General features: G+C 47.0%; 8 protein-coding genes, 2 non-coding genes and 1 pseudogene across 15 annotated transcripts in view; 5 read left to right on the top strand and 6 right to left on the bottom strand.

Annotated features, from left to right (window-relative positions):
* LOC8037503 (probable transmembrane reductase CYB561D1) overlaps positions 1 to 20835 on the top strand; it is a 93264-nt gene extending 72429 nt beyond the window's left edge. Inside the window, exon 4 of the mRNA XM_042286780.1 lies at positions 20428 to 20835. Coding sequence (XP_042142714.1) covers positions 20428 to 20793 — 366 coding nt within the window. The 3' untranslated portion in view covers positions 20794 to 20835. The remainder of the gene's footprint in view (positions 1 to 20427) is intronic.
* Positions 20836 to 21075: 240 nt separating this feature from the next.
* LOC8037502 (glycine receptor subunit alpha-1) lies at positions 21076 to 71064 on the top strand. The gene is made up of 6 exons (XM_040217826.3): positions 21076 to 21143; positions 21211 to 21287; positions 39687 to 39754; positions 55509 to 55806; positions 67167 to 67292; positions 70619 to 71064. Exons 1-6 carry the CDS (start codon positions 21076 to 21078, stop codon positions 71062 to 71064), a joined length of 1083 nt encoding a protein of 360 aa, XP_040073760.3.
* On the bottom strand, positions 65059 to 65140 carry Trnas-aga. Its single transcript has one exon. It is a non-coding gene; the product is annotated as a tRNA-Ser (tRNA).
* An 11157-nt stretch (positions 71065 to 82221) lies between the features above and the next one.
* On the bottom strand, positions 82222 to 323631 carry LOC8037504 (cytosolic 10-formyltetrahydrofolate dehydrogenase). Of its 3 annotated transcripts, XM_042286777.1 has the most exons (22): positions 323447 to 323631; positions 303877 to 304146; positions 300352 to 300561; positions 187208 to 187362; positions 182826 to 183060; positions 175160 to 175325; positions 170560 to 170664; positions 165953 to 166045; positions 164200 to 164466; positions 149593 to 149678; positions 149206 to 149350; positions 146927 to 147046; positions 140245 to 140307; positions 139948 to 140012; positions 138884 to 139105; positions 127715 to 127908; positions 123248 to 123441; positions 118934 to 119032; positions 118785 to 118858; positions 113985 to 114076; positions 111056 to 111161; positions 82222 to 82517 (listed from the first exon to the last, which is right to left on the bottom strand). In XM_042286777.1, exons 4-22 carry the CDS (start codon positions 187332 to 187334, stop codon positions 82262 to 82264), a joined length of 2709 nt encoding a protein of 902 aa, XP_042142711.1. In that variant the 5' UTR covers positions 187335 to 187362; positions 300352 to 300561; positions 303877 to 304146; positions 323447 to 323631; the 3' UTR covers positions 82222 to 82261. The 3 variants fall into 3 exon arrangements, with proteins under 3 accessions (XP_042142711.1, XP_042142713.1, XP_042142712.1); XM_042286779.1 differs by lacking the exons at positions 300352 to 300561; positions 303877 to 304146; positions 323447 to 323631 and adding an exon at positions 205227 to 205292; XM_042286778.1 differs by lacking the exons at positions 300352 to 300561; positions 303877 to 304146; positions 323447 to 323631 and adding an exon at positions 205082 to 205152.
* On the bottom strand, positions 265052 to 268031 carry LOC120848463 (ubiquitin thioesterase OTU1). Its single transcript, XM_042286943.1, has 2 exons — positions 268014 to 268031; positions 265052 to 266927 (listed from the first exon to the last, which is right to left on the bottom strand). Exons 1-2 carry the CDS (start codon positions 268029 to 268031, stop codon positions 266433 to 266435), a joined length of 513 nt encoding a protein of 170 aa, XP_042142877.1. The 3' UTR covers positions 265052 to 266432.
* On the top strand, positions 268048 to 277897 carry LOC8034621. The gene is made up of 9 exons (XM_040220449.3): positions 268048 to 268479; positions 268559 to 268763; positions 270068 to 270368; positions 271087 to 271456; positions 271569 to 271742; positions 273375 to 273561; positions 274219 to 274461; positions 275693 to 275864; positions 277675 to 277897. Exons 1-9 carry the CDS (start codon positions 268120 to 268122, stop codon positions 277895 to 277897), a joined length of 2235 nt encoding a protein of 744 aa, XP_040076383.3. The 5' UTR covers positions 268048 to 268119.
* Positions 281189 to 283242, bottom strand: LOC121833541. Its single transcript, XM_042286942.1, has 3 exons — positions 283057 to 283242; positions 282787 to 282993; positions 281189 to 281339 (listed from the first exon to the last, which is right to left on the bottom strand). Exons 1-3 carry the CDS (start codon positions 283203 to 283205, stop codon positions 281189 to 281191), a joined length of 507 nt encoding a protein of 168 aa, XP_042142876.1. The 5' UTR covers positions 283206 to 283242.
* LOC120848462 lies at positions 307202 to 309440 on the bottom strand (annotated as a pseudogene).
* LOC120848460 (uncharacterized protein K02A2.6-like) lies at positions 321149 to 322243 on the top strand. Its single transcript, XM_040220442.1, has one exon. It carries the CDS (start codon positions 321149 to 321151, stop codon positions 322241 to 322243), a length of 1095 nt encoding a protein of 364 aa, XP_040076376.1.
* Positions 323632 to 324021: 390 nt separating the features above from the next.
* LOC8037988 (myosin regulatory light chain sqh) lies at positions 324022 to 347510 on the top strand. 4 transcript variants are annotated; one of them, XM_029969633.4, is made up of 4 exons: positions 324022 to 324132; positions 325100 to 325314; positions 332588 to 332817; positions 347278 to 347510. In XM_029969633.4, exons 1-4 carry the CDS (start codon positions 324110 to 324112, stop codon positions 347383 to 347385), a joined length of 576 nt encoding a protein of 191 aa, XP_029825493.1. In that variant the 5' UTR covers positions 324022 to 324109; the 3' UTR covers positions 347386 to 347510. The 4 variants fall into 4 exon arrangements, with proteins under 4 accessions (XP_029825493.1, XP_040076378.1, XP_029825501.1 ...); XM_040220444.2 differs by having other exon boundaries at positions 324072 to 324340; XM_029969641.4 differs by having other exon boundaries at positions 324097 to 324272.
* Positions 347511 to 383369: 35859 nt separating this feature from the next.
* On the bottom strand, positions 383370 to 383442 carry Trnak-cuu. The gene has a single exon. It is a non-coding gene; the product is annotated as a tRNA-Lys (tRNA).
* Positions 383443 to 405140: the final 21698 nt, after the last annotated feature.

Here is a 405140-nt window from a genome sequence, read left to right as displayed (position 1 = left end):
CCTCGATTTCTTTTTTTTTACTATCCGGGCGAAACACGGGGCTGAAATAAAGTGCGGACGCAATGGACATTGGACCATTTTTAGGAGAACTTGTACCTCATTTACCATTGAGTTGAGAATTTTTAAAAATACTTCGAAAGAACGGGAGTTCGGCCTTTTGGAAAAGTACAAGAGAGATGACCAATTTAAAAAAAAATTGTGCGGGATTTTAGATAGGCTCGGGTTCCTTCCACCACAGCTTGTTCCACAAGAACTGACCACCAGGGAAAAGTCTACCGGTGACATCGCTACCTACTGGACTATTTTGATTGCACGTATTTCAACGGCCGCTTCCGTTATGCTTCTGTTCCATCTGCGGCGGCACCCAGAGCGAATTATTCCCTTCACCTGGCTCTGCGCCGACGGCGACCGGAGTTTCGCCCGGTACAGTGGAATATGTACGACACCACTCTTCAAGATAAAGACCGGATGAGCAACACCTGCGAAAGGTAGAGTACCGGGTTCCAGAAGCTCGTCGGCCACGCCCATCCAAGCGTCTTGAAGCTGATTGAATGCCTACAGCAAAATCAGGCGCTCGTTGCCACGGCATTGACAAAAGCCCGGAGAGGTGAGCCCACCGTAAAGCGGGTGCGAAAAATTACTCTGCACCTGCAGAATCGTCTTAGAAATATCTGCGAGGGCTTGCATGTACATCGAGATCTACCAAGACTGCTGGAGCTAGTGGGGGACTGCATTCGCTTCTAACCAATCGATAAATAAACTTGTTTCTACTAAAATCAACAAACCATGCGCCTGTCAGATTTAATTTATCGTTGCCTTTTTGTGTCGCACGCATGCACCTAAGTTGTCCGTACTCGTGTTAAGACCAACATGAAATTTTCTCGTGGTGAGCTTTTGTCCGGGTCTGTGAAAATATGGGTGAGCTTTTGTCCGGGTCTGTGAAAAAATGGGTGAGCTTTTGTCCGGTGAGCTTTTGTCCGGTGAGCTTCTGCCCGGTGAGCTTTTGTCCGGTGAGCTTTTGTCCGGTGAGCTTTTGTCCGGGATTCGGGGGGCAACAAACCGAATCTTCTTGTTTGTTTTTGATCAGCGATATCGAAGATGACGATTCGAAGGCCAGCATTGGTCAGAGCGAAGCGCTCGTGTCCAGGCCGTGCATGACGAGGTTCAATTTCTTTGTTATGCTGCGTTAGTAAACACAGGGCTGTGGAGACAACAACCTCGATAAAGCACCCCCTATAGTTCGATCTCCTGCCCAATGATGAATAGCGGTGTGTGAACCGGTTCAGCTCCAAATATTGTGTAGCGCCTAATAGATAAGAAGGTGTTTGTTGATCTAATCAGTGTCGGCTACGCTGTTTTCTTTCTGTTAATTTCACCAACAAATCTTTAGTTGCGAGAACAGCTTCGCTTGTCGTGTTTGTTTTCTTCACACCGCCGTCGTCGTCGTTTGAGCGGTTTTCATCCTGCATAACGTTTACCAACTCGCCCTATTCGCTGCATAACAGAATACTATTTCTTCTATAGGTTACGAGTAACAACGGTGGCCATTGCGCAGCTCCGAAGGTCATGGGTGGCTCACCGTAGAAGGGCACTCAGTATCACAAAAAGGCAACGTGTAAAAACACCAGCACGAACGGCTAGAAAACGTGCATGTCTGTGAAAAAAACAAGCATCGATATCCTACTGACTGTTGTTGCGCATGCACTTTTGAATTTTCGGAAGTTACAGCTTTGATTATTTAGGTTTTAGGCAGACATCATTAAATGTTTTTTACTTTTTAATGTTCTTCAAGTTCATAAAGTTTTTAGTTAGGCTTTCGTTGCCTCGAGAGTAAGCCACAGATAACACTCGCCCGTAATTATTAATTTGGGAGCAATATACCCAATAAGCTTAACAAATATTACAAAAAGGACATTTTCTTTTTTACAAAGCTGACGAATTTTAATGTTTATAAATTGATATATGTTACGCACTATCCAACAGCCTCCATATAAAAAGAAGAAAAATATCGGTAAGCTTTTCTCCGCATACGCTCAATGGCCGGTGAGCTTTTCTCCGCATCTACCGGTTTTGCGGTGAGCTTATCTCGGGTGAGCTTTTCTCCGGTGAGCTTTTCTCCGGTGAGCTTTTTTCCGGGATTCGTGGGGGGGTGTAGGGCTAGGTGGACTCAGAGTGTGTGGAAAATGTGGGAAGGAAGCGTGTGGTCAGTGAAGGCACGAAGCGCATCCTGACTGTCGGCGAGGATGATCTGATGGCCGGGACAAAAGTGGCAGAGAATGGCGGGGACTAAGGCTTTGGTTTCGATGGAGAGGGTGGTGAGGAGACGCAAAAAATGAGCTACGATTGGGGGCTGTGTGGGTGGGACGACAGCCACACTGTCGTCCTGATTGAGTAGTGCAGTCTGGACTGCTTTAGCGGATGCCGCGGAATGGCTTACGGCTTCTTCTCGGTCTTCTTGGAAAGGAGGACGGCCCGGATGTTGGGCAAGACACCTCCTTGCGCGATGTTTACGCCGTACAGCAGCTTGTTGAGCTGAGAAGATTGAGTAGTCCAGACTACTTTCAGGATCTTGCGCTTATTCGATGATAAACTTGAAACGGAGTTGGCCGCGCTCCCAAGCCGTAAGCATGAGAGCGCGTTGACGGAACCGACGGAGCTTCATCGCACATCCGCTAGGAGAGCAGCGAATGGGTGTTCCGGTTGTCGATGCTGTAGTTGTTTCTTCGAAATTCGCTGTGAGCTGCTACCAGAGACACAAAAATCTGTTTGGAAAAAACCCGCTTCATCCTGTAGTTCGTCAACGAGGATATTGCACTACATCCGGGACCTCCCTTCTTGAAGCACCATTATTGGGGCATGTAATGCTTCATTGAACACAGGGCATATTATTCGTCGAGGTATGCTCCTTACTTCAAACTATTAAGGTATTGCGTTATTCTGAGGAAATGTTCAAGCCAAAAAACTGCTACAAAACAATTAAAAACCGACTTCACTTGCGACTAGTAAAAAATATGATCATAAGTTATTGGTTCAGTTTCTAAAGTGCTTCAAAATATTGCATAAAAACAGAAAACCTGTGTTAGTACATGAAAATGTTGCATGCAGCAACATTGAAAAAAAAAACTGAAATGGAATTAATATATATTTTATTCAGCAGATTACCTCTTCAACCTTCCACCCTCACTCGGGCATGATAGAAACGATTAAGAATTGTCTCAGCAATGATATATGCCGTCTCGAATGTTGTGTTGGAAGGTCTTCATTTGGCTAGCCGAAGTGTTGGTGAAGTGGCTGTACAACACTAGAGCGCACGACACAAGAGCGCCGACAGTAGAGCGCCACGACGTTAGAGCGCGCGACACGAGAGCGCAGCGACGTTAGAGCGCGCGACCAGAGAGCGCCGCGACGTTTGAGCGCACGACCAGAGAGCACCGCGACGTTTGAGCGCGCGACTAGAGAGCACCGCGACGTTTGAGCGCGCGACCAGAGAGCGCCACGACATTAGAGCGCGCGACACGAGAGCGCAGCGACGTTAGAGCGCGCCGCGACGTTATAGCGCGCCGCGACGTTAGAGCGCGCCGCGACGTTTGAGCGCGCGACCAGAGAGCACCGCGACGTTTGAGCGCGCGACCAGAGAGCGCCACGACATTAGAGCGCGCGGCACGAGAGCGCAGCGACGTTAGAGCGCGCCGCGACGTTTGAGCGCGCGACCAGAGAGCACCGCGACGTTAGAGCGCGCGACCAGAGAGCACCGCGACGTTAGAGCGCGCGACCAGAGAGCACCGCGACGTTAGAGCGCGCGACCAGAGAGCACCGCGACGTTAGAGCGCGCGACCAGAGAGCACCGCGACGTTAGAGCGCGCGACGAGAGAGCGCCGCGACGTTAGAGCGCGCGACCAGAGAGCACCGCGACGTTAGAGCGCGCGACCAGAGAGCACCGCGACGTTAGAGCGCGCGACCAGAGAGCACCGCGACGTTAGAGCGCGCGACCAGAGAGCACCGCGACGTTAGAGCGCGCGACCAGAGAGCACCGCGACGTTAGAGCGCGCGACCAGAGAGCACCGCGACGTTAGAGCGCGCGACCAGAGAGCACCGCGACGTTAGAGCGCGCGACCAGAGAGCACCGCGACGTTAGAGCGCGCGACCAGAGAGCGCCGCGACGTTTGAGCGCGCGACCAGAGAGCGCCGCGACGTTAGAGCGCGCGACCAGAGAGCACCGCGACGTTAGAGCGCGCGACCAGAGAGCACCGCGACGTTAGAGCGCGCGACCAGAGAGCACCGCGACGTTAGAGCGCGCGACCAGAGAGCACCGCGACGTTAGAGCGCGCGACCAGAGAGCACCGCGACGTTAGAGCGCGCGACCAGAGAGCACCGCGACGTTAGAGCGCGCGACGAGAGAGCGCCGCGACGTTAGAGCGCGCGACCAGAGAGCACCGCGACGTTAGAGCACGCGACCAGAGAGCACCGCGACGTTAGAGCGCGCGACCAGAGAGCACCGCGACGTTAGAGCGCGCGACCAGAGAGCACCGCGACGTTAGAGCGCGCGACCAGAGAGCACCGCGACGTTAGAGCGCGCGACCAGAGAGCACCGCGACGTTAGAGCGCGCGACCAGAGAGCACCGCGACGTTAGAGCGCGCGACCAGAGAGCACCGCGACGTTAGAGCGCGCGACCAGAGAGCGCCGCGACGTTTGAGCGCGCGACCAGAGAGCGCCGCGACGTTTGAGCGCGCGACTGAAAGCGCAGCGACGTCAACGCGCGCGACTTGAGACCGCAGCGACAGTAGGGAGTTGTAGTAGATCGTTTTTCTCCTCCGCTACGTTATCCCCGAAGGAAACGCCGCAGCTGCGCAGGCGCGCCGCCAGCCTTTTCTGCATAGTTCAAGGTCTCGTGGCGGATTACGGAGCGCTATCCGGGTGCTTAGCGGGCTGAGGGAACGGTCTACTACAATTCCCTAATAGATCGCGTGTTATTAGAGCGCCCGTCAGGAAAGCGCACAAACAGTCCAGCGCAAGTGGCCCAACCCGACCGCCCACTAGTTCTGACATCGGGTGTTTTATGTGAAATGGGCGGGGATTTACGCCGCGGCATTCAGCAAAATAAAGCTGACCTACGAATCCTTCAATCAATCCTTTAAATTTACTACCCGCGGCAATATCCTTGTGTAAATGTTTTCCCTTCGATATTCATATATTTCTGAAATCGTTGTCATTCGAATATTTCTGAATCAAGGCACTCTTCTTCGGCCCTAGAAGATTGAACTACTTTCTAACAACAAAGGTGGAGAAGTTACGGTTCTGTAGAATGCAAATAGCGGACAAAGCGATAAACAAGTCTTTGTTTTGTAGACTTATCTCTGAGACATGCAAAACAGTCACTGCGTTAAGGTTGTGTTTTTTTTTTTCAACAACAAAAAGTGGCGTCGTCACCGTACCCGACGCGTGAACAATTTCGGATTGCGGAAAAATAATTATGAAATATATTTTACAAAATTTCACGGGAGCTTTTTCCTGTATTTGTCAAAAGGCTGGAATGCTCTGCATCTGACCAAATTGCGCTGAGCTTTCCTTCCATGAGTTTTTTACTGATAGTTTTTTTAGCGGTGAGCTTTCCTCATTACAGTCATGGACATCAAAATCAGGCACGTAGCCGGAAGGGGGGGGGGGGAAAGGGGGTGAAGGTGAACCCGTGGGGCCCGGCCCCCTTCCCCCCCCCCCCTAAAAAAAAATCTTCCATTTTGCTGGGGCCTCCTCTTCCCCGCCCCCCTTATCCTCATACAGCAGTTTGTCATGGGCGGGCCTCCCCCACCTCCCCCCCGAATCAAAATTCTGGCTACGTGCCTGGTCACAATAGTATCTAAAATTACGTGAGGGACGTCTCAATAGACACCACGTAGATCGGAGACCAAATGCCTGTCAAGAATAGACCAAATATAGCAAAAAGTAAAGTATTCATAGTATATCCGAGAGGCGCAACGCAGCACTGTGAAGAAATCTTGGACACGCTGTCCCACCCAACTGCAGTCATCCCATGTGCCAATATGCCCCACCCCACCCTCCTGCCACCTTTTCTCACCGATGCCAGTAAACAATTGGTTAGAAAGAGTCATACCCGTTTTAGTTTTATTCGTTTGTTAAAGTCATACTCAATCACCAATGCTTCAATCCGATAAGTCGCACAATTTTGTTCTGTCTGCGGAGCCGCGGATACATCACACATTTTGCGGTGTTCGGTCAAATGGGGGGGGGGGGGGGGGGGGGTGCGCTCTCGTGTCGCGCGCTCAACTGGTCGTGCGCTCCCGTGTCGCGCGCTCAACTGGTCGTGCGCTCTCGTTTCGCGCGCTCAACTGGTCGTGCGCTCTCGTGTCGCGCGCTCAACTGGTCGTGCGCTCTCGTGTCGCGCGCTCAACTGGTCGTGCGCTCGCGTGTCGCGCGCTCAACTGGTCGTGCGCTCTCGTGTCGCGCGCTCAGCTTTTCATGCGCTCCCGTGTCGCGCGCTCAACTGGTCGTGCGCTCTCGTGTCGCGCGCTCAACTGGTCGTGCGCTCTCGTGTCGCGCGCTCAACTGGTCGTGCGCTCTCGTGTCGCGCGCTCAACTGGTCGTGCGCTCTCGTGTCGCGCGCTCAACTGGTCGTGCGCTCTCGTGTCGCGCGCTCAACTGGTCGTGTGCTCTCGTGTCGCGCGCTCAACTGGTCGTGCGCTCTCGTGTTGCGCGCTCAACTGGTCGTGCGCTCTCGTGTCGCGCGCTCAACTGGTCGTGCGCTCTCGTGTCGCGCGCTCAACTGGTCGTGCGCTCTCGTGTCGCGCGCTCAACTGGTCGTGCGCTCTCGTGTCGCGCGCTCAACTGGTCGTGCGCTCCCGTGTCGCGCGCTCAACTGGTCGTGCGCTCTCGTTTCGCGCTCAACTGGTCGTGCGCTCTCGTGTCGCGCGCTCAACTGGTCGTGCGCTCTCGTGTCGCGCGCTCAACTGGTCGTGCGCTCTCGTGTCGCGCGCTCAACTGGTCGTGCGCCCTCGTGTCGCGCGCTAAACTGGTCGTGCGCTCTCGTGTCGCGCGCTCAACTGGTCGTGCGCTCTCGTGTCGCGCGCTCAACTGGTCGTGCGCTCTCGTGTCGCGCGCTCAGCTTTTCGTGCGCTCCCGTGTCGCGCGCTCAACTGGTCGTGCGCTCTCGTGTCGCGCGCTCAACTGGTCGTGCGCTCTCGAGTCGCGCGCTCAACTGGTCGTGCGCTCTCGTGTCGCGCGCTCAACTGGTCGTGCGCTCTCGTGTCGCGCGCTCAACTGGTCGTGCGCTCTCGTGTCGCGCGCTCAACTGGTCGTGCGCTCTCGTGTCGCGCGCTCAACTGGTCGTGCGCTCTCGTGTTGCGCGCTCAACTGGTCGTGCGCTCTCGTGTCGCGTGCTCAACTGGTCGTGCGCTCTCGTGTCGTGCGCTCAACTAGTCGTGCGCTCTCGTGACGTGCGCTCTAGTGTCAAGCGCGCTACTGTCGCAGCGCCCTCGTGTCGCGCGCTCTAACGTCGGCGCTCTATAGTGTCGCGCGCTCTAAAGGCGCTCTCCCTGGTGAAGTTTCTTGAGCTCAGCAACAATTTATTGAGTGCGTTAAATACTGCTTCACCTCTCCCACGTTACGTGTCTCCAGGGCCGATACGGACCACGTCGCAGCCGCTTTACAGCGAAATTCGAGCGGCTGTCACAACGCCCGAGAAACGTCCATCGCGCGTCTTGCATGTCAATTCGCTACTTTTTAGACTAGGATTTGACCATGCAGGAACGAGCGGTTCCACAACACGCGAAGGTAAACGCTCGTATACCAAAGAGACATAGGCGAGGCCTACCTCGCAAATTTCGAATCGGTTCGTTGGAGTCCACTTGTCTCATCGTATTTTCGCGACCCAAATTAGCCTCCTCTTCGGGTTTTACGGCAGTCTAAACGACCGAAACCTTTTCGAGTTTTGGTTCGAACTACGTGTACAGCACAACAGCAACCTATCGCGCGCCACAAAGTCATCTTAAAAGGCATGAGTTTAAAAACTAAAGAGCGACCTCACGAGCGCCGAGCGAAGATTAATGTAAAAATGGCCAACCCTCCTGCTGCCCGGCCGCTCCATCTGAATCCGTGTGCTTAGGTCACTCCCGGGGGACAGAGCACTGCCGGCGGCGGTTGTACGTTCACGGGCGTCACGTTTTCATGTGTTCAAGTCACGTGGTAAACTTTCCCTCTAAATTGAGCGGAATACCTTCCCTTCCAACTTTTGTGGGGAAAACTTTCCCGCCCTCTCTGGTGGAAAACATTCCTAGCTAAATTTAGCGGGGAAGCTTCCAAGCCAATTTAGCTAGAAAAGGACGTACGTTACGTATGCCCGTGGCGTTGCACCTCTTTTCAAGACCACCTTCCGTGCCAAAAAGAGAAGAGCTTATTCTACGCTACAAGCTTCCCTTACGATCTATTCGATCGTCTTTGCGAAGGGAGTCTGCTACAGCCGACGCCATTTCAACTTACAACGGACCGCGTAGAACCCTACGAGCCATTGAAGCCAACGCGATGCTACGCGAGTTCCACGGGACCTTCGGGAATGACGCGTAGTCACGTGGTTCCATTCCCCGCGCTTTATTGGCCGGGGTGTCAGTTAGCGTCCGCTGCAGTCCATCCAGTTCCAGGAGTGCATACCGGGCCAGCCGTCACGTAGCGTTCGAGTTCCCATGCCGCTCGCATCGTGCAGGGGGTCTCCGCGGGCGTCCGGATGACGCCATCATCGTCTCTGCCCCGCGTCTGCCGGCGGATTCCTTTTCGATCGAGTAATGTATTCCAAGTAGCGCCAAGGTCGGCGCGACCGCAATAACGCCGGGCACCGCTACGACCGCCGGAGGGGAGAGCGCGCACAGCAGCTCCGGGCCCCGCAATTCATGTCAGCGGAAACTCGTTCACGTGCTTTGATCAACCCGCGCTGACGGCGCTCGCCCTCCGCGCCGCGCTTCTGCGTCGAGAGCTTCCGTGTTTCGTGAAGTGACTGTTACGGCGTGATTACGGCGGTGCAGCGAGATCCATACTCCGTTCACCCATAAGCTTCGTTTCACCGTTACTCGGCAAAGAGCGAACGCGAGGGCCCCTAGGAGCCAAGTGTAGCAACGGAGGTGATGCACGTGACAACCCTTACCAAAGATATAGGAGCCTAAGGGGAAGGAGGAACACCCCTTTTACCCGGACCTCCTTTCGTATGTACCACACGTCGCTTTTGTACCCCCGACATTAGCCCGACACTCAGAATTCGTACAAAAGCGGCTCTCCTCTTTCTCGTGCCCGTGGCTTCGACAGCACTGCTCGCAACTAGTGTGACAGAGTATGCTCACGTGTCTCCCTCCGACGCGCTGATTGGCACACTTTGACCGTAGCCTTCACGTTTGCCAAATTAAGGTAACAAGGAGTATAGTGCGGCGCAAACGACGTGTTCGTGGCCCCAGTCGTCAGTTTGTCTTCTGCTAAGCGATCAAGCTACCGGCCGTACCTGCGCTTAGAGAGCGGGGTCAGGTGAAGAAAGGGAGGAGGCCGATTAGTTGCCCGAGCGCGTAGCTCCACCGCACTGTCAGCGTAGAGACGAATAGAGTAGGAAGCGAAAGCAAGCGCAGACGATTCAGTTATGAGTTACGCCTAATTGTTTCTTGTCGGCGAATGTTACGTGCACTTGGCAACAGTCGTAAAACGAGGCGGAGGAACGTGCTCTTTGTTCGCCGGAAAACGCTCGACACGGCCGTCACGCGGAACGTATCGGTCGCGCTAAATAGACCGGATTGATTGTTGCAGCCCCATCTATTGACAACCTTGACATCGCTCGCGATGATGGCGCAAGCCTCGAAGACACGGGAGGAGTGTGTGGTTGGTTGCAAGGCCTCGGAAGTGGAGCTTCACGGACGTGACAAATAAGCGACTGGGATAGTAGTAAATATAAACTTGGGAGCGTCTTGGTTATTGGGCAAAGACGACAGAAAGAATAACACACTTAAGGCAAAGGGACGATGGACACTTCTTTCAACTATACTCCGTTTCAAACATCGCGTGCAACGCTGGGAAAGCTACTGAAGTAGTGCGCATGAAAAAACACACAAAATTGTGTTACTCCGCGAGATTTCGTGGACGAGCGGTACAAGGCGCTGCTCTTGCGATTCCGACATCTCGGTGGCGGTTGTTCGAATCCACTTAGGGCGCAAAGTTTTTTTGGTTTTTTTTCTCGACCGATTTTTTGTGCAAGATTGTGCGTATTGCGGAAGTGCATATTTCAATTCCTCTTTTCTTGTTGATTTTATTTAAAAGAAGGTAGACTAGGGGCTGGCGTTCCGCTCGAACTTGCGCCGGCCTGGTCAAAACGGAAGAACGGTCGAGATCCAGGGCGTCTCTATTTAAAACCGTTTATTTACATGGTAGCGTGAAAATCAGAGAGTACCTTGAGAGTGTGGTGGACGGTCCTTCATATAACGAATATTGTGATTAGGGGACCGCACTGCCATCGTTCAGACGGCTTGGCATTCCCTCACGTGATGTGACTTCATGGAAGTTTCCTCCAGAGTCAGAATACTCGCCGGTGTATGGAAGAAGTCATCCAGACGGCACTATCTCGGTGCTCTGGTGCCGGCGCCCCCATGAACCGGGGGTGATTCACAATAGACGCGTACACAACACACGGCACTCGAGATCAGGATCGAGTGTTGTTTCCTTTTCGAGGAAAGCAGGGGCCTCGGAATACAGACACGGGCATGTGCGTCGTTTACTTAGCCGACCAAGGTTAAGGTGCCTCAGGCAGACGGAGCCGACCATGGTTACGGTCCCGCAGACAGAAGAACCCAGACGCTTCGGAATGCAATCACGGGCACCGCCTGCTGTAAGGTCCCGCAAGCAGACGGAGCCGTAGGCACGATTCATCACCGACACAGTTCCTTCTTGACGCTTGTTTCACTTTGAAGCCATAAGGCCGATTTCAACACCAGAAACAACAGGTGGCAGTTCACAATACTGTCCGCGTGCTCGGAACTTTCACGTTGCGAGGTCTTCGCTTCGGGGACGCCACCTTGCCAGACACTCCGGTGTCGTTACTGACCGTCTCCAGGACCTCACGGACCGACGTCTCCGGGAAACACGTTCTTGAACTCGCGTACACGTTGGCGATCACCTGCTTGCACTTTTGCGAGATCTTCACACAACGAATCTTCGAAAATATCCGAGCAGGAAAAGAAAGCTTCCCGCGTAAGACGCCATCTTCACGAAACCGGCGAGGCAGGGGCAGCCGCACAACCCGAAAACCCGAAGCGAGTGCGAGTGCCGCACGAACGAAAACGGAAAATAATTTGGAGTAGTTTACATTATCTTTTCCTTTTTATTGAAAAAGAATCGGTGTTCCCTCGAAATCATAACGCCACTATTAGTTACTAGCTACAAAGATGTACACTTTTCGACTTTTTTTTTTTCAGAGGCCGCACTATTTTGTGGAGCGAACGTAGTCGCGGTCGGCTGTGCAAACCGGCGCGCTAGCTTTTGACTACGTTGCACGCTATGTTTGAAACGGAGTATAGCAACAACGCAGATACCGTGAATCTCCAAGCGGAGTGTTTTTGAACCCGCCCATGCTCAGAAGAAGGACAAAGAAAGAGGAAAAGAAAAAGAAAGTGATATAGTAAATACAGGGCAAACCGGGACAGGAAAGGTTCTTGCCGGATGTGCCTCAAGCGGCTTTGCCAAAAAGTGAACTCGAGTGTGAAGCCTCAAGGATGCACAGTCGAGCATGCCAACAAGTTCTTCCCATGCGAAGAGCAGAAGGTTTATTCTGTTCCTTTGGGGTGTGGAAAAAAAAAATACCTAGTGCAAACGGGCAGGTGCATCAACCACCGACTCCGCGAGCACCTCTTGGAAGTTTCAAAAGCTTCGGCACTCTTTTCACCCCATCGTCGTTCACTCCCGCATGTGCAGTGGTCGCGTTCCGAGTTTCGAACATACGATGATTTTGGGAGGGCGTAGTAACAGGTTTGGCAGAGAAATTATAGAATCCTTCAGCAGGAATTCAGTTAATAACAATATTTCGGCGTCTTCAGTCATTTTAACTAAGGATGAAATAGAATTCCATACTCTGGAATTTGCATAACTGTCCCTGTTTATCCTGTACTTACTATATCACTTTCTCTTTCTTTGTCTATCTTCTGGGCTTAGGCGGGTTCAAAAATACTCCGCTTAGAGATTCACTGTGTTTGCGTTCTTGCTAGTTGAAAGAAGAAGTGCCCATCGTCCCTTTGTCTTAAGTCTGTTATTCTTTCTGTCGTCTTTGGATAGTAGTAAGAATGTACTCTTGGTTAACAGCGCTAATTTATAAATATGGCAGTCTTTCTATCTGGAATCCTGTCCTGGATCCTACAAAAATTACTCCTGTGCCAGGACGTGTACCCGCCAATAGGTCCAAATAGTTGGGGCACGGTGCTCACGGCAGGAGGATAACACGATCGGTTTATCTCAAGGAGGTCTTCGGGACTGACCCACCCAATAATGCGAAATATTAATGAGAGGTGACGTTGGCATGGCTGTTTATTATATCCACGTTATGCCCCCCCCCCCCCCCCCCCCCCTTTCATCTTTGGGAAGAAAAAACCACAACAACTTTATCTGACCTCTAAAATGGTAAAAAATTATTCGCGGTCCTACATTCCCTCATAATAATAAAAGTAATAAACCACTGTCCCGACGGGACCGAACATCCCCTTCAAGAGCAAGCGTCCTTCCATTACTAAATTATTGCCCGACACGCGCCATTGCTAAGCCCCATCTAAGCGCCGGAAGCTCACGCAATGTCTTTATCGTTCATAAGCAACTAACAATATAGATTAATTCGAATGATCGGATTTTTTTGCGCGTGAGCTATTGGGCGCGTTAAGTCGGCGCTCCTTTACTCCTACTCTGACGCTCCGAGTTTCTTACTCTGAGCGCAGCAACTGAACGACGCATGGCGTACGGGAGCGCGACACACCGAGCCTGCGTTCAAACCTACTCGAACGGATCCGAGATACCCTGGCAGATTATGCCACGTGACAACAGAAATAGAGAAACGCTGGACGCGGGTATAGGTTTTTGAAAACCACCTTTACCTATAGAGTTAGATCGAGTAAGTTTTGGAACACGGCCTGAAACTATCGACGGGCCACACGAGCTCCTTTCGACCGTGGATACGGGTGGCAGAAGCCGAAAATATTTCGAGGATGAATAATTAGGCCCGTGTGGGGCGGCACAGTCTAAAGCAAAAGAGACGGCGACGTTATGAAGTTTCTCCGAACTTTTCAAGATTCTTGAAAGTTTCGAAGACTAGCTTCGTGCACATATGTGGAAGGTTTCCTTGGCCGATCTATTTATTGACAATGCATGCTGTTCCGACTTAAATTAAAGACAGTATATTCTTGAACCCCCTCGTCGACGCAGGGAACACTCAGATTTGTCAGAGATTCCCCCCGTCAATTCCGTCTCGCAGCGAGACGGAAGCTACGCCGATACTGGCACACCGTTGTTTGATAGCACACCGTTTTTAGGTGGTATGCACGAACGAGCCTTTCCCGCAACGCTAACTGGTGCTTCGGCTTTCCATCTTGAGTAGCTTTATTCGCTGCGGCTGGGGTAAGCATTCTAAGCAGGGCAGCGGTTCGACTGTCTTTTCATGACAACTTTTCTGTCGCCGAGCTATCGGCACACTCGTTCGATAGATCAATTCGTTTTCAAGCAAGACGCACGAACAAACCTTTTCCTCGACGCTCACTGATGTTTCGGCTTTCAAATCGAAGTATCTTTATTCGCTGGGCTAAGCATTACAAAAGGGACAGAGCGGTCCGAATGTCTCCTCATCTCGACAACTTTTCAGTCGCTGTGCTATCGGCACGATACCGTTTGATAGATGAATTCCTTTTTCAGACGAGATGCACGAACAAACCTTTTCCAGAACACTAATCGTTGTCTTGGCTTTGAAATCAAGTCGTCTTTACCTGCTGGATTAAGCACTAATCAACTGAAAAGGGGCAGCGGTCCGGCTACGCCTTTCCTCTCGACGGACTCAGCAGTAGCGCAGCCATCTTGGTTGTTTACGTGACGTCACGGAGCGCGAAGAAGTCACTCGCGCTCCGGAAAATTCTCGGTGCACGAAGAGCGCGCTCTAGTGTCAGTTTCCGGTGGCACTCCTGTCCGTTAAGTGAAAGGAGCGCCAACCAAACTCTCGCGCTCCGGAGCACGGACTTAAAGGGACACTGACAGGGTATTTATGCTCGCCGAGGTTTTTAGTTGTACGTGACATATGAGAGCTCAACTACCCAGAACAGAATTTGCGGCTCGAAATTCGGTTTCTTTCAGCCCGAAAACCGGCGATCAAGAACTGGCCGGTTCGAGTCTCGCTCACTCTCTTTTTCGCGGTCACGGGCCGTTTTCTAAGGTATCGATGCGACCACCAAATTTAATCAAAGTCGTGGGTCACTGAAGGCACACACTGAATATTAAAAATAGAAAAAATATGAAATCCATTTTTTGTGGCTTCTAAAAAGCTGTAAATACGTTGTTTGAAAAAAAAAGTTCCACAGACAACCGGAAGCATTCTGTGCGTTCGTCGTTTCGCGTATCGTGGGACTCGCGGGGACGGCGATGGTAGCGAACGATGGGCGTGGGACCTCTATTTCAGAACTGTCGTTCGCGGTACCGGCGAATTCTGCCTACCGTTAAAAGAGAAATTTGGGACTGGTCAGAAGAATTGGTATTCATCCCGTACGACACGCCCGGCCACCAAGCCGATTTGCACGAAGACGTCGCCGAGCCGTCGCTCCCTTCTCGTGGCTGAAGACATCGCTCCCGCAAACGTCAAGCACGACGTGTCTACTTCGAGTTGAATATGCACGCGTACAATTTCTTTACTAGGTGCGAATGTCCCCAAAGCGTGGTGGCGTGGTGCTTCCCGACTTCGACCCGGGAGTGTTTTTGCTAAAGAAAAATCGACAGCAAACTTTCCAACTTAGTTTACCGGCTGAATTATTACTAAGGAAAGAGATCCACCAGAAAAGAGATGCCCTAGTAGCTCAGTGGGAAAGACGTCCGGTTCACACGCGGTAGGACCGGGTTTGATCCCCTGTGAATGTTTTTTTTTTTTTTTTCAAACATTTCCCGATGTTTACATATCTTTTTCTTTTTTTGCAATCATCACTGAAGAAACAAACAAAAAAATAACAAACAAATGTTGTGGACGATACTTCGCAGAATTAAATGGTATGGGATTTCCGTTTTGACACCTGCGAACTCAATGTAATCACTTTCCACAAAATGCAAGGAGCATGTAAATCAGGTAGCGTCCGCTTTCCGAGGTGCCCGTAAATGTTCTACAGGAATTGCAGCCAGCCATTGGTCCCGATCCCGTTGATCTTTCGGAAACTCTGTCGCACAATGCCACTTTTTTTTGGATGCAGGACATGTGAGCCAGCTCTTCACGCAACATCTTGGGTGTATTCTTTTCGAAGCCGATCATGGGAATTCACCACGGGCACTCACTACTCATCTCCAACTCCTCAATGTACAAAATAACTCATCTTGGAGTACAGAACAACGAACGGAACAAACATAACTGCAAAAGAATAGCACGGCGAGCAGTTCCCGCACGCCGCATCGCACGCTGCATGTCGTGTCGTCTGCTACGGAAAAGAGAAAAAAAAAAAAAAAAACGCACGGTCGGGTGTAGCCACGTGACTTCCGCCACTCACTCTCTTCTCTCCACTTCTCCGACCTCCGTCGGGTTTCGGTTTCGGTTTCGAGCAGTTGCGTCTTTTGGCTTTATTAAAAAAATACGCTACTCTGTTGCAAAATATTAATTGGGTTGTCCTCCGACACCATAATAAAGCGCCTGGCAAAAAATGAAAAAAAATTTTTTTGGGGGGTGTCAGTGTCCCTTTAACGCGCCCATTGAAAGCGTACGACACCCATAGGGGGCGCGCCGCTCCGCCTTGGCAGCTGATTGGCCGCGCCGCCAGTGACAGCGATCACGTAACTTGTCATAGAAAGGCGCTTCCCGCTCAAACCTTTTCTCGCTCAGCGTCTGGGCCACGTCTGCGTCTTCTCGTGGGCGTGTTTCTGTCTCGCTTCCGAGTAAAGGTCTTGACATTCGTAGCCTACCCCCGTTGAACGGTGCCCTGCATGTGTTTCGCGCCGTTCGACCCCCCCCCCCCCCCCCCCCAAGAGTTACTCGGAGCTTGGATACGATCGTATCTCCCGTAGTTTTAAGCGGCAATGACGGCAACACATCCGCCATGTTTTTTTTTTTTTATGCGAAAGCATTAATTGTTTTATGGAGCGAACAGACGTCATCAGCTTTTGAAGCCGCGCAAAACGGCAGTTTACCCTGTGCCAGGGATGGGCAGTATTTCAAATACAAGTATTTGAAATGCGTATTTCAAATACTTTGTGTATTTTGCATTTGTATTTAATTACAAATTGGGTAATGTATTTGACGTGTGTATTGAAATACTAAAATGTGGGTATTTCAAATACAATTCTAATTAAATACAATTTTGTGGGCAAAAATACATCCCTCAAATTTATTGTCACTGTCCAGAGCGGGAAGAAAACTGCGTTCTGCACCGAATGCAGTGTCTCTCAGTCAAGCACAAGCGTTTAGTGACTTTGTGATTAGGGTGCTAGTTCAGGGCAAGAATAGTGACCAAATCGACCTTCGCAGGCATACTGGCTAAATAAGTGCCTGTGACAACTTGTGCTGCTTTCCAGCCTGATTTCCATCCATATTTTTGCCTGGAACATTCTAAATGCGCGGGTCGTCCAGATTTTTGTAACTGGTGGGAGTTGCAACAATAAACAATTCTCTAGCTAGTGCTGCGCGTCTTGGTCGTCCCGGTTCTTTGTTCGTCTATACCAGAATTTAATCGACAAAAAAAAAGCTGCTTGAAGCTCTGTATTTTTTTCACCTATTACGTTCAAGCTGATTAAAATTTTTTTTTTTTGTGATTATATTTCTATTACGTTACTAGAGCCTCGCATACTAACTCCCGAGTGTGCGATGTAAAATTAAAATGAGATACCCAGAAACCCGTTGCAAGTGCCCTGAAGTCGCTGACGGAAATTTTGAGGAATGTATTTGGAAAAGTATTTGGAGGACACCAAATACATTTGGTTGTATTTGTATCTTTTATTTAAATACTTTTCTGGAAATGTAATTAGATTTGTAATTAAATACATTTTTGATGAAGTATTTTGTATTTCGATACATATTTGCATGTATTTTGCCCATCCCTGCCCTGTGCCAATGGTGTAAAGCCTGTTATGTGTAGCAAAAATCTGATGTCATAGTTTCAAGGAACGAGGCTCCTATTGGGTCTCGTGCGGCGTAGTTCCAAGGAACGCCACCAGAGAAGACCTCTCCATGGTGGCGGAGCGCAGCAGCGGCCGGGCCGCCGGTCAGGTGTGCGGGCCTAGCCGCATAGCCCGCCCGGGCAAGCTCCGGAGAGGCTGCACGGCCGAGCTCAGCGCGGCGCGGCCACTTCACGAGAGCGCGCGCTTGGCCGTCGGCCGCAACCTCGCCGGTAGCGAAACGTGATCGTCCACGCGGGTACGCTGTAGACGAACTAAGGGAGCGGAAGAACGACATTCATGCTTTCGCATTCACAACTCATAACAAGTGCTATGGTGTACTCGGAGTTTTTTTCATTTTTATTTATCTGCGGTGGAAGATGCTTCTACGAAGCGTTTGTGTGTTCGACGATCCAGAAATCTCTATGGGGCGACATTCAACAGTGCCAATATTTGATAGAATCTACGTGAGATGTATTTTTCGTTCTCCTTGTTATTAGATTACGTTTTCGCTCTCTGGCAGATCGAATACACGTACTGGGATCGAGATAATCGCGGCGGTTTTCGCCGGTGCATGGACTGGATCTGTGTTCTCAATTACTGGGTCTTGTGTGAAAAAAAAAAGTCGGTGCAGGTAGGGGTTCTTAACGTATTGAACAACGCTTTGCTCAAGTATCCCGACATTGTATTGAAAGCTTGGCTACACTAAACCGGATGTCTATGCCAGTCTGACCGTATTCGTGTGAAATGCTATAGGAGCCGCAACGTTGTGTATATCTTTTCGCACGTTTCCAGTTAACGCGTCAACCCGAGACTCGCTGCGAAAAAGATTCGAAGACAGCGCAAGTGACAAAGACGCAATAGACACCTTTCGAATGTCCGCCCTCTGTTAAAACCCGTGGAATCCCTGCACGATGGCGGACACAAACGCGAGCTCCTTGCGTTCGATTGCACCTCGGCTGGACAAGCCCTCGTGCAATGGGAGCACACGTCGAAGCTACCCGCTCGCGGTATACTTGCACGTCCCGCGATGGTTACGCCATTGTGCGGGTTGTACGACCTTCTATAGATCGGTACGTGACTTCCGAAAGTGTTCTATCATTGGCGTGGCTGAAACTTTCTTTTCTGATGAAAATCTCATGTGGTGTTAAAGTTGCCCTTAGGGGGTTCCTAAGATCGTCTAAATATGGCGATAACTTACTCTTCTGGTGCTAAGCATCATAGAAATCTCAAAATCATGACGATAAGCGGCTAGTTTTTTTTATTAAAAGAGCAATCAAAGATCGCAACACTGTCAGCCAGTAGCGAGGGAAGGATCCTCTCGCCTCCGACCGGAGGAACCGCGGAGTGATATCTCGAATGTGCACGGCTCGTTGCCCAATTAAAACTTGTTGTTGGCTAGTTGGTTCATGATGCAGTCTAGAAGTTTTTTTGCGCGACAGAAGGGACAATCACAAGCGAGTAGACAGGGACAAGCGCACTCGAGCACTCGAGAGCTGACGACCAAACACATCACTCCCCCCCCCCCCCCCCCCCCCCCGCCCCCCACCAAAAAAAAAAAAAAAGAGTTTTTGAGACGACTGTTGGAGTATTCTGTTCCCTCTCCGCAAAAACTTTACATTTTTTTTGTACTTCTCTTACTCGCTTCTATCATGTACAAAAAATATTAACATTTTGAATAACAGCGTTTGCAGTCTTAGCAAAATGTCGCGTTTCATTGATCACATGCCTTTCTGACTGGCAAAACAATGCTCTTTTTATCGCCGGATATGACTTCGATCTTTGATTACTTTTTCGATAGGAGAAATCGGCAGCTCATCGTTATGATATATGAATTTCTAGGATGCTAAGAGCTTACGGAGTGAGTCATCGCCATATTTAGGCGATCTCAGAAACCTCCGCAGGGCCCTGGGCTGTGTTTATGTTGTTTCAGTTGAAATCTTTCAAGCCTTTTGCCAAAGATGAATCGGACAATTGAACCAGATTCATTTCAGCGTGCACATGCAACTGCTATAGTCCTTAGCCGTTAAATATATGCGTAATTATGCTGGTAAATAATTGAGAATTCATCCTAATTACAGGGTTAATCTTACGAGCAGACATCCCTTTAGACTGGGCATCCGACGCCCTGCGCTCGTCAACTAGACCGTGTAAGGGCGAAGGGCCCATGAAGAAGCACACGCAGTGTCAAGTTTAAGGGACATTTACTTGTGCCCACTAAAAATGCGTTGCGTCATTCCTGCGGGGACGTGCAGCATCTGAAGGTACCGCGGGTGGTACTGCAGGTTTCAAAGCCTGCCTCGAAGTGACAGTGCAGGCATGTGAAAACCCAGCAGCGATCTTTCCCACCTTGCGGCGGCTCCCGAAATGAAATGAAACCCGCTGCCACCGCAGAATTTCATCCGGAGTGAATCTTCGGAATGATTATTAAGTATCTTCAGCTTGAACATACCGAGGGTAGCCTTCTAGCATGCTGTCCACAGTCTGGAACGCCGCGCTTCTTTATATCACTTATCGGGCAAAGAATAAAAAAAACAACAAGAAAAAAAAAACAAGAAAAAAGGACATGTTTTTTGAGGGAATAATGGAATAAGCCTTTTCACTCCACTTGTTCCGCGTGTGTACACCGCCACTCGCTGCGTGCTCTAATGTGATGCGTTCATTGCAGCGAAAGTCAATATTGCGGCGGTATCAGCTACAAATGGATATTGACGGACTGAAAGCGTACGAACGAGACCCTAACATTAGTACCTCGCATCGATTGGAAAACACCGAGGCTCCGAAAACACGAACCACTTGGAAGCACTTCCCTTCACGCGGCGGAGCGATGATGGAGGTCACGCGAGAACCCGAGCGGACCGACAGACGTGCACACTTCCTCCGACCTCAAAGGAGAGTTTGACGTCACGCGGGCAAACAACACTCCCAGACACAGGCACGCACTGCGGTTCTTGGAAACACGAGCGGCCGCATCCGGCATCGCGCTTGCACAACCGCGTAGGCGCCAAGAATGCATTGCGGTTAAAATACTTCGCTTCGCGCGTCGGATTTTTCCGTAAAAGTACACAGCCGGTCCTCCCGCCCACACGCAGGTGACGTCGCTCTCGTGCGCCGCCGTCGGGTTCTGGGTGGCGTACACCAACAAGGAACTGCTCTCCAAGCCGCACCTGACCAGCTGGCACGCCTGGGCGGGCGCGGCCGCTCTCTGCCTGTCCGGGACCACGGCCGTCCTGGGGCTCGCGACCCTCTGGAAGCGGGTCCTGGCACCCCGGACGAGCCGGAGCGCGCACGTCTTCCTGGCGGCCCTCTCGCACACCCTCGCCGTCGGCGCGCTCCTCTCCGGACTGCGGTCGGCTTACTTCGACGCCCTGGTGCCAAGCGTCGTGCCTAAACTCTGCCTGGCGGCACTTCCGTGCGCGTCTCTCGTCGCCGTCTTGTCGCAGACCCTTCGCCTCTAAATAAAGAGCGGTGTCCTCCCGGCTCCGGAGCTCTCTTTCGCGTCGGTTCCGTCGGTCGCGGGAGCGCATTAATTGTTTCCCGTGCCTGCTCACAACTCACGTCCGTCCGTGACCTAGCGGCGTGGACCGAAGGCGGCGCGAGGCCAAGCTGGCGCGACGCCAGCCGGCCGCCCGTGCACGCTCTGCACCAGCGTCTTCTACCTCCGCCAGACCGTCTTGTCTGGTCGGGCTCCTGAGTCACTGCCGACGCGTCGTCGTTGTCCCTCGGCAAGACGGTGGGCGATGGCTGCGCTGCGATGGCTCGTCCTGCTCTTGCTGGCGACTGCCGGACCGTCGGTCCAGGATACGGGGTCAGTGGTCGCTCGCGGGCGGGCCTTGGGGTCGCGTCAAGGGCGGTGTGGTGTGTTTCGTGCGCAGGGTGGTGCGGCTTCGAGACGTGGTGCCCGAGGATTATGACGTCATGCGACCACCTCGGACTGTTCAAGGTGAGTGCGGTTGACTCTATGGACATCGATCTATTGACCGATTAATGCATCGATCAGTTGGCTGACTGACTGATATCTGTTAGGTGAAAGAAAATTCCGGCAACGCTCGATGTCTTCGAGTGTTTAGTGCGACGTGTGTAGAGTTTAAGAAAGAGTGTGGAAACAGGTGAGCTGGTTGACGTTACACATAATTGAAGAAACCGGAGACGACGGACGAAGAAGGGGTCAGATACAAAATGTCTCTGACGCAGCTACTAAACTTTATTGACATAACTGTTTATATATCACCTCTCACTCACACGTCTCCCGGGATTTGCACACGTTTTTCTGACCTTCTACCGCGGTACAACGCGTCATTACCTCAAAGGTATCGACGAGAGGAGGTTTTTACCACGGTTGGAGGTCACAGAGACATGTGCAAATTCCGGGAGGCGTGTGTGTTGTTTTGAGTGTAAAATGAGCACGGTGAATTAAATTAAGGTAATGACGCCTTGTGCCATCGTGGAAGGTTACAAAGACGCGTGCGAATTCCGGGAGAGGTGCGCTTATGAGATGATATATAAACGGCTCTGTCAATAAAGATTAATAGCTGCGTTTGAAGCGTTATGTGCCCTCCCCCCTCCCACCCCCCTTTTTCGTTCGTCGTCTCTGGTTTTTTAAAGAATATCTGTGTTGCGCTGATGCGTTGAATTCAGAAGAGCGAGGTGTTACGTGCTCGGCCGATGATGAGAGTGAAGTGTGTTGAGATGCACGATACACCTGTTAAATAACATATAGGTTCCAACATTTTTTAAATGTAAAATGCATAATCTAGTGGCTGCACCTTGTTTACTCAGTCAAACCGAAGAAATCGTGTTGAAGATCACTCGAGACTCTGGTAAAAAATTTGAAACTTGGTAGAAGGAAAAAGACACAGTCCACCTGAAAACTTGCGTTCACCCACGACTGTAAAATGAGCCGGCTTGAAACCGGCTGGTAGTTTTCGGAAGCTTAACATTTTTTCTTTCAATTTTTCGACGCGATCAAAGGCAATGAGTCTGAAAGTCCTGCACCGATGGCTTGTCAGGGCTGAGCAGTCGAACTGGTCTTGCACAGATTCCTGCCGTCCTTTTCAGACACACATAGTCCCGAAGGCAACCGCTTCTGCATGCGGGTATGCACTGATGTATGGCCGTTGGAGAATTTACAGTGGCTCTTGGGCAACCGCATCAGTTTGCACCCACCTGGGGCACTAAACTCGTGAAGCACAAAGTTGGAGCCGAAAGTTGGCGGAGCGCGCCGATCGGACGCCGGCGAAAAAAGCGCCAAGTCATCGTCGTGATTGTCCAATCGGTGCGCTCCGTCAACTTCGGCCCCAACTTCGTGTCTGACGAGCTTAGCGACCCTGGGCACTGAATGCGGGGCGCAAGTTTCTTCTGCTGCTTGCTCAGGAATTTCGATGACGTCAGAACGCCGAGCTCTTATTGGCTGATTGAAAAACAAAATAGTGGGTAGGCCTCAAGGTACCCACTATTCTTTCAATCATAACCAATCGGAGCTCGGCACCATTTTGACGTCACCGCAACTCCTGCGCAAGATGCAGACGACTTGCGCTCCGCACTGCGTTGCATTCTGAACGCTGGACACAACTCGGTATATCGAGTAAAATTGTTCACTTAAAGTTGCAGTATACTGAATGATATTAGTGCCTCGCGTTTCGTTTCCATTGTGTCTCGCCGCATAAGTTAATTGTAGACGCGTTGCTCCCGATGGTTCTGGCCATGCGATTCCCGCTCTTCAGGGCTCGAATGCTCCTAGGGAATCTAGCTGTCGCACCACTTGCGCGATCTCACGGGGCAGCCTAAGTTGTGGATAGAGGAATGCTTCTCCATGTTCATTGACAGACCGAGAAATGCGGGGCTTATTGAGTCCCGAGCAGCTTATTATCGTTCCAAGGCAACTCAGATTGTTGCACAGAGCCGACAGGAACGCTAAAGATGGCGGATATAAAATAAACCACCCCTGGAGACGGTATAGCGCACAAGCGCTTAGCGGTGCTGTGACGTGGACGCAGTACGAGAGAGAGAGAGAAAGTACCGCTAGCACACACCAGGAGAAGTACGATACGGCAGGGAAGAAAGAAGAGGCGGAGCTTGCAGGTAGGTTTTCCCAGAGACACGAAGAGAAACGGGGCAAAAAGAGCTGACCTTGCCTCCTGCGTTTGGAGTACTTCACCTTCGGATTTAATCGTCCTACAAAAAAACAAAAGCCAGCGGGCGGTGAGGTGTTCTTTCCTGCAGTTCTCGCAGGAAACAATCTATCACCGCGAAGAAATACTCCTATTCTTTAGGGCTGCACACTAATTAAATGTATATAACCTTTCACTAGGCGGTAATTAGTCGATGAATAATTGGGTAATACCTGTAATGTGAAGACAGTTTGTTAAAGTAATGCGAAATTATAAATGTATTGGGTCTGTCGTCGAATAATTTCAAAAATCGCAAAAAATAGGGTGGCTGAGATAAGAAAAACCTATCCGAGACCCAACTGCTAGCCACGGTCGACGCGAGCTATGACAAAAACATATTAATTCTCTAATACCTTTTTAAGTAGTGAAAATAATGATATTGTTCAAATTAGAAACTTTTCGAGCATAGTCGAAAACTATTGCATTCGCTAATTTCAGAAAGCTATAAAGCAAGTGCAGCGATTTACGGCGTTAAAGAAACGTTTGATTTGTATACGCATTTGGGTTCCGGTTTCTACCGGAGCGCATTTTGGCGCCAAGATCCACAGCGGCCCCAGATTTGACCACTGAGGCACTACAGTATTCGAAACGTACGAAGTAGAAAAACACCCTTCATAACCGCATTCGACAATCTCATTTGTATGAGAGATTTCTGTGTCCAATAAACACAGATGAATCATACAAGATATATAACAACATATAAGAAACTTGTGAGAAGTTTCTTATAAATTTGTTATGTGGTTCTCATATGTTCTTATATATCTTACACGTTTCTTATATGATTCTTATATGCTCTTAAAGTTATCTTGTATGATTCATTGGTGTTTATTGGACACAATAAATTTCTTATACAAATGGCTTTTCACTAGGGAAATCACTTTGTTTGGTCTTCCACCTAGATAACTTTACAAGAAACTGCAAAACGAGCTTGTCATGCCCAATGCCAACAACTTTGGCAAGTAACAACTCATGATCTACGAGATGAAAAGCTCTAGTTCAATAGAAATAAATATTGTCAACTTGTCCACGGGAAATTACCTTAGGTAAAGTGTGTTCCACTTCCAAGAATGATACAATGTTAGTCTCCACTAGCGCCCTTGACTGAGCGCCTTGCTGGTTTAGACAAGCGATTTGAAATGGAGGTACATATGCTTATACATCGCGTTTTCAAATACCCCAGAAAAAGAGCAAAGAAGAGAAGTTGGTCAATAGTGACTAACGCAGTCAGTGCGAACATACTTATGTCTAAGTACAACTGCTGCATTCTTCCATCCTTGAGGAAATACATTTGGCTCTAGGGATATGCTAAAAATATGGAGCAACACCGGGGCAAGAATATCCCGACATTCCTTTAAATAAAATTACGGATTCCGTCCCAACCGCAAATATTTTTCGGAGCGAGCTCATTAATTGGAGAAAGCACATATTTGAGCGCTAGCTTCGGCACTGTTAAGCTGCGGGTAGGTTCAATGGGAGCATCGGTTTTAACAGCGCACGGAGTAATCGAATTACTGACGCAGGAAAAGAACGTAGCAAAAATATCACAGACATCGGACGGCTCAGATATATATCCAGGGTCATCTTGTAATGCGATTGTTTTCGATCGACTAGATGTGCTCATCAGAATACAGAAGACACATGTGTTTCATATTCAATTGATGTAGTTCGCCGTTTTGTACTTCGAACGATATACAATTCCTCGGGAAAATCGGTATGATACAATATGAAATAACTGCTTACGGGCACTATGCCAAATATCTGCAAATAAAAATCGAAGCTATTCAAGAGAAGATACTTAGAAAGGTAGGACATGATAGCGAAGAAAATCTTTTTAATATATATATATATTTTCACAGTTATATACCACGCCTTCGGTCTCCCGCCACCATGCCATATATATATATATATATATATATATATATGCGGACAGATTTAGGAGTGTTGTGCTTTAGTGATTAATTGAAGTATGACATAATAACGAAACATTTTCTTAAACAATAAACGTAAAATAGAAACAGTTAAGGAAAGAAGGTGACTTCCAAGCATAATATATGTAGAACCATTCATAAAAACGAGATATGGAGAGGAAACAAGAAAATACTACGTGCCTAAAATGTTTTAACGATGTGCCTGAAGATGTAAATAAATGAAAAAAAATCCTAAAAATAAACTAACTAAAATGACCGAATGAGAAAAAAAAAGAAAGGTAACCAAAACGGCAACTAATTATAAAGAAAAGCAGCATCAATGAAGCCGACCACCCCTCCGACCGTGTCTACTATTTTAGATTGTTTTGTTATTGTGATCAATTATAATTTCTTCCACCTCAGATCGTAAATAAACGTTAAAACTACCCTTAATACTACACTTTTTTTTTTTTTTTGCTTTTGGTTTTTATTTGTAGAACAGAGTTGAACGTGTATACTATGACAAAGAAACTATGGGCATACCAGAGGCACAAATTTCACTTTAACATGAGTGTGTGTTTACGTGAGTATGAACCTGCCGCGCCCAACGCACAAGCCTCATTGGCTTATCTGGGCGCCAATTGTAAGATGTTAAAAACTGGAAATAAAATGTATGTATGTATGTATATACCTCGCGTAGTTCCACAGAGTATTTAAATCGCGTTTTAAACTGTATCCAACTGAACTTCGTGAGTACTCCCGATTACGCCGAATCAACTTTTCGGCCAATGAAGGAAACTCTTTCAACAGATCCTGCCATTTCTTTATGCCACGAGCGTTGATATACCCGAGAGAGCGATTATCCGCTAACGTTCGAGCAGGAAAATTTATAGAAAGGTTGAATTATGGATGCCATTTATTGGCAAAGGCAAGAGGGCAAACAGCAGCCTCCAGAGTAATTGCTGATATGTTAGTCATGCACAAGTCAAGCGTGTTTCCAGCCCTTTTGATTGTAGTGTTAAGCTGATAAAGCTCATTAAAGTTCATAAATCCTATATTCTCTTCGGCTCTAGCCCGTGCCTCACTTGAGGCTGCACTAATGGTGTTTGAAGTCCAGTCAACGCCAGGAATGTTAAAGTCACCAACGGTCATCACATCATGGGCTGAAAAATTTAGGACACGGAATTTGTCGAAGCTTTTTGTCCTAACTACCATCTTTCTATGCGAAATAAAATAAAATCGATTGATTGGTTGAGTGATTGATTGAATGATTGATTGATTGATAGTGCCTACACTCTAAGAAAAAAGGGAGGAGAAAGGTAGCAAAAGCGACTGTTCCTCCTTGTTGCGGACAAGTTGCCCAGGGAAGGGAGGAACGGCAGTTCAGATGAAAGGAGGAGGGCGAGTTCCTCCTTGGTCAGTTGGCGCAGGGGTAGAACATCGCGCTACTGACCAAGTGGTCAACGGTTCGATCCCCAGAAAAGTGTTTTTTTTTCCTTTTTGTAAAGTTTTTTTTTTTTTTTTTTTTGTTTACCAAAACAGACATAAACAAACCTAGACCGATGAAAGGAAAATTAAAGTCCTTATTATTCTCCGAGACGTTTTCCTCCTTCTCCAGGCAGACGGGAGATAGAGCACTATATAGCTCCTACGGAGCAGAGTAGCGCAATCCTTTGAACCCCGTGTTTTGCCGATAACATGGCCGACAGAGCGGCTTGGCGCGAGTCACGTGGTACTCAGGGTTCCAGGAGGCGGCCCGCCCTATGGGAGAATACATGGAGATCGACACAACACGGCTGATTAAAAAACTAACGGCGAGTTCACATTTTTCAAAACTAGCCTGTTGTGAAGTTAGTAAAGCGCTAAACACTTTATCAAAGTTTTAATATTATCGGATGCGTGTGAAAATTTTGAGAAGGCAATTTCCAAGGCAATGGCGTTTGAAGCAGACGATTTTTGCTCGCAGCGGAGATGGGCTTTTCGGGTTGGCCGGAGTGGGTCACGTGAATAGTGTGACGTCGCCGTGTCGTCTGCTGCATGATGCCGCTCAGGCAATTTTTTAAAAAAAGTTACGTCCTTGTATGGCACAAAACTTGTCGCATATTATTCTAAAATGTTTCATTATTATGTCAAAAATGATTTCCCTTCCTCACATCCCCACAAAACTGAAGAAACAACGATTTTCTCACGTTCTCCATGCATTTCTGACCGCAGTTGGAACCTCCGGGCGTTCGCCGCTAGTCGCCGAGAGACGGCGTTCTAGATTGCGCTACTCTGCTCCGAAGGAGCTATATAGTGCTCTAACGGGAGAAAGCTTTCGCCCTCCCGACTCATCTTCTTTCGGTTTCGTTTTTCGAGCACATCGCGCACGTTGTTTTATAAATTAATGTTGAGTTGATTGAGCTTCAGCGGCAGCGAAGGCCGCCTGTAATTCTGTCTTCTAGTCCAAACGTGCAGAACATTTCGGTTGCATTGACGTTTTTACCACTAATTTTATCAAACGAGCTAACAAAGCCGCTAGAAACAGCGAAGTTCCGGAGCAGTGCCAGCAGCGCTACATACACTGGGTAAGACGGCCGTCTCCAATTTGCGGGACACACGCGGAACTACAGCAGCGAAACCACGAGGAACTGTGTCGACGTTTTCGACGTTATGGAAATCGCGGGAACTGCGTCCAAGGAAGGCAGGTTTTCCTGCCGGCTGCCTGGGTGCCTTCCGTGCTGAGTTCGGTTTCGTTGTCCCGTGCCGAGTGCCAACCGGCGTTCAACGTGATTCTTCTGCGTGTCAGCAACATCGTCAACGTGGTTCTGTATTTCTTCGTGTCAGCGACATCGTGATGGCAGTGTTGTGGGTTGTGAACAGAAGACTGGAATTATCGCCGATGTGACCGTGTGTTCGCGTATCAGTGGTGTAACAACAAGATGAGATGACGTAAACTGTCGGGCATTGATGCCGCTGGTCGGGCCGTAATCGGAGGGGCCGGGGTGTCGCAGGATGACATTCCGCTTTACATTAAAGAGTTTAAAACCACTTGAGGGATTAGGTGCAGTCGATCGACGTGTGGATAGTCATGTTGGAACGGTTGGAACGCTGGTCTGAACGGTAAGCTCCTATCGTACAGTGGCCAATGTGACTGTCGGTCCCCGAGAGCGATTGCGCTCTGGGGAAAAGACAACACTACGAAAGTATGACGGAAAGTACGTATATTTATAATGGAAGTTTAGCATAAAAAAAAAGACAGGCAAAATCGAAAAAAAAACAGAAAACGCTATCCTTTATTTTACTGTTTAAATATATTACGGTTCCTGTAGAAACTGCCCTCTAAGTGGCGCGCTGGGATGAGCGCTAGAAGTTTTCGAGCTCGGAACGGCGGAGCTCCGTACACTTAACAGTTGTCGCAAGTCGCGGCTTTGACTGCATTCAAGTTGATCGAAAAGCGATTTCTGTGCCCGTAAAGCATCACTTCCAGCTGAGTGGATATCCGCCCTACAGAGATTAATTCAAGACGGCAATTGCAGCTTTGCGCGAACAGCACAACTAGAAAAACGAACACTACAATATAAATACTGGCTACGAAGGGCCATGCGGGAAAACAAACTCATGGCTTGGAACCACATTGGAGCGGCTCGATTTATTGGCTTTCAAATAATTATGGCATGATCGAGCGTCTTCTTTTTAATAAGAGATTCATCCCCTGAGCCATTAAAAATAGCCTCAGATGTATGACATTGCTGGAAAAAAATGAACATGTTCGGAATATTTTTTTTTTGCTTAGGGAGTCACCGAAAAATTCCGTACGTTCAAAACGACCACTATAAAAGACGGAAACGCAGGGCTTGGTAGTAGTCGGGGTAGTGTGCTGTTGTATTGATGTCTGTATGTGCGATGCCTGTGTATGCGTTCAATATATGTTGACCTGATGTTTGTAGTAGGCGCAAGGTGTCTAAATGTGTTAGAGATTCCGAATAAAAGGAAACGCAATTGTGGCGTAAAGAAATAAAAATATTTTTTTGTAAAAACATGAATTGGGCGGTACCTAGCGCCACCTAGCCTAGCTACGTGCGATTACTCTGTTTGACCCTGCCATCTGGTGGCAAGCGATTTAACATCCTTTTACGCTACGCGGCTACGCCATAATTTTGTGTTACCGTGCTGAGATAAGCCAAGAGGTTGCTTCGGATTTGCTTTTCTTTGAGAGCGGCTTTTGGTTTTGCGGGCGAATGATTTTCTCTCCTCCGTGATGTGCGGTTGACGCAACGGTTGACGAAGGAATTGTGGCTCGAGGAATAGCGAAGGTAGGACATAAAGTGCGCGAACTGAGTGCCGGTTGTCTCCGTTGAACATCGCAGTGCTGACGATGAGAAGACTGAGTGACTGCATGCTTTCGAAACGTAAGTTTCTTTACCTGCAGGGGTAAAGAAACTTCGGAAATAAATACAGTTCGCAAAAAGCTCGTGTTACGTTTTTATTTCCTGCTCCTCTCGCTTCCTGCAATAGACTTAGTGTTCTCCTTAAGCCTTACCGAGCTCGATTTGCTCGATTCGTGGCCGCCATAATGAGATGCAGTCGACGGAGGAACTTTTCCTCCCCTGCTTAAGGGACGAAAGTTTCTCCCTTTCTGAAGGAACATATGTGTCAAGAGCGTTCCTCCCTTTAGGGAGGACTATACTGACCCTTTTTTCTAAGAGTGTATGAATACCTGTGTGCCAGAACGAGCTGGGAAGCAATATATTCCAATTATTAGGTTTTCCCGGCCCGGAAAATTGATTTGTACCCCAACACATTCATCGCCTTCCTCGAGATCAAACCTGCGAAAACATGGTAACGATCTGTGTACCGCCGTAAGTACCCCTCCTCCGGGAGTGGCCCTCGAGCCAATCGAATCTTTATCACATCTATGAACATCATATGCGTCAGTAAAATATTTACCAGAGATTGCTCGTGTAAGCCAAGTTTCCGTGACACAGATTGCATCGAAATTGGAAATCGTGACAGCATTATAGAAGGTATCAGATTTAGTTTTTAACCCACGAACGTTTGGGTAGTACGCAAGGATGTCATCCATCACGACTTCTTGTTTGTTGTTGGTCGCCCCAAATCCGAAGCACGCGAAGTCCCCCGAAGGGCCTAAAGAGACAGCCATCCGGCCACACGCTAGAGCCGTTAATTTTGATCAGGTCGTCGATGGTAGTGCTCAAATGAAAGGAACTGTACTAATCGTGCTTACTGTAAAGTTTGATTTGGAGTTGATTTCGTGGTTGTTGATTATGCTCAGCAGGTTTGTAATTAAAATCATATGTGTAACTTCCTTAATTAGGAAGTTACTTAGTAAGTTTGAGCTCATGAATTAGCTAATTCCTGTTTTTTGTTGCAATTCTCGACGTCCGCCGTGGCTGACAGTTGGTTCCCGAAAATAGTTTTTGTTTTCTCAATCACCCTATTGTTATATTTGTTAAAGCCTTAGCTCAGGAGCCTATACCCCTATTTCAGTTATGAAACACAAAAGTGAAGTTTTTATGCCTCCAAAAGACGGTTTCGCGTGACGTACTTCCTGCTCAAAATCTCGCCGGACGCCATGTTGACGAACTTCCGCCCTATGTCGTTCAACCCGCAGGGGCAGTGTTTTCCAGCTCGGTCGGATTATTTTACGTCGTGATGGACTGAGTTTGCCGGAGTAGTCGGCGACACAAAAGAGTATCATCTTCTACTCGATTTCAATAGACGTTTCGCTTACTCCCCAGCCGCCTGGTAGGCATATCCGGTATGGGCGACGACAAATTAATAAATATTTCAACCTAAAAATAGTAAAAATTTGAGGGGAAACAAAACGAGAATGAGTGACGGTTAAGCTTATATCCTATACGTATTCTTTTGGCGTGGTGACGGCAAAATAACGTTTTCGCTCATGCTGTACGTGTCGTATTTCAAGATGGCGGCGTTCTTCTGAAAGAGGTCTATACATACAAGTCTTTGTGCTGACTTAAGTCGAGACGGTGACTAAAAAGTTGACCCGTCGGCGCTCAGAAGGCTCCCGTAGATGCCACCGGGTCGACTCCGAAAAGAAACAAATCTGTGTAAGCTTAAATTTAAGCGACCAATATACTGTGTGGTAGCTCTATAATAATGGCCCAATCTTTCTATGCTTCGCTCGTTTCCCAAGGAGTGGCACAACGCGACGATAAAACAGCGAATGGGTTTGCTGTGTACTCCCCGACTTGCCCGTCCTCGAGAGCCGGCAGTCCGGGTTCGTCGACCGTGGTTGTCGGCCGTCGTTCAGAGCTCGCAGTCGGAGTCCGTGCCCAGGCCTGCGGATCGTCCTTCCCACGCCAGCGCTGCGTATATGCTAGCTGTCCCGGGCTATTATAGCCCGAGTTTCGCTAAGAAACCACTCCGGGATCGTTGTAGCTTTGGCCGGTATAACCAGGGCTGGCCGCTCTCGCCGGCCCTGGTTCGAACCTCGCTAGTGAACAGCTCCGCGGATCGCCATGGTCCAGACCGTCTGCATCGTTCCTGCCCGGCACCAGCCTCGCGCAGCACGCCCTTTTTAGCGCCAGCTCCGTGCCCTCCGCCCCGTCGTTTTCCACCCTCGTCTCCTACAATACACTGGGCCCCGATTGATCTTACTGAGTTCTATCGTCGACGGAGCTGATCGAAATGTTTCAGTGTTTCACTTTCACCAAACATCTAAGCATCTGCGCGCAAACACACGGCGAAAGTTGCGCACGCTGCTCATCAACATGGCGGAACACGACTTATAACAAGGGAAAAGGCGCTTCATAAAACCGCCCTATGGTGAGGCAGGAACAGCATCTTTTAATGAAGCCATTGGTGTGCTTGGCATAAATCCAAATTCCATGCGCTGATCGCAGAAACAGATAAGGTAACGGAAAGCAACGCAAACACCGTATCGCTGACGTCAGATTACCGCAAACGACGTAGAATTTATGCGATTTCAAAGTGTGAGATACAGAAGGCAAAGGAAGAAAGAAGGAATACACTCCAGCAGGAAGCAGCAATGATAGTGTACAGTCGCCCAATTTTTTTCATAATATCACGCGAGCGTCGACCGCCCGGACGGCCAGCGCTGCGCCGCGGAGAAATGCGGCGTCACGGGAGAGATTAGGGGCATGCGCACAAAGCTCTCTCCGGTGGGAGCGTCGTCTGCTAGGCTATTCTGTTGACCGCACACAGCCCCTGTTCCTTATCTGCTGGCATAGCTGACCGCCTTTAAGCAAAGATCTGAACAGCGCTTGCTTGCGTGATGCCGTGATATTGGTCAGGCCTGAAACAAGCCGCGGGTCATCTCGTTTAAATTTAGTTTTTGTTTTGCGTTTACTTTGTCAGCACCAAAAATAAATAATACGATGACGCGACAAGCTGAATGCAACGATGCGTTCAACTATATACCGGAGCCAATGCTACGAGGCATCAAAACCAATCCAGCGCTGTCACCCTGCCACGTGACATCGTGCTTCCACGTGCAGTTGTGCCCAACAGGAAGGCCACGTGACACACTTTTAGCGATGGACTGGCCAAGATGGCTCGTAGCGTCGGCTGCGGTACAACACTAACTGAAACGGAGTATAAACAATCGGCGGGACGCGCTTCTTTACTACGGAACAAAGGCTGTGTAAATTAGCCATGCAGAATAAATTAGCCATGCACACTAATTGTAATTTGAGTTAGCAATGAGTTCGCCCTCGAATTTGTTAGTACAAGCAAAGCGATTTATTCGCGTTCGTTTGACGCCCAGCGAGGTCCGTCGTTTATTAACAAGAAATGCTGGTTTGATAAATACGTTTGACACGGCAAAGAAGACATTCTGACGCATAGGATCTGTGACAACAGCATAAAAAGGTTAACTTTCGACCAATCGGCTTTAAAATTGGTCGGCGATTTATGCTCTGGTGGATTGGTAAGTTAACCGGCGGATTTCACAGGCAAGGAAAAGTAAGCGTTCTTTAAAAAGATAAAACCACACACCAATAAAATTACTTGTTTCTTAAAGTGATGTTTCTCTTTATGGCGAGTTATTCTGAAATATAGTTTTTATTTCATTCGTTTGCTCTTTGTGCGTGAAGGGAAGCTGAACAGTTCAACGGCAATATAACTACGATGCGAGCTGTATTTTTCACCCTCGTTAAAGCGGCAAGGTACCCATCGGGTTCAAATGAAATGCGAACAGTGACGGACCTTCGAGCTCAGTATCGGCCACGGTGGAAGGCACCGGCGAAGCTTCCAAGCTCGGGTGGTACTTGGCGAGGTTCAAACACATCGAAGCAGGACGCACAACCTCGCAGCGTCCTACTCTCATGTGTAACCTCGCCATGTTTCAACCCAAGCTTGGAAGCTACGCCGGTACTGCACTCGAAGTTCCCTCACTGTTCGTATTTCACTCGAACCCGATGGGCACTTCGCAGGCTGCTAAAACATGTTTAGATTTTGTCGCAGTTGCATCAGCTATGGTGCAGATTACAATTTGGTTGAGTTTGTGCCTCGTACTGATTAGACCGGTGTTTATATATCTACGCTCGATTATTACGATGTACTGCTATAGTATAAACGTAGATCAGGCTTCTCTGAGGAGTGACGATCTTTTCTTTATCCCCGTGGAGAACGAGGTTTTTCTTTTGCGAGGGGTAGGATTTCATTCGCAGATACACCAATAGGCTATAATATATAGCCAATTGGTGTATATATAGGCTCAACTCGGGGCCACAGCCCCGAGTTGAGCGCGAAAGCGAAACCCAATGGAACTAAGCGCATCACGATGATTAGATATGGTCATCACGGGCTCCACCGAGACGGGGCACACGCTGCTTGCGCGCGAGAAAAGGCTTCGTTTGGCGTCTCCGGCTGCAGTATTGTGGAAGCTATGCCAGACTCGACAACGCGGCACGAAATAGTTGACGCCGACGGTAGAAGACATGGCGTGCGCGTTACTTTACCGTGCAGTGGATCCCCTTCCCAAGAGGCAAACACTCCGATGCTCTACGAGAGCCGCCGCATAGAGTCAGACACGTCCGTCTTGGCGTCGCCGCGTGCTAAAGGCTCCGTTATAGTCGGACGTCGAGGGCAGCAAACGCGGCGTATACGCAGGGCACACCGATGCTGATTGGTCGCAGATATCGAGTTCCCGCTCGCCGGCCAATGGAACGAACGCGTTCTGCGCTAGCGACGAGCGTGGGCCCTTCATTGGCCGAGGAGCCGGAACTCGACTAAAGGCTATGAGCAAACTTCTTGAGAAGAAAGCTGGAATAAAAATAATTAGAATACCTGTAAGCGAAAAAATTCCATTGTGAGTAGTGCCAGTTTCCACAGCGTCTCATTCTGCTCTCATTTCTTGGGGAAAACAAATCTAAAGTTTGGTTACGCATTGTGTCCAAACTTGACGCAGGTGTTTACGTAGATTATCTGGCGACTGTGTTGTTTCGGTTGGAGGAGCAAGTGCGCCTCCGACGTTAATTTCTGGGGCTTGCGGAGCAATGGCGTACCAGGAATTTTTTATTTTTTTTTTATTTTGAGGGGGGGGGGGAGGTAGGGGGGCTGGGGTGGCTGGGATGCCCATGATTTGGAGTGCGGAGAGGGGCAGGGAGGGGTCGAAATGCATGTTTATATTATTTATTTATTTTACGTGCCCAAAAACCAAACCATGCAGGTCTCCTCTTTGGTGCACAAATATATAAACACGAACAGGAAAAAAAAAAAAAAAAACACATTGCAGGGTTTAAACACAAAGCAACAAACACACAATATTTAATGTTCGGCAGCCAGCACTTCTACTTGGTTCCTGAACACCTTAATGTCACTGTATATATCGTTCGGCATTTTCAATATTGGTAAACGGAGATTGTATCTGTAACAGAGGAGATGGTCTACAGATGGTGTAAATGCTGAAAGTACTGCGGGTCCTGGCGGAACGAGGAGGGGCATGACGGTCTACATCACGTACAAGCGAAGCACTGTCAAATACGCTATTTACGATTTTGTACAGAAATACCAAGTTGCGCTCTGCTCTTCTATTGGTCAATGGTATCAACGAAATCTTATGAAGCAGAAACGTGTAGTCAAAATAGAAACGGCGTTGGAAGTAGCGATCATAAACATTACGTATTATTTGTGTTGCATATTTTCGATGGTCATTGCTTGTGTTCTTGGTAACGAATTTCAGGCCACAGAAGCGAGCTCAAGCCTAGACCTGTAGGGCAAAAAATAAAGGTATAATGGGGACCGGTTCTTGAATGGCTGAGTAATGCGGCATGTAATACACAACATTCTCGCCGCCCTACCAACAATAAACGACACATAGTTTAGGGTCGGCTGAACTTCGGGGAGGGGGGGGGGGGCTTATAAGGCTTTAACCCCTCCCACCCCCCCTTCCCTGGCTACGCCCCTGTTGCGGAGTGACTTTGGATACATTCGATATCTTCTACTGTATTAAACTTTTCTGAGAGGGAAATCTTGCCACCCAATGTTATTGCGTTCAATCGTTGACTCAAGCTCCGGTGCTCAGTTGCCGGTGGAGAGCTTGCGAAAGGTCCCGACTAAGGAAGGCACGATCTGTTATGTTGAGCGTCACGCAAAAATTAGTATCCGGTTTCAGTTTCTTTTTTAAAACTTCCCCTTCTAGTGAGTCACACGAAGGCTTCATCCGGAGCGCTGTTTCCCTAGTGAGAGGTGGTGGGTATTAGGTTTGCCAACACCCAAAGCAATGCCATAGATAAGAAGAAAAAAAAAAATAGCCCATCGAGTGGCAAGGCTACGGCCGAAAGACATGGAGAATCATGCGGACTGTCAAACCTCTCTTTGTGGTTAACAGAGTGTTTACGGCTGAGCTTAGTCTAGTTTGTTTCCCGAAATGAACGGAAATGAACGGGGTCTTTTTTAGATGGCAAGTCTTCCTGCTTTCGTGCTCATTCCCGCTTCTTTTTTCCTCCGCAAATAAAAACGTAACGTGAAGCAAATAAGTTGTCAAATTATTGTAGCATTACTCTGGAGATCATGCAGTTAGTAACTCGTTACACAATTATAGAGAAATGTAATGGGTTATAAGTAATTTGTTACTTGCGGCAGATTACGTATAACTGTGTTAGGGTGCACGGGGTAGTTGGTTCTTACTGACAAAAGGACAAACAGCGTGCAAAAAACAGAGACAAAGTCGAATAGCTGCGCACAGGACAAGCTTCGACTCTCTCAACCGAGCTCTAATAAAAACCTAAATTAGGAACATCAAGCACATCACGGGGTTGTCAATCGACACGTATCTAAAAATGCAATCTCTTTGTTGTGTAAATTGAGCGACGTCTTGCTGACGTATTTCGTACGTTTTCTTTTAATCGCATAGGCTTCTAAAATTTCCCTAGTCATTCGATATCTGCCCTTGCCAATAATCTCTGTATTTTTGAAGATGGGCCGTATTTGTCTATCCTTCCTGTAGTAAGGTGGTAAGCTGGGCAACTTTGTACCGGTCGAACACGATGAAAAAATAGCACCTCGTCTTTTTGTGTCCTATATTTTTCATAGTGTCTATATATCCAGCACGCTGCCGACATTAGGGAGTTTCAAAATAGGTTGCCTCAAGTTAAGGCGACCCATAAGATATAGAGGGACACGAGGACAGAAATACTCGCGCTGCCGGCTTATGGAATAGGGTTTTTGGAATACGTAGCGTGACATGCTTGCGTTTCTCGCTTGCCGCGCCAATACGGCTAACAGGTGACATGAATAAAGTGAGAAATCAAAGGAAACGTAATATATATGTTTGCGCTTAACAAACACATTGTATTGCTTGTGTCGCAAATATCGGATGGGAAGGTCCGTCCTCCCCCGCTCCTGGGTACCATGTCCGCTCCTGGGTACCACGGCCGCATGCTGGACTAATAGAAACTCCGATCTATTAACAAAACAAAATTGTAGATACGATAACCTTCTGGTCTTAGTACGTTCTATACAAGCACGCACTAGTAACTCTTTCGAAATGGGTGGGGGGAGGGAGGGAGGGAGAGGGGGGGGGGGGAGGGATACCGACTCTAGAGGTTCTACGACTCTAAAGATCCAACGCCTCAAAAGGTCCATTATTGGACCTCCTGGCTCGTTGGACGTTTTCACGCGTTAGACCTCTTGACTCGTCGTGGATCTTTTGACAAATTGGATCTCTTGACGAGTTGGACCTCTTGACCCACATTGGACTTCGAAGAAAGTCGGAGCAAGAGGAGGAAAATGAGCAAAAAAATACAAAACAACGATAAATGACGGCTTTCAGTCGGCAAAGACGTGTGTGACGGTCACTGCAGTGCAACGGTGTGGGATCCCGCAAATAAAAACAAAGCAACAAAGAGGTGGAGGATGGGAGAAGAGGATACAGTGACCTCGGGGGCGACAGAGTTCTGGGATCCTGAATGGCTGGCTGTGTCACGGCGTTGTGCGTTTTCCGTTTCTATCGGCTGATGACCGAAGCCATCTCTTCGTGCGGTATGCTTGACTACCGGAGGAATTTCCCGAGAGTCGTGCGCGCTGTATGGTAGCGGGGACGCAAGTTGTTTCTTGAATATAGAAACCAAGTTCGAGTTCAAGTTCATGTTTATTGTTTTTATCCAACGGAGAGGGAGAAGGAGAAAAAAAAGCAGACTGGTTGTCGCTTGACATTGTTCCTCCTCCCCACTAGCAACAAGATAATATATTTTACATACTAGTGACTCGTAAAACAAGGTTTACATCGGAGTTAGTCGGTGAATTGTTTACGGGGTGTGATACGCAGCACAAGCTCAACTGGCAGGAAATGTTAGGTTTTGTGAATGATTTGGACAGCGTGATGTTTGTCACTCATCCAGAGGGTCAACATGTCTTTGCGCAGTACAGTGCCGATATGTCCAGTGCCATATCGGTGGATGAGAGTGGATGACGTGTACGTAGCTCAAGTACTCTACTCAAGTCACGGTAGTTCAACTACTGTTTTGAGTAGTTTAGTAACTTTTGAAGAACATTTTCACTTTGGTAATTATTAGTTTACTTTAACTATAATTTGCAGACAATTTATCATCTAGTTATAAATTACATTCAAAATTTAGTGTATTTTTTATTATCAATAAACATTCGCTCAAGTGCCAAAAAATATATCAACGGGTTACCTGATGTTCACAGAGAAGGGGTAGACAGTTAGCACAATTCAGAGAGAAAGATATTTCTTTCTGGTATGAACGACAGTCGCAACCGGGCGCGTAACGCGAAAGTGCGCCTGGAAGACTGTGTTTGAAGTGGGGCGGAGTAACCGCTGCATTAGCGCCGGAGACTGGCGCTTGTGACCCTAAACTTCCGGAGACAAGAAGTGCGCATCTTTGTTCAATTATTTAGTTTTTTCTTGGTTGTCTAATTTCTGTATTCATTTAGGGCAAACGCGAGATAGATGACGGACTGAGGACTCGTTTTTGGAGAAGCAGCGATCGAGAAATATTTGGGTAGTGGCGGGGAAAGAAGAAAACCGGCCGAAACAAGCTGGTAACCGCACGGAAGCGTCAGGTGATCTATTTGGGTTGACCTTGCCTGGCAAAACTTAGGATGTGGAAGACTTCCGGGCTTGGTGTTTTACACAAAGAAAACAATAAACAGTCGAGCACACATCGAGCACAATGAACAGTCAAGCACAGAAGCAAAACCTTCAGACAGTGTGACTCTGAATTAGGTTAACGGAATTTCATTTATGTATAAAACAGCTGTTCTTTGTTGCTATACTATAAGAAAAAAAAAAGCGCGTGTTTTAGTCTGGATATATTCAGTGACATTTCCGTTTTCCGTAAAACGTTAAGATACCACACGGCAACCATTTAGCGCTCGTAGTTTCCACACCTCTCTTACTTCCGCTGGTCAATTTTATGTTATCTGGTCCTTTGATCGGCAATGTTTGTTCGCTTGGTTTTTACTTTTTTATTGTGTGTACCAAAGTGAAGACCACTGTGTTCGTTCTTGGACACATTAAATAAAGATTTATTATTATTATTAATAATATTATAAAAAAGTAACTTGGAACGTAATTTGCTTCTTATTAAAGTAGTTACCAATTTACTGGAATACTTTGGAATCGAGCAATTTCTACTCTACCCAAATTGCTTTTGACACCGATACTGAGTAACTTAACTTTTTTTAGTAACTTGTACATGTGTGCGTCCACGCTCTCATCTCCTCATCTACTTCACTTTGTCTCCGTATATTCGAATTTCGGAAGTCCTTTAAATATACTGCTGAGTCCTGACTTCACACCTGTCTTCCTTGTGCCAACAGGACGGCCAGTCGCTGTGAACGTCTCGGTGTCTGTGCTGAACATCAGGTCCGTGGATGAGGCTCGTCAGGTAAGATGCGCCACTTTCCGGGCGAGACACGCATTTACCCATCTTTAGGTGAGGCTTTAGAGGTTAACAAGTGCTTTGTCTTAATCATGACTATATGTCCGCGGCTGACAAACCTATGTAATCGGTCTGGGCGTACCAATTGGGTGAGCCATCTGACCAATTGTTGATGTCGCTATCGATGGTCGACAGGGTCAATGATATTGAGTACAAAGCGCAAGATATTGAGTACACTTCGAAGATGGAAATAGTCTAAAGATGTGCGGGAAGCCAATGTGCGGGAAAGTTAGAAGGCTGGACTCACCATTTCTCCTAATGCGAACAAATAGAATTATGACTCTAGAGCTGTATAGGCAAATCTCCCGTTTGAAGTTGGTGTTATTTTTGTTACAATATAAATTTAGGCTTCATGTACATGATTACTACAGCCGTTAATGAGACGAACCACAACTCACCATAATCAGAACTCATTGACACCAATCTTCGCTCGCACTAATTGTTTCAACCATGTTGAAATTAACCTGAGACTGGGGTAGAGAAGAAACATCAAAAGGTAGAAGCGACAGAAAATAGACCGGACGGCAGGACGACGTCGTCCTGTCTCTTTTCTTTCCCTTCTACGTTTTAATGTTTCTTCTCTACCCCAGTCTCAGGTTAATTTCAACATGGTTAATATTCACCAGCTCGCCTGCACCCTTGCGATTTTTTCTAATTGTTTCAAGTTTTTCTTCTTTCCCCGCACCGTCACTGAATGGAATGGTTTACCCTCCGTCATTTTTTAGAGTGCGGATTTGTTTTCGACGCTGTTGATGCGTTTTATTCTGGAATGTTATAATTGACATATACGCGAATTTACAAGTCGTAAAGGGTTAGGTATTTCCAGCGTATTTTTTTTTTTTTACTTTGTAGGGTGATTTTTTTAGAACGAGACCTTTTGTACCTGTATGTGTATTTGTGCGTGCGAATATGATTCACCCTCTGTTTCTGATAGTTCGACTATTAATCCACTTTTTGTATGTATCCCCCTCCCTCCCCCCCGTTCCTGCTTGGGCCGACCGCTAGCCCGAGAAGGAGTGATGTTAGCGCAGTTTTAAGAATGTGCTAATATGCATCAGATGTTCCAGGAAAAAAAAAACCGTTTTGTTAGGTGATAGCAGAAGTGATAGCAGAGCATTTTTAAGAATGTGCCGTTATCGATTGGGTGGCGCTCTTCTCAATCACACGGACCCAGCAAACAGCTCCAGGTCGTAAGGTATTTGCTACGTCACCTTCGAGGGTTCAGTGCGGGTCGCAAGTTGGACACGGGAGCTGCGTGAGCGTTTGGCTGTGATTCTTTTGTTGAACGATTAAACCCTACTCTCAACCAGACGCTCACATACATCTTTTGTACAATTTGTGCCCCGTGCTGACTCGTCGTATGTATAACGTGGAAAATCAAGCGCCTCGGCCTTGCTATCTAGGAGGTACTGACCCTGTTCACCCTCTTATCCTTATATAGACCAATGTTTTTTCGCTATACATGACTGCTACCATCTTTTCGCGCTACATCACCGAGGTGATAGGACACATCAGAAGCTGGCATAGCCCACGGATAGACCATAGGTGTACGTAGGTCACTCGGCATTTCACACAAGGCCCAGTCATGAATATTGACGTCAGTGCCCCGGCCCTTGTCCAGACGGATTCGTTGGATGAGCGCACTCTGCAGAGTGCCTAACGCAAACTTCCCGCCAAGCTTAAAGGGACCGCGCGACGATATTGAATTGGAATGTTTCACACTCTACACGAGCTAATCGGGACCAGTGTGACCCATGACATTTGTTCGCATGCAACTCAATAAGCTCCTTTTTATCGGGGGGTAATTTCAAGAATAAAAACAGTCTTTTTTTTTTTCCAGTTCGTAAAGATAGCAGTGTTGACGTGGGAAGAGCGAGTTACTTATAGCGACAATATTCAAATGCAGCCCATAGATTAAATACGAGCACCGCGTGAGCACCCGATGTGAGTTCGTGACAATGAATATATGAATCGAGGAGCATTCGGGTTGGGGCTCATGTCTGATCGCGCCAATGACGGGGATAGCCGAGCTCGAATAATATATGGAGCTCAGCATGTGCTTCGTGCTTTGCCGAACGCTAGCGCGCAGCTACGATGAACATTGGTGGCATACGTGTAACCACACCAGATCACGTGGCCGCCCGTTCTGGCTGCTAGCTGAGGGTGTGTACTGCGTTTGTTCTGGCTGAGGGTGTGTACTGCGTTTGCTTCTACCTTATCGTTTTTTGCAACTGTCGCTGTACGAACAGAAAACGTAAAGCATCTGTCGTAAGTAATGAACGTCAGGATTAATTACGAGCGGTATTTACTAAAAGTAAAACCATTCCTTGCTCTTTTTAACGAGTGCATTTCGTCACGGCGGAGTGCACGCGAGCCTCTTTGAGTCAGGGGCACAACTCTCCCGAATGGTGAGCGTCGAGCCAAGAGAGCCCGGTTTATCATCTAGAAGACAAGGCCTGCGCATGACGTCATAACCAGTGGACTTCCGACCCGTTCCAAGTGGCAAACACGCTGAAGCTGGACGCCAGTGGCCGCCAAGCTGCACTCACGCGTTCGTCTTGGCGCGAGCTGGGCGCCGCTTTGTGAATCCAGTAGTGGTGACGTTTGGGGGAGGCGCACGCCTTGTCTTCTATCTTGTATTTGTTTAACACAGCCTACGACGCAGGCGGGTAAAGCGCGACAAAAAACAAAGCAGTGCACGCTAAAGTTTTACGTAGAGCTCGAAGCTTCCGAGAAAACGCCCCCGTGATTAGCGACACTTAAAACTTTGCACGCGAGAACCTCGGAGGCCACAAAGGAGGTCAAAAACGCACGGAGACGTGAGTAAAGACCGGTAGCATGTGACGTAGGGCGGTTTCTGCCTGAAAACACCGAAATCACTCGACAGTGAAAAGAGCGTCATTATAAGGCGAACGCTGATTAGACCATCATCGCGGCAGATTCGAACGTAAACTGAACACCGTCATCAAATCGAAAAAATTAACCCGTTGCGCTATTTGCCTGCCTGTCTCTCCCCAAGTCAAAGCAGCGCGTATTGGGTTACCAGGATCCTACTTCGTCCGGGATTTAAATATCCGTGTCTCGGCAAGGCTGTGATGGCCGCGTTAACCGCTTTTAGACTGCGGCCGATGACATCCCGGCACCACGCTGGCGCGCTGCCAGCGCCGACGAGCCCCCTGTGAATGCGTCGCGAGCAAAGAAGCGACAAGGTGTCTTCCGAGTGTCAACCGATTGAACACCTCTTTAAAGCTTCGTACGGAACCCTCCATGAGCCTTTCTTTCTCGTGTTGTTCTCACCGCATGCCATCAGAATGTCACGTGAAGCCTGAAGGTCATGCTGTCGCGAGGCATACATTTTCTCCGTTAAAATCCGCGGGCAAATTGTTACATGGCCAAATGATGTTTTCCCCACTAAACTTAGTTGTGAAGTTGATGTCGTGTGTCCTGGGGCGTCAATGACATCATGACGTCATGGTACCTCAGGTTTCCTGACGTCACTTTCCCCGCTAAATTGAAAGAAGAAATCGACGACACGTTACGATAATTTTTTTTAAACCCTTTTTAAGTGCTGTCGAACATTCGTGGCGGTCAGTCCTTCCTGTGCTAAGCGCTCGGTTGGATGAATGGTTTGCTTACATGATGTCAGGTCAGATTACGTCATAGGGGCATTTTATGTACGCGATATGCTCATTGTCGCTCGGTTGAAAAAGGGCGCCACTGGTTTGTGTGTCTACTATTAGCTTACTGGGGCGGTGACCCTTTAAAATTGTGCACGGACACGATTCTATAGGTTCTGTTGCTAATATTTGATGTCGTGAATCATATGAAGCGGGCCAGTAATACGTCGTTACTCATCATAAAAAAAAAGAAAACACATTTGACATTGCTTTCCCTTAAGAAACAATAAGTGCGATCACAGGAGTGGCCGGGTTTCTCGGTTACTGAAGGTCCGCTCATGTCTGCGACGGTATTGTGGACGGATTATGGAGCGAAAATTTCTGTCTTTTGTTTAGTGATTATAACGGAATGGCTTCAGATGAAGCACCAACTTGGGCGTTCAAGTGTCCTGTGTTATGTTAACTTGTGTGAACAAAAATAGACAATGGGCATATGTCGTGTTCTCTTTAAAAGATTCGCGCAGTGTACACCTCCAGAGAATTGAAAACCTAATAAAAAAAATTGAAACAGAAAGAAAAATGTTGCGTTTTGAATAATATGAAAGTCGAAATTCAAGCTCATATTTTTGTTTTGGGCGTCGCAGACTTTTTGGTTTTGTGTGCAAAATCACAAACTCTGAATCGTATGTTTCCAGCAGGGAATATTGGTGAATCATTTGCGTCAATTCAGCCACACAAGTTTGAGGGTGTTCTCCACGATGGACATGTAGAGTAATGCACTGAAGAGAAGCTTCCTTTCAGATGGAGCAGGGTGGCCTCCGTTTGTTCAACTGTACACACATTCCCAGGGGCTCGTTACGCGCTCCAATATGCGTTATTCGCCGAGTGTCTGCGCTCTCTTTTTATTTGTGCATTGATTTGTCATAATGTGTGGGCGTTTATTTCACTAAGAAAAAAGAAAAGAAGAAAAGTCTTCACGAGTATCCATGTTTTATTGGCTCGACTTGGGCGTCAAGCATCGACTCGAAATGGACGTCGAGAATCAAGCAGCACTAGGATAATACCGAGGCAGACTATAAACAAACCAAAATAATACGTCTCGGCTACCGGGATGACTACTCCAGAAGCCAGTCAAATATAGGCGTGAAAGAATAAACAATAATTGTTGTTTCATTTTATGGATTTTTTTTTTCTAGCACACATGGGACTAAACTGTCTCCCAAATAGAGTTTATATCTAGAACTCGACGCGAAAAGGAGTGTTGTCCTTCTAACCATCATTTTGATACTACAGCACGCTCATGTTCCTGTGTCATTGATGAAGAAATTAACGACTCCGCGGTCCTCCTGAAATAAAAGGGTTCGAGGAACGCCGTATCCTACAACAGTGACTCTTTGCCGTAATCAACCCCCGTCATGCCGCAAAATTCCCCCTCCCCTTTCCCTACGCGACGTCGCGAGCAACGTGTCTGACCATTGATGCGGACGAGAAGTTTCCGACAAGTATCTTCAAGGGTCAGACACAGGCACGGCAAAACGTCCGACATGTCGTCCGACACGTCGAAAGCATAGATGGATCCCACATAATTTTGTTCCGACGTGTCGTACGACGGATCCACCGTTTCGTCTCCTATAGACCTGAGGCCAGATTCTCAAAACTATCTTACGAAAAAAAGTCCATAAATATAACTTACGGTAAAGTTACAAACTTCTCATTATTATCGAAGCAAAGTGTTTTTAACATCTGTATGAGATAAGACAACATTTTACGAAAGGTGTTCAAAACCCAGTTTGCGAACTCTTTCGTGACTATTCATCCAAATGGCTGCCTCTCCAGTAAGTGCTGGAAGAAGAGCCCGATACCCCGAAGAAGCTTACGGCAGCAGCGTGTACATGACTCGTCGGACACTGAAGACGAACGATCACGGATTATCGCCGTGAGAGATACTACCGCTTGCCAAGGCCTACCGTGCAGAAGCCCTACGACGTGCTGGCATCGACGCTTCTTCGCCCGACAGCTCGATGTCGTTCGCTGCACGTGAGGCTTTTATCCACTCGATGGAAACTAAACCAGATCCGACTTTCTGTACCCTCGGCTCTTGGCAGGCGGGACTACGCGAATGTTGATGATCCCTCTTCCCCCGTGGCCACGTGACGTCACTGAATGAAACGTACGACTAGGTGCGTCCGCTCGTTTAGTCCCCAGCGCTGAGCGTCACGCGAGCGACACCGGTTGCTCCGACCTCGTTTCCCATCACGCGATGGTTACGCTGTTCTCTCACGCTCTTCGGTTCCTCGTAGCAGTGGCGTCACGGTGCGATTTTTCTCCAACAAGAATGATGGTCTTCGATTTTTTTTAAGCTTGACACTCGGACTGACGAACCTGAGTGGCCGTGAATATTGGGCAAGAGTGTGTACCCATGTCCTGGTTTGCATGGGCCTCACTCTGCGGCCGAACCCGACTTAGACGAGCGTTTCAAGTTACTTGTGCCAAGTCTTAAAAAAAAAAAAAAAGCTGGATCACGCTACGCGTGTAGCACCAATGCGATATTCTTTCAGTTCTATTGAGCGAGTCAAGGTATTTCTCGCGGTGGGCCAAAGTGACTACTTTACAGATATTACATTAGCTAACTGATGAGATCCTTACTATCCAATCTGTAAGAAAACGGGCCTCGATAAAACGTTTAATTTTTATTTTCTTGTCAGGCCACGCCATAACGCACCCACCTTTTGTCTGCCAATAAACGTATTTTCATTAATTCATTCGACTAGACTGAATCTTTCGCAGTATTTGCGACATGCGACATCAAATGTATGCACTCAATCTCAGAATTATTTCGAGCCCACGGTAAAAGAATAAGCAGCGCAAAGACAATAATCGGCGCGACGAATTGCAAAAATATAAATGGAGATGGGAAGAGTTCCCGGGCTGCCTGGCATAGTAGCGCCAGTCACTTCTCTCGTAAACCGTTACGAGGCGACGCAGCGCTCAGGTGCACATAACCGCAGACATATGGACCGTTCTCCATGAATATCGGCGCAGCGAAAAGGCTGAGCGCATTGGCGGGGTGTAGCCGCTTGCTCCCTACTAGACCCTATTCAAAACCCAATCAAGCAACATTGGCGGTCGCCATTTTTCGAGTCTTTATATCCTTTGGCTAGATGGCGCAAACTACCGCCCGTTACAAAGGGTATAGCTATTAGCATCTATCTATCCATCTATCAATCACAAAGCGCGTGATTGCATCCGAGTCCTCGCCAAACACTGACGCAGCACTCGTTTTTGATGCGAGCCAAGCCGAGCTCCCGCCGAACGTTGACGTAACTTCCTGCCCAATACACGCTCAGAGTACGTGCCCAAACAACGGCTTATACCTCGGCTAATTGGCGCAGAAGCTACTAGATGGCGTGCACTTTTGAAACGGGTCTATTGCAGAACCGCGTCGAAGGTCTCTTTTTTTTCCGGTGCCGTGCCGATGGGAGGAGCCAGAAACCGGCGAAACCACTCGTGAAACAAAGGGTCGTCCGAGCGCTCCCTTGGCCACGTTCAAGGATGTGCCCCTTGCTCGCGTGAAAGACGGAGCCGAGGCTGACAAACAAAGGCGGAACGAGGAACCACGTGAAGGTCCCGGCCCTTTTGACGCGGCAGGGGGGTACGTCGACGAGGCGGTGGGGTTGCGAGTGCCGATGCACCACGATGTGCAAGGATTAATTGCTCCGGGCCAATGGAGACGTCGGCGCTGTTCCGGTGATTAACTGGACCGGTAGCACAAATCGCGTAGTTTTGACTTTCCGTCGAGTGCAATGAAGGTGCGGTGGCACGTGATTGGGAAGTTCAACGAGCATCAAGGGGGGATTGTGACGTTACGTCACGGGACACCGTGATGTCACAGTATAATGGCGACCTTTATATCCCCTCTATATTTAGCGGGAAAATGATGTCACGCGACCAGACGTCATGCGACGTCAGGTCACTTAACACCTCGGCATCATATCACATGGTGTCAAATTACCGGCTAAAGTTTGCGGGGGGATAAATGTAAAGTGTGTAAAGACCAATACGAGCAAGGAAGGGGAAGAGAGGGTTTCTAAACAAAGTATAAAATAACTTTAACCATCCGAGTCTCTCAGCGATACAACGCGACAGAATTAGATTGACCCAATAGCGATGGAGCTGATGATCAAAATTCCGGACTTGTTTTGTAGATACTGCGGGACAGAAGTCGGCCTTGAAAGGTCGCTACTTACTCGAATGTCCGCCATAGATGGGCGGATGTAGTAAGTGCAGTTCGGGTGCTAACCTGGAATCTGCGCCACCCAACACGAATGCGCAACGGTGCAACTACCGCCCTTGTCAAAGTCACGAGGAGTGGAAAGTGAACGAGAGGACCTGGGAAAGGAGATGCACGAAAGGTGACCCCAGAATAAGTTTCTCCGTATAATAGTAAATATTAACAAATTAAGTGCAATAATCGTGTGAGTTTACAATTATTTATTAAATGGGAGAAGCAATCGGAAAGAAAATCTGCCAGCCGCCGGCTTCCTGCGAATTGCAAATGCCTCGTGTAAGGGACGAAACAAGATCGTGTTTTTCTCGCAGCAAAAATAAACTACATATGCACCGCTGAACGCACAGTCTTCGCTAAAATGCATGGCGCTAGTGGTTGGGACCAGATGTTAAAGCTTTAAAGTATGCCTTCCTTGAATTAAAAATTTCAGTGAGAAAATACCGCCAAACGAAACCAGCGAATACTTGATATGAATAACGTCTGCGAAAAGAAGAGAATAATTTTCTTATAAAAATTATGGAAATCGCTTGTACCTTTTGAGTTAGACGACGCTAAGTTCTGACAGTTCATCATTTGGCCTGGACTCTCAACCATTAGTTGTACATTTGGGCTTAGACTGAGTGTTCGGTGGTGCGCAGTTTATTTTGACGGTGAAAAAAACATGGTTATCCTTTAGTTCTCCCGAACACCCGATGCGCCAGAAGACATGAAGGCAACAATGGTGAAGGGCGGCCCGGATAGGACACCAGTTTGTGCTCTGCACAGAATTTGCTGGACGCATGCGGAGGTTTTTCTTACGCGCTCGGTCTGCTTTGGGACTACTTTTTTTTTTTTTTTTTTGAGGGGGGGGGCGGGGTGTTGGGGGGGGGGGGGCAATGCTACGCGTCGCTAGCCACTTTGGACAAAGCTTTGGAGCAAGCTCATGACGGTGGTCCGAGCGTAGCCACTCGCAGGCTCTGCAGGCTGTTCCTCAAGGTAGCCGCCGTTTTGCCAGTCCCTAACCTCCCGAAAAAAAGAAAGGGAAGATAAGGCCATCGAGGAAGCGGGGAATGCCTTGCTGTTTTTGCTGTATGTCCTTTTTGTATGATTAACAGCCTTTCGAGGTTTGTCCTAGTTGTCGAACCCCACACTAATAAATAATAATGAAGATGAGAATGCACTAACGAGCAATATAATTGCAGCTTTAACCAACTTGGAACCAAACATATAAATCTGTATAAGATGCCAATGGATTGAGAGATGTTCTTATGGATCTTATTCATTTATTTCTTGCGGTATGTCTTTTATTTTATGCTTTCAAAGTGATTTTTATTTAAATAAAAATATTTAGGCGAGAGAGTTTTATATCAGGCTAAACACGAGTATCAAACAGTGCTTTTGCTTTTCTGAAAAAATCAGAGCGTTCGGCCTATTTTTTTTATCTCGCACTTAGTTCGTCAGTTAGGTAACCTCCTATTGCAAGCAAATTAGAACCTGTAATACAAAGCAAATGAAGTGTCTTGCGTAAATAAAAAAAACCAAGCTGTTTTTTTTAATTAGTCAATTAAAAGTAAATTCAACTGTACTTTAGGTTACAGTAACTATTCCGCATTCTTATCAGTGATCGGACGGATTGATCAATCAATCTGCCATGTTTAAAGTACATCTATGACAAATATTCAATTTTCTTGTTACAGTGATTTAAATAATAATGATCAAATTTAAATACAACAAGTCCGATTTTGATGAAAATAAAAATAATGCAATTGAAATTGAAATTGAAATTTGATGACAATTAAACTTTGATGACAATAAATTAGTGCAAAGATGCAAGCGCTCTGGACAAGAATGACGATAATTTGATATAAATCGAATGCATTTAATTTAAATGAAATACGTACGTCTGACCTAAATAAATCTGATTTATGTGATCTAAAAAGTCGCGATTTTCTTTACTCTGAATGGTAATGATTTAGGGAAACTGCCCAATATTCTAACACCTCGAAGAGTTGCCCTAACTAATTACCATCTACCCTGGCGGTGTGTACTTACAATGAATACTGGTTGCACCTGTTAGCATCTGCTTGCTCTAGTGATGGCTAGATCCAAATTAGCTCGGTTGGTTCAGCGCTCCGCTAGTCTTGGGGAGGTTCCCTGGTTATTTTCCGGACCAGGTGGATTTTTTAGCGGAGAGCTAGTCACTGAAAAAGCGACTGGTAGCCGCCGAAGGAGTGAGTTGCTCTTCATATTGCCGCGCGCGCGCAGCTAACCGATTCGGCAGCGCGCCCGTGGCCGAATGGTTATGGTGCTTGGCTCCCACGCAAGGGGCCGAGGATCGATGCTTGGGAGCGGACGCACCTTTTTGTTATTTCTGTAAATGTCGCATTCTGCTGTATTTGACGATTCTGTTGCTTACTCGAGGTCCGAATGTACTGCGCGTCAAACCATCTACGTCGATTTTTCCAGAAGCCCACGCGTGTACATAAGGAGCTCCTCGTGGCGAGCAGGAATCAGTCTCGCCCCAGCGCTCGATCCTGTAGTTACGCCGAAATCGACGCCATACGCTAAACGTCTTCTATTTTGTGTTGGGTACAAGTTCTCCCCATTAAACGTTTAGTTTCTCCAGCCATTCGCCGCCTCATCAATTGTTATTCGTGATGTTTTGGTGGAGGTGCGGGGTACAGCTTACGCAGTATACCCCTATGGGGGCCCGCAGTGCAAGTCCGCTCCCCAGCGAAAGAAAACTTTTCGAGGAGGAATCCGTCGCGCGAGCAAGCCGTTGTATCAGGGGTCAGCCCCGAATTTGGTCTCTCGCCCGAGAACCGGAAGAAGAAGATCCCGACGATGACCGCTCCGCCGGTCGTCGTCCTGCCCGTCGCTGCGCTGACACTTATTTCCTCTCTTGGCGAGATCTATGAGGACGTCGAAATCTGGATCAACCAGTGCGATCGCGTGGCCAGCCACAACGGGTGGAGTGACGAACAGCGCCTGCTGAACCTCTATTTCTCACTAGAAGGTACTGCAAGGCGCTGGTTCGAAAACCATGACGCTTCCTTTACTTCGTGGGACTTTTGCAAGAACGAGCTGGCGCGTACGTTCGCCAGTCAATACCGAAGAGAGAGGGCCAACGACTTGCTGCGATCGAGGACCCAGGGCCTCAGTGAGAGCGTTACGAGTTTCGTGGAAGATGTCCTTCGCCTGAGCTCCCACGCCGATCCTAAAGCCACCGAGGAAAGAAAGCTGCGTATGCGTGGCGTGAAGGACGACATCTTGGGTGGAGTTGTGGGCAACCCACGGACGACCGTTCAAGGATTCGTCTCCGAGGCGACAAACATGGAGCGTGCCATCCTTTCAAGGGCAACCCACTACTAGCGGCACCCCGGCGTAGCTGCCCCCTCGCCTTCAGGATTGGACCACGGTTTCAGCCTGCCTGGAATTCGGGAGATTATTCGCGATGTTGTACGGGAAGAACTAAATAAGCTGCTGCCTACTGCTGAACTCCCGGTCTCGCTCTCCATCGCCAAGGTGGTTCGGGAAGAACTACATGGACCCTTCGAACAAAAGGCTCCAGACACCGTGACAGCCACCGAGGAGCCAACGTTGTCGTACGCCGGAATGGCCCGACGACCACCATCACCGCCTCGCCCATACGCCGCTCTGCCTCAACGTCAGTCTCCAGCGCAGCAGTGTGCCCGACGCCCTGACCGAAACAAGTCCCATATCCTCACCAGGAGCCCCGAGCACCACGGGAGACCGATGTATGGCGAACGGCCGACAGACGCCTTACCTCTGCGGAGAGGCCGGCCACGTCTACCGACGCTGCAGCTTCCGCCGTTTGGGCCTGCGAGGGTTTGCGCCTAACGACCCTCAGCCCCGCTTTGGTGAGCGGCCAAGAGGTATTGAGGAGTACCTGGGCCGATCGCCGTCCCCGATACCGGATGCACCCCAAGGATCTCGTTCGCCGTCCGCGCGACGTCCAGAGTCAATAGGGAGTTTTCGTAGATCGTTTTCGCCGTCCCGCAAGGTCCTCCGCAACCCGCTACGATAGCGGGAACTCCACAGTCAAAGCTATCGGCGCGCAGGCGTAGTAGCGACTTCCTCGTTGCGGAACGCTTAGCGGAGGGGGCAACGCGGTCTACGAAAACTCCCTATTACTTCACCATTCCCGCCGACAAAGCCGGTCCGCCATGTCTCGCCGGGAAAACTAAGCGCTGCAACCCTGGGAGGTGAAGTTGCCGTTCACTGACGAAGTAAAAAAACCTCCCCGAACATTGGAGGGCTTCCACTCTAACGACGATAGGCCGTGGAAGAACGCTTCTGTGACGGTGCCGAACAACCTCAGTATAATTATTGACTACCGCGATGCGAAGGCACACGTCGACACCGGGGCAGGCTACTCGGTTCTGAGTGGGAAGCTCTTTCGCCACCTTCGGAAAGTTACGACACCGTGGGATGGCCCGCAGATACGAACCGCTGGAGGAAATCTCATCATACCCGTCGGAAGAGGCACCGCTCGCGTCGAGATTTATGGCGAAACCTGTCCGGGGAAGTTCGTCGTTCTTCAGGACTGTACGACGGAATGGGTTTTTTGTACGAGTACGGCGCTGTCACCGATCTGGGAGCCAACAGGTTGACGTTACAAAAACCTGTCCTACTACCGAAGAAAACAAAAACTACGTAATCCGTGTTCCGTGCCGACCATGTGAACCTGCCGCCGCGATCATGTGTTTTTATACCTATCGGGACCAATGAAGCTTCCTGCGCCGAAGTTTTGCTCGAGGGCGGATCCAGTTTCTTCTAGAAAGAGGACTCAGGGTTGCGAGGAATGTAGCAGAGCTTAGAGACGTGCGCGCCACCCGATCCTCGTTACAAACTTCCGACAAGAGCCACAGCACCTTATTAAAGGTATCGCTGTGGGCCACCGCAACGAACTTCAGGACTCAGCCGTCATCACTTCACTCTCGGAAGAGTCGTCTTCATCGCAGCCCCAGAGAACGCCTCTCTCGGAACTCGACATCGATTCAAAGCTTCCTGCTACAGGACGACGCCTGCTTGACCTCCTAGGCTAGTTCACTGAGTGCTTTGCTACCTCCTCAAGTGTGGAACAAAAGACGGTAGTGAAGCACCGCATTGTTACCGACGACGAAGCGCTTTCTTTGCACAAATCCAAGTACAAAAAATGCTGAATGACGACATCATCCAGCCTTCAAGCAGTCTGTGGGCGTCGTCAGTCGTCCTGCTAAAGAAGAAGGGTGGGGCTCGGAGGTTCTGCGTTGGCTATCGTTGACTGAACGTCGGGATGAAGAAGGACGTCTACCCGCTGCCCGAGCCGACGACACCCTGGACAGACTTCGCCACACCCAATATTTTTCGTCAATGAACCTGAACAGTGGCTATTGGCAGATCGAAGTCGACGAGCGTAACCGTGATAAGAGGGCTTTCGTCACGCCCGACGGACTGTACGAGTTTGGAGTGAGGCCTTTTGGAGTTTGTACGGCAACCGCAACCCTTCAGCGTGTCATGAACACCGTGCTAGCAGGTCTGAAATGACAGAGCTGTCTTGTTTACCTAGACAACGTCGTTGTACTTTCAAGAGATTTCGACGAGCACCCGAGACGCCTTCGAGCCGTACTACGAGCGATCAAGACCGCTGGACTAACCCTCAAACCGACGAAATGCCGTTTTGCCTATGACGAACTACAGTTTTTAGCCCACGTCGTGAACAACGAAGGTGTTCGCCTTGACCCCAAGAAGACACGCGCGGCAGCCGCGTTTTTACCGCCGTCGGATAAGAAAGCCGTTACAAGATTACCCGCCTCGTTCAAGATTTCGCCCAGTTTTCTGCGTCGCTCATCCATCTCACAAAGAACACTGTGAAGTCTCAGTGGGAAGAACGACAGTGGGCACTTAACGAGGTCAGGTGGAGGCTTCAGACAAAATCCGATTCTCGGCCATTTTTACCAGTTCGAAGAATCGGAAATCCACGCCGACGCAAGTACCAGACTTGGTGCAGTACTGGTCCCGTGGCTGTAAGGTACAGAGAAAGTGTTCGCTTACGCAAGTCGATGTCTAAGGCGAAGGGAAACTACTCAACGACAGTAAAAGAATGCATTGCTGTGATCTGGGCGATAACAAAGTTTCCCCCGTACTTGTATGGTTGTCCATTCCGCGTGGTCACAGATCACCACTCCCTGTGCTGGCTCGCAAACCTCAAGGATCCCTTTGGACGCATCACGTGCTGGAGTCTCTGACTGCAAGAACTCGACATGATCCTTGCTTAAAAATCCGGTCGCAAACACAGTGACGCCGACTGTCTGTCGAGAGCCCCCGTCGAGTCACCACCTGCCAGCACCAACGACGAGAAGAACGAAAGTTTTCTCGGTGCAGCCAAGGTATACCGACATGGCACGACTTCAACGTGACGACTGCGAACTCCGTGCCGCGTTTCAGCACCTGGTAGGTCAAGGAAGTACCGTCCGCTGCATTTTCTCCCGATACTTGTCAAGCTTCACCATTCTACGAGGTGTTCTCTTCAAAAAGAACTTCGGGACCAGCAACCCAGCGTGGTTACTGATAATACCTACCAGTCTTCGGAAAGAAATATGCCGCTCCTGCCATGACGACCCAACGGCTGGGCGCCTTGGCTACAGCAGGACGCTCGCCCGGATTCGGGAAAAGTACCACTGGCCGAGGCTCTCGAAGACCGTTCACCTCTACACTCGATCATGGCTCGAGTGTCATCTACACAAAAAATCACCGACAAAGCCGTCAGGACTTCTGTATCCGATTGCTGCCCCGTCCATGCCGTTCCAGCAGATCGGAATGGATTTACTTGGCCCTTTTCCGCCGTCAACGTCAGGAAACCACTGGGTAATCGTCGCTACATATTACTTCACGTGGTACCCAGAAACGAAAGCCCTTTCTTCAGAGACTGTTGTGGCAGTCGCCAAGCTTTTCGTCGAGTACATCATCCTTCGGCACGGCACTCCCGAAGTTCTGATTACAAATCGCGGGTCATCGTTCATGACACAGCTGATGCAAAATATCCTCCGTCTGAACCATAGCAACCACCTGCGAACCACTGCATACCAACCTCAGACTAACGGGCGGACGGAACGCCTAATCAAGACCATCGCCGACATGGTGTCGATGTACGTCGACTTGAAACACAAGATGTGGGACGAGGTGCTGCCGTACGTCACGTTCGCCTACAACACAACGGTTTAAAAGACCACTGGTGTTACACCATTCAAACTGGTGCATGGTCGCCAGGTGATCGTAATGCTTGACGCCAAGCTACCTCACGAGCTAGCTGGCGACGTAAGTGACGACGTACTGGTGGTTGCGCAACAAGCATCGAGGTTCGATGCCTGAGAGCGGACGCGCCTTTTTGTTATTTCTGCAAATGTCGCGTTCTGGGGAATTCGAGAACATTTTTGGTTACTTGAAGGACGGATGTTTTACGCGCTGAATCATCTACGTCGATTGTTCCAGGAGTCTACGCGTGTACATAAGGAGCTCCTCGTGACGAACCAGTCAGTCTCGCTCCAGCGCTCGATCCTGCTGTTTCGCCCACATCGACGCCTGCGACGCTAACCTTCTTTTTTTCTTTTTGGGCACAAGTTCGCCCCTCTAAACGTTTAGGTTCGCCATTTATTCGCCGCCTCATCAATTATCAATCGTGACAATATTTCATGTGGAAGTCAGTTCTCGCGTAAGGGGAAGTAGAAGTACCTATCGTATGGTCGATGCCCTTACGTGAAGGCCACGTAGTCAACCAACGCAGCGCGCGTGATACGTATTTTCCATTTCGCAGTTCATGGAAGTGGACGTCTTTCTGCACGAGGAGTGGAAGGACCCGCGCCTGCTGGCCCCCGCCGACAAGGTGGTCTTGGACCCCCGCTGGCACCCGGACCTGTGGACTCCGGAGACGTACTTCAAGAACTCGGCCGACGGCCGGCTGGACAAGGTCATCTTTCCCTACCACTACATGACGCTGGACCGGAGCGGCACTGTGTTCATGGCCGCCAGGGTGTCCATGAAGCTGGCCTGCAATATGGACCTCACGCGCTTCCCCCACGACAACCAGCTCTGCGACATGCTGCTCAGTAGCCGTGAGTAACGCGCCTCGCTCCTAACTCAAGTCGCGGCACGCGTTACGCCGATCGGAGTTGCTGACACAGAGTGTGGTTAAAGCATGAACTCCTTTTCAACGGAGCTCCATAATCCTAACAATTTATTCGTCCGTCCGCGTTTCCCGCTAGAGTTAGCGGAGAAACTGAATGGGTGTTAAGGTTACGTGACGTCAGTTGATTTCACGCAACGTTATTAGATTAGCTCAGTTACGGAACTGCTCATATACGCTGCATGCACGAACAGTACCCCCTTTCAATCACCACGACTCGCCCGGTGTCGCTCGACGCGCCACCAGACGGCTGCTTTGGTAACTGAATCGGGATACGTACGTGTCAACGTTACTAGAAACGTAAAAACGAACGGGAAAAAAAAAAACTCTTTTTGTAGTAACTTTTATTGGAGTTTAGTACAAAATGAGGGGCGTGTGATGTTTTTTAAAATCTTTAGTTTGCAAGGTTTTGCAGCACAATTAATATTGTTTTTATACAACCATGCCTCAGCGGTGATTTCAGGTAGCGCGTCCCGACCTAGGCTCAACTTCGCTGGAATTCCGCGGCGTGTCCGCTAGGGAGCCGGGGGCGGCACCGCTGTAACCCTTTTCACCGTATCTGTTTCAACTCCGAAATGGCCGGTTGAAGCCAAAATAGATGTCACGTGCCGTTCCTCGAGTGACCGCTGCGGGAGAAATGGCGGTGTTGTGTTCGCCATTTGTCGCTTCAGCTGTGCTCTTTGGAACACACAGTTATAAAACGAAAATATAGATGGCGCTTCGAACGACGGCTGGCGGATTGAAGTGACTGAGGGGGGGTGCCCCCCTCCGCGGGAGTTGCACAACTGAGGTAATCTAGTAACGTTGATTTCACGTAACCCGCATCACGTGACCTATACAATACTCAAGTTTCCCCGAAAGTCGGCGGGCAAATTGGTGTCGCGTGACCTGAAGTCACGTGACATATGCACCTATTCAGTTTCCCCGCTGAATTTAGCCGGAAAAAATGCGGCGACGTGACCTGACGGCACGGAACCTATACAGTTTCCCCGCGATATTTAGCGAGAAAATCGATTTTCCTTAATCCGTCGTCACGAGGCTATAATACACCAATCTAGTTTTTCCGCTAAATTTAGCGGAGAAATTGACGCCACGTGACCTACAATGCAGCGGGGAAATTGATAAAAATAAATGAATGTTATTGAATTCCCGATACAAAGGTTAAATGTCTTCTAAATAGGGAGTATTCACTGGACGCCATATTTGTGGGTGCAGTTTAGAGCGCATGCTCAGAACGAGCTCACACCAATAGGCTGCTAAGACCGGCGCTCTTGATGGTGCGGAATGCACGTTGCAAAAGAACTGTGGAAGCTCGCCATCAGCACGCGCTCAGCATGCGCGCACAGCTATGGCCGCCAGTGAATACTCCCTATAATTTAAAACGATCGCACCTTAAATACTGCTTTTCATGCACAAGGTGACTTTGGAGATGGCGGTCGCTGCCAATTGTTTCCTAATGTTCCAAGCCAAAAGGGGAGACTTAAGAAGACGAAACAACTCGTCTACCAGACGGCACTCGTTACACCTAATCAAATTGCTCGTAATCGATTACTGTTTGGAGTAATTTTGTAATCGTCTGATTACATTTATTAGAAAGTAATCACAAGATTGATTTGATTGGTTTTAGATGCTATGCATTTACTTGTAGCCGTTACTATTTTTAACGCTATCTTCTCGGTTCCTACGTTTATGACTCGTACATAAGGCTGGTTGACACAGACCCGTTTTCTTACGTTACGTTACCAAAAGTCACCGGGAAATCTGTGCTTCGTATGAAGCGTGGCTACCAATTCAAGGAGATAGCCTTGCACGCGACATTCTAAGCAGGAATGTTTCGATGACGACGAGCTAGGACGGTGAGTTACCGTGGCAACAAAAGGACACAAGTCTAGTCGTAACGTAACGTAAGGAGTTGAGCTCGGTTCAACTTTTCACACAGCACCGTTTTCTTCCACATCGTCCGTGTCACCGAAGCATTCGTGTCTCGAATGTCACGTGCCAGGTACACCTCCTCGAATCGGTAGCCACGCTTGATATGAAGCACGGATATCCCGCTGGCTTGTACGTAAGCTTACGTAACGTAACGTAAGGAATCGGGGCTGTGTGAACCAGCCTTTACTCGACCTACGAAGGCTGCGATACGTCCACTTTATTAGCTTCTAAATCTAGCGAGAAAAAAAAGAATAAAACGATTGTTATCGATCTTTGCAAAAGAATGTCAGGCTCTTTGTCTGGTCAGTTTATGCCAGTTATTTACGCGAAAACAAAAAAAAATATCCCTACAAATAGGGTGGTGGAGGGGGAAAAATAACACTATTTGGAGACCTTCATCCGCGGCAGACTTGGGAGATTGCAAGAACCCACTACCGAACAAATAAAATATCTAAAATCTGTTAATTACTTTTATATTTGTGAAAATACACGGATGGTTTTATTTATAGAAACTCGCTGAGCCTCATTGAAATCCCCTATATCAGTCAATTTTAGGACTGAAGCTGGGTTGGAAGCGCGGGGGTGCGCTGAAATTACAACGCGTGAAGCACGCGGAAGGCCGGTGATGCGAAGATACAGATGATGAGAATATCGTCGGCGTTTTCGCATTATCAGCATTGTGCCTGTTGCAAGATCGGTAACGTCGGCACACTCCCGCACTTCACACGTGCAATAAGTCTCGATTTTTTAAAAACTAGAATACGGGGTCTTAATGACGCTCAGGAAAATTCTAATTCGAACCACATGTCTATTTTCATTAACTAAATTGGCAATTATTTTATAATAGGTAAATATTTTTTAGAATTAGCTTGTATTTTGTAATCACCGACGGCCGCCGTAGCAGACAAGTTGTTCCCGATGGCAGTTTCTTTCCTTTTTTTCCCCCAACGACTTTATTTCGAGAGATCATTGAAAGTCTCCACAGAATACACCTGGTATAGTGGTTGGTTCGGTTTCAAGCTGAGACTACAAAGTCTTGAGTTCTCTATAAAAGAATTTTAGTGCTACGTTTAATGATTAATGTAGCATCTGCGTTTTTACTAACCGTTCAAATGGTTCTCACCTCTCCTCTTAAAAAATTGAAATTCGGCTCCAAGCACTTTTACACTGTGGTATCCCCATGATAGGCAAAACCAAATAATACCTAAGCAAAGATACAACAAAAACGTAATCTTGTTGTTACATGTAAGACAAGCGGTGGTCATTCCACAAGGATGCATCCTTTTCAAAATTCAAGCTCCGAGTGCTTTTCTGCGCGAAGTTGCGTGGGCGTGGCACGAGCGAGTGAGAACGTATCCTTCGAGCAACGAAGCCATATCCTGTTTGCTGCATTTAGCTGCTGTGACCCAGAAAACGCCTATGTCACTCTTTTAAGCGTCATTGTTTCCAGGTCTTTTTGGGTATCAAAATAATATTAAAAAAACGTCACCTTTTTTCAGTTAAAGGAAGTAGGCAGGCGAACTGGTTAAGGATAGACAGAGTAACCCTGGGGCTAAGGGACAAGAAGGGACGGAGAGAGTTTCGTGCCTGTCCGTCCCCTTTTGTCCCCTAGCTCCAGGTTTACTATGTCTAACCTTTTTTGCAAACTTTTTTTTTTAACTTGTCTCGCTTCCACTCTACTCTGTTTCACCTTATGATGTACCGCAGGAAAGGCTGCAAGCGCGAGCTCCTTGCTCTAGGGCACACCTCGGCGGCACAAGCTCTCGTGCGGTAAGAGTAGCTCCCAACGCTATGAGCTCGCGCTTCTAGCCTTCTCATGCGGTACAACATAAGGTGAAACGGAGTCTAGTAAGTGCCGTCAATTGTTGAATTGCAACATGCCCCCCTCTCCCCAGTCTTGGGTAGTAACGCGTTACTAGTAACGCGTTACTGTAACTTCGTTACTTTTTTGGTAACTTGTAACTGTAACGAGTCACTTTTTTAAGAAGTAACTTGTAACTGTAGCTCTATTACTTTTTTCTGAAGTAACGACGTTACTTTTGTTGTTACTTGTCAATTGTTTTATGAATTATATATATATATATCACTGAACGAGTGCAATTTAGCCATTCCTTGCACTTTCCAAATCGTCTATTCCGACATTTCGAGTGTCAAGTTGGCCTTGCACAAAGTTGTGAATACGTTCTTTCTCGGGAGTCACGACCCGATTATAGCCACGTGTAGATTTTATGAAAAAATATCTAGTTATCTTTACGCACGCGCTTGTACTTTGTGACTGAACACTTACATCTTAGTGTCTTGAAGCACTATATCTATGTTGTGGTTTTTCCTTTTTCTGTGTGAATGCTTTTTAATCCGGTGAATCAACCGTGAAACAACAATACACGTGGAGGGCACTACGCATGTCTCGAATTTTGATTAGCGCCACTACTCAGCACTGCGCATTTTTCGTATTTTGATTTGCGCCACTACTCTGGCGTGGAAACTTTCAAACAGTAACTTCGGGAAGCAACTGCTGCTAAGTTACAATATGAAGTAACAAGCGTAATTTTTTATATTATGCAATAAAACGTTGGGAGGGGCGTTTTCTATTTTTTTCTATTTCTTGTGTTATAGAAAAGTAACTGAAAAGTAACGCCGTTACTTTTTAAAAGTAACGGTAACTGTAACGAGTTACTCTTTTGTTGCGGTAACTGTAACGGTAACTTCGCTACTTTTTTCTGAAAGTAACTGTACCTGTAACGAATTACATTTTAAAAGTAACTTACCCAAGACTGCCCTTCCCCCCCCCCCTCCCCCCCTCCCGAAACCGGGAAATAAGTAAATAAATAATATATTTTAGTAGAGGTGTACGAGTTATTCGTCAATTTTTCATCGAATAATGGCCGAAAATTCGCAATTCGAATCAAACACGAATACCACAAAGGGTATTCTTAAAATTAATAAAATTAAAGAGAAAAGCTCCATAGCTAAGGGAAAGAAGCCCTTCTTGTTTATTCTCCAGCAGGGCAAGTGAAAACAAAAAAAACAACTGGCACGGATAAATCTTTGTTAATGACCACACGTAAACGACAAACTTAAGTCATTCCTGAACGATGTGTCCACCCATTCGTGGATCGTGGCGGACTGGATAAATGAACGGGTGTGTCTGAACCCTTTGAATTGGGTGACGCCTGGATGAAAAGTGCCGAATATACAAAGAACAAAATGTAGGCAGAGAGACGAGGCGCACTTACAACCAAAGATTTATTTGTCGCTTTTCTTCCAAGCGATGTACCAACTAGCCCATATAGTAATTGAATAACGTCTTCAGTTGTCTAACCCTAGCACCTTGCTGGACCACGTGGGGAGCAACGGGCTGGCAATACGGACTGATTTAGTTATCGTTCTAATTCGTAATTTGAGTTAGTGAACAGAACAGCGCACAAAAAGTCAAGGACAGAGAAAAGAAACATACACGACGCACAAGCCCTGACTCGCTACTGAATTTATGCACAAAAGAAAGAAGTAGAGAACGTGCTGAAAGTCATTTAATCCCAAAGCGTGTAACACACGACTCAACTTAATTTTTTTATAACTAAGATGTCTTCGCTCCATTGTCGGATCTAAAAACAAGATTTTTGTTTAAAGCAGTGTTACTGATGGGTGGCTAATGCAGCGGTCCCCTTTAAGCTATTATTGCAATGCGCTCTCAAAACTTTGCGAACCGTCTTGTGTCAATCATGTCCAATTATTGTTGTGCCTTTAAAGATTGGAGAACACTAGCAGGCATTGGAATATATGGGAAGATGACCGCCCACCGTAGGCTTCAGCAAACGATCATACCCGAGAAGGCGACCATTCAGGCACCGACCGGTTTGGCCCACTTAGCTCCTGCCGCACGTTAGTGGGATTTCGTACACAACGCCTTTTGGACACGACACATAATGGTGGCCGTGGCGTTTCTGGCACTCCGTTTTTTTTTTTTAAGGTTTTCTGCTATGGAGCGAACCTTGGAACAGAGTTACGCCCCTTTTTTAGGGAGCTGAAAACACCACAAGCACATTGTACCTTTCTGGTGCTCTTCTTAAATTATGTGATGTTTTGTGTGTGTATGGAACAACTACCATTCGTTTCTGGTGATCTCTAGGCTTCCTTCGCTAAATCCCCTTAATCTTACGTTTACGTACCGAGCCCCCCCCCCCCCCCCCCCCCCCCCCGCCCCCCGCCTCGCTCAAAACCTATAATGGGTAGCCCGACGAATGGAGCTTCTGAACTTGAGTATTCAAACTACCACGGAAAATGTGCAAGCTGGACTTCGTAAGCGCAGACCCAAGTACGGAAATCGCAATCCCTCTTCTGACAACTTTCGAATGTGCTGAAGTATAATGAAGGATTCCCTTTTTTGACTTAGGCGAGCAACTCCGGCAGATAGGGTTTGCGTGAAGAGATAACGAAAGGTCTAGGAATTGTAACTTTCCGTCCAAAGGTCTTTTTCAACTGTGAACTTAAGACCAAAGCCGCATCTGGAAAATACGTTCAGAACCTTAACTACATAATCACCTTCAGCAGACTTGTGTATCCCAAGTCTTGAGGGCTGTTGCCTGGATGGCCATCTTCTCGAGCATGATCGTTCACTGAAATCTACGGTGGGCGGTCATCTTCCCGTACATTGCAATTCCTGCTCGTGTTCTCCAATCCTTAAAGAGATACTGAACCGAAATTTGGATTTCGCAAAACGAGTACACAGGAGCGTTGGACGGAACGCTACAAACTCTAAAACATCACTCATACATCGATATCTAAAAAGGATAGCCGTAGTTTTGGAAAAGAAGGGCGCGATCAAACGAGGATTATGACGTCATTGCGCTGCTGTAAAATGGGAGAGTGAGGGGAAGCGGTCTCGCTTCTCTCCTCCTCGCTTCGGTTCACCAGCTCGACGGGACGCAGCGTAGAGGAGAGGTAATAAGAATCGTGACGTGCCTCGTCTCGTCGGCCTCGTCGGCCGTGTTCAATCGCGCACTCCTTTTTTCAAAACTACGGCGATCCGTTAGAGGTAATGTTGTATGAGTGATGTTTTCCGGTTTCGCAGCGTTCCGCCAATCCGTCCAGCCCTGTTTTGTAAGCTTTAAAGTTCCGTTTAGTATCCCTTTAAAAGCAAAACAAAAATTGGACATAATCGAGACAAGACGACACGGGAAATTTTGAAAGCGGATTGCATTAATAGCTTGGGGGACAGCTGCATTAGTCACCCAACAAAGAGAAACCATGTGTTTAGATCGGACTATGGAGAAATGACATCTTATTTAGATGGTGTCGTGTCGTCTGTGACACGCTCTGGCACTGCATGACTTTCAGCACATTCTCTTCTTCCTTTTGTGTATAAACTCAGTTGCCAGTCAGCGCTTGTGTGTCGTGCATGTTCCTTTTCTCTGTCCTTGTATTTTTGTGGGCTGTTCTGTGCAGTATGTCATCATACCAACTAGCCCAGCTCACCACACTTCGTAGTTTGAGCATAGTTTGCCATATTGTGAACTAACAACCGAAAATAGGTTTATAGTGCAGGGAGGTGACTAAGGGTGACTGAAGCACTTCGGATTCAAAAGAGCGACGTACCCGGGTTTGGGGTTTTAGTAGAGCACATTCAAGAATCCTGAAGCAAAACTGCTTCATACGAAAAGAACAAGAAACGAACTACTTTGTTTCGAAATCGATCGTTAGTCAAATCTGCTGGAGGCAGGCTTGATTTAGATCCAACAAATACCTTCATGGGCTGTTTCATCACAGGAACAGCGTTCCTGAATAAGCCTGAGTTCTGTCAACAATACTATGTTCGATGAACGGAATCGATTCGAATTCGAAACTTCAATATTCGCGCACCCTTATATTTGAGTTAATTAGCCAACTTTCTATGAGGATTATCTCCTCACCTAATGTATGCGAAGTCTGATATGCAGGGTGTTTCGCGAAAAGTGGACAAATTCGATATTGCGAAAACTGTTCGTTGCAACGAAAAAAGGCTTATATCGTTGTGGTTCTAGGCCAGGGGCCTATTTAGGAAAAGGATTAAAGTCCGGGATAATTAGATTGTTACTTATTTGCGTGTAATTAACTTTTTTAGTATTGTGTTTAAGGGCATGGTTTCAATTAGTAAATTGCTCAGCATCATCGAAATACACTAAATCAATAAAATTGCAGAACGATAGAAGCCACGCGCAGCATTTTACGGCTTTCTGAAAAACCGCACAAATTCACCGGGTTTTTAAGTTTCGGATTGCAATCTGAGCGCATCTCGGCCCGACGGCACCGCGCCCCACGGAGAAATAGTGCAACCAACCTCTGCTGCGTTGTCCTCGCGCAACGCAGCAGAGGCTGGTTGCGCTATCTTTCCACGGGGCGTGGTGCCGTCGGGGCCGAGGTGCGCTCCGATTGCAAACCGAAACTTAAGAGAACTGTCTGTGTCTGTCCGTCGTATATTTGCTGTGTTTTATTCTTTCCGTGTGAACGAAACTTAAACACTCAATTTGTGCGCTTTTTCAGAAAGCCGTAAAATGCTGCGCGGCACGCGCAGCATTTTACCGCTTTCTATCGCTCTGCAATTTGTTGATTTTGTGTTTTTCGATGATGCTGAGACATTTTCTTATTAAAACCTTGCCCTTAAACACAATATTGAAAAAAGCTAATTCCGCAAAAATAATTAACAATCTAATTATCCCGGACTTCAATAATTTTCCTAAATAGCCCCCTGGCCCAGGACCAAAACGACACAAGCCTTCTTTTGTTGCGACGCGTAGTTTTCGCAATATCGAGTTTGTCCCGTTTTAGTGAAATACCCTGAACTTGGAACAACACCCGACCATCCCCCTCACCCCCCCCCCCCTTTTTTTCTTTCCCTAAGAAAAATGAAAATTGAAATAAAATCAAACACCCCACCCTGTATATGCGAACTGGAATGCAACATAAATACGAGCGTCTAATTTTTAAGTTTTAATAGTAATTGCCTAACCCCAACTTCATCATTTATGCTCACATTTTGAACCATGATTTTGGAAACCTCCCTTGCTTAAAAGAATGTCGGACCATTGACACAGAAAGCAACTTCATAAGTTTTTTTTTTTTTTTTTTTTTTTTTAGGGGCGAAGTTTCTTAGGGTCTAGCCTTGACCGTCCGTGCTCACATCAATCGTGCTCATGAGCTCACGTGCTCACATGCTCACGTGCTCGTGTAGGGCAAAAAAGAAAAATAAATTATGAAAAGAGAAAAATGTTTGCGCAGTCGACAGGATTCGAACCTGTGCGGGGAGACCCCAATGGATTTCTAGTCCATCGCCTTAACCACTCGGCCACGACTGCGTTTTTTTTTGTATTTATTTCATGAAAAAAGAGCAGTAAAAACAATCGAGACACATTCTAACAGAGCTATCCCTTATTTACATTCAAACTGGCTGATAATGGCCACATGGAAATACGAAGAAAGAGGGCTATGGTAACATATTGCGAATGGGGTCACATCTCTAAAAGTCGGGAAGATGAACACATTTGTCAAGAAGGGTATACCATTCTGGGCGTTTCTTGAGGTGGTCGTACACATTACGTACATGTGACACAGTTTCTATAAAATTGGACTTTGTAGACCGTGGAGGATCAGCATTTCTATCAATCATCCTTGTTTTCCAAAGGCTATGCAGACCCATCAATGTGAACAGGTCATAAGGAGAAGTATCATTTTGGTTTAAAGGCGTATCGTATATGCACAGATATTCAGATCTTTCTTCAATGTCCTTTGTAGGACATCCCAAAACAAATAGGCATCGGTGCAAAAAATAAAGCAATGTTCTATTGTTTCAGGCTAGTTGCACAATCGGCCACGACTGTGGGACGAATAGGGGATTCTGAGATGTGGTAGTAACTCAAGAGCTGGGGATGTCATGGATGAAACGTTGCATGTAGCCGCTTAACGTCTATACAGGAGAGGGTGCTGCGGTCAAATGCGTGTATAATCGCGTTAAACTTTGCATGCATTGGCTCAACGTTTATAGACGAAAGGGCGCTGCGGTCAAATTCTCAAATGCGTATATAAGCACGTTTCATACCACACATTCTCTTTCTGACATGGATGAAAACGAACGAAAGGCTCGACATGCTGCAGCTCAGCGTCTACACAGACAAGCACCACCAGAGATTCGCCCCAAATAACATCATTCACCACGTGGAGATGCGGTCAATTTTTTTAACTGTTAAAATACGGTGGATGGTTTTTTGGCCGTCCAGGTAGAGGTCACATCTAAGTTCGGTGCGGCCTCTGCCTGAATTTCAAAAAAACAATCCAACGCATAAAAAAAAGACGAATCATAAAAAGATCTGTTGTGCGCTGATGCCGCGGCATCCATCCTTTTTTTTTTAATATAATACTAAAGCATCAGAGAACACGGGCGCAAAAAGGACACAATCAAAACTCTCTATTTTCCTCTCTTCTGTGTATGTATTATCTGGCGTTTTAATACCATTGCTTTTTATACAAATAAAGCGAGTGGCTCTTTAACACTTATGCCCGTGTCCAACCAGAGCGACAGACAGAAACAAACGACAGCGACAAGCCTCAAACCAGAGTCATTTGCGATTTGAGAGGCTTTGCAGATTAAAGGAAGCTATGCTTAAACACGAGCATCATGCACGTGAGGGTATGTTTGGCAGGCTTGCGATCGCTCGTGCTTACTTCACGAGAACCAAACGACTAAACGCCTACCAAAAATACCATCGCGAGCATGCTGCATGGGTTTGAGGCTTGTCGCTGTTTTTTGTTTCTGTCTGTCGCTCTAGCGGGACAGGGGCATTAATGAAACAGAGCTCCTCTCCTTCTAAAGCGTTTTTTTTTTTCTGAAAACATAAATGAACCCTCCTCACCTGTAGACATATATATTCAAGGAACTGCCGTGACTTAAACGATGGCATTGAAATGAAACGTTTTTTTTTTTTCAATAGAGCTCTAAAGTGTACTTTATGCTCGTGGCCTTGTCTCACTGCAGCAAACAAAATAACAGTGCTTCTTCCGGACATATCAAAAAAACTTTTCATCAACTCTAATTTCAACCACACCACGTCTGTTTGTATACTAATTGTTTTGTCGGAGAGTGGTGGGATTCAGCCGCTGGAAACAATTCAGAATGTTGGTGAGCAGTATTCGTTGGACGTTCGTCTACTCCAAGAATCGATTAGAGCACTGTTGTAGTTTCAGAGCTTCTATTGATGCTGGTAATCTCACGCTGTGCAAACTTCAACTGCGAGCCGATTGAGGCTGGGCAACCCCTTGTATCGTCGCTGTTTTTGATGGCCTTGTCTCCGAGCGAAGAGGGAGCCAATGGTGACTTGTTTGTTGCAGTGATCCACAGCAACGACAGCGTGGTACTGCAGTGGAAGTCCTTCCGCGTCACCAAGAACCTGTCCCTGTCGCAGTTTAAGGTCCTGGACGGCGGTCATGGGGACTGCACGAAGAAATACGAAGTCGGTGCGTGACATCACTTTCTCGCCCTTTAACGAGTGCGCTGCTCGCAGCCGCCGATCTCGTCGCGTCTATTTAGCGTCCACCGAGACTTTTGTGACTGCAGCGTGCGTGTTGGATATCACTTGGAAGACAATGCTTGTTCCCCTCATTTTCCGAAGACATCAGTCTTCAGAAAAAGTGAAAGTAAGTTACGTTTGTCCGAGTAATCATTCTCCGCCGAAATGTAATAGCGTCAGCCATCCAAACCGGATACCAGAGTTTCAAAACTAAATGTTATCTCGCTAAGAAGTTATAAGTCAATTTGTGAAGGTGTGGATGTAAAAATGGCGGCCGACAGAACCCTCGAACGCATGGAGCTAAATGGCGCCAGCTACGATGTGCGGGCCCAATTTTCCTATGGGGCGCAAGTTCGTCTGCTTCATTTGCAGGTGTTGCGGTGACGTCAAAACTCCGAGCTCTGATCGGCTCCGATTGGAAGGATAGTGGGTAGACCTCAAGGCAGCTTGCATCGAGGTCTACCCGCTATCCTTCCAATCGAGCCAATCAGAGCTCGGGGTCTTTCAGACGTCAATACAATTCCTGCAAAAGAAGCAGACGAACTTGCGCCCCGCATTGATATTTTGAGAAAATAGCTTATCTTCTGAATAAGCTAATGGTTAGTTCTGAAACTTCAGCATCTGGCTCGGGCCTCTACGGATACATTTGAACGGAGGCTGAGCGTTATGGAATGCACCGTTTATTAAAAAGAAAAAAGAAAACTGTAAATATTCTTGGGCCGCGCCGTATTGTCACTGAGAGGATAAGAACGGCAAGGAAGTTTCTTAATAGCCCCACCCTCAGCGGGAGCTGCCTGCCTTCGATCATGCTTCGGGTGTCTAGTGAGCCTCGAGCCTGCACGCGCAGCAGAAGCACAGCGGAAGGCAACGAGCGCGCGCGCTGGAGGCAGGACGTTGGAAGGACGCGCACTGCCCTCCTCATCCTGTCCGTGATATTGCCGCGCCCAGGGCTGAGAAAGCAACGCTCGGTCACGGACCTCTAGAAAGTTCTCGTTTATTCATGTACCGCACGTAACTTCTATCATTTATTCCTGCTTTTGTTTTCTAGAAAGTGCGTGTTCATTCTCACCCGATCGCGACAATATTCGCGACAATATTATACAGGCTGTCACAAAAAATTAAAAAAATACATGTTCTTTTTTAGCGCAAAAATGAACTCGGGATCGCCGAACGCTCATTTTCCGCCCAAAGGTAGCGCTAGAGGTCACAACCAGATGCCAAAGTTCCAGCCCGATGCGATACCTAGCTTATTCAAAAATTATAAGAGATTTTCTGAAACTTTCAATGGGAAAATGGCGGCCGACAGAGTTTTGGAATACACAGGGCTCTATGGCACCAGAAACCGAAAACGGGCAAAATAGGCTCCATTTTCTCATTGAAATTTTTAGAAAATCACATAACTTTCGAATAAGGTATCGGATCGGGCTGGAACTTTGGCATCTGGTTGTGACCTCTAGCGCTACCTTTGGGCAGAGAATGAGCGTTCGGCAATGCCTAGTTTATTGTTGCGGTGAAAAGACCCTGTTAATTTTGTTTTGTGACACCCTGTAGATCCACGCGGCAGCGCCTACATATCTTACGTTTTCGTCGCCGCGGGCGTCTTCCAGCGTCTCGGAGCAATACCGTCTAAAAGCGAGGCATGCTCTTTACGTCATCGCGCTTTTGATCCCCGACCCGGCCAAAGTGGCAAGCACGCTGAAGCTCGATCAGAGTACGCTGCAATGCGGCAGACGTGCGTGTTTCGGCGTCGCCGTGTGCTAGCGTTGCGTGCTAGCGTTGCGTGTCCTGAGACGATGCAAGACGCGCTGGCAGCGACGCTGGTGCAAGCTGTTGGAGGAGGTGCTGCGCGGATATACTACAGACCTATTTCGAAAGTCACGTTCCGATTATTAGAAGGTCGGAATAACTGCACATTGGTGGATCAACTGACGTCGTGAAACGTGCGAGTCATTTTATAAGATAACGAACGTCCTAGCGTGGCCAACACTAGGGGCCGACGAGGCAGTGAAACAGCGTCGGATGTGCAACGACACTGCGCTCATCACCTTTTTCTAGAGCCAGTGGCAAATGCGCCCTGTGTGCGGGCGCTATTGGCTTTCACGTTCCCCCCTAATTTCCCTTTTACAACGCCCTCACATACACACACACTTACCCTTTTCTGTGGGTGTGTTTCAGAGCGCACCTCTTAGGCGTCCATTTCCAAGTTGAGCGTCGGCGTCGGCGTAACCGCGCGTGTTGCATTATGGGACGTTACAGTTTCCCCGCTAAAATTAGCGGGGAAACTGAATTGGTGTTGAAGTGACGTAATGTCAATTTCCCCGCTAAATTAGTGGGGAAACTTAAAACGCTAAATGTAGCGGGGAAATTTTCACTTAATTTAGAGGGAAATTTCGCAAAAAATTCCGCTAAATCAGAGGGGAGGCGAAGGAGGGCACACCCTCCCCTCCGTACCCTCCCCTCCTCCTCCTCAGAAACTGCGCTCTAGTTCGGCTGTAAACTGTAAACGTCTTTCATTTTTGCCTTCTAACCCAACCGAACGGATGAAGTGTGCCGTTACGGTGCAGTTTTAGTTCTCCATTGTGCAGAGATTTCACAGCTACCAAGATAAGGCAGTCTTTCGAGATGGCAGTATTGCCCCATTATGATAGGTTCCCCTTCTGTACTTCAACGTTCAATTCTTCAATTGTTACTGAGAACCATTATTGACTTTTGAAAGGAATGTATTCTGAAAGCTCTCGAGTGCAACTCGCTCGGATGGAATGCAAATTTTGTGCTAAATTTGTGGAACGTTTCATTGACCATCAGTGAAATCTTATGGAGAGATGTTTACCCCACTGTCACCAAACTGTCAGACACCATCGATGCCTGGCTGCACAAAAGTCTGCTTCGGTGATTTCCCGAGTAAGGGCAGCGCATAAGCTTCAAAAAGGAAACAATGGATGGAATTTATATCAAGACAACGTAGAAAAAGAACGAAACTCAGGGATATATGGAACGTAGTCAGGAACATAGTTGCCCCGCAAAAGCGGTTCTTTAAAAAAAAAAAAAAAAAAAAAAGGCAACGCCTAATTGGGGACAAACTCCGATGGTTCGGAGCAACAACTTGCAATAACGTTGGCATCAGAACTTCTTACAAACCTAAATCGTCTAAGCTAATAATCTTGAGTTGTCTAGCGTGATAACCTTGAGAAGAATTGCGAGTTGGAAGTTTTTTAATACAAAAAAATGAAGTTAAACACGCCAAGCTTAAACGAAGGACGGAATCCCACGCAGGTACGTTCGGCTGCCTGTACGGCCGCCTCGAGCTCCGTCGCCGGGCGGGCTACTACCTGATCAACAAGTACGCCCCGAGCACGCTGATCGTGGCGATGTCCTTCGTATCCTTCTGGATGCCCCACGAGGCGGTCCCGGCACGCGTCACCCTCAGCGTCACCTCCCTACTCACCATAGTGACTCAACAATACCAGTCTGCCACCCCGGGCGTCTCGTACGTCGTGGCGCTCAACGTTTGGATGATCGCCTGCATCACCTTCGTCTTCTTGGGCCTCGTCGAGTATGCGCTCGTCGTGGCCTGCATCGCCAAGAACAAGGCGCGCGAGGCCGGCAGGGACTCCTGGTGGCCTCGACCCGTCCTGGTGGACAGGTGCTGCAGGCTCATCTTCCCCGCAGCCTTCATTCTGCATGGCCTCATCTACTGGGGCGTCTACGGACGACACTAGTGGGCCGACCGCAGACGCCTCTTCTGGGCGGGACAGTATTCAGCGGGTTAAGAACTGTCCTAGCAGGACACGTTTTCTGCAGTCACCGCACCTGATGTACCGAAAGTGGGGGATTATCTTCCGTTTCCATCCGCTATTGCACGCTGTTTTTGCCGGGAGGTTTGTGTTTGTCCTTCGTCGCCTTGTTTCCCTCTTCAGGGTTTATTATTGTTTGGGAAGCTACCCTCCACTTGCGTCCTTGGACGAAGTCTTAAAGCGTGCTCATCACGTTGGTCCGGAGAGCCATTCACACGCTCTGCTGACTTTAAAGGCCTCCGCTAGTGTCGATCTCCGATTCCCCCCCCCCCCCCCCCCCAAAAAAAAAAAAAAAAGTTGAAAAGACGACAGCGAAGAGGCGAGGAGGAAAATCGTGCTGTTTTTGTGGTTGATGTCCAAACTGAACGCGAAAGTGCGCGCCCCAACTTTCACGGTGTTTGCAAAAGTGTACTCTTTTTTTTTTTCCGTAATTACATTTCCTATGTCCTGTTGGGCACCCATTTATGGGGAGGGTTGTAAACAATCTGACTTGAAGCGTAAACGTAACAGAAGCTACAGGAGCGAGATTCGGGCTTTCAAATATCCCTGCCCGGCTCGCGCGCGCTCGTGCAGTGCAAGGAGTGTTCAGGCACGACCGCTAGATTTTGGCTCCCGCTCCACTGGGAACGGCCTGCTGGCTCTTTTCCCCGGGAAAAACTAAAATTGTCGGAACGGCCGCAGTGAGTGGTATTGAGCCCTGTGGCGCTGACCAGTGGCTACGGCTAGAGTTCCTCGATATGCTCCCCCCAAGGGAGATCAGAGTAGCACCATTGTTTTTCCACGCCGCCACGCCGCTTTTCGCCGAGATCGATCACGTGAGGAGCAAAGCATCCAGCGTCGTGCAAGAAAGCCACCGCTACGGTTGCTCCGCCGACGTTGCACGCGCCCTGACGTACGTTCCCCTGCTTTCGCCTCCTTTCCCCCCTTTTCTGTTTTCCATGGGCGGCAGTGCGCGAGGCGCCGCTATTCGCCAAATTCAGTCACGTGACGAGCAAAGCATCCAGGGCCGTGCAGGAAAGCCGATGGCACGGCCACCCGCCGAGTCTGTGTACGCAACTCTGCTATCGTAGGTAGCTATATACAGGAACTCTTGCTACGGCAGTCGACGGCGAACGCGCGGAAGCGCCGCGAGTTCCGAGCAACGCAAAAGTATTGCTCGTGTCCGCTGAGCCACGCCTCCGGCGACGAACTCGGTAGAATCAGCTGGATCGATGTTACTATGAATCTCGTGGAAAGAAGGTAGGCAGTCGCAAAGCGGCAGTGATCAAGCGGTTGTGGTTTAGGGCAATATATTTGTGCTTGTTGCTTCAGCTTCACTGGCACATGAAGGGTAACAAAGTGCAGAGAGAAGTAGGGTACCTTTTTGCCGACGCTCGATCCGGAATGCAGTGGGGAGTATGCTTTTTTCGCTTGTCTCTGAAGCCTGCTCATACTCATTTGGTCTCCTTTGATCGTATTCGGATCGACTGTCAGCCAGAAGGGCCCTTGAAGTTTCTTGAAACGTGTTCATAGTCTAAAATGTGGGCGAAGCGTGAAACAAGCTAAAAAGTTTGATAGCTCGAGTGGGATCTTGCGGACACGTCCATCTGTGACGTACTAGGCTGGTGCAAGGGTATACATACCACCTTTTAAACCGTTCTCTGTAGACGCGTCTACAGTGTATGTGTGCGGTGGGAATTTCTGCGAAGCGCACAGATGCGCGAGCACGGAGACTGCCCACATAATGGCATATTTTCTCTCGAGGTTCTTCGATTGAATTGTGTGTGCCAAGCAACGTTACTGAAAGCCTCAGTCGGGAAACTCGCCTTTGAAACCTGGGTCGCTGGCGTCCACCGAGACCGAGATAAATACGATAACAGCACCACCCTTTAGTGACGAGTTGAAACATGAAAGCTGTTTTACATTGCTACTGCGAGATGGCCCTGCGAGATGGCGCCCCCGGCCCTTGCACGGCCCAACGTGCAGCCGTGCAGTTCCCGGAGTGGACGCTACGGGAGAAATGGCGGCGTTGCGATCGCCATTAGCTCGGTTCTCGAGTACGAATCGGAGCCACTTTTTTAAAGCAGGTTCTGTGGCAGTTTCCCAACTGAGGGGTTCTAGTAACGTTGGTGCCACTGCCAACTGACTTACTCGTTTTATTACAGCGAAGCAGTATATTAATGACAGGTCGGATTTCGGGAATCTTTTCGTGTCGTCATCGTCACGAGAAAAAAAAAAATCTTCTGCGATTGAAGCGAGACGTGCATATCACGCATACAACGTGCAGCACAGCATTTATTTCACTAAAGAAGCAAAAAACACGCATCCGAACCAGATAATTGATGATAAGGCGCTCCTGATCACAATGCTACACACGTAGCGCTCACCGCATGCGTTTCGTGGTAAATATTACTCTTGCGCAAGCTGCCGCGGCAACGGCAGCTTGCGGCGTGGGGAGTGACATCAACAGCCTTTCATACATAGCAAGTTTTGGTACAGTGCATTTACTTTTCTTTTGTGAATCATTTGATATCGGTCGCGTCCTCATCTCACTGCCCTGACGTCATTACCTTGCGAAGAGCAAGTTCTATGATGTATGTAATGAACATGGTGAAAGCTTGAAATCGTTGCGCTCTGAAACTAACACAGCCAACACCTTCAAAAATGAAGTTCTTACATTACTCTCATTTCCGTCCACGAGAAATACTTTGCTGACGTCATAGTCAGCATTCTGTCAATCGTGGAACGCCGACCACGGCGACATTTTCGATCCCGCACGTCGCTAATATATATTATTTTGCTGGTTACAAACATGAACTGCCGCTTACGTCCCAAGCGACTTCTGGTCACTCCCTCTTTGCAAGCTTGTTGAGCCTGCTTATGTCGCCAGTGCTAGAAAGCATAAATGCTACACAGACAACTAAGTTGGACATTTAACGAGAGCCTTCGGCTGTAAAATATTACATCTCGGAGGAGGCAAGTGGGGTTACAAGAATACTCGGAACATTTTAACAGATCTCGCACTCCTTGGTTCATTTCGCGTTCACCTGGAGAATTGGTGGTTAAACGTTTTATCATTTTATAAACCAGAAGTTCTCTGGGAAATTCAAAACTGGAGCACAACCTGGTGACGTTTGCGTTAAAAGGGTCTCTATTGCAGTGGGCAGTCGTTGCAGGTGCTACCACAGGTTCGTTGTCCAAACGCCTTCACAGCGTAAATTGGAGCCCCAACTTTTTTTTTTTAATTATTATTTCCTATGCACGTTCGTTCTGACGTGTGGTGGTTACGTAAATGCACGTTGGATGGGAAGAGTGTGTGGAATTTATTCCGAATTACTTTCGCAGCTTGATGTCTTGACAGAGTTCTGTGTGTTTTTGTGCTGTCCCGAACAAACGGCACTTCATATTTTGACAACTTCGTGCTTTGCTCACTTACTTCTGCCACGACTCTCTGAAAAATCACGAGAGTAGTTTAAGGTATACCTCTATTTATTCACGATCGCAAACATCTGTTGCTACTGGCAGCTAAAATAACGAGTTATGAAAGTAGTTCTGAAATAAAATTTGCGTGGTCCTCTTACTTGTTTAAACGTTTAGCCATATTTGCATCCTAAACTCTCCTTGAATCAGACTCTTTCATAATATGCTTGGAGAAAGGTCTGAGCGTTAGAGTACTTAAATATTAATATCATTAAAGGTAGCGAGACGTGGTTAAACATATATTCGCTAACATCACTGTCAGAACTGTTTTTCTGTGATTTACACATGCATACATTTATGAAAATAAGACAAAAAGGTAGATAGTGATATCAACGTAGACGATTTGGTTCGGGTCTACGAATGTGTTCTGTGTCTTTCTCTTGAGTGACCGCGATGCACATTGTGATTTTTATGTTTCTGTGATATTGCAGCCTTTCTCATTGGTGTGATCTAGAGCCACTAAATAAGTGTGACTTTAGCATTTGCACCATAGTTTGTGAACTACACAGTCACAAAAGCGAATCCTTTATATACTCTGCTCACTTTTAAACAACACTGGAGTGGATACTTTTACTCGGAACAAGGGTATATGCTCAACAAGATTGTGCCAGGCGACTAGGCCGAAATGACCCTGAAGGAAAAAGTAATGGAGGTGAAAAAGTCCTGGGGGAATTTATATATATATACAGCCGTGCTCCATTGTTTCCGTCATTGAAGGAGCTAATGTCACAGGGTCATAGGAAGGTGTCGCCATTGCCTTCCCTGCCTGCTTACAAAACACAGCCGCGGAAATACACACAACCAAAACCTCGCAAGGCGAGTGGGTGATCGATATATATATTGCCATAAAAATCCCCCTTTCGGTCCTTTCAAATATTCGAAGCTGCAGAAGCTGCAAACAAGTCATTCTGAACCAGCCGCGCCAAGATCGCCACGGAGCGTCATGGTGCTGAAATCCTTCCTCGGCAAATTAACAGTCTTTGACATTGTGTATGCAATCAAGTTATCGTTCATGCTGATCTCTACAGATCTTCTTGCTTATTTCAAGACAGAAAAAAATATTTTTACGCTGCCAAGCACCGACGCCGCATATTTTGACGGTACGAAGGTCACAGCTGTTTTTCTTATCCACTCACCTACACTCGCCGGTGTGTGTATAGCAAAAGCTGGGTATGCAAGAAACATCTTCTTAATGCAACCTGCCACCGAGAATTTGAATCGGCTCAGCAAGAATGGAGAGGAGAACGAAAAACTACTTACTTCATGGAACAAAGTGTCGACAATACGCGCTACTTTTTTACCTTCCTGAGATCCAGTGACCTTAGAAAGATCCACTCACCATACTTCCGAGAGTTACGAAAACAATAACATCCGCCCACTTAGAAATTCTAATTGTCGAGACGCCACCCAGTGGCCAACTCAGAGCGGAAATGGTGGGAGGGTCGCGCGACCTAGCGATTGAAGTTCGAGTCAAGGAACTGGTTATCCGAAAGCGTTTGATTGGGGTTGCGTGTGGTTTGTGCGACGGCATCACCATGACATCTAGTGCACACATCAAAGTATATGCGTTCGTTTTTCGAGTCTTGTACAGACCCTTTTTGATAGTGAAACAATGATATGAACGTGTTTAATAAATATACTAGCACACATCAGACTAGAATTTCAGTACCTTTACTTGCGACTTGTATAAATTTTGTAATTTATGATATGTCGATCGGAGAAATCATGTAAGACAAGTGTTTTGTTTAATAAGGTTTCCTTTTTTGTTTCTTTTCACTGCCGCTGTATTCCGCTGCGAAAAGACGGGAGTATTACGTGAAATAAAAGCAGAATTGCTTTTGTTGTTTTTTGTGGCCATTTTCCTGAATACGCCGTGGGCATCCGCCTAAAAAGTATGACCTTGCAGAAACGAAACTAATATTAACGCATACTTATAATTTACGCTAAGTTGTTTAGACTAAGAGATTAAGCAAGGATGTCGAGTTGTCACAGATAAGAAGATATTTTTCAATTACCAATGTCAAGGTAGTTCGCGCTGCTAAGAGCACTTGCTTATATGTCGGTGCACGCAAACCTTTCTGAACGAATTCGATTAATAAATATGGCTTGGGTTACAGATGTTTTCTTAGAAGATTCAAAGTTGCCCATAAACTGATGTTCATTTCACTAAAAAGAGTCGGCATTAACCGATGATAAAAATCTACATCAGTGGTGCGTACAAGGTGAGCAAGCAGTAATAAAATAAGAGCTGCTCAGACGTAATTTAGTTCTTGGGTTCAAGTCTGTCACACCTTTTTTTTATATTGATTCATTACAGTGACCTCAAACCCGAGGGCATTACGAGAGGAAGTGGGAAAAATATCAGTGGTAAGAATACAAACAAAATAATCTGATAAGGAATTTGAATTCATCTCACGAGAAGTTTGATAACAAGCAAATGGTTGCTCGGGTGTGTATATATATGTTTGTTTTTCCGAATAAAAATTCAGTTGAAAGTAGCGCGTTGTTTCGTCAATTCCTTCTGTTGTCCTTGTTTTCTGGCGCTTTTCGAATCTAAAAACAATGCAGGTCTAGTGCTGTACTATTTCCTTGGCAAAGATGTATTATTATTCATTCAAGTACCAAAACACATACAATAAGCAAAAAAATAAAAAATAGAAACACATATTAACACAAACAATGGCGTATTTCTGGCAGAAGAATTCAGCATTTTCTTAATTAATGATTGGATGATGTACTTGCTAAAATTGTGCGCGTGTGTGTAAGGGAGGTGGGGGGTCTCTCCGCCCACGGACGATGTATGGCTCGCCGACGTCTACATTATTTTATCCAATTGATGAAACGATGAAACGTCAATCTGACTCGGCGCCTCTTTTTCTTTTCCTCGTAGCACGAGGCATGAGAGCAGCGGCATGAGTGGTCGCGCAATGAAAGGTAGCACATTAGACGTGTTCACAAAGCGTAAAGTCGGTCTGCTCATGAAGTAAGCCTCTACGCTATGACACTTTACATTCTTCAAAATGAACATGGAGTCACTTTCCTGCAGAGCACTCGGCGAGCCAGTGACTCTGATCTACAGCGAATAAAGAAGACCAAGGTACGTTTATACTTGGGCGTAACACATCGATATACAATCTATTATAGCCGCAGCTGTTAGTGGGTATACCTCCCAGTAAAATTGCACGGTCCTCCTTCGCGAAAACTCCCGGAGAATTCATCAATCGTCATGATGGCTCCCGACCGCTACCGCCATCACTAAGTTTATAAGAAAGAAAAAAACTTTTCTCCGTCGACCCGGATTCGAAAAAGCGACCTATGGATCGCAGCAATCGTTTTTTTGAGGTCTACCACTCTACCAACTGTTTCCTACAGTCTTCCGCTCTACCAAGTGAGTTAGCGACAGGACATACAATACTGAATTACAGTGCGCCGATAAACTGAGAGAGAGTAGGAGACGAGCTCTGGTTCGAATGATTAGTGGGTCGATCTAAAACTAGCTTCCTCTTTCTCCACCATAGAATTATTGTAATGTTCGACAGGGGTTCAACTGGCGCTAGTGTCTATGCGGGTTCCGGGAGGTAAATTGAAGCAGACAGCAACCAGTCCACTTTTGCGGTGCTCCTGCGCATTCCCATTGGAGATCCACGTGCATTTTGTCTCTTCGTGGAAAAATAACGTGAGACTCTTCTGTCTTTTTCGATCGTACCGAATAGTATGTACCTTTATTAACATTATAAAAGTGCTCTTGCTTTAGATAGCGCATTTTGTTTAATCAGTGACCGATGTTTACCTTCGCTATATTTCAAGCCCACACCTGTGTTCCACAGCAGGTGTGTAAAAATAAGCGACTATTCTGAGCAAAATAACAACCAAAATGAATACAGGGTGTGTTCAAGGTTCGACAATATTCCGGTAACGATTATATACTACTTATATGTCAATTATGTCATTCTATGAAAATGTACCCGTCTTGCATCTTTAGGAGCGGTTGAAAACATTTAAATACTGAGTGTAAATATGTGGGCCATGAAAGGTGTATCCTTTTATTATTTTCTACGCCAGGGTTACTGCGTAGTTATATCGTCTCTTTTGCTTTTCCAGATGTGGTCCATTCGTTTGGCGCGTATATCTCGTATGCTGAAAAGCGCCGACGTCATGTTCGCGCTAACAGTGTCCGACAGTGCACATAAATACACGTACGAAGCCGTTTTAGCACCGTTCTTAATGCGTCGAATATGAAAGAAAAACGTTGTAACTGATCAATTATTTCGTCTCCCTAACTGAGAAATGTTCCATGGTACCGTACGAATCATTCGGGATATTTGCTCTTATGATCGAGCGCAGGGAGAAGATGCACGTACTTTTCCCTGTAGAAATGCATTACCGGAAGTCAATTTTAGACTAGTTGCTCTCTGTTTCAATAGACAATTTCCGAAATTCAGTGCCATCTGGTGGTTTGTAAAGCAGTTTAGGTTTTGCCATATCAATGGCGGAAATAAACTTGTATCGGAACCGTCACTTTCGCAAGTCAACGGCACGCGAGGAATTGTTCAGTGTGAGTTATTTCTGGATCACTTTCAGTTCGATGGTGACCAAGAACCTGCATTCAGAATAAAGCTCCAACCCACTCAGATGCCTCGAGAAAATTCTATACACCAAAGTGCTTTAAAGCCGATTGTGTGCCGCCCACAGATTGACTGAATCTGAGTTATTAGAAATAAACGCTTACGTAGCTCTTGTGTTCCATTCCTATGTCGCGGCGTACTGACCCCCCCGAATGTACAGGCCTCGCAACATCCACTTAGGAGCATCTGCAACGTCTTCCTTTATCAGTCACTAGAAGTCCGCCATTGGTATGGCACAGATGCCGTTCCACAGAGGCCGTTCCACAGATGATGATAGTGATCAAAGTGGCCAGACTGAATTTCGGAAAGGGTCTATTGGCGATAGCACACCGGAGCCGTGAATATATATAGAGAGTTTGGCCATTTTTTTGGGAAGTATAGGAGACAAATGAGGAGGCACCATTGGCCGAAAGCGGGCTGGGCGTGTTCCAGGGCGTCTTCACAAAGTCAAATGTGGCCAACCAGAAGCCGGCAATAATATCCTGGCGGTGGTCGCGAGACACAAATTGAATAAGTGCGTGGCATCGAGTAACTCTCGGTGATTGAAAATATGGTGCACGCAATGTTTCGATTACGGTCATCCAAAATCATGGTGGAAGAGTGCGATTAGCGGAAGGATCGACCATAATTCGTACGCCAGCCGCCGCGCGCCCCGGCCTTTGTGGTGCTCTCTTTCACCCAGCCGCCGAGCGGTCACACTCTGTCCGAGCAAAACAGAGTTCGAGCGGCACATTCGTTTCTTACATCTCTCTGCATTACCATGAACGAAACATCACGTGCACCCTATTTTCAACCACGAAGGGTTACTACATTTAACTCCTACGCGCTTATTAAAACCATATACTTTTGATTAAAACTGTTTCTCGCTACCACCACGAGGGAATTCTTTTCGACTTCTGGTTGTCCAAGAGAGCATGTCAAGCTCTCTTTCTGCGTCTGGTGCACGCCCTGGCTCTGCCCGCTCCTCCCATTGACCAAACTCTTTCTATACACAGCTATGCAACACACTAGCGCCAGTCGAACCTATGGTCTGCAGTGCACTCGTCGAATGTGTTTTGGAACGCGATAGCCCACGTCCGACGTCAGCGGCTATCGCATTCGAACGCGTTCGACGAGCGCAGTGGAGACAAAGGCGGGGAGCTCTAGGTCTACCCACTAATCAATCCGACCACAGCTGGACGTTCTGATGTACCTTTGCGATCTCGTCTTCTCCTCTCTTTCAGCTTATTCGTTTCCTTCATAACGCTTCGGGATCTCGAGTGTACACGCGACGGCAGGACCGGCTTGAAACAACGTCTCAGCTGAGACTACCGGAAAGAAAGCACTGGCAAAGCCAGCGCACGAGCTGAGCGGGACTCAAGCCGCGTCTCAAGACACTCGCGCGCCCCAGCCTTTGTGGTGCTCTCTTTCACCCAGTCTGAGCTGAGACATCAGGGAGTTTTAGGATATCGTATTCAAAGGCCCGCTACCGGTACGGGCGCGCGCTACAAAGCATGAATCGAAATGGCAGCGCGAGCTCCCTCTATAGATAGCGTGGCCTGAAAACGCAATCTACTAAAACTCTATTGTTCTAGCGAGCCAGCCCAGAGGACGGCAAGAGGTATTGAGGGCGTGCTGAAGGCCGGGCGTTAGAAAGAGTCTTCACACCGTTCTCACCTTGACACCGACTACATGGGCAGAAACTGACGGAGAAGATGAGAGCAAGTGGGGGCGTTACACCACCGAGCTCTGATTAGAATGATGAAGTGGACAGCCAGAAAGCTAGCTGCCTTTGACTCTATACTCACTGTTCGAAAGCGAACGCCAAGCGCCGGCGTTCAAATGCGTTCGAAGAGTGAGTAACGAAAAAAGCCGCTAGCTTTGCGGCTATCTAGTAATCATTCCAACTATAGAGTACGGTGATGCGACGCCCCCGTTTGCTCTCATCTTCTCCTCTCCATTGGTTTCAACCTGTATGGACGTTTTCTGTTTCCTGTAGTTCTCAGTCCCGTGGGTTCCATTTCTGGTATGCGGAGCGAAAACATAATAAAACATTTCCACCTGGAATACGCGATAAAATATAGGTGAGGCAAAACAAGAATGTGTTTCCATCACGAATTTTTCGTAAGCACCTTCGAGCGGCGCGTGGAAAGATCAAAACGATGTTTACATAGCAGAAGTGGCGGCATTCGAGATGGCTACGCCGTTCAGGAAAAGGTGAAAAGGTGTGATTGTGCGCACGACCATCCTATCGAAAGAACACGCACGCCGTATGTCTATACTCCGCGATAACTTTTCTTGGCAATGCAGTGGAAGGTACAGGCCCGCCTCCCCTCTCCCATTTTGAGTGTACGCAGGCTCTCCTCCTCTCCCCAGAAATGGGGGAGGAGGAGAGCCTTCGTACACTCAAAATGGGAGAGGGGACGCGGGCCTGTACCTTCCAGTGCATTGCCAAGAAAAGTTGTCGCGGAGTATAGACCTCAGGAAGACCGTAGCGGGTTCGAAGAAGGCGTATTTCAGTTTGCGCTGAAGCACCCAGAATACAAAACCTGGAAGAACCACACAGAAGACGAGGACTTCCCTCTCCCCCCTCCAAATATCATCACTAGCGGATCCATGCAGCGCCGCCTATACGTTGCGTCAATATCGTCGCCAGCGCGTGTGGCAGCGCTTCGCAACGAGACGCGTCTGCCGGTTTCCGGCGTCTATCGTCGAGCTCCGGCGTTTGCGCCACTTGTCGGGGATCCACTAATGATGACGTCATGCGTAGGCCTTATCTTCTATACTCCGTTTAACGCTTTCGAGCCATCCCAGCCTTTCCAGCTCTGTGAAAGCTGCGCGTGATACTCTCTCCGCGCATCACTGTGCCCACTCTTTGATGTCACGTACAACTCAGGTGGCCTTGGCCCCGATGGCTCGTAGCATCCGCTGCGGTAGACACGACAACGGCGCCATGACCAGGATAGCTAACTACGCAAGCAGCAAACTGCCGTCGCTGTGACACACGTTACGCGGTAGCGTAAATTCACTCGGATTTTATTGAGAAGTGGCGGGGCCGCTCAGTACTCGACGGTGACGCACTTGACATGGAGGTACTCCTTGAGCGCCTCCTCGCCCAGGTCCTTGCCGAAGCCCGACTGCTTGCATCCCCCGAAGGGCGCCGCCACGTCCGTCTTGTTGTAGCAGTTGACAAAGCACGTGCCCGCCTGGAGGCCCTCGCTCACGCGCAGCGCCTTGGACAGGTCTCGGGTGAAGACGCCCGACGCCAGGCCGTACTCGGTGCCGTTGGCGCGTCGCAGCACGCCGTCCACGTCCCTGCAAAGGGCCATCGGGGAAAAGTCACAACAAATCTCTTACCGAAATTGCTACGAAGATCGTCATTGGAATGCGGTATCATTATCTGTCGTCATGCACTGCGTAAACATTTCTTAGCAAGTGCCGTAAAACTAGTGAAGATATTTTTCTCCCACGTTCATAAAGTCGTTTTATCGTATTTAAAACCGCTTTACGTAACTTTTGATTCAGCTGTCTACAGTCTGCGGATGGGCCAAGCGCGACCAACCAATGATTTTCCTTGTAGAATCACTGTAGTTCAAATGTTTCTCCCTTACTATAGACGTTCCTCGCTTCCTTTCGCTCTCTGTTGCATGGGTTCCGTATTTATTATGCAGGGCGAAAAAAAAAAAATCAACCTGGAATATGCGAAAAAAAAAAAAATAGGTGAGGCGAAAAAAAAAATGTTAATCACGCATTTTTCGCGAAAATCTTCCAGCGACGGGGAGAGATCAAAACCATTTTTAACGTATACCAAAAGTTACGACATTCAAGATGACTGCGCCCTCGCGGAAAAGATCCATTTTGTCTTTTAGCGACTTGGTAACCTTTGTTTCAATGGACCTTTCTGGAAGCGCGAGGGTCACCAGTGAGTGCTTCGGGCCATTATAGAAACTGCGAGAGTGGCGTGGCCTTTGGACAAGCCAACTGGAGCCTGGTGGAGCTTTTGCATGCTAGGTGGCGCACGCTACCACCCGAACTCCGGCAGCATTCTTAATCCTCAAGCATCCAGGCGAGATAGCGGTTTTCAAACATTGTTAAACAAAACTGCGTTTTTTATATTGGCGAAGAAAATTAATTTATCAACTAGCCCTACGTATTGCCGTAGCAAAAAAAAAAAAAAAAATACGTTGGGTGCGTGAGTGATATCTCGCTCATTTGGTGCGTGGCCGACGCGCGATGGCCCATTAAAAAAAATAAGGGTGGCCCATCCAAACAATGGACCGTCCAAAAAAAAAAAAAAGGTAGTGGACAGACGTGCTGCGTGCCAGGGTGCGACCAAAACACCCTTAAAGATCATTACCGGTCATAGCATCTGTGGTTCTCGCAGGCGGTATGGCGGTAGCAGCAGACGACGGAGCAGCGACGCTCACTGTTCCCATAATGCCTCACGTGCGCCGCTTTAAGGCGCGCGCTACTTTCCAGAAAGGTCCATTGATCAAGCACTGTTCATTCCTCTGCATACTTTCGATATAAACATCATACGCATAAAACTTTCTAAGAACCTTGGTAACTGCATTTGTCGTTCAGGAGCTAATATATTGTATCACATACGTTGGACCCATTACTCACCGTACGCATACTTAAGAGTCAGTATGTGCACGTTACATAAAAAAAGAAGCGATTACAATTACAATTACTCTTCGTTATTCAATTGGATTACTTAATTAATTGACAGGTTAATGGTACGTTGATGGTGGCGATCAAGGAAAAAAGCTGTATGTCACAACTTGACAAGTCCTTGACCGCCTACAAGGCATAGTAGCAGCAGCTCGGCGGATAAAAAGAAAAATTCCCAAATCTTGATTACCACAATTTAACAATGCGCGTTTCAGGCATAATATATTTTATCATCGGCTATAATAGAGAAGTGACCTATTTGGAGACAGAAGTTATGAGACCTCACAAGTTTTGTTCATACTCAGATTCGCCTGTGTCACAGAATTAGTCGAATTTCTCTAAGGGACAACATACTGAATTTCAATCCTTTATCTTCAAGTAAGTTAAGTATTTTTGGGATAGTATGTTTAAGCATTTGTGTCCCATCGTTGGTTCTTGCAATGACCACCTCCCAACATTCCGCACGTCGGGTAGAATACGCGTGAATATTTTTTTAGAGAACTGCCCAAGGTTTATTAAAAAGTTTGTACGCCTAATTTGTTCTATTTCTAGACTAGGAACAAGTCTATAGCTAAATAGAGGATGTATATTGATACCGCGAAACTCGAGAAATAAACTAGCTATGTGGAAGTCAAACGAAACGTCTTCTTTACATAGCCCTTAACGCTTTTCTTGCAACAAGTGTATTTTTTTCTCTATTTTCCGACGTTGATGTACCCCAGACTAAATGACAATGATGTATGTGGAAGTAAAACATTTTCACCTTTGCTGGAGACATATGCAGGTGGTGGTTTATCACACCTACTAGTTGTAACAGCTTAGAAATATGAAAGTTGACATGAATACTCCATGACATGGAGTATTCATGTCATGGAGCTGGAAAGAGTTTACTAGGCTCTATTTTGGGTGAGTTCAAAACGATATATCTTGTAATTGCGACTAGCAATTATGTTTTGGGCGCGAGCGAACGATGATAAAGACGTAGCGCTCCCCGCATGCGTTTCTCGGTAAAGATTGGGGTTGGAGGCAAGTTGGTTTACAATACTTAGAAATACTTTAACAAATCTCGCACTCCTTCGTTCTTTTGACGTTCACGTGGAGAATTGGTGCTTAAAGGGGAACTCTGGTGATTTTTTGATAGCCTCCGATTTGGCTGGAAATTGGCAGACCGTATCAATACCCCTTTCGCAACTGATAGCCAAAGTATTTTATAAAACTAAAACATTTCCGCCAAGTTACTGAACTTTTGAGTTACTTCGGCCGCGAAGGTTCCAGGATGTGACTCTCCTGGTAACAATGACAAATCTCTACTTTTTCCTACCCGCGTACGTCACCGGCGGGCAGGCCGACGAGCCACCCGGGCAGCCGCGAAGTGGTCTTCCGGGCGCCAGCGAACAAAAGTTTTTTCGCAACTTCAAGGTTAAAAATTTCTTTGAATGGGTAGCAATCTGTGCTCCGCGGTAGGTTGTAGGAATAGTGCATGCCGGGAAAAAGCTTCTTTTTTAGGCTTGTTTTTGTGAGAGAAAACAAATGCTTTCCTTGGAGACCAGCAATGGAGACCAGCCACGTCAAGGTGCTTTTGCGCGAGCTGTGTGCCGAGAGAACTAGTGTCACGGGAAACATTTTCACTTTTGCTCGGAATACTTTTTTTGCCGCGTGCTGCGAGTGGAGTATACTTCAGCAGCTGGAACAGCTTTAAGAGCAGCAAACGCAAACTCAAGCCGGCTGTGACCACTACGACATTCGTCCAACAACGAGCGCTAATAATATCGAGAAAAAATAATAGTGCACGTTTTAGCGCTATACTAGACCTTGTTGTTCGCAACTGCTTCAGGGATTTTTTCATTTTTTTTTTTCATAAACATTATGTTTGTATCGGACATCGAATCGATCTCTGGCCACTGTCGGAGTTCCACTCACGCGGCCGATTTGCTGAAGACCAGAAGAGAAACGTCTAAACAAAGTTAAAGTCTCAGTTTAGACATTACTTTCGACAGCGCTGTTCGTGTCTGGTATTACAGAGGCTCATGCAGCAGGTGTTGAAATCCATTAATATACGAAAGAGTTAATGCTGTGTTTGTCAAGCGGTTGGCGAGCAATATTGTCTCGCAGAAAGGGTGGTGAAAACGTCTTTATTATCTATTGTGGAGAAATGTTATATAGGGCTGAAAATGTTTTTAAAACCATGAAAATGATTAATGTCTTTGAGGAGAGGCATGCAAATTTACAGCTGATGGAGGTTGCGCAAAAACCAAAATTTAAGTGAAAAAAATTAAATAGATTTTCCTTTTTCCCGCGTGCCCTTGTCGATGACATGTTTGAGCGCGTTGCAATCTTCTGCGACAGAAAGAAAAAAAACAAAATATTGTTACAAATTTTTTTAGTATTTTTTGTTAACTTTTTTTTTATTTAAAAATTTGATGCTCCGTTTCTGTACTTTACGCACTATTGTATCTTCGAGCAGTTATTCTTTATTTGAAGATGAACAGTGTATTTGTGTATATCATACGTCTTTCACTGACACCTTGATGTTCGGTGGTTGCGGAGTTGTATTAATTGTCATTTTAGCACAATCTTTATGAACCAGTAACCAACCATCTGGCCTACACGAATGCGGTTCTTTCCATTCCATACATTTCATTCTTTGCGAGAGTCAGTCTAGACGTGTTAGTTCAGAGCCCAGCACGCGCATGTTCGCCGCGCATTCTACAAGCAAAGCCGAGCATTCAAAATGCATGTGAAATATAACAATGCTATCCTGAGAATTACAGTAAGATCTTCCTTGGAGCACGCCTCGAACCTTCGGTGTTTACCTTCACGCAGTGAACTTTCAGGCTTTTCAAGCTCTCTATGTGCTTTTAGGGAGAAAAAGTGTTCGATAAACCACAGGAATGTTTTCCCTGTGGCATGCGTGGCGGTGATTACAAACCCATCAGTAAACAGCGATCGCAGACGGTCGGATCCGTCGGTCGGTCACGTAGTGTCACCTCTTGTAGCGCCCTCTAGGGGAAGGCGGAGTAAGCACGCAGGAGAAGGGGAACATGCTTTTGCGGTGCTCCTGTGCATTCCAAAGGGAAAAAGCGCGTTCATTTTGTTTCTTTGCCAAAAATAACATGAGCCACACTTGTTATATCGGTCGCACCGAGTAGCATACACCTTTATTTTCATTGTGGACGTGTAATTGCATTAGCTACTATATTTGTCTTCACCAGTGAACCATGTAAAAATTCGCTATATTTAAAACCCAGACCTCTGTTTCATGGCAAGTGTGTGAAAACGAGCGACGATTCTAAGCAAAATAACAATCTAAAGGAAATAGTGGTGTCAAGGTTCGCTATCATTCCAGTGGCGCTTATATGTTGCTGACATTCCAGTCTTTTCACTGCAGGAAAATACCCCCCTCGGGCATCTTTACGAGGGGATAGAAACATTCAAAACGTAAAGAATAAAATATGGTGGCTATGAAAAGTGTTCCTTTTTATTTTTTTCCATCCTCGGCAGCTTCTATGGGGACCTGTTGTATGGCTTTTTTCCAATTCTAAAGATTTTGATGTTTCGAAAGCACAACAAGCATCTTCGCAGATATGCAGGAGTAGAAAGAATAAAGCGGTACTTTTTTTATTGCAAATCGAACTATAGTACTTGTTAAACATTTGACTAAAAACTAAGAGACTGGGACGAGACGGGACGGACAAACACAAAGTCTCAAACACAGCCGTGTTTGAGACTGTGTTTGTCCGTCCCTTCTCGTCCAAGTCTCGGCATTTTTAGTAAAATGTTTAAACACCACCAGCTCGTTTGCGCCCTAACCATTCTTGCCGCCTCTCTTGGTTTTCCTGATGTCCTTCATTTGTTTGGCACGTATATCCTTCATGCTGAAAAGCGGCGACGCCGTGTTCACGCTACCTGTGTCCGACAATGCACAATAATGCATGTATGAATCTCTTTAGCACTGTGTTTAATACTAAACATTTTGAACAAAAAATACTGTGAACTACCAATGTTTTTATTTAGGTGATAGAGAAATCTTCCAAGCTATTTCCTGCAGTATAGCTATTCGTAATATTTGCCCTTATAATCAAGCAGAGAGCAAGATGTGCATGCTTTACTTCTTAGAAATATATTACCGGAAGTCAATTTTCGATAATGTCTGCTTTCATTTTTAAGAGCACACTAGCGCCAGTTGAACCTCTAGCGTACATTATAATAACCCTATTCTCTATTAGCGCACTGCTGCGCCAGCCAGGCACTCAAGGCATTTCTAGAATATATTGATTTAGTGGTTTTCCATGAGACTCAGCAAGTTTATTTTATTAAAATCACGTGACTATTTTCACCAATTAAAACGGTCATTAACAAATTTGATTTAATTATTGAACTTATCGTTACAATTTTCCCCATATCCTTGTCCCCTTGGCCATATAGCGCACCTGCACACACCGCATTAGTGCAGCTTTCACGGCTTTTTTTTTTTTTTGCACAAATTTGTTAAGTTTGAAGGGACGCTGACAGGGTAATTATGCTCCCCAAGGTTTTTATCTGAACATGACCTATAACTGTTCATCGACCCAGAACACGATTTGTGACTCAAAATTCGTTTTCTTTACGCACGAAAAGAGCCGGTCGAGAATTGTTCAATTTCAGTCGCGCTCACGCTCTTTTTTTTTTTTTTGGTCACGTGGCGTTTAAAGTAAGTATACCAAATATATTGAAAGCTGTGGGTCATCTAAGGCACATATTCAATATTAAAAATGGAAAAGAATATGAACCCAATTTGTGTGGCCTCCAAAATACTGAAAATACGTTGATGGAAGAAAAAATGTTGCAGAAATCACATGAAGCACATGTACACACGTCATTCTCAATATGGCGATGTACCGAGGGCTGGAGGGCGCGATGGCGGCGCAGGACGGACCAACATTGCGACGGCCACCGGTTCGGAAATGTCGTTTGTGTTTCCGGCCAATCGATCTTCAAGTGCAGAGCATCGAGCGGAAGGGATAAAAGTGCGAAACAGTCGCACGGCAAATGGGGCACCAACTAGGTCGTCTGCTTTGCACGCGGGAGGCGGAGAGAAAAAAAAAAAACAAAAAAAAACGAGGTTGGGGTTGAACATGGTGACTTCCGGCCATGAGCTTCCGTGCTCGTGTTTCGGTTTTAATCTCAAGTAGTTAAAGTTTTTTTTTGTTTTTTTTTTGCCTTATTAAAATTACATAGGACTCTGCAGCAAAATATGGATTAGGTAGCCTCCTGACACCCCATTAAATCGCCTGAAAAGAAACACCCATTTTTGGGGGATGTAGCGTCCCTTTAAAAAGAAACTCCCTGTACGTCTAAGTAACACAGCTACCATGAACAAGACATGTCTCATGTTGTCATTGTGACTGGTTGAAGTTCTTGTATATATCTCAGCATAAGTACATTGTTCACTGCAAGTCGATGACACCTAAATTCAGTGACTTATCAATGCCCAAATCAGTAATAAATCACAGGTCCTGCGCTTTCAAAAGCGGTTAAAAGTCAGTGTCATGGATGGATATACTGATGCTAGAAAGCTTTAGCGGACCGTACTCTGCGGACTGCGGGTCTAGGGGGAGTGTGCTAGAATCATGCTGAGTTCAAGGTGACAGCACGAGCTCCCGACGGAAACCCAGACTCTGGCAATGAGGCAGTCACCTAGAGTAGAATCTACTATACTTTGTTTCACCTTATGATGTACCGCAGGAAAGGCTATAAGCGCGAGCTCCTTGCTCTGGGGCACATCTCGGCGGCACAAGCTCTCGTGACTTAAGAGCAGCTGCCAACGCTATGAGCTCGCGCTCCTGGCCTTCGCTGCGGTACAACATAATGTGAAACGAAGTATAAAGGTCAACATGGAAAAAACAAACAAATAATGAATTGGAGAAACCATTGTAAAATATCCGAATAGCTTCACTTCAGTGTACACAACAGATATAACACGTTCTTTGAGCTTTAGGGCGGGAAATCTGAAGCACACCGACAAATATGTTTTCCTAAAAGAAGTAATAAAGATTGAAATATCAACTTAAAGAGAAATTATACAACTATCGTTTCAGAGCTTGTTGCTTCGCTTCTCGCTGTCAGCTACGCTACAATGCGACCCTGATGCATATTTTCTTGAGGAGAGTTAACTAAATATTTGTCTGACGAAAATCGCTAAACGGAAGGCAGGATATAACAACACACATCGTGTTTACACGTAAAGTCTAAGTGCAGCTACTAAATCACTGACCCACTGCTTTGGAAATCGGTCAAAGTCTTTTCCCAGCTGTATGCGTCTATCTCTGTTGCTCTTTCGTTGTTTGCGGTCCTGCGGTTTTTGTGATTGCGTTTAAAAGGGGCTCGGAAACGAAATTCTGGAGCTCATTTCTCTGCATCAACATGACGTAGGTAGGAGCAGAACCTCAGAAACATCGATATTTCGTTGGCAAACGCAGTAAGACAAATTTTAAACTGAATTAAACGATAACCAGAAGCCAGCTGGTTGTTGGTTATGAAGCTTTAATGGAATGTAGTGACGGCATTGGTCTCCGACGACAGCCCCACAATATAGGAAGTACACTCACTAGTACAGATTACCTAAGCTAGAACGTAATACCGAATGTTTGGTGAAGAAAGCAAAAGCACAACCGGCCCCCTTGGATTCATTCCGCCAGCCAATCACTTCCACTCATTCTTTGACATCACTGATGTCATGGGCTGATGAACTATCTTTTTCAAAATGGCGCGCGCTGCTTTCAATGTCGTTCTCGCCGAGGGACGCCGTCCCATTGAAGTGACTTTCGTTTACGTAGCAGAGCTGTGCCAGTATCCGCATTTGTGCGCGGTAGTTTCTGTGCGAAGATGTGAGAATTGAGCGTTCGTCTTGCCGCCCAACTTAGTCGCCGTCGACGTGCAAAAAGACACCCCCCCCCTCCCTCCCCCCCCCCCCCCCCCCCCCTCCCTCCCCCCCCCCCCCCCCCCCCCCCCCCCCCCCCCTAGCCTCGACGATCGCGTAAGGCTCGTTGGACAAGACCGACGAAAGCGGTTCCGACCGCTTCTCTTTTCGTTTAGTGTTCGCCATTGAGACAAGTCGCATTAAAAAAATTGTAAAGATGCGAGCGTTTTTTTTTTTTTTTTTTTTCATGGTACCTCTTGTGTGACGATGTGAGAATTGCACAGTCGTGTTCCCTTTGCTCTGTGCCTTCGCTTGGAAAAATCGCGTCCTGTCGAATCTTCCTCTACACCGATGCCTTCCCTTCGGTCGTATAGTGTTCGCCCTTATGACAAGGAATGTCGCAGAATCACCATGGCGTACGCATTTCTTCGCGGTGATGTGACAACGCTGCGGTCATGCCACTATCTATGCGATACGCAGCGTCAAATACTGGAGTAATGCCACCGCCACGCTGCCTCTCCGGACTCGGCCCGCTTCCCTGCTCGCTTGAATAAATGAAGGGTGCCAACTGGTATGGCGTTTTCAAAGCGATATTTATTTATCCGTGAAACTGGCGCCCTCACCGATTCTGGTCGTTGTGATCAGCCGGTGGTAAATCAGGCAAGCTGCAATTGTCTCGTCGTACCAATGTGACACGTGATGCTGCCGTAACCTTAGACGACATGAGGTAGGAAATCCACCAGCATCTCGTCTCGTGCGAGATAACAGAGGTACGTTAGGAGCTTCGTGACGATGTTGATCTTTCAAAGAGCAACGAGTTCGCGCCTGAAACCGACGTTGCCGATGTCGACACATCGGCAAGTCGCGGAGGAGACGATGCACTATACGTGTTTTCACATCGCGCACGACTCCGCCGGCTCTGCAATCTCCCGGTGATATATGTTACAGCCCCTGGATACTCTGACTAAGCGAGGTAGCGTTGATGCCACCGAGTGTCGACGCTCATAACTGTGGTACGCGTGGCCATAGGGAGGCCGATGACGTCGCGGGCAAGTCGCGGACGCGAGGGATATCCCGAGACGCAACGCGCTCCTCGATGGCTGATTTTGAGGCGCTCGGCAGAGTCGAATATTTGAACGAAAAATGCAGCAATTTGTTTGAAATACAAGCGTGTTATTGTAATTAGCAGATAAAGTTGATCATGTTTAACTTCTGGACGTGAGGGGTTATTTCAAGTTTCGATCCAGTACCCCTTCAAACTACACCGGTTCGTTTGCAAACTTGCAATAATTGTTTACAACTGCTATTACTCACCCAAATGGTAGTCAAGGTTGTAAAGTATATACAGTTGTAATGTTCCATGATATAAAGCCGAAGAGAAAAATTAGAAAAAGAAACAGTCGCCGTCTATATGTTTCTTTACCATCTCCTTTCTATATTGTTTCTTTATATCTCCCGCTGATCTTCGTCTTCATTGGTCTCCTTACAGTTCTCCCCTGTGAGAGTCATTTTTCCTGGGTTGATAAAGTATAAAATTTCTAATCGTAGCAAACTCAAGTTGTTTATCACTGTTGTAATGCCTAATGGTCTGCAAAACGCCTTGTTGAACGGCAGTCTTGACAACGCGAAAAGGGACAAGTAATTTGGAGTTCCTCCCGGGGAGGCCTTCACGAACAAGGACCAAGTAGTTTAGCTGAGATTGTGCATCATGCTGCTGTGGCGAAAGTCAAATTATTTACTAATGTTAGTTCGATACTTGAGGACCTGGTTCGTTGTTTCCACGCTGTGGTGACCAGTTTCGGAGACGTTTGACTATGGGCACGGCAGCTTTACCAGCATGAACACGTCCGAACCATGCATCCTTTTTGTGCAGATCCTGCAGGGCCTTCTGCATGCCCGGCCAGTTCATCGAAGCAACGATAGTACCACGTTAAAACCAAGTGCACAGTCACTGTTTCCCACTGACGCCCATGTGCCGACGCCGCTGCCGGTAATATCAGCGTATCTCGGCAGTCTGCACGGCCAGGCTGCGACACCGTCGTATTGGTTGACACCTGGGACATCAACGGCGCCACCTAACAGCTACCCTATAAAAGCGGATGATTCCCGGGACGGCGGCAATGGGCACGGCAGCGTTACCAGCATGGACACGTCCGAACCATGCATCCTTTTTGTGCAGATCCTGCTGGGCCTTCTGCATGCCCGGCCAGTTCATCGAAGCAACGATAGTACCACGTTAAAACCAAGTGCACAGTCACTGTTTCCCACTGACGCCCATGTGCCGACGCCGCTGCCGGTAATATCAGCGTATCTCGGCAGTCTGCACGGCCAGGCTGCGACACCGTCGTATTGGTTGACACCTGGGACATCAACGGCGCCACCTAACAGCTACCCTATAAAAGCGGATGATTCCCGGGACGGCGGCAATGGGCACGGCAGCGTTACCAGCATGAACACGTCCGAACCATGCATCCTTTTTGTGCAGATCCTGCTGGGCCTTCTGCATGCCCGGCCAGTTCATCGAAGCAACGATAGTACCACGTTAAAACCAAGTGCACAGTCACTGTTTCCCACTGACGCCCATGTGCCGACGCCGCTGCCGGTAATATCAGCGTATCTCGGCAGTCTGCACGGCCAGGCTGCGACACCGTCGTATTGGTTGACACCTGGGACATCAACGGCGCCACCTAACAGCTACCCTATAAAAGCGGATGATTCCCGGGACGGCGGCAATGGGCACGGCAGCGTTACCAGCATGAACACGTCCGAACCATGCATCCTTTTTGTGCAGATCCTGCTGGGCCTTCTGCATGCCCGGCCAGTTCATCGAAGCAACGATAGTACCACGTTAAAACCAAGTGCACAGTCACTGTTTCCCACTGACGCCCATGTGCCGACGCCGCTGCCGGTAATATCAGCGTATCTCGGCAGTCTGCACGGCCAGGCTGCGACACCGTCGTATTGGTTGACACCTGGGACATCAACGGCGCCACCTAACAGCTACCCTATAAAAGCGGATGATTCCCGGGACGGCGGCAATGGGCACGGCAGCGTTACCAGCATGAACACGTCCGAACCATGCATCCTTTTTGTGCAGATCCTGCTGGGCCTTCTGCATGCCCGGCCAGTTCATCGAAGCAACGATAGTACCACGTTAAAACCAAGTGCACAGTCACTGTTTCCCACTGACGCCCATGTGCCGACGCCGCTGCCGGTAATATCAGCGTATCTCGGCAGTCTGCACGGCCAGGCTGCGACACCGTCGTATTGGTTGACACCTGGGACATCAACGGCGCCACCTAACAGCTACCCTATAAAAGCGGATGATTCCCGGGACGGCGGCAATGGGCACGGCAGCGTTACCAGCATGAACACGTCCGAACCATGCATCCTTTTTGTGCAGATCCTGCTGGGCCTTCTGCATGCCCGGCCAGTTCATCGAAGCAACGATAGTACCACGTTAAAACCAAGTGCACAGTCACTGTTTCCCACTGACGCCCATGTGCCGACGCCGCTGCCGGTAATATCAGCGTATCTCGGCAGTCTGCACGGCCAGGCTGCGACACCGTCGTATTGGTTGACACCTGGGACATCAACGGCGCCACCTAACAGCTACCCTATAAAAGCGGATGATTCCCGGGACGGCGGCAATGGGCACGGCAGCGTTACCAGCATGAACACGTCCGAACCATGCATCCTTTTTGTGCAGATCCTGCAGGGCCTTCTGCATGCCCGGCCAGTTCATCGAAGCAACGATAGTACCACGTTAAAACCAAGTGCACAGTCACTGTTTCCCACTGACGCCCATGTGCCGACGCCGCTGCCGGTAATATCAGCGTATCTCGGCAGTCTGCACGGCCAGGCTGCGACACCGTCGTATTGGTTGACACCTGGGACATCAACGGCGCCACCTAACAGCTACCCTATAAAAGCGGATGATTCCCGGGACGGCGGCAATGGGCACGGCAGCGTTACCAGCATGAACACGTCCGAACCATGCATCCTTTTTGTGCAGATCCTGCTGGGCCTTCTGCATGCCCGGCCAGTTCATCGAAGCAACGATAGTACCACGTTAAAACCAAGTGCACAGTCACTGTTTCCCACTGACGCCCATGTGCCGACGCCGCTGCCGGTAATATCAGCGTATCTCGGCAGTCTGCACGGCCAGGCTGCGACACCGTCGTATTGGTTGACACCTGGGACATCAACGGCGCCACCTAACAGCTACCCTATAAAAGCGGATGATTCCCGGGACGGCGGCAATGGGCACGGCAGCGTTACCAGCATGAACACCTCCGAACCATGCATCCTTTTTGTGCAGATCCTGCTGGGCCTTCTGCATGCCCGGCCAGTTCATCGAAGCAACGATAGTACCACGTTAAAACCAAGTGCACAGTCACTGTTTCCCACTGACGCCCATGTGCCGACGCCGCTGCCGGTAATATCAGCGTATCTCGGCAGTCTGCACGGCCAGGCTGCGACACCGTCGTATTGGTTGACACCTGGGACATCAACGGCGCCACCTAACAGCTACCCTATAAAAGCGGATGATTCCCGGGACGGCGGCAATGGGCACGGCAGCGTTACCAGCATGAACACGTCCGAACCATGCATCCTTTTTGTGCAGATCCTGCTGGGCCTTCTGCATGCCCGGCCAGTTCATCGAAGCAACGATAGTACCACGTTAAAACCAAGTGCACAGTCACTGTTTCCCACTGACGCCCATGTGCCGACGCCGCTGCCGGTAATATCAGCGTATCTCGGCAGTCTGCACGGCCAGGCTGCGACACCGTCGTATTGGTTGACACCTGGGACATCAACGGCGCCACCTAACAGCTACCCTATAAAAGCGGATGATTCCCGGGACGGCGGCAATGGGCACGGCAGCGTTACCAGCATGAACACGTCCGAACCATGCATCCTTTTTGTGCAGATCCTGCTGGGCCTTCTGCATGCCCGGCCAGTTCATCGAAGCAACGATAGTACCACGTTAAAACCAAGTGCACAGTCACTGTTTCCCACTGACGCCCATGTGCCGACGCCGCTGCCGGTAATATCAGCGTATCTCGGCAGTCTGCACGGCCAGGCTGCGACACCGTCGTATTGGTTGACACCTGGGACATCAACGGCGCCACCTAACAGCTACCCTATAAAAGCGGATGATTCCCGGGACGGCGGCAATGGGCACGGCAGCGTTACCAGCATGAACACGTCGGAACCATGCATCCTTTTTGTGCAGATCCTGCTGGGCCTTCTGCATGCCCGGCCAGTTCATCGAAGCAACGATAGTACCACGTTAAAACCAAGTGCACAGTCACTGTTTCCCACTGACGCCCATGTGCCGACGCCGCTGCCGGTAATATCAGCGTATCTCGGCAGTCTGCACGGCCAGGCTGCGACACCGTCGTATTGGTTGACACCTGGGACATCAACGGCGCCACCTAACAGCTACCCTATAAAAGCGGATGATTCCCGGGACGGCGGCAATGGGCACGGCAGCGTTACCAGCATGAACACCTCCGAACCATGCATCCTTTTTGTGCAGATCCTGCTGGGCCTTCTGCATGCCCGGCCAGTTCATCGAAGCAACGATAGTACCACGTTAAAACCAAGTGCACAGTCACTGTTTCCCACTGACGCCCATGTGCCGACGCCGCTGCCGGTAATATCAGCGTATCTCGGCAGTCTGCACGGCCAGGCTGCGACACCGTCGTATTGGTTGACACCTGGGACATCAACGGCGCCACCTAACAGCTACCCTATAAAAGCGGATGATTCCCGGGACGGCGGCAATGGGCACGGCAGCGTTACCAGCATGAACACGTCCGAACCATGCATCCTTTTTGTGCAGATCCTGCTGGGCCTTCTGCATGCCCGGCCAGTTCATCGAAGCAACGATAGTACCACGTTAAAACCAAGTGCACAGTCACTGTTTCCCACTGACGCCCATGTGCCGACGCCGCTGCCGGTAATATCAGCGTATCTCGGCAGTCTGCACGGCCAGGCTGCGACACCGTCGTATTGGTTGACACCTGGGACATCAACGGCGCCACCTAACAGCTACCCTATAAAAGCGGATGATTCCCGGGACGGCGGCAATGGGCACGGCAGCGTTACCAGCATGAACACGTCCGAACCATGCATCCTTTTTGTGCAGATCCTGCTGGGCCTTCTGCATGCCCGGCCAGTTCATCGAAGCAACGATAGTACCACGTTAAAACCAAGTGCACAGTCACTGTTTCCCACTGACGCCCATGTGCCGACGCCGCTGCCGGTAATATCAGCGTATCTCGGCAGTCTGCACGGCCAGGCTGCGACACCGTCGTATTGGTTGACACCTGGGACATCAACGGCGCCACCTAACAGCTACCCTATAAAAGCGGATGATTCCCGGGACGGCGGCAATGGGCACGGCAGCGTTACCAGCATGAACACGTCGGAACCATGCATCCTTTTTGTGCAGATCCTGCTGGGCCTTCTGCATGCCCGGCCAGTTCATCGAAGCAACGATAGTACCACGTTAAAACCAAGTGCACAGTCACTGTTTCCCACTGACGCCCATGTGCCGACGCCGCTGCCGGTAATATCAGCGTATCTCGGCAGTCTGCACGGCCAGGCTGCGACACCGTCGTATTGGTTGACACCTGGGACATCAACGGCGCCACCTAACAGCTACCCTATAAAAGCGGATGATTCCCGGGACGGCGGCAATGGGCACGGCAGCGTTACCAGCATGAACACGTCCGAACCATGCATCTTTTTTGTGCAGATCCTGCAGGGCCTTCTGCATGCCCGGCCAGTTCATCGAAGCAACGATAGTACCACGTTAAAACCAAGTGCACAGTCACTGTTTCCCACTGACGCCCATGTGCCGACGCCGCTGCCGGTAATATCAGCGTATCTCGGCAGTCTGCACGGCCAGGCTGCGACACCGTCGTATTGGTTGACACCTGGGACATCAACGGCGCCACCTAACAGCTACCCTATAAAAGCGGATGATTCCCGGGACGGCGGCAATGGGCACGGCAGCGTTACCAGCATGAACACCTCCGAACCATGCATCCTTTTTGTGCAGATCCTGCTGGGCCTTCTGCATGCCCGGCCAGTTCATCGAAGCAACGATAGTACCACGTTAAAACCAAGTGCACAGTCACTGTTTCCCACTGACGCCCATGTGCCGACGCCGCTGCCGGTAATATCAGCGTATCTCGGCAGTCTGCACGGCCAGGCTGCGACACCGTCGTATTGGTTGACACCTGGGACATCAACGGCGCCACCTAACAGCTACCCTATAAAAGCGGATGATTCCCGGGACGGCGGCAATGGGCACGGCAGCGTTACCAGCATGAACACGTCCGAACCATGCATCCTTTTTGTGCAGATCCTGCTGGGCCTTCTGCATGCCCGGCCAGTTCATCGAAGCAACGATAGTACCACGTTAAAACCAAGTGCACAGTCACTGTTTCCCACTGACGCCCATGTGCCGACGCCGCTGCCGGTAATATCAGCGTATCTCGGCAGTCTGCACGGCCAGGCTGCGACACCGTCGTATTGGTTGACACCTGGGACATCAACGGCGCCACCTAACAGCTACCCTATAAAAGCGGATGATTCCCGGGACGGCGGCAATGGGCACGGCAGCGTTACCAGCATGAACACCTCCGAACCATGCATCCTTTTTGTGCAGATCCTGCTGGGCCTTCTGCATGCCCGGCCAGTTCATCGAAGCAACGATAGTACCACGTTAAAACCAAGTGCACAGTCACTGTTTCCCACTGACGCCCATGTGCCGACGCCGCTGCCGGTAATATCAGCGTATCTCGGCAGTCTGCACGGCCAGGCTGCGACACCGTCGTATTGGTTGACACCTGGGACATCAACGGCGCCACCTAACAGCTACCCTATAAAAGCGGATGATTCCCGGAACGACGGCAATGGGCACGGCAGCGTTACCAGCATGAACACGTCCGAACCATGCATCCTTTTTGTGCAGATCCTGCTGGGCCTTCTGCATGCCCGGCCAGTTCATCGAAGCAACGATAGTACCACGTTAAAACCAAGTGCACAGTCACTGTTTCCCACTGACGCCCATGTGCCGACGCCGCTGCCGGTAATATCAGCGTATCTCGGCAGTCTGCACGGCCAGGCTGCGACACCGTCGTATTGGTTGACACCTGGGACATCAACGGCGCCACCTAACAGCTACCCTATAAAAGCGGATGATTCCCGGAACGACGGCAATGGGCACGGCAGCGTTACCAGCATGAACACGTCCGAACCATGCATCCTTTTTGTGCAGATCCTGCTGGGCCTTCTGCATGCCCGGCCAGTTCATCGAAGCAACGATAGTACCACGTTAAAACCAAGTGCACAGTCACTGTTTCCCACTGACGCCCATGTGCCGACGCCGCTGCCGGTAATATCAGCGTATCTCGGCAGTCTGCACGGCCAGGCTGCGACACCGTCGTATTGGTTGACACCTGGGACATCAACGGCGCCACCTAACAGCTACCCTATAAAAGCGGATGATTCCCGGGACGGCGGCAATGGGCACGGCAGCGTTACCAGCATGAACACGTCCGAACCATGCATCCTTTTTGTGCAGGTGAGAAGAAACTACGGCAAGTGTATACGTAGCGACAATCTCTTCCTGTTTGTGCTGCCGTGCCCACGGTCATTGTGCCCTTTGCTGTGTGATGCCTGTTCGTTTATCAGGGATTTGTTATTGCTGGGAGGAGATGTTGAAACAAACCCCGGTCCTGGCATGGAAAAGATTCTAGAACAGCTGAAGAAAATCTCAGATGACCTTCAGGAAATCAAATCAGAGAAGATTAAAACGAACGTAAGACTCCTGGCGATCGAGCAGAAAATGGAATCTATAACAGCTCTTGAGGGTAGAATCACTGCCTGTGAGGAACAAATGTCCGTAGTGGCTGGGACTATAAGAACACTCTCTGCTAAGATAGACGATCTTGAAAATCGAAGTCGAAGGTCAAACCTGATCGTTTATGGAATACCAGAAATCGTAAACGAAAGTAATGAATCGCTTGATAGTTTTGTTACCGAAAAAATTCTCAAAGAAATTCTCGAGGTTCAATCTGCAGGTTTTGAGAGGATACATAGACTCGGCAAAAAAATGGAAAACAAAACTAGGCCGGTCATTTTTAAGCTATTCGACTTCAGAGACAAGGCAAAAATACTAAAAAACTGCTACAAGTTGAAAGGGACGATCTATGCAATCAGCGAAGACTTTTCCCGCCCCGTACAGAAAATTAGAAAAAAGCTGTGGAATAGCGCCAAGGAAAATAGAGATAGAAGAGAAAAAGTGCAACTAGTCTTCGACAAAATCAAAATCAATGGCAGTCTATTTGTTTGGGACGATATTAAGAACGATAAGATTCCTCTTAAAAAAAACGACCAAGCCAGCGCAAGCAAAGTCTCCCACGGAACCAACCTGCGAAACTAAAACTGATCAATCTAAACGCAAGAAGCTTGTTGAATAAAACTGTCCCTTTTGAATGCGTACTTCTTGATCACGAGCCTGACATTGTCACTGTCACAGAAACTTGGCTATCACCGTTTGTGCTTGATCATGAAGTTGTACCACCGAACTATGTTATCATAAGGAAAGACAGGCAGTCACGTGGAGGTGGCGTAGCCATAATCATTAAAAAAGGAATCGTTTTTACACGTTTGCCTGACGTACCTGACGTTGAGGCCGTTTTTTGCAAAGTCATGTTCGAAAAGAATGCGATATTTGTTGGTGCAGTTTATAGGAAACCTGGCACTGAGCTTGACAGCTTGACCGCGTTGCATGATTACATGTCTAGTCATCTTAAAGATTGCAAACTTATTTTGCCTGGCGATTTTAACCTGCCTGATATCAATTGGTCCACTCTTCAGTATGACACAACCTGTTCTGACGCACTTTTTGACATCATGTTAAGTTTCAACCTCACGCAAATGGTTCACCAGCCTACACGTGTCGACGGAACAACTAGTAACGTTCTTGATCTGGTATTTTTTAGCGACCATCTTCCAGAAAGTGAAGTACAAATTGATGTTATAGACGGCATATCTGACCATAAAATTGTTGTCTGTTCTTTCCCAATTCGCGACACCATCCGCTTTTCTTCTCCATCATCTGTGCTTAACTTCAATAACGCCGACGACGCGAGCATACTATCTCATCTTTCCCATGAATTTTCTTTTTTTACGGAGTATGCCTCTAGCGATAACGTCAGCATTAACGATTTATGGAAAAAGTTCAGAGATATAGTTCATTACAGTGTTGCCAGATACATACCTACAAGAAAAAAGTTAACAAAAAAACACAATCCATGGATCAACCGCGATATCATCCATGCTAAGCGAAAGATTAAAAGAAAACGAAAGTCACTGAAAACAAAAGCATGCCCAGAGGGTAGACTTGCCCTTGCTGAATTGGTAAAAGTGCTAAAAAATAAAACAAAAGAAGCAAAAGAAAAGTATTACAACGTGACTCTTCATGAATTCTTAAAGAACTCTCCAACTAAATTCTGGAACCATGTTAATCCCAAAAAAACGAACTCTCCCAGTCTAAACCCTGAGGAGAGCCGAAATAAGGCAAATGAGTATAATAGTTACTTTCAGTCCGTTTTTACAGAAGATAATGGTACTATCCGTAATCTCGAACCTAGCGCTATTGCTCTGGAGCCTCTGGTAATAACTGAACCCGGAATTTTAAACCTCTTACTTAACCTAGATACAAAAAAAGGCAGCGGTCCTGATAATATTCCTAACGCCTTCTTAAAACGATATGCTGAATGCATGAGCAAATACTTGTACATAATCTTTAATAAGTCTCTTAGCACGTGTCAGCTACCCGTTGAATGGAAAAAATGTAAAGTCATACCTATACACAAGTCAGGTGACATCAACAACCCCTCGAACTTTAGACCGATTTCTCTCACCTGTACTTGTTGTAAACTACTTGAACACATCATTCTAAAGCACATTACAACATTTCTTGATGCACACCAAATTCTTTCTCCTGAACAACATGGATTTAGAAGTGGTCTTTCAACAGTCACCCAACTCCTTGAAACTTTGCATGACGTGAGCCTAAGCATTAACAACAGAAAGCAAGTAGACATACTACTGCTCGATTTCTCGAAAGCATTTGATAGAGTTTCACACCCCAAGTTAATCATCAAGCTAAAACATGCTATTGGCGAAGGACCTATAGTCAGTTGGATTGATAACTACTTATCAAACCGTTCCCAGTTTGTGCAATATGGACAAGAGGCTTCAGAAACTGTCAGAGTTACCTCCGGCGTTCCGCAAGGTTCTGTCCTTGCGCCAGTTCTCTTCCTACTTTTCATTAATGATATTACAACTAACATTGATGCTAAAATTAGATTATTTGCAGATGATTGTATCATATACCGGGAAATCAACACATCGGATGATCACCTTGTACTAAATAGCTCTCTCCAGTTAATCAATAAATGGTGCGCTGATTGGCAGATGTCCCTCAACGTGAGCAAAACTGTTTGCATGTCTGTAACAAGAAAGAAATCTATCTCTGAATTTCAGTACGGCTTTGATGATGTAACGGTTTCACGGATGACTCAGTGTAAATATTTAGGCTTATTTATTACTTCAGATTTGAGGTGGGATCTACACGTAAATCATGTAACGTCAGAGGCATTAAAAAAACTTATGTACATAAAAAGAACACTCAAGCTAGCCGCTACACCCACGAAACTCTTAGCATACACTAGCCTTGTTAGACCAACACTAGAATATGCAAACATCGTTTGGTTTCCTTACACGAAGAATAATATAGCTAAGCTTGAAAATATACAGCGCAAAGCAGTAAGATTTATTTTTAACAAATACAGGCGCACCGACTCACCCACTGAACTCCTTAAAAAGTGTGGTCTTCTTACACTAGCTAACAGGGCAAAGCGACTTAGGCTTAAGTTCTTGTACTCTTTGCTGCATGATGCTTTCAAAATTGACAAATCCAAGTACGTCTCTTTTTCAAACACTAGACAGACCAGGCACAAACATGGTAAAACCTTGACTGAATACAGCTTTAAAAATGACTGCTTCCGCTACTCTTTTTTTCCTTTAGCTACCAGAGAATGGAATCAACTAGATCCTGTCATTACTAACAGCACCTCCATCACATCATTTCTATCTCAATTGGATGTTTTATTGCACAGTGATGTGTAATTATGAATGACTTTAATTGCATTTTTTTTACGTGTGGTTGTTGAACAGTGGTTGTTTAATTTGGCTTTGGAAATGTATGTTAACCCATGTGTATTAATCTTAAAGGTATTTCTACTCCAATTTATATCCCAGTGTTTATTGTACAATTTACTTGCATTTTTTGTTGTAGATTTCATGAAATATGAACGAGTGTGTACTTACTTTTGTGTGCTCCTTCCTGCGAAAATCCCTAAGGGATTGGCAGTATTTTCAAATAAATAAATAAATAAAATAAAATAAAAGCTAACCCATTATCCGAAATTAAGGCCTTTACATTTTTGAACATATCCCGTTCTAGGAAATATATCGCGCTTTTGACATATTTATTTTTAGGGCGTTTAGCGACCCTTCGTGTGCACTGGTGAATACAAGTTAAAAACGATAAAGTTCTGTGCGCTCCTCTGCTCTTCTTTTTCAGTTCAGCGAAGTCAAGATCAGCAGTTTCAAAGGGTATTCCAGCATGCTTTGGGATAATCATCCGATCCGTTCTTTGATAGTACTTGGCGTATTAACCTGGCATAAGTGCGAATATTTTACGTAGGCCTAGATGTCCTTTTTTGTGCAATTCCACCCAACGCTTTGCAAGAGCTTGTAGTAGATATGCCAGAAGCCATTGTGTCCCACTTGCAGTAGTTTTGGGACGAGCGTTTGGGAACGGCGTACTTGCCGTCTTCAAACTGGAGTTGTTTTGTTCCTTCCCATAGCTCGATGAGATTAGCTTCCTCCGACGGAATGTGTACAACCAGCATCGCCAGTGCATCAGCATCAGTCAGTTCTTTCCAGGGCGGTGATTCACTTCAAATTCAAACTGCTGTAATCATTGAACTACTTTGCCAGCTTCCCTTTCGGTTCTTTTAATCCAAGTAGGTAGGTTAGTGCTTGATGGTCGACGTAAAGCTTAAACTTTTTCCTATCGAGGTAAGTTCAAAAGTATCGAATCGCCATGAATACAGCCGGTGCTTTCTTCTGAGTTCTTGTATGGCTGATCTGTGCTTTCAAGAACATGAAAGCGTAGTATTCAATAACCCTAAGCCAGGCGTCGGCAGCCTTCTGTTGCAGAAAGCGGAGACCGAGCGGGCAGGACGGAGAAACGAAGATTAGGGGAACGGGGGATGGGGTCAGCTCATAACAATGAAAGATAACAAGCTGTGACACACTCTTAGGGATGTGCAAAGATGTTGTTTTGATTCAGGCACACGTGACGTAACAGTGCTCTAGCCCCCTTTTCAGTAAGATGTTGGACGTTCAATATTGCTTGACAAGATGCGAACAATAACACTAAAAGTTTAAACTTCATGAGATATTTTGGAAGTTCTGATCTGTCACTCACCAAAGCAACGTTTGATTTCACGATCTTGATCTTGAAAATGTATGTTCGCAGATATAACCGTGCTGTAACGAACTCTTCTATCAAGTAAACTGCGAGATATCGTAGAGTTTAAATCAATAGTTCAGGAAACCTGCAGAAAACTGACCGAAATTGTTCGCTGGAAATGTCTTCCTCAGTTTATTGTCTGTTTGTGGGTCAACTGATCAGTGAACACTTTCGTGACAAATCTCTTGAGCTTGTACAGAGTTAATAGCTCCAATAATACCGGCTTTGCAACCAAGCATACCCCTTGTCCCCAAGTTTGTGTGCATATGCGTGTGTGTGTGCGTGTGTGTGCGTGTGTGGAAGGAGGGGGGTGGTGGTGCGCAAGGGGTCGCATAATATTGCCTTGCAGGCCGCCGGTTGCCGACCGCCGCCAGCTAAGCTGTTGACTCAAAGGTTGAGTGGTATTTCCGTGATGCAAAACTGCCCCTCTTCCGGAATGTGAGGTGTAGGTATTTAACTCGAAAGGTAGTTGGAAATCGGGTAGTGTAAGCACATGATCACTGGTAATACGGTTGATCAGACCTTGATACGAAATATCGCACTGGCTAGACCATTCAAACGGTGCAACTTTCTTGGTAAGTTTGGTAAAATATTTTGTTAGCTTAGAGCAATCCTTTATGAAGGCCCAAAAATGACCGGCTAATTCAAGGAAGCCGCGTAGTGAGTGAACATAATATGGTCTTATTTAATCTAATCAAGACAACTGCTTTGTCGTCTTGTTGCGCCATCAAAGACACAACCAAGGAAACAACCTTGGGTTGAAAGAACTCGCTCTTATTGGCATTCATCTTTGAGCGCGATGAGTCGAAATCTTAAGAGAAGCTTTGCGAGGTGGGGTAAGTTTTCCACTGCAGCCCTTGAGCAGATTATGATGCCATCAATGTAGACATTGCAGAGCTCTTTTATATAGGGCTTCAAAACCTGGTTTGTCATTTTTTTTTAATCTAGTCTGGTGAACTCTTCCATTCGAAAGGCGGCCGGTTGTACTCAAAGACATCAAGTGGGGTTACGAAGGCAGTTTACTTTTTGTATTTTTCATGAAGAGGGACTTGCCAGACGCCTTTGCACCAGTCGATGAGCGAAGAAATGTTGAAACCATCAGTCTCGTCAATGATGCATTTGATGCGTCGTATGGCAAAAGAAAACAGATTAGTTTGTTAATTGATCAGCCGGTAATTTTTACAAAGACGGAAGGTATCATCTCCTTTTGGAACAATGGTAAGCGGTGACGCAAAGTTTGAAATAGACGGTCAAATTACGTTTGCGTCTAGCATCTTCTGCAGCTCTAGTTTCAGCCACACTTCCCCTTTTTTTTGCGCAATTTATACATAAAATATTAACGGTTTTTAAAGTTCTACTTGTTATTCCTGGGGCGCTCAAAGTTGCTTCAATGCGCAATCCGGAAAGTCGTATTTTAACCTCTCCTTAAACACAATTTTTTCTCACAAAAACAAGGAAGCATCTTACAAAAATAAGGTCCGTTTCGTTGCGTGGACATGTTTGGATACGTGATATAGAAATATAATTGAAAACAAAAGGCGTTCACGACACCCCTATGACTGTCGTTTTCTGAGTATATTCGTGAGGCATATTTGGTGGAATGATGCATCGCCATGACCACCGTAGGGGCGGTTCCAGCGGCTACTGATAGCCGTGGTATCTCGGCTGAGCGAAGCTACGAGGGCTATCGGATCATCTTGTCTCCTTTGCCGATGAACGTTCACGCCTTGAACTCCGTTTTCTTTCACTAAGATATCTGTGGGCGTCCCTACGGCATCGACGATTTCAAGGACGGGCGCGAAAATGCCGTAGGGCGTTTAAATATCGAGGCGTTTCCTTGTTACCAAGTGAACCACGTATCCTCGAATCGCTTTGTGCTAAGCGAAAGTTGGTGGATGCTCAAGCCTTAGAGGTGCTATCTGGTAATTCACCTGAACAAATCGGAGGTGAGACTCAAGTTGCATTGAATACCCTTTCATCTGCCTGAATAAAACCTTAAAAAAAAACAAAAAAAACACCTGGAGCCGTTTGGAAAACTTGAAGATGTCACCAGGGAGACGGTACAACCTCTTGGTAAGTTTGGTGAAATATCTTGTTAGCTTAGAGCAACGCTTTATGAAGGCCCAAAAATGACCGGCTAATCCAAGGAAGTCGCGTAGTGAGTGAACATAATATGGTCTTACCAACTTTGATATGCAATCAAGGAGCTCCAATCGACGTCGAGGACAGTGAGGTCAACCCCAAAGGACGGCGGCACCACTGAATATTTGCCGAGCCAACTCCGATTGTCCAGATGCAGGGCCTAGTCTCGGCACCACAGTGGGCACCGCTATGTCTTCATTGCCAAGGGACAGGCCATATTCGTAAAGAATGTCGTGTTCCCTGCTGCGAGACCTACCGACACTCCAGGTACACCAGGAAGGAGGGCATTCGAACGTACGCTGACGTGGCGCACGCCGTAATGGAGGGCGACACGACGGAGCACGTCATGAACCAGGCAGAAGCTGAGAAGGCGGCAGATGAAAACTCTTGAAAACTTCAAGTCTCAGGGTCTGGCCGGTGCAACGGCAGGCACTCCTGCCCATACACCGATGACATCTTTCACCTAGAAATCCTCAGTGATCAAAGTTGTTGCTAAACCAGCAAGCAGCGTGTCAGCACGCCGCCTGGTGCCCAGCAAACCTCAACCAAAAGACGATGGCTCACAAACAGCGTGAGAGGCCTTCGAGGAAGAGGAAAGCAAAGAAGATGCCGCTGACGAGATGGAAGCTTTGAAAGGCTCCGCACAGCTAACTATAGATAGAACCACCACCAACGCAGGAGGGTGGTCAACCGACGGGTTTTCGGGCGACGTGCAACATAGGTGGCGGATGGTGATGGCCATGAGGGGCCGTCGCCACGACAGCTTTCGAGCCCCATCGGTCAGTCAAACATCTAAGGACCCACGTACTGTGCGCCTGACGCTCGAGTGGCGGCGCTATCCTGGTGGCAGCCGTTTCAACTGCTAGGTCATGTGAAGGCCATTCCGAATGTCCGGACCGGGGGAAAGGGAGGCAGCAGGGCCGCCGCTAAGGGCCCCTGATTCTGCGAATCACAAACTCATTTCGTCAAAATCGCGTGTTTTTTTTTGGCTTTCTTCGCATTTTAGCAGCGCCTTCAAGCTTTCTCCTCTACGGTGCATTACCAAATTGTCTTTGTTATCACTCTTAAAGGTGCAAACAGAACGTAAAGAAACAAAAATTCAGTATAACGATATGAGTTTGTGATTCGCGGAGTCAGGCGCCCTTAGCGACGGCCCTACTACCTCCCCTTCCCCCGGTCCAGAGATTGGGAATGGCCTTCACGTGACCGACTAGTTAACACGGCTGCCGTTAGGATAGCGCGGCTCCGCGAAAGTCGGGCGTTCAAGTGGCGGCGTTAAGTTTGGGGCGCACTATACAAATGTATGGCTACCGTAGCTCCAGAAATGTGTGTCACAATGAAAGTGAGACTGACATAAATTTGCAGTGTAGTGTGTGCCATGTGCGATTCATTTGTTTGATACTTGCTTCTCTTTCGTGGCTGGGACGATTGCAACAAAATTAGAATGGCTCTCAATTTTGCCACCTTAAATGTACGGGTGGTAAATTCAAGAAGAAAGCAGCCTCAGTCGCAGCGTGTTTTATCTGATGAGCAATCAGACTTCTTCGCAGTTCAGGAGGCAAAAATGAAGGCAGAAATAACGACATTGCTGAGGCGCTGAAGCCCTTTTTCGACACGAAGGGGGATGTTTTCTTTTTCTAAAAAAGTGTGTCAGCCCTTCGAACCTTCGTGCAATTACAAAGAGGGGATCGCTAAACAAGTGGGTTAGCACACCTCAGCTAGGAGCACGTGTAACAAAAGCTCGCGCTGCAAAACCCAGAGGTCCTAGGTTCAAACCCCACCCCTGCTTGTTTTGATTTTGGATGAGCATCGTACCGGTCGTGGATCACTACCCTATGGTGCACGTTAAAGACCTCAGGCTAACAGTTGTACTGCACACCAGACGCCGATTAAGGCTAACTTCTGGCTGCATAAACATACACATAACACAGTCATTATGTAATTACAGTCGAATGCGGTCGTTTCATCACTTGGGATTTTACGTTGTAAGGTGAGCAATGGCGATTAATATGTGTCTATGCTCCTAACAACGTGCGGGAACAAAAACACTTTTTGTTTTTTAGATTCTTCAGCAATTACGTAGAATGCGACAGGCTTGTGGTTCTTACTGTGTCTGAGATGAACGTGATAGATCCTCGCGGTGTACAAGAAGCGATAGTAGTCGGACCTTAACAGATATCAGCGACTCATGTGGGCTCGATGACGTAGGCGCCTCGCACGAAGAAAGAAATGCATTTCAATAGACCCCTTTTCAAGCCTCATCGTGCGTCCGGCTGAATCGCATTTATGTCTCCGATGGCATTACACGGCGCTACAAAGGAGTTTTCTTTTCTTTATCGTGCATTACATTTGCAGCATAAAATGCAATGTCAGCCTCGAAGCTTCTTCGAGTTTTTTGAAAGAAGTAAGAAATTCCACCATGCTTTCACAAGCGCGGCTTTCAATAAAATACCTCGGCGATATTGAAAAAAAAAAAAAAAGGCTTGCCGGCGACCTGGCGGAGTTTCTTTTGCGCGCGCTTTTGTGTAGTTTGTTTTACAGCCTGTGTCCAGGACAAGATGCGCTAAGTCGGGTAAATAAAATGCTCCCCGACCGGTTATTAAGTCTTTCTTTTCAATGCATTAGCATTTATTGCCCTGGTGCATGTAACTGCCTGGTTTGTACAGTCGTGGTTTGGACTCAACTGGACTGGAGTGGTTTCGTTTGGACACAGCGCTGTTCCACCTTGGTCTTTCGCTCTGTTCGTTTACTCGCACGTTTCTAGGGACGCGCCGCTGTTGACGGCGGCTTCTCTTACGATGGCACCGGAGCGTAGGAATGTGGTTTTGAATCCCCAGCATGCACAACGCACGCCACAACGTAAAACCGAGAACTAGTGACGACAACGCTTGTGCCAGATCGCCTATACACGGGAGGAAAGATTGACTATTCGAAGAAAAGAGTATGCGGACAGTAGGTGGCGATCGACGGAAGTTGCGGTGGCTACATACGAAACCTTCGACGCCTGGGAGAACAGACTGCCTGTCGAAAAACTATAGTATGCGGACCGTTGCAAAGTGCGAATTTCCATCCTTCGCTGATTCGGAATTTTGCTCAAAATGTTAACGTATTTCGTCGAGAATCAGCGTAGAGACAGCAGCAAATTCGGCATCCTTTTTAAAAGCTGCACAGTGGCACAAAGGTGGTTAAACCTTGATTTAATGAAAATAGGATCTTTGTCCCATGGCCTGTTGGCTTCCTCCTATGCAAGACGCCTGAAACTATCCAACATAATTTCATCTATACTGTTAGAACGCGGTATTTTTCTAGGACATTGCGCAACGAACGTTAAAAAGATATATGTGCATAACCAGCGCGACAATGCGTTACCTACCATTCGAGAAGGACGATACGGTCCTTTATGACATAGTCATGGTATTTGGCGTATTCAGCATATAGGAAATGCGAATACAGTTTTGACAAGTCGAACCACATATCCACCCTGTACCTTGAAAATTCATTGGTGTTTTCGCCCAAGCCGAGTCTGTGTACTGTAGGACTGCCGACACTACCCGACTGGAAGCATTCCTTTCGCGTAATCAAAAATATAAGAGTTTTAGTAGGCCCAATGAACTTGGGTGATTTGTGTCAACACTGAGATTGCATTTTATGCAGCAAATATTGCGTACAATAAAGTAAATCCTCGTGGCGCCGAGCAAAGGCGTCGTGCTGCGTATTGCACGGTTCGGAATTCGATTTTCGCTTAACCGCTCGGTAAGTTTTACTTTTTACAATTAATAATGCCGAACTATCATTCTTTACAGTATATTATGAATATGTAGTATGCCTTCTCTTAGTATGATTCTGCATGGTGCACTATGGTATGTGTACATTTTATGATACCTTGACCTGCGTGTAACGCTTTTTCCTGACACTTACGCGTAACGCTCTTTGTATTAAATCCAGCTCATAAACACACTCTATGTTAAAAATTATTTAAAAGAGTAATGCATCAGTTGTTCAGCCGCCACTGTGTTTGGGCAATACCTCCTAGATTAGATGGTCGTGGGACTAAAGTTCCGCCGGCCTACGGATCCCCAGGAGGCGGGTTCGAATCCCGACCGGGGTGCCCGCAATATGACGGAGGCTTATTGCGGAGACGGCGCCGTGTAACCGAGCTTTCGGTTGCACGTCAAGAGATCCCCAGGTGGTCGAAATTAATCCCCAGGCCTCCGCTGGGGCGTGCCAGATGCCCGTCGTAGGTTTGGCACGTAAAACCCCCAAATTCGGACTAAAGTTCCTACGTCACTATAAGGAGATGAACGCCGGGCTTGAACGAGTGGTGAGTCAGCATTCGGCTGAGACTCACGTCGTCACTGACTGAAGAAGTGCTCGCGTTCGCCTCCTGAGGTGACGTTGAAACATCAGAACCACGGCCTTCTCATCTGGGTGATGTTGGTTCGAGCCATCTTTAAGAGTGCATGTGCCTACCGAGGACAGGGTCGATAAAACGCCGTGACTCACCCGTCCTTGAACTTGGAGACGAGCATGATTGGACCGAAGGATTCCTCCTTCGCCACGAACATGTGATCATCAACGTCCACGAAAACGGTGGGCTCCAGGAAGAATCCTGCGGGGTACAAAGAAGTTTCTATGGTCTTGTGCCGACGAGTACCCTATCACTTTCAATACTCGGAGTTTTGCCGGTCACCTCCTTTCTTGTCTATAAGAATCTAAGGTGACAAAATGGTGGAACCCGCTAAAACAACCAACTGCCATTTTTGAGCTAAGTCGCTCAAAAGCCCAAAAGTAAATTTTTTTCTTTCATAAACAGTACTTGCGATTTACTGCACGTCAATCACGCGTGCAAAAACAATATGTAAATCGCACAAAAATCTGATCTAAAAAAATGAACACCGTTTTTGCTGAAAATAAACCACACAGGTGTTTCTGCACGGAAATTAGCACGGATGTTTAATGATACCGTACACATTGTTTGTATCAAATTACTGATACTGAAAGAATAAAACACACTTGGGACGGACGACGAATCTTTGATCTCGCAACAACATAAATGATTCCAAATACATTCTTTGCAGCTCCACTCGTCGGTAAAAAATAGAAAGAAGGGGACGTGGAATAGAGGAGGTAAAGCAAATAAAACGTGCTTAAAACTATGCGCAGGGCAAGTTCGTCTGCTTCTTGCGCAGGGGGTAATGGTGACGTCAGAACGCTGAGCCCTGATTGGCTGATCGCGACCCCCTATCTGAGCGTCGTCTGCTCCTTTGCAACGTCGTCTGCTCGCAACGTCGTCTGCGTCTGTCTCACCTTTCCTGCGACTTTCGAAAGCGCAGAGGCCAGAGGCCAGGTTCACAAAAAGATCTTACGCCAAAAATGTGCGTAAGACAAAACTTGAGAACACATTCGTGTTCACGAAATTTTTGGAAGTTTTGCGCAGGTTACGACGAAGTCCTACGACAGCTCCGAAGCTGTCTTACACACTTCTTACAGTCAAATCAGCATGGCCGACAGCGTCGCAGTCGCGACGATTAACGGACGTTTATTTTTCTACGTGCGCTTCTCACGCGTCCCGACTTCAAGCAGCAAGAAAAAAGTAAAAAGTACTTGAAACAGACCACGACAAACAAGAACGCTGGATCCACAAACACCCAGGAAATACTCCAACGCCCACGGTTCCACCGACAACGACCAAGCGAGCTCGGCAGATAGGCCTAGCAGGCACTCCGACTCGGCAACCGTCTGCCCACGGCCGGCTGGCGTGCTGAATGGAATATGCCCGCGCGACCCTTGTGAACCCTTCCCGTCTTCTAGTTTGATCGCTGACCTCAGTTTTAGATTAAGAGGTCAATCTCTTCCTCTTGTCATCTCCTTGTTTTCGGAGGCAACGGTGACTCTGGCCGGTAAGAAAGCGGTGAATCTCCGACAGACGCAGGAAAGGTAAGGCAGCCATCGCTTTGACTAGCAGACATAAAGCAGACGACGTTAACTGCGCCAACCCGCCGACGCCGTTAAAGAGTGAGGAGTCTCGCCACACACTAAAGGAGGGAAAAAGTATTTGGGAAGGAATTCGCGGACACTAAGCACCCTCACTCTCGTTTCTTAGCAAACAAACCTCGGCGCCTCGGGACACCTCGCCCGTGAGTCCTTTGACTTCCCTCCTTGATGCGCGTCTGCTAGTTGTTAGACAAAAACAACGTACCGCTCGAGTTATTTCGTCTGCCCTCTCTGAAAGGCGAAGTCGAGTTCGCTCGACTTCCGAAAGTCGCAGGAAAGGTAAGACAGACGCGGACGACGTTGCGAGCGGACGACGTTGCGAGCAGACGACGTTGCAAAGGAGCAGACGACGCTCAGATAGGGGGTCGCGATCAGCCAATCAGGGCTCGGCGCTCTGACGTCACCGCTACTTTCTTTCTCGTGCGCAAGAGACGAAAATGAGCCCACTTGCAGGGCGGATAAGAAAGAGGGAATGATTTGCTGAAAAAACAACGTGTTCTCATTGATGTCAGAATCGTGTTCTCACTGATTGAATACAAGTTCCATCTGAACGGTGGCGCAGCACTCGCGATCAGTTCCCTGCGGTGGTCTCTTTTAGTGACGCAGGAAAATTCAACACTCGGGCCTTCTTATTTACAAGGCGTTGACTGACGCATCCATGTGAATAAACAGAGACGCACGAACCTTTTAATATATGGGTAGTATTGGCTCGAGCCCACTCTAACCGCTCATTCACAGTGGAAGTGGATCCGCGTTCGCAAAGCGGTTGCGAACGCGGTTGCATAAAGATCCAGTACAATTTCACGCGCACTTGATGTCATCGAGTGCGCGTGCAATTGCACTGGATCTTTATACAACCGCGTTCGCAACCGCTTTGCGAACGCGGATCCGCTTCCAGTGTGAATGAGCGGTAAGACATCTGGAGCTTCTATCCTCCCGCGTAGCACTTCGGAGAGTCAATCTCAGCAATCTGTGGAGGAGGTTCGGCAAATGACGAAGCTGATAATATGTTTATACCTAAGGAAGCTCCGCGCTATGTCACTGAGCGTGATGAAACGTCATGCTTATTGCCATGCACAGGTTCCCTTTCAGGTCAACACATATTATCAGCGTCGTCATTCGTAGGCTCTCTCAAGTGTTGTGCGGGAATGTAGGCGGTCCAGATCTCTTAGCGTGTAGCCTTCCGCTATTCGGCGGCTGCTGCTTAACCAATGGCGTCACTGTGAGGGTGCTCAAATAACATCAAAGTACCCGCACGCTGGGACCATCTATACTTGTGCGTATGATCGTTCGAGCAAATACTTCCAGGATGGGACAGTCAGCTTAGGGGTGAACGCAGTTTAGTAGGTATAGCAGCGCGTGGAAGAACCATTTCCATGCAGAAAGCGGGTTAGTGTGCAGTGTCGCCACAGAGCGGTGCAACAGACACCTAACTCACCAGGTCTGTCGAGGCGACGCCCTCCATAGACGAGGCGGGCTCCTTCTTTCTCTCCTTGAGCCACGTATTCCAGAAGCTTTTCCATGTGCCTCCTGCACCATACAGTGCATAAAGATTTATTTTTCCATGGGTCATGCATGGCGACCACATTTATCGACCCATATCTATCGACCTCGGGGAACCTAACTCGACCTCATTATTTCTGCGTCGATCGACGGAAGTGACGTCACCTACGAGCTAGGAAAGCGACGATCCGCCATTTTTGTTCCCTTGACTTCCAAACCACAGTAGCGGTCATGCGTGACAGTGGTCCGCCATAGCGACTAAGAGTCCTAGCAAGTTTTAACGTACATGTAGCTTCTCTTGTGTCGGAAACGATTAAACTGAAAATATCACGGATGCAAATATTGCTATACTTCTTCGTACTAATATCATGACTAGCTTACCCGCATGGCTATTTGGACATATTTATGACGTTGCCGGAACGGACGCTTATAGCGGGTAAGCCGCCATGTACTAACTATGATCGTGGTTGTACGGCCGCCGGCGATATGAAGGTGAACGCCGCACCGTCGACCGATCCCTGCTATCAGCGCCATGACGCGGCTGCCGTGGCGGCTCGTTTTCTTATCGCTTGCTTCGCCGCAATTAAGCGATTGGATCGAGCGCTGTTCTCAGCTCTGCTGCTACTCCCCGCAGAAAGCGCGAGGATTGCGGAAGGAGCCTTTCATACGCTATCGGTAGACAATGTGATTTAGTAGTTTGTTTTTGTTGTTGTGATATGTGCTAAATAAACCGGAAGGCTGCGGAGAAAATAAAGTAACTTATACTTTCCGCTTATTAAAAAGAACAGTTATTAGCGTTCGCTCACGAATGAAAAAATGAAAGCCGTTTACAACTCCCTGTAACGCCGAATTAGAGCGCAGCTCTTGTAGAGGAGGAGGGGAAGGTATGAAGAGGGGGCTATGGCCCTCCTCCTCTCCTGCTCGGCTCCCATTTAGGGGAAAATTTTCCGCAAAATTTAGCGGGGAATATTTTCCGCTAGATATAGTGGGGAAATTTTTCCGCTAAATACAGCGGGTAAAATTTTCCGCTGGATTTAGCGGGAAACATTTTTCGCTAAATTTAGAGGGTAATTTTTTTCGCTAGATTTAGTGGGGAAATTTTTCCGCTGATTTTAGCGGGGAAAATTTTCCGATAGATTTAGCGGGGAAATTTTTTTACCAAATTTAGCGGGGAAAATTTTCCGCTAGATTTAGCGGGGAAATTTACCCATCATGCACCGCGCGGTTACGCCGACGGCGAGGGCGACGCCGACGCCGCTCAAGCCGGAAACGGGTGCCTAAGAGCTGTGCTCTAAAAAGCGGTTAAGTCACTGATAAACTATGCCGAACAACGTCCCCTCTAGTTCACGTGCAATTTTGTAATAATTTGCCGGCAATGACATGGGAACGGCGCCCACAAAAAGCGATGCCGAAATCGAAACCCACTTCCACGCTTTCTGTGGGGAGTGGCAGCAGAGCTGAGAACAGCGAATGATCCAAGCGCTTAATCTCGGCGAAGCCAGCGAGAAGAAAGCGAGCCGCCACGGCAGCCGCGTCATGGCGCTGATAGCACGCACCGGTCGACGGTCCGGCGTTTACCTTCATATCGCCTGCGGGTGTGCTTCGGAGGATCCTTGGGCGGTTTAAGGTAGACCCCCGTCGTTATTGCGTGCCAGACAGTGATTTCCCTACATACCCCCTAGGTGGGGAGGGCGGAGGGGGGTGTACACCTCCTCTGATTTTCCTAAAAGCACCCTCTTAAAGGGGTACTCCGGCGTTTTTTGAGCTACCTGAACTAACAATATTTTCTGACTCCCCGGCCTTTACCCTTTCTGGTATGCTATTTAGTATCGTGAAATTCACAATAGTTATTGCGAAATCGGCAAATGAAAATGATGCAAAAACCAACATTCAAATATACCCGCCCTTTTCAGTGCCGTGACATCAGTGGAAGGCAAGCTTGCCAGTCGGGCGAGCAGTCTCAAAAATAGAATATGCCAATCATTTGTTCCGTGCTGGAGCGGGGGGACTGGAGCGAGCTTCCAAAGCATTCATTTGACACTATGAAACTGCTTCGAATCAGTTGGGAACAGATTCTACAGTCCAAAGAGTGAACCACTGCACTTCTACTGACGTCACTTTTTCGTTGTTGCCAGTAGAGACTTTCAGTTTGAAAAACACGGTGAGGACTAAAATTGTAAATTCAATAACTTCGTGAAAAAAAAATTATTTTGACCTAATATTTGGGACACTATTTTGACGATGTTGTTTGGCGAGTTTAGCAAAATTTCAAGCAAATCGGGCACCATGAAGAAATCGGCGGAGTGCCCCTATAATTCAGAACGACCCCTCTATTCTTAATGCCCGCCCCCTATCCCCCCCCCCCCCCCCCCCCTAAAAGTTTAGACACCCCTCTAATTTCAATTCCTGGGGAAACCCTTGGTGCCAGACGCCCTCCGCGTCTTGTTGCTCGCAGAGCAGTCGTGTGATGTTATGGTAACACATTGACGAGCTGCCAAAAGGCTTTTCTATGTCAGGGGATGCAAGCTAAACATCGTGGCTTTTAAGTCACGCTCACACCGCGAATACGTCATACAAAAAGACAACCTGTAGGGCACTATCTGGGGCAGCTTTCTTTCTTTTATGACTGTCCTGTCACACCGGCAATATAAAAACTGTCTGCACACATGATCGAAGTATACACATTTATGAAAAAAACGACATGCTTAGAGCACACTGCATATGTTTCCGCAGATGCTTCATGTCAACATGCCTGCAGCGATCCTCGTGTCCTGTGTATAATGTACGCCAGCGTGACTGCGGCTTTGGGATCTCTGGAGAATGCAGATAAAATGAACGCCATAAAATGAGAAATTGGAATCGATTTATTGAATACTTAAATAAGTATCTTAATAGCAAGTAGGGTTATGCAATAATGCCTTCAGTAAAAATGGACTAATGTCTAAACTAATACGTTTTGACTAAGCGATGTGCCAAGCGGAGAGCATCGTGAGACGAGAGATCAATCTTCTTAAATGGGTATCGACCATGGCTGGAAAAATACCAATGACCCCTACAATTGCGTGGAGACCAGATGCGGTACATACCCTTATGCTTATTGCAATACAGGTGTCGCAATGTAGCAGAAAAGTAGAGTGTGTATACATAAAAGTCTCAATTATTATCGCTAAGGTTTTCTACGTATTAACCTTACTTGCTATTGAAAATATTTATCGATATCTGGCATTCCAATAAAGTTATAAAATAGGCGAAGATACCAGCATCATAGCGCACTTAGTACGCATGACAGGAAACAAGGCGCACAAATAAAGAGTTCAAACAAGTCTGTATCAGATGATCTTTGACCTCGTTCTTTTTTTTTTTTTTTTTATGCAGCTGCAAACGCTTGTTAAAATACCCTCCGTTCTCGCCTAAAGTATTTTTTTTAAACTAGATGAAAATTTCTCGTGATTTATCCCAGTAGTGAAACAAACTCAAGAAGTATCGTCCACCGAGAGAATTAAAGAAACGTTTTAACGACCCGAACAAGATTTTTCAAGGCCTAATCACATAAGATATTTTGTGGTCCCTTAGTGACGACCAGACCTGAACAAATTTTCTAGAAGTTGTTGACGTCTTTTCAAACAGTGTTTGTTGTTTTTTCTAGCGTGACATGGGGTACAACGCCAGAAAACCAGGGTGGAGAATAAAATCCAAGCAGAATTAAATCATCACAAATATTATGATTTATTTCCTAATTTAAATCGCCCGGTTCTAACGAGGCGATTGGAATTAAACATTTTCCGCCAAAAATAATTAAGAAACAATTTTGATTCACTGCGCGTGTATAAATTACTTTTTCTAAACGCTTTCGTTTAGTATACTAAAAAATAATCATCAAGGAAGAAAGATTTATAGCGGGCTGAACACGAACAAAAAGTGGTGCACTTCTGCGCAAATCAAAACGCTGAGCTTTCTTCTTTGCACTTCGTCCATTATGTCACTTAATATCCTATTATATAGCAAGCGAATTTGTGTGCCAGAAAAGCAGGTAAGGTTTTCTCACTGTGAGGTTTACTTCAATAAAAAATTAATGACGCTGAACTTTGAAATATTAAATTTACAATAATACTTTCTTCGGCATTGTTTTCAGTGATCGGAGGACCTAATCAGTCATTATGCCACGTTTCAAAATACAAAACAATCATTTTTATCTAAAGTGATATAAAGTAGCTCAATCTGATTTTAATAAATTTGATTTAAATGAAATAACTCTGGTCTTAATAAAATACTTTTTAATAATTTGATTTTTTTTCGTATTATTTCTTTTACCACAAAGGAAATTAATCACCACTGCCTTTAGTGAACTGAATACCGAACAAGAATCCAACAAATATTACAAGAATTTAAAAAGTATATATTTGGTAATAATAATCTTTTTATTCACTTTATAAATACATAGAAATAATGCGAAGTAGCAAACCAGTCCAACGGGCAGGGTTGACCCCGCCGTCCTCCTGATAAACTTAATTCTTTTTTCTCTTCAAATTTATCGAATGTAAGAATGCCAGAATCATACGTAAAAACTACTTTAGTCAGTTAGACGCCCCCAGAATCCGTATTTCGTTGCTGGAGCGTATATACTACATATTCTATACCGTTTTACGAGAAAACTTCTGACAGGGTGCCTCACTGCATTACCGAGCGAAACGCACGCATGCTCTTCTTCAAAGGGAATAAGTGTCTATAGGTTCACCTGTGATTTTGGGGTCCGTGCGACGTTCGCCTGTCGAGAGGATCGCCTATCACAATTTTCTTTGTTTCAGAGACCTGCGAAGCACCGAAAGGTTGATCATGGGTACGAGTCCACGAGTGGCATGCAGCTGCTTAGACACACGCACTCACCACGCGTTCCACGAATTGCTCGTGTATGGATTCCTCAACGAACAGTCGCCCGGCCGCGATGCAGTTCTCGCCCTTGTTGAAGAAAACGCTGTTCATGCCCTGTAAGAAGAGAAAGACGGCACGAGATGCACTGGCGTCCCGTAGCGGGAAGCCCTTACTTTAACAAACATCCCGTACCATTCCTCAAATACACAAAAGGCCGCCACACTAATTGAAATCGCGGAATGTATACTTTCACGCAATACACTCGGAATAGTAGGATGTTGACAAAAGGCCTTGAACTAAGTTGTGAAACTCTTGCAGTGCAAGAACATAAAAGCATATTTCGCTAGTGGCGTCGAAAGCTCCGGAAAGCTCCGATATCAAAACCAATCTAAGCAAAACGCGAAGCAGTGAGAAAACTCACAAAAATAAATACACCTTAAATGTGATATATCCTAACAAAAAGGTTTGCGTTTTCTCTAACAGTTCTTTCTGTCCGCTTTCATAATCTTTTTACCTTGTCAGGAGTGGCACAAACGGAATTTTTTTTATTAACTGACAAACAACATCACTGTTTGAATTCCTAATCAGACCATAAAGCTTCAGGTCACTTTATGGTTAATGAAGCATAAACTATTGACTGCGCACCGAAGACCAGTACACGCGTCACCTATAGTCTTCGCATACAATGCAACCCCGCGTAGTCTCCTAGAGCCATACACTCAGGCTAACTATTTTGCCTTTCAATCGTTTTCTTAATCTTTCTATCTCTGTACAATAAAGAAACCATCGAGGTGGTTTCGGGACTGCAGGGCCGATGTTGGTGTCAATTCTGAATAAGCTGAGCCCGTCACGAATTTCCTAATACGTTTAGGTGAGCGCTACGTCTCATCGTACCTGGTGGCCTTAGGCCACTCCAGCCCACAGTGTGAGCTTTCTGCTTCCAGAATTTTTCTTATCGCACACTTCGGCTTCGAGTGTTCAAACGCCACGAAAAGACACACACAAAGAAAGTAGCAGCGTCGTTTTGAAGGAGCCACCGGAAAAACATCCACGTGGTCTTCACCCGGTCAGTGGCTACGATAATTTCAAGAGCTCACAGAACAAAGTAGACCCTTATGATTGCTCAACCAAACCGTGATTGCTCATTCCGAAGAGTCGTTATTCGAATTCGGCGCCGAATGACAGAGTAGAAAGAATTTGTCGACTCACTGAGACGTGAAAGATAGGGATCATTGTGCTTACAAAAAGCGTACGGCTCCCGGGCTTCCGTGAATGTTACACGAAATAATTCGTTAAATTCGAGAATATACGTTAATAAAAGCGAGCTTCTTTGCGAAGTGAAATGTAATTAGTCAAAAACTCTAAAAATATAATGTGCATTCACGTTCTTGAAGAACACGCAAGAAAAATTTACTGAGAACAAACAAACAAAAACACTTAAGACTGCCTACGTGTAGGAATGCGGAAGTATTCCTACATGCAGCGCATTCCTACAAGCAGCGCGCCGCGTCTTCCTTTTGCACACGGCGCTCCGGCGGTGAGATGACGGTCCCCCACTGCGCAGGCGCGGCACCCCCGCCGGCTCCACGGGTTCCGTGACGATGCATTTGCGTTGCTGTGCTTTTTTGTGTGTTTTATTTCTGAGGCACGTCCACTTTGACCTAGAACGCCTCGCCGGCTCCCGTGACGAAGCATCTGCGTCGCTGTGCTTTTGGCCAATTGGAATTCAGGTGCCGCTTTCGCTGCTACAGACAACGGCTACAGACAACGCCGGCTTCGCTCCATGGGACCAGTTAATGCTTTCGTATTAAACAATTTAGGGAAGAAGGAGCCCACAATGAATTAGACATGCAACACGTGATGTGAAAAAGGAGAATGTGCATGACATTTTATTTGCTTATTGTCTCTAAGTGTATAAAAGTTTTCATCTATTGGTAGTCGTATTTGGAGCTTCGTAATTTCTTAAAGGGATTGTCCGGTAATATGAAAAAGTTATTACATTTTTGCGCTGGTCACATAGAAAAGACCTAAGTACAAACATATGATTTTTATTTTATCAAAAAACCCACAATATTTGTTAAATCAATTATAAGTAGTAATACAAAACTTCCCGCCAATTTTTGCAAATCAATGGCTTTCGGCAAAGTACCGGACGTTAAATTACTTTCGTTTCAAATCAACATGTTATGATATGTACAAAGAACATCGTCGAAGAAGTGAGCTGGCTCCGGAAATCTGGTCTTTTTGAGGAAGAAATGATTTCGCAAAAAATATCAGACATAATCAAACTCGGCGCGGAAAGAGCTTAAATTCATGAAATTGTTTCGCTGCAGAGAACTACCTCGCAGAGTCGCAAGTCGCAAGGAGAGGACCTCAGCTGTGAGAGGAAATAATAGTGTCAGTGCTTTACACAGAAGAACACTGAAGCGGAGCAGTCGAGGGCTTTGTTTACACTCTTTGCATGAGATGACGTCAATGCTACGGCTGTTTTCCAACAAAAACGTCGTTTGTTTTGTGGACGCAATTTGGACAGTGGGACGCTGTTTAAAACGGAATTACTTATGCGGAAGAGGACAGAAAATCCAAATACTCATCGGAAGATGTTTTTGAATGCAATGGAAACTAAGTTCAATTATTCTCATGAAGACATAATTTTACTGGACAATTCTTTTATGATCCTCGCGTTGTTCGCGGTTATATGCTACCAGATCGTCCTGCAGGACAATCAACGCACAGGCTGTTTCGTTGAAGGGCATGGAAGTGCCCGTGGTGTACATGATTTTGTAGAAAGCGAGTTTACGCATGCTGGGAACGCAATCCATCGAAAGCTAGATGGAAATAGTAGTACGCTGAGGGCGGCCAATAATATGGCACATATATTCCGAATATTCTTAAATTACCGTTGTCCCTAGAGCCTATAGTTAAGCAATGCACAGGAGTGACGTCACTCGAGCCATTTGGCTGCCTAGAGGCTGAACTCCATGGACCGTATTATGTGACGAATAACTGGCGAACGCCGCCCGACGGCACGCTCGTTTTGCGCGCGACGTAGCAGCCACTGTGTTGATTCCACGCGCAGAACAAAAGCCGCCGCAAAATTCGTCGGTTTTTCGCAGCATATTCGTCCCATGGAGTTCAGCCTTAAAAGAATATTGTTGCAAGCACTGTGACGCTTTACCTGACATGGCATGAAAAGCAATCCGGTCCTTCAGAAAAAACACGAGAGTCCGCAATAAATATCATCTGCGCTTCCAGATTCCTTATTTCAACCTCAGGAGGTCGTGTTTATGAAACTTAGCCATCGCCAGGGGCTGCACAAGCTAACAAGCTAGCAGTGCACTCGAGGCAATCGAGGAATACTGACCGCTGAATTCCAGAAACCTCACTCAAACTACACTCAAACTGAAGGGCCCCTCTACTTCCTCGAGGAAGGCGCGAGGGCCGGCGCTGGCCAATCGCGACGGCGGATCCGTCCTCGCGATTGGCCAGCGCCGGCCCTCGCGCCTTCCTCGAGGAAGTGGAGAGGCCCTTCAGTTTGAGTGTAGTTTGAGTGAGGTTTCTGGAATTCAGCGGTGATACTCGAATCGTGCTTACTTAGTGGATCCAGTTGTCGCTAGTCGTGGTTGACAAGTTAAAATATGTACACGTTACGGAATAAGACTAACTAAATCCTCTTACTCGTTACTGGCTTAAAAAGTAACCCGGTGCGTTACTCATTACTGAGACTCAAAAAGTTACAGTCCCATTTCTCGTAGTGTGTTGTTTTTCTGAAGCAGTAGTCACCTGCCAACATTTTACGCCCCTCGTCGAGTCTGTTTGTTTAATGCCAGAATGAGGGGACCGTTCGTCGATAGAGAGTTAAATGAGAGTTTTAAGCCACAGTCTCCTGATGATTCAGCAATAACTGAGGCTCTAATGTAATACTTTGTGCGTATATCTATTGTCTATATAGCGCTTCCTTGCCGCAAAAGCCACAGGCGCGAGGGGGGAAGGGGGTAAAATCTCAAATCAAGCACCTTGTAGTGTATACCTGCTACTCTCCACAAATAACAACATACCGTTATGCGCCGTTCACACGCTTGCAACCGTGTAGGATGGAGAGAGACAACATCGGAAAGGGCGCCGTCGCAAGGGGCTTAAAAACCGGTCTTGTATCTCTCGGTCTTACTTGGCTGCAAGTGTGTGAACGGCGCTTTCCTCGCTACTCCATCAAAACGTGACTTAAACACGTCACTCAGTCCTCATCTCGATAAGTAACTAGGTCGTTACTTCGTTACAGAAAGTCACTATATACAAGTAACGCGTTTCGTACAAGTCTGGGCCGGTTACCTGTCGCACGGCCATGTCCATGTCGCAGTCCGCGAAGACGATGAGCGGCGACTTTCCCCCCAGCTCGAGGGAGCAGCGTTTGATGTTGGACACGGCGCAGCTGCGCATCACGTCCCGGCCCACCTCGGTGGAGCCCGTGAAGCCCACCTTGCGCACGTCCGGGTGGTCGCACAGCGCCTGGCCCACCACCGTGCCTGCACGCGCGGCCCCAACATGAACAACCAACGTCCCATTTACTGTGCCCGCTCATGTCGAAACCTCAGCCAGCGGAATTTATGCCTACGAAAATTCGACATAGATCAAACCCTCGGAGGCTAATGAGAAATTAAGATACTCCAAGGACCGATACTTTTTGTGTACTTATTTATTAATTAAATTGAACCTGCAGCGCCGATGGGCATTATTGTGGGAGTGCGAGGATGCGTGCCGAATTGTTTCCCCCATTTACGTCAAAAAACATCCCATATTCCTTGGTGGTCTTAAAAAATAATTCTTAGCAAATTCCGTCCTGGTACCTGGATCTTGCAATTTAATAATGTGTTTTCTTCGTTCTGAATCATAATCAGGAGGTAATATGTTGTGCTGTTGCCAGATGGTGACACGCACCACCAAAGTTCGGAAATATGGTGGAAGTTCGAAGCATTCCGTGTCCTCTTTAGTAAACCACTGCACCGAACAAAATCTGGCAGAATCTGGGGGAAATGCCTGGTGACTTCAAGCAACTGAAAGCGCTGCCGCATCTGCAATAGTGTAGACTGTGCTTTGTTGAGTAAGCTAACGCTCGATTGAAGTAAAGCCGTAGTGGCGTATACAGGTAGAAGCTGAAAGAGAAGAGAATATATAGGAGAGCGGGGACTTCAGAACAGCGAACTCTCGTCGCAATTATTACTGAGCAGCCGCAAAGCCAGCTGCTTTTATCCTTGCTCACTCTTCGAACGCTCTCGAACGCCAGACGCCGGCGCTCGGTGTTCGGCATCCGTGTTCGAACAGTTAGTAGAGAGAAAGGCAGCTGGCTTTGCCTCTACTCACTGATCACTCGAATCAGAGCTCATCGCTATGACGTGCCCGCGCGCTCTCGTCTACGTTATTCATAAACTAAAGAGACCACACCGAAAAAATTAGTGTAGAAAAAAGTAACCAGTCAGAGAGTACACACGTTAGGAGAAAACACAAGAAATACTCTCTTTCATACAACAACCAGATTTTATGTAAAAAAAAATCTATGGCAGGTCGCTAGTTTAGCCCACGTTGCAGTACAAGACACTTCGTCGACATTCCAACGATAGCGTACTCTTTGTGTAAGGTTCGACAAAATATTAGACACTGGATAAAATAAACCATTTTCGATAAGTGCTTACTTCGAGCTCTTTTTGTTCACGATCCGCCCATTGAATATCACGGTGAAAGGGCCCAAGTACGCACCTGATCTCGCCACCCTGTCGTCTCCCTCCGCATGATAAAGTTCGTCTGCTGCGGTGAGCGCCATCATGGCAACTTCGAATCAACAACTTACGAATATGGGTTTTTAGTTCGTCTTCCTTTTTAAAGGACGGTCATTTCTGGAAACTTTCGCGGAGTCAGTCCCCGATAATAATAAAAACAAGCCGTAAAGCTACATTATTTGGTAAGGTCCCTACCGAAGTTAGTCACAAGAAATCCATAACTGATAGGGAATTTAATGAGCGCATTTTAGCTTTCCTCTGTTCCCCGCAAATAATAGAGCGAGCGAATGATATAAAAGTAATGCGACCGGGCTCTCCGTGCTGGGAGATAAAAAAATTGACCACATCTCCACGTGGTGAATGATGTTGATAGGGGCGAAGCTCTGGTGGTACTTGTCTGCGTAGACGCTGAGCCGCAGCATGCCGAGCCTTTCGTTTGTTTTCATCCATGTCAGAAAGAGAATGTGTCGTATGAAACGTGGTTATATACGCATTTGACCATTTGACCGCAGCACCCTCTCGTCTATAAACGTTGAGCCAATGCATGCAGAGTTTAGCGCGATTATATGCGCATTTGACCGCAGCGCCCTCTCCTGTATAGACGTTGAGCGGCAACATGCAACGTTTCATCCATGACCCTTCCCCCCCCCCCCCCCCCCCCCCCCCGCCCCCCCCATCCCCAGCTCTCGATTTACTACCACATCTCTGAGCGCCCCCTGCTCTTCCCGCAGTCGTGGCCGAGTGGTTAAGGCGATGGAATACGCCTCGCAAGTGGGCTCATTTTCGTCTTCTGCGCATGAGAAAGGAAGTAGCGGTGACGTCAGAACGCCAAGTCCTGATTGGCTGATCGCGACCCCCTATCGAGCGTCGTCTGCTCCTTTGCAACGTCGTCTGCTCGCAACATCGTCTGCGTCTGTCTTACCTTTCCTGCGACTTTCGGAGCGAACTCGACTTGGCCTTTAAGGGAGGGCAGACGAAATAACTCGAGCGGTACGTTGTTTTCGTCTAACAACTAGCAGACGCGCATCAAGGAGGGAAGTCAAAGGATTCACTGGCGAGGTGTCCCGGGGCGCCGAGGTTTGTTTGCTTAGTGTCCGCAAGTTCCCTCCCAAATACTTTTTACCTCCATTCGTGTGCGGCGAGACCCCTCACTCTTTAACGGCGCCGGCGGGTTGGCGCAGTTAACGTTGTCTGCTTTACGTCTGCTAGTCAAAGCGATGGCTGCTTTACCTTTCCTGCGTCTGTCGGAGATTCGCCACTTTTTCACCGGCGAGAGTCACCGTTGCCTCGGGAAAAAAGGAGATAACAAGAGGAAGAAATTGACCTCTTAATCTAAAATTGAGGTCAGCGATCAAAGTATAACACGGGAAGGGTTCACAAGGGTCGCGCGGGCATATTCCATTCAGCACGTCTGCCGGTCGTGGGCAGACGGTCGCCGAGTCGCGGAGTGCCTGCTAGGCCTAACTGCCCAGCTCGTTTGGTCGCGTTCGGTGGAATCGTCGCCGTTGGAGCTTTTCCCCGGTGTCTGTGGATCCAGCGTTCTTGTTCGTCGTGCTCTGTTTCAAATAATTTTTACTTTTTTTTTGCTGCTTGAAGTCAGGACGCGCGAGAAGCTCACGTAGAAAAATAAACGTCCGTGGGTCGTCGCGACCGCGACGCTGTCGGCCATGCTGACTTGATCGTAAGAAGTGCGTAACAGCTTTGGAGCTGTCGTAGGATTTCGCCGTAACCTGCGCAAAACTTACGAAAATTTTGTTTCGTGAATACGAATTTGTTCTTAAGTTTTGTCTTACGCACGTTTTTGGCGTAAGATCGTTTCGTGAATCTGGCCTCTGCACTCCCGAAAGTCGCAGGAAACGTAAGACAGACGCAGACGACGTTGCGAGCAGACGACGTTGCAAAGAAGCAGACGACACTCAGATAGGGGGGCTCGATCAGCCAATCAGGGCTCGGCGTTCTGACGTCACCGCTACCCCCTGCGCAAGGAGCAGACGAACTTGCCCTCCGCATAGAAATCCATTGGGGTCTCCCCGCACAGGTTCGAATCCTGTCAACTGCGCAAGCATTTTTTTCGTCATTTTTTTTGTCCACACGAGGACGTGACCACGTGAGCACGTGAGCACGTGAGCTGACGAGAACGAGCACGAGAACCAGCAAGATCGATGTGAGCACGGACGCCGGACGGACAAGGCTAGACCCTAAGGAGCTTCGCCCCTAAAAACTGCACTCATTTAGCCAAGGGAAATGCAGTTGTCATGCTGGGGGCCAGTGGCGTACCAACGGGAAAGGGGAAGGGGGGTTTAAACCGAGTGCGCACGCAATGCGAGGGTCCAATTTATGAACCGCATTCAAGTACCGATACTTGAATTACTGTGCCAACACTGCGACCCCCACGCTACGTCATCAAGTTTTGAGAAGAGAGATGGATGGAAAACGAATTGCATGTCTTTTGCGTGTTTCTTTGAGGTAACATAAAAGTAATCGAGTAAAGTGCCGAAGTAATTAATCGATTACTTTTTATAGAAAGTAATTTGTAACGGTAATTCACTTATTTTTAGGCCAAGTATTTGTAATTGTAGTCAATTACTTATTTTAAGTAACGGACAGAAGACGTACCGGTTCCAGGGCGAGGTACGGAGAAGGAGAGGACACTTATTTTCCACTTTTCCTTTTTTTTTACTTTATTAATTTTCTCGTGCCTCTTTATTTCGCAAATAATAAGTTCAGCCTCTTCCTCCGAAACAACCTCACTTCCCTCCCTTCACGGCAAGGACTGCGTGAAACCCATACATAACTGGCACTGACAGAACATCAGCGCCATTATGTCGGCCTTGTTGCTGAACGCGTGCCTTCTGCAGCAATCATTTCGCCCCATCGATTTTGCTTTCCTCGGCTACGTCAGGTAGAAATATGCAGCGGTAGGATGCGATGCCGTCACGCGCGAGTCATGAACAGGACATTAGACTCCGATTGGAGGTGGACGCCGTAGCTCTAGGGACGAGTGGCGAGCGAAAAAGAAGCTCACCGGAGCCCGGCAGCACGTTGAAGACCCCGGGTGGGAAGCCCGCGTGGACGGCGAGCTCGGCCAGCTTGAGCGCCGTGAGCGGGCACACCTGAGCGGGCTTGAGGACCAGCGTGTTGCCAGCCGCCAGACAGGCGGCACTCTTCCACGACACCATCATCAGTGGGTAGTTCCAGGGCGTGATGAGTGCGCAGACCCTGCCAGGGGACGAGCCCCTCTCAGCAAAGCTGCACTCGAAACCGCTCAGACATCCCGCAAAAGACACGCTGCAGACAACACAATGCGGCGCGCAAGTTCGTCTGCTCCTTTTGCAGATGGTTAATTGGGGTGACACCAGGACGTCGAGCTCTGCTTGGCTCTGATTGAAAGATGAAGAGACCTCAAGGCAGCTTACTTTGACGTCTACCCACTCTCGTTCAATCAGAGCCAATCAGAGCTCAGCCTTCTAACGTCACCAAAACTACCTGCAAAAGAAGCAGACGAACTTGCGCTCAGCATTATCTGCGGAAACGCCTCGTTTGAACCATCGTGCTTGCTTTGAACATGTCTACACACTCTGGCCTATAGACGCTTTGCAGCAGCTGGTGCATGGACGCCGCCATAACTGACCTTCAGTTTTCGTTTCCTATCATTTCGTTTATTTCACTTCATCTTTACCATAGCAGGCTAGGTTATTGCCACATTAGATTCAACTGTGTCCATTTCTAAACCATCGGCCTTTGTAGAGGATCGTCCACTACCGTTTCAGTTGCTCGGCATCTCAGTAAGACAAGAGAAGGTCAGCAATGGCGGCTGTAATTTGGCGCGTGTGTAAAGCGTCTATATGACATCACGCCTTAGACAGTGTACTCAAGACTCTTTTTTTCAGTTAAAAAAGATCGTACCTTTTTCCAAAAAAAGGAATTAATTGAAGAGGGACAAAGGACAAACACACATCTCCAAACACAGGTAAATGACTGATGCGCGACCGAAAAAAATCTGCCTGGTCCGGGTATTGAACCCTGGACTTCTCCATTTCCAGTGGAGCGCTCTCCCAACTGAGCTAACCAGGGGTTAGACGGTTTATTTCATTTAAATCACTATAGGCAATAGGGGCTCTTGACCAGTAAATGTAGTTCCAAGATGTTAGACTGACCGATCAATCCGTTCGATCGCTGGAAACAGTGGAGAGGAATGAGTGTAAATCTTACAGTTGAATAGACCATTTTCCAAAAGTCAATCGGGCAACATTGGCAGTCACCATTTTTCGGACACGAAGCGCGTGATTGGATCCGAGTCCTCGCCGAACGCTGACGCAGGGCTCGTGTCCAATACAAACCGAGCCGACTTCGCGCCGAGTGCTGACGCGAGCCTCGTGTCCAACACATGCTCCGGGTATGCGACGGAGCAACGACGGACGGGCGTTCCCATACTAAAACAAAAAAAGCTTCATTTTTTAGTTAATAGCAAAGCTGCTTTTCCTTTCTTATTCGCGTTCTAAATCCCTTTCAATGTGACGTCACTTTTCTCGTTTTAAATGTCTTCTCTTTCGCAATCTGATTTGCTTAGAGCAGAACATTACGAAACTTACGAACAAAGTGGAAGGTAGCAGGAAACTTTAACGCACTGATTTAGTACCGCTATGCATTTAAAACATAAAAAGCATCATAATAAACAGAAAAAGGAAATATAAACAAATTGTTTTGAATTATTTTTGCCCAAATCGTTTGATATCATTTACCACTGCAAAACCGCTATGATATAAATCGTGATTTAAAACATCGTTGATTTTAATTTTGCAACATGGGGTTTTGTATGATATTGGCCTCGAGATCGACCTAGAAGTGGCGCTACGGTCGCGCTATCATCATCACCAAAGCGGGGATAGGAGAACGGCCGCCCCATAGGCTCTCCACGTTCGCGCGCGAGACGGCGTAGATTCTTGCGTTTATTTTGTCGCATACTATCAGTGGGAAAACAATTCTAGCGGAAAAGAATGCGGTACTGTTCGGTGCTTCAGTGAAGATCGAATCGTGTTGCCAGTGTACGGCCTAAATTTATATAATCGCTACTGTGGGTGCGTCGTCTGCTCTAGGCAGACGTTGGAAAGCATGGATCACCACGACTGATGCCTGTCTCCGGGTGAACTGGAATATTTATGTTAAATATTTGTTTCTTTTAAAATGGATGTATCGGTTCATCAACGTGGGAATTAAAAAAAACAATAAATTCCAACCCAGATAACATAATACTGATACTGTGGGTCGTGAAATCGCAGCTGTTAAAGGAGCTGTGCAACAATTTTTGTACTTTGCGCAAATACCGCTTAAAACGGACCCCTAACGTTAATGACCTATGAAACACGCGTTCGTTTTTCACCCCACGCAATAGAAGTCCCAGAAAAAAAGTTAAGAAAAATGAGCAGCGTTCACCTCCTCAACTCGCAGCCAGAACAAGCGGCCACGTGATCTGGAGCCGATTATATGCCGCCAGTGTTGATCATAGCCACGCGCTGGGGTTGGCAAAGCGCAGGACACGCGCTGAGTTCGAGACATTGTTATGGCTCGGCTGTTGTCGTCGTTGCAGCGATTGGACACGTGTCACTACCCGAATGCTTCTCGAGCTAGCAATTGTCACGAGCCCAAGTCGAGTGCCCACGCAATGCTCGGGTCCAATCTATGAACCGCATTCAAATATCGTCACTTGGGTGTACTGCGATCCCCGAGTTACGTCATCAAATTTTGCAAAGGAGAGATTGAATGAAAATGATCGCTTTTGTTCTTGAAATTACACCGCAACAAAGGAGTTTCTTGGCCAATGGCGTTGCGTGTGAGTATCCTTGAGTCCAAAGTGTGCCAGTAAGCTCGTGTAGAGAGAAAAACATTCCAATTGAATATCGTTGCACAGCTCCTTTAAGGCCGGTTCACATATGCAGCGAAGCGCTGATGTAGCGCTGCTCACGTGCCGTCAGCTACTTGCCGTCAGCCATGAGCAACAGTTTTGACGGTGCGATACAAAGCTGGTGAACGCTGCCGTAAGCACGCGCTTAGCGCGAGGTCAGCGCTATGCTTGGAGCGTTCCGCTGCATGTGTGAACAGGCCTTTATGCTTTTTTTTTTTTTAACTTCTAGCTTTTGCAGTAATATAAATATTTATAAAGAGGATAAGTTAGCGCTGTATGGGAAATTACCATGCTATTGAGTTCCTCTGCCCTTTTACTGTGCCATAGTGTGGGTAAGTGTTTTGGAGTCTGAACTAGGGTGACCACCTTCCTGTTAGCGAAATGCGGGACACGCTGACTCGGAGGTGTGTGTGTGTCTGTTTGTGTGTGTGTGTGGGGGGGGGGGGGGTTGTGGTTGTAGTTGTAAGAGAAGAACGGTATTATATTTGGACTGTGGCAACTGCAAAAAAGGACTTGGTGCGCAGTCGAGCTGGTAGACGTCTGCCATGATGTTTTAATCCGAGACGAGCAGAAGGAGGAACATTCCCCCCCTCCTGCCACAGCTTCAGGTTAAAAATCATCATGCAAAAATAACTATTCGAGGACATTTATTAAGACATGCCACAAAATGTCGCTCTTCTCACACATTCAATATCATGTCTTGTCCGAAAGCATATTATACAGCTGCAGATTGTATTGTGGCAATGAAGCTCAAATAATTTTCACTCCCAGGGATGTATTTCAAGTTTTAATGCTACGTATGTTAATAAATATATGTAAGTTGAAAACATAAAATCGACTGCAGCAGAACTCAGTGCATAAAAAAATAAAAAAGAGAAGCTGTAAATCTTTTAAGGCCCTGTCACACTGCGGAAACAGTCGGAGAACTTTGTCCTTCAACACGAGGAAAACATGTTTTCGGGGACCCTGTCACATTGCGGAAACAGCAACAGTCCGGAAACATGTTGCTGTCGTCCGAAAACCATGTTTCCCAACTTGTTCTCCGACACTCGGGGAACATCCTGTCACACCGAGAAAGCGTGTTGGAAGAACACAAATTGCCTCCTGTCCTGCGCGCTGCATCCGTCTCTCTCTCGCCCTCGTCTGCCCGGCCGGCTCGGCTAAGCTACAAGCGCGAGCTCCGGGCTTTCAGCATCCCTGCCAAGCACGCGCGCCCGTGCAGTGCAAGCACTGTTCTGGGCCAGATGCTCGCGCTTGTAGCATGGGCTGCGTCTGGACCGAAGCTGAAACGAAGTATAGGCGGCTAGGCTCAGATCCGCTGGCTCCGCTCGCCCCTTGAATCTTTGCCATTTTGGATCGCCGTCTCATCGACGTCGCTCTACCGTAGTCGGTTCATCAGCCGCGCGAACCATCTCGTGTTCTCTGGATTTGGCGGTTGCGTTCTGCTACAGGGCTAGACCCTTGCTCGATGGCATACGCGCCGGCCACAGCAGCAGCTTCTGCTTTGAGGCCCTTTCATATTGAGGAAACACGGCGGAAACATGAACAAAACATGTTTCTCAACAGTCGGGGAACATGTCGGCTGTCGGCTCTGTTGCCCGACAACCCTGTCACATTGAGGAAACAGCAACACAACATGGACGACAGCGACAATGTTGTCTCGGTGTGACAGCTTTTGGCAACGGAAACCTCGACAACTTGTGTCGGACGACACGTGTTGCCCATTTTGGTGGCTGAGCGAATTTTTTTCCAGCAACACGGCAACATCTATATTTTTCTGTACAGATAGTCGCACGAGAATACTTCAATAATTGACGTCAAGCGTGAAGGGCCATTTTGAACGCGGCTTCTTGCTCGGCGGCAGCTGATCGTCAGAATCATCTGAATCGATGGCACAAAGAAGCACCAAAGCAGAAGCTGCTGCTGTGACCGGCGCGTATGCCATCCTGCAAGGGTCTAGCCCTGTAGCAGAACGCAACCGCCAAATCCAGAGAACACGAGATGGTTCGCGCGGCGGATCAATCGACTACGGTAGAGCGACGGCGATGAGACGGCGATCCAAAATGGCAACGATTCAAGGGGCGAGCGGAGCCAGCGGATCTGAGCCTGGCCGCCTATACTTCGTTTCAGCTTCGGTCCAGACGCAGCCGCGCGAGCATCTGGCCCAGAACAGTGCTAGCACTGCACGAGCGCGCGTGCTTGGCAGGGATGCTGAAAGCCCGGAGCTCGCGCTTGTAGCTTAGCCGAGCCGGCCGGGCAGACGAGGGCGAGAGAGAGAGGGAGGCAGAGCGCAGGAGAGGAGGCAATTTGTGTTCTTCCAACACGCTTTCTCGGTGTGACAGGATGTTCCCCGAGTGTCGGAGAACAAGTTGGGAAACATGGTTTTCGGACGACAGCAACATGTTTCCGGACTGTTGCTTTTTCCGCAATGTGATAGCGTCCCCGAAAACATGTTTTCCTCGTGTTAAAGGACAAAGTTCTCCGACTGTTTCCGCAGTGTGACAGGGTGCTTCTTTGTGCCATCGATTCAGATGATTTTGACGATCAGCTGCCGCCGCGCAAGAAGCCGCGTTCGAAATTGCCCTTCACGCTTGACGTTATTGTTGAAGTATTCTCGTGCGACTATCTGTACAGAAAAATATAGATGTTGCCGTGTTGCTGGAAAAAAAATTCGCTCAGCCGCCGAAATGGGCAACATGTGTCGTCCGACACAAGTTGTCGAGGTTTCCGTTGCCAAAAGCTGTCACACCGAGACAACATTGTCGCTGTCGTCCACGTTGTGTTGCTGTTTCCTCAATGTGACAGGGTTGTCGGGCAACAGAGCCGACAGCCGACATGTTTCCCGACTGTTGAGAAACATGTTTTCTTCATATTTCCGCCGTGTTTCCTCAATGTGACAGGGCCTTTACGGCTTCTTGTTTCCCATCAATTCTTATTTTTACCAACATGCTCCTACGAAAATTTGGAACCTTGTGTAGTTGTTTTTTACTGTTGTGAGTTTCGTTTTGCCTTGTGTGGTCGTCCTCACTAACAAATTAAAAAAAAATAAAGAAAAGAGCTTTCAACAGCAACGTTTTCGCATTGACACAGCACGATTCATTACAATAATTTATTTCTTTTTACTTTAGGTGAGAAATTTTCTCAAGCAATATTTTGTCACCTAGGGAAGAGAGGCGCACGGCGCATGCGCGTCAGTTCTCCTGCAAGAACCGCAGTCGCAACCCGCAATGCTTTGATAGAAAATGGTGTACCATCACGATTCACACGATTGCCAGCGACCTCTGCGCTTCCCCGTGCCCCGCTGTCCAGCAGCCCCATGAGTTGCAGAGCAAATTTTACGACAGTGTGAAATGCGGGACATTTTGAAGATTTGGGAACTTCTTGTGGGACGCGGGACACGAGCGCTCAAAGCGGGACAGTCCCGCGAGTCGCGGGACGGGTGGTCACCCTAGTCTGAACAATTCTACTGCGTTGCGATGAGGAAAGTGTGTCTCTTCTATAGTTAAGTTCTGCAAACTACACGGTTGGCAGGACAAGTGAAACAAACTGTTCTAATATATCTGCCGTGACTGTAATAAACGAGTGTAACCGAGCAACACAGCAGTGTTCCTGTTATTAAATGCTTTTCTCGGTAGTGTGGGTTCACCCGCTTCAATATGTTGGGAAGGGCCGCGGATGTCAAGAGGCTACTACTATAAATTTCTGGCTAAATAATCTTGCATCCAAACACAGTAGACTCTGCAACACCGACAAACGACGCGCACCACGACACAGACAGCATCGGCCGCAGTGATACTCTTTTACTGATGAGGCTAGCGACCTCCACGAGACTTTCCGATCACCTTCCGCCCTCATCTAACGTATATCGGGAGTGGACAGTTAATCGATTAACTTTCAGATTATTCAAGTAATGCTATAATTGCAATTTTTTTTGCCGGTTAATTGGAGTCTTGTGCTGGAGAAAGTCAACAAGGAGTAAACAATGCCTGCTTTTACTTTGACGTCTTTATTTCCTCTCTGACACAAGCTTGCACGGTAAACCCCTTCAGCGTGCTTGTCATTTCACCGAGGGTGATTATACTGTTTAAATAATAACTTTAAAAAGTACTTCATTTTAAAAGGCTTTCTGTGTTCATATTTATGTAGGACTCACAACGTGAAGTTTACAATGGGAATGCAATATGCCATTTATGACATAGTAAAACCAGTGAAAAAATGTGTAGTTTTAACGTCTTTCACGCAATATGACCAGGCAAAAAATCAACATACGGATTTATTGATTGATTAGTCTATTAAAGGATAGCGATCAGTCGGGTTAATTTTCTAATCAAACCACATACCCACTCAACGTTCAATGCTTTATGAAAGCCACGGTTTGTGCGAGATAATAAAAATACGTGGGACCAGCGATTGTATACAAACCAACTCACTAAAGGCGCGTTCCCACCAGCGATGCGATCTAGTCGCGCGATAACTTTCATCGCAAAAGCGACCATCGCGGGCAAAAAGCGACGCGATTTGAGCAGTCGCTTCTCGACCCGACTTTTTTGCGATGCGATCTAGTCGCAGAGCGGCTGAGCCAATCAATGGCGTTCGGAGCGAGAGTTTTCGAGAAACGACTCGCCAACGAAGGCGCTGAACTCGCTCATTGCACACGCCGGTGTGACCATCTAATTTTTTTTGCGATGCGATCTAGTCGCCTCCCGCGACTGCTTATATCACCGGTGGGAATGCGCCTCAAGAATATGGAAGCTTCCGACTTAATAATAATCGCTTTGCTAAATTTATACGCATCGGAAAAGATACAACACAACCTTTAGTAAAAAGAAACGGCGAAAAAAACCTAAAACATTTAATAAGTAACGTCAAGCTCAGCCTGAAACGGGCTTGCGTCATCGAGATCCATGGTTCTGAGCGTGCGCCCGTAGCAGACGACGCACGGCGGTATCCCCGCTTTCGCGCGTTTCTAATTTCGGCCGCACGGTGGCGACACGGTTCGATCTCGAGGCGAATACAGGGTGACGCCGTAAAGGCTAGCACATACGGCCTTACGAAATTCGAATTCCAAACGAACCTCCCCCAGCAATATAAAGAAAAAAAAAAACCTCATAGAACTCATTTTAAGTTAAATCTGCCGAATTGACTTTGACAAGGACAACGTTTTCTTGTACGAAAAAATAAATTAACACTTGGTTTTTCGCCTTCGTGTGTCTGACATTCGTGGAGTTAAAGGGGCCCTCCGGAGCTCTCTGCGATCGTCTGTTTATGTTGTTATATTGCGTAGTAGGTGCAAGTTAATATGTATACAAAGTTTTAGATTACAAAACCGTTTATTAAGCAGATGGCAGAAGAAATATATCGGGACTATTTTCTCTTGGAAGACAATCCCCCACTCCCTGCCCATCGCTAAAACTTGACCGATGGAAATGCTGCATCTAGCGGTGAATGCGAACGTTATATTGAAACACTTTTTAAGCTTGTTGTAAATTAGAGTTTGAGAAAAACGTAAACTGATTGTGGTGCGGGGAACACAGTCCGGAATTATCGCACCAAAACCAGCGAACTATGTTTTCTCCCCGCAAGCTTGTTGCTAGGGGGTGATGCGTCGGCGCGTCGGCTCGTCTGCTTCCCGGGGCGTCTGCAGGCATGCGTGTGCGGGCCACATGTTCCTTCTTCTCGTGGATGCCGACTCCGAAGCCAGCTTTGCGATCCTTTCACGTCAACGAGTCAAACTTTTCCTTGTCATCTGTGGGATGCGACTGCGTATTGCAGTAGCAGCGCGACGTTGCGGTGCGACGAACGGCGACTGCCGAGCACAAAGTTCGGGTTCCTTGACGACGGTCAGCGCGTGTGCGAGAGATTCCTCCGCGGGTCGGCGCTCGGCCGCGTTGGTGACGCGCAGTGACGCCGGAATCCTCCGCTTGCTATTGGCTGACGCGTAAAGAGATGCCCCTCCCGTTTTCCGGGGTCATCTCAGAAAGGGGGGCGTACCGGGGACTTTGATAGCAATTTTAGGAGGGAAATCTGCCGCGCATGACCGTAATTTTATGATTTTTAGGATCCTTAGGGCATGTAGATTGAGTTACCGCCATAAATAGACCATCGCAGAACGCTCCGGAGGGCCCCTTTAACACCAACGCATGAACTGCATAGGCGAATGGGTCTTTCACATTCCAGGGGCTGCACATACCTTAAACTGGGCATGCGAACGTCCTTTCCCAAGAAGTTTCGTCAAATTTTGTTAGAGGTCAACCCAGAGTTGGTGAAATATTTGAAAAGAAGCAATAACGACGGCCGCATATTTTCTGTCCGACACCAGACTGTTCGTTGTCTGCTTACTGGTTTGCGAGTTCGCTCCCGGGTGGCCTGCTAAACACAAAAACGACGAGAACGCCTAGTAGAGTCAGGCGACGGCCAAGATAATCGAGAGAAGTAAACATTTTAAAGAAAAAAAACATGAACGATGACCATCTATAGCAGCAAGACAACCAGTGTTCATACGACGACCATCCGGTGTAGAACACAAAAAAGCACGGCCGCTGTTTTTGGACTATTTTTAATATTTCACCAGCTCTAAGTCTAGCTCCAAAAAAATAGACAATTTCTTTTTTTTTTTTTGCAGAACGGCGTTCGCGTGCCCAGATTTAGCTGTGTACGATTAGAATTCAAATTTTGGAAGACGTGCCAAATGTGCCGGTCTTTACGGCCTCCCTGTTTTAGCGCCCTGTCCGCGGCTTAAAGTGATTTGTTGTATGGAAGTTAAGACAGCAGGAAGTTACTCTGGCCCATGGGGCGTCCGATGTCTCCGCAGTAGATGAGAACTAGCTATTTTCCAAAGTGAAGCGCCCTCCGTGGCTCCGAAAGGATTGCTGGGAACATCCTGTAAAAAATCGGCTATAGCAGACAAGGGAGGCGACGTTGGGTGCGGCGGATGCAACGCAGCCAAGTGGGCAAAGGCAGGCAAGCAACTGTGCTATACCATGTCTGTCTCTGCCTCTCGTCTGTGTTACTTGGTGAAAATTGCTAGAACAAAGAGGAGTATACAGGATATTTTTATCATTTATTGCGCGCCCAGTGCGCGGTTTCTCGGTATATTTGCTAAAGATATAATTGGCCGGTGCAGTACGACCACTAACCTACGGTCGACCACATTGACGAAAGACGTTGGTTTACGTAAGATACGGCAAAAGCATTCAGTACCTGAGCTCTTCATGAAGGACTACGAGTTACGAAAGTGTTACATAGTTGCAACTACTGGGAGTGCTTAATTAAAGGACGAACTCATTTCGGAATTTGTGGGAAACACGGAACACGGAATGTGAACTTTCCCCAACAGGTTCCGTTCTAGCATGGTTTGAAGAGAATCTTGCAAACGTTCTCAAACAGCAACAACGTTGTTGTACAGTTACAATTGTTTAGGTGAAGCAAACGTTAAGCCTACTGTCATATTCAAGTAGTTTTCTATGGGCTCGCATACTAAGTGTTTGCGCATTTGCCTAATTTATGTTGTGTTAATATATAATATTTTTTCAGTGCGCATACAAACAACCGGTGATATTATGCTTTCAGATTTTTTTTTTCATTTACATTTACTTGCATGATTCAGTTATGTGCATGTGTGATGTGCATGCCGCGATAAGCATATCTTTTCTGTCCGCGCGCAGGGCGGTTAACTGGCCATTGCAGCACAAGATGTGAGGTTGGAAACCGTAGACTCCTGCATACATAGTTTTAGTGTGAGACTATAGCACAGCACAGCTCCATAGAAAGGTCCCTCGACCAGGGTTGTTCACTTATCCCTAATTTCAACTACAAGTCCTAGTGCAGTACTCGGATGTCTGTTTGATGAAGACGTAGTCACTAAATCGAAATTCCAGTCCATGATTGCCTTGTAGACGGCGCCATTTTGTTGCCTATTACAAAGCGGTAACAATTGTCGATTGTCACAATTCAAAAATGTCACTTTTTAAGCTTTAAACAGATCTCAAGAAGTTCAGGCAATATTGTTTTTCTTTGTACGAGGGCCGTGTTAGCATTTCTGTAGGACGAAAAAGCGTTTTCTTCGATTTCCGATCATGCTTAAGATAACTGGCAAGGGCGAATTTAAGCAACAAGATAGCTCAAGTGCCATTATTCTCAACCGCAACTTATTCAGTGACATTATGTAGGTCCATTCACGCCTGTTGTAGGCCAATGTCTATTTAGTATCCAACGAACTGCAAACTCATCACTGTGAAACCAAGAAAGCCGAGGTGTCACCGACAAAGTGTGTACCTCTCAGCCGCCGCTCACCCGATGGGCTCCTTGCGCGTGAAGCTGAGGTTCCTCCTGGGCCGGGCGTGGCTCACGGGCACGGTGCTGCCGTGGATCTTGTCGCACCAGCCGGCAAAGTAGCGGAACGTCTCCACGGACATGCCGATGTGCGTCTTCAGCGCGAGCGTGTACACGGCACCAGAGTCCAGGGACTCGATGGTCGCCAGTTCCTCCCGATGCTGGTCCATCAAGTCGGCCAGTCTGTGTGCGCGGTACTAATCAACGACTGATACGTAAACGGACGGTCATCGTATGTAAACTTCGCCCACTTTATACTAAAGCCTAAAATGCTTTATGACGCCTAGTAGCGTTGACGAATGGGCTAGTTTGCAGTTCATTTTAAAGGGGAACAAACAGCGCAGGGACATGGACAGAGTAAACTACTGACTTCCGGAAATTTCCCCATTTGCCCGTTGTTGCGTTGTGCATACCTCATAGCAGTGCATGACAACAGAATCGTTTGGTTATCATGGAAAAATAAGCAAAACAATGTACACAAGCACTCACCAAAATAATTCAATAGAAACTCATCCCCACAAAAAAAGCGAATCTAGAACTTCTCGGTCCACAGCCCGATCTCGACCACCTCTGCGACAGCTGAAAACGTTCTACGTGCACCGGCTACGACGCTGCATGCTTTACATCTCCAACGTGCCTGTTGTCTGCATAGTGCATACCGATGCTGCAGAGGAGGGTGATGGCAGTAAACAAACAGTATAACCTTCACTTACCGAAACGACTCTGTAATATCTTCTAAAAAGGTTTAGACGATCACTCCAGCGGTGCGAATGTTATAATTTTTTTCTGTGTGTTTTTCATGTTTAGCTGGCGCCATTCACAAGGAATGAACCAACTTGCGCAACTTAAGCCCGTAATACGATCGCTCCTTAATGCTCGCATTCCACGCATAATGCATGGGATGGATCATAAAATGGAAGGGAGTGAAGAAATAAAAATCGCTGTCATTTTTGTGAACTAAAAAAACGGGCTCGTTCAGATGGAACAAACTGCAGCGATCATGGCACTAACAGACAGTCACCCACCTGTACATCAGCTTGCCGCGGTCTCTCGCACTCATCCTACCCCATTCGCCATCTTCAAAGGCCGCCTGCACATCAAAGTTACAATGCAATGCAACATAAATTCGAAATTCTTGGCAATTCTAGGTAACGCTCTGAGTACTGGTGAGTTTCATCATATGTTTTCAAATGATATTCATATCGAAATCTATCGTTGTGATTTATACGCGTGTTTTTTTAGCGCGCGCCTAAAGTAGTATCAGTACTCCGAATATGATTTGTTGAAACTCCTTCCTCTCATATATGTGTGAAGATACGCACCTTGGCCGCTTGAACAGCTCGGTTGACGTCTTCGGGTGTGGCGCAATGCACTTTGCAGATCACCTGTAACAGTTGATGGTTGCTGCATTAATCCACATTGCATAGAAATTACGGGTTCTGTACACAGCAAAAGAGCACCTGTGTGGTAGTCAGGCAGACCTTCAACAGAAAAATAGAATATCTTTCTTAAATTAATCCTTGCCTACTTAAAGCCCTCGCTTAAATATAGACATTTTTAAGATAGAGTGAGTAGACAGGCAAACTGGTGCATGTGCAACATTTTGGAAAAACCGGAGAGGACGAACGATTGTGGACAAACGAAAAACGCCTCAAACGTACCTATATACTAAACTTTATTGGCAAAGTCGTATTACATTGAGCTTCCGGCTCAGCAACACTTCCTTTGATTTCCTTGCTCTCAAGACTCTGACTGACTGAAAGTCGTATTTATACCATTTCTCACTCACGTCTCTCGGAAATTTTTCACACGCCGTCGTGACCAGCAGCTATACACCAGCGCAGTGTTTACGAAGAAGCCCGCTTTGCCCACACAAGGTGTGGGCAGTGCGCTTGCGCAGAAACCAAAATCGGGAGGAGTGAAGCGTTTGCGCATGCGCAGTAGCGACAGCAGCGCCACCGCAGTGGCGTGACGTCAGTGAGTTGACTTGGTCCAGACGCAGCCGACGCTATGAGCTAATGAGACGAATCAAGCAGCGTGAAGAGCGCAAGTCGCAGTGCCATTCTGTTCGTGATTGGTTCAGCGATAATAGAACACGTACACAAACATGACGGACACTATGATGGGGCTCTTTTGATGCTCCCTGATTGGCTCATCAGCTCGTAGCATCGGTTGCCTCTGGAGAACCTCAACTCGTACAAAGCAATAGGAACCTTCCCTCCCCCACACATGGTAAAAAAGCAGCGCGCAAAGGACAGGACAAGGAAGACACACATAAGAGAACACACAAGCGCTGACTCGCAACTGATATTTATAAGAAGCAAAAGAAAACGAAGTTTATAAATAAAAAAGAAAGAAAAGGACGACGCACAATACATTCGCGCCATGATTATTTACAAAAATGTTAATAAACTGCGAAAACTTAAAATCTACAAGAGCACACATGCAGGATATATCTCAGGTCCAGGTAACACCTAGTCGTTAAAAGGACTGTCTAGAAAGAGCACTTCCTTCTCATACAGCGTTATCGATGGCTTGCTGACAGAACACGTCGTTAATGTTGCTATATGGTACGCTTAGAGGATTTCTCTGATAGTCCGATCTGGAAATTTTCCTCAAATTGTCGTTTGTTCAAACGTTAGTGTGCATTGGCAGGTGTGACAATGAGGTGGACGGTGTCCTCCTACGGTGGCATGAAGGGACTAGCAGTTACAAATTTGACTAAAAACCCCGACTGGGACGAGAAGCGATGGACAAACACAAAGCCTCAAACATGGCTGAAATTTATTCGACAACGAAAGGGCTTATATAGGCATTAACTCCTGCACAAAACACTATAGTCGGTGACAGGTCAAGAACGAAGTGGAAGCTAGCTCCTCCCACCTCTTTCCACTTCAGCAGAGCGTACGGAGGAGAGGAGGTCGCCTTCTCTCCAGCGTCCGCTTTGCCAAAGGGGAGAGGTGGGAGGGGCTTCCACTTCCTTCTTGACCTGTTACCGACTATAGATACGAGAAAGAGAGAGAGAGAGAAGTGGGGAATCCCGTGCCACAAACACTACAACAAAGCAACCTTTGCGATAGAACTGAGAAACAGTGACCTCCTTTTTACAATAAAAACAAAAACAAATCAACCTTTACAATAGAGATGAGTTGCAGTGACCTCCCTCATATACTAAGAACAAAAGACAATTTTTTTTAGTGTCCCCATAAAACTCAAAAAGGAAGACGTTTCAAGGATCACTCGAAGCTTACACTTTTCTGGCGGAAGCCGGAACACTAAAACAGAAAGGAGACAACGCACCAAACGACCAGGAATCCAACACAAAGTGAATTGGTCTCGATAAAACTTAAAATCGGACAAAAGCAACCAAAACCCCTTAGGACGCAACAAAACACTTGACCCAACGCGCCAAGGCATCACATTTGTAGGAACTTTCTCTGTTCTGTATCCGATGTGAGGGATGGATTATTTACCGCTTCCTATGATTTATGATTGCTATAGATTCTTTTATCAAATGTTCCCGGTCATCTTTATCTGTTAGGACGATTGTGGTTGAATCCCAGCTAGGTAGACAAAGATTGCATCCAACTGGATGTTTTGACACTTCCGAATATGGATCTTTGTTTTTGACACAACGTTCGTGTTCGGTGAGACGATCTTTTATATAGAGCTTGGTATGTCCTATGTGGCATAATCCGCAATCAAACAAGATCCTGCACACTACTCCCGACACGGAACTGACTTCTATTTCCCTGTGTTTCTTAGCGCAACCGGCTCTGGCGGAAGCAAACTGAGTCATTCGAATCAGTCTGTAATCAATTACTGCTTGTGGCACGGGATTCCCCATTTCTCCCTCTCTCTCTATCTCTCTCGTCTGTAATGTTTTGTGTAGGAGTTGATGCCTACATAAGCCCTTTCGTTGTCGAATAAATTTCAGCTGTGTTTGAGACTTTGTATCTGTCCGTCCCTTCTCGTCCCAGTCTCGGGGTTTTTAGTCGAATGTTTAACCACCAGCAGCTCGTTTGCCCCCTAACCTTTTGCTCACTAGGACTAATCGTGTTCTCGGAGGCGGTCGTTGACACACGGGCTAGACTGTCCTACATAACTTCTACCACACGTAAGGTGTAATTTATGCACAACACCCTCTGTGCATGAAACGAATTGTCGCTGATGTCGCTTCGTGCACCCGAATTTTGAGCGCTTTTCTATGTTTGAGAGCACTTGAGGGCAAATTCTGGCCATCTTTTGGGGGACTGAAAATACCATCGGGACCTCACAGCAATTGGCCACTTTTTTTTTCAGATTGTGGGACATTTTGTGGACGTATGCAACCACCACCAGGAGACTCATCCGCTCTTTGGGGTTGTTTTACAGCGCATGCTATCAGCTGCCTGTTTCCGGGTTGAGTGGAGTCGCCGTTGGCGTCGGCATAACCGCGTGCGTTGCATCATGAAAATAATGCAACCGGGAGTAACCGATCGTTGTATTATAGGAATATTTTCCCGCCAAACTTAGCGGGAAAATATTCGCAAAATTTCCCCGCTACATTTAAGGGGAGATAATTTCCCCGCTAAGTTTAGCGAGAAAAGTTTCGCTTAATTTTCCACTAAATTCAGCGGGAAAAGTTTCGCTCAATATCCCGCTGAATTTTGCGGGAAATATTTCTCAAAGTGTCCCCGCTAACTTTAGCGGGTAAATGTTTTCAAATTTTAGTGGGAAATTAAGCGAACATTTCCAACTAAATGTGAGCGGAGGAGGAGGGGGATACCCTCCCCTCCGTACCCTCCCTCCTCCTCAAGGGCTAAGCTCTAATTTCGAATTACAGGAAATTGTAAACGCATTTTCTTTTGTCTCTTCTCATTTAACCATGCTTAACAAGGACCCCATAACCTCAGTTAAAACTTGTGGAAATCTTGAAGGCAGCAGGCGCTCCAATTAAGCTTTAAAACTATCTTTTAGTTTGTTGGAACATCATTTCAGTTTTAAAGTTGGTTTTAAACTAGTTTTAAAGCCGTTGATTGCCAGGTTAGTGTAGTGTATGATATTCCGACGACCTTGGGTTATCGTATATGGGGCAGACAAAACGGCGCTTAAATGACAGGCTTCTTGGTCATATCAGGGCTGTTAAGAACAGGTCTCTGAACTCTAAGATTGCTAAACACGTGAAAGAATGCAATGATCACTTGCCTGATTGGGGTTGCACTGTTGTGTGCAACCCCAATTGTGCAAAAAGAGTCATAAAGGAGACGATCAGGGTTGCTTCGGTAGGCAATTGTGTCAGCTAATCGTTGACCACACTGGATGGGGCAACCCAAAAGTTTCTTTGCATTTGTATTTTTTTTTAAGGAAATGATTTTATTGTTTATGTCGCCTTATCGAGCATCAGGTGGATCCTTCGTACCGATTGCGAGGGTCACGCCGGGTTGGTCTTTGGGTGAAGGTAAACCAGCAAATAAGCAAGACTACAGTTTCATTAACGGAATATACGAGGGCACAATATTCGATAAAGTGGCAGAACAAGAAGTTTTGGGCTTATTGCTTTCTAAGGACCTACCATGGAATCGCCATGTAAACAAACTAAAGGCTGATTTATCCCGGGTAAGAGGATGCATTTATAAATACAGAATTTGATATCTACTTGGTGAAAACACACATTGCATTATTCTTTATTCTACTCCAAAATTAGTTATGGTGTTCTGGGCTGGAAAACGACGACAGCGGCGAATTATATTAAAATTTTTCTTTTGCAGGAAAAGATCTTACGAATATATGAAAATTATAAAGGTGACACCCAGAAATTTCGGGGCACAACCACTCTTCATCACAGTTGGTCGGCTTAAGGCAGACCAAGTATATTATTTAAGATTTCAACTATGGATACATAAAAACTGACTTTACACCACACCAGCAAACAGCCTAAGTGCATGTCCGATGCCGTCCATAAGAACCAACTATGGTCAACAAACTTTAATTTTTCAAACAACTAAAACTCTAAATGTAACGGATCTGGACCTTACCTTTAACAACACGTCCCCTGGTTTTAAAAGGGATTGCAGAAGTTTCTTGGTTGGCAATGAAATCGCATTCTCATTTGGATAGTGTATTGCACTAAGAACATAATCACTAGGTATGGCTAATTTCACACATATATATTTTCATTGTACAACTTCATGTGAACTTGGTGTTGATGCTGATATGTCGGAGGCACAAAAGATTGCATTCTAGTTTTTTTTTTTGTTTGTTGTTACTGACTTCGGTTTTTCACGACCAACACTTACTGACGTTTATAGTGTTTTTTATCAAATGAATGTAGTGTTTATTTCCCCTTGTTTTTTATCTTGTTTTATTTTAATTGTATAATGTTTTGTAGAATATGTTACTGCCTATGTAACTATTTTGAGCTGCTGAACTTTAGGGGGCAGAGGCTTTGTCAGGCACCACGCCTTTATCTCTGCCCCCTATGCGGCGAACCCTCGAAACAGATAAAAGAAGGAAAAAAAAATGGAGGTCAAGATCTACCGTAGCTGACGGTCACGGGGTGCTTGCAAATTTGCCGAGAGACGTGAGTGCGAGATAGTATAAATAAAACTTTGCCAATACATATTGGTAGCTGCACTTGAGATGTTCTTTGTTCGTACCCTTTTTCATCCGTTGTCAAGGCTTTTCAAAAATCTGTAAATAGTTTTGGCTTGCATATACGTTTCAATAAGCATTGGTATATTCAAACTTGACACCATGAACTAACGAAACCAACCTTCAGTACATAGTTTAATGTACTTCATAGTCGGTTTTAGGGATCTATCGAGTCTTATGGATGAGTCATGGGTGATCTCGTATAATAATGCCATGTTTTTAAAGGCTGAATACGGTGCAGAACGTGAACTCGAAAAAGATGGTTACAAAAAGTTATTATAAATGTCTACTTATTTTATGACTGTTCAGTGATAGCCAACTCCTTGACAAAAATAACAATATTAATCATAACTACTCATTACATTCAGTAGACTTAGTACTTCAAATGATGCCTTTTCTTTTCTACGCTTGACTTTTTTTAGGATTTGTAGACTTCCTTCCTGAAACCCTACTCAATATAGTCGTGTCAAGGTTTACAAAGTGAGTTTAAATAAAGAAAGTTTTAAGCCCGAGAATTCGAACGCCAGTTCCGAAATATTCCATTCGAGAATATTAAAAGTTTTACACTTCAGGCTTACAGATAATAGATTATCTGCATTTACTCACATTCTAAGCCTAATAGAATCTGGGGCTTCGGACTGCCTACCGAAGGCCCATCCAAATAGGATACTTCAGAAATCGTCAGACGACACGACTCTGACATAAGTCGTGCGGCAATCCGCTTCTTTCCGTTTGTTTTGCCGGGGGGGGGGGGGGGGGGGGGGAGTTCCCTCCGTCAAATTTTATGAGTACGGTCATCACATGGGTTCGGACAGCCACTCACAAGCTATGTTGGCTGTCGGTCAATCGCTCGTGGCCTGCTTTGTTCTTCAGCTCCAAAAAACGGGAAAGGGAAGGGCCATGTTCGAAATCTTGCCCAAATCGATCCGAGCTACTCCGGCGGGACGTGCCACGTGATGAAACAGATAGAGCGACGCTGGACGCGGGTAGGTTTTCGAACGCAAAGCTACAAAACCCTTACCCTAGAGTAAGATCGAGTAAACTTTGGAACACGTCCGAGGATACGAGGGCCCGCCAGACAAGATGAACGACAATAGCAGGTGGGTAGGACGTCAAGTCTGTCGAACACCGAGGTCACCAAAAAGCGGGGGAACCGAGGAGGAAAATCGTGATGTTTGCTCGGTAGTGTTCAAACATATATCGGACTGCCCGACTGCCGAACGCTTCAACTTCCACGATTGTTTGACGGAGTCGTGTCGCTCGCCTCTCGATTTCTGAAGTGTCCTGTTTGGGCAGGCCTTAACACGGTCAAAGAAAAAAAAAAACAGATATGCATCTTTCTTGAACTGAGAAAAAGAAAAAGAAACTCACGCTTTCGTCCGTTGGGTTTACGATGTCCACCGTTTTCCCCGAGGAGCTGTCCACAAACTGGTTGTTGATGAAGAGCTGCGTGGCAAAGCTCACGTCCATGCCGTTGGCTTTTACCACCACCTGATCGACACAGAAAATCAACAGTGGCTCCATCAGCTGCTCGTTCGCGTTAATACCCTTTACTTGAAAACCAACCCTATTGCCCGTGACTAATAAAACAATTAATGAGGTTACAGGTCTGTGGTTCTTTTTCGCCTATACTGCGCTCGTTAATTATTCCCCACAGACTGTGAGGTTTTCTACTCATCTCATTCTGGCTATAGCGGGACGGATTACGAAGGTTCGACATTGAGTAAACGTTTTCTACACACTTTCGGAGAAGAAAAATTATAGCATTTTTCGGTCTATGAGTCAACCGTTTTATAAGTCGTACCCCCTTTAGACGGCCGTTTTTCCGGAAAAGTTGGTATATAAGTCGAATATTTTTGAAGACGCACTACTCTCAACTGTCAGTGCGACAAAACTGCATTAATAAGCCCACATACACGTATTATGATCGCGATATACGGACAAACGTGAGCTGTAGTGTCTATGTTCTCACCAACGAATCAAACGAGAAATATAGCTCCTGTGGCAAATGTCCACCGTTAATGTCCATGCTTATTTTAAAAGGTAGCACACAGAAGTCGCGCCACTGTATAAACCGCACCGATGAAAATCCGGGAAAATAATACGCGACTTATGCACCTTTAATTACGGTAGGTGAGACATTTCCAACTAAAAGTCAAGAGAATTTTTTCTTACTTTCTACTAATCCTGACAACGAAACTATTAAATAAAAAAAAGAAGTTAGCAGAGTCAACAAGCAAGCAAAATCTCAAAATTAAAGGTCTGAAACTAAATGTAGAACGGGACGCCCTAACAGATCTGATACAACGATGGAGAAGACCGTTTATCCTTAAAAACCCAGAAAATAAAAATAGTGCCGCACATTTTGTGCCACCCTTGCAACCAAAACATTTTTATATGGCCTATAGATCCACTAGATAAACAAAACACCAACACTGCTCACTAACTTAAAAAAACGGCTTCTTGAGAAATACAGCCATCATTGGCAATGCCGCAAGTTCACAGGCATCCGTTTTCCGCCATTTTGGAAGAAAATATTTCACTGGAGAAGCGTTTGTTGAATGTGTCTTAGTGGAATTTTACCATTGCGTAGCATTTGTCATTTACGTCGTTTTTGTTTCTTCAACAAATTTCTACAAAGATGAAATGAAGTGGTCATAAAGGCAGTAGTTTCTAGCTATTATATTAATTCGAGGTAAAGTTATTCAAAGCGAACAATTCTAATAATTAGTCAATATATTTTATTTCTGTGCAAGATGCAATGCACCAGCAACGCACGGCCGCCCCAAAAAGCTGCAGCGCTTATAGTTTCTGGAGTTGTAGCGATATTGAATGCACTCAATGCGCACGTTGACACCGGTCTTTATGCATGTGCTGTCATGGTTAAAAATAATATAAGAACTACTTAGCTGCGAACCAGGCAATTTTCACGGCGCCTCGTTTATCTCATTTATCGCGATAGATTTTATATTTATGAGTCGTCACAGATGGCACCTTTCTTACGCGACCTTTCTAGTTGCCATCTGTGAAAATAATTTTTGTGCAATAGTGGGCCTTCTCACAGTGCTAGCGCTAGTTAAAGGTCAAACACAATATTGCTACAAGAAAATATTATATCACACCCTGCCGCTCCTCCGGTGAAATTATTGGCATCGCGTCGACTCTCCTGAATTTGTAGAAGGGGTCGCCACTCTGTGATAAATCGTTGGCAGTATGACTTTCGCGTTATAACTGCAACCATGGTCTTCTGATAACAGGCAATCTTCATTTATTCATTCGGTAAACATATAACATAATGCAGCGGCCAACTAGAATTCTCTAGAAGTTCGCACTGCAAATGACTAAGGGTAAGTGTTTCATGCTGTCATTCCCATGCAATTGCCACGGGTCATTTGTTTAATAAGAGCAACGATTCAAAAGATGCGCCGTCCACCGAAGGGGCGAGTGTGTCACCACGTCTAAGCGGGGGCATACATAATATCACCCCACGAAATACCCGTAATAATCTCGCCGGGGCAGTACCACCGATTTCCGCCAAATGGACCAGCAGGCTCCGGAAGACACGCGTTCCGTTGTTCTTTGATACTTATTTTGACCATGACACAAAACCAGAAGCCAGTGCCTTTCGAGAGAGGCGCTTATACACGTACGGGGTCGAAGACGAGCGTGGGAGTGCCCGAACCTCCGCGGCTGCGCAGCACCGCCGTCTTGGCAAAGTCTTCGAAGACGGTGGACATGTACACGTCTTCGTTTTCAAGAGCCAGGCCACAGCTGTCCTTCACCTCCTCCACAAGCCTGCAATGATATTAGTGAGTCAACCGCGTATCAGCGGCGATATACGAAGAGACAATATGTGCCTTATTTCCCAGACATCCCGAAACCCAGATATGCTCAGAAGACTCTTCGCACATCCGGGTAACTTACCTCTTTCCGCCCGAGTGCCGTGGACACTACTACTGATTGTGGGCCCAAGTTCGCTTTGTTAAACACTTCTTTTGATTGTAATTTTAGTTTATTTGTCATTATGTGTATTTTACCTGATGACGTCCATGGAACCAGCGCCGCATTTGAAGAAATCTGTCTCCTGGTCCACATCGCAGCGGAGAATGCCCTTCCAGATGCCCTGCCAGAAGGGAAACGCGAGAGTGTGTTAGAGTGCAATAAACTTTCTGGTTCACTTGGACTGGTAATTGGTAGATTCCTTATGACAGGGGAGGCAGTCTCAGTGGAAAGAAAGGTCACAGGCGAGTGAGTCGACCCCCTCATGAATCAATAAAGTAGTCGGTCTATCAATTAGCTTATGTAATATTGAAAACAAATTTATTAATCTCAATGCCTAGTAATCTACCGGAGACCAGCACTAAAATTGTTACAATATTGTAAGAACAAATTGATGACGAGTAATTGATTCACTCGTGATGTTGTTTACTCAAGATAACAAAGAAAGGTATAGTTCAACCCCTACGAATCGGTTGTACGATAAGGGTCTTTATATCACTGGCTGAGCAAAAACCAATACTGCTCACTGACATAAAAAATCAACTTTTTGACGACCGAAGACATTAACATTTAAGCGCTCTGAGTGTGCGCACACTGGTCCCCGTTTTGTTTCTGTTTTATTTGAAGATTAGCAACTCATTAAACCAGCTTCATTCTTTACTTTAACACTGCTTCAATGCTTACAAAATCAAAGCTAGTGTGCAATCTTCCCAGCCCCGCAGGCGCCATATGCACGAATACTGAGCAGGGCACAGGCCGTAAGCTCATTTCTGCAATGAGATGTACTGTCTATACACCATTCCAGTACCTACAAGTCCTCAGCTCAGCACACGCATGTTCGTCGCTTCGGAAAGCGAGAAAATCACGCGCCACACTCACGAAATCTAAAAATAAAAGCGGCTAGGAGGCTTTTTTTTCTTTTTTTTTTTTTTTGTTTAGAATTTTATATGCTGTAGTCGGGAACAAGTTAACAATTCAATAGAGGCCCTGCCTCCAGCGCTATCTTCCAGCCTTTGAGACCGTGCCGCGCACACGCGTCCGTGGTAACAAAACCGTCGTTTAAGGCAATATGCGCGTGCTTACAGCTACGGCTCCGTTCGCGCTTAGTCTCACCAGAGCGACAAACAGCAGCCGCCGACAACGACCGAACTCAAGCCTGTGCACCATGCACACAAAGGCAACGGTCAGCATCAGTTGGCAAGCTGCGTAGAACGCCTGCAGTGGTGCATTTTCGTGGCGCGTCCGCTCGGTGGCATACGCAGGATATCCAGCCTAAAGGGCTGGATATCCTGAATTATCCAAGTGCCGCCGTCGTCTGATTGTGCCGCGGGCTTTCCTATTGGATGCCGGCGACGTGTCGCCATTTTGGGCTTATGGCGCATCCCACATCCAAACGCGCACGCTCATAATGCTCTGCTGTGGCTGCCGGTGACGCGCCGCCGTTCGCTCTTATTGGTTTAGCCTCCACCAGATTCCGGCGCCGCGCCGCCGCGCCAGACTGGATTGGCGGCGGCGGTCCGCCATTTTTTGGCTCCAGTACGTCCCATCACGCACCAGCTTGGCGGTACTTGTTTATAAAATCCATGCAGCGCTTTATATCAGCCCGCCCAGTGGACAGAAGCAGCAAAACCGGTAGAACGTTGGATGCACATTGCTTGCGGTCGAAAGTGATTCCATTATTGTGTTTCTGATATATATAGGTCCCAAGTCACCTGGCTCGTTCCAAAAAAAGACCGTACAAATCGACACCTGCACGTAGCAGTCTAAACTTTTCGTCAAGGGTATATTTCACACGTCGGTTTTTTTCTTGTAAAATTACAAAGTGTAGCTCTCTTTCTCTAAAAAATAGGGCCAAGAAACTTGCCAGGGTTAACGGCGGAAGGCGACGCAGACGACCCAATCGAGTATCGGGGCGGGTTTGGCGGTGGTATTGGTAGATGGCGCTACCTCCTTAACAAGACTGCTTGCGACCACCATGGTTTATTCAAATGAACATAATATTTCTGTAATCAATCTTCGGTTAAAAAATAAATGCGGACAATAAAAGCAAAACTGAAAGAAAAGAAAAACGCATTTGCATAACGACGGCGTTTTTTCTACCAACGTATTTCGTCTGCGTGTCGAATGCTTTGTTTCGTTAATCGGCTACACCTTCGGACGCTGCTCACGACGCCATCCATCAATACGCGCGCAAAACGCACCCCGCAACTCGACTTGGTCGTCTGCGTCGCCGCCCGCCGTTGAGCCTGGCAGGTTTCTTGGCTCTACTTTTTTACAGAAAGGGTGCGATTCTTTGTAATTTTACAAAAAAGAACCTACCTGTGAAATACACCTTTGACAAAAAGTTTAGATTGCTACGTGCAGGCATCGATTTTTACGGTCCTTTTTAGATCGAGTCTAATGACTTGGGACACCCTATACATAGTCTACGCTAAAGTTCGTTCAAGAAAAGCATCGTCCGAAAACGCTCCCTCTCCGTGGCCCGTAAAGGCGTTGTCGCTGGTGGCGCTAGGAACGCTATTCGCCCTTATATTCGACCGTAAATGCTCGCGTGCGTGCAACAGAGAGGAACCACTTACGAACGACGCTCTTCCATGGAGCTTGACAACTGATAGCTCTAAGAACGTTGCACGAAGGTGCACGTATTGTGGCAGGCTTTCAGTCTCTCCCGCTTATTTCACGAGTACCGAGAAATCGCGAGTCTGCCAAAGGTAACTTCCCGTGTGTGCTTGAGGTTGTGCTTGAGGTTGGTCCTTGTCGGGTTTTGCAGTTTGTCACTGTACACAGGGAGTATATTTGTGGGTTCTGTCGTTAGGCGCGGGCTCACAGAAAACAATGTCCAGATTCATTTCGCACCGTCTCAAATATTGATCATTGCTAACGATAAGTGGCTTTGCACACATCTCGCGATGAGGACCACATATGGATACCTCCTATAATCTGGTTGCAGCAGCTGGTGCATGGGCGCCGCTATAACCGACCTTCAGTTTTTGTTTCCTCTTATTCTGATGACTTCGCTCCACCATACCACAACAGCAAAGGTTATTGCCATTTTAGATCCGACTGTGTCCTTCTCTCCAGCATTGGCCTTTGTGGAGACTCGCCAAAGCCCGTTTCAGTGGTATCTCGGTAAGACAAGAGAAGGTCAGTAATAGCGGCAGTAATATGGCGCGTGTGCAAAGCAGCTATACCTTTCTAATCTTCACAAAATCATAGCCCTGTGAATGATCACAACAGCCCAGCACCATAGGCGTAGACTACGGGGGGGCATCGGGGCTCGTGCCCCCCCCCCCCCCTGGTGAGATCCGGGGGGGGGGGGGGGGGGGGCAGAGCCTCCCCACCTCCCGGGGCATGATTTTTACCGAGACACTTTTTACGTGCCATGTAACGAGCTTTTAGTAGTGGCATGTAAACAAAGTAACGCCCCCGTTGCCTTTATTGACAAAATACATGGGAAATGGAATCCCAGCGTGCTTTCGTTAGCTTCAATCTCCAGTTCTGGCGAGATGGTAACGCGGCATCGATCACTTTTACGTCCGCTTGGTCTGCTTCCACAGCAGCCTGCCATTTTGCAAAATCCCACCAGAAAAAAAAAAAAAAGATAAATAAAACAACCGGAAATTCATATAGAGGGCGCCTGCTCCATCCGGAGCTGTTCCAAAAGTCCGTTCAGGAGCGATTCCGACGGAGTTACCCGAACCGGAGTCGTGGAGTCACAACTTAACGCGCCCGATGAAGCAATAGATGATACAGTCGTCCGCGGAGAGCCGCATGCGTGAGAAAATATTTGTTGGCAAGTCGTTAATAAAAATTAGAAAAAGTAATGGACCAAGAGCACTGCTGTTACAATCATAGCTGAAGTGCAGCGCCCCGACGTGGCGCTGATAGTTGTGTCTTAGCTGCACCACGCCTGGCAACAACGGCAAGTGGTCGCGTGAGAAGACTTGTGCTCGCCAGCGCATGCGCCGTGGTACCGGCGATGAACACACGACTACGCTTGCACGGTGATTGACGTTGACACACAGCGACGGACACGTAGCGATATAGATACGCTGTAAAATGTACCCCCTAAAGTAAACTACTGATAATTGCCGGTGTAAAAACAATTGCGGAGAAAATCACCCCCGGAGAACTTCTCAGCCTGCACCCCCCGGGAAAATGAAAGGTCTACGCCGCTGCCCAGAGCGCATATGTTCTCCGCTTCGGAGAACGAGCAAAGCACGCGTCATAAAAACGAACGCCGGAGATAGCACCGCCTAAAGGCTCGTTCTTGGAATGGTGTATAACCAGTGCAGAGAACGAGAAGGACAGGGCATCCACTTTGGACGCCGGGCCTGAAACGCGCGGGTGTTACCTTCCACCTTTCTTTGGCTGCGTGTGCATGCTCCGCTGCTCACAAAACGCCGTAGTGTTATCGAAGCTGTGAAACTCGCGTTGGAAGCGGGACAACTACAGGCTTTCCTACTCATTTTAATCCAAGCGACGGAAAATTTAATCCAAGTGCCACCCAATTTAATCCAAGCGCCACATAATTTAATCCTGGACGACGACGTCACAGCTTTGGGTTACCTTCGTCTGTATCTCATAATTCCAGCTAAATAACTAACTGTATAACGATCCTACTTGCTGACATTCCGAGGTTTCCTACAACCAGGGAGAGATCCGATCGCAGTGCATAAGGGGCCTCCTCCGAGGAGGCTAGGATATTTGCAAAAATGTCCACCACGGCATCGCTCCTACCGGCGGCCCTCGAAGAGGACCAAGGACAAGCATGTTCCGCCACGCTCGTAAAAGATGGGTACACAATTCCGCTGAAGGAAGCTCTCACCGGTACAATCAGCAGCTCCTCATCGACGATCATGTCTACCCACGACAACGATCCCATGGAATCCGACGACGGAGAATATGAGGCCGTTCATGGGAAAAAGCGACGCAAGACCTGCCCGAACAAAACGCCAGCTCTCCAGGAAGGGGCAAACCTTCAAGTCGGATGCACCGTACTCTATGCCCCACCTGACAACCAGAAAATTGACTCGCTCAGTAAGTTCAGACTCACAGACTTTCTGAACAACGTTGCGCCAGGCATGGTCACTGTTCTTCGCGTAAACAAAGCTCGGAACATCCTTGCAGTCGACGTAAAAAGACCCGCGTTCAAAGCCGAGCTCCTCAAGGTGACCAAGCTTTGCACAGTGCCGGTGAGAGCCTACCTACCAAGAGAACACTCAGGCAGTTTTGGCGTCCTCCGGATATAGACCCGGACTATACCGAAAATGACATAAAGACACAGCTGCAGTCATCCATCGGCATAGTTGAAGTGAAGCGACTCGGCAAAACATCGCCAGTGGTACGCGTAACATTTGCAGGAGAGCAGGCGCCCCAACACGTGAAAGTGGGCCTCGTGAGAACAGAAGTGATTCCCTACAGAGCACGCCATCTGCAATGCTACAAGTGCTACAAGTTTGGCCACATCGCAGCTGCATGCACGACTATGTCTCAACTGTGCCATCGGTGCGGCAAAAGTCATGACGGCATGTGCGAAGGCGCCCCGTACTGCGTGAACTGCGAAGGTGACCACGCCTCTAACGCAGCGGATTGCCCGGTTAAAGAGAGAGAGACTGAGATTATAAGGTACAAGCTCGAGCACAACACCACATTTCGCGAAGCGAAAGGAGCCGTACATGCTAAGAGACAGGTTAGCAAGAAAACGACTGCTAAAAACACGCACTCATCTAAGAACACCACCAACAATGTACCTCCGCTGATTGCTGAAGAGTTCCCTCTGCTTAAGACACCGGAGGGCGCAATTGACAAGTCCGTGGACGTAGCGTCCACCACAAACAGTTCTCCAAAATCATCCTTTTGGGAACAGCCGAACATCAAAGACATCACCTCGCACACGGTTTCTGGGGGGCATTTGCCGACATCTAACCAGACAAGTGGAATGGAACATGGTTCTCCTTTTAAAGCCATAATTGCACTTGCGATCACTGCGCTTCGTAGACTATTGAACACACTCTCACCTTCGTCAGCGCTTCATCAAGTGATCGGGGCAATCCTTTCCCTAGAGCCCATTATTATGATGGCATTCTGAAGGTCTTTTATGCTTTCCTTACTCGTGAGCAGAATAACTGTCTCTGTTTTAGATTAGTCACCTCCGAAATCATCATTTATCATTCATCAAATGCCTCATGGCGTAGCTGGAAGTGTATGGCTAGTGCCCCCGGAACGACCTATTCATGACAGCACACAATAAAACGACCAGAACAACCCAAGACACCGGATGCCCGACAATTCTGCAGTGGAATTGTTACGGTCTAAGACAAAGACTCACGGATCTCAAAGCGCGGCTACTGGAACATCCATTTGACATACTACTGCTACAAGAGCCACGAATGGAACAAAAACAAATCAAGATCCCTCAGTACACCGCTTACGCGACCAAGCAGACAGGTAAATATCCGTGGGCAGTGATACTGGTGAGGAACAGTGTATACCACCATCAGCTGGACCTCACCAAATACTGCTCAGAGAGGGCGGACTTCGCCGGGGTGCAGGTGCGCGCACGCAGAAAAGATATCGTGATAGTTTCGGCATACATACATCCATTGGGCAAGTGGCGACCACGTGTTCTGGCCGAGATGAGAGCGGAGCTTGGCACAGACAAGGATATGCTAATCGGCGGCGACTTCAATGCTCACAACGAGTCCTGGGGAGACGGGAAGACAACAGCCAGAGGTCGGAGACTGCAGAAACTCCTGGACACAACAGACTTCGAAGAAATTGGCACAGGGACCCCAACATTCCTTAGGGCAGACACGCAGCAAAGTGTGATAGACCTGACATTCACGGCCGGGACACTCAGACTGCTACGAGCGGCCCCTCAACCCGACGGGTGGGGAAGTGACCACACACCCATCATAGTGGGAAACCTCCCTAAACCGCCCTCGAAGACTTGCAAAGTTGTTGACTGGGCTAAGTACCGGTGGCACCTCTTCAGCTTGCGTGCTAGTGGTCAACCCCTCACCACTCAGGCTATGGCCGACGCACTTCGACTGGCGACTCACACGGTAAGCGTGCCGACCAACAGGCCAAAACCAGACCTAGAGTGGCTGGAGCTTCGTGCAAAAAGAAGACAAGCCCAGCGGCGAGCCAAGAGAACAAGGCTACCCGAGGACCAGGTCACGTTCAGGAGACTTGACGCAAAATTTAAAAGGCACGGAAAACGGCTAGCACGAGAACAATGGCAGCTCAAGTGTGAAACACTGGACGGAAGAGGAGGGAGCACAAGCGCATGGAGAATGGCAAGGAGCTTGACATGCAGACCGGGACCAAGACACCCCATCATCGGCATGGCCATCAAGCTGCATATTACCACACAAGCTGTGATAGAACTCATCGCGGACGCACTACTTAGTACCCCGTTTCTCTCTGCAGGACCGAGGAAACCACCCAAAGGCTGGATCCGATGGAGACCGCGGGAATTTCAGGCGATGACCATAGGACAGGAGGACCTTCATCTCCATGAGCTCAAACGCGCCCTCGCATCGCTGCCTCGAAAGAAGTCGGCTCCCGGACCTGACGGAGTAACAAATCAAGCGCTTCGAAACCTCGAAGAGGACGCCTTGCCAGACCTCCTGGCATACCTTAACGAGGTATGGACAACAGCATGCCTCCCGGAAGACTGGAAGAAGGCCATCGTCGTGCCACTCCTCAAGCCCGGCAAACCGTCAGACCAGCCCAACTCCTACCGTCCGATAGCTCTGACGTCGTGCGTCGGGAAGCTCCTCGAGCGAATAATCCTCTGCAGGCTGGTGCACCATCTCGAGACGGTAGGAGCTCTGCCAGAGTGCTACGCAGGATTTCGACGCGGCAGATGCACAGCGGACGCCATCGCTGACCTGGTCACAGCGTTGGAGGACGGCAAGGCCCGACACCGAACAACAGGTGTAGTTCTCCTCGACATCTCCAAGGCCTTCGATGCCGTTGAACACAACAGCATCGTGACAGAGCTGAAAAGACTGGGAATCGGTGGCCGAATGCTTGCCTTCATCCGCGCGTTCCTGGAAGGCCGCGAGGCACAAGTGAGCGCTGCAGGTGTCTGCGGCACAGTGAGGCGTATGACACGAGGGGTACCGCAAGGCAGTGTACTGAGCCCGCTGTTGTTCAGTGTGGCGTTGGCGGCACTCCCGCAAGCAGCCCGGATAGGCGAGCGGACGATCCGCCCAGTGCACATGGCGGTTTACGCAGATGATATTGCCATCTGGGCGGCCGACCGAGGCTGCTGTAGGAAAAGCGTCCAGAAGGAACTGCAGAGAGCTCTGGACAACATCTACCATTTTCTAACGACACTGGGCCTCAGCCTCTCCGCGGCAAAATCGGTAGCCCTGCTCAATGCGCCACACAGGACGTACAAGTTCACATTGTCTCTACAGATTGCAGGGGCCCCAGTATCAATAGTAAAGCAAGCAACATACCTGGGCCTGAAACTAGATAACAGAGTCTCGTGGCAACCTGCTGTGAGCACAGTCCTCAACAACAACAAGAAAACGACGTCCATCCTTCGCATCCTTGGAGGGGAACGAAGAGGCACCTCACAACGCATGATGCTTCAACTTTACCATGGACTGATCAAAGCACGAACGCTCTACGCACTCCCACTCCTGGATCTCAACCGCAGGTAGTGGGCAAGCTTGGAAAGGGCACAAAGAGTGGCACTGCGCATATGTCTAGGCGTCCCACGGACGGCATCATCGCGTCACACACTAGTAGAATCGGGAACAAACACAGTGCAAAATGCAGCGACAGAGCGGGCTCTACGACATCTCATACGAATGCAAGAAACTCCCAGCACAGTATCACTCGTGAAAAACATAGCGACTCGCCGTGCACATCTTGCGACACTCGTCAATCTCCTTGAAGAAATTTCTGGGTGCCCAACCACCCACCTTACACTTCCACCGCCGCCCAGTGAGCCTCCCGCAGTGAGGATCGAAATGAATATCGCGCAGATGGGTCCGAAGAGAGTAACACCAGCGACAGTAGCGTATCAACACACATCACAGTACATCGAAGAATTCTACCACGGATGGACACGGACATTCACAGATGGATCAGTGAAAGCACAACGAAGAACAGCTACGGCTGCGGCGATCTCGGAAGGACACAGCAGAATGGAGAAGCTGAGCTTTCATGCGTCATCCACAACAGCCGAGCTGGCAGCCTTCCGCCTGGGACTGGCGATGACGGATGGGAAACAACCGGGGAACCTGGTTTTGCTCACGGACTCTAGGGCGGCGCTAAGACTCCTGGAGAAACCCGACAGGGCACCTGCACTCGCACGGGAGGTAATGGCCAAGGCTCAGAATCTCCAAAAGGGAGGATGGACGATCGCCTTTCTGTGGCTTCCATCTCACTGCGGGATTGAGGGCAATGAAGCAGTTGACGCCCTCGCGGACCGGGCCCACGACGAGCCAAACTGCACCATTTCTGAGGTCCCCGCTTTCGCAGACGCTCGCCTATTGACGCGGCGAATTATCTCTGCACGTAATCCGGAGCTCGAGAATGGACCCTTACCCGCTAAAATTCCCGGACGCCTGACGAGAAACGAGACGGCCGTCCTTCACAGGTTACGCACCAGAAGCGCCTTCACTCCCGCATACCTGGGAAAATGGAAGGACCACCGAGATGATGCATGCGGTAAATGTAGGGTGACCGCCGACGACGAGCATCTTCTATGTGTGTGCCCCCTGTACAAACAAGAGCGAGACGAACTAAGACAAACCTACTCCGCCCTCGGATGCCCTAGTGACACCCTGGAAGCGCTGATTAGGCCCACAGCAACAGCTGCCAAGGCGGAAAGAATGCTAACAGCGCTAGCCAAATTCTTGAGTCGCACGCGGCTATGCGACATAATATAGCGACACTACTGACGTTCCAGGATGGTCTAACCGCCTAGGAAGATGGACATAGAACCTCACTCCCGAGTGCTAGTCGCCATACGCAGGGACAGTCCGGCTTTTCCTCCGCCTAGGCGAACAATTGCACTGCAGCCCATGATACGCCTGATCCATACACGACAACGATGACGACACTATGACTGTCACACTCTCTTTTTCATTTTCTTCATTTCTTCTCTTCTTATATCCTTTTCTCCCCCTCCCCCTCCCCCCTCAACGGTGACCTACGGGCCTGCATGGTCGCGCAACCCATCGTTGTTTCCTACAAAATAAGTAAAGTAAAGCTAAACAATAATTTAATCCTTGCGCTACCTAATTTAATCCCGGGGTCAGTCAATTTAATCCACAATATGTATACGCACTTATTGACTTCTGGAACGACTTCAATGATGATGCCTGGAGGACGACGTGTAGGACGACCCCAAGGATGACGCCTAAGACGACTTGAAGGATGACTTTTGGGACGACCTCGAGGACAACGCCTAGAGGACGACGTTTAGGACGACCTCAGGGACAATGGCTAAGACAACCTCAAGGACGACTTCTAGGACGATCTGGAGGACAGCCTTGAGGACGACGGTGTAAGACGACCTCAAGGATGCGTTTAGGACGACCTCAAGGATAACCTCTCGGACGACCTTAAGAATGACGTCTAGGACAATCTCAAGGAAGACGTCTAGGACGACCTCAAGGACGACGGTTGGGGCGACCTCAAGGACGACGTCAAGGGCGACCTCAAGGGCAACTTCTAAAAGAAGCTCGAGGACGACATTTTCTAGATGTTGTCCTCAAGGTCGTTTTAGAAGTCGTCCTAGACGTCGTTCTTGAGGTCGTCCTAGACGTCGTCCTTAAGATCGTCCCAAACGTCGTTCTTGAGGTCGTCCCAGACGTCGTCCGTGAGGCCGTCCTAGAAATTGTCCTAGAGATTGTCCTTGAAGTCGTCCTAGACGTCGCACTTAAGATCGTCATACGCGTCGTCCACGAGGTCGTCCTAGACGTCACCCTCGAGGTCGTCCTAGACGTCGTCCTTGAGATCGTCATAGGCGCCGTCCTCGATGTCGTCCTAAACGTCGTCCTCTAGGTGGTGTTCGACGTCGTCTTAGAAGTCGTCATTGAGGTCGTCCTAGACGTCGTCCTCTAGGAATCGTCCTAGACGTTGTTAAAATAGCTTCGCTGGTCTCCCATCTTCACGTGAAGTGCCTGTGAAAGGACTCTACATTTTTTCTGTTAATATCCGAATCAGAGATCGTTTACCTCGGAACCTCGGACAAGGAGAAGGGCTCACTGGAAGGATGGATGGATGGATGAATGGATGAATCCGGCTGAGCCCTTTGGATCGGAAGGTAGCTTACGCCACCTAGCCATTTCTGGTCCGATGCTGCCCTCTGGTGTCCGGGGCAATTGAAGTGAAGTATAAAGTAACTCAAAAGTAACTATAAGTAATCGAAAAAGTAATAAAATCATCAATATAGCATATAATTATTGGCTGTATAATGACCCAAAGGAATCAAAATATTGGGTCCAATAGTAGCTCAAACCATTTTAGAGGGTAATCATAATGCAAATTTTGCTCATAAGAACGCAATTGGTTCGATATTAGCTCAAAGTAATCAAGAATAATCAAACTGTCCATTAACCCGAATGAACGTTCGTTGGGTCAATAGTAACTGGAAATAATCAAGAGTAATTGCAATGAAACTTGAGCTCATAATAGATGAATTGGTAACGCAATGACTCCAGGTACTTAAAACTCTCACCAATATGTTAATTAGGGGGATTCAAAGCCCATTTGGTTAATAGTCAATAAAATCATCATCATCATGCCAATTATGCCCACAATAAATCAATCCGTTGAAAATTAGCAGAAACTAATCAAGTCTCATTGCAATGTCAATCAAGCCGAATCAGGAATAATTGGGACAAAAGAGTAATAAAAATGTGAATCGAGCTCTTAAAAGACCAGTTGGTTGAATGTGACCTCAAAGTAATCAGAAGAGTTACCAAATTGTGAAATAGGACAAATCCATTGGGTTAAGGTACTCAAAGTAATCAGAAGAGTAATCATAGCATACATTTGGCTCATAACAAATAAGTTTGTATGAAGATAAGCTCAAAGTAATCAAAGAGTCATCCCAATGACATTTCGGTCGAATTCAAGTCCACTGAGTTAAGAGTAACTCAAAGTAATCAAAAGAGTAATAATAATGTCAACTGAGTTCATTACATATCAATTGAAGGTATAATAACACGAAGTAATCAAGAGAGTAGCCAAAATGTCAGTTAGGCCGAATTAAAGTCCAGTCAAAGTAATCAAACAAGTAATTGTGATGTCAATTGAGCTAATAATAAATACTTCTGTTAAATATTAGCCCAAAAAATCAAAACCGCCACCGCAATATCAATGAGGCCAAATTAAAGTCCTTCGGATCGAAAGTAACATTGAGTCATCAAGACTAATAATAATGAATGATTGAGCTCACCACCGATAATTGACACTATAATTACACAAAGTGAACAAGAGTTGCCAAATGTCACTTAGGCCAAAGTAAAGTCTTTTGAATTGAGAGTAACTCGAAGTAATCAATAGAGTAATCATAATGTCAATAATCATCACATAAAAATTAAATTCTTTGAAGATTAGCTAAAAGTAATGAAGGGTCATCACAATGCCATTTAATTCGAATTTATGGCCAATGGGTCAAAAGTAACCCAAAGTAATGAAAAGAGGAATAATAACGTGAACTGAGTTCATTATAAATCAATTGGAGCAATAATAAAACGACGTAATCAAAAGAGTAATCATAAATTGCAATTGTACTTGTATCATCTGAAGTGTAGCAATGTTAAGTCGAATAATAAGAAAGGTTAAACAAAACGTCCATTCAGCTAGTATAAATTCGAGCGCGCCACAATAACTTAATATTACAAAAAGAGTAATCAACACATCAACTAAGCCTCGTCAATAGTGGTACGAGTAACTCCAAGTAATCGCAATAGGGATCAAATGATCAGTTGTCCCCCAAAAAATATAATTGTATAAAAAATTATTCTAAGTTACCAAATGTGTAAGCAAACACGACCGCCGAAGACAATAAGTGCATATATATATTGTGGATTAAATTGACTGACCCCGGGAATAAATTGGATAGCGCAAGGATTAAATTATGTGGCGCTTGGATTAAATTTGATGGCACTTGGATTAAATTGGCCGTCGCTTGGACTAAAATGAGCGGGAAAACCTGTAGAATAGACTCGTTGTTCTGGGGCAGGGGGCACGAGCGCGTCCTCAAGACGCGACCATGTTATGTTGGCTGCACCACCTACGTGGCGCTCTAACGTTCGATTTTGTACGTGCCGTGTTCGAATACAAGCATATCTCAGTATCTTAGATGCGCGATCACAAAACGTCTAAGAAAAAAAAAAAAACAGTTTGCGGCCACTGCGTCTTATCAAAGGAGCGGTGCAACAATATTCAACTGGAATGTTTTTCACCTTACACGAGCTTCAACGCCACTGGCCAAGAAAGTCCTTTGTTGCGGTGTAATTTCAAGGACAAAAACGATCATTCTGATTCAATCTCTCCTTTGGAAAATTTAATGGCGTAACGTGGGGATCGCAGTACACCCCAATGACGATATTTGAATGCGGTTTATAGATTGGACCCGAGCATTGCGCGGGTACTCGATTTGGGCTCGTGATAATTACTAGCTCGAGAAGCATTCGGGTAGTGGCCCGTGTCCAATCGCTGCAACGACGACAATAGGCGAGCCACAACAATGTCTGGAACTCAGCGCGTGTCTTGTGCTTTGCCAACCCCAGCCCGTGGCTATGATCAACACTGGCGGCATATAATCGGCTCCAGATCACGTGGCCGCTTGTTCTGGCAGCGAGTTGAGGGGGTAAATGCTGCTCGTTTTTCTTTAATTTTTTTTTTCTGGGACTTCTATTGCGTGGGGTGAAAAACTAACGCGTGTTTCATAGGTCATTAACGTCATGGATCCGTTCTAAGCGGTATTTGCGCAAAGTACAAAAATTGTTGCATCGCCCCTTTAAAAGTTCCTTGAGCTCTAATATTTGTATTGTTTTTTGTTTTTTTTTTAATCTTCCGCAAGCACATGTGTTTCACTCAACACGGTAGAGGTTTCAGTTTACGTGATAGCGATGCCGAAGCTTGCAAAGCACGTTGCCCTGAACGATGCTCGCACTGCATGAGCGCGCGTGCTTGACTGACACACTGAAGGCTTGGAGCTCGCTCTTGTAGCCTCGGCTACGCTGGCACGTACCATAGAACAGCGTACGAAAAAACTGAAGTGGGGTAGCGCAATGACGAACGTTCGAAACGGGAGCCAAAAATATTCTACTTCCTCGCCTGAAGCGCTGCTCAAAACTTGAGAGCTACGGGCCTATACTTTCCTGTCGTTCTCACATTGTTGGTCACCATAGTTAGACTAGAAAATGATGATGAAACTAAGTATAACACTCTTTTACAAACCCGTTCTTTTGTCACTGGAAGGTGACAGTCAAGTGTAAGAAAGGTATTTACCATGGTGTGTATATGACATGCCAGAAAACGACGTTAGTTCGACATTTGTCTAGTGGCAGAACTTCAGGAGCAAACATGAGCTAACAAAAACATATACCAAAGAAATCTGATCATCAGCTTCCCAGCGGATGGTCAGTGGTCAGTACCCTTAATTGTTCGACCAGTGCGTTTTCGCTCTCGCTGAGTTCCAGGTCACCGTTCTCGTCGGCCTGTCCGTACTTGGCGGCGCTGGTCATGCGTCCGGTTTCTTCGGACTGCAACTTCTGCACGTTCACCAGCACGTCGTCGCTGGCCCTGAGGAGCAGGCCTCCCGCATGAACTAGACCGGGCCCGGACATGCCCTCGACGCACACCTCGCGGGCATCCGAGGGTGCAGGACCGGACCACAGGCTGGATCCGAAGACCTTAGTGGCCTGCGATTGGCGAATGAGGATCGTCGGCGTACAATACCCCTGTCTCACGGGGCATTTCAAATTGCATTTAAGCCGTAAGCTTGCGCCTTCCACTGTCCGTGCACTAGTTCACCGAATATCCCACGACCTTCGGCCTAAATGCCTTTCAAATGCTCCCAGTCAGGGAAATAGGAACATAAACGACTTTAGCGAGCCCTTCGGACGAAAGGTACCATACCGGTTCGTTAAGTATGCCATATAATGTTAACGCTTCTCTCAAATACGACGTACCCGTATAAACGAGCGTTTTTGCGAACCCCTCCCGTCAAACTTCTAATATGGTGCTCTGTCCAATCGATTAGATAGAATTATTGAATATTACTTGGACTAATTGTCGAAAACTCTCCAAGTAAGCAGACGGCGCCCAAGAAATAATTGTAGTGATTTTAAAGAAAACAATTTCCCATCATTAATATAGGGTAAAACAAAAATATGACGTTATGGTGTCGAGCTCGAAATGCCATCATCCTATGTGCATGTGTGCGTTGTCTGCATAACGCTCCAGAACCGTCTCTAATCGACTGCAGTATAATGAATCATTTGCAAAGTGTTGGTATCTGTAGTAGTAGTATCACGATGTGGAATGCAATGACGAAGGAACTTGACTGCATAATAAGATTTGAGCCTTTTCTTAATGTCTAATTATATTCGTTGAATAGGAGAAGCAAGTGATCGTCGATTTCCAACTTTGGCCCTGCGGCCACCCTCATGGTTGAAGGGCGTTTATACCGCGCCAGACTGATAGGCCCTGAGACAAGAAGTCGTATTCAACCTCCACCAAGTTCCCCTGGGCACGCGTACGCAGAAATGATTAGAGCAATCTATAAATAGCACGCACCTCGAGGGCCTCAAGGTCGACGACATTATAGCAATGTGCACGCCAGGGCAACACGAAGATCCACAAGGACGCCCTAATGAGCCGTGTTCTTGAACCTCACATAACTTCGTGATGCACGTCTCTCAGGATGATGGAAGGCTCCTTGTTCGCTCCTAATCTTCAAATTAAAATCTTTACTCCATTGCCCAGTTTCTGTTGCAGACTTCATCATCTGAGTTGCACCAATAGCTCTACTCTCAGTGGCTTTGGTATAGACGCTTTACACACGCGCCAAATTACAGCCGCCATTGCTGACCTTCTCTTGTCTTACCGAGATGCCGATAAACTGAAACGGTAGTTGAGGATCCTCTACAAAGGCCGATGCTTTAGAAAAGGACACAGTTGAATCCAATATGGCAATAACCTGCCCTGCTATGGTAATGATGAAGTGAAATAAAGGGAATAAGAGGAAACAAAAACTGAAGGTCAGTTATGGCGGCGTCCAGGCACAGCTGCTGCAAAGCGTCTATAGGTTCACACATGGTTAAAAATTACGGTTGGACTTTATGCGAACAGGAAGGTTGGTGAACAGATGAAACAGTGAATGCCTTGAGGGCAGGCTGCGCTCACCTGGCCGTCAAGCGTGATCCACGCACCAGGTACCTTGTCCATGCCTCGGATAAAGTTGTGTAAAGATGCCCCTGTCAGACGATCGAATTCGATCTGGACACGGAATAGAAAAGTGACACTTCGAGTCATTTTCATCAAACCACATCTCAGTAGGCCAGCCTAGTGAAGTGTCGGTATAGCCATACATAAAAGCATATCAAACCCATTTATTGTTATATCAAGATAGCAAGCTGCTGGAATTGGTAAACAATTAAGGGAATGTCAAACAGTGCTACTCATTCAATGAAGAATAAAAACGAACACAAGGACCTGACAAAAAAACGCACCCGACGAAGTGCTGGTGTCATGTGTGATTATTGCCTTCTCCCTGCGTGATTTCTTTTGCAGTTCTTCTAACCAAATTCAATGCTTCTTCTTCCGGCAGACGTAGAAGGCGTCTAATATTATAATAAAATAATAACTGGAAAACAAAAAGAAGCATTGAAATGCAAACTCTTGCTAAGAGTTCGTTTTCGGTTTTGAAATACTGTCCTACGATCTAAAAAAAAAACTCACGAGTGTTAACTTTCCTGCCGCACAAGCAGGCAGCCAGTCCCTTTGGACCAAGAAATATTAACCACGAATGACAATGCTGAAAATACAATTAGACCTAAAAAAGCATGACGCGCGATGGCACATGTGCACGACGTTTTACCGACACGCTGTACCTGCGCCCATCGCACTCATTGGTCTAACGGTATCCTGAGCTCCTCCATTGGCTGGGATCACTCTGTCGTTCGCAGTGATGGGCTACCTGCAGACTCTGTATGGTTGCTCACAGGCAATGCAGTAGAAGCTCGGACTCCAGCACGCGCTCATTGCCTTATTCCGCATGGCTTCGGCTGAGTGCGACGAAGTGCTACCAAAGGGAGGATACTGGAGGCCGATCATCTACTGCATTCTTAACCTGTTGCTGACTACAGGAAGGGGGAAGTACCGCCTTTTAAGGGTGTACCAATATTAGTGCGGTCACAAGTCGAAATCAAACGGTAGATCTTCCTCAAGATGTACGGTCAAAAGAGCTAAATTTATAAAATGTCCAGTCGAGAAACTTTCGCATTTTTACCCTCATGTTTTTACATATAGATTTATTTTTTATTTATTTATTAATACTGCAATTTCTCGATGGAATTTTTTTCAGGGGGGTAGAATGATAAAATGTACAACATTATAGCAAAAAGAACAAAAATGCAAACAAGCTATAGTACACTGCAACGAAAATTAAAGCAAGTTATAGTACACATGAAGAAACACGGCACCAAAGGAGCTAACTTAAAAAGGGCAACTCCGCTCAATTCCGAAAAATTAAGACTTAATTGTGATTCCATTTCACAAAGCAATACTAAGCAGCTCTACATCTTCGGATTCGCGAAATGTGAAATATTATTTGTGTAATCTTAATTTAAACATCAGCTGATACCGAAACCGAAACTTCGATTGCGTCAGGCAACATTGGTCTCGTGTCGTCAGAGTCATAGCCACGTCACGTCGAACCACGTGGTCTTGTGCCTTTTGTGAGGGCGAGGTACAGGACACGTGACGCGGGCAGGTCGCTTCGCATGGCGTAAACGGTGATGGCCCGGGGGGAGGGGGAAGGAGAGAAGACAAAACAGACTGCTCCCAGCTCTGAGAAGCGCGCAGGGCAGCGCCAACTAGCGCATCCGCGTTACGGTGATCACGTGGACGCCGTTGAGCCAACACCGGGAGGAGAAACTCATGACGTCATCGTTCAATTTCGCTCTGAGAAGTAAAAACAAACAAAACGTGAGAGTGACGTAGACATGCCTCTGACGTAGTGGCTCAATGTTGGCCGCTCCTACACCGTGGCATTGACTGCGCTGATGATTGCGCCTCACGTCGCACGCTAGAGTAGGCAGATTTCGGCGGCTTGGCTCATTTGAAAGTTTGCTGGCCAGTTTAATAAATATATAGATAGAATTAGATCGTAATATTTGACATGTGGTCTTCCTATATGATACTGAAGAGGGCTGCATAGTTTCCTAAATATCAAAAATGAAGCGGAGTTGGCCTTTAAATTACATGCGAATAATGACAATGATGCTGCATAACAACATAGCAACAACGATGTTTGCTTTTCCACGTGAATTTTTAAACAATCTTATGCTCGAGCGTAGCGTTTGTGGCGACCAACTACAGATAAACCCCGGTATACTGTCAATATGTCGTCTATTTTGAATGTCTAATCCTTCCAGAGCCGGTAGCATTATACTTATCAATATCAGCCCCAGGCACGTAGCCAGGGTGTGTGTGTGTGGAGGGGGGGGGGGGGGGCCGAAATTTTTCATTTTGTTGGGGCCTCCTCCCCCCTGCCCCTCATACATAATTTTTTCATAAGCGCCCCCCCCCCCCCCCCCACCCCTCCCCCCGAATCAAAATCCTGGCTACGTGCCTGATTAGCCCTCATGCTGAGTCCCTGGTTTTTTGCATGTTTGTTGAAGGAATAAAACACTAGCATCAAAGCTATTCGCCCAGTGAGTCGTTTTGAACGGTCTCTTCGAGCATGAGGGGGAACCCCGGCTAGGAGAGAAGGTGATGAGGCGCGGCGAAATAGGGTGATCAAGTGTGCGACTGACTCCGCCCTTGAAGCTGCTTGCTCCTCGGCCTGGAGCAGACGACTTACGACCTGCGGCCTCTCGGCCTTGGATACCTCGCTTGTTGGAAGACGCCTGGAAGTTTCTAGTGAACACAAACAACGTACCCTTCCAGCTATTTCTTCTATTTTCTCTCGGGGGCCACGCCGTTGTTTGTAAAGAAGCGGTGGAATTCCTAACGCAGTAGAAAAGGTGAGACAGTCATTGCTAACGACGCCAGCGTTCGAACGTCCGACCCTGACTGGAGGGAGATGGTGGCTGGAGATAAAAAGAGCTTTTGCGTCTACCCTCTATCCTTCCAATCACAGCTCGGCGCTCTGGCGCTAACGCACCCTCTGTGCAGGAAGCCGACAAGCTTGCGCGCCGCATTAGTTTGGTGGAATGTGGGCGGGCGATGCATAAGCCAGAGCGACAAAGAGTAGTGCCCGACGACTACCTGTGCCATTAAAGTGCGAAGAGGCATTGACCCCGAGCTCGTTGCAACAGCGTGGAGTATTGCAGATCATTGTGCATTACATACTTCATTGCGTAGTTTCCTAACCTATATGTTATTTTTTTTTTATTTTAATTTAGCGCGGAATGATTAGGGAAAGAATCACCGCCTAAAATGTCACAGACGAATTTAACGTGATTGACATATGTAAAATCACGGACTGAGAACACATGCCAATAAATTTAGTGGAGGAATAATTCCTGCTCAATTTGGCGAAGAAGGTTTTCCAATAAATTTAGCAGTTAAATTGTTTCGCTGCATTCCGCGAAGACGTTTACCACGTCAGGTTGTGTGACCACGTGACGTAACGTCACGGTGTTACACGACAGCGTGACACTTGTGAACATATTCTACGATCTCCGGAGTTTGACGAGAGCTTAAGCATTATTATATCAATGTTTGTTTTTGCGTGCTTTGGAGAAGTGGGCCTTCGGCTTATTTTTCGCCCCATGCATATTATAATATGAAACGATCTTTGCAACACTTTGCTGTACCCATTCATACAACAAATCGTCAAGAATGTCTTCGCGATAATTAACTGAAGCTAAACTAAATGTTGTGTTTATGTACTCGTCTCATCTAACCAGGGCCGGATTACTAAAAACAGCGCCTCAACTGAGACGCTGTGCTAGCAAGTTTTGGCATATGTCATCTCTATTAAAATATTTTTCATTACCTGCAGTGTCATGTAAACACGGTCCTTTGTTGTCCGAAGTTAAATAAACAAAACCAACCACTATATAAACAGTATTATTGATTTTTTATTAATTTATTTTATGTATTTATTTTGTTTATTTTATTCTCAGGGCGTGAACATTACAGAAGGATAAGTGCTTCCATGAATTATTGAAAACACAGGCACACATACAGGGAAAGACAATCAGTGTAGATTAGGGAAAAAATATATTCTAAGGCCTTTCTAAAAGGGTCATGATTTATAATACGGGCCCAGCAAGGTGGTTCCATTCACAGGATCTATTAGATGGTATGAAAGAATTGTGAAAGACGTTAATGCGAGCCTACGGCACGCCACCGTACTGTTGATGGTCGTGTCTAGGTGGAATATAAATGAAAGTTATGATCAGCTTATTACGCAGCGTGTCGTTAGTGAATTAAATTGTATGGAACAAACTTAGACGGGCTATTCTTCTGTGAGTTGATAATTGAGGGAGAAAAAGATTTGATTTCATAGTGCTTACGCTGGATGTCTGATGGTAATTTGAAAGCATATATCTTACGGATCGATTTTGGACAGCTTGAGTAAAATCAGTTAATATACAACGACCATATTGTAAATATTATACAAATAATCTGCACAATATTCCGCAAAGAAAAGAAAAGAAGGTATTTCCTAGACGTACTGTTTGGCAACTTCAACGCCAATTTAAAAATTATTGTTTTTATGGCTTTAATAAATAGCTATAGTCTTCGTAGTCTGTAGGGTGCCAGTAATAGCCACTCACCTTGCAGAGCTCACGCTTGTTGAGCATGGCGTCGTAAGTGGCGCCCTCTGTGGGCTGCACGGTGCGCGGTGCCACTCCTTGTGCAATCAATTCCACGGCTTCTCCCTGCAGACGGGAGCACACAGTCAGTGCCAATATGGCATCGGGGACACAACCCAATAACAACTACGCTCTGATTTCTTTTTTTTCCAGAGGTGACTTGACGTAAAGTCCCGAATTAGAACATGCTGTTTAAAAAAGAAACTTTCAACAACTCATTTACACCTGAGCGTGATGCGGTGGCGGGGAAGATCACAGGCACGAGGGCCACGCTTAAAAAAGATACGAGTCAGCGATCCCACATGTAGAAGTTTGGTGCATGGTAAGAACATGAATTAGAATATCTTATAAAGGAATCTTTTATACAAAGATCCTTTTTATATGTGAGTTAGAATTTATATATAATTTTTTTTATATGCCAAGGAACCTTTATATAGAAACTTTAGTGAATTTTTCAGCATCTTGTGTACCTGCAAGGGGGCTGGGGACCAGTCAAGCTGCTTGGGCGGATTTCTTCCCTAGCCCCCACCACATATGCATCTACGTAGTATATGGTGACGAGAGTTAATAAGATTATTAGTAGTATTAATAACTTATCAAACTTTCAACTCACATTTTATTTTTCACGTAGAATGTCAAAAAGCGTATTAAGCGATATCTGACAGTACCGGCGACCTATGCAGGGTCAGGTTTTATTAACCTGTATCTATGATAAGTAAATTTTCTGAAGAATAGTTACGTGGTATATCACGAAAAATATGAAATTGCCTCATATCTTTATTCGAGAATTTTTAATGCAGGAATGACACACTAACACGACGGTCCAGAATTGTAGAGGAACGCTTGAAACAATCCCAAAGTTTTTTTAATGCAATAAGTTCTACAATTAAGGATTGGAATTTGGAACACACAACTTTGAAAACGAACCGAAAGTTGTATAAAAAATCTTAGTTTGAAAAAGAGTTCCACACCACTGTTTGAAAAAGAAATAGGCGTGGGTATTTACGGTTTGAAAATCGCAAATGTGGCTTGAACGAGACGAGAATTAGGCTTTTCGCGCAATAAAAAAAGCTCGCAGCCAGAACAAGCCCCTACGTTGTCTGCTACTGATTGCTGTAAACATCTTTCTCGCAATTCTTACGTACGCGGAATTGGTTAAAACATTATATTGCTTAAGTTGCCAAGTGGAATGCGATATAATTCAAAGCTTCAAACAGAATTTGTGTTCTTTCCCAGCAATTGTTTTTCGTCGCCCAACCAAACCACTTCAGAATTCAATATGGTAAATGTCACAGGAAAGTTGTCCATTTTGTTTTTCATTGTCATGCGCCAAGTTTGGCAGTAAGACGGGATGTATTCTGCCAAGGACATTGTTAGAGCTTGTCAATTTCTGATACCAAATACACGAGCTCAGATACCAATACTTCCCGTGTTCCCACTTTATTTTGTGAAAAATAATAATTAATTGATCGATTGATTATTCGTCAAGGCATTGATTGTACTTAAACTCAAACAGACCGAACGCTGAGTTACTATAAAATTAACTTTATTAGATGTCGTACTTTTTGTAATGATCCCAACGATCGTGTCAGCAAGCTTTGCAAAAAGTTCTTGCCTCCACCACAGAGAAAAGGCAATGGCTTCTGACTATGTAAAGTTGCGTTGTCGACTACTTACGTCTTTAATCAAACTTGAGGAGCAAAACGAGAAGGGACAGAGTTTAATTATCCCTACCAACCCGCTCGTTCTGCCCTTATTTACGTCCTTGAGCGTCTTCATGGTCCTGCAAAATGCGTGAGATTCTTGCAGTGCTAAGTGAGTCCAGGTTAACCTTTCTGATCATATTCATCTATGTGCAATGAAGTTCTTGTAGTTTTCATTGCGTCCAGTTAAGCCCTCTGCTGAAGCGAAGTTCTTGACATGATAAATGCATCCAGGCTAACTTCTCTGTTTGCATTCATCAATATTTTATTAAGTTCTTGAAGCGTTAAATGATTCCAGACTAACATATCCGCTTACATTCATCTGTATGCAATAAAGTTCTTGTAGTTTTATTTGCGTCCAGGTTAAGCTCTCTGTTGAAGCGAATTTCCGCGTGAACGTGTTGCCAGGACGATAGCAGGTGGGAAGGCAGAACCAGTGTTGGAGACTCCTGCGGACCGATCGAGACTTTCGCACTCTCCTCGCGCCTTTACTGCAAACGCGGCTCATGATCCGGGTTTCGTGTTTTCATTCTATATCAATAAAAAATCGAAAGTAACCTCCGAGTCGGTTTTATTGAAATCAAAGAAAAACCGCGAAAAAAAGAAAAAACCGAACGCCGCTTCGCCTTTAATAAAAGCTCACAGAATTTCAGTGAAAAAACTATTTACCTACAGCTTCAATATACGTTTGTGTAAAACGCAGCCCGCACTGAATTGGCCGCGAATCTACCTTTCTTCGGAGGCCACACTCGCTGTCTTCTTTTCCTTGCCTAGTCGGTTCCGGGACATTTTTCAAGCATGCGGTTCCCCGAAGGATAAGAAATGCCACGCCAGCGTCCTGTTTTCTTCGACTTAAGCCCCTCTAAAAACTAGGGCTGGGCGTGGATTACAATTTCTAACCCGGTTAGTCGACGACCTTTCATTGATTTATATCAATTAATCGGTTTTGTTCATTCCCATGCATACTATTTTTTTTTTTTTGCCGGATATGTGAGAAATGGCGCAATGTGCAGTTTAGGGTTTTAAATCAACTTCGATGTATTTGCGGCGAGAAGTTTGGGTATCACCGCCTGGTGGAATGGTTTTACAACCCAAAATGAGGATACTTCAACTTCATCTCTGCTGGTGCAAGCACGCGCAGTGCCAAGCTCCAATGCACTATGAAAATTAAACTTAACCGTGTGAGTAGCACGTGCACCATCCATAGTGAGGAAAACAGAAGCGCCCCTAGCGAGCTTCTCACCGCCAATAGTTGAGAACAGTCAAAAGACACGTACACTAACAAATTATTGCTTCAGCCAGGCAAGGAGGTTCGTTGATATCCTCCGGCAATAGCGAACCCCTTTGATTGTTAACAATAGTAGCTGCTGCGCTAAACAGAAACTCTAACTGCATTCAAAAGCCCGGGACACGTATAAAGGTGCATCCACACACTTGAAACTGCTTACGACCGAAGAAGCTAAAAACAGGTATTTAAGCCTGTCGTGATGGGCCCAATTTTTTAATAATATCAAGCGAGCGTCGACCACCGGGACGGTCAGTGCCGTGTCGCGGAGGCGTGCGGCGATACGGGAGACATTAAGCGCGTGCGGAAAAAGCCCTTTCTAGGGGGAGCGTCGTCTGCTAGGCTATTCCGTTGGTCGCACACAGCCCCTTATCCGTACCAAAGGAGTGCAGGGCGCTTGCAATGTCAAACTGCATCGCCGATACGCCCCACCTTTTGGAATGCGTTTACCGTTCACAATCCTATTGACGGTAGCCTGAATAATCCCGACTCGTCATGCCGCCCATCAACACTCTCTCAACACGTTCCCGTGTTTTTATGGGCACTCGAGGACACAAAAAATGTGCGCGCGCCCTCTGGACAAAGAAAAGTGTGACTACCAGGCTGCATAGGCTAAACGACGACAGCAACAACGCAGTTGATAATACAAAACACCCAAGCAAAAATCCTGTCACTAATCCGTTTCACTTTGTGTTGTACCGCAGCCGACGCTACGAGCCATCTTGCCAGTCGATCGCTAAAAGTGTGTGACGTGGCCTTTCCGCTGGGTGCAACTGCACTGGGAAGCACAATGTCACGTGGCACAGTGAAAGCAGTGGATAGGTTTTGATTGCTCGTAGCATTACCTGCAGTACATAGTTAAATGCAGCGTTGCATTCAGTTTGTCGCGTAACCGTATTTTTCATTTTTGTGAGTATTCACAGAAGTAAATAAAGACATGAAATGAAAAGAAAATTAAATTAAACTTGAGATGACGCGCGGTGTATGCCACGCCTGAGCAGTATTACGCAAGCAAGCGTTGTTCAGATCTTTGCTTAAAGGCGGTTAGCTAAGCCAGCAGATAATGAACAGGGGCTGTGTGCGGTCCACGGAATAGCCTAGCAGACGACGCTCGCAACGAAAAGAGCTTTGTGCGCACGCGCCTAATTTCTCCCGTGACGCCGCATTTCTCCGCGGCACAGCGCTGGCCTTCACGGCGGTCGACGCTCGCGTGATATTATTTAAAAAGTAGGCCACTGTACTTGTTCACGTCTGCGTGATGAAAGCGTTAAATTTTTACTTTAACCGTTTATCCAAATTTTACCGATCAACTGGTAAAAACATTATACGCGATTACAGTCTTACTCGATTAATTGGTAGGTTAGTCGGTGAAGTGCCTAGGCTTGCTACAAACAAATGTTTTGGTTCAACACAAAACACTGACTTAAAAAAAGTCTAATATTCGCGAAAAAAATAAATAAAACACCATCGAATTTGAAGGTAAACAAACTCCGAAACCACGGTACCTTACCCATGCACCACGTGGTCGGACAGATGGAAACACTTTCAAACCTGGGGTCACACTAAAGCTCACCATGGCCTTGACACCCTCTGGGAAGAGGAAGCGCATGTAGAGCGTGTCCACGGTGTCGTTGGGTTCCACGGGGCACTGCCTTTGCAGCAGCAGCGGACCGGTGTCCAAGCCGTCGTCAGCCCAGAAGACACTCAGGCCTGCCGTGGTGTCCCCTTCCATCAGGGTCCTGAGCGAAGAGGTCGGAATGGCTTCGCACCGCCCTAGCTAGAGTCCCTAAAGAAAGCTGCGCTTAGAGTATCGGCATTCTATAGGGTCCGATCGAGAAAAATAAACCCTACTTTTCGGCCCGCGTAAAAGAAATACGCATCGCAGAACGCTCAAACTCCGCCAGAATGTAACCCTAGTGGTCCAAGCAAGATGCCAAAGTTTCAGCCGATCCGATAACTTAACCAAAAGTTATAAGTTATTTTCTGAAAATTTCAAATGGGAAAATGGCCGCCGACGGAGTTTTCGAACACATGGGGCTCTATGACACCAGAAACCGAAAACGGGCAAAAATGGGCTCCATTTTCCCATTGAAATTTTCAGAAAATCACTTATAACTTTTAATTATGTTATCGGATCGGGCTGAAACTTTGGCATCTTGCTTGGACCGCTAGGGTTACATTCTGGCGGAGTTTGAGCGTTCTGCGATGCGTAGTTTTCTTACGCAGGCCGAAAAGTAGGGTTTGCTTTTCTCGATCGGACCCTGTATTTCCCAGACTGTTTCGAGGGCTCCCGCCATTTCGATACCTAGTGCAAACGCTGCAGAGTGAGCGCGACTGGAAATAGTTACTACTCGAAAATTCCACATTTTGACCTTTAAGCAACACCTACGCTGCTCATACATCGTACAAAAGACACGGTACGCGGAAAGCAAGTCGTCTGCTGCTTGAACAGGAGTTCCGGTGACGTCAGAACAACCCCGAGCTCTGATTGGCTTTGAATGAAAGGATAGTGGGCAGACCTCAATGCTAGATGCCTTGAGGTCTACCCACTATTTTTTTTTTTTCGATCAGAAATTAAGAGTTCGGCGTTCTGACATCATCGCAACCCCTGCGCAAGAAGCAGACGAAGTTGTGTTCCGCATTCGCTGCAGAAGCGATGGCAGAAGTATCAGCAAACACGGCTCAAGCGTGTTCGAAGCACGTCTGCTTCACGCAGGCTTCGAGAATGTCTGAAGACAGTTTCTGTATGACCACTGTGACCGTCATGCAAGGAGCGCCTCAGACGTTACCTGCAGACCGTCTCTTGTAAGATTTATTTGATGTTTGACCACGGTTTTAGGTACCATGTCAGGAAGCTCAACTAGGCGATATCGATTTGGTCTGTCCCCGGACTTTGTCTAAGATTTCCGAAAAATAAAAGCATTTTTTGAGATTTAAAGTAATTTCAACAATGATGTTAAGCAACAAGATGGCTCGAAGGTGGCTGCTCGAAAGCGTGGCTTACTCAATGGCTCTAGTCTAAGCCAAGAAAACACCACCGGAAGCCGGCACAATGATTTTTTCTTCCCATCGAGAAGCTCACGCGGACATCGGAAAGGCCCGTACAATCTTCTTTTGCTCGTGTGCATGACTACATCTTTGTAGATTAGTGTTCCCGAGCACCCTGCACAGTGGCGGACGTGCAGACGCTTGCCGAAAGATACTGTGTCCTAAATATTATCGGGGGTGGTTAGGGTTCTCCGGGTCGTCGGCCAATACGGAGAGAAAGCCGCTGGAACATGCCAACAGTGCGGCTCTCATAACGCTTTGCTCCAGACACGATACGTGTTCTGGTACACTGGGAATGAAATTTCAAATTTCCAGATGGAGAGTGTTCTAGCGCGAGTGATTACTATGAGTATCATCAACAGCTGGGCTGGACTTAGTCAATCAATATACACGTCGATAGCTTCAGAACGAAAGTGTGTGACTAATGCCGTGTGCGGCGATTCAGCGATTTTCAAAGCTCTCAGAATGTAAACAAGATGCCAAAAAAAATTCACAGCTTTTTTTTTTTTAATTGCAAAAATAAACTAGGCATCGCCGAACGCTCATTTTCCGCCCAAACCAAGCGCTAGAGGTCACAACCAGATTGCATAATTTACAGTACAATCCGATAACTTAATCAAAATTTATAAGTGATTTTCTGAAATTTCCAATGGGAAAATGGAGCCAATTTTTACCCATTTTCGGTTTCTGGTGCCATAGAGCCCAATGTATTAGAAAAATCTGTCGGCCGCCATTTTCCTATTGGAATTTTCAGAAAATCTTTTATTAGCGGCGAGATGTTTTGGAGGCGCGCTCGTATGGTTCCCCCTTGTGACGTCATAACCTTGCAAACAACAAGTTCGATGGTGTTTGTAAATAGCATGATGGAAGCTTGAAATCATTGCGCTCTCAAAGGAACACTGCCAACACCGTCAAAATTAAAGTTCTTCCATTCCTCTTATTTCCGTCGATGATAAATCCTTTTCTGACGTCATATTCAGCGTTCGGCCAATCGTGGAAGGCCGACCACTGCGACGCTTTCGGTCGCGCACGTCGCCAATAGCTTTTGAATAAGGCATCGGATGGGGCTGAGAGTTTTGGTATCTGATTGTCCCCTCTAGAGCTACCTTTGGGCGAAAAATAAACGTTCGGCGATGTCTACTTTTTGTTTTTTCGTCAAAAGACACCGCGTAATTTTTTTTGTGACATTTTGTACTTTGCCCGCGGTGACCTTCGAACCCCCATCACTAATTTACCGCTAGTCAGCACCGTCAGTAATATTGTGGCGACAGAAAGACGTTTGACGGTTGAAAAACAAACAAATCTTTAACACCACAATCACCAAAGAGAAAAAAAACAGGAGCTGCTGAAAATCCACCCTGCTGCCGCCGTGATCCCAGCCAGTGTCGACGTTCGGGCAGGGCTCGTGATCTGCGTCTGGTACGCGTCACACGTGCGTCACGCGGCGTTGCATCACTGTCACGCGTCTTGGCATGGCAGACATTCCTATGGCTATCGCTTGTCAGACGCTTTGCAGCAGCTGTGCATGGACGCCGCCATAACTGACCTTCAGTTTTTGTTTCCTCTTATTCCGTTTATTTCACGTCATCATTACCATAGCAGGCCAGGTTATTGCCCCATTAGATCCAACTGTGTCCTTTTCTAAAGCATCGGCCTTTGTAGAGGATCGTCAACTACCGTTTCAGTTGCTCGGCATCTCGGTATGGTGGCTAGAAGGGGAGGTGGGAGCTTCACGGCGGGCAGCGAACGGCGGGGCGTGTATCAGTTATTCATGCTAACGATAGGTGGCGCGCGTGTAGCTTCTTAGATTTGTTTCGAGCGGCAACGCTGCTATAACGCTGCGACTTGTTGCGATTCTGAACTGCTTTTGTCGTGCCTATTTCGTCCAGAGCACGTTCAAAGTCACTTTCATGCGTCCTCACGACTCAAGTGAGAATGGACAAACCTCCCAAGCGTCAGACACACTGCTTTGCTCTCGGTTGCACGACGGGGTACGTTTCCGCCAGGAAGAAGGGCGGCAAGGCTTCGGTTTTCGCCGTACCAGACGACGAGGAACGGCTACGAGCATGGCAGCGAGCCATTCCGCGAGCAGACAAGCCTCTGGAGAAAACGTCGGTGGTCTGTGAGTTACACTTCGAACCCAGATTCGTTGTGCGACACTACACTCACGTCGTAAATGGAGAAGTCGTCAAGATTCCTCGCGGCCGGCCTTGCCTCAGCGAGTACGCAATACCGACGCTGTTTCCGAACGTCCCAGAATATCTGTCGAAGAAGCTGCCCAAAAAGCGGCAGTCGAGAACCTCGAGTGGGGAAGTAACTGGGAAAAGAACAAAGACGAGTGACGGTCCGACACGTGAAGCTGCTTCGTGTGATGACGACGGCTCCAGCTTCACGGCGGACGGCGCAGCTACTTCCAGCGCCTGCACGCTGGAAAAACTAGATTACCTAAAAGACGAGAAGCTTCCCAGTGGTTATTGGTCAAGGCACCTGCTCGCAGAAGCAACGAAGGCCATCGCATTTAGTGTCTGTGCTCAAGCGGGTGACAGTGTATCCTTTAAAAAGCTGGTGCTCTGTTCGGCGGATGATGTACATTATCACTGCTCCGTGTTTGTGCAAGGCGTTTCACTTGAGACAGTAGAAGTATTTGACGCCCAGTCTGTGGAAAGCCTACTCCATTCAATCGACCAAATGATTGCACGCTCCAGGTTTGAGGAAAGTTCCCTTCCAGAAGTGCAACGTCAGAGCTCAGGTCGGACAAAGCAAAGAGTGCATGGGAGCAAAGTGCACAGTACCAGCTGTCCTGGAGTATCCCAAGACCAAAGGCCATGCATTCAATGCAGATATTTTAGGAAGCTTCTCGTGAACCAAGCGTCCTACAAAAGAAAGAAAGCAAGCTTGACTCCTGCTCTCAGCACTTCAAAAAAGCTGATGAAGTGTGCCAGGCAGTTGCGTCGCGAAAAGGCGAAGGTCGGTAACCTGAAGACAACGCTTGAAAGAATGAAGAAAGAAAATTCTTGTATTTCTGCGTCGAACCTCGAAGCAAGTCTCTCCGGGCTGCCACAAAAGCAGCGGCAACAAGTTGAAACCTGCTTTCAAGCATCAAAAAGAAAAGGAACGCAAGGAATGGGGTACAGTCAGGAGTGGGTGTTGGAGTGCATATTGATGAGAATCAAAAGCCCCAAGTTATACGAGCACATCCGTAAGCACAAAATAATGGTGCTCCCCAGCAAGAGCTGCTTGCAGAAGTACGTCAGGAACTACAAAAGCAGTTTTGGGTTTAATGACAGTGTGTTCGCCGCAATTGCGGAAAAGACCAAAACCATGGACGCGTTTCAGAGGCATGGAGACCTCTTGATAGATGAGATGAAGCTTTCGGAAAACCTCAAAGTGACAAGCAGTGGGTTTATCGAGGGCTTTGTTGACCTGGGTGCGTACACTTCTGTGGACCAAAGCACGGAGACATGTGACCATGGTCTGGTTGTATTATTCCAACCATTCTCAGGGGATTTCCAGCAGATCCTGGGAGTTTTTGGCTCACACAGCAACGTCAAAGCAGGCATGCTTGCCAAGATTATCGTTGACGCAACATTAGCTGCGGAAAAGTCTGGCCTTTTTGTGGATTTTGTGACCACGGATGGTGCCTCCTGGAACAGGAGCATGTGGCGGGGCTTCGGCGTCAAAGCAACCGCGGAGAAGACAGTCTGCAAAGTGAAGTACCCCGCAGACGACAAAAGAAGTCTCCATTTCTTGTCAGATTTTCCGCATCTTGTAAAGTGCGTTCGCAACTCCATTGTGTCGACAGGCCTTCGGGTACCTGAAGGGAAGGTCAGGATGGACGTGGTGAGGGAGGCGTGGAAATGCGATAACAGAGACACCGTCAGGCTGAGAGCAATGCCACATGTAACAAGAGCTGTAATTGAGCCAAATGGCTTTGAATAAATGAAAGTTAACTTTGCTTTTACTTTTTTTAGTGATGAGGCGCTAAGAGGCCTGTTTACCTACAAAGATGACATTGAAAAAAAATATGGCACCGGTTCCAGCACAGCAACAATGTCTTTCATCAGAAGGATGGCTAATCTTGTTGCCGTAATGACATCTAGCTGCAGCCGTGATGCTATGCGCCCGAAATCACGAATCCTGAATGAGGTGCAAGATTTCCTTGCTTACTTAGATGCTTGGGAAGCGGAGGTTGGCAAGCTAGGTTTCCTCAGTCAAGGTACTGCAGAAGGGCTTCGTGTCACTCTAGCCAGCACAGTATCCATTCTTGACTATGTCACAGGAAAGCTTGGCTATAAATACCTGTTAACTTCACGTCTAAGTCAAGATCCCCTGGAAAATATATTCGGAATCTTAAGGCAAATGTCTGGCAGTAATGATCATCCTACTCCAACACAGTTCTTGCTTTCAGCAAACTGTCTTGCTTTTTGCAGTTTAGCAAAGCCCCCTGCAAACGGGAATGTCTCGCCCGCACTGATAAAAAGCCTGCTAAATGGATCCAGCAAGAACCCAAAAGAAAGTCAGAAGAAGCTTGATGAGCTCATGGACATTGGATGTCTGAATGAAGTCCACGAACTGCTCGTGTCATGCGATATCTTTGACGATCACAGCTGTTCCGTCTCATCAAGCAGTGACTCTCGAATTGTATACTATGTCACAGGCTATGTTGCCCGCAGAATGCTGAGGAAAAGCAAATGCGACGAGCGCTCAAGAGTGCTGCTTCTGCCAGCTGGCTCGGAACTTCCCGCAGAAGCTTGCTTGACGCAAGAGGTCGACAAGGGAGGGCTGCTCTACCCTTCTCAAGAACTCCAAGCCTTCGTTACCAATATGGAAAACGCGTTCACCTATTGTTTCAGCTTTAACAAGCTGAAAGCAAACAGCGTAATGGACCTGATTTTCTCTCTGACAAGAAACAGGCTGGTTGCGATTGGTTGCAGTGAACATAGCACGGAGGTGAGCAACAGCCTCATCAAGTTTTATACGCTAACAAGGCTACATTTTCTGGTCCAAGCGGAAAACAAAGCAAGAGAAGGAAGAAGGCGGCGAATGCGCTATTTGAAGCTTCGTCGCGTTACGTAGCTCATACGCTTTAAATATCTCCCTAGGCCTTTTTTTAGAGTTCTTGTTCATTGAATAAATAAGCATTGTATTTAAGCCCAGCACACCATGTCCTTATTTTTGTACCTTCCTAATACCCATGCCATCTTACCACGTGCGATGCTTCGAGATAAGATGTAGAACGAAGCAGTGTGCGGGTATTTTAAGAAATTCCCTTAGTAGGTATGTTGGCACACCTTATCAGAGCAATATGAGAGGCTAGCTTTTCAGAAAATGAGCATCAACTGACAGTATATTCACGTGTTAATATATTAGCAACTATTAAAAAAAATCGACCCTTGTTCTACGAATTGAACCCGTATTTCGCGTGAGCGTGCTGTTTCTCATATCTGCCGTCATTGTTTATCTAATTATTTTCTTAATGTTTATGTAATGGTTTGTCTTATTATTTCTCTTATCCTCAAACATTGCGAGCCTCTCTTTTTTTTTTCTTCTTCTTTTTTTACTTTACATATAGTGTGCAACGCTGTCTAAGCCGACAGAGCTACTGCCGAGCGCGTGCCTTGCCTGGCACTTCATTCGCGCGTGCACGTGATGCGCTGTACGCTTGCGTGTCCTCAGCGTTATTTTTGTTTTGTGCGTACTCATTCACAAATAGCGCTTTGCTATCAATGTAACGAACAAATGTCCCACAAACACCAAATGTGGTTCTTGTGCGTATGAAATGCCACCGACAAAGTCCGAACCGCCGGCCTTGCAGCGCGTTCGCGGGCGGTCGCCCGGCAAGCCGACCGATCTAAGTGTCGACAGCAGCGCCGCCGCTGCTAGCATGATCCGCCGCTACACTCCGCAGCGACCAATGCTGCCACCTCCCCTTCTAGCCACCATAATCTCGGTAAGGCAAGAGAAGGTCAGCAATGGCGGCTGTAATTTGGCGCGTGTGTAAAGCGTCTATAAGCGCTTGCACGCTTGATAGTCACCGAAGTGTTGTCTAAGGTCTCGCGCTGGAGGCGGAACGCCTCAAATATCTCCCTACTACTCCTTCTCTGTCAGAGACTAACGTAGAAGATGATGAGCTGTGTTCCGCAGAAAGATGATGCGGGCGCGAGCTGCACGGTGTTTCAGCGGGAACATACCAGTTGATGGCCGAGGCCCCCCGATGCCTAGGCAGCAGCGACGGGTGGTACACGATGGACTGGTGCTTGGGCCATGTGATCACCTCCATCGGGATGAACTGGCTGCAGAAGGGCATCACGTTCAGCTCGGCGCCCACGGACTGGTACGCCTCCAGGACCTCGGGCAGGGCCACGCCCTTCAGGCGCCAGCGGGGGAACTTGAAGACACGGGTGCCGGCCTCGGACGCCGTCGTCGCTGCGTTCGAATGGAACCCCGGTCTGGTAAACATAAGGCCTTACCGCTGGATTTTCTCCGTCACCCAGTGTCGGCCCTTCTTAGACAAAAAGGCCCAAAATCCAAATTTTTCTGCGTAAATAAACGAGGCCGCCGTAGCGCACAAATTGGACTGCTGCGTCAGCGTAGGGCTGGGATTCATGTTATCTCCTCATCGAGCACGAGTCCGAGCAAAACGCTGACGCAGCTTTTGTGTTGCGTCTGTGCTCCGAGCTGGCCTCCGGTCGGTGACGTCAGAGATCCACAACTACGGCCTTCTTTTGTTTAGGGGGTGTTTGTTTTGCACGACTAAGCTGATGACAACGACGTCACCACAGAACGTTTGCTACAGAAACTGCGTGAAAGACCAATTCAATTAAAAAACGACGCAGTCGAATCGTCTAGTTAATTTAATTTGCTATATTGTAAGCGCAAAATGAAACTGCAACAACAAAAAAAAAGGAATGCAAAAACAAAACAAAAAAAAAAAAAACAGCCGCACACTTTTAAATGTAATTATCGAATCTTTTTTTCGGCTGTTGCACTTTTGTCTTCGGCTTGTGTTAATGCACGACGTGAAATCACAAGAAAATATGTTATAGCTACAGATATGTTCTTGTAGTCACTCACAATAGGCGCGAAGCAATCAGTCGGAAGGCGTTACTTCGCTGCTTTTTATCGCCCTGTAATTTCGTTTCTGCTTCAAAATCCGAAGGCATTACAGAGAGGAGTGGATATCTAGCCTTGAGCTGGGAAACTAGTGTGCCTCATTCTCGCTTGTATCTACGAAACACTCGGAAAAAACTATCTGCCTTTATTTTCGGCTCCCATTGCAAGCAGACATGTAATTAATGAAAAACACTTTGTTCACTAATAATTAAAAAAAAAACTTTAAATGGCTGACCAACTACACGCTGTATAAATATCCCCACAACCACAATTATTATTTAAAAACAAAACAATTGCTGGTCATGGTCATGGCTAAATAATGTAGAACCAATATAATATTTTTTATGGGATACCTCTTTGAAAAATTCCTCCAAATCAACAAAGAGATACATTATACTCTAGGTGGTTTAGTGTGTTGGTTTCTAATTTACGATAAGGAAAGAGGGCCATTCAAGACAAACAAACAACACAGCTTACCTGGTCTAAAGTCCTTCGATACTTCCTTTTTCAAGTAATGCTCCTCTTTCCTTATCGTAAAAACAGCAACATAATACTGTAAGGGTGCGGGCGCGTGCAACGGCCACACACAGAACTTAGGCGCTCGCGCGCCACACAACGGGCTCGGCATTGAGTTCACGCCTTGTTCAGCGGGTGGCACATCACGACATTGTTGCTCATGGGGGACGATGCAATGGGCAGCAGAGCGTGCGCCAGGTTGGCCAAGAGGAGAGAAGAAGAAAGTTAGGACTATAAAGGTTGGGATATAGCTCATGTGGAGTGAATTTATATAGAATAAACCCCTAGACCCTAATAATACAATAAGATGGTTTGCACTTATTCAAGGGGCATCATGGGTTATTGCGCCTTCAGAGTGAACAGGTGGTATTGGTAACTTCAGTAAAAGTCCCGTGATCTATGGTCTGTTGCAGGTTAAAAAAAGCAGTACAAGCTTCTCCCACGAATCTTTCAACTCGTTTCACTTTGGCAGAGCGAACGCTGGAGTGGAAGTGAAGCGGGTACTCGCTTTCTCTCCAGCTCTCTCTGTTGACGGTTGGAAGTAACGCGTTAGATTTTCAGTAACGTACTAACATACTCACCAGAATTCGAAATGACAAAGGAGTAAAGTATCGTTTTACCATTTTGCGCTGTTGCCTATCAAATTACGTCACTCGTTACTCATTACTTTCGATTAAAATTAGTCACATTTTTGGTCCCTTCAAAGGGACAACTCGCCATCAGGACATCGGTTCTACGAATGCGATAAACAAAGAAAAAGGATAATGTGAAATCGCTCTGTAAAAATTCAATTCGTGTCGAAGTTCGTAAAGGCGGCTTATCCCTGACGAATACTGAAACTTAAGGTAACGCAACTAACGTCCGTTCGTTTTTGGAAGCAACGGTAACGATATTTCGTTACATCGAAGGACGGTAAAGAATATTAGTGACACATAATTTTTTTCACTATCTAACGAGTAACGTTGTTTCCTTTGTTAGTATTGGTAACGTAACCAAGACTGGCCTCGGCTAAAGCGGAAAGAGGGGAGGCTTGGTGGGATGCATGTTTCCCGCGTTCTTAACGACCGAGTTAGGCCGAGAGAGACCAAACCGGTTTTTGAGCCTCTTGCGACTTCTTAGGACCAGCTCCGCTGCCGAGCATTCGGTCCTAAGAAGTCGCAAAAGGCTTAAAAACCGGTCTGGTCTCTCTCGGTCAAAGTCGGTCGTAAGTGTGTGAACGGGCCTTTAGCCTGCAACAGACCGTAGCAGAAGCAAGTCTGGTCTAAAGTCCTTCGACACCTTCTTTTACGGGTAAGGACAACCGACACGCACGACGAAACTTCTTCCGCTAGAACAAAATGAAGCCTTTCGGTGCATTCTCCTGTAGTTGGCCGCCATTCGCTTTCCAAAGCCTGAACCGCCACGCAGTAGACTCTTCAGAGAATGACGTTACTTGTGAAGCTTTAGTTTGATCCTGCCGCTCTAATCGAAACTCGGTTATTTGACAATGGCTCCTCGGAAAAACTCGGGTCGTATCAAGAACTTGGAATACATTTTAGCGCTCAAAAAACAGGGACAAAGAGGCGAGAAACAGACAGCACAGTGCGCTACTAACAACTGATTTTATTACGTGAAACAACACTTTTATACCATCCGAGTTTCTGATTTTGCTCCACCACTAGCCAACCCGGTGCCAGGCCGCGTCATTGAGGAACGCACGCTCCTTGTCCAGTAAATCAATTGAGGCCACGCTGACACATGCTGCACCACCCTTCCTAATCTCATCTGCCTCGATTATCTCCCTCACAGTTTTTTCCTTGTGCCGTGCCAGAATCTTGCTCTCGGAAAACAACGGCATACACTTGCACTTTTCACAATGATCAGACAGATGACCGTCCCGATAATTTCCTACTTTAAGTTTGTGCTCCCTCAGCCTATCATTAACACACCTACCTGTCTGACCTATATACTTGTTTCCGCATGTTAAGGGGATCTGATATACTACTCCCTCCGCACATTCAACGAAGGGATCCCTGTGTTTTACCGCGCAGCCAGAAGGGGCCTTACGAAAAGGATCTGTCATCCAACATAATCTACTAAGTTTCTAATAATCTACCAAACAAACTTAGTAGATTATGTAGGATGACAGATCCTTTTCGTAAGGCCCCTTCTGGCTGCGCGGTAAAACACAGGGATCCCTTCGTTGAATGTGCGGAGGGAGTAGTATATCAGATCCCCTTAACATGCGGAAACAAGTATATAGGTCAGACAGGTAGGTGTGTTAATGATAGGCTGAGGGAGCACAAACTTAAAGTAGGAAATTATCGGGACGGTCATCTGTCTGATCATTGTGAAAAGTGCAAGTGTATGCCGTTGTTTTCCGAGAGCAAGATTCTGGCACGGCACAAGGAAAAAACTGTGAGGGAGATAATCGAGGCAGATGAGATTAGGAAGGGTGGTGCAGCATGTGTCAGCGTGGCCTCAATTGATTTACTGGACAAGGAGCGTGCGTTCCTCAATGACGCGGCCTGGCACCGGGTTGGCTAGTGGTGGAGCAAAATCAGAAACTCGGATGGTATAAAAGTGTTGTTTCACGTAATAAAATCAGTTGTTAGTAGCGCACTGTGCTGTCTGTTTCTCGCCTCTTTGTCCCTGTTTTTTGAGCGCTAAAATGTATTCCAAATTCCAGAACCAACTAGCCCAACAATCGACTCTACTGGTATCAAGAACCACCGAAGTGTCCACGTCACCCTGAGGAGGCGAACGCGGATCAGACACTAGCGTCACGTCATCGTTCGGCCGAGTCTCGTCTCCAATTAGAGAGGACACGAGTCTGAGCCGAACGCTTGCGTAGCACTCGTGTCTAATCAGCGTTCGCCTCCTCACGTGAAAGATTCCGCGCTACGGCCTTTTCGTATAGGAGGTGTCGGTCGTATTCGACGCGGATAACGGTTCGCGCGCTTACCGAGGATGTCCTCCCTGCCGGCCTTGTCCGGGATGGTGAAGACGGCCACGATGTCGTGCCCGTTCTGGAGCAGCAGCTTGAACACGTCGCTGGCGAAGGCACTCTGGCCGATGATGGCGATCTTCATGGCCGCGGCTGGGGGACCTCAGCTCAATCTGCGCGCAGGAGATCAACGCAACCAATCAAGGCTGCGATTTAAGCAAAATTCTTGCCTAAGACTCCTTCATCAGCTTTCCAGCGCTCATAATCAGGGTTCTGTGTTTTCGGTAAACACCGATAAGTACCGCGACGTAACCCCCCAGCCGGTTTTAACAAAATCGGGGGAAATCGAAAAACCCCAAATGGAAGCTGTTCTTGAATACGAAACACCCACGCTTCATGGGAAGCTTGGGTTTTTCGTAACGAATCAAGTTAATCGAGTCAAAATCATATTATAAAATTTATGTGATTTGGGGTAAACTTATTTTATATAAATTATATATGAACTATTATGCAAAGAACAGTTTTAAATGATCGAGCATTGCATAAAAGCAATGCCCGACATTTTTTTGCCTCTCCCCCCAAAAAATAAAACATAAAAATTTAAAGGTTTCAACATTTATATTTTCAGTACACATGGGTGTAATTTTACGGCCGTTGCAAAATAACACAGTTTCATTAGTCCGTGAACATGGTGTCTGTGTCTGACATGCGCCACAAACAACTAGCTGTAATTGAGTTTCTGGTTGCGGAGAAAAGGTATCAGAAAAATTCATAACCGTTTCTCTGCTGTGTACAAACGTTCTACAATATATAGGAGCATGGTTCGATGCTGGGTGAAAAGAATGAAAGCTTCAGAAGGCCGAGAGATGGAGTTGGGTGACCGGTCACCGTCGGAGCTTCCTGCCGCAGCCACCAAGCCAGACATATTGCAGCGCGCCGATGAATTTATTTATGGGAACTGGCACAATGCAAGTAAACAAATGGCTTCAGATGTTTGAGTCAGCAAAGGAAGTGAATTGCCAATTGTGGACGTTATCGCCATGTGCGGCATAGAAGGAATCGTAAAGACATTTTTTCTCCAACTTGACAACGCTCGCCCTCACAAAATCTAAAATGCCCAGAAGGCAATCACAAATTTGTTAGTCTGTAATCCCCATCCCACCTCCACCTATAAGCATCATCTGGAACCGTCATATTTTCGTATGTTTATGATGAGAAATAGGAAAGATCACGCGGGCACCTTATCGCATCAGTAGCCTCGCTCCTGCCTCACGGGTGGTAAATTTAGCGCACTGCTACGCATCTCACGCGCTCAAAGTCTTTCTGAAAATTACTGACTTAGTGGTTTCGATGGCGCTCAGTAAGTTTCTAATCGAAAAGATATATCGATTTTCACTAATTGAAAAGTTAATTAACAAGTTTTACTTAATGAGCCGATTGATCTTTACGATTAGCCCCTATACTATGTCCCCCTGGTCGTATAACTGACCTGCATAAGTGTAGCTTTCACGGCTTTTTTTAAAACAAATCTGTAAAGCTTGAAAAATACACCCTGTGGATTTATTTGAGGCAAATCAAAATACCGACACCGACACGCGTGTTCGATTTCAATTGAAACCACCCAATAATCACCAAGCAAGAAAGACATCAGGCTAAACACGAGCAAGAACTGGTGGCCCTTCGAGCAAATACTACCGCTGCACTCCGTTTCTCTCCTCCACCAAAAAATAATGCGTATGTGCACTCTAGAATATAATTAAATTTGTAGAGAATTCTTTTTCCACTGCTTTCGGTGAACGAGAAGATTGAAGCAGATGGAAGCATCTTGAACATCAAAGACTAGGAACAAAAAGGTGACTACAAACACACAGAGGTTCGAGTGTGTTGTCTACATTTTGTTCTTAGTCTCGTGTGTTAAATATGTTCAAGGTTCACGAGTTCGCCGGCTTCTTCTTTGTTATTCCCAGAATAAAGACTCAATCTGCCATGCTTGAACATACTTCCAGTCAAAAAATATCAATTAAGAGGGTTGCTTAGAACGTAATGCCACACATTTGTTTTCTTGAAAACTGTTTATTTAAAATATATGGAATTCACCCCAAATATTCCCGCATGTTTCTTGCATACATGCTATCTTTTGCATAACCTCTGCTCAGTTGTTCGGCTTTACGCTAAAGTGTAACAAGGGCATGCACGTCCTTCCAGTGCCATCTAGTTTTCGGCTCATGTAGCGAAGTTCTCACTCCACAAACTATGATAATGTTATTTTTTAAACCTTGTTGAGCACCAGTGCATCCTTTACACTCTAAAAGATGTCTGCGCGTCTACTTACCCGCAAAGCACTCGAAGAGCCAACCTCTGCGATCTACGAAATCAGCTAAGCGAATCACGAGGCGCAACATCTGCTTAGACCTAAAAATGAAGTCTGGGCTGTGGCATCACGCAATGCGAGCATGACGCTTTGCATTCTCTAATGCCACAGCGCAGACTCCATTTTAAGGACCAAACAGATGTTGCGCCTCATCATTCGCCGAGCTAATTTCGTAGATCGCAAAGATGGGCTCTTCGAGTGCTTTGCGGGTATGTAGACGCGCAGGCATTTCTTAAAGTTTATTGCTCTCTAAACGTGTGCACGTGCTCGCTTTCGCACAGGGAGTCTAACGCCCCTGGAAGGAAGTGGGCGACCGGCGAGGCCGGTCCGAACGTTTACGCCGACGTAATTCAGCTTTGCACCAGCATGACACGGATCTCTCGCGAGTTCACGTCACGCGCACTCTGGCGTTGCGGGGTTCGTACTCGGGTCGCAACCATATCTTTCGGCTTCCTGACTCGCCGACCTTCCTCCGCACGTCGATCCGATTGGATATATCCGGGTGCTCCGCGGGTTAGTGCAGTGCATGGAGATCTTCCTATGGAACGGTCGGTGTTGCGAGGATCCCGTAGGATGTCCAGTGACTCGATAGTTGGTGCGACGTGCAAATCGGTAATATAGACGCTTTACACGCGCGCTAGATGACAACCGCAATTGCTGACCTTCTCTCGTCTTACTGAGATACTGAGCCACTGGAAAGGGCGGTGACGAGTCTCCACGAAGGTCAATGCTGGGGAGAAGCACACGATACACCTCGTTCGAAATACTGCCCACTCTCGGCAGCTATGGAACCTCCGCACAATGGCGGACTAAAGTCGCAATGTAACGGCACACTTTATGCGTCTGGTTGGAGCAGGCACGTAGCCAAGGGGGGGGGGGGGGGGGGGGCATGGGGCCCGGGCTCCCCCCCCCCCGAAATCTTCCATTTTGCTGGGACCTCCTCTCCCCCCCTCCCCCTCATACAGCATTTTGTCATGGGCGGCCCCCCCCCCCCCCCCCCCCCCCCCCCCCGTAACAAATCCTGGCTACGTGCCTGGGTTGGAGTATAGAAGAACAAACACACCCACACAAAATTGTGATGACCGCAGTGACGTTGGACTTTCGACGCTGTTTGATTGGCTCGTCGGCTCCTAGCCTTGGCCACTCTGACGTTGGGCACACCGAACCCAGCGTAGCGCAGAAGGTGCGCGTTCCATCGGCCGGCGAGCAGGAACTCGATATCTGCGACCAATCAGTATCGGTGTCCGCCGCCCTACACCGTGTTTGCTAATCTCCACTTACAACACACACACACACACACACACACACACACACACACACACACACACACACACACACACACACACACACACACACACGCGCGCACGAACGCGCGCACAGAACGCGCGCACAGAACGCGCGCACAGAACGCGCGCACAGAACGCGCGCACAGAACGCGCGCACAGAACGCGCGCACAGAACGCGCGCACAGAACGCGCGCACAGAACGCGCGCACAGAACGCGCGCACAGAACGCGCGCACAGAACGCGCGCACAGAACGCGCGCACAGAACGCGCGCACAGAACGCGCGCGCGAACGCGCGCACGAACGCGCGCACGAACGCGCGCACGAACGCGCGCACGAACGCGCGCACGAACGCGCGCACGAACGCGCGCACGAACGCGCGCACGAACGCGCGCACGAACGCGCGCACAAACGCGCGCACAAACGCGCGCACAAACGCGCGCACAAACGCGCGCACAAACGCGCGCACAAACGCGCGCACGAACGCGCGCACAAACGCGCGCACAAACGCGCGCGCGTTCGCGCGTGCGCACACGTGTGCGCACACGCCCGTGTGCGCGCGCGCACACGCGCGTGTGCGCACACGCGTGTGCGCACACGCGTGTGTGAGAGAGCCTTTATGGAATGACTTGCACGTCTCACGACGTCAGTTGTTCCGCCATTGTGCAGGGGCCGGCGAGCAGGAACTCGATATCTGCGACCAATCAGTATCGGTGTCCGCCGCCCTACACCGTGTTTGCTAATCTCCACTTACAACACACACACACACACACACACACACACACACTACTATGAGAGAGCCTTTATGGAATGACTTGCACGTCTCACGACGTCAGTTGTTCCGCCATTGTGCAGGGGTTCTCCGACCTTCTAGTAATCGGCCCTTGAATTTCCTAAAGGGGCCTGTAATATCTAAAATGACAATGACCGAGCATGTTAGAATAATGATGAAGTGAAGTAAACGGAATAAGAGGAAATTTAAAAAAAAATTATGTCGAAATACTAGGCAGTTGTGCTGGATATATGAATTGTCCTTGCATCAGAAACGTTTAGCGATACCCCAGACGCCTACGTTCGCGGCGCATTACGTCGGATAATTTAACGCACGCGTGTCACCTTAATTTTCTCCCTAAATTTAGCGGGGAAGTGGAATTGGTGTATAGGTAACGTGATATCAGGTCACGTGACGTCAATTTCCCCGCTTAGTTTAGCGGAGAAACTGAATTGGGTACATAGGTCAAGTAACGTCATAAGATGTGACGTCATTGTTAGGTCATGTGACGTCACAGGCCACGGATTCAACACCCCAAGTGACATCAGGTCACGTGACGTCCATTTTCCACTCCAAATTTAGTGGGGAAGCTGATGCGTTTTGTATGTCACGCGACGTTAATTTTCCCGCTAAGTTTAGAAGAGAAACTAAATTGGCGTATAGGTCACGCGACATCAGGTTACGTGACGTCACTTTCCCCGCTAAATTTAGCGGGCGAAACTGAATTGAAGAAAGGTCACGTGACGTCTAATATTGCGATGACATTCTGACGTCATGTGACGTCACAGGCCACGGCCTCACAAAATCCGGAGCAACTAGCCAAAGATCGTTTCACGCAAAAAACAACCGAAGGTCGCTTATGGCGGCGCCCATGCACAGCTCCTGCAAAGCGCGTATACTCTACCTCGTGGCTTCGCGCCACGCTTCGGCAGCGCCAGGGACGAAGTGTTATCAAATGCATCAATTAGCTCGCACCGGATGCCCAGCATCTACTGAGCTCTTAAGCCGCCACCAAGATAAGCGGAGCAGTCGACGTGGCCAGCGCCGACCTTCTGGTTATCATTGGCCAGTCCGTGATATCGCTACATTCGCCGATAAAAATTACAAATATTCCACCATCCTCCGAGCGACGAACGCCTCCAGGAAGAGTAAAGGTTGGTCTTACTTCAATCTTTATAAGTCAATGCAGAGAGCAAGTTGTCTGCTTCTTGCTCAGGAGTGGCGCTTACGTCAGAACGCCGCCGAGCACTGTTTGGCTGATTGAAAGAAATAGTACGTAGACCTCAAGACATTTAGCATAGAGGTCTACCCACTATTTTTTTTTCATTCAGCCAACCAGAGCTCGGCGTCGTTCTGACGTCACCGCCACTCCTGCGCAAGGAGCAGACGACTTGCTCTCCGCATAACTGAAAACAATATAACCATCACAACTTCAAAACACGCGTGGCATAAGTACTATGTTCAGGCTTCTTGGCTCGTGGTTTGTTGTTCGGCCTTCATATCGGCTACGGAGCGAGAGCTATAGACGCTTTACACACGCGCCAGAATATCGCCGCCATTGCTGACCTTCTCTTGTTTTACCGAGATACCGAGTCACTGAAATGGGTGTGGACGAGCCTCCACAAAAAGCCAATGCGGGGGGAGAGACAGAATAATATCTAAGATCGCAATAACCTGGCCTGCTATGGTAATGATGAAGTGAAGTAAGCGTAGTAAGGGGAAACAAAAACTGAAGGTCAGTTATGGCGGTGCCCATGCACAGCCGCTGCAAAGCGTCTATAAGTTGCGCGGTTTTCGCTTCGCCCTCTATGTCGATTACTATCGGCGGCGACCAAAGTGCCATTGCGGTCCACGTTCCACGCTTGGTCAAACGCTCACTACGACGTCTTTAGTGGAATCGATTCTGCTTTCATTCACGGATATAAGAGCAATTCCACACTGTCAACTTGACGGTGTTGTTCTAACAACGTGATGACTCCACGTTTCCACCGTGCTTTTTACGAGCATTATCGAACTTGTCGTTCGCAGCTGATCATAAGTCGCCAGGATCACAACTCGTGACGTCACGGTGAGGCTCACGGAAAGAGTCCGTAACAGAGCGCCAACGAAACATCTCGGCGCTAACATAGACGAACATAGGACAACTTCTGCTCGGAGAAATCACACGCTCGCACATAATAAAAACCCTTTTTTTTTTTTACGTAGAAATATTATTAACCGTGGACAAAGAAACATGTTCGCAAACAAGCTGTACCGGCGGAAAAATCTCCTATCAACCCTCGTATAACAAAAAACAAATGATTCCTTTCCACGAAGCGGAGCAGTTGGTTCTTTGTACCTAGGCAATATGTATTCGAACATATTCGGACGAAATTCAAAACGAGCAATACCATTGTTGTTATAGATGCCGATTATAAGGAAGAGTCGGTGTGATTAAACGAATATTGGAAGGACAAGACATAAACGATCCCCGAGGACACGAGAACGTACCAAAATACACGCATAAAAATCACTAGTGCCCCGTAACGCAGACAAACCTTCCAAACTGAATGATTCAGAAACCGGAATATTCGACCTTACGAGTAAACGCCGCCCTACATTACGTGTCCTTCCTCTCGAACGAGGAAAGGGGGCAGCCATTCGACGACATGCGCAACATATCTCTTCCCTGACATTGCATATCTCACCTCGAAGAAGTTCACTGGAGCGAAGACCGTGAGCTTTCCGCAGAAGTACGGGGCCACCCTGGTTTAACCACTGGAGCAAGCGAAGAAAGCCGACGCTTTGAATGTCGGCTTGCATTTCGCAACTGAGGGCTTCGTGTCCACGGAAGAATTGCAACTCCTTGCTTTCTTCGCGAGAGAAATTTCGCACCGGGATTCTCGAGAAAGCCGTTCATGATACATGTATACATACGCTCCTTGAAAAATGCACCAACAAAGTGGTCGGATGTCCTCCGGCGTACCGGTTCCGCTGACGGAGGACGAAGTGATCTGACGACGCGGTGGGTCGGAAACAGAAGCGTGAATCTTGAGCGGCATTCTCTCGGTCTCCTCTCATGAGTCCGGAAGCAATTTGGGCCGTTCCAATAACATTCAAGTTCTAATAAATTGCGTCGCGAAATTGTTACCTCCGTTCTGGGAAGTCCATCGACTAAAGGATCGTTGCTTCGTTGTTCTATTTAGTAGCCAATAATCGACAATTTTTCGCTTGCGAAGCACCAAAACAGTAAACCATGCTGTAAGTGAAGTTTAACATAGTGCGCGCGTTCGCCTTCTCATGAAAAAAAAAAAAGAAAAAAATACAATATGCGGAAGAGATTTCTGAAAACATAAAAAGCTAGAGGTAAATTTTAGAGTATGTTTATATTATGAATCGCTATAGATCACGTTCGTTTTCCCCGAAGATGTAACTAACGCGAGAAAACCCAAAAAGCCTCCGATCAGTCGTTACGACATAAAATGACATTTCAGCCGCCAGGCCCGTGTCGTTCGTGTGGAACGCGTGTGGAATTGCAGCCTTTGCCAGGTATATTCCTCCGCACTGACTCCAGACGTGACGTCGTTTTCTGACCTTTATGAAAATAGCGAGAATGCGCGTGCATCGCTTTGATAGCCACTGAAGGTGCGTCAGAGCGGAGATTCCAAAAACCCATTTTATGACTTCACGCTCCGGAAAAAAGGCGTTTCTTCAGCGGTACTTTGAAAATGATATTTTTGCAGCTTCCGTGCACAATATTAAAAAAAAAAAAATCTTAATAATTGTGACCCTGTAGGCCAAATGCAGACGATTTAGGTGTTTTTGCTCAAATACAGAACCGCTTCACTTTTTCTTCAAGCTAAGACTAGAAGCTCCGCCTTCAGCGCGATCTTTTTGCCCTTGCTCACACAGGTGTGAACGCGCAGGAATGCGCAACCAAAGCACTGCGAAAGTCAGCGAGCTCGCACTCAAGGTAGAGCTTATAGTCTCAGCTCAAGGGTTAACGGACTTTATACATGTATGCACACATCAAGGCAGCTTGACATCACGTGATCTCACGCTTTTCTGCGGTATTGAGGTGCCGAATGCGGTGTCACGCGTTGTCACGTCTCATGGTACTGTGTCATGTGACGCCGTGACATCACCTGCCACCACGACCTCGCACTGTGAGTCACGTGAAACCGTTCCGTTACGCGACCTGACATGGCCTGACGCCGGTCCTGGGGTAACGTCATTCGTATAGTGGCACCTGTTACGTGACCACGTGACTGAAAGTGGCACCAAGACGTGACCCATAGCCCGTTAAGTTTAGCAGACCATTATTGAGAAAAAGAGATAATCAAAGGTAGTCATATGAGTCGCCACATCACTTCCCTTTGATGGAAGTTAGACCACTTTTTATAACGGCGCGAACGGTTTGTGTGACTTTTCACTGGCGCCCACATCTTCGCATGACTGGAAATGAAGATACGACACTGAACAATTAGCGAGCCCGCTGACAAGATCAACAAAGTGCCATGCAACCGATTGAACTTCAGTGCTTCGAGTCGCAGCTTCAACGGGAGCGAACGATTCCTGACTCCCACCGACCTTCCGGTTGCCTTCCTATTCGATTATGACGGCGCAGAAATGAGCTGCCCAGAAATTATTTTGCCAATTTTTCTTTCAATAAATGTGCGAATGACTCGGCGAGTCTATAAATTTATAAAATATCGACGAAGTTAACGTGAAGTTAAACATCTTAAGAATAGGACCAAGTAAGGCTCAGGATATCTTTTTAAATTTGTTTCGATGATAAATGTTGACATTTCGATATTTAAAACGATTTCGTTTCAGTCGGTATAGGAGTACTGAAGTTATCTCATTTCTATAGTACAAAATTATTCGTGCCCGAAATGAAACATATTTCATCAATGTATGTTTTTTTTTTTTTTTTGACGCAGATACATATCGAAGAAAAATTTCTTGGTTTGCAAATATTGCTCAAAATTTAAATTAAACTTAACATCATTGATGCGCTCTGAATTCATTTTTCTGCTCATTCGTTAGTTCAAAGCATTAATATTTTAAGATCAATCTAGGGTAAACACCGTCATACCGAGAACTTGAAATTTAATCAATTGAAACTTCGATAAACGCCGAATTGGCGATAAAAATTAAACTCTAAGAATGACCCTCCGAATGTCGACAAAGATAAACTCTGAAAAGCTGGAACCATAAAGCTCGTATAAAGGGTGGTATAGAGGTTTATACTGGAGAGCATGATAAAACACACAAGTTACCGTAAGTTCAATTTCATTCATTGGAACACCTTGGACTCAAAGCATACCTTTTTCTTCAGAATGAAATGCTTTCGCAACGCTCGATTCGCTTACAACCGTCTGCTTTGTGCTTTGTGCTGGACAACAAGCATGCGCTGATAAGAAGCAGTTGTCTAAAGAAGATATGCACATATACCAAAGAAGGTCGCTTGAATGTGCGCCCAAGAAAATTTCGAGATACTCCGTGAAGATGTCTTCTTGGATTGGCGTCTCCATAATGTACTTTAAAACGATAGTTTTACGCGACCATTCAGCCCAAAAATCGCTATCCCAACCGCTAAATTCGCAGTACACGTTGGTTACCAGGCCATGCCTTGCAGCGCAGGTACCCTCACCGCTTTAAATGTCGAAAACCATGATTCCGCCCATATTCGGGTTGGCCGGGCTATGAACCTGCTGCCCACAGGGTTCACAGGAGTGACGACGGAGGCGCTTGGACGCAGAAACGAGGCAGTCTGTCTCGTTATCAACGTACGTTCCCACGGGGTCAACGCCGAAGGATGAACACCGTCCGCAGACCTCCCTGAGGCTGACCTTTCGATCTAGCCTGATCGTCGGAGGACCTCCACGGACACTGTAGCGGTGGCGCGACAGACCGAGGGAAAAGATGATGAGTCCCTTCAGCCTGTACCACGAGTCAGCAAACGCATCTCGCGGCTTTCTTGAGAGCGGACAACCTGTGCTTCTTCGCGTCGTTGCTGCACAATGAGAATGATGATGATGCTTGTAGCTCTCCTCTTTAGATGGGAGGGGGGGGGGGGGGGGGGGGGGGGAAGCCGTTGGGCCCACTTATGTAGCCCTCAGTGTTTACAATATTATTTCTCCTACCACCAATTTAGTAGTTTCTCGCTGAGACCATGGTGACGAATAGGTGTCCACCATCCACACTCTGTCTCCAGCCTAAAAATGAACGTCAGGATGGCGCAGGTTCTACAGGCCAGCGTCGATACGTTGTTGGTCTCGAATCCGAAGTCGGGCGAACTGGCCGACCTCTTCTGCCCGTTGAGTGAGTATCTGGGCATCGCCTCTCCCGTTGTCAACAGGCTCGTGATGCAGCATTCAGTAAATCATCGTCGTCAGCTTTCTCCATGCACCAGCTAAAATGATGTCACATTTCGGTAGTCTACTGAACCGCCGTGTTGTAGGCAAACGTGACGTAGGGCAACACCTTGCCCGCCGTCTTGTGCTCTACATCGACGTGCTACTAGTTCACTGACATCATGTCGGCGATGGTCTTGTTTAGTCGCTCCGTCAGCCCGTTGGTTCGCGGGTAGAAGCAGTGGTTCGAAGATGTCTGGTGTAGCTGAGCAGAAGAATCTTTTAGCGTCAGCGGCGCTAAAAAAGAACTAAAAAAAAAATGATGTTCTTCTGTCTGCAATTAAGATTTCCGGCGCTCCGTGACTGAGAAAGACTCCACAAAAAAACTTGGCGACTTGCACCGCAGTCCCATACGCAAGGGCTTTCGTTTCGGCGTATCGCGTAAGATAATATTGAGCTTAAGTATTGCGTATACGAGCGAATCAAGCGCTGTGCGTTTGCGTTAACGTTGCGTGTTCCAGACTGCGCGTGCGCGGAGCCCAAACTGCACAGCGTGGAGAACGCAACGCTAACGCAAACGCTAAGCGCTTGATTCGCTCGTATACGCAATACTAAAACTCACTAATCTGTCGCCACGATTATCCATCGGTTTCCTGTCGTCCAAATTGGGAATGGTCCAAATTGAAAGAGCGCATATACTTGGTAGACACTGTGTTGGCAAAACTCGATCACTTATCACAAACTTTGCATCTTTCGAAGAAAAACAATCTGTCTTGTCAAACGCAAAGAAACTAAAAGGTACTACAATTAGCATCTCGGAAGATTTTTCAGGGTCGGTCCGAAATAAAAGAAAACAATTTGGGACCTGGGGAAAGATCACCGTGATGATAATACTAGTGTAAACCTTCGATATAATATGCACTGTACTTAAGCGATACAAGATACGTAAATGACGAAGCACATGATCAAGTTGTTCAGACTACTCGACAGGAAAAATGCTGCTCGACTTCAAGCATATCTTTTTTTATCGTGAACTACCAGAGCGTTAAAAATAAAGTAAATGATTTCAGTAATTTGTTGTGAAGCCTACCGGGGTTCTTGCTACTGAATTATGGCAATATAGTAATAGCATTAGTGATGACTAGGTATTTCCAAGCAACTACACGTGTTACAGAAACGACAGGAACCATCATGATGGGAACGTTTTTATACTGGTAGATAATACTGTCTATTCCTCTTCCCTTGACATCACTATTAGGTCGTGCGAAGCTGCCTGGAAATCACTATCGCTCTGTCTTTCTTATAAACCGCCTGGAAGCTCTGCTGATGTCATCATTGAACTTTCTGAAAAAGTAGAAACGATTCAGACGGACTGTCTTGTTATAGGTGGTGATTTTAATATACCTGAGGTTTCTTGGAATCCTTATATGCTGCAGTTTAGTCTGGTATCTGGAGTAGGACGGGAAATTATAAACTCGACGTGCACATCTGCGCTCTCACAAATTGTAGAAGAACTAACGAGAGGAAGCAATATTTTACACGTAGTTTTAACGAACCAACCACGCCGAAAAGTCACACTTGATTCTACCTAAAATAAGTGACTACCACGTCGTTGTTCGTGAAATGAATGTATCGTACGAAAAAATTCAGCCAACCACTGGCCGGAAATAGTACAATTACGCCACTGTAAATACTGGGGATATATGTTTTACCCTAGACGAAGATTTGCAGGAATTTAAAAAAATTTTAAATTATCTTAGTGTTAACGATCTAAGGTTACTTTTCAAATCAAAAATTTCTTAAGCAGCGAGACCGCTTTGTTCCGTCTTGGTTACTAACAGCAAGACGCGCAAATGTTAAACCGTGGTTCAGTAAGGAGTTACGGGCACTTAGAAAGAGGAGACAGAGGGTGTTTACTCATTTTAAAAACAATTCATCTCCAGAGTGTGCAGCGAAACTACAGGCTATCAACAAAGAATTTAAAAGAGCAATGGGTGAAGCAAGAACTAAATTTCTAAAGTAATTCCCACCGCGATTTAAAAAAAAAAAAAAACCATAGAGTTCCGAAGGTTTTTTAAACAAATTGAAAATACAAAGTATGTGCCCCACCATTTTCATATAACGGCGGTTCGAAAAAAAAAAATAGCCTTGCACCAGCAAACTGCCTAAACGACTTTTTTGGTTCAGTTTTTTCTCCTAACACGGTAAATTCTAATCAATCAAGCCCATCCAGAATGAATATTGAAACCATGGGGGAGGTGGTAATTGACGAGCATAGAATCGCAATGCCACTACAGTGCTTGGGTGCAACCACGGCGGGATGACCGGACGGCTTGCCAGGTTGTATCCATAAAGTTGCATGTACGGTCCGTTTCACCCTTTTTGAAGGCGTTGTTCGCTAAATCATTGAGTATATGTGGCCTTCGCAGCGACTGGAAGATATAGCTTGTGTTGCCCCTGTACACAAATCTGGACCTATAGGGAGCTTGTTTCTAATTCCCGGTCCATCTCTTTAACAAGTATTCTTTCTAAGACCTTGAAACATACTTTATATACAAGCGTGATAAAACACATCAACGCGCACGCATTGTTTAATCCAAACCAGCATGGTTTTTGGCAAGGAGTATCACGTGTTACCCAACTAACAAAACTGTTCATCAAGTAATTGAAAAGTTGGATCAGCGAAGTTGCATAGTATGTGCATTCATAGATTTTGAAAAGGCTTTTGACGTCGTACACCGTAATTTGCTCGTCCGTCAACTACATTGCTTTAATATTAACTCCCGCGTAGTTCAGTGGATTCAAAAAAGTTGAATTTAAGGTCTCAATATGTAGTCGCAAATGGAGGTGCACCTCAAACTATTGATGTGACGTCGGGCGGCCCAGAGGGGGGCGGTTCTGGGCCCACTGCTGGTTCTTAGTTTATATAAATGACGTTTCAGGAAATATTACTTCTCATATAAAGGCCCGTTCACACTCTTGCAACCGAGTGCGACCGAGAGAGACCAAACCGGTTTTTAAGCCTCTTGCGATCTCTTAGGACCAGCTCCGCTCAGTGCATCCGGTCCCAAGAAGTCTTTCTCGGTCGTACTCGGTTGCAAGAGTGTGAACGCGCCTTTAGAGTGTTGGCAGATGACTGTGTCGTGTATCGAGACATTAGAAGTTTGGAGGACTGCAATAAATTACAACGCGACCTGCTCAGGATACAGGTGCCAAGAATGGAATATGAAACTAAACCTAGTAAAAATCGTACACATATGTTTTCCAAGATCCGTTCTCGAGTATGCTTGTACAGTTTGGGACCCACCAACAGCTATCGAGAGAAATAAACTTGAAAGAGTTCAAAACTTAGCAGCTAGGTACGTCTCTGGAAATTACAGCAGGCAAGTTAGCATGACAAGTATGCAGCAATCCTTAGGTAGAGAATCCATCAGTGAAACAAGAAGAAACTACGGTCAAAACTATTTAAAAACGTCTATTACTGTAGGGTTGATACACACAGTGAAAACTACATGTTCTCCCCGGATAACATATCTCATCGTGTCGCTCATGAACTAAAGATCCGAGAATGCAGATGTAACATACAAACACGTTTGAATCATTTTCTTCCCCAAAACCATTAACAAATCAAACCAATTGTTTTCGCAGGTTCTAGACATTTTAGACAATGACGCCTTTTTCCTGCATTGTGAGAAGGTTTCTCTTGTTTCCAGTATATCCTCTTTTTGTTCTTCAAAGTGTATGCATGTGCGTTTTTGTTACGTTTCTTCATATTGCTTTAATGTATCACTTGGTGTATACCCCCCCCCCCCCCCCCCCCGACTTGTAATGCCATCTGGCGCTGTGGGTAAGCGATTAAATAAATAAATAAAATCCATTCCAATCTGCTGGAACGGTGAAGTCGAGGAGCAATCGGCTGGATGAGTCCTTCCGACTTCGTCGGCGGTTTCTGGCGTCGTTGGCACTCATGACGCGATCGTGTGTACAGATGAACGGACTTTGGAAGCTTGGGCCAGTCCTACTTTCTCACGAATCCTATCGACTGTCATGATATAGCCAAGGTAGTAGCTTGACGAAGGGGCTGCAGTGACGCCACGTAGTCGCTGGTGGTGCGGGGCTCGTGCCCCTGCAGGGCACGTTCGATATCTGCGCACAACACCCCCAAGGGTGCTTCTTTTGACCCCTTGCATGAGAATCGTCAGGTTCTTCATTTCAGGAGATTCGGTATCCGCTCGGTTGCCGAGTCGAAGCACATCAACGAAGCTGACAAAGCTCACGTTGGGGCCTTAAACCCTTGCCTGTAGGAGCTCCTCATAGCGTTCTCGTTGGAGCTGGGTCGCAAACGCTCGGCGGATTTCATATTAGCATGCATCCCAGGTGGTCATCGTCGCCTCGTAGATTTCATTCCAGGTACAGTATTTCTCAAAAGACTACTGACCACAGCGCGCGTGGCCGAAGCGGGCTCGCTTCCGTGCAGCGGCGCTCTTGTCGTGGCGCTCTCTGGCTGCGAAATATTTTTAGAGCGAGGAGGAACTCTGCTTTCGCGTCGCGCTCACCTTGATAAAAAAAATGGCGCAAAATTGCGAAAGCGAGGTTCCCCCTCACTGTCAAAAATCTCGCAACCAGCGAGCGTCGACGATAAGAGCGCCGATGCACGGGAACGAGCCCGTTCCAGCCACTCGCGCGGTGGACTCTAAACTTTTGAAAAAGACTGTACGAGTCGCTTTGCAGGCATTGCTCCGGCGTCCATCCATTGTGACGGCCAACTCGCTCATACTGCTGCGTACAGCTGTCGATGTCCCCGTGGAGGTCGTCGTGGAAGGGCGTCGGGGTACGAGGTGCGACGGGCAGAAAAGCGACAGAGGATGCGAAAACAGGTGTTTCGGTCGGCTGGCGCTGCGGAAAAATCTCCGGGTACGTCGACTTTTTTCCTGGATGTTTCACCAATGGACCGAATTCCGACGGCTGGTCTTGAGTACGGCGGCTTGCTCGGGGTTTGTCTGGCTCCAGACGAAGAAGTTCTCCGGGGCTTGAGATCGATCTGGCATACGGCGGATCCTCGGGGGCGTTCGAGTAAAATGACATAAAAAGTTACCCCGCACCTTCACCATAAATTTCGCGGAAGAAAGAGGATAGACGAGAGTATAAACTGAAAACAAAGGTTTCATCAGCGACCTTGTGCCAGCAACCGAAGAAAGGATGAGCGTCGAAAGGGCAGAAGCGAACATCGCAGCGTCGGCGTGACTGACAGCGGGCTGGAGCAAGATGCGAGAAGGAGAGGGAGAGTCTCTGAGTCGGCAAAACCACGTTCAACTCCTTTTTTAATGCAGTAATTTTTAATGTACTTTTGTTGCAAAATAATTGTAACGAATTACTTTAATTACTGTTTTTTTAATATGAACATAATACATAAACTGGAGCAATATGAGCAATATAAACTGAGCGGCCATTTAATCAGCATGAAGATTGCAAGTTTAACAAAATAGAAAACATTGTGAAGAGGAGAATAACCGAAAAGAAAACACGCTTTTTCGTCGATAGGTCACGAGAACCACTCGAAAAACGTGCGAGGCACAAACGCAGATCAAGAGGACAACACTAAGTAGGAGTTGTCTTCTTGATCTCTTTAGCGGAGGCAGACACTGCATGCTACTGAGCATGCGCACCACTAGCTTTGTCTGCAGAATTCCGGGCATCATTTCCGGTTGCCGTAAGCTAGCGGGATGGCGGGTGTGGTCGCAGCTTTCGCTGCCTTCTCAGCTGACCGATCAACGGAGTGCACCTTCGTTCTTTTTATTAAATACAATATTTTATTTTCACATAGACTACCATAATGCGAGGTTATGAGAAATGGAAAGTCGTGTTGCAGAACATATTTGAAAACATCAAATCGTTCCTAAAGTAGCGTGAAAGTAATTTGTAACGTAACGAGTAAAGTAACCCGCTACTTTTCAGCGAAAGTAATTTAATCCAGTATATTTGAGGCTTGCTAATCTGTAACTGTAAGATCTTTTACATTTTTTTTTCAAGCAACGGGCAGAAGTCTGCGTCCAGTCTATGTTATATTTTCACGAATCAGAAAAGTTTTTCTTTAGCGACAGTTGCGAAACAGAGCTGACAGGTGTGCCGATGCTTGGAACGCTACAATCACTAACAGAATGAAAAAAACAGGGCGTGTCTTTGGAAGTAGCCTCCTATATACTGACAAAGCGTGCAGATCGCCAGGAGTAGCGGCCGCCGAAATGTAAAAGGTGGAGCGGCACACGACGGATGAGAGGAGAGCCACGTGACTGTCGCCCCGCTGCGGCGAGACGCCGAAACACACTTGTCCCGAGCGAACAAGTGTGTTTATGGTCCACGCGCCGCTGAAAAAGCTGTGCGCTCACGTCAAGGTTCCCCGAGAAATGGCTCTTTGATGCTCTGTGCTATCAGATCTTCGCGCTCCAAATCTGCGTCCGGGCACTGTATGACTCCGTCGTCAAACTGCCAGGCTTTGTGAGTATAGAGGACGCTATAGGGCTTTGGAACGCCGAACTTCCAACAGGCGCTTCACACCTTCCGCCGTGCTTTGGCTGCGCGCGCGGGCTCAAGGCCGGTGCACGAGGCGCAGAAGAGTTGTGGAGGGCATGAAGCTCGCGCTAGAGGCAAGACAAATCAAGCTCTTTTCTGCCGCTTTTACCGTGTTATTAAAGAGTTTTAGTACATTGTCTAGTACCGGTAACGATACCCCATTCCGCCGCCGGCTTCGCGCATACGTCGGATCGTTATCGGGTATTATCAGAGAGTTTTAGGGAACCGTTTTTGCACGTCCGATACGGTACGATGGCCCCTCCGGTACAAACTGCGCATGCGCGAGTCTTCTGCGGTAGCGCATGCGCAGTTCGTACCGGACGGCGCATCGCACCCTATCGGATGTGCAAAGACGGTTCCTTCAAACTCTCTAATATCGGAGGTATTGCAACGGATCGCAAAAGCTCCGTATGCTGATTACGCACATTCGTCACAGTTTCACTGTTGGCAGCTTGCGGTCTTTACATCTCTCCTGGTATAAACGACCTACTGGAGATAACTTTTTTTTAAAGAAGTCAAGGGCAGCCGCGAATGATAAAATATATAATCATACGCACTTGTCTTCTTGTCATCGACCGAAAAGAGCTCCTCATTGAAGAAAACATAAATTACGTCTTCCGGTGTCCCGTACACAACTGCACACGTTCGTGTAATAGCTCAGCTAAAGATAGCCTATCGTTCCAAATATCTTATCCGGGTTACCTCGTTGCCTCGGCATGAGAGCCCAAAGTGCGCCGCTTGTTTTGCTTGGGTTTCTCCGGATGGGCTTCACCAACGCTGAGGATACGCGCTTCACATCTATAAACACGTCCCCGCACAAAAAAAAAAAGTAAATAAAGGACATTTTAAGTACATGTAGATATGAGACCTATCTAAAAACAAAGAAACCTCCGAAAAAAATGTTTTCATTTAAACCTAGTTTGACCAAATGCCTTCCTACAATAAAACTGTCTTAGAGAAAACGTTTCCTTATTGAATGAAACGGCGTTCCACTTATTCGATGAAAGTGAGTTCGAAGAAATGTCCCCGCGCAAAATAAAACTGCGTTCGAAGAAGTATTTTCTTATCGAATGAAACGGCGTTAAATAACGAGCTTCCTTATTCGAAGAAATGGCGTTCAATGAAATGTCCACTTGTTTAATGAAACAGCATTCGATAAAGTGCCCCCCTTATTGCACGAAACTGCATAGATAAAATACCTCGTAATCGAAGGCGTCGAAATGGGGTTGTGTGTGTATGTGTTACACAGCCTAGAACTTGGTCTGCCTCAACGGGCGACGAGAAGACAAGGCCTGCGCGTGACGCCATCATCGGTGGATCGCCTCCCCATCCCTCCCATTTTTTTTTTTCGAGGCGTCAAGAAAAAAAGGGGGAGGGGATCCACCGATGATGACGTCACGCACTGGCCTTTTCTTCTAGGCGTCATTGGTACGGTATAGCGATTCATGACGTCACAGATTTGCCAGATGCCCTATGCTCCGAGGCTACATTCCTGCTGGACCAACGGCTGCCTGTCAACCACGCGTGACTGGTTAGGAGGCGGTCACGTGTTATAACTTGTAAGGCTGTTGAGGGTGCCTTAAAAACAACTCTGCACCATATGCCGGTACACACCCACACTCAAGCGGTGAATGGCTGACGGTTGATTGGTAGGGGGGGCATCCAACTTCCGTATCGCTGTCAGCTTACAGCCACCTTCTCATGACTTTGCAGATTACTTAACCTTACATACTTGGAACCGCGGCATCTTTGAAGGGATAGTATTTATAACTAATTTTAAAGTGAGTCTCACGATTTTGCGTGTATCAACATAGTACATTATTTAGGTACAGACAGAAATTCTTAAAAAATACGAAAGAGCGATGACGTCTACAAATGTTTTGCGGCATAATACCGAGAGGAACCGCCACGGTCCCGTCACGGACTTCCTCTTCCTCTACGCCGGAGTTATGACGGACGAAGGAGACGAGATCGCACGCGCTTAGATCCAGCGACCACATGAGCGTACACGGGAAATAGTGAAGTCCCTACTCACGTTGCGGATGGTACCGTGTGAAGCGGGCGGGTGTTCCGATTGAGCGTTGCAACGTCGTCTTCCACCCGAACGTGGTCAGAACGGAGCGTCCGGAGTGCAGAGTGGGAAAGTGTGGGTCGTCGCCCCGTCAAACGTTCCGGGCCAGACACTCGGCGCAGCGCAAGAAACGAGGACAAGAGCGGCAGCCCAGGCTGGACCGGTTCCGACCGGCTCCGAAATAGCGGCCGGCATCGCTTCGCAGACCCGCCTCGGAGCGGCCACGACGTTTAGGCTATCATTTGCCCATTATATTCGTCCTTGGTTACATTTATTTATTTCAGCGAAAGGCCAACGGAATGATCACGCACACGCGGACAAATAGAAGGCCTTCAGAGAACTAGTCAAGGGGGGAAAGAACGGGGGTTAACCAGACGGGTTTCTCCCAGGAGAGTTGCTCTGTCGGGCGATAAGTCCATGCTGATGTAGATGTCAGAGGAGGCGCTTCACAAGGCGAGACACACGCACACGCGAGAAGCAGGCTATTGTTCTGCAAGAAGGGCAACAGTTCCGCCCACGAATCAGGCTATGCGCAGTTGTTCTGAAGGAATGAAAGCCAGATCGAAACCAAAAACAGCCCACAGCACCTAGAGGTCTCCAGACGTCCATCACAAGCGGATTCCCGCAGCGCCACCTAGGTTGTGTCAACATCGTCACAGCGAGCGCAACGCCAAGACCGACGCGTCTGCCATTCACTGTCGCCGAGTTTCAGCGCGGGACCACTAGCCACGATGTCATGCGCTGGCCTTGTCTTCTAGCTGGCATTTCTCACAAGGGCTGTACTGTACATCCAAACAGCAGACTTCAGAAAGTTGGAAGCAGCACAACTCGTCCGTGTTTTCTTATACCGTGGCGAAAGTTTACCTCCCCAACATCCGCTTCTGTCCATCACAAAAGCCCAGAGCAGTGGTTCTGAACCATTGATGGTTGGTGCACCCGGTGTGGATCGGCGGAGATGATGGAGGACCCCGTTCGAGGTGAGGGGAAGTGAATGCTACAGGTTATCACAATGATTTAGTAAATGGATATAACTAACGGCTAGTGTGAAGTAGACTTCACTCGGTGACACATACACTCGAAAAAACTCACTCAAAAATTTAATCGCTCCTCCTCAATCTGAAAAAAAAAAGTACAACTTTAATTGCGTTTTACTATAGTCCGTCGCTACTCAAGAAAGTAGGGCGAGGGAAAGGAAGGCCGGGGAGGAAAAAGCAGGCGGAACGATGGAGAGGAGCGGGGGAAACCTCCTCCTCCCTCTAGCGTTCTGTCTGCTTTCTCCTCCCTGGCCTTCCTTTTCCTCGTTCTACCTTGTTGAGTTACAACGCACTCTAGTGCGGCAGGGTTTTGCGGATCCCCAATTGAGAACCACTGGCCTAGAACATGTTTATCACTCGCGTCCGGACAGACGCTGACACGCTCTGTTGGTTGTCGATGAATCGCTCGAGGCCTCCGCTGCTGTTGAAGTCCCGAAAACGGGAAAAGGAAGGATACGAAGGCGAGGCAGACAAGATGGACAGTCACACCATTGGCAGATCGCGTTTGACGTCAAGCCTGACGAGCAGAGACGTCAAAGAAAAAAAAGCCATGCAAGGAGGAAAGCCGTGCCGTTTGCCTGGTGGATGTCCAAACAAAATACGTTCTGACTTTGATATGGAGGTCAAGTGGCGCTTCACGCGCTCTGAAGTATCCTGTTTGGGCATCCCTTCAGACTGAAACGCGGCTCCAATTTTGTTGATTTACGTTGATTCGTGCTAGAAAACTCTCGCTTTGTCTGTATTTCCTCGCTTCGGACAGCGTTATGTCAAAGAATATTGTTTCGTGTAACGTAAAATTGAGGTTGAAGTTAATGTCAGAGCTGAAATTTATCGTTCAAAGTTGGCGCAGAAGCATCCCATGCACGGTGCAATGATAGTATAGACACTTTTAAGCAGCTGTGCATGGGCGCCGCCATAACAGAGCTTCCGTTTTTTTTTTATTATTTTATTTCGTTTTCTTTATTATTATTTTTATTATACCCATTTTATATTCTATTGTGTCCTACTCTCCAGCATTGGCCTTTGTGGGGGCACGTCAACGCCCGTTTCAGTGGATCGGTATCTCGGTCAAACAAGACAAGGTCAGAAATGGCTGTAATCTGGCGCGTTTTTAAAGCGTCTATAACTAGCTTCTTGCATAACGAGGTCAGGTAACGTAATCGTATGAAGCAAGGGCACAAACGTGGCCGCGCCCTGCGACGCCGGGGCTGCTGCCAAGTATATATATATTTCTCTTCCTTTTTATTGTCTAGAAAAACTCTAGATATATATAAAAAAAAATTTTTTTCCAGATTTTACAATTTGAGTTTTGTATACTATCCTCGTGGGTTCTTTTTTTCCTTTCTCTACGTCGTTTGACAAGCGCCTGGTGCCTGGCTTGATCTGACGAGCCGCCAGGTGTCTGCATTCCAAACATTTTTATATGGGGCCAAGTCCCCCCATAAGAATACTAGGGGGTGGGAAGGCGCTGGCCCCTAGACCCTGGTTCCAGCGTCCCTGGCCGTGCCAACACCAGATAACAAGGCCAGAAGGCTGCACCTACAAGATAACATAAAGACGCAAACGCCGGGCACGGATAGAACCATCTCACTAAGCGTTCCATGCATGCGTGACACTCCGTGCGGGAACTATAGGGGGCGCTGTGAAAAACGCGCGCCGCGCCGCTAGCGGAGGAGCTGGCGTTCGACTGTGAGGCGCATTTAGCAGCCTGCGGCGCCCTTTCGCATGCCAAGCTGTGGCGGCGGAAGCGCGCACGGGCGAAACTTTTGCTTTTTGAGCCGATAAGTTGAGGGTGACGTTGCATGAGTGCTCGGGCAGAAGGGCATTTAGCTGTTCTCCACTTCTTATATATTGAGTTTGAGTCGTTATTAGGGGTAATTTCTCTAGTTGCGGCCGAAAAAGGAGTTGGAGCGATTTTCCGAAAAACAAAACGGCCGCCACCATAATTGCTCTGAGTGGGAAATTTATTTCGCTCGTCGCTGTAAACCTAGGACTGCTGGTACGATGATATTTGGAGGCGAGTGAGGTGTTCACTAAGTTTGTGCACGAAGAGTGCCAAGTTTCTTTAAGACAGCAGGTGTGAAAGTTATGTTGCTAACGAATGAAGAAATAAAGCAGTACGGGATATCCAATATTGGACCCAAAATGTTGTGTTATAGCGGGCTGTGCAAAGTGCAGATTTGGGCAAACAGGTGCCTGGACTTGACAGTAACATGACACAGCACTTATTATACAAAAAGAAAAAGGTGGCATAGGGAAACCAGGTGAAAATTTGGTTTGGGCGGCGTAACTCAATGGGAACCGGTTTTGACCATGAAAAGGCTGTCAAGAGAATACTACTGATTTTGGCAGGCGGAGACTTGCAGGTAGGAAGGGACTGGTGGACTGTACTTCTAATTGAAACAACTTTACGAAAGGTGGTTCCAAAGCAGAGAAAACAAAGCTGTCGGCCAACACACGGTTTGGCCGCCAAGGGCTTTTGCGGTCAGCTGTTGTGTAATAACCTGTTGTGTGAGGTGCTGATTTTCGGGGCACAGGTACTTTGACATGACCGTCACTTGGCACAACACTTATTATAACAAAAAGAGTTGGCATAGCGAAACCAGGTAGAAATTTAGTTTGGGCGGCGTAACTAAATGGGAACCAGTTTTGACCGTCAAAGGCTGTCAAGATAATACCACTCATCGTGGGAGGAGCACACTTTACAGGTAAAAAGGGACCAGTGGACGGTACTTCCAGTTCGAACCACTTTGCGATAGGTGGCTCTAAAGCCGAGAAAAAAAAATGTTGTCTACAGAACTCAGGGTGTCAGCGTTTGCACATCCAAAAGGAGGCTGATCCAGAAAGAAAGCACACCACATAAACTTCCATACTCAAACGTCGATTCTCCAGTGGTTCCGAGTTTCACTTCATACACTTCATACCCGCGAGTGTGGGATGGCAGTTCAGTTCGTCCCATCGGCGCTTACACATGTAGGCGTTACTTGTACGAAAACAAACGCAGAGCGCAAAGCGGCAGTGTAGAATATGTCAGCCGTGATGACACAGTGGCAGACATGATCGGGAGACCAAATTTCTCGCGTCGTACGGCACGGCTCCATCGTTGTCGCTGTCCCAGAAAACATCGGCGAGGTGAAAAACTGTGAAACTTCGTCTCCACGAGATACGACGCATAACTGTTGAAGCACTTAATGACGCAGCACAGGCAGCACTTCATGCTGTGAACCCAGCGCAACCGCACCACTCCGACTTCAATGCGTACCAACGTACGCGGCGTGGTTTCGGTTTCGTTTTCTCCGGGGTTCTCACTGCCTACCTTCGCTACCGGCCGCGCGGCGGCGCGCCAGTCGCGTCGCACGCTGCGTACTCTCGTCCCCAGCCACCTAACAGGCGTATCCGGTATGGGCGACGAAAAAATAATCCAATGTTTCAACCTGCAAATAGTAAAAAAATAAAGGGGAGGCAAAACGAGAATGAGTGAAGGTTACGCTTATATCCTAAATGCCTTCTATTGACGTGGCAAAGGCAAAACACTGTTTTCGCCCATACTGGAAGTGACGTCAATTCAAGATGGCGGCGCACTTGCAGAAAAGGTCTATAGTTCACAGGGGACGGGCACGAGATGGCTCGTGCCGTCTTGCTCGGCTCGTGCAGAGCTCCAGCGCAGAGGTCGCGCGTGCAGAACGACTACAGTTGTCAATAGAGCCACTAAATGCGCCTTGCTTGGAGTATCGGCACTCTGTTCTCCGATATTGTTGTAGGCGACGCCATCTTGGTGACTGTGTAGAGCAGACGGAACTGACGATAGTCATGATTCAAAAGTGCGCATCTTCAGCACTGGAGTCGGTGTTAGGAAACTCATGTAGTATTTCTTTGCTCTGTCGATAACTGTTTAGACATTTGTGGAGGACGGAAAATCGTTTCCTGTAATTTCAGATAAAGCTTTAATAACTGGCAACCATATTTTAAGCGACAAGATGGGCAAATGTCGTTACTCTGAAGCGTAGCTTATTTAGTGGCACTAGATTTCATAATCTATAGATTATGAAATCTAGTGCTTTAATTCCTTTAATTTTCAACAAGCGGTGTAAGTACTACAGCCCCTGTTTCGGAGAGTCAACGCTGATCCAGCACTCGTGCCCAAAAGACCGACCCCACCTGTGTGTTTTGTTACGCGGCCGCTGCAGGCATGGATCATGGTATACCATGATCCATGCCTGCAGCGGCCGCGTAACAAAACACACAGGTGGGGTCGGTCTTTTGGGCTCGAGTGCTGGATCAGCGTTGACTCTCCGAAACAGGGGCTGTAGTACTTACACCGCTTGTTGAAAATTAAAGGACGAGGAAGAGCGCACGGACGATTGGGGGGGGGGGGGGGGGGGGGGGCACGCGGGGCTTCGGCATGCCTGTAATACCCCATTCACACGACCGTAAAGGTACCTTTAGCTAAGGCACCTTTATTCTCTGCGGCCAATCGATTAACGATAATCCGCGCGTGGCTGTGTGCTCGCGACCCAAGAGCATGGGCTGATTCGCCGATGAATAAAATAGCGCAAAACAACAAGGAAAGAAGGACGAGGTTGACAGGAAGGGCGCTAACTGACAACTGACATTTAATACAGTCTAGATGATACAAATAATACAGATTATCTAGTGCTTCTTTCAAAGAGAGCCATGTTAAATGAAGCTCAGACAATCCGCACCATCAGATCCACTTTCTTGAACGAAGGGCAAGGGCTCAATTTCACCCATGAGTCTCCAATGAATTTAAGCCTTCAATTTTTAGATCTTGATCTGATGTTCAAAGACAAGCACACTGGCTGGAAATATGCACCAAACCAAAAAAGGCCTGCTTTAATACGACTCAGCTCACTCAAAAATCATCAAGAGAGGAATTGTCAAAAGCACAATAAGTGCAGCCTTAAAAAAGTCGTGCACACATTCCGCGGCTGAGAGTTTTCAAGCTCAAGTGCAGCGCCTCAACAGATCTGGGTTCCCGAGTTTGATTTTGTTTGAAGTCGCCGAATCATTACTCACCAACAGTGGACAACGAGAGCGCACACGAGAGAAGAACCAACGACCAGCAGTGCTGCCATACATTCATCAAATTACACACAACTTAAAAAAGATTGCTTCTAAATATCAAGTCCAAGTGGCACTCCCTGCACCAGATAAACTTAGGCGGCTGTGTCCGAGAATTAACCATCTCCAACCACAGCAATCTGAGTGCAAAGTAAAACATCAGGAGCCATACATCGACTGCCAACGAGGAGTGGTGTACGAAATACCTTCCACCTGCGGCAAAATATATGTGGGACAAACAGGCCGATGCATCAATGACCACTTACGAGAACATGCCATAGCCTTGAGATCGTCACCAGCCGGCCATCTTTTAATACATGCAAGGGACTGTATGTGCTCAGCAATGTTTAGCCAAACCGAAATCCGAAAGAACACGCGAGTTGTACGAAGCTCAAACTATTGTGTCTCGTGGGGCGGTGTGCATCAGCGTCCCATCGACCGTTTTATCTCAAAAGGAACTTTACTACCTCAATCTTATGACTTGACGACAAGTATTCAGCCTGCAAAGTTATGTTCCTTTTTGGTTCAAACCTCATCTTTTTTCTTTTTATCATCTACGATTTCAGATCGTCTACCTTGGCAATTTTCTAATTTTTTGTTTCAAAATTATTGCTTCTTTCTTTCTCTTTTCTTCTTACTGTTTTTTTTTTTACCGCTCAAAGATATCATCAGCAACTCTCCTTTTTCATATATATTTCATTTTAAAAGTTTTACGTATAACAACTTTGAGGGTGTACTTTTCTTTCTTTTAAGCAACAACCATCAGTAACTTCTTTCTTCTCCTTCTTTATAGACTGTATTAAAATGTCAGTTAGCGCCCTTCCTGCCTACCTCGTCCATCCTTCCTGGTTGTTTTGCGTTATTTCATTCATGACGAGGTGGACGCCTGGAGGTGATGCCGTTCTGCCTCCTATTTAAAAAATAATTTCTCCAAAATAACAAAAAGTACTTTTCAAATGTTTTGATATGTTAAATAGATGGGGTCGGTTGAACGCTCTGCTATTGCAGAAAGGCCGAGCACCGTTGTCCAGGGTGTCGAACCGAAATTTTTATCGGTTCGGTTCCGGTTCGGGTTCACGGCTTTCGGTTCAGCTCCGGTTCAGTTCCAGCGAGCAAAAAATAACGGTTCGAACCGGTTCGAACCGCAAAACGGTGAATATATTTTTCGGGTTTCTTTGGCAATAGGCACTATTTCAACAGCGAAACAGGTATCTATATAGCTATTTATCATTTGTAGGATCCACTATTATTTTCAGGTGCAAAAATAAACTGCGTTATTTAATTTCGATGAAACAGTAAAAGGAAGCTAGATCAACATATATGACTCAAAATCTATTCCTTTTTATCTCAGTCGCATATAATTTACCTGAATCTAATGGTTATCAGTTGGGTAAGTCGCCTAAAATACCCGTTAATGCTACATCTTTGCGTCGCAGTATTAAGAGTCCAATCCTGCTGCCTGCTGTGATCGTGAACCTAGGAATCAATTACAGTGCATAAAATCATGAAATGGGCACGTCCTCACCATTTATATCCTGAAATCTAGTTTACAAAATTCGTTTTACAATATATATATATGATGAATATTTTCAAAATGCCAGAAGAGTTTTAGGACAAACCCTTTCAGTCTACCTTTTACAGAAACACTGAGCAGCAATCACAACGCTTGCTTTCCTCATCAATATTGTTTACACTCAGCACCGTGATGCAGGCGAAGAATCATGCAGAAAAGAATTACCTTCGCACTCAGATCGGATCTGGCCTAGAATAGCGAGTACCAAAGTAAACATTTTCGGCATTGCTTGGCGTTTGAGGTTTGTTCTTCTCAAGATGCCGGTCAATTCAATTTGCAAATAAACATCACCCTGCTATTTTTTATATTTTTTGTTAAATAAGACAAAGTAGTATTCAATACTCTGCCCGATATTACAGCTACTTAATTGGTCACTTTCTGGCGGTCTGCATGCGCAATCGTCATAGTTCCGCCACGCGCCACTGTGTCCTTTGTTTTCATCTAGCCCACAGACACATAAAATTATTGTTCATCATATAAAAGGAGCAACAGACTTCTATATGTTCGAGAGGTTGAATATGCGCCAGGAACACATGTTATTTAAATAAGCTTCAAAATAAAACATTTGTTTAAGGTTCTTCCAAATCACTTATAGACCTGCCCATCGAGAATAAAAACGCCGAAAGATTTGCAGAGCATATATCAGATAATTTGGACGCGCATTTACTTATGATGTATATCTTTAGAGTGATTGGCTCTTTATTTATGTTTTCAAGTCTTCAGGGAGCAATAAAATATTTTTTTTTATTGTCATCAATAAATTTGACTGTATGAAGTTCACATAACTACTTGAGTCAAACACGGGAGAATGAAACTCGAGAATACGCCATTTGCTTAGTCTGCGGAACGCGCTTTTTTCTTCGCTGCTCGGCAGTGTGAAACACCGGGTCGCGGGCTACACCAAAAATGACTGTGTGCTCGCATGATAGATCTGAAGGGAAATATAGAAAATGTGCAGAAAAAGATATAATAAATGGTATTCTTCTAAATGATTCCTTACTGATGCCTTACTGCAAAAGTAAATGTATAGAAATGCATGTTTTAAACGTAAACACTTTTGACAGAACGCCGTATTGTTGGGTCAAAAATTTGTGAAATACAGACCTTCGTGCACCAACCAAGTCCTAAACATTTAGGAGCCCGACATTTCATAGGTTCACAGCCACTAAACCCTCGGCGTATGTCAATGGACTAGGGCACTCGAAGAACAAGAAAAGTCCGAGGACACCTAAGCCCTTCTTAGGAGTTGTGAAGGCGAAACCATGAATGTCGTTCTTCTGCTCCCTTAGTTCGTCTGCGGTGTAGTGGCATAGACCGCCCCGTTTCGTTGGCCGACGGCCGAACGCGTGCTCTGTAGAAGTGACCTCACCACGCTGAGCTCGGCCGTGCAACCTCTTTGGAATTTGCCCGAGCGATCTGTGCTGCCAGGCTCGCACCGATGCACCCCTTACTGGCGGGCGCGGTCGGGCCGCTGCGTGCGCTGGGCCGTCATGGAGAGGGCTTCTCTGTTGGCGCATTTTGGAACTACGCCGCACGAGAGCCAATGGGAGCCTCGTTCCTTGATGACACACGCTAGCCAATGAAAACCTGCCCATCGGATCAGATTTCTTCTACACGAGACATTGGGACGGGGGAAGGCACCGTTTGGCGCGGCTTCAAAGCTGATGACGTCGGTTCGCTCCATGAGACAGTTAATGCTTTAGCATTAAAAATAAGGAGCTAAACGACACAGCGTAGATGGAAAAGAAGCTGCAGCTCTCCACGTGCAATAGTCGCCCCTGATGAAAATACCGAACCGGTTTTAAAACGTCAGACTCCTAACTGTTCAGGACTCGGGTGGTTATCATCCGCATTTCTCTAATAGGGATGCGTGCAATGATGTTCCTTATTACACATAAATAACGAGAAGAACATACAATATACTTCTAATTTAAATCACATTCGGACATCAGATTGTACTAGCTCGAAACCTCAGAGAGTACATTTTCGGTAGGCTATAAAATTATATTCAATTTTATGGGCACTTGTTTTGGGGCCTCATTTTACAACTCTGTGCTTTATCAGTCATGCGCGCTCTAACTTTTTATCAGGCTTCCGAATATCATCGCGAGACTGTTATATATATACTGCACAAGTTTACAGTTTGGACATCCCCTTTTGGTATACGTCGTTTCAGCTTAAAAGGGCATTGCAAGGGAAGGAAGGAAACCAAATGCTGCTACGAAAGGCGTGCCATCAGCGTCATACACGAGCGTTCAGTGACGACATTGGTCTAGAGCGTCAGATCATGACGACATAGAATTCTAGAGGAAGGACTGGCTGAATAGGTGCACGTGACCCTTCTGATCCTTTCAAGCGCGTGATTCTCACTCATATGTTTGCTTTGAATTCCGGTAAATTGGTGGGGTGTTCACATCTTCATAACTAGATGTTAATTTCCAACATATAGGAAGATCGCGCATCGTTGTTGCACGCTCTTGCCGTTTAGGTTCTCCATTGGTTCAGACCAAGGACGTCATCAACAAAAGAAAATGTGCTCAAAATTCTAAACTTATTTCACCTATTATGTTCAAAATACGTCAGATTTTTATTTATTATCTTCATTTTATGTTTAATGTGTTGCTAGGGTCACACTCACTATACTCCGCGACAACTTTTCTTGGCAATGCAGAGGAAGGTAAAGGCCCGCGTCCCCTCTCCCATTTTGAGTGTACGCAGGCTCTCCTCCTCCCCCATTTCCGGGGAGAGGAGGAGAGCCTTCGTACACTCAAAATGGGAGAGGGGACGCGGGACGTACCTTCCACTGCATTGCCAAGAAAAGTTGTCGCCGAGTATAGTTAGAGCGAACGGGATGCAAATAGACCAATCTCATTAAGCGCTCGGCGCATGCGTGACGCCGCCATAACTTTAGTTCACGGAAGGCAGACGACCGTGCATGCGAGGACTCGTGCCGTCTCGTGCTCCACAAGTGCATAGCTCCAGCAGGGCTATTGCACATGCAAAAAGACTAAAGTTCCCTCTATGCATTGCGACAGCGGTGGCGTAGACAAACTGACTGGTGAGATTGGTCTATCAAAAATGGCCAGAAACGCTTTGCAGGGGCCCTTCAAGTCCAGACGCAGCCGATGCTACAAGCGCGAGCACGTGGTCCTGACCAGTGCTTGCACTGCAGGAGCGCGCGTGCTTGGCAAGAACGCTTCTTCCTTCTTCCTCCCCGGCCTTCCTTTCCTTCACCCTACCCTCTTGAGTTGCAACGGACAACAATGACGTATTGAATTTAAGTCGACTTGACGCGGTGAGTTGCGCCACAATGTCACAAGGCCACGTGACGTGACAATATTTGACAGCATATCTTGACACCATGACGTCACTTGACCACGTGACATGTGATTAATCGCAATGCCAGTACAAAAGTGCCACGAAAACCCACAAATTTTTATGCACTGCAATTCAGTATATGACAATTTCATCACTGCATAGAAATGCAGCTGCCAATTTTTATTTCTCAAACACTCATTTTGTAATAAAAAAGTTACCCTAAACCGCTTTGAACCGGTTACCGTTATATTTTTTTCCGGTTCAGTTCCAAGATGACGGCGAAGATTTCGGTTCGGTTCAGTTCCAGTTCGGCAAAAAATAACGGTTCAGTTCCGGTTTTCGGTTCGGTTCGGTTCCGGTTCGACACTCTGCCGTTGTCCACATTCAATTCAATTCAATGTTTTATTCAGACAACATACATCAGACAGTTGTCTAGGGGGCCGTTGCAAAAGGCAACTAAATGCCTGACGAGGCGTTTACCGCATTTTTCGTTTTTTGACATATGGGTGTTAACAGTATTCCAGACTTTCCTAGAATTGTTATAGATGTCTGCAAATTTGTTCTCATAATAATTCTTTTGTGCTCGCTTAACGTCGCGAGATAACTTGTTCCTCTCCTTTTTAAATTCAGATAAATAATTCGGATACCTCGTTTTTATGAATAAGCCGTAAAGCTTATTACGATGTTGCATTCTTTTGCGAAGTGCGGCGTCAATCCAGGGTTTCCTTGATTTCTTGTTTCTTTTGAACTCAGTCATAGGAAACGCTCGCTCGTAAAGTTCCTTCACAGTCGTTATAAATGCGTCGTATGCTATATTGGGGTCAACCAATTCTAGAATGTCGTTCCAGTTTGTCTCCGAGACTAACCTCTGAAAAACATTAATTTTACTCTCGTTTATCAATCTAAAAGTAATCGGTGTGCATGGTGGTGATTTTTTGCGTTGTGTCGAGCAAGGTGTGAAAAACATAAAAATCGGTAAATGGTCACTAAGGCCTGCTATTAGTACACCTGCCTCTAGTTCATTCATTTGGTAGTTAGTGAAACACAAGTCAAGCATTGTTTCAGACACGTCCGTCACCCTGCTAGCTACTTTCACTACATTTTCCAGGCCAAAAGAATGCAAAGTATCAAGAAGTTTTTGCGTAGTTGGGTCTGGGGATAGCACATCTATATTGAAGTCACCGCAAAGAACAACATGCATACCAATCTGCACAAAAGACTCTAGCATATCTTCAAGATATTTGAGAAACGCGGGTATTTTGCCTTGAGGAGGCCTGTACAGGACAACGAGAACAGTATTGCCACATTTGATCATTAGAGACTCAAAGTCTGGCGTTATCACAGAGTATTCGGTTGACACATCATAATCTAGACATTCTTTTACATATACCGCCACGCCTCCTACTCTCCTAATCTCTCGAGATAGCGATGTACATCTGTATCCCGAAAAATGAACAATATCGGAGTTATCAGAAAACTAGGTCTCAGTAAAAGCTAAGATATCGAAGGCGTGATCTAGGTCACTTAGAAATGTTTCAACAGCTTCTTGTTTATTTTTTAAACTTCGAGCATTTAGATGCAGAAGAGAAAACTGCTTGTCATGCAAAGCATTACAGTGCTTGAAAGAAATGGAATTGTAATAACTGCCCTTTTCAACATAGCTTGTCATGTCGGTGGATGACAGCTGAAATAACTACGTAACAGAAAAAAAGAACTATTTAGCGTATCATTTCCAGATCTTTCTCCGTACTGATCTTGATGACTCGATCGCCGGCGCCTCGGCGAACGAACATTTTCCCATTCCTTTGCCAAGCAAATTTATACTCCATTTCCGTTGCTTTTGTCCTCATTTGCCAGAATAGCTTTTTGTTTTGTGCTGTGAGATTTTCATTTAGAAAAATTTTTGACTTAGCTTTCCTGAGTTCTCCCTTTTTTTCGAGCCACGTGTCTCTTGTTAGGCGGGTGAAAGTGACATATTCACCATTTAATTAAAAAGTGTCCGGATACTTTTTTTTACAATTCTATTGCAACCTAGTCGATCATAAGGTTCAGAAATATAAGTAAAAAAGTTTCTTAGTCAAATTATAATTTCAAGTTGACTAAAAAAATCAAGAAATCCTAAAATTTTGTTTAGGTTTGTAGTGCCTGTCTGGACCCAAAAAGGCGGCTTAAGGCCACGGTCCCACTGAATGTGGCATTTTAGTTACTTTTCGGCAGGTCATTACTCATCTCCTTTTAAATACTGTTTTTTGGGATTGATGTCATTTGAAAGGCAATGCAATCCTCTTTCATTTGATATTATGTATGTGTTGGTTTTTACTGTTCATGCGCATTTCTAGCGTTGCGAATATGATGGCGCGGACCCTCACTTGCTCCGCTAGTTCATGTTTTATGAACGATCCATTAAAGATAGCACGGTTCCAATATAGCAGTTTTGTTAAGATGATGTCGGAGCAGAATCTAACGATCCACTTTTTTGATATTTGCACTACTTTGTTTTTTTCATCCCTCCAAATATTGCCCTAAAATTGACATTTTTCCGCACAAATATGTTTTTAATGACAAGAGCTAGGGCAATGAAATTAGCTACAGATGTAGTGCTTATAATTGGTAATATGCAGAAAAAAATTTAATGTTGTGTAAATTTTTTTTGTTTAGATATTTTATATCAAACGTAGCACTTTTTTGTGCTTTGTGTCATGGTAGTTCAAATGCCGCTGAAGAAATAATTAAACTATGATAAAATCTTTTATAACATTTAGAGCTACAATGGTTGCCCAAGAGGTGGACGATGGCTTTTTTTCATTTTCAAAGTCATAACGCTCCAGGAGCCCTTCAAACTTACCTGTTTTTGACGCATATCTGTTTTGGACATCAAACAGATTTATTGGCATTTAATAACATTTATAGTTTGGAATAGATATACATTGCGATGTATTAAATTTTCACAATGATATTGCTTTGGTTTCTTAATAGGTGTAGAGCTTAGCTATTTTTAAAAACAATAAAAACTGTTTGGATGTTTTGTTGCGCTACCTGGCGGATGGCAGACAAACTGCTGATTTCTAATGTTCAAAAAATTTCCGAGGGCGGCGTTGGCGTCTGTATCATCATCAATCTCCGTGTCTTTTTACCCTCACATTTAAAAAATATATTGGAAGATTTACTATCGATAACTGAATGGTTGAAGTACTGGGTCAGGCTAATAAATCTAAGACCAATATTTACACAAGCGTAGCGTGATATAATGTGTTCATTATTCGATATGATTGAAATCAATAAACAATGAAGACGAAGAGGAAAAGAATACACCCGAGTTCACTTTATGCCTAGAGTCACTAAATGAGCTTTAAAGTATCGGCACTCCGTTCCCCAAAATTGTTTTGGGCGCCGCCATTTTGGGTCTTGCTCAAAGCAAACGCAACTGCCGATCATCGTGATCTAAAAGTACGACTTCCTCAGCATTAGATGCGGTGCTAGGAAGCTGATGCAATATTGCAATGCTCTGTCGCGGGTTGTTTAAACATTTGTGAGGGAGGGAAAAGCGTTTCCTGTGATTTTAGATAAAGGTTCATATAACTGGCAACCATGATTTTAAGCCACAATATGGCCAAGTGTCGTTACTCTGAACCGTAGCTAATTTACTGGCACAAGCGGGAACAATGAAGAAGAGGCAGGTGTCAAAAGGTAGTGGCTTGTGGAATCCACGGGGCTTACGATATGGCCCCTCCAGGTATTACTGGGTGGAGCACTTCATGTGCCCTTTGCTTAGGGTGGAGCACGACTTCTGGCCATTTTGTCCCCCTCTTTTATTTTTATTTTTTGCTCAGAAGCGCGTGAAAGAGCGTGTCCCAGCACGCGCTCGTGGCGCTGATTGTGCTATGGCGACATTTTGTTTTCGTCGATTTCTTTGTATTTTCCCCGTGAGCGCGTGCTGTCGGCATCGGGTACTACAGAGGTTGACATCACCCTAAACAGAAGGACATTGAGGCACCCTAGGTATTACAAGCCTCTTGAACAAGAGCATGAATAGTGTTATTAAATAAGCTACGCTTCAGAGTAGCCACGCTTGGCCTTAGTATGGCTTAAAATTATGGTTGCCAGTTATTTGAAGCTTTATCTGAAATCACAAGAAACGCTTTTCCGTCCCCAACTTTAAACAGTTTGCGACAAAGCAAAGAAACAATACATGAGCTTCCTAACACCGAATCTAATGCTAACGATGTCGCGCTTTTGAATCATGACGATCGGCAGTTGCGCCTGCTCTGCACAAGCACCAAAATGGCGGCGTTCACAACACTGTAAGGGAAGAGAGTGCCGATACTCTAAGCGCAGCTCATTTATTGGCTCTAGTTGCCGCGAAACTCCTTTTCCCTGACTGAAACTGAAAGTAAATATGAATAATACACCATTATTATAGCTTATTTAGTTATAACCAAATACACATAATGAGAGGAGGAAGTGGGCGGGTAGGAGAAACGCGGGTTTTATACGCGACCGTTCTAACCGTCTCAAAAGAAAGAACGCACGAGCTTGCGCTGGTTTAGAAAAAAAGGCATCCAAAGAAAAGAGGCGGCACACTGTGTTCTTTGTTATTATGCGTCTAATTGCAAATTGTTGTGTGTATGTTTATTCAGCCGGAAGTTAGTCTGCCTTAGTGGGCGTCTGGTGTCTCAGCTGTAGATGAGCAATTTAGCCAGTGCGGTAGAACCGAAAACCTGGGGTCTTCAACGTGCGCCACGTAGTAGTGATGCACGACCGCATGCCGGTACGATGCTCTTCCAGATCGAAACGGGCAGGGGCGGGGTGGGTTCTGCAGCGTGAGCTTTCGCTCCCAGTGCTCCGAGCTGGTGTGCGCTAGACCATGCACTCGGCAACCAACCCCCCCTTGTGTGTCTAATTTATATACAGGTATAAGTATTTGAGGATCGACAATGGACGTCGATCGCCTCGAGGTAATGTAACGTAATAACATTATATAAATTATAAACTGGTTGAAGGACTGAACGACTTAATTTTTCAATTCTTGGATTGTAATGTGGCGGTAGCCTATTGTACTTACTGTTGATGAAGAGCAATATGAGGTGACGAGGTAATGATTAAATGATGAGGCTCTATAAGGACGACGACATTAATGGGTGTTGAACCACAACGTACAGTGCCAGACTTGTTTCAAGTATCGTCTACCCAAAGACTTTCTTCACCCGCAACAGTATATGGTAGAATCAATGAGGATGTTGCTTTACAACTGTACGTGGAACAGGAAAACTGCACTGTGCAGAAGCGCGGCTTATTCGTTAATATGAGGGACGGATTTCTAGCAGCATTCCTGATTGACTACTTGGAACAAATGGCCTCCTTGACGTAAAGTGTTCCCGTTCCAAAAGATTCTTGAAGCATACTTAAACCGCAAAGGAGTATGAGGCGAAAAATAAGAAAAAGGAGTCTGGTGTGAAAGGTCCAGATCACCACCGTACCCTCTACTGTCAAATACAAGGGCAGTTACACAATACACAAAGAAAGGTTTGTGATTTAGTTATATTTACACTTAAGGGCATTGATATCCAACCTATTCAGAGAGATGACACCTCCTGGTCAACCAACATAGAGCCTTTTCTACTCAAGCTTTACATGGAAGGCCAGACTTCCGCTGAAATTCCTCACGTAGGCTGTTGTCCGACCGAATAAACTGCCATTACTCCCGATGTGGGTATCTCTCGATCTTTGTTCGTAAGCGATAGTATCATGAGATCGAGGGGTGTGGCTATTCTTCCGCCGAATATTGCGTCGGCGGGTTTTTTTCCGTGTAAGATGAGACCGACGCGTGCTGCCGGAACAAGAACCTGGCGATTCTTCACTGAACTGCTTCTTCCGTAAGCTTCAAAAGGGATTTTTTTTTTCGTTTCGCACACCATCTGCTCTGCTTGCCCGCTAGTTGCAGGATGGTATGGTGCACTAATGTGAAGCCTGATGCCGTTTGTTTTTTTTTTCTTCAAAAACTTGTTTATTTTATTTGAAGCAAGATTTGGCGCGTTGTCAGAGAAAAGTATTTTCGGTAGGGCAAAAGTAGGTAAAAGAGACCGTAGAACGTCAATGACGTGTTTTGACGTCGTGGCAGACATCGTGTAAACTTCCAGCCACTTAGAGTACGCATCCTACATGACTCCGCAGATGTGGATACGTTTCGCCACCCACCGACTGAATAGTGGATCGTTTTCAGTTACTGTTCGAGTCTTTCCACAAAGTTAGCCCAGGTGCCAGGACTTTTGTCGAAAGCGGTAAGTGTTCGAAACGTCGACAACGTCGGTAGCCACGTGTTGTGCTTGAAACTGGACACTTACCAATCGCTGAGAAGAAACTTGCTTGTTCGTCTGCCATTAGTCGTCCGATATCCGGTCATCACCACAACACCATCTCCCGACAAAACTGGTCTTCATTGTCCGCATGTCCATGGTTAGCAATCACGTCAACTTATAAATTCCCGAACGCTCATAACTTGCCGTCGCTAAACGCCGTTCATTCATAGCGTCTTCATTGCAAATAAACGTCTTCCTATTTCTTCTGATGGTTTCCCTAAGCTGTACTTACAACATAATGTGTGTCGGTACTTCCGAAAATATTGCAGCTGCGTTTGTTTTCCGGGAACTATAATCTAACAACCTTTACAACATCTTCCGGACCCCGTGAAACACAATAGGGAGTTTTAGTAGATCGTTCCGATACCTCCGATAGCCCCGATAACGATACTATGCATGCACAAGGGAGGCGGCGGCGAAGTATCGTGATATCGTTATCGGAGTCATGGGAACGATCTACTAAAACTCTCTAATATTTCATGACGTTATTTTAGTCGTCATTAAAATGGTGAGGTAAGTACCGTAAATCGCGAAGCAGTTTACTCGACGTCCGCTTCCACTGGTTGAGTCTACTGAGCGTGCATTCCTGCAGAGGAAATTTTCATTGATAGAATATTGACACGTCAATCAACATTTGATTCCTTCTTGGTAAGATTTATTGCGAAAGCACGTTACAACCGCCGACCGCATCTCCCTATATCAGACAACAATTTATACCCAGCCTGACATTCTCGCATACATCCGTTTGCTGGGCCACGCTACTTGAGCTAGCTGAGCACAGCTGGCAGCGGCGCGAGCAAGGCCACGAGGGGAACGTGATGGTGCTCGAGCCATCCCACTATGAACCAATGCTTCGGCCACCCCACGGGTGCGTGTCGCCATCTATTGGTTGAACTAACGCCTTGTTCAAGATGGCTGCCGTGGGACCGCAGCCTTAAGGTGTTTTCCTTTCATGGTAAGATAGAATATATTAGTGCTCAATTGCATGCAAACTTAAAATTATGAGGTAAAAATAGCTTTTTGTCAGCAATTTTTCGAAGTACAGAAGGTTTTTTTTTCGATTCTCCGCACTTTGAAGCATGACGTCAAAAAAAGGGAACGTGATTCAGCCCTCAAACCTAGCCATCCTTACTTTCAGACATGTCTTTGTGCATATTATTTTTTCAAGCATATCCAAAATATGACAAAAATTGCAGTCTCCTTTGCCATGAAATGACCTAAATGAAATAGGTGTCCTCATCGGTGTCCTCACCGCCTCAGCGAGACAATAACGGCAGTTGACAACGTCTTTTTGGCGGATGATACAAGGAAGGTATATATATCATTCTGTCAAACCCCGAAGCACAGTCACCACCTTTTCTCTGTCATGTGAATTATCCAACGACGGGAACGAGGATTTTGATCATTCACAAATGTGGCGCCTAGATGCAATGGGTATCACCAATTGAGCTGAAACTCAACCAATTGATCACCCAACGGTCACTCACGTCGCGACGTGAGTGGCCGTTTTTCTGGTGTGAGTGTGAGTGTGAGTGAGTCTATTTTAGCGCTTCTCCTACAACATGAATATCCAACTCGCCCAAGCATGCATTCTAATAAAAAGCGTGATCAGCGGTACGAAGTTCCTCTCATGATAAGGACCGCAGGCCTGGGACCAGATTGCAATAACCGCAGCATTGCCGGAACCCGACTGATCTCACAACTTCGGCGGGAGGATTAATGGAGCATTACGACAAAACTATTGGGCCTATTTCGATGACCACCACGCAGAGAGCGTGCAGCCATCTACCCAACGAGCAAAGAACACATGCTATTTACCTCACCGTGTTGTAATACGCCGAGATGCTATTACCACAAATATCCGCGCAGTATTCGACGCTTCCTCTCACGCTCCCAACAAACCACCGTCGAATGTCTTAGGAAAGAGTCCCACGCTGGATGCTAATCTTCTCCAACTTCTCCTCAGCATCCGATTCTCCAAGGTCGTATGCGTAGCCGACATTAGCAAAGCTTACCTACAGATTCAGGTTCGTCAAGATGATCGCGACGCACTTCGCTTCCTGTGGATCGACAAACTTCCCAACGGCACAGATGCCCCAAAGGTTTTTGAATGGCGGATGACAAGAGTACCGTTTGGAGTCGCTTCAAGTCTATTTCTGCTCGCCGCCACTCTCGCGATCATTTCAAATCCTTGAAGAGCAGGTATACCCCGGAACTGTTGCCCAGATCAAGGATGTCTTCTATGTCGATGACTTAAAGTCTTAATTGATGGAGCATCCATGGAACACGGCGCGTTGCGCCTCTACCACGAGAGTACAGCGATTCTCGCAGATGCTAGCATGGAATTAAGGAAATGGGCGTTGAATTCAAGCGCGCTTGAAAATCATTTTCTTGAAGACGGCTCCGCTTACGACAATGCAGCCGGAACGAAACGCACAATGAAGGTTCTTGGGATTATTTGGGACCGCACAACCGACGAGACCATTTTGCGCTCGGAAATGTCCCTACGTTTCTCACATCGCAACAACCAACAAAACGCTCCGTTCTGCGAGTTTGTTCTCGACTTTTTGATCCTCTAGGCTACCTGGCTCTACTCACAATTCGTGCAAAAACCCTATTCCAATCGCTTTTGATAAGCAAACACCACTGGGAAAAAGGTCTCCCACAATAAACGCAGTATGAATGGAACAAATGCTGCACGCAAATAATTTGAATCATTTCGCATACCCCAGTATGTTCATTTCTCGTCGCCTAACAAAACTGAGCTTCACGTCTTTGTCGATGCAAGCCCACAAGCTTATGGCACTGCCATCTACGTCCGTTCCATCAACACAGATGGTGCGATTTCAACACGTTTGTTGATCAGCAAGAGTTGAGTGGCCCCCCTCAAAACAATTACATGGCCAAGACTTGAGTTGCTTCTCTGCCTTCTAGGAGCACGCCTCATCGACAATGTATTGAAAACTCCGAATTTCGACAGTCCCCAAACAAGTCTCTGGACAGATTTCAAAATTGAGCTTTCCTGGATCAAGGGGGATTTATCAAGGTGGCAGCCATTTGTCAGAAACCGAGTCGACAAGATTAACCGTCTGACGGACCCCACTCGGTGGGCACATTGCTCAAGCAGTCGTCACCCAGCTGACCTCGTGACACATGCCATCTCCGCTTCCGCACTCAAAAAAGAAGCACGATGGTCAACCGGACCTTCTTGGCTATCACAACCAAAACACGCCTGGCCCCAAGAACTACGTCCCCCCATCTACCTTTAAATGAAGAAGCAAAGATGTCCATGGCAACCTCCATTACAACAAACCTACCCAAGGTTCTTTAGCTTCATCATTATGGATCCCTAACTCGGGTTTTAAGCATCACAGCTTGGATTCAGCGCTTTGTCACCAATTCATCCCAGTCCAGGCCGTCCATAACCGGACCATTGACGTCTGCCGAGCTCAGAAGGGCCGGGACCTATGGGATCTCCATAACACAAAGGGAATACCTTTCCTTAGGCCTTTGATGACCCCCGTCAGAAAGAATCAACATCTACTACATCAAACATCGGCAATCTCCATTCGTTCCTCGGCGAGGACAAACTATTGCATGCGGGAGGACAACTGCAGGAGCTAGATGACTTGTCAGATGTGAAGCATTCGATTCTCTTCCCCTGCAAGGACGAGTTTACTGACCCGCTAGCATCGAACACACACCATCGACTCATGCATGGAGGTGTCCAAGTAACAGTCATGGAGCTTCGAAGACGCTTCTGGATATTCAAGGGTCGCCAACCGGTCAAACGCATCACGAACTAATGCTTTTAGCTTTCTACACTGCTTATATGAGATGTCCCCATGCTTCGAAAGTGCCAACCATTTCTTGTCCGCAAAAAAAGAAAAGAAAATAAAAATAAAATAAAATAAAGATTTAAAATAATTTGATACAGGCCGGTATCTGTTCTCCGAGTGCGGCACATCAAAAACAAACTCTGCTATGCTCGCTTTTTAGCGATGTGCCATAAATGTACCCTAAAAGTTTTCTTTATAATTTTACAAAAGTGCTTAATGTTTTATTCAGCGCTTTAAGGCTACATTCACACTGGTGTTCGAATCAGAAGCACCAAGCGGATCCGCTCATTTTCATGAAGCCCGCGTTCGCAACCGCTTTGCGGATGCGATTGAGTCGACAGTGTGAATACGGCTTTTAGGATAGAGCGTGTAGGGCGACTCTTCATCACTCGGCCAACACAGGAAAGCGTACCGCCAGCGCTTGCCCGCTACAATTCACTCACAGCCGTGCTGCGCAGAAATACTACAAAAAGTATTCGGGAATACAAATACTGAGATACATGCGTTTTAAGACCCAAAATACAGATACGGAGATAGATTTGTCTTTTCTGCAACGGGATATCTCTGAGATACTTCTGCAAAACCAACGAAAACGTATTCCGGACTACAGATACATAACAAAATACATATGTTCCCGAACGGTGCTAGGTGGGGAGGCCCAAGAGGGTATAGTTCGTGGCGAATATGAATGGTAATTTATGTTTGTGTTCCTTTTTTCTGTCATTTTATGCTGTTAACGTTGCCTCGAATTCTTTACTTATCATGTCACTCCGGTTGAACCACATAATTACAGAACGGTAAAGACTGCGGACTATGCTCGACAAAAGGCGCCTGCCCGAAATTAACCCTGTTTCGCCGTGAGGGCGCATCTCAAACTGTCGTATTATAAGCTTCTGAGTCACTCATTGTGTAGGGAGATTGGGCAGCAGGGCCATACGCGTTCTCTCTGCTAAATTGGAATAGAGTGGGGGGCTTTGTGAGAGGAGTTGATTTTGTTATTCTTGACCGTAACCGATTTTAAACCACAGTTTTCTTCTTTTATGTCGGTGATTGATATGGATCATATTATAGCGCGGGTTCATATTATAAATTACGAAGCAACTTGCAACAAACAGATGTTTTTATGTTTTAAACTTATCTTGAAAAGGACAACAAATGTAATGATATAACTAAGTCTGGAAAAGTATCGCGATACAAGCGATACATCTCAAATGAATTTCACTACTGAGGTACAAATAGATTTTTCAAATGTACCTGGATACAGAAAAACAGGTACTCGAAAGTATCTCTAAAATACTATCGTTATGTATCGGGATACTGCCCAGCCCTGACTCCCGGTGCCTGCTGAGGCTTACAGAAAGTCTAGTGAGAAAAAGAAAAAAAAAAAAAGATGTTTACAATTCTCTGAAATGCCGAATTAGAGCGCAGCCCTTGAGGAGGAGGAGGAGGGGGTACGGAGGGGAGGGTATGTTCTTGATCCCCCTCCGTACCCTCCCCTCCTCCTCTCTTGCTCCCCTCCCATTTAGCGGAAATTTTTCGTTAAATTTTCCACTTAATTAAGCGAAAATTTCCCCGCTAAATTTAGCGGTAAAACTGAATTGGTGTTGGGGTCACGTGACGGCAGTTATCAGACTGACAATATAAAGATTTCTGTAACTTGGGGTGCTATTACACGCGTGGAACGAGTATGGGGCAACGCGATTTGAGTAAGCTTATCAGTGTGACTCCATGAATCTCAATCCGAAACTGATCAGGAGCATATCGTGTGGTGTTACATTAGCAGATTATTTTCATAATCTATTGTCCTTCGAAGCGCTAGACTGAGAAAAATGTCTAGCCTGCTAATTTAAATCCAGAGAGCGCTTGTATACCAATAAATTTTGTAAATGCTCTTAGTATTCATCTAGTATATAATGACCCTTACTAGCCTAAACATTGGCTGAAGATGGTGGGTATATATACGAATCGGGTGGGTAGGTGGTTAGAACAGAAAGTCGCGGAGGTGTGATGTCAGAGTTGTTTGTGCGTTGTTGTACTGCTGACATGTATGTTGGTTGGTATTCGTGCTGTGTATGCATGCTTATGCTATCAGTACTGGTTAAAAATGTGCAACCTTGAAAAGCCGAATAAAAAACAGGTTAGCGCCATCTAGCGGTTACTGCTACAATTTGTGGGTGGTTCAACTGCCGCCTAATTTAAAAAGCTGAGCGTCGAGCTGTCATGTATCTATCGATTTACAAAAACAACAGGCAGTTGGCCTCTCTACCTCTTGAATTCGATAACAATCGTGATAATCGTGCTAAGCTACCTAAATACCTGGGGTCGCTAACGTGCACCACGCAGTAGTGATACACGACCGCACGCCCATACGATGCTCACCCAGATCGAAATGGGCCGGCGTGGGGATTGAGCCCAGGACCCCTGGGTTCTGCAGCGCGAGCTTACGATCCACGTGCTCCGAGCTGGTGTCCGCTAGCCCACTCGGCCACCGATTCCCCATCGGCAGAAATAAGCACAAACAAAAACCAAAAAAAAATAGCGGTAGCGTTGGTGCAAGTTTAACGCCTTTGGCCAATGTTTACGGAAGGTGTCCAGCAATTCGTCATCGGCATAAGTTGTTTTCATTAAATACAGCAGCATTTCCGTTCCTCGCGTAACGATTAATTTTTAATGCGAAAGCATTAACTGTCCCATGGATCGGAGCCGGTGGTGTCTGTAACCGCGAAAGAACACGAAAGAAATGTCCATCCTCCCATTGGCTAAGCGAAACGGCTCCTAGATAGCCATTGGTGGCCGCTTCACGAGAGCGCATGCTCGGCCGCCGCTCTCGTGTCAGGCGTTGCCGGAAAGGGGGGGGGGGGGGGGGGGGGGGGGGGCTGCGGCCGCTTCTGCTCCTCTCTGCGCCGAGGAACGTGGCAGCGCCTGAGGCATCCATATCGTCGGCGGCCGCAACCTCGGCAGTGGCGAAACGTGGACGTCCACGCCAGTATACACCGCAGACGAACTAAGCGAGCGGAGGAACTACATTCATGCTTTGGCTTTCACAACTCATAACAAGTACTCAAGTGTCCTCGGAATTTCGTGTAGCGTTCTCCGCCCGCGGTAAAAATACAGCCAATCTAGCGAGTCGCTGTTGAGGGCAATCGCGGCGATTCCGGCGCACACTGTCGTATTTACTGGAAAAGGGTACAGTGCTTGTGTTTGGAAACGTATGTTTATTTTTTTTTATTTATTAATTAATTAATTTAAACTACTATAGGCTCCACTCAAGTAGCCATAGTATATTAGTGATTGCGACATAAATTTAACAAAACTCTAGTGAAAACAACAGCGATCTATAAAAAATGCAAGCCAACTGCCGTAAAAATATATCAAAAGATGGTAAAATCACAATATTGTTTGTGGGTTTATTTCAATCGTGAATTGCCCGGGGAAATATAGAATATTGAACCCAGTTATTTCTGGAACCAGTACTGTGTCACTGGATTAAAATTAACTGTTGGGCTAGTTGGTTAAACATCTTAATTACAAAAGCGCAAAGGACAAGGACAGGACAAAGAATGGACAGGACAAGCGCTTACTAACAACTGATTGTTTAATGCATAATAAGAGAAAGACGAAAATGAGAGGAGATTTGATAAATTAAGACTCCAATTGTTTTCCAACTTAAAATTATTAAAAATTATTTGAGAAAAATTAGGACTGATAGAAAAATAAAATTAAAGAAAAGCATCCAGATTAAGAAAAAAGGTTGAGGTACCCCATCTCTTTCTCAGACAGTGAAATTGATGGTGTGCTAATGCACGTGTCTCCTTTTTCAATTATAGTTTTTGCCTCGAAAATCTCTCTGGCTCTCTTGCTCCGAAAGCGTTTGAGTATTTGCGTTTGATTGAAAAGGGGAGTGCACTTATGGTCTCTGGCATGTATGGCCAAGTGTCCAGACGGTGACGCATGCAGGGAAAGCTCATGCTCTCGTAGTCGCACATTTACGCAGCGCCCAGATTGACCGACGTACACTCTCCCACATGTGCACGGAATTTCGTAAACGATGTTGACGTTGCAGTTGATATATTTATGTGTGTGCTGGACTGAGCAGTGTTCTTGTCTTTCGTTCTGGGAGTTGATTTTTGGACACAGTTTTTTAAGTTTGTCAGGAGCTGATGTTACAACCTGTACGTCATATTTTGACGCTATTCGTTTCAAGTTGTGTGATACTTTGTGTTGGTAGGGTATCACTGCCGGGCGCCGTGTCTTATCTCTTCTTCTTCTTTCATTGTGAGTGGTCAGGCTCTCTGCTACATCGAACATTAAAAAACTGTTATACCCAGATTCCTGTAGTTTTTGAACTTGTGCCTCAAAACTCTGCTTGGCTGTGTGCTCGCATGATTTTTGCAAGGCTGCTATGAAGCAGCTTTTTACAATTCCTCTCTTGATTATTTTAGAATGGGCCGAATCAAATGGTAGAAGTGATTTTTTGGACCGTGGTTTGTATGTCCAGCAAGTATGGTTGTCTTCAAAGGACAGCTGAAGATCTAGGAACTGAAGCTTGCTTTCGTCTGGTAGCTCGTGGGTAAAGCTTAGTCCCTGAGATTGAGTAAGGAACGTGGTGCAGATATTGTTTACAGTTGAGTCATTTTGTTCAGGTCGTTCATGCAGTAGGACCAGATAATCATCAACATATCTGAACACCCGTGATACCAGGTTTGCTGGGAGCTTCTGGGCTATGTTCTTGTCACATTGGGCTAAGAAGATGTTACATAGAACTGGTGCCACGCATGAGCCAATGCATATTCCTTTTTTCTGGATATATGTGCTGTTGTTGAACGTCACTACAGTGGAGGTGAGGTAGAACTTCAGAAGCTCCATGAATGACTCCACGGAGATACCGCTGTGTCACTGGCATGGTTAAATGGGGAAGATCCTGCTAATTACAATTTTAAATCGTTGGAACTTTCTATTCGGAGGAAGTCAATTAGAATATTGTAGGGAATTTTTAATCTATTAATTTTTGCTCTCATTTCTAAGGTCTGTAGCCCAGCTCTTTCCACCAACCCGGTGGCTGTTGATTCAGTGCTGTAGTTATGAAAGATAAACCGAGCAGCAAGCTTTTGGAGACTTTCTAGTTCATTAACACAATCTTTCGTAAAGGGGCATTACACCGTGTGTGCATACGTATAGCTCTCACAAAACACTTGTATCAGATAAGTTTAGTGTCCGAAACCGCAAATTTTAATTTTCTTCTCAACGCAAACAATGTGCCTCTGGCTTTCGTTATCTTAGACTTTATAGGTTGATTCCACTTTATTTTATTATTGAAGAGAAGCCCTAAATATTTGTATTGTTAAACTGTTTTTAAAAGCTGCGAAGTCAAGAAGTTAGGAGAATCCCCCCCCCCCCCCCCCCCTCCCCCCCAAGCGTGATGCGCCCGTTTCAAATCACTCCGCAGTCGAAAGAAGAGTTCACTGGAAACGCTCCTTGTTCCGCTTCAATGAATTCCAACTTGCCTCCGATCCCACTTTTTAAGAAAGCGAGCTTTGTATTCATCGGAGGGGGAACCGAGCCCCTGAAAGCAGCCTTTGTATCCATCGAATGGGGAACCTAACCCCCGAAAGTCGTATTTGTCTCCATCGGAGGGGGAAAACTCTAATCTTCCTCTCGTGAATTCCACAATGCTAAGTCAAAGTCGAAAAATAAAGCAGATATGTACAGAAAGGCAAGACCCTCCTCGCGCGTTGACCGCGACGTCACGGAAACGATGGGACGCTATTGGATGCGGAGGTGGCGGAGGGATATATGATTCCCTTTGAGGGGCATTTACCGCTACCTTCTTAACCTGTAACCGATTATACACCAAATCATGTTTACAAACAAACCGGAGCGCCCCTAGCGGACGCCACCGGCGTCGCGCATGCGCGGTGGATGGTGGGCAAGAAGCCCGCCGTCGCCCATAAACAAACCATTGAATTGCGTTGTTGTCGGCGTCGGTGGGAGTCCCCGTGCTCTTTTTCGCGTTGGAATTGTTGATGCTACGTCCTCCTAACAATGTCTGACTACTTGAACGGCTTCAGCAAAACTAACGAGGCAAAACTTTGCGTGAATAATGTGACGTGCGGCGATTCATTTCACGTGGACGCCGTAGAATGGGCGCTAAAGCCAGACTCGCACGATGGGATTCTGCTCGCTGTTCTCAGACACGACGTTGCTCGGACTGTAAAAGCGTGGACCGTAGCTGAGATGGTGGACGTCGATACTGAAAACCGCAAGTAGAATCGGGCATTACAAGTCGGTGATGGCCACTGGTAACAATAATGATAAACATCTTCGTGTATCTGTTTACACTTAGCCTACTTACCCCAACCAATTAACCTTCAAAAGTGTTTTGAGGCCTGCACTTAGTTCTTATCGCAATTACCGGGTCAACATTTGGTTTCCGGGCCGCTATCGTTTGAACGAGCTGACGACAAAAAGCAGCCAAGTTTGAAAGAGCAGACGACAGTTCGAACGCATGCGTAATGGGGTACGGGCAAGAAGCACTGCCGTCCCGCGTCAACAAACCACTCGAATGTCACGTTGTCGGCGTCTGTGTGAGTCTGCCTACTCTTTTTCGCGTTGGAATTGTCGATTCTACGTCCTCATCGCAATGTCTTACCACTTTAATCGCTTAAGCGAAATTATCAAGGCTCGTTACGCCGCTAAACTTTCCCTAAATAATTTGACGTGCGGCGATTCATTCGCATGAACGCCGCAGAATGGACGCCAAAACCATGATGAGATTCTTCCAGCTATTTTCGGTAGCGACGTCGCTCGTGTTGCAAAAGTGTAGAAGGTAGTGGCGATGATCGACGCCGATACTGAAAATCGGAAGGGGGAACAGACCAAGCGTAACAAGTCGATGATGACCACCGGTACCAATGATCAACACCTTGTATCTACTTTTTACACCGAGCCTACTTAAATCTTTTGAGGTCTGCAATTACTTCTTATTGCAATCACCGGGTCAAAGTTTGGTCTACGGGCCGCTTTTGTTTGAACGAGTAGACGACAAAAAGCAGACGTTTGAAAGAGCAGACGAAAGTTAGAACTATCAGGCGGCCGTGTGAATTTGAAGACGCACTGAACCCGTGGGTGGTTCGGACAACTTGGCGGTTTTTTCTCGTTTATGTTAGAACAAAGCAAATACATCTGGCGACCACAAAGTGTTGCCCGCGCACGCAATTGTAGTTCGACAGCGTCTGGTTTGCCCTTTTCACGGCTACTATCCACGTTCTCGGAAGAACGGAGGGGGCAAAAACACATGAAAACCATGATCTTCAAACCTTTCCAGACTCTCTTGGTACAACCCCCGTCGCAGCATTTTGACGAGAAAGCAGTTTTTTTGTCTCGTTTCTTCCGAAGGAACACAGGAATGCATGTCTGGCACAGCGACTTCTGCCCACCGCCACAGACCGGAAGTGCGTCCGGCGCGCCACCACCGCGGCGTGACGTAGGAGAGTTGAGTTGGTGTATAGTGTAATATTAAAATGAATATTTTTTACATGAAATTCATATGATTGCTGTTTCAATATAATTACGTTTAACTTTTCAATCATTATACCTGTCCGATGTTGCCACAAGGGCTTCCTGCAGTTTAAGATTGTCCTGGTTTTTCTTTTCTGATATATTATGCAGTCATCTGCAAACAATCTGAGTGTAGCATTAATGTTGATTAATATGTCGTTAATAAAAATTAAAAACAAAAGATGTGCATGCACCGTGCCCTGCAATACACCTGATGTGACGGGAAGTCTGTCATAATCCACTTTATTATTGCTAACGTATTGACTTCTATCGGATAAATATGCGGAAATCCAATTTAAAAGCTGCGTATTCTTGAGTGGGTTGGATAATTTCGCTAACAATTTCAGATACGATACCTCATCGAGTACCTTTGAAAAATCCAAATACACCACATCAGTTTTTCCCTTTTCATTGTTTGCTTTCGCCAAGTTGTGAGTTAGCTCGATTGGCTGAGTTGTATTCAAAAGCGACTTTCTAAAACCATGTTAGTTTTTGTCAGTGAGATTCCGCTGGTTCAGATGAGATGAGATATGCGAGAAAATTATGTGCTCAAGCAGTTTACATGTTGTAATTGTTAGAGAAATAAGTCAAAAGTTCATTGCCGTGTTTCAATGACCGTATTTATGTACTGGGATTTATTTTTGCAGTTTTCCAGCTAGAGCTTCATTCTTAAAAGACACTTCAAGTAAAATATGCAAATAGTATGATGTCCATTGCACATAACGTTTTATGAAAGTGTCAGGACTCAGGAGTCATATCTGGCGCTGAACTCTTTTTAGCGTCTAGCTTGTTTAGCAGTAGGCTAAAGATCTCCTCGTGAGTTAAACAAGTATCACTAATACCAACCCCAACGTTATCGCCTGGGACAACACCGTCGTCATCAGTAGAGACCAAATTATTAAACTCATTTGCAGTTAAATGACTTTGTCCAACCGACTTATCTCTTAGGGAGATATGAAGCAAGAACTTTCGTGGCTAATGTTTCAAAAATGAATGAAGTGTAGTATTAAGATATTATTTTCTTTACTTCTCAAATGCAACATCTCAGGTGCCCCGAGTAATTTTCTGAGATCGCGTAAATATGGCAACTCACTCCGCTAGCTCTAAGCATCCTAGAAATCCCTAAATCATAGCTATACACCTTTTTCGTTTAGCCTCGCACCCAGCCACGTTGTCCCTATATCCGGTATGCGTTCCGAACAAAAAGCAAGAGATCGCAACCCCGAACAAGTAAAAACTTATGGAAGGGTCATAATGAGAACGACTGACGGTTGCAATTAAAATGTTAACACGTTCTACTGTCGAGGCGAGAAGAAAGCGATGTTTTCACGCCCACCGGAAGTTCCAGAATTCAAGATGGCGGCGCCCACATAGAAAAGGTGTTGGCCGATCTCCCTATTACGAAAGCAGTCAAAGATGGCAACACTGCGAAGTAATCTCCGAAACCGGGACCGCTGTCAGCCAATAGCAAGCGAAGGGTTATCGGGCGCCTCCGACCGGAGGAACCGTGAAGCGATATCTCAAATGCGCGCCATTCAACCCAGCGAGCGCGCGCTTGAGCGCTCGAGAGCTGACGACCATCACTCCCGCGGAAGACAAAAAAAAAAAAAAAATAGTTTGTTGGTGTTGAGACGATTACTGCCAGTATTATGCTCCCTCTCCGGAAAAAATTAATTCGACTATTCTTACTTGCTCCTATCGTCTACAAAATCATAGACATTTTGTAATAACAGCGCTTGCAATCTCAACGAAATGTCGCGTTTTCATTGGTCACAAGCCATCCTGGCTGCCGGCAAAATGCTCCTCCAACCGTGAAAGATGACTTCGATCTTTGATTTTTTTTTAATAGAGAAATTGGTTGCGCAGTGTTGTGATTTATACATTTCTAGGATGCTTAGAGCCCACAGAGTGAGTTATCGCCATATTTAGGCGACCTCAGAAACCTCCCCAGGGCACCTTTAAGTTAGGGTAGCATATCTGATGGCTTGATTCTGTCCTATTACATCTAGATGTCTTTCTCACTCGAGCAATTCTTCGCTCTAAATGCAAAATATCTCAATTAATCCACGAAATATAAATCTGCGATATTTTTCTTTTTGCTGCACGGAACATATTTCCATATACAGTTACTAACAATGTTCTTCAAACTATACCACAGCGCATTGATGTCCGAGTCACATTCAATCGAAAACTGCTGAAACCATTCAAAGGACATTTAAAAAAAATAAATCATACTAATGTCGTCAGCATTATTAAGAACCGGAACATTTAAAATCACTGGCCTAGATCCCAATTTTCGGTCTAGAAAAATTTACAGAAGTACCATATCATGATCAGAAATACCGTCACATATTGGAACACTATATTTGCTTGAAAGCATGTAATCATTTCCAAATATAGGTTGGGAAGTTAGTCATCTCTAGTTGGGTAGTTTATAATTTGAACTAAGTTACGTGAGAAAGCTAGGTCAATGAACGGTTTTCTTTGCACAAGGTCCTGATTAGCTACAGGAAGCGCGTTCCCAGTTTACAAATTCAATATTAATAACCAGTGGACACATGGTAAGTTACATTAATATTAGAGTGTTGGATGGCGCTTGGAAGACGTCGAATAGGCAAATGCGCTCTATTATCTCAGTCCGCTGAAAAGCCGTGCTGTTCGCTATGCCTTACCGAGAAGCTTGCCCGTCTCATGCCGGCCGCCGTGTTGTTTTGTGGGTCCGTCACTTTTGACCACCGGCTGTTTGACTACGTCTGAGATCGTCATTTACGTCTGGGGCAATTTTCGTATCTCTGAAGAAGGGGAACAAGAGAGACTTGCTCCCAGCGTGGGCACAGCAGCCACGCTGGGAGCAAGTCGACTGAAATGCCGCTCTTGTTTTTCATCGAGCAGGTATTGCTGACGCACGCATTTGGCTTGAGCTCGTCAGCAATCTCCGGCCGAGCAAACACCGGGACTTCAACAATCTTCGTCACGAGCCACGGCAGGCAAGGATTCCCGTCATGGCCTGCCGTCGAACGTAACCAATGGAAACATCGGGAGCTTGGAACCATGGGATTTCCCAGCCGCGGCATAAACCTGGATCCAGCAACGCCGTCCTTCAGTGGGCACAGCAGCCACGCTGGGAGCAAGTCGACTGAAATGCCGCTCTTGTTTTTCATCGAGCAGGTATTGCTGACGCACGGATTTGGCTTGAGCTCGTCAGCAATCTCCGGCCGAGCAAACACCGGGACTTCAACAATCTTCGTCACGAGCCACGGCAGGCAAGGATTCCCGTCATGGCCTGCCGTCGAACGTAACCAATGGAAACATCGGGAGCTTGGAACCATGGGATTTCCCAGCCGCGGCATAAACCTGGATCCAGCAACGCCGTCCTTCAGTGGGCACAGCAGCCACGCTGGGAGCAAGTCGACTGAAATGCCGCTCTTGTTTTTCATCGAGCAGGTTAGTAGCCGAGAATATGGTAGCTGCTATAGAAGCGACAACAGGTTTCTATTCTTGCTGCTGTGCCCCAAAGTGTCTTGCTCTGTTGTGTACTATTTTCAAAAATTGTTGTTGCTAATACTTTCTGGGGATGTGGAGACAAACCCCGGCCTCGATCTCGAAAAAATGATGAAAGAACTACTTGAAAGTCAAAAGCAAATGAGCGATGACGTGAAAGAAATTAAGGCTAACCAAACAAAACTTTAGGCAAGTTTTGATGGGATGAACAAAAGAATCGATGATATAGAAACCAAATTGGGTAAGGTACAAAAAAACGAAGAAAACATTGGGAACTTGGTTACTACGGCAAAGCAACTACAAGAAACTGTGAAACTTCAGCAAAAAGCACTGGTGAATATGGAGGATAGGTCTAGGAAAAATAACTTGATTGTGTTTGGGATTCCTGAGCCAGGAAGCGAAACCAGCGACGACGTTCGATCCGCGGTGCTTGAAGACCTTTTTCATGCCCGCCTCGGTTTAAAAATAGAGACAGTAGAACGAATTCATAGGCTAGGGAAAAAACGTGAAAAACACAACCGACCTATAATAATGAACTTTCGGGACTACAACGAAAAAATACGGGTATTTCAGAACTGCAACAAATTAAAAGGTACCAAAATATATGTTCAAAACGATTACTCGCAGGCGACGTTAAGTAGACGTGAAATGCTTTGGGAAAGCACGAGCACAGAACGAAACAACGGTTCCCGAGTTGATCTTTTCGACGACAAAATTCAAATCGATAACGACTTTTTCGTATGGGATGACAACACCGCCAGCCGAACAAAGCTGAGAGATAAGGTACAAAGTCCGAATCAATGACAATCGCGGGAGACAAAAACAAAACCGCTCAGACTTATCAATATGAACGCTAGAAGTCTCGTCAATAAAGTTAGCGAGTTAGAACATATACTAATGCTATATAATCCGCATATTGTCGTTGTCACAGAAACGTGGCTCAACGCAGACATAAAAGACGAGGAAATACTACCACCTGCTTAAAAGATGGTACGAAAAGACCGCCCAACGCGTGGGGGCGGTGTTGCTGTAATTATTAAAAAATCAATCGTGTGCCTATGATCTTCCAGATACCGAAAGTGTATGGTGCAAAATTACTTTCTGTGACAAAAAGCATGTAATAGGAGCGGTTTACAGACCTCCTGATTCCCCACTATCCACGATGGAAATAATTTACGATTTCACAATTGCTAACTTCATTAACGAAGATAACTGTATTCTTGCGGGTGATTTCAATCTGCCCAAAATAGACTGGAACAACCTTGAGGTAGGCGACGTAGACGTCAAATCATCTGAATTGCTTCTTGGTATGATGTTTAACCTGAACCTAACGCAAGTCGTAAATGAGGCTACCCGAGCGGAAAAAACTGCAAGCTCCGTACTGGATTTAATATTTGTCGGTACAAATTTGAGTGACAGTGTTGTGTCTTTGCACGAGGGTATTTCAGACCATAAATTAGTCCTGATGACTTGCAATGTTGTATCATCAATGGCGGCCTCGAAGCGTCCGGTAGTTTATCTGCATGACTTTAACAACGCCGACGACGTCGATATCTTGGATTATCTAGAATCATCGTTATCTAGATTCGATGACGCGAAGGACGTCGATGACCTGTGGTGCCGTTTTAAAGACATTATCAACCACTGCTTAGAACGATTTGTTCCTAAAAGGAAAAAACGTATTTATAGGCAACGTCCGTGGATTACAAGGGACATTATTCAATTACAGCATAGAATAAAACGAAGGCGAAAGCAAAAATGTACAAACCAAGGTGACGCTTCCCGTCTTTCAGATGAATTGAAATGCAAATTAAATCAGTCTAAAAAGCATTATTTTACTTCCGTTTTACCACAGTTTCTGAGGACGGCACCACAGAAATTCTGGCGATACCTTGCACCTTCAAAGGGGAAAGTAGAGTATATTACGGAAAATGGTAAAAACGTTTTAGACCCGAACACTATAGCCAGACAGTTCAACGAATATTTTGGCTCTGTATTTGTTGAATCGAATATCACCGCGGATTTGAGCACGGGAGGTACCGACTCGCTTCGATCTATGCCGGACATCACTATCACCGAACAAGGAGTATTTTCACTATTACTAAATATTGATTCCAAAAAGTCACCTGAACCAGACAATATCCCTAATGAATTTTTAAAACGATATGCAGAGTGGATTTCTAAATACTTGACAATTATTTTTCGGGTCTCTCTAGAACAGCATAGCGTTCCCAGGGATTGGTTGTGTGCCAGGGTTGTTCCAGTTCACAAATCGGGAGATAAGCATAATGTAACAAACTACAGACCTATTTTATTAACATGCACTTCCTGTAAGCTTTTTGAGCACATAATTTCCAGAAGTCTTTACGACTATTTTGAAAGTTCAAACGTTTTTTCATAAAAACCAACATAGATTTCGACGAGGGTTGTCCACAGTAACGCAGTTGCTTGAGACGTTTCATGATTTTTCGTGCTCGTCAAACGAAAGAGGGCAAATAGACGCGATTTGTCTAGACTTATCAAAAGCATTTGTTCGGGTACCTCATGAAGGACTTATAAGAAAACTAACTAGTTACAAAGTTAATGATCACGTCACTCAGTGGATTAGCGCTTACCTTAGAAATAGGAGACAGTTCGTAGTTATTGATGGTGTTGCGTCATCTGTCTGTAGGGTGCCGTCGGGAGTCCCCCAAGGGTCAGTTCTGGGACCAGTGTTATTTTTATGCTACGTCAACGATTTGGCGGAAACAGTAAGCTCCAATATTACACTTAGGTTATTCGCAGACGACTGCCTGCTCTACACTAAAGTTCGTAGCCCTGTAGACCAAGAAAACTTAAACTTGTCGCTCGCCTCAGTAGATAATTGGTGTCAAAAATGGGGAATGAAGCTGAACCCGGAAAAGACTGTATTTCTCAGAATAACAAGCAAAAAAAAACATTCTTAGTTACAATTATAAAATAGGAGATGTGTCTTTAACAGTAGCTGATCATTTAAAGTACTTAGGGGTAACGATAGCATCAGATTTAAGATGGAAACTGCACGTAGATAGTTTGTATCGTAAGGCTATTAAAAAGTTGTGGTTCTTGAAGCGCAATCTAAGGCATGCTCCGTTTAATGTAAAATTATCCGCATACACAACCCTGGTAAGACCAACCCTGGAATACGCCTGTGCTGTGTGGGATCCGTATAGGAAGAACCAAATTGATAAGTTAGAAAAAATACAAAGATTGGCAGCCCGCTTTATCTGTTCGAGGTATGGTCGAACTGACTCGGCGACTTCAATGCTCAAAGAACTAAGCCTCCCTTTATTGTCAAGTCGCAGAGAAATCGCCAGACTTAAACTTCTTTTTAAGCTCTCTCGAAACGAGCTGAACATCGACACCTCCCGCTACTTGCTACCACGCTCGACTCGGCCATTGCGGGGTGTGCATAACAATTGTTATGCACACCCCGCAAAGGCCTTTGAAATACAACGGGTAAACAATGACATTTTTAAGTATTCGTTTTTTGTTAGAACTGTTAAACAATGGAACGATCTACCAGAAGATACTGTAAATACAGAAAGTATTGTTGCCTTTGAGAAAACGCTGGAGAAGCGAAGCTTTTTGGTGCTCTGATTGTGTCTTTTAGTTATATTTTCAGAAAGGGTGTCAAAACTTGTGTGCTTGCATCCGCGTGGTTGTACTGTATACTTTCTTATACATTGTGAAATGTATTGATATGTCATTTTCTTCCACTCCTGTAACCGCCCTGAAAAATGGGTGAACAGTATTAATAAATAAAAATAAATAAATAAATAAATAAATAAAGGACATAAACAAATCTCCAAACGCAGCTAGGTGACTGGTGCGCGACCGAAAAAATCCGCCTAATCTCGGTATCGAACCCGGGACCTCTCCATTCCCAGTATGGACAGGTCCCTGGTTCGATGCCCGGACCAGGCGGATATTTTTGGTCACGCGCCAGTCACCTAGCTTTGTTCGGAGATCTGTGTTTGTCCTCTGTCTCTCTTGTCCCCCTTCTCTAGGGATTATTTTCGCAATTCTTGTCCAGCTCGATTGCACTTTTGCATTTAATTGCATAATAGAGAGTTTTAGTAGATCGTTCCGATACCTCCGATAGCCCCGATAACGATACTATGCATGCCCAAGTTAGGCGGTGGCGGAGTATCGGGTATCGTTATCGGGGTCATGGGAACGATCTACTAAAACTCTCTAATAATCATAACCCATGACTACTTTTTTTCTTAGAGTGTACTGGGAGCTGCTTGTCCGGTATCTTCGCCTCCACCTCCCGTTTTCCTCCACTTCCGATGTTTCACCTGGCCGCGCGCCGCCCGTTGTCAAGTGACCCAGTTCCGGAAACTGGACTGACATTCTCCCTCCCCAAGCTTCGTTTAAAGGGAAGGTGCACGTGGCCAACGAGGCCGCTGCGAACAAAGGGACGAGGTGCAAACGAGGACCATGCGGCCGGGCCTATCTCTTTCTTGGATCGGACTGCCCATCGTATAAAGGACCTTGTTGGTGCTGCCCGCCGGTTCGCTGGCCGTGTAAACCGCACACCACCCGCGGCCACGAGGACGACGAAGAACGGGCCCTGCGACACCGGACCCCCGCTGAACTACCGCCGACTCAAGCCAATACCCCCAGGAAAGCAAGGCCGGATCTGCAGCAAAAGACTATTAGTGATTTTCATCCCGTTGTTTTGAAGTCACGGCTTGGTCTTCTGAGTGTCCGGCGCTGTGAATATCTTATTTGCTTGAGAAGCCTGGAGAGCGAACCTTCCGCCAGAGCCTTCACTTATAGCCACAAGGTTGCGTCGATTTCGCTGGAGTCGCCAATACAGTCACTCTAGTCTCGTTGGTGGATCCGCACCAAACGGCAAACTCCCAAAGCTCGACGACAGACGTTGCTAAGCGACAGCCACGTGCATCTCGGCGTCCCCTCGTTATGTGACGCTGCAAGACGCGCTGTCGGCGATGCTGATACTAACTATACATGCGCCTAGAAAGTGAGCGAGAGGAGCAGGCGAGAGCTCGCGGGGACGTCAGGACGCCGAGCTCTGGTTGTAATAATTAGTGGGTAGACCTAAAGCTGGCTTCCTTTGTCTGCACTGCACTCGTCGAACGGATACGAACGCCAGCGTCTGGCGTTTGACTCTCGCATTCGAACGCGTACGACGGGTGCGGTGGACACAAAGGCAGCCAGCTTTAGGCCTACCCACTAATCATTCCAACCAGAGCTCAGCGTCCTGACCTTCCCTCTCTTCTCCTCTTCTTCCTCACTTTCTAGGCGCATAGATGGCGCTGTGTGAATTACGTTCAGAGGCGAAAGGCTCCGGTCTTTTTTTCTAGGCGGTATTACTTGGGCCCCTGCTGCACCATGACGTGGGCGAAAGAATGGTTACACGAGGCCTTGCGAGCGATATGTTTCCTTTCGGAGGCCATTGGCCGGAAGTGTGGAAAACTCCGCAAGTCGAATGATTGCGCTTATAATATCAGCACGAGCGCGTGGCTTTTGCAAAGTGCTTCTTACGCTACTTTTCCTGCGAAGTATTTTGCGCTGTGCCGGACTTACGCTTGTTCGTTGGACTGCTTCGCGCTGTTCTTTGATGCACCCATGGCGTATGTACTTCTAGACATGGGCAAAATATTATCTTTCATCATTTAGCGAAATGAACAAACATTGAATACTCACCTCTGCCGAAAATGTATATGCAATTCGGCTGGTAGAGGTATACCCAGGGAGACAATTTACCGCTTGCGTACTGCATGGAACGTGCGCATGCGGCTCAATGACCTAGTTGATGTGCGCTCTACATAGAGCAGCTGTCCTAGCTGAGCACAATTTGTGTTTAGTTAATGCAATGCACATGCTAGTCAGCACAACGGTGCTGAAAGCGTTACGCCGGGCAGAAAGGAGCACAATAAAAGTTGTACTTATGAGAACTTAGTAAATGTACTGAGAACACATTTTTAAGAACTTGAATTAAACAAAAAGTACACTGAAAAATACTTCGCGTGAGCTGTACGGTCATAATCTAAGTATGCGTTTTTATTATAAAGCGCGAGACCCATGGACGGCAGAATCGTCCGATCCGACAGTTCGAACGCCGCTCCGAACTGCCGCACGCGAGAGTTTGAGGCACACACTTCCGACCTTGCAAGCGACACGACGATCCGTTCGGCTCCGCCCAGGGCTTCAGCAGAGGTCCGCGTTGTAGATCTCTGGTCCCAGATTGACGGTTCAGCTCGCACGAGCGAAATTATTAGAAGCTCGTTTTCGCTAGCGCGTGCATTCTTTGCTGGGGCTATCTTTCTCGAATGGGTCAGCGGGATTCACACGTCCGGCTTCCCGTCGCCCAGGTCAGTCCAGTTTTCTTGTTCGTCCCGCCAGACCCAGTACGTCATCATGACGTTCGCTTTAGCTGTGCTGCCATTGGCTAGATGCTTCCGACAGTCCGTCCGCGTGCGAAACTATCTGGCAAGTTGGACGCACGCTGGATCGCCGATCCGACCAAGCGACGAAATTTTTCGGATCAGGCAGTCGTAATGCCAGATCGGACGTCGGATCGGATGAATTTTTCGCGCATGTGTCTCGCACTTTAGACACCTATAAACGTCAGTCAACTTCCTTCGACCTTGTGGGATGGGGGTAGGCGTCCTGGTCCGGATGGTGGCGACCGATGACGGTGTTCGCCCGATAACAGCCCCCGAGAAGTTGAATTAAAAAAAGAAAAGCTAAATTTTAAAGGTTGTTCGATCCCGCTGAACAGATTGCGACGTTGGTTGGCTTTACAGTGGCTAGTGTGGCCACGTTTATTATGAAACAAAGCAACTGAACAGTGAGTTAAAATCCCAAAATTAAACCCCATACTTTTGTCCCCAGTCTCCCAAAATCGAATCGAAGCCAATCTCCCGAGAATCCTCTCGGCATTCCTTTTGTAGACTCGTCGGGGCCTCCTTTCCCCTCAGGGACCGACCAATCCCTTCGAATTCCACCACTCCCACGTGGTACACTGTTACCCAATAGTCGGCGAGCTGTCAACCTGGCGCTCCAACCAAATTTCTTCTTGAGTCATTCCCTGCATTTTTCCCAGTCTGTCTGGCGCCAACAGCTAAATTATTACATCGGGTAAAAAGCGACAATTTGACACTAAGCGGCGCAACCCTCTATACCCAGGCACACCCGGTTAGAAGCCACAAGCAGCTCCGAGCGCGGGTTCTCCCCGTACCGCCTCCCGAAACCTGAGACCTTTCCTAACGACCGCGGGGAAAGCTCTCCCACCTCGGCCGCGATGCCCCAGCAAACGCTCCCTTCAAAACGCTAAGCCACACATAGAAAGTAAAAAAAAAAAAAAAATGCCGACGCAACTCTAAACAAATTGACTTTCCTAAAAAAAAAAAAACACATTGATTAATAAGCAGGATTTCTACATACTTAACAGCGTCTATAGAAAAATGTGGTTTTTTGAAGTCGAGAACATTGAGTTACGCAATTATTGCTGTAGGAATGCATATTTTATAAAGGAATACTTCGAGCAAATGGCGAGACACGCAGTGACTAGACACAGCAAAACAGATCACAGTTAAAAATCAGGTAGATGTAGTCAACGCCGACAAGGCTAGACAAGTGTCACGATCATGTAAGCGATGTTATCGCGTGCAGTCACTGAATTCTTACATTATACCCTGGCCACATAGCAAAATTAATGTAATTTCGATCGAATGATATTACGAGGTCAACAAATCAGCTTGCGACGCTCCTATAATCACTCAACACCTCGAGCTGATTAAATCCAATATAATTTAATAAAATATAACTTTTTCCTGTGGCAGGGATACTAAACATATATTTAGTCAACTAATTTACTTCTCCCTATGGGCTCGAGCTGCCTTAGAAGAAAATATAACTTATTTTTTATACAATATTACTGTTGCCTTAAAGGAGCGATGCAACAATTTTTGTACTTTGCGCAAATACCGCTTAAAACGGATCCCTAACGTTAATGACTTATGAAACACGCGTTCGTTTTTCACCCCACGCAATAGAAGTCCCAGAAAAAAATTAAAGACAAACGAGCAGCGTTCACCCCCTCAACTCGCAGCTAGTACAAGCGGCCACGTGATCTGAAGCCGATTATATGCCGCCAGTGTTGATCATAGCCACGCGCTGGGGTTGGCAAAGCGCAGGACACGCGCTGAGTTCCAGACATTGTTATGGCTCGGCTGTTGTCGTCGTTGCAGCGATTGGACACGAGTCACTACCCGAGGTAGCGATTATCACGAGCCCAAGTCGAGTGCCCACGCAATGCTCGGGACCAATCTATGAACCGCATTCAAACATCGTCACTTGGGTGTACTGCGATCCCCACGGTACGTCACCAAATTTTGCGAAGGAGAGATTGAATGAAAATGATCGCTTTTGTCCTTGAAATTACACCGCAACAAAGGAGTTTCTTGGCCAGTGGCGTTGCGTGCGAGTATCCTTGAGTCCCAGGTGTGCCAGTAAGCTCGTGTCAAGTGAAAAACATTTCAATTGAATATCGTTGCACAGCTCCTTTAAAGGAGCGGTGCAACGACATTCAATTGGAATGTTTTTCACTTTACACGAGCTTACTGGCACTAGTGAAACTCAAGGATACTCGCACGCAACGCCAATGGCCAAGAAACTCCTTTGTTGCGGCGTAATTTCAAGGACAAAAGCGATCATTTTCATTCAATCTTTCCCTTGCAAAATTTGATGACGTAACGTGGGGATCGCAGTACACCCCAATGACGATATTTGAATGCGGGTCATAGATTGGACCCGAGCATTGCGTAGGCACTCGATTTGGGCTCGGGATAATTACTAGATCGAGAAGCATTCGGGTAGGGGGCCCGTGTTTAATCGCTGCAACGACGACAATAGCCGAGCCATAACAATGTCTGGAACCCAGCGCGTGTCCTGTGCTTTGCCAACCCCAGCGCGTGGCTATGGTCAAGATTGGCGGCATATAGACGCTTTACAGCAGCTGTGCATGGGCGCCGCCATAACTGACCTTCAGTTTTTGTTCCCTTTTATTCCGTTCGCTTCACTTCATCATTACCACAGCAGGACAGGTTATTGCCATTTTAGATGCTACTGTGTTCTTGTGCCCAGCATAGGCCCTTGTGAAGACCCGTCAACGCCCGCTTCAGTGGCTCGGCATCTCGGTAAGACAAGAGAAGGGCGGCTATGGCGGCTCAATCTGGCGCGTGTGTAAAGCGTCTATAATCGGCTCCAGATCATGTGGCCGCTTGTTCTGGCTGCGAGTTGAGGGGGTAAATGCTGCTCGTTTTTCTTTAATTTTTTTCTGGGACTTCCATTGCGTGGGGTGAAAAACGAACGCGTGTTTCATAGGTCATTAACGTCAGGGATCCGTTGTAAGTGGTATTTGCGCAAAGTACAAAAATTGTTGCATCGCCCCTTTAATACCGTTAAGATTCTAGTATAAACGCGATAAAAGCAATAAAATAACATTAGTAAAAGTAAACACATAAGCACAAACAGCACACTTTAAATAATCACACAAACTTGCTATTCATCTTCCTGTAAAAACTAGAATATTACCACAGATATTCACAAATGTCGACGCAACAGCACACAGATAACGAAGAAGAAAATTTCATTCTATCACCAAATTTAAAAAAAAAAATTCTACTGCAACACTTTATTTGCGTTTTACATGACCAAGAAAGGCCGTAAATAAGTTACCTCTCACCTGTCGATCGTATCCATACGTCCCGCAATATTTGCCACGAAAACATTCGAACACCAACTCCAAGAAGTCTCGTTGTCGAGAGAGGGGTCTATCGATAATAGACCATCGTTGACTAGTGGCCACACATGTCACTCAAAACGTAGAAGGACTTTTTCCACGAATCCACGTAAATGCCGTAGTATCAAGCAAAAAAAAAAAAAAAAAAACTACCCGGGACTGCGGTGACGACAGAAAAATTACGGGAAGAAGGAAACAAGTCTCAAAAGAACCACACACGGTGACAAGAGCACCGGCAGCATTGTGAGACGAAAGGCTGAACGTTGTCGGCCCATGCATCTCTTGCTCGTGTGCGCTCCCTGCGGCGATGACTGGATTTTTGTTCGGTTCCCTTTACTTCTGAAATGTCTCAGCGTTCCTTTTCAGACAGTCAGCAGCTCACACACAACGTAAATTTACCAGAATCGGAGCCCGTATGAGGGAAGAAAATGTTGCAAAACAGCCTGTTCATTCGAAAAGTGTGGGGAGCTGCGGGACTGCACGTAGTCCCGGGGTTACGGGGATAATCATAAATATAAATTTGGTACTTTCAACCTTGGTAACGCGTTGTATATTACGTTTATGTTATATATATAATAAATTGCACAAGACTGCGCTTTTAAAGGGGCTCTGCATGGTCCTTTTTACTAGTTTTTAATTTGCAGCGATCCTGAGCTCACTGAACGTAGTAACTTAAGGAAACTTTTCTTTTCACGAATTTCACTTTATATTAAAAGGTATAGGCAAATTAAAATTACAAAATACGAAAAAAAAAAAAAACCTGCTTCATGACGTCCTTGGTTGCTTGAGTGACCGTGAACTAGAGGAGGGGTGTGAGCTCAGCGAGCGCTTACGGCTGCCGCACTCCGTGTCGACCGCTCGAGAAGACGCCACTACAGCATGCTCTGGCTAGGCTGTATGACGCGGGCAGCCAGGGCGGCTCCAATTGCATTTGCTGCGCGATTACAGACTAACTCGCCATGACACTTCGTTAGTCGCAAACGACAACAAACACGGGGTAAAGATCAGTTCAGAACAGGAGCCACTTCGCGCTGCCATACCGCCAAAAGGTCAAACCGCAAGCCAAAGCTGCTCGCGAAGGCCTTGGGAACGCTCGGAACCGGTCGGATCCTCCAGTCCATACGACCGCAGCGCCGCCGCGTACATCCGGGACCTTTCAACGCTCGCCGCTCGTTGGTGCCTGATCCCACTACACCTTTCTAGTTACGCCGCCTTTTCCACCACTTGGTGGCGGGTATGCATATCAACGGGTCATTTTTTGTTTCCGTACTTTCTAAACTGCATTTGTTTCTTTTCTGATCTAAAATAGTGAACAAAAACTACTTTTATAAATAAGTTAAATGATTCGCGCCACTTATATTTTGCATTTCCACTAAAAAGAAGCTTTCAGCGGCTCTGACCAGTAGTAAGCCCAGGACCAAAAACATCACGTATCGCGCGCTTTCGGCACCGCGGGTCGCCCCCGTAGGTGGAAGAGGTTTCGGCGTCGTCCAGTTAAAATATGACGCACGGACATTTAGTTGCTCTCTCGGTGTTCGCTGGCTTGCCCGAACCCCGAGGGACGTGGAAACCGCAAAAAAGGTAGACGCTGCCTGCAGAGCCCCTTTAAAACGTATATTAATGTCGGATAAACACGCACGAACACCACCGGGTCGCTTGACAAGATACATTTTTTTCACGCCGATACCAGATATTTTCTCACGTAGTTGCGTCATGGCCTTCCTTCTCCGACATTGTGACGTAACCACTCGGACATTGTGACGTAACCGCTTTCTCGTTTTTTTTTTTTTTAACACGTGCTCTGTACGGCTGTGTCGTGGCGCCTTTTTTATTTTTTATTGGTGATGTATCACGTAGGCTGAATTCTTTCTTCTCTTTTGTTCGTGAAAACGCAGATATATATCGCTATTTTGCGAACAATAAACTCAGTTGTAAGTCAGCGCTGCGTCCGTGTTACTTCTTTGTCTGGACCTCGTCTTTTCGCGCTGTTTTGAATTCCGAAGTGGGTAGTCTTCCAACACCATTTAAATCGTCTGGAAAAAATGAAAAATAAATTTGGGAGGTGTCAGTCTCCCTTTAGAATCTTGGCGCGTCAACTTTCCTGCATAGCACGAGGCACGGGGAAACAGCTAACGCGTCTGAGCTGAATATAGACGCTTTGCACCAGCTGTGCATGGGCGCCGCCATCACCGACCTTCAGTTTTTCTACGGGGGACTACGACCAGCGTTGTAAAAGTTACTTCCCAATGGTACAGTCGGTACCAAATGAGATTAGCACAAACGGGCGATGGCCAGGACGGCGAACGGGTGATACGTGCAATCCAATCATGAGCCAATTGAGATTGCCTGGCGGGTGTTATTTTTGTAGGGTTTCTGAGAAAATAGCCCGGAAGAAATGTCCCCGAAAAGATAACTCCGGAAAGATTGGTCCCAAGTGTCGAGTAGGAAAAAATGGTCTCAAGGGGTAAGGAAACAAATATTTCCCGTGGCACCCATATTGAATGAGGTATTAAGCTCGCAAATTTCACTCAGCACAGCAATCGCAATATGGTTTGAAATGCTGCAACTTTTATTTTGTCATAAAAAAAATGAAGGCTCCAATTCACGCTATGAAGGTGGTTGGACAGCGAAGCTGTTGTACCGCCAGCAACGATTGCCCAAAGCACTATAAATTTTTGTAGCAAACGCCACCAGGTGGAGCTGTAGTCTTAGGCGTCCCCGAGAACTTCCACCTTAGCAGCGCTGTTTGAAATGAAGATGAAACATCTAACCACCAATTCGCCAGGTGAACGCCATAAGAAGGAAAGAGTGCGAGATCTGTTCAAATGTTTAGAGTATTCTTGTAAACCAACTTGCCTCCTCCAAGATATCATATTGCACAGCCTCAGGCCCTCGTTAAATCTCCAACCTTGTTGTACGTGTAGCATTTATGCTTTCTAGCAGCAAGCTCAACAGGCTTGCAAAAACGCTGCGACCGGAAATCCATTGGAACGCAAGCGTAGTTCCTGTTTGTAAACAGCAAAAGGGCTATACCAAAATGATGCACGAAAGAAAAGTACCAAAACTTGTTTTATATATAAAAGGACTTCGTACGCTGACGTTGCCGCAGCAGCTTATGCAACCGCTATCTTTACCGCGAAACGCATGCGGGGAGCGCTACGTACTTCGCATTGTTAGCGGGGCTAGTGACGTCACTCCACACTTCGTACTCTGCCGTTGCCACGGCAACTTGTGCCACCACAACCTTTACTGAGAAACGCATGCGGGGAGAGCTACGTGCTCATCATCTATCACGCGGCTTTGACCAACACCTCCTAGACAGCTTTTAAAGCCTGCGCATCACGTGACATGACCTGTACGTCCCAGAGGCCTGCACGGTCGCTGATTGGATGCGAGTGCCGCGACAGCGTTTGCGTGGGGCTCGTTTCCTATCATAGTCCCATGCGAAGGCTGACGCGGTACTCGAATCCAATCAGCGCCCGTGCAGGCCTCCGGGACGTGACGTCATGTCACGTGACGCGCAGGCTTGAAAGCTGTCTAGGAGGTGTTGCTTCGACACCGGTTTTGTGGCTTTCTTATTGAAACAAGTGTCAGAACCAGATGATAAGAGATAAAGAGCGCGCAATCATCCCCAGCATTCCTGGACATGGTCTCCTTGCGCCCTCTCTTGGCTATTCTCAGCAAAACGCAGTAAAATAATAATTTCAGCCAAACTACTGCAGAAATCCTTAACTTCCCCGGGATATCTATAGAGGGCACTAATACACTCCTATTTAATACCTACTTGAACCTCACGATTGTATGCTTTTTATTCCTGGCCCCGATATAATATTGTTGCAGTGGGTCCGATGGGCCACTTTGACAAAACTTTAAATTTCTTCTCACTGAAATGAAGAATCGTAAAGTTCCCGACGAATGTAATAGCTGCCGACTCATAGCACACACCGCAGTTAAAATTTAGGTATTTTAATTAATACTTCTTATTCCTCGAGACTTTCAAATTCGGCCCGCTTTTTGCCCCTGTAAAGTTAGCACTCCGCCGTGCACCAAGATGCTTGCGGCCAAGCTACCTTTACATAGGCTTATCGAAAAAAAGAGATTTGTACGATGCGTTTATGACAGCAATACACTAAGAATGTGGCGGTTATAATATGACTATATGCTGATGAGATCTTTACAATCAAAATTTGTGCCCTGGATTTCAAATATAAGCAATTGTTATGTAGGGTCAGAAGCACTTGCATTGTATATATTTTGCTTTGAATTTGCCTGTGTACGTAAAGTTTTAGCTCGGTTACAGACACAACTGAACAAGTCTTTCCGGCATGTATACATAGAAATACAACTAGAACGGCGCGCCGCTGGCCGTTCGATTGTATCTTTTTATCTATCTTATTTTAGTTATACATATATACGAGTATAAATAAAGAACACAACGACGTCGACGTTGAGAAGATGACACACCGGGTGACGGCGGTGCCTCAATCTGAGCCCTTGCGCCTCGGAAGCGGGAGTTTCTACTTTGACTGGAGCCTGATCCTAGGAGCCTGATCCTAGGAGCCTGATCCTAGGAGCCTGATCCTAGGAGCCTGATCCTAGGAGCCTGATGCTTCGACCCCAGTGGACCCCAGTGAGCAACAGCGCCATCATGTTCCTGAGGCTCATTCATGCTCCGATCGAACGGCGTGCCAGATCCCCATGACTCGCTGCTGACCCGCGCAACCCACCTCCACGAAATCTGGACTTCTGCGAATCGGACTGAGATCCTCCCCAATACCAACAATCCATGTCGTCGTCGTCATCATGCATGTATATACTCATCACATTTTCATGTTCACTAGACGCGGCACCGCAGGCCTCCATGATACGGGCTGCTGCCTTTCCGCGGTGCCGCGGCTCTCCAGAGCCAAATAAATAAAGACTAAAGACAAAATGCTTTGCTGACCAACAGACAGCCGGTAGCGCCTTAAAAGAAAGAACAATAGTGTTTCCTTGTTTAGAGGATACGAATTCCAAAACAACACCATACTACTGGCGCACATCACTGAAATAACATACGCAATACAAAAAATAACAGACTGTCTCTTGAACGCAAAACGGCAAAATACACGTAATTGGGGAGATTTTTTGTTTCTAAAAGCCAAATTCAGAAACCTAAATTAATGTTTGCTGAAACTCGGGGTATATCGTGTGCATCGTTTCGAAAAAGTACCAAACGAAAACACCACGCAACACATATTTGACGTTGTTTCACACCTCAAGACACTGGCTTGCACTGACGCACAGACCGCCGGCGTAGCATAGCGCGTAGTCGTGAAATGTCTGCGACTGATGATGATGATAGCTCGAACATGGTTAAAATTCGCGCACAAAGAGACGAGGACAAACGAGGAAGGAACACAGAACACAGACAGGCGCGCACTCACAACTCTGGTATTTGCCAAAAAAAGAAAAGAAGACTCGGCGCGGACCTACCTACCCTCAGGGCTGGATTCGGCGCTGTAGGCATTCTGTCTAATGCAAATGAGCGGAGTGGAATGTATTACCCCTGTTAAAGTATTTGGCCAGACGCAAACGGTGAAAAGGGTGGGAGGCCGGAGAGATGCAAAGGAGAGGAGGTTCAGATAGGCGGTCGTGCTCTTCGAATTCTCCATCTTGCTCTAGGGTGCCTACATGTCCCCCTGTCTGAGGGTGAAGACATCCATTGTTGCCCTGAATGTGCCAGCGCGTGACTCGGGTGGTAAAATGGTGTCTATGCATTAGCCAAAACTACGCGCTCGAGCAGCTCGAGTGAGTGACACCAGATTGCGCGCGCTTCAAAATGCATAAAAAAACAAAAAAGAACGATTGGGCGGAAAAATGGCTGAGATGTCACCACTCAAGCAAAAGCGGGCGTGTCTGTGAAGGCACTCTATCTAGCTCAAGGTTGATACGCCACACTCGTGAGAATCGGGAACTAAAAGAGCGTGTCTCAGAAAGCTGGCCATGGGTATTGTGTCGACTATTGTGTCAACTACCGTTCTGTCGACGGACGTACGAAAAAACTCAACAAATGAGTCATATACAGCTTCGCTGTAAAAAAGAAGAAACAACAGGGGGACGCATTTCGACACAATGGTGTGAAGCTTGGAAAAGACTTGTAAGTATTGCCGGTGACAACCATGAGCCATCCAACTGTGGAAGGCCATCGGCGCCTTCGACACGTGGCTTTATTATTGCATCGAAAATGAACGGAATCCAAACTTAGTACTGGAAAACTGAGCCCCACGACGTACTCTAGTTTCTCGACTTTTTCGCTGCTTTCCTCGAACCGTTGTTCCATGCGGTTGTCACCGCTAACGAGATGATAAACAAAAAATTCCGAGGACACCTAAGCACTTCTTATAAGTTGTGAATATGAAAAAGCATGAATGTCAACTTCAACACCGCTGAGGGGTCCTTCGAGTTTTGCGGTGCGAGTATTGAGGCGGCGCCATGTTCATCGGCGCCAAAAAAAACACACGCTGCACCCCTCCCCCCTCGAGGTTTCCGGCGAGCGCGCGCCACCCTGTTCCTTTTACCGGCGCGGGGGCCGCAGCGCCATCGAGAGGGCTTCTCTGTGGGGTGGCGTTCCTTGAAACTATGACGCGCGCTAGCCAATGGGTCTACAGACTACACACTTCGCTCCCTCGGACAACGTTTGGCGCGGCTTCAAAGGCTGATAACGTCGGTTCGCTCCATGGAACAGTTAATGGTGTCACCTTAATAACTATTTTAGTGCCGCCCTTCTCAACCCGCACTCAGATTACAGCACGACGATATCGACGACTTCCACACTTCGACAACTTTAGCAACGCCAACGACATTTTTTTATTTTTGTTTATTGCGCGCGACACATTTGGTTTTGGCCACGATGCTATCGCCCAAGCGTAGACTAAAAGCGGCTATTTGTACTTTTTGTGTTGTTCTCTCGCTTCCTCTTCTTCGTGACGGATACTCCATGACTTGAGTTTCGTGTGCAGTAATTTAGTGACCCCATACTCCCATATCACTATATTCCGTCTCACTGAAACCGTGCAGTACAGCCAAAGCTACAGGGGAGAGAGCTTATCCCAACCTGTTCAAGAGGAGAGAAAGAAGGAACAGGAGAGAAAGGCTGGGAATCCTAGCCTCTCTCCGGTTCCTCCTTTACCTCTTCTTGAACAGGTTGGGATAGGCCCTCTCCCCTGTAGCTTTGGCTGTACTGCACGGTTTCAGTGAGACGGAGAATAGTTGTGTGCAGTGCATGCGAAGGCAACGCCAGGCGAAGAGAGAAAGTTTAACAAGGCGGCAAGTAGGGCGAGTGGGTTGTTCATCTTCAAAAGTGGAAACAGCGCAAACAAATTACAAAGGACGAGTAAAAGAAGGGCACAGACAAAGCGCTGACTATCAACTAAAAGTTTAATTTTCAAGCGAACCAGAAAATAAACCCTGGAAGCAGAGAGGAAAGAACAAAATAAGACACAAAAAATGCAACCCGATAACAAGACTTCTACCACGTCATATCTCTTTTCTTGAGCGCACTCTAAGCTTGTGAAGCGGGCGGTTACTACGACGTGCATGCGGACTTCCTGTTGATGTCATGCCACCATAGGTGTGAGGACAGTCTATCGTTACAGCTGACTTGGCTGACATCGGCGGGATACCACATGACATTGATTCTGGGTGTAGCAGAGTCCCTGATAAAGGTGTTTAAGGGTTGATTCAGTTCCAAGGTTAGACAAAGGCCGACAACCAGACCGGTGGTGGTGCCTTATGTCCACGCCCACTCCCATCAGGTCAACCGATTGGCTTAGAAGTATAGCGTGCCAGTGGTTTTTTTTCAACACCCCAGAAGTTGACACAACTGTGCTCTGCTGTTAACCGAGTGAGGACCAGTGATCTCCATTGTGATGTTACCCACCGCAACCTTTTGTCTCATGCGCAATAGGGGTTGTGTACCAGATCCCATTCACATGTGGTATGGTATACATTGGACAAACAGAAAGGTGCGTGAACGTGAGGGCAAGGAAGCATTTCCTTGCTCTTCGTTCCTCCCCCGCTGGCTACTTAGCGGTACATTGCAGTAGGTGCGGCTGCGTGCCTTTGTTCAATGACTTGGCGATCCTGGCGCGTAACAAAAATAAGACCGCCGGAGAGATTGAAGAGGCCTTTTTATTTTATTAAAAGGGTAAAGGGAATGTGTTAGCGCACCGTCGGTCCACTTGGGGGCCTGACGAGGTCCTTTTTATCAAGAACAGTGGCAAGCACGTGTGAAAGAGATATGACCTAGCAGTAGTAGTCTTGTTATCGGGTTGTATTTTGTCTTGTTTGGTTCTTTCCTCTCTGCTTCCGGTGTTTATTTTCTGGTTCGCTTGAAATTTAGCCTTTCATTTGATAAGTCAGTGCTTTGGTGCTTTGTTTGTACACTTTTGCTCGTCCTTTGAAAATTTTTTGCGTTGTTTCAACTTTTGAAGGAGAGAAAGGACGAACACTAGGAAGGCGGGACGGGAGAGGAGGGCAACAGAGGGCGAACAAGTCAAGAAGGTAGGAGAAGCCCCTCCCACAAGCGTGATGCGCCCGTTTCGAATCTCTCCGCAGTCGAAAAAAGAGTTCACTGGAAACGCTCCTTGTTCCGCTTCAATGGATTCCAACTTGTCTCCAATCCCACTTTTTAAGAAAGCGACCTTTGTATTCACTGGAGGGGGAACCGAGCCCCTGAAAGCAGCCTTTGTATCCATCGGGGGGGAAGCTAATCCCCGAAAGTCGTATTTGTTTCCGTCGGTGGGGGAAAACTCTAATCTCCCTCTCGTGGCTTCCACAATGCTAAGTCAAAGTCGAAAGATAAAGCAAATATGTACAGAAAGGCAAGACCCTCCTCGCGCTTTGGCCGCGACGTCACGGAAACGGTGGGACGCTATTGGATGCGGAGGTGGCGGAGGGATATGTGATTTCCTTTGAGAGGCATTTGCCGCTACCTTCTTAACCTGTAACTGACTATACATGCCTTGCACCTACGTCACATCATGACGTCGAACATCGGTATCTACCATGCTGGTGGTTGACTTGACGGCCCTTCGCAGCGAGAGCAATGGTAAACTGCGCCGCGCCTCGGCTGTAGCAATACCCCGTATCCCGACGATTGTCCGATCGTTTCGCTGGCATGCCCCGCGAGGCAGAGTAGACGTCAAGTTAGAGAAACTACGAGCGGCAGGAAAAAGATGCGGCCGCGGATTATCGACTTTGCGGGACGCATTTCATAGCGGCGAACGGCGGCACTTTTCTACCGTTGTTTACATTCGCGCACGCCTTTGCATCGGCTTTTGCTCGTTCGTGGTGTATATAGCCTTTGACCTTCGTTGCATAACGCCGTTTTCGCGCTTCGAGCGCACCTTCAGGGCTCCCGGCCGAATCCGGGCGAGTGTCGCGCCGCGAGCCCGGCCCGACGGCGATCGGCGGCCCCCATGTGCAAGCTCGCCGAGCCGCCGGGTCATCGGTTCGTGCCGTCCGCGATACGATAACCTTTGCAAGGAGCGAAAGTATGCAGGCTCGAGCCGGTTAGGAAACATAATAATATAAACCCTGAGACAATGAGAGTTTCTTGTCCGTTATTTGATTTATCCCTGTCTCAGGGTTAAGATTATGACGGTAACATTGCGTTGTTTACCAGTATTTCGCAAAATCGTAACAATTTTTCTACAAGCGACTCCTAGAGCCACTCGTCAAATTATGAAGTGCGCAAATAAGCTTTTTTTTTCTTTTTCTGGCGACACGGCATATCCCTTTGCGTCAAAACTTCGCCGGCGGCATTTCGAAACTTTCTGCTCGTAGCGCAATCGCACCAATGCCGAAAAATTCCGCACGTACTGGATAAACGTCATCATTGTAAGCTCAGCGCGTTTTTCTAAGTTCACAGTACCTTTGTTGAAAATATGGTGCATGTTAGCGCATGTCCGGGCCGTTAGCAGCATCCTACGCCTTGGTAAGCGCATCCGCGCGGTGTGAAGTCAACCACCAGTATGGTGCGGGGCCCCGTCCTTCCCTAGATGTTCCCTAGGGTGACGTCACTTGCAAGGCATGTATAGGAACGGTTTTTCTCCACGTCCCCAGCCTTCCTAGTGCTTGCCCTTTCTACCCTCTCCTGGCGTTGCCTTCGCCTGTACTGCACGCAACTAGTGACATGGAATGTAAGTGGATCATATCGCAGCAAGGAATAGCACGGTGGGCGTATGACGTCACAACTTGAGACACCGGTCAATATATAGCGTAAAGGGCGCGATGAGCTTCCTCCCGTAGCGAGTGCTTCAGTGACCACAAGGGGTTCCCTCCAACCCAAAAGCACTACGAATTCAAGGCTCTACACGCACCCACAGAGACCCTCGTGACGCAGTCCACTCCTGAATAAATTTAAGCTTGCTCGAACCCTATTTTTTAATCCGAAGAACACAAGACTGTCGTGTCTGCAGCACATTCGAAACCACTTAAAGCTGCTCGTAACCAAGCATAGCAAATTATAATGCACGCTTGACGAACGCCCGGCATTCTACGCTCTCCGGGTTCATCAGAATGATCGAGACAATTGTTTGTCGGAAAGGTGCGTACAGTTACTCTCTTTTCGCAAATTCTATTGCGCTTTTGAGTGGAAACCCTGTGGGATCCAGAGAGTATGATTAGTTTTGACTTGGATCCTGCATTGAACTTGTGATTCATATCAGGCAGAAACGAGAGACAGATCTGGGGAGTGTGATAACAAAAGGGTACAGCCAGTGGTGCAGCCAGGATTTGGGGGGCTTTTCGCCTTTTTACTGTATAAAAAGGCGGAAAGCTGTCGAAGGAAAGGAGGTACGAAATAGTCCGCTATATTTCTCGAATTTTCGTACAGAAATAAAGGCTTTGACTTTCTACCCTCTATATTTTGGCCCTCTAAACGATATGCGACTAGTAAGATTTTAATCTTAAATTATTTATCCGAGCCCAGAATTCATTTCGTGGGTCCTTTAATAATGCCTAGCTTTTTAACGCATTCATAGGCATCTTTTTTCTTGTTAGCGATTTTTTTTTTTTTTCGTGGAAGTCACAGATGCTGGTTGGGGTGAAAGCCAAACAGGGTAACTTGTGTAGTATTCGCCCCTTTTTTGTCTGGCAACAAACCCAGTGACACCGTCTATTGGTACCCCTGGCAAACTTCCGGTCTGGGTATATATAAACTGCATTCTAATCCTTCACCACTTTCTCCGATTTCCCTCACCTTGACACCATTTAGTCAGTCGACAATCTTGTGCTAATCTTACACTAAGTCTTTTTGTTTTTTTAAATATTCTTTTGTTGCTGGTGCATCGAAGAGAAGACCATACGGCGTGCAAGTTCGTCTGCTCCTTGCGCACATCGTGTTTGCTCATCAGCCAGATGCGCCCACATGCTTGTTCCCCCCCGGACCTCCACCAATGATGGCGAGCGCCTGGCCGCTTCGTCATCGCGCTTTCTCCCTATTTCCCCTTCCATGGCGTGCGGTTTTAAAATACCCAGCGTTTATGAAACAGGAAAGCGTACAAAAAAAGCATGGAATCAATGCTGCTTTATTTGAAGATGTCCTACAAGTCTGTCACAACCCAGACTCACGGGGGAACCCGCGTGGAGACTGCAGACGGCGAATTCTCGATTTAGCTGGCGGTCTGCTACAGGCAAAGCACAGACCGAAACAGCTCCGACAGCACTTATGTACAATGGATGCACGATGAGCGAGCTAACTCAAAATGGACAAACCGTCAATTAGCCAACACCGTCCCTCACACCCCCGATAACCGCGTGTATCAACTACATTATGAAGTAAAGTGGAAACGGGAATGGAAGATGCATGGCTACTCATCCATGGCCAAACTTGATAGATGCCAAGGTCGTAGCGCTGGGCTTTCTACGACACCAACGTCCGGTGACGGGCTAAAGGGCTCAGGGGCCGATGCACGAATTTCCTGAGGGGGGTCAGGTTTGGTCAGGAGACCATATGTTTAGAAACCCCCCTCCTTCATTTTACGCCCTAAATTTTACCCGTGCAGAAATCAAGAGGGGGGTCAGGACATCTAACCCCCCCCCCCCTCCCCCCCCCCCCTCTAATTTCGCCCCTGAAAGGGCTGTCCAAACGGGACACAGTACCGGAAGCGGAGGCTTCCCTCCGGTTCCTTTTCGCTGTAATATGTTTTTTTTTTCTTATTACCGGAAGGAAAGCTACTTTCCGCTTGCATCCTTGGCAGGGGCTTGGTGTGCGCTCATCACACGAGTGCAGACAGCCACTCACACGCTCAGCTGGCGGTCCCTAATCTCCCGAAGACAGGGGAAACGACGACAGCGAGGAAGAAAGTCGTGCTTTACGTGTGGTTGATGTCCTCACTGAAAACGTACGAGCGCCGGAACTTTCAAGCTTTCCAAAAGAGCACAATTTTTGTTGTGTGTCCCGTTTGAACAGCCCTTTACAATGCAACAGAAATGCGCCGATTTCCAAAGGCAGAAAGCTCGCGCTGGTGGTAGAGCATTCGCTGCAATCGCAACATGCCACCGGCCATGCAGCTGGTCAGCATCAGTTTGGCTGGGACTTGTCCTCAAATTGAATGAGTCCCAGCTGAATGTCTACACAGCACTGCTGTTAAACCGTGCCCCAGCGCTACGGAATCGCTTCCTACGAGATGTTGCCCATGTAGGGTGCACATTCATGGTCTTGTGGGGAGGGGACGCCAAAGAAAGGTCAGAACTATAAAGTGATGATGGAAGTGAAGTCCAAGTTGAAGCTGAAATGTGCCAGTGGCCGCTCAGTTGGATTTCTTGCCATGACAAAACAGGTTACATAACTTGAAATCACTTGCAAGCTACCAATCACATTGCATAATATAGAAGTTCATGTACAGAGGCTGGAATACTTACGCTAGCGCGCCGAGCGAAGCAGCTCTTCGAGGGTGCAAAAAAAAAAAAAATCCGTCGACACTCATCGATGGTGTCTAATAGCCTGTTGCTGTGCAGCAAAAGGCTGCACTAACGCATCCGCTTGTCGGCATGGATGGAAAAATTGGAGCAAGAACTTTTTCTCATTATTGATAAATGTATGAAAGATTTTCGGTTGTAGAAAGAACACCCGAGGCAGATTTGTAGTTTTAATTGGAATACCATGTTGTGATATTAGTCTCTTCGGCAATTCGTCTTGCAGCGGTTCTCAAATGAGGGACCCCGGACCCTTTGGGGTCCGCGAACGCATCCTAGGGGTCCACGAAGCCCTGTCTCATCATATAAATCGGGCAATAAAATTTGTCTTTTTTTAAATTGATGTTCCAATTTCGGGGTTCGTTTTCTCATGTGTTTGTCAATGAGAGAAGTCTAATTAGCACTAGCCCTTAGTTATATTCATTTATTAAATCATTATCATGATTAATCTATACCTTACCCTTCCCTTCACCACAAACGGGGTCCTCCGTCATCTCCGCCGATCCTCAAGGGGTCCACGAAACATCAGTGATTGAAAACCACTACTCCATAAAAAAAAATGGTTAGATATTGCAAAGCAATGCTGGCTCGTGCATAATTCCGGGAAATACGTAGTAGACAACAATCAAGTCGCCTGCCCTCAGAGGTGATAGTGGATATGCAGTCTGCTGCAATATCATGCGGTAGATTCAAAAGAAGTGTGATTTCAATGAAAAAAGGCATCATATATCCATTCCTATCTTTTGTGTTGTTTTTATCGAAATGTGTCTGAACATTCCTGCCAGCTCTTCCTTGTCAATTTCCTTGAAAAATCATTTTGGACTTGTGAGAAATCATCAATAATCCCCTCCCCACAAGTCTACTTTCAAAATTTGAAGCGCCCCATCGCGGCGAAATGTCACGCAGTGCACTCTGGGAACTAGTTGGCCACTCAGTTTCGGTTTCGATTGTGTAGCCTCAATTCGTACAATCACGCAGTGACCAAATGCGCTGCTTACATTTTCAATTCCGACTTCCCAAGAATTTACAATACTGTCATTCTCAAGAGATAAAGAAGAAAGACCGGGGCACTTTTCTTGGTTCCCGACATGCCAGATATTGTGCATGTGTACGCAAATGCAGTAAGACCTGGTGGCTAAGTCAATGCACCGTGCGATTGTATCTTTAAGCTCAATTTCAATACTGACTAATACCGGTGAACAATAACTGAATTTTGGTCACTTTGAGCCCTACACATATTTTGTTTGCCAAATGTCAACTTCTAGTTACTTCATTGGGCGAAAAACAAGCTCCACCTTCACAGAAGTCCCAAAGTTAGCGCATAAACTTTTAAAGGGACACTACAACAAAATTTTAACACTTATTTCTTGGTCTATTTGTGTTCAAGGGAGCATTATCACATCAGACACACCAATCTCTTGTTGAAAAAGACACCACAAGGAATTTTAAAACGAATTAAACGATTAGCAAAGACCACCTGGTGGATGTCGCTAACGCCTCGTTTGCAATGCCCGTCTAGGAACCTTGACAGATAGGGACGATAACTGTCTCGCCTCCGGCCACGACGAGAGAAGAGCTGAAAGAGGAACTCCCCTCTTTCCAAGACTTTCTTTTGTGTGTCCCAGAAGTCACTATTGTCCCTCTACCAGATTATAGAAGATTCACCCGTCACTCAAAATTCGTACAAGGGCAGATTTGGGGTTACTTGCGGTGGCCGATAGCTGGTGTGCTTCGGCTGCTTTCAGCAGATGCTATGAGCCACCAGGGCCTATCCAAGGCCGTGTAAATGTCACGCGACCTTGGAGAGGGGGCACAGCAACGCGCGTAAAGCGTATCGCAGGCTACGTCTACAGAGCGGGATTGGCTGGGATAGCTAGCAGTGTCCGCTGCGTTCGGACGTAATGTCCCGAGACAAACTACGTCATGATTGCGGTGGATGTGACGTGCTCTCCGCTGGCTGCTCTCCGAGCGTTTGCCAGAGTGGGCCGTTTCTAACGAAAAATACAGCCGTTAGGCTCAAAATACAAACGTGCAATTGTCATTTACGGATATTGTTGATCATATTCAGCCTATTTGTGAACACGACGGGTATATTTCAAATTTCGTTGAACTATCCCTTTAAGGAAACATACTTAATTCTATCTCACTACTGCACAAAAGTTACTATGAAGTCTTGCAAATGCTGAGATCGGCTAGATAGAACGAAGGCCCTAACGAGCGTCCTCTACTCCACGCTAAGCCTTTTTGGACGAGCTTGTACCAACGCCCAAGATCTGTGTCTGAACGGTGTGTCTGAAATTATCTCGGCATACTCAGTCAGGAAGAAAGCAAACATATAACAAATGTTATGGCCATTATCAATTAACTGTCAAATGTGCTTTGAATCCTTTTGTTCGTGTGGTGCACCGCATAGTAGTGATGCAAAAATATCGATAAATTGACTATCGATACTATCAATAGTTTTTCCAAAACTATCGATAGTGCCGCAGAACTATCGATAGTTTTTGATAGTTGACTATCGATAGGTTTTCTATGGTCGACTATCGATAGTAGTATCAATAGTTTTTTGATAGTCGACTATCAATAGTACTATTGATGGTTTTTCGATAGTCGACTATCGATAGTACTACCGATAGTTTTTTTTTACTATCGTTAGATTTCTGGCGACTATTGGTACTATCGATAGTTTTGCATCACTAGAGCGAACACAGTTGCCGCACCGCCGCTTGCCTCCTTCCGTCTGTCTTCGCCCAAACTCCCGTCTTTGTCATCACTGAAAGCTGAACCAAAGTTAAGAAGGTAAGTGCTTGGGCTAGTTGGTGTCCCATTTGAAAAAAATAAAGCGAGAAAAAGAGAAGAGGGAGCGACGCAAACTACTAGTGTCGCAAAACTATCGATAATAAACCGTCGACAGTACTATCAATAGGTCTACGATAGTCCGGTAACGATAATTTTTCGATAGTTGACTATCGATAGTACTATCCATAGCTTTTCGATAATCGACTATCGTTAGTACTATCGATAGTCTTCGATAGTCGACTATCGATAGTTTTTCGATAGTCGACTATCAATAGTACTATCAATAGTTGACTATCGATAGTCAGATTTCTTGCGACTATCAATATTATCGATAGTTTTGCACCACTACCGCATAGAGCTTCACGCCCATATACATTCCATCCAACGAATGTTGCGACATTCTTCACACATGTGTTTGACTGTTGCTTTCTTAAAAACGGTTTGCATGTGTGAATGTGCCTTATATGATTGCGGGATAACTTCATGTGCATACGTGATAATGAATTTGTAGAATGCAAGCGGGTGGGGGACTTCGTGCAGTGCTCCAGTCAGTACTGATAAGAGATAAAAAGTGTGTTGAATTTTAGCTTTCCAATGGCGTCTGAATTTTACCTCGTGCATATTAAGAAAAGCAGTAATTGTAAAAAGGTATATTTCGTCAATGAATGCACAAAACAAGTAACAAACTTCCTGACCAGCAACACTAATGTAAAGGTGCGAGGCTTGGTGTATGCATACTTAATGGTTGTTACAGCGTGTTGACTCATACAAAAGCAGCTTTGCAGCGTCGAGATTCCCAGCACTGGCTTGTCCACATACCTTAAAACGCGAACAGAAAGGCTGAAGTACAAAATTACAACAAGCATGTGTCAAGACAAACATTACTTATGGTTCGGGCTTGTGCTAAAGCTTCGAGGTTTGACCACTTAGGGTAGTTTAGAGACCAAAAACGAAGCACTCGGGACCAGGAAACATCAGATAACGGCTGTTAATAGTTCACGCTCTGTGTATGATCTCTTGTCGATGCGCCGATCGAAAACGAAGCCATGCCACTCTTCTTCCTGGACAACTAATTCCCAGAGTGCAACGCGCCCAGTGTTGCATGCAGGGATTTATGGAAGTAGTCTATTAGGCCATCATGCAATGCTCATGTCAATAAAGTTTTTTCATTAATGAATTCAGACACATTTAGAAAGAAAGACAATATGCAATATCATTCTGTATGCATAGTTTCTTATTATTAGTATAATTCACTTTGCTATTTCGGTTGCTTTCTGCAACTGTTGATTCCGCCCACAACATGTTTCAACATCATTTTATTTTACCAAATATATTGTTAGAGTGTTTTTGATGCCTCATACAAAGGGCCTTTGGACACAAAGCAATACGAGCAGTCTTGTATATTTTTAAACTAATTATATTCGGTCACAGGTTAAGAATTAAAGGGAACTCCTCTCGCCACTTTCCACATACTTTAGCAAAGCGAATGCTAGAAAAGAGGCAAATTCCTCTCCAGCGTTTGGTCTGCTCAAGTGAAAAGTGGTGGGAGGAGTCCCCCTGAACTCTTAACCTCTCACTGACTATAGATCTTTATACACAACAAAGAAATTATGTTGCCACTAGCTCAGAAAAAAATCTGCAAATACTAAGGAACACTAGCAGCCGCTCCGCACAGGAGTGAGTAATCCATCCTCCGCAGCCAAAACGCTGTCCTTACGCCAGTGTAGTCCGTGGGTATTTCGTCCTAAACCGCAAATGACGAGAGATTCGGGCTATGCGAACAGGGTCGCTGGCTCACTTCCCAGATGGCTGACCTAGATAAGATGCGAAATCATCCGCCAAAATCACCTTCCGAAGTCGTCTGCCAACAGTCATGTCCACTTCCCACGCTACAGGACCGAAAAGAAAGAGGATCGGGAAAGCAGACAGCGAGAAGCCAGGACAGAAGCCCTTACGAGATTGTCCGGCAAGGTGCCATGAGCCAACGATGAGGTGGAAACAGCGCGAGTGATGCACTCAGACTTCGCCGAAGCCCAGGTGGCCCGTCTCGGCAGCGTGCTTCCTCGCCTGGTCCTGCCCGACGAGCCCCATGTCGCATGCGAGGCATCGCAGCGTGAAGTTGCGCACATCTGTGTACTGACGGCTGGCCTTGGCTTCCCTGGCCAGCTCAAGGGCCAGGGCCAAGACCGTGTCGTCGTGAGCCGAGAAGAGCGTCTGCGGCGGCCTTCCGGGCTCCAGGGGCTCGAGGACCAAAGGGTCGTAGTGGATGCCGTCGTAGAGGAGCAAGATGCGCTGGTCATAGCCGCGGTCTTCGCCAAAGCGGTGAAGGCGGGCGCTCTGCGCGTCCACGGCGACCATCTCGAGGTCGTAGTGGCGGCTGAGCACGGCCAGCTCGATGGCCCCACCCCAGTGGTCCTCGTTGAGGATCCAGGTGCAGTATTCTCGGTTGGGGCGTCCCAGGAAAGCTTCTGTGTATGTCTCGCGGTCGGCGGCCACGGCATCTGCTATTACCTGCAATGAGGGGTCTCGGTGTTGGGATGGCTATGGCTATGGCTGTTGGGTAATGGTTATGGCTGTGGCTATGGCTGTTGGGTTACTGCAATACTTATGACTGTTGGGCAATGGCCATTGGGTTGGTGATGGCTACAGGGTGTCTATCAAGTTGACATTTTCAAATTTCCTGAGTTTTCCAGGTTTTCCCTGAGTACTTTTGTGAAATTCCCTGAGTGACACAGAACTTCGTTTTAGCTCAAGATGGGCTGACACCAAGTCGCCAGATGCTGTCACTCTCTAAAGAGCATGTTATAAAATAAAATAAATGACATAATACAGTTTTAATGGTAACGAGTAACTTTTATTAGATTCAAAAAGAAAACGGAACGGAGTGGTTAGTAAAATTCATAGCAAATAAAATATACAAAAAGTAAACTGAAGTTTACGTGACCCACCCCCTCCCTTTCTTTCTTTCTCCCTCTCTCCCTCCCTCCCTCCTCAACTCCCCCCGTGAGGTCATGTGACCTCGGGGAGGAGGGGGAGTCAGGTGACCTCGGGGGGGGGGGGGGTCACGTGACCTCAGGGTTAGGCCGATGGCGAAGCCGCTCAAGCCGGAAACAGGCACCCAAGAGCTGCGCTCTAAAAGAAAAACGGAAGTGATAACGAGGAAAGAAAAAGGTGAACAAAGATAAGGCGTTCAAAGCGCGATTGCTCAATTTTTGTTGTCAACACACTCCACTTAAAGGAGCTGTGCAACGATTTTAACGTTGAAAGAATTGGCATCTTCTGCTTTTGATATTGTTCACCTTGTCACAAATGACAGAAAACACACCCCCTTTCATCGAAATGTTGCGATTTCGCCGCGTAATCGCGAGGTAAAAATTAGAATATTCCCAGACCTGCAGCCGCGAGCGGCCGCCATGGGAAACACGCGCGTGACGTCACTTGGGTGCCTGTATAAAAGATATAAAGTTCTGCAAATACCTTCTCAATAAAGGGTATCTTTTCCATAAATATTGCCGTCCCAACAACATAAATGCTTGAAAAACGTAGTATCAATTACAGAAATTTTTAGTGGCGCCATCTACCCGAGGTCAATAAAACCGACAGCTCGAGCAGCATCAGCGGCTGCTAGCACGAGGAGCCGAACGAGCGCTTTGGTTTGGTTTTCCGCCGTGTCGATCTCGACTTCGAACGTCGCCGCTCGGCAATGCCGACCGGGTGCTCCGTTCTCCTGTGTCCTAACCGGACTGCACAAAGCCCTCTTGTCCGTGCTAAAAAGCTCCAGTTCCATCGTTTACCACGCGAAGAACGTCTCAGAAGTGAGTGGTGTGGAAGGATTGGTAGAAGGGACCCTGGACAGGCAGACGTGCGCGTGTGCTCCGAACACTTCCACAGCGACCGCGACTACCGTCGCCTGCCAAGTGTTCTTCGCGATGCCGGGCAGACGATGAAGAACGTCTACCTGAAGCCAGATGCTATTCCTTCGCTCCGACTGCCCCCCACTGCGAAGCGCCTCTCCCCTGCCAAGGACCCAGCCGTGCCAACGTCGAAGCGCCGAAGAACTGAGGTAAGTGTCGCACGTTCGCGAGCGGCACACGGTCGTGAACCTTTCGAGCACAGGTTTACGAACATTTTTGCTTTTGCAGAACGATGAGCCGGTGGAGGTGGATTGCTTCGAGAGGACCACACCTCGCGAGCACAGCTGTCATTGTCGTCACCGACCGGCGACACGCGACACAGCGGTCCAGGCCGACCTGCATGAAAATCCGGGACCCGCACAGACTCCGAGGCCGCCTGGCACGAAGGACAGTTCTGTGGGCACAGACCGATGGCTGGGAAAGCGATCTACCGGTACGCATCAAAAAAAGCCGCCTGTATTCGCGTGCTTGACGTCATATTGCAGGAGAAACTGTAGGAAGGGTCTTCATTGCTCTGCCAAGTGCCTTCCGACGGCACTCCACGCGAATATTGACAATACTGCGCGAATGTGCTTTTTTTTTTTTTTTTTTTTTCGCGTTTGCATGGTGTTTTTGTTTTTCTATGCGGTTTCATTTTGCTTCGAGCTCAAACGATTTTGAATTCCTTCTTGCTGTGGAAAGTGTCGAACATTGCGTCCAAAACTCCACCTTTCATGTGTTTACGGGAAGAAAAAGAGAGGAAGGGGTAATGCATTCCAGAATGTAACACTAGCCCACGCCATGACATCTACTGCCCCCAGAACTTGTGGACAAATTTCGAACGAGCATATAAAGTGCCCTCAGATGACGCATATGAACACACTTGATGGTACACCAGCAACAGCATAAATTCTACGCAAATTTAGTACTGTACTATTTCTTAATTTAACTGGGACATGAGGGATGTAGTCTTATTCCTTCTTGTCGTTAGGCCAGGTAAACCCTATAAACGTGCTGCTGCTTGTTGTAGGTAACTAGATAATAATAATAATCTCTAGCAAAGGTAGCGGTACACTAGGTGACCTGCAAAGCTAGACAGATAGGCTGGAGCCCTTACTTATCAGCGTTTGCTAGCCAGCCAGCCGAAGCAATAGAATGCAAATTAAAACAAATAACGAAACAAAGGAGAGGCAGGTAACACCGCCTAGATACAAAGTCCCAGTGCCGGAGCCCCCAGCACCATTCGGGACGGGAAAACAGAATATTTTTTCCAGCCGAGCCCAAATGCCATGCCAGCGCGACTGAGACACTTTCAGCCGAGCACCGGCGCAATACTCTCACCAGGCCCACACCACACACCGCCTAACTGCAGCCAATGCAGGGGGCCGGGGTCTGGGCCCTGTATCCAGGCGGCATTGCGGAAGGCACATGTTACCTTGAAAGCTAACACGAAAGTCAGTGTGCATGCACAGCCCTGGTTGGCCTTCACCTTCTTTGACTTTCCATTGTATTTCACTCTCCAGGTCTAGGTTGTCGTTTATTTCAATGAGGAATAACCAAAAAATTTTTACTATTCGAGCGTGTTGGTGCTTTTCAAAACATTTAGGAAGTGGAGACACATAAGGGACGTCCCTTATGTGTCTCCACTTTCTAAATGTTAAGAAAAAAAATGTTACTGCTAGAATGCCATTTTGTGGAGGCTTGTACTAGTCAAACACGATGAAGAGTCGGATAAGTAAACCTCTTTTTGCCCTTCAGGCACGCAGTGGAATGCCTACGCCAAAGGTATCACCGCCCACTGGGTACAGACCGAGGACTTGGAGACACCCGACAGTAGCAGCACCACTGCCGGCAGCAACAGCACAACCACTGCCGCAGCCTTCGCCTCCACCACCACTACCTCTGCAGTGCCACCGCGAAGACCGGGCCCAGCATGTGCAATGAGCCCTGTCCTCAGTGATTCGGACGAGGAGGAGGAGGAAGAAGAGGACGACGACGACGGCGACGACTGCGACGATGACCCTCTGTGGGAGCCACCCACCAAAGGAGGCTTTGTCGAGTAAGAATGGTTTCCTCTTGGGATGAGGCAGGCTAATTATGAATGAACATTTACAGCTGGCACCAATATGTGCTGGCACATGTCTTGTGCTAGCTGAATTGATCAAAATGCCGCTTAGGCTGCCCCTTGCATGCCGAGTCACAGAACCAAACACCACAATGCAGCAGTAAGGGACCTAGTGCTCCTAGCATGGCATTATTGCCTCCTGCCTGAGTACCCTTGTTCCAGCTTGTACTGCTGCTTAATTTACCAATACAACGGATCAAGAGCAGGCCATAGCAAGAAGAACGAGAAGTGTTCCACACGACTGTGGTGGCTTTGCTATTGATTGCAAACCTTTCGGGTCGTATGTTTCACAGCACAGAATTTTTTTTTTCTTTTCAAGAACAGGTAGGGGTAGTTGCCAGTGCTTTGCAATGGTTTCACATGCTAACAAATATACGAAAAGACAACATCAAATTGTGATCCCAACTTATTTTATGTAAATATCAATCTGAATTTTAAGGGACCATAAATAACAAATAAATAAACTTGACTAAACCATTTTGCAAATTCTTTTTGGAAGTTTGTTATAAGTAGGGTTCATCTTGGACCGAATGTTTCTGAAATTGTATTAGTGAACGGTTCAGAAAATGAACAAGGCAGCATTGCTCCTTTAGTTTTTGTAAGCCAAGCACAGAAGTGACTGTTGATCAGTAAGCACTCACAACTTTTCCAGGAGTGCCACCACTGTGTCCGGAGAGCCAGACTACAAAGAACGAAAGTTCCTCGTGTTTGAGAGCAGCCTGCGGCAGTTGTTTGCGGTCTGCCAGACGTGCTACAGCCCCTGCAGTGTGTCACTGAGCACGATTGGCACGCTCCTGACGGTGCACACCTCTTGCCCCGCTGGGCATAAGAACCGTTGGGACAGTCAGCCCTACATCAACGGCAGGCCTCTGGGGAACCTCCTCATCACCAGCTTCGTCCTGTTCACGGGGGCCTCCCCAACCATCACGCTGCGCCTGCTCCGCCTAATGAACATCGTGGTGATCTCAATGAAGACATACACAAACTACCAGCGGGCAATTTTGATCCCAGCTGTTGAACAGGTGATTATGATGCTATCTTATGAGCATTATCTGACATGCTTTTGTATCCCAATGCAGTGTTTGACCACACTGCTTGCTAAAGTACCAAGCATTTTACTTTTATCTCCCACAGGTGTGGGAGGAGGAGCAGGAGAAGCTGTTGGGAGAGCTCCGTGACCAACCCCTTGACCTTGCTGGTGACGGGAGGTGCGACTCCCCAGGCTACAGCGCAAAATATCTGACGTACTCTCTTCATGCACCCCACGTGAACAAGATCGTTCACTTAGAACAGGTTCAGGTAGGAGAGGTAAGGAAGGGATCCATCGTCCTCATTACAATAACATGTAATTTTGTGAAACAGAATTAATACACTCAGTTGCACAGCAAAGCTTCTAACTAAACCTAATGCTTTTGGCACTTTTTGTGTTTGGCAATGTCATTTGGCACTGTTGTGACCAAAGCCAGGTCGTCGTGGCTTTCGGCAACTTGGAGTGATTCTAAAAAACACAAGCAGGCAGCTTTTATTTTTTTATACTTCGGGTTTTTTTGAAAAAGATTAAATTTCGTTTCTTGTATTATGGTCACCCGCAATCTTCGGTAGACCTTTTCTGCTTCAAACATTTCTTGCCCTTTCACCCACCATGTGTCTCTACGGAATGTCACAGAAGTACTTGACCCACAGAGTTCACAAAGCTCTTGTTCCAGACATGTATAGCATTGGCCCGATGAATTGGCCTTTCTAAACAGGTTGCAAGAATCTGTTTGTCAGTGTTATATGCATTCTATGGTGACAGTGTTAGCAGACTGTGCTTGCCTACTTGGATGTGCTACCTACAGATGTCAGAAGCATCGAGGGTGTGCCTAGATAACAGACAATCTTCTGAAAGCTTCTGATGTGTCCTTTAGTGCAGTATGTGTCTGTAATTTATTCAAGCTGCGGTGTTTTAGCCCCATTTCTGGTATGGGATGTGGCGTCGCAAGGTGCTGCATCCTCGTGTCTCAGGTTGCACCATTCATTGGCAGCACCTCCAAGTAGGCAAACACCACCTGCCAGTACTAAATCTCAGTGCAATACATTGAATTTTGTGGTCTGTTTAGAGGTCAGATTCAGTGGGCCCACACTGTATAGTATTGATGCGTTCGCAGCTTTTGAGGCATAGCCGGGCGGTTTGCCTATATGGTTTGGACACCGTAGCGTGGGGTTCAATTCCCAGCAGCGGACACATTTTTAATTCTTATTTTATTTAGGGTACTGGGAGGACCCAGAACAATCTCGAAAGTTCTTGTTTTAGTCTGTTGGCACATCTGTTCTTCTTGAACTATCTATACCCGTTTTCACCTCAAGAAAAAAACAAGTTTTGCACATTGTTCATATGCAGCGCAAAGTAGTTCTTATGAGATTTAGTTGTCGGAGGAAAAAGCAATGCTTTTGGCTTTTGGAGTGTGTACGGCTTAATAAGATAACATATATCTAACCTACAATTCACCCACAAATTCTCCTACATAAAGGGGGAAGTTAATGATGCTCAGCGAGAAGCCGGATTTTTTTTTACTAGTGTTCTTCACGTGAAAACGGGTTTAGTAGGAATGTGGTAGACGGTAGCGTGTTTATAAAAGTGACTTATAGCGCCTGCCTACAGTCAGTCGTCCGGCCGAGGCCCATTGCCACCGTTGCAGGGTGCACAATATTTTCATTTTGGAGGCACAGATTCGCGTTATAAAAAGCAGCTTTTCAGTTTTACTAACATCCACTGCTTCTGTTCGTGACAGCATTACCAATACAGCAATGGTCAGATTGATCCCAAGCTCTGAAACCAAAATTTCTATCTGGCGTCCGGTGCTGAATCGGTAATGCTGCAGGATATGTCAATACATGCAGTGGACGATGTACTGATTAGAGCAACTGGAAATAACTTGTTCTACTATCCTCTGATTACAGTGTGAGGCGGTTCCCAACAGTGGAAGTATGGAGAAGGAAGGCCTGATCAGGTCCCTGGCCTTTGCAAGGGAGAAGGAGCTGACAGTGCGGTCCCTGGCCACGGACAGGCACCGCTCAATCGCCAAGCACATGAGGGAGAAAGAGCCGGCTGTCCTCCACTTCTTCGACGTCTGGCATGTGTCAAAGAGTAAATGGCATTTCTCATGGTCCTATTACCGTACATAAACAGACAACCTACACTGACTGCCGACATGGCAGAAGCAAAGTTCTGGTGACTCCAGCGTCTGCACTATCACTTGGTAATAAATGGGCACCTGTTGCCAGTTGGCAATGTTTAAAACCTGAGAAAGGTAGATGACAAAATGCCCTTGGCATGTCTGCAAGCCGTGTTGCCTAGCAGTGCTACTTCTTTCTGCCTTTTTATATGTTGGTAGTCAACCCTTGTGTTGTGACTCTCTTTTGAAGAGAAGCTGATGTGGCTTTGTAATTGGGATAAACCGTCTATGCCTGTTGGTTTCACCTACACAATCTCGACTATGATTCATTTCTCTTTGTAGTGTCTAAATTATGTCAATTAAATGAACTATAAACAGACTTAAAACTATGATTCTAGCAGCATGATGTTTTCTCTTGTGCTTTTCGCATGCACATCACTTGTTTCTTTAGTTTATTAAAATATGATGGGCAGTTTGCATTACCAGCTGACATAAAGGCAGCAGTGAAAAAAGGCGTGAATATGTTTTGCAAGTGAGATGCTTCCTTTTCCTGTGTTGAATATTTTCTTGCAGATGAGCTGTTCGAAAAACTAGACAAGTGCTAATTCTGCACACTGGTCGAACTGCAGGTGTCAAGAAGAGCCTTAACGCAGCCAGCAAGAGCCATGACTGTGGCTCGCTGGTTGGGTGGGCACAGCCGGCGGTCAACCACATGTACTGGTGTGCGACGGCGAGCCGGGGCAACCCTGACCTGCTGGTGGGTGCCTGGTCGAGCATGACAAGGCACGTGGTCGACGTCCATGCAGACCACCCCGGGATGTACACCAAGTGCCTTCATGAGCCCATTGAAGATGGTGAATGGCTGGTGCCAGGTCAGTAGACGTTTCACATGTCTCTAAAGGTTCTACTTAGCAAGTTGACTTTCGGTGATTTGGAGCAGACAGGAAAAATGAAATTCTTCTAATGAAATGTCCTTCGAGTTATGAGCAAGCACTCAAACAATACTTTTTTTTGTCCTCCACTGTTGGAAGTTTAGTAAACACTATGCATATCGCAAATGTATCTGCAAACGTCATCAGTGTTCGGTTTGTTGAAGGAGTACTTCACAACAGGCAATGCAGCTTTCTCATTTTTCAGCACTCGGCAGCTTGAAACTACAAGCAATGCGATAGTTTTTATGTCTGACCCCATTCACAGTTTCACTCTCAAAATATTGACCAGAGGTTATGAAGTGTGTCGACATCTAGATATCCGTTATACGAAACACCTTCAACTGCCAACAGCTTTGTTGCCAAATAGCCATGGTGGTGTTTTAGGCGTAGTCAGCATATTTGCATGCAAAACAAGCCTTTGAATTAACTAGGTTTGACTGTAGACTTTGAATTACCGCACCTATTTTACATAGACTTGAATGTATGATTTCCGGGACTGCACCCTTACTTGTAACTATCCAACCATTTAAAGAAAAGACCGAGTTGGAATGAGTAAAGTGTATAAATGAAAGAAATATAGACTTAAATGAAATGCAGTAATGTTTAAGGGACCATAAACACAATTAAAAAAAAAAAAGGTTTAGAAAATAGTGTGTTTGAACTCCTTGGAGGCTGAACACGCTCCTCAACGTTTTATAGAATTCCTGGCGAAACCGAAACTATTTATCCTCAATTTCATTTTCTGGTCCTCCGAAATCAGAAGTGACGTCAACACCGAATTAATCGGTTTCGGTAGCATTTAGTGGCTGTCAAGCATGACTTTTGCGGCGAGTGGTAGCAAAGCAGAGACGTCGGGTGCGACGTCTCTGCTCTTGGCGCGCGGACAGGAGCCGCTTCTTTTGTCTTCTCCCACACCTACCAACTGCTTCTCCTGCTCTTCGGGATGTCGCTGTCATTGCTCCTAGTGCAAAGTTTGATGGAATTTCTAAATTGACACAAGGATCAGTTCCACCTAAAACTTACCAACATTGTTAGGGATGTGCCCGGAACATATTATAACCGTCAAATAAAACTTCAAAATCGTGTTTATTGTTCCAATGTAAATGGACTAAATGTTACTCAGGTAAAATTTCGTGCTGCAAGCCTTAATCTTGCTTTCTGTTTGTTTTAGACACACCTGCCCATGCCAGGTTTGTGGACGTCGTGTCCAGCAAGTCCCTACTCAAGGACCTGCGCCAGCTTTCCCCTGACACACAAACCTATGGATTGGAATCTTTCCATAGTGTGCTCAACCGCTTTGCACCCAAGTGGGCTGCCTTTCGCACAAAAGGCATGCTCGCCAGGTATGTACTCACAGAACACATAGAGAAATGTTAGAGAAAGGAGGTGTTGGTGACTACCCACATAGCTAACCGGAAAGCAGGTGATATATTTGTGATGTGCATTTCAGCTCACTGCTTTCCGTTTTAGGATATGTTGTCATTTTCGGCATTCGTCCACTGTTATTTATTTTTTTAGAATAATAAGAAACCCTTTTAAAAGGCAACTCCACTCAATTTCGAAGATTTCGGGATAATGAGTAATTTCAAATTAAAAAGACCTAGTAAAACACACTACGTCGTTTGCTTCGCAAAAAATGGGATATATATTTTCAAACCTAATTTTAAACACGAGCGGAAATCGAAACCGAAACTTTGGCTCCGCCCGGCAACATTGGCCTCGGGCCGCCAAGTGTTGGTACCATCTCGTACCATCACGTGGTATGAGATGTCACGTGATCCTCGGCCCAACAACGGGCAGGATTGGGTCGGGCGTGTGGCTGGTGCGAGTGTCGTCTGCACCTCACTCTTTGCCACGTTTTGGTGTCTACGGCATTCAACGACGTCTGCACAACTGCGGCATAAGTCTGCACATGTGGTGTGCAGACTTATGGCTTATGTGGTGTCCGTAGTATGGATGAAACTCCGAGAGACAATAATCACAATCGGTGAGGCGATGATGGCGGTTGTGACACGGAAGACGGCGGGACCACGGCGGGCGGCCGGACGGCTCCCAAGAAACGCGCTGCGCAGGCGCGTTACACCAATCACGTGGACACCGCTAAGCGCCGAGAGGCAACGTTGCTGACGTCATGCGCTACGCTCGCCCGGATAAGTGAAAACAAGCTAAAGGGGGCCATGATAATGACATTTAGCTCAATGTTGGCTCTGCCCATGCCGTAGCCTTGACTGCGCTGTTGGTTGCGCCTGAATTCGCCCGCTCAAGTCAGCCGATTTCGGCAACTTGGCGAGTTGCAAAGTTTGCCGGACCGTTTAAGAAACATTTAGACAGAACTGCGTCGTAACATTTCACGTGTGGTCTTCCTAGGCGATACTGAAGAGGACTGCATTGTTTTTTCAAAACCAAAAATGAAGCGGAGTTGCCCTTTAAGTTCTTTCAGTGTTTCGGAATTCTTCAGAAAGACGAGAGTCTCAGTGTGAGGGTGTAACATGGTGGCCTAATTCTTTTTTTTAACATCCTGCTCCGTCAGAATCACCGTTGTTTCTCAGTAGATAGAGCGGAGTTGCTAAATATGCAACTCTATGTAGCTGCACGTATAGCCTGGTTGACCTACTGGGCAGTGCACTGGGCTCTCACGCTGGTGGCCGAGATTCAATACCCGGAACCATGGGTGCTTTTATTTTGCTACTTTACTGAAAGGTTCTAGAATGATTGCATAATTAGTGGTAAGTTCCGACTTAGAAAGTTCTATGCCCGATCGTGTTCGTTCGGATGTTCAAGAAACCAGTGTAACATGAAAGAAGAGTTGGCGGGACAGTATGGAGCCATTCATCACCAGTGCTCAACCCTGCTCTCATGCCGATATCGGTGCCTGCGACGTTCCATTATTCTAATTTGTTTCTTTGCCTTTGGGCACAGGTTCACCCCCATTAAATCTATCATTCACCCTGTTTGTTTATCGTTCCTTCGTTGGATTCGTGGCAGTGTGCAGGTTCCAGCACAGACCCAAATGACATGACTGCTATCTCCACTGCTAAGGAAGACCTAAGAATGCAGAAGTTTCATCAAAACATACCGGGCGGCATTTCAAAGCACATACTGTTTGTGGGAGCTGCACCACATTTTGTTTGTCTGCATTCTCTATTTGTTCAGGACCCGTGTAGCAGCGCTACACTGGAATGAGAACAGCGAAAGGGAGCAGGCCACTACTAAGGCGGGTGAAAGGCAGTGGGCAGTGAGATCGCCCAAGGCCAGGAAAGGGCATCACACTGTCTGCCCCCAAAAGACAAAAGTCACATATGGTATTCTGAAAGAATTCTACTCTGTGGTCTTTTTAATTGGTATTCCTGTACTATTAGGAGATCAATTTACGTAGTGACTACAGCTGATGACTGATTAGTCACAGGGTGTGTACCAACCGGGAGAACCTGGAATTCTCAGAAGATTTCAGTCATCAGGAAAAGTCTGGGAATTATCAAGGAAATCATCAAAAAGTTGACTAAATCAAGGGAAATGACCAATGAAAGTGTCACAGTGGCGCAGAAGAGGGCGCGACGGTATCACATCAGCATAGCCATGCTGAATGTTGCCGAAACAGTCCGAGTATTTTATCGAAATAGGTAAAAATCTGGAAAAGTCACAGAATTTGACATCAGACACCACCATGCATCAAGATGTGTCGTCTGCCCCACGGCATTGGATTTATACGTCAAAAAGATAGTATGTCATCTACTCCATGGCATCAGCACCTTCTAATTTAATGAGAGGCACCCTCTTTTTAATTTCACATGAGGGCCATAATCACCCACGCAAGGTGGAAAATAGGCAGCTGAGGAGGAAGAAGGTTTCACCCGTGCAAACTTTTCTTTCCGGGACAGCGGGTATAAATCTAAATGCGAGCTGACACCTGTTTTATGTGATATAGATGTGTAGAGTATACAATTCTGAGCAGAAATTTATGAAGGCGCATATGTTGTATCACGGTGCTACCGACTTTGCACCGAAACTGAAATAACTGGAAGTAAAATGTTTTGATATAAACTACAGCTATCAAAAAATATGATAAATTAATTTTTCAGATTACGTCGGAAAGCTCGTGGCTCGGGCCGTGGCAATCTGCAAGGACATCGGACCTCTGAGGGAGGTCTTCAAGCTTGATGCGAGGACGCCGCGTCTGCCAAACCTGAACCGGAGCTGCGACAGACCACCAAAGGAGGATCTGGTTGCTGCCAGAATCAGCCGTTTTGGAAAGAAGGCGCCCAACGCAACGGAGTAATGGTTTGCTTTGCAAGCACAATACCAGCGCACTCCACTTGCTGGTTGAGTTCTTGTTGCAGTTGGGGCTGTTGTAACATGAGATGGAGTGGGGCTCTGGTCGCTCGCACTGTGTATTTGAGGAAGCTGGCATTTTGCCTGACGACTTTTCCGTTTCGAGATGCCTTGATGCAGGATCCTCGGAATGAGATAACAGTGAAAGACCTGGAGTCATAAAATGGGGTAGATTTTTTGTGCTGCTGTTCTCTGCAGAGCGCGAGTTGACTTGAAATGAAGTTGTACGTTTGTGCGTAATGTCACTTGTTGACATATGCCTTGTCGTATCTTTTCCTCGCTGCATCTGTTTGTTGTGCCTCGATCTCGGTGTAGCCTTTGTCACCAGGGTTAGGAAGTACTGGTAACATGTTGCACACTTCCCAGTTCTTTGACAGATGAGGTGGTGATGGCTTGGTGTTCACTGCGAGCACCTTTCTTTTGTTTTCGTCGGGCTGCCAGACTTTTGTTTTATGATGCTGACGTTGTGCTTCGCCTCTTCGAATAGCCGGCCTTGCTTGAGTATTCCTTGTGCGTCAAGTCGTGTTGTATGGTATAGCGGCGCAGCCTTGAGGACTTTGTCGTGATGAGGATCTGGTTTTTAATCTCGGTGTCCAGGCCAACGAACACACAGTGCCTCGCAAGCTGCCGCAGTCAAGCGTAAAACAGGTTGAGTGACTCGCTTCCCACCTGCTTCGTCTGCTGAAAGCGGTAAACTTCGAAGCTCGTAGTTACCTGGGGTAGGAGTAAGCGTCGAGCTTCCTGCGTGTAGCTGTGTATAGAGCAGTTGTGTCGCTGCAGAACTTTGCTGCGGTTGAGACAGGCGCAGTCACTGGAGGTTCTGGTAGCATGCAGCAAGTGTCGTAGAGGTCTTCTCCGATATAGTGCAACTGAAAGGCGGTGTTCCTGGCATCATTTTGATTCCACAGGCGACCACAAAGTCCTCGAACCGTTTTACCCACATTGACCACTCAGTGCCGACATTATTGGTATCAGTGACACGAGCGTCAAAGGAGGGAAATGGGGGGGAGCACGCCTTAGTCCATCTTGCTAGGCAGGTGTCATTTGTTGGATGCGTCGGGGTCCATTCCACTTCATTGCAGGGCGATCCTTATGCTGTTCTTGCACATTTTCTTGGCCATTTGTAGCGTTGTCTGCGTTTAGGAGGGATGAATTTCGTCCGGTTATGATTCGGAACAAAACATGTTTATTACACATTCATAGCTATCTCGGATCATGTGTCCATGGATGTGTTAGAATCTCCTAGGATACTGCACTATTGAACTGTTCATTACAGTACAGTAGACCAAAGAGGCATGGCCTGGTTTGTGCCTACCAGGTTGAAGGAGAGGGAACGAAGTATGAGCTTGGTCTGGCTTTATTTTCACAGTCCCCACTTTTTTGCAATTCAGGCAAAGGAACATACCCCCGAATTTTGTGAATTCCAAAAGTGAGAATTGAGGGCCTCTAGAGGCCAGTGTTTTCTTTCGCATGCTCCTAAATTTCACTAATCCTTCAATTCGCGAAATTCACCAAATTAAGGGCTTGCAAAAGTAAAGGGTTTTACAGTATTGGGACAGCCAGTCAGCGTGCCCATATGCAGGGCACACCAACACTCGGATACAGCAGTTCTCACACAAACCCCCAAGGGTCCTCAAGAGCATTCATGGGGGGGAGTCGTCTTCCTTGCATTAGTGCATGTCAAATCAAGGACACGAAACAGGGTGTCCGATGTTGGCACATTATTGTCTAGCGTACATCACCTTTTACACTGATTGCAAGCTGCGAGTACCACTTCATATGTAGCACAATCTGAGTACCTGCAACTGCACTATGTTTTTGGGGCCTTGCCTTGCAGCCTTGTTTTGTGTGTGTTTAGTTGATACGTTTCGTTTACATCCCGTCTGCCCCCTTTTCACATAATAAGTCTTGTGTCAAACTGATAGGGGAGGACGCTCACTCGAGTCAAGCCTCGGCTAAAGTGCGATGTGCTTATCAGTTTGTGCTGAGCCCCGAGTGAGCATCCTCTCCTTGAAGCAGAATGAAATTGCCCGCAGTGCCCCCGCCAGCCACCGCCTCGGTCACGCTCTCCCAGTGGGTCCTTCGTATTGCAGCACATTGTACATGAATAGTGCAAAATAAACAGCAATGCTTCGTAAGCTGTAGGAAGTACTGAATGTAGAATGACTACATGAACAGTGCAAAATTGATCGCAATGCTTTGTAAGCTGTGGGAAAACCAGCATCAGTGCTTGAAGTTGTATGTTTGTTTTAATCAGTCGAAATGTTTTGTTGTCTGGGTGCATAAAGTAGTATGCTTGCAAAAACTTTAGTGAAACAATGTGGCGTTTACAGCATTTTTATTCTACATCATGAAACCCCGTATACGTTTCCGAAGGGAATTCATCGTGGATCCTCTTGACCACGCAGGCCGGTAGAACACGTCGATTGCGACGTCCCAGCCTCCGCCACATCCACCGCACGAATTGGTGATAGGCCGCAAAACGAAGCCTGGAAAATTTATAAGGACAAAGCTGGTCAATTACCACTGATACGAATGTTTGAAGTGCCAGCCAAGACACACTACACATCTGGATGATACTATACTCAGTTTCAAGTTGTGTGCAGTGCAGGCACAGCTTTCCACAGTGTTTTGTGTGCACAAGCACTTGCACGCAGAGGGTGTGTTTGGAAGCCACGCGCTCGTGCCTGTGCCTACACTGCACACAAGTTGGGACTCCGAGTATAGGGCAGGTTTATGGAATTGAGGTGCATGTGACAAATGAAAATACATCAAGATTTACTTTGGAGTATCTAATTAAGTGAAACGCAGGACTACAGAGATGTGATGTTTTCAAAAGCTGGACGGTGCAATAAGATGCAATGAATGCCTGACCATGTTACTTGTGCACATAGGAGACTTGACCGCATGTAATAAAAAAACAGCATCATGTGTCGAGCTTGAATGTTTTGTTTTACTGATTGTCTGTACTTTGCGATTTCTGGCTGAACAATATAAGCGGGTAATAGGGCCACTTCATGCAGAGCACACCCGCCTTTTGTCCTATTACACAAGACCTTGTGCTCAAATAAACTGGGCAACTTCAGAGAGTTGTGATGCAGTCTCCTAAACGTAGTGTTGTGTTCTTCCATGGGAATATCTGCATGGTGACGTGCGTGTGCGCCACCCAAAATGTTTTGTCAGCCCCAGACTGTCGCATGTTTAAAAACTCCTGCATTATAAAAAATAAGGCATACCTTTTCTTTTTTCACAAAGGGAAAACCCAAAAAATTAGACCTTGATAAACTATTCCTTTTTTTTTTTCTTCTTTTTGTATGACTGAAATTGATGTTACAGGCACGAGTGCGCTGTCTTCGACAACGATTTGCCTTCACGAACGCGTGCTTACCAGGCCCAAAGTTTTGCGCTCGCTTCCGTTGCTTCCTTTTCGCTTGGGATTAGTATGAAGTGAGGTCTGGAAGTATAAGCTGGACTAAGGAGAGGCTCCGTGACCACTGAGTACTCGAGCTTCTTTACTTGGCCAGCACATTCCGAAGGATCCCAGAAAGGTCTGCACAGAGTAGGCCACAAGCATTTTGTTCCACTCCAGTGAGCATCCTAACTATGCAAAGCTTCACACAGCAGGGGACAGCTCGTCTGCATGGTCATTGCATGCATATTTGCAGACGGGAGTGGGGTCGGTACTGTGCGCGAAAGACTTGCCGTGTGCATCACACTGGCGTTTTATTACATTCTAGTCGAACTTATAAAATCACCGAACAAAATTTTAGGAGAAGGTTTCCCAGAGATAACTTTCTCTTGGTTATAAGGGAAAACCTGCGCTGGCGTATGCAGTACGTGCTAGCGGGGTCGCGTTCTGCAATCCCTGAGCGCAGGAAGCATGTCTATCAAATGAGCAACACTTTCCTACAAGGAAATTTCAAACAAACTACGCACTTCTGTTCTCGCGGCGCCGGGTGACGACCTGCCTCCTGCAGAGCCCAGAACGCGACTTCGAGCACGCCGGGCTGGAGGCAGATCGGTGCGAAGTTGTTGTGCTCCGTGATGCACCCTCCCGGGCGAGTCGCGACCGCGGGGGGACACTCCCTGCAGCAGATGCACTCTTTAGGCGTCGGCATGATGCCGCACCTCTTGCACGAGCACCTGAGATCAGAATAAGCCAGTGTCAGACGAAAGCTACCTGCAAACAGCATGTGCGATTATTACCATGCCGTCGTGGTCAGCCGCCACGAATCTGGGTCCGGAGTCGGGCTGGGGCTTCCGTCGAGCACCGCCCGCGCGTCCTCTTCACTCAGACATTTCGACGGCGTCCCCGCGTACGGAACGAGCCCCAGTGACTCGCTGTACTCCAGCATCTGGAGCTCGACCTCGTTGAGTTCGCCTCTCCAGAGGCCGGTGGCCATGTTGATCGCAAGCATGCGGTGACGCGGTCACGTGGTCGTGAGCGGATGAGTTCTCGCCGCTCACTGACGGCGTTAGAGAGAGGAATTTCCCGGAACCCCGCACCTACCCAAGCGACGTCACTGCGCACGTGACCCGGAAGACGATGTACGAGTTGAGAGGCGGCAAAAACCTGGATCTTTTTCATTTTTTTAAATAAAAACTACGGTATCCAGGCAAAATCTGTTTTCTGTAGTTCACTTCAGAAGTGTCAGGCAGCAACTTCCACAATTATTTAAGCAAAGCCCTGAAATTGTTGCACAGCTCCTTTAACAAAATCCTTTTTTTTTGCTCATTTTATTTTGGGGCTGCAGCGGTGTTCGGGGAAAAGAGCGCACGCGACCGTTCCAACAGCGGGCACTCTCTGCCCTCCCTAAGCGTGCGGGTGCCCTTCCCCTTTCGTTTGCCATCTTCCACCTTTTTGGTTTTTACTGTTTTTTTTTTTTTTTTATACAATTGCTTTTTTTCTGCGTATGCCCACGTATCCCCGCCATGGGAGTTGTGGACGTTTGATACAAAAAAACAGTGTGATTTTCTAGGGGATGTTTGGATTGTTTCATATACAAACAATAATTCGAAATACACGGGTGCGATATAACCGGGCTTGACTGTACGTTTGGCCCATTTCATTGATATCTGAAGAATTTTGGACTGTGAGAGTCTATCTGTAACACTTCTAAAAATAAAAATTAATAAATAAAAAAAAATTCCCTGATAGAAGAGCGTAGAAGCTTAGCTCGTCGGATCCCAAAGTAGTTGCCCAGCAATTAGCGGTTGAGCGTAGGAAGAATGAACAGAAGAAGGCTAAACGCGCTGCAAAGACACCAGAGCAAAGGAAGGAACGTCTAGCAAAGCGGCGTCGCCAGGAGGCTGAGCGACGTGCCCGACCATCTCAGCAGTAGCAACAAGACGCCTTCGATGACGTCAAGGCTCGCCGATTGACTGACTCATATAATGCGTATACCGTGTGTGTGTCATTGAAGCAGCAGTAAGCATGATAATCAAGCTAATCCTAGACAACCAGGAAAGCTAAGAATAACCAGCTGAACCTAAGCTCACGCTACGTACATCCTGGCATAGCCGAGCTAAGCCACTGGAATTTTTTTTGCATGAGATTTCTAAAATGCTTGAATAATGTTTATATAATAATGCCTCCTGACCTTTGTTTTTTCCTTTTCTGCATTGTTTATGTTTTTTAATTATCGAGAATCAAACTTGACAAACCCTTCCTTTGCAATGCTTTTCTCAAGAGGTCCTCAAACGGGCACTGACACCCCAAAGGTCATATTGCTTTTTTTTACTTGACGGTGACAGCGCAGGAAAAATCAATCTCACACCAGACACTCAGGAAGACAAGCACACGCGCTGAACTTACAACTCTTGTGTATTGGACTACTTCATTTTTCTCTTCAACGTCTGGGTTGACTTTTCAGAACGTGATAAGTAGAATAAGTAGCACGAAATACAAAGGAAAATTCTAAAGGGAAGGCAAAAGAACAGTAAAAGAGAAGAAAACTGAAGAAACGGAAAAAATATCTAAACGAAACACTTTACAAATCGTCCCTCTCCCTCATCGCTATCATTTAGATAGAAATTGGAGCTCTTTGGTCAACAGCGCTATAGAAGGACTCCGTACACACTTGTCCTTCAGCTGTGCTATCCTTTCCGCTTCCATTATTTCTCTAGTCAGTGCGTTTCTACTCCTACCTATTACAGAACAATTTTCAAAATGTGCTATACAGCCACAATTGCAACAATGGATTCCCAAGTGTCCAGCTACGACTCGGTGGGTGTTATAAAAATGCTCTCTTAAACGATCATTCAGACACCTTCCAGTCTGGCCTATATACTCTCTACCACATGAGAGTGGGACAGAATATACGACTCCTTCAGTACAATTTACAAAGCTCTTTTGGTGCTTTTTCGAACAACCAACTTCCCGGTGTGCCGATCCGTTCACCTTCCTGCACAGGCTTAGAAGCTTATTTGGTGCTGAAAAAGCAACATTAATGTTAATGCGGTTACCCATCTTTTTTAGACCGTGCGAAAATTTATGTATATAGGGAACAACGGCCGTCCTTTTCTTTTCTGTATTGTGTTTAGGTCGTTCATCCCATCTTATTCTCTTTAATAAATCTTCTGCCATGGCTGTAAGTAATGTACTAGGATATCCTGTTGACTTTAACCTGGCAATTTGAGCATCAAAGCTAACCTTAAGTGAATGAATACAAGACTTATTAAGCGCATTAGTGAGACATAATTTAACAATGCCTCGCTTAACAAGTTTGGAGTGTGCTGACTGAAAATTAAGAAGAGGTTTGTTCCCTCTCGGTTTGTATGATTAACATACTGTATTTGCACGAATATAACGCGACCACGAATATAACGCGAGGGCAGGTTTTGATGCCCTCAAAAATAAAAATAAATATTACTATTATAACGCGAACCGAGGCCGCATCAATTTCTTGTGCTCTTGGGGGCATAGCAGATATAAAAAGTCAATGGAAATAGAAGAAATATCTGTTTATGTTTTGACTGCACTCGTCCTTACTGCTCAGGTCCTTCCGTTTACAATCCACTTGGCGACTACGCAGATAAGCAGCAGCACCGCACCTGCTTGTCTGGTAGTTCCCTTTTCTTCCGTGGGAGCTCCTCGGCAGCCCACAATCGAAACAAGGCACGAAGCGAAGCGGAAGCACCAACACACAAACACCAGATCACTCTGGAGCAGAAACTAAACAATGCGCAGGCAGAAAAAAGACTGCTGATTCCGATACACGATCACACTTCTTGTTCTGGTCCCTCTGCATAAACAAATGCCCCGTGTTGCACGATTGCGTAAACGCGGTTGGTGATGTTGGCTTGGCTTGTGTTGGCTTGACTTGGCCCGGCTTGGCTTGGCTCGAATTGGCCAGTGCCTGCATTCCCGCACGGCGCGCGTGCGCAGAGTTTCTGCGGCGTGCGCGTTGTACAAACACAAAAGCGATAAAAATGCCTTTTTATGTTTTCTCTTCGCCCCTTCCCGTGGCCCAATAGCTAATAAATTCCCTTCCACACCCCCCCCTCTTTTCCCACCGGATATTTTGCATTGAGCCGGAAGGATGGCTTTCCCCTCTGGCTTTCTCCAGACGCGCGCGCCTCGTGGCTGAACTCGATTCCGAATATAACGCGAGGTGCGTTTTGGAGCACGTAATTTAAAAAAAAAAGCTTGCGTTATATTCGTGCAAATACGGTACATGATGATCTGAAAAAATTAATCTGAGGTCCAAGAACCGCAAGGAACCTTCTGTGGGGAGCTCATGAGTGATTTCTAGTGGATCTACAGTGTAGACCGCATATAACAGATGTCGCGGGAGTCGCGAAAATCCGCACTATAAGCGGTACCGCACTATAACCAACACATCAATTTTTCAGGCCAAAATATTGAAAATACATGCCATGAGACAACTTACACTTGTGAAAAGAATTTATTTTATGTTAGATGAAAAATAAAGCTTAGTTTGAGGAAAGTCTTTATTTCACCGGACTAGTACAGTTCTGTCTCAAGTGTGTTACACATTTTGAAAGAAATGAGCAGCTTTTGCCTGGCGCAGCCTTTTAACGGCGTCGCGGGTTGCGGACGGACGTTGCGAGCGTTCAGGATTGCTAACCCTAATCACTTTTCTCCGGAGATGAAAACGCGTGAAAATTCGCATCCTTCACACGGTACGCGCCAGTAATACCTTGAACTTGAGCACACGCATGAAATGCGCCAAATCAGAAATCCGGGCGATGTTCGAGGACACAAATGCTTAGAAATCACCACTGTAGTCGAAGTAAGCAAACACGACGACACGGGCATTTCTGCCGTCTTGAGAGCGCCGCCACGACATCACCGCACGAGTAGGTGGATCTTCCCTTCTAGTACGTGCTGGGTTATCATAGCGACACACAACGAAAATTCACAGTCAAGGATAGCGCTTTTACGCGGAACGATGAGATGAACGCCGTCTACGACGACGATCACAACCCACGCCGTGTTTGCGGATAGAAGCAGCCGGCCCGCGACCGGCATGTAACGCGCGCAACACTTCTCCTCGACCTGCGATTGGTCTGTCGCTGCGGTTGTTTGTTTCCAACGCAGCGGAGGGACGCACGCACGTGAACGACACGTGCGTGCGTCCCTCCGTCGCTATGGCAACTGAAGCCTTTCGCTTCTTCCCGCTTCTTCGAGCAACTCGGCTCTGGAGCAACTGCCACGCGAGTGCCGTTTGCTGTTCGCGCCGTCAGCGCCGTTATCTAGTGTCGCACAGGGAAGCGCGCTCGCTGCTGCGGTCGTCGGCGCGGCCGGCGGGCTGTGCCAGAAACCGCACTATAACCGGTATTTCCCTTCGCGCGCCTGCATTTTAAGCGGTATGCAATTACATGGAGTTCTATGGGAGACGAACCGGTGGTTTAAAAAAACCGCGTTATACCCGGTCCTGCACTATAAGCGGTTACGTTGTAAATGGTCTATACTGTATACAGGATTTAAAACAGGAAAGAACGTTAGAGACCAATCTTTGAAAGTCATTAGCTGCACAATCTAGCACGATCAAAAAATCATCACCAAAGCGAAACACCTTCACAACAGTAGAAGCATCTAAGCAATGTGAAAGGATCCGGTCCCGATGCGCGAGGTAAAGGTTACTCAAAACTGATGCTATGCATGAACCAATGCATACCCCTGCTTTTTGGAGAAAGGTGCTGCCCTCCCAACACGCAAACATAGATTTTAAATATACGGTGAGCAATTCAAGGAAACCACCTTGGGAAATTCCTGACGCGGTCTGAAAAGCAATAACACCAAAAGAGTCAATGCAGTCCTCCAAGCACTTCAACAGCTTATCCTGCGGCAGAGAGTAGTAGAGGTCCTGTATGTCCACTGAGAAGGCCTTGAGATGCCAATCATTAGAGTTTGTTAGAAACTTTATCACTTCGCTAGAGTCTTTTAGCATAGAAGGATCCTCAACCGGCAAGAGATTTAATTTCTCCTGCAAAAATATGGCAACAGACTTCTGCCACGACCCTTTGTCAGATACAATCACCCTTAATGGGCAATCTACTTTATGAGTTTTTGCGCTGAAAAACAGCTCTAAGCTAAGGTGCCTACTGCATTCAATAGAGGAGCACAATTGTTTTAGCTCTAGCTCACTAAATAATTTTTTTGCTTCACTTTTGACCTTGGTTAATGAGATACTAGTGTTACGCTGAAAACCCGAGTCAATGGCTAACACGGCCTTGGTTCCAAAAACGTTCCGTGGCATGATCACAAATCCACCCTCTTTGTCTGCTGGTACCAAAGATAGAGATTGACGCACCAAATATGATTCAATCTTCTTAACTGGTAGCATAGTTTTTTGAGGGGTGTGCCGATATAACAAATCTACTTCCTCAGAAGTGCATCGAGCCATCTCTGCTTCAGGAGCCCATCTCGACACTTGCCTCACAAATGAGAGTAGCTCAGGCGCAGTTGTCTTGGGCTCCATGGCAAACTTGGGGCCAAGGCTGAGCACCTTATAAACCTCTTCAGGTAACGACAGATGCCTTATGATGTGGACTGGGTTATTTGGAACTGAAGTCTTTCTTGGTGTTATGCTGCGCAGCTGCACCAAGGTGAGTTGCCATAGGAAGTCAGTATGTCTTTTTGTAGTCTCTGCAAACTCTCGACATCTCCTTCCAACGGATTGACTGACGTTATCGCATAGCTGGGCATAAAGACACTCCACGGCACAGACGAGCCTGGCGATGCCACTCGGGTCGCAAAATCTTACAGACTCTCTTCCCATGCCCAGCTGAGGGAGTGAAACCACCAAACAAGGCAATGACTTCTGGGGGGAGCAGGTTAACACGAATGCAGTAACCAAATGACCTTGCTTGACATACTGTGACAGCGATGAGGCTGACGATGAAGCAGAGATTCAGCGGTGAAGAAGTGAAAGGGCCCGATGTACTAGAAATGTAACTTGATAGGATGGAAGCTTGGGCCAGTTGGTGAACCATACTTGTTTAACCCTTTCACTACCATGGACGACCTGAGTTCGTCCACACTGTTTGTACCCCTCCCCCCGAAGACGAGCTGGGCTCGTCCACATTGATTTGGGCTCCAATACACTACCATGGACGAACTGGGCCAGTCCACGTGTTTCTAGTGAGCTTTGCCGTGGATAGATGGTGCTTTGCGGAAAATAAAAACCTGGCAAATTTCTGAATTTGGCAGAAAATTGTTCCAACGCAGGCAACAGGGGATTTAAAAATGGCGACGTCAATTTCTGGTCGCTGCGTTCGTAGTGACGATCTTGCCTCGAAATTGGGGTGAAAACGAAGATATTGTGACGTCTCTTCAGATTCAGAAGACGAGGAAATGAATCTTTCATCGAACAGCGAGAGGAATGCAACTGAGTTATTGGATTTGAGCTCAGACAACTCCGATTTCGATGAGGACATCCTGTCGGCATGGACTATAATTAGGGCTCCGTGTTTTTGGATAAATCCGAAAAACTGAAAAACACCCGCCGGTAAAAGTTTTGGCAATTCGGATTTATCCGATAAACTCTGAACTGTGATGTGCCCATGCCAACCCCCCCCCCCCCCTCCACAACAACAAAAAAAAAAAAAAAAAAAAAAGTTTTTTTTTTTTTTACATTTTTGGCAGCACAGGCTCAATGGTCCAGGGAAAATGACACCATAATTATCCTTCAAGCCTCGCACCGTTGTCAAAAGGGGGTCTTACGACTTGTCTCATCTAGAGTTCCTGTATATAGCTACCTACGGTAGCAGAGTTGCACATTCAGCCTCGGCGGGTGGCCGTAGCGCTGGCTTTCCTGCACACCCTGGACGCTTTGCTCCTCACGTGACTAAATTTGGCGAATAGCGCCGCTGCGCGTGCCGCCGCGCATGGAAAACACGCGAGGAGGAGAAGGAGGGCGAATGCTGGGGAACATACGCCGGGGCGCAAGCAAAGGCGGCGGAGCGGCCGTAAAGGTGGCTTCCTTGCACGGCGCCGGATGCTTTGCTCCTCACGTGATGTATCTCGGCGAATAGCGGCGTGGGGAAAACAAATGCGCAACTCTGCTCCCCCTTCGGGGGAGCATATCGAGGAACTCTAGTCTTGTCAAAGTTGGTTCAGGGAAAGAGGTCACCGTACTATCCGTGTCACGACCAAAGCCTCTCTTTTGGTTTCAGTGATGTGATTGGCCTAAGCCGTTTTGGAGCACGTTCTGGAGCAGCCAAAACAGAGTTTTGGAGCAGGAAAACTGGATTTTGGAGCAGCTAAAACAGTGGTTCGGAGCAGCGAAAGTGGCTTTTGCAGCAGATATTCTTAGAAGGAAAAAAAAAGATATTCATTTCAAGTGGTGGACAAACGAAGGACAAATTGCTCGCTGCAATCAACCAATTATTGTCAAGATAGACCACCTGGGAGTCTTTCAACATGTAACTGAAATGCCAATGACATGACACATTTTGCAATGCTTCAGTTAAATAATACAAATATATCGGACCAAACTGCACATATTAAAAATTATTTGAAAATGACCAGCTTAGTAGTAAATATCACATCATTAGGTTGACTAGTAATATAACAAATGGAAGCAGTCTCCAACTGATGAAACACGTAACTATTGCCGTGCAATGCGAAATTGTCGCGCGAGCGGAGATGGCTGTTCGATCGAAACCATGCCACTCCGCTCGGTCTCCAACTAATTCCCAAAATTGTATGCAAAATGTAACCGTCCAACAGACGACCAAAAAAAAACAACAAAAAAAAAAAAACAGTCCAGCTGCACGGGCCTGCCAGGCCGGCAGGCAAAGTACAAACTAAACACACACAAAAAAATAAAAAAACCTGCGCGCATTGATGCAAGACATTGCGAGCCAAGGTCAAAAAATTCTTGGGGCGCTTTGTGCAACGACTGAATTGGAGACAAATAAGCACGCTGTGCGGGTTCAGCATGCAGACATTGCCTTCTTTGCTTAAGCTCACTTCTCTTCACTAACTATCTTTCGCGGCTGATTTGTTTCACGTACCAGGGTACGTCTCTAAAGAAATACCGAGAGAAACTTAGGTAATCAATACCTCGACACAACAGTCTTTGAGCTGAAGGGATGTTTGTAGTAGCGTATTAAACAAGAACAAGATTATTGATGAATATGCGGCAGTCCTTACGTTTCAGTTAGAAAGTGCCATAACTGCAGTAACATGGGGGACGGCAACATCCGACGTCGCACGACCATGGTGACTGGCAGGCAGGGACCAAATATAGTTTGTCCACGGCCGTTGCTTTTAGGAGCGAGTGCTTCAGCCCATAAAGTAACCCCCGCCGCACAAAAACATGGTTTAGTTTCACAGCATGACGGCATGGCTGGTACCCAGCACGCTAGCGTCGGAGCGTCCGCACACGCCCACGTCTATCATTGAATTTTTTTTTTTTTTTTTCAAAAAGACGCGAGACAAGAGACGGCGGGAAAAACCATGCAAGACCGGATGAACGCTTGATGCAGGGTACTTTGTGTCGGACGGCTGCTTGCACCACCTAGCTCATGTGTGCTCAATTACGGTACTCAATTTAGCTTCGGTTTTCAAAGGCGACCAAAATTGATCCTTTGGGGCAGGCTTGGCGCAGATTACCCATATTTTGGCAAAATGTAGCAAGATGTAGCAGGGTTAGCCCCTTGGCGCAGTTTGGCGCAATTGGCGCAGCAATCACATCACTGCGGTTTCCAGTTTGGGCCATGGGATTTGGGATTTAGAGAAAGTATGTTTCTGGGGGTAACAGTGAAAGCTATGGACCATAGAGATTGTAAAAAATAGGGAAGAGGGGCAGTTGAAACCTCTCTATTACATCCACCTCGCGCGGCAGCAGGATAGATTGATGGGATGACTACGAGCTTCCTGGCGGCTATCTCCGGCAGTTTATTGATTTTAAGGTATCGACGTTTATCAAAGCCACACTTGTGTGCGACTTTTGCCGTGGGAGAAATTAGTATTGCCAATGACACCAACGCCAAATTCAACTGAAGAAATCTTAATTGATACAAGCGAGTTTTATTTTTTCTGGTACATGTTTGCATCCGGTTATTATTTATTATTTTTAATAGGAAACACTGCGAAATTAATCTCCAAATTTCGGAGAATTGGGGATTTATGAAAAATAAACTCTGACGAACACCGAATTTTCGGTAAAAAATAAACTCCGAAAAACACCCTCCGAATTTTTCCAAAAATAAACTCTGAAAACACGGAGCCCTAACTATAATCAATGTAGAAAATCCCCCTCCAGCCTTTCCACGTTTTGCGTTCACTTTGTGTGCAATGTGATGTGAACTGTTTGCAGTACTTCTGCGCCCGGCCTGAACGTCCATGTGCAACGTGATGTGAACTGTCTGTGGTATGCAGTGAAGCAGAATTTTAGTCATTTTTCTTTTGCAGTGTGTTCAAAGATTTCTCATATAATAAATATTTGGCATTTGCTTTTGGCCTTTGTATTGCATATTAAATTTATAGGGCACATAAAAAATTAAGTATTTTCAAATTGTTTCTTTCAAAAATTCTTGCGGTAGGCAAAGGGTTAAAACGATGCAAGTTGTGGTCATGGACAAGCAAAAAAATACACAATGCAAAAGAAACTTTCCCCAAGGGCGTGCGCGCCTCTTTACCCCCCCCCCCCTTCCAAGCATTTTCTCTCCCGCATCTCGACTTCTAGCTTCGTTTTATTTGTGACGTAATCGATTATGAGATTTAGAAGCTTCGTAAGCGACATTTCTATAATATTTAATAACGGCATTTGTAAAACACGTTTTTTAACGCAATTGCGAACACACTACGGCCCTTCTTTTAGAAATACCGAAGATCTGAGGCCGGTGTTGTGTTGCCTCCTGGCTTTTTATCCTCCCTCAAAAAACATGGCAGCGCTCGACAGATGTGGCACCAAGGATGATCGGTGAGTCGGGGAATCGGACGCTCACTTTTTTAGGTGCATGACAACCTCTCACACTTCGAAAAGGAAATCGTCAAACGATCAAAACAACTGGATTTGGTGTCTGTGTATTGTAGCTTTGGTTGTGACTCTGCCGGGGCAGCTTTTAACGCAGAACCGGCGCAACGTGGCCCCTCACATCACACACAAAAGTCCACCACTGCGCATTCACTTCAACCTCACACCGTTTCAAAGAATTTGAGGTTGCTGAAAGAGCCCTAAAAGAACTTCAAACGTGAAAGTGAAGCATTGGCTGCTCGCAGTGATATGTGGCGGCACACACAGAGGAGAGCGGCCAGCACACACAGCACTTCGGGTTGGGACGGTTCGGAGGCGTCAAAGAAACTCGAGTTGCAGGACAACTCAATTTTTGACATCACTGCACCTGGCACGGATTGCACTGGAACTTCAAATTCGGCTTTGGGAAATTGTTTTTTTACTTCACATATACTGGGTTCCAAAGTTCAAACTTTGAGGGTAGTGTCCAGGCATCTTTTTCCCTCGTTTCGGACGATATTAAAAAAAAATACAATTTTGACCTGTCAGTGCCCTTTTAAAGGAGCTGTGCAACAATTCTAACGTTGAAAAAATTTGCATCTCCTACTTTTGACATGGTTTATCTTGTCACAAAAGACAGAAAATGCATCTCCTTCCTTCGAAATGTTGAGATTCCGCCGCATAATCATGAGGCAAAAATTAGAATAGTTCCCGACCTGCAGCCGCGAGCGGCGACCATGAGAACCACACGGCATGATGTCAATGGGGGACTTGCAAACAGATAGGAAGTTGTGCACTCAATAAAAGGTAATTTTTCTGTCAATCTTGTTGTTCAAACATAAATATAAATGCATCAAAAACCTGGTATCATCGACAAAACTTTTATTATACGGAGTTTCAGTGGCGCCATCTATCCTAGGTCAACAAAACTGCCGGCTCTATCTGCTGCCGCGAACAGCCGCCAGAAGCCAGAGGGGGACGGGGATGGCCGGACCTGGACAAGCACGTTGGCACTTTCCTCCTCTCGCCATGTTGATCGCGCTGCGCAAGCACGTGGTCACGTGGTCGCGAGCAGCTGAGTTCTCGCTGCTTACTGATGACTCTAGAGAGAGCTTCACCGCGTGTCCCCCATTCCCGTCACAGCGCACATACTCGGAAGATGGTGAAGGAGTTGAGAAGTGCCGAAAACCTCAATCTTTGTCCATTTTTAAAATGAAAACTAGGACATGCGGGCAAACGCTACCATCGAGTGGTGTGATTTATGGTCAATGAGCCTTAACGCTAACAAATGTAAGTCTATGCGTGTATCTCGACAATCTTCTGACAATCCTAACTATTTCCTTGATCAGGTTTATATGGAGCCGGTGTTGTCTTATAAATACCTAGGCGTGCATATAACATCTGACCTTTCATGGAGGAATCATATTCAGCATGTTTCCTCTAACGCTAACCGCAAGTTAGGTTAGCGTAGTTAAACAAAATTTTTCATTAGCTCCAGTTGCACTGAAGTTGGCTCTTTATAAAACATTAATTCGTCCCAGGTTGGAATATGCAGCCTCTGTCTGGGATCCTGGACAAGTCACCCTCATCACTGCATTGGAAGTGATTCAAAACAGATCAGCTCGTTTCATCGTTTCTAACTACCCAGTGATGGAAGTGCCATTTGACCTTTTGGAGCAGGCTTTGTAGCAGGCAAAATGTTGTTTTGGAGCAGGCAGTGGCCCTTTTAGAGCAGGGTCCGGCATATGTTGGCATATTACTTGAAAATGAAATAATGCTGCATTGCTATATAAAGCCGATCTCTATTATTGGAGCACAGCGCCTGTCGCCTTTTTAAGACAGGATACATAAAATTCAACAAAATAAACGCAAAAAAAAAAAATTTATATAAAGTTTATTTGCTCGTCAGATAAAAAAAAGATACAATTAAATATTGCCGCGCGCGCAGCTGGCCAAGTAGGCAGCGCGCGCGTGGCCTAACGCTAACGGTTATCGTACCTGCCTCCCACGCAAAAAGCCAGGGCTCGATTCCTGGGGGCGATGCATCTTTTGTTATTCCTGCAAATTAGTTTTCTGCTAGATTCGAGAATCATGTTGCGTGTTCGAGGTCCGAATGTTCTACGCGTCGAAGATTCTACGCCGATTATTCCAGAAGCTCACGCATGTACATAAGGGCCGCCGCGTGGCGAACCGGACTCAGTCTCGCTCCAGCGCTCGATCTGCGGTTTCGCCGACATCGTCGTCCGCGATAGAGCACTGCACTGTCCCGGGCCAGTCCGAAAGCCCGAGCCCGGCCCGGCCCGCGGGCGGGGCTCAGGCCGGGTAGTACGTATTTTCTCGGGCCCGGGCCGGGCTCGGGCTTGAACAAAAAAGTTCTCGGGCCGAGCCGGCCCGGGCCGTGCCTGGGCAATCTTGTGCCGTAAATCATAAATTGTTGATAGCAAAAAGTTTGCTCCTTAATCTTTTAGGTTCATTGAATACAAAAAAAAAGCGAAGTGCAAATTCACTACAGCGTCGTTAAAAATAATAACTAAAAGACGTCTTGAAGCTAGAAAGCCTTCAAGCTTTTTCCGTGTGAGCGAGGGTTCAGTGTTATGAATTGTAAACAAAATAAAGTCCCAGTCATGTGCTTGTCAACCTGTCTGATTCATCGCTCTCAAAAATATCTAGTTCACTATTAGGAAGATTTAGAAAAACGTACGCAAGCGCTTTGGGTACCGTAAAAATAGCGTTGCGATGTAAGACCTATGGTGATGCTAATTTTAGCTTGCCCAAAGTGCTTGAGTACGTTATTCTAAGACTCCCTTATTGCACAGAGCGCGACACTCTATTAGCGCGAACAAGCGATCGTCGTGTGTTTATGTTTATCTCATAGAATCAAAACGCTGTTTTCAAAACTATTAGTGTCTTTAGAAGTGCTCATCTGGGCCACAGACCTAAGCGGTACACTTTGGTGCCTACTAACACCATTTCGAAGTAAAATTCGAAAAAAGAGCCAACGCCGTGTTCGCGGTATCAGCGTCGCGCAGTGTACATAGTCCGTTCCGCGCTTGCACGTTTTGGGAACCATCTTGAAAAAAACGTTGTAAGGGGTTAAGTAGAAATATATATTTAACTTAAGCTTGCCTGAAAGGGTTGTATATTTTAAGAACGCGTTGACATGTAAAGCTACTTCAGAACATATTCTTAAACAGAAAAGGTGCGCAGACCAGGCTTAGAACGATGGAGACTTTTTGCGAAGAGGTTGCAATGTGCAGGGCCTTCTAAAAGTAGGTTGAAACGGGACGCGTTCAAACGCAAAGGGTGTTTCGGAAACTGGTTCAGATAAGAAGGGCGTTTAGGGAATGGGTCGAAACAGGACAAATTCAAACGAGAAGGGCGTTTAGGGAACTGGTCGAAACGGGACGGGTTCATATGGGAAGGTTGTTTAAAGGGACCATGAAATGATTTTAAAATCGAATTTCATCCACCGCACGTCGTAAAAGGTGTGAAAAGGAACACAAAAACACAAGACTAGGGAGCCAAAAAAAATTATTTGCTATAGAACTTCTAAAAGAAAACTGGACTCTTTTGCGACTTCTTTCCTTCGAAAGCTCTGCCTTTTCACTACGATGCATACGCAGAATCGGTGCACGTCAGCCGAATCCACATCGCCTATTGGGTAAGAGCCTACCTCACCAGCACCGCGATCGTAAACAATAAATAGCCGGCAAATGTTTCCGAAAAGTTTTGTTAAATAATATTCAGATCCACATTTTGTAGCATAATTAGAGATGTGTGGCGAAAATTGCCAAATTTGATAATGCTGAGAGCCAAGCGCCATCTATCGTGTGGTAAACGAAGCAACTACTGCGCGTGCGCAGTAGGGCAGGGCCAAGTTCAGAACGGTTAGTTCCTTCGGTTTCCTTCCTCTCAAAACTCTGGCTGACTGAACGTTTATTTTTCTACGTGTTCATCTCGCGCGTGCCGACTTCAAGCAGCAAGAAAGAAATGTACTTAAAACAAACCACGACGAACAAGAACGCTGGATCCACAAACACCCGAGAAGAGCGACAACAGCCGCGAATCCCGCTCCGACGAAACTCTCAGAATATAGGCCTAGCAGGCACTCCGACTCGGCGCAGCGTTGCTTCGTCGCAAGACCGTCTGCCTACGACCGGCTGGCGTACTGAATGGAATATGCCCGCGCTACCCTTGTGGACCCTTCCGTATTATAGTTTGATCGCTGACCTCAATTTTAGGTTAAGAGGTGAGGTCAATCTCTTCCCCTTGTTTTCCGAGGCAGTGTTGACGAACACTCGTCGAAAAGGGACCCTCGTCGATCCTCTCCTTGTTTTGTGTGATATAGAGCTGAAATAAACGCTGTATGGATTACCTTCGTAGCACGGTATGTACACTTTGTTATTGGTATGCCATTTTTATTTTGACAGACTGCACGTCACTGTCGAGCTGTAACAGTTCGTGGGAGGTATACGTGCAATACCGGTCCAACCTTTCTTTGCCGAGTGTCGCGTCAGTATCGAGTTGCAATTGTAAAAGATCGGCCCCGAAGCGCTTACCAACAGCGCGAATACAGCACTTCATCAAACGCGCGCGTCCGCTCCGAGTGTGAACAGGTATTTACGTGGCTCTTGCTGACAGTTCAAACGTATCTTTTTTAACGTCGGCTCGCTCCTGCATCTCCGAGACCGCGAAAAACGCCGCGGCAAATTGTTCCCATCTGCACTTCCCAACAGGCATACCGGCGTATGGGACTAGTCCCATGCTGTCGCTGTAGCGCAACGTATCTCATTGAATTTCGTTCAGCTGCGATGCGGCGATGAGAGGCGCCGATTCAGAAAATACGTCGGTGACATCGGCGCAGTAAAACCCACCGGCGCACCCCAACTCGCTAACGTTCCCATCTCCTACTGCAGAGAGAACTTCCGGTTCCGGAAACATCGTACGTCACGGCTTGTTTTGCGGTCAAGAAAAAGTCGATATTTCATTTATTTTTTGTGTAGAAGTTAATAAACCGAGACGAAAACGGATGCCTGTTCGGCATTCAGTGAACATTGACGGTTTATTGTAAAAGTTATGTGGAAAAAGTAAAAAAGTCATTTCATGGTCCCTTTAAAGAATGGGTCGAAACAGGACGGGTTCAAATGGGGAGCTCGTTTCGGGAACGGGTCGAAATGGGACGGGCTCAAACGGGAATGGGTTGTTTCGGGCTACAGCCATCGGGCCGGGTCGGGCGGGGCCCAGAAATTAAAAATTCCGTCGGGCTCGGGCCGTGCCCGGGCCGTGTCTCTTCCGGGCCGGGTCGGGCCGGGCCTAGAAATCAAAAATTTTGTTGGGCTCGGGCCGGGCCCGGGCCGTGTCTCTACCGGGCCGGGTCGGGCCGGGCCTAGAAATTCCGGCCCGTGGAGTGCTCTAGCCCGCGACGCTCTCCTGCTTTCTTCTGTTTCCTTTTCCTTTTATTAATTTGGGCACAAGTTCACCCCCATTAAACATTTAGTTTACTTCAGTTTTCGTCGCCTCATCACTTGTCATCCGTGACAATATGTCACACTGAGTTCTGATGGTACAGGATATTAAGTTTTATCAGCATGCACTTCTTTTAAGGTATCTGCAGCAGCATCCAACGACCCTCACTGTTGTGGAATGTTTTAGTTCAGATTAGAGTTGTCTTTTGGGCAGCAGCTTCAAATATTGCGGTATCTGATATTCGCTTCAAAAATTCCGATTCATTTTCGATGTGCTGGCGAAGTCACGATCGCGTCACGGCAAGTTAATCCGTTGAGTGCTCTCCTTGGCATGCACCGACGCGCTGCAGAGAAGCGACACCCGCAAAGCAGACACCGCAGACCCGCGAGTCGCGCAGTGCTTTGTGCTCCGAAAAGGACGGTGAGGCTTTACCAGCACTACATCCAGAGTTTGGTGCAACTCATCTATACTTTGTTTCAGCTTCGGTGCGAGCGCAGCCGAAGCTACAAGCGCGCGCATGGAGCCCGTAACGGTGCCAACACTGCACGAGCCCACGCGCGAGTCAGGAATGCAAAAAGCACTGGGCTCGCGCTAGCTTTGACTTCGCTGGTAGCTAGCGCACGGGAACAGGGCGGGCCAACTTTGAAAACATTCACAAGCTCGACCTCTTTTTTTTTTAATAGGCTGCTCAGTGGGATGGTTCTTCGCTTTGCCTCTGCGGCTTTGGTCTCAGATGTTGCTAACGTTGTTCCTTTCAATGATGATGATGATAATGCGCCCTCGCAGTTTCGGTTTGCGTAACAGTTGCGGCGCGGAAAATACCGCGGTACCGCCACGCGCTCTGACAAGACTTCAATTTTTATTTTTTATTGCTACATCTCATCTCGGCGTAGGCATGGCGCAATTCTCCGGTAAAATGACGATTTGGCGCTACATGTAGCAGGATTGCGTCCTTGGCGCAATTGGCGCAGCACTTACATTACTGACTACCACAACACGGCTAGCGTGACCGCCATGAAAGCTTCACTATCATTTCCGCCTTTAGCCTTGCACCGAAGCATCTCCCGCCTTTCTTTATTACATGAGACTTATTTTCATAATTCTATCCTGCGCGACAAATTAATATCCCGTCCTTTTTACGTTTCTTCTCCCAACGATCACAATCACAAGATTGGTATTCCAATTTCTAACACAACAACATTTCATTCATCGTTCGTCCCTCGTACATCATGAGAATGAAACCACCTCCCCGGGACAATTGCCACCATCACGAACCCTCTGACCTTTTCAAAACTCCAATTACTAATCTATTATTTGTTGAGTGTGTTTAACCTATTTCTAGGCTTGTTTTTCTTTTCTGTATTTTTCTTTGCTCTCCCCCTCTGTAATGCCTTTGGCCTTGAGGGAAAATGAAATAAATAAATAAGTAAAAACTTGCAGATCTAAGGAGATTGACTGAAGCGGCAAGGATACTCAACAAGTGATGAGGAAGATATAAACTGCAAAAGGGTTGATAACTGGGCTAGTTCGTAGTTAGACATTTGAACGGTATTAGCGCACATACGTGTGCGCTAATACCGTTCAAATGAGGAAGATCTCTCACCTGGCGCAGGGCAGCACCCGCAGCGGCGTCGTAGTCACCCCCGGAGAGTGCCAAGTAGACGCTCGTGAAGAGGCAGGAGTTGTCGGCGGGCACGGAGCGTCGGAGTAGCACCCCTGGCTCGGACACTTGGGCGGGGGAGCGGGCGCCGCTCGAGGGGTTACGGGCCGCCGCTTGCGGGTTGCGGACGACGCCCTGTGGCGTGCGAGGCCGCTGCGGGGAGGGTAATGCCACAACGCGGAGATCAGTAAGAAATTGACTCGCATCATCAACTTGTTCTGCCAAAGATATAGCGAGATATATCCCTAAAAGGGCATGTTTTTTAACCCTTTGAGGCACTCAAAGGTTTAATAATGCCAACATGTTGGCTTTCCACAAGCAGCATCCTATTAAGACACACACCTAGGCACAATGTTGATTGTGATAATGTTTTGTCATTTCCTGACCAACTCTCATCATTTGTATAACTTGCTTGCTACAAATAATTAAAAAAAAAGTGCTTTTTCTGTTTTGTTAGAACTAATGTTTTTGTTGTCCATTTTGTACATACAGCATCCTTTTGAAATATAATATGCCCAGTGTGCTACTGAAAAAATGTTTGTTCAGCATTGGTTCAAGACCCTGGTAAAGTGTGCCCACACCCTCACTGAAGTTCTTTTGTTCAAGTGCTTTTTTTATGCCACTCCCATCCTACTCCTTGTAAGGAATAATAGTACCGTTAAATAATAACAATAAAAATAATAATAATCACTTGAAAATTACACAAGGATTGCATAACTAAATGAGTCAATCTTTGATTATAGTTGAGGGTTCATCATTGATATTAAAACATATTACTACCTTTTGTAATTATAATACATATAAATAATCATAAAAGTACAACATGGCACAAAGATGTCTTTTTACAAATAAGGCTCAAGTTAAATGAAATTCCGTTTACAACGGGGATTAAAAAAAATGGCTGACAAATGATTTACAGCAAGATACTTCAGCTGAGATAAAGTGTCTCTCCCATTTTGTTGAAATGGGAGAGACACTTTGAAATTGAACTATGACGTCATGAGTTTCTCCTCCCGGTGTTGGCTGAACGGCGTCCACGTGATCACCGTAACGCAGATGCGCTAGTTTGTGCTGCCCTGCGCACTTATCGGTCTGTTTCTCCACTCCCCTTGTCCTCTCCTCTCTCGTCTTCTCCCTTTCCCCCTCTCCCCCGGGTCATCACCGTTCACGCCATGTGAAGCGACCTGCCCACGTCGCGTGTCCTGTCCCTCGCCCCCCGAACGTCACAAGACCATGTGGTTCGACATGACCTGGCCATGACTCTGACGATGCGAGACCAATGTTGCTTGCAGCAACCGAAGTTTCGGTTTCGGTATCAGCTGATGCTTAAATTAGAATTACACAAATAATATTCCACATTTCCCAAATCCGAAGACGTAGAGCTGTTTAGTAGTGCTTTGTGAAATGGAATCACAAGTGAGCCTACATTTTTCGGAATTGAGCGGAGTTGCCCTTTAAGGGCCCTGGTTGGAACACATAATTGACAAACATTAACCACAAAAAGAACTCTTGCCCAACATTTACATTGTTAGACGCAATTTAGTGGAGAAGGTGGACATTGCAGCTCGCTCTAAGCCCTGCCTAGTGCTTATATCTCTCACTGGCTGGAGAGACGATTGCCACGGGGAATGTTGGTCGTAAACTTGTTTCTCCGTGCCGTAACAGTTTTTTGTTCAGCATACTTTTATAATTCAGAAACAAATTATCTAGGTATGGTCACTATTTTCCAAAATACCCCAAGACTGCCCTTTCTACTTTTTCAAGCGACAACAAACATGGCGGCCGGCATTTGCGGCGAGTAGCTCTACACACTGCTCAGCTCGTTGAGCTCGTCTATCCTTAAGAGTGCGAGTAGTTCCGACTTCGTCGAGATTACATCCATTGGGAGGCTACGGCGAGACTACATGTTTCCGCAGTACGACGTGATACTGATGGGGCAGCACGTGCATTCCGAGACTGCCTCGATCCCCTTGCTTTCTTTGACGAGTTTGTAGTTGCATCCTTTCACAAATCGCAACCAATGGGAGTCATTGATTATGCCTACTATCGTGGATCGACGGCTACGTCCTTGCCGACGCCATTTGCAAAACAGTTGCGGGCGGCATTACCATAAAATACTTTTTACGGTACTTCTTCCCCTTCAAACCCGATAATGCAACCTCAGGACCCTTCATACCCACATTCCCTAGCCCGCACTCACTAGCAAACTGGTCCAGGCCTATACAATCGTTTTTGTAAATAGACCAGGGATTTGAGGGCACGCAGGGAATTCGGGGTCTTTGTTGACGTTCCTCATTTGTCCCCAAAAGCCGTGACATTTCCAGGCCCTCCCCCAGCTTTACCAGCACGAGTGTAAGACGGGAGTCGCTTTCTCCTAGCCGCATTCATCTGCAAACAGGTCCTGGTCGAGAGACAGTTGAATATGCAGATATCTTAACAATATTAAAGGAGCATTCAAGCCGAACTGGACAGCGTCTATTTATGACTCAAACTCAATCTACGGGCTCTAACCATCCTAAAAAAAAGGCTTGAGGTACACCTAAGCACTTCTTACAAGCTGTGAATGCGAAAGCATGCGTGCCGTTCTTCTGCGCCCGTGTCTCGTTTGCGCCGTATTTATGTCGGCCGTGCGCATGCTCTCCCAGCTCTCCTCGCAGCTCTGACCTTGGAGTTCGACGCTTCGTGTTACAGGCACGATCACGGCACGGACACGCAGCGCCATGGGGCGGCGGTCATTGAAACTGACGCGTGCAGCGGCCAATGGGAGCCTAGTCGATGCGCGACAGCCAATGGGATTGAAGGCGAAATCCATCAGCTTTACTCCACTCCTTTGGGATCGGGGAAACTAGGCTCTTCGTGTGGTTTCATAGCTGGGAGTTGGCTTCACCTGGAGATAGGATTGAAAATGCCGTTTGGCACGCTTCAAACAGATGCAACGGCTCACTCAAAGAGACACTCAATGCTTCCACATTAAAACCTGAAATTACGCTCATGGGCCAGCCAATTTTCCCATTAAAAATTTCATCAAGATCATGACACGCCCATTTTTCTGCCCTTTGGAATGACACCAGGAGCCGTTGGATGGCATTTTCGAACAATAATTGCTGTATTACGTCTTCTACACCCAAAGACGAGACGTTTTTGTCAAAATAAAAAGCACAACGCGCATCATAGTAACATTCAGAATCTCTGCGTAGTTAACTATTTTCAATGGTCAAATTTTATAGTGGTGGTGGAAACAAAAGGATGAGCGTCTTTCCCACCGTTCATTTAGAACTGGTAATTAATACTGACTAAAGCCCAACAAACAATATATCATCAAAAACAAGCTTCCACAAAAAGCACTTGAGTGCCCCTTTAAGGATTAGAGAATTCAGGGACTTCCCTAAAACTCCCCATTTCCCCCAACAGTGAAGACCGAGGGCACTCCAAGGGCCTTTCCCCGCAAGAGCGCAAGGCGGGCGTCACCTGCTCCTCGACGATAAGGGTGTCCCCGGAGCGGACCGGGAAAGAACCCAGCTGGCGGAGCTCGTCGGAGCAGTCCAGAGGCCGGGGCGGGAAGTCGGCCAGCACGCGCAGGGCCGGGGGCGGGATGCCCGTCAGGCTGAACAGGCAGGCCTTGAGCTCTTCCACCGTGCTCTCTCCGGTCAGGGTGTCCAGACGGAAGTGACCCTGCTGGCTCTTCACCCGCAGCACCAGGGGCTTGGCCGCCATGCCGCCGCTCGCTCCCCGCCCGTCCTGAGGGCACCGGCCAGAGTTCGGCGGTCGCTCATTTGTCCCGAAATAGACCCTTTCAAAATTCAGTCTGGCCACTTTGACCACTATCGTCGTTTTTTAACTAGCACAGCTGGGGGTTGGGAGGGACAGAGAAAAACCGGGACTATCTCCCGTGTGGCTTCATCCCGAAGTTTCAATCCTAACTTCTAGCAAGTTTGGTGTTGGGGTAACGCTGAGCAGGCTTGACCAGAGGGAAATTGGCGACTCCCATGCCAGAGGAAAAAAGAGGTGGGTGATTTTTTTGTTTTTTCTTCGCCCAATTTCTTAAAGGTCACCCTGGAGATATCCCACGCTGCCTGATGATAGTTAAAAAAATAAAATGCAGAAAAGAAAATTGGTTTAAAAATGTGAAAAGAAAAAACTGTATTTCATATTAGTTTTTAGGCTACGTGGTGCAAGCTATCGCCCGTTATAAAAGGTACAGCCATTAACATCCACCCAACCTTGAGTGTATGGCATCTGTGCAAAACTAAAGGTGGCCTTCTTGAGGCTGATGAAGGAAGAAGTTGCGAGATATTAACAAGCGGAGGTTATCATAACAATATTAATAATAATAATAATAATCATTGAATTTATTTTCATCAAATTTGATAGCGGCGATCAAGAAAAAAGAAAGCTGCAAGCCTACAGTGCACAGCGATGAATGCAGAGCAGGAAATAAAAAAGGAAAACGACCGCCGAAAGTGTACTGTGATTGACAGCGGTAGCTTCTGCCTTAAGGAAAGGCATGTTGAAGGAGATTTTCCTTCAGCCAGTGTGCTGCACAATGTTTGCAATGGGTTCTTTGCTTTCAGTGGAATTGGTGTAGGAGATGTGTGTGAGGAGATGTTTGCTTAGGTGGAACAATTGTGCGAAGTGTCGCATGTGTTAAAGAAGGACACGAGATGTGCTTTTTCTTTTTGCCGCAACTGCAATGGAAGAAGCAAAAGTATGTACGTGAGCTCTTCTGCAGAGGCACGGGGAGCACACGAAAATGGAACCTTTGCGGCGGCAATGGGGAGGCTAGGGGGTGTGTCCGCACGTCATGACTACGTGGGTATTTCGCAACGGCAGCTGCCGGAGGGGTGGGGGCGGGGGAAGAAGGGAGAGTGTCACCGGAGGGTATGTGGATGTAGGGAGAATGATGGGGAAGTGAAGAGCGCTCTTCCCGTGATCACTTGGGTTTTTCGAAACAGCGGCAGCCTAGAGGGGGGAAGGGGGGGCGGTTAGTGAGAGAGAGCCTTGTCACAGTTGGCGTGCATATGTGAGGAATGACGGAGAAAGTGAAGCAGTGCGTGTGTTGCAGAGTAGGGTTTTGCATTCATACATGAGCATCTTTTGCCAGGAAGGAACACTAACAGTCACTGCTGTAAAAATATGAAAGACGTTTACAATTTTCTGTAATGCCAAAATAGAGTGCAGCTCTTGAAGAGGAGGAAGGGAGGGTACAGAGGGGAGGGTATGCTTCTCCTGCCCCCCCACTCCCATTTAGTGGAAAATTTTCGCAAATTTCTTGCTAAATGAAGCGAAAATTTCCCTGCTTAATTAAGCAGGGAAATATTTCCTTGCTAAATTTAGCAAAAAAGTATAGCGAAAATTTTCCCGCTAAATTTAGCGCAGAAACTGAATTGGTGTTGAGGTGACGTGGCATCAATTTCTTTGCTACATTAGGCGGAAAAGTTTCCACTAAATTTTTCTGCTAAATTTAGCATGACGTCACGTGATGTCACGAGTAAACAATTTTCCCGCTAAATTTGGCGTGAAATTTAGTGGGAAAATTTTCCAGACAAATTTAGCTGAAAAATTTTACCCTCGTGATGGCATGTGCGATGTCATTATGGGAAACATCCCATAATGCAACGCACGGTTATGCCGACGCCGCTCAACCCGGAACCTAAGAGCTGCGTTCTAAAAAACTGCAGTGTCTCCTTTGGCATGGATTGGCCAAGGAACTAAGTTTGCATTCTTGAAAGCGCCAGGTGGCACCGGATTGGAGTGGTGTGGTGGCACAATGTACAGTTTCCTCTTTGACCGTGAATAAAGAGTCGAAAGTTAGCGTACAGTGGTGTCCAGTTCTGCTCTTTAGTCCCTGTCTTCAAGCGCTAACATGCCTTCTCAAATTCAGCACCAACTCGCTTAAAGGGGAACCTGCAAAAATATTCTTCCGCCCGGCGGAAAGTCCTGCTCTCCCTCTTTTCTTTCTCCTTTTCCTCTTGTCTAACTGTATGGCGAGGCAGGGGGAAGGTCCCCTTTTGTATCGGCTTCTTCTGAGAGGATAAGCCTAAGGTAAGCAGGATTTTTGGCCCCTCGCAAAGCCTAGCCCTCCGGGAGAATGCATTCCGAAGCTGGAAGGCTTCGCCCTGGCAGTCACCCATTTGAGCTGTCAAAGTTGTTTGGCTGCAGCCTGTGGCAAAGTAAACGCTTAAAGGAAAGCTGCGATGCATCCCCACACCAATTGAACATACTTTTCATGCTTATTCTTGGTTTCTCAAATAAGAAGTGCAGAACGCATGTGCGGGATGTGGTGGTTTCAATACGTGAGCATGATTTACATGTTCACAAAACATCCAGCATTCTCAAAAAGCCAGCCTATCACCTCAAACCTTCCTGAAATGGGAAACGATAGAAAAAATGAATGTGTACCAGGCACTGGCACCTTAACGAATCTTTGTTTTCGTACAGTGCGCATAAATTATTGTGTGCCTAACTTGCAGGATATGATGGCCAACGAAATGTGGATGTAATTAACAGTGGTGGTCCACCCATTTTAGGTTTTGGAGCAATTTTTGGAGCAAGAAAAACCCAATGTTTGAGCAATTCGTATCACATAAACTCCCCTTTTGGAGCAGGGAAAAGCTCGTTTTGGAGCACCTTGGTATCAGGAAAACTAAACATTTTGGAGCAGCATGAACATCGAGCAGTTCTGTGCCATGTCTTCATTATTATATATATATTACGGCTGCTCTTGTCAATCTTACCTCACCCCCCATATACATATATATATATGTCTGTGTGTGTCACGGACATCTGAATTTCATATAGTAATTTACAAAGAAAAGAACTCACCATAAGAAAACCATTTTATTTATGACAGAACATTCTTGCAGCTAAAGCTTAACTATGTAACAAAATATCACAGATGAAAACTAAAACATTGCTTAATACGTCTTGCCTTTTGACTGTATGCTATATATCACAGGTGAAAAAAAATATTGACTCAATGCTTTTTGCATTTCTTTTTCAGTTCGTCCAGCTCGCAAAGAGTGCGTGACAAAGTAGCATTGGCTTCAGCTAACATAGTTTGGCCACCTTCTACTTTTTCCAAGCTTTGGCACTTCAGTCCTGCACCAATGGTCTCTTCCGCCCTCTTCAGCAACGCACGGCACGAGATCACCCTTTCCTCCAACTGCTTCTTTAAGCGCTTGTCATGCGAGTTGTCAGCATCAACTTGTGCGCTGTCAGGCTTTTTTCTCTTCATGTCGGCTTCTCTGCTTCCGATTCTTTCCTCATACCGGGCTCTTGCTCTTTTGACGCTTCGCAGAAGGTCTGGTGACAGGGGCACCTTTGTGGCATCTCCATCATACCTCTGCAGGTAGGTCTTCACTTGCCGCAATCCGTTGATGCTCGCAATGCGCAATGAGGCTCGGCCTTTAAGGAGATGCTTATTCTCACTGAAGCCTCGCTCACAGTCCGCGTTGCCATGAGGTAGAGAGAGGAGCGCTTTTACTAGCCTTGACAACAGTGGGTACTTCTGCTGACCAGCTGCGCACTTTTGTTGAAATACTGTAGCCCAACGAGTCCGTCCATCTTCCATCAACTGAAGGCTGTTAGCAGAGTCACATCTCAGCAGATGCCACTCATCGACCAGTGATGACACGTGGTCGCTCTCAAGCACTTAAGGCAGCTGGGAAGCAAGGTATCGCAAGGATCGGACTTCTGACTCCACGTCGCTGGGCTGCAATCCCAAGAGACTTGTGTGCTGAAGGACTTTATTGTCAAGAGTCAGCTTCTGCAGGAGGTCTCTCGAGCAAGCCAAGTAGAAGGCACGGGCCCCAAGAAGTAACCGCTTCTTTTCACCTGGATCCCATTTCAGCAATGCCTGCTCAGTGTCCATACCCACTTCTGGTTTGGTTTTCCACAGGGTAGAGTCCTGCACATCGAGTTTCTTCAGTTCCTCCGCACTCTTGTCCACATAGGCTGCACTCCTCAAACAACGGCTGAGGATTCGCTGGACTAGAGATAGCAACTCCGCGTGGAGTATGTGTAGCAGGGGCTCTTGGTTCTGAAACAGTGTCTGAAACCGAGAAAAATGCTCGGCACAGTTCTTCAAGAACAACACCTTGGCTGAAAGGTCTTTCTTTGAAAATGCTGCAGCAAGCTTGCTGTGAAGATTCTGAGTGCCCACTCGCTGCTTTGTCATGCTTGCCTTGTGAAAGTATTACCTCAGCGCTTCGAATTGTTCTAGGACACGACACAGTGAATCTTGAAGTGTGAGCCAGCGGCTGGATACATGACGCAGAAACAGATGAGAAGCAATTCCTAGAGCCTCCTGACATTCTCCGAGGGCTTCAGCACGAACAGCGCTTTTGAAGTAGTAGTAGACGTTTCGGACGACCTCCTCAACATCCGAGCCAAACGCATCGATACCTTTTGCAAAAGCATTGTGGACTTTGTGAAGGTTGCAGTTGTTGATGTCAACCAAACTTGATGGCATATCCTTTTGGAGCTTGTTCCTCACGCTTTTCATGACGTTAGGCCCGTCACTGAAAAAACAAACAAGCCCTCTCTTCGGTAGCTCAGTCAGCGCGTCTTCTACGCAGCCCACAATTACTTCCGCGGTGGCACGCCCGAGGTTGTACGATTGCACATGCTCAACGACAACCTATTGCTGGCTGTTAGAAAAGTACCTAACAAGCACATCCAGTTGCTGCGTTCTTTGCTCTCGCTTTGGGGTTTCGTCGATCATCACGGAGAAGAAAACATTTGGGTAACACAGCTCACTCACAACTCTGGACTTGACCCATCGTCACGATGCGTGATAACTTGGACCTGCTGCAGCTAAACTTCTTAGCAACCTCGCTGTCCGGGAACATACACTCGTACATTCCCGTAGCACTGTCTCCCCACGAGAAAGGGATAGACTTTGAAACAACGGACATAGCGAAAATTGATTCCGCTTTCCACACTTGGTCTTGGAGTGATCTGCCAGAAGCACCTTGTGAGAAATCCAATGCGGCTTGCACCAATTTGGGGGGCTGAAGGTTTCCGTCTTCATCTCTGTGCCCTTCGAACTAGGCAACACATAGCTGGGGAAAAAAAGCAAAAAGCGCAGATATGTCGTTGGCGCTACCAGTGTGGCGTAATGTATGTATATTGTTACATTATCAGAGCAGGCAGAGTAAGTTAGTAAATTTAGCACACACAAAAAAAAAGTTTTTCTTTATAGCTCATATTTGACATTTCTAAACAAGCGATTCAACAAAAAGTGCTGCTGTTGGTCACCAAATTACGTTGCATCAGTTTGTTCCTGTGCACTAAAATCTGCATGACCCTTGCATTTAAATTGCAATTTTATGTTCGGGCTAGCTGTGTCACGGAAAGTAAGAGACAAGTCAATTTCTAAAACATTTGAACAAAACCACCATTACGCAAATAGACATTTTGCGGGAACGCTCTTTCACTGCTTGTTTAGGGTTAGTATCTACGTCAAGTGATTTGACACTCTTTACAGAATTGCTTCTATAAAAATAACATTCCAGCTATCAAAAAAAAAAATTTTTTTGTAAGATAAATTTATTTATTTGCTCTGATCTTGTAGAGGTATGCGTACATTATGCGACAATGTTAGCGCGAACACGTCGGCACTTTTTGCTATTTTTCCGCAGCAATGTACTGTCTAGCACTAAGATCTACCACTTAGGTTGTATATATACTAGTGGTGCAAAACTATCGATAGTACTACGGATAGTATGGATAGTCGCCAGAAATCTGACTATCGATAGTAAAAAAAACTATCGATAGTACTATTGATAGTCGACTATCGAAAAACTATCGATAGTACTATCAATGATATCGGTTATCGCCTGAGAAGCTGTGTTCGTCTGTTTGCTGACGATCTTGTTGTTTATCACTCTATTTCCAGTGAAAATGATTGCCTAACATTACAAGAAAACCTATCCCTAGTTGAAACCTGGTGTGCCGAGTGGCTTATGTCCATTAATCATAATAAATGTAAATGTGTATCTTTTTCTAAATCCCGTAATCCAGTAAATTACACCTATCAACTTACATCCCAGCCCATTGAAAAGGTTTCATCTTTTAAATACCTTGGCGTGCACTTAATCTCTGACCTCTCATGGAGAACTCATATTGAACACATAACTTCCAGTGCTAATAAAACTTTAGGTTTTCTAAGACGCCATGTTAGTCAAGCTTCACCGAAAATCAAACAGTTGTCATACTGCACCCTTGTTAGATCCAAGATGGAATACGCTTCTACCATTTGGAACCCCCATCAGGCTTACCTATCCGACACGTTAGAATCAATCCAAAACCGCGCAACTAGATTCATTCTTGCTGACTACTCATCCACAAGCATCTCTGCCCTTAAGACTTCTTTATCACTACCTCTCCTTAATACTAGACGCACCATAGATAGATTATCCTTTTTTCATAACCTGTTTTACAAGCCCTGGACTGACCATGAATTCTTCTCTTCAGCCAGTCATGTCTCCCTACGCCGTGATCATTGCCAGAAGATAGAAATGCCCTTTGCCAGAACCAACATTTTAAAAAAACTCTCCCCTTTTTTTGTGTATACGGGATTGGAATGCGCTACCCGAGTCCATTGTAACAATTACTGATCATGCCTTGTTTTTAGTAGAACTTACTAAGCATATGATTGTATAATGAAGATATTTCACTGTAAAACAACAGATGTTCTTTCAACCTATTTGTCCCTACATTTGATTTCAACCCTTGAAGTGCTATATTGTGTTTTATGTTACCCACCTTATGTAATGCCCCCCAGGGGCCCTTAAGGTATAATAAATGAAATTAAATGAAATAGTCGACAATCGAAAAACTACTGATAGTACTATCGATAGTCGACTATCGAAAAGCTATGGATAGTACTATCGATTGTCGACTGTCGAAAAGCTTTGGATAGTACTATCGATAGTCTACTATCGAAAAACTATCGTTAATCGACTATCAGAAAGCTATCTATAGTCGACTATCGTAAACATATCGATGGTACTGTCGACGATTTACTATCGATAGTTTTGCGACACTAGTAGTTTATGTCGCTCCCTCTTCTCTTTTTATCGCTTTATTTTTTTTTCAAATGGGACACCAACTAGCCCAGGCAATTACCATCCTAACTTTGGTTCAGCTTTCAGTGAGGGCGAGGACGGGAGTTTGGGCAAGGAGAGGAGAAAGGGAGCTGAGGTAGGGCGAGGGTAAGACAAGCTGTGGAGGAGGAAGCAGACGGAATGCTGGAGAAGAGAGGGGGGAACCTCCTTCTCCCTTTAGCGTTCCATCTGCTTCCTCCTCCCTGGCCCGTCTTACCCTCGCTCCACCTTCTTGAGTTGAAACGGACTATAGAAGTGCAAAGCTATCGATAGTCGCCAGAGTTCTGACTATCGATGGTCCACTATCGAAAAGCTATCGATAGTACGACCGATATTTGACCATCGAAAAACTATCGATAGTACTATCGATAGTCGACTAACGATAGTTCTGAGACACTATCGATAGTTTTTGAAAAAAAACTATCGATAGTATCGATTGTCAATTTATCGATAGTTTTGCATCACTAATATATACTCACATAACACCGTTTTCTAAACGTAATTAACTTCTAAAGAGAAATAAAAAAACACGAAAAACCGGCAGTAGTTTGTTCGTGCAAACTGCGTGGAGGAGTGTACCTATAATGCTTTTACAATGTCAAATTATGGTCCCGTAACATGTTAAAAAAAAAAATGGTGCATTTGCTGTAGTTTCTTGAAGACTCCGAAGAATACTTCGAAGTGGCAGCCCGTGCTATAGTACCGAAACAAGCAAGGTTGAACGATAACACGACAACCTGAACTCCCCAATAGGGGCTTTAATAGGGAGTCCTCCCAGACAGTCTTTCTGCCTCCGTTACGCTCTGTGGAACGAAGACGGCACTACTGCGCATGCGCGGCGCTAGCCTTGCCTGCAGAGTTCTCGGATCTCGTAGCAGGTTGCGGAAAATGCTGCGGGACAGCGGAAACGATATACGAAAACTGACTACTATTAGGGAGTTTTCGTAGACTGCGCTTCCCCCTCCTCTAAGCAACGAAGTAGCCGCTGCTGCGTCTGCGCGCCGCCGATAGCCTTGACCGAGTTCCGGGTATCGTAGCGGGTTGCGGAAAGCCGTAGCGGGGCCGCGAAAACAATCTACGAAAACTCCCTATTGTGTTTTCCGCTCCGATATCCGTGCTCCATAATGAATGCTCACAGCAAGGCTAGCTTATATATCGTTGTGGGGTATGGTTAGAGCCGAGTCATAGGACGGAAAAAATTTCTATTTTTCTTCGCGGACCGTGTCCCACGTGACCAGCACATAGCCGATTCCTGCGATCCGTGCCTCGCCCGCGTACTGATAAAGTTGAGCACCTCTTCACTCACAGATTTTTGGAGGGAGATTAACTTGAAAAGCATTTAGTATGGCAACGGTACAATAATTTCTTGTAGCTGTTTTGTTTTTTCTTCGGGGGGGGGGGGGGGGGGGGGGGGAAGAGAGGGGGGAGGGCGGTTAAAACAAAACTGGCGCACCGTTGTGTTTTGTATGTTTGCTGGTTCATTTTGTCGTGCAATTCTTGGTTCCACGCATGAAAGAAACTGCAGAAATTTTGTCCGGCTGAGCGACGCTGGTTCTGGTACTTCTTCGGGTTCATCTCAAGAAGTGTCCGTCAAAACTCGTCTAGCATGCTGCTATAATTCTTGCACGTCCAATCGACCTTTCACCGAGCAAGACCTTTCTTGTGGCTGTGGTGTACTTGATTGTTGTGCACGAGCGCGGAGTGCATGAAGGCATCTCCAAACGTCCCTCCGCTAGCCCAGAACTTCGTCGTTTTTACGCCGAACCCTTGTCGAGCAGGACTATGACTGTGTCACAGTCATGCCTTGGGTTAGTCAAGCTAGTGGCACTTCTCGCGAAGCCTATCACGGTGTTTTGTCTCGATCTGTACGTAACAGCGGCGTACAATTCATTATCGCGGTAGCAAACATCGATTTCTCTCTTGGACAACGGTGCCGCTGTGCAATGTTGGAGTTTCGCATCACTGTAGGGTGGCGAACAGGTTCGGTCCGTACTCGCTGGCGTCTGCTCGTCGTCTCCCTCATGTGGATGCGCTTGGGAGACGGACAAACTGCGGACTTGTCGTCACGCGATCAATCCGTCCGCGGATTAGTTTGTCATGTGAATCGGCCATTATCAAAGAGCTACAAACGATCCACAAAAACTTCCTAATATCGACACCCACCCTTGTTGCCCTTTCAACTCATGTTGTTGTTGGGATCTGTAGATATAATTTCATCCACATTTCGTTGGCCATCACATCCTGTGAGTAAAGCCTGTTTCACATGCAGCGACTGTGAAAAAAATCGGTGCGACAGCCAACGCAGCGAGTGCGATCACAATGTTTGGTTTCACATGCTCCAACAACCGCACAATTCTTGTCGGCGCGTTTGACTTTGCCTATAATACAACAAAAACGTCTTAATAAACACAAATGTTTTACGAATACAATGCGTAACTAGAAATTTATAATAATTAAGCATCGAACCAAAAGCTTTTAGGTGTCCAAATTTATTTTGAATACGTAGCAATCACAGATGAAAGCTGGCTAATTAACGGCTGGTTGACGAGCAAGCGATAGCACGGACTCTGTGACAAAATACCAACTTGGTGGAAACAAGTCACAGAGCTGCTGCGACAGCGTGACACCGGTAGTATATTTACTGGAAATCGCACTGATTTCGGACGAGAATCGCAGCATGTGAAACAGCCGTTAGGCACGGAATAATTTGTGCGCGCTCTACGAAAACAGAGATCCGCTAAGGTGCCCGCACCTGGTACACATTTATCTTTTCCATCATATCACCATTTGAGGCAGGTTTGAGCGTGATAGGCTGACGTTTTGAGGACGCTGAATGTTTTGGAAACATATAAATCATTGTTAGATATTAAAACCACCACATCTTGCCCCTGCGTTCTGCACTCCTTATTTGAGAAAGCAAAAATAAGCATGAAAAGTAAGTTCAATTGGTGTGGGGATGCATCACAGCATTCCAGTAAGCGTTTACTTTGCCACAGGCTACAGCCAAACAATTTTGACAGCTCAAATGGGTGACTGCCAGGGTGCAGCCTTCCAGCTTCGTAATGCATTACCCCGGAAGGCTAGGCTTTGCGAGGGGCCAAAAATCCTGCTTATCCTAGGCTTATCCTCTTAGAAGAAGCGGGTACAAGAGGGAACCTTCCAACCTTCCTCCCCGCCTCGCCATGCAGCTAGACAAAAAGGAAAGGGCAAAAAAGAGGGTGAGGAGGACTTTCCGCCAGGCGGAAGAATATTTCTGCTGGTCCCTCTTTAACAATCAGCACCGAGAACCGAAGCTTGAGGCGTCCTATTCTCCCGCACCAATCCAGTGATTTCGATTTGGCTTTCTTCACTCTCCTCCGCAAAGATACAACTCCGTGGCAGAAGATATACTGTATCTTCCGGGCCGTAGTCCGCACCAGCCAATTTCTGCTCAAAATAACGAGTTTTTCCGTAAGTTGCCCGTACCCGGCGTGCACTGCGTATGTAAAAGTTGTTCCGAGACGGCCCATCTCGAAAAACGTTCGCTTTATAAGCTTGCAAAGAAGCTAGTATCGTACAGAAAATCACCATCAACAAAATCTGCCATTCTCAAATTCCGTCGTGCCTCATCAGAATGAACAATCTTGAAAGAACCAATATCTGTATAGCCCGTAAGGTCTGCCGAATTTAGTTTAGAAAATATGGTCGGTAACCAAGCGGTTCCTCGACGGACGCCATGCTCCATATTTACTGACAAGATCGGCAGGGTGGTTTTTCAGTTGCCTCCAGCGCCACCTTCCGACCTTCGACGGTGCTTGAGTGCCTCGTGAGCTTGGAGCATGCATGAGCAGCCAAAGCAAGGCGAAAAGCAAGGAAAGTGTGCTGGGGGACAGGAATCGGAAAGAAATTCTCATTCTGAACAGTAAAGGCGTGTCCAAATGGGCAAGGGCTGTGTCCGAAATCTGGCCCAAATAGGTTTGAGCTACTCTGCAGCGGGTCGTGCCGCAAAGTAACGTGGATAGAGTGACGCTGAACACGGGAAGGCTTTCGAACGCAAAAGTACAAAACCGTTACCCTGGAGTAAAATGTAGTAAATTTTGGAACATGACCAAAGATACGAGGGCCCGGCGGAACGGATAGACAGCATTGGCAGTTGGCTTGCAACGTCAAGCCTGACGAGCATGGAGGCCACCGAAAGGCGGCGGAAGCGAGGAGGAAAATCGTGACGTTAGCTCGGTGCTGTTCTAACAGACACCGGACTGTCAGACGCTTCAACTTCCACGATTTCTGACAAAGTCACGTTGCCTCACGATTTTTCCAGTGTCCTGTATGGACAGGCCTTCACTCGACCACTCTGCAGCCAAAAATAAAGTTTTCTCAAGTTTTGTAACTTTCATAACTGATGATGGTGCAATTAGCTGTTTCGTCTGGTCATAGTATCTTCGTGAGAGAACGCTTGAGACTGCAAATTTTGATTTTTGGTCGGTAACCGACCTGTTTCATGAATATTTTTAGCTGATCACCCACGAGCATGATTTTGGCGGGACACACCGTTACGAGTCAAATAAGTCCAGCTAAGGCACGTTTAACAAGAAAATAAGGATTTTTTTCCAAGGCTACGTTTTGCTCACTTAAAAGGGCCCTGCAATCATATCTAAGCGTCTACCTTTTCTGCGGTTTCCACGTCCCTCAGGGTTTGGGCAAGCCAGCAGGTATGGAGAGAGCAACTAAATATCAGTAAAGAGTCAAAGTACAGGCTAGCTGGTGGAAGTCAACCATTTCGTCGTTTACCCTGAGACTGGGGGGTTTTTTGAAGAGCAGAAGTAACAGAAAAAACAGACAGGTCTCAAGACCTGTCTGTTTTTTCTGTTACTTCTGCTCTTCAAAAAGCTCTTCAAAAAGGTTGAGACCTTTTCTGTTACTTCTGCTCTTCAAAAAGGTTGAGACCTGTCTGTTTTTTCTGTTACTTCTGCTCTTCAAAAAAACCCCCAGTCTCAGGGTAAACGACGAAATGGTTAAATATCAGTGCGTCATATTTTAACCGGACGACGCGGAAACCTCCTCCACCTATATGGGCGACCCGCGGTGACGAAAGCGCACGATATGCGACATCTTAGGTCCTGGGCTTACTACTAGTCAAAACCGCTAACAGCTTCTTTTTTGTCGAAATACAAAATTTAAGTGACGCAAACCATTTCAATTATTTATAAAAGTAATTTTTGTTCACTATTTTAGATCAGAAAAGAAGCAAATGCAGTTTAGAAAGTACAGAAACAAAAAAAGACCCGTCAACACACCCGTCAACACAAACGAGCGGCCAGCGTAGAAAGGTCCCAGATGTACGAGGCGGCGCAGCAGTCGTACAAACTGGAGATTCGACCGGTTCGGAGCGTTTTCAAGGCCTTCGGCGAGCAGCTTTGGCTTGCGGTTTGGCCCTTTGGTGGTATGGCAGCGCGAAGTGGCTCCCGTTCTGAACTGATCTTGACCCCGTGTTTGCTGTCATTTGTGGCCAATGAAGTGTCATGCCGAATTAGTGTTTAATCGATCAGCAAATGCAATGCGAGCCGCCCCATCTGCCCGCTTCATACAGCCTAGCCAGAACAAGCTTTAGTGGCGCCCTCTCGAGCCGTCGACACGGAGTTCGGCAGCTGTGACTGCTCGCTGAGCTCACTACCCCTCCTCTAGTTCACGGCAACTCAAGCAACCAAGGACGTCATGAAGCAGGTTTTTTTTTTTCTTGTTTTTGTAATTTTAATTTGCCTATAACTTTTAAAATACAGCAAAATTCGAGAAAAGAGAGGTTTCATTAAGTTACTACATTCAGTGCGCTCAGGTTTGGTACAAATTAAAAACCAGTAAAAAAAAGTCCTTGTGGGGCCCCTTAAGGAGATACTTCAACAAAATTTGAAGTATACCCGTAGTGTTCAAAAATAGGTTGAATATCCATACACGACAATCGCACGTTTGTTTTTTGAGCCTGGTGGCTGTATTTTTCGTTCTAAACGGCCCTCTGGCAAGCATTCGGAGAACAGCCAGCGGAGACCACGTGACATCCAACGCAATCGTGACGTAGTTCGTCTCGGGACGAGCAAAGCTACGGAGAGGCTGACGTCGAGAGGATGGCCTAGTCGTTCCAGCTACCGAGGTGACTGCTTTTGTATGAATTTTGAGTGACGAATTAATCTTCTATAATCTTGTAGAGGGAGAATAGCGACTTCTAGGTCACACAAAAGGGATTCTCGGGAAAAGGGGAGTTCCTCCTTCCCTTCTTCTCTCGTCGTGGCCGGAGGCGAGACAGTTACCGTCATTACCTCTCAAGGTTCCTAGACGGGTATTACAAACGAGGCGTTAGCGACATCCACCAGGTGTCCTTTGCTAATCATTTAATTTGTTTCAAAATTCCATTTGCGACTTTTTTAACACGAGATTGGTGTGTTCGATGTAATACTGCTCCTTTGGACACATATAGACCAAAAAATAAGCGCTGAAATTTCGTTGTAGTATCCCTTTAAGCGGAACTCTGGGGACTAGTTTGAACATTTACATATAGGTTTTAAAAAGTCACGGAAATGACGTAATGGCGTCTGATTGGTGGAGGCTGTAGTGATGTGGATTTTATGTGTGCGCGTGCAACACATATAGCAGCGGGGAAAAGGAGAAAGAGGAAGAATAAATCCAGGGATTGGAAATGGCTGCCCCTCGTTCATTCTACACGCAGTAGTAGCACACCGCTTATGCACCGCGACTGCAACTCTACAGTGGCGACGAGGATGCTTCAGACTGTCTCCGGCTACAGTTCTGACAGGCAACTCCCTTGCACGAACTCACAGCCAGCCAGTGATCTACCAAACTGTGTCGGCTCCGAAGCTAGGCCTACATTCCCACCAACAATGGCGTTGATCCCGGCTCCTCTGCTCATGTTCGACTTGGACGCCACCGACGCCGCTAACATCGGCTCCGAATGGCGACGGTGGGTAACCAGATTCGAAAACTTTATCATTGCTTTTGACGTGAAAGATGACGCACGCAAACGCGCCCTTCTACTTCACTATGCAGGGGAGCGAATTCACGAAATCTCTGAGACTCTCCCTGACTTGCCGAGTAACGTAACATCCGGCCAAACGCCAGCGACTGTCGTGGCTGATTCTTCATCAGGCACCACTACAATTGTGAGCACGTATAAGGACCTCAAGGACAAGCTCGACGCCTACTTCAACCCACACATGAACAGTACGTTTGAAATCTTTCAATTTCGGCAGGCGAAGCAACTCGATGGCAAGTCCATAAGTCAATTTTCAATCCGACTTCGGCTTCTTGCTCGGAATTGCGGATTTGCTAACCCCGATCTCGAAATCAAGAATCAAATCATATTTGCGACAACATCATCGTGTCTGAGACGGACAGCTTTGAGGCAGGACCTCGACCTTGCAGCCCTTCTGAAACAAGCTCGGCTCCTCGAAGATGTCGAACGCTCAACAACAGCAATGGAGACATCAACTGATGCCGCTGTCCACAATCTCGATAAAGAACCTCGCCAAGACCGTGCAGGCTATAGACCAAGAAACACTTCATCACATCGGCGGAAGCCAGAACTCCGAGCACAACACTGTCAATACTCATCTCCTCAGTGCTTCCACTGTGGTGGCAGTTGGCCCCATGAGGGAGGACAAGCAAACTGTCCTGCCAAGTCGTCCTCCTGCAGAGCTTGTGGCAGAAAAGGCCATTTCAGAAAAGTCTGTCAGTCAGCCCACAAGCCCATACTTCATCTGTCACGTGACTCTGACTCTGACGAGAACATCTACGCCATTGGAACCGTTTCGGAGATATCTAACCGTAGCCTTCCACAAGCTTGTGTAGATATCAACAACACCCTCGTGCACTTTCTAATCGACACAGGTGCTTCAGTGTCAGTAATCGGGACTCACACCTTAGAAACTCTAAGAAAACCTGCTGAGCTGCAACAAGCAGGAGTTCGGATTTACGCATATGGGTCAAGCACGCCTCTACCCATCCTTGGCAAATTAAGCGCCACGCTGACATAAAAGGACATCAGCATAAGAGAAGACATTTTCGTGATGGAGGGTTCAATGAGGTCATTGTTAAGCTTCGCTGCTGCGAACAGACTGGGCCTTATCAAAATCACGTACGCCGTGGATTCGTCCCAGCAAGCAGCACCTCTGAGCCCGAGCGCTGAAGCCACGTCGAGCTCCTTTGGGACACCACTCAAGGCCTTTCCTGAGCTATGTGCCGGTATTGGCAAACTAAAAAACATCCAAGTACATCTTCACGTTGACAGGGGAGTCGTTCCAGTCTCTCAACCTCACCGAAGAATACCCTTTGCGCTGCGAAGCAAAGTGGAAGAAAAAATCAGCCAGCTTCTATCCTTGGACATCATTGAAGAAGCAACAGGACCCACCCCGTGGGTTTCTCCAGTTGTAATCGTGCCAAAACCGCAAAACCCAGACGAGATTCGATTATGCATCGACATGAGATGCGCAAACAAAGCCATCCTTCGTGAGAGGCATGTCTGCCCTACCTTCGACGACTTGGTCATCGCACTGAATGGGTCAACGTTATTTACAAAACTTGACCTAAAGGATGGATACCATCAACCAGAACTTGACGAAGAATCAAGAATAATAATGACATTTGCGACACACACCAAGCTCTATCGATACAAGCGCCTAATGTTTGGCATTAACGCGGCCGCCAAAGTCTTTCAGGAAACTATTCGCCAAGTCCTTAATCGAATACCTCAAGTCCTCAACATCAGTGACGACATACTAGTGTTTGGTAAAACAAAACAAGAACACGACGAGGCCGTAGAGGCCACACTTGTAAGGTTGAAAGAATGGGGCCTCACAGTTAACCCAAAGAAATGCCTCTTCGCACAGACGAGCCTGTGCTTCTTTGGACACATCTTCTCCGCTTCTGGCATTACTGCGGATCCCCAAAAGATTGCAGCATTTAGGGAAATGGAAGCTCCTACTAACGCGCATGAGGTTCGAAGTCTGCTTGGCACTGTAAACTACAGCGGACGCTTCCTTCCTAATCTCGCGGACCTTACACACCCCCTTCGGCTCCTCACCAAGAAAACTGCCAAGTGGGTCTGGGGACCAACAGAGCAGGCTTCCCTGGACAACTTGAAGAGAAAACTCTCTGAAGTACATAATCTCGCATTTTTCGATGGCACAAAGGAGATCATTCTTACAGTTGACGCATCCCCTGTTGGACTCGGTGCCATATTAGCACAGAAGACAGACAATATCATTGAAACTGTCGCGTACGCTAGCCGTGCTTTGACCCCCACGGAATCACGATACTCCCAAATTGAACGTGAACTACTTGCTGTGGTATGGGGAGTTGAGCATTTTCACCTGTACCTATATGGCAACACATTTCTTCTCCACACAGACCACAAACCACTCGTGTCAATCCTTACCAATCCAAGAGCCTCTCCCTCGGCACGCCTTGAGCGTCTCGCTCTGAGAATTCAGCAATATAACTTCAGAGTGGAACATACGCGTGGAAGCAGCAACCCTTCGGACTACTTGTCTCGCCATCCCTTGCCAAATCTTCCTGCTGATGCCAACCTGGCTCATGCCACTGATGCGTATGTCAACCTTATTGCTCAATGCCATCTTCCAAAAGCTATGACTAGCGCAGAAGTAGTTGAGGCCACGGCTAGTGACCAACATCTACAGGAAGTGATCGCTGCCCTCAAGAGCCCTGCCAGATGGCGCAACCCAGCTCTCAGGGACTTTGTGTCAATACAACACGAGCTCTCTGTGGCAGACAATGGCCTGCTGCTGAAAGGTACTCGTCTCGTTCTACCCGCCGCTCTCCAGCAACGAGCCATATCTCTTGCACATGTGGGGCACCAAGGGATAACCAAGACAACCAAGCTCATGAAGCAGAAGGTCTGGTTTCCTCATCTCGATACTAAAGTGCAAACAGCTCTGAAAACCTGTATGCCGTGCCAAGCGACCATTCAGTACCAACATGCCGACCCCATCGCCATTCCAGAAAAGCCTAGTCGGCCTTGGGAAGCCCTCTCACTTGACTTCGCCGGTCCATTTCCAAACGGCAAATACCTGATGGTCCTTATGGATGACACGTCCCGCTATCCTGTCGTAAAGATATTGTCATCGCTCACCAGCCAATCCGTCATCAATAGCATCACCAAGATCTTCAGCATCTTCGGAATTCCAAAGGTGATCAAAACGGACAACGGAGCCCCGTTCCAGAGCCACGACTTCAAGCAATTCGCCCACACGCTAGGATTCCACCATCAGCGTATTACACCGCACTGGCCGCAAGCGAATGGGGAAGTGGAGAGATTCATGCGAACATTGAAACGGTTCATACAAGCGACAACACTGGAAAACAATAGCTGGACCTCCAAGCTGGGCGAATTCTTGATGGCCTACAGGGCAACACCCCATTCAGCAACTGGAACCCCATTTTTTGATGTGCTTTTCGGCAGGTCCATGGGATATCTTCTCCCAAGCTGCTCCAATGACAACCCACCTCAGAAGTGGCAAGACGCAGACCTCCAAAATCGCACAAAACACAAGATATACGCTGACAGACGTAGGCACGCCCGGCCTCACAACCTCACTGTGGGAGACCGAGTTCTCTCCAAACAAAACCAAAGAAGCAAGCTGACCCCTGCCTATGATCCCAAGCCATACAGGTCATCGATGTCAAGGGGACGCAAATTACGGCACGGCGGGATCACGGCATAATAACAAGAAACGCTAGTTTTTTTAAACCCATGCCCCTCACCACGAGCAAAGGATCCGAAGGTGACTGTGACTCGGACAACGCGTGGTTCAATGTCCACCTCTCTCAAGATGGCTGCAGGGGAACGCTTCCAGACCCGACTGATCGAGAAACCGAGCAACGCCTCGTTCGGGGGGAGGACGAAAGAGACCGATCTGTTGAAGCCCCTGCCCCTGATCCACCAGGAACATTGCGACCGATCCGTACCAGGTGCCCTCCTGCACGACTCAAGGACTACGTCTGCTCTTAATAAGCCTTTCGTTCTGGTCATTTGTCTGCTTCTTGGGGGGAAGTGATGTAGTGATGTGGATTTTATGTGTGCGCGTGCAACACATATAGCAGCGGGGAAAAGGAGAAAGAGGAAGAATAAATCCAGGGATTGGAAATGGCTGCCCCTCGTTCATTCTACACGCAGTAGTAGCACACCGCTTATGCACCGCGACTGCAACTCTACAGAGGCAATTGGTTCCACCAATCAGACGCCATTAGTTCGCTTTCGTGACCTTTTAAAATGTGCATGTAAATGTCCAACCTAGCCTCCCTCGTACACAGGTGACTAAGCAGTTTCTCGGGCCAAAAAAGTCGGGCCGACTAATTCAGAATTCAACCTCAATATAGTTACGGTTAAACGTGAAATCAATTTGTTCATTTCCTTTACTTGAGACACAGTTTGCTGAAACTTGGAGCGACGAGCTATGTAATGTATTTTCTTTCTTTTTTAGGTTGGGGAGAAGGGAGTTGGGAGAGCGTATGTTTACGGCAGGACTCCGCAGTATGGTTTTGTATGACGGCCACCAGAACTCTTACACAAACAGCTGTTTGCATCAACGGAGCGTTGGGCTGAGGAGCGGGAAAACAGTAATAAAAGTGCGCTCTTTTCTTTTTAGTCATTAAACACACCCAACTAGACAACGAAAACCAGAACACAAAGCTGAAACGGCCGCTCGGCACGCTCCAGTCATCGTATAAAAAGCTGGGAGGCCGTTCGCTTCGTTTTCGATATTACCGAAGCATATCAAGCAGCGGGAATGTTTTGTATTGGGAAAGATGCGGGCACCATTGGAGCAAAGCGAACCGATAGATCGATGCTGAGATTGCTCCAGTCACCGAACCGAGGGCGAGAATATGAACGCAATAAATCATGCACAACGAAGATAGTTTCTCACCTGATCGAATGCAAGAATCCGGTGCAGCTCTCGGCCGAGTATTTCAACGGAGAGCGCTCACAGAGGCCAGCCTGTGACAGCTCGAAATTACAGCCATCTTTGGCCGGGGGATACGAAAGCGAGGATTAGGTGAGTGCGTTTGTTTACTCGGGTGTCATGACCCCTGTGCCTGCGGTGTCTGCAGTGCTTAGGCTTAGGGTTATTCGAGTTACTCTGCAGTGTTTGGGTCACGTGATACCAATCGTTATTAGCCACGCTAAACAAGTATAACACAAGAGTATTAGTTTTCATTTATCACTTTACAAAAAAGGTCGCATAAATTAAAGTGAAGTTATAAAATCAGACCAGTAAATTCGTGACGTCACGCAAAATAATAAGAGTCGCTGCAGTGAACGTTATGGTCATAATTAGTACATTAGCGTATAATTTTTAAGAATATATTGCATTAATTCCACAAACTTACCATCATGACGTCAAATTACCAGCCGTTTGACCCATAAAAAACACAAAAAACTCACAGACAGCGCCTCTTGCGGATAACGTTTTTTGTTTTTTTTAATTTTAATTTTAATGTTTAGTTTTTTCCGTGAGTGCGGTGAAGAGCTGGCAAGAGCTCGTTCTTCGCGTCGCTGGTGTTGCGTGCATTTCCTGCGGATGAAGTGAATGACTTCATCCGGTGAATCTGTGTGAGTGTGGGGTTTGGCCGTGCTTTTCTCTCCCGCGGTACCGACTCCGCCTCGTCCACGAAATAAGTTCCGCTTTCGGAAGGCATTCCAGCAGCGTTCGGGCGTTCAACGTAATCAGCTTTTACCCGCAGCCCTTGCCCGTAAGCGGTTGTCGTTGTCTCCGACATCGTTCCTCATTGCTGTCATCACCGCCGCCCATTGCCCCGAGGTAGCATTCCACGCTTGGTAGCTTCGAAGCTCGAAGACAGGAAACTTGACCAGTTAGCAGCACTTCTTCCGCAAGCGTTCCCTGTGTAACGGCAACTTTCTCGGTAACTTTAACTCACTTCTTGTTGCTAATGTCGCGCTTGTAATGAATGGTGACACTTTTTGCTCATGGGAGTGGCAGCTACCGCAGAAGGGCCGAGGCTTCAGTCGACTCTTTCTAGTCTACCTAGCCCAGCAACTTATCAAGGACGGAACGCTTCAGTCGCTCAAGCTGTCGAGCCCATATTGAGTACCGCAGGCCTGTAGTTGAAATTTTTTTATTTAATCTTTCTTCCTCGTCGATGTAGGTAGAATACCTTTCCGACCAGACGGCACCCGTATGGCAGCAGATCAACTCAAAATTTGCAAAGGGAGGACTAGGATTGTCCCCAACTTTGTCGGGCTAGTAGGGACACTTGGCAGTTCGTATGCCATAGCTCACTTCGATCACGTACTTACTGAGTACGGGCCTGCAATCCGCACAGCACGATATCCCAAAATTCTCTATTGCCTTTCTGCGTGCCGAAGTGTCCGCGAGTTATTCTTCTTTCGTGCGATGTGTATACAGTTTCTGGTTTGCCCTAAAAGCCCGGCCGATCGCTCCGCTTGGAAGTTTCTCGTGCTTTCGTTCGCGGACGGACCGGCGATGTGTCACAGTCGAGGCCTAATGCAGCGTCCTCCTTCCGACTTGCGCTGTTTTCTTTTTTTTTGGTCTCTTCAGAGGCCGAGGCACCAGCAGCCAACACAGCATGTCTAGCCGCAAGACCAAAGGGCGGGGCCCGACCAAGAAGCGCGCCCAGCGCGCGACGTCCAACGTCTTCGCCATGTTCGACCAGGCGCAGATCCAGGAGTTCAAGGAGGCTTTCAACATGATCGATCAGGACCGGGACGGATTCATCAGCAAAGAGGACCTCCACGACATGCTCGCGTCTCTGGGTGAGCGATACCGCCTTGTCATGCTCGGCGCCATTTCTTTCGGAGCCGTCTTTCGGTTAGATTTGTGTAGAGCTCACGCGCGTTTCGCGGGAGACTGCGGGTGACACATGTCCCGACGATTTCGTCCGAAATAAGGCGATAAAAAAAAAATGGGACAAATGCCAAGTCGCCAAAGCTTTTCTCTTTCTCCCTCTTCATCGGGGTGACGTCAGGGGCTAAGGATGACGTCAGTGAGTGTCGATCGCGGCGTGTTCTCCTTTGGATACTCTAGCGACTTACTTTGGACAGAAAATATTTATTGCTTTGGGGGTACACCCTCTTCCCAAAGTCGGTGAAGTAGCAGTTAAATTGTTACAGCCATGCCATTGCTGAATTGTTGCCACAGAAACGATGATAGCTACCGCTGATTGTAGCTGTTACGAGACTTTTCATGCCAATATTGTGACCACAAAAGCAATTATCTAAGGCCTGCTTCAGACGGGACGATTTCTCCCAGCAACTTGACATCACAACACCAGCAACACGGGCCACCCGCGTTCACACGCAGCAACCAATTGCTGTGATTTGCCTTCATCATTAAATTTTCTTTTTCTTTCACTATTTCAACACAGTTACACGCTCTAAACGTGTTCTTATACTTTTGAATGGCGTTAAGAGTACTAACTCATCATTCTGAAACGGTTAATTTCCAAAAACGTTCCATTTCAAACCAGAAGCAAGCCTTTAGTTATCATCATCACTGGCACGGTGTGTCACGTGAAAATATTGCGTTCCTGAGTGGCTGCTGCCACTTCAAACGTCTCAGAGTTGTCCAAGTTGCTCGTCTGTTTTGAGCTGGACGCCATACGACCAATTCGTGTCGTACTAGGGAAAGCTAAAGAACAACTCACCAGCAACACCGAAATTTCTGGGAAAGTTGCCCGTCTGAAGTGGGCCTAAAAGTTTCTATGCTCAATTTTCAAGATTTGTGTAGAATTTTTTTTATGGCACAGTCTTCGTATGCATCCTAGAAGTTCCAAAACTATGATCATGCATGGCTTTTTTCTAGTAGCTGCATTTCAAGTTTGTTTTGGTGCCAGCATTCCACGCCGAGAGAATTGGATGTGCGCCATAATGCAACCCAGTTGTGCATTGCTAAAGCAAGGAACGTGAGCGGACACCTTGCAAGTGAAGAATGGGTGTTTGTCTGCTATGAGCTGTCATTTGCAGACAAGAAGTGAGAAAGTACCTAGCTTGGTCTGCTAGGAATTCTGTCTCGCGTGCAAGAGAATTGATTGAGGGCTTAGATTTTGGGCGTGTCCTATTTCACGAAGGAAGCGATCAATGGCTTGTTCTTCCTTTGCAAATTTTGAGTCGTTTTGTTGCCATACGGGTGCTGAAATCTACTGCTGAGTAGGCTCAGGAAAACGCATCGGTGACCACGAGACTTCTCTCACCATCTGTTTAGGGGGTGAAAAGGTCACACCAATCAACTGTTTGATTGCGGACTTGTGAGCAGACAAAACATGCCTCATTCGTCCACAAAGGTGGTCCAGCAAAAAGCTGTGGCACTATGTCTCATCATGGTTCTGTAATTCAGTCATCCGCCGAGAAAGCTCTCAATCTCACCAGGGGCCAAAATCGAACTCAGGCGTATGCAGCCGACGATTCGAATCGAAAGCACCGATACCAGCAGATTAGTTTTGAGCCATATTGTTTCAGTGGTTCACGCTTAAAATTGATCAAGCTTCTGTGCAAATAATATCAACAGTTTTCTCCAGTGTAAACAGTTACCAGGATTGGAAGCTGCTGTTGCCAGCTTGTGGCGGGAACTTATGCCCTCTGTAAATATCTCGATCACAGTCAAGTTCTTTGTGGTCGTTGCAAATGTAAACTATGCACTGCAGCGACTGCACTGTCGTGTTTCCGCCTGTCGTGTCACGCAGCAGATCGTTTGGTTTGATTTGTGGCTGGTGCTCTCATGACAGCTTTGGTGGCATTAGCATCAGGCTGCACTTGGCAAGTTTGTTTGAGATTGGTTCTTTGTGTGGCCCTCAGACGCATTCTGGGGCAAAACTTGTACGTTGCCAGTGCCATGTGAAACAAACTCTCTACCAGTAAAAAGAGTCACGTTATGCTGTGTGGTCGTGTTTTTGTATGGGGATGAAAGCCATGCTTGGTTTGTAATTTCGGGTTTTCTGGGATGCTTAGGGTGCACAGGCTGTGTTTGCACCAGGATGGTCTCAGTGCCCTTTTAAGGGTTCTAAAGAAGCCTATATTAGACCCAGGGATTTTGCTGGCTTGCTTCTGATCTCCTTGACTGGTTTGGTATGTAAACAGCCTCCAAGGTCTCAATTTTGTGTTTTAAGTCTGCTGTCCTCTGGCCCTGCAGGTAAAAAAGCATAGGAGAACTTCTTGAGCACCGTAGTCATGTTATGCACATTAGCGTAGGCTTTTGTTTTCCAATCTCAAATAATATTGTGCTGCACATTGAATACAGTGGAATCCCACTAGAACGAAGTTGACTGGGCACGCGAAAAAGAACTTCATTATCGTGAATTTGGCCAAAAACAATAATATATTGGTAATAATAATATATTAGTTGTGGTGACACATGAACATGCTTTAATGACAGGGCTAACTTGGTCTGGACTGCTTGCACTTATTTTAAAAAACCGCGGCATGATGTGATTTTTACTGTCAAACAGCAATTGCACTGTGATGTGGTCATGGGCAGTGACAAAATAATTTGCAAAGCGTCTATTACCTGGGACAGGAGAGCCGGGGTATTTAGAGTCCTGTGCAGCATCGTGTTAAAAATTTAAGGAATCGCAAATGCTTTCAATAATTTGTTTGTCAATCATCTCTTCCTGAGCGATCTCATCTTTTTTGGCATAGAAGCCGACAGAGACGTGTCGAAACCGCCCGTGTCAGCTGCCCTTTTTTTTATTTGCCGTCTTGGTGATAATACACATTTTTGTCGTCAAGAGAAAGAGAACTCCTTATGTTTGCTGGTGAGAACAATCTGTTTCTGTCATTAACCACGCCAAATTGTTGTGCAAAATCGCGTGCCGGCTGGTACCGTCCATCATCCACACGCTGCACACTGTCAACACGCCATCTCGTGCAGATTTGGCTTGGCCCAGAGCAGACTCAAAACAGACTTTGTGCCGAGAATTAAGAGGCTTTGGAGCTCTCGAGAAACACTCTGCAACATTGTCATCGCCATCAAGCAATGCACGTTTTCCAATGTTTCGAGCCTCTGTGCCGCAGTTTGCATTAACTTCACCGGGTCAAAGTCAGTTGACATGTTTCCTAGAATGCCTGGTGCTCACTACACCATCAGCCCGCCCTATGGACACATGTGGCAGAACATTGGATGGACATTGCCCACGGTCGAAAGCAGTTCTATTGTGGTTTTTATGGTGAACGTAAAGTTTCCACATGAAGTGTCGATTGAAAAAGGTCCTTCCCTGTTGCCATGGGAGACGTGCCACTGGTGATGCTAGGATTGCTATCAACCTGTACCTGTTCACGTGTGGGCAACAGAAGGACTGTTTTTGAACAACGCTCTTCCGTAGAGAACTGAGAGTGCGTTAATGCACTGCAGTAGATGACAATGGGGGCTTGAGCTGCAGGAACCTAGGTATTCTGGCTTGAATAGCCACCCCTGCCCATTTTGATCTGGATGAGCATCGTACTGGCATCTGGTCATGTGTCACTTTTGCATGACGTGCGTTTGAGACCCCAGGGCTGCAGTCGGACTGCATTGCTTATATTTCTCATCCACCACATAAACCTGAGTTACCATACCTCCAAGGCAGACTGACCTTACCTAACTAAAAAGTTAGAAGCAATTTTCGGAAATTTCTGTAAAGAAACTGGTGGCCGAAGCCCACGAACGCTGGGAGTGTGTGCCATTTTCTCACTAGAAATTTCTGAAAATCATTTTTAATTTTATAGTTAGACTTAGTAGAATGGAGAATATGAAAAATTGGTATGAGTTCATTGTGAAAAGACAGTGTGAAAGAGACAAAGTCAAATAGAGAGGACTACACGGGACAAGCACTGACTAATAACTGTTTTTTTATTGCAATGTATAGATGGTGCTGTGATGGTGCAGGCACGTATCCCACTGTGGTTTGTTTTTTCACTCTACGTGCTAACCAAGATCCAGAAGTTGAATCTCACAAGTTTGGCTCACGCACGAGAGTATTGTTTGTTATGTAGTGCGCTTTTTTCATTTCCCTACACGTTTGGTCTTGGTGTTCTGACAGTACGGTAGTGTTGGACAACCGCGGTTTGCACCCGCAATCTCGACAGTGCATCACTTAATACGATTATGCGGTTCCTTTCAAGGACCTGTGGTGTCCTCCGAGTTGGATGTTCAATCATCGCCCCGTCTGTCCACTATAGGAGCACGCTTAGGAGAAAGGGATAAAGTGGACCGTGCCTTTTACGCAGGTGACGAACTTGATGTAGTGCTTGACGTTGCAGCTGTTACGACAATCCGCTCGCTTCTCTTTGCCTTTGTGTACTTTCACCACGGGGTATAATCGGCTTAGTTTGTTGCAGGAAAAAAAAAACCATGCTCGCTCCGTACCCAGATGCTACATTTTTAAGTCTATGTGAAATGCGGTGAGTAGATGAGACGACTGAAATCTTTTCCTTCTTCACCTCTTTCCCTGAGACTGCATACTCGCACTTAGCGATGCATTGTCTAGATTGCGCTTGCAAACCATGGTTCTCAGAGACCACCGTACTGTTTGAACACCAAGACCAAATGTCTAGAGAAATAAAAGAAGCATACGACATAGCGAAGCCAGACCTTTGTGTATGAGCCAACATTCATTGACTTTAACAAACAGTGAGATTCAATTTCTGAATCTTAACATGTGAAGTGAAAAAAAGAAAAAAAAGGAAGAAAGAAATGCAAAATTTACGGTGTGCCCTGTGCCTGTGCGATCAGTGTCACCTTATACATTCCAATAAAAAGTTAGTTGCTGGTCAGCGCTTGTCCTGCGCAGTCCTCCCTTTTTGTCCTCGTCTCTTTTACGCTGTTTTTTCACAATTATAATTGGATGACGGTAAGTTGTAAAGCTTTTTGGCATCTGATCCCAACAGCTATATTTGGGCAGAGCCCGAGTTTTTGCTGTACAATGGACACTGTGAACCTTACTCGGAGACACCCATTTTTTTTTTCTTGCATGCTTTTCGCAACGTTTTTTCTTACGTGCATTGACTTTTTTAGTTTTAAATGTGGCTACGGAATGGTGCGCACATGTGGCAGAGCGGGCTGAGCTTCGGGTTTTGGCGTCTCATCCTTGTGCAATGTTTTGTGGTGCGTGGGCAAGGATGCGGAGGCACGAGCAGAGCGTGGCAAATCATAAATTCCGACGCCGGCGGACTTGAGGGAAGGAACGATGAAAGATTGGGAAAAGGAAAGATGATTAAAGGTCCCGCATGTTTGTTTCGGCATGAAGCATTAAAGGTCGGGCGTGTTTGTTTCGTCATGAAGCATTAACGTTGTTTGGTTGCTCGTCAACTTTAGTTTTCCTCACTAGCTTGACGGCTTCTGGCGTGCTCGATGTTCTTCTCAATGACTATGGAAAAAAAATTATACTAGTTGCTGTGAGGTTGAACGATAAGGCACTGTTTTGGATGCCTAGCCTTCAGCATGCGCTCATTGCCTTCCAGAGTGCTTCCGCTGCGCGGGCACGCACTATGCTCTTGAGATGCCGAAGTGGCATCAAAGGCGGAAAGCTCGCACTAAAGAGGAGACAACTGAAAGGGGCCTCTTTGCCATTCTTGTCTCATCGGCAACTATGGATACCAATGATAATGTAGCGATTGCGCAGGCGAGCTGGTGGATGTTAACCATTTTGTTCTTAGCCCAAGACTGGAGCATTTGTTCTTAGCCCGAGACTTAATCCTCGACTGTTCATTTTTCTTCTACTTTGAAACTTTCCTCCTTTCCTGCCCCAGTCTCGGGCTAAGAACAAAATGGTATGGATACCTTGCGAGTGATGTTTTGCTGTTTCTTGGCATTTATCGAAGGCGTGCTAGCAATCCATTTCCACTAGGACCACAGACGCTTTGCTCTCCAAGATGACCGAAAGGCATGGGAAAATGTTAGACCTTTTTCTCTCGCAGGTTAGTTCAGTGGCTTAGCCTGAAAGACGGCTTATGAAGTTTCAAACTCCCCCCCCCCCCCCCCCCCCCCCCCCAAAAAAAAAGAAAAGAAAATCCTGCATTCCTGCATTGGACCAGGCAGAGGGCACTGGTCCGATGCTCATTGAAATTGTTGGAATAGAAGTTGGCAGGCATGGGCACCGAGCCACGATTCCTGTGCTATGCGGCGTAAGCTTTTGCTACACGTGCTTGGAGCTGCGGTGCACCAACGTCACTGGCCAGGAGACAGAACGATATGGGATGTTCTAGCCAGTTTGTTTTTCCCAGAGCTCGACGTTTACTGAACACAAGGCCCGTGAACTCAATAGTCCTTTATTTTCAACTATTTTAGACTTTCTAAATAGCGCCAGGTCACCCCTTAGTTATAAGAAAAGTGTGAAAGAAATTTTATTTACGGATGAATAAAACAACGAAAAATATGTCCTAAACTTCTTGAATGATAAATGCATGTAATAGCACAAAAATGTTTTTTTTTTTTTTTTTTTGACTTGTTGTAGCAAAATGTAATATTATAGATAATTGGCCCACCTGTGTTCGCACACCCCTGGTTGTTTGTTATTTGTCTTCTTTTGTGTTTGTTTTTTATTGTATAGCAGTGAAAGCATGTCACTCTTGTTTTGTTTTGCTACCGCTGTTGCCAAAAAGGGCGGCGTGGCCTCGTCAGGCACTTCAAAGTGCCTTTAGCCATGTCCCCCGAGACATTCTGTAAGTTCTGTCTCAAATAAACTTATACAAACAAACAAACAAACAAGTCATCTTTCTGAAGGAGGGGAGCACGATGTAACGTAAAATGTGTCGACAATAAACGGTTACATTGGTGGGACGTGAAAATTCGGATCTCTTCCAAAAGCTATCTGAGGAAAATGCGAGTTCGATCCGCTTTGGCCTTTGTGCCGAGCAAATGCTGGACACACGGTTGGTGCATTCTGCATTTTTCACGCAGGACGGAAGGTGATGGAGAAATGCGAGCCCCAGCTGAAAAAACGTGGCATTTGACTTTGTCGGCCGTGCACTGTGTCGTTGTTGTCCCTATGGGTGTAGTTCTGAAGTTGCTAGGGGCACAACCATTGAATCTCCTCCCAATTGTGTGCACTGCGTGCAGGCAAGAACCCCGAGGACCCGTACCTGGAGGGCATGATGAACGAGGCTCCCGGCCCCATCAACTTCACCATGTTCCTGACGCTGTTTGGGGACCGGCTGCAGGGCACCGACCCAGAGGACGTCATCAAGAACGCCTTTGCCTGCTTCGACGAGGACAATGTGGGCCGCATCCACGAGGAGCGCCTGCGGGAGCTGCTCACCAGCATGGGAGATCGCTTCACCGACGAGGACGTGAGAGACTTCCCACTCTGCCCTCGCCTCTCAGGCTGCGCATGCTGCTGAATGCAAGCATCTCTCCCTGCAACTGAAGTAGCTGGAAGGATTTTCTGGCGCCGTGACTGGTTTTGTGGGGAAGACGTACACCTACAAGAACGCTCCGCGGCTACCATTTTCCGGTGCATTGTCAAGGCTAGCACAGCGTCCACAGTGCCACAACTCTGCACTGTCTTGCGTCTCGCTCGTTCTCGTGCGAAGAAGACGCCAAACAGAGCGAGATGCCCGCCTAAGAAAGTAGCTTTGAGACCGTTGGAGCACTGTGGAATGTGTGCCAGCCTTTTCTACGCGGCACAAAATGGTCTATGCCGAGATAGCGAATTGCTGCCTTAATTCCCTCCTCTCTTAGAGGGAATTTATATCCTCCCTTGAAATGTAAGTTCATATCTGGGGAATGTGGTGTTAAGCGAGAATCTAAGAAAACGACGGGTGAGGCTTTCGTTGACGAGCGGAATTGGCCAGAACGCCAGGTAGTTCTTGTCCTTGGAGCCGGTCACGTGGCCAGGAAATCTCTCTTGGGACCTTTCCAGCCGCTGGGAGGGATATCCGCATTGATAGGCAAACTGCTCCGGGAGTTCCCAAGAATGGAGGAGTTTACTGGGCGCCCTTGTGGCACTTAGATCCCCCGTTTTTTTTTATCCTCCCTGCCCCTAAGCGAGTTTTACAAGGTGGCGTGCCTTTAGTAGGACAACTACATATTTGTTTATGCAGGGGTGGAATCACTGCGCCATTGTGGGCCAATCCACTTTTGCTGTGCCATCCAGTGCCGACGTGCAAATGCTGCATCAAAATTAGCAAAAAGATTTTTTTTTATGTTAAATTTTATTTGAGTACTCTTTCCTGCTTTCCACAGTGGTTTACCGTGTTGTGCTCGTTTAGATAATTCTGAACCATGTTATGGAGCTACCATATCGATGTGGTTGTGTCGCCGTCAAAGCAGGTGACTCGTTTGATGAAAACAGGTGCCAAGCGTCTGTTTTCATCTTACAAGAATGACCATAATTTATTCTGGACCCGGTAAATAGATAGTGTTTCGTTTGATGGTCTCATTTTGATAAGCCATCAAGTGCCAGCAGAAGTCTGAGATCCATGCATGTTGGAGGTTTAAGTAGTTTGTTTTAAGGGGGGACGCAAGTTTTAAAACAGTAAAAAATCGCGAAAAAAACGTTTTTGAGAAAATTGTTTTTTTGAAGCCTTCATACTCTAAACTGCCTCTATGCAAAAGATCTATGCCGAAAACCATCTCAAAGCACGATAAAAACGACTTTATCATGAGCCGCGCTACTCCGGAGCGATGCACGAGCATCGAAATGAGGCTGCACTTTGCGCAATCGCGATTCCGAAACTGCTCCACGAATCGCCGCCATTTTGATATCATTTGAAAGCTTGTTTCGCGCCCTTTCTTTTGCCACCACTCAAGATGACGTCAGCGCGGCGCAGCCGATGCTGTCGCCGTTTTGCCGCGGCACGATCTCGAGTCGCTCATTGGCTGAAGCGCACGCTCCCGGGAATGCGTCGCGGCTATTGGCTACTCTACCTCCGTTTCTTTCTCCTGGCGCTTTCCACCCGCACGCGCCGGTCTCCGTCGCGAGCTCTGTCGTCTGCTCTTGTGTCTCCGCATGGTTTTGTTTTTCTGCTATCGGAGCGTTCTTCAAGATCGTCAAGCTTTGTTTTTGTAGATGTCTTTCTCGTCTGAGTAAGTTTTTCTGTCGTTGTTGTTCACGCACTAGTGTACACGTTTTCTGCAAACTTTCTCTCCGCATTTCTGTCACGCTGCACGTCGCGAAACGTGGTTACTGCAAGGAGCTGTGCTTTGTTTGAGAGCCTCGCAAGCAGCATGCGCGGAGATCATCGCTTGAAGTTGCGGACCCGTCAAGCGTACGGCAAGAAGCGCAAACGTGCTTGGAACAAGGGAGTGAAGGAGCCGATCGACAGTGGGCTGCATTCGTCGGAGCTGCGTGGGGATGACCCCGTTGATGACCCCGTCGACACCAACCCCGTCACAGTCGATCTCGAAGCTACGCCAAGTACGTCGGGCTTCGATAGAAACCGGATTGACACCATTTACTAGACTGCGGAAGAGGAGTCCGAAGCTTTGAAAGAAGCTGAAGAAAAAAAGCGCCATTTGGCGTCGCAGTCTGCGAGTCGGCGGAAGTTCGACCTGCTCAACGTCGATTCGGAGAGAACTGAAATTAACGGCGGAACGGAGTTCATCATTGTGAGCATGCAAGTACTGAACGATTTTTTTTCGCGTACGAACTGCAAGGAGTGTGGTGCAAACACTCTGACCCTTGAGAAATATGGGTCCGACTACTGCTTGGTGCACAGACTGGTACTAGTGTGCTCAACGTGTGAGGTGCGTGAGCAGCGCTTTTCATCGCCAAGGGTGGCCGGCGCCAACAAGATCACACCTTTCGAGGTGAACATTAGGGCGATGCAGGCAATGCAAAGCATCGGGAAGGGGTCGGCTGCCCTCACCGACTTTTGGGCGTGCATGAATGTGTCTCACCGGGGCCTCCATCACAAAACTTTCAATGGCCATATGGACAAAATGTTGCAAGCTGCTGAGGCAGCTGCTGCAGCCAGTGAAAATGAAAGTGCTGCAGTAATCAGGAGTCTTTACAAAGACTTCCTGAACCCTCCAGGTAACATTGATGTTATCTTCGACGGGACCTGGAAAACTCGGGGCCATGACTCGCACATTGGTGTGGGATGCATAATTGAACTCTACACCGGCCTCGTGATTGACCACAAGGTTTTATCAAACTTTTGCTTGGGGTGCACGGTGGGGCCAAAGCCTGACAAGGAGAACTTTGAGGAGTGGCAAGAGAGGCACAAGTGCCAGAAGAACAGCGACTGTAAGGCAGGCCGGATGGAAGTTGAAGAAGCCCTAGCCATGTTTCGTCGGTCCCTCGCCAAGCATGAGCTGAGGTACACGACCATCCTGTCAGACAGTGACAGCCGTACCTTTCATGCCCTGGCTGAGGAGGAAGTGTATGGCTATGTGACCGTGCAGAAGAAAGACTGCCTAAATCATGTACAAAAAAGGATGGGGACAGCTCTGCGCACTCTTGTGGAGAAAAAGAAGGCCTAAGGGAATCCCCTTGGAGGAAGAGGTCAGCTAACACAAGACAAAATGAAAAAAATAACCAACTATTATGGCTATGCCCTCAGAGGTCACAAACACGACGTGCCAGGAATGAAGAGGGCGGTGCAGGCTACGCTTCTGCACATGACCTCAACAGATTCTGCACCTGACAACAGCCTGTGCCCACAGGGTGCAGAGTCCTGTTGTGGCTTCAGCCGCGCCCTCTCCGAGGGCAAAAAGCCACCTGCGCACAGGAACAGCCTGCCGACTGACGTCCGTGTGGCTTTGGAGCCAATATTTGCCCGGCTGAGTGACGAATCCTTACTGCAGCGCTGCAGTGACGGAAAGACTCGGAATGCAAGCGAGTCTTTACATTCTGTGATTTGGAGCCTTTCACCGAAGACTCAGCATGCTTCCCTGTTCAGCGTGCGGAGGGCAGTGGCAGAGGCAGTTTCCCGGTACAATCAAGGCGTGATGAAGACGAACAAGATTGTCACAGAGTGTGTCGGCTTCGCTCCTGGACATTGCCTTACCCGCAGGAGTCACGAGAAGGACCAACATCGGCTTCACAGGGCCAACAAGGTCCACTCAGAGAGTGAGAAGACTGTGAGGAGACTGGCCAAGAGGCACACAAGGGACAAAGACCAGGACTACAGCCCTGAACTGCTTTGAGATCTCATAAGGTGTTCGTGAACTTCGGGTGCCTGTATCTCTGTTCGTGTTTTCTTGAATATAACCACCACCTTACGGGCTTTTTCTCAGGTTTGCCTTGGGCGGTCAAAACAATTTTGGTATCATTTGATTCAGGATGGATAGAGCTGTGCGGTGATGCTATTTTCCATTTATTATATGTTATGTAATGAACACAATTAATTATTCCTTGAAATTAATAGCAGGCCCATTTTGCAGCTTCTGAACATACATGTTTTTATGCATATGTCACCACTAATGTTGGTCTAAAATAGCATCACTGCACAAAGCACACCTTGGTGAACACATTTCTATAAAAATTTCTGAAACTTTATGAAAAATTTTGCACTAATGACCCGTAACAAAGGGCCTAATTACATTTGACAAATTTGTTATAATTCAAGTTCCACTAGAGCTATCCGAAATCTAATTACATATTTGAAATCAGCAAGAAAAACCATGCTTACATGGTGAATATGATGAAGATCCTAGCATAAATAAAAAAAAATGACTCAAGAACCCACATGTCCCCTTAAAGGGGCCCTGCAATCATATTTAAGCGTTTTCCTTTTTTGTGGTTTCCACGTCTCTTAGGGTTCGGGCAAGCCAGCGGGCACGGAGGGAGTAACTAAATATCAGTGCATCATATTTTAACCCTTTAAGGGTTTATGACGACCTCAACTCGTCATGAGCGATTGCCACTTTTTTGCTTATGACGAGCTCACCACGTCATGGGTACTTTGCTACTTTCTAAATGGCTGTTGACGAGCACAGCTCGTCAAGTAGCGTTTTCTGTTTAAAAACATAGATGGCAGCACCTTTTTTCATCCACGCTTTTCTTGAATGACAGTTTTCACACTAGATGGCAGCAGACGTTCCTTGTATGCTCTCCTTGTTTTTTGCGTCTCGCCCTGTTCGCATGAGATTTTCCCGCGCTTTCAAACAAACATGGCATCATCCGTGCGTCGTTCGAGTGCGGTTGATTGTCATCCGTCAGATGATAGCGAAAGTGATGAGGATGTTGACTTAGATTTTGATTCTTCAAGTGAAGAAGATAGTGACGACAGTCTCATCGACAGCGAGTCAGATGACGAAGAAAGTATTGATGAAATGATCGCCAGCTCCCGTGCGTGGTGTCACATAGACCTCAACAATATTCCAGCGAGACCTCCACGGTTTCAATTCAAGGGTTCATTGGGACTGACGTTCACAGTAAGCTCACCCCCACAGCCACTAGAGCTTTATGAGGCTTACTTCGATGATGAACTGCTTGATGTTATTGTAGTTGAGACAAACAGGTTCGCATCTCAGTTGCTGAATTCAAGGAACCTGGGCAAGCATTCTCGCTTCCGAAAATGGTTCCCTGTTACGCGTGAAGAGTTGCGTGTTTGTTTTGGCCTCTTGATGCTGCAGGGCATTGTAAAGAAACCGAACGAAAGGCTGTACTGGTCGAAAAGCTGCCTGATTGAGACCCCTGCCTTTGGTGAGATAATGCCTGGGAACCGCTTCCAGCTCGTCATGAGAATGCTGCACTTCGTTGACAACACGACCATCCAGAACTTGGAAGGACACCCTCAACCTCTGCTCCGAAAAATCTGGCCACTGTATCAGGAGCTTGTGAAGAAGTACCGTACATTGTACGTGCCTGAGCGCGACATAAGTGTCGACGAAAGCTTGTTGCTTTTCAAGGGACGGCTCAGTTGGAAACAGTACATGCCTCTAAAAAGAGCAAGGTTCGGCATCAAGTCATTCCTGCTGTGCGAGTCGGAAAGCGGCTATATATGGAACTCTATAATATATACGGGAAAAGGCACCGACCTGGAGACCTCGTCAGTAGCAACGGAAAGCTTCGGAATGGCAACAAAAGTTGTAGTGAAGCTTGTGGAGCCTCTCTTGGACAAGGGCTACTGCATCACTACAGATAACTTTTACACGTCCCCAGAACTTGTTGATTTCCTGCTCAAAAGATCAACCAATGTTTATGGCACAACACGAGTGACACGCAAGATTCTTCCTCCTGGCCTAGCCACCACAAAGCTCAAGAAAGGCGATATGCTGGCCTTTCAAAGGGGCAAGTGTTTGCTGATACAGTGGAAGGACAAAAAGCTGGTAACGGTTTTATCCACTGTGCATAGTGCTGAAATGGTACCATTCATTGACAAAAGGGGCAACCAGCTCATGAAGCCTGAAGCTATCTTGGATTACAACCACACAATGGGTGGAGTGGACAGGGCAGACCAGATGCTGTCTAGCTACTCAGTGCCACGGAAGCGAAAGAAGATCTCGTACAAGAAGATCTTCCAGCACTTGTTGGATGAAGCGACATACAATTCATTTGTCCTCTATCAGAAAGAAGGAGGCCGAGCATCCCACATGGATTACCGGCTGCAACTTGTTGACGAGATCATCACCAAGTATTCAGGGAATGGCAGTGCCAAGAAGAAAGGGCGGCCAGGATGTCCTCTGAACATGAAGCGGCTTACTGAGCGCCACTTCCCGTCGCACATCCCGCCGACAGAGAAGAAGCGAGAAGTGACACGCCGCTGCATCGTCTGCTACATGAAGAGAGACAGCAAGGTCAAGAACGTCCACAAGGAAACTAGGATCTGGTGTAGGTGGTGCGAGAAGGCCTTGTGCGCAGTGCCGTGTTTTGAGCGCTACCACACCGTTGGTAGTCTCCAATAGTTGGGAGGGGATCAACGGAGGAAGTGTGCATTTTGTGTATTGGTATACATAACCAACCCTTTCTTTCCGGAGGTCAAGCAACCGTTTCTTTCCGGAGGTCAAGCAATGGACAATACATAACGGCCAATAAACATTATTATCTGCTGGAAAACGTTTGCAAAGGTGTTTTCGTCTTTTAGACATGTTGTTGAAGCATTTCACGCCATAAAAAAATTGAGCCATTTTGGTGCATTTTCTTTTTTTTTATTGAGCCCTTAAAGGGGTCATGAAACGCTTTTCCAACTTTTTCCTGTTTGGCTTTCCTCCTCAACTCATAAATCGCGCATTCCACCAAACAGTTAAAGAAGACGAAAAGGGGGAGTCCCCTCTTGCTCGCACTTTCGTTTGAGTAATCCGGACACATCCATTCTCCCCCTAGAAGATTAGCCCGTCGCTCAAAATTCAGACAAAAGTTGCTTTCCCCACCCCGTTCATTCCGAAGCTGACAGTACTGTTGAAGCTACGTGCTCGTTGGGCCAGCCACACTTGCCACGTGAGCGTGGCAAATGTGGCTGCAGAGAATGAAGTCAGGTGATGAAAGGGGGGCAGCTGATTGGTCCGGCAAGCGCGTGGCTTCCATCACAATGTCAGCTTAGGGGTGAAGGGAATAAGTGAGGTCCGGTTGCGTGTGACGTCAGTTTGGACCCGACGACGCGCTTTTGGGACCGCGGATGTATCACAGTGAAAAGGCAGAAAGGTTGCGAAGGGGAGGAGGTACGAAATAGTCCGCTCTGTTTTCAAATTTTCGCACTGAAAGTCAGGCTTTTGACTTTCTACTTTTTTTCTTTTGGTTCACTGAACGATGTGCTATTAGTAAAATCCCAATCTAAAATGATTTATCCCAACCCAAAAATCGTTTCACGGGCCCTTTAAAGGGTTAACCGGACGACGCGGAAACCTCCTCCACCGACGGGGGCGACCTACGTTACCGAAAGCGCGCGAAATGTGACGTCTTTGGTCCTAGGCTTACTACTGGTCAGAGCCACTAAAAGCTTCTTTTTAGTCGAAATACAAAATATAAGAGGCGCGAACCGTTTCAATTATTCATAAAAGTAGTTTTTGTTCAGTATTTTAGACCATAAAAAAAGAACAAATGCAGTTTATAAAGTACGGAAACAAGCAAAAACCCGTCGACATACCCGCCACCAAGCGGTGAAAAAGGCGGCGCATACTAGAAAGGAGTAGTGGGCGCTCCGAAGGCCTTCAGCGTTCCGAAGGCCTTCAGCGTTTCGAAGGCCTTCAGCGAGTAGTTTTGTCTTGCGTTTTGGCCATTTCGCGGTACGGCAGCGTTTTGGCCAATGAAGTGTCATGCCGAATTAGTGTTTAATAGCGCAGCAAATGCAATGAGCGCCGCTCTGGCTGCTCGCTGTATACAGCTTATCCAGAACACGCTTTAGTGGCGCCCTCTCGCGCCGTCGACACGGAGTGCGGCAGCCGTGAGCGCTCGCTGAGCTCACTATCTCTCCTCTAGTTCACGGCCACTCAAGCAACCAAGGACGTCATGAGGGAGGTTCTTTTTTGCTTGTTTTTGTAATTTTAATTTGCCTATAACTTTTAAAATAAAGCGAAATTCAAGGAAAGAAAAGTTACATTAAGTTACTACGGTCAGTGCGCTCAGGTTTGGTGCAAATTAAAAACAAGTAAAAAAGTGCTTGCAGGGCCCCTTTAACGGGGGATACGGCCCCGAAATTTCATTTCTTTCCGAAAAAATGCATTTTCAAAAAAATATTATATTTGGGTTCACTATGTTCTGAAGCATAGTTTCAGAAAGTTTTATTTATAAATGCGCAGTATTTATTTCGAAAAAAACTATTTTCGGCAAGCTCGCGGCCGCGCGCGGCGACCTGCCGAGCGAGCAGACGGCGAAGTTCGGCATTTTCAAATTAGGCCTACTCCGCGCTCGTTCGACGGAGCCGAGATATCTTACCCTCGTTGGAAGCGCTGTTTCTTCTAGTTTCTGCCCATAGAAGCCTGCTACGTTTGAGGCTATCTGTGTCCCGGGAGAACCCCGTACATACAAGCAGAAAAAACGTGGGAACTATGATACCAGCAATCCCATTGGTTGTGACCCGAAACAGGGCTCACGATTGGCCGCCTGCGCGCGCTATCGGCAGCTTCTTTCGCTTCTGATCGTATCGCTAGTTCGCCGCTGTTTAGATTCGTTTTCCCTCTTTGTTCCCGGTAGTTTTTCTACCGAGAAATGCCTGCTTCCAAAGTTAGCACTCGCAGTAGCTTTGGCCGGCGTTCTCAACGGCGGAAACAAAGGGCCGGCGGAGACGGAGACCCGTCTCCGCCGGCACCATCGTCGCCGTCTCCGCCGCCGTCGTCACGATCTCCAAGCTCAACTGGTGCTTGGCGGACATCGGAGCCTACAGCTTCATCTCCGAATCGGATGTGCTGACCACGTTCGAGAGGAAGCTCAGCCTGCACAATTTCGACGCGGGGATTACGGACGACCCGGAGCTGACAGACGCTCCCGTTGAAAAGCCCCCGAACGGCTCCTCAATGTGTCCGCCATGCAGACTCTTGTTGCGATTTTACTCTGCCATAAGTGCCACGGAAAACTACTGAGCTTGCAAGAAGAAATTGGCATCAACCTTCAGTTTGTTGTTAGCTGCTCGACTTGCGGAGACATCGTCGCGACACCACGCGCACCATCAATCGGCAAGTTTCGAGATAACGAACTCGCGGTACGTCTAGGCGTCGTTGGAAGAGACTGTGGCATCAGTTTCACAAAGCTCACGAATCTCTTTGGGGGGCCTCAACGCACTGCCCTCCTCATGCTCATGTAGTTGAAGGTGCCACCAATGACTCGGGTAAATTTCGAGTTTCTGGCATCGCCTGAAAATAAAAAAAAAACAAGTTGAAACTTCAAACGCATTTTTCTCAGTTTCACTTTTTGGCAGGAATTCTTGTTTTAGGAAAGCTATCGTTTGACATTCTGAATACAGAGGGACATCATTCAAGGTTTTCTGGGACTGAAATTTTCTGGGGAACAAGATAGACTACTTCACAGTTCAAAAAATCTACTCCTTCATAAAAAAAAAAAAATGTTTGAAACAAAAATTTTACATTTTCTTTTTAAATTTTGGGATGTTCTTATTTTTGTTATAATTGAATATTTTGTGATTTATTTTTTATCTAGGTTGCACTGTGGGTATTGTTCTTCACATTAAAGCAAAAAGTTTGCCACCAGCTAATTTTATTTTTCTACGATAGACTTCCTAATGAAGTGTCTTTTTTCTGAAGTGCGGGAGACGTAGCATACTGTAAAGTTGACCAATAATGCTAAAACTTTGCAGACTATCCTTCCTCATAGTGCTGAAATAACCCTCAAAATTTGAACCAAATTGGGTGAAGGGTTCAAAAGTTGACCCTCCCAGGCCATATCCCCCCTTAAACGCGAGGAAAAACTAATGGTTTTATTGTTCAGAAATGTACCGTATTTGGACGAATATGAACAACACGCAATAAAAGTTGTGTTGATTTATGTTCTCCATATACCAGTGCCTCCGAAGCACTGGTATATGGGGGTAGCTAGTCTACAAAATTAAACGAGCATTTGAAATATTTTTTTGCGCATTTAGGGCGTTTGCTTTTTTCTGAGACCGCTTCCACGCACCTCATTTGTCTAGCAAGCGTAGCAATAAAAGCGATAATTCAATTGTCTCGTATGTAAACTGGGGGGGGTGGGGGGGGTATCTATAATCAACTAACAAAGTTAGATGAAACATGGGCTGGTTATCCTGCTTGGCAGCGTCAATGGATGTGGAGCACACTTCGAGGAGGTGGAATCGCTGGAAACGTCTTAAATTATGTGGGATTAGATATATTGGGTTTGAGTGCAAGACTCAGCGACTTCGTCTAGGTCATCAAATGTTCATGGAGCCGCTTTGTCTCGCAATGTTTTGGACACTAAAACGGCGCCATTTACCTTCAGATATTTGTGAATATTTGTTTTCTCAAGCTTCGTGGGATTGAGTGTTTTTTTCCTAGGCATAAATGGTGCTTTCATTTCATCAGTTGTGACGTGGATGCAACATAAATGTTTTTTGGTCTCGAAGCAAAACGTTAGTTGCAGCAGTGGAACCGCTACAACTTTGCATTGCCGCCAGTGCGAAGGTGATGGTGGCCGTGTTGTGGAATTTTGCGGGCATCATCATTACCCACTGTATTCCGAAGGAAACGCACACTCTCTCGCACCCGGCAGTTTCTAACTTTCGTTCAGTCATGGTCCGTTTTGCTTTAAGGTGGGACGCGGGTCTTAAAATGTAAAAAAATCGCGAAAAATTCCTTTTTTCAAAACTCACGATTTTGAGGTCTACATAGTCCAGAGTATGTCCTCACAAAATATAAATGCTCAATTCGATCTCTAAATATGAAACTAATGACAATTTGTAAGCGTTGACAGACCTGACTTCAAGCCTAAACTCTAAAACTTCAAGCCGTCGGAGCTCCGCAACGGCTCATCCGATTGGAGCCATCTTGGTCTTGTTCGAAAGCTGGTTTCCCGCGCTTATTTTTCCCGCGCTCCAAGGCGGTGTACCCCTCAAGGCCACGACGTCATCGATGCCGCAAAAAAGGCCGTCACCAGTGCTAGGAAAGACGCTGATTGGGCAAAGCGCGCACTTCTCCGAGGCGCAGCTCTCTCATTGGCCGAAACGCGCGCCTCCTCTCCTGGCTCCCCCGGCGCGTCGTCCCGGTCGCTCCGCAAGCCCCCGCGTCGTCTGCTTTCGCTCGCTCCGCCGTTCGAGGCGCACGCTGTCCTTCGCATTTCTCCACTTTCTATATCAATATTTTCAGTGTTTTTCTTGTGCTTCCTAGTGTTCTTGTATGTTCCCTGTCTTCTTCGCATCGTTCATGTAAATATTTTGATACCTCCACTTTGTTTAGCTTTCCCTTTTTGGTATATTTTTGCCCTCCTGCGTGGTAGTTCTTTGTTTCGTTCTGCCTGCGTGCTTTGAGTTCGCTTCGAGTTCTGATGGCTGGGGACGCCCGTTTGAAGGCCAGCGCACAAAGACTAAACACAAAGAGGAAACGTGCCTGGAACAAGAAGACCTCAGCATTGAGGAAAACGACACCTTCGACTTCGCCGATGCCGCAAGCCATGCCGCAAGCCGCTCTACCGTTGGTGGACGCGACTGGACCAAGTTTGTGTTCGACAGCTTCGCCAATGCCTCAAGCCGCTTTTCCGCTCGTGGACGTGGCTGGACCAAGTTCGTCTAGGGATCGAATCGACACTGTGTTCTACACGGAGGAGGAGTGCGTGGAGCGCGAACAACGTGCGGACGACAGAAAGGCTTCGTTGGCAGATCAGTCGGCGACTTCACGGAAGTTTGAGCTCCTCGACGTCTGCGTGGAGAGTGACGACAGCAACCGCGGCACGGAGTACGTCATCGTGGACATGACAGTGCTACAAGAACTTTTTGCGTCCACGGCATGCGGAATGGCTACCGTAGGACTTTCGAAGTGCGAAGAGAGGAAATACGGCCTGGCAGTGAAGTTGGTCCTCACGTGTTCGAGCTGCGATTTCGCTGAGAGTTGATTTTCTTCTCCACGAGTCGTCGGGGAAGCCAAGATTACGCCCTTCGAGATCAACTTGAGGGCGATGAAGGGAATACAGAGCATAGGAAAGGGGGGCGACTGCGCTTGCAGACTTCTGTGCAACCTTGAACCTCTCTCACCGAGGGCTTCATCATAAGACGTTCAGGGGACACATGGACACCATGGTGCAGGCTTGCCAGGCAGCAGCAACAGCCACAGAAGCAGCGAGTGTTGAGGTGGTGAAGGACGTCTACGAGAGCTTCCTCAATCCTCCCGGAAACGTAGATATAATTTTTGACGGCACATGGAAGACGCGCGGACACAACTCCAACATCGCAGTGGGGTGCATCCTCGAGCTGTACACTGGCCTGGTGCTGGACCACGTTGTCCTCTCAAGGTACTGCCGTGGCTGCGAGGGTGCACCTGACCCAGATGATGACAGCTATGGGGACTGGGTGATTAACCACATGTGCATGAAGAACATTGACTGCAACGCAGGACGTATGGAAACTGAGGCAGCCCTCATTCTGTTCAGGCGGTCCCTGGCAAAGAATGGACTGCGCTACACCACCATCCTTTCTGATGGTGACAGCCGCACCTTCCATGCCCTGACACAAGACAGCGTCTATGTATACCTCGACATTGAGAAAAAAAGACTGCCTGAACCATGTACACAAGTGGATGGGAGCAGCTCTTCGTACCCTGGTGGAGAAGAAGAAGGCACAGGGAGAGTCGCTCGGAGGAAAGGGAAAGCTGACCCAGGACAAGATAAAAAAAAAATAACAAACTACTATGGGTACGCCTTGAGAAGCCACAAGCATGATGTGCCAGGGATGGAAAGGGCAGTGCAAGCAACTTTGTTGCACATGACGTCGACAGATGAAGCCCCGGACCACAGTCACTGTCCCGAGGGGGACAGTTCCTGGTGCTCCTACAACCGGGCACTGGCCAACCACGAGGAGCCACCACAACACAAGAACCCACTGCCAGGCTTCATTCGCACTGCGCTGGAGCCAGTCTTTGAGAGGCTGGGCGACCGGGCACTCCTGAAGCGCTGCAGTGATGGCATGACGCAGAACGCCATAGAGTGCCTACACTCTGTGATCTGGGGCCAGAACTCTAAGAACACACATGACTCTCTGCTGTCAGTGGAGAGGGCTGTCGCTGAAGCCGTGTCACGCTTCAACCAGGGAATGGCCAAGATGAGCAAGGCTGTAGCAGCACAGCTTGGCTAGAGCACAGGTAGCTGCCTGATTCGCAGGAGTCTCGAGAAGGACAGGCGGAGGCTTCGCAAGGCCAGCAAGGCTCACTCTGAGAGTGAAAAGGTGAAGAGGATGGCCAAGAGACACAAGCCTGCCAGGACCCAGGACTACAGCCCAGGTCTGCTATGACCATGTGTGCACATCGGATACTACTGAACTGATTTCGTGGTTTCATGTTGTTTTTTTTGTCAGGTACCATTTTTCTACGGAGGTTTTGATTATGTTTCCGTAAGCCGATTGCAATAAATTTGGTGTTGTTTTCAGCAACAACTGAACTGCACCCTAAAGCTTTTCTTTTTTCTCTAGACTTGATATATAAAAGTGCCAACATCGGAGAAACTTGAGTGTGATTTTCTCAGCTTTGTCTTTTTTTGTCTAGAGCCGTTGCCTTACGGAAGTTTTCATAATGTTTGCATGGGCGGATTTCAGTAAGCTTGGTATCATTGTTTGCAGTAACAACTGAGGTGTATCCTAAAGCTTTTCTTTTTCGTCTAGAATCAATAGATCAAAAGTAATTAGCTAAAACGTGGATTATCTAGTGACAAGTTTTTGCTTTGAAATTCCACGATTTATTTTTGGTAGACAAAATGGCTTTATAAGCATTCAATTATCTTTAGGATATATGGTGAACACTTGGAAATCACTGCATATTGTTAAAATATAAATTTTTTGATGTGAAATTACCATAACGACCCGTAAGAAATTACCTTATTGGAATTTTATATTTTGCATATCTTTTGTTCTAAAAGAGATATCTGAAATTCAACTGCAGATTTGAAATCAACATCCAGTGATACATATGGATGCCAACTTTCAGCAAGGTATCTCGATAAATAAAAAAAAAAACATATTTAAGTACCCTAGTCCCACCTTAAGTCGGTCCTCAGCCGACGCCATGGTCCTTATCTTTTTGCTTTTGCTATTACCATCTAAACCAATTGCATAGTGAGTATGTGTGCCTCGTTGCAGCGTTCAGTGTAGGGACGGCCCCACATGCCATTTTTTCTCAGCCTTTTGTGCACACCATCTTTATTTGAGTTGCATCACGATTTGACTTTGCACCTCCCATTTTGATTTTATCAACTTCAAAACCTTTTTGTCTTGCTGCAGGTTGACGAGATGTTCCGGGAGGCGCCGATTGACAAGAACGGCATGTTCAACTACCTGGAGTTCACGCGCATCCTCAAGCATGGGGCTAAAGAGAACGACGACCAGTGAAACAAAATCGGTTTGGGACCAGAGCTTGAAACAGATTTTTGTACTTCCTTTTGTTATGAAATAAACGTACCGTGCCACTCGAGGGATGCGTTCATCCCAAAAAGAAATCACGGCATTCTTTTGAATCTGGTCATCATGTGATCGGCCAATTGGATTACTTCCACAATCACAAGCCCTGACAGCCACGAATATCCAAAGCATGTCTACGAATGGTCCAAATACTAAAGATCATTTTGCAATATTTGTAAGGTATCCCCGAATGTTCAGCAATTACTTTTTAGAGAATTTCAATTTGGAATACCTCCACCTGATCTCTTTTGTCAAGATGCTTTTCTTGTATTTAGTCGAGTAAATGTGTAGATGTTGCATAATTTTCTGCCTGTGTATTTTTCTTTGTTTTTGAGAGCCGTGTGCCTCGCACTATTTGTTAGAATTTCAGAAGGTTTCCATGCCTACTCGGAAGATTGAAATTGCTCCTCATATTCATTTTTTTTGTTTTTTTTTATACAAAACTATTATTTCTGTATACAAATAAATAAATAAATAAATATATATATATATATATATATATATTGCCAAGTTATCATGAACGCAACAGAGTGGTGTGTGGTAGAGTCAGTTCGGTCAGGTCACCGTGTTGCAAGAACCACTGTGGGCTGAAAGCTGAAACAGCCAAGGCAAGTATGCGGGGGAAAGAAGATAGTGGGTGCAAGAATAGCGGGAAAGGCGAAAAGCAAGAGGAAAATTCTGGAGCAACCAGCTGAGGGAAACTACAGGTTTTCCCGCTCATTTTAATCCAAGCGACGACCAATTTAATCCCGGGGTCACTCAATTTAATCTAAGCGCCACTCAATTTAATCCCGGGGTCAGTTAATTTAATCCACAATATATTTATGCACTTATTGTGTTCAGTGGTGGTGTTTTGCTTACACATTTGGTAACTTACAATTGTTTATACAATTTGAAATTTTGGGGGAGCAATTGATAATTTGTTCACTAATGTGATTACTTTGAGTTACTAGTGCCACTATTGACGAGGCTTAATTGATATCTTGGTTACTCTTTTTACAGCGCAGCTCTTAGGCACCCATTTCCGGCTTAAGCAGCGTCGGCGTAACCACGCGGTGCATGATGGGCAAATTCCCCCGCTAAATCTAGCGGAAAATTTCCCCGCTAAATCTAGCAGAAAATTTTCTCTGCTAAATCTAGCGGAACATTTTTACTGCTAAATCTAGCGGAACATTTTCCCCGCTAAATTTAGCGGAAAATTTTCTTCGCTAAATTTAGCGGAAAATTCCCCCGCTAAATTTAGTGGAAAATCTTCCCAGCTAGATTTAGCGGAAAATTTGTCCCGCTAAGTCTAGCGGAAAATTTTCCCCCTAAATATAGCGGAAAATGTTCACCGCTATATTCAGCGGAAAATTTTCCCCGCTAAATCTATCGGAAAATTTTCCCAGCTAGATTTATCGGAAAATTTGCCCCGCAAAGTCTAGCGGAAAAGCTTCCCCGCTAAATCTAGCGGAATGTTTTCCCTGCTAAATCTAGCAGAACATTTGTCCCGCTAAATTTAGCGGAAAATTTTCTCCGCTACATCTAGCGGAAAATCCTCCCAGCTAGATTTAGCGGAAAATTTACCCCGCTAAGCTTAGTGGAAATTTTCCCCCGCTATATCTAGCGTAAAACTTTCCCCGCTAAATTTAGCGGAAAAAGTTCACGCTAGATTTAGCGGAGAAAATTTGTAGTGCCAAGCGCGACACTTATTGTGGAGGCTCACGCAACGTCTGGAGCTAATAGGGTACTTTCGTAGATCGTTTCTGCTGTCCCACAACGCTCTCCCCAACCAGCTACGCTAGCCGGAACTGTACAGTCAAGGCCATCGGCGCGCCGGCGCAGTAGCGGCTTCTCCGTTCTGGAGGGCTTAGCGGAGGGGGAAACGCGGCCTACGAAAACTCCCTATTGACGTTTTAAGCGTGCGGCACGAGCAGCACCGATGGGACCGAGCTCCGGGCTCGAACGGAACAGCACGAGACTGGCAGCGTTCGACGGTGCAGCAGGGCGGTCTCAGAGGAGCCCCCTTTTGATGATCTTTTTCAGTTTTACTGCGGTTGTAAAGATTAGTTTGTTAATTTGCATCGACGGACGTCTTTCCTGAACCCCACAATTTTTCCACTAAATTTAGCGGGGAAAATATTCCTCTAGATTTAGTGGGGAAAATTTTAAGCTATATTTAGTGGGAAAAATTTTCCGCTAAATTTAGCGGGGAAAATTTTCCGCTAGATTTAGCGGGAAAACTTTTCCGCTAAATTTAGCGGGGAAACTTTTCCGGTAGATTTAGCGTGAAAAATTTTCCACTAGATTTAGCCGGGAAATTTTTTCGCTAAATTTAGCGAGGAAAATTTTCCGCTAAATTTAACAGGGAAAATTTTCCGCTAGATTTAGCGGGACAAAAATTTCCGCTAAATTTAGCGGGGAAAATTTTCTGCTATATTTAGCGGGGAAAATGTTCCACTAGACTTGGCAGAAAAACATTTCGCTAGATTTAACAGGGAAAATATTCCGCTAAATAGAAGGGGAATTTAGCGGGAAAATTTTCCGCTAAATTTAGCGGAGAAAATTTTCCACTAGATTAAGCGGGAAAACTTTTCCGCTAGACTTTGCGGGGCAAATTTTCTCCTAAATCTAGCTGGGAAATTTTTCCGCTAGATTTAGCGGGGAATATTTTCCGCTAGATTTAGCGGGGAAACTTTTCCGCTAGACTTTGCGGGGCATTTTCGCTAAATCTAGCTGGGAAAATTTTCCGCTAGATTTAGCGAGGAAAATTTTCCGCTAGATTTAGCGGGGAAAACTTTCCGCTAGATAGACCGGGAAAAAGTTTTCTGCTAAATGTAGTGGAAAAATTTTACACTAGATTTAGCGGGGAAAATTTTCCGCTAGACTTAGCGGGGAAAATTGTCCGTTAAATCTAGCTGGGAAATTCTTCCGCTAGATTTAGCGGGAAAATTTTCTGCTAGGCGTAGCGGGAAAAATTTTCCACTAGATTTAGCGGGAAACTTTTCCGCTAGACTTTGCGGGGCAAATTTTTCGCTAAATCTAGCTGGGAAAATTTTCCGCTAGATTTAGCGGGGAAAACTTTACGCTAGATTTAGCGAGAAAAAATTTTGCGCTAAATTTAGTGGGGAAAATTTTACACTAGATTTAGCGGGGAAAATTTTCCGCAAGACTTAGCGGGGAATCTTTTCCGCTAAATCTAGCTGGTAACTTGTTCTGCTAGATTCAGCGGGGAAAATTTTCCGCAGGATTTAGCGGGAAAAATTTTCCACTAGATATAGCGGGGAAACTTCCGCTAGGCTTTGCGGGGCAAATTTTTCGCTAAATTTAGCTGGGAAAATATTCCGCTAGATTTAGCGGGGAAACCTTTCCGCTAGGTTTAGCGGTAAAAAAATTCCGCTAAATATAGCAGGAAACTTTTACACTAAAATGAGCGGGGAAAATTTCCCGCTAGACTCTGCGGGGCAAATTTTTCGCTAAATCTAGCTGGGAAAATTTTTCGCTAGATTTAGCAGGGAAAGTTTTCCGCTAAATTTAGCTGGGAAATTTTTCCGCTAAATTTAGTGGGGGAATTCACCCATCATTCACCGGTGTGGTTACGCCGACGGTGACGACGACGCCGACGCCGCTTAAGCCGGAAACGGGTGCCTAAGAGCTGCGCTCTAAAAAGAGTAACCAACATATCAATTAAGCCTCGTCAATAGTGGGACTAGTAACTCAAAGTAATCACATTAGTGATCAAATTCTCAATTGCCCCCCAAAATTTCACATTGTATAAACCAGTGTGTCGAGCCGAAAAAAAAATACGAGTTCGGTTACGGTTCAGGTTCAGGTAAATTTATTTTGTTCCGGTTCAGTTCCGGTTCGATTAATTCGATCCGCGAACCGGTTCGCGAACCGGTTCGGAAATTATAAATAACAAATTGTAACATCAAAATAAATTACAGATAAAACATCTGAAATCAGCACATACGAAACGGGATACATCGTAGTGTAAGGCTCAGGGATTTCTACCAGGAATGGTTTCTTTATGTGCACTCAAAGGTTACCTCACCGACGTTTACGCATTCGGCATCTAATTGGGTCCGACGCAGTAGCTGTAAAATCCGCGACCTCCTTACAAACCCACTTACAAGTAGAACTCGCGAACTATCCCGCCACCTCGGCGTGTAAGCAATTGAAGGAACAGTGGGGAGAAAATACAGCTTTTTTTTATTTGAACTAGCCTTCGGTAACTCAAATTAGACCCTTAAAGAAGCTTTCATTAAACAACCTACGGAATATGAAAAACACTTCATCGAACGCAACGCCAGAAGGACGTAATAGGATAAATATTAATATAGAAGGGTTCGCTGTCTCAGAAATATGTTATCTTCTAAGTGCCTATACGAAACCGGATGCATTATTATCAAACTCCACAGCCTTTTCTTTTCTCATTCCGATGGAAGGAAGCTTCAAGAACTCGCGCGTTCTAGAAACGTGTTATGAAATGAGCACACAGCAGCATTTAGGATTTACGAGATTGTAAAAAAATGAAATCCCAGGACGCGATTTTTTTTTTTTTTTTTTTTGCACAGCCTTTCATTTTTTTTTCTTCCGTGCAAGCCGCGACCAGCGCAATACTGGTTCCTATGTCAAGATTCATGAATGCAGCGTTTGTCAAGATTCATGGATGCAGCGTTTATATTCCTAAGACTGAGTGGAGAAGAAAAATATGTAAGCGAGGTGTGTGTCAGTTGACGGCACTTAAAAAACAAATGGCATTGATAGCACATTCATTGTCAACAGCGCGTGGCCGAACCGTCTTGACATGAGCCGGTAACCGTTATTTTTTTTCCGGTTCAGTTCCGGTACGGGTTCATCGCGATAACAATATAACGGTTCGGGTTCGGGTTCAGTTCCGGAAAAAAATACCGGTTCGGTTCGGTTCCGGTTCGACACCCTGGTATAAACAATTGTTCTAAGTTACCAAATGTGTAAGCGAAACACGACCACTGAACACAATAATTGCATATATATATATATTGTGGATTAAATTGACTGACCCCGGAATTAAATTGTGCAGCGCTTGGATTAAATTGTATGGCGCTTGGATTAAATTGAGTGACCCCGGGATTAAATTGGTCGTCGCTTGGATTAAAATGAGCGGGAAAACCTGTAGACTAGGGGTGCTGTTGGGGGTAACCGTTGCTGCGTCGAAAACTCCGTTTTGGAGCATTTTGTCACGTCCATCGTTGTTACTAGGCGTCCGCAATCCCCTAAGGTTTGTTTGCGGTACTAAATTCACGACACAAACAAACCGGAGCGCCTGGAGCGCCTCTAGCGGACGCCACCGGCGCTGCGCATGCGCGATGGGGGGGTGGGCAAAAAGCTCGCCGTTGCCCATAAACAAACCATTGAAATGCGATGTTGTCGGCGTCGGTGTGAGTCCCCGCGCTCTTTTTTGCGTTGGAATTGTTGATTCTACGTCCTCCTAACAATGTCTGACTACTTGAGCGGCGTCAGCGAAATTACTGAGCTCGTTACGCCGCAAAACTTCGCGTGAATCATCTGACATGCGGCGATTCATTCCGCGTGGACGCCGCAGAATGTACGCTAAAGCCTGATTCACGTGATGTGATTTCGCTCGTATTTTTCAGTAGCGACGTCGCTCGGACTGCAAAAGCGTGAACCGTAGCTGAGATGTCGACGTCGATACTGAAAATCGCAAGCAGAATCTAACCAAGTGAATCGGGCATAACAAGTCGGTGATGGCCAAGCCCCCTCCCCACACTTTACTGTTTGCAATCTCGGGGAGTAAAAATTTACTGGTTATGATCTCGGGGAGTGAGAGAGGGGGGAGCGAAAGAGCAGGGGGGGGGGGGGGGGGTTAACCAGGATGAAAGAGCAAGGCAGGAACCGTGCCTCAGCATCACAAAACCTGTCCAGTCCAGTCCAGTCCAAGCCGTAACCATCCAAACGAAGAACAGCTGCATGCATAAGGTGTAATAAATGCTAACACACTTCATGAGACAGATACGAGAGTTAGTAAAAAAGTAAGGGAGCAAGAGTTCTCACGGTTGTCATATTCCTTCTCTTGTTTGAACTTCCCGCCAGGGCCGCAGCCTAAAACCACACCTTTATCAAACAGTCATTAAACGGCGCACATATTGCGTCAGACCCTTGCATTGTCAGTTACAAGAGAGTTGCGTCACGGAATCAAAGTCAAATGTAGAGGTGCTTAATCTAATCAGGTTTTCTCGTTAAAAGGGCGTCTCATCAGCAGAAATTCATTGTCATCTTGACAAGGTATACCGTGCTAACGTCATGTCACAGAAACAGGTGTGCGTTTGACACACTGTGTTGTATAGTGGCGGCATAGATGAGCAAGATTAGCAGCAATCTGGTCGGCCAAGCATGTCCACCACAAATTACAATGTGTGCCGTATTGAAGGTCTTATTCGGGACGATCGTCGTACTCGACTAAGCAATGTTGCTAAGAAACTCAACATTTCAATGGGCAGTGTAGACAATATCGTTTATGAGCAACTGGACTACCGAAAAGCGTAGTCATGCTAGGTGCTAAAGTAACTCAACAAGGCCACAAAGGACGGGATTGTCTCTCATGCACCTGATGCTGTTTTATGTGGCCACCCAGTCTCCTCCTTTCCCGCTCCCAGGCTTTAGCGGTACGGTATCATTACAGGGAATGAAACGTGGGTATGTTATGTGACAACAGAGACGAATCAAGCAGCTGTGGCTTGGAAACACAGATCAACCCCACATTTTAAGAAATTCAGAACAACTCCACCTGCCAAGAAAGTTATGGCAATGATCTTAGGACCACGAGGGCATGCTTCGGCTTGAGGTCCTTACGAGAGGAGCAACATTGAATGCTGCCAGTTACTCTGACACAGTGGGGCAGTTGCGGGTGAGAATTCGCAGAAAACGACCCAAACTTTTCTGAACACGCGTCGTGTTGCTTTATGCGCAGTTGGCTGACTACGCCTGGCCAACTGCACGTATGCACTGTTACGGCGCATCCGGTGGGGGGTACTGGATCATCCCCCCTACAACGCCGACCTGGCACCCCATGATTTCCATTTCTTTGGACCATTAAAGAAGTACCTGGGCGGTAGGCGATTCACAACCGATATAGAAGTTCAGCAAGCCGTCACGACGAGGCTTTGGGGACGTAGATTCTTTCTATGCCGGCATCGATGCATCAGTATACCTTTAGACCAAGTGTTTGGACAGGCGTAGGGACATTATCGAGAAGTAATTTGAACCAGTGACATACTACTGTGTATCAGTACACCTCTCAGTGGAAATGAAGTTTCTCCATTGGAGCTCTTGTTGCCTAACTTTTTTATTAATCCTCGTGTATGTCAATAAAGTGAAAACCATTTTTCTGGTATGAGGAGAGGGTGGGGGGGAGGGGCTGTTACAACATTTTGCCCCTCTAATGCAAAAGTCTGCACATGCCTATGCACATGACACCGGCGTGCACTCGTATATATCACTACTGTGAAGTGCACGTCTTAGACCCCAGGCTAACAGTTGTACTGCACTGGCCAAATCTCTATTCTACAGCTGAAACACCAGATGCCATTCGGGCTGACTGGACTGGAATAAAAAAACTTGCACCAAAAAAGAAAACAATTGCTATGCGTAAGAGGAAAAGTGGACGAATAAAGGGAAAGAGCCGAGTGGGAACCGCTGCACTGCTATACGAAACCAGACCATTTCATTCCAGTTCAGTCCAAACCACGACCGTCTAAACGAAAGACGGCTGCATGCACCAGGGCAATAAATGCTAACGCGCTTAAAAAAAAGTTGATCCCGAACCTCGGTTGGTTTGCGACATGCCCTTTTTCTGAGCGATTTGAAATCAGTATTTGATGTGCTTGCACGTTTCAAGGTGCGGTGATTGCGAGGGAGTACGGCCTGCCCTGCATCATTGGCGTCGAGAATGCCACCGACATCTTTGCCTCAGGTGGGTCTTTCCAAACTCCAATCCCACTGCGACGACATGGTGCGGGGCACATCAATGTGCACGGTCATTGCATAGCCTTTGGATTGTGCGTTTACCCCTCTGATCGGAATGACCATAACCTCGAATCTGGAATGAACCCCTTTTGAAAATGCGCCCTCTGTTGGAAGCTGCGGAATCCGTGCACGGGGCAAGGCTATCCGATCGCACTACTTACCCGTTTCGTTGTGTAGGTTGTTCCAGCACCGAGCAGTGGATCAGAATTTCTACCCCACTTTTAAAAGGGTCCTATCAAAGGCAATGCGATCACACCTTGTGACTCAATATGAGCAGATATCATGCAAGCTGACTGCTCATTTAAATTATAACTGGCAACAATGCGGAGGGCAAGTTCGTCTGCTTCTTGCGCAGGGGGTAGCGGTGACGTCAGAACGCCGAGCCCTGATTGGCTGATCGCGACCCCCTATCTTGGCGTCGTCTGCTCCTTTGCAACGTCGTCTGCTCGCAACGTCGTCTGCGTCTGCCTTACCTTTCCTGCGACTTTCGGAGGTGCGGAGGCCAGGTTCACGAAACGATCTTACGCCAAAAATGTGCGTAAGACAAAACTTAAGAACAAATTCGTATTCACGAAACGAAATTTTCATAAGTTTTCCGCAGGTTACGATGAAATCCTACGACAGCTCCGAAGCTGTCTTACGCACTTCTTACGATCAAATCAGCATGGCCGACAGCGTCGCGGTCGCGACGACCCACGGACATTTATTTTTCTACGTGCGCTTCTCACGCGTCCCGACTTCAAGCAGCAAGAAAAAAGTAAAAAGTACTTGAAACAGACCACGACGAACAAGAACGATGGATCTACAAACACCCGGGAAAAGCTCCAACGGCCGCGATTCCACCGAACGCGACCAAGCGAGCACGGCAGTTAGGCCTAGCAGGCACTCCGCGACTCGACGACCATCTGCCCACGACCGGCTGGCGTGCTGAATGGAATATGCCCGCGCGACCCTTGTGAACCCTTCCCGTATTATACTTTGATCGCTGACCTCAATTTTAGATTAAGAGGTCAATTTGTTCCTCTTGTTATCTCCTTGCTTCCCGAGGCAACGGTGACTCTTGCCGATGAAAAAGCGGTGAATCTCCGACAGACGCAGGAAAGGTAAAGCAGCCATCGCTTTGACTAGCAGACGTAAAGCAGACGACGTTAACTGCACCAACCCGCCGACGCCGTTAAAGAATGAGGGGTCTCGGCGCACACGAAAGGAAGGAAAATGTATTTGGGAGGGAACTTGCGGACACTAGACAGACGCAGACGACGTTGCGAGCAAACGACGTTGCAAAGGAGCAGACAACGCTCAGATAGGGGGTCGCGATCAGCCAATCAGGGCTCGGCGTTCTGACGTCACCGCTACTTCCTTTCTCATGCGCAGAAGACGAAAATGAGCCCACTTTCGAGGCGTATTGCATTAGTACCCAAGCCAATTTACGGGAGAAATATATGGGGATTGTTTTAGGTATTACAGATTTTTTTTAATGAAAAGTAATGAAGGCTACAGAAACCTGTTGATATTGAAGATTTGTTTTATTCAGTTCTGCATCGTTAATTGTTTGAGTCTGTAAAGGTGTGCATATACAAAAATGGCTTTATACCTTTCCAGAATGTGGCAGGAGTTTCTGTTGATAATTTTTTTTTAAACTTGCTTAAGCGTATCTTGACTGCATGTTTATTGCTTTTAAAAATCAGCTTTGTTTTTGCAGAAAAGGGGTATTTGTAGTGGGTCGTAGTCGCACCCATACTTTGCAACATATTTTTAGCAGCTATTGATAGGACGCTTGAACAGACACTCAATGCTTTTAACGTTTTTAAAGTTTTTAGATATGTAGACAATTTTTTTTATTGTTTTTAAGAAACAACCTCCTTTGACGTATCATGATACATGAACTCAGTTTTAGATGTTTTTGGACGACATGGTAAAGGCCTGAATTTTACACACAAACTGCCTAACTAAGGTCACCTACTTTTTTTAGACTTGAATCCGAAGTTAATGGAGGGACACATATGTTGGATGTATACCCCACGGTCTTTAAAGGCCTAGTCACACTCTTGCAACCAAGTACGACCGAGAGAGACGAGACCTGTTGAAGCCTCTTAAAAGAGAACACACTGTGGCACTCTGGCGCCATATATGCGGTGACCCTGGAACTGCATTGCATGAGAGCGAAGGTTTTGCAGGATTTCCGAGGTCAAATGTGCGTAATACCTATGAGAAAGGCTCATTTATAACGTTAACAAAAGTTTTTCGAGCCAAGGAAGAAAGGATAATGCACGAGAGAAATAGAAAATATGCCGGACCACTAAGTTCACACTGCTACCCTATAGATGGTGCCAGTGTGTCCTTTCGTTGCAAGAGCTATTAAGAGGTTCCAAGGCACCCGGTTCTAAGAGGTCACAAGTGTGTGAATGGGCCTTAGAAGACCTCCTACTATATGACTCTGCGCATTCTAAAGTGCTAGCTTAAAAGAGCAATCACAACGCTCTGCCTAGAGTCAGTTCTCAGAAAGTCGTGTGCTCACTGCTTGCAGGCCAGCTTTACCAACAAATTGTCTAGACTATTGTTGGCGGCCTCCTCTCATACGGTCTTGACGAATGTGGCAGAGGCCATCCTATGGATAGTAAAAGGCCACATGAAAAGGAAAGTGACGCAGTCAGCACTGAGCAACATGAGGCCTGAGGTTGCATAACCTCAAGAAGGTTGCGAACAGATATGGAGTGCCTCTCGTAGTTTCAGCACCAAAGATACCCGGTGAACTTTGCCCTGGAATGGGTAATGAAAGCAGAAACGAGTGAGCATAAGGAACGAAGCTCGCCGGTCGTATATTGAATGCGTCACGGGTGTCTTGTATGAAATCCCCCTAATGTGTGGAAAATCTTGCGCTGGGAAAACGGGAAGGTGCACCAATGATTGTTTGATAAAATGCATAAAATTTAAAGACAAATGATGGGGCACATTTGCCCACGCACTGTAGGGCCTGCAAATGCGAGCCACGCTTTGCCTGCACCAACATTCTAGGTAAAAGTACGAACCAAACAGCACACAAACTGCAAAAGGCATACCTTATCTGGAAGTGGGGGCCCCAATGCGTCAGCGACGCGTCGATTGCATTGTATTATGCCGAGATAAGTTTTTTGTTATAAGTTTATGTAAACGAGCTGAAGGGCGTGTATCTCGGAGCATGCATGGCCTAGGTGACAAGAGGTGTTTCAGTATATGTGTATATGTACTTCTATCTTCTTTTTTTTAAATACAGTTGTGAGTAGCGTCCGTGTTTTTCTTCTCTCTTGTGTTTGTCTTTTCAGCACTTTTAATCATGGTTCAAAACGTTCATCATCAACTAGCCCAACAACAAGTACTTTTACTATAAATTTTGTGCAGGCAAGTTAAACGGCCAGGGGGAACAAACTATAGGGCACTAATTGTCATAATAAGAGTGGCAAGTAACTAAACCTTGTTAACTGAAAATAAACATGTGGTTCTCATTAGCAGCTTGCTAAGCATCATCGAAAAGTGCTAAAGCTGTCGATTCGAGAAATACTTGAAGCATGTGTGAAATGGGGGTGCTCTAGATTGGCCTCATTCAACAAGTTTATGGTCTATAGTTAGGAAAGGCAGAAGACGAGCAGAAAAGGCTCGAGGTACAGCTAAGCACTTCTTATGAGTTGTGAATCAGAAAACATGCACGGTCGAGCGCGCGCGCGCTCCTCGCTACACCGACTTTGGGCGTGAAACGGTGGACGCGCTGCCTCGCGGACGCACAGCTCTAGGAGGAGGTTCTAATTGAAACTGACGCGTGGTGGCTTCATATCATTGCCGTTTTGTTTGGCTTTCTGCATTGTTTCAAAGCCAGAATGCCTCAGATCAGGGCTTCGGAAATTTATCTGCCGTTTGGCGCGGCTGATGACGTCGGCTCGCTCTGTGAGACAATGCTTTCACATTAAGATGGAGTGAGTGCATAGATTGGGTGAATTTTTGGAACCTAGAAAAATGAAGCATGTGCACCAAATCTTTACAGCTGACCGATTTAGTGATTTTCGATGACGCTGAGCATATTTCTTATTAGAACCATATGTTCGTTTTCACCAATTGAAAAAGTTTATTAATAAGACTATTAATTATTTGACTCATTGTGACAATTATTTCTCCATATTATGTCACCCTCCTTGACCATATGACTCACATGCACAGGTTGCCTTAGTTCAGTGTTCATAGCTTTTTTTTTATTTTGTAAAGCCTAAAAAGTCACTTTGTATGTATGCTATTTGGACTATCCCAGTATGAGCATCACAAGCTTGACATAACCTAGGAAGCAGTACTAAATGGCCTCTTACGTTGAATATGAATAAGACAAACTATATCATGTCTGACCCAAAAAGTAAATGTGCAAACGAGCTAGTGTAAGGTATTCCAAGTGAATCCCAAGCTTACACTTGCTACAGGGTATTTAAAGAGCAAACAAAAGGTTTCAAACGGAGCTGAATATTCATTTTACACACAGACAAAAAAACCTTATTAATTAGAGTTCTTGTAGTTATGTTTTACCCACTCTTTTGGATAAGGTTATTTTCTGTTCACAGGAGGGGTGCTGAAGTTTATTGCTAAAAAAAGGACAAATCTTTTGTTGCTACATGCAGGTGACATGATACTCCTGAACGCCACTCAAGGCACGGTTTGCACCACCAAGAGTGACGAGATTCAAGTTGATTCGTGATTGCAGCAATGATATGACTGGTTGATCACATAAAATTGAGATTCAGAAGAATACAGTAATAGTTCTCGGGATCACTAGATCCCCTAGTGACATAGATTTATTTTATAATTAAAGAGTACAAAAATGTGTTCCAAGCTCTGGCTCTAGACGGAATTCTAATCCCTGGTCGTATAGTTTTCTTCAACCCCACATATGAGGATGCGTTGGAACTCCAGGTAACTGAACATGCCATTCTTGCTTCATCGGCGCTTCTTCGAACATCTCGTCAACCTGCAGCAAGCCGAGAATGTTTGGTGTTCATATTCATTTTCAGTCTTGCGAATTGAAATGGAGGTTGTAAGATAATAGCATAAATAACGCCGACCGATTATTCGGACTTTGCAGGGACCGAAAGAAACGCCCGAATAATACAGGGTGATACAAGGAGACACCAGGCTCTCTAAATCGACCGCAAAATTCGATTTCTTAACCTATCGTGCTACGACTTTGCGCAGCGTTGCCCACAAACAAGGCACGCCTGCGTGCCTTGTTTTAGGTTACGCCTCCGTTTCCGTTCGGCAACTTTCTGTTAGCTTGAAAATCACTGCCTACTTTTCTAGCGTTATGGTCGAGTACTTTCTGTGCTTCTTAACGACACATCGCAGTGGCAGTAGAACAAAGGGGGCCATGACGTCCAAGCCAGCGCCGTCCGAACGAGATCAGAAGCGCAAATCCACGAGCGCAAAATGGCGACTGGCGACGCGAAGGAACGGGAAAACAAAGCAAAATGATAATGATGATGACGTGCTGCTAAATGGCAAAAAAGGGCTAGCATAGCGTCACCTCGCGGTAGGACTCAGGAGTACTTAAGTAGCGCTGCCAAACCAAGCCAATCCATTTGCAGCCAACGTAGAAATCAGAATGGCCGCTTCTCGATGGTGTTTTCCGCGATCGCTCGCGAAGATTTTGTCCGAATAATCAAACTTTCGTACTTCAAGCTGTCCGAAACATTGGTCGTGAATATACACTATTTCTATGGGGTAAGTCAAGGTCCAGCCCTTAGGTCCGAAATATCGAACAAGTCTTGAATTATTATCCAGTTGAAAGATATAACCTGGCACAGAACATACGAGATTCAAATATTTTGTTGACCTATGTGTAACGTAAGGAAGCGGTGCTGCCATAGATATAATAAACACATAAGCTACTGAATAATATTATGTATGCTACAAGTAGCCTGATATTGGAAATTGGCTGGAAACACTAACCTTTATAAAAGCTTACAGAAACCAACAAATGGAGCTCGTCTCTTTTGCATCAACATGAAGCGGGTTAAGGCAGGACAGGACTACACCAATAGCAATATTTCAAACAAAATGCGAGAAAACTTAGACATAGTAACCCTGGAGCTAGGGGACAAAAAGGGGACGGACAGACACGAAACTCTGTCCCTTTTTGTCCCCTAACTCGGGGTTGCTATGTCTATCCTTAACCAGCTCGCCTGTAGCCTACTTGCTTTAAAGGGACCATGAAGGGAGTTTCGAAGTTTTATTCGACGATTGAAATGGATGTCAGGCACGTCTCAGATACTGTTGACCAAGTTCTAGCCCGAACAGAAGTTTGGGTGCCGCACCAATCGAGCAAACAGGCGCGGTAATAATAGCGCCGGGAACGATGCCTGAGACCCCACCGAGGCGGCGGCAGAAAGGTGAACTAAAGTGCGCCGTCGAAGCGTGACGACAACGGGCTCCTCCTCTGGTAATTGGTTCAAACGATAGACGCGCTCTTGGTTTCGATTTTGGTGGTGAGATGTGATGAAACATTTTTATTTGAACGTTGGATAATCTTTGGAAGTTGTAGTTGAAAATTAATAGGTTTCATACCGTGTATAAAAGCCTAATCTGAAGCGATCCCTCCGTTTGTCACTGGTTGAACGCATCCCGCACTGCTATCTCGGGCGCGTAACAAGCATCGAGCAACCATGGACACAAAAAAGAAAAAGAGGTACGAGCGCCGGGGGCAACGGGCTCTTGGTTTTGGTTTCGTGCGTCGTTTCGTGTTCGCTTTGCAAACTGGTGTCTCACCAATCATGCCGCGTTTATGTGCAGTAGTAGGTTCCTCGAAAGGTCGGCTAAAGACGTGCGGTCGATCGGGCGACGTTAGTTTGCATAAACTGCCGACCGATGCAGCAATGCGCAGCATTTGGTTGCGCGCCGTCGTCTTGCGTAGAGCTGGGGACAGCGGTGTCAGGATTTGTTCGTTGCATTTCCGACCAGAAGACTTTGAGCAGCACCTTCACGTCAGCCGGAGTCTGGGTAAAAGTTGGGCGGGGAGTCGCTCTGAGGCGGCGACCGAGGAGTTGTTGGTAGGTCTGGGGCGCCCTCGTAAAGCGCCAATCCAGAGCTCTGCGTCCTTAGCAGCATCTCCCACACTCTAAAAAAAAGGGGTATAGTGGGTACACCCACAGGGGGTGTAAGTGCTGCCACATATACTACACCCATAAAGGTGTACAAGTACACGTCAAAACGAGGTGCACATATACACCCTCCTTAGGGGTGCATATGTGCACCCTTTTATACACCTTCAGCATTCGGGGGTGCACAGATACACCTCATACTGGGGTGTGTCACTACTCCTTTCTTACACCCTCACTGTCTTTTCGGTGTGCAGGTACACCCTAATTTAAAGTGTACAAGTATTCTCTTCTCTACACCCACCAACAGGGTTTGCTATTACACCGTTTTTTACACCCACGCCGCTCATAGAGAACAGAGATACACCCGCCAACAGGGTTTACAATTACACCGTTTTTTACACTCACCCACTCATATAGAACATATGTACACCTCATTCAATGATGTACCATTACACCTATTTGTGCACCCACCTCAAGGAAACCTCTAAGAAATGTACGCGCCCAGGTGGTTGCAAAAAGGCAGGTAAACAGACACAACGGATTGTTTTCAAATCTCCTATAAGTTTATTAGACAGTCTATTCCGTAAACAAGTACAAACGTGCAAGCAATCTGTGATATGTGAAGATGTACAACGAAGCTGTTACACAACTCAGGAGATTACTGAGCGAACAAGAACCGGGGTGATTCTTAGGTAGTGTCTATTCTCTCGGCAGCCGGCAGAATTATTTGCCCGAGATCGCGCCGGCAGTCGTCACTACTGGCGATATAATCACTTCATCGAACGACGATTCATCGACAGCACAGGTTAGCTTTCCTCTATAAACATCTCTTCTCTTTTTTTTTGTAATGAGCCGCCTCAGACTATATGCGCGAGGTGATATATACGGGTATCACATTTAGGGTAAAAATTTTTTTAATGAGCCGCCGCATACTCTCGCCACGAAGCGACGTGAACGGGTGCGCTGGGTCGGTGAGCACCGCGCCTCAGAGACACACGCACGACGAAATGTCCCTACAGCGTGTATTTCGCGTAACGAGTGACGGTGAAACGTTAATGTCGACGAAACGTGTCTAGAAAACGTGTATCAACAAAAAGGTGTCCATGAAACGCGTGTTCACAAAACGCCGGGAAAATAAGAAAGTCACCTGCAGTTATCACATGATTGTAGACAGCTAATGGCAGGCGACTGCCGCTAGAATTTCGGAGAAATTATTCACCCGGCTGCTAGGAAATAGACACTGCCTAAGTTTCAGCGCACTTACGATGAAAATACCTGACTTGAAATATGTAATCCGAGATAGATGTTGACACGGGCACTGCAGAACTACACAAACACAAACACGGAAAGAAAGGGGTCTGTGAGGATTCAACACGATGTGGCAGAAGTAATTTGCCAAACCGAACACTAAACGCATCACATGAATTCCTTGGGCTTTTTTTGAAGAAATCGCTTGTTGCCGATGTACGTTGGACTTTTCAAACACTGGAAGCCTTGGTACACTCGAATACGTTGTCACGGACGAAATCTCTGGCAGCCCCGCTGGTCGCAGCACACCACACAACTTACAAGAAACTAGGCCGGGAATCAGACATTCCCGGATCGGAAAGAGCTACTACGTCACCCGTGAAACCTTTACCACATGATCACGCTCCTGCCATTACCTGCGCCCAGACAGCGGACTCAAGGCATAAAAAAAGCCTCCGGTCCATTGGTCCGACGACTGCGTAGCCTCTTCCATGCTTTCAGCTTAGGGAGAGAAAGAAAGGAGAGGAGTATACGAAAATAGCAGCTCCCTCAAGGCCAAAAGTGGGTGCCCTCGCTAAGGCTTATCTTCAGGGTTATCCCAACAATGAACGCAGCTAGAGGATTTGTCCTCTATATCCTCTTGAAAGGTCGACCCAAAGTTAGTAGTGCAGTGGATGCTACCCGTGGCTTTGGCCTTCAGGCAGGTGCCGTGCTCTGCCTTATCTCTCGCTTGGAGACTGTAGTCACGTGATCCGACCCAGAGCCCCGATTGGCCTAAAACAAGCATAGCGTCTACTCTACTGTCAATACCGTGTGAACAAAACAGTTCCATACTTCCTAAGAAACTGCCCAACCCAAAAGTGACCCCCAAGAAGGCATCCAAGCACACGCTGGTCGGGGCGCGCAACTAGCGTGGCGGTGCACTGATACACTTAGAGGTTTTTAAGAGAGAGAAGGATGCTCATTGTCGGTGCACAAATACACTGGCTGAACAACGGAGGGTGCATCTTTCAGGAAAGGGGTGCACGTGCTGCTGATACACCCGACTACACTCGTTTTTTCTTAGAGTGCATTCAGTCGGCGTGAGGTCGCTGAACGGGAGCTCAAACTCGTTTGCGAGCGCGGCGTTGTCGTCCATTTCTTCCAGGTTTTCTTCACAGACCGCCGTGCACTAGAGCGAACTACGGGAACCACACTGAGTGTGCACTAAATCCTACCGATGCCGACAGTGCTCTCTGACGTCACTTCTCTTTCCAGAGGCGAAAAAGGGAAGAAATCTGAATGTTTGTTTCGGTTTCGCGAATTTATTTGCAGGTACAGAAATAAGAGTCACAACGTTCTAGAAAAAATTGTGTGGCATGCCAGGACCCCAATGCTTCCGATAACACCTTCTTTAAAAAAAAAAAAAATTAAATTGCCTTCATGGTTTCTTTAAGAAAACATATTTCAAACTGGATGAAACTAGAGCACTATATAGCTCCTACGGAGCAGAATAGCGCAATCCTTTGATCCGCGTGTTTCGCAGACAACATGGCCGACAGAGCACCTCGGCGCGGGTCACGTGGTACTCAGGGTTCCAAGAGGCGGCCCGCTCTAAGGGAGAATACATGGAGATCGACACAACACGGCTGATTAAAAAATAAACGCCTAGATCACACGTTTTGAAACTAGTCTATCGTGAAGTTGGTGAAGCCCTAAACACTTTATAAAAGTTTTAATAATGTTGGAAGCGTGTGAAAATTGCGAGAAGGCAATTTCCAAGGCAATGGCGTTTGAAGCAGACGATTTTTGTGCGCAGCGGAGAGGAGCTTTCTTGGTTGGCCGGAGAGGGTCACGTGGACGGTGCGACGTCGCTGTGACGTCGCCGCGTCGTCTGCTGCATAATGCCGTTCAGGCAATTTAAAAAAAAAAATTACGTCCTTACATGGCTCGCAACTTAGCACAAACTATTCTAAAATGTTCCTTCATTATGTCAAAAACTATTGACGTTCCGTAAATCCCCCCAATATTGAAGAAACAATGATTTTCTCACGTTCCCCATGCATTTCTAATCGGAGTTGGAACCCCCGGGCGTTCGTCGCTAGTCGCCGAGAGAGGGCGTTCTCGATTGCGCTACTCTGCTCCGAAGGAGCATATAGTGCTCTAGATGAAACGATAACCAATACAACGAGATAGAGGGGCTTAGAGCAGAGCCGTATATGTAGAGAGTTTGGCCATTCGTTGGGAAGTATAGGAGACAAATGAGGAGGCACCATTGGCCGAAAGCGGGCTGGGCGTGTTCCAGGGCGTCTTCAGAAATTCGAATGTGACCAACCAGAAGCCGGAAATAATACCCTGGCGGTGATCGCGAGAAACAAACCTGATAACTGCATTGGAGTAACTCTCGGTGGCTGAAAATATGGTACACGTGATGTTTCAATCACGCTCATCGAAAATGATGGTGGAAGAGTGCGACTACCGGAACGATCGACATAATCCGTACGCCAAATGCCGAGAGCCGGGAATCTGCCGTCCGAGCGGTCACACTCTGTCCGCGCAAAACAGAGTTGCGCGGCGCATTCGTTTCTTACATCTTTCTGCATGATCATGATCAAAACAACACGTGCACCCTATTTTCAACCATGAAGAGTTACTACACTTCACTCTTACGCGCTTATTAAAAGCATATACGAACATAGACTTTTGATCAGAACTGTTTGCCGCTACCACCGCTAGGGGATTCTTTTCGGCTTCTGGTTGGTCAAGAGAGCATGCCAAGCCCCCTTTCCGACTCTGCCGCACACCCTGACTCTGCCCGCGCCTCCCATTGACCAAACTCTCTACATATACGGCTCTGGCTTAGAGTGATAAACCCAACGAGGTAGAGGGGCTTAGAGTGATAAACCGGAAGTTCGGAAGTGGCACCCCCCCGGTTGCCGCCATATTTTACGCAAATGTGACCACTCGTCACGTGACCTCCCAAGAGCCGTGACGTCACAGGTAAGATGGCAGCGCCCAGAGCTGGCGGATGCGGGTTTGTTCGGTGCGCGGTAGCCGTGATGTGCAGCTGCTTTCCGACGACTTCGGGCTTCTTCGTGCTCGCTGACGCAGGTATAATGTGAAAATATGAAGGAATGAGACTTTATACCGTTTTTGCGCAAGATCGCTCTGGATCATCTGGATATTAACTCCTGTGAGACAGCATCAGCTCTGCATCGCCGTACCGGTGCTTGGATTCCGGGATGTGTCCGAGGATCGATAGAACTTTGAGTGCTTTTAACATGAAATTTTCGCATTCTCTTAGCTTTGTTTGAACGTTGAAATATCTGAGAATCTACGCGAAATGTATACGTCGCGTTAGGGCCTAAGGGAAGTTGTTTCAGCCCTCCGTCACCGAACAACCATAGCAACTTTTAGCGAGGAAGCTCCTGCGATTTTAACCTTTTGTGCTAATCCACGATTCTACATTCGATCGCTTTTCTTCCTTTTTTTTGTGTGTGTGTGTGAGTGCGAAGTGCACCCTTATTTTCAGCTAGGAGGTTGGCGTTTTATTGAGTATGGGGAAGAATAAATCGTTGCAGGCACCTGCTTCAAAGCTATTTGACTTGCTATAAGAACAACTGTTTTGGTGCATGCATAGATTAACTGCGCATTTTTTCTGTTTTGTAGGATTTATTGCAGCTATACTCTTTTCCATCAAGAGTGCATTGTATTAGTCGGTCAATTATTTAATTGTTCTAATTACCCGGATAAGATTATTCATATTTGTGTTCATCCCTTGCCTGGAGAGCAGTTTTGTTGAAAAATGTTGACTACCATTCCTTTCGGTCTCTTCAATAGACTCTTTTTAAAAGTGTGGGCTGTCTATACTTCGCATCACCGTAACTTGGAAAAGGCCAACCGCCACAGCCCCCTCGAGCCAATCAGAGAGACTGAGCGAAGGTGTGTGACAAATCTGTGCAGACGAGCACTCTGGTGATATGCTGTCATGTGCCTCTCTCCAATGTGTGTGTTGACTCACCGAGACCGTAGCCTTTGTCGTCTGCCAAATTCTGATGAAGCAAATTACAGTAGCTACTACTGTAATTACCCCAGGCTTTCATACTTTGGGTATTTGTTCGACAAGAATGTTATGTCCGCCATCCCTGTGAATTCGGCTCAGCACCTATTGGACTCGAATGCTGCATTGGCGTTCGACGTGAACTGGGGCCCATTCGTGTGCTTTGCGCCGAAAAAAATGGTGACGGTTGTGTTGCTTGATAAGGTTCTGCAAAGCGTCTATTGTGTCATACATATAGGAAGTGTCATGCTATATAACAATGCATCAACACATACTATTAAACTATATGCTCAGAGGTGTGTTTGTTTTTCCAATTAACACGTTACAGCAGTGTGCTTTAATGCTATTATCATGTGTGTAGTTTTAAGTATCCTCTCTGCAATGCCTACGAAGGCCCCTGGAAGGAATAAATTAATAAATAACATTTTCACATCACTGGAGTTGGTTTTCGGATGCACCACATGTTCAGGAAAAATTGAACGAGTGCAGCCCCTTGCAAGAAGTCTGCCAGTCTGGTATGACCCCTTAATTAATATTGAAGGGTCAGAGAAGCGAGTGTCCTCGTAAGGTCCAGAGCATGCAATGGACACAATTCTTGGTGTGTAGACTCTCAAGGCATGAAGGCAAGCGGAAATATGTTTATCTGGTTAGTGTATCAAATATGTTTATTTCCACTTAATTACATAATTATTGATTCTTAGTAAATGGTTCCATAACGAGTTCTTTCTGCGACAGTCTCGTGTCAGGCGTTCAGTCGTAGTACCTGTGGACCTTGTTGTCGGATGACGCTCCTGGCACGTCGGTGTTCAGTTTGGTCGAGTGGGAACTTTGACCGACTGATGCTGTCTTGTAATCATACGCCATGTGCACTGAAGCTGCAGGGCTGGCTTCTAATCCGAAAATTTTCCTGGTAGTTTTCGGCATTAATGTAGCAAGCTCGGGCATGTATTGCTTACGTGGCTGTGCCTTTTGCTGTACCGTTGACTTGAAAGCTGGCAACAATTTTTGTTTGCTATCCAAGTCTGGTGATGCTTGCAGTTCACTTTTGAGAGCAACCAACCATTCTATTCCTTCAAGTCACTCAGGGGCATTCTCCCTCAAAGTTGGAAATTGTGTGCTTCGTGGAGTGGACACAGAAAATTGGTGTCAGCAAATTTTTAGGTATTGTCCTTGGACGACAACCGACACCAAATCCACTGTCACTGCATCGCCGCTCACCTGCTTTGTCGTGCTTACCTCTTGTTGAGGTGATGGACATGAGGAGCTTTGGGGTAATCAGGGATTCAGAATCTTCGATTCAGCACCTTCGGCATCAGGGACAAAGGTCGCCGAAGGTAATCCTTAATCTCCCGTGGTCGCTCCTCGAGGCGTAATTGAGGGTCGTTTGGCACGAACCTTCGCCGACCAATTCATTGGTACGAGCTGCTTTGGTAGACATGGTCGGCTTCATGCAGTGGTAGCAAAGTGGTTTTCGGTCGCACATTCGCATCACCTACGTTTTCCTCGGTGTACTTTGTTGAGCACAGTCCTACACACGATGTCGGGAATGCTTCGGCGTTAGAGTGTCTCATTGAATTGGCATTGAATGCTAAGGGGCAGCCGGTGGCGGTCGTCGTGCCATTGTGGTGTAAGTTGCCCTTGGTTTGTCAGATGCCGCTTCGCTCGCAGAAGTCTCGGTTGAAATACCTGTCGAACTTGTTCCGACACAATCTCGGCAATCAAAATAAAAGTCGGGCAACTGATGGCAGGAAGTAGCTTCCTGATCTCCTCCCAGACAACGTCATGGGTGATGTGGATGCCTGGGAGGCTTGCGTCGAAGTAGTAGCTGGACAACTCGAGTGTCGAGACGCCGGGAAGTTGTTCATAGTGGCAGGCTCGGGCATGCAGTGCACATTCTATGTTGGAAGCCTCAGTAATATGAACACTTCGACTGTTGTTGGGGGGTTGCGGACAAGGCTGCCGAAGGTGTTGTCCCTCACGTGAGGCGCATGGGATTCTTAGGTTCTTGTCTTCTGTAGCATCAAGGTCGGCGTGGGCGTGGGCGTGGGCGCTCGATCAAGCGCAAAACATCCTCCACGAGTGCGGTGGCGCTCTCATTGGGGCAGCGTCCTGGACAGAATCAAGAATGCGGCTCTCTTTCGTTGATGTTGACTGACGGATGCGCACTTCAGCTTGATCTTGCAAACTTCCCATGACGTTAAGGAGGATCCATGGTTCTCAGACCAGCGCCGGCAGTTGCTTCCACGAGAAGTATAGGTTCTGCAGGAGCTGGTTGTCTGTCCACCCAATGTGGCGGGCGACACTGTCATATTGTTCAATCCAGTCCTTGACGTCTTCATACAGCTTGCGTGAAAAAGCGTCGGAGTGTGATTTGCGACGGGCATGCAAACAATGGTGGGAGGGGGCACGGTTTGATGCTACAGGTTTGTCATTGTTGGCTTAGTCAGCTTCGGATTTTCTGACAGGAGACCGAATTCCGGTGGTTTTTCCTGGTAGCAGCAACTGGCTCGGATTTCAGGTGCTTCATGGTGTATTTCCGAGGTTACTCCTTGTGGTACTCGGTCGTCTTGCGGTTGTTCTGCCAGGCTCGGGTCAGGACTTTGCCTACGGCTCGACAGGGGTATAAGACGCAGAATAGTGCGCCAGCCGTGTCCCATTATCGGGTAACTCGGCTGAAGAGCCGCCGGGTTCACACAGAGTAAAGGGCTACGGGTAAAGTGCCCAGCACCTCCACCTGAACTCACGATTACAGCTGAGCATGACCTGCAGTGTCCCAGAATAGTGAATATTGATAGAAGATAGGACTGGAACAAGGATCCGTGACAGTATAACAAAACTAGCAGAAGAGAATCTATCCTGACCACTGAAGAAGCTGCATTGCTTTAGTGGCATTCTGTCCGAATAAATCCTCTCCTTCGGGGTTTGGCGACTGCCGTGGACGAACTGAACTGAAATGGATGTGGGACCACTTTTCTGGTAATGAGCCACTGCAGACTGTTGCCACAAAGCGGCGTGAGCTGGGTACGTAACACGCTCGGTGAAATGTCCGGACAGCTTGCAATTCGCGTAACGAGTGTGGATGAAACGTTTGTGTTGACGAAACGTGCGACAGACCAGCGGGATCAATGCCAACTGCAACACCTGTGCTCCGTGAAAGTGCACGTCTACGCCGGAACAATTTCAGAAGCAGCACAGCATCACCTAAAGCATGGCACAGGAACTACCAGCTTGAAGGCAGCTCTTCGGTGCGCCGCACACCTGTGCTCCGTGAAAGTGCACTTCTACGCCGGAACAATTTGTAAGCAGCACAGCATCATTCAGCACGGCACGGGAACTACCAGCTTCAAGGCAGCCTCCCGGTGCGCCGCACAACCGAAGTGAGCCGTCGGTCATTTGATCGAAGCTGCACCACGATTGCACACCGCCAAGCACGACTCACGCAATTTCCGTCGCTAAACTGTGTATTCAAATATATTGCACACGCTTCACTGCAAACCTCGAAGATTCGGATGGTCAACGAGAGCACAGAAACGTCGCCTTAAATTTTATCCTAGCGGTATCCGAATCAATCCGCGGTCCGAGCAACGTAGGTCAGATTGTCTCTTCCGTGGCAATATCCCGGTCGGTCACCAGCGAAATGCACACCGTTTCTCCGTATTTTCACGTTATACCTACGTCAAACACCACGCTGAACTCTGAACTCGCTTTCGACCGGCCTCATATGACGGCTTCCGCGTCTGAAATCAACTCGCCGAGACGAACGACAACCAACAAAGCATCCGACAAGCTCCGGCCCAGCTGGGGCCAGCCGCTGCATGGGCGCTGCCATCTTTCCTGTGACGTCACGTATTTGGTTTGGTCATGTGACGTGTGGTCAAATTTGCGTACAATGGCAGCCTCCTTATGGGGGTCACTTTCGAGTGCAGACCGGAACCCCGGTTTATCGCTCTAAGCCCCTCTACCTCGTTGGATAAACCGGAAGTTCCGAAGTGGCACCCCCCCGGTTGCCGCCATGTTTTACGCAAATGTGACCACTCATCACGTGACCTCACAAGAGCCGTGACGTCGCAGGTAAGATGGCAGCGCCCAGAGCTGGCGGATGCGAGTTTGTTCGCCGTGATTTGCATTTGTGATTTGTGATTTGTGATTCGCCGTGTTTGCCGTGATGTGCAGCGGCTTTCCGACGATTTCGGGCTTTTTCGTGCTCGCTGACGCAGGTATATTGTGAAATATGAAGGAATGAGACTTTGTACCCTTTTTGCGCAAGAACCTGTGAGACAGCATCGGCCGTATCGCCGTAGCGGTGCTCGGATTCCGGGATGTGTTCGAGGATCGATAGAACTTTGAGTGCTTTTAGCATGAAATTTTCGCGTTCTCTTGGCTTTGTTTGAACATTGAAATGGCTATGAATCGACGCGAAAGGTATACGTCGCGTTAGGGCCCAGGAGAAGTTGTTTCAGGCCTGCGTCACCGAATAACCATAGCAACTTTTAGCGAGGAAGCTCCTGCGCCCTTTGTGCTAATCGGCGATTCTACATTCGATCGCCTTTCTTCCTTTTTTCGTGAGTGCGAAGTGCACACTTATTTTCAGCTACGAGGATGACGTTTTATTGAGTGTAGGGATGAATAAATCGTTGCAGGCACCTGCTTCAAAGCTATTCGACTTGCAATAACAACAACTGTTTTTGTGTATGCATATATTAACTGCACCTTTTTCTTTTTCGTAGGATTTATTGCAGAAATACTTTTTTTCATCAAAACTGCATTGTATTAGTCAGTCAATTATTTACTTGGTCTAATTACCTGGATAAGATGATTCATATTTGTGTTCATCCCTTGCCTGAAGAGCAGCCTTGTTGAAAAATGTTGACCATTCCTTTCGGTCTCTTCAATAGCCTTTTTTTTGAAAAGTGTGGGTTGTCTATACTTCGTATCATTGTAACCTGGAAAAGGACAACCGCCACAGCCCCCTCGAGCCAATCAGAGAGACAGAGCGAAGGTGTGTGACAAATCTGTGCAGACGAGCACTCTGAATGACATGTTGTCATGTGCCTCTCTCCGACGTGCATATTGGCTCACCGAGACTGTAGCCTTTGCTGTTTGCCAAATTGGGATGAAACGAATTACAGTAGCTACTACTCTAATTACCCCAGGCTTTCATACTTTGGTCATTTGTTCGACAAGAATGTTACGTCCGCCATCACTGTGAACTCGGCTCAGCGCCCATTGGACTCGAATGCTGCATTTGCATTTGACGTGAACTGGGGCCCATTTGTGTGCTTTACGCCGAAAAAAAAATGGCAACAGTTATGTTGCTTGATGGGTTTCTGCAAAGGGTCTACGTATAGGAAGTGTCCTGCTATATAACAATCCATCAACAGATACGATTAAAGTGTATGCTCAGAGGTGTGTTCAGGAAAAGTGGAATGAGTGCAGCCCAATGCAACAAGTCTGCCAGTCTGGTATGTCCCATCAATTAAAATTGAAGGGTCAGAGATGCGAGTGTCCTCAAAAGGACCTGCGCGTGTGGTGAACACAATTCTTGGTGTATAAACTCTCAAGGCATAAAGGCAAGCGGAAATAGGTTTATCTGGTTAGTGTATCAAATGTTTATTTCCACTGCATTACATAATTATTGATTCTTAGTTAATGGTTCTATAACGAGTTCTTTCTGCGACAGTCTTCTGTCAGGCGTTCAATCGTAATACCTGTGGACCTTGTTGTGGGATGACGCTCCTGGCACGTCGGTGTTCAGTTTGGTCGAGTAGCAACTTTAACCGACTGATGCTGTCTTGTAATCATACGTCATGTGCGCCTACTGACATCTGATGCACTGAAGCTGCAGGACTGGCTTCTAATCCGCAAAAATTTCGTGGTAGTTTTCTGCATCAATGCAGCAAGCTCGGGCATGTATTGGTTATATGGCTGTGCCTTTTGCTGTACCGTTGACTTGATAGCTGGCAACAATGTTTGCTATCCAAGCCATTTCACTTCCATTTCGTAATGGAGATTTATTGTGCATCCCACGACCACTGCAACTTGTGCAAGCCTTGTGTGGCAAAGTGAAGTCTCGTGATGCTTGTAGTCCACTTTTGAGAGAAACCAACCATTCTATTTCTTAAGGTCACTGAGCGGCATTCTCCCTCAAAGTTGGAAATTGTGTGCTTCATGGCGTGGACACAGATAATTAGTGTCAGCAAATTATTAGGTATTGCCCTTGGGCGACAACCGGCACCAGATCAACTCTCCTTGCATTGCCGCTCACCTGCTTTGTCGTGCTTACCTCCCGTCCAGAAGAAGTAGATCACGAGCTTCAGGGTAATGTCGCCACCACGGACAAAGACCGCCGAAGATAATCCTCAATCTTCCCCGGACGCTCGTCAAGACGTGGTCGAGGGTCGTTCGGCACGAACCCTTGCAAGCCAATTCATTGGTACGGGAACCTCCAGTAGACAACGTCGGCCTCATGCAGTGGTAGCAGGGTGGTTTTCGGTTGGCCATTCGCAGTACCTCCGTCTTCCTCGGTGTACTTTGTTCAGCGCGGACCTACACTGGTTCTTCTCGAAATCGGGAACGCTTCGGCATTGGGGTATTTCGTTGAATTGGCATTGAATAGTAACAGGTAGCCGGTGGCGGTCGTTGTGACTTTGTGGCATAAGTCGCCCTCGTTTTGTCAGATGCCGCTTCGCTCGAAGAAGTCTCCAGTTGAAATGCCTGTCAAACTTCTGAAAAAATCTCGGCGATCAAAATTAAAGCCAGGCAACTGATGGCAGGAACTAGCTTCCTTATCTCTTCCCGGACACCGTTCTGGATGATGTCACGGATGCCTGGGGGGCTGGCGTCGAAGTTGCAGCTGGACGACTTGAGTGTCGCGACGCTGGGTTTTTTTAATAGTGACGTGCTCGGGCCTGCAGTGTGCATTCAATGTTGGAAGCTGCATTGATATGAACCCTTCGACTGTTGTCGTGGGGTTGCGGACAAGGCTGCTGAAGGTGTCCCTCACATGAGGAACATGGGATTCTTAGCTTCTTGTCTTCTGTAGCATCAGGGTTGGCGTGGGTGCTCGATCAGAAGCAGAACATCCTCCACGAAGGTGGTGACGCTCTCGTTGGGGCCGTGTCCTGGACAGAATCGGGAATTCAGCTCTCTCTTGTCAATGTTGGCTGATGAACATGCGCTTCAGCTTGGTCTTGCAAACTTCCCACGACGTTAAGGAGGATTCGTGGTTCTCAAACCAGTGCCTCACAGTTTCTTCCACGAGAAGTATAGGTTCTGCAGGAGCTGGTTGTCCATCTACCCACTGTGGCGGGCGACACTGTCATATTGTTCAATCCAGCCCTCAACGTCTTGTGCACCTTTCGTGAAAGGGCATCGGAGTGCGAGGTGCGACGGGCATTCAAACGATGGTGGGAGCGAACGTGGTTTGCTGCGACAGGGTTGTTATTGTTGGCTTAGTCAGCTTCGGTTTTTCTGGCAAAAGACCTAATTCCGTTGGTTCTTGCTGGTAGCAGCGCCTGGCTTGGATTTCAAGTTCTTCGTGGTGTATTTCCGAGTTTCGCCCTTGTGGTACTCGCTTGTCTTGCAATTTTGCTGCCGGGCTCGGGATAGGACTTGGTTCACGGCTCAGCGGGTTTAAGACTCGGGATAATGTGCCACCCGTGTCTTGTTATCGGGCAACTCGGCTGAGAAGCCGCCAGGGTAGACACAGAGTGAAGGGCTATGGGTAAAGTGCGCAGCACCTGCACCAGAACATACAATGACAGCTGAGCATGGCCTGGAACTTTCCAGAATAGTAAATATTGCTAGAAAATAGGACTGGAGCAAGCATCCGAGACAATATAACAAAACAGACAGAAAAGCTGCACTGCTTTAGTGGCATTCTGTCCGAATAAATCCTCTCCTTCGGGGTCGGGCGACTGCCGTAGACGAGCTGAACTGAAATCGATGTGAGACCACTTTTCTGGTAATGAGCCGCTGCAGACTGCCGTCGCAGAGCGGCGTGAATGGGTGGACTGGGTAGGTAACGCGCGCGATGAAATGTCCACACAGCTTGCAATTCGCGTAACGAGTGTTGAAACTTTGGTGTCGACGAAACGTGCGACAGACCAGCGGACTCAATACCAACTGCAACACCTGTGCAAGGTGCACGTCTACGCCAGAACAATTTAGTAGGCAGCACAGCATCACCTAAAGCACGGCACAGGAACTACCAGCTTGAAGGCAGCTCTTCGGCGCGCCGCACACCTGTGCTCCGTAAAAGAGCACGTCTACGCCGAAACAATTTGGGAAGCAGCACAGTATCACTTAGCACGGCACGGGAACTACAAGCGGCAAGGCAGCTCTGCGGTGCACCGCACAACCAAAGTGAGCCTTCGGGCACTTGAACCAAGCGACACCACGATTGCACACTGCCAAGCACGACTCGCACAATTTCCGTCGCTAAACTGTAGTGTATCCATACACTGCACACGCTTTACTGCAGATCTCGAAGGTTCCGACGGTCAACTAGAGCACAGAAACGTCGCCTTAAATTTTATCCTAGCGGTATCCGAATCAATCCGAGGTGCGAGCAACGTAGGGCAGATTGTCTCTTCCGTGGCAATATCCCCGTCGGTCACCAGCGAAATGCACACCGTTCCTCCGTATTTTCACCTTGTACCTACGTCAGATACCACGCTGAACTCTGAAGTCGTTGTCGACCGGCCTCTTATGACGGCTTCTGCGCCTGAAATCAACTCGCCGAGACGAACGACAACCAACAAAGCATCCGACAAGCTCCGGCCCAGCTGGGGCCAGCCGCTGCGTGAGGGCTGCCATCTTTCCTGTGACGTCACGCATTTGGTTCGGTCATGTGACGAGTGGTCAAATTTGCGTACAATGGCAGCCGCCTTATGGGGGTCACTTTCGAGTGCAGACCGGAACCCCGGTTTATCGCTCTAAGCCCCTCTACCTCATTGAACCAATAATTAGCTTGTGGATGTTTGATTCGATGGGATGTCCCGACAACGTGTTAGTAAGAGCTGTGCTACAACGGGCAGTGCACTCACTAACAGAGGGTACTTAGGCCTGAACCTATGTACCAAAGCGCTTTGGTGAAGAAAGTCACAAGAAAGCTGGCCACCATTGGTTTCGGTTTTAGGTGCTATAACAATTTACTTCTTAGTTTAGGGTGGTATGGCAAATGGTATACACCTCTCCAAAAATGCTCCTAGGCCGTCGCCATGTTGCTGATGCTGATGCGGCTGGTGCGAGTGTTGCGTCCTCTATCAGCTAGAAATCTTCTGCCACCCTCTTGAACTGTGAAGACACGCTCAGCGCGGGTCTTCACAGTTCTTTTCGTTTTTGCGGTTTAGCATTCAACGTTTTCTAGCCCCCGCAGGGGGCACCTGTGAAAGCAGGTGTTTGGAGAGTGGCGTCTCCGCGGACCCCGAGCCCCGCAGGGGCGCCTGCACCTTGTGTGCTATAGGGTGCCTACATGTCTGTCTGTCCCAGGGTGAAGACATCTATTGTTGCCCTGAATGTGCCAGCGCGTGACGCTCTCGCGCACTCGGTGCATGAGTTGAGCGGTAAAATGGCGTCTATGCATTAGCCAAAGCTAGGTGCTCGAGCAGAGTGACACCGGATTGGGCGCACTTCCAAATGCATAAAAAAACGATCGGGCGGAAAAATGGCTGAGATGTCACCACTCAAGCAAAAGCGCGCGTGTGTATGAAGGCACTCTAGTGTGCTAGGCGCTTGGTGAGTAGCGTCACCACGGACCCCAGCCGCGTGGGCCACCATACCCGCACGCAGGGGGCACCTACTTTAGTAGGTGCTTGGTAAGTGGCGTCACTACGAACCCCGAGCCATGTGGGTTCGCCCACCCACGTCTGGCTGTGCGTGGCTTAACCCGTGTCCGGGGAAAAGGGGACCCTGGTGGTTTAGCTAAGCCCGGGGTATGTTTGGACCCTTCAGGGCCCCCCGGGCGAGGCAATACACCACTTCGACCCCTGCTTCTCGTAGACGGGTGTCCTGGCTTGGCCCGACCAGGATGATTCAGTCAGTCGCCTCTTCTACCCTATTCTTTCTTATTTTACTTTTCCTCCTACCTCTTTCCCTTTTCTTCTACACTCACTTCCTTCCTTTTTCACCTTCTTAGGCGGCAAGGGCCAACCTTGAGTGGAAACAGGTCCTGTCCCTGCAACCACACTAGGGTATAGTGCCCGGGCAGCACTGGTAGCGTAATTGTGTCAGCCAAGCCCTTCTTGCTATGGCACATTACCTACCCCCTTGTTGGGCTCCGTGGTGGGCGGTGCACCCGGGCACTGAATCTTTCTCCCATCTTTATGGGTTCTCAAGCTAAACCTCTCTCCGATCGGGCCCTGAAAAGGGTTCGCACCGAAGTTCCTAGAAAAGACACGACCCCATCTCCTCCTGCGTTCCCCAAATTTTTGGTTGTACACTCCGAAGATGACACTCCACTCTCCAAGATGTCCCCCTTTCTTGTTGCGAAAGTGCTAGAAAGTGCGGTTGGTAAGAACTTTAAAGCCAAAAAGATGCCCTCAGGTGACCTACTAGTGGAAATTGAATCCAGACAGCAGAGTACAGCACTCCTGGCGTTGAACTCCGTGTCTGATCACAAAGTGACCGTTTCATCCCATCGCACACTTAATACGATTCAGGGCGTTATTTCTGAGGATGACCTGGTCGATAGTTCCGACACTGAAATACTTGAAGGGCTCTCTGACCAAGGAGTTGTAGCTGCAAGGCGCATCTCCCTGCGTCGGGATGGTCAAGAGCGGAAAACGAAACACATAGTTCTAACTTTTGACTCCACCACACTCCCCGATGCTGTTAGGGCTGGCTATCTTCACTGCAGGGTTAGGCCCTATGTGCCTAATCCTCGAAGATGTTTCAAATGCCAGAGGTTTGGCCATGGCTCCCAGCATTGCCGTGGAAAAGCCACGTGTGCGAAATGTGCCAAATCTGACCACCCCGCAGAGTCCTGTACCAACGACCCACACTGTGTAAACTGCGGTGATCCCCACCCTGCATACTCTCGATCCTGCAGAACGTGGAAAGAAGAAAAGGAAGTACTTAGTCTTAAAGTGAAAGAAAATCTCTCGTACCCTGAGGCACGCCGTCGCTTCGCATTCTTGCGCAAGGGCAGCTATTCGCAGGTGGTGCAGCGGGGACCTGCACCACTGATGGTAGCAGTGGCGACCCAAACGTCCTTTCTGGACCATGGGAAGCCACGGCAGTCCCTAACGCCCCAGCTGAAGATTCAGCTCCCGGGGCATGTTATCTCGGCTGGGCGGTCTACGGACCCTCCAAGCCAGAGTGCGAATCCTCGCGCTCCAACAGGGCAACAGCCGGGTCTTCTCAGGCTGTTTCCCAAACCCAGGAGGGACCGGTGGCTGCCGCAGCCGTCCCTCCTCCGCGATCTCCTTCCAGGGAGAAGGGTCGACACTCTCGCCCACACTCCCTGGAGAGAACATCATTGAAGGAGCGGCACGGCTCTCGTGCTGCACCTGCAGCGCCTGGGGGACAGGAACGGGTGGACTTGGGCGACGCTTCGCCCAGCACCTCCTCTGCCCCTTTGGCTGGGTCTGGTCGCGGACGGCGCAAGGCGCCCCGTTCTTCAGACCCAAAGAAACCTGCAGAAAAGCCTCGCCTCAGGAAACTGAGGCCATGAATGAGTGTGAAGTCTCCACTCCTGCGTCTGACCAAGACGACATGGAGTGGCAGACTACTAAGAGTAAGCACAAAAGCAAAAAACTGGTGACCCCACCATCGTGATGTTGTACATCCTTTATTGCCCTTCGCGGCAGAGTTGACGTTTTTACTTTTACCTGTACCTTACTACTTTTACTGATTTACTAATTTTTAACTTAGTTTTAGAATAATGGCTAAATTTACTTTTATGCAGTGGAATTGCCGCGGCCTTTTACGGAATATTGACGATGTTAACTTTTTTATGGACGACCTCCGTCCTATAGCTCTCTCTTTACAAGAGACGCACCTCAATGATCATCATGTGTCTATTTTACGTCGTCACCAAGTTTTTAGAAAAGATCGTTCCACATCAAACTCATCTGGTGGAGTAGCAGTAATCGTCCAAAGTGGAGTTGCTTGTTCTCAGATTCCTCTTTCTACTCCCCTTGAGGCTGTAGCTGTACGTCTCCTCTTGGACCGCTTCATCACCATTGTCTCCATCTATATTCCACCAAATGCTCCACTGCATATTCATGATCTCCATGATTTAGTTGCTCAGCTCCCTCACCCATTTTTACTTTTAGGAGATTTTAATGCCCACCACCCCTTGTGGGGTGGCACACGCCATGGACTCGCATGGTGGGGTCATTGAACGGTTTTTACTGTCATCAAGTCTCTGTCTTTTGAACAGCAGAGAGCCTACTTTTTTTAACGCAGCTCACAACTCATTTACATCTATTGATCTTTCCATTTCATCTCCATCCTTGGTGTCTTGTTTCACATGGAGCGTTTTAAATAATCCGTTTGGAAGCGACCACTTTCCGGTTGCTCTGGAGAGCGTGAAATCTATTCCCAGTCTCATGAAACGGACTCCGCGTTGGAAGCTAGAAAAAGCAGACTGGGCTCTTTTTAGCCAAAAATCCAAGCTTGTTCCCTCTATGTTCTCTTCATTAACTCATGACGATGCCACAGCCTACATCACAGAGCATATAATTGGTGCTGCTCTTTGCTCCATCCCTCAAACTTCTTCGAACATCCCAAGAAATGTAAGCCATGGTGGAATGAGGATTGTTCCACCACAAAGAATAACCAAGATAAGGCTTGGGGCGTCTTTCGTTTCGTAGATACCCGATATCTGTGAACTTGATTGAATTCAAGAGGCGCAGAGCTTGTGCCCGTTGGACTCGGAAGCAGGCTAAAGGAAAGTCTTGGAGAGGTTGCTTGTCCTCCATCAGCAGCTATGTTCCAGCAAAGGAAGTGTGGGACCGACTTCACAAGGTCGAGGGGAAATACCGTTGTTTTACGATCCCCCTTTTTCCTTCTTCTGGAGCCTCATTGTCGGACCAGGCTAACGTGTTGGGCTCTCACTTCGCTGCTGTTTCAAGCTCCGCACATTACTCTCCAGCATTCCTGAAGCGTAAGGCAGGCATGGAAAAGACGAGGCTCTGCTTCACAGGGGGAGCGTCTGCATCTTACAATCAGCCATTTACAATGGTTGAGCTCGAAGTGGCTCTCAACTCCCGCAAGAATTCTGCCCCCGGTCCCGATGGAATTCACTACGACATGATCCGACACTTATCTAGAGAGTCACTCAGTGCTCTTCTCACGTACTTCAATGGTCTGTGGTGTGATGCTTACTTCCCTGTTGAATGGAAGCGGGCTGAAGTTATACCGCTGTTGAAACCTGGCAAGGACCCTTGCCTTCCTGCAAGTTACAGACCAATAGCATTGTCAAGTTGTCTGGGGAAAACCTTTGAAAGATTAATTAACAGACGTCTTATTTATTTTCTTGAGCAACATAATATCTTGGATATTAATCAGTGTGGCTGTCGGCCTGAACGCTCTACAACAGACCAGTTGGTGCGGCTGGAGACCTTTAATTGTGCGCGAGGCATTCGTCAACAGGCAGTATTGTGTATCTGTTTTCTTTGATTTGGATAAGGCCTATGTCACCACTTGGAAGTATGGCATCTTGCACGACCTTTCTATGTACGGAATACGCGGTAGAATGCTTCAGTGTATAAAGAGCTTTTTATGTAAACGCACTTTTCGAGTTCGGTTGGGAACAACTTTATCAGACTGGTTTGTTCAAGAGAACGGTGTTCCTCAGGGTGGAGTCCTAAGCGTCACACTCTTTGCAATAAAGATTAACTCTCTTATTAAAGTCATTCCTCCTTCTTTATCTTACTCGCTATATGTCGATGACATTCAGATAGCTGTAGCGTCATGTAATATGTCTAGCTGTGAGCGGCAGCTACAACTGGCCATAAATAAAATGTCTACATGGGCTGATGAGAATGGTTTTAGGTTCTGTCCGGAGAAAACTGTTTGTGTTCCTTTTTCTTTAAGGCGTGGCCTCTGTTTAGATCCTACACTTCTTTTAAATGGAAACAACATTGCTGTCAAAACGGAGCACAAGTTTCTAGGAGTTACTTTCGACCGTAAACTTACCTTTGTTTCGCATCTCAAACAGCTCAAGCAAAAAACTCTGCAGGCATCGAACATACTCAAAGTTCTTTCGCACAAGTCGTGGGGCTCGGATAGAAAATGTCTCCTTCGTTTATATTCTTCTCTTATTCGATCCCGCCTTGATTATGGCTCAATTGTCTACTCCTCTGCGAGACCGTCTGCTTTAAAAATGCTCGATCCGGTACATCACCTTGGGCTGCGTTTGGCATCTGGTGCTTTTCGCACCTCCCCTGTGGTTAGCTTGTATGTTGACTGTCATGAAATGTCACTTGAAAAAAGGCGACAGCTGCTTAGCCTCACCTATGCTTACAAAATTTTATCGGACCCCAGCTCTCCCACTTATAGTTGTATTCAAAACTCTAGGTTTTCTCGCCTCTTTAACAATAAACCAACTGTTGTGCGGCCTTTGAGTCTTCGTGTCGAGAGTCTTCGCTCCTCCCTCAATCTGACTCGTGATTTTAACCTTTTGGATATTTCACACCATACTGCCCCATGGAATGTCAAACCCATTTTTTGTGAATGGTGCTTCACAAAATTCAGGAAGCAAAGAGTCTCTCCTTTAATTTTACAGCAGGAATTCTTTGCACTGGAGGAAAAATACAAAAATTATAATAATTTTTACACTGATGGTGCAAAGTCATCAACGTTTGTTGGTGCAGCTGTGTACTCTTCTCGTTTTTCCAAAGTCACTCGTCTGAACACTCTTGCCAGTATTTTTACTGCCGAGCTTGTGGGAGCCACGTGTTCCCCGTCTCCCTATCTAGGCCTAGCACAAGCAGGCCGTGGGAGCGTTATGGCGACGTCATCCAGGATACGGGGGTAAGGCCGCATTCCTCGAAGAGAGCGTGTCTTCCCTCGCCCTTTTGGGTGAAAGTGCCTCCTGCGCACCCTTCGGAAATGATTGTGGACGCGGCCCATCTGCGGGATAAGCCACACTACCTACCCCGGGCGCGTCCACTTTCCGCTGGCTAGATAAGCGGCCGCGAACGGCGGCCCGGTCTCTCGTCCGGGGAAGGCTCTGGGCCACGGAGCCTCGTTCTTTTTGGAGCTTCCCCTTTCCACGAATCTGCCTAATGCGGCAGCGTGGGCCCCCTCCAGGTGAATCTGTCTAATGCGACAGCGCCGACCCTTTTTCCGTTCTTTTCTTTTATTAGTTTTGCCGACGGGTACAGCGTGGTGGCACAGCAGCCAAATAAACCCGCTTCTTCAGTATCGTTGTGTTTTGGAGTGATTCCTCTCCTCGGAGTCCACGGCAGCCTCCGGACGGACCCGGCCGTAGCAGTCCTCAACATCGAGCTACGGAGTGGGATCGACCTCGCGGTGCAGTAAGGCAAGTCGAATCCCACATTTGGCGCCCAACGTGGGGCTCGAACCCACGACCCCGAGATTAAGAGTCTCGTGCTCTACCGACTGAGCTAGCCGGGCCAGTGCGATGCACGTGACTCACGGCAGAAAATACACCTTTGTCTCTGCCTTTTCTTTTTTTTATCTCTGGGTCCTTGAGCACCCAGGGATTGGTCGAGTGTCCTCAGTTGGACGGCTCGACCTTGCTCGGAATTTCCGAGGTTTCTTGAGGAAAGAAACGGGAGAGGGGGCAGAGCGCAGGTTGCATTCCAGTACCAGGCGGGTGTGAGTCATGGCGCGGCCCACAAGGAGGACAACAATGCCGGAGCAGCGTCATCATTGCCGGGGCGGCGTCATCATCGCCGGGGCTGCCTGTCCCCCTGCCGGCCCGAAAGACTTGGTCACTTCCGCTGTGATCAAGATGGCGTCACGTGTCCTCCTGCTGCCTGGTTCCGTCTCCAACCCTGGGAACCTGGAGCCGCGGCTTCGCTGCCATTCATGGGCTTTGAGTGTCATTCCCCGACACACTTCGTCGTCACGGCGATCCTGCTGCTGCCCCCAACCTGCGGATTCCCGTCCCGATGCCTGGACCCCGTCTGCAAGCCACCTGCACTGCGGGTGGGCGCTCGTGCCGACGCCAACGACGGGGCGCGTCGTCTGGAGACGCTCCGTCGTCGTCATTCCTGGACTTCGGCCAGACATCGTCCTGCCCCTGCGCCATGGTGAGCCACGGACTTCAACGCCGGGAGCGTCCCCGAAGATTTTTTCATTTGTCAACCCCAGCATGTGGGGTCGGTACCGGACGCGGTAGTTTTTTTTAGAGCGCAGCTCTTAGGGGCCCGTTCCCGGGTTGAGCGGCGTCGCCGTCGCCGTCGCCGTCGGCGTCGCCGTCGGCGTAACCAAGGTCATCCCAAGGTCACGTGACCCCCAAGGTCACGTGACCCCCAAGGTCACGTGACCCCTCCCAAGGTCATCTCAAGGTCACGTGACCCCACGCGACTCCCAAGGTCACGTGACCCCTCGAGGTCACGTGACCCCTCCCAAGGTCATCTCAAGGTCACGTGACCCCAAGACCCCACGTGACCCTTTGAAGGTCACGTGACCCCCAAGTCACGTGACCCCTCTGAGGTCACGTGACCCCCGAGGTCACGTGGTCTCCTCCCCAAGGTCACGTGACCCCCAAGGTCACGTGACCCCTCCCAAGGTCATATCAAGGTCACGTGACCCCAAGGTGACCCCAGGTCACGTGACCCCTCTGAGGTCACGTGACCCCGAGGTCACGTGACCCCCCTCCCCGAAGTCACGTGACACCCCCCCCCCCCCCCCCGAGGTCACGTGACCGCCCCCCCCGGAGCATATTAAAGAATGAGGGGAGGAGGAGGGGTCTACCCTCCCCTCAGTACCCTTCACTCCTCCTCCTCAAGAGCTGCGCTCCAATTCGGCGTTACAGGGATTTGTAAACGGCTTTCACTTTTTTTGTTTCTTTTCTTTTTGTTTGAGAGTCGGTAGGCAAATTTTGTTTTTAGTCCTACCTTAGCCTTAAGGGGGGAGGAGTGTGGGAGCCACGTGTTCCCCGTCTCCCTATCTAGGCCTAGCACAAGCAGGCCGTGGGAGCGTTATGGCGACGTCATCCCGGATACGGGGGTAAGGCGCCGCATTCCTCGAAGAGGGCGTGTCTTCCCTCGCCCTTTTGGGTGAAAGTGCCTCCGGCGCACCCTTCGGAAATGATTGTGGACGCGGCCCATCTGCGGGATAAGCCACACTACCTACCCCGGGCGCGTCCACTTTCCGCTGGCTAGATAAGCGGCCGCGAACGGCGGCCCGGTCTATCGTCCGGGGAAGGCTCTGGGCCACGGAGCCTCGTTCTTTTTGGAGCTTCCCCTTTCCACGAATCTGCCTAATGCGGCAGCGTGGGCCCCCTCCAGGTGAATCTGTCTAATGCGACAGCGCCGACCCTTTTTCCGTTCTTTTCTTTTATTAGTTTTGCCGACGGGTACAGCGTGGTGGCACAGCAGCCAAATAAACCCGCTTCTTCAGTATCGTTGTGTTTTGGAGTGATTCCTCTCCTCGGAGTCCACGGCAGCCTCCGGACGGACCCGGCCGTAGCAGTCCTCAACATCGAGCTACGGAGTGGGATCGACCTCGCGGTGCAGTAAGGCAAGTCGAATCCCACAAGCTATACGGGGTCATGATGGCGCTTGACTATATTATTCAGAGTAAAACAAAGAAAGCCATCATCTTTGTAGATTCCCAGAGTGTTGTTAGGGCTGTGTGTTCTGTCCTATCAACAAAGAATCGGCTGACCCTAACTGTGCGTGTTAAGGTGCAGCAGGGCCTACAGGATGGGCACGATATAAGGTTTTGCTGGATTCCTAGCCATGTGGGCATTGCTGGCAACGAGGCTGCAGATAAACTGGCCGTCTCTTCGCAAAATCTCCCAGTGTCACATGTACGCATTCCCCACCAAGACTTAAAAATGCCTACAAGACTTGCAGTCTTGCGATCGTGGCAGTCTGAATGGGATTCAGAGGTGAACAATAAGCTTCACACCATCAAGCCAGACCTTGGTAATTGGGAAACATCTTTTGACAAAAATAGATTCCACGAGGTCCTAGCTCTTATGCCGCCTGAGAATCGGCCACACCTACCTCACTCATAGCCACCTACTTACTGGTGGAGAACCTCCATCCTGTGAGCGCTGCGGTGAATCTTTGTCTGTTATTCATATTTTATTTCTTTGTCCTGGTCTTCGGCAGCAGCACAAATTATTTTTTCCTGACCTTTTCAAATATCGCATTCCATTTCACCCTGCCTTGTTACTTGGTAAGCGACCGCTGATTTCATTCAAATGTCTTTTTAATATTCTTGAAAATACTGGATTTTTAAACAAATTATAGAACTATTTCCCTATAGTTTAGTTCAACTGACCCCTCTTTATTGATTCACCTTGTTTGGCGCAGTATGGCCACTGTTGCTCTTGCGCCATTAAAACCGTAAACAACAAAAACAACAACCCTCATCCCATTTGACCGTCTATTGACTTATATTACTAACGCAGGTTATATTGATCAGATCTAGTTCCGCATAGCTAATTATTATTTTGTAGCACAGTAACAATAATAGCTTGTTTTCCTTTTAACTTTGGCGCAGTATGGCCTCCGTTGCTGTTGCGCCATAAAACCCCCAAACAACAACAACAACGTTTTCTAGCGCCTCTTGAAAGTTTCTGCTTAATTTTTTTTATGCGTGCTCCATATCCTTTTTGTGTTAGAAATAAGACTAGTAAGTGCCTGCCATTCAAGCTTTTCTGCTTGACATTCACTGGAAACGAAGGAGGTGAAGGACGACGAACGGCTCTTGACGCGATTTTGCGAACATTGTCCTCCCCCCTCCTACCCCCTCCCAGAGATAATCCACGTAAAATCCTCAGTCATCTCCAAAAATAGTTGTCCGGGTTGGGATGGGAAACAGGTCAGTCGCGTTTGTTCCTTTGTCTTGGTGCTGTTGTGAAAAAAAGGAAGCTCCCCAAAACTTGTCCCAAAACGAAGTCATCTTGGATTCCGTCCGTTCTTGAAGATGTGGCTGTCGTCGACTGTGACTGTGTTATTTGAGATCTTTCTCAAATAAATTATTTTTAGATAATGCTGCATCACGTGGTACGTACAATATATTAATATTAAAAACATTGGAACACCAACCAAGCCCTTCTATAGGGACCCAACGTTTCAAGGCCAATTCGTTCTCTTCTTCAGGGGCGACTACGGCTATGGCCGTTGAGGAGCAGTGTCCTTTTCTTTTTCTTCTACGGCGTGTGTCTGGTCTTCTTCTACGGCTGTGCCTTTTTCAATAAAGTGATGAAGCCCGTTCACATAGGCCTCGACAGTACATATTTCAGCTTTAAGGGGGAGTTCTTCAAACAGACCAGTGGAACCGCGATGGGTGCTTCCATCTCCGTCACCATGGCAAACCTCTGCATGGAAGCTATTGAACAGAAGGCACTGCAGTCATTATCCGCACCATTCAAGAATTTCTTGCGGTACGTAGATGACTGCTTCTGCGACCTGGAAAATTCTGAAGTGGACAAATTCCTGGCGAATCTCAACACCATCGAGCCGGCCATCAAGTTCACTGTGGAGCGTGAAAAGGACGGCACCTTACCTTTCCTGGACGTGCTAGTAAAACGGCAAAGGGAAGAGCTGAAATTCTCTGTATACAGAAAACCGACGCACACTGGACGCTACCTCCAGTTTGAATCCAGCCACCCAGCCAATCACAAGGCGTTGGTTGTCAGGACACTCTTAACCAGGGCAAAGGCCATCTGCTCATCAGAAGAGGACAAAAGAAAATAGCAACAAACCGTCATTCTGACCTTAAAAAGGAAAGTAGGTTGTTTACAACTCCCTGTAACACCGAATTAGAGCTCAGCTCTTGAGGAGGAGGAGGGAAGGGTACTGGGGAGTGAAGTGACCTGGAGGGGGTTACGTGACCTTGGGGGGTCACGTGACGATGCCGATGATGTCATCAGTGACGTCACTGATGACGTCATCAGTGACGATGCGGATGCCGGTGAGGTCATCAGTGACGTCACTGATGACGTCATCAGTGACGATGCAGACTCCGATGACGTCATCAGCGATGATGACGATGCGGATGTAGGTGACGTCATCCGTGACGTCACTGATGACGTAATCCGTGATGATGACGATGCGGATGCCGGTGACGTCATCAGTGACGTAACTGATGACGTCATCAGTGATGATGACGATGCGGATGCCGGTGAGGTCATCAGTGACGTCACTGATGACGTCATGAGTGATGATGACGATGCGGATGCCGGTGACGTCATCAGTGACGATGACGTCATCGGGGAGGTCACGTGACCTCGGTGGGGGGTGGTCACGTGACCTCGGGGGTCACGTGACCTTGGGGGGGACACGTGACTTTGGGTGTCACGTGACCTTGGGGGTCACGTGACCCTGGGGGAGGGGTCACGTGACCTCTTGGGGTCACGTGACCTTGGGATGACCTTGGGGGTCGCGTGACCTTAGGGTGACCTTGGTTACGCCGACGCCGACGCCGCTCAAGCCGGAAACGGGCCCCTAAGAGCTGCGCTCTAAAAAAAAACTGCTACACGAGCAGCTTCATCCATCGCGTTGCCCGCCGTGTAGGCCAAAACCAACGACACATGCAGCAACAGTTAAGTGTGAATTCCCGCCCAACCTCTCGCATCAGCGTTCCCTACATCAACGGAGCAAGCGAGGCACTGGCACGTGTGCTTGCGAAAGAGGGTATCCAACTGGCGCACAAACCTGTGTCTACCCTTGGACGACTCATGCCACGCCCAAAAGATCGCCCTGGTAAAGAAAGAGCCCAAGGCGTCATATATAAGATTCCTTGCGGGGTTTGCGCGCCCACATACATTGGCGAAATGAAGAATTTCACAGAGAGAATCCGTCAACATAAAAATGACGTGCGCAAGTTCGATCATGAGCGTAGCGCGGTCGCTGAGCACTGCGACGCCAAGGACCATCGCATTGACTTTGACAACGCATGTATCATTTGACAATTAAAACTTGTTGTTGGCCTAGTTGGCTCATGACGCAGTATAGAGGTTTTTTGCGCGACACAGGGGACAATTACAAGCGAGTAGACACGGACAAGCGCTTGTCCGTGTCTACTCGCTTGTAATTGTCCCCTGTGTCGCGCAAAAAACCTCTATACTGCATCATTTGACGTTGAGACAAATCCTCGAAAAAGACTGTTCCTCGAATCATGGCATATTCAAGCAACGCCACAGAACATCAATAGATCTCTCGGAGCTTTACCATCCGCCTATGTGAACGGGCATCATCACTTTATTGAAAAAGGCACAGCCGTAGAAGACCAGACATGCCGTAAAAGAAAAAGAAAAAGACACTGCTCCTCAACGGCCATAGCCGTTGTCGTCCTGAAGAAGAGGCCGAATTGGCCTTGAAACGTTGGGTTCCTACAGAAGGGCTTGGCTGGTGTCGAATTTTTTTAATATTAATTACTCCCAGCCAGACAGATCTCTGTCAAATGTTTACTTTTAAGTACAATATATTGTTTGAGTGTTAACACTTGCTTAACTGTATGTCCGTGTCCTGTCCATCGTAAACACGGTTATTTGTGAGCGTGAAAAATGCATGCCATTCGGCTATCTTCTGTTGTAAATTCTTTTCGACAGCTAAGCGCTTTGTTGTTTGACAAGCGGCGAATCGGGCGGCACCGTCTGTGGTGATTGCTGAGTGACCCACGTGGGTGTAGGAAGAAATGGTCCCGGAACAAAGGGTCCCGGAACTAATGGTTCCAAGTCCAACGTAGGAAAAAACGGTCCCGTTAGAATATCGTTCAGAAACTAAGATACACCATGCAATATACTTCATCCGTTATGCAATCAGTGATTTCCTGGTGGAATGAAAGATCTCGTCTATATTTTGAGGCCGGTTACTTCGAAGAACGTGGTCGGGTATTGAACTTAATTTTCTTCAAAATCGTCACAATATTTTCGAAATGAATACTGTCCAACAGCTAGTATCTCCTAACTGTTAATTTAATGACCTTATACGGTAAATAGGAGCTATTACTGTTTTCATATTGGGGGCTTTAGGATATTTATAGTATCAGTAGGTTGTTTGCACATGACGTCGAACCGCCATTTTGTTGTTAGTTTGTGTTTTTAAACAAATATACTACATTGAAGGATTACATCGTAACCGGTTGAAATGATGTCAGTGGTGCTCTACGCATCTGAGAAGGCATGTAAATCCTTGAAATGCTCGAGTTCGGCACACGCCAGACAGCTCGCAACAACAAAATGGTGGACGAAATTACGTCAGTGAAAACACCCTGTAGGCTCTTTTGAAACAAAAAATGAGTACTCTCATTATGTTGAAGCCATGAAACTCGAATTACTTCATCTCGCCATGACGCGTGATGGTAGCACACAAAACGAGCGGAGCTCGATGCCTTTATAGGTGCATTAGGTTTCCATGCACATTCGGTGTTCCTTCATGTCTCAGATCAGCAACTGCACTAGCTAGGTTAAACTATATTTTACGACAAGATGTTCAGAAATTATACGATTTATTGATAGCACATATATATGGACGTGCCTTAACATCTTACACCTGGTGTTGAAAACCGAACAGTGCGACTGACAGCTCAAAGGAATTCCTTTATCGTCTTTGCTCCCTGCTCCATTCTGGGCGGAGAGTCTGTAGTGGGCGCTGCATCTGGACCAGTGCTGTTTTTGTCTTCTCCGTAAAAACTCCTGAGCAGTTTTTACGGAGACAGATAAATTAAAAAAAAAAGAAAACCAGCGCAAAACATTTTTGAGCTTTTCAGAAAAATATAAAAACCGGACGAGTTCGTGCAACCGGCAGCATCGAAATTGGGAGGTTTTCGCACAAATTGGAAACCGTAAAATGTTTAACCGGCGTTCCAGGACCATTTATTCCGGGGCCATTTACTCCGGGGCAATTTGTTCCGGGACCATTTGTTCCGTTTCCCGACCCACCTGCGACGTGGCGGGCACGAGACACCTGCGGACGGCTCAAAAGGAATGCACGAGATAAAGACATTTTTTCTGCCTGGGAGCCTGGACTGGGTGGTCGCTCATTTCACAGCTGTTGTGGGCACCCCAACCTAGGAAACTCGACATGGTGTCAGAAGTGGCCATGTCACGCCAAAACTGAGCACCGATGGCAGAAGCCGCCAGACAGAATCCGTCAGGATTCTTCGCCTCCTCCAGCAGCCGCCGCCACTGGATTTCAATAATTCGTCGGAGTGGCCGAGCTGGATACAGCACTTCGATGACCACCGCTACGCGTCTATCAATGAGCGAAGTGAAGAGGCGCAAGTCCGTACCTTGCTATACTCCATGGGCAAACAGACAAGAGACATTTTGCAACGTTTCACCTAGCAGAAGCAGACGCAAAGAAATTTAACGCCGTGAAAAAGAAGTTCGATGAATATTTCGTGAAGGAATGCAACGTCGTGTTCGAGAGCGCGTGCTTCCACCGTCGGCAACAAAAGAAGGGCGAGACGGTCGATCAGTGCCTCACAGCGCTGCACGTGCAGGCTGAACGCTGTGACTTCGGCGAAATGAAGCAGCGGATGATTCGAGACCGATTCGTGGTTGGCCTTTACGACGAGAAGCTCTCGGAATCCCTGCAGATGGACGCCAAGCTTACTCTTGCCGCTGTGACAGCCAAGGCGAGACTGAAAGAAACAGTGCACGAGCAGCAACACACTCTCCGATCAACCGATCCGCCGCCGTCCAAAGATACCCAGGGGTGCTATGTTGCGCTTTTTGCACTCCCAGGAGACTTGGAGAGGGAAGTGACGTCAACGACACAGCAAATGCAGATTGGATGTTGACAGAAGAAAACGAAATCAACACCCAATCTGCGTTTGCTGTGTCATTGACGTCACTTTCCTCTCCCTAGTCTCCTGGGAGTCCAAAAAGCGCAACATAGCACCCCAGGACTCTGACCTGGATGTCGACGCTGTGCGCCGCCACTCCAAGCTGCCGGACAGGATTCCGGAAGTATCTCTCCAAAAGTCGTGTCAGTTCTGCGGTGGAGACCAGCACCAGCGGTCCCTGTGTCCTGCGAAGAGCCAAAAGTGCTTCAACTGCCAGAATAAAGGACACTTCCGCCAGGTCTGCCGAAGGGCATCTCGCATACCCAGTGGCGTACCAACTTGCTTGCTTTTGAGTGGGGGAGCAAACCAGACCCCCCCCCCCTCCCCCCCCCCCCCCCCCCCCGTCGTATATTTTTACTAGTGATGGGCCAAACTTTTGCCGAAACGAAAATTCGGCGCAACTTTTACCGAACTTTTCTAACGATTCGGCAATGATTCGGCAAAAATGCACTGTTACCAGACTTAACATTTATATTTGGCTTTTTCTGACGAAAAAGGTTAATGTTTTTTTTCCTTAACTTTATTACAACATGTAGGGCCTATTGACACAGTTATGACTAAATAAGGTGATATTCTACAAGATAGTATCGATGTCGCTTTTGTGTGTTTACTGGCAATTTTAGTGTTTGCTTGCACAAAGTGGAGTGACAACGAGGTTGGGTAGTAGCCGGCACAGACACGAATCAACGCACGCCTGCAAGTTTGATTACATTGTTAAAATAAAGGCAATCCCTGCGTTTTTACTCTCTCTGGGAGTCACAGTTTCGTGCGCGAAACGAATGCCTTCACCAGAAGAGATGACAATATTGTAAATATGCATGTTTTTCGATTTGAGTCACTTGACGTAAGCTTAGCATGAAAGTATGCCTTCCATATTTGCAACATTCCATTTTTAATATTTAAATTCAAGTTTCTGGTGTTAGGACACACACGGCCGTTTAGGAAGTTGGGGAGAGTTAGGAATGGTCGTATGTGCAACGTCGAGCATGATAGTTCTGTGTTTACTTTTCTGTAGATACATGGAAATCGCGAAATGACGTGAACTAAAAAGCAATATTATTCTGTTTTGGCACAAACTGCTTGCGAGCTGAAAACAAGATTGTTATAATAGTAATAGTAATAGTAAATGTATTTACGCTGTGTTAGTTCAAAAGAGAAGAAGGCAGGTTCGTCTAAGCCAACAAGGGCTTGTGGGACTGAACCTAAAGGTTATCGTGATTCACAGGAGTGTTTCAGAAAGTAATAAAAAAAAATACAAAAAAAAACAAAAAAAACAAGGCAATAAGAAAGCACCAGTTCAGAGTCACACTTCATCAAAAGTCAAATCTCAAAGGATCAAGTTCATGTCAAGCAGATTAATAGAGTATTAGAAAATGAACACAAAACGTGTATTGCACAGAAGCTAAAGTAGTTACTCGTATAGCAAGACGTTAGAGTGCGCCACTCACATACAAATAAATGATGATAATAATAATAATAATAATAATAATAATGTTTATTTTTTTGCATGTATCATACTTGGTCGAAATACGGGTCTGTCAAAGCCAGTTGAATGACTTGTGGGACAGCACCCTCCACTTCATGAGTACAAAATGTCCCTCTGATTTGTAGTTCCCGACTCAAGCACTGTTACCACGCTATGGTACTGACGATGATAATTAAAGAAAGAAAAGAGAGAAAAAAGATCACGTTTGTTAGCGTTCACGCAAAACACACACAGGGTCACGCACACACACAGACACACAAATTCATGATGTTTTGCTGAGATCTTGAAGTGCTCGTTTTAGTTTCTTCAGGGAGTCCGCATTATAAACGTCGTCTGGTAGGCTGTTGAAAATCGCTGGTACATAGAAGGCCCGAACCTTCTTCCCATATTTTGTTGTGACAAAAGGTACCTTAAATCGTTCTGTGTGTCTAAGTGATCTAGTAACCACATGGGGTATCTTATATATATCGTTCCAAAAGTGCTTGAGGACTACAGTCTGAACCAAAAAAGCCCCGAAGAAGGGCAAACCTAAGTTGGCGAGTTTTTCCTCTTCGGTTTGCAACGCTGGTCCATAGACAATGCTCCTAAAATGCCTTTTAAAATTGTATCTAATTTTTTGAACCAGACTTCAGAGCTATGTCCAAAAATTGTTATACCATACCGCGGAATTCCGTATACTAATGCTTGAGCTATTGTTTTTTTTGTCGTAGCAGGTATTAAGGATCGTGTATTGTACAGCAAACAGGACACACTCCGCAGTCTCCTGCAAAGCTGTGAGGGATGACTGTTCCATGACAAATCACTATCAAATTCTATCCCAAGATGTTTAACCCTATCAACGTAAGTTACAGGACTGCAGTTGCAAGAAATACACCAAGACGTGTGCATGAAAAGCGGATGGTTGGACGTTAGAATTTTAAGGGGATTATGAAAACAGGCAAGCTTGGTTTTTGATACATTTATCGTTAGACAATTAGCTTCAAACCAGTCGTGTAAACGGAAAGTGTCGTTTTGCAGCGAAGTGATTGCAGTAGCCGGATTAAGGTGGACCGAGAGCAAAACCGTGTCATCCGCGTATTGGAAAAGGCTACAACCGAAGATTGCTTTGGACATGTCATTAACAAAGATGTTGAAAAGGAGAGGCGATAAAACAGATCCTTGTGGAACCCCGGCCTTTAAGTCAATTTTGTAGCTTCGGTTATTGGCTATAGAAACTACTTGTGTCCGACCAGTTAAAAAATTTGTAGTAAAGAAAAGAAAGGACCGCGGAATCCAAGGTTGGATAATTTTTTCAGCAGAATGCTATGACTTACAGTATCAAATGCCTTGAAAACATCAATAAAGAGCGCGCAGGCGACTTGATTCTTCTCGAAAGCGAGATGCAATTCATCTGTGAAGTTCTCTAACAGCGGTTGGGTGCCACGCCCACTAACGAAGCCACATTGTCTAGGCGAAATATCGTCAAACCTATCAAGGAATGCCGTCATAGTTTCGAGAATATGTTTTTCCAATATTTTTATTTTGCAAGGTAAAATTGAAATTGGGCGATAGTTGTCAAGTTTGTTGCGTTCTCCTCCTTTAAACAGAGGCTTCACTAGTGCGCTCTTCAAAGTGTCGGGGATTGATCCGGAAGAAATAAAACCATTTAGCATATAGAGGACCACATGTTTTATGGAATCATAATTCCTCTTTAGATCCTCCGCACTGATGCGATCTACACCAGGCGCCTTGTTTGCCTTGAAGCTGAAAAGCTGGGATCGAAGGTCAGGCTCGGTCATTTGGGGAAGGAAAGCCGAGGCGGAGTTTGAATCTGAAGCACATGTTGCAAATAGAGAAGTGTCACGGGCTACTCCAGAGAACGTAGCAAAGAATTTATTAAAATCTTCTACCAAAATCTTCTACCAACCAGAGGGCGCAACCCTCGCGTACGTGATTGCCGCAGGCAACCCTGTGCCACCGCGGGGGCGGCTTCGTTATGGTGCCTCGATTGCGTCTTCGACTGGTGTGTTTACCGCCCTATCCCGCCCACACATCAAAAGTGGTCCCGATGTGGCAACAAATGACGCGAATGTCATGCTGTTGCCTGTCGCGATCCTGGTGGTTGGCCGTAGAAATGCTGGCGAAAAGCACGAGCGAACGCGTGTGTCGCTGTCGTCACGGAGTCCCTTTAGGCGTCCCAACTCCGGCTGCCCTAGCTTCCGTGAACTGTCACAGTGGAAAGCGACCTGCAGCAGAACAGGCATCTGCCACATACACCACAACTGTTGGGACGCCGCCAGGGTCGCGACCGGCGACAACATGACACTTTTATGACGTCATCAGGCGGAAATCGAGGGACCACTTTTTTGGCCGCGGTAAACACACCAGTCGGAGACGCGTTCCAGGCACCATAGCTTCGTGTGTTATTTTTGACAGAATAAAAGTCACTTGTTGTTCTGGCACGAGAGAGTTCGCACGAACCTTCTTCTGGCCCGGCATGGCCTCCACATGGTGTCAGAAGTGCCAAACCTTATGCCTAACGACGTAGGCCTCGCCTCCGCATGAATCGTCTCCGCCGTAACTGCGTAGTTCGCTCGCCCGTCGCCCGGCTTTCGACCGCCGTGTTCCCGCTCGCTGCCGTCCTGCTCGCTGCCATGCCTGACGACGAAGGAAACGGCGCAAGGTCTTTCTCTGCATCAGCCCGACCGCTTCGACTTCGAGAACGCCGGTTCCTGGCCGACGTGGCTAAGCCTTTTCGAGGACTACGCCTTCGCTTCCGGTCTTCGACAGGCGTCGGGAGAAGTTCAGGTCCGCACACTTCTTTATTGCATGGGGCCGGAAGCTCGTCCTCTTCTTGCGACGTTCGGCCTCGGCGACGCTCCTACTGACTACAACGTGGTCGTAGAGAAGTTTACGGCCCATTTCGTTCACCCCCTCAACGAGGTGTACGAGTCGGCGCAGTTTCACCGGCGAGTCCAGCAGCCGGGGGAAACGGTGGACAACTACTATGCGGAACTCTGCAAGCTCTGCAAGAGATGCAACTACCCGTCACCCGAGGTCGTGGAACGCCTTGTCCGCGACCGCTTCATCGTAGGCTTACGCGGCGCTCGCCTCGCCGACCAGCTCTGCCGCAACCCCAAGTTAACCCTCAAAGAAGCATGGGTGCAGGCGAGACAAGCAGAAGACGCCCAAAAGCAAAAAGACCAGCTCGCAGGCCACGACACGCAGTCTCGACCGGTGAGCCTTGACGCTGCCAAGTCTCGGCAGCCACAAGCGGGACGCGTCAAGTACAGTTCAGCACGCGACAAGCGCACCTCAAGCTCTAGCTCATGCGGCTACTGCGGCCGCGCTTCACACGCTCGCTCGGAATGCCCCGCCCGCAACTCGTTGTGCAACCGCTGCAAGAAAAAAGGCCATTTCGCGGACGTCTGCCGTTCCCGGAAGAAACGGTCGACCCAGGTGGCAGAGCTGGGTTTGTACGCCGTTCGCAACTCCGACCAAGGCAAGTTCGTGGAAGTAACTGTCAACGACTACACGGAAGTGTTCAAGGTTGACTCGGGAGCCGAAGTTTCAGCAGTCTCGAACACCTTCCCCAACCTGCCGCCGTCCCTCGACAAGGTGGACGACACTCTCTTCGGGCCAGGGCAGCAGCCACTCAACGTTCTTGGGTCCTTCATGGCCACTTTGCTGTGGAGAGGCAAGTCAACCCAGCAAAGACTATATGTGGTAAAATCCCTCTCCGTGCCTCTTTTGGGCTTTCCAGCCATTCAGGCACTTCAAGTCGTCAAATTCGTTGACGGCGTCTCATCGAAAGAAAAGGACCCTCCTACCGTCAAAGTCTCTTCTCAGACTTGTGACAAGCTGTTTAATGGCCTCGGATCTCTCTCTGAAGAATACAAGATCCGCCTCCAGCCAGACGCTGTTCCATTTTCTCTTAGCGTGGCAAGGCGCATCCCCATTCCGTTGCGGGAAGTCGTCCGCAAGGAACTGCAGAAGATGGAACAAGAAGGTGTCATTCGCCGAGTTGACACGCCAACGCCATGGTGCGCCGGACTGGTGGTCGTCCCCAAAGCCACTGGGGGCCACAGGCTGTGCGTGGACCTTACGAAGTTAAACCGGGTGGTCCTGCGAGAACGCCATATCCTTCCCACGGTCGACCAGGTCCTGGGCCTGCTGGGAGACGCAACGGTGTTCTCCAAGTTGGATGCTAAATCATGCTTCTACCAGGTGAAGTTGGCGGAAGAATCTCAAGAACTCACCACATTTATCACACCTCTCGGACGCTACTGCTTCCGTCGGATGCCCTTCGGCATCACCTCTGCGCCCGAATTTTTCCAGAAGCAGATGTCCAGGATTTTGGAAGGCCTGGAAGGCACTGTGTGCATGATAGACGACATACTTGTCTTCGGACGCACTCTCGAAGAACACGACTCCCGCCTGCAGCAAGTCCTGATGCGACTATCCCGCGCAGGCATCACTTTGAACGAGAAGAAGTGCTGCTTCCGCCAGAGCGAGGTTTCCTTCCTGGGGGTGATGGTATCTGCAAGGGGCATCCGTCCTGACCCAAGCAAGCTCCAAGCGATCAAGGAGATGAGTGCGCCAACTGACATTGCAGGTGCAAGACGCCTCCTTGGCATGGTGAACCACCTCGGGCGTTTCCTTCCGCACGTTTCGGACGTTGCAGCTCCTATCCGAGCGCTCCTCAGCAAGAATGCTGCGTGGAACTGGTCCCACGAACAAGAAACAGCATTCACCAAGCTCAAGCTGATGCTCGTCTCGGACCGCTGTATGGCGAAGTATCATCCGGCGTACCCAACAGTCGTCTCAGCGGATGCCAGTTCATTTGGCTTGGGGGCAGTCGTTCTACAAACTCAGCCTTCCGGCGAAAGAAGACCGGTTGCTTTTGCGTCGAGGTCTCTTACAGCGACTGAATTACGTTAAAGCCAAACGGAGAAGGAAGCCCTGGCAGCTGTATGGGCTATTCAACGGTTCGACGAGTTCCTCCGTGGGTTGGTCTTCGACGTAGAGACAGATCACCTGCCTCTGGTCTCACTGTTTGGCAAGATGGACCTGGACGTGGTACCTCCACGTATCCAGCGCCTTCGACTGAAGGTGATGCGGTACCAGTTCACAATGTCATATGTCCCTGGGAAGCTTCTCGCAACAGCGGACACCCTGTCTCGTATGCCAACGGAACCTGCCGATTCGTCTCGTCCTATAGACACAATCGAAGTGTTTGCTGCAGAAGTCCTTCAGACCTCATCAGAAGCAGCATCTCTACAGCCGGAGGACCTTTGAACTGCTCAAGCAAGCGACGGGGAGTGTCGCGCACTCGCGTCGATGTGCCACAACGGGTTCCCTCCGAAGTCAAAGTTACCGCTTCACCTGACGAAGTATGCAAGCGTGTTGGACGAACTTTCGGTTTGTGATGGTTCACTCCTGAAAGGCACTCGCATTGTGGTACCAGCAGTGCAACGTGCGACAGCGCTGACTTTGATTCATGAAGGTCACAAAGGCATTAACAGATGCAAGGCTCGGGCCCGGGAATCAGTATGGTGGCCAAGTATCAACGCTGATATAGCAGCACTCGTGGCACAATGTGAACAGTGCACGTCGTACCGAGACAATCCAGCAGAGCCACTTCGGAGCACCCAGCTTCCAAGTCTACCTTGGGACTTTCTGGGCGCTGACTTGTTTCACCTGAACCGACAGACTTACCTCCTCGTGGTCGACTACTATTCCAGTTATCCGGAAGTGGTCTCGCTCAACTCTGCAACAGCTGGGCATGTCATCCAAGTGCTCAAGAGCATTTTCGCTCGTCACGGCATCCCCTCCACTCTGCGTTCAGACAACGGACCACCCTTCCAGTCCCACGAGTTCGCTCGGTTCATGGCATCGTACGGAATCGTACACCAGACAAGCAGCCCCAACTTCCCACAGTCCAATGGGGAGGCAGAGCGCATGGTGCACACGGTGAAGAACTTGCTACGCAAGGCGCACGATCCGTGCATGGCTTTGCTCAACTACCGAGATACCCCCGGACCCTCAGGTTTCAGTCCGGCACAATTGTTGATGGGGCGCCGACTCCGCACCACACTTCCCAAGGAGGGGAGACTGTTGGTGCCAAGTAGCAAGCCACAGGAGGAGGTGGCCACCAAGGCCGCGAAGCTCAAACGTCGGCAAGTCACCGACTTTGATCGCCGCCATCGGGCTAGAAGCCTCTCGCCGCTGGAAGACGGTACCCGCGTCTGGGTTCGTCCGGAACGGGTAAAGGCTACTGTCCTCAGTCCAGCGCAACGTCCCAGGTCGTACGTGGTGGAAACAGATGAGGGAGCAATCTGGCAGCGCAACCGGAGAAACTTGGTGCCTTTCAGGACAGGCAGTGAAGACCCAACTGCGAGAGAAGAGGCTCAAGATCTGGCTCCTTCTCAAGAACCGGCGGCACCTGCAGCGCAGGAACGGGCTTCCCCTCGGCAACCACCTGCACCTGCATCTCAAGGACTGGCTCTTTCTCAAAAACCGGTTCCTCCTCAAGAGTTGGTGGCACCTGCAGCTCAAGGATCGGCTCAACCTCAGCAGCCACCTTCGCCTACGAGCCACAACCTCCGGCGCAACGAACCTGACTTGGATACCTCGCCTGTACAAAGAACCAGGTGTGGCCGACGGGTGGTGCGCCCCAGGAAGTTGGACCTTTAGTGTGATTCTGAGGGGGGAGATGTAGAGGGCGCAACCCTCGCGTACGTGATTGCCGCAGGCAACCCTGTGCTACCGCGGGGGCGGCTTCGTGTGTTATTTTCGACAGAATAAAAGCCACTTGTTGTTCTGGCACGAGAGAGTTCGCACGAACCTTCTTCTGGCCCGGCATGGCCTCCACACCTGGTATCGTGGCCAAAACTGTTTCAAGTGTGTCATCAATCGACCTCTTCACACCTTTGCCTCGCAACTGGTTTACCAAACACCATGTCTGTGAAATATTTGAACGGGCTTTAAAAAACGCTTTACGGAAGTATATTCTTTTCGCTGAACGAATAAGCGCGTTTACGCGGTTTCGCATAATGCGGAATTCTTCCTTCAACTGGGCATTTCTTGGAGACCGGCCACAACGAGCCCAAAGAGCATCTTTCAATTTTATAGATGACAGAATATCATCCGTTAACCAATCATGGTCGTTTCGACGCCGCCTCACAGTAATAATGTTTCTAGCTTGCCACCTAAAAAGGCGGAACTGCTCACTAAACCTAGTGTAGAGGCCGTTGAAGTCTTGAATATGCAATAGATTATTCCAATCGTATTTTTGTACCAACTTATCAAATCGTGCGCGATCAATTATTTCTATATATTGTGTTACAGCCGTCGGCGGCCTAAGAGTGAGCTGTGATACAAGTTGGCAAGCCACATAGTAATGGTCAGCAAGCTTCTGCTCTATTATGGCCGATTTTGTTGCTATGTTCTGAGCGCGTACATTGATATGCTCTAGGCATGATTTCACAATATGATTACCTAAATGTTTTTCTCGTGTGGGTCCAAGAATCAAACACTCCAGACCGAAATATGCCAATAAATTCAGATAGTCACACACGAGAGACTTGACTGGCTTAAGCGTGCCGATGTTGAAGTCGCCTACCAAACAGATGTCATTCATGGATTGAAAAGTTTGAAGCTTATTCCTGAGCTCTTCCAAAAACTTCAAAGGATGAGCCGAAGGAGGTCTGTAGAAGGCTAGCAAAAGTAAAGACCATTTAGAATTCCATATCCTTATAAAGAGTGTCTCACAATTAACGAAATCGACATCAAGCTTTTCAGAACCCCACGAATCTCTCACGAAGATAGCAATTCCTCCTCCTCGGCCAACTGAACGCGTGAAAAAGTGTGCATTATACCCTGGTATTTGGAATTCATTACAGGAAACGTCTTTACATTAATTTTTGTAAGGACAAAAATATCAAATAGTGACGTTGCATTTTTGACAGTTAGTGTAAACTCATCCCAATATTTTTGAATACTCCTGATGTTAACATGTAACAAACCAAAAGTGCTATCACTGACTGTATCAAAGAAACGTTGAAGAGATAAAAAGTCTGAGCAGTTAGAAAACTGTACCTCCATAATTCGATGTTGTCATTCGATACCTTGTTATCTGTCGGTTTGGCAAGAGAAGAGCTAAACAATCTTCTCCAGGTCAGCAAACCGATGGATGCGTACTGCAGGAGAGGATTCTGTTTTCTTTGCAAACAGTTTACCATTCTTCACCCATGTGAATTTGTAATGCATGTCTCTTACTTTCTCACGTAACTTCTAAAAGAGCTCCTTGTTCCTGCGGGTGAGGTTTTCGTTGAGGAAGAGTTTATGTAAAGACCCGTTTTCTGAAAGAGGCCGCAGCTTTTTTCTTGTGGAATGCCACTGATCTCTAAGCGCTGCCGTAGAGAATCTGACCAGTATAGGTGGAGGGATGTCACGTCGAGATGGTAGGCGGTGCATGGTCACTATGTCACTTCGTTGAAAGTCAGCTAGGCCGAGCTTACTGGCCAGCTCATTGACGACGGTGATCAAGTTCTCATTTGAGGAACAAGGCAGCCCATGTATTTCGAGATTTGAATGTCGGCTATACTGATCACTGTCATTTAACTCGTCCTGGAGGTGTTCAATGGTCTTGGACTGCTCCGTAACTATCTCTCTCAGTGATGTGGTCTCGTTCCGGAGTTCTGTCACTGATGATGCGTTAACGGTGGCTGTCAAGAGCAGAGAGTCGTAGCTCTCCGACAGGAAGTCAACCGACTTTTGAATCTCTGTTAGTGCAGATTTTAGGTTCTCGACTACAGGTTTTAATGTCAAGAGCTGGTCTATTTTGGCTGGTAAAGAAAGGAGGCTGTCGACGTTGGCCTTGAGAGACGTTAGGCAATCTAGTTTCGACTCCAGCGACCGAAAGTGCTCGCCAGTCACGGGAGATTCCCATTGTGACAAGCCCGTCTCAGATTGAGAACCGGGCTCTCTACTCTGCTCTCGGCACCGACGGCAGCGCCAAATCTCCCGCTTTGCAGCCCCCATGTTTTTAAAGGTGCTGTCTGCAATTCCAGAGCAGAGCTTTCCTACATGGTACGAGTTCTTGCAATCGACGCAGGACATGTGTCGACCATCATCGATGATCTTTTCTCTGCAATTAGCACACTTAGATGGAGAAGACATGGCAGAAGAGGCTAGAACAAGCGGTGAGAAATACCGTGCCGTCTTGTCACGCCGACTGTCCTGATGTGAGAACTCGGCTGGAGAAAAGCGTCGGGCTGAGAAAGCTGGTGTAAAGCAGCCGATGAAATCCAGTCAGGTCGACGCTTGGAAGGCTTGCGCTCCGAGTCAACAACCGATTGGAACGATAGAACCCTGGTGCAGATCAGGGAGCGTGTCAGTGAAGACTCCAGGATTTGGCGTTCGTAGCGGACTGGTTGCCGGTGTTAGCTGAGCTTGGAATATTTGATTAATACTGGAAATATGAAGAGCAATCGAGAAGAACGATTGCTCTCGGGGACTTCTTCTTCTTCTTTTAATAATAATTTTAATAATAATTTTAATAATAATAATAATAATAATAATAATAATAATAATAATAATAATTTTATTTGCACATACTGTAAGGGGCCCATGTGGTGGTGCGCGGGGCTAACCAGATAGGTGAAAACCCTTACGCAGAGCTCCTGCCAGCCAAACTTGTACGTAGTTCCGCTACTTTACTGAAGTTACTGTAGTTTAACTACTTTTCTGGGTAGTTTAGTAACTTTCAATAACATTTCTATTTTGGTTATTAGTAGTTTAACTACTTTTCCGAGTGAGTTCTACTCAAATTACAAATTACGTTCGAATTTTAGTTTTTGAAACGCCTAGCAACTGAGACAAGATGTTGGAAGGTCAGCTGATATTTGCAGAGGGGGAAGCAGCATATGGCGTAGAAGAGTGTGTGTGTGTGGGGGGGGGGGGGGAGGAAGAAACTGATTTGGATAGTCCAAAACCCACCAAAATTTTTACCAGCCCCCCACCGCAACAACACTACTATGAGGTGCGGGGAGCGAACAGACACGACGCAAGAGAGGCCGAGTAACTGTGGGATTAGCGCCGAAGACTGGTGTTTCTCTGTGTCCCGAAGCTCTTGACGCATTTGAAGAAAGGGCTTCTCCCCACTTCTTTCTAATGTAGGAATTCGTGCCATTACAAGAGGTATGCACACTACATCCTCACTCAAAAGAGGAAACAAAGTGTAGCACCTGCTTTGAAGTTTATCTGGTGCTCCTGTATAGCTTGTGCTGTCTTTCGAGACGTCATCTAGTCATTTATCTGAGTAAAGTAATGGCGGCCATAAAATCGATACAAATAAGTGCTTTATAAGTTGATTCTGTTAAATGGTTCGGCAGCGAGAATAAAGCAATCTTTCTATGACGTATTAGTTGCCACCATTTAAAAAAAAAAAAAGAAAACTGATGCATTTCTAAATTTGCCGTTCTTTCCGAAAAAAAACTGATGCACCTCCGATTTGCCCTAAAACAATGCATACCGGCCAATTAAAAAAACAAAACAAAAAACAACACTTGCGTAGGAAATGAAAGGGCATTCTGAAAGAGTGTGTTAAAAAGTACTTTACTTTACTTTGGAAGTTCATTGTATTTATAGTACTTTACTTCAGGTACATTGCATTCGGTGTACTTACTACTTTGCTTGAAGTACATAACCTCATTTAATTTGTACTTCCAGGTAGTTTTTAGACGTACTTTACGCATTACTGTAAGTAATCAAACACTGTCTGCAAAATCAAGCTCAGGCAGTGCTAAACCTCAAAGGTGAAAATGATACATCCGCAGTTCATCCTTGACCAAAAATAAGTGCACAACAATTAGGCACGCAGAAGCAGAACCAGCTATTAAAGCGTTTCTGTGAAAACACAAGCCGCTTTATATTCGGCTAGCAGAATTTCGCTAACCTATCAAAACCTTTGTAAGTACTTTCTTGTTAGCATAGAAAAAATGAAAGTAACTTCAAAAGTAATTTGCCACTTTTTACGGTAATTAGTAATTTACCTAATTACTTTCTATATGAGTAATTTCTACTCTACCCAAATATCTTTTGAGGCTAATACTCAGCAAATTACTTTTTTTGAGTAGCTTGTTCATGTCTGCTGCTCGCCCGCCACCCCATGTGAAGGAAGAAAACAGAAAAAAATGTACAGAATATACACACTACAGAAAGTACGTAAAAAGGAAAGAAAAGAAGGTAGAAAACATGTATCACATTATGACTGCGATGCCAACAGCATCCCATACATTCTGGCAAGCTCTCATGACTCTGCCCTGTTTGACGGCAGTGGGCTGCGCACACTGATCGCAATTGTCAGTTGTCAGTCAATGTTTCAACTGCCTCGTTTCATCAATAGAAACGTCAATGAAAATCACGTTATCCAGAATGCACCGCATCATTTGTCACTTGCGCAGTGAACTGCGTAAACTACTGGTCGATCTTCTGTTCTTGAGGCAGAAAATATTGAAGAGAACCACACTCGCAAAAGCTCACAAACGCAAAGTTACCGTGTCGCCTACTCCACACCTCGCCGTAACCGCTGGTTGTACTAAACTGTGCGAGGGTAACCGCGCGACTGCGCGGCGTTCATTTGCGATCCATGGCCTCGTCGCGTTCTTGCGCGCGCGCAGACGTTTGCCAAATTTTTGCCGAATCTTTGCCGAACTTTCTTACAAAATTTTGGCATGTGCGTAACTTTGCCGAATCTGAAGTTTGGCAGATTCGGTCCATCACTAACATTTACGGCGCGTGTGTGTGTAGGTGTTGTAACAGAGGGGGGGGGGGGGAAGGGGGGAGGAGAGGGCCAATTTGTGTA

Source organism: Ixodes scapularis, unplaced genomic scaffold (genome assembly GCF_016920785.2).
Source record: "Ixodes scapularis isolate PalLabHiFi unplaced genomic scaffold, ASM1692078v2 PGA_scaffold8__174_contigs__length_109621045, whole genome shotgun sequence".
In the NCBI taxonomy this organism is placed as follows: Eukaryota; Metazoa; Arthropoda; class Arachnida; order Ixodida; family Ixodidae; genus Ixodes; species Ixodes scapularis.
Note: the sequence above shows the minus strand (reverse complement) of the source record. Positions and strands in the feature narration are given on the sequence as shown.

Excerpts from the sequence above, each read along its gene's own strand:
- LOC8037502 (XM_040217826.3), top strand. The coding sequence starts at position 21,076 with ATGGCTGCGCTGCGATGGCTCGTCCTGCTCTTGCTGGCGACTGCCGGA. Across the intron at positions 21,288-39,686 it reads GACTGTTCAAGGTGAGTGCG|GACGGCCAGTCGCTGTGAAC; the intron begins GTTGACTCTATG and ends TTGTGCCAACAG. Across the intron at positions 67,293-70,618 it reads CACGAAGAAATACGAAGTCG|GTACGTTCGGCTGCCTGTAC; the intron begins GTGCGTGACATC and ends AATCCCACGCAG.
- LOC8037504 (XM_042286777.1), bottom strand. The coding sequence starts at position 187,334 with ATGAAGATCGCCATCATCGGCCAGAGTGCCTTCGCCAGCGACGTGTTC. Across the intron at positions 149,351-149,592 it reads GGTTCCATGGACGTCATCAG|GCTTGTGGAGGAGGTGAAGG; the intron begins GTAAAATACACA and ends ATATCATTGCAG. Across the intron at positions 82,518-111,055 it reads GTCTCCAAGTTCAAGGACGG|GGACGTGGACGGCGTGCTGC; the intron begins GTGAGTCACGGC and ends GGCCCTTTGCAG.
- LOC8034621 (XM_040220449.3), top strand. The coding sequence starts at position 268,120 with ATGCCGACCGGGTGCTCCGTTCTCCTGTGTCCTAACCGGACTGCACAA. Across the intron at positions 274,462-275,692 it reads TGGTGAATGGCTGGTGCCAG|ACACACCTGCCCATGCCAGG; the intron begins GTCAGTAGACGT and ends TGTTTGTTTTAG. Across the intron at positions 275,865-277,674 it reads ACAAAAGGCATGCTCGCCAG|GACCCGTGTAGCAGCGCTAC; the intron begins GTATGTACTCAC and ends CTATTTGTTCAG.
- LOC121833541 (XM_042286942.1), bottom strand. The coding sequence starts at position 283,205 with ATGCTGGAGTACAGCGAGTCACTGGGGCTCGTTCCGTACGCGGGGACG. Across the intron at positions 282,994-283,056 it reads CGGCTGACCACGACGGCATG|GTGCTCGTGCAAGAGGTGCG; the intron begins GTAATAATCGCA and ends TTCTGATCTCAG. Across the intron at positions 281,340-282,786 it reads CCGGCGCCGCGAGAACAGAA|GCTTCGTTTTGCGGCCTATC; the intron begins GTGCGTAGTTTG and ends TAAATTTTCCAG.
- LOC120848460 (XM_040220442.1), top strand. The coding sequence starts at position 321,149 with ATGACTAGCGCAGAAGTAGTTGAGGCCACGGCTAGTGACCAACATCTA.
- LOC8037988 (XM_029969633.4), top strand. The coding sequence starts at position 324,110 with ATGACTTCATCCGGTGAATCTGT. Across the intron at positions 324,133-325,099 it reads ACTTCATCCGGTGAATCTGT|AGGCCGAGGCACCAGCAGCC; the intron begins GTGAGTGTGGGG and ends TGGTCTCTTCAG. Across the intron at positions 325,315-332,587 it reads CGACATGCTCGCGTCTCTGG|GCAAGAACCCCGAGGACCCG; the intron begins GTGAGCGATACC and ends CACTGCGTGCAG.